At 41.1% G+C, this 576,716-nt stretch overlaps 1 protein-coding gene and 1 non-coding gene across 4 annotated transcripts; one reads left to right on the top strand and one right to left on the bottom strand.

Annotated features, from left to right (window-relative positions):
• Positions 1-46,935: 46,935 nt before the first annotated feature.
• LOC142196327 (U1 spliceosomal RNA) lies at positions 46,936-47,099 on the top strand. Its single transcript, XR_012715182.1, has one exon. It is a non-coding gene; the product is annotated as a U1 spliceosomal RNA (small nuclear RNA).
• A 59,966-nt stretch (positions 47,100-107,065) lies between these two features.
• On the bottom strand, positions 107,066-524,975 carry GABRG3 (gamma-aminobutyric acid type A receptor subunit gamma3). 3 transcript variants are annotated; one of them, XM_075265197.1, is made up of 9 exons: positions 524,392-524,975; positions 520,995-521,143; positions 442,609-442,676; positions 261,016-261,236; positions 244,587-244,669; positions 157,736-157,873; positions 126,388-126,540; positions 121,232-121,428; positions 107,066-107,605 (listed from the first exon to the last, which is right to left on the bottom strand). In XM_075265197.1, the coding sequence occupies exons 1-9, from the start codon at positions 524,496-524,498 to the stop codon at positions 107,327-107,329; spliced, it is 1,395 nt and encodes a 464-aa protein (XP_075121298.1). In that variant the 5' UTR covers positions 524,499-524,975; the 3' UTR covers positions 107,066-107,326. The 3 variants fall into 3 exon arrangements, with proteins under 3 accessions (XP_075121298.1, XP_075121299.1, XP_075121300.1); XM_075265198.1 differs by having other exon boundaries at positions 126,388-126,450; XM_075265199.1 differs by lacking the exon at positions 524,392-524,975 and adding an exon at positions 522,702-522,769.
• Between the last annotated feature and the right edge of the window lie 51,741 nt (positions 524,976-576,716).

The raw sequence follows: 576,716 nt of genomic DNA, 5'->3' as shown, positions 1-576,716 counted from the left end.
GTAGAACAAACTTGCTTTATTTCACTTTGCCTTCTACAAACACAGAACAGAAAACCTGTTACCAATCAAATTTTAATCACACCCTGCACTAATATAATGTCTTCTCAAGGTGACCACAACATGGTACTGAAGCCTTAGCACACTGATGGAGATCGCCTTGTTGTTATTTGGGCAGTTGCTGTCAAATTGGTCAACATTTCTCAATGCATATTCTGATAAAAATTCAATGTTACAGGTTAATGATATTTATCCCATGTCCACATTGCTGGCTCCCCCAACGATCTGGATAACAGTAGAGCAAAAGTCTCCCTAAGCCTCCTTGAGTGATTTTAGAACCATTCACTTCCATGGGGCTGTGGGTGCTGCCAGAGATTACAGTCCTTCCTGCCCCAAAGAAGTAAATGAAGTACCAGTCACACAAGCACTCTAGGGCTCCATTCACAAGGAAGTTCTAGAATGAACTCCAGCCCCCTGTTTTTCTGATTGCTTGGGGGACCCCAACAATTGGACACTTAACAATTGCTCTGTGGATAGGGGATAAGTGTCCTTGGTGGCACAAACCTCTTAAGCCATGAGACACAAGGTAAAAACAAAAAAATGCAAAGACTAAACACGATTACATTTTGATTTTGACATCAAGCATTTGTTATGCAGAAATGTTTCTGAAACCATTTTTGTTTTATGAGTCTTCCAGACAGACTTTAGGGATAAGTATGTGATTTCATTATACAATAAGCCTATTTAATATTCTAAGAGTCTCCAATGTGTTACAGATTCCCACAATGATCTATTGTATTATCTCCCGTGTAATTTAATGCTAATTATTTGACTATATTCTAAACCAAGTATATAAAGGGTTTATCTATGCGCCCTTTCTAAAATATCATTCCTTCACAAGAGAAAACGAATGGCAATTATGGCTAATAATAAAATAGTACCACAAACTAAAAGGAATGGTGTTTGTGGTGAAAAACTGCCAAATTACATAATTTACCTCATTTTACAAGTGACTTTATACATTTTTATTTTTTAATTAATATGTATTATTAATTATTAATTATTATTATTATTATTATTATTATTATTATTATTATTATTATTATTAAATCAGAGATCATGTGTAGTTTGACCTATCATGACTAGCTGACTGAAGGAGATGTGAGTGCTATTCCTAACCAAAAACTGCATACTGACCTCTAACAATCTCTCTCCGTTTGCTCCATTTCAGGTCACCAGCTCCCTGTATGTCCTCTGGTGTGTAGCCAGAGCTTGCAGCATGGTGAATACTACTCTTAGATGATGGCTTGACCTCTAATATGACTTCTTGTGTCCAGTCTTGCCCTATTCTTGACATCTTTGATGTTGGTAAAGCTCCTGAAGCACTGAAGATCTGGTCAGATTGCTGAAGCTCTGCTGTTCCTAGATCAACTCATTGCATATTGCATAGTGTGGGGAATCATTCAGGTAGATGCTTGTAGCAGTACAGGAAACAGGGACAAAGACACTGGGTTACACACAAGTTCAGGCTTTATTCACTTGTAGTGCATTCACTGCCTTTGCAAAGGCACAAAATAACCAAAAACAAAAACCTTCTTGGCTGAGAACTCACTTAAACATAAGGAACTTTTCCCTGACTATGCAGGAGCCTGGCTATCAGACTTCCACCTTGGCAACAACAACGAGTGGCACAGTACCTGCTCTGTAGATTTGGTCTGGACAGGTCAGCTCTGTTTGTGTGGTACCACACTGCTAGTCTTTACACAAAGATTATTATCAGGCCTTGATTAGTCAGCTGACCTCCCTGGTGTGGGTCTTTACCATACACCCTTTAGGTACCTGGCTGGAATATACCTGTTTTCCCAGACCACACCCTTCACTATCTCACAATAGTTACAGGAGGGATAAGTTATTAGTGAACTGTAGTTTTCTCTGAAATAGTTGTAATGGTTGTTAGAATAACTCTCAATAGTTTAGACAAACTGTAGTATTACATCCACAGTAACAATTAGACTTCTACCACATTGCATCTTCTATGCATATAGGGTGCTAAGCCTGAATCTATGGTACCACAGGGCTGAGCTTCAACTGAGCCTGCAGTGTCTGATGAGAAGCATAGAACTTTGAGTCATCTATTTGTACCTGTGAATAAAACTAAGGACCTACGTAACGAACCACAGCAAAAAAAATGCTGCAGAAAAAAACGCATCACATTTTTTTCTGCAGCATTTTTCAAAGAAAGTCATCAGAGTTTTCCTTGGTAGATTTTCTGCCCCTAATAAGATAAGATAAGATAAGATAATCCTTTAATAGTCCCACATTGGGGGAAATTCAGCATGTTACAGCAGCATAGTAATACAGGTACAGGATAATACACAGTAGTATAATACAGACGTAGACACACATATGCTGAGAAGAGAAGATATACTAGGAGTCCATAGAAGCTAAGGAACGGAAGAGAAAGAAGGAAGACTTCATGGTCATCGTCATAATCATTAGTTCTATTATGAAAAACACCAGTGTTTCTATTGTTAATTCTTTGTCACATTGTAATGTCAAATATTGTCTGCTCATATATCCTCTGATTTGTAAAGTTTGCAGAATACATTGGTGCTATATACATAAAGGTATTATTTATTATTACATGTATATATACAGTAAATATGCGTGCTGTGTGTGTATGTAGATATATAGTAGAGGTGGTGCATGCTGTGTCTGTATATAGATAATTAGCAGAGCAGTGTGCGCTGTGTTTGTATGTAGAGATGTAACATAGCTGTGTATGTAGCAATGTATCAAAGCTGTGTGTGCAGTGTCCATTGTTGCACTGACAATCTCTCCCCTTTGGTTTTAAGGATACAGCAGAATATGACACTTATGTTGCTTAGGTTTCCATAACAACCCCGCCATTTTTCTTCACTGCTGTAGGTCAGTGTTAAAGGAGCAGGGCACTGTGGATGACACTGTTACACAAGGTCACATTCACACAGCTTTACTCCAGGTTTCCATAACAATCAATCACAGGTTTTTCACTCATATCCAAACTTAGAGACACATGATCCCATGAAACTTATGAACCAATGGACTCATGGACCAATGGAAACTTGCAGGTTCTTCAGTCTTGACATACACACAGCTTTACACCAGGTTTCCATAGGAAGCAAACTATTTAGGACCTGTATTAGTCAATAGCAGTTGGCAGGTCCTTAAATATTCAGTCATGTGACATGTATCAGCCAATATAACTTCACATTTCATCTACCAGGTTTCCATAACAACACAGTCATAAATAGACTCTTCCTATACTGGACTGCCATACTGGATTTCAGCATTCTTATAAATTGAAACATATTTAAACCCTACACAAATGACATACAAAATAGACCAGTGTCAATTCTTATGGGGCCACTACACAAACAAAAAATGATATATACCCATGTGAAGTCGGGTCCTTCTACTAGTACTGTATACAGTATATTTACGTGAGTATATGTGTATATTGTTAGAATAGCAAACATCAAGGCAGGAAGGGCATGGAGAGTAGTAGGCTGTACTAGGCAGGGAAAGAATATGCAGGAAAGTTGTATTGGGTTTGTATGAAAACTACTAGGAGGTGCAGTGGGTGGATGATGTGAAGGGCTGCCTGGAAAAACCACTGAAACTCCAACAATCAGGAAATATCAACAAGGAATTATATAACAAGCCTGAAAACATGAAAAAAAGCAAACATAGCAAAAACACAGACAAACGCGTGCAGTTATGTTTGTTCATTCATACAATAAGTATTTAAATTTTTTAGTCCCGGAAAACCATTATAAATACTAGTAGAACCATTAAAATGATTCATTTATATGGACATTGAAGACTTCTTTTTATTGTAATATTTGCACCAATTGCATCTGATTATATATGTGCAGTCTATGGGAAAATAGAAAAAAAATGCAGCTGTGTATAAATGTACAAAAGCCACCGCAGGAGAGAATCAGTTTGCATTATAGTCATTTGCTAAGTGAGCAAGTAACCAGCCATGCAAAATCCAGTTGAATGTCATATCCGTACGTCACTTCAATTGACAGCCATGCAGCTACTGTATATTCCTATGGAACAGTAATTACACTATCCTACAGTAATTAGCTATGAGACGTTATCTGAAAGTGAATGGAAGGTGCTGTGCTGCTTATATACCAACCTTTCACTACTGTCATACAGCTGTGTGTTTTAGGGACGTAAACAATGTTATTAATGTTTTTATGTTTTTGAGGCTTTTTGAAATCCTGTCAGAAGAAATGCTATTTGTTTTTCCGTTCCACATGCCCTTCATAGAAAAATCTCAATTTTATTGAAAAAGCAAAGACAGTAAGTTGTAATTCTCTGTAGGCTCTTGTTAAACTGACTTCCTTGCTTAGCTGCATTCTGCATATATAATGACATTAATTATAACACACTGTCACTCTGACATTAATTACTTAGCAAAACAGATTAATGATCTTTGTAAACTATGTGATTTTTCACAATTATAAATTATTACAATGGCAGGAATGACTTTTTTGGAGTTTCATTTAATGGTGTACTGTATCTTGTAATGACTACAGTAAAATTTAGTGTTGTTAAACATAGTAGATAAATCTTGTATTCAGTTTTTTTTTAAATATATTTCATAGCATTGAACACTGCTAATGGATTTTCCTGGCAGACAGCATCTGCTGCTCCACTGTTGTTGTAATTGTTTACCTACAACTGTAATTGTCTTGCTATGTTGTAATATATAGTTACACAAAGTACCTGGCACAGGCACTACTAAGTATATGGAGCAGTATAAACAATGACCTCTCCATGAGTGCTTCAGCCCATTCTAACAGCTGGTCTTTAGGAATGTGAAGAATTGGACCCCCACAACCTAACAATTGTATCAGCATGCTCTTTTTTTTTTTCATAATCTGCATCTCTCAGAAATAACATTTAATAACACTTCTTATATACACAAAGAGTTATAACATGTTTCAGTAAAAGTAGTGAATTGTAATGTATTATGAATTGTAGACTGTAGATAACACATCCAAGAAAGGAAGTTTTGTCACTTTTCATTTATATGTGCCAAATATTTCTCCGGTGCAGCAGAGCTGGCCGTGCGTTGACCTCGATCTCCGGTGTAGCCAAGCTGAGTGCACGGCCAGCTCTGCTTCATCTCTTTTGTAGCAGAGCTGGCCGTGCACTGAGCTCGGCTGTATCTCCGGAGTAGCCGAGCTAAACAAACAGCCAGCTCTGCTTCATCTCCGGTGTTGCAGTGCTGGCCGTGCGCTCAGCTCGGCTGCATCTCCAGAGTAGCCGAACTGAGCGCACGGCCAGCTCTGCTTCATCTCCAGTGTAGCAGTACTGGCTGTGTGCTGAGCTTGGCTGCATCTCTGGAGTAGTCGAGCTGAGCGCACGGCCAGCTCTGCTTCATCTCTGTTGTAGCAGTGCTGGCCGTGTGCTCAGCTCGGCTGCATCTCCGGTGTAGTTGAGCTGAGCGCATCTGCTACATCTCGGCATAGGAATGCATTGACCAGCGTTGATTGGCCAAATGCCATACAGAGTACAGCATTCGGCCAATCAACGCAGGTTCTGCCGGAGGAGGCAGAGTCTAAGATCGGTCCACAGCAGTATCCATTCTGGTCCGATCTTAGACTAGGCCTTCTCACAGATGAACCTCCGGCAGAACCAGCGTTGATTGGCCGAATGCTGTACTCTGTATGGAATTCAGCCAATCAACGCTGCTCAATGCATTCCTATGGGAAAAAGTCAGCTCCCGCATATCGCAAGCTGACAGGGATCCCGACGTAATACAGTGACTTGGGCATGTTAGATTCCCCCAGACATGCATCCCCTGCTGTCCCAGTTACATTCCAGGGTGTTGGCATCATTTTCTGGGGTGTCATAGTGGACTTGGTGACTCTCCTGAGTCGAAGAGTGGGATCCCCTGAAATGAGCATTTTTTCCACATAGACTATAATGAGGTTCGATATTCGTTGGAATAGTCGAATATTGAGGGGCTATTTGAAACGAAAATCGAATATCGAATATTTTACTGTTCTCTCATCTCTAGCTGTGAGTCCAACTAGGTCTGGAGGGAGCATGTGATACTGCCACATGGCATGTCAATAAAGCTGCCAGGAACAACATTGATGGGTACTATCGATATTTGCAGTTTCAATACTCTATACTGATGTCAATTACAGAGCACCTTATAACTCTTTTGGCCTCTGTGAAGATATGTCTATCAGTTGAGGTGCAACTCAATAATGAGTTCAGTGTCTAACTCTTACAATAAATATCAGCCAGGTATATGGCCATTCAGCAGCTTGCATCTAATGTGTGAGTTTCTAACCAGATGTTGGATCTTTTTTTTTCCCCTATCACTATGTTTTCAGAGTGTCGGAGGAAACCCACACAAACACGAGGAGAACATAACAACTCCTTGCAGTTGTTGTTCTAGGCAGGATTTGAACCCAGGACTCCATTATATAAAAGTATAATGTGTATATGTATGTATTAGTCAGATTTTACTCAGGATCACCTTTTATGGCCAAATGGCATCAGAATGGTGTAAACTGAGCCTAGGTAAGGTGTTCCTGATACAGAGCCTGGTTACGAATAGTCTATTCACGACGGCTAGTATAACACAATTTATGTGCACTATCCGGTTTTAATATGACTAACTTGTAATTAATTTATTTAGTGGTTCATAGGACTATGTATCTGTATAGACTATCTGTATGCTTCGAAACTAAGGTCATCTTTGGAGTTCCATATAGACTCAGATTATTTGTTTGCACATGGCTTTGTATCTTTGTATTTTAGGTTTACTTATGTATACATTTTTGTTTTTTCTTTCTTTCTGTGTTTGTTTTATTAACCTGTATCTGACGAAGGGTTACGTTTTTATACGCAAAACCCCGAAATGTGTTATCAATAAACGATTCATCTATTTAACCATCTAGTTAACCACCTATTTAACCAGTGCGCCACCCTGTTTTGTTTCACTGTCCATCAGTGTCTGCATCATCCTTCATTAATTAACTTTCATTAACTCTTACCGGAATGAATAGAAAAAAATGTTGCCATCAACTACCTTCTTGTTCACGGTGGTTTGAGAAAAGCCAGCTGACTGCACCCCCAAAGACCACAATCGTTACGCCGCTTGGTACTGTGTTCTTTTCTTTGTAGGCCTCATACTGTTTTCGGTAAGCAGTAGAATGAGGTGCTTTACCAAAAAGTTTTATCTTGGTTTCATCTGTCATCAAGACTTTTTCCTAGAAGGAATTTGGCTTTCTCAGGTACATAGCAAACTGCTAGCTTTTTATGTCTCTATATCAGCAGTGATGTCCTCCTGGTTCCCTTGCCATAGCATTTCATTTAATTAAAATTTGGATGGATAGTTCACGCTGACACTGATGAACCCTGAGCCTGCAGGAAACTTGATTTGGGCTGCCTATCCTATCCATCCGGACTAAGCAACGCTGCAACCTTTCATAAGATTTACTCTTCCTTCCACATCCAGAGAGATTAGCTACAGTGCCATGGGTTGAAATCTACTTGATTATGTTGTGCACTGTGGACAAAGGACCATCAAGATCTCTGGAGATGGACTTGTAAACTTGAGATTGCCTGCTGATTGGGATAAGACTTTCACTCTGTCTCATAAATTGGCCCTGCCCTGTAGTGCGCAGGAGAGAGGTTTTAAGATTCTTACCAGATAGTACAGGTGTCCTGACCTTCTCCATAGGATTTTTCCTTCTGTATCTGACCGGTGTTGGCGCTGTGGTTCCGAGAGGGGCACCATGCTCCACATTTGGTGGGAGTGCGCTGCTCTCTGCCCATTCTGGGACGCGGTTTTCTCCCTCTAGAGTGTGCGGGAACACCATTGTAGTCTCACCTCAACTAACCCTGTTGTCGGTCATTCCTGGTAAACTGTCTGTTATCAAAGGAGACCTCTTGTGGCATTTTCTCACAGCCTCCAGGACTGTCATCCCGAGGTATTGGCGCAGCCCTACTCCACCTACCCTTCTTGAGTTTCTTCAGGAGCTCCTTCTTACCCGGACAATGGAGACCCTGGTTGCCGAGGACTCTCCTGATCCCTCCAGGTTTGAACGGCTCTGGTGGCCCTGGGTGATGTTCCTGAATTCTTCTGACTTTTCCTCTTCTTTCTCCTGAGAGGGGGACCCGATAACACTCCTGACCTTCCCTTCTTTTCCCCCTATCTTCCCCCCTTTCCCGGTTTTCCCTTTCTCTCTTATCTTGTCTCCCCCTCCTTGTCCGTCTTCGTAGCGTGGTCATCCTGTTTGTTTGTCTCTCCCTTCGGGGGCTTTGCTCCTTCTCCCTGCCCCTTGTGTGTTCTCATTACTCATGTTGGCTGGCCCGCACGGTCGGTTTATATGTTCTTTCTATTTTTTTTTCTTTTTTTTTTTTACTCCAGCAACGATTGCTTCATATATTATGCTGTGCCTTTTCAAGTGGGGGTATCGCCTGCACCTATCCATGTCGATTGGGGCCTGCGCGCCCCGTGCACTGTTTTCCTTGTTTGTTTTTGTTACTTTCAGGGGTGCCAACACATACAGATATATATATATATATATATATATATATATATATATATATATATATATAATTTAATTGTTATGCTTACTTCTAGAATGCCATCATATTCTACAGCGCTTTACAGCCATTGCAAATCACTCTCCCATGGGAGGTAACCCGAGTACCTGGAGGACACCCACGCAAACACAGAGAGAATACTCCTTGCAGATGTTGTTCTTGGCAGGAATTGAATCCAGGACTCCAAAACTACAAGGTTGCAGTGCACAGTGCAGTTACACAATATTTGTTGTATACAATTACCAACCATATACTGTATGTTAGAATGGCTGTAAGCAAACATATTACAGATATCTGCAGTCTTCATTGGGTCAACATATGCTAAAAAAAATCTCCTTTGCAATAACCGTAATGGTCATTTGGCGATTTTCCTTGGCATACTTTTTCTGAAGGGGCACAGCATTTAGCAATTTTCAGCAATAGTTTGGGTTCTCAGGACCATGACCCTACAAATCAATGTCAATGTGACACAACATTGTTGACATTTTCTGAAATTGGAGCTACTCTTTAAACTTGGTATTAAAATCTAAAAAAATCTTTACCCAACTAAATTATTAAAGGTCTATGAGGAATAGGCAGAAGACTGGTTAAATATGGAAGTAAAAATCCAAATTTCATTGTATTTCATTAATAGGATCATGTTATTTACTTTTGCTTGAAATATTATTTCATGCTTCTCTGCTCTTGTGTGCTGCACACCTGCCAGACCGTAGTTAATAAAATGAAATCACTTTAATGTCTGTCTATTGAGTAACACAACAGATTCCAAGGTTTAGGCCATCTGCTGCAGATGCGGTCTTATCCATCCATTCACATGACTCATATAATTATGTATAGTCATCAATAACAAGTTTTCTTTTTCATAGTAAAATCTTTACAATTTATTATAAATTCAATGTACTTGGTGTTTCTTTTCTCACATTTCTGCTTGTTATTAGGGCATGCCCTGACACATTCTGTCATGGACACCTACTTGTCAATCTTTTCATTCTGTACATTTGTAGAAAGAATCATAGAGGAATAGCACAATGCAGAGTACAAACAAAAGGTTCTTCAGAATTTTATAATTTATGTGCAATACATGGTATTCAATGAAACAATCTTCAGAAGGCCCTTATCACTGGTACCCTGAGCACTTCCAATCTGGCAGGGCACCAGAGGGAAAGGAGTTGAGTATTGGAGTCAGGAGAGTATTACCTTATTTGTATTTTTCACCACCCTCAGCCACCCCTGGGTTTTACGTTTCTTCTGAAAAACTCTATTAAATATATTTAGAATTGGGACACTATCTCTCTTTTTCATGCCCTAGAGTTTAGGGACCAATGGTGGAATTGATTCTGTAGGGCCGCCATATAGCTAGATTTAAATATTACCTCTTCATTTTTAAGGTGTCAAGCACAATAATAAAATATACTGAATGCCATGTCAGTGATCACATACAGTGGCAATGCCTGTGTGATCAACTTCATGCAGTAACAGGGGTGAACCTAGCCTCTGCTGTCTGAGACAAACTATAGAGAGGTACGTCCCCCAAAAAAGATAAGATAAAATAAGATAAGATAATCCTTTAATAGTCCCACCATGGGGAAATTTCAATGTGTTACAGCAGCATGACAATACGGATACAGGATAATAACAGTAATACATTACAGAAGGACTCACACATAAACTCAGAATAGCATATAGGAGAAAAATACTAGGAGTCATAGCAGCTAGAGAAAGAAAAAGGAAACTTCAGAATCATTTGGTTCTCTGTGCAGAGTGATCTTCACTTAAGAAAACACGGAACCAGATGAGGGTCAGGTAAGTATATACTCAAAATTGAATAAATAATTGACAAAATAGATGTTATTATCCAAAATACAAAATCAATTTTATTATCCAATATTAAAAACACCAAGAACAATGCATTAAAAATAAACACCAACCATACAACTTATGGCCACTGCACTGATCCCCACCAGGTATGATGATGGAACAAAGTCATGCATGTATATTCAGAATATTTATGAGCTATGTAATACCATCACAAATCATCAACACTTACGATATCCAAAGGGGGAATGTGGATAGTAATGCAGGGTTGCAACCTGTAGCTAAATAAGGCTATGAGGGGGAAGAATACTCCCTACATGTCCGTACATAACATTACAATACCATGGAAGTAATGAAAACATATATAGGAACTACTAGTAAGCCAATAGTGTGGTACAAATAACCTTACCCATGGTATGAAGATGGCTGAGGACTGGCAGTAAAACGGTAAGGGGGGCCACGTATAGCCTTATTTAGCTACAGGTTGCAACCCTACATTACTATCCACATTCCTCGTTTGGGTGTTATATTGTCTTCTGGGGTTGTAAGTGTTGATGGTTAGAGATGAGCGAGTAGTACTCGATCGAGTAGGTATTCGATCGAATACTACAATATTCGAAAAACTCAGTGGCGTAACTATCGTAGAGGCAGCGGAGGTGGCTGCCACAGGGCCCGGGCCATTATGGGGCCCGGTGACAGCCGCTATCGCTGCGTTTTTTTTTTCCCCCCTCAATAGCCCATTACGGGCCCCATTCACTTGCCGATCCTGGCAGGGCCAGGATGGGCACATGGAGCGGTACGGTTAAATAGGCCGAGTAGCGCTCCGGATAGAGTTTATTTCTTCCTAGCTTGAGTGAAGCTCGATTAGTGAAGTTACGCACTTGATAAAGGGTTCCGACCCGAAACGCGGCAACTGTTTTTGCGTTGTGCAATCTTCTTTTTGAATAAATTCCTTTGGACCTGAGAGTGCCGTCCCTTTGTTCTTCCATTGGTGCATCCTCCTGGTTTTTGACCAGTGTTATAGAGACGTGCTGCCACTCTCACTCTGACGAAGCCTAATATTGCTGAAAACGGAATTGTGAACGGAGTCACAACCCGATCAGGTGAAAGGCCACCAGGTCCTGAGTTCTTTTCATAAACACCAGATAATTCATCTATATATTTATAATAGACCATCTACACTATAAGTGTGCTCGGTGTCTCTCTATTCTCTCCTTCTCACACTTGGGGTGAAGCAGTCAGTCGCTGACAGTGCTGCCAAGGACTCATACATGGAGTGGGATTTATTCTCCAACATGGAGCTCACCACGGACAGTATTCTTCTGTCACCCACCACCTGTACTGGGTCCAGTTACCCAACTCAGCTATCTTTGGTTTTGCAGTTCTTTAGACACCAGAGTATAATACATAGAAGCCTAAGCTATGTCAGGACTCTCATTATGTGGGACAATTTCCCGACCCACCCAAATGTCCTGATTGCTGTTGATCTCAGTCAGCTGAGAAGGTTTTACTGCAGCTGAACCTGGAAGCAATGTAGCAGGCACAGCTGAACATTAACTATCCACTCAGCATGACTTATTAGGACAGAGCAGAACGTTAATGGGTTAATTTCACATTTAAGTTAACAGGTTCAGCAAACTTTTCTTTGGCTTTTGTTGTGAGTCATCAAGCTGCAGCAAGTTAAACTCTCCATATATATTGTACTAGAGGGAGGACCCGGCTTCGCACGGGTATATTACATGTTATGTTTGTGTAGTGGCCCCATAAGAATTGTCCAGTTTTGCACTGGTGTATTTTGTATGTGGTTTGTGTGTATGTCCATAAGCGTCATGTGATTATGTGTATCTCATTTTGGATATCAGTGAAAAACCTGTGATCAGTTGTTATGGATACCTGGAGTAAAGCTGTATCTAATCCTTCCCCGTGTAGTACTGTGTTTAGTTGCAAGTATCTAATCCTTGTTGGTGTGGTACTGTGTGCAGATGTGTGTATCTAATCCTCCCCCGTGTGGCATTGTGTGAAGAGGCACGTATCTAATCCTCCGATAAATGAAACTGTGTGCAGACGTGCATATCTAATCTCACGGCATGTGGTACTATGTTCAGACGCGTGTATCTAATCCTCTGGCATGTGGTACTGTGTGCAGACAGGTGTATCTAATCCCTGGCGTGAGGTACTGTGTGCAGAGGCATGTATCTAATCCTCCCCCGTGGAACTGTGTGTAGACGCGCGTATCCAATCCCCCGGGATGTGGTACTGTGTGCAGACGCGTGTATCTAATCCTATGGCATGTGGTACTGTGTGTAGACGCGCGTATCTAATCCTCCCCCGTGTGGTACTGTGTGCAGACGTGCGTATCTAATCCTATGGCATGTACAACTGTGTGCAGACGCGCGTATCTAATCCTCTGGAGTGTGGAATTGTATGTAGACACATGTATCTAATCCTACGGCATGTGGTACTCTGTGCAGACGTGTGTATCTAATCCTATGGCGTGTACAAATGTGTGCAGACGCGCGTATCTAATCCTCTGGGGTGTGGAACTGTGTGTAGACGCGCGTATCTAATCCTACGGCAAGTGGTACTGTGTGCAGACACGCGTATCTAATCCTACGGCATGTGGTACTGTGTGTAGACAAGCGTATCTAATCCTACGGCATGTGGTACTGTGTGCAGATGCGTGTATCTAATCCTATGGCGTGTACAACTGTGTGAAGATACGTGTATCTAATCCTCCCCTGTGTGGTATTGTGTGAAGAGGCGCGTATCTAATCCTATAGCGTGTGGAACTGTGTGTAGACGTGCGTATCCAATCCCCGGGATGTGGTACTGTGTGCAGATGCGTGTATCTAATCCTATGGCATGTGGTACTGTGTGTAGACGCACGTATCTAATCCTCCCCCGTGTGGTACTGTGTGCAGACGCGCGTATCTAATCCTCCCCCGTGTGATACTGTGTGTGGAGACGCGTATCTAATTCTCTGGCTTGTGGTACTGTGTGCAGAGGCATGTATCTAATCCTCCAAAGTGTGGTACTGTGTGCACACACACGTATCTAATCCTCCCCTGTGTGGTATTGTGTGAAGAGGTGCGTATTTAATCCTTCGGCGTGTGGAACTATGCGTAGACGCGCGTATCTAATCCTACTGCATATGGTACTGTGTGCAGACATGTGTATCTAATCCTATGGCGTGTACAACTGTGTGCAGTCGCGCGTATCTAATCCTCTGGAGTGTGGAACTGTGTGTAGACACGTGTATCTAATCCTAAGGCATGTGGTACTCTGTGCAGACGTGTGTATCTAATCCTATGGTGTGTACAAATGTGTGCAGATGCGCATATCTAATCCTCTGGAGTGTGGAACTGTGTGTAGACGCCTGCATCTAATCCTATGGCATGTGGTACTGTGTGTAAATGCGCGTATCTAATCTTACGGCATGTGGTACTCTGTGCAGACGTGTGTATCTAATCCTATGACGTGTACAAATGTGTGCAGATGCGCGTATCTAATCCTCTGGAGTGTGGAACTGTGTGTAGACGCCTGTATCTAATCCTTTGGCATGTGGAACCATGTGCAGACGCACGTATCAAATCCTTCAGTGTGTAGAACTGTGTGCAGAAGTGCATATTTAATCCTCTGGTGTGTGGGACTGTGTGCAGACGCGTGTATCTAATCCTCTGGCGTGTTATACTGTGTGCTGATCTGTGTATCTAATCCTCTGATGCATGTATCTCAGTTTGGATATCAGTGTTGTATTGTGTATGTGGAGTGACCGTGTGTATTGCAGTTGGAATATGAGTGAAAGTCTTGCAGGTTTGTATTGGCTAAGGGGGGGGCATTGTGTTTGTTGGAATACTGTATCTCAGCAACGGTACGTCCGAGCGAGTTGGAGTCTCGTCTTAAACCTTCCCGGATATCTGAAGTATCTCTGTACCAAATTTGGTGAATATTGGTCCAGTCGTTTGGTTCGCATTAGAGAACAGACAGACAGACAGACGAACAGACAGACAGACAAGAATTCATTTTTATAAGATAGAGAGATATCGGGAGTATTGATGAAGCCATTCAACTGCCAACATGTCACTTTGTCATTGCAGAACCACAAGAACGCTTATTGCTGATCAGTTAATTTCAATGTGTATTTAAATCTTGTTATCTAAGAGAAAATGAGAATTGATTCTTCGGAAATAAAAAGATTTTTCAAATTAAACATAACAATTATGGTTGTTTATCTCCATGTTATAGATGTGCTGTATCTGTTACATTTTCATTAGGTAACTTGTCTACAGAGTTTGATAAATTGATATAGTCTTATCAGTTTTTAAGACAAATGTGACATCTTATCCAGACAACTCCAGATGTCCATAACTAATGCTTCAGGCCTGTGACTGTGAGATATGGAGAGCTTTCACTCTGTCATTTCAAGATAATATAATGTATTATGTGGATCATTGTGTTGATTTTGAGAGACATTATAAACAGAGATACAATTTTTTATCTTTGTGATCTCTCTTTAGCATATTCTCATAGCTGCTTATCACACATTAATTCCCCCCAACAACCAAACAATCTTCTCAGCTCCATCCTACAATGCACCTTGTATTTTTGTTTGCTAGCTACAGGTCAACTAGTTATTTGTCACTGTAATCTGAATGGCAGGATTTAACCCCTTAAGGACCAAAGGTATAAGTGTTTTCCTTACTTTACCATTGCTTTTCTGGACACTCTTAACCCCTTCCCACCAATGGCACTTTTTGACTTCCTGACCAAGCTCGATTTTTAAAAACTGACATATGTCACTTTATGTGGCAATAACTTTGGAATGCTTTAACTTACCAAAGTGATTTTGAGATTGTTTTTTCGTAACACATTGTACTTTGTTATTGGTAAATTTTGGTTGATATGTTTTGTGTTTAATTATGAAAAAATAGGAAATTTGGTGGAAATTTTGAAAAATATGCATTTTATAAAGTTTGAAATGATGTGGATTGCATACAGATAGTCAGACCGCCAAAATTATATCATAAATCTCATGTCCGAGATCTCTGCTTTATGCCGGCATCAAACTTTAGTCACCCTTTTATTTTTTATGGACATTATAAGATTTACAAGTGAAACAACAATATTCAAAATTTTCAAGAAATTTCTAAAACCCATTTTTTAAGGGACTAATCCAGTTATGAAGGAGTTTTGGAAGACCCTTGTATTAAAAACCCCCTTAAATCACCCCATTTTCAAAAATGTACCCCTTAAAGAGGACCTTTCATCAGATTGGGCACATGCAGTTTTATATACTGCTGGAAAGCTGACAGTGCGCTGAATTCAGCGCACTATCAGCTTTCCCGATCTGTGCCCGGTGTAAAGTACTATCGGTCCCAGTACCGAAGGCGTTAGCCAGGGACGCCCTTCTGCCCAGCAGCGCCTATCGCGCTGTACTGTGTGAGCGGGAAGGAACTCCCCCTCCCTCTCCTGATAATACTCGTCTATGGATGAGCTGTGTGAGCAGAGGGAGGGGGCGTTCCTCCCCGCTCACACTGTACAGCGTGATAGGCGCTGCTGGGCAGAAGGGTGTCCCTGGCTAAGTGTCAGAAACGACACAGAGGAGACGACATGGGGCAGGGTGACTGATCAGACCCCGGGCTGCCCACCACCAACACCGGCACCCCCGAAATCGTCACGGGGATGCCGATCGGCATACGTAAAAAAGCCTCCCTTTGATTTCAACGGGTAGCGCGCATATGCTGGCATCCATAGAAATCAATGGAATCTGTTTTATTCTGAACAAGTTTACGTTCAGTATGAGCGGAGTGTAAACTCTGTGTGAAGGCTCCCTAAGAGAATGATTAGCTTCATTCTCTGCTATATATAACAATTGTATCAGTGTCCTTGACTGAAATTTCTGCCTTCGCCTCCTCTACCCCAGCCCCTTGCTAGCTATGCCTCTGCTTTGTCTGTTTTCCAACCAGCAACAGGCAAAATACTCAGACTGTGCAAAATAATAAAGGGACGTTTTAAAAGTCATCCAACTTTTGTTGTGTCTGCTGTTGTCTGCATTGAGATAATAATGTCAGCATTACTTATTCAAATAAGGAGAATCTGTACAGTATGTTTCTGGATGTCAGCTATAGCTCTCATAGGCTCTGCAGGAGTCCTAGAGGTGTTAATGACACACAGACCAAGACCAGCTGTTCTATTCATTCTAGCAATTCTAACATCACTTAATACTGTATAGTATAGTGACATACTCATATTTTTTTTTTAAGTATGCACGTTCTTCATATGTTTATCAAGTTTGCATTTAGATATTTTTTAAGTGCTAAAACAGTATTTAATGCATTGCAGTATATAGAATTGAAAAACTGTGCAAACCTCACACTTTACCCCTAAATCCTTAACTGCAGAATATCAGACATGGCCTCACAGAGCAAAATCCATGTTCCATTGTTAGAAATGGGAATTTTTATTGCAAAAACAATGAGACTATGGCACTCTTTATTACAGTGACTGTTGAGTAATTTATCCAGTAATTTTTTGTTTATGGTTATAAGATTATAGGAGATAGGACATTGATCCAGAAATCTATTTTGAACTGAGTAGCATGTGGGTGGATGGTTCACACTGTGTGGCAGCACTGGGGTCCTTGCTTGTATCTGACCAAGGGCAATATCTGCATAGAGTCAGTATATTCTCTCAATGTTTATATGGGATTCCTACCACTCACAAAAATATTCTGATAGGTAAATTGGTTTCCCATGAACAACTGACTCTAGTGGGTGTTGGCTGTGTTTGTCTGTATAACCCCAGTGATTACCCTAGTCCATGATTCTGCCGGTACATTGAGTTCTAGGGGTCAGTTCTTGAGATTGATGTACTGAAAACAAACAATCCAGATGTGGTGTTTAGCCATTTCTATTAGCAAACAATATGGAATTTAATATACAGGAATCTGGTCTTCACTGTAAAAATTAGAGATGAGCGAGTAGTACTCACTGTTCGAATGTAAAAGTTTGATGCAGAACCAGCATACAGTACTTGTAGTGCAGGCATGCGCAGTCAGCTCTGCCTAGGCCCTGATGCCTGGCAGAGTGAATTCAGAGCCGGAAGATGCCATTGGGACGCTGCACGGAGATGACTGCTCGGAGGATCCAGCCCGACCCTCACTCGTGGACTTGGTAAGTATAATTTGATCGAACATTGCCTACCCCTGAAACAAGCATTTTCCCCCCATAGACTATAATAGGGTTCGATATTCGATTCGAGTAGTCGAATATTGAGGGACGAATATCGAACCTCGGACATTTTACAGTTCGCTCATCTCTAGAAAAAAATCCCTATTTGGTTCCATGGAATATCCACTGACAAGCACTGAATTATACAGATAGATCTAAGTAACAACCACTGAACAGTGACAGAGAGTAAAAGTAGAATTTGTATATGTTGGTGAAATTTAATATGCTTGTGGTTTAATATCAAACAGTACTTTACAAAAATTTGTCTTTTTTTTCATTTTTTTTTACCAATAAAAATTATTTTGTTGTTATTACTGTTGTTATAAAGACTTTGGGGATGTGTATTCTAGTGAGTCTTCCATTGGAGTTATCAGACATGCCAATGAGATTACTGTAGTGTAATTTTTTTATAGCGGGTTATATTCCTCCACCTCCCAGACTGCTTTTTCCATCATAGGATTCATATTAACACTTACTACTCTGACATTTTTTCAATTCCTTATTTGTAATGACTAGTATATTTTTTTTTTTTCCTTTTATGCTGAGCTTTGTATGTGTTTTTTCTTTTACTATTAGGGTAAGTTCACACAGAATTTTTTGGTCAGGATTTTGAGGCCGTAATCACCTCAAAACCTTGACCAAAAAGACGGATCCCATTGAAACAAATGGGAGCCGCTCAGGAGCTTTTTCCGGGAGCTGTTTCTTCCAGATCCCAGAAAAAAGAAGTGAGATGCTCAATCTTCAGGCCGTTTTACCTTGCGATTCCGCCATGTAGAAACTCCACCATCCTCTGGACTAGTCCATTCATTGGGCCTAATCTGGAGCGGAGTGCACGGCTGGATGTCGATGCAGTGCACAGGCTTTCAGTCGCGGTGACCCGTCTTTTGGACCGGAACCTGAGACGGCCTCCACTTCAGGTTCCGGTCCAAAAAACTCTGTGTGAACCTACCCTTAGGGTCAGTGCACATGGAGTTTTTTGGTGCTGATTTTGAGACTGACTCCGCCTCAAAATCAGTCTAAAAAAATGCCTCCCAATAGAGTTCTATTGGAAGGCTTTTTTTGGAGGCTGATTTTGAGGCGAATTGAATGTCACAATCAGCGCCAAAAAAACTCTGTCTGCACTGACTCTTACTGTATTATATATGCTGCTGTAATACATCATTCAGAGAGTCATTGAGAGAGACAAAGAGTGGTACATCAAGGAATGGAGAGGCGCAATAAATAACTCCAAGAAACTCACAGTGTACCAGTCACGGCAAAGGGATTACATCATGGCCACCTACCTGGAGAGAATAAGCCACCCCAAACACAAACAGACCCTGAGCCGGTACAGATTGAGCGCCCACAACCTGGAGATGGAGACGGGGCGACATAGGCAGATGTACAAGCCACCAGAGAACAGACTGTGCCAGCACTGTGACCAGGGGGCCCTAGAAGACGAGACCCATTTCCTTCTACACTGCACCAAATACTCAGCTGTGAGGGCTGTCTACTACCAAAGACTCTCTGCCCACATCCCAGACTTCATATCTGCGGATGAGAAGAGGAAACTCTACATCCTATTGGGAGAAGAAGAGGCCACTGTGGAGATCGCTGCCCAATACGTGTCCAGCTGTCACCAAACAAGAGGAAGATGAGACTCCATGCACTGTTATACCCCAAATCACCCCCCAACCACCATATAGCGGTCACCAACTAAGAGGAAGATGAGACTCCACAGACTGTTATACCCCAAATCACCCCCCCATACAGCTGTCACCAACTAAGAGGAAGATGAGACTCCATGGGCTGTTATACCCCAAATCAGCCACCCCCCCCATACTCTCCCCCTCGACTCTAACTCCCCCCCCCTTACTTTACTAGCTTTGGCAATGCCAAATATCCATTCGGACGTGCCAATGAAGCCTATTTGATTTGATTTGAGTTTCCCCATGATGGGACTGTTAAAGGATTATCTTATCTTACCGTACAATACTTTGAAAGTGTTTGCACATAAGCTAGATCTAAAGATGTGTTATTCAGAGGTAAAGACTATAGAGCCATTAGAGTCATGTAACATTACTATTTAAGTATTGCGGTGGTTAATGAAAAAGAATGTAATGCAAATGCCATTGTACCTTACCAAATAGTTATTTGCCTCTAGGAATCAATTACTTTTTATTGTTTAGGATTCCTGAACTCTCTTGGCATATTTCTTTTGTTCCAGCCATCTAGTTATTAGGGCTTATGTTCAAGGCTGCGCCCTAGGGACAGAGCTGTACAGCTTTGTGTGCTGTCCCACTGGATCAATAGAAGTCTGTATGTATCAATAAATTCTCCTATAGAAGCAATGCTTGTAGGGCAAACAATTTTCACATATAATTACACATATATAATATTTATTTCTGCAGATTTAAATACGGATTAAACATATGAAATTAGAAGCACATGCAGATACAAATGGTCATCATGCAGCTCTATGACAGCTCTATTATTGAACTACAAGATGGCTATGTGCATGATCCTTTGTTTATTTTCTTTGCTGATATATTAACGTGGCATTAGAGGATCAAAATGTTCTGTATCAAGTAAAGCCAAAATTAAAGCAATTGTAATAGAATTTAATATGGCAACTTAAATTGTGGCACAAATATCTAATCACACCCCTACTGTTTTTCTGATTTCCCATTTAGTAATATGGTACACTATAGTTTGGAACATTTTATTTTATACTGACTTTGTTTTTGAGCGATCAAAGCTTGATAGAAACAATGGAATCCTGCTGACAAGAGTTAGCTCACAAAGCTAAAATCTACTGTTTAGTTTCTACACAGGTTTTAGGATTTACATTATTGCAGTGGTTTTGGCATTTTTACTCAGTTATGTAATACATGTATTTACATTTCAATTAACATTTTTCTAACCTATTAGTTTTAATTAATGATAAAAGCCTACGCGTAAATCTCATATTTTGTGCTTTCTTGTCTGAATAGAAATTCAAATACTTATTTTCTCTGCAATAGAAAAAAAAGACATTAATATAGAGAAGACTTACAATTACCCTACATTTCTTCCTACACTTTATTTTATACAATTAACTGCAGATCCTCTCTAATGTAAAGAGGATTTCATAAAAGTAGCGCAAGGCTATGTCCTTCATTACTTACTGTTTAAAAACAAACAATAGAAATAAACTAACAAAGACATCTGAGTGAATAAGACGTGTAGGATATGGACATTCAATAAAGCATCTTTCAAAATTTTATGAAAGATTTTATGAGCAAACACTCAAAGCATGCTGATCTGGGTATGTATAGTATATATTGGAAAAAAACCCACGTACAGCAGCTTTATGTCTGATTTATAAGTTGTAGGGGGATTGTAGGGGTAACATGAGATAACAATACATTTTACAGGGGCAACACGGTGGCTCTGTGGTTAGCCTTGCAGCGCTGGAGGCCTGGGTTTGACTCCTGCCAGGAACATCTGCAAGGAGTTTGTATGTTCTCCCCTTGCTTGTGTAGATTTCCTCCCATTCTATAGAAGGTATACTGATAGGAAAAGAAAAATCTACATTGTGATCCCTATATGGGGCTCACAATCTCCTTTAAAAAAAAAAAAAATAACAATAATAATACATGTTACAGTGTAAGGCCGGGTTCACACAGAGTATTTTGGCTCGTAATGTGGTACATAGACGGCACGGGAGCTTTTGCGGGCCGTATACACTCCCATTGTTTTCAATGGGAGCCGGTACCGTATACGCAGTGCTATTTTGCGGCCGCCGCAATATCACGGCCGCAAAATAGCACCGCGTATATGGTACTGGCTCCTATTGAAAACAATGGGAGCGTATACGGCCCGCAAAAGCTCCTGCGCCATCTACGTACCACATTACGAGCCAAAATACTCCGTGTGAACCCAGCCTAAGGTTGGGTTTATATATATTGTGTTCTGACAGCAGTTTTTGTTTAAACTGGACATTTTTGTGCCCATTGTACACTGGGGCCATAGCTGAAGAGAAAGGTTTTTTTTTTTTTTTTTTTTTAAAGGTCTGCTATTAATGGGTTAATAAGTGCACCCAAATACCTTTCGCAGAGTCTTGAGTAATTTCTGGGTTTCTCTGGAAGTGCCTAGTATCTTCTGAATTTATTTATATGGCATACTTTTCTGCTGCCTTAGAAACAATGTATTCTGGTAGTTTTAGGCTCTCACACTATCTCCCCCCCCCCCACTTGTCTCCCTAGCTATCCTGCGCACTACTAGCCCTTCCCAACTAACTCAGCCCACCTCCCTACACCATTATATTTATCAGGCTTCCTCCTGTTGGGGGCATCTCCTCCTTTTTTGTGACTGCTAATGTATAGCACTGTGCTGTAGTTTTCACTCCATCTCTACTGCGCAAACATGGGTAGCTACTTCGAGCTGGAGTGTTGGCTTCAGCGCAAATCATGACTCCGGCTCTTTTGCGCACACACGGGCAGGTGTCACAAAAGGAGGAGGAGCTGTTTCTTACAGATGGAAGCTATGTGTCTGTATGATATGCTCGGTGGATTATTTAAGAGACTATTCAGTTTAGTTTTATATACTATAGACACACTGGGCAGCTGAGATGACATCTATGAGTGAGGCAAACCAGTATCCTTCTTCCCTGGGCCCCATCTTCTTAATCACACTACAGGGGCCACAATCATCTTGCAGTGTTTTTCTGCTGCCTGAAGTCTTCTGTTGTGTAGTCAAATAACCCGGACTCACAGACCTAACCCCCCAGTCTAACCCCAGTTCAATCCTCCCATGAAGTACTTGCGTACAGTATGACACCAGGGAATAGTGTGCTGTGAGAAAACATTATCCTTTGTCCATTTTTTAAAAGACTTCAAGGCCAATAGTGCCAGCCAAATTCCTACGACCTATCCAAGCAAGACTTGGCAGCACTGCACTGGCAAATCATGGAATTAACGCCCACGGATGGTGAATTAACTAGGTGCTTTATATTCATCTCTCTATCTATATATACCCACTCATAATCTACTATTACTGTATAAATCAGTACATTACATTTGTGACATGATTTTCTACTATATGACTAACTACAATGAATTTTCACTCAATGTTTTTTCGGAATACACGCAATATAAAATCAGTTTTATTAACAATGATTATTTGTGACACAACTATGAAATAAGAGTCCATGCAGAAGTAATATTTGTTCATACATTTAAAAGTTGAAAAATAAAAGTGATTTATCATGTCTAAACTGATCAGTCAGGGCAAGAGGAATCATTTTCTAAGATATAGCAATACTAGTGGAAATAAAAGAAAGCAATATGACATTTTATTGAATTACAGACCCATTTAATATATAATAGATCCATGAATGTTAATCAAAATAATAACATTTAGTTAAGCAAGTAATTGTCAGAAAATGTTTTCTCTCCATTGCTCTGTATTTAGTAATTTTTGGTTCTGGTAAAGTATACATTTTCCTTGCAGCAGCTTTTGCAGGGGAAGTGTAGTATGACATGGATCATGAGGTTCATGCACAAGTTAATACTAAAATGGAGAGTTTGCAGTGCATATGTAGTTCTCTCCATTCAAAGCTGCCTGAGTTATTTTGGAAGTCCTGTATACACGAATGGAGAGAGCCGGACAAGAGTAGTGAACACTCCATTTTAGCAGCCATTAAATTGGGGTCAGGAGACCCCTGTTCTTGAGAATCCCAGAGGTGGTGCCACCAACTATTGCACACTTATGATATATCCTATGTACGGTATATGCAATAAATATGTGAACTGGAAATACCCCTTTGAACACTTAAAGTGATATTCTCACCTTAAACAATCATTATACATTTGTGGTACATCCTACAGATATGACATTAGTATGTGAGATAAGAATACCCCTTTAAGGGGCATTGGTTCTGTCAAATTTGACCTGAACATGTAGCTCATGATCTATGCACCTACCTCAAGAATGTTGACCCCTTCTCTAAAGATATTTTAAGGTCCCAGAAATGTAACCCCCATCTATCAGATTTTTTACCAAGATGGTGCCTCATGAGTGACAGCCTCGATATAGAGCTCAAAGCTGAGAGCAACCTTTATCATTCCTTTTTCACTCTTTTTGTCTGTATCTTCAAGAATCCTCTACTCAAACAAACTAGCACTACGGTATGAACTAGCAACTATAATCAATTTTTTAAGCATGGACAATACCTGCTCTTCTGGAATTTCCTGTGTGTACATGTGCCTTGTTACCATCCCCCCACGGCTAAGGACAGCATGATCAACATGAGGCAGACAAAGCATGGAGGAGAATCCTGCATGGAAATGCAGACTTTTTCTTTCAAGGAAATTCTTTTTGGCGTCTATTGCTGATGTGTGAAGATGGTTACGGCTGACTGGTATTTCTTTCTTTTACTGTGGACATTTGGGACTCTGTTACAGCCTGGGAACCTACCATCATCCTCCTCCACACACACAAGTTTATGGAAGTTTGGCAAGAGAGCAGCACCCTGTCGACCTGGATGGCTTCAAATTTCTTTGGGCAGTAGAACACAGTGGTAAGAAGAAAGGATGGGGGCTTGCGATGAAGAATGGGGTACTCTTTTGGGACATTTTTTATGGTTAAGGAAAAATAGTGCTGATGCAAGATATTGAACTATCAGCTGTGAGCATGAGATCTCACCACCTAACAAAGGAACTACCACATATTATCATGATAGCTGTGACCCCTGCCCTCCTCGTGTCCTCCAACTGCAGTCGAGCTGTATTATCAACATCACTTCGCACAGAGAACTTAAAGGGGCTCCATCAGCAAAATCATGCTGATGGAGCTCCACATATGTCCGGACATTTTTTATGGTTAAGGAAAAATAGTGCTGATGCAAGATATTGAACTATCAGCTGTGAGCATGTGATCTCACTACCTACCAAAGGAACTACCACATATTATCATGATAGCTGTGACCCCTGCCCTCCTCGTGTCCTCCAACTGCAGTCGAGCTGTATTATCAACATCACTTCGCACAGAGAACTTAAAGGGGCTCTATCAGCAAAATCATGCTGATGGAGCTCCACATATGTGCGAATAGCCTTTAAAAAGGCTATTCAGGCACCGGTAAAGTTATATTAAACTACCCCCCCCCCCCCGTTTTAAAATAAAACCCTAAAACAGAATATGTTCAACTTGCTGAACGTGCATGGGGGGCGGGCATTCAGGGTTCGACGCCATCTTCAGCCACTCCTCCTCTTCCAGCAATGCCCTCGGGTCCCGTCTAACTCGCAAACTGGCATTGATAAAAAAAAAAAAATGGCATGGGCGCATGCGCATTAGCAGTAGTAAAAGCAGCATGTTACTGTGCATGCCCCCGCGCCATTTTTTATCAATGTCAGTTTGCTAGTTAGACGGGACCCGAGGACATTGCTGGAAGAGGAGGCGTGGCTGAGGATGACATCGGACCCTGAATGCCTGCCCCCCGTGCACATTCGGTAAGTTGAACATATTCTGTTTTAGGGTTTTATTTTAAAACGGGGTGGGGGGGGTAGTTTAACATAAATTTACCAATGCCTGAATAGCCTTAGATAGAGAACCTTTAATAACCCTGCAGTGTGTCTTGTTTCTTTCTTTTTAGTTGCTATGATTCCTAGCATTTCTCTATCGGCCATGAGTTTTTATGTGTTCTCTCTTGCTATATACTACTGTACCATCCATGATACTGCTGTAAGCCGTGTACCGAGGTGGGCTCCCCAGGATACAGCGAAGTCACGAACAAAGGAAGTGAGTCCAATTCAATTTAACCAAGATAGGACTTTACTTAGTTTAGATAACCTCTTTTGTCCAAAAGAACACTCCCAGGTATTACATTTACACAGCCTAGAAACTGGGACCCTGGTGTTATACAGCACGGTGCCCACTAGTGTGGCCTTCAATATACTCCAAGCTTTTACCTACCTGCAGGCTGCGCCTATGCAGCTGCCTGTTACCTGTTATTACCCTATTACACAGGAACAATTCAGTGTGTGTGACACAGGCACCGGCGGTGTAACACCAGGGTTTACAATCTTATCACAATACTACTAAATTCCCCCAAACCAAGTACAACTAAGCAAGTATAATGGTTGGTTAGCTTGCAAGCCAAACAGTGCAAAGTTAAACTAAATGTTGCTCTCAGACTTCCTTACAAGTCCCTCTCTGGGAGATATAACTCTGTAGAAATCCTCTGTGACTTAGTCCTTTTACCAGACAGGTAGATAGTTCACCAGTATTGCAGCCTGGGGTGATGATTATACCTAACTAACTACAGGCTTTTTACTCAGTCCCCAGCAATATGCTGCAAAACTTGCCGTGTGGTGCGTGCACGCTTACTTCTGTTGGGTACCTTTTAGTCTCTGTTAGCATCAGGGTGAAGAGGAGCTCCTCGGACAGCATGCGGTCTCACTGACAGTCTCACTTCTCAGCCAAGTCTCTGACAGTAATCTTCTCCTTAGGATGGTGTCTGGACAGACTCTGAAAGTCTCACATTCTCAGCTATTCTTGCTGTGGCTTCTCCCTCCAAGGACCCTCTCTGCACAGAGATGTCTCCACAGCTCTCTTTCTCCTCCAGGTTCCAGCACACTCTCTCTCAAAATGGCTCCTAGAATCCTCCTATAACGATCAGGGTTTCCACATCAATCTTCCAGGGGCATGCAGCCTTTTTCCTTTTACCTGTTATCTTGCAACAGCGACCTCTTGTGGTCAAACAACAAAATGTCAGGTTATGAAAACAACTCAATTACACATTGCACATTCACTACACAGGGGCTGTTTCACCCTCTTACACTGCATCACTGAAATTTCCCCATTGTAGGACTATTAAAGGATTAGCTTATCGTTATGGTACATCCTCTGTAAATGTCATATAAGTCTAAAAAGATTTTTTTCACCAATTTTAACTGGTTGAATGTATAGTGGAGGACCATTCTTACATCCTTGCAATGTAAAGCAGCTGCACATAATTGTGCAGCTGCAGAACCAGGGAGCGGACTGTTGGGTGGGACCTGGACTGAACTGGGCCATGTACATAGTAGGCACTGCATCATAGTTGGTTATTAAGCAGCCCCATCGCTGATAGCATCCTGTTACTTCATTATTATAGTGATTGGGATGTTCAGGAGCTCACTGCATTATATCTGACTATATGCAGTGGCTCCTATGCACATGGCCCAGTTCAGTCCGGGTTCTACCACAGACGGGACTTGGCCATGTGCAGGGGTCCTTAAAGTGTTATCCTCCCCCTTCCTTATTTGGAATCTTATGCAGTTATGCAATAAATAATAAACTTTAAACACCATTTATGATCATTTCTATAAAGCAATATAGCATAATCTACTACAATATTAAACCAAAAATAAAGCGCTGCTGCCATTTCTCACCAATAACTACTGTATTTTTTGCTAGTTTCCCTTTACATTTGTGTTTGAGATGTGAGCAACTTGCAAATCCCATGTCTGAGATGCCTGAGCTTTATTTACAAAAACCCAGAAACCCCTTTTGGAGAATTTTCTATATAATTCTACCCAATATTCTTTTCTTACAGTTGTTGTGTATTTTATGGTATTACTGGATTATCAGGGGTAATATTTATTCCACTGTAACAAGATCTCAATTTACTGTACATTTTTTCTTTGTTCTACTAGCATTTACAATGTGCGTTCATTCTTCATAAATATACAATCTGTATGTGTTGTCACATAACAATAAATGTATTTCCTCAGTTGACACTGTACGAAAGTTAGGAAAACTAATAATCAGCCTCCACAATAAATAACGCAATGGCTATTCTGAAACACATCTACATTCCGCAAACAAGTGTTGCCTTACATAACAAGCACATGAGGAATTTCATTGCGCTTTAGGGATTTGTAGATGGCAGTTATAAAAAACAGAAATGTAATAATTGGCTCATGCTGCCTTTTTGGGAGTATTGTATTACTATCCTCAGTCACTGAGCACAGCAAAGCAATACTCGGTGACAAGCAATTTGTCACTATTTTCCACCAGCTGATTTCATGCCAGTATGAAGCAATGTCATTTGATAAGATGACAACAGCATTTTCATGCCATCCATAATTGCCACCTGCTAATATTGTATGTCATTCAAGGTCAACTATTTACACCCAAAAAGGCCAAATGCCCTACACATAAATATAGGATATACATACAGTATATAGTAAAGCTACATAGAAGACAAATGCCAGACATACAAAAGTCACTTTTGCAGTGCAGAATTGTACATGCAGTGCCATGAGCAGATATTGGCTGGTGAAATGGTATGGATGGCATATGTGTTTTAATTTCTTGGGTCATGATACAGTATATGAACACTTAATATCCCTTTTACGGCTTATGGTTTGTATTGTATTATGCTTCTGAACAAGATTATTTGCTCTAAGCTGTGAAATTAGCAGCGTCATTTGCCTTTACATTTGCCTCGGCTGTCTCACACTGAATTAATATAAAGTTGAAATTGCATGTTGGTATATCTGCAACAACTGTAGCGTAACATCAAAATCTATAGGTTTTGAAATGTATCAACGTACTCATTGAGAGTTCACAAACACAGAATTAAGGACTCCTGATCCAAATCAAAGTGTTGCAGCATAAGCTATACCACACTTAGTTAAGATACATTGACTCATTAGCATCATAAGCATCATGGACATGTTTATATGAAGCCATGCTATAAGTTTATAGCAGATCTAAAGGCCTTGCTGTCATGGACCTTAGATGCCTTTGTCACTTTATATTGCGTCAAGTAATACCAGTCAGTGATAACCCGACTTTCAATTACAGTCTTATTTTGACACTTGTGCAATTACTATTATGTACACATACAGCATAGTGCCTTAACATATAACATTCCATGACATATAGGAATGGCTTTTTTATCTGATTTCCCATTGTGAGGGACAGAATATCTGTATAAGACAGACATTGGTTCATTCAGCCATCTTGTTCTGTCTCCTCCATGTTTAACTTTTGTGTGAACTTTCCTGGCACTTAGAAGTAGGATTTCTGAAAAATTCTGATTATTGCAGAGGTTGTTAATAGTACATTTTGTTATTAAACCCTTGAGAATCTTTCTACGTTCCTATGCTCCCCATTATCTGGGAAGACATTGTGATAAGAAGTGATAAGAGGTTAGATCTCATTAAAAGTGTTCTATGAAATTTCCAAGGCCATATCATGCATCTTAGCGGTATGTGCTAATATTTTCAGAAAGCTAAAGTGGCGGACACGGATATTCATTTGAGAACTCATGGAGGCACGTACTCGTCATTTCTAAATGCACATTATATTCTCTGACCAATTAGAATACATTTTTAAGTGATTTATTTTGTGATGCTTAAGCTGGCATAAAGCCATTATTTCTCTTTGTAATCCAATGCTTGCTAGCAAATAAACTGAGATTTTACTTTGGAACAGAACCAAGTGTCTGTGTCTCTGTACATCTCCTGAGTGCTCAGTGCTTTACCACATTTTCTTCTAATTCGGCACATCACAGCATACCTGGAGTTGGGGTATTCTCCCGACACCATAAATAGGAATAAAAAGTAATGAAAAGGTCTTATGCACTCCAAACTGATACCTTGGTAAACAATAGAGATGAGCGAACAGTAAAATGTTCGGGATTCGATATTCGTTTCGAGTAGCCCCTCAATATTCGACTACTCGAATTGAATATCAAACCCTATTATAGTCTATGGGGGGAAAATGCTCGTTTCAGGGGTAGGCAACATTCGATCAAATTATACTTACCAAGTCCATGAGTGAGGGTCGGGCTGGATCTTCCGAGAAGTCTTCTCCTTGCAGCGTCCCCGCGGCATCTTCCGGCTCTGAATTCACTCTGCCAGGCATCAGGCCTGGGCAGAGCAGACTGCGCATGTCCGCACTACAAGTGGACATGTGCAGTAGGCTCTGCCCAGGCCCGATACCTGGCAGAGTGAATTCAGAGCCGGAAGACGCCGCGTGGAAGCTGCATGGAGAAGACTTCTAAAGGTAGGAGAAGAACCAGCGTTGATTGGCCGACTGTATAGCATTAGGCCAATCAATGCTGGTTCTGCATCAAACTTTTCCATTCGAATAGCGAGTGGTACTTAATCGAGTACGAGTATTTCGAATACCTTAGATCGAATATCTACTCGATCGAATACTACTCGCTCATCTCTAGTAAACAACTAATACCATAATAAATGTCAGCTGCAGAAAAGTAAAAATAAAATAAAATGGTATATTTTGTGATAAAAAAAAAATATTTTTATTGGTGCAAAAGTGATGCATAATTGTAATGACCTAAAAGCTAAAGTTAAAGTTATCACATCATCTTTATCGCCCCAAACCCATAAAAATATTGACAAAAAACTGCTGACCCCCAAACTTATAAAAGTCATTGAGTACCTAAAACATCCAGTACCCCAAAATGGATTGAAAATAATCTACCCAACAACAACAACAAAAACCCATTAGGTCAGGGCCACACATGGCGTAAAAGCAGAGTCTTTCCCACAGAGGAATGGTGCACAAAAAAAAACACTGTTTTGCAGTCACTGCAAAATGGATCCCAACCCACTTTGCATTAAAATAAATAGTGCGGACATGCAGCAATTTCCAAAACTTTTGGAACATGCAGCATGTAAATTATACCTAAGGAAACGCCCGTGGTTTCTCTGTAGGCATAATGGAGGCAGAGAGTCCAAAGAGGAAAATTCTGTGAAATTTCTGTCAAAAACACTACTGGAAGAACCATGATGTATTGCTGTTGTGGTTTTTCCCACAGTGCTTTTTTGCTGCGGGAGGAATGTGGGCCTGACGCTAGGTTCACACCTTCGTTCAGCTGTCAGTTCTGTGGTTTCCGTCTTCTGCATGCCAGAAGACGGAAACCACAGACCGGGTCCGGCCATGAGCAGCGGCGAGCGTTTTATGCTCTCCGCCGCTAAACCGTTTTTTAAAATCCGGACACAGAGTACTGCATGTTCGTCTCTGTGTCCAGATTATAAAACTCGGTTTCACGGCGGAGAGCATAAAACGCTCACCGCCGCATAGCTTTCTCACCCATTTAAATGAATAAGTGAGAGACTCCTGCAGGTTTCCGTCTCCTGCTCTGTTTTATGTAGGAAACGGAAACCTGAAGTACGGAGTGCCGGGCGCAGATGTGAACGAGCCCTTAGCCTTACATGGGTATACCTAAGGTTATGGGTTTTGAAATGCAAGTTAAGGCTCCGTTCACACGGAGTAACCTGCCGCACATTCAGACATGTATAAACGTGTCAGAGTATGAGCGCTCAAAACAGATCCCATTCACTTCAATGTGTGCCGACTCACGTGCGCTACACATTGAAATCAATGGGTTAAAAAGCCTCCCATTGATTTCAGTGTGTAGCGCCCGTAAGCCGGCACACATTGAAGTGAATGGGATCTGTTTTGAGCGCTCACACTCTGACACGTGTATACGTGTCTGAATGAGCGGCGCATTACTCCGTGGGAACGAAGCCTTACACCTGGCTGCATCTTAAAGGTGTTTAATATTTAAAGTGCTTTTTATCACTTGTTACACTGTAGGTTATACAACGTCAAAATGTTCCAAGTAAATTAAAGCATTATTATAAGCAATAAAATGTGTAAACTCCATAATGAAGTCGCTTGAGATAACTGGTTTTCCATACTCTAACTAAAACCATGTAAAGTGTTTCTGATAGATTTGTATAAATATCAGTTTTTATTACTCATTTATGAATCTCCATTAATTTAGGTAACTCCTTCTTGCCTAATGCTAATAATATATTACATGAATCACATCTGCTTCTTTGGCTGTAAACCGTATAATTAGTAATAGAAATACATAAGGTTTGTGGGCGAGCTTCTTTATTTCTGATGTGGGGGGTATCTCATTCATATTTATAACATTGCATTTAATAAAAATATCAACAGTGAGTGTGCTTTACAGTTCAGCCTTCATCTAAGCATGGTCACATTTGATCAGAGCATGGTCACATTGTCATATTGAAAAAAGACACGAGTCCTTCAGCTTCATCCTACTACCTGGTGCTGTTAATAAAGAGGACGGCAAGACAATCACTCCTGTCCTTGCTAAATATAAACGGAATTGCATTTGTCTAGAAAAACAAGCCTCTTTCTAAAGATATAGAGTAAGTTCATAATTAGAGATGAACGAACAGCAAAATATTCGATATTCGTTTCAAATAGCCGCTCAATATTCGACTATTCGATCCAATATCGAACCCCATTATGGGAAAAAATGCTTTGTTTCAGGGGAGCCCACCATTCGACTCAGGAGGGTCACCAAGTCCACTATGACACCTCAGCAAATGATGACAACACCTCTGCAATGCAACTGGACAGCAGGGGAAGCATGTCTGGGGGCATCTAACAAGCCCAAGTCACAGTTTTACCCCACCATCACAGCCTATAAACCACACACTTTCCACACTCAAAAAAACCTCTATCAAAGTGGGGAAATACCTGGAAACCTTCTTTCTTCCCCCAAATGGATGGACAGAAACCCAAATTTAAGCTAAAGAAACATTAACAAGCACCCCTTTAAATCACGTTGCCCATGACAACTACAGATGGAATAGGCAATGGTAAATCCATCTGTGTGTGTGTGATGTGGTAAGACCTTCCAAAATTTACTTTTATGGCCCTTAAGTTAGAGGCCCTTAAACTGAGCTACCAGCAGAGATTGAGGCCCTTTAGGTGACTTCATCCTCTTACCAGCAGAATTTTAGGCCCTTTGAGTGAGTTGAGCCTTGTACCAGCAGAGTGTTAGCCCCTTTAAAATTGTTATCCCCTAAAACGGTGGTTCCAGAACCATCACTCTGATTGTGTTGGATTGATGCAGTGAATTGGACTGAGGACCCAGACATTGACCTTGATTTTGATTGGGAAATTGATAACATTTTAGCATCAAGTCCTGGGGGTAACTTTTATTTAGAGGACCGCAAAGGTGGAGAATTGGCTGCAACTACTAGTACCGGTAATGGTCCTCTAATATCGGATTCTACATTACCTCTACAGGGTTCTGATCAGGTGTTAATAGTCCAAACAACATCCTCCAGTATTTTAGATGTAGATCAGAAACCACTTTCCCTTCCGACACCAGATTTAACCAAGCTTCACCATCATCATCCTGCTGAGATGGAGCCACTAAAGGAAACCTTGCCTTCAAAAGCATGTTATGGAGCTGCGACTGAGCCAAATCTAAACACAGAGTCCTTTGGAACGGAACAAAATTCATCAGCAGTGTTGTTGGCCCTTAGGGTGAGTTGAGCCTTGCACCAGAACGTGTCCCGTAACATCAGGCGGGCGCTAAGTTTTGTGCTAAGTTTCACAAAGTTCCACTTGACCACCGACGCATGGACAAGTGCATGCGGTCAGGGACACTGCATCTCAATCGCAGCACACTGGCTGAATGTAGTTGAGGCTGGGATCGGGTTGGGCCTAGCCATTACTACTTCTCTTGGTGTGCTGTCCCCGCCTTGCGCCTGCACGTATCCCATAACATCAGTTGGGCCCAGAGTTCCGCGCTTTGCTGCAAGGTCCACTTGACCACCGACGCATCGACAAGCACCTGCAGTCAGGGATGCTGCTTATCTTTAATGAAATATGGTGAATATAGTGGAGTCTGGGCCCGGGGTACAAACTAGGGTGGCCTATCTCCTCTCTCAGCCCAAAATTCATTGCAGGGTTTCTCTGAAAGCCTACTCCTGCGCTGCAACCTCTACCCCAACTACGAGCTGGAAACACTGCACCACTGGCATGGGGAGATGTCAGCAGGCCGCGTTGAAGCTCATCAGCTTGGGGGACAGACAGCACACTGCCTCCGAGGTGAGGGATGCCATCCAGGATGATATGGCAATATGGTTTTCCCCGCTGCACCTGGGCCCAGGCATGTTTGCATATGTGATAATGGCTGGAACCTGGTAGCAGATATGGAGCTTGCCAGACTCAAACACGGTCCACACATGGCCCATTTTTTTCAACTTGTTGGTGCAAAGGTTCTTTGAAACCTACACCATTGATATACTGGTCAAAGTGCGGCCATTTTCGTAAGTGAGAAGTAGCCTCTGCTAGGCTGAAAACATTCAGAGCACACTCCTCATCCCCCTCATCTTCGCACCGTTGGCTGGCGGAGGAAGACGAGGGAGTTGAAGTGGCATTTCATGTCCCACACGAGGCTTGAGGGTGAAGTTCAGTGCATCCCATTGCTTCAGCACGGATGGTGTGAAGGGGAGTGGAAAATGGAGGAAATGGAGAGTGACCCTTACAGTTGGGGGCAGCGAAGTCATGCCAAGTAACAGACTGGCACACATGGCTGACTTCATTTTGGGTTGCTTTTCAAGAGTCAAAGGCGTAGTTCACATCATGAGCAAACAATACTGGATTGAACAAAAAATTGGATTGAGCTGATATAGCGTGACTGAATTGCTGTGTATCACACTTAGCTTTTGGGGGGTAGACCCTTAAAAATTGGATTCAGCGTACATAGCCTGACTGAATTTCTGTCTCTCCCACCTAGGTTTTGGGGTACACACTGTGAAAAACTGGATTGAGCGTACATAGCCGGACCTAATTGCTCTGTATCCCTGTTTTGGGGTTACACACTGCCTGAAAAGCTGGTTTGCACATATATAGCAAGAAGTAACTGCTGTGGATTTCTGCTATTTTGTGGGGGACACCCCTAATAAAAGCTGGTTTGCACGTATTTAGCCGGAGGTAACTGCTCTGTATTCCTGCAAATTTGTGGGGGGGACACCCCACAGAAAAGCGGATTTGCATATATATAGCAGGAGGTAACTGCTCTGTATTATATAGCAGGAGGTAACTGCTCTGTATTCCTGCAAAAATTTTTTTGGGGGGGCACCCCAAAGAAAAGCTGGTTTGCACGTATATAGCAAGAAGTAACTGCTGTGGATTCCTGCTATTTTGTGGGGGACACCCCTAATAAAAGCTGGTTTGCACGTATATAGCAAGAAGTAACTGCTGTTTACACCTGCTAGTAACTGCTGTTACTGCTAATTTACAGCTGTTTTCTGGCATAAATAACAAGTAATGTGGCAGCTGATATCCCCGCCCTCATCATGCCCCCTTTTCAGAAAAGTGAGGAGGACAGCATTAAAAACTGGTTAAAACCAGCATTACAGTAGAGGTTTGCAACATTTTTATGCCAAAGATCTGGTGTACAGATAAAAATGTACCCTTAGGGCAATACGGTGGCTCCAGAGGCAACATGGTGGCTCAGTGGTTAGTATTGCAGCGCTGGAGTCCTGGGTGTTCGAAGCCTGCCAGGGATGACATCTGCAAGGAGTTTGTATGTTCTCCCCGTTTTTGTGTGGATTTCCTCCCATTGTACAAAAAACATACTTAAATGAAAAAAAAAAAAAAAAAAAAAAAGTACATTGTGATCCCTATATGGGGCTCACAATCTACATTAAAAAATTATATATATATATATATATATATATATATATATATATATATATATATGTACCCCTATATGTTTGCCATATATAGGCAGTACTTACACTGTATTATTAAGATGATTAAAATGAATATCCACATTTGAACACTGTTTGTTTTAATGTTATCTATACAGACGTATAATCATGTTCTAATTTACATAATATATCATGAATATAGTATATTATAAATATTATATATATACTGTGTTTCTCCCAAAATAATCCCTAATAATCCTTTGTAGGGTTTTGTAGTAAGCGTGAAATATAAGCCCTACTTCAACAATAAACCCTACACTCACCGGCCACTTTATTAGGTACACCATGCTAGTAACGGGTTGGACCCCCTTTTGCCTTCAGAACTGCCTCAATTCTTCGTGGCATAGATTCAACAAGGTGCTGGAAGCATTCCTCAGAGATTTTGGTCCATATTGACATGATGGCATCACACAGTTGCCGCAGATTTGTCGGCTGCACATCCATGATGCGAATCTCCCGTTCCACCACATCCCAAAGATGCTCTATTGGATTGAGATCTGGTGACTGTGGAGGCCATTGGAGTACAGTGAACTCATTGTCATGTTCAAGAAACCAGTCTGAGATGATTCCAGCTTTATGACATGGCGCATTATCCTGCTGAAAGTAGCCATCAGATGTTGGGTACATTGTGGTCATACAGGGATGGACATGGTCAGCAACAATACTCAGGTAGGCTTTGGCGTTGCAACAATGCTCAATTGGTACCAAGGGGCCCAAAGAGTGCCAAGAAAATATTCCCCACACCATGACACCACCACCACCAGCCTGAACCGTTGATACAAGGCAGGATGGATCCATGCTTTCATGTTGTTGACGCCAAATTCTGACCCTACCATCCGAATGTCGCAGCAGAAATCGAGACTCATCAGACCAGGCAACGTTTTTCCAATCTTCAATTGTCCAATTTCGATGAGCTTGTGCAAATTGTAGCCTCAGTTTCCTGTTCTTAGCTGAAAGGAGTGGCACCCGGTGTGGTCTTCTGCTGCTGTAGCCCATCTGCCTCAAAGTTCGACGTACTGTGCGTTCAGAGATGCTCTTCTGGCTACCTTGGTTGTAACGGGTGGCTATTTGAGTCACTGTTGCCTTTCTATCAGCTCGAACCAGTCTGGCCATTCTCCTCTGACCTCTGGCATCAACAACGCATTTCCGCCCACAGAACTGCCGCTCACTGGATGTTTTTTCTTTTTCGGACCATTCTCTGTAAACCCTAGAGATGGTTGTGCGTGAAAATCCCAGTAGATCAGCAGTTTCTGAAATACTCAGACCAGCCCTTCTGGCACCAACAACCATGCCACGTTCAAAGGCACTCAAATCACCTTTCTTCCCCATACTGATGCTCGGTTTGAACTGCAGGAGATTGTCTTGACCATGTCTACATGCCTAAATGCACTGAGTTGCCGCCATGTGATTGGCTGATTAGAAATTAAGTGTTAACGAGCAGTTGGACAGGTGTACCTAATAAAGTGGCCGGTGAGTGTATATACAGTCAGAACCTCCAGTGCTACCATGTTTCCCCGAAAATAAGACAGTGTCTTATATTAAATTTTGGTTCTAAAGATATGATATGTCTTATTTTCAGGGGATGTCTTCTTTTATATTTGTGTGCTGCTGCCACCACTGCGCTACGCTGAGGTGTGCTTGCAAAGACTGTATGAAGAAAAACATTGCAGCCGGCTGAACGCTGTGTGTGGTGCTCTGTGTGCACAGGAAAGCCGCTGCTGCCACTGCTGTGATACCGTACATTCTATCCACTGTTCCTGCTGCTGTGGGATGAGCTGGGAGAGCGGAACCCCCCGCTGCATACGATGCTTACTGTAGTGTATGCACAGTGGCATCTCCCAGCTCATCCTACAGCAGCAGGAACAGTGGATACAATGTATCACAGCGGCATCAGCAGCCGGCATATCTGTGTATATGGAACATCATGCACATTGTTCAGCCAGCTGCAATGTTTTTCTTCACACAATCCTTGAGCAGAAAGATTACTATTATTGGGGGATATCTTACTTTCGGGGGATGCCTTACATTGAGCAATTCAGCAAAACCTCTGCTATGTCTTACTTTCGGGGGATGACTTATTTTCGGGGAAACAGGGTAGGTTATGGTACATGATGTCAGTGAGAGAGAGAATAGGCATACCGTAGCTCCCAACCACCCTGAGCAAGTGTCCTGCTACCTCCCGCCATGGCAGAGCAAAATCCGCTCATCTGCCCCTCTCTCCACCTTCTGAGTGCTGCTACTTGAGTCCCAACCCCCAGCCACTACTATGCTGTATGCTTGGCCACCTACGTGACCAGACGTCAGGTGTCACCCCTACTCGCTCCCACAGAAGCAGCCACTCCACTACAGCACCTCTTCCTTGGTGTAAAGGAGAGGAGATGGCACGAAGCCTCTGCCAAACAAAGTGTTTAGAAAAAGAGAGAGTGCCAGTAAGTTTGCTTAAGACCCACTGACACTACACCATTAATTGTGTAACCCTAACCATTTTGCAAGATATAGTGTCTGAAACATAAAACCTATTTTGAAACCTTTTCATTTTAAGACAACAAATTATTTTTACTGGTTTTGGAACATTTTTCTAGAATAACCTAAGCCAACTAATAGGAGGTGTAAAGCTAGACTAAACAGCATCAGACATGTTATTAACTCTAAAATTGCACGGTATAACTTCTAGCTAGTATTAGTGAATCTGCACCTCTTTGTATGCCCATATAACAATATACAACAATTGGAAAAGCTCACGCACCATGGATATGTTTCTCCTGGTCATTAGAATATAGTAATGGTGCACAGATAGCCAGTGGTGAACCCGGCCTGTCCATTGCGATGCTCATCTTTTGATCATCCGCCTCCGCAGCAGAGAGAGGGGGGGGGGGGTGCTAGTGGTAACACTACAATGAATACAATGTCGTGGTGATATTTTGTTCAGTAATACTTAAAGGAGACATCTTCCCACATTTCCCATATCTTCCCTTTGGACCGCCATGACCACTTCTTCCAGCTGTGACTTGACTCTGTAAAGTTTGCAACACAGACATCTTTGACTCCTCACTTCTTCATGCACCCAAACCATATATATATATATATATATATATATATATATATATATATATATATATATATATATATATATGCAGCATGTATTATTATATATATATATATATATATATATATATATATATACAGTTAGGGCCAGAAATATTTGGACAGTGACACAAGTTTTGTTATTTTAGCTGTTTACTAAAACATGTTCAGAAATACAATTATATATATATATATATATATATATATATATATATATATATATATATATATATATATATAATATGGGCTGAAAGTGCACACTCCCAGCTGCAATATGAGAGTTTCCACATCCAAATCGGAGAAAGGGTTTAGGAATCATAGCTCTGTAATGCATAGCCTCCTCTTTTTCAAGGGACCAAAAGTAATTGGACAATGGACTCTAAGGGCTGCAATTAACTCTGAAGGCGTCTGCCTCGTAAAACTGTAATCAATGAAGTAGTTAAAAGGTCTGGGGTTGATTCCAGGTGTGTGGTTTTGCATTTGGAAGTTGTTGCTGTGACCAGACAACATGCGGTCAAAGGAACTCTCAATTGAGGTGAAGCAGAACATCCTGAGACTGAAAAAAAAAGAAAAAATCCATCAGAGAGATAGCAGACATGCTTGGAGTAGCAAAATCAACAGTCGGGTACATTCTAAGAAAAAAGGAATTGACTGGTGAGCTTGGGAACTCAAAAAGGCCTGGGCGTCCACGGATGACAACAGTGGTGGATGATCGCCGCATACTTTCTTTGGTCAAGAAGAACCCATTCACAACATCAACTGAAGTCCAGAACACTCTCAGTGAAGTAGGTGTATCTGTCTCTAAGTCAACAGTAAAGAGAAGACTCCATGAAAGTAAATACAAAGGGTTCACATCTAGATGCAAACCATTCATCAATTCCAAAAATAGACAGGCCAGAGTTAAATTTGCTGAAAAACACCTCAAGAAGCCAGCTCAGTTCTGGAAAAGTATTCTATAGACAGATGAGACAAAGATCAACCTGTACCAGAATGATGGGAAGAAAAAAGTTTGGAGAAGAAAGGGAACGGCACATGATCCAAGGCACACCACATCCTCTGTAAAACATGGTGGAGGCAACGTGATGGCATGGGCATGCATGGCTTTCAATGGCACTGGGTCACTTGTGTTTATTGATGACATAACAGCAGACAAGAGTAGCCGGATGAATTCTGAAGTGTACCGGGATATACTTTCAGCCCAGATTCAGCCAAATGCTGCCAAGTTGATCGGACGGCGCTTCATAGTACAGATGGACAATGACCCCAAGCATACAGCCAAAGCTACCCAGGAGTTCATGAGTGCAAAAAAGTGGAACATTCTGCAACGGCCAAGTCAATCACCAGATCTTAACCCAATTGAGCATGCATTTCACTTGCTCAAATCCAGACTTAAGGCGGAAAGACCCACAAACAAGCAAGACCTGAAGGCTGCGGCTGTAAAGGCCTGGCAAAGCATTAAGAAGGAGGAAACCCAGTGTTTGGTGATGTCCATGGGTTCCAGACTTAAGGCAGTGATTGCCTCCAAAGGATTCGCAACAAAATATTGAAAATAAAAATATTTTGTTTGGGTTATGTTTATTTGTCCAATTACTTTTGAGCTCCTAAAATGTGGAGTGTTTGTAAAGAAATGTGTACAATTCCTACATTTTCTATCAGATATTTTTGTTCAACCCTTCAAATTAAACGTTACAATCTGCACTTGAATTCTGTTGTAGAGGTTTCATTTCAAAACCAATGTGGTGGCATGCAGAGCCCAACTCGCAAAAATTGTGTCACTGTCCAAATATTTCTGGCCCTAACTGTATATTCCACAGTGGCCCATGCAGCCTACATTATGTCCCCAGAGTGGCACAATAGACTGTGGAGCATAATAGAGGATGCAGGGGGCCACTGTGGGGCATAATAGCGGTTGCAGGGGCTACAGTGGACTCAACTATTATGTCCCATAGTTGCCCACTCAACTCTTATGCCCATAGTGCCCCACCTATAAACTGTTGTTATACTCGGGGGTCTGAACAGACCACCAAGCATAATAATTGGAGACCCAGGGGATGAGAGAAAACTTAATAAACAGTGTTACTCACCTCTCCGGGATCCAAATCCTGCCTGTTACTGCAAGCACAGGCTTCGGACCTGTATGGTACTGCTAGCACAGGCTTCGGGCCTGTATGGTAATATCCCAGTCCACGTGATGTCTCAGATATTACCATACAGACCCGAAGCCTGTTAGGATTAACATCGGATCCCGGAGAGGTGAGTAACACTGTTTATTATGTTCCCTCATCTCCCCTGGGGTTCCGATTATTATATTCAAGGATCTGAGTATAATAATAGCGGTAGTTGGGGTTTGTAGCCTGGGCCCGGGCCTACTCACAGCCGCCCCCCACATCCAACAGCAGAATGGGAAGCAGGGGCAGACATGAGCAGGCCTGGGAGGTAGTTAAATAGGATACTCCAGCAGGTAGCGGCCTATTAAGTATGTTACTTACCTACCTTGCTGCTACTCCTGCTGCCGCTGCCTCTTCGCTTCACCCGGCAATAAGACGTCTGACTCTGCCGACTTAATGATACCACCTCCACTGAGATGCAGTGGTCTAAACCAGTGCAGGAGAGGGCTGCTCGGTTTGTTTTTAGAACGGCCCTCTCCTGCACTAGTTTAGAAAAAAAAAGTAAAAAAAAAAATCAAGTTGTCGTGCCTGACACCCCATCCAAAACGACGCCTGAGGCTGCCACCTCACCTTGCCTCATTAGAGGTGTGGCCCTGAGTTTTGGGAAGGATCCCCAAGTGAACTTCCTGAACGGAAACCCATACATAGATGTGAACCAGGCCTTATACTTGTCAGTCCAAAGAGGTGAATCTTTTGTGATAGCTAGATGGGTGCAACAGGGTAAACTCCTACCATAGCATAAATACCAGATTCATTTTTTATATATACATCCAATATCTGCCACCCCCACTGGAAGCCTGGATAATTTATTTTTGTGTTGACCATTGCTACATTTTTATATAGTTTTTAATAATTATGCTTATATTTTGGCGTTCTACTGTTGGCAGTCTTATTGGCTTTCGATTTGGAATGTATGCAATGGATATTTACTGATGTATTTTGCAGAAGATTAAGATTAGCTCATTGGTATATTCAGGGCTCAAAATCCATCTCATATGTTGGTTTCTATACTAATGTAGTCGATATCAAAGAAGTGAATGGATTAATGTGAAATTTGTATATTGTTATGAATGCAAATTTGGTTGTCATTCATCAATAAAATGTCACAAAGAAAAACAAAATTAAATGGTGAAAGGGGCATTTTGTACTGATGTACAGAAATCTATCAGATGAATAATTGGTCCAAAATATACACAAAATCTTCTGACTTCTGCTAATATTGTGGACTGCCTTTTCATAAAGACTTGTGCAATAATTAATTTTCCATTGGAAACAAAGTAATCCCTCGCCTATAATTCATCTTCAGCCATCAGCAGCTGCCTTTTTCTGTAGTGCGCAAATGAAGACAAAGTTACCTTTTCTGCTAGGACTAATGGTTAAAATAGGATTTATGGAACCACCATAAAATGATACTGTAATTTCTATTGAAAGAGATAAATTATTGTGCCTATTCTATCCAGTTCACATGATCTTTTTCTCACCAATTTTGTCAGTACAAGTTCGGCATCACTTGAATAGCTTCCATTTTTATCAGTACAACATGATATAGTAGACATACCCCTTGATAATATTTCTTGTTTCTCCACTGCTGCTTGATGTTTGCTATTTCTAAGGTGAGGTTCCTGTATTCAATATCTTATTTTAGCACGCTGGATAACAATGTATTAGCCTTGTTTTCTTTGTGCAGAATCTTTGATGCTACATATAGCGTGTTATTCCTGTTTTCTGCTGATTTTGAGAACTTGTAACATGTTTATCAAAAAGGAGATATAAACCTCATCTGCTGTGTTAGGAGAAACATAAAAGGTGTAACAAAGATGTTTGGATTACAGACAAATCTTGGCAGCTTGAGACAAGCCAAGAGTTACATAACGTGTTTGTTGCTGTTACATCTATGGAGTCTTATATTCTCTGACTAATACATTAGGTTTGGTTTAGATTTAGATAGATTTCTCCAATATTGGCCATTTTTTGTTATGTTGGCTTTGCTGTACATTACTTAAGTAATCAAGCTAAGAGCTAAATGTGGCAAAATACTTTTTGGGTTTTTTTGTTTTGCATTAGGGATTTAAGAATAGTACTTTACTGATATATACTGTAAATCCATAAAAAAAAAAAATCAATTTTCTGTTTATCTGTCTTATAAAATGTAACAAGAATAGTGGAGTTCATGCTGTCAAAAATACTATAGCCCTGATGGAATCGTGACAGACCTATAACAAGACAATGGGGGCTGCCAGAATTTGTTAAAATGGATCTGGCATAGCTGCAATGACTCTATTATGAGCTGAGGCTGTAAACAAAGCAGGGACAGGGCTAAATGGAAGCTATAAATAGGCTTTGACAGATATTAAGACCTTGTGGTGATTAACCACTGTCTTTATATAGATTTTATCACTATATGTTCTTATATACACATTGTAGAAGATTTATGAAAACTGTCTGAAAGACACTGTATTTGTTGGCTGCAGCTTCCGTTTTTCAAGAACCCTATAAGAAATGAAAGCCTCCCCGTAATTGGTTTCTATGGGCAGCGTAGACAAGTTATGTTAACTTTTTTTTATAACTCTTAATAACCATAATCTTTATGAAGATCTTTGACCAAAATCTGAACAGTTATGGATCATCCAGTTACTATATACACATTAACAATCTTTGAAGCAGCTCACAGGACAGGTTACTAGTATGTGATCTATGGGGTCTGACACCTGGATCCTGGACAGGTTGGCTGTTCTGGCAGCATCAGAAGTTATAGCAGGGGATGGCAGAACACTGGTCCTGGGGAAGTGCTCCTATTACTTGAATTGGCACTTTTCATCCACTCCTATAGCTTTGCCTGGAGGCTACTAGAGCAGATGATGTATTTAGGGGCTGGGTGTCAAACCTGGTTCGCTCTAATAGAATGGTGGATGCCGGGGATGGTTTTAGCCGCTGGCACAGGTGCCGGGGCCTGCAGCATCGCCACACTCCCACCGCTGCAGAAAACCAGCGGCAGCAGCAGCTTGGCGATGCTACTTGAAAAATCACAAGTCCACAGGTGTCTTGCCGACACACAAGTTGGCAAGAAACCTGTGGACCTGTGATTTTTCAAGTAGCGTCGCCAAGTTCCTGCCACCTCTGGTTTCCTGCAGCGGCAGGAGCATAGCGATGCTGCGGGCCCCGGCACCTGTGCCAGCGGCTAAAACCCTCCCCGGCATCCACCATTCTATTAGAGTGAATGCCGGCTCTGTAAGCATAATGGCGCCACTCTGCTGCAGAGCAGTTGCCATAGCAACCGGGTCTCCGCTGTAACTCTTACAGCGGAGATGCCGTAGCTAATGCCTGCAACCTCTGATCGCAGGCATCAAAGACCCCCCCCCAAAAAAAAAAACAAAAAAAAAACAAACAAACATTGCTTGACTTGAGTATAAGCCGAGGTGGGGGGCTTTTTCATCACAAAAACTGTGCTGAAAAACTCGGCTTATACTCGAGTATATACGGTATATGGCAAGAGGCATAGTTTCCACTCTATAAACCTAATGCAATTATGCACTGAATGGTGTAAAAGAAAACATTACTTCTTTTGTTTACATTGCATATCCTAGTTCTACTGGTAAAATAGAAAAATAGTCTCTATTTTGCTAGTTAAGTGGACTTTCTGTGAAAAGCACCTGGTACAAAGCCGTGATGCGGTACCGCCGCAGTTTTTACAGCAGCGCTTTTTTTGCTGTGGCCCGCTATGTGATGCCATAGCATTTGTTTCTAAAATGCTGGCAAGTGATGTCACAGATTTGGCTGGAAGGAAGCAGTAGCCTGAATATATGATGTCATGATTACTGATATAATTTTCATAGCAATGTAGTATCTGTGCTGACTGACATTAAAAAGATCATCTTACAGCAAGTTAACTTCAAGGAGCATTTCATCATTCCTTCATACTGACATTAAAGTGCATTGTTTTTATATCTATAAATTATGTTTTATAAACTCATAACACCATTTATTTTCTGTTTATGAAATTAGCATATTCTAAGGAGATTATTTACACTTCAAATGCCACATTTAATTTACCTGGTATCATTGTGCCACTTAATGTATATTTGTAGCTCTTTAAAGTAATGAACAGTATATAAAAAAAAACTAAATAAAGCGTAAAATGTGTTAATTGAACTCATGTGCTAATTGTTAAAATTTCTACCAATACTGAGACTCCCAAATATTAAGCCATTCCCAGCATACACCATAAAAATATTGCAGATGTTGGGAGCTGCTCAGTTGCTTTGGTAGCCAGGAGTTTTCTGTAGGCTCCTAGGCCTATAGCAGTGTAACTATTGAGACCGGCCAGACACAGGCTTCAGTAGCTATACAGGGATTTTAGTAGAGTTGGTAATACTGCAATAGTTCAATCAATGTGATGACTGCAGGAGTTGTTTTCCCAGGTACAGTATATTGAATCAATAAGGCTGAAGAGTAATGGAAACACACACAGGTTGGGAGTGTCATGCAGATTCCAGAAGGTTTGTAAAAATGGGTGGGCATGTTAAAACATCATTTGACAGCACTCTTAATATAAGACAACAAACAAAACACAACCTCAACATGCACACGTCAGTAGGAAATGCGTGTGTCCTGAAATAAATATCTTCAAGTTTTCAGTTTTATGTTAGTATCATTGAACATTTAACGCACTAATATCAACGTTATACCCTTATGAAGTGTCAGGGTCTGGGGTTGCTAGGTGGGGTGGCAAAGACACACAAGTCCAGTTTCTTAAGTCCAAAACAAAGGTAGAGTTTTATTTTCACTCAAAAAAGGTAGTGCAGCAACAAAAGGAAACAATAAAAAAATAAATACCTGCCCGGCTAGGCTCTAACTAAACATAGAATAGGTTACCTCACCTAGAATAACAGAAATCCAAAAGCCAGGAGAATCATTCAGGACATAGCTCCAAAAATATGTCCTCTCTGTCAGCTCTCCAGCCAAACTCTGCCAAAGTGTTGCTGCTGGAGCTGGCTTCTTAAGCCTCCTTGACTAGGAGACTCTCTGCAGCTGAATCGCTGCTGGAACATCCCCAAAGTGTGGACTGGAGGGGGGTGGAATGACAGGTCCGACTACTAATCCTACCTGTCATTCCTAAAAATCCAGCCCAGTACTGAGCATTTACCAAAATGCTCAGCAGACGAAAGTTGTCTGCTGAGAACAAACATTCCTGGAGTTTTCTCATCTCACCCACCTGAGTAGTCTGGGTGAGATGTACACCCCCTCCATTACCTGACCAGCCATCGGCTTACAGAAGTTATACCCATTATCATTCCCCAATTTCATACCTCTATTGAAAGTGAAGCTGTCCCTAGCATAACTTTCTTCTAAACTATGTCCCCTTGTGACAGCTGCCCCTCCAGCCTCCTATGGTCCTATGATGTCCCTTGAGCTGTATCTCCACAGTAGATGCATATTTCATGCAAAACTGTCAGTGTAACCATGCGATCACTGGCAGGAGCATGGCTGACACACACAGCTGATTATTTTCTGTTAATGTTTTTTAATCTTGTCTCCCATAACAATGAGACAAAATGTGATCACTATAAGTATTGGTGTTACCAATATGGAGCTCTCCATGCGACTGTGTGGCTGACCGTCTCTGTCAATCTGTATCTGCTCAGAGCATCAGCAGAGAAGTGAAACAGTCTTCAGATACCATGGAAGCCATGCTATGAAAGGTGAGGCCTGGTAGTCATTTTTCCATCTCTTACTGCAGATGTTCTATTTGATTCAGTTTACGATAACACCTTAAATTATGTGTCTTTGTCCTATAACCATTCATGGACATTTTTTTTCTGTTTGACTATGCACATTATTATGAAAGAGGACACTGTCTTTAAAAATATATTGTTGCCATGAAAGGATTTCCCAAGAGTAATATATTGTTGCCATGCCAAGATTTCCCAGAGTAATATATTGCATCTATTTTTCCCATAGTGCATCCTGGCTCCATCTTTTCATTAGATAGCAATGAACATGAACAAATAAGAAAAAGAACCATCAGCGTATAAGGTATCCTTTAGCTCAGTGTCACAAAATAAGAAAATATGTGATAAATCCAGATCACAGGATAAATTAAAATGTACTTGTTTCATTTGACTCTTCAGGATAATATGGTATGCATGTATACATAAGGAGTAACATTATATTTGGCCATTACATGACTGTATGCTGTATCTGGAAATTGCATTCCATTCTGAACTAGTAGGTAGAGAGTAGCTGCTATACACTGGACATGGTTATAAAGCAGATTTCTCCTGTATATACACACACACACACACACACACACTATCTCTTTCTCACTCAGAAATAGCACCATACACGAGATATATAGAGAAGTATTGACCTATGCTGATGAGTGATAAGTGCTATTAAGCTCCAGTATAAGAATAAACTTTTTTCTTCTTTTGCCACTGCTCTCCTTCTCATTCTTTCCCTTGACAAAGGCTTCTATGGATACTTACCTGGCAGGGGAAATACCATGATCCCGAAGGTTGGTTTCCCAGGGTGAGGCTCATCCATTGCACTCCGAGTGTGCTGACCCCTGCGATTTCCCCAAATGCGGGAAACTTGACTGCATAATTTGTGGTAGTGGGGGACTGCGTTCGCGGTTTCCCCTGAAAAAAAAAAGGCTTCTATGGATAGATAGAGCAGGGATTTTCACAGTTAAAGTCGCTTCAGCAGAGGGAAGGGGAGCATAGAAACAACCTGATAACAGCAGAAAATAAAATTGCTTTCTGATAAAACATCTTCCAAAGTTTCATAGAATTATCTCTACTCTTCATTTATTCAAAGTTTGTTGAAACAGTAGTGCTTACTTAAGTCCAGATTTATTTCATTGTTAAAATCCAATCCAGAAAACATCCACAAAAACATGGAGATAAGTGGTCTAAACATTTCCTTCCCAGGGTATGTCCTTAGTCATAGTACTCATCCCATAAAAAACACCTCCTATTTACTGATGCAGCAAAATGTAACTGATACTTAAATAGGACCTTACGTGTTCTCAGACGTGTGTGGTATTACATACCGCTAGAAAGATGGCAGTACTCTGAATTTAGTGTACTGTCAGCTTTCCTGGTATACAACTCGGTGCTGGAGATACCAGTGCTGTTAGTTTCAGCACCGATATCTCTCCACTGTCCTAAACAAATGGCACCCATAGCTCCAGCACCGGAGCACACTGTTGGCTTTCTAGTTCTATATAATACTGCACATTTAAGAAGACATGAAAGGTCCTCTTTAATATATTAGCAGTACTATGGCACAGAACATTAACTCAGCTCTTTCAATAGCTTTTCAATGACAAGTTACCATACAGCCGCAAGTTCTCAGTGTCAGGTAGAGACACAATAACTGCCATTATGAAGATGCTCTTACCCAATTATTTACCTATCACAGTTCTTATGCGTATCCATTTTACTTGCTTCTAACACATCCATTTCAAGAAAGTACTGTTTACTTGCTGCCTAATATATCCCACTCCATGACAGGTGTCATTTTAACAAAAGAATCAATGTTATTCCCTTCACTTGTGGTTTTAGTGTTATGTCACAGTAGTGTAGGCAATCTAGTTACCGAATAAATGTACTGATCACAGAAAAACACCTTATGGCTAAAGTCCCACGTAGAGGGCTGCAGCGAAACAACACATTGCAGTTTTTCCCACAGTGCTTTTCATAGAAATCTCGCTGGACTTTCTGCTGCAGTTATACCTATAAGGAAACTGCCAGTGTTTCCGTAGGTACGGTGCGTATTCTACAACTGCAATGGATTTGGAAATCATAGTGTTTCCGCTGTGCATATTTTTCTGCAATAGGATTAGCCAGAATTGCATCCACTTTGCAGGAAATGTAAAACTGGCATTTACGCCACGTGCGACCCCGGCCAATGATTATATAACAGATGTGAACAGAGCCAGATAGCATCTGCATTTACTTTCTGTAATTGTAGACTTTTTCTCAAGTGCATTTAGCAATTACCTGTAACTACCCGTTAAGAAGTTAAAGGGGTATTCCCATGTCCCTTGCTCACCAGTCTTCGCTGCTGCAAAGACTTCTTTCTTCCTGGTTTTCGACGTCAATTGGTGGGCGGGGTTTCATATGCAAAGTCATACTGTCCGACTACCTCCAGTTTAGCTCCCCCTCCAAATTAGTGTGTAGCTCCGCCCACCACATAGCGTGATCCTATGGGACAACTTCAGGGCCTGTGATGTCATCAAAGGTCCTATAACACTTGGATTTAGCTTGTTCTATATAGAGTTGGCTAAATCCTAGTGAGCAGAGGGATCAGGTCCTTTAGCCCTCTAGGATTTAGACCGTTTTATATAAGAAAGCAGCACTCATTTCCCCCCTCCTTTATCTGAGAACAGGAAGCTAGGTCACATGTGTGGTGTAGACACAGGAACAGCTACAGACACAGGCTCGCTCCCGTGCACTTAGCCCCTCCTCCCTCCCCCTGAGAGCAGGCAGTTACATCACTTGACATTTGAGCAGATAATCTCAAGAGCCATAGAAATGCAATGTCAACAATGAAGGGAATAAATTAAGATTGTGGATAGAGATGAGCAAGTAGTACTCGATCGAGTAGGTATTCGATCGAATACTACGGTATTCGAAATACTCGTACTCAGTGAGTACCACTCGCTGTTCGAATGTAAAAGTTCGATGCAGAACCAGCATTGATTGGCCGAACACTATACAGTCGGCCAATCAATGCTGGTTCTTCTCCTACCTTTAGAAGTCTTCTCCGTGCAGCTTCCCTGCGGCGTCTTCCAGCTCTTCATTCACTCTGCCAGGCATCGGGCCTGGGCAGACCCGACTGCGCATGTGTAACGATGCTAGTTATCAGATTTGGAGTCCAAATGGTGGGGCAAATGGTACAGTACTTAAATAGTAATAAATGAAGGATAAGTACCTCAGAAGTAGAAGAAACCGTGGTCAGATGTTTGCCGGGATCGGTACACAGGAGGAGCAGATCAATTGTAGTCAGGCGTTAGCAAAGTTCGGTACACAGGAGCAGCAGATCAATCGTAGTCAGGCGTTAGCAAGGTTCAGTACACAGGAGCAGCAAGGTAGTGGTGAGGTTCAGGGCAACAGGAAGCAGATAGCCAGAATAATCAGGCACAGGATGGAGTAAGCTGTGAGTTTATATAGGACAGGCTAAACTGTGATTGGCCATAGAACAGGTGATCTTAATAACCCAATTACTCCAACAGAAAAGACCAGACAAGGTGAAGCACAGAACAAAACAGGATTCCAAATAGTACTATGGTTAAGGCCGCAGAACATAGCCAGGAAGTCATGGGTTCAAGACCCAGAGAATTCAGTTCGTGACATTACTCCCCCTTCTCCAGGAGTGTCCTCTGGACGGCACTTGGCTTGGCTTTTCTGGATAGCGCTGATGAAATTCTCTTACCAGTTGTGGAGCATGGATGTTGTTTACAGGTTCCCATGAATTGTCTTCAAGACCATACCCTTGCCACTTTATCAAGTACTGTAACCAATTTCGATGAATTCGAGAATCCAAAATCTCTTCTACCAGATATTCCTCTTCTCCTTCAACAATAACTGGGTCAGGTGGAGGCAAGTTACGTCCCGGGAATGGATTTTCCATAAAAGGCTTGAGAAGGGAGGAATGAAAAACAGGGTGAATCCGCATAGAATCTGGGCGTTTTAAACGAAATGTTACAGGATTAATTTGAGCCACAATCTCAAAAGGTCCAATAAATTTCTGACCTAGCTTGGCTGAAGGTATCTTGAGCTTCAAATTTCTTGTAGAGAGCCATACCTTATCTCCTATACCAAAGGAAGGAAAAGACTTGCGATGTCTATCAGCAGTCTTCTTATAGCGCTCTTGAGCTTCATGCAGAGCGTTTGTCAATTTTTCTTGAACTTGCTTCAAGGTAGACAGTCTGTCGGAGACAGCAGGAACTGAAGAAGAAATTGGAAGGTTGGGAATGAATGTAGGATGGAAACCCATATTGGCAAAAAATGGACTCTGGGATGTAGAAGAATGCTGGGAGTTGTTATAAGCAAATTCTGCTGTAGGAAGGAAATTAACCCAGTCATCCTGGAGATAACTTGTGTAACACCGCAAATACTGTTCAAGGGTTTGGTTAGTGCGCTCAGTTTGCCCATTAGATTGTGGATGAAAGGCAGAAGATAAGTTTACTTCAATTCCTAGAGTGGCACAAAAACTCTTCCAGAACTTTGAGGTAAATTGTACCCCACGATCAGAAACTACATTGTCGGGTATGCCATGTAGGTGGAAAACTTCTCGGATGACTAATTCCGCAGTTTCTTCAGCAGAGGGTACCCCCTTTGTTGGTATAAAAGGAGCCATTTTGGTCAGACGGTATACCACTACCAGAATTGTACGCATATCTTTTGAAGATGGTAGTTCAACAATAAAATCCATGGAAACAGAACCCCAAGGACGAGATGGAATAGGAAGGGGTTGAAGTAATCCCACTGGTGAGGATCGAGGGGTCTTATTCCTAGCACAGGTTTGACAGGAAGAAACATACTTCTTTACATTCACTTGATATTTAGGCCACCAAAATGAGCGAGACAAAAGTTCTTTGGTCTTTTCGACTCCCATGTGACCTGCGGGTCTAGAGTCGTGAACAAGGCGCAGAATTTCTAATCGAGTAGTCTCAGGAACATATACACACTGATCAAGAGTCCAAACCCCATCTCTAAACACCAAATCAATATCTGTGGGGGGATGATTAAGGAAGGGATCTCCATTATAACCTTCTTTGATCTTCTGAAGTATATCCTTGGAAATGATTGCCCCTACAAAATTCTTAGCAGGTAAAATGGTGGTCTCGGATGTGTCATCTTGTGTTATTTCAGAACACATCTGAGATAAGGCGTCTGCTTTTCCATTGCGGGATCCCGGTCTGTAGGAAATAATGAAATTAAATCTTGAAAAAAATAAAGACCATCTAGCCTGTCTACCAGAAAGTCTCTTGGCTGATCTAATAAATTCTAGATTTCGGTGATCTGTAAGAACCTGAACCACATGAGATGCTCCTTCAAGGAGATGCCTCCATTCTGTGAATGCTTTCTTAATTGCAAGTAATTCCTTATTCCCAATGTCATAGTTTCTTTCAGGAGGAGACATCAGGCAAGAAAAAAAAGCACAAGGATGAAGCAACTGTTTGTCTCCAACTCTTTGGGACAACACTGCTCCTACTGCTGAATCTGAAGCATCCACTTCAACTATAAATGGGAGGTCTGGATTAGGATGAACTAAGATAGGAGCAGAAGTAAAAAGTGTCTTTAATTGGTTAAATGCTTCATTGGCACTTGAAGACCGTTTAAAAGGAATTCCTTTCTGGGTTAATTTTGTTATCGGACTAATAACTTTTGAGAAATTCCTAATAAATTTGCGGTAGAAGTTTGCAAAGCCGACAAATCTTTGGATCTCCTTGACATTCTTGGGAGAAGGCCAGTCTAAAATAGCTTGGATATTACTAGGGTCCATGCGCAATCCTTCCGTAGAAATGATGTACCCCAAAAACTGAATTTCTGTCTTTTCAAATTCACATTTTTCCAGTTTAATATATAGTTGGTTCTCTCTTAAACGACTCAAAACCATGGTAACCTGATTACGATGTTCTTCAAGGTTCTCAGAGTATATTAATATGTCATCCAAATACGCCACCACAAATTGATCCAGCAGATCTCGGAAGACATCATTAATAAAATGTTGAAAAGTTGCTGGGGCATTGCAAAGTCCAAATGGCATAACAAGGGATTCAAAATGACCGTAGCGTGTTCGGAATGCTGTCTTCCACTCGTCCCCGGGTCGTATACGGACAAGATTGTATGCCCCTCGTAGATCCAACTTAGTAAAGATCTTTGCTGATCGTAATCTCTCGAGTAACTCTGGAATAAGCGGAAGAGGATAATGATTTTTAACGGTTATTTGATTTAGTTCTCTGTAGTCAATACAAGGACGTAATGTGCCATCTTTCTTTGGTACAAAGAATATAGGTGCTCCTGCTGGAGAAGTGGAATGCCGTATAAATCCTTTGGCCAGATTTTCTTTGATGTACTCATCCAGGACCTTCAGCTCCATCTCTGCAAGTGGATAGATGCGTCCATAAGGTATGGATGCGCCTGGTAAAAGTTCAATAGGACAATCATACGTGCGGTGAGGGGGTAGCTGGTCGGCATTCCTTTTGGCACAAACATCTTTAAAGTCCTTATAAGGTTCAGGTAATTCGACAGCGATAGTGCTGGATCTTTCAGTAGCTCCTACCTGTGAAAGAATAGGCTGCTTCAGTTGACAATTTTGTTGACAATATTCAGAAGTGAAAGTTACATTTCCTGACTTCCAGTCTACTGAAGGATTGTGGATGCTGAGCCATGGTATGCCCAAAATTACTGGAAATTTTGGTGAAGAGATTAACTGGAAACTAATCCTCTCCTGATGACCGGGATCAATCAATACTTCCAGTTCAGTAGTTTCATGAGTAACAGGACCAGAATTTAAAGGTGACCCATCAACAGTTACTAATTCAACTGGTGAAGATCTTGCACTGTGCTCAATATGATTATCAAGTGCAAACTTAATGTCCATAAAATTTCCAGCTGCACCGGAATCCAACATTGCTGTAGTGGACAACTTGTAGGAACCATATGAAAGCTGAACTGTTAAGGTGAAATGAGGTCGGTTAGAGGTCATATTGTCAGGACATGGTGTGGTGGAAAACAGAGGCTGTGTCACCAGACTAAGAGAAGCACAGTGGGGACAAGATTCCAAATTTGGTAGAATCTCAGTTGCCGCAACTGCCCTTTGAGGTTTCTTAGGGCAGTCAAGAACATAATGTCCAGGTTGTCCACAATAAAGGCATAATCTTTCAGCAAGGCGGCGACGTTTTTCAGCAGTTGAAATTGGTCCCCGGATGGCATCTACTTGCATAGGTTCTGGGGCAGAACCTGTTTGAGAAGGTGTCTGCATCTTTGGGAGAAACCTTCCCTCAGGTAAATGAGAGAGGGTGCCTGCATCATAATAACCTCGTCTTTCTCGCTTCCTTTCCAGGAGACTTTGGTCAATACGGACGCATAACCGTATATACTCCTCAAAGTCAGCTGGAAGTTCTACTTTAACAAGTTCATCTTTAACAGATTCAGAAAGTCCTCCATAGAACCGCCATTTTAGTGCGGAGGTGTTCCAGGAAACATCAGAAGCCCAGCGCCGAAACTCTGCAGCATATTCCACAACAGAGCGTCTTCCCTGGCGGAGATCCCGCAGAGCCCCCTCAGCAGTGGCACAACGATTGGGGTCATCAAATACTAAGTCCATTGCTGCAAGAAAGTCTTTCAGATTGTCCAAAATCTCATCATCCTGTTCTAAATAAGGTGATGCCCATGCTTGTGCATCGTCTATTAGCAGGGCAATGATGAACACAACTTTGGACCTATCAGTAGGGAACTGTGAGGAATGCGTAGAAAAAATCATCCGGCAATGATTAAGGAATCCTCGGTACAAGTGTCTCTTTCCACCAAATTTTTCTGGTAGTGGAATCCGGTAAACTTGAGAGGTGGCACTGACAGCAGCAGAATTTGCACGCAATTCATTTACTTGTTGTTGTAATTCAGTGACTTGACTTTTCATTTCATTTAATTGTCCTTGAAGGCCATACACAAGGTTATGCAATTCCGAGATCTGGAAGGCATGCTGTGACAAAGCAGACTCCGCCCCTCCAGCCTCCATGTTGGGCCTGATTATTATGTAACGATGCTAGTTATCAGATTTGGAGTCCAAATGGTGGGGAAAATGGTACAGTACTTAAATAGTAATAAATGAAGGATAAGTACCTCAGAAGTAGAAGAAACCATGGTCAGATGTTTGCCGGGATCGGTACACAGGAGGAGCAGATCAATCGTAGTCAGGCGTTAGCAAAGTTCGGTACACAGGAGGAGCAGATCAATCGTAGTCAGGCGTTAGTAAGGTTCGGTACACAGGAGCAGCAGATCAATCGTAGTTAGAGATGAGCGAACACTAAAATGTTCGAGGTTCGAAATTCGATTCGAACAGCCGCTCAATGTTCGTGTGTTCGAACGGGTTTCGAACCCCATTATAGTCTATGGGGAACAGATACTCGTTAAGGGGGAAACCCAAATCCGTGTCTGGAGGGTCACCAAGTCCACTATGACACCCCAGGAAATGATGCCAACACCTCTGGAATGACACTGGGACAGCAGGGGAAGCATGTCTGGGGGCATCTAACACACCAAAGACCCTCTATTACCCCAACATCACAGCCTAACAACTACACACTTTACACACTCAATACCACCTCTCTGACAGTAGGAAAACACCTTGAAACATGTGTATTTGGCACTTGCAGTGGGAGAGCTTGTCACCAGCAGTGAATTTGGCCCTTGTAGTAAGTTGAGGTTGGCACCAACATTTGTTTTGAAAATCAGGGTGGATTGAGCCTCTAACCAGCAGAGTTTGGGCAAATTCATGGTGGAGGGAGCCTCTAAACACCCCAGTTTGGGCAAATTCATGGTGGAGGGAGCCTCTAAAAACCCCAGTTTGGACCAATTCATGGTGGAGGGAGCCTCTAACCAGCCCAGTTTGGGCAAATTCATGGTGGAGGGAGCCTCTAAAAAACCCAGTTTGGACCAATTCATGGTGGAGGGAGCCTCTAACCAGCCCAGTTTGGGCAAATTCATGGTGGAGGGAGCCTCTAACCAGCCCAGTTTGGACCAATTAATGGTGGAGGGAGCCTCTAACCAGCCCAGTTTGGACCAATTAATGGTGGAGGGAGCCTCTAACCACCCCAGTTTGGACCAATTCATGGTGGAGGGAGCCTCTAAACAGCCAACTTTGGACCAATTCATGGTGGAGGGAGCCTCTAAAAACCCCAGTTTGGACCAATTCATGGTGGAGGGAGCCTCTAACCAGCCCAGTTTGGGCAAATTCATGGTGGAGGGAGCCTCTAAAAACCCCAGTTTGGACCAATTCATGGTGGAGGGAGCCTCTAACCAGCCCAGTTTGGGCAAATTCATGGTGGAGGGAGCCTCTAAACAGCCCAGTTTGGACCAATTCATGGTGGAGGGAGCCTCTAACCAGCCCAGTTTGGACCAATTCATGGTGGAGGGAGCCTCTAACCAGCCCAGTTTGGACCAATTAATGGTGGAGGGAGCCTCTAACCAGCCCAGTTTGGACCAATTAATGGTGGAGGGAGCCTCTAACCAGCCCAGTTTGGACCAATTAATGGTGGAGGGAGCCTCTAACCAGCCCAGTTTGGACCAATTAATGGTGGAGGGAGCCTCTAACCACCCCAGTTTGGACCAATTCATGGTGGAGGGAGCCTCTAAACAGCCAAGTTTGGACCAATTCATGGTGGAGGGAGCCTCTAAAAACCCCAGTTTGGACCAATTCATGGTGGAGGGAGCCTCTAACCAGCCCAGTTTGGGCAAATTCATGGTGGAGGGAGCCTCTAACCAGCCCAGTTTGGACCAATTAATGGTGGAGGGAGCCGCTAAACAGCCCAGTTTGGGCAAATTCATGGTGGAGGGAGCCTCTAAACAGCCCAGTTTGGACCAATTCATGGTGGAGGGAGCCTCTAAAAAACCCAGTTTGGACCAATTCATGGTGGAGGGAGCCTCTAAACAGCCCAGTTTGGGCAAATTCATGGTGGAGGGAGCCTCTAAACAGCCCAGTTTGGGCAAATTCATGGTGGAGGGAGCCTCTAACCAGCCCAGTTTGGACCAATTAATGGTGGAGGGAGCCTCTAAACAGCCAAGTTTTGGGAAATTCATGGTGGAGGGAGCCTCTAACCAGCCCAGTTTGGACCAATTCATGGTGGAGGGAGCCTCTAAACAGCCCAGTTTGGGCAAATTCATGGTGGAGGGAGCCTCTAAAAACCCCCAGTTTGGACCAATTCATGGTGGAGGGAGCCTCTAAAAACCCCAGTTTGGACCAATTCATGGTGGAGGGAGCCTCTAATCAGCCCAGTTTGGGCAAATTCATGGTGGAGGGAGCCTCTAAAAACCCCAGTTTGGACCAATTCATGGTGGAGGGAGCCTCTAACCAGCCCAGTTTGGGCAAATTCATGGTGGAGGGAGCCTCTAAACAGCCCAGTTTGGACCAATTCATGGTGGAGGGAGCCTCTAACCAGCCCAGTTTGGACCAATTAATGGTGGAGGGAGCCTCTAACCAGCCCAGTTTGGACCAATTAATGGTGGAGGGAGCCTCTAACCAGCCCAGTTTGGACCAATTAATGGTGGAGGGAGCCTCTAACCAGCCCAGTTTGGACCAATTAATGGTGGAGGGAGCCTCTAACCAGCCCAGTTTAGACCAATTAATGGTGGAGGGAGCCTCTAACCACCCCAGTTTGGACCAATTCATGGTGGAGGGAGCCTCTAAACAGCCAAGTTTGGACCAATTCATGGTGGAGGGAGCCTCTAAAAACCCCAGTTTGGACCAATTCATGGTGGAGGGAGCCTCTAACCAGCCCAGTTTGGGCAAATTCATGGTGGAGGGAGCCTCTAACCAGCCCAGTTTGGACCAATTAATGGTGGAGGGAGCCGCTAAACAGCCCAGTTTGGGCAAATTCATGGTGGAGGGAGCCTCTAAACAGCCCAGTTTGGACCAATTCATGGTGGAGGGAGCCTCTAAAAAACCCAGTTTGGACCAATTCATGGTGGAGGGAGCCTCTAAACAGCCCAGTTTGGGCAAATTCATGGTGGAGGGAGCCTCTAAACAGCCCAGTTTGGGCAAATTCATGGTGGAGGGAGCCTCTAACCAGCCCAGTTTGGACCAATTAATGGTGGAGGGAGCCTCTAAACAGCCAAGTTTTGGGAAATTCATGGTGGAGGGAGCCTCTAACCAGCCCAGTTTGGACCAATTCATGGTGGAGGGAGCCTCTAAACAGCCCAGTTTGGGCAAATTCATGGTGGAGGGAGCCTCTAAAAACCCCCAGTTTGGACCAATTCATGGTGGAGGGAGCCTCTAAAAACCCCAGTTTGGACCAATTCATGGTGGAGGGAGCCTCTAATCAGCCCAGTTTGGGCAAATTCATGGTGGAGGGAGCCTCTAAAAACCCCAGTTTGGACCAATTCATGGTGGAGGGAGCCTCTAACCAGCCCAGTTTGGGCAAATTCATGGTGGAGGGAGCCTCTAAACAGCCCAGTTTGGACCAATTCATGGTGGAGGGAGCCTCTAACCAGCCCAGTTTGGACCAATTAATGGTGGAGGGAGCCTCTAACCAGCCCAGTTTGGACCAATTAATGGTGGAGGGAGCCTCTAACCAGCCCAGTTTGGACCAATTAATGGTGGAGGGAGCCTCTAACCAGCCCAGTTTGGACCAATTAATGGTGGAGGGAGCCTCTAACCAGCCCAGTTTGGACCAATTAATGGTGGAGGGAGCCTCTAACCACCCCAGTTTGGACCAATTCATGGTGGAGGGAGCCTCTAAACAGCCAAGTTTGGACCAATTCATGGTGGAGGGAGCCTCTAAAAACCCCAGTTTGGACCAATTCATGGTGGAGGGAGCCTCTAACCAGCCCAGTTTGGGCAAATTCATGGTGGAGGGAGCCTCTAACCAGCCCAGTTTGGACCAATTAATGGTGGAGGGAGCCGTTAAACAGCCCAGTTTGGGCAAATTCATGGTGGAGGGAGCCTCTAAACAGCCCAGTTTGGACCAATTCATGGTGGAGGGAGCCTCTAAAAAACCCAGTTTGGACCAATTCATGGTGGAGGGAGCCTCTAAACAGCCCAGTTTGGGCAAATTCATGGTGGAGGGAGCCTCTAAACAGCCCAGTTTGGGCAAATTCATGGTGGAGGGAGCCTCTAACCAGCCCAGTTTGGACCAATTAATGGTGGAGGGAGCCTCTAAACAGCCAAGTTTTGGGAAATTCATGGTGGAGGGAGCCTCTAACCAGCCCAGTTTGGACCAATTCATGGTGGAGGGAGCCTCTAAACAGCCCAGTTTGGGCAAATTCATGGTGGAGGGAGCCTCTAAAAAACCCAGTTTGGACCAATTCATGGTGGAGGGAGCCTCTAACCAGACCAGTTTGGACCAATTAATGGTGGAGGGAGCCTCTAAACAGCCAAGTTTGGACCAATTCATGGTGGAGGGAGCCTCTAAAAACCCCAGTTTGGACCAATTCATGGTGGAGGGAGCCTCTAACCAGCCCAGTTTGGGCAAATTCATGGTGGAGGGAGCCTCTAAACAGCCCAGTTTGGGCAAATTCATGGTGGAGGGAGCCTCTAACCAGCCCAGTTTGGACCAATTAATGGTGGAGGGAGCCGCTAAACAGCCCAGTTTGGACCAATTCATGGTGGAGGGAGCCTCTAAAAACCCCAGTTTGGACCAATTCATGGTGGAGGGAGCCTCTAAAAAACCCAGTGTGGACCAATTCATGGTGGAGGGAGCCTCTAACCAGCCCAGTTTGGACCAAATAATGGTGGAGGGAGCCTCTAAACAGCCAAGTTTGGACCAATTCATGGTGGAGGGAGCCTCTAAAAACCCCAGTTTGGACCAATTCATGGTGGAGGGAGCCTCTAACCAGCCCAGTTTGGACCAATTAATGGTGGAGGGAGCCTCTAACCAGCCCAGTTTGGACCAATTAATGGTGGAGGGAGCCTCTAAACAGCCAAGTTTGGACCAATTCATGGTGGAGGGAGCCTCTAAAAACCCCAGTTTGGACCAATTCATGGTGGAGGGAGCCTCTAAACAGCCCAGTTTGGGCAAATTCATGGTGGAGGGAGCCTCTAACCAGCAGAGTTGTGGGAAAGCAGGGTGGAGGGAGCCTCTAACCAGCAGAGTTGGTGGAAATCAGGGTGGAGGGAGCCTCTAACCAGCAGAGTTGGGGGAAATCATGTTGGAGGGAGCCTAGTATTAGCAGAATTGTGCAACGCTTATGGTGGATGAGTATGAGGATGCGGAGGAATTGGAGAGGTTGAGTACAGACATGGAGTTTCATGTTGGGGTGCTTTACACAGGTGGGCACAAAAATGAAGGCTCTATCCAGTGGTGGTTCATTTTTATCAAAGTGAGCCGGTCGGCACTCTCAGCTGACAGACGGGTGCGCTTGTCAGTGATGATGCCACCGGCTGCACTGAACACCCTCTCAGATAGGACGCTGGCGGCAGGACAGGACAGCACCTCCAAGGCATATAGGGCAAGTTCAAGCCACAGGTCCAACTTCGACACCCAATACGTGTAGGGCGCAGAGGGGTCGGAGAGGACAGGGCTGTGGTCGGAAAGGTATTCCCGCAACATGCGCCTATACTTCTCACGCCTGGTGACACTAGGACCCTCCGTGGCGGCACTTTGGCGAGGGGGTGCCATCAAGGTGTCCCAGACCTTAGACAGTGTGCCCCTCGTTTGTGTGGACCGGTGAGAATTTGGTTGCCTACTGGAGGAACTGCCCTCCCTGCCGCCAACGTCACATGCTGGAAACATCTCCATCATATTCTGCACCAATTGCCTGTGGCAAGCATTGATGCGATTGGCCCTCCCCTCTACCGGAATAAAAGACGAGATGTTGTTTTTATACCGGGGGTCAAGGATAGCAAAGATCCAGTACTGGTTGTCCTCCATGATTTTGACAATACGCTTGTCGTTTGTAAAGCACCCCAACATGAACTCAGCCATGTCTGCCACAGTGTTAGTTGGCATGACTCCTCTGGCCCCACCGGAAAGTTCAATCTCCATTTCCTCCTCATCCTCCATGTCTACCCATCCGCGCTGCAACAATGGGACGATTCGAAGTTGCCCGGAAGCCTCCTGTATCACCATCACATCATCGGACAACTCTTCTTCCTCCTCCTCCTCCTCCTCCTCCTCCTCCTCCATTAAACGCAGTGAAGCGGACAGATGTGTGGACCTACTCTCCAGCTGTGACGGATCGGATGCTATCCCTAACTCCTCTGTGTGATCTGAGTTATCCCTGATGTCAATCAGGGATTCTCTCAGAACACACAAGAGCGGGATTGTAAGGCTCACCATCGCATCCTCAGAGCTCACCCTCCTTGTGGACTCCTCAAAGACCCGTAGGATGTCACAAAGGTCTCTCATCCATGGCCACTCATGGATGTGAAACTGAGGCAGCTGACTTTGTGGCACCCTAGGGTTTTGTAGCTGGTATTCCATCAAAGGTCTCTGCTGCTCAACCACTCTATTCAACATCTGAAACGTTGAGTTCCAGCGTGTGGGGACGTTGCACAAAAGCCGGTGTTGTGGCACATGCAGGCGTTGCTGGAGAGATTTTAAGCTAGCAGCGGCTACTGTCGACTTGCGAAAGTGGGCGCACATGCGCCGCACTTTCACCAGTAGCTCTGGAACATTGGGGTAGCTCTTTAGGAAACGTTGCACCACTAGGTTGAAGACGTGGGCCAGGCATGGAACATGTTGGAGTCCGGCAAGCTCCAGAGCTGCTACCAGGTTCCGGCCGTTATCACAAACGACCATGCCTGGGCCCAGGTGCAGCGGCTCAAACCATATTGCCGTCTCATCGAGGAGGGCATCCCTCACCTCGGAGGCAGTGTGCTGTCTGTCCCCCAAGCTGATCAGCTTCAGCACAGCCTGCTGACGTCTACCAACGCCAGTGCTGCAACGTTTCCAACTCGTAGCTGGGGTCAATCTAACAGCGGAGGAGGAGGCGGTGGCGGAGGAGGAGGCGGTGGCGGAGGAGGAGGCGGTAGAGGAGGAGGAGGAGGGGGGTGTTCTTCTCGTGTCCCTGCCAGGAATGTTAGGCGGGGAGACGAGGTACACCGGGCCAGTTTGGGAAGCAGTCCCAGCCTCAACTACATTCACCCAGTGTGCCGTCAGTGAAATGTAGCGTCCCTGTCCGCATGCACTTGTCCACGCGTCGGTGGTCAAGTGGACCTTTGTGCAAAGCGCGGAACTAAGGGCCCGCCTGATGTTGAGTGACACGTGCTGGTGCAAGGCGGGGACGGCACACCGGGAGAAGTAGTGACGGCTAGGGACGGCATAGCGAGGTGCCGCAGTTGCCATCAGGTCCAGGAAGGCGGGAGTTTCAACAAGCCGGAACGCCAACATCTCCTGGGCCAGCAGTTTAGCGATGTTGGCGTTCAAGGCTTGCGCGTGTGGGTGGTTAGCAGTGTATTTCTGCCGCCGCTCCAATGTCTGAGAGATGGTGGGTTGTTGTAAAGAAACGCCTGATGGTGCCTTTGATGGTGCAGGAGAAGGAGATAAGACAGGACCAGGGGAGGATGAGGTAGAAGTCAACAAAGTGGCGGAGGCAGATGAAGTGGTGTCCTGGCTCATCCTCTGGAGTGCATCGCCAGCACAGTCAGCAGTGGCAGTGGCAGAGGCAGAGGCAGTGGCAGAGGCAGTGGCAGTGGCGTGAACGGCAGGCGGCCTTTGTCCTGCCGTTGCTGCCTGCCACTGATTCCAGTGCTTGGATTCCAAATGACGGCGCATTGAAGTGGTGGACAGGTTGCTCTTCTCAGAGCCCCTAATCAATTTCGAGAGGCAAATTGTGCAGACAACACTATATCTGTCCTCGGCGCATTCCTTGAAAAAACTCCACACCTTCGAGAAACGTGCCCTCGAGGTGGGAGTTTTTCGGGGCTGGGTACGAACTGGAACATCTTGGGAGATTCCGGGTGTGGCCTGGCTTCGCCTAAGCTGCTGACCTCTGCCTCTGCCTCTAGCTACCCTTTTTGGTGCTGCACCTGCCTCAACATCCACACTACTTTCCCCGCTTGACATCCCCCCTGTCCAGGTCGGGTCAGTGTCCTCATCATCCACCACTTCCTCTTCCAACTCCTGTCTCATCTCCTCCTCCCGCACAATGCGCCGGTCAACTGGATGCCCTGACGGCAACTGCGTCACATCATCGTCGATGAGGGTGGGTTGCTGGTCATCCACCACCAAATCGAACGGAGATGGAGGAGACTCTAGTGTTTGAGCATCTGGACACAGATGCTCCTCTGTTAGGTTCGTGGAATCGTGACGTGGAGAGGCAGGTTGAGGGACAATGAAAGGAGCGGAGAACAGCTCTGGGGAGCAGGGACAGTTTGGGTTATTGTTCTGTAAAGCTTCGGAATTTTGGGAGGAAGGAAGACAAGACTGTTGGGTAATAGGAGGAGAGGAGGCAGAGTCTGACTGGCTGCTGGACAATGTGCTGTAAGCGTTCTCTGACAGCCATTGCAAGACCTGTTCCTGGTTCTCGGGCCTACTAAGGTTTGTACCCTGCAGTTTAGTTAATGTGGCAAGCAACCCTGGCACTGTGGAGTGGCGCAATGCTTGCTGCCCCACAGGAGTAGGCACGGGACGCCCTGTGGCTTCACTGCTACCTTGCTCCCCAGAACCATTCCCCCGACCTCGCCCACGGCCTCGTCCACGTCCCTTTCCGGGAGCCTTGCGCATTTTGAATTCCTAGTTAGAAATTGGCACTGTATACCAGTAGTAAAAATTGTGGGTGCACGTAACCCCAATATATTCTTTGAATTCCCAGTCAGACACTGGCACTATATGGCAGTAGCAAGAAATGAGGGTATTTATAACCCCAATATATTCTTTGAATTCCCAGTCAGACAATGGCACTGTATACCAGTAGTAAAAATTGTGGGTGCACGTAACCCCAATATATTCTTTGAATTCCCAGTCAGACACTGGCACTATATGGCAGTAGCAAGAAATGAGGGTATTTGTATTCCCAATATATTCTTTGAATTCCCAGTCAGACAATGGCACTGTATACCAGTAGTAAAAATTGTGGGTGCACGTAACCCCAATATATTCTTTGAATTCCCAGTCAGACACTGGCACTATATGGCAGTAGCAAGAAATGAGGGTATTTGTATTCCCAATATATTCTTTGAATTCCCAGTCAGACAATGGCACTGTATACCAGTAGTAAAAATTGTGGGTGCACGTAACCCCAATATATTCTTTGAATTCCCAGTCAGACACTGGCACTATATGGCAGTAGCAAGAAATGAGGGTATTTGTATTCCCAATATATTCTTTGAATTCCCAGTCAGACAATGGCACTGTATACCAGTAGTAAAAATTGTGGGTGCACGTAACCCCAATATATTCTTTGAATTCCCAGTCAGACACTGGCACTATATGGCAGTAGCAAGAAATGAGGGTATTTGTATTCCCAATATATTCTTTGAATTCCCAGTCAGACAATGGCACTGTATACCAGTAGTAAAAATTGTGGGTGCACGTAACCCCAATATATTCTTTGAATTCCCAGTCAGACACTGGCACTATATGGCAGTAGCAAGAAATGAGGGTATTTGTATTCCCAATATATTCTTTGAATTCCCAGTCAGACAATGGCACTGTATACCAGTAGTAAAAATTGTGGGTGCACGTAACCCCAATATATTCTTTGAATTCCCAGTCAGACACTGGCACTATATGGCAGTAGCAAGAAATGAGGGTATTTGTATTCCCAATATATTCTTTGAATTCCCAGTCAGACAATGGCACTGTATACCAGTAGTAAAAATTGTGGGTGCACGTAACCCCAATATATTCTTTGAATTCCCAGTCAGACACTGGCACTATATGGCAGTAGCAAGAAATGAGGGTATTTATAACCCCAATATATTCTTTGAATTCCCAGTCAGACAATGGCACTGTATACCAGTAGTAAAAATTGTGGGTGCACGTAACCCCAATATATTCTTTGAATTACCAGTCAGAAACTGGCACTATATGGCAGTAGCAAGAAATGAGGGTATTTGTATTCCCAATATATTCTTTGAATTCCCAGTCAGACACTGGCACTATATGGCAGTAGCAAGAAATGAGGGTATTTGTATTCCCAATATATTCTTTGAATTCCCAGTCAGACAATGGCACTGTATACCAGTAGTAAAAATTGTGGGTGCACGTAACCCCAATATATTCTTTGAATTACCAGTCAGAAACTGGCACTATATGGCAGTAGCAAGAAATGAGGGTATTTATAACCCCAATATATTCTTTGAATTCCCAGTCAGACAATGGCACTGTATACCAGTAGTAAAAATTGTGGGTGCACGTAACCCCAATATATTCTTTGAATTACCAGTCAGAAACTGGCACTATATGGCAGTAGCAAGAAATGAGGGTATTTGTATTCCCAATATACTCTTTGAATTCCCAGTCAGACAATGGCACTGTATACCAGTAGTAAAAATTGTGGGTGCACGTAACCCCAATATATTCTTTGAATTCCCAGTCAGACACTGGCACTATATGGCAGTAGCAAGAAATGAGGGTATTTGTATTCCCAATATATTCTTTGAATTCCCAGTCAGACAATGGCACTGTATACCAGTAGTAAAAATTGTGGGTGCACGTAACCCCAATATATTCTTTGAATTACCAGTCAGACACTGGCACTATATGGCAGTAGCAAGAAATGAGGGTATTTGTATTCCCAATATATTCTTTGAATTCCCAGTCAGACAATGGCACTGTATACCAGTAGTAAAAATTGTGGGTGTATATAGCCCCAATTCTATTGCTAGGGGACTTGCAGGGTATTTCTGGGGTGAAGGTGGGGGGGCACACCGTTGGAACGGGTATTGGGGGTATATATCGGGTATACGGGAATACACTGACAGTGTATTCCATTCAGGATCCTGGGAAAGCTGGGTTGCGGCGATTGAGCCCGTCAGTGCCACGTTACACTGACAAGCTTCTCCCTGGAATTTAGCTCTTATAAGAGCTGTTGGTTGTCTTCTCCTTCCTATCCTAGCCTGTCCCTGCCTACCCAGAATCTAACCCCTAGCTAGCTGGACGGAAACCTCCGTCCTCGGTGAATTGCAAGCTCAGAATGACGCGAAGCTGGGCGGCGCTGTTCTTTTAAATTAGAGGTCACATGTTTTCGGCAGCCAATGGGTTTTGCCTACTTTTTTCAACGTCACCGGTGTCGTAGTTCCTGTCCCACCTACCCTGTGCTGTTATTGGAGCAAAAAAGGCGCCAGGGAAGGTGGGAGGGGAATCGAGTAATGGCGCACTTTACCACGCGGTGTTCGATTCGATTCGAACATGCCGAACAGCCTAATATCCGATCGAACATGAGTTCGATAGAACACTGTTCGCTCATCTCTAATCGTAGTCAGGCGTTAGCAAGGTTCGGTACACAAGAGCAGCAAGGTAGTGGTGAGGTTCAGGGCAACAGGAAGCAGACAGCCAGAATAATCAGGCACAGGATGGAGTAAGCTGTGAGTTTATATAGGACAGGCTAAACTGTGATTGGCCACAGAACAGGTGATCTTAATAACCCAATTACTCCAACAGAAAAGACCAGACAAGGTGAAGCACAGAACAAAACAGGATTCCAAATAGTACTATGGTTAAGGCAGCAGAACATAGCCAGGAAGTCATGGGTTCAAGACCCAGAGAATTCAGTTCGTGACAGCATGTCCGCTTGTAGTGCAGACATGCACAGTCGGCTCTGCCCAGGCCCGATGCCTGGCAGAGTGAATGAAGAGCCGGAAGACGCCGCGGGGACGCTGCAACATTGAAATCAATGGGTTAAAAAGCCTTTCATTGATTTCAATGTGTTATACGCATTTAACAGAAACCATTGAAGTCAATGGGATTCTGTTTTGCAGCGCTGATTCTTACGTGAGTTATCGTGTCAGAATCAACGCCGCATTACTCCGTGTGAATGCCTCCTTAACCATCTGCTGTTTCTTTCCACTCCCTACTAGTTGCAGGGGAATTGTGAATGGCCCCTAAGTGAATTTGTGAGAGCTATTCATTTGTTGATAAGGTGGATTAAGGTGGTTGAGGAAGATAAACAGAGAATAACAACTGCACATAGGTAAGGGAAGGAGATGTGGACTGATGTAGATAGATGTCACAGGAGATGCGAATGGGAGGAGAGTTGGGAAAAACAAATAGGATTAAAAAAATGCAATGAATATGATGGGACAATTGTCAAATGTGATTAAGAAACTTACAAGTTTTTAATGTGATTATTTTGCAGAGCTGCCTTCTACCCTGTTTAAAACCAGCTGCAGCACACTTGTGAATGAATCACATTTAGGGTAAGTTCACACAGGGTTTTTTGGTTAGGATGATGAGACCGCATCCACCTCAAAATCCTGACCAAAAAGATGGCTCCCATTGAAATCAATGGCCAGTCAGCTCTTTTTTTCCAAGAGCCATTTGTTCCGGCTCCCAGAAAAAAGAAGCAACATGCTCATTCTTTCAAGCAGATTCGCCTCGCGATTCAGCCTGAAGACACTCCAGACTAGGCCCATTCATTTGGGCCTAATCCGGAGCGGAGTGCAAAACTGTATGCTGTTGTACTGCACTGGCATGCAGGTCACAACTACCCGTATTTTGGTCCGGAACCTGAGGCGGCCTCCGCCTCAGGTTCCGGACCAAAAACCCTGTGCAAACTTACCCTTAGGCTAAGGCCCATGTTGAGGAAACATAGCTATTTGTTGTTGCAGATTTTGTTGAATTTTTTGGAGCCAAATTCAGGAATGGGTTGAACAAAAGGTAGAGGTATTTGTAGCCATTCTTGGCTTTGGCTGAAAAAAACACAACAAAACAGTTGCGTTTCCGCAATGTTGGGCTTTAGCCTTAGGGTTAACTTGCCTCCTGTCTAATCCCTGCACTTGTGCCTGCCCTATTGCTATATTTACTTTTATAGGATGAATATGCTTAGATGTATTACTAAATTAGCTCATAAACCAATCAATCAAGAAAAATATGAGCTAAGAAAACTATGCACAGAGAAAAACAGCTGTAGAATCATCATAAAAAGCAAGCATTGCAACTACAAACAGAGATAACTTCAGATGATTTAGGATGATGAGAATTGGGCATATACCATGAAGTAAAGCTTTGCACAGATGAGGGAGAAGTTTCATCAGACAGTTCATATACCATGGAAACTCTAAAGATACACAGCTCCTGTTCCCATTATGAGTTATGAGTTTACTTTCAAGTCACTTTCACATAGACAAATTATGGAACGTGTTTAGCATAAATTTTTGTAAGCCAATATAAGGAGTAGGTCCAAAACATGAAAAAGGGACCAAATCTTTTTATATGATTTCTTTGTATGTTATCCACTCCTGGTTTTGGCTTGCATATTCCATGGAGTATCCAATTTTATTTCTTTTATGCTGTAAAGCACATTATTTTTCTGCAATAAATCAAGAGTGGAAACCAGCGTCCATGTGAAAAATGTGAACAGAGTAAGATCAATTGGTGCCGGACTGGAAAAAATGATTCAAAATTATTTCAGTTTATCATTAGTTTTGCAACCAGTTTAGAACATAAACTGTATTACAAAAAAAACAAAAAAACAAAAAACAAAAACAAATGAAAGTCTAACCTTGTGAGAAATCTGGACTAGTTTTATTTTACAACAGTTTTAAACTGATTTACTAAATTGTTTCATAAAATAAGGCAATTTAATTAGGATATTATGCATATATTTTATATTCACTGTGGTCTTATTGGAGAAGAGAAAGCAGAGGAGGCAAAAGAACTTGGTAAGATCCTAACTTTTTACCTCTCTTGTTCTCTTTGCTCTGTGTTGCTCTCTTACTTCTGTGGCTTCAGGGTGTTTCTTCCAACATCAGGTTCTCTTAGCATATGTGACAATAGTCCCCAAACCAGATAAAGAACCCACAGAATATGGTAACCTTAGGCCAAAATTCCTAATTAACCTAAATAAAAACCTTACTCTAAAATCTGAGCAAATTGATACCTCAGCTCATAGATAACAACATACAAGCAGAGAGGCAAGGAGAAACATGATGTGTACTCTGTCTACTTTCAGAGATAGAGAATGACCAAAATAAGTGGACCTTACTACATCTCCCCTGAATTGGACAACTCTTAATGCCGGAAATGGATATCCTTCCATGCTTACTGTATTTCTTTCACAATTTACCAATGGTCTCAACAGGACCTTTCCTCCGATAGTTCCTAAGTTTTTCTAGACTAAAAAGGTAATATTACACAAGTATTTCCTAGTCAAAATTATACATTCAAGGGGGTTAGAGGCCCCTGATTTTGCAGTATTTCATAAAGTATCACTACTTGCATGTTAGATATGTTCCAGAATGCCAGGGTTTACCAGTGGGTAAGAAGTTACATGACATTCCCCAAGTCATCTTCTCTCCTTATGCTGATGTCCATATGAAGGTGTTTTCTTTTTTCTTAAATGTAGATTGTGAGCCCCCATATAGGGCTTACAATGTACTTTTTTGTATGTCTTTGTAGTATGGGAGGAAATCCACGCAAACACGGGAAGAACATACAAACTCCTTTCAGATGTCTCTGGCAGGATTCAAACCCAAGACTCCAGTTTTGCAAGGCTGCAGTGCTGACCACTGAGCCACTGTGTTGCCCCATGTGTAGGTGTTTTCACTCATGCCAGATGTTCTGAGATATTAATGACATTTTTTGATGCCAGGTCTAAACCCCTTGGTGGACAATCCTATGTTGCCAGGATGGGTTTTAGAGCCCTGTCTGGCCCCCTTTGAGAGACAGCTTCCGCAATTACAACATTTGTGTCACTAGTCAGTCTTGCTCCATTTTTCTAATCTAGTGGAACAGAACATAAACCAGCCTCATATTTTTATGAGAAGCTTAAAAGCTTTCATATGAGCTTCTCACCCACCAATGGTTTAACACAATCAATAATTGAATTTGAGAAATTGTTCATTGCCTCATCCCGCCATGGCCATGTAGTATCTCTGATACATAGCCGTCAAGGGTTAATTACCCACAGGGAATACATGATGTATATTGCTAAGTTGCAAAGTAGAAAAGGGGTCCGATGGGTGATCTACAACAAAAAAAAGCTATGTTTCCGCAATGTGGGGTCTCAGACTCATGGTATAATATTGAAAATTCTTTGTTGTCCCTGAAATTGTCAATTGTAGACAGCCGATATGAATTATTTCTTCTTTTCTTCTTGATGTTTCATGGTATGCCTTTAAATTATAAAACTCAAATGTAAGATGGAAATAATTCACTTCATTTCAGGATAACTAGCATTATGGCTTTGTATCAGGATTAGAAGACAACATATGATTCATCAGTTACTACAATGGCTTTGATTAAAAGCAACAGGATTTGTTTATGCATTGTTTGGCAAAGACCAAGAGGCTTAAGTGTAAAGCTGCTGGCATATCAAATAATCAGAGCAGGAAAGTAATATCTTTAAGAAGCTAGGTCTCTGAAGTAAGACAGGTAAATGTTTAATAATCCGTATTTAATTTTGAGGGGAAATAAAGCATAAGAGAAAATTTCCAGACAGCAGAAGTTAAAACCAATTATCAAAATCTATGTTGATATGAGTAATTTAAGCTTTTTTAGGCACAATTCTAACACTCACATTTTTCACTTTGAAAATCAGTCCTTCTGAGTATCCTTGCCTCATGAAACTTCCTTTTCTCTGATCTGAGACAGACATTTGGCACAGAAAAGGCTGAGAATGCGATACTTTATTGAATTGGTTTCATACAGTGCACATATATAAAGTCCCACTGTGTCAACATACTACAGTGCCAAACCTTGTAAACATATTGGTAAACAAAACCCTGAGAGTACCTACATAGGAAAATAATGTATTCAGATACTGTCATACATGTAAACATAGTGCCGTGTGTTCTGTATCTGATATTTAGTGCCAGAGAACGGCTAGACAGCACCATTTTCTCTGTATAGATCATAGCTAAATAATACCTGGAGAGTGTCATGCTTTGTTTTATTGAAATAACCAATTTTATTGTAATATCGATCCCTAAAGCAGCAGTTAGACTTTTGGAGATTTGGCAGCATAAGGAAGGGTAAGTTTGCCATGAGTAAGGGATATTTTAAGCCCCAAAATAACTAGGCTTTATCCTCCACCCTTTTCTGCACAATGAATTTTTTTGTCTGTGACCGTGGAAATAAAAGTTATGTTTTATCTATATAATTCAGAATCATCGGAGTGCTGAGATTTTTTACTTTTTTATACTCATATAGCGGACTGGCAGCATATCACTAGCAACTAGGTCCGCTTCCCATTATACCCAATTCCTGCCGATACCACCAACATAGTAATCATTCCCTCTTTTGTGCTACAGCCCCCCCCCCCACAGAATCCCTCCCTGACTATGCTACTGACCAACAGCTGTTTTGCCATTAAAGGGTTAATTTTCTTCTTTCTAATGTGGAAGGCTGTGCATCCTAAATATTCCCACTCCAGAAACCAAGTGTAATAACCACAACAATCAAAGAAAATAAGAATGGAGAACCAAGATGTTTAACCAGCACATTTAGCCCCAGTTGTAGAAGGAATACAGCCTCCTGTCCATAACTATAGAGCTAATCTGGGTCACAGTGCTTACAGCCTTTGATCCTGGCAGATCATGTGATCGCCGGGTCAGAGGGTGGCTACATTATGGCAGCTCTTACAGCAGTGTATAAAGTGCTCATTGAGCACTGTCTACACAGCAATTAAGAAGGCAGGGACGGTAATAAACCTTCCCTGCCTTTTCTAGGTGAGCTCTGGCTGTAGTTACAGCCGGATCCCCATTTCAGCAGCTACACGATTTGGATGTTTATACCCAAAGGGCAGCCCGGAAGTGGTTAAGGAGGAGTAACATTAAGGGAATAAAAAAACTGTGTCAATATGTGTGTGTGTGTGTTTGTTTATAGATCACCTCAGGCAGCAGAGAGGCTCGGTTCACCCCTGTTAGCAGACACAAACTGGTTGTTGGCTAACATGTGACAATTGCCATTGCAACCAAATTTATATAATTTAAACAAATCCCATCTATATGTAACAAAAACACATTGCAAAGTGACTTGCGTTACCGTGCTGCAGAAAACCCTGCCTGTGAGCTATGGCCAAAACCATCCACCTCTGATTAGTTTTTGTCACAGCAATTTAAGATTGAAGCCCCACACGTTGCACACAGTTTTTTTTTTTTTTGCATTTCTTTGAGCCAAAGCCAGGAGTAGATTGAGCAGAAGGTAGAAGTATAAGCGCTTGTTATATATTTCCCATTCCATTCTTGGCTTTGACTCAAAAAAAACCTAACAGTTTTTTTTTTTTTTTTAAGTTTAGAGCTTTCACTAATGTGAGTTATTTTTTGTCTTTCTCAAAAATACCCATTAAATATGCCATTTTACTGTAAAATTCCACCATTCATAAAATAAATATATTTAATGGTTTAAAAGTCACTTACAACCTTATAAAATCCTCTATGCATTCATTGTGCTGAACAAATCCTCAAATAATAGTCTGCCAGTCAGGAAACCATCTGCTGGAAGTGTTTGACAAGATAATTAATTTAGCAATATCTGAAAAACCAACAAGCATATGAGGCCTACATAAAAAGTGCAGTAGTCTCATACATTGCATTTTCAATTAATTATATTTTTAGCATCATAGTTTCTTTCTAATGAAAACATGCCTTAGAATTAAAAAAAGATTGGCAAAATATTACAATGAAACAAAATAACACAAAAATGCCCAAAAGGTAATTTGTTTTGACTAATTATTATGTGAAAATTAGTAACAAAGTATTCACTAACTAGGAAATCTTTATCTTAAAACTGGGAATACACACTGAAAAAATGCAGCTTGAATGAATGCCTATAGGGAAATTCTGAAACATTTTCCCCTGTAAGGCTAAGGCCCCATGGGCTGGAACCGCCGGACTAAAGCGCTGCGAGAACAACTGTGGTGTGAACGCATTGCGGTTCTTCCCGCAGAGTTTTGAACAGAAAGTTCACAGAGTTTTCCTCCGCAGACTTTCTGTTTCAACTATATCTATGTGTAAGCCGCTGGCGTTTCCGTAGAGAAAATTGGCGTGCTGTGATTTTCAAAACTGCAATTGTCCCATGAATGGTCCCATGATTCCTATCCACTTTGCAGGTACTGTAAAACGCAGCGATTTTTCCCGAGTCGTTTCCGCCGTGGCCAAATCACAACGTTTCTTGCCCGTGGGGCCCCGGCCTAAGGGTAAGTTCGCAAAAAGTTTTCTGGAACGAATTTTGACGTGGAATCCGCCTCCAAAAAACACCACCCATTGACATCGCATCTACATCGGCATCCAGCCGTGGCTAGCTGTGGGATGCTTTTTTTTGGAGTCGGATTCTGAGGCGGCTTTCGTGTCAAAATCCGGTCCAAAAACTCTGTGTGAACTCAGTATACGGTTAATGCCCCATGTTGTGGAACTGCAGATGCTTTTGCTGCAGATTTTGCTGTGGTTTTTTTTGAGCCAAAGTCAGGAGTGGCTACAACAGGAATGGAAAATATAAAAGAAGCTCCTAGACATTTCCCTTCTGTTAATTCCACTTCTAACTTTGGATCAAAAAACTCAGCAAAATCTGCAACAAAAATAACTGCGTTTCCACAACATGTGGCCGTAGCCTAACATAGCTTTTAGTTTTTACGCTCCAGTGACGAGGTCGATGATTACTGACTGTACAATGATGATGTCACTACCTCAAGTCAATGCTAATGCCAGTGATATGTTGTAATTGTTCATATTTCATAATCATGAATGTATTCTGCCGATGGCTTTATATCACTTTGTTTCTACAGATATGCATCAGTTATAATTTTTATGATTCATTATGGTTTTCTCAATTTGTTCTTAAAAAATGTTGTTAGTCTGTGAATTTATGAAAGCGGTCTACAGAAATAAAAAAAATTCAGGTAGGCAGCCCTAACGCATAGACTTTATATGATGGAAATAAATGAAAGATACATATTGCTACCCCATATGAAGCAGTTTTGTCTATTTTATACAGCTATTGGAAAATATTTTCTAATAAATCTTTCTTGTATGTAAAACCGGGTCCCTATACTGAAAAAGGAGTTAATATTGTATCATATGAATAATGACAGTCTATGCAAACTAGAGATGTCAAATTTACATATTTATGCTGGAGGACTTAGGTCACTGAAAACCATATAAACATGCTACAAACATGGCAAACATATTGTAGACACTTCCCACTGCTTTGATACTGTTACTAAATTCTATAATGTTCCAATGGTTTCAATGTCTCTAAATCATATTATTTGTAAAAATAATATTTATGAGACTTTTTGACACATCCCACAATCACCCCTTTTTCTATTTCTTTTGAAAAGAAGAAGAAGAAGAAGAAGAAGAAGAAGAAGAAGAAGAAGAAGAAGAAGAGTAATATAAAACACTTCAGTAATACTTTGCTTTTTTCTGTTGATAATGGTTTATTATAAAGCAAAAATGTCTTTTCATCATAATTTCTACATAGAGAAACATTTTGATAAAGAGCTTCTGCTATATATATCTATGCACTCATGTGGTATTTTCTGAAGTGGGCATTGCAATTGAGTGAAAGACGCCAAAATCAGCACAATACAAAACTGCTTCTGCAACATTTCAGCCCATGTATTAGAAATTGGCACATCGCTGTTTTTAATTTAGATTACTTCAAGTCAGCAATGTCAGAGATAAAATCTACTGTAGTACTGGATAAGGTGACTTCCAAAGTTATAGGTTCATGGTGTAGAAATCCAGAACTTTGCATCGTAACATTTAAAGGCTTAAACTAAATATTTGTCTATATGAGCAGATTAAATAGGTAAATGAAATAGCAATTACTGCATGTGTTACATTATTGAAAACACTGCATGTTCATACATGATTAACGTGTTCCCCTGAAGGCTATGCTCATATACATGTTACTATCATTTTCCTTGCTATACATACCCTTAGGTTACTGACACCACATTGCTGACTTGTGCTTGTTATACATACCCTGAGGATACAGATACCACATTACTATGCTGATATACAATGTATATCTTGTGGCTTTTATGACCTCATTTCATTTTTTCTATGTTGAGAATTCAGGTACTATCACACCCATTGTACAAAGAATTTTTTGCTATGTTCCATGATTCATTGTTGTGGACAGACACCCTCTTTTTTCTTCACTGCTGATCTTTATCTATGTCTATTATATGTGATTTTTTTTTTATTAATATGCATTTGACATATTTATGCTATAGATATTTAGTACTTTGGGGATTTTGACGTCCATTTTTTCTTTTTTTCGGTTTTGCAATTGCTTTCTTTATGTAGCCAAATGTGTAATATATTTGGGGTACTTTATTTCATGATGATAAGGTGACTTTGTGGATATTTTCAAGTTGTATGTTCCCTTAAGTATTTTAGTGTTATATGTGCTTTGTTCATTACTAATTTGTTGTAGATTTGCAATATGGATTTATCACCAAAATTCTGCAAACAGGTGAATCAGGTTCTACAATACCCCACATGGGGACCTGTTTATTTAGGGGCAAGGAGCAGGCTTTCATATAAATAGCATATTCTATATCAGGGATAAGAACCTATAGCCCTCCGGCGGTTGTAAAACTACAAGTCCCATCATGCTCCAGTCACTTGTGTGGGAGTTACTTGTGTGGGAGTTCTGAGAAGAGTCGAGCGAATCTGCAATTTGAAAAATGTCCTTTCAGCTGATGTGCAGAAGGTTGTCCTTCAGATTTAATTCTTTGGAATGCCCTTGTGGCTTTTTGCAATGGATTTATTGCCATTTCTGTGATTGAATGCTTTTCCTACATCTGAAATACAGTAAAAGGATCGCTAAATCTATGCGCAGTATTTTGTAGCTACTTGCTAGTAAATTGAAAATAAATCAGGCAGTAGCGAGAAGTAGTTTGGTGTGAGAAAATGGCATTTTCAGAGGTCGAAATTGCAAAAAAAGTTGATTTCTAAAACTTAATGAAATGTATTTCAAGTGGTTGTGCCATCAATATAAATGGCAATAAGATAACAGAACATTAATTTTATAGTAAAATGTTTCCTCTTGGGAATATTGCAATTATATGCTTATATTAGTACCCATTGGTGTTGAAAATGTATAGGTCTTCGTATGTCATTGTAATGAAGCCCAGTTAGTCATCAAAAGAATGTGGATTACGTGGTTATGCCTCCTGGATTGCTAAATAATATACTACAGTAAGTGCAGATCATTACCATAAATATAAGCTAACATTTAATTAGTCAGATGTTCTCAGGTCCTAAATATATCATAAGGGTAAAATATGAAACAATCTTACCAATCTGGGTTGTCACATGGGGACATAAATGTGGGACCACATCCTCTCAACTGGGGGTCCAGGTACTGGGTGCAGTAGGGATAGACCCTAAATTGTCCCTACAACCCCCAAAGCAAGACTTTCACACTTACAAGATTGGTCCCACTGCTGACCCTAACAAAACCCTATAGTCATTTCCTCCAGACATATTTGGCAACCCTAAAGGACTTTAGCTAATTTTTCTTCCTCTCTGAAATTTGACTTTCTTTAACTGTGTTTCACTATGAGTGATCTTAACCTTTAGCACATCACACTTGCAGATTTGTAAGCTTACCAGAAGAAGCATGCTTTTCAGTCCTTAATACCGCCTGGAGATAACATCTCCAACTTAAGGCCTACCTGGAGGGGTATGAGGAAGGAATTGAACTCATGACACAGTGCCAGCGTCATGTTGCTATGACAGCCTTGTGAAGGCTCCCCGGCCTGTCATTCTATTTCTTCTATTGCAGGCTATGCTAGGTACCCTGCATACCCAGTATTTTACAATGCATTAGCATTGTAATGCATTGCATTAGTGATCAGACCCCATGGGGTTCAAGACCCCCTAGGGGGTCTAACAAATGCAAAAAAAAGTTTCAAAAAGTAAAAAAAAAAAAAAAAAAAAATTTAAAATATTAAAAGTTCAAATCCCCTCCTTTCTCTAGAACACATACAAAAGTACTTAAATACTGTGCAACACATACATGTTAAAGGGGCTCTATCAGCAAAATCATGCTAATAGAGCCCCACATATGCGTGAATAGCCTTTAAAAAGGCTATTCAGGCACCGTAAATCTTATATTAACCCCCGGTCCCGTTTTTAAATAAAAGGATAAAAACATATATGCAAAACTTACTTGAACGTGCACGGTACAACGTCATCTTCGGGCATGCCTGCCTTTTCTGTCTTCTTGCAGTAACGTCCTCTTGCTCCGTGTCTTCTTCCGGCTTCTTCTTGTGAAATCCCACGCCTGCGTAATAGCGCTTCCCTCTGAATCGCTACTGCGCAGGCTCAGTCCCCGTAGACGTACGCGACAGTACTTCGCATGCGCAGTACAATCGCGAACTGCCATTAAGTGAAATGGCAAGTGAGCCTGCGCAGTAGCGATTCGGAGGGAAGCGATACTACGCAGGCGCAGGATCTCACGAGAAGAAGCCAGAAGAAGACACGGAGAAGAGAGCGTTACTCCAAGAAGACAGAAGAGGCAGGTGTGCCCGAAGATGACGTCGCACCGTGCACCCCCGCCCAGGGTGCATGTTCAAGTAAGTTTTGCATATATGTTTTTATCCTTTTATTTAAAAAACGGGACCGGGGGTTAATATAAGGTTTACGATACCTAAATAGCCTTTTTAAAGGCTATTCACGCATATGTGGGGCTCTATTAGCATGATTTTGCTGATAGAGCCCCTTTAAGTATCCCTGTGTCTGAAAACACCCACTCTACAAATCTAAAAAATTATAATTCCCATACAGTAAACACCACGCCGTAGCAGGAAAAAATGTCAAAAGTGCCAAACAGCCTTTTTTTTCACTGTTTTGCCTCTGATAAAAATTTGAATAAAAATTGATCAAAGCAATAGCAATTCCCAAAAATGGTATAACTAAAAAGTACACCTGGCCCATCAAAAAAAAAAAAGCCCTATACATCCCCTTACACAGAAGTATAAAAAAGTTACGTGTGTCAGAATATGGCAGCTTTTAGAAAAAAATAAAATAAAAATGAACACAGTTTTGAATTTTTGTTAAGGGGTTAAAATGTAAATCAAAGCATATAAATTTGGTATCCCCAGAATTGTACCAAAACATAGAATACAGGTGACATGACATTTGGCTGCACAGTGAACACCGTAAAAACGAAGCCTGGAGGAATGTCGCACAAAAGCATTTTTTCTTCAAATCCACCCCATTCTGAAATTTTTTTCCAGCTTCTCAGTATATTGTACAGATCAATTAATGGTAACATCATGAAGAAAAATTTGACCTCATATGGCTCTGAGAGTGAAAAAATAAAAACGTTATGGGGTTTGGATGGGGAGGGGGGGAGTCAAAAACAAAAAAACGAAAATCAAAAAATTCCCACGGTGGGAATGGGTTAACATAACCAAGTACCAGTGTAAATAGAGTTTAAAACAAATGAGTTTGAATTAATACCATACAGCAGATGCAATGTAAATGATACTTTACTGTATCTAAGTATACAGTATAGTATTTCTAAAATAGCATATGTCTTTTCACATCATTTCTAGACATAAGTGAACTCAGATGCTACAATTTTACCTATAATACATATAAAAAAAAACTACTTTTTGTGCTTTCTGCTTAAACAGCTATCTTCCAACTTCACATATGGTTGGTTTAAATAAAGAAACAATACAAAACATAAAGAAGTGTTTTTGTGTAGATGCAATTTAAAGGTTTCTAGTCAGCAAAACCCAAGAAGTGTTGACTTTGCTTAAGCAAGTATTGGGCTCCTTAATGAGTTATCACATTAATAATAGTGTTCTGTTGTTTTACTGCTTTATATCTAAATGTAATATGTCAACATAAAAATATACTTAATACAAAAAGTATAAAGTGCATGAATTTAATTAACATTGATGTCAACTTTGATGACACTGAAGTCTAAACTATTAGTTGGAAACAGAGATAATCTAACTTATTCTTAATTTTCCTATAAAATATTATTCTCTAGTGTTCTTATTATGTTTAGTCATATTGATAGTCTGCTACTAAATTTATTGGTGTTTGCAAGCCATAGAAATTAGATAGTGCTAGATTAAGATGATGTAAATAATTAACCCTTAACAATCAATGACATGTAAAGGAGCTGAGCCCTCTCCATACTAACGAAATCTAAAATTGGCTAGCATTTTCGCTAGCGTTTTCCCCACAAGCACAGTTTATTTAGTGCATATCCTCCTAAGCCTTTTAGGCTGTGTCCGGTGTTGCTCAGGGCTGTAACCCTAGATCGCTGAATACCGTTGGTGTGGCACTAGGCCAGTAGCCTCGGAATAGGTGGTCTGGGGTCGGTTCTTTTGCCAACTGGTGAGCACTAGAGATGAGCGAGTACTGTTTGGATCAGCCGATCCGAACAGCACGCTCACATAGAAATGAATGGACGTAGCCGGCACACGGGGAGTTAAGCAGCCGGCAGACGTCAAAGTGGAAGTACCAGGTGCATCCATTCATTTCTATGGAGTGTGCTGTTCGGATCGGCTGATCCTAACAGTACACGCTCATCTCTAGTGAGCACACAAAACATTATACGGACCTCCTAATTAGAGCTGGGGGATATACGGATTGTTGATAGGGAGAGAGGGATGTTCAGATAATAATCTGTTATGCACGAAAGTATTATTTATTATCATTGGATTCCACTCCCTTACTAAATATCTGGACATCTTAGTGGGGACAGAGGCTCTGTGAAAATCAGGGACCTCTTCTCAGAGTGACCACGAGTGACCTTTCATTATTATTATATGTTCAATATTTTTAACACATATCTAATAAAAGTGAAGTTTTAGTATCTTAAATTTTTCTAGTAGAAAAGAGACAGTGAAATGATTTAAACACTAGAAGTCAGTTATTGACAGTTCAGTGAATTCATATTTTTTTTACATTGTATCTCCATGTTGTATTTCTCACATATGTTATCTTACTTCATTATTTACCTTACCACAGAATAGATGTAATGTTTTTTGAATGTATCTTGAACAATATTTTTCATGTTTTTCTGGTGGTAAATTATTCCCTCCAACTATCTCTTTACTATAAGTTGTGTATTCCTAGGGTAAGGCCCCACGTTGTGGAAATGCAGCTTTTTTTGTTGCAGATTTTGTTGCAGTTTTTTGAGCCAAAGCCAGGACTAGATTGAGCAGAAGTTAGAAGTGTAAGAGCTTTCTAAATATTTCTGATTCCATTTGTAGCCATTCTCTGATTTGGCTCAAAAAAAGCAACAAAATCTGCAACAACAAAAAGCTGCGTTTCTGCAACATGGGGCCTTAGCCTTACTGTACCCGGAATAATACAGGGCTAAAGCACATTGTGCAGCTACTATAATAAAGAAGATTCACTGTTTGCATTTTAACATACTGCATCAGACAACAGCATCTGCCTCCCCCTCCCTTTTACTTTTTGGTATGCTTGGGAGGCAATTGTTTAAAATAATTTATTTGCCTTTGTCTCTAAGCATTTTGGTAGTCTCAGTAGTTTGATCGCCCACTATTCAAGGTCCACCGTATTCTGTGGATTGGGGATAAATTAAAATAACTGGGACCTCTTATGTTGAAGTCCTGTCTTGTTCTAATCCTATCCACACATCACATGTCAGAAAAAAATCAGCAGCAGAAAAACTGCATTTCTGAAAATCGCATCAAGTCAATTACCGTATTTCTCGGACTATAAGACGCACTTTTTTCCCCCAAAATTTCGGAGGAAAATGAGGGTGCGTCTTATAGTCTGAATGTGGGTTTGCAGCATGGCCGCGCTACTGCCACCGCTGGTTTTCTTCAGCGGCAGTAGCGCGGCAATCTGCAGGCCCCGGCAGCTAAGACAGTCCCCGGCATCTGCTGTAATAGACCAGCGGATGCCGGGGAGTGTCTTAGCTGCCGGGGCCTGCAGATTGCCGCGCTACTGCCACCGCTGGTTTTCTTCAGCGGCAGGAGCGTGACTATACTGCAGGCCCCGGCAGCTAAGACACTCCCCGGCATCCGCCGGTCTATTACAGCAGATGCCGGGGACTGTCTTAGCTGTCGGGGCCTGCGGATTGCCGCGCTACTGCCGCTGAAGAAAACCAGCGGTGGCAGTAGCGCGGCCATGCTGCAAATCCACTCCTCCTCCACAGGTCCCGGCAGTCAGTTAGCCCCCCCCACCGGCCCCATACCTTTAGTGATGCAGGCCGGCTCCTGCACGGCGAGGCCGCAGGAGCCGACCTGTTCCGATGACAGCTGGGAGCCTAATGAAGGCTCCGAGGCTTGTCATAGCTATATATTACTATCGCGGCTGGTCTATGACCCTCCGCGATAGTAATGTATAGAATCTCCCATAGACGGCAATACACTTGTATTGCTGTCTATGGGACTTGCAATTAAATGATTGCAGGTTCAAGCCCCCTAGGCGGGGGATATTAAAATAGTAAAAAAAAAAAAAAAAAAAAAAAAAAAAAAAAAAAACACTTAAAAAAAATATAATAAAAAATAAAATAAATAAAAGTTCACCTCCTTTCCCTAGAATACATATAAAAGTATAACATTACTGTGAAACATATACATTAGGTATCCCTGTGTCTGAAAATGCCCGGTCTACTAATATTTTTATGTACAGTGAACGTCAAAATCAAAAGTGCTAAACTGCCGGGTTTTTCTCTCTGTTTTGCCTCTGAATTAAATAAAAGGTGATCTAAGTAATAAACATTTCCCAAAATGGTATATCTAAAAAGTACACCTGGCCCCACAAAAAAAACGCCCTATACATCCCCGTACAGCTGCAGGGTCACCTGTCAATGTGGCCTTGCAGCTGTTCCAAAACTACAACTCCCATATATTAAATATTTTACCATTTTTTGCCTGAAAATTTTTTTTCCCTATTTTTCTCCTCTAAAACCTGGGTGCGTCTTATAGTCCAGTGCGTCTTATAGTCCGAAAAATACGGTATATCTGCAGAAATGCTGGCGTTTTCCATATAGGTATAGTAGGGCCAGAAATTTAGTAGTGGAAAACTCTACGACATTGCAATGAAAAACTATGTGAAAAAAATGTGACACTTTTCTACTGCATTATTTATGTTGTGCTTCGCTACATGGGGCTTTAGACTTAATGATCTCACCCACTTTACTACAGAATTTGAGTATAAACTAGTGTATATCTTTAAATTAAGCATTTCAATTATATTTCTTGCTTTGGGTGTCTGTTAAAAGATTTGTGTGGCTGGTTTCCTTGTCATACCAAAATCAATGACTATACATAGCTTACATAATTACTTTCTTAGCAAAGATAATTGGTAAACATGGGAGATGCATTTCATTAAGCTACACGATTAAGTGTTGCCATGAAATAATTTAGTGTAATGTGACTGTGTGAATGAAGAAAATCTCTCAGGAAACAATTAGTATGCAATTATTTCTAGAATTCCAAGCAAAACAAACCAGAACAATAAAATATTTGATTTAAACATGAATATACTACAAGGAAAAAGGCTAGATATGACAGCACACATCTATTATGTAGAAACAATACTTTATTTTTTTATTTTTTTACGAGATAGGAGTTTAATTTTAAATGTCCCTATTGCACAATAATGCCTTTTGTAAATGAAAGTAATAATAAAATTATTTTCAGAATCTTTTTTCCTTTTTATGCTGTAATAAAACATTTCTTTTCTATGGTTTTCATTGATTTTTTTTCTGTAATAATAACACAACATTATGTAAAAAAGATTTGCAAAAGTAAGCCATAAAGTAGATAAAATAGGTAAAACCCAAAAAGTAAAAGGTGACTTCCCCAGCCACTTGGATGAGCTGTACAAGAAAGATAGATAAACATAATAAAGTAGTTTCTGTCAAATTAAAGTGTATATTCAGTTGAATATTCCAATGCTTAGAGAAATCTTTACATTCAGTTAAGCTCATATATCTAATTCAATGAGAGAAGAAGACAGAGTCCTGTAACTAGTGTCAAATAATTCTAACACAGATTAATTGCTTTGGTGATGAGAATCCTACAGTTCCCAATCTACTTAGACAGTCTTTCTCCCAAATACTGTATAATAATTAGAGATGAGCGAACACTAAAATGTTCGTGGGTTCGAAATCCGATTTGAACAGCTGCACACTGTTTGACTGTTCGAACGGGTTTCGAACCCCATTATAGTCTATGGGGAAATGCTCGTTTCAGGGGTACGCAACATTCAATCAAATTCTACTTACCAAGTCCATGAGTGAGGGTCGGGCTGGATTCTTCTCCCTGCGCAGCGTTCCCGCTTCCTCTTCCGGCCTTGAATTCACTCTGCTAGGCATCGGGCCTGGGCAGAGCCGACTGCACATGCCCGCACTACAAGCGGACATGCGCAGTCAGCTCTGCCCAGGCCCGATGCCTGGCAGAGTGAATTCAGAGCCGGAAGAGGACGCGGGGACGCTGAGCAGGGAGAAAACTTCTAAAGGTAAGAGAAGAACCAGCGTTGATTGGCAATGTATAGCATTCTGCCAATCAACGCTGGTTCTGCATCGAATCTTAACTTCGAACAGCTAGTAGTACTCGATCGAATACCTACTCGATCGAGTACTACTCGCTCATCTCTAATAATAATGTTTTCTTGTGGTTGTAAGTCATGTTAATAGTGTTAATCATTTCATCAATGAATGAGTTTGTTGTTTGCTTACAGTATCTACTGCAATCATTGCAATTAACAAAAACATGTCCCGTAATTGGGAAGCAGGAAAAGTATGAATGTCTATGAACACTAAGGCCGATTCAGGCGATGGTGTAATGGGAAGTTGAGTCATTTCTGTGAGCAATTTGAAAATTGTGATTCAATAATGGAGTAATAATGGCCATATCCATAAGGTATGCAACAGGGTTCCTGAATTTTTCCAATCCCTCCAGAATAGTCCAGATGCATTGGAATAGATTTTATGAAGTCTTTCAGGTATGTAATATATTGAAGGACTGTTTTCATTACTGGTTCATAAAGGGAAGCACAGTACAAGTTTTTTTTTTTACTAATTTCATAGTGCACCTTCATTCATAGAGAAAAGTATTGGCCCAATTTTTGTTCCCAAAAATGCAAGGGAATGGTTTCAGTTAAAGTCATATTTATTTCTAATAGATAAAATACTGGGCATAGTATTTTAGTCTTGAATCAGTAATACAATGTCAGTATTAATCTTTGTGGGCTTAATTTGCAGTTGTGCAAAAGGGTAACAATGTTTTGAACTTTTGACTTTCAGATAGACAACACTGCAACACCATACTCTACACAGGGGTACAGAGCTTCTGTCTTTATCAGTTTTTATCAACTTCTTATATCCATTAAACAAAATGGCTGACATCCTACTGTTGAACAAGCTTGAACTTCGATGTGTTGTTTGTATACCTTATCATTTACCATGTAGTGGCCAGCTCTAAAGTCTCAGATAAAGTAGCCAAACCAACCTCCAATTAAAATGATGTTAGTCTTCAACATAGAGAACTGGGTCAGAAAGATCTCATACATTTGTTCACATATTTTTGTGAAATAAACAAAATATCTATTATATCAAAGATATGCAAGACTGTGCAGTTTTGAATAGCAGAGTTCATACAGCATTGAAAAATTATACTTAAGACACAAAATGGAGACTATAATATACTACAAATAACCATCCAATCTTACTAGCTATATAAATAGTTGCAAGTCAAATTTATGTATGACATAACCAAGATGATTGTCTATAAAATGATGGTAGTCTTCAAGGCCGTAGTGAATGGTGAGATATGGAGCCTGAAAGTCAAAAGTGCAAAATATTGGTACCCTCTTGCTTATCAGTATATGTTTGATCATCAAGTATTTGTAAAAATCTCTATTTGTGATGATATATCTTGTGTTAATGATAAAAATGGTATCATATGTCCTTCTTCCATCAGGTGAGTAACATTCGTCACACCTCTACATTTCCATTTCATTGGGTCAGAATCTAAGAGGAAAATTTCTATTGTCCCTATAGGTATATTAGTGTCTAGAACTAAGTTGCTAGGTTTGGCACATCTTCTGTAATGTTGTGAGGTGGGTACATATAGATGAGAAAGTAGTAGTATGTTTGATCCAAGTGTGCTAAATATCTGAACCTTCAGGTCGTGAAATGGTATGAAACGTCTTCCAGCATTCTTTCGAAGTTCAAGGGGAATAGCAATATAATATTCCCTGAAACATAATGAAACATTTTAAACTACCATATGTATTGCGAACTAGTATCCATTAATGTAGTGGTCACTTGTGTTTATTAATCGAATAAATAGTATAATAATTGAATTTTGTTTACAGCAGTGTCATAGATCTAGCTAAAATCAGGTGGTAGATACAACTTCTAGGTGGATGGCGACTCTAGCAAAATAACAGAGTCACTCACAATAGGGCGACACTGGTTTATGTGAAAAACATGCAATGATTAATGTTCCACATACAGGGGATTTGACTCTCACTAGTACCAGTCATCTTGCCATAGAGTAGAATCAGATAATAAATGAGTTACCCATTCCACTATAGTTCTAATGTATACCAAGCATACACAGGATAAAATAGTAGCAGATGGCAGGTCATGGAAATCCTATAAATTCTTTCAGTTCCTTCCTGTTATACAGTACATCTACTATTAAATAAAATTTAAATAGTGGCTTGGCCGCTCAGGTACATAGCCATCACTACCACAAATTGCCCGCATATAACATCATATATACTATGTGCACGATGTGCTAAATCCCTTAATGTCTTAACGCAATTCCCCCTATTGCAGGGTATCTGTTAGGATGGGGTCCTGCAGATTTGCCTTCCGGCGCACAGCGCCACCTGCGGGCCAATCCAACCCTTGCTCCCGGCGGCGTGCAGTGAAGTCTCTGGAGACTAAGACTCAGTTTTCTCCGACTGAGCATGCTCGGACTTTTTGGAGCCACTCACAGCCTAAGTGCCAGTTCTCCCCGACTGAGCATGAGCGGTGAGGTCATGGCCACCGCCCCTATTGGGCAGGGACTTCCCTTTAAAAAGAGTGAGTCGACGCCACACTTTATCTGAAAATTACTAGTCCTCTAAAAGCCCGCGTTACACACGTGGTGTATTCACTCCACGCTGTGTATCACAACCATACTCCAGCAGGGAAGCTTCTGCTCCTGATCCCTGCTCCTGACTTTGTGTCTGGTACATTGTGTGTTTCTGTAACACTTGAGAAAGGGGAATCCCCCGAAACGCTGTATGTAGCGTCGTGTTTTTAAGAAAAGTGGAATAAAGAACGTATTTTATCTCAAGAGAGTAGCGCAGTTTATCCTCGCATCCATCGGTCTTTCTTCTTCATTTATCGTTCCCTAAGGGGTATTTGGATGTTATTACTGCTGCTGTAAATCTCCATTGTGTTTGGTACATGATCTTTTCAAATATATTTAAGTGTATGTTTGGGAATCATCTGGGTTGCTCGGTATATATATTTTTTCTTGTTTGCAGCCCAAGAGGTTCTGCGATTTTAAAAAAATTATTTTTATATATATACCCAGAACCATAACAGTATCTAAGGGTTCATCAGGAGATGTAAGTAAACATAGAGTACTGATTAAGTATCAGATTTGCAGTTGAAACAGCAGCTACCTCTTGACCCAAAGAGACACACAGCCTGCCCCTTAGACCATAGAAAATGAAGCCTCAGTGGCCCCAATAAATAACCAATGGTATTTCAATACTGTGATCCGCATACAATTCCCATAATCTGCCAAATGCTACTATATTACCCTGCACATATCTGGCATACAGTAGAATTTTCCTGTAGTGGAATGGGTATCTCATTCATTATTTGATGCTACTCTACATCATGGTAACCGATACTAGTGAGAGGAAAATCCCCATATGTGGAACATTAATCATCACGTGTTTCTTATATAAAACAGTGACGCCCCATTGTGAGTGTCATTTTGGTAGTCACCATCCACAATTTGATTTTAGCTAGATCTGCTATTCTAGTTTTGGTACTTTTATAAGTCATTAATAAGTTATTTTATTTTTCTCCTACTTAAGTTTTCATGACCATAGCTTCGACATAGCAAACTACTATGGCTGTCCAGCAGGTATATTCCATTCAAGATTAAGATAAGTATTTAAGTGAAAAATGGTAGATAGCCTTGATCTATTATACTGCAACATACAGTCTTCAAGTACTATTAAATCCCACCAATGATTTTATAATGCTACATTCCAAGCTATTCTTTTTCTGTAAGTTCTCAGTTACAAACCTTTTCTCGATTACATAGAAATTTGTCATAAAGAACTATCAACTTTCTAATTTAGTTTCTCATTATTTTATAACTTGACAGATGTGTCTGTGTAGAAGATTGGTTTTCCCCATTATAGATTCTCACTCTTCTGGTCTTCTGTAGAGTCATTCACCTTGTCATCAGCTCATCTTCTGAAGTCTATCTTTTCTCTTATCAAAGAGCTAACAGTCACATAGCGGAAAACAGTTTAGAGCATTCATATTTCTGCACCATCAAACATATAGAATAGCATGTCATCTTATTACCATATCGCTGTATATGCAAAGTCTCATACGCACAGGACATGTTTACTCTACAAAATGTCCAAATATCTAAGGCCTTTACATGATGGAGCTATAAAGCTATTTTCTCAAGGAAACATTTTCCTATATTGCATTCTTTGTTTTTTTTCCTCCTATTTTCATAATATTGTTAAAATCTCTTAAAATCTGTGCATAAAATCCAAGACAAACAAAGGTGTAATTTCTGTATATGCTTTTTACTATGGTTATTTGCCTCACTGGTCCACAATATGGATATAAAATACAGTATATATAAGGAGGAATAAACACTGGGTGGCACTACTACAGCCTCAAATTAGGTTCTTAAATAGTTAAAAAGCAAAAGAGCGCATGGATTATTCATAGTTTGGCGATACCTTGTGGACGTGGTGCTCTACGTCCCAAATAAAATGTTTCAAATACACAAGTGAGGAGAGCAAAAATGGAGGGCACTCACCCAAAGGAGATATCGTGTAAAATCAGTCCTTTATTGTATGAAGGTAAAAACCATATGTATGGCTTGAGAAAGCGCTAGTGGTAAATGCGAGCTGTTGCCTAGTTCCTGCCTATGTGCTATCGCTGCCTCCCTGTTGTTTTTACCTTCATACAATAAAGGACTGATTTTAGAAGATACCTGCTTTGGGTGAGTGCCCCCGTTTTTGCTCTCCTCACTTGTGTATATAAAATACAGTATACATAAATCTATATCACACTTTAACCCCTTCCCGACATGCGCCGTAATAGTACGGCGCTGCAGGGAAGGGCTTCCCGCAAACCGCCGTACTATTACTGCGGATGCATGGTGCGTACACAGAAACTGTGTGCGCACCATGCACAGCGGGTGTCAGCCGTAATACACGGCTGACTATGCCCTGTAACACCCGCGGTCGGAACCGGGTCCGATCGCGGGTGTTAACCCCTGATATGCCGGCGGTCAACATGACCACCGGCACCTCCGGGGTTACAGTGTAATATGGTGCCGATCGGCACCCCCCGCGCCGGTTTCGGGGGGTGCCGGTGTTCGTAGGGGGCAGCCCGGGGTCTGATCAGTGACCCCGGGTCTGCCCCATCACTTACCCCGTCCTCGCACCTGGTTGATCCTGCCGTAAAGGAAGCTGTCAGCCTGTGCGTCCACACAGGCTGACAGCCTCCTATACAATGCAATACTCGTGTAACACGTGTATTGCAGCGTATATGTAGTGAAGTGGTGATCAGCCGATCACTGCTTCAATCCCCCATGGGGACAGAAAAAAAAAGTTAGAAAAAAGTAAAAATAAAAAAGTTTAAATAAGTTTAAAATAAATTAGAAATAAATAAAGCCCCAAAAATCCCTTTTTCCCCATATAAAATGCTTTATTATGTAAAATAAAGAAAAAAAGAAAAAAACATTACATATTTGGTATCGCCGCATCTGTAATAACCTGAACAATAAAATTAAAACATTATTTAACCCGAACGGCGAACGGCATAAAAAAACCCCCATAGAAAACCGCACAAAATAATGATTATTCACCACCTTTCCCTTACAAAATGTTCAATAAAAAGTAATCAAATGGTCAGATGAAAACCAAAATGGTACCAATAAAAAGAAGAGGTCTTCCCGCAAAAAATAAGCCCTCAACCAGCTCTGTCTAGCGAAAAATAAAAATGTTGTGCCTTTCAGAGGATGGCGATGCAAAAATAATTGATTTTTTTCCCTAAATTGAATTTTATTCTGCATAAATAGCAACGCATTAAAAAATCATATAAATGAGGTATCGCCGTAACCGTAGCGACCCGCAGAATAAAGGTAACATGTTACTTATAGTGTACGCTGCCCAGAAAAAAAAAAAATGCTAAAAAGCAATGTCAGAATTGATGTTTCCTTTTACATCCCACCCAGAAAGAGTTAATAAAATGTAGTCAATAAGTTACAGGCCCCAAAATGGTGGCATTGAGAAGTACATCCAGGGCCGCCGATAGGCCAGTATTACTGCTACTGGCGTCAGGGGCCCGGCCAAATTTAAAAATGGGGGGGGCCCGGTTTTGGCTCGCCACCGTGTGCCGGCCCCCTGGCGCCCGCAGCAGTCATTCTATGTCTGCTGTTTCAACTCAGATCTGCGTCCAGAGGACGCAGATCTGAGTTGCAGACATACGCAGCTGAAGAAAGGAGCTGACCTGTGTCAGCTCCTCTCTTCGCTGCTGCCGCCTCTCTCGCTGACACATATGCGGCTGAAGCGAGGAGCTGACACAGGTCAGCTCCTCGCTTCAGCCGCATATGTGTCAGCGAGACCGGCGGCAGCAGCGAAGAGAGGAGCTGACACAGGTCAGCTCCTCGCTTCAGCACTGCCGCCGGCTACCCGGCAGTGTAGACGCGATGTGATGACGTCACATCACGTCTACAACTGTGCGCCAGTAAGAGAGAGAGGCGCCGAGAGAGCAGCGGGGGAACGAAGGAGAAGGTAAGTCTAATGTGGAACGTGAAACTGGGGGCAGATGAAGGAGAGGACGGCATGACACTGGGGGCAGAGATGGAGGGACATGAATCTGGGGGCAGAGATGGGGGGCATGAATCTCGGGGCAGAGATGGGGGGCATGAATCTGGGGGCAGAGATGGGGGGCATGAATCTGGGGGCAGAGCTGTGGAGACATGAATCTGGGGGCAGAGATGGGGGGCACATGAATCTGGGGGCAGAGATGTGGGGACATGAATCTGGGGGCAGAGCTGTGAAGACATGAATCTGGGTGCAGAGATGGAGGGGACATGAATCTGGGGGCAGAGATGGAGGGGACATGAATCTGGGGGCAGAGATGGGGGGACATGAATCTGGGGGCAGAGATGGGGGGCAAGAATCTGGGGGCAGAGATGGGGGGCATGAATCTTGGGGCAGAGATGGGGGGCATGAATCTGGGGGCAGAGCTGTGGAGACATGAATCTGGGGGCAGAGATGGGGGGCACATGAATCTGGGGGCAGAGATATGGGGACATGAATCTGGGGGCAGAGATGGGGGACATGAATCTGGGGGCAGAGATGGGGGGGACATGAATCTGGGGGCAGAGTTGGGGGGACATGAATCTGGGGCAGAGATGGAGGGACATGAATCTGGGGGCAGAGATGGAGGGGGGACATGAATCTGGGGGCAGAGATGGAAGGGGGACATGAATCTGGGGGCAGAGATGGAGGGGACATGAATCTGGAGGCAGATGAAGGGTGTATATGAAGCTGGGGGAGAGACGGAGGGGGGACATATAGTTTACAGGTGACTGTAGGAGGATTATACAGTGTGCGGGCACATGAAAAATTAATGAGTTATCGGAGTCAACATAACAGTGGGTGGGGCTAAATTTCAAAAGTTGGGAGATATGGGTACTGGGGGCAATGGAAAGATGTTAGAGGGTGGATGGGGGGGGAGGGGGATTGTTGGGACATTGGGTGTGCGGCACTGTGGCGAGGAAGCTGGGGCAATAATATATAATATATAAGTTTTTAGCTGGAGAACTACAAAGCACACAATCCCTCCAAAGGTATGTGTGCTTTGTATTAATAATGATGTAGGCCACTATGCTACTAGCATAGCAGCCTGTTTAGGGGTGGGACTTTCACTTTAAAGGAGTGTTCACATTGCGTTTTTTGCCTCCCTTGCCGGGATACGTTGGTAACCAATCACAATCAGCTACCCACTTATCCCTGCACGGAGAACTGCAGGCCCCCTTTTTTTTAATGGCCAGTTCTTTGTGCAGGGATAAGTGGGTAGCTGATTGTGACTGGTTACCAACGTATCCCGGCAAGGGAGGCCAAAAACGCAATGTGAAAAAGCCCTGAGGATTTATTATGAGGGCTCTTATAGATGGTGTTGGCTCTCTACACATAGTAGATTTTACCTGCAAATAGAATCTGATTAAGCCTTGTAATGCTGCTAAATAAAGGGAAATGTGATACAGAATTAGTATGTCGCAAAATAAGGTAGTTTTAAAATGGCGGGGGGGGGGGGGGGCAGACACTTAGGCTGTATGGGGCCCCCAAATTCCTGATGGCGGCCCTGAGTACATCTAATACCGCAAACACCAAGCCCTCATATGTCCACATTGCCAGAGATAAAAATAAAAATCTAGCTTGTACAATATGAAGACAAAAACCCTAAAAGTCGCCAAATCATTAGGACATAAGTGGCTGCCACTAGAAGGAAATGTGTAAGCTGTGCGAGCGTTTTCAGGGGACACCTCATATTTAGAGCTTATGAGAGAGAATACACCAGCACTGATCCCCCAGAATGCCCCTCTTCCCCGTCAGTGTCATAGGAGCTAGTGGGAAAATAGAATGGGACTTGGTGTACTCAATTTACTCTGCACAGCTCCGCACAGCTTACACATTCACTTCTGGGTTACTAATGCTACTACAGGGGGCGGAGCCTGACCGCGCGCTGTGATGGATGCACACTGATAGAGCTCCGTCACATTGAGTCCTTCTGTAGCCGCCACACAGCTTCTTTGTGAGCCAATATGGTCAAACCTGGAAGGGAAAGGAGCGGGGAACAACCTAGCACCCCAAAAATGCAAAAAATCCAAGGAGACTTACAGAAATTTGTGAAGAAGAAGAACCTGGCCTCCCCTCATGCTTCATCCAAGATGGCGCCCGGCCGCAGACTGGAGCTGGAGACGAGTCTGAAACAGAGAGCATCACTGAAGGTGAGCAACAAGAGACTGGCTCCATTTCCAAAGCTTTTTTACAGAAAACACTCACAAAAGCTTTAGCAAAAGCAGTCAGCCCCATCCTCACTGAGCTGGCTGAAATTAAAGCTGAAGTAAAATCTGTGGGCCTTAGAGTGAATGCTCTGGAGGACGCTTACACTACTATACGCTCTAACACAGAGGACGTGTCAGACACACTGCAGCTACATAAAGATCTCATTGACAGATCTTTGACCCTTGCAGAGGATTTAGAAAATAGGAGCAGGAGGAGAAACCTCAGAATAAAAGGGCTTCCAGAATCTTATCTGTTGGAAGACCTACCCAAAATGGCTGAAAGCTTATTTACTGATCTTCTAGGTCCAGATAGGGCCACAAAAGTAGTGGTTGAAAGGATTCACCGGGCACTAAGACCTAAGCCCAGGCAAGGAGACCCACCCCGTGATGTGTTGTGCGGATTACTCTCATACACCGACACGGCGGCCATTTTAACTTCCTCACGTGCTGCAGAAAAAGTCTCAGTTGATGGAAATGAACTTTCTATTTACCAGGATGTCGCACCGTCTATATTAGCTAAAAGACGTATGCTTAAACCTCTGCTGGAGGAATTGCGCACAAGAAACATCCAGTACGCCTGGCTGTATCCTTTTGGCTTGGCCATCATATGTGGAGGAAAGAGGCTAACTGTACATTCTCCTAAGGATCTACCTGCCGTGTGGGACATGCTCGACATGGATCCCCTGGATATCCCATCTTGGATGCCGTCACAGGATCTTCTCCCATTACAGGAACTCCCCGATCTCTCTACCTGGGCTGGCGCCTCCAGATCTAGATCACCCAGAGTGAAGAAGCTGGCTATGCGTGGACGACTTCTCCCACCATAAGTGAACTTTTTGGTATTTTCATGCAGATTCGTGCATATCGTGAGTTTATAAATGCTTATTCCAGGTTCTAGTTTTCTACTCATATGGTCTATTGCTCTTGTTTCTACGGATTCTTTATAGACTATATAGTCATTTACTAAAATTTTAGTTCCGTACCTACCTCTTTGACATTGAAGTATTTTTCTACCCGCTTAGGTTAATGGTCCTAGATGATTTTCATAGTTATGGTTGCTATCATTTGTAAAACTATGCTCTGTCTATAGTCTTATTGCTGACAGGATTATCATATTCAGTAACTAAGTTAACTCTCATCTCAACGAGACTGTTGAGATTGTTCCCTGAATAGATATAGTTATATGTTTTAGTTCCCTTCGGGTGTTTGACTATGGGCGCTCATTAGCTCTCTACACCTCTTCTCAGGCGGTTAACGGTTGACTCGTTTTCCGATCAGGATTAACTTCATTCCCTTATTGTTGGTTCATTTACTTTTTCAACGAACTTATCTGAACTATTTGGTACACTATCAATACTTCATTTGACATTTGTATGTGTTTACTTCAGTATAGCGGATCATTTATAGTTATTGCTTAGATCTAATCTAACCTATTCCCCTCCCACTTTCTTTTTCTCCACCTCCTCATACCCCGTATCCTTTTACCCTCTCCCCCCCCCCCACTACCTTCTCCATCCCCCCCTCCCCCCCTTCCTTCCCACCTATGTCTATTGGATTGTTAGCTTGCTAATATATTATAACTTCTCACGGGGTCCCCAGACTTTATTGACCATTTGTTACTAGTCTTTTGATAAAATGACACACTCCAAATTGTGCCAACAACAATTAGTAATCACTTCATACAATATCAACGGTTTAAATTCTCCTGAAAAAAGGAGATGGTTGGAGAGATTTACTAAGACACAGAATACGGACATACTATTGTTACAAGAAACACATTTTAAACAAGGAAAACTGCCTCGTATGCCTCGTTCACGATTTAACCAGTGGTATTATTCATGTCACCCAGATTCTGCGTCAAAGGGAGTAGCAATTGCAATTAATGTTTCAACCCCTTTCACATGTACGCAAAAACATGTGGATTCAGATGGACGATATTTGTTTCTGAAGGGGAGAATAGACAATAAACCTATCACCCTAGCAAGCATCTACGCGCCAAATCATGGCCAGGTTACTTGGCTTTCAGCTGCCCTACTTGACCTTTCACTATTCGCTGAGGGGGAAATAGTTCTAGGCGGAGATATAAACATGACCTTAGAACCTCACTTAGATGCATCTTCTGGGAAGACGATGCATTCGCAAAAAGCGATCCGTACGCTACATCTCAATTTGCAGAAACTACATCTAATTGATTCATGGCGATTAGTAAACGCTAGAGTTAAGGATTACACCTTTTTCTCTACCCCTCACCAGTCATACCAGAGGCTGGACTACATTTTTTGTTCCCAGTCTTTGGTCTCAAATATTTCACAATCGCATATTGGTTCGATTTGCGTCTCAGACCACGCACCTGTAACTACAGTGTTTACTATATCCAATCCCTCGCCCAGAAATTGGTCTTGGCGCTTAAATGAATCAATTTTCGATAAACCTGAAATTCGCTCAGAATTGGCACACGAACTAGAAACATTTTTCCAACTTAACACTATGGAGGACATCTCTTCCACACTTGTTTGGGAATCTCATAAATCTTTCATGAGGGGACTTCTTATTGCTAAGGCGTCCAAATTGAAAAAAGAAAGACAAAAGGAAATGGATTCGATTCTGGCACAAATTTCCTCGTTGGAAAGAGTGCATAAAAGATCCACTTCACTGTTGGCCCAAGCGGACCTAGCTAACTTAAGGGAAAAATTGAAACACCTCTTAAATTTTTCCACAGCAAAACAATTGCTTTACTCTAGATGTAAATTATACGCACACGGCAACAAAGGGGGTAAAATAATGTCAGCCTTAATAAAAAAAGAAAAAATGAGAGCTCATATAGCCGCACTGAAAGATGCCCAGGGCTCAGTAGTGCATGACACTTGTAGCATAGCAGCTGCTTTCATTCCCACTCTTCCTGACTCAGCTAAGACCCAACTCCTACAACCGATTACAGAAGATGAAATTGCCAAAACAATTGCTACCTTTCCCACTGGGAAAAGTCCCGGACCCGACGGTTTTCCACTGATCTATTTTAAGTCCTTCCAAACCCAATTACTCCCTCATATAACCACGTTTTGCAATGCGCTTCTGCAGGGTACACCTATGCAGAAGCAGACCCAAGAAGCCCACATAACGCTGATAGCCAAAGAGGGAAAAGATCCTTTATCTTGCAGTAGCTACAGACCGATATCTCTCTTAAATCTAGATATCAAAATTTGGGCTAAGCTTTTGGCGCTAAGAATAAGTGATCTGCTTCCCTCATTGCTTGATGCTGAACAAGCTGGTTTTGTAAAAGGAAGGGAAGGGAAACACAATTCCATAAGACTTCTTCATGCAATTGCTATAGCTAAGAAAGAGCATTCTCCGTTGTTGTTGCTTGGAACAGATGCTGAAAAAGCATTTGACCGGGTAAACTGGTCGTACATGAGAAGCGCATTGCAGGCTTTTGGTTTCCCACTACCCTTTATAGAAGCCATTTTTTCCATTTACTCGCAACCACATGCGAGGATTAAAGTAAATGGATCTCTCTCTGAATATTTTTCCATAACAAACGGTACGAGGCAAGGCTGCCCATTGTCCCCAACATTATTTATCCTCTCTCTGGAACCCCTCCTACAAGCAACGAGACAACACCCCAAAATTTCGGGCTTCACAGTTGGACAACATGACATATATTCTATGGCTTTTGCCGACGACATACTTTTCTTACTCTCAAACCCAATGGAAGGACTTCCTCATTTATCAGAGCTCTTATCTGCTTATGGGGAGATCTCCAACTTTAAAATAAATGTAGATAAATCAGAAATCTTAAACATTTCAGTCCCAAGACACTTAATAGACCAACTTAAGGCATGCTCTCCATATACGTGGAGACGAGATTCCATTAAGTACTTAGGCGTTCACATCACTCCCAACATAAGCGACCTATACGATAAAAATTTCGTCCCTCTGCTCAAAGAAATCAAAGCATCACTCCATACATATGATTTACTATGTATCTCATGGATAGGCAGACGGAATCTGTTCCAAACATATGTTACCCCTAAAATCTTGTACCACATGCAGATGCTTCCTATTGCATTACCGAAGAGTTTCTTCCAATCTATGAAAACCCTGACAAATAAGTACCTCTGGTCTAATAAACCACCTAGAATGTCCTAGAAATTACTCACAAGGCCAAAACACAAAGGAGGCCTAGCACTCCCAGACCTGTTATTATACTACAAATCTGTCCAGCTGTCCAGATGGATGTCCATGACATTTCCAGTACGAGATCAGATTTTGACTGCGTTGGAACGAACCCATTTTGGTTCAACATATAAACAAGTACTTTGGGCCCCAGAAGCAAAGCTGATGAGAAATTCTTCCTTTAGTACACTTCTGCGTGGTCCATGTGAAACATGGTCACAATACGGTCCCTTGCTGTCGCCACAAATTTCTCCTATCACACCGGCCTCTGCAGTCCCTGCGATCCTAAAGAAACAGTTATTCGCAGACTCTAATTTCTGGACTAAATTAGAAGGTTACAAAATAGCAGATCTTTTCAAAGATGGAACTCCCATCTCTCAACAAGCTTTACAACAATACCTACCGTCAGTCCGATTGAATTTTCTCCAATATGCTACTTTTAATACATGGATGACAGACATCAAGACTCTAGGATTTAAAAATAGGAACTTAACTCCTTTTGAAGTGAAGCTAGTCTCAGGTGCACCAATCTTTAGGAAACTGTCTTATCTCAAAACAGTCATTCTAAATGCTCAAGATTTCCCTACGCCGACCTATCTCATTTCTTGGGAAAAAGAATTGGACACTCACCTCTCAGAAGACGACACAGATTCAATTCTGAAACAATCGCACGGTTTTTCTAGATGCGTAAGATTGCAAGAGACTCATTTTAAACTTTTAGCTAGATGGTATAAAACCCCTGAGTGGCTTCACGCACACGGTCTAGCAGATTCAAAATTGTGCTGGAGATGTAAAACGCATATTGGCAACCTGACGCACATCTGGTGGAATTGCGACATGATTAAACCCTTCTGGTCAGGCGTTGAGACGCAGATTTCAAAAATTGTAAACAAAAAATTACAACTAACTCCTGAAATGGTTTTATTGTCTAAACCTTCTCCTCAATACTCTCCTTCCAAGGTAAATTTAACAACCCATCTAATTGCGGCTGCAAACTCACTGATCCCCCTTTTTTGGCTCCAACCATCACCTCCAACGCTTCAGTTATGGCGTGAGAAGGTTCATCAAATAGCCAGGTACGAAGAATTGGTCAGCTGGCAACAACGTACTTGAGATTCATATCTGAAGGTCTGGTCACCCTGGTGGGATGCATTCCCAACATTATCATGAGTTCATTAGACGAGCGGTTATCTTCCCTATTACCCTTTATTCTGATTGCCTTATCCTTCATCTCCCTTTCAAATTTATTCCTTCAATCTAATATTAAGCCAACATCCAATACTCCTCCCCCCTCCCCCCCATCCCTTACAATACTTAACCATCTACAACTTCTACAAGTCCTCCGTATTGCCTCTGTATATGATTGCTGTACTGTATTTTTCAAATATTATGTTTGTTTTACTGAAGTTTCAATGTATTATGCTGCATTTGATACTGCTGCTTGATATTCCCTATTCTGTACTTAATTTTGAACCTATTGTAAAATTTGTAAAATTTTCAATAAAATCAGAATTTAAAACAAAACTAATGCTACTACATCACTTGATGAATTCTTTGAGGGGTGCAGTTTTCAAAATGGGGTCACTTTCTAGAGGTTTCCACTGTTTTGACACCTCAAGGGCTTTGTAAATGCGACATGGTTCCTGAAACTGCTCACAGCCAGATCTGCCCTCTAAAAGCTCCTTGGCGCGCCTTCCCTTCTGCGTCTCGCGGTGTGTCCATACATTAGTTTACACCCACAAGTGGGGTACTATGGTAGTCCGGAGAACTTGCCTAACAAATTGTGGGATGCATTTTCTCCTTTAACCCCTTGTGAATGTGCAAATTGTAGGGCTAAACGAAAATATTAGTAAAATAAAATCAAATTTGAAAATTTCACCTCCATTTTGTATTAATTCCTGTTAAGCACTTATAGGGTTAAATTACTAGGCATATGTTGTTTTGGCTTATTTAAGGGGTGCAGTTTTGAAAATGGGGTGGTTTATGGGGGGCTTTAATACAAGGGTCTTTCAAAACGCCTTCATAACTGGATTAGTCCCTTAAAAAATGGGTTTTGAAAATTTCTTGAAAATTTTGAATATTGTTGTTTCACTTGTAAACCTTGTAATGTCGGTAAAAATTAAAAGGGCTACTAAAGTTTGATGCCGACATAAAGCAGAGATCTGGGACATGAGATTTATGATATAATTTTGGCGGTCTGACTATCTGTATGCAATGCACATCATTTCAAACTTTATAAAATGCATATTTTTCAAAATTTTCACCAAATTTCCTATTTTTTCATAATTAAACACAAAACATATCAACCAAAATTTACCACTAACATGAAGTACAATGTGTTACGAAAAAACAATCTTAAAATCACTTTGGTAAATTAAAGCATTCCAAAGTTATTGCCACATAAAGTGACACATGTCAGTTTTGAAAAATCGAGCTTGGTCAGGAAGTCAAAAAGTGCCATCGGCGGGAAGGGGTTAAGGAGACCTATAGTATTAGATAAACATTTTTGTTTTCTACCTAAAATAGTGCCACACTTGTCCATGGATTCTATATGGTCTTGCAGATCAATTCCAGTGAAGCTGAAATACAATACAAGTGGGGAGGGAATCTAGGCGGGGAGGGAATCTAGGCGGGGAGGGTGGGGTTGCCTTGGATAATCAGATTTAGGTAGAATATATATCAGAAGTCTACTCTGGTCCCTGACAGGGATAGATTTAACTTAAGGGGCACTGGACCTCCAGACATGCACCAGAACTATTAACAGACTGGAGCCTCTTAACAATTCTGTTACATCTAGCGCCTGGGGAAAGAGATGAAGGCTGGTGGGTATAGGAAAGCAAGTCCTAATTAATATCCCACCTACCCCCATACACACACTGTATCTATTGCATAAAAAAACTCATTCACTCTTTCAGCAACTATGTATATAGATTATAGCATACCTGCTATGTGGAAAGACTCTTCATAGTGTGATACTAGTGCCAATAGCATGCATTCTTACATACAGAGGTACTGCAACTCCATTTTTCTTCTGTCCATTTATTCCTGTATTAAATTTACTGCATTATGCTAAATAGATATTTGGAGGTTCTGTACATTTACAGAGAGGTTGTTGGAAGATGAGATACTAAATATTAAAAAGTTTAATGTAGACACATGCAATGCTGGTCTATGCAAAAATATGATTGATAGGCTTTCTGGATGTAAAGTATAATATTTATTGCCATTAGCAAAATGCATGTACAATAAAATCCTACTATGTAACATCCATTAGTTACAGTGTTTAAGTGATTTCAATTCTGCATGTCAGCAGGGGGAAATCAACTGGAAAAATACATACATAACACAATATAGCACCTTCCTCATTGTAGCTGAGTATGCCTGGTTTATACAATGTATACTCCTCTGGCTCATTTATTTACTAAACTGAGCTGTTGTTATTGTAACAGACGTCAATCTATTATGTGACAAGAGACAGCAAATTCTACGCTTTGTGTTTTTTCAAGAACTTAAATCATTCTGCAGAATAGTTTAAAAAATGGACAAATCAATCGTCAATAATTTCTACAGATAAGTGAATCTTTAAGACATCCACATCCAACAAATTATCCATTGATTTTATGAAATGTTAATCACTTTGTTTTGCTGTAAATCTCAAGACATTATTCCACCACTTTATAGCAACGCATTTCTAGCTGAACATCACAAGGGCATTCATATTTATAAACAATCAATATTTTCTTTGTGTTACGCTCTTTTGACCATATATATTTCTCTTACAAGCTGCCAGCGACTTTCTATTTTAGTATCTTGTCATTTTCAAATTTCACAGGTTTTCTTGGCTTTGTGCCATTACATATTCTCATTTATTATTCCCCTTGTCAGCACTTCATCTTTTAAAGCTCACAATTTCTAATAATACTGTACACATGTATTTACACATAGCCTCATGAAAACTCTGAATCTTCGTTTGTGGATTTTATAAAAAATTATATGTATAACTGGAACATATGCAAACTTGAATTTGGTGTTTTCATATTCAAATGCCCAAAACAGCAATCTACTGTATGCAATGCATAGAAATGTAAGAAACTACATATTGAGTCATACTTTGTAATATTACAGCTTTCCGTCAATGAGAACAACTGCCAGAGAAGTTGTTCACAAATATTAAAACTCAAAGGTCTCTGCTCTTGGGTTAACAATGTGTCAACAAGGCCCATGTAATGAATATAAAAGATGAATCAAGGTAGGCTACAAAAGAATTATAGCTTGCCCAAGGCATAAAATTATGTAAAGATCTTACTAGAAAATTATTCTTCAAAGTGTATTAAAATGTAACTTATTGACTCATTGTAAAGTGACATAAATCAAACAACTGACACCAATCAACTTTATTCTCAGTAAGGATTTGAAGCTTCATGACATAGAATTTTTTCACTGAAAGGCACTCCAGTTTTACCATAATTTAAAAGATGAAAGGTGCTTTTTTGAAAATAGTACAATAGTAAAATAAAAGTAGATGGCTTTCATCAAAAGAAGAATCAACCTCAATACCTGAAAACTGGAAAAGGTGTCCTTCCCTAAGTCAAGCTGCTCAGAAACTGAGCTGAAGCTAAAAATGTCAAGAGTTTGTCCATTTTAATGTATGTTTTATGTAAAATAAATGCAAAGACTTATGCAGTACTTGTTACTATAAGACCCCGTTCACATGTTGGAATTTGCTAATGATTTTTAGACAGATTCTGCCCCAAAATTAGCAGCAGTTTCCACCATGACTCACACTCCCATTATTTTCAATGGGAGGCAAAGATCACAGCAAGACATTGAAAAAGTAAGGGTCCTACTTGCTCTTGAGACAGGTTGTGGCATGAGATTCTCTGGGGCTTGAAAATGAAGAGGAATCCGAGGCAGTCCTAAGACTCATATTACCATTCAATAAAAGTCTAATATAACTGCTGAGGGGTGGCTCACACTTGTGCCCAGTGTCCAGTTTGTGCTGTCCACCAGGTTCTCATCTTCAGCCCCTGGGAAACTGGACAGGGGACAGAAACCCGGCGGACAGTTTTAAAACCCATTCACTTGAACGGGTTTCTAAAGGTGACCGCCCGTGTCCACCTGCTGCCTGTCCGCGGGGAAACTGTTTATTTTAACCGGACACAAAGTTGGACATGCAGGACTTTATATTCCTGTTAGCAGGCCATGTAGGCATAGTAGTCATGGTTGTCTATAGTGACATCACTAGGGTTGCTATGTGCCTTCACAAGGTTGTAATTGACTGTTCTGCTTACTTCACAGCAGGACGAGTGCAAACTGATGGGGCAGGAGACCCTAACAGAGCTTATGAAGGAACCATAAATAACTGTAAAGGTAAGGACTATGTCATATCTTAAGAAGTGTTTTATTTTTAATTTTATTGTTATTGTAAGTGGACAAAAAAGTGTTCTGTAAAGCTATGATTTTGCGCCTTTTCTTTTTCTATGGTTCACCAATATCTTTAAAGGGGTTTTCCCATCTTGTTGTTTCAGAAGTTTGCCTGCTGTCTCCTCTTCTCGCTTCCTGTATTTCTCCCCCCCCCAGCTTGCTGAATGGGTCTATGAAGTATCACAATACTTATACAGATCAAATAATATTCAAATACTAGTAGAGAATGGACTTCGTGTTATCTGTGTGTTTACATATTGAGATAACAGACAGGACTTGATCAGCAAGCTGCAATTATCTGAACTAATTGTCCTGCAGAGCTGTAGATATAACAGTGAGAGCAGTGAGTGAAGTCACTTGTCCTATCTCACAAGTCCGGGATTATGGAAACGCTGTGTAAACAATTTGAGGAAAAAGTTCACATAGCAGGAAAACAAAGCAGCATTTCCAAAGCAATATATTTAGGAAAAATCTTCAATTTACAAAATCTGTCAGTATAGATAGGATCCTTGAGATGGGACAACCCCTTTAATATTTGGTAGACAACAAGAAATGTGATATGATTGATATAAACATATATTAGCTTTCTTTAAATATAGTTCTTATCATTGGAATATACTGTAGATTAGTGCAATTTTTGCTTGCTAACATAAAACAATAAAACCACATTCAGTATAGGCTGTGGCGGCAGGTTTGAACTCAGACTAACACAAGACATTTTATAGCATAATTTACATACCGACTTATTTTAAAACATACAATTTATTGTATGAAACAGAAAATATGGACATACCAGTAGGAAACTCAGTACTGTACATTCATACCTATATGTGCGCATAGAGTATTTAGTGATCTGTGTTAATATTCCAGTTTTGTTTGCATACTGTTCTGTTTGTAAAGCTGCTTTCACTTGACATTGAAGTTTTGTGCCAGATTTACTGATCTGAACACTATGCAGGGAGACAACCTCCACACTGTCCTGTAATGATTATAGTATGGGGCAATGTTTCATGGGGAGCCAAGGACTCCTAACACCATAGATAGCTATAATGCTAGGAGCCCACCTCTGTGCATAGTGTTCAGGTTGGTAAACCTTGCACAGTCATATGTTGTGAAAAAACTGTGCTTTACAGTACCTACTAAGTGGATGGGATTCTGGCTAATTCCATCCAAACATTGCAGAAAAAAAATTGCAGCAGAAAATTTGCATTTTCAAAAATGATTGCATTTTTTAAATCACAGCATGTCAATTATACACTGGCGTTTTCCCTATTGGTATAATAGGGGTAGAAAATCCACAAAGGAAAACTGTGCAAAATTAAAAAAAAAAAATGCTGTGAAAAAAAATTATGCATTTCTGCAGCATTTTATTCCTCAGCGGTTTTTTTTTTTGTCAGTAATTCGCAATATGGGGCCGTAATATGTATACCAAAAAGCTTAAGCTTATTTTTGCTTGTGTGGTTAAAGAGGAACTTTCATGGGTTTGGGCACAGGCAGTTCTATATACTGCTGGAAAGCCGACTGAATTCAGCGCACTGTCGGCTTTCACGATCTGTGCCCTGAGTGAAGACCTATCGGTTCCGGTACCGTAGCGCTTTACAGTCAGAAGGGCGTTCCTGGCAGTCAGTCAGGAAAGTCCTTCTCCACAGCAGCGCCAATAGCACTGTGCTGTGTGAGTGGGGAGGAACGCCTACTCCCTTTGCTCACAGTGCTCGTCCATAGGCAAGTATTATCAGGAGGGAAGGGGGCGTTCCTCCCCACTCACACAGAACAGCACTATAGGTGCTGCTGTGAAGAAGGACGTACCTGACAGACTGTCAGGAACGCCCTTGTAACAGTGAAGAGCTAAGGTACCGGTACCGATAGCCCTTCATCCGGGGCACAGATCGTAAAAGCTGACAGTATGCTGAACTCAGTGCACTGTTGGCTTTCCAGCAGTATATAGAACTGCCTGTGCCCAAACCCATGAAAGTTTCTTTTTAAAACTTGGTCAAAGCATTGGCGTATACTTTTTACAATTTATACCCTTGACAGGCCATGTGTTTCAAACCTTTCAAATGATGCAATAGATAGATTTTGGATTTTAAGAGTATAATTTTTAATATATAATTTACGAAATGGCTGCTTAGCAATAATTATTATGGCTTCACCACTTTCTAAGGCTCTTTGAATATATACACTTCCTCTGCATGATGAGATGACTTTCTTGTCCTATGCACTCACATACACTACTGAGAATCAATACATTTAATTTGGCAAAGCAGTTATCAAAGCTATAGCCTTTAGACATGTTGAAAGAGAGTCAAGTCCCTTGGACTCATTCTTGCACAAATCGTCTAATGCAGTAAATCCAGATGTCTCACAATTCTTTGTGTACTGTGCCGTACAATTATTTCTACACTGTTAGGCAAAACTACTTGTCCACTGTCTTACACATACACTCATTATTTGGCACAGTTCATTATCATTAGTCGTATATGGAATTTCCTATTTACATACAATATAGTAAAATAACTATATTTTTTACATACTATATGGCACAGTTATTTGTATACTGTATGTCACACTTATATGTCTACTGTTTGGCACAATTATTTGCATCTGAGAATTCATAAGCATAATTTTCCACACTCTTTGGAGTTAGTGGGAAAATTGATTGAAACAGACCTACTAAAAAATGACATTTACAGTTAGGGCCAGAAATATTTGGACAGTGACACAAGTTTTGTTATTTTAGCTGTTTACTAAAACATGTTCAGAAATACAATTATATATATAATATGGGCTGAAAGTGCACACTCCCAGCTGCAATATGAGAGTTTCCACATCCAAATCGGAGAAAGGGTTTAGGAATCATAGCTCTGTAATGCATAGCCTCCTCTTTTTCAAGGGACCAAAAGTAATTGGACAATGGACTCTAAGGGCTGCAATTAACTCTGAAGGCGTCTCCCTCGTAAAACTGTAATCAATGAAGTAGTTAAAAGGTCTGGGGTTGATTCCAGGTGTGTGGTTTTGCATTTGGAAGCTGTTGCTGTGACCAGACAACATGTGGTCAAAGGAACTCTCAATTGAGGTGAAGCAGAACATCCTGAGGCTGAAAAAAAAGAAAAAAATCCATCAGAGAGATAGCAGACATGCTTGGAGTAGCAAAATCAACAGTCGGGTACATTCTAAGAAAAAAGGAATTGAGTGGTGAGCTTGGGAACTCAAAAAGGCCTGGGCGTCCATGGATGACAACAGTGGTGGATGATCGCCGCATACTTTCTTTGGTCAAGAAGAACCCATTCACAACATCAACTGAAGTCCAGAACACTCTCAGTGAAGTAGGTGTATCTGTCTCTAAGTCAACAGTAAAGAGAAGACTCCATGAAAGTAAATACAAAGGGTTCACATCTAGATGCAAACCATTCATCAATTCCAAAAATAGACAGGCCAGAGTTAAATTTGCTGAAAAACACCTCAAGAAGCCAGCTCAGTTCTGGAAAAGTATTCTATAGACAGATGAGACAAAGATCAACCTGTACCAGAATGATGGGAAGAAAAAAGTTTGGAGAAGAAAGGGAACGGCACATGTTCCAAGGCACACCACATCCTCTGTAAAACATGGTGGAGGCAACGTGATGGCATGGGCATGCATGGCTTTCAATGGCACTGGGTCACTTGTGTTTATTGATGACATAACAGCAGACAAGAGTAGCCGGATGAATTCTGAAGTGTACCGGGATATACTTTCAGCCCAGATTCAGGCAAATGCCGCCAAGTTGATCGGATGGCGCTTCATAGTACAGATGGACAATGACCCCAAGCATACAGCCAAAGCTACCCAGGAGTTCATGAGTGCAAAAAAGTGGAACATTCTGCAATGTCCAAGTCAATCACCAGATCTTAACCCAATTGAGCATGCATTTCACTTGCTCAAATCCAGACTTAAGGCGGAAAGACCCACAAACAAGCAAGACCTGAAGGCTGCGGCTCTAAAGGCCTGGCAAAGCATTAAGAAGGAGGAAACCCAGTGTTTGGTGATGTCCATGGGTTCCAGACTTAAGGCAGTGATTGCCTCCAAAGGATTCACAACAAAATATTGAAAATAAAAATATTTTGTTTGGGTTATGTTTATTTGTCCAATTACTTTTGAGCTCCTAAAATGTGGAGTGTTTGTAAAGAAATGTGTACAATTCCTACATTTTCTATCAGATATTTTTGTTCAACCCTTCAAATTAAACGTTACAATCTGCACTTGAATTCTGTTGTAGAGGTTTCATTTCAAAACCATTGTTGTGGCATGCAGAGCCCAACTCGCGAAAATTGTGTCACTGTCCAAATATTTCTGGCCCTAACTGTACCTCTGAAAATAAAGTGTTTTATTTTCTTCTTTATACTTTTAATAATATTATACTATGTACTGCATGTGTGTGCATATTCATAGTGCAGTTCAAAACTTTAATACTGCTCTTTTGGCATTTAAACTTCATATTTGTTTATATATATATATATATATATATATATATATATATATATATATATATATATATATATATATATATATATATATATATATATTTTTTTTTTTAATATCATGCCACACAGGAGAATAGATGTTTACTTCTGATGGTTAATTTTATTTGTAAGAAAAAAAACTTTATTGACAATATAGAACAAAGAGAGACAACTGACAAAAATGTAATAAGTTTAATTTACTTCCTATCCCTGCCATTTTTATTTTTCTAAAATAAGACCCATTGGCCCAACAAACAAAAAATGTGTGGCCTAAAAAGAGAAAAAAAATATTATTTTATAATTATTAGAGATGAGTGAGTAGTACTCGATCGAGTAGGTATTCGATCGAATACTATGGTATTCAAAATACTCGTATTTGATCGAGTACCACTTGCTGTTCGAATGTAAAAGTTCGATGCAGAAACAGCATTGATTGGCCAAATGCTATAAAGTCGACCAATCGACGCTGGTTCTTCTCCTACCTTTAGAAGTCTTCTCCGTGCAGCTTCCCCACGGCGTCTTCCGGCTCTTCATTCACTCTACCCAGGCCCGATGCCTGGCAGCGTGAATGAAGAGCCGGAAGACGCCGCGGGGACGCTGCAAGGAGAAGACTGCTCGGAGGATCCAGCCCGACCCTCACTCGTGGACTTGGTAAGTATAATTTGATCAAACGTTGCCTACCCCTGAAACGAGCATTTTCCCCCCATAGACTATAATAGGGTTCGATATTCGATTCGAGTAGTCGAATATTGAGGAGCTACTCGAAACGAATATCGAACCTCGAATATTTTACTGTTCGCTCATCTCTAATAATTATTTGAATGCAATAAATGAAATACCTCACTGTCCAATTCTGTTACAGAGGCAGGATGCTCCCATGACAAGACCTCCTGGCTCAAATGTATAAAATGAGAGGAATCAAACACTCCAATTCAAATAGATGTCTTTTTATTCCCGGTAGACTTATTATTTGCGAAAGAGTTTAGATACAGTAAAAATATTACAGTGATCTGTTTGAATTAGATTGATGATTAGAATATGGCATTACGTGTATTGGTCTGAACACAGAGACTGCTGGTCATGAAGAAATTTATAAATAATCTATTAATTTAAGATATCATCTAAAATATCAAAATTCTGTACACTCAAGCTTAGTTTATCTTCACTAAAATGTAATTGTAAATGTAATTAAAATATTATTTTAATTAAATGTAATTAAAATGTAATTAAAATATTATTTTAATTTTCTTTTTCCAGTTTCTACTTCAATTGTAGAAGACACCATTTTCAAACAAATGAGTTTGTGCTCTTTTATAAAAAATCAACTTTATTTTTTTTATAGAAATTAAAGGTAGGTTTAATAAAAGGATGCAGTGATATTTTTGTTACTTTTTAATGTACAATATAATTTCATGGTACTTTTCCGGTATAATTTTCTATGCCAAATATAGATTTTAGTATATAAGAATTTATAAGCCTTGTTTTGTGATAAAAAGTATTTAGGCATTAGTAATAACATTTCACAATTAAACAATTCAAATCGAGTCTTTTGTTCTTGCATTGTCCTCAACAAATGTACTCCAAAGAATTTCCGGGGTCATTATGAGGAAGAGAAAGTCTTTAATATCCTCTAGTTTCATTTGTCTGTGTAATTCAAATAAAAGCAGTCTTCACAAAGCGAGTCTTTATAGGTAGAGATATCCAACCCAATAAACAAGATTAAATAACAAGAACGATGTTGGAAAAAACACTCTGGAGTAGGAGTCCAATTCTAGAAGGTCTATATGTATCCGACCTCTCCTCCAAGAGCCTGATTTACATTCATCATAGCAACAAAAGAAGCTCTGACAGTCTTTACCATCCAGACACTCATAAACACATGCTTCTTCAAGTTCTTGCCAGTACATGGCATTGTTCAAAGTGATGACAGTCGGGGGAGGTCTCATATCCAATACAGAATAGTTCTTAAATAGAAAAAAAAAAAGAAAAAAAAAAAAAAGAAAAAAGAATTATTACATTTTCATTAACATTTTTAACAATTATTACCTTATAACACACATATATATATATATATATATATATATATATATGTTTATTAGTCCATTATCTATTTAAATATGATAAAAAAAACAAACACTCTAGATTTCTTGAACAAAATTGTATTGCTATTTCATTATCCAAACTCATATTCATATGAATGCAGGCACTCCAGCTCCCTCTAGCCCCCTGCTCTCAGCAAAATACATATGAAACAAGATTATTAACCTATTCCCAAACACTGCCAGTAACCTTACTCATACTTCTATTGTGTGGACTCCTTTGTAGCTTTAGAAGTCCCTGCACTAGCTTCATCTTCTGTTGCTTCAGACCTTCCAAAATGCTCGACAACTATTAGTAATACTTAATAGTCGTTTCCCAGCCCAGGTGAATCAGTGCACCACAATAGAAACTTTCAACTGTGATTGACATTCACTATATATTTTCAGTTCAAATGATAGTTTATAATTGGAACAACACTGAATACTCCTAAACTGAATGTTTTTTTTTTTTTGTTTACATTCAATTGTAGTTTTAAAGCCTAACCACTATAGATATAAACTTTAATCTATATCTATGTAAATACATAATAATTACTTAAATAAACATAGATAGATAGATAGATAGATAGATAGATAGATAGATACTTTGTGAAAACCAAAATTTGTCCCATAACTCTATCTGAGTTATTGTTAGGGAATAGCCTGATAATAATTCCCCAGAAGCTGCTGGCGAACCCTGGAGGAAGGGGCACAAGGGTGAGTGAGCCCTAAGCTGAAGCCCCCAACTGTCCCTTCCTATTGCCAGGCCCTATCCTACGTAATAGGCGGCAACCACGAAGACAGTCCCTTCCTGTATAAGTGATACACAAAACCCAGACAAGAGGGACAATAACAAAGGGAGGTCAGCTAGCCAGGGTTCGGTAACAGTCGAGCAATGCAGTGCCAAATCGGAGTCCAAAATAATAGTCAGTAGGGAAAGCCAGAGGTCAAGGATTAGAATACAAGTAAATAAACAGCAAAGGAAACCAGCAAGCACAAGGCAATAACAGGCACTAGTGTGAATTTGAGCAAAGACTAAATAGGGGAGGATGAACCCGCCCTGAACCTGACAGGAAGGCAGGCTGTCAATCACAGGCAAGACAAAATTAAACCACTGAATGGACAGAGGCAACAAGGGCAGAAGACGACTGTGGTGCAAATACAATGACAGAACTAGAGCCATGTTCACACAGTGCAACTAAAAACTTTAAGCAAATGATCAAACTGCACCCACCTCCTGCGCCGCAGCACGTGAGCAAAGGGTGGCGCAGAGACCCGAACAGGCAGAGATGTTACAGTTATGGCACAAATTTTGATTATCACAAAGTTTTCTGCTTCATTTTTATACAGGCATTTTGCAATAACACTAGATTGTTATGAAAATTGATCAGATGAGTTACAAAAAATTAAAAATTAAATCCTTGACTTGAAAATTAACTTGATCACAAAAGGCCATTTCCACAGAATGTCAGCCCTTCCAAAAATTGAGTCACTAACATTTCAGTGATCTCCTAGTTTTCTCAGGAGAAAGTGTTAAAGAGAGCTACACAGATGGATAGGTTCCGCTCACCTGAATCAAATTGTGTTTTCTTCTTGTAACTTAGTGCCTCTGTTGCTGAGAGATCATTGTTTTTTATGAAAAACAATTCTATGGAGCAATATGGATCTTGACAATGCTTCAAAGATGTAAGTGGTAATGCCGTTTTTGCTCCAACGACCACATTTTCATATTAAAAAAACAATATTTCAGCAAAGGAGGCACAAGGTTAAAAGACTGATGACAGTATTACCTTAAACATTTCCAAGGAAATGTACAGTCCCCATTGTATTGTACCTAAAGGGCCCTGCAGGCAAGAGCATTGCAGCATGTAAAACTATCCCTTAATCAACAATTTTTCAGATCATCAAGAATTTCAAGGAGAGAAGTTCAATTTATGAGAAGACTTCAAGACACCCAATATCGTCTAGCAAGTGAGATTGGTTCAACACACCTGGAAAACTTACTAAAGAATGGAGCAGGCAGGGATTTGTGTCTCTGAACTCATGGTATGAAGGTTTTTCGAAGCTGCCCTGCTGTCAAGAGGGGAAGCAAAGAAGCTACTATTCTTTAAGTAAAACATCAACATATCAAGGGCAGACTGACTGATTCTGAATTACATGGTTTAGACTGAGAAAAACTAGGACAAACAAAACAAAAAGATAAACTTATTTTCTCTGATGAAGCACCCTTCAGACCATTTGGACATCTGGAAGAATAATAGCACAGAGAAGAACTACCGTGAGTCCAGTGTCATGCCAATAGTAAAGCATCCTGAAACCATTCATGTGTGGGACTGCTTTTAATCCAAAGGGGTGTATTGCCAGTGCAAATTATGAAGGACTGTGAAAGTCTGGACCTCAAGCAACTGAGCTTGCTAGAAGGAGACGCATACAGTAAGATTTCCTTTACCATTTGTTTCATAGTGCACAATTTGTAGTTATAAAAAACTGTCAGTAGAAAAAAAATAAGTTACAATATATAGTACAAATATATATTTCCCATCCTTTGGTTGAACTTGATGATCATAAGTCTTTTTTCAATTGTAATATATAACTATGTAAAAGAAGCTCGATCCATGTATTGGCTGAATTTACCAGCCTATACCTTATGCGAGGAGACATACTGTCCTACCATTTACAGTATGGGACAGTATGTCACTGGTAGGCCTGGACTCCTAGCAGCATAGATAACTATACTGGTAGGAGTTCATCTCATGCCCGAAACTTGGTTGTTTGAATGTGCCTTAGATAATAATAAACTAAGTTTGTAAAAATACTTGATTAAATACAGTTTATCCTTAAATTTTGTGTACATCGTTTCAATATAAATGTATGTATGTACATGATTTCAGATTGTACTGTGTGAGCGGGGAGGAACGTCCCCTCCCTCTCCTCACAGTACTTGTCCATAGACTAGTACTATCAGGAGGGGAGGCGGCGTTCCTCCCCGCTCACACAGTACAGTGCTATAGGCGCTGCTGTGAAGAAGGACGTTCCTGATAGACTGTCAGGAATGCCCTTCTGACTGTGAAGAGCTACGGTACCAGTACCGATAGCTCTTCACCCGGGGCACAGATTTCACACAACATCCAAGATACAGGTATATTATGCACCCCAGTAATCCTCCTGAGGCACATGAGCTTTTTATTAGATTCATGTCAAATTTTACATGCATCAAATAGTAAAAAAATTGAACATGTTCAAAACTATTCTTCTTTCCAAGAAGCATTGCCTGTAGAAGAAAATATATATGTACTAAAGTCTCCCTTCTACAATGTATTCTGAATGCTGCAAGCAGGCTCGTCTATCAGTCTAAATGCTATACCGATGCCTCTGATTTATACGGTCACTGCACTGGCTGCCTATTCGCTATCAGAATACAATATAAACGTATCCCTCTCATCCACAAGTCTTTCCATAATGCTGCACCTCCCTACATTTCCTCCCTCATCTCTGTCTACCACCCAACCCATGCTCTTCATTTGGCCATTGACCTAAGACTAACATACTCTATTATTAGAACCTCTCAGTCTCATCTTCAATATTTCTCCAGAGTTGCACCACTTCTCTGGAATTCATTACATCAGGCAGTCACATTAACACCTAACTTCTGCAGCTTCAAGCACATTGTAAAGGCTCATCTCTTCAGACAGGCCTACTATATTTACCTTCCTAAACACTTCTTCAGTTACATTTCCTAAAACTAACCTTTATCTGTTCACAAGAGCCACCCCCTTCCCCGTATACCAAAGCACTTTGTATCTATTCATATAAGGACACTGGCTGGTGACTTACAGCTTTATTTATTTGTATAATTCTTGTAAGCTTTTTCATAAAAAATGGGTATTCTACTGTATAAGCACCTCTTGTGTCACCTCCTGTTATACCTCATAAATTGTAACCTCTGGTGAGCAGGGCCTCATATTGTATGAATTGTAAAGAGCTGCAAAATATTTTGGTATAAAATAAGGTTTTTTTTATTATTAATATGGTGCTGAATTGAGGAGTTCCACCACAGCACATGAAATGCCTATGATTCTTTATTACAGAAACAAAGAGACTACATACACGTCTGCACAGCCTTCAGACATGAAGCTATGCATTAATTATATATCATACGTAAACAAAAAGAAGATCACTCAGATGTCCATCATGTGAGTGAATTCAATTAAGATCAAGATCTTCTGTTCGCTATAAAAGATGCAGAAATGTATCTGATATCTAAAATTGGTAGAAAATCTCGAAACATAATGAGCAAGACATGTAACATGTTTTTCTTACAGAACTCAATAATTGTAATCATTAAAAAAATTTACGAAAACATCTCTCAACTAATAAATAATTCATACCGACTAGGAGAATATAATTTATTTATTAGAACTCTGGATTTAAAGAATTTGGGAAGATATGCTTGTGTCTTCTAAGAGCTACTGTATACTGCTTATAAATATTTCAGCGATTACTTAGGGATATTGTTAAAGCTATTCTTTCTGCGGAATAACAATAATTGATAAGTGTACCGTGCTGCTGCTGTTGACTTTCTTTTACACAAACAAAAATTGGCAGTGATGATTTTAGAGCTGGGATGCGCACATAGTACTTTAGAATCTTGGTTCAGTACCTTATGCAACACTTTATATAAAAGACTAACCCAGACATGTTTTATGTGTCTAGAACAAAAAGTAGACACCGAGCACACTCATAGTGCAGATAATCATAAATATTCTGTGGCAATTTGAAAAACCCACAAGTGACAGATAGACCTGATTGGCCTCTCACCTAATGTGACTGTGATCCCGTTCACAGTTACGTTTAGAAGATTGATGACTAGGTGGAGAGAGCAGCACGTCACAGGAACACCAATAGGAAAGGACCAGGTGTGAAAGAAATGTAAAAAACCAAAAGGACCGCGCTCACAGGTCAATAGATTTATTGGGAAAAAACTGGAGTGCACTTCAGTTTTTTCCCAATAAATCTATTGACCTGTGAGCACGGTCCTTTTGGTTTTTTACATGTTTTATGTGTCAGGAAATAGGAAATGATTGATAGATCCTCATCTTATAATGCAGTAAAAACTGGGTTCACTTCTTGCCTTGACTTGCACCTTGCAACTTTAATTTGATGGTGGATCTCCCATTAACCTCCTCATTAGTATTCACCAAACTGCGGTGATTTCTCTGTGCAGTGAATACTAATGAGCCAGCAAGTGGATATAAGTGACTATTCAATATTCACTATTCCTGTATAGCGCTTTTGTTCACAAAAAGAGTAAAGGGTGGGGGAGGATTCATGAATTGCCTTATGTCATAAAAGCATTGTAAAATAGTCTCATATCATCATATTACAATTTTTCAATGCTACATACAACTAAAATAGGCACAAGTGGTGCTTTTGTACTCGCCTTACCACTCATACAAGAGTGGGTGTAGCACAGTGTTGGCCATGGGTGGAAGGGAACCACCACATTCATTATCATTTGTGCCACAAAATTAGAGTAACAGAAGACATCTCAGGACTAGAGATGAGCGAACAGTAAAATGTTCGAGGTTCGATATTCGTTTCGAGTAGCCCCTCAATATTCAACTACTCGAATCGAATATCGAACCCTATTATAGTCTGTGGGGGGAAAATGCTCGTTTCAGGGGTAGCCAACGTTCGATCAAATTATACTTACCAAGTCCACGAATGAGGGTCAGGCTGAATCCTCCGAGAAGTCTTCTCCTTGCAGCGTCCCCGTGGCATCTTCAGGCTCTGAATTCACTCTGCCAGGCATCGGGCCTGGGCAGAGCTGACTGCGCATGTCTGCACTACAAGTGGACATGCGCAGTCAGCTCTGCCCAGGCCCGATGCCTGGCAGAGTGAATTCAGAGCCGGAAGACGTCGCGGGGAAGCTGTACGGAGAAGACTTCTAAAGGTAGGAGAAGAACCAGCGTTGATTGGCCGACTGTATAGCATTTGGCCAATCAAGGCTGGTTCTGTATCGAACTTTTACATTCGAATAGTGAGTGGTATTCGATTGAGTACGAGTATTTTGAATACCGTAGTATTCGATCGAATACCTACTCGATTGAGTACTACTCGCTCATCTCTACTCAGGACTGCCATAAATTTGTGCCTAGGTGCAAGGGCATTTGGGGGAAGCGGCTAATTCTTGATGAGCTACAGAGAGTCTTGATGAAGGTCTTTACAAAATAATGTTTCTTTTATGTAATTTTTCATACATTTTCTCCATCTGCAGTATATTTCCAATGAACTAAAAATAATGGAAAACAATGATGATAACAATGATAACAGCTACCTCTTCTGTCACCCCCTCTACCTCATAGATTGTAAGCTCTTGCAAACAAGGTCCTCAGTCCAGTCCCATTGTGTGAATTAACTATTACTTTGTAATGTATTTTATTTTCTGTACTTGAAACTTACAATTTGTAAAGTGCTGTGGAATATGTTGGCGCTATATAAATAAGATGTATCATTAATAATAATAATAATAATAATAATAATAATAACAAATTGTATCACATTGGTCATTACAAGTTCCTGTAAGTAGGTGAATTAAAGAGTACTTTTTTAACTGTTCTGTAACATGCTAAAGGTAATCATGGGTTTGCAAAGGTAGCACATATGCTAAGGATATTAAAAAGTCGTATAATTCATTTAATATAATGACATGACTTGAAAATGGTCAACCAAACTTAGATGAAAACATTTTCCATGATGTACCGTATATACTCGAGTATAAGCCGACCCGAATATAAGCCGACCCCCCCAATTTTACCACAAAAAATTGGGAAAACTTATTGACTCGAGTATAAGCCTGGGGGGGGGGGGGGGGGGAATGCAGCAGCTACTGGAAAATTTCAAAAATTAAAATGGTCAGAGTTTTTGGGTGCAGTAGATGCTGGGGAAGGGCAGGGGGTGTTTTGGTTTTGTCGGTCCCTTCCCTTCCTTTTTTTCCCCCACTTGGAATTCAGCCTGGCTGAACATAGGGTATCTGCAGTGCTCCTATTAACCCCTTCCTGATGGAACAGGAGCACTGCAGATACCCTATATTCAGTAGACCGGGCACTGTCAGACACAGGGACACCTAATGTGTTTGTGTTTCACAGTCATTTTCTACTTTTCTATGTATTCTAGGGAAAGGAGCGATTTAGAGCATTTATTTTTTTTTTAACTATTTTATGGGAGATTCTATACATTAATATTGTGGCTGGTCATAGACCCCCCCCCCAAAAAAAAAAAAAAAAAAATATATATATATATTTTTTTTTGCTGACTCGAGTATAAGCCGAGGGAGGCTTTTTCAGCACAAAAACTGGGCTGAAAAATTCGGCTTATACTCGAGTATATACGGTAAGTTGAAGTTTGGTAAATAATATCAGAAATACAAACAATAAATTCCTGATGGAAGGTTTGAATAAAATAGGATGCAAAACAATATCTGAAGGTATGTTATGCTCCCAGGGCTAGGCAATTTTGCCTAAAAATAAAATACAGATTATTGTTTAATCATATGGGTAATTCACACTTTTACGGTTGAGTTTTGCTTTTGTGTAAAGAACTAAAAAACTTCTGTTAACTGTCAAAGTGATAAGGAGTTAGATATATTTGATGCACCCAATTATTGACTACAGTGACAACACTGTTTACCATGGCTTATGGTGGGGGAAGAAAGCCTGTGTAAAACATATCAGGCTTTGGTGCAGGACTAATAGAAAATCTGAACCGCACTGAAATAGCAACTTAAATGACTAAATACCCATCCCTAAATACCACAAAACACTTAAAGATTTGTGAATTACTATATCAGATTGGGAAGAATATACAAATCTGTCTCCTAAGATGTAAACAGGGAGACAGTGCCTCTGTTATGCCGCCCTCTATGGGAAGCACCCTGAACAACATGCCCGACTTCCCAGAAGTCTTTACTGCATAATGCGGGGTTATAACCAAATCAATTTCTCAGCTATGGATGGCACAGTTTCTGTCTGGTTGGACTTCATCAGCGCAGCCTAGAGAGAATTGATTTGGTAGAAGTGAGAGGCTGAGAGACCAGATTATGGGGATAATGTCCATCCTTAGGGAAAGACCACCTTTTCAGGTGTGTGGAGACTTATAGCCATAGTTGCTCCACCACAAGGGAACATGGGAAGAATATGCAAATCTGTCTCCCAAGACAGATCTGTCTCCCTTTAAACACGAAGAATTATTTTTATAAATAATTAAAAACTAGAATCCTAGAACCAGAATCCTAAACCTAAAGCATATTAGGTTAGAACACATAGTACTTGGTAAATACTGATTTTCTTGTCATTAATTTCAAGAAAATCATTATATTTTATACATTTTTTTTTAGTAATTCTGCTTTACTTATGATACAATCATTTGAGGCGTCAGTGTATATTTGCTGACTTTCTGCTTACATTGTGCTCCCATTTAACTATTTACACTGGCCCAGGACACAGGTCACTCTTATTTGTTGAAAAAGAAGTTATAAAAAGAAGCAAGGCAGCTGTGAAATGGTAGGCTGTGTTGAACTGAAGGCACTTGTGCATGCTGAGAAAACAGCATGACATTTAAGTATTGTCTGCCCTGTTTTTATTTCATTCAGTAAATTGCTATTTTTGTTATAGACACTTATTATAAGTAATGACGTGTCGTATTATTAGCCACAATAAATTTCCCTTTCTACAAAAGTCTTACACCGAGTGAACAAATATTTATCATCGACCCATTTAACTGTTTTATCATTTCATAATTCTAATTTAGTTGGGTTTCTCTTAGGTTCCTATATAGTTTCCCACAAATCCTTTTCTGACCTGGACATTCTCTAAAAATGGTAAAAATAGCCTGTGATCACTCATGGTACTTTGTATTGTCTTTGCCCTTAATGCATGCAGAAGTTGCAAGTATTTCAATTTATCCCTATTTGTAAGTGCATAATGTGACTTCAAAGAGTCAAAATTTCAAATTCCATCTTAATCTATTATGTGTGACAATTAGAGATGAGCGAACACTAAAATGTCCGAGGTTCGAAATCCAATTCGAACAGCCGCATACTGTTCGACTGTTCGAACGGATTTCGAACCCCATTATAGTCTATGGAGGGGAATGCTCATTTCAGGGGTACGCAAAATTTGATAAAATTATACTTACCAAGTCCACGAGTGATGGTCAGGCTGGATTCTCCTTGATATCTTCTCCCGGCGCAGTGTCCCCGCGTCTTCTTCCGGCTGGAATTCACTCTGCCTAGGCATCGGGGCCTAGGCAGAGCCAACTGCACATGCGCGGTCATGCACAGACATGCGCAGTCGGCTCTGCCCAGCCCGACGCCTGAGCAGAGTCGAATGCGCATGCGAGGGCATGCCCGCGCATACGCAGTTGGCTCTGCCTAGGCCGGATGCCTAGGCAGAGTGAATTTCAGCTGGAAGACGCCGCGGGGACGCTGCACGGAGAGGACTAAAGGTAAGAGAAGAACCAGCGTTGATTGGCAGAATGTATAGCATTCTGCCAATCAACGCTGGTTCTGCATCTAACCTTAAACTTCGAACAGCTAGTAGTGTTCGATCGAGTACGAGTATTTTGAATACCGTAGTATTCGATCGAACACCTACTCGATCGAACATTACTCGCTCATCTCTAGTGACAATTCTTTAACCCCCAAAAACACCCTTATAATTTTATGCCTTCAATGAGCTGAGTGCTATTCTACAGTTCTTACAATTTTTGTAAAGCAAGCTAAGGCTCAAAGTTATAGAAAGGCTGCTTTTTTGTTGAATATTTTGTGCTTATGATTTTATACTTTTCCCTTCTGTTAATTAAAAAAACAGCAAAATCTGCAACAAAAAATGGCTTTTCCACAATGTGGGGCCTTAGCCTACATAGTCCAGGCTACATAAAGCATTCTACATATTTTATATCAAAGCATACTCACTTTATATACTCAATTCAAGTAACTCATTGATACATGAGCCCACTAAAAAGCTATGGAATTCAAAACTTTTCCTAATGATCATGTACTGTATCTGTATGGCCAAAAAAAAATAATTTAGGCTGAGACATCATGTTGCAGAAATGCAGCTGTTTCTGTTGCAGATTTTGCTGCGTTTTTTTTTTTAACCAAAGCCAGGAGTGGATTGAGCAGAAGGTAGAAGTATAAGAACTTGCTCTATATTTCACATTCTTTTTGTATCCATATTTAGATAAGATAATCCTTTAATAGTCCCACAGTGGGGAAATTTCAGCATGTTACAGCAGCATAGTAATACAGATACAGGATAATACACAGTAATATATTACAGACGTAGGCACACATATGCTGAGAAGAGAAGATATACTAGGAGTCCATAGCAGCTAAGGAACGGAAGAGAAAGAGGAAGCCCTCATGGTCGTCATTATCATTAGTTCTTTGTGTGGATATTTGACTTTAGTTCAAAAAACCACAGAAAAATCTGCAACAAAAAATTACTTTTCTGCAACATGAGGCCTTAGCTATTCCCCCCGGTCTTCCCGAGGTTAAGTATTTGTTGTTTAATTTGTGATTTACCACCTTCCAACGTAAAATCATTATTTTGCAATTAGTAAAATTATATAAAAGGGTAGTTAATTCTTTCATTTAAACCCTAACCCAGTACAAAGGCAGATATTTTTAACATTAGAAACTCAGATCACTCGCATCCAAGTCCCGTCCATGCTTCTTTCATTCTTATGGGAATTTCCATCCCATTCTTCTCAGATATCACAAAATAGGATAGACCTTTCTCTATAATTATCAGATAAGAAAAGAGCATGACATGCTAATTTGTATGAAAGTAGTCTAAAAGTTCATAAATTACTTTGCATGACTTAAAATAATAATGCCTAGATATTTAAAGAAATCAAACCAGGCTAATCTGTATCTCTAACAGTTGTTCTTACTACATTTTACAACATTAAAAGAAAGATGACATAGATGGCCATGTGTATTAACAAACCAATTTTAATGTTTGCGAAACATTAAAATCTACATTGCAGTTATTAACCTTTTATGACACAAGGTAAGGCAGACTTAGTTGATAAATCTTGTTACAGAAAGGTCCGGCTGTCAGAGGAACATTTCATATATTTAAATTATATACACATTTTTATAAGCCCAAGAATTCACAAACCTACCAAGTGTTGACACTCAGAGTGCACTTATTTATGCGCTATGGCTAAGGACACCAGGGGTGTTAAAAATTGATAGTCCTGTGGATTCTTGTGCTTTTTTTTTTTTGCCTCTGATTGTAACTCTTAATCACACCCTCTGACATAACAGAGTTTAGAGAGCATATCATGCACCAAATCTAGCTGCTCATGTTGCTCAGGAATTGTGGGGACTAGAGAAAAAAATTCAAACTGTACTGGAATCAGTGGAGGTCTCTTAGTAACAGATGCTAAGAACTTGAATTGGTGAATGTGGTGAAAGGCCCACTTTAATTCACAATTGAAAAATTTGGTTCCACTGTCAGGTCCATTACTTTACATTTAACCACATTAAAACTCATCTGCCATTTACCTTCCCAAGTCTCCAGCACTTCTGGGTAAACAGATGACATTTAAAAGAGAATTATTATCCCTTTCCATGTCAATGATCATTGTGTAAATACAATAGAGGAGAAAGCATTTAAAAGATCTGCCTTTTTTTGTATCCTCCTCTTCAATTACAACCAGATTATTTTTGTGAAGCTCCCATATTCTTAGCTCCTATCATTTATGTACTGCAGTTGAAAAATAATTTTGGATTATTTTTCCTTTCCTTGGCAATTATGTTACATTGGTCTATATTGAATTATTTTTCTTTGAATCCAATAAACTTGAAATACAAGAAATACTTTCATTGAAGTAGAAGACTTGTCCTTGAAATGAAAGGTATTGTTCAAGTTAAAAGAATAAATAATAGTCAGCAAAGCATATTAAACATTGACACATACATTGGTTTTCTATCAGCCTGCCTACAATTCAAAATTTCACCAAATTTTAACACTAGACCCATAATTGAGCACTTTAATGTAACCTAACCACAATCTATAGTATCAATCAAATTTTCTTTTAACTGTTATGCTCATCTGCTCTTCGTTATATAGATAACACCATTTTACTTCTAGAAGGCTACCTTATTTTTTAGTACTCATTAGAATAAATATGGATGTTTAGAATTAGAGTCAAGTTTTCACCCATTTTCACCCATTTTTTGTTTCGATGATGATTGGAAAAGCTGGTATCAGACAAATAAGCTGCAGCTTGAACCATCAAGTTAAAAAAATTGTCTTTGTAAATGGGAAAATTCATTGGTTAATTCAATGTACACAATTTTCAAAATGTAATTGGAGATTTACTCTTCTTTTTAAGGTTGTAACTTAAGCCTATACTGGCCCTGGCAATGCACAAGTCCAGAAGCACTGCCATGAACCATTTGGAAGCTGCTACCAAGGCAAATAAAATTATGGCATGCATCAAAAGAGGTACAGATTCTTATGACAAGAACATAGTTATGTTTCTATACACATCACTGCTACGGTCACACTTATGCACAATTTTGGGCCCCAGTATACAAGAAAGACATAATCAAACTAGAAAGAGTGCAAAGAAGGGTAACCAAAATTATTAGGGGAATGGGTGGACTGGAGTACAACGATAGATTAACAAACTTGGGGTTATTCAGTTTAGAGAAAAGACAACTACGGGGAGATCTAATAACAATGTACAAATACATGAAGGGACAATACAAAGAACTTTCTAAGGATCTTTTTATTCTTAGACCAGTGACAGTGACAAGGGGACACCCTCTACGTCTGGAGGAGAGAAAGTTTCACCAGCAACATAGAAGGGGATTCTTTACAGTAAGAACAGCGAGGCTATGGAACTCTCTGCCCAAGGAAGTGGTGATGGTGGACTCAATGAACAAGTTCAAAGAGGGCCTCCTGGATGCGTTTCTTGAAGAGAACAATATTATGATTCTAGATTTTAAGGACATGTTGATCCAGGGTTTTATTTTTACTGATTGCCAGATTGGTTATCGGGAAGGAATTTTTTTCCCCCTGAAATGGAGCAATTGTCATAAGCTTCATGGGTTTTTTGTTTTTGCCTTCCCCTGGATCAACGCTGTAAGGGACTGTAGGGTTATAGGTTGGACTTGAAGGACTAATGTCTTCATCCAACCTCATCTACTATGTAACTATAACTGTCAACTGCAGTTCTTTGCATATGGATAATTTTGAAACAAACTCATGATATTTCCACATTCTAAATCTAAACAGTTCTTATGTTTGTCTTCATGTTTCATTGTCTCAGTGTTTTAGTTTATTTTAGTGTTGCTACCATCCAATAGGTAAAGCTAAAGGCATAGTTTCAACTCTTTAAGCAATGAGAACCAATACCCATACTTTTTCCTCTAGTTTATTGTATTATATGACATAAAAATACGATTAAACAGAGAGAAGATCTTGTACTTACCGATTTTTTCTTCTTTTTACATCTCGGCTTTTTACAACTTGAGTAATAATTAAGTGCTGCATACTCCATCAGTGCCGCAAATACAAATAAGAAACAGACTGTCACAAATAGATCCATGGCGGTGACATATGAAACTCTTGGTAAGGACTTTCTTGCTATGGTACTTAATGTTGTCATTGTCAAAACTGTGGTGATACCTGAATCAAAAAACAAATCCACTCAGCTTACAGCAGGAGAACTTGCACAACCTTGACATATTTTCTGGGAAGCCAACAATCATGAAAGTATTATTTAAAACATAAATAAATGAGAATGGTGGTGATGATTTCTAGTGTGAGACATTCCCTGTGAATCAGGTTGATGTGCCTCAAGTGATTTTGAAGTTACCTTTTAAGATGTGTCAAGTGTTATTTCTTCTGGAAAGGCTTTCACATACACACTTTATAGGTTTGTATCTCAATCTGTTTCTTTTAACTAAACACATGAAGGGATCACACTAAGGCAAGAAAAAAACCTTCTAATTTTGGAAGGGTCCTTCTTTCTCCTACTGGCTAAGCCTTGTATTTCTGACTTTGATTTATATAAATTGTAACAGATGTTAAATCAAGTAGTATAAACGTGCATACATCCAACAAACTAGCCACCTGCGTATAGAACATAAAATGAATTAAAAGGGTTTGTCCACAATTGCAACTTATTCCTGACTGCTGGAATTCCTACTGATTACAAGAACATCTGAAAGGAACGGCGGTTCAGCAATTACGCTGCCACTCTATTCATTTCTATGGGAAAGCTGAAAATGTACAGAATAAAACCCTTTAATCAGAAATATAGTAAGTGACAAAAAACAAAAGAAACGTATTTACAATGGTAGCACAATGTTCTTGTCCCCAAGTATAGTAATAGTAACTAAGTATAATAATAGTAAAACTAGATGTACTTTACTTTATTTAGCAACATTTATATAGTCATTACTGATGAACTAAGCGTATATAAGCCGTATAAAAAGGGATGGCTGTTGGCTTTAGATTATTGATACTGTAAGAGTATGTTCAAATGGTTGAATTTGATGGGGATTTCAACTCAAGATCACATTTAAATACCACCTGAAATCTGCCTCCCATTCATTTTAATTGGAGGCAAATCCTTTTTTTTCCCTTTCAGCTGATATTTTCAGTTAGAGGAAAAAATAAGCATCATGATCAATCTTCAGGCTGATCTTGTCCGATAACTCCCATTTAAGTGAATGAGAGGGAGGAAAATCTAACCTTGCTGGTGCAGAATTTGCAAATTGTATAGTGGATTCCATGACAGATTGCACAGCGGAATTTGGTCCAACAGAAAAATTCAGCTTCAAATTTATGATGCAGAATTTTTCAGCCTGTACAAATCCATTGTGTGAATATACCCTAAATGTTAGAGTATAATTGATGTCTATAACTTATGAGTAATTACATGATATAATCTAGAAATAGAGGAAGAAAGGGTAACCTCGATATCCAGAATGAAAAACTTGTTGTATAATTTACAGTTAAGTCTATTACAACAACATGTTGGTAAAAAAAACCCCTCAAATTCTCAATACTGATTTTCTAGGAGAATAGTTAAATAATAACAGAGTACCCAGAAAGAATACAGTTAAAATATAAAGTAGATTAAGTGCGGATTCATACCTGTGCCTGGTCTCCACTTTCGGGTTTCTGTCTTCTGCTGGGAGAAATTGAACAGGAGACGGAAACCCAGTGGTCAGTTTTCAAACCCATTCACTTAAATGAGTTTGCAAAGTGTCTGTCCATGAGCACCTTCTGCCTCTCCATGGCAAAACCATTTTTTTAACTGGACTCAAAGTCGGACATGCAGGACTTTGTGTCCGGTTAAAAAAAAAAAAAAAGGTTTTGCCGTGGGTAGGCAGAAGGCGCTCACGGGTGGTCACTTTGCAATCTCATTTAAGTGAATGGGTTTGAAAACTGACTGCCTTATTCCCGTCTAATGTACAGTTTCTCTTGGCAGAAGACGGAAACCCAAAAAGCGATGACCGGGTGTAGGTGTGAACCCGCCCTTATAGTGGCAGTAAGTTTTTGTAACCACAAATGGTGAAGCAAAAAAGGGGTAAAAAGTGGGGTGGAAGATGGGGCAATTGGGACAGTCACCTTCTAAACAAGTGCACACATCATCATAATGTTGTTGTTAGGCTCTTTTATGTGGAGTGCTTGGAACATTACCAAATGGTTTACTCATTTCTACTCAGGAGCTGGCACATTAAAATAGCCTATGACCAACCATGATCTCTGACTGCTTTATATCACAAGGTCCTGGTCATCCAGTTAACTGACCTACCTATAAAAATGCCCGAGTGAACTGAAATAATCTGAGGTCACATGACTAAGAGGTCCGTTGAGCCTTGAAACGCATAGGCATTGTTTGACCCCTGCTCATTTATCTTTTAATGGAAGAATGACATCTTCGTAATAAAAGTGAAGTTTTAATTTACCATTTACATTGGATTCTAAGTGCTGGATCTTCTTCAGTTGCTTTGCTATTGCAACCAGTCCAGCCGAGGGAGCTTTCTTCCGTGCACTCATTTGGAAGGATCTGATCTGCTACACGCTAACCTATTCAAGACGCCGATCTCTGACATGTGAGTAAATGCTACCTTCCATCTTTTCCACTAAAATTTAAGAGCTGTGAGCAAACTTATACAGTGTTGGCCAAAAGTATTGGCACTCCTGCAATTCTGTCAGATAATACTCATTTTCTTCCAGAAAATGATTGCAAGCACAAACTCTTTGGTATTATTATCTTCATTTATTTGAAAAAAACACAAAAGAGAATGGAAAAAAAAAGTCAAATCATTGATCATTTTACACAAAACTCCAAAAATGGGTCAGACAAAAGTATTGGCACCCTCAGCCTAATACTTGGTAGCACAACCTTTAGACAAAATAACTGCGAACAACCGCTTCCGGTAACCATCAATGAGTTTCTTACAAGGCTCTGCTGGAATTTTAGACCATTCTTCTTTGGCAAACTGCTCCAGGTCCCTGAGATTTGAAGGGTGCCTTCTCCAAACTGCCATTTTGAGATCTCTCCACAGGTGTTCTATGGGATTCAGGTCTGGACTCATTGCTGGCCACTTTAGAAGTCTCCAGTGCTTTCTCTCAAACCACTTTCTAGTGCTTTTTGAAGTGTGTTTTGTGTCATTGTCCTGCTGGAAGACACATGACCTCTGAGTATCTCCAGCAGGTAGCAGCCCATTTACCAACCTCCCCGAACCTGCTCACTGCCGCCCCCGCTTCCCCTTGTACTATAGGTCGTGGAGGCCGGCAGTGAAAAGGCCCGGGCCAAGCCGTGATCCCACTGCCGCTATTATTATACTTGGGGGTCTTTTCAGACCACCGAGTATAATAATCGGAGCCCCAGGGGAGATAAGGGAACATAATAAACAGTGTTACTTACCTCTCCGGGCTCCAAAGTTAATCCTAGCTGGCTTAGGACCTATATGGGAATGCCCAGACGTCACGTGTTCTGGTATATTTCCATATAGGCCCGAAGCCTGCTAGAATTAAAGAGGACCTTTCATGGGTTTGGGCACAGGCATTCGTATATACTGCTGGAAAGCTGACAGTGCGCTGAGTTCAGCGCACTATCGGCTTTCACAATCTGTGCCCCAGGTGAAGAGCTAGTGGTGCCGGTACCGTAGCTCTTCAAAGTCAGAAGGGCATTCCTGACAGTCTGTCAGGAACATCATTCCCAGCAGCGCCTATAATAGTGTTGTTCTAAAAAAAAAAAAAAGTCATCAAAAAAGGCAATTTTTTTTTTACAAAACCATTGATTTTTGCAATATAACCGCCATGTATGTCTAAAAAAAATCACTAGCATGCCTATTTTCCTAATAAATGAGTATTTTTGAAGTATTTTAAATGTTAAATGCGTAAAAGCAAGTGTTAGCACAGTGTATGGTTAAGCTCTGAGTTTAACATGATGTACAACAGAATAGTGACTGCATATATACTCCAGTCACATCCAGAGCTGCAGTCACTATTCTGCTCTTACATCATCACTTATACTACAGTCACATCCAGAGCTGCAGTCACTATTCTGCTCTTACATCATCACTTATACTCCAGTTACATCTAGAGCTGCAGTCATGCATATCTGGATCAAATCATATCACCATCAAAGTTACCACTATACAATGGTGTAGTGGCAGTTAGTGTTATAGTGAACCTTCTTTTTATTAAATGTTATTTATTATTGATTTATTGATTGGTCCATCTGCCGGCTACATTACTATTGAACAGTCCTGTATATGATTCCTGTACGTAGCATCAAACATGTAGGGAGGGAGGGGGAGCTTATGTTAGAAAGGATGCTGAGCTGTTCATCCCTGGATGGAGGAGACCATAGTTGGAGTAATCAAGAAGAAGAGAGACAAGAGACATCCCTCTTACTTGATGACATCCTGTGCCAGGTAGCGCTTCTTGGTCTATGCCTCATATTGTCACAGGAACCTGTGAGATTGTGCCTACAGAGGTCACATGATTGTGACTCACACCAAGGAAATGTTACAATGAAGCTAATATAGGTACATTCCAAGTTGCAGTTGGGATCATGGGACCCCACATAGGAAAAACGCATTTAAGAAAAATCTGCAGCTTTTTTTCACTTTCCCTAAAATAGATAGGGAAAATTCTTGCGATTTCGCACCTTACGTTAATGTTATGTATTTCTTAAAAACGCATGCACAGCTTCCCCCCCCCCACACAATTAAACAAAATCTTAGAAACTTTGTTGGTACTGTAAAATTCATTGTGTTTTTTTTTTTTTTTTTGCTGTATTTCTGCAGCTGCATTTTTGCAACATAGAGTCTAACACTGATTCATTTGTATACCTAACTTATATACAATGTTATACATTACTGAGACTATACTGTTGCTGGAAGTGGTCTCAGAATAATATAAAACGACAAGATGAGAATCGGTCAATGACTGAAGATGGAAGCTATTACTGGTCACTCCAAGTCAGAGATTGCATCTGTGTGGTCCCAAAGCTCCCCTGCTTTGCTATACCGAGTTGTCAGCACTTATCAGTGACATGCAATTGAAACAATACACCGACAAAGCAGAAATGACAGAACTGTCTTTTAAGTGTCTTACCTAATGCTGTTCTTGCTGGAGTGGCATCTTTTTTTATCCAGAATGATACCCAGGATAACACAACTGTTAATATGCAAGGGATATATGTTTGAATAGTGAAGTATCCCATTCTTCTGCTTAAATCAAAGTACACAGTCATGACAATATAATCACCTGTTGAGACAAAGGCAAAGTATTCTTGACATCCAAAATCTAGCATCAACCTGGTTGTAAAATTTAAAAAATAAAACAGAAAAAGCCATTTTTAAAAATGTTTTTAAATATCGGGATCTTGCTAACAATTTTGTATTATAGTCATTTTTATTTCTTCAGATGTTCTCCTTTTTAGGTAATTTATGGAAACACATATATGCATAATGGCATTAGATCACACTTTATTATACTGTATATAGAGTAGCATAACCACTGTGTAGATGTAGTATCCATCTGAAAAGTTTTTGTACACAGTCATATTATGGCTCAGCTTTGAACCATACATGTGAAACATATAAATATATATATATATATATATATATATATATATATATATATATATATATTATGTAGATTGTGAGCCCCACATAGAGCTCACAATGTACATTTTTCCCTATCAGTATGTCTTTGGAATATGGGATGGAAATCCATGCAAACACAGGAAGAACATACAAACTGCTTGCAGATGGTTTTCTGCCCTTGGCGGGATTTGAACACCAGGACCCAGCACTACAAGGCTGCAGTGCGAACCACTGAGCCACCGTGTGATCCCCTCATGTGAAACATATATAATTCTATATGAATCACAGATTATTGCTGGCTCCATCACACAATCCAGTTGGTGGCAGCAGGGATTACTGAATAAAACACCCTGTATTCTTCAGAGCCTCAACGTGCTCCATAGTAAATGCAAATAAATCAACACCAGCAAGTTACACAATAGGCATCATCTTCCATGGCATTAGGGCTGGGGCCCCACGGGCCGGAAACACTGCGATTTGCCTGCGGCGGAATTGCGGCATTTTATAGTAACTGCAAATGAAATCCTGTGCTTCTTTATTCTTTCCTTTGTTACTCTATTGGGAGCTGAAATCTGTACTCCACTTTCACTTAGCGTACAGGCTCCTTTATAATGCAGGGAAGCAGACAGAAAATAGATATAGGTCAGCCATTTTAAAAAATAAAAAAGTGTCATATGAACAATGAGATTCTTAGCTTTCATATGACAAAGTTTGCAGTTCTACCTGGCATACTTATAACTAGCTGCAACTACTCCCTATCCTGACTGTTTTTTCACCTGTGAGATCTCTTGAAAAAATAGAAGTAGAAATGCTGAGAATCTCATCTTTCATACCACGTCAAAAGCAGTCTACTAAGTTTCATAATACCGAAGATATGACTGTTTGAATTGCCTCAACTTCCCTGCGTTATACAGGAGCCTACGCCTCATTACACGACGTGTAAGCAGTGTACAGATTTCAGATCTCAAGGGAAAAAACTAAATTTTTGAAAGTCTTGTCATTCTTTAAGGTGTGAAATACGATGTTCATGATGTCCGATATAGAACTCCAGCAGTACCAAATGTAATAGCACACACACTTCTTTGCATTCATTACTCAGCATTAGCATTAGTATTCTATTTGTCCACTGTTAAATTCATTGTATGGAGATGAGATTATGAAACTTTAGAATTGTACATGCCATGCCCCTGAAAACTCCACATGTAAAAGGTAGTATTCTGTAGCCTTATGTTTTATTCACATAAGTTGTACGTTTACATGGCCCACTTGTTATCAGGGACATCTGTTTGCCTCCTTGCAGTCCAGTTATTTGCAGATGAATTTAAGGGCTAGACATCTATTAGGGTATTAAGGTGATACTACATACAACATATTTGTGTTATTTCATTGTTTTTCAATGCCAAATCTACATGGTTTGATATTTTCTAAAGCTTTTGAATAGTAGTTGCTGTGGTATCTTCAAGTGTATAAGACGCAACAAAACTGGATGCAAAACATGCAGTGGCGGATCCAGGGTTTGCGGGGCCCTGGGCAATTGACTTTGGCGGGGCCCTACGCGCAGCGCGCCGCAGCAAATTAGGCCCCGCCCACTTTTATGTTGACTCCGCCCATTCTCATTCATTTTTCATGTGATTCCACACAGTATAATCCTCCTACAGTCACCCGTAAATTATATGTCCCCCCTCCATCTCTCCCCATTTTCATATACACCCTTCATCTACCCCTAGTTTCATGTCCCCCCCTCTATCTCTGTCCCCAGTTTCATGCCATTCTCCCCCTTTATCTGCCCACAATTTCATGTCCCCCCCCGTCTCTGCCCCAGTGTCATGCTGTTCTCCCCCTTCATCTGCCCCAGTGTCATGCTGTTCTCCCCCCCCTCTATCTGCCCCAGTGTCATGCTGTTCTCCCCCCCTCCATCTGCCCCAGTGTCATGCTGTTCTCCCCCCTTCATCTTCCCCAGTGTCATACTGTTCTCTCCCCCTCCATCTGCCCCAGCGTCATACTGTTCTCACACACACTCACCTTTCCTCGTTCCCCCGCAGCTCTCTCCCTCATACACATATTGTAGGCGCGATGTGACGTCATCACATTGCGACTACAAATGCCAGAGCTCAGCGTTAAAACAGGAGCTGAGCTGTGACAGCTCCTGCTTTAAAAGCCTATGTATTCAGCTCATCGGCGTCCGTAGGGACATGCTGACCCAGCACCGGCTCCAGGTTTTTATGGGCCCTTGGGCGACAGAGCCTCAGTAAAGGAGGCAGGGGGAGTCGAGACACTGTGCGTCGCAGATGAAGCGAGTGACGTCATGCAGGAGTGTGGCGTCACTAACGCCATACCTCCCAATTTTCAAAGAGTAGAAAGAGGGGTAAAATGTGCGGCGCGCTCTGCGTGCCGCTGCAAATCTGGCTCCACCCACTTTTATGTCGATTCCACCCATTCTCATTTATTTATCATGTGCTCCCACACAGTATAATCCTCCTACAGTCACCCGTAAATTATATGCCCCCCTCCATCTCTCCCCCAGTTTCATATACACCCTTCCTCTGTGTCCAGTTTCATGTCCCCCCTCCATCTCTGTCCCCAGTTTCATCACGTTCTCCCCCTTCATCTGCCCACAGTTTAATGTCCCCCGTCTCTGCCCCAGTGTCATGCTGTTCCCCCCTCCCCTTCATTTGCCCCCCCCAGTTTCTTTGGGCCCCCTCCATCTCTGTCCCCAGTTTCATGCCGTTCTCTCCCCACCCCCTTCATCTTCCCCAGTGTCATGCCGGTCGCCCCCTCCCCTTCATTTGCCCCCCAGTTTATTTGGGCCCCCTCCATCTCTGTCCCCAGTTTCATGCTATTCTCTCCCCACCCCCTTCATCTTCCCCAGTGTCATGCCGTTCTCTCCCCACCCCCTTCATCTTCCCCAGTGTCATGCCGTTCCCCCCCTCCCCTTCATTTGCCCCCCAGTTTCATGGGCCCCCTTCATTATGTTCCACCTTAATATTTAATACAAAACAAACACTTACACTCACCTTCTATCACTCACCTTCCATCGCTCCCCCGACGCTCCTCTCTCCAGTCACATACGCGATGCAGGAGCTGTGACCTCAGCTCCTGCTTAGCTGCGGCCCGGCTTGCGTGTGTAAGCGTGGTGTGATGACGTCATCGCGCCTACACACGCAAGCCGGGCCGGAGCTTTAAAGCAGGAGCTGAGCTCGCAGCTCCTGCTTTAATCGCGATTCAGCTCATCGGCGGACAGACGCCGATGAGCTGAAATCGTGACAGGCAAGTGCCGGGGGGCCCCCAGAGGCTCTGTGGGCCCCAGCACTTGCCCGTCTATGCCGAGCTGACCGGGACCATTTTGTTAGGGCTGGGCTGCGGGGCCCCGCTAAGCGCGGGGCCCCGGGCGATTGCCCGGCCCTGGATCCGCCCCTGAAACCAACCTTCCTTCCTTCCTTCCTTCCTTCCTTCCTTCCTTCCTTCCTTCCTTCCTTCCCTTCCTTCCCTTCCTTCCCTTCCTTCCCTTCCTTCCTTCCCTTCCTTCCCTTCCTTCCCTTCCTCCCTCCCTCCCTCCACTGTCAGGATCCTTGTTCAGACATATGTGGACAGTCAAAGTAAAATATATTTAATTCTTATAAGGAAAATGTTGTTTTTGTACCGTGTTAGCCAGTGGGTAGGAAATATAAAAAAAACCTAAAAACGTGAAAGTCTTCAGTAGACGATACCTTTTTTAATGGCTAACCCATAATGATGACAGATTATAACGTTTCGAAGCTCCCAGCTTCTTCTGAGTTATATCTGAAGAAGAAGCCGGGAGCTTCAAAACGTTATAATCTGTCATCATTATGAGTTAGCCATTAAAAAAGGTATCAACTACTGAAGACTTTCAAGTTTTTTTGTTTTTTTTTATATTTTTAATTCTTAGGCATTCTGCAAACTTTTTTTATATATATATATTATTAATCTAGGTCAAAACTATAGTAACAAAAATATGATTTTTTTTTTAAATCTAATACTTTAAATTATTAACAAAATGAATTCCACCTTCTTAAAAGTTAATTGCTGTGAATTACACTAATAATAATGTAATGACATATACAGAGTTGTCAAGCATGTTAGTCTATTTTATGAGTGAAATAATAAATTATTCCTCTGTTCTAATGTGTCTTTTAACCCCTTCCCGCCGATGGCATTTTTTGATTTTCGTTTTTCGTTTTTGACTCCCCTCCTTCTAAACCCCATAACTTTTTTATTTCTCCGCTCCCAGAGTCATATGAGGTCTTAATTTTTGCGGGACAATTTTTTCTTCATGATGCCACCATTAATTCTTCTATATAATGTACTGGGAAGCAGGAAAAAAATTCAGAATGGGGTGGATTTGAAGAAAAAATGCATTTCTGCGACTTTCTTACGGGCTTTGGTTTTACGGCGTTCACTGTGCAGCCAAAATGACATGTCCCCTGTATTCTGTGTTTCGGTACGGTTCCAGGGATACCAAATTTATATGGTTTTATTTACATTTTGACCCCTAAAAAAATTCCAAAACGGTGTTAAAAATTTTTTTTTCTAAAAGTCGCCATATTCCGACGGCCGTAACTTTTTTATACATAGGTGTATGGGGATGCATAGGGCGTCTTTTTTTGCGGGGCCGGGTGTACTTTTTAGTTCTACCATTTTCGGGAAATGTTATTGCTTTGATCACTTTTTATTCAAATTTTTATCAGAATTAAAACAGTGAAAAAACGGCGGTTTGGCACTTTTGACTATTTTTCCTGCTACGGCGTTTACCAAACAGGAAAAATATTTTTAGAGATTTGTAGAGCGGGCGATTTCGGACGCGGGGATACCTAACATGTATGTGTTTCACAGTTTTTAACTACTTTTATATTTGTTCTAGGGAAAGGGGGGTGATTTGAACTTTTAATACTTTTTATATTTTTTTATATTTTTTTTTTACTTTTTTTTTATTTTTTTTTTTGCATTTATTAGACCCCCTAGGGGTGTTGAACCCCAGGGGGTCTGATCACTAATGCAATGCATTACAATGCTAATGCATTGCAATGCATTGCAAAAAATCATCATCTCTTTTGCAGGCTGTATACACCAGCCTGCAAAAGAGAGAATTTGCAGACTGGCTGGGAGCCCTTAACAAGGCTCCCGGCTGTCATGGCAACGGGGGGTCGGCCCTGGAGCATGCTCCAGGAGCCGGCGATCCCTGCCAAAATGGCGGCGCCCATGCGCCGCCGGGAAGATGGCGCCTCCGGCGCCTTTGACAGCAGCGCCGGAGGGGTTAATGCCTCCGATCGGTCCGGGGACCGATCGGAGGCATTAGAGCCGGTTGTCTACTGCTTAAAGCAGTAGACACCCGGCGGCTATGACGGCCGCCCAGCTCCCGGGCGGTTGCCATAGTTACAGACCCGACACGTGCCGTACTATTACGGCGCATGTCGGGAAGGGGTTAAAAAATTATAGAGGATATATCTATTAAACAAAGCTGCATTATGAAATGACCTTAAATAGTCCATTTGAGCCTATAGCAATCTTAATGATATTCAACAAGATAACCTCACATCCCGGTAATAGCAGCTGATGGTACTTTCATTAAGATGAAGTATTATGATCATAATTGGACCATTTATTTCAAGCACTAATCAAAATATTTGACATGGAAACAATTGTTGAGCATAAGGATGAAGGAAAATGAAGGCACACCATTAAATAAAAAATAATTAGCAATTAAGGAAGGTCAAACTCTTAAAATCATTAAGCAGGAAGCTGTGCAGCTATACATGAAGAATAATGAATGCGTAATAGATACCTAAGATAGAGTTATTGAGTTTAGAAGAGATTAATAGGAATATTATCTTATATTAAAAGTAAGGAAAATAATATTGAGCTATAACTATTAGTTAAGCTAAAAATCTTCTTGTCAATCACAAAATATTCATATTTTCAATGAGATATCATGGTACAAAGATAAAAATACGAACATTATCAGTCATAATATGAAAAACTAATGATGTGTCGGACACCTTCTAAAAAACTTCTATAGCAGCAAATCATAGAAGTCCTGTACTTTGCAAAGTGAGTCTACTATATGGACTTGTTTTTACAGCACATCCCATAGATACTCAGTTGAATTAAGATCTGTAGAACTTAGAACGTAAGTCAACACTTGAAAATTTTGCAGAGCAATTGGGTGTATTTTCATGCTTAAGGCTAAGGTCTCATGTTGCGGAAACGCAGCTTTTTTTGTAGCAGATTTTGTTGCAGTTTTTTTTAACCAACGCCAGTAATGGCTATAAAAGAAATGGGAATTTTAATGGAAGTTCTTATATTTCTCCCTTCTGCTCAATCTACCCCTGGATTTGGCTAAAAAAAAAACCCAACTAAATCTGCAACAAAAAAGTGGCTTTTCCGCAATGTGGGGCCTTAGCCTAAAGGAAGTCTGTTAGCAGGGAGATCTCTATCAGACAAATGACAGTGCCTTGTAAGGTAACACCTACACATTCCAAAGATGTATTTCTTATTCTGCATTGCAGCTCTATTTTCATGAAAATCGTGATTTTATTCTTAGGCAAAATTAAGCACCACACAGTTCATTGCAAAATGTCACCTGAATACAGCAATACCCCATGTGTAGTTGTAAAATGATGCATGGCTACATGGCGGGGTTTGGAATAGAAAGAGCAGTATTTGGCTTTTGAAGGGCACATTTTGCTCAAATAGCTTGTTGGTGCAATGTTACATTTGCAGTGCCCATCAAGTACCTTTACAATGGGAATCCATAAAAAGTGGCTCCATTTTGGAAACTACACCCCTCATAGAATTTATCAAGGATTATGAAGAGCATTTTGACTCAAAATATGGTTTCTAGAGATGAGCGAGTAGTATTCAATCGAGTAGGTATTCGATCGAATACTACGGTATTCGAAATACTCGTACTCGATCGAGTACCACTTGCTATTCGAATGGAAAAGTTTTATGCAGAACCAACATTGATTGGCCGAATGCTATACAGTCGGCCAATCAACGCTGGTTCTTCTCCTATCTTTAGAAGTCTTCTCCGTGCAGCTTCCTGGCAGAGTGAATTCAGAGCCAGAAGATGCCGCGGGGACACTGCATGGAAAATACTCGATATTTGATTCGAGTAGTCGAATATTGAGCGGCTACTCGAAACGGGTATCGAATTATCTAACATTTTGCTGTTCGCTCATCTCTAATGGTTTCCAAAAAGAAATGTGCAGTGGATGGTGCAAAATAAAATTTTCATAGTTATATGCTACTTCAGTGTCTAATATGTCATGCCCAACTTGTGGCTCTGTGAAAAGTCTTCATTCCATTTATTGTGCTCTGTTTCCTGATTTTGGAAACACCCTACAGAAAGTCATTCATATGAGACTTTGTATTTTTTGCGATGATATGCATTTTCTAATTAAACCATTTTGGGTTTTCTATAACATATTAACAAAATTTTATCAATTCTTTCTGGGGGGGATTAAAAAAAACACATTGACATTGCTTTTTAACATTTTAGGTTTTTTTCTTTTGCCATACAACATAAATATATGTTACATTTATTCTATGGATTGGTACGATTACAGTGATATATATTTATATAGCTTTTGTATGCAATACTTGCAATATTAGCTTTGCAGAATAAAAATCCATTGAGGGAAAAAAAATATATATATTTCTACATTGCCATCTTCTGAGAGGTGTAAAATTTTTATTTTTCTGTTGACAGATCTGTTGGATGACTTATTTTTTTCCAAGAAAAGCTGTGCTTTTTCTTGCTACTGGTCTCATTGGTCAAGATGCCAAAAAAAATGTACTTCTAGAGTTATTTTTTTTATTTCAAAAATCACCGTGCTCGTTAACTAATGATGTTTACTCAAAACAGGACCCAAGCTGCTGGAAACAGTGCAGGGGAGGGTGATTGATTGTGGCAACTATGGGATTAACAACCACTATCAGAGCTCATCTCCAACCTTGGGTGTTACAGGTAGCTGTCAGCTATTTCATACAGCTGACACCTGCTCTCGATGTCACCCACTCAGCTTCTGGCACTTCAGTTGTATGAGGATGCATAGGGCATCTTTTTTTGCAGGCCAGATGTACTTTTTAATGTTATCATTTCGAAAATGTCTATTGCTTTGATCACTTTTTATTCAAAACAGAATTGAAACAGTGAAAAAATGGCAGTTCAGCAGTTTTGATTCTTTTTCCCGCTACGACGTTCACCCTACGGGACAAATATTTTTTGTTATAAGTTTGTAGACCAGACATTTTTGGACACAGGGATACTTAATGTGTATGTGTTTCACAGTAATTTTCCACTTTCATATGTATTCTAGGGAAAGGCAGTGATTTAGAACTTTTTGTTTATTTTTTTTCTATTTCTTAGAAAACTTTTTTTTTACCTATTATTTTAACTATTTTATTAGACTCAGATTGCAGGCATTATCTCCGGGTCTCTGTTGTACATTACAGTGGAGACCTGTTAGCTATGGCGACCACTCTGCAGCAGAGCAGCTGCCTTCATTTTTACAGACCTGGCATTCACTGTAATAAAACGGTGGATACTGAGAAGGATTTGCGCCGGGGCTTGCAGCATCGCCTCACTCCTGCTGCTGCAGGAAGCCCTCTTGCTGGAAGCTGGCGATACATTCGGACTATAAGACACACACCCCATTTTCCTAATTTTCCTACCAAATTTTTGGGGAAAAGAGTGTGTCTTATAGTCCAAAAAATATGGTACATGGACTTCAAATACAAAGATCTAAATCATGAAACTTAAATGGAGTCTAGCACCTTGCCTAAGTATAGTTGTTACCACCATGTTATAGAGCACATAACAGTAATACATGTAACTTAGTAGCTCTGTGCTTATTGGCATATTCTCTCTCTCTCTTAGCAGACATAGCTGCCATGTTACCACTGTTACATACTGTGCAGTTCCTATGTCTCCAAGCTTCAGTGTACATCCTCCTACAACTTGAAGACCTAATGTGATCACCTGTAGGTCTTTCCAGGAAACTTTGGTCTATTTATATCTACTCAGTCCTAGGCATAGCACCTGAGCAATATAGGATTTTAGCTAGCTAGTTCCTGCTAGGGTATCTTATTTATGTGTTCCTGCTTTAGTCTTGTTTTATGATTTTGCAAACCTGCTGCTTGTTATAGACCATTGGCCTGTACTTGACCACTCTTCAGCTAACCTCCTGATCCTTTGCATCAGAATCTCCCTGGACTTAGGCCAGATACCAGGAGATGAATAGGTCCAGAAGGAAAGGTTCTGGAAACCACACATTCTCCAATATGACACTCTGCATGTGGTCTAGTACAAACTAAACAGTTACAGGAGATTCTCAGTCACCACTCTTCAGCCTCAACTAGTGATTGGCCAAGGATAAACCAAGTCCCTTCAAAGTGAAGGGGGCCCAGACCACAGTGAATTACTTTGTATAAAGAGGAGAAATTAACATATAGGGAAGTTAAAAAAACATACAATTTACATATAGAACAACATACACAAACAATATATAGGCACACAACACAATACCATAAAACAACAGGTAATCACTATCCACTGGGATGCTGCACTGTTAAATGAATAGAATGAATAAATATGAATAAGAATGAATGAATTTTGATCGTCACTCCTGAATCCTTGATTCTAATTTCTCAATTTTTATTTTTTTGCACCCCTGCACCACATCCCTTTTTTCGACTTGGAACCACAAGAGTTGTTAAATGGTTTATCTTACTGATCGGCATGTGTGCTCATTTTTTGGCACAGGAGTAATTTTTTACATTTTATATTATGTTTATTCCCTGTGTGCATCTGGCGGCCACTGATCTCTAATTAGTGAAGTTCATCTGTACCCAATTTTTGGTGGAGGAGGTTTTTTTTTTTATTTCGCTTTGTGTCCTGCACCAACTATTATCTGTGCTTAAATAGGACCTTTCATGTCCTCAGAGATGTGTAATATTACATATCACTATATAGCAGACTAGTGTGCTGAATTCAGTACCCGGTATGCGTCCTGGTGCTGGAGATATCAGTGCCGATATGTCTCCACTATAAGAAAGGCAGGCCTTACACTCTAGTATCTTATGGAGATGTAAGGAACTCCCCTTCCAAACCCCCATCCCCCCGACAGTATAAGACTATGGAAGAGTACTGTTGGGGGGAGATGTTTCTCACAGCTCAGTGATGACAATGAGCTGTAAGGCCTGTGTTTCAGACAGTGGAGAGATATCAGTGCTGAAAATAACGGCACTGATATCTCCAGCACCGGGACGCATACTGGGAAAACTGACAGTAAGCCGCTTCCTAGTGATATGTAAGATAAGATAAGATAATCCTTTAATAGTCCCACAGTGGGGAAATTTCAGATACTGTAAAACTGCACAACCAAAACTATACTTTTACTCATATTACTAGATGAATTTCTTGAGGGAATCTGCAAATGCGACATGAAGCCTGAAAATTATTTCTGAAAAATCTTCTCTCCATAGTATTCTGTCCCTTTTGAGTCTTTGAGTCCCATGTGCTCATACAGCAATTTACATCTGTATCTGGGGCATTTCCATACTCTGGAGAAATAGCTACACAAGTTCTGGAGTACATTGTCTGATTTAACCGCTTGTGAAAATGAAACAGTAGAAATAGTTGATTCTCTATTTGATCTTATCACTGTTAACACTATAGCTATTAGCGATTATAATATTATCTTATACATGAGGATATATTACAGGACATTTTTTAGCATTGGTAACGTATGGTATGTATATCATCTTGATATCTACATGATTTAACTTTTTCTGTTCTGTTAAATTGAAATGTCAATAAAATAATTAAATAACAAACCATTTTTATACTTTGTAACCCATGTACAAGGCTTTCCAATGGGAAAAAAAATTCCCCACCTTGGCTAAGTTGCACATGATTTAGAGCACCTATATTATATACAGCACAAGGGATAATCCTTACAACAAGTGGATAAGGAATGAAATCCTGGCCTTTAAAGGAGAATAATCTAATGATCAGTAATCTTCAGTTTCTAGATACCACTTACTCCATGTTACCTGGATGGTTGACTCTGCAACTTCCTTAGATTTCACTAGATCATTATGAGATCATCTACTATGAGCAGAAATTTAGTTTGCACCTATGAGGCATTTATCAACTATATGTGGATACTACATAAATATTTAGGCAGGAGATACATTTTTAATATACTCCATAAACCTGAATAGGACATCACTGTGACAAAATTTACATACCGTGTATGGAAAATTTGCTATCTACATCAGCTTTGCACAGAATTCAATAAGTATGAGCAAGCATATGTAGCTTACAAGCTATGTGAAATGGTTAATCTAATTTGTATGTTTCCAGTGCTATTAATAAAAATTCTGTAATTAAGTATTTGCTGCATAATTTCAAAGGCAGATGTTCTGTTTGTAGCTATCTAGCAAAGTGACATCTTGGTTTTTCTATTAACCTTCACTCTCTGTTCTAATAAATGACCCATTTTTGGCTCCAGTCCAGGTGTAAGCAATCCTACATTTATCCAAGATTGTCATTGTGAAGTTTATAGTCAGCCTGTCAAAGGAATCAACTGCATGTGCAGACAAATCTTATCTCATTACCAAATAAGCAATTTTTTTTCTAACAACATTGAGTTGACATTAGATAAATAGTGTAGAAGATTTTATACTCCGCGAACCTCTGATTGGTGACTAAGTCAGGCTGCATCTAAAAAGCAATGAAATCATGAATGTTCCTTCAAGCAAAATAATTCATGACAGATTTCGTATAACAGAAAAAAATAATATCTTTAGGCAACAAATCTTCCAGCGGAATAAAAATAGCAAATTGTATTTCCCGTGAAGTTAGCACAGGCTCTGACCCAGTGAATATTTATTAGCCTTGATGTAGCGAAATAAAATAAGTCTTCATAATGAGGGTATCTTCTCTTGTGACATGGAAAAAAATATAGTAAGTGTAACTTTGAAATGCATTGATATGTATTCAGCCCTAATGTTTACCCTAAAGTATACTGTCCATAACAAGCTTTCCATTTTTTCCTAAAAGATATGAACTACATTTCTTGAAATCAATTTATATGGCATGTCATGGCTTGTATAGATATATAGAAATGCAGTTTTGGTAAAATTTCTCTTTGTAAAACTACTTGTTTTAGTTTGCAAATGTTCTAAGATAAAACTTAAACACATTGTAAACTCAACAAATAACTCAAACTCCTTTCTTTGAATCTGATTAGAATCCCTTCCACTTTGCTGTGACTATAAGATGACGCAGTTTTTTCCGCCGTGTTTACGCTGCAGGCAAACTGCAGCATTTACGCCATGTGGGACCCTGGCCTTAAAGAGTTATGTGTAAGTTAAATATTATTGAAGCCTAGCCTTCGCTTTAGAAGCAGTTACACTCCACAAAGTTTATGGCTGCTCCACCTTTTATAAATTCTTGAGTTTACTTCACTGCTCCTTTACAGTTCTACTGTGAATAAACACATCATATGCTTAAAATTGTATCTAAATAAAAATAGAAAGAAAAGATGAAAAATTACTGAATTAGTTATAAACAGAGATGAGCGAGTAGTACTCGATCGAGTAGGTATTTGATCGAATACTACTGTATTTGAAATACTCGTACTCGATCGAGTACCACTCACTGTTCGAATGTAAAAGTTCGATACAGAACCAGCATTGATTGGTCGAATGCTATACAGTCGGCCAATCAACGCTGGTTCTTCTCCTACCTTTAGAAGTCTCCTCCATGCAGCTTCCCCGCGGCGTCTTCCGGCTCTGAATCCACTCTGCCAGGCATCAAGCCTGGGCAAAACTGACTGCGCATGTCTGCTTGTAGTGCGGGCATGCGCAGTCGGCTCTGCCCAGGCCCGATGCCTGGCAGAGTGAATGAAGAGCCGGAAGACACCACGGGGATGCTGCAAGGAGAAGACTTCTTGGAGGATCCAGCCCGACCCTCACTCGTGGACTTGGTAAGTATAATTTGATGGAACGTTGCCTACCCCTGAAATGAGCATTTTCCTCCCATAGACTATAATAGGGTTCGATATTCGATTCGAGTAGTCGAATATTGAGGGGCTACTCGAAACAAATATTGAACCTCGAACATTTTACTGTTCGCTCATTTTTAGTTATAAACTAGTTATAAACTGCTAGTTATAAACTGACTTGTATCTGTAGTGTCTGATATACTAGATCAACTGAAGAGCAAATGAAATCAGACACCGTAGATGGTTAGAAAGTTAACTTACTGTAAACAAGCCTTGTAGTGTATTATATTTCATTACTAATGACTTATAGGATCATTTTATCAATTTTTTTGCTCTGTAATTTAGATGTCATATTGTTCATTCAAGCTCTCCAGTGCTAGTTTGTTATTGATATACATTCCTCTCTATTGTGCTCCTTGGCTTTTACAGAAGGTAGCTATCAAGAGGATACAGTAATAGATTTTTGTTGCCATTTCTGCGCACTTGTCAAATTTAGAGAGAGGCACAGCTGAAATACTTTCAGAACAAAGCAATCTACTCAACAGCTCTTTGATGTATAAAATGCTGCAGAAGTACCGGGCAGTCATTGCTAACAGCTCGGGAACGCACTTTGCTTTTAATGAGCTTTAAGACTGGACCAGTGTGACTTATTTTAATGGCATCTGCTAAAAAGCAGGGTACTCCCACCCAAACCCTTCTACTGATGAGAATCAGAATGCCTAAATTATTGGTTCTAAGATGCCTTTGTGGCTGCTGGACAACATCTCTAACATAAGGTTTTTTTGTGTTTGTCAAAGTGAAGTCGAATGGAAATTTGACTGAACTCCATTAAAGCTTTTCCTTCACCTCTAGTGATAAAAGAGAATTGATGACATTGAATAAACCAACCCTACTGTCCAAAACTAATAAAAGCTAGTCATGGCAGAGAAGCTATATTTTCTGCTAGTTTTGCTTGACAAATTTCCAAGGAGCTCCCACAGCTGTAGCATAATATGTAACTGTTTTTAGAACAATGTAGCGAGTCTAGCGACAGCACATGTAATTTATCGCCTGGACAAAGATAGAACAGAGATCGTCTCCCAAATGGGAAGGTGCAATAAAGTTTCTTATTGTTCTGCTTGCAAATTCTATGACAGCATACAATGTATGGCATTATACTATATGAACTTGTACACTGTCAGTGACCTTCAGAAATAAAATCAACCAAGACAGATTCTTGAAATTGGCAGTGCCATGCTCATACAGAGAATAAGTAATATAGTATAAGATGACCACAAAAAATTGGGAAATTTTGGAAGGAATTTTAAATTCCTATTGTTATGCACTGTACAGTAAGTTGAAATCCAATTACATTTAAGGATAGACTATATTAAAGGAAAAAGCTGTCTTTTGTTGCAGGTTTTACAGCGTTTTTTTTTAGCCAAACCCAGGTATGGCCAAAAATGGAATGGGAAATATAATGGAAGCTCAACACTTCTCCCTTCTGTTAAATCCACTCCTGGCTTTGGCTCAAAAAATGCAGCAAAATCTGCAACAAATAGAGCAGCATATTAGCAACGTGGGGACTTAGTCTTAAAGTGTATAGTAATGTATAAAATAAAGTAGAGACAATACATTATGATTTGTAATAATTTAGTTATGTATTGGGGTTCAGTTTTTTTTCAAGTGCCTTTTTTTAATAGGCTTTTCTTTAGAACTTTAATGATGCTTGTTACAAATACATGTAGCAAATTAAAAAAAAAAACACACACTACTAAAAACTTTTTAAAAATATGTTATGAGAATGTATGGAACTACAGTTTTATTACATGTACTAAAAAAACATAAAAAGGTGTATGTGAAGGAGCTTAATGGTATAAATAAGTCTTGTTATTTGATGTATTATTTTTGCATACGGGTTTTGCATTGCTTTTGCTTTATTTCCAGTATTTTCCGATTATTAGCTATTGATTGAAACATCAGCAAAATAAGGGTCCGTTCACACGATGTAACCCACCGTTGATTCTGACAGGTAAACTCATGTTAAAGAGCCTCCAATTGATTTCAATATGTTACGCGCGCTAAATGTAACCCATTGAAGTCAATGGGATTCTGTTTTGCAGCGCTGACTCTGACACAAGTTTACGTGTCAGAATCAATGGCGCGTTACATCGTGTGAACGGACCCTAAGGAAACAGGATAACGCTAAGTTTGCATGAAATAATGAGCATGACACACTACATGTAGCATTAGGCTGTATTCACATGTCTGCATTTGGCAGGCACTTAACCCTGCTTATGTTCTGGTCATGTGCTGTTTGTGATTGATACTTTTTAACATCCATCATAAAACTTTAGAAAAAAAATTAGTTTCAGTGTCCCGGGTAAGTAAAAAATGGATCACATACGGTTGACATGCATTTTTTTTATATAGACTTGCATTGATACGATGCATCTGTATCATTGAAAAGATAGAACATGCTTCCTTTTTTTCCCATAAACTCACAGACCATGAAAAAAACAGATGTCTGAAAAAATACATTGCGATGAATGGATACATCTGTGAGAAATGCGGGCGGCATACTGTACATACATAAATTGCAGATGTATGAATAAGGTCTTAGTCTCCAAGATATAATAAGATTATAGAAAGGAATTTGTATCAGCTGATACATAGAAAATGATTTTACGTTGGAAACATATTGAATTTTTACTTAATACAATTTCTCTTCAAAAGAAGTGAAAAATAAAATATTGTTTCATTTTTTATTTCCCCGTACATATTTCTTTAACTTGCATACACTTCTCAATATGCCTCACACTGTATTGTACAAAAACTGCAGTTTTTTTAATGTTTACATTCATTTGAGACTTGCTTCTGTTCACAAAGCCATAATCCATTTCTATTCCTCTTTAAAGCTAACTTGTGCCGATGAACTTGTTTCTTGCACTGTGCCTGTGATTGTTCCGGCATCTCAGCACCTCACTGGACCATGATATAATGAGCGGGTTATTGGTGTTGATGATCCACCTGCTCCGGCGTTTCGGCAGCTGTCAAGCTGGCCTGCCGCTGAACTCATTCCTCGTGCTGTGCCTGTGATTGTTCTGGTATCTCAGCAGCTCGCTGAGAAGCCATATAATGAGCGTGTTGTTGGCATTGATGATCCACATACTCCTGCGTTTTGGCAGCTCTCAAGCTGGCCTGCCGCTGAACTTGTTTCTTGCACTGTGCCTGTGATTGTTCTGGCATCTCAGCACCTCGCTGGAACATCATATAATGAGTGTATTGTTGGTGTTGATAATCCGCCTGCATTGGTGTTTCGGCAGCTGTGAAGCTGGCCTGCTGTTGAACTCATTCCTTTGAGCTGTGCCAATGATTGTTCCAGTATCTCAGCAGCTCGCTGTGATGCCATATAATGCATGTGTTGTTGGCATCGATGATCCCCGTCAGCTCCACTTGTGGAAAAGTCGGGACTTCTGGCTTCCTTCATAGCTCTTGTTGTTTGCAACAAATTAGATTTTCTTTTTCCAGGCATGTTGAAAATTGACAAACTTCCATTTTGGATTAAAGGTAATTACCCATGTCAGTTTGTCTGCAGTGTCTGGAGCAGATCAGATAATATGCAATGCGTGAACACACACCACTGAGGGTTAGCGTGTGTTTACACAGAGAGATAACAGTTCTGGCTTTCTCAGAAGCTGAGATAAGAGCAGTGTAATATAGTATGTGAACATAAATTCATAACAGTCATGAAGCCGGGATAAAAAGTAGCCTTAATCTATTTATGTGGCGAATTTCATTCAAATCCGTTCAGCCGTTTTTGCGTGATTGAGGAACAAACACACAAAGTTTCACATTTATAATATTAGTAGAATAAGTGAGACTCTGGTTGTGGTGTATAGGTAGTATACTTTTTATAAACCTAAGGATACCCTCTGAGGAGGCACAGGGAATGGCAGTCAGAACTAGAGCTCAGTTTAACTTATCTCTTGCTTAATTTTAACCATCATTAAGATTTCTTCTCCTTGAATAAACAACCAATCAAAACTTTCAAGGATCCACACATATCATATTATATTACACACACATATATCATTATATTATACACACATAACAGATTATATTATATACACGTGTGGAGGATGTAAGCTTGTGTAACCTCCATTTTGGTTTCCAGACATGTGCTCACAACCAGCATTTTGGATTTCAGACATGCTGGCCATGCTGTGTGCTTTTACAACTCACCTTTGTTTAGAGAGCTCACAACCCTCCTCAGCCCTCAGGAGGGTGTGACCTCTCTCCAGTTTCTTATCCAATAGGCATGCGCCAGGACTATTGTTACAACTTCTCCACCAATCATGTTATGCTAATTATACTAGTCCAATCTGTATTTGTCTATGCAATGTATTATATACTGCCTCATTGTCACCATTAAAGACAGAACCACTATATACACCACAGCTAAGTGTATTTTGTGCGTATCTCTATGCTAGCATATCTTTAATCATTTCAACTTCAATATGATGATACTTAGAGCGGATTGCGCTCACACACGTATCATATTATATTGTAGTAATTTTGAATATATTTTATGATATGTAAAATAAAATAAACAAATTGGTAAAAGAAAATTGACTGTTAACATCAGAAATTATCTCACGATACTGCCAATATGAATCTGCAGTTTCAGTGACCCAGCTGCTTGTGGACTGCATGAACTTCATTATTAAAATGATTCTGACTGCAGATTTGTGTAAGGACTTTTAGGTATTTATGGAATCCCTTGATGCAGAACCCCTATTAACCACCTGGATCTAACTGAATTAACTGTCATGATGGTGTGACAAATTGGAAAGAGCAAATGTTTTGCCTCTTTTTCCCCTATGTGTCCTGAAAGATGTCTTTTTTTTGGAAGGTTGCCAGTACCTGTCGGTAACCTTGTCTGAAGTCAAACTGGATGTGTGAATTTTAAGAAACACATCTTCTGGAAGTCATTATAAACTTCAGAAAAGGATAAGTGTGCATCATTGCAAATATTAGTACGTGAGTTTACCATTTACATATCAATTTAGATATATCAATCTCAAGCGTGTGAATTGTAAGGTATATTATACAAGAAATAAAATTATGTATTCTTCAGACCTAAAAATCACTATTCAATATAAAATATTCCGAATTCCTCCACAATTCAATCCCATGAAATAAAAAATAACAAAATATATACATTTTACCATTAAAACCAACCAATCAGTGACCTGATACTGACATCCTACCAAATTTTACCTATCTGTCTCAAAATATATATATATATATATATATATATATATATATATATATACAGTCCTATGAAAAAGTTTGGGCACCCCTATTAATCTTAATCATTTTTAGTTCTAAATATTTTGGTGTTTACCACAGCCATTTCAGTTTGATATATCTAATATCTGATGGACACAGTAATATTTCAGGATTGAAATGAGGTTTATTTTACTAACAGAAAATGTGCAATATGCATTAAACCAAAATTTGACCTGTGCAAAAGTATGGGCACCTCAACAGAAAAGTGACATTAATATTTAGTAGATCCTCCTTTTGCAAAGATAACAGCCTCTAGTCGCTTCCTGTAGCTTTTAATCAGTTCCTGGATCCTGGATGAAGGTATTCTGGACCATTCCTCTTTACAAAACAATTCAAGTTCAGTTAAGTTTGATGGTCGCCGAGCATGATGGTCGCCGAGCCCGCTTCAAATCATCCCATAGATGTTCAATGATATTCAGGTCTGGGGACTGGGATGGCCATTCCAGAACATTGTAATTGTTCCTCTGCATGAATGCCTGAGTCGATTTGGAGCGGTGTTTTGGATCATTGTCTTGCTGAAATATCCATCCCCGGCGTAACTTCAACTTCGTCACTGATTCTTGAACATTATTCTCAAGAATCTGCTGATACTGAGTGGAATCCATGCGACCCTCAACTTTAACAAGATTCCCGGTGCCGGCATTGGCCAAACAGCCCCAAAGCATGATGGAACCTCCACCAAATTTTAGCAAGTGTTTTTCTTGGAATGCTGTTTTTTTTGGACGCCATGCATGACATGGTCATTTTTTGTATGACCAAACAACTCAATCCTTGTTTCATCAGTCCACAGGACCTTCTTCCAAAATGAAGCTGGCTTGTCCAAATGTGCTTTTGCGTACCTCAGGTGACTCTGTTTGTGGCGTGCTTGCAGAACCGGCTTCTTTCTCATCACTCTCCCATACAGCTTCTCCTTGTGCAAAGTGCGCTATATTGTTGACCGATGCACAGTGACACCATCTGAACTTAGAGTAGGGGAGTAAATCCTACCCAAAAAGGGACAATAAAATATAACCTTTATTGGTAAAATTAAAACACCCAAAAGGAACAAAAAAACAAACAAAACAAACAATTCCCCATTTAAAAAGAAAGGGGATTAGGCTAGGGAATATAGGTACTGTGTCTGTTTAAGCACCTAGAAACCCCTGCTAATACAGGAAATCTAGACAAATAACTTCTTACATCGATTTCCTATTAGTCTTTTCCAAATGCTGCACTGCTCCACTTAAAGGCTCCATTTATAGCCTATCTATTCATGCTATTGCACACAGCACTAAACATTCGTCTGTGTACACACTTGGCTAGAGCAGAGATCGCTGTTATCTTTCATTGTTTGCTCTACTCCTTTTTGTAGCCTTTGTTAATTAGTAGCCTATCAATTCGTGCTAATGCACACAGCACTGGTCACAGTGCTGTGTGCAATAGCATGAATAGATAGGCTATAAACGGAGCCTTTAGTGGAGCAGTGCAGCATTTGGAAAAGACTAATAGGAAATCGATGTAAGAAGTTATTTGTCTAGTTTTCCTGTATTAGCAGGGGTTTCTAGGTGTTTAAACAGACACAGTACCTATATTCCCTAGCCTAATCCCCTTTCTTTTTAAATGGGGAATTGTTTGTTTTGTTTGTTTTTTTGTTCCTTTTGGGTGTTTTAATTTTACCAATAAAGGTTATATTTTATTGTCCCTTTTTGGGTAGGATTTACTCCCCTACTCTAAGTTCATATGTTCAAGCTGGGTACATAACAGATAAATCGACACATTTAGTGAATTTTGACTTATTTAGGAGTTAAAGTGGCTATGGCAGGTTTCTTGTCCAGTTCTGTCAATGTTGAGAGGTGGTTAGTGGACACTAAGGAAGCTTTCTCGGAAGGGGAGTTACCTGTACAAACGCAAAATCAAACTATATCAGCGGCATTTAGGAACTTGACCCGGGTGTACAAAGATAATTTAAGATCGTTTTGGGAGATACATACTCTGGAAAACTATATTTAGAATAGTATTGTACCCAGGGGCCTAAGACTGAACCTACTCCCGGCCCCGAGACTCAGGTCCCAGACATTCCTCAAGAAGTGGGAAAAGGAATCGGTGGGTTCCTCCTTGAGATTTATGAACCTTTTGCTCGAGGAAGAAAAAACTGTATATGAAAAGACATCTAAAGATTTAAAGGAACAGATTGATAGTGTTAGGAAGTTTGCAAGTAATAGTGACTTTGAAAGGAGAGAAAGTCAACTTCAACAGACGGTAGAACGGTTCATTGTATGTATTAAAGAGAGGAAACACTACCAGTTTAAAAGGGATCTGGAAGACTTTAAGGAAGGCAGGATCTTTGATTACACTCTCAGGGAGGGTAATAGGCAAGATCGGGAAACCGAACAATCCTCCTCTGAGTGTGAGGGTTCTGAGGGTGAACAATCAAGGTCCCGTAGTCGGAGGGGGAGACAACGTCAGGGAGGTAGGGGGTTTAATTCACAGACTCAGCCTGATTCAAGTGTAAACAGTTCACGACAGGGTCGGAATAAGGGAGGAAAAATAGGTAATAGAGGTGGTTTTTAGCCCAAGATCCACCGATCTCGGACTATTTTTTACAAAACCGCAAGTAAATCGTTCAAATATGTGTAAACAAGACGAGATGCAGATAATAAACTTGTCAGATCGAGTCCTGATAGCTGAGGAGGAAGCCCTTTTAAAAAGGGGTCTTTCATTTGTCCCCACACCTAGGTTTTGTGCATTTAACTGGGTCAAGGACCTAAATTTATTCTGCAGAAAGCTGAAGTGGCGAAAGTTTTTTGCGATGAATGATAAACGAAAGTGTGAAGAACTTGGCATACAGTTAGAGGACCTACCTTGTCTTGAAGTTTTGGGAAGTTTATGGGATGAGGGACAACAGGAAATAGGGGATGGTCCCTTTACTGAACTACATTTGCCATCGAAACGTTTTCCCCCCTTGTCTGATGATGGACCTATTGATACTTTCTGCAGGGTGGTGACGGAAAAATTAAAGTGTATTGATGGGAGAAACTTTAGTGGTCAATCAAACCTCACTAGAGAAGAACGTACCCTGCTGGAGGATTTGGAAAAGGATCAGGGGATCGTCATAAAACCTTCAGATAAGGGGGGGAACCTCGTAATTATGAATAGGGAGGTTTATGTGTCGATGTGTCGGACCATCCTAGACAACCCCTCTTGGTATGAAATATTGAAAGCGGACCCCACTGATCAGTACATCTTGTCACTGAAATTATTATTAGACTCCGCAAAGGAGAAAAGATTAATAAGTGATAGTGAATATTCCTTTATGCTACCCAAAAACCCTGTACGACCTACCTTCTATGCCCTGCCGAAGGTCCATAAAGGCATATCGCCTTTAAAAGGACGTCCCATCGTAGCAGGGATTAACAGTGTGACCCAAAACGTGTCTTTGTACATTGATGAAGTCCTTCGTCCTTTTGTCACGACCCTGCCTTCCTACGTTAAGGATACGACTGATGTCCTGAGAAGGTTGGAGGACGTGGTGGTCCCGGGGGATGTTTTCTTGGCGTCCTTGGACGTCGAGGCCCTCTACAGCTCCATACCCCATGACCAGGGGTGTGGGGCTGTGGAGGGGTACCTGAAGACCAGGGGTACATTTTTTTCCCAACATAATGCATTCGTGTTGGATCTTTTGAACTTTGTCCTCACATGCAACACCTTTATGTTTGACCGCCTCTTCTTCCACCAGCTGCAAGGCATGGCGATGGGGAGCCCGTGTGCCCCCACGTTCGCTAACATCTACTTGGGCTGGTGGGAGAAGGAGGTGGTCTTCTCGGACGCTATGGAACAATGGGGATCCAATATTATTTTATGGATTCGTTTTATCGACGATATTCTGATTTTGTGGGGAGGTACTAAAACATCATTTTCTGAATTCGTCGATGTACTTAACATCAATTCCATGGGTTTATTTTTTACGTCCGAGATAAATGAGGACTCCATCACCTTTCTGGACCTCAAGATCAGGAAATCTCCCTCGGGCCAGCTGTCAACTTCCATTTTTCGTAAACCAACAGCGACGAATTCGCTTTTGGAATGGGACAGTTGGCATCCACATGCACTGAGAAGAGGGATTCCGAAGGGGCAGTTTCTGCGGGTTCGCAGAAACTGCTCAACAATGGCTGACTATCAAACGGCAGCTGCAGATTTAAGAGGGAGGTTTAAACGTAGGGGGTATCCTGACGGGGTCCTTAAAAAAGCCCACCAAAATGCCCTCACTCAAACACGGACTGACTTGTTGAAAGGGAAAGTGAAAAAAGCTGATGGTCAAATGCGTATTATCGGCACATTTGATGAGGCACACCACGAAGCACGGAATGTGATCCAAGCAGCCTGGGATATTCTTTTGGTTGACCCTGATATTGGTCCCTATCTAAGCCCCCGACCGTTGATTACGTACCGGCGGGGAACGAACTTCAGGGACAAGTTGGTGCATAGCCACCTGGCACCAACCGGGACCTCCACTTGGTTGGAGAGACAGGCTGGGGATCTCGTGGGCACATACCGTTGTGGCTCCTGCAGCGCGTGCCCGTTTTTGAACCGCAGTAGGAGCTTTCAAAGTACAGTTAGTGGACGCCATTTCCAGAACAGGTCATTCATAAACTGTAAAACAGCAGGGGTTGTTTACCTCATTACTTGCTCCTGCGGAGTACAATATGTGGGGAAAACCACTCGGGAACTCCGCAGGAGAGTGAGAGAGCACGTGACGGGGGTGGACAGAAGGGACGACACCACAGTTGTTAGACACATTTTGGAACACCATGGGGGGGATGTGACACATCTCTCTTTTCAGGGGACTGAGAAGGTGGTTCCCTCTCCGAGGGGAGGAGATGTTGATAATAGACTCCTACAGAAGGAAGCGAGGTGGATCTTTACCCTGGAGACAGTAAAACCTAAAGGGTTAAATGACAACATCTCGTATGCGTGCTTTATTTAGGAGAGGGACGCCTCTAATCTGGTGTAGAGAGTGTGGTTTGCCCCTTATTGAGAGGGTGGAGGGTCACATCAATACAGTACCCTGGTATATGTAACAGTGGATTATTCCTGATGTTGTTTATTCATTATGTCTACTGTGGATATGTTTGTGATGGTCAATTAGGGGTTAAGTACTTCCATCGTTATGTAACCTGATGTTTTGCGGTGGATGAGTGCTTGAATCCCCCTTGCTAAGTTTCCTGATTACACTATCACCTCCGGATAAGATCGTGGTTCACTTTACCTGCGATCGATAGCTGCGTTATGTATGTTTACACTGCTCGTCTTAGTAGGCGGGGCTTAGGAGGGGTGGGCTGGTTGGCCCCCTCCTATTGGCTGCCGGTCGGCACATGCACTGTGGATCACACATTGTCTGGGTGGAGTTATAGCCAGACGTCCTAGTTCCCTGATTGGGTGGAGCCTTGAAGAGGGGGTGGTCCCAGGGCTTTAAAGACCGAGCTCCTGGGTTTACCCGCGCGGCTGACATCAATGCCGACGGGGACTGGGGGCTAACATTTATCAGACAATTGACACTCCAGTTTTATAAAGAAATGTTAGAAAATATACCTCTGATGATGTGTCCCATGCAATGGGGACATTGAGACGCGTCAGGTGACAGACTAGGTGTTACAATTGGGATTAGGTAGGGTACAATACCTGGTTCACTCATTTATCTGCTAACAAATCCTGTGGCTGTTAATGAAAGATTACAGCTATCTCTGCTCTAGCCAAGTGTGTACACAGACGAATGACTAGTGCTGTGTGCATTAGCACGAATAGATAGGCTACTAATTAACAAAGGCTGCAAAGAGGAGGAGAGCAAATAATGAAAGATAACAGCGATTTTTGCTCTAGCCAAGTGTGTACACAGACCAATGACCAGTGCTGTGTGCATTAGCACGAATTGATAGGCTACTAATTAACAAAGGCTACAAAAAGGAGTAGAGCAAACAATGAAAGATAACAGCGATCTCTGCTCTAGCCAAGTGTGTACACAGACGAATGTTTAGTGCTGTGTGCAATAGCATGAATAGATAGGCTATAAACGGAGCCTTTAGTGGAGCAGTGCAGCATTTGGAAAAGACTAATAGGAAATCGATGTAAGAAGTTATTTGTCTAGATTTCCTGTATTAGCAGGGGTTTCTAGGTGTTTAAACAGACACAGTACCTATATTCCCTAGCCTAATCCCCTTTCTTTTTAAATGGGGAATTGTTTGTTTTGTTTGTTCCTTTTGGGTGTTTTAATTTTACCAATAAAGGTTATATTTTATTGTCCCTTTTTGGGTAGGATTTACTCCCCTACTCTAAGTTCATATGTTCAAGCTGGGTACATAACAGATAAATCAACACATTTAGTGAATTTTGACAGTGACACCATCTGCAGCAAGATGATGCTGCAGCTCTTTGGAGGTGGTCTGTGGATTGTCCTTGACTGTTCTCACCATTCTTCTTCTCTGCTTTTCTGATATTTATCTTGGCCTGCCACTTCTGGGCTTAACAAGAACTGTCCCTGTGGTCTTCCATTTCCTTACTATGTTCCTCACAGTGGAAACTGACAGGTTAAATCTCTGAGACAACTTTTTGTATCTTTCCCCTGAACAACTATGTTGAACAATCTTTGTTTTCAGATCATTTGAGAGCGGACTGTCCATGCTCGGCGACCATCTAACTTAACTGAACTTGAATTGTTTTGTAAAGAGGAATGGTCCAAAATCCCTTCATCCAGGATCCAGGAACTGATTAAAAGCTATGTAATGGGGAGCAGGTGATGATATACGCAGTAACTGCACAGAGCCACGGAATAACAATATATAACAGTTTAATAAAGAAAAGAGGGGAGGGGGATGAGAGCAGGAGAGAAGGTAAGAAATAAGTATACAGTAGCTAAGCAAAACATATAACTTCAATATGACAGTGCGCACAACAAATAGTGGTAGTTACCCCTCTAGTGTCTTTAGTTAGAACCTGTATGCATTGGCTAGGAGAGGCCTCTCTTAAAGTAAGTCAGTAACAAGGTGCACCTTATTAATCTTCCAGGCAGGGGCCTGCTTTATCTTCCAGGCAGGGCCTGCTTTGTCTTCCAGCACACAAAGCTGCTTTAATGCTTGACCGAGCTGTATGGCCCCTCACTCTACTCACACTCCAACATACCTCTGTTTACAAGCTCACACAAGGCAGGAATAGTGAAGTCTCTCAGGGTCCTTGTTCAGCAAAGGAAAGTCCTTAATGGGCAAAGCAGCCTGCAGCAGGTCCTCTTAGCACGACATGTGTCCCCCTCCTGCCTGCAGCTTCCTGTATGCACACGCTTTTCCTCTCTGGAACATACCATCTTTCTCTGAGCTGTAGGGGGGGTTCTTTTGTGAATAGATTTGCCCTGCAATTTAGTCTTTCAGCAGTAGATGGCAGCAGAAGATCAGACAAATGACACAGTTATTCCATAAGCCCCTTACAGCTACAGGAAGCGATTAGAGGATGTTATCTTTGCAAAAGGAGGATCTACTAAATATTAATGTCACTTTTCTGTTGAGGTGCCCATACTTTTGCACCGGTCAAATTTTGGTTTAATGCATATTGCACATTTTCTGTTAATACAATAAACCTCATTTCAATCCTGAAATATTACTGTGTCCATCAGTTATTAGATATATCAAACTGAAATGGCTGCTGCAAACACCAAAATATTTAGAACTAAAAATGATTAAGATTAATAGGGGTGCCCAAACTTTTTCATAGGACTGTATATATATATATATATATATATATATATATATGTGTGTGTGTGTGTGTGTGTGTGTGTGTGTGTGTACCTTAGGTTGTTTCTCTTTAAATTTGAGTTTGTGAATTTTGAGAAAAGGAAGACAAAGTATATTGTAAATCATTACAATCTGATCATCCCTGCTTTACAATTCCTTTAATAGCACAATACTGTAAGTATATAGCTAGGATGGTACGGAAAAAAAGGACAATCACTTGCAACTCACATAGATGTTAATATTAGAGATGAGCGAACAGCGTTCGACGGAGTACATGTTTGATCAGATATCAGGCTGTTTGAGATGTTCGATTCCAGTCGAACACCATGTGATAAACTCACTAAAAATTAGATTCCCCTCCCACCTTCCCTGGCGCTTTTTTGCACCAATAACTGCGCAGGGGAGGTGCGACAGGAACTATGACAACGGAGGCATAAAAAAAAAAAAATCAGAAAAAGTAATTGGCTGGCTAAATCAGGTGACCTCCAATTTATACGAATAGTGGATTTAATATCTGGGTCATATGAGACTTTGAACTATGTGACTGTGAGACAGGGATAGATGTACTGGCTGGGTTAGCTAGGGATTACCTTTATTTAGATGGGAATGTTACTCACACAGCTCTTTGGGGCTCCATCTCGTCGGGATTCCTGTCAGCTTGCGATATGCGAGAGCTGACTTTTTCCCATAGGAATCCATTGACCAGCATTGATTGGCCGAATGCCATACAGAGTACAGCAGTCGGCCAACCAATGCTGGTTCTGATGGAGGAGGCGGAGTCTAAGATCAGTCCACAGCAGTCTCCGTTCTAGTCCAATCTCAGATGTAGCAGCGTTGAGCGCACGCTGTGCTCTGCTACACCCTCAAATGCAGCAGAGCTGAGTGTGTGCTGAACCCTGCTACACAGTGGCGTAACTAGGAATGGCGGGGCCCCGTGGCGAACTTTTGACATGGCCCCCCCCCAACCTACACTGATGCTGAAGACCTCGACTGACCCCCTCCTCTGCACTCTATTATGTCCCTTAGTAGCCCCTGCACACAGTATTTTGTCCCTTAGTGGCCCCTGAACACAGTATTATACTCTTAGTGGTCCCTGCACACAATATTATCCCCTATAGTGTCCCCTGCACACAATATTATCCCCCATAGTGTCCCCTGCACACAGTATTATGTCCCTTAGTCGCCTCTGCATACAGTATTATCCCCCATAGTGTCCCCTGCTCACACTATTATGTCCCACTGTGGACACCCATAAACAATTATTATACTCTGGGGTCTTTTCAGACCCCAGAGTATAATAATCGGAGACCCGGGGGAATAAACACATAAAACATTACTGTGTCTTACCTATCCCCCAGCTCCTATGCTGTCTTCTCCGCTGCCGTCCTTCTTCTATGACGTCGGACGTCACATGACCCGGGAAGCAGGCCAGGTCCATGTGACGTCAGAGACGTCAGACAACTAGGAAGGAGGCCTGGCAGGATCATGGAGAGGTAAGTAACAGTGTTTGTTACGTTCCCTTAGCTCTCCTGGTCCGCCGATCATTATACTCGGGGGTCTGCAAAGACCCCCGAGTATAATGATAGTCTTTGTGGGGCCCGCGGTGTCACTTACTGATCCCGGCCCAGCCAGGATCTGCAAGTAAATAGGCCTATTAAATGGCCTATTGAAAAATTGAAAAAAACAAACAAAAAAACGCAGCGGTAGCAGCTGTCACCGGGCCCCCTAATGGCCTGGGCCCTGTGGCATCTGCCTCCGCTGCCTCTGCAGTAGTTACACCACTGCTGCTACATATGAGATGCAGCAGAGCTGTGTGCTGAATCCTGCTACATCTCAGATGTAGCAGAACTGGCTGTGACTGGAGTATAAGACATGATGTAACAGCAGAATAGTGACTGCAAATCTAGAGGTGACTGGAGTATAATACATGATGCACAGCAGAATAGTGACTTCAGCTCTAGATGTGACTGGAGTATAAGTGATGATATAAGAGCATAATAGTGACTGCAGCTCTAGATGTGACTGGAGTATAAGACATGATGTACAGCATAATAGTGACTCCAGCTCTAGATGTGACTGGAGTATAAGGCATGATGTACAGCAGAATAGTGACTGCAGCTCTAGATGTGACTGGAGTATAAATGATGATATAAGAGCATAATAGTGACTGCAGCTCTAGATGTGACTGGAGTATAAGACATGATGTACAGCAGAATAGTGACTGCAGCTCTAGATGTGACTGGAGTATAAGAAACGATGTACAGCAGAATAGTAACTGCAACATAGATGTGATTGGAGTATAAGACATAATGTAACAGCAGAATAGTGACTGCAGCTCTGGAGGTGACTGGAGTATAAGACATAATGTAACAGCAGAATAGTGACTGCAGCTCTGGATGTGACTTGAGTATAAGTGATGATGTAAGAGCAGAATAGTGACTGCAGCTCTGGATGTGACTGGAGTATAAGTGATGATGTTAGAGCAGAATAGTGACTGCAGCTCTGGATGTGACTGGAGTATATATGCAGTCACTATTCTGTTGTACATCATGTCTTATACTCCTGTCACCTCCAGAGCTACACTCACTATTCTGCTGTTACATCATGTCTTATACTCCAGTCACCTCTAGAGCTTCAGTCACTATTCTGCTCTTACATCATCACTTATACTCAAGTCACATCCAGAGCTGCAGTCACAGAATGGAGGCTGCTGTGGACCGATCTTAAACTCTGCCTCCTCACAGACGAGCCTCCGGCAAAATCAGCGTTGATTGGCTGAATGCTGTACACTGTATGGCATTGGGCCAATCAACGCTGGTCAATGCATTCCTATGGGAAAAAGCTTGCGCATATCGCAAGCTGACAAGGATCCCGACGTAATACTGTGACTTGGGCATGTTAGATGCTTCCAGGCATGCTTCCCTTGCTGTCCCAGTTGCATTCCAGGGTGTTGGCATCATTTCCTGGGGTGTCATAGTGGACTTGGTGACTCTCCTGAGTCGAATAGTGGTTTCCCCCTTAACAAGTATTTTTTCCCCATAGACTATAATGGGGTTCGCTATTCGATTGAACAGTCGAGTATTGAGCAGCTACTTGAAGCGAATTTCGAACTTCGAACATTTCGCTGTTTGCTCATCTCTAGTTAATATACAACGTCAACTTTAATAACTATGAGAATATAACACAAATTTATAAACATGAAAAGACACATTATCTAAGTTAGTGTTGGCCAAAAGTATTGGCACCCCTGCAATTCTGTCAGATAATACTCTTGTTCTTCCAGAAAATGATTGCAAGCACAAACTCTCTGGTATTAATATCTTCATTTATTTTGCTTGCAATGAAAAAACACAAAAGAGAATGAAAAAAAAAAAAGTCGAATCATTAATCATTTTACACAAAACTCCAAAAATGGTCCGGACAAAAGTATTGGCACCCTCAGCCTAATACTTGGTAGCACAACCTTTAGACAAAATAACCGTAAACAACCGCTTCCGGTAACCAACAATGAGTTTCTTACAATGCTCTGCTGGAATTTTAGACCATTCTTCTTTGGCAAACTGCTCCAGGTCCCTGAGATGTGAAAGGGGCCTTCTCCAAACTGCCATTTTGAGATCTCTCCACACGTGTTCTATGGGATTCAGGTCTGGACTCATTGCTGGCCACTTTAGAAGTCTCCAGTGCTTTCTCTCAAACCATTTTCTAGTGCTTTTTGAAGTGTGCTTTGGGTCATTGTCCTGCTGGAAGACCCATGACCTCTGAGGGAGACCTAGCTTTCTCACACTGTAAGTGGTGTGTAAGATTTGGATTTGTTACTACTTAGATTTCCCACTCTGTATACATGCTGGTGAAATTTTGGGCATTTCATTTGTATGGACTATATGATGTAAGTAAGATACACCGAACAGGAAAGCTGATAGTGCGCTGAATTCAGCACACTGTCGGCATTCTAGCAGTATATTACACTGCATGTGCCCCAGGATGTGAAAGGTCCTCTTTAACCCCTAATTTTTTAAGGCTATAAACATAAAAGAAATACATAAATTTGATATAGCTGTGATCACATCAACTCCTAGAATACAGGTGACATGTAATTTCAGCAGCACAATGAACTCTGTTTAAACGAAGCCACTGAGACACACTTTTTCTCTAATTCCACCCCATTCTGAATTTTCTTCCAGCTTCGTAGTGCATTGTACATAATTTTAAATGTTACCACTGTGAAGTAAAATTTGTCACATAAAAAATTAAGCAAGTTATGGCTTTTGGAAAGCAGAGAGTCAAAAATGAAAATGGAAACATGCCTGTGGTGGGAACAAGTTGAAGGGAAACTGTCAACAAGGAAAAACTGTATTAAAGTAATGACAATGCTTTGTGCGACCACTTCAACACTTTCCAAAGATGCTTTTCTTATACTGTATTGCAGCTCCATGAGAGGGAGCTAGTGTTGAAGCTACACAGTTATACCATGTAAACAAATGCAGAGGACACCAGGAGCTTCCAAAGAAACACAGAACTCACTGAAAACATTGCCAAAGTTATTTGGGCACACTTATTAACCCATTAATAGCACTAACAGTCCTTTTTTTTATAAAATATTTTTTTGCCTGGAAAACCTCTTTAAGACCACAAAAAGCAACTTTTCACTAATGTGGGGCCTCAATATGGAAATTAGATTAAACAAAGGATCTAAAAATAAGTGTGATTCAAGTCATATTAAATTGTTTCTTACCTGCTGATGTTTGCACAATTTCAGTAGTATTCCTAAGGCCCATAAAATCAAACTGATAAAGCCTCCATGATTTCTGATTTGCTGCTTCGACTGAGTTTTTCCTCCATCGATAAACCATTTCTTCTTTTGGATAACCATCTGTCAACAAAAAAAAATCTTATCCTTATCAATCAAGTGAAGAACATATTTTTTTTTCTAGTTAAAATATTACAAAGCCAAATGTTATTTGCTATTGCATGGAACATTCCCCAAATTATGTTACATAGCAAAACAATAAAATATAACTTTTATCAAATGACATGACTGTATTTTATATTATTGAGTAATTGGACTGTTTTTCATGGTTTGGGCACCATTCAAATATGTATCAAATAAACTGACTTTTAACATATAATATAATTGTAGAAAAAATTACCATCTTGTGATTCAATCTCTCAATTCTTCTGAGCAATAATCCTAAAAAAAAGTCTGAAGAGGTATTTATTAGAGATGAGCGAGTAGTACTCGATCGAGTAGGTATTCGATCGAATACTACAGTATTCGAAATACTCGTACTCGATTGAGTACCACTCGCTGTTTAAATGTAAAAGTTCGATGCAGAACCAGCATTGATTGGCCAAATGCTATACAGTCGGCCAATCTACGCTGGTTCTTCTCCTACCTTTAGAAGTCTTCTCTGTGCAGCTTCCCTGCGGCGTCTTCGGCTCTGAATTCACTCTGCCAGGCATCAGGCCTGGGCAGAGCTGACCGCGCATGTCCGCTTGTAGTACGGGAATGCGCAATCGGCTCTGCCCAGGCCCGATGCCTGGCAGAGTGAATCCAGAGCCGGAAGATGCCGTGGGGACGCTGCAAGGAGAAGACTTCTCGGAGGATCCAGCCCGACCCTCACTTGTGGACTTGGTAAGTATAATTTGATCGAACGTTGCCTACCCCTGAAACGAGCATTTTCCCCCCATAGAGTACAATAGGGTTCGATATTCGATTCGAGTAGTCAAATATTGAGGGGCTGCTCGAAACGAATATCGAACCTCGAACATTTTACTGTTCGCTCATCTCTAGTATTTATAAAAAAATATACCTGATAAGTAGAGATGAGCGAACAGTAAATCGAGTACGAGTATTTCGAATACCGTAGTATTCGATCGACTACCTACTCAATCGAATACTACTCGCTCATCTCTACTGATAAGTTCACAGTCTTTATTATTTGTCAGTCATTATGCATATAAAAATATCACTAACATAAGGAGATATTTTATGAGTATGCTGAAATTAAATTTATGAGTTGGGAAATGACTGAGTAATTGTCTCTCAAGCAGTGGTACGGGCTTCATTCACGAGATGTCCCACAGATGTAGATGAAGCACACAAGGCAAGAGTTAACTGATTCTGTGTACTTACTGTAAATTTACATTACACAGAGACAAAAGATATTTTGGTGATTTTGGCATGAACCTTACCCCTGATTACACCAAAACTTATGTTATTGTATTGTAGTGATTCCAATTGAGGGACCCCGACACCCACCTAGGGGTGCCTTAGACATACATCAGGGTTCACAACACTCGGGTTGGGAAGATCACTGCTTGCTTTCATGCAACATTATCTGCTGGTAGGGGTATCAGGAGGAATTTGTATTTGTACAAGGGTGGCCTGAATTAGGGTTGAGCCAATCTTGACTTTTCAGGATCGATTTTAAAGTCCGATTTCCGATCATTTTTCATTCAAACCCAATCTCGATCCCAATGTAAGTCAATGGGATTTTTTTATTAATCGGAGATCAGATTTTAAAAGCAATCCTACCCCCTGGTGTCCACTTACCTCCAGAGATGGCTGGTCCCGTGCCCTGTGCCTTCATTCTTCGCCTTGCTGCTGCTCCACGCTGCTCTTCTCTCTTCGCTGCCCCCTCCCTGCCAGGTTAGGAGAGTGTGGGCGGGTTAGGAGAGTGTGGGCGGGTACTGGGAGGGGAGACGTCACGTCTCTCCGCCCTGTACCCGCCCACACTAAGCCACAAGCGAGGCAAGAAGAAGGAGGGCACTGTAGCAGCCATCTCTAGAGGTAAGTAGCTGCTAGAGATTTAGTTTAGCCTTCCATTCGAATGAATGTAGGCAGCTGGCACGCAGGGGGTTAAGGCTGTGTGTCGGCTGCTTCCATTCATTCCTATGGAACTGCAGCGGAGCCTTCACACTGAATATACATCGTATACTCAGTGTGAAGGCTAAGCAATGCATTGTCTGAAAAATCACCGATCTCGATCCCACATAAAAAGATCGTGTTCGGAATTCCGATGGCGATCGTGAAATTTTCTCGATCGCCGATCGGCATCCGATCTTTTCCGAACACGATCGCTCAACCCTAGCCTGAATCTGAAAAGATAAGGAAACAGCATTCTAGTGGGTGACATCACAATTCTAAAGCACCTTATCTTCGTAGTCTTTGTGTTGTTCTTCTGCCTATCCTCTCTGATATGTAATATACATATAATAATAATAATAATTATAATAATAGATTTTATTTATATAGCGCCAACATATTCCGCAGCGATGTACAATTTGTAGGGTTCAAATACAGATAGAAAGATGCATTACAAAGAAAGTCATTTCACACAATAGGAGTGAGGGCCCTGCTCACAAGAGCTTACAATCTATTAGGTAGAGGGGGTGACACAAGAGGTAGCAGGGGCGGCATTGCTTATGCAGAGTGTATATATATATATATATATATATATATATATATATATATATATATATATATATATACATATATATATATATATACACACATATACACATATACATTGGGAATGGTAAAATTTATTTCAGGAAGAGTAATCAAGCAACAACATATTGCAGAATTCTAAGAAAAGAGACTGTCAATGTTCATTTGGGAATGTAGGTATTTACTAAAAATATATGTAAGGGAAACTCACAAGTTCTATTTAACATCCATCAGTTAAAATTCTTTAAGCCCACTACTTATATCAAAATTTCCTTAGATTCTAGGGCCATATCTGAATGTTACATTTACAGGAATAAATTCCTGGTATTGGAGATATTTCCAATAGCAGTTAAATGCCATCCGTACTGTACATTACTGCTGGCCCCTGCTGCCAATAGTACATAATTGGCTTCTGTACCTTTGCAATCAACAGTACATTATATTATGTGTCAGAGCCCAATTATGTCCTAATGGACCTTTCAGAGTTAAGGTTATTGATTTAGCTTTTTTTTTATTACATCATTTTTTTCTGAAAATGTGGCATCTATGGGGCTATGGGGGCTATGGAGGAGGGCTCCCTCCTGGAGACATCTCTGGGGTCTGATTCCTTTACATAACAGCTGAGAGCCTACTGAAGGCCCCCAGAGTTGCCTATACATAATCCTATTAGGCTGTGCCAAATAAATGGTTTGATATAATGCCTGTCAGAAAATAACAGGTAGTATAATGCATTACTACACAGGTAAGATATTGCATTATAATAGATATCAGAAGACCGAATGTGAAAGTACCCAAATGGCACAAAAAATAATGTAAAAAAATGAAATGAATATATAAAAAAGACTGAAATATCGCATATTAACACATTCATTATTCCATCCCAAAATATTATAAAGAGGACCTTTCATGGTTTGGGCACAGGAAGTTCTATATATTGCTGGAAAGCCGACAGTGCGCTGAATTCAGCGCACTGTCGGCATTCCTGATCTGTGCCCCGGGTAAAGAGCTTTCGGACCTGGTACCGTAGCTCTTCTATGGTCAGAAGGGCGTTCCTGACAGTCTGTCAGGTACGTCCTTCTTCACAGCAGTGCCTATCCCGCTGTACAGTGTGAGCGGGCAGTATATAGAACTGCCTGTGCCCCAAACCATGAAAGGTCCTCTTTAATAAATAATAAGCAAAAAATAAAAACATCACATTTTGTCGCACATTTTGAGTATTACCGATCCTTAAGGATTTGAACAATAAAACTATAATTTGCTTTGCATAGTAGTAAAACTTAAAACACTAAAAGAAGTACTAATAAGATATACAGTATATCTTATTCCATTCACCATGTATAAAATGATGAAACATCCAATTCTCAAGTAGAGTAACCTACAGTGTATTAAGGGGGGATTCTGTCTAAACCCTAAAATGTTGTCGGTATGGTACACATGCCCTCCATATGTTGGTATAGGGAAACCCTACTATACAGTAAAAAAAGGAATGACAACTTCCCAAAGGGAACAATCTTACCAGGAGACCAATAGATCAATACGGTCCTCTAGTAGATTATACTAGAGGTAGATGAAGCATTATCACAAAAGAACTAGGGCAGAAGAACAAGAGAGTGGAACTCTGATGAATCTGAGGTCACATGGTAGCTCTAAAGCAGCAGAGAGAGACCTCATGTTTGCACAGTAATCCATGCTCAAAAAACTTCAAAAGAATGTCAGACCAAAACCCTGCTTGTCTGAGCACTAACTAAACAAAAAAGTACTAACTGTACATGGGGCTTACCACCAACCACACTAGTAAACAAAAATGGTGCAATATAGTCTCACTAGACTCTTGGTGTGTCAGGACAGACCCATGCACCTTCTCTCGCTCCCAGGATCTGCCCTGAAGTTCAGGCTTTGCAGCCTTTTATGGCCCAGTAACGAGCCTAGGACCTATACCTGGGCTGAGGACTACTCAAGACCCACCCTGAACCACACATAGGTCATAGGGCTGATGTATAGGACTCCAGCACTCTGCCTGTCTCCTTCTCACATGATATACTTCGCTGCCACAAATTTTTACTCATTTTATCATTTAAAATGCTCCAAAAAGTCCTTTTTTGGGAGGAGGTACTTGCTTGTGAGTTTTTTAGACACACACGGCAGTTACATTTAAAAAAGCAATGGGTTTATTGAAAATTAACCAGTTTTGATGCCAAATGCTACAGACTTGTTTTTATTTGGGAGACAAATCTGTGGCTGTGTGCCTAGTTGAAGAATGTGAAGAAATGGACTTTCAAAATTGTCACTTTATGGGACCTGATGTGAAATCAAGTTTTTATTTTATGCCAACACTGTGGCATAGTGGAATGTGATGGACCAGTCCACATGACAGGTCTGTTTGCGTGTTGATAACTTTAGCAACATGAGTAGAAGTATGGTATGAAATGATATGATGGACCAGGCTGCTGGACACTGCTGGTTGAGTGGTGACAGTGCTGGTAGTGTGGCAACATGATTTGTAGTGTGGCATGTAATGAAATGGTGGACTAGTGCACACGACATGTTGGTTTGAGTGGTGGCAGCGGTGGTAGCTGTGGCAACATTAATGGCAGTACATAGAATAATGTGATGGACCTGCTGAAAAAAATCCTGAAATAACAATGATTTTTTTTTTCATATTATCAGGCTGTTTCACACTATTTATTCAATGCTTAAAAAAAGCAAAAATACCTCTTAAATAATGGAGATTTGTTTTCTGATTAGCAGGCTGCATCACATTGTTTATTGTGTGAGCGAAGAAAAAAACCTTAAATAATGTATATTCACTTATAAATATAACACTTGCCTAGAATACTTATGACATTTTTTTGCATATTAAAAAATAAGTATATGCTATATGTGTAGTAAAAAAATATACTGTATGTATACCAAGGAGAGCAAAAACAGTATTTAAAGTATATTTATAGTATTTAAAGTGTATTTATTGTATTAGCATACACATAGAACTATTTCTTTTAATGAGATAATAATTATCTGATTAACAGATAAAGCCCCTCATTTGTTACACTAAAATAAAATATCATATATAACAATCACAATGACATCCATTCATAAAATTTCATAATTTATGAGGCATGTTTGTTGTCAGAGTTGCACTCCATTAGAATTCACTTGTAAATGATGAATGACTAGTACATAATATTTTCCATTAGAGCACATTTCTAATGGTCTACAATAAAATATTTGTGGTTGCTTCATAAAAAAGCAAGGGTTTATTTAAATGAACCTTTATATTTCAAAAGTCAGTATTTGTCAAGAGTTATATTAAATTCCTAAAGCAAGATTAAAAGGATAGCTAGAACGGTTACAAGCTGTGACATAGCAAATGTTAAAATATGTTATACTAAATTATTAAAAGCATGTCCAAATATTGACACATGCACCTGACCCCATAATCATACAATTGGGAAAATGCGCAAAGAGTATACTTTACTATACTGTGTGAGCAAGAGGGTGATGTGAGGTGCAGGCTGGGTGTGCGAAAGAAGGGGGGATGGGTGGTTCAGGCTGTGTGTGAGCACACAGCCTGAACCCCCATCCCCCCTCTTACTTGCACACAGCTTACACCCCATTCCCCCCTCTTGCTCACACACAGCCTGCACCCCCATTCCCCCCTCTTACTTGCACACAGACTGCACCCACATTCCCCCTCTTGCTTGCACACAGCCTGCACTCCCATTCCCCCCTCCTGCTTGCACACAGACTGCACCGCCATTTGCCCCTCCTGCTTGCGCACAGCCTGCACCCCCATACCCCTCCTGCTTGTGCACAGCTTGCACCACCATTCTCCCTCTTGCTCACACACACCTTGCACCCCGACGTCACCCTCTTGTTCACATACAGCCTACACATCCACGTACTCCTCTTGCTCACACACCTTCCATCCCTACGTCACCCTCTTGCTCACACACACCCTGCATGCTTACATCACCCTCTTGTTCGCATATAGATTGTACTTCCACATCACCCTCTTGCTCACACATTCTGCACAATCATGTACCCTTCTTGCTCACACATAGGCTGCATACCTATGTACCCCTCTTGCTCGCACACAGCCTGCAGCTTCCCATTCGCCCCTCTTGCTCAAACACAGCCTACAACCCCATGTATCCCTCTTGTACCCCATGTACAAGGCATACACCACTCTTATGGTAAAAACTGATGGTAAATGCTGATACCAATTGACACCAACTTATGACAATTAATGGTTTTGGAGTAGAAATTTGTGAAAAAGCCTGATGACAACTGATGCATTTTTAAATTAGTTTTGGCATGAGTTGTAATAACTAAAGAACAAAAAACTGATGCAACTGACATATGTGAACCTACCCAAACAGCGATTTTCCAGATTTACAAGAAAATTTCCTAAACTAATTTTTTAGGGACAACTTCAATTCTGAAGGGGATTATAAAAGCCTAACTATTAAAAACTCCATGAATCACACCATTTTCAAAACTACACCCCTCAAATAATTCAAAACAGCATTTAGGAAGTTTGTTACTCCTTTAAGCATTTCACGGAAATTAAAACAATAAGGAGGAGAAATTTAAACATTTCTTTTTTTTTTCAATAAGATTAAAGGAGAAAATGCATCTTACAGTTTGATATACAATTTCTACTGAGCACAGAAATAACCCACATGTGGGTGTAAACTGAAGTTTGGGCACATGGCAGCACACACAAGGGAAGGAGCGACACTGGGCATTTGAAAAACATAATTTGCAGAACCCCTAGAGTACCAAGGAAAGCACCCAAAAGTGACCACATTTTAGAAACTACACCCCTCTCAGAATTTATCAAGGGGTATAGTGAGCATTTTGACCGAACACCCTTTTCACAGAGTTTATTAACATTGGGACAGGTAAATGAAAAATGACTAAAATGTTACTTTATCCCCAAAGTATTTATTTTCACAATTAAACAATTGCTCCTGATCACGGCAATACCCCATATGTGGTTGTAATTTGCTGTACAGATAAATGGTAGGGCTTGGAATGGAAAGAGGTTTATTTGGGTTTTGGAGGACAGATTTTGCTGGAATAGTTTTTGGGTGCCATGTTGCATTTGCAGAGTCCCTAGAATACCAATACAATGGAAATCCCCAGCTGTTTCACAGATTTTATTAACATTGGGAAGTAAAAATTAAAAATTACTTTTTTTTCCAATAAACCATCAAATTAGCCCAATTTTTTTTTATTTTCACAAAAAGATAAAGGAGAAAAAGCTCCCCAAAGTTTGTTACACAATTTCTCCTAAACATGACAAAACCTCATATATTGTCATAATCTGTTGTATGGGTACATGGCGAGGCTTGGAATGCATAGAGCGCTATTTGGCTTTTGGAGGGCAGATTTTGCTGCATTAGATTTCTGGTGCAGTTTTGCGGTGGTTTTTGGACATCACATCATGTCCATTGTGCATATTTTTCCACAATGTGTGGGTGGGATTCATCACTTTGCAGTGACGGTCAAACGCCACATTTTTTTTCCACAACATCTCGCCTTGGCGAAACAGCGGAGTTTACGCCACATGGGGCCCAAGTTTAAAGATGCTATGAGCAATGGGCATTGCATAGCTTTAATTTGCAGCCTTGGCTAAGAAATAGTGATATTATTAAAGTATTTTAGAATTAATTAAATAAATACATTTTCGTGACAGCAACTTCAACAGCAAAAACATCTTATCAACAACCTTGTAAAGTTTTGTAGCCTTGGGTTTACATGAGGCTTTTGAGAAATGCTAAAGTTTTCCTTAAAACCGTGCTGCATAGAGAAAACATTGCCTAATACATATTATAGTCTGCCAGTTTATGACTGCAGTGCTTTCTGCACTTCTTTCCCCATGTGGATTATCTCAACTTTGAAATGGCATGCAAATTTACATAAGCTAATTTAAGTTTGTGTTTGAAAATATATTAGCTAAAGGTTAGGTATTTAATTGAGACATTTAATAGTGTTCTTCTTCCCTAAAACGCTTGAGGAATAACACATTAAAAAATAGAAAAAAAAATAGTTATTAGACTTAAAAGGGCTGTACAAATAAGGTCCAGGTGCTGGAATAGTTGGGAATCTTTTTCCATCAACAAAGCAAGCTGCAGGTAATGTAATATTACAGAAAAAAAAGTTAAATATAGGTACCCACAGTTGTGGTGTATAGTAATATGGCGTAAAGAACAGACTTTTTCAGTTGCTTTTTGTTCATCAAGCCAAAATTTATAAAATAACTAGTAGAATACCCGCGGCTTCGCTCGTGGAAAATATGTTAAATTATTGGTTATGCTAGCTAAAGTAACATTTTCAGTATCACAATGAAATTGACATTTTGAGAGTGCTACAGTAAATCTTTTTTTCTACTTAAAATTTTTATTATTTTGATATTTTACTAATTTAGGGGGCCCGGCGACAGCCGCTACCGCTGCGTTAATTTTTTCTTTAAATAGGTCATTACTGGCTGGAGTTACTCCAGACGGTAACAGGCCCTATTTATGTACCGATCCTGGCAGCGGCCGGGATCAGTAAGTGACACCGCGGGTCCCACAAACAGTATTATTATACTTAAGGGTCTGAAAAGACCCCCGAGTATAATGACCGGAGGCCCAGGAGAGGTAAGAGAACATAAAAAACTGTGTTACTTATTTCTCCGGGCAGGCTTCGTGCCTACTTGTGTGATGTCCCTAACTTCAATTGACCAGGACCTGCGTTCTTTGCAATGCAATGCAGGTCCCCGGGTCACGTGATGTCCCAGATGTCATTGAAGTGGGAAGTACAGCAACACCAGTGATAGGTAAGTAACAGTGTTTGTTTATGTTTGTATCCTTCCTGGGTCTCCAATTATTATGCTCTGGATTCTGAAAAGCCCCCAGAGTATAAGAATTGTTCATGGGTGTCCACAGTGGGGCATAATGCTGGGTGAAGGGGCTACTATGAGGTATAATACTTTGTGCAGGGCCCACTATGGGGTATAATACTTTGTGCAGGGCCACTATGGGGTATAATACTGTGTGCAGTAATGTGCGTGGGCAGGTTTGTTGGGGTCCTCAGAGTAGGGGGGGGGGGACCAAGTCAAAAGTTTGCCATGGGGCCCATCATTCCTGGTTATGCCACTGATTTACACTTAATTAACAACATACTGCAACCCTTCCCCCTCCCTCCAGTGTAATTTATAAGTAGTTCATGGACAAAAGAGTAAAATTGGTTTACAGTTAAACAACTATATATTGTAGTACTTCAGTGTTGAAAGCTCCTTGTGTAGTAAGCAATAATGACAATCTTACTATGAGGCAGTTTTCACCAATATTGCAGCTCAGTAAGGCTGCTTGCACACTACAGTAACACTACAATCTCTGGCCCTGGCACTACATCTCCATAGACTTCTATGGAGCCTGCAAAATTCACAGCTTTGTGCACAAAGAAGTCTATGGAACTGCCAAATCCATAGCCTGGAAGCCCGTGAAAAATACTATAGTGTGCAAGCAGCTACTAAGGATACCAGACATGTTTTGTCAGTGTATGCATGCGTGTACATATGTGTGATCCATGTGTATGTATGCGTGTGTGCATGCACGTGTGTATGGTCCGTGTATATATATGCGTGTATGTGTGAGCGCGTGTGATCCATGTGTATGTATGCATGTGTGCATGCACGTGTGTGGTCCGTGTATATGTATGCGTGTATGTGCGCATGTGATACATGTGTTTCTGCATGCACAGAGCAAGTGTCCATGCGTGCGGTAGTTGTGTGTGAGTAAGCATGTACTCTGTTCGTCCGTGTGTGTAGCGTGTATCCATCTGAGTGTGTTTGCGTGCATGTGTGGTCCGTGCATGTGTGTGGTATTTATGGGGTGGTGTTGTGGTATTTATGGGGTGGTGTTTGTGTGTCTAGAGTAGTCTGGTGATTGTGTGGTGTGGTGTGCCATTTGTGTGGTGTCGTGCTTGTGGGTTGGTGCATGTGTGCTGTCCGTGTGATGTTTATATGGTGTTTGTGAAATGTTTGTGTGTTGTGTGTGGTAGTGCGGCCCCTTTATCAGCGACTCTTTGGCGCCATCACTATAATCCGTCTCTGTCAGTCACAACTGTTGTTTTCCCCTCAGCGCTTTCACTTTCACTTTCCCCATTATATGCATAGGGCCTAAATTTAGGGGCCCCAATCTCATGACGGGGGGACGCTAGTGAGATGTAACGTGCGCAGTATTCTGCTCCTGTGGGTGGAGGGGGGCATGCCAAATTTCAGCCAAATCGGGCGAGAACTGTGGATGTGTATAGAGCGAACTACTACAGATTTTGAGTTTATATATATAGTATATAAATAGAAACACCCCCTATTTCTCTCATTTTAGAACTTTTGGTTTGAAGAAGATGATAATTCAGCATTCAGGCCCAAGGTACTGGGGCCCCGTAGCCACCCAGACTACTCACCAAGTTTAATTTAGCCCTATAGAGTTATTAAGGAGTATTCACTTCTACATACTGTAAATGTGGAGGCGTAACATGAAGCTCCTGGACTTGATGCAAAATCTGCATCAGGTCTCCCAATCCTACTAATATTATAAATGTGAAAGTTTTTATGTTTGTATGTTTGTATGTTTGTTCCTCAATCATGCAAAAACGGCTGAATGCATTTGAATGAAACTCGGCACATAGATAGTATAAAATATAGGCTACTTTTTATCCTGGTAAATGACATGGCTTCCTGACTGTTATGAATTTATGTTCAGATACTATATTACACTGCTCCTATCTCTGCTTCTGAGAAAGCCAGGGCTGTTATCTCTCTGTGTAAACACACACTAACCCTCAGTGTTCACACATTTTCATATTATCTGATCTGGTCCAGGCACTGCAGACAAACTGACATGGGCAAACACCTTCAATCCAAATTAGCAGTTTGCCAATTTTCAACATGCCTGGAAAAAGAAAATCTTATTTTTTCACAAACAACAAGAGCTATGAAGGTAACCAGAAGTCAACAGAGTTCTCCTCAAGCCGAGCTGAGGGGAATCATCGATGCCAAGAACACATTCATAATATGCCGTTGCAGCGAGCTGCTGAGATGCCACAACAATTACAGGCACGGTGCAAAGGACAACTTCAGTTCCAGGCCAACTTGAGAGCTGTCGAAACCCTGGAGCAGGCAGATCATCAACGCCAACAACACACTCATTACATGGTGTTGCAGCGAGCTGCTGAGATGCCGCAACAATCATGGGCACAGCGCCAGGAACAAGTTCAGCGGCAGGCCAGCTTGAGTGTTGCCGAAATGCCAGAGCATGCGGATCATCAATGCCAACAACACGCTCATTATATGGCTTCCCAGTGAGCTGCTGAGATGCCGGAACAATCACAGGTACAGCGCGAGGAATGAATTCAGCAACAGGCCAGCTTGAGAGCTGCCAAAATGCCAGAGCAGGTGGATCATCAACGCCAACAACACGCTCATTATATGGCATCCCAGAGAGCTGCTGAAATGCTGTAACAATACCGGGTACAGTGCGAGGAACGTGTTCAGCGACAGGCCAGCTTGACAGCTGTCCAAGCGTCGGAGCAGGTGGATCATCAACACCAACAACACGCTCATTATATCGCGTCCCAGCGAGCTGCTGAGAAGCTGGAACAATTACAGGCATGGTGCAAGGAAAACAAGTTCAGCAGCAGGACAGCTTGAGACCTGCCGAAACGCTAGAGCAGGCAAACCATCGACGACAGCAATTTGCTGAATATAGGCGGATCATCCACTCCAACAACCCGCAGACGAAGTCGCGGGCAGAGGCTAGTAACTATATATTGTTTAAAATTATTGTATATAGATAAATACATTTATATGCATACATACATATATATGTATAGATGTATAAGTATATATTGTCCACATATTATATAGAGACTAGAGATGAGCGAACACTGTTCGGAACAGCCGTTCCGAACAGCATGCTCACAGCACGCTCCCATAGAAATGAATGGAAGCGGCTGGCACGCGGGAGGTTAAACAAGTGCCGCACCTCCCATGAGGCGACCTGAAGCGAGCGCTTCAGGCGGCACTATGCCAGGGCCTCAGGGAGGGCGGCATTTTTGCTAACCTAAGCCAGTCCAGGACAAGCTGTCCTGGACTGGCTTAGCACGGAGCGGTGGTTTGGGGAGGCCACTGGAGCAGCGCTGCTCCAGCAGCCTCCCCGCACGCTCCGGGCCTGCTCTCTGCCGGCGAACGGTGCTAAGCCCCGGCCCCTTTTGAGGAGCCACACCCCCTCCTCTAAGCCACGCCCCCGCTCCGCCCCCTCCTCCTGGCGGGGGGGGGGCAGCTTTCTGTACTTCGCTCGGGCGGCGAAAGAAGCAGGTTCACCCCTGGGTTAAGCGGCCGGCCGCCGGAAAAGTCTGTGTGCCAGGTGCTTCCATTCATTTCTATGGGAGTGTGCTGTTCGGATCGGCTGATCTGAACAGTGTTCGCTCATCTCTATTAGAGACTCATTCTGGGCCTCCAAAAGCTCCTGGGCCAGTGTGACTGCAACCGCTGTACCCCCTCAAGTTACACCCCTGTATATATATGTGCCAGCTTGAAACATAGATATATGTAGGCTCCACTCAAGGGCTTTAATATTTGAAGATCTTCAGATCTCTGCAGGACTGCACAATGAAGACTGTGAACATGTAAAGGTTGGTTTGTCTTTATGTGTTTCTGTCTGTTTGTTTCTGTTTGTCTATCTGTCTGTCTGTCTGTCTCTGTTTCTGGTTGTGTCTGTGAATATCAAATTCTTCTTTTATCCTATATACAGTATGACCACTACACAGTATGGGTAGTAAAACTTCTTTTGCCCTATATAAATATCTCCTACTTAGTACCACTTCTTTCACCCTGCATGAAAAAAAAAAACCAGTTCAGTATCACTTCTTTTGCTCAGTACAAATAGTCACTGCACAGTGCCACTTCTCTTATCCTAAATACATGGACATACAATATATGGATATATGGGTATTGCAGAGTATCTCTTCTCTTATCTTCTATACAGCGGCAGCCAAATAAAATGCACGACCAGTGGATTTTGTCAAATGTATGTGATGCGTATAAATTGAGTCCCTGCAGATGATATGTATATCTCCTACTACGAAATCAACTGAAAAATGTCATGTGATATCATTGCCAAATACTCGTCATCAAGGAAGGAGGTTGATAGACAAGAAATTATTTTTGCTACAATCATTTCATTTTGTGAAATGGTGCGGTTTTTTTGGCCGCCACTGTATATGACTACTCTTTTCCTGCATGTACAATAACATTTCTCTCTTATCCTGCCTATATGGATAAACTACAGTACAACTACTTGTATCATGAATATATAGACACTGCCTACTTCCACTTCTCTTACTTTGTAAATTTATGCATGGCACTGTAGGTACTGAGCAGTTCCATTTCTCCTACGCTGGTTTCACCCACCGTCCTAAGGTTCATTGTTCTGAACCTTCAGAGGACTAATGGAGAGAGACTTTCTACACACACACACACACACACACACACACACACACACACACACACACACACATTATATATATATATATATATATATATATATATATATATATATATATATACACAGTATATATATCCATCATCATTGGCTTCAATGTTAAAGTGCAAATGAAAAGACCCTTGTGCACACTTTCAATTTTTTTTCTTAGGCTAAGGCCCCCCATTGCGGAAACATAGTTTTTCTGTTGCAGATTTTGTTGCGTTTTTTGAGCCAAAGCCCTGAGTGGATGGAGCAGAAGAGAGAAGTATAAGAACTTCCTATATGTTTCCCATTCATTTTGTAGCCATTCTTAGCTTTGGCTAAAAAAAACTGCAACATAATCTGCAACAAAAAAGCAGCATTTCAGCAACATGGGGTCTTAGCCTTATGATGGAAAAGAAAGCATTGTTCATGAAAATTACCCTCTATTTTACTATGCAATTACCGTACCGTATCTGGTCACTTTAAAAGTTTAAGACTGGTAGGGGGTGCACAATGTTAGTAAACATGAATTTATTCTGTATTTGAAATACTTTGAGTTTAGTGTCTGGAATGGGCAATTTAGATACATATAGAACAATGTAAGAGACTGGTATATAAAACAAAAAGTATAGTAAGTCAATTAGTGTGAGACAAAGTTCACGGAAGAACGAAGTAACTGGACCTGCCTCAGTTCACACATGGTACAATATAATACTAATAGCAAAGACAGCTATGGAAGTCAGTGCAAAGTAAATGAATAACTAAGTGAACAAATAAATTCAGAGTGCCATGCAGGCAAATAAGAGAGTAAAGAATGAATCCAAAAATAAGTGCATAAAAAATGTGTAAAATAAGCAATCAGTACAAAATGCAAAGCATGAGAAAAATGTCTAGTTCATTTCCATGAAGCTTCTGCAGCGAGTGTGATGTTCTCGTAACAATATGAATCAGAAGCACACTGGAATGTCTCAGTCATGAAGCATGTGTACAGCAAGCGTCCATGTCCCACATTTATCAACACATTTGCACTTTATCCTGTTGCATTTCACTTCCAAATTGTGTCTCTCTGCTGTGGGACCAATTATTGATGACTTGTACTAGAAATTGGAGTAATTTGTATAATGCTTGGCAGTTTGTGGACTTAAAAATGGCCTATGGCTTGCTGCTTGGCAGGGGTTCAGATGTAGAGATGAGCGAACAGTGAAATATTCGAGATTCGTTTCGAATATTGAACGCCATTATAGTCTATGGAGGGAAAAATGCTTTGTTTCAGGGGAAGCCACACTTCGACTCAGGAGAATCACCAAGTCCACTATGACACCCCAGGAAATGATGCAAACACCCTGGAATGTAACTGGGACAGCAGGGGAAGCATGTCTGGGGGCATCTAACATGCCCAAGTACCTGTACCACTATCTTGTCAGGATCCCTGTCAGCTAACGATATGCAGGTACAGCATTTGGTCAATCAACGCTGGTTCTGCTGGAGGAGGCAAAGTCTAAGATTGGTCCACAGTCCAATCTCAGATGTAGCAGTGTTGAGCGCACAGCTCTGCTACACCTGAGATGTAGCAGAGCTGGCTGTGTGCTGAGCTCTGCCACTCCCGAGATGTAGCAGAGCTGAGTGTGTGCTCAGCTCTGCTACACCAGAGATGCATCTTTGGTGTAGCAGAGCTCAGCGCACACTCAGCTCTGCTACATCTCTGGTGTAGCAGAGCTCAGCGCACACTTAGCATTGCTACATCTCTGGTGTAGCAGAGCTCAGAGCACACTTAGCTCTGCTACATCTCTGGTGTAGCAGAGCTCAGCACATGGCCAGCCCTGCTACATCTCGGGTGTAGCAGAGCTCAGCACACGGCCAGTTCTGCTACACCTGTGTGCTCAACACTGCTACATCTGAGATCGTACCACAATGGAGACTGCTGTGGACCGATCTTAGACTCTGCCTCCTCCGGCAGAACCAGCGTTGATTGGCCGAATGCTGTACTCTGTATGGCATTCGGCCAATCAACTCTGGTCAATGCATTCCTAAGGGAAAAAGTCAGCTCCCGCATATCACAAACAGGGATCCCGATGAGATAGAGCCCCAAAGAGCTGGGTGAGTAACATTCCCCCCTAAATAAAGGTAATTTCTAGCTAACCCTGCCTGTACATCTATCCCTGTCTCACAGTCACATAGTTCACAGTCTCATATGACCCGAATCTGAAATCGACCATTCGTATAAAGTGGAGGTCACTTGATTTAGCCAGCCAATTACTTTTTCAGATTTTTTTTTTTATGCCTCCGTTGTCGTAGTTCCTGTCCCACCTCCCCTGCACAGCTATTGGTGCAAAAAAAAAAGTGCCAGGGTAGGTGGGAGGGGATACAAATTTTTTGTGCGTTTGCCTCGTGGTATTCGATTGTAATCGAATAACTCGAACGGCCTGATATTCAATCGAAAGTCAATTCGATCAAACGCAATTCACTCATCTCTATTCAGACGCATTTAGGAACTGCAAATTTTTTAAATATCGTCATAAACATTGAGGAAGCAGAGATATTATCATTAAAATTATTATCAGCATTTAATTATTTATTCATTCACTCAATTCATGGGGCATCACATTTGGAAAAAAGCTTTATATACATAGTTTAAAAAGCAAGTAGAACAAACATAACACTAACCAGATGACTGAACTGACATATTGAGAACTAGGACCCTGTCTGGAAGGATTTACAATCTGAAAGGGAACATAGACAGAGACAGTAGGTGAGGGTGAAAGCTGCTCATATGGTAATGCTGTGACTTGTACGGAATTCTGAAGAAGTGGGTTTTCCGGTTTCATTGGAAGGTTTTGATCATGGGCGAGGGTGTTATGGCAGGGTAGGAAGTTCTAGGGTATGGTGGATGCATAGGAGAATTGGAAGGCTGGAGAGAGCTAGCTGAGAGGCCATCAAGGAGGATGCTGCAATAGTCTAAACTGATTTAAGGATGTAACAAATTAAATATTGTGGAACATTTTAATACATTTGGTGCTATTTATGGCAATATTGCCTCTAGAAAAAAAATGGATTTAAGTATTGTGTACATAATTTCTCCTGACAACAAAAGTATATTTATTCTATAGGATCTTTATACTAAAATGGCCGCTTACATTGCAAGCTGTGTAAGTGGCCATTTTCTTGTGGCCCGGTATGCGCAGTCGACTCTGTCCGAGGCCTAGAAAATTGAAAACCCAGGATGGAAGAAGACATACAGAGAGGCGGGTTCCTGAAGAAGATGGAGGTGTAGAGTTCTCTTACAGCACTGGGGACACCGGAGAAGACATCTAAAGGCAGGAGACGAATAGCCTTTCTTAAGGCCATTCCAACGTGTTATCAAGAAAAAAAGGGTATCCAATGATAGGATACCTTTAAATTGTACCGGTTTTTAGAATAGGAGGGAATTACAGGAGCAGTTGTAAGATGAACTAAATGCACATTAGATTTTAGACTGCTGAAATGGCAGACTTTGGATGGTCTTCTGTTGGTTGGTCATACATAAACCTATGACACTTCTACCCAAATTGACAAACATCAACTAAAGTTGGTCACAATTAAAATCTGTTATGTTAGATTTTTTTCTGCCATCCTGTCTGCTGTGTTCTGTTATAATAGAAAAAATATATATCAGGCACTCAAAATGGTGTGCAAAAAGTGAATTCAATTTCTATTAAAGTCAAGAACATGCAATCCATAAAAAGGATTAAAAGTTTTTCAGTCCTTGTGATGGACCTTCCTCAGACCCAGATTACCAGTAATGGTGTTGATAGTATAAGAGAGCAGGACACAAAAGCATCTATAGAAATTGCAGGTTTGAAGAAAACACTGTATTATGCATGTGGATGCTAAGTGAAGAAAGTAACAATAATAATAATAACAACACTGGACCTCAGCAGCCAGGGAGTTGTGCTTTATGATGCACTCACTGGGTCTCTTGCGATTCCTTTGCTGATGTTAGTAAATTGGTTCTGTGACCTCAAGTTCTAGGCTCAAATAAGTCAAACATTGCTTGGATTTTTTGGCAATGGTATCTGCACGCTTGGGTTGCAATAAAACTCCATTCATGAAAATGAGTGAAGGAGTCACAGGGCAACATGGTGATCTTTGGGAATAGTGATTTCTATGCATTTAAAGGAACGCTGTTATCTCTTGAACCAAAGGTTAAAAAAAAAGTTCCTATTTTTAACTGGTCAGTTTAGAAGAAAATTATTTGAGAAATTCAGAGAATGGATATGGAATAGAAATTGGCAAGGAAAAAATATAAATTTTGTGAAAAATATAGATTTTGTGAAAACTAGGGTGTTTTAGTAGGGTCTTAAAATACCTAGGACCCAAGTCCAATTAAATAAGTGCTGAATTCTTACCCCTGCTTCCCCACATGCTGTAGACAACAGTATATACAAAAATACATATTTATTACATACAATGACTCACAAGTGACTGCCTTAGTGGCTGGTTCACATCAGCATTTGGGCTATCCATTTCCCTATCCACATGAAATATGCAGAGAGAAAAGTCCTGCAAGCAGCACTTTTATCTCCCCATTTTTCGTGCAGAAACCGAGCAGAAACCACATGGACCCCATTATAGTCTATGGGGTCCCCAGGTTTCCTTAGGTAATCACTTTTTTATGTGGATATGTTTCCATTCGGGGGTCCCCAAGTGGACTCCCCGAATGGAAACCGGAATGCAGATATGCGCCAGGCAGTAGGTTTATTACTCTTCTCTCGTTTCCTCCATTCTGGTACACTGACAGTGCCATACAGACTACAAAAAAATTTGACTTTTGGTGCCCTATATGCCATTTTTCTCAAAAGTGGGAATGCTCAGGGTAGACTTAGTGGGAGGGTTGTGACCTCCCAAGGTCTGGCAGATTTATTATATTTTAATATGCAAACTAGTGTAAACTTTAAATCAAAACTATTCCAGGTACTAGCTGGTGTACATTTGAGTCATCTGCAGCCCCCAGTCATAACAATGTCTCCATGGTACCCCAGTAGAAATAATGCCTCCCATGGTTCCCTTAATAGTAGTAATTCTTTCATACTTCCCCACTAGTAATATGGAAATTCATAGAGCACCTCCTGACTGCATAATGACCTCAGGAGAACTAAAAAAAAAAAATCAGATTCAGTGGCTATTTAACTAGGTGAAAAGTCTGAAGCCGAGGCCCAATGATATTCTCTGTTTCCCCAAAGGCCCTCACATAGAAAAAAAAGGCAAGCTGATAGGCTGATATTTCTGTCTATAACTCCTTTAGGTAAAAGGAAAATGTTCGTTGTTGTACCGTGTTAGCCAGTGGGTTGGAAATATAAAAAAAACACGAAAACTTGGTGATCTTCAGTAGTTGATACCTTTTTAATGGCTAACTCATAATGATGACAAATGGCTAACGTTTCGAAGCGCAAAAGGCTCCTTTGTCAAAGCAAATTTAAAAACATTTTTGAAGGATGTATATATATATATATATATATATATATATATATATATACACAGAGCAGGCACAAAGGGTGTTAGATTTCAGGAGGAGGGGGGGGGGGTTGTTAGTAGTTGGTGAGACAATGTAAGCAATTGGTGGAGACATTTGGTCGAGACAATGTGGTAATTGGTGGAGACAATATAAACACTTACAGGTCCTTGTCAGATCACACGCTACTGTAAAAAGACATGAACCCCTGTGATGCATTAATCCCACACTCTAGTGTCTGAAACAATGTCATGAATTTATATTCATGTATGCGTCTTTCTCTCTTAGACCTGAAATTCCCTCTCAAAATCAGAATTTTCATGTCATTGGTAATGTTGTGGTCCCCCCTGCAAAAATGTTTTGACACAGGAAGGTCAGATCTTTGTTCTTTAATAGTATGGCGATGTGAGTTTATGCGCAGTCTAAGTTGCTGTCCGGTCTCTCCAACATACAGATTATCAGTGGAGCATTTGGTACACATAATTAAATACACTACATTGGATGTGCTGCAGGTGAAGGTACCTGGAATGTTATATTCCTTGTTCGAGTTTGGTATCTCTATCCTGTCAGTGGTCAGTATGTGGGGGCAGGTTTTGCACCTCTTATTCCCACCTGGAAATGTTCCTGTGTTAGTTAGGGATGATAATGATTTGTCATCATTATGAGTTAGCCATTAAAAAGGTATCAACTACTGAAGATCACCAAGTTTTCGTGTTTTTTTTTTATATTTATAACTCCTTTAGATATTTGATGGCTTCTTCATCAAAGTCCACACAATTGTCAGTATTTTATAGGTTGGACAGCAATATACTAGTTCTAGAAGTCATCAACCACAAAGCCAAGGAGCGCCCTCTTCTCTGCTCTAGTCTTTCCAATAGTGCTTAATACCAGCAATATCAGTCCATCTATCAGCAGTTGTTTCACAAAGGTCTCACCAATAACTGGGGCTACTCAGGGCTTGTTCACATCTGTGTCCTGGCCTCCGTTCTGCAGGTTTCCATTTCCTGAATGAAACTGGGCAGGAGATGGAAACCTGCAGGCATTTTTCAAACCCATTCATTTGAATGGGTTTGAAAAGTGTGCGGCTGTGAGCTCCGGTGAGCGTTTTGTGTGCTCTGCCGCGAAACCATTTATTTTTTTTTTTAACCGGACACGGAGTCGGACATGCAGGACTTTGTGTCCGGTTTAAAAAAAACGGTTTCGCCGCAGAGACCACAAAACGCTCACTGGTGCTTACGGTCAGACTCGGTCTGCCAGCTTTCCATCTTCTGCATGCAGAAGACGGAAACCTCATAACGGTGTGGATCCAGTGTCAGTTTGGTCTGAATATGATGTGGACTTTGATATTGAAGAAAACTATGGAAGATATATGGGAGATATTGAAGGCAATGACATCACTCAATCAAGATTGCCTTATATCTCTGGATTACTATTTATTGTTGAAAAGAGGATTTTGTTTCAATCTGCCCTTGTTGCATCCAGTGACTATTTGAAATATATGCAGAATAGAGGGATATGCTTTTGGTTTTATGTTACCAGCACATAGACTTGCTTGTCTGTATCCTGATGGTTTATTAGTACTGAAATAATACTGTACTGCTGATATTCTGCTCCAACCTGACCATCACTTTTGAAGTTTCATAAATGCTCTTTTAAGCACATTAAAATGGGATTGTCCTTAACAATTTTTAAATCCCTTGTCATTCAGTACCCCTCAGGCCTACAATCCTAGATAAGGAGAGATACCAGTCTGGGGATCAAGGAAATGCTCTGTAAACAATGGGAGGAATAATTGTACAAATGAAGCAGCATAGGAGAACTTTTGAATTTACATAAGATAGCAGTTTAGATAGGAATGGGTAGGAATGCCCCTATAAGGGTCAACACATCTACACAATAGCAAACATCTAACTTTCCTCACAAAAAGATGTAGATAGTAGAGATGAGCGAGTAGTACTCGATCGAGTAGGTATTCGATCGAATACTACGGTATTCAAAATACTCGTACTCGATCGAGTACCACTCGCCCGATGCCTGGCAGAGTGAACGAAGAGTCGGAAGACGCCGCGGGGACGCTGCAAGGAGAGGATTGCTCAGAGGATCCAGCCCGACCCTCACTCGTGGACTTGGTAAGCATAATTTGATCGAATGTTGCCTACCCCTGAAACGAGCATTCCCCCCCCCCATAGACTATAATAGGGTTCGATATTCGATTCGAGTAGTCGAATATTGAGGGGCTACTCGAAACTAATATCGAACCTCGAACATTTTACTGTTCGCTCATCTCTAGTAGTTAGCATATTGAAAAAAAAAAATCTATAATTCAATGGCCTTTTGTGACATATATCAATTTTTTGGAAACATTTAGAATTTCAAGTTGATTTTGAAAACCACTGCAACGACAGAGAATGTGTCTGATGTATGATAATATGCAGGTCTCATCATAAACGGAATTCATTCTGCGTCAGTTTGTGCGCTGAAACTGAAATCTATGGCAGCTCAATGCAGGAGTACATTTCAGTCATCATTTATATCAATAATCTAACATAAATGTTGATAAATCTGACAAGTCTGAAGGCCCACCAGCATCATACCCTTACCATGCTACCTTTTCATAAAGTGATAAGATAGGTGTAAAAAAAAAAAACAGGTGAGACAACTTCAATCCAGAGGTTTGTGACTTTTGTATCTTAGAAAACTTGCATAGGGGCTTTTCAAAACTGTCCGATAATGTTTTCATTTACTGCCTAAAAAGTATTGTGTAACTCTTATGCTTTGAATTTCCTTTTTGAGAAGACACTTTATGATAAGACACCCCTTCCACACTTTAAAGACCAATTTTACTAATAGTAAAATGCCTAATAAATACCATAAAATCCATAATAAATACTCTATGGGACCTGCCTCTGTAGGCAGACTTTTCCTTATCCAACCAAATACAACTTTTTGTGCACATGTTTCAGTAGGAACCCCTTTGAAAGCTTATATAAACTGAGAGCAAATGACTTGCAAAGGACATCAGGCATGGAAGTCACAAGCATCACACTGGAGTAAAAAACATACATGCTAACAGCCTCAATTTTGCCAGGGCAACCTCAAGAACTGGGTCACATAGTGACAGGTTTTAGATCTAGCCCACATCATAATGGGCATTTGTGAGGTCTTTCTAGGTATTCTTCAAAGTTCAGATTTTGGCCTATGAATGGTTCAGTTAGCTGTGAAGGGGAAAAGAAGAAAAGGGAATCTTGAGGTCTAGGAATGAAAGAGAATTATTCTGTGAACTAGGAATTAGAAGGATGACCATGTTGTGGCCCAGGATGGGGACCATGGTGAGGACCAAATTTAAAGGGATATCATGTTGGGAACTAGGTTTGAGAGGGAAATCATGCTGGTTTAATAATAATAATTTAAAGTGGCATCGAGTTGCCTTGTTGGCAACTAGGAACTAGGAATGAGAAAAGCACCATGCTGGGGTCCAATAATGGTGTGGCTGAACTAGGAATTGAGGACATCAGGGGAGTATGAAAGGGTTGGGGTTCCTTATGGTTATACGTGTGGGTTAGACTGTATAGTACCATGACTGTTTTATTAGTCCCAGTCTAGGTCTAGTCCTTTGTAATATGCTGAAGTGTGAAATATATGATTAATGGGTCTTTCATCATTATTTGTGGTTTTGGGGGGCTGTACATGGTTACTAACTCCATTAGACACCACCCTTAGGATTGTTTTTCTGTGCAAAGAGAGGTTTCACTGTATGATACATGCACAAATCCATTATTTTAAGCATGTCTTTAATGTTCTATATTAGACATGTAGAAAAGTGTAAAATTAAACTGATAACACATCTTGTCACAGAAGGCAAGAAAAAGCAGTTGAAGTCTGTATTCTATATACTATACACTCAGTTACTGCATTAACGTATGCAAAATATAAATTCTGCGCAGTACTGTACCTGCAGAGCAATAAAAACAAATTTATTAAGATAATACTAAAGAGTATTACTTCCACTAGACTAAGATCATAACCCCATGTCTAGACCATTAGGTTTTCATTTTATATATTTTACTATTGAGCCATTTCAGGTATGCAATAATGACTTTACCGGTAGGATAGATCAAGTGCACTGAATAAGAAAACCATAGATTAAAACTAATTATTTGGAAAGAATGAGTCTTTGCTAAGAAACAATTTCAGAAACACACTTAGAAAATGGAATCAGTTTTAGTAATAAGTATTTTACAACTAAAAAACAATAAACTTTATAATAAAGTATAGGAAAGATAATAATGCTAACTGTAAAGTAAAATAATGTTAAATAAAATGATTTTTATTTATAAAACTATTAAAAGAAATCACTGACGGCTTTAAGCAGTCCCTCCTGGTTGGGCATAGCCAGAAATGTGTATCACAAGTTAACTAGTTCCTGTCCGGTGATGTACTAATACATCTGTGGAGGGAACCCATTTCCAAGAATTTTAATAATAGTACAACATGAAGATAATGCCAACTCAGAAAATTCAGGAGTGGGAGTGACTGTGGTGAAGGTAGGATGGCCATTTCTGTAATCCAAGCTGGCATATCAATAGCAAGGGGCATTTTATTAATAACGAGAATTAGAAATCTACCACTAAACAAAATGTAAAGAAATTGAAGTGGACATTAAATAGTAAAAAAGGCTAAAGTCGCTTCAAAATCCGCCCCTTTACAATGGTGGTCTATGCAGACAGCCGGGCTTCTTTTTTCCACTAGCGGCGGGCTGCTGCTAGCGGAGAAAAGAAGCGACATGTCCTTTCTTCAGGCGGAAGCCGCGGTGCGCTGGACCGCGGCTTTCGCCTAGCGGCAGCACCCTCCTGTGTCGGCTCATTCATTTGAGCCAACATAGGAGGGGAAAGCCACAACCGCGATGGTCGCAGCAGGCAGAGTTTGACCAGAGAGCGCCGTGGCTCTCTCTGTGTCAAAACCCTCGCGGGCGCCCTACATGTGAACTAGCCCTAAGTCTAATCTAATAGATAAATAGGGCAGCATTTATGGCCATGCAGTTTTCAGCTATATTGTGGCTGCATCATGACTAGAGATGAGCGAACCTCTCAAGATTGCTTTTATTAATGGGTTTAGGTAACTCAGATTCCAGATTTGTTTCAAGTTCAGTATGAACCACACCTAAAAATGGATTAAAACACAGTGTATAATGTCTCAGGGCTCTTTGGATCCTATCTATCCAATTTATATCTCTCTAAGGCAAACACAGACAAAGTTATGTAAAACTGAATGTAACATACATGTCTATGGAAAAACGGATGGCAAGCAGTGGAAATAAATTTATGAATGTAACCATACACTGCGCTGTCACATGCTTATACGCATTTTAGCATTTAAAGCACTCTAAAAATTACCCTTTTTTTAACAAAAATGCTTGTGGTTTTTTTAAGACACACATGGCAGTTTTTTTTCCAAAAAGCAATGATTTCATAGAAAAAGTTGCATATTTTGATGACCCATAAGTGCTACAAGGTTGTTATTTGTGAGGAAAATTTGTGGCTATGAGCCTATTTGAAAATTGATTAATTGAATTTTCAAAAAAAAAAAAAAAAAAAAATCAATAAAAGCTACCAAAATGATCACTTCATGTGAGCTGATGTAAAATCTAATTTTTTTTTTTTATGCCAATACTGTTACACCAACAGTGTAGTATAGTGGAATGTGATGGGCCAGGCCATAGCTGTGGCAGCATGAGTGGCAATGTGGCATGGAATGATAGGATGGATGAGCGTGCAGGACATGACTGGTGGCAGTCGGGAGTAGCTGTGGCAACTTGTTTGGTAAAGTGGCAGGCCATAATATGATAAACCAGGCCACAGGACATCTCTGGCTGAGTGTGGCGGTTGTGGTAGCTGAGGCAACGTGTGGCAGGCCAGCAGGGCATAATACGATGCACTATGCTATTAAACATGTCTGGGTGGTGGCAACGGTGGTGGCTTTTTAGGATTAGCAGGCAGCATCATCAGTACAGTAAATGGAACATAATGATAAAGGGAGACAGTGGTAACACTATTTGGAGGCACCAGCCAGAGGTGTGTGGAAATCTTCATGGATACATGATTGATATATCTTGGTACAAATGCTAGCGCAGGACAGTTTTGTCCTTTTAGATTTTACAATACCACTGGCAGCACTGAACACCCTTTCAGCCAATATTCTTAAGGCCAGACAAGATAAAACTCCATGGCAAACTCTGCCAGTTCTTTCCACTGATCTAACCTATTGATCCAGAATTCCATTGGGTCATAGTTATCTGCTGGCATATAGGTGCACTCTGCAACTGTACCTGCTGTGTAGCTGGTGGGTGTCAGTTGCCTGTTTTGTCTCCAGTTGGAACTGCAAGCTGAAAAACTTCATGTTCATACAGTGTACTAGGCCATGTTGCTGATGCTACTTCTTTTACTCCTGACACTTGGATCTGAGGCACTGGTAGAGGATTAGGAACACTAGCTGAGTGAAGTGGACTGGTAGCGGGCAGAGGCCACCATGCATGCAATTGACAATTGCAATGGTCTCAAAAAATCTGGGGGTAAGCTGGGCCTGCAGCCAATCCTGAAATATTCCAATGTTTCTTCTATTTGCACAGCAGGGAGGAATGCCCCAATTTTGGCTTCATGGCAAATGTCTAAGAGCACTACCAACCAGTATTGATCTCTCTTCTTGATGCTAACAATATGCTTGTCACTGTTTAAGCAAAGGAGCATACAGCCTGTTATTACCATCTTGGAAGAAATTATGATCAACCTCCTTTCCTGGATCTGTCTGTAACATAGCAAGGTCCCCCTCAGCATCCAAGGGAATGTTTACCTCTTGTTGCTCTTCCAGTTTCGGAGCCCCAGTCCCTCCACCATAATAACCCTGACCCTGATTTGATGACGTTAACTAAGAGGTGAAAATTGTTGCTCCTCTTCCATCCCTTATTGCATTAATGTGTTTCCTGTAAGATATACAATAGACGAATCATATTATGGATGCTGTTGTTGTTCCTGCTGACAAATTTGGAGGCCTCTTTAAAGGGCTTGAGAAACTGGTGCACTTTCCTCATGATGTCCAATAATGTATGCCAGATAACACATTATCCCTGCGGTCTTCTGCATGCAATTATCATTCACTGCCTTCTGCTGCTCACACGGATGCTCCAGCATGTTTAAGGTGGAGTTCCACTTAGTTGGAATGTCTCAGATAAGGTGGTGCAAAGACAGATTGTTTTGTTGCTGCAAATTGAGCAGGGTGTTTTTAAGAATGGCTGAAATGCAGAGAGACTCTGTTGGTCATTAGGAGCAGGTCTTTTAATCCACTATATGGGTTAATAAAGTGACAAACCATTAGATTAATCAAATGCACTACACAGGGACGATGTGTTATTTGTCTTAATTATAGCACAACAACAATATTGGTTCCATTGTAACTGCCAATGCTGCCCACTTTTAGTTGCAAGGAGCCATCCAATGGGAAACTTGCTGCAGAACACAGCAACATAGCTCCTCTGCTGTGTGACTCTTCTGATCCAGGCTCATTAATTGTAAAATTGCATGGCAGCATTTCACGTTCACTGATGAAACAAGGGGTGGGGGAGGGAGTGGAAGCAATGCCTTGCCCTGGTGAAGATAGTAAGGGGAAATGTTCCGGGGAAGAAAATAGGACCTGCAAGGTGGGCCATGAAAGCCACTCGCTCACTTCTCTTGCCAGTGCTACTGCTATTTCTTTTGCCAAATAATGGTGATGCCTTTTCATGTGAGCACGTACAAATGTCATTCCTACATTTTTTCTTGCACGGCCATGGTTAAGTTTCTGCTTGTAGATTTTGCACTTTGCTATTTGTTTTGTTCAATTAAAAAGTAACAGTTTGGAATATTCAGGTTGACCCTGGTTTGTAATAAATAGATTCACCTATCTCTAATCATGACTATCTATATCTAATGGTAACCATAGATGTTGCTATAAATCAGGTTTATTAACATGCTATAGCAGGTGATAAAATTTGAACTATGCATTTGCTGCATATAAAACAAATCTCATATTGGTTCAGCAAAGTGTGAATGGCAGCCATGTCTGCAGTATGTTTTGTCTGCAATTTGGCACAATTTTGTTTTGTTTCAGAAGAGTCATTAAAAATGAGAATGAGACAAAGAATGAGAATTAAATAACCTTAGGAAAGAAATAGCACAGGATACAGCAGGATAATGAAGGGAAGAGTACATTTTTATTTAATCATAATCTGCTAAAATTTCTATGAAGAGTTAGATTAAAGGGAGGGAAGTATCTCAGTGACACTGTGTTACAAAGGGACAGTTGGTAGTCATTGCTGTCAGAGCTGCTGGAAAACAGTCAATCAAGTTTTATTCTTACATTCATTCGTTCTGTCTAAAGTAACTATTGCCATATTTCAACGTAATAATTATTAACATGTAATTAACACCATTAAATAATTGATTATACTTTGCTTTAGTCTTTGGTTGCCTTCTGTGCCACCAAAAATTACCATATTTTCCATGGAAAGTCACACCAAGCAATTTCACACCACTGTTAATTACACTTCAATTCAGTCTTTTGTTGCATATATTGCTACCTAAAAATGTGTATTTCAAGCAACAATCAGCATTTTTACAACACTGTGACTTTAGGTTCACAACCCAATCCACTTAAAAATTGATTACCTGTGGAAACCCGTGTACCCCATAGAATATAATGGGATGGACATGGTTTCCACCTCAAAGATGCTGCTACACCTGCTGACCATCCATGTGCCTAGGGGGTCTCTTTCCACTCATTGCTTAGTCAACACCCTACTGTCTTTGAAAGCACTACTGCTACAGCAAGTAGCATAAGCAGCAGTCAATAGTTCGCTGAATAGAATCAACCAATATTTTATTCTGTAGCACCATCCTGATGAACATCTTGACCTATCCCTATGGACTTCTGCACCAGCAGACTGGACCAGTGGCACAAAATGGTCCCAGTTTATCATCAGTGTTATTTCTTTTTCACCTTCCAGTGACAGAGTATTCAGTGCAGCATATGCCATTGTCACACACAAACAGATCAAACTGTCTTACACAACTGTGGAAAATATTACATTTGTAGAAATGAATTGACCATAGATCCTTGGGGATTTTTTTCAATACTGTTGCTATTACTACTACTCCTACATTGACAGACATCTCCTACCATGTCCATCATGTTTCATACTGTACTGCTGCAGTACTACTACCCCTGCACAGCCATATATCTCCTGTCTTGTCAATTGTGTTTCATACTGTTCTACAACTACTGCCACTGCTGCCACCAGAGGTGTAACTGAAGATAAATAAGATAAGTGGTGCCAAATGAAAACATGATCTATATTAGGAAATATTTTGTATTGATGCATTCAGTTATTTGTCCTATATTTAAAACACAACATTGTACTATATATTGACACCAATCCATAGTTAACAAATTCAGATACCCAAGCCTTACTTATGAAATGTGGATAGGATGCTACCTGTGCCACGAGACAGTTATTGAAGTTTCTAATCTGCTAGGTCTCCCTCTGTTAACTGTAAATAATATTAAAATATCTACTATTAACAACAGCTCAGCCATAAAGTTGTAGACCACTCACGTTCACAGAGCAGGGCATTTGTGGTATATGGTGCGTAGAATTTGCCCATACTCATAAACTGCAAGACAACTGTGAGGTGAGAACTCCATGAGATAGGTGTCCATCTACAGGCAGCCACACAAGCCTTAGGGTGCATTCACACGGAGTAAACGCGCCGCGCAATGTGGCGCGTTTACGGCGCGTGTATGCCGCGTTTTTTTACGGTGCGCGATTACGCCGCGTTAACGCTGCGTTTACGCGGCCTAAGATCATCATGTGCAACACCAAGTATAAACCGTAGTGTAAAGCATGATGCCACTAAACTCTGGAGCAGCATACATTTCTCTAAAGTGATGAATCACATTTCACTCTTTGGAAGGAATGGGGCCTGGCACTGAACAGCTTCTACTGCTTTCTGATATAGTAAAAAGGTTTTATTTAATCTTCCACAAGGAAGGGCTCACTGCATACAGATTTTTCTAACTGCTATTGAGCTCTATAGCAGCTGTATAGCAGCTGTTTAAATCCTTATGTAGCCTTAACTGTAGTGAGTGCAGGTAGCAGGAATCAGGGAGTACATTAAAGTGTATCTCCAGTTGTAAACAATTTGTCATGAATTAATAAAAAAACACATCTTTTCTTCTCCATTTTTCAGGCAAAGTTACTTAGTCTATAGATAGATATTAATCTATGAAGGGGGGAAGATGCTTCTTATAAATACATATATAATTGATGCTCCTACACTTTGCTTTTCTGTGCTGTTTTAACATGTCTAAGTTGTAGATAAGAAGCTACTAGTGCACAGCACAAGACTTCCTACTCCACCCCTTTTCTCCATAGAGATGTGTGTAAGGCTGAATATGGAGACAAACACATCTAATGAAAACAAGCAGTCTGAAGATAAGGAGCAGAGAAAAGTTTAATAATTGGTGAAGTAAGCAGATATCCTTAATAAGATACCATACACAGTTTCTTCTGTTCTCATGCATTATGTATTTAGGAAACATTCTTGAAAACTGGATGTACACTGTAATTACTGTATGCTAAAAAAAGAAGTGAATCTGGAGCTCACTGGGAGAATGTTTGTAGTTTAGTTTGTGTACAAGTATAAATGCAATGAAAAATATGGGCTAAATACCATATTTATCATGGCCTCAATGCCAATTTCTCTAATGTGCAACTATGTCCCACAGAGTGTGTAATTATAGGGAAGGGCTCATTATAAATGTTTACAATGAAGCCCTATAATTATATTGACACCTCAGATTTTTTTAGATTGATCGGTATGGTATGGTAGGGTATGGTATGGGGCTCTATTTCAGGGTTTGACTAAGACCTTTGCTTCCAGTGAAGGGTAATGTTAATGCCACAGTACAGGATACAAATATATGTTGAACAATTATATACTTCCAAGTTTGTGACAAAAGTTTGAGAAGAAAAACCGTGCACAAAGCAAGGTCCAGCTATGTCTTTGGTATGGAGGACCTTGAGCAGCCCGCTCAGAGCTTTGACCTCAATTCCAATGAACAACTTTGCGATAAATTTAAATGCTTTTTTTAACTCACTGAATTATCATGATGGACAAAAGAAATGGTTAAGTGACAATTTCAGCTCTTTTACATATGTATGCAATATGTAGGCTTTCAATGAAATAATAAGTTCTATGACAGGAGGCTGACATATTCTCGTATGTAAGGCACTTCAATTTTTATGTTTGTTTTTGTATTCATTTTACGTGTTTCCCATTGTGATTAATAATTGCCAGCAAAACTGAAAAGACAGATGTTGAAAAAAAAGAGAAATGAATTTCCAGTAGAAGCATACATGTCACGAAAATAGATCACTATTACCTGCTGCAGCAGATTCGTATAAAGATATATTTATGTATTTATCATATAATCTATTTGCCTGTCACTCAATGTGAAATGCTCAATATACATAGCACAGTTATCTCTTTATACGGTAAACCGTTTCTAAAGCTCACATACATTCATTTCTATAGATTTTTCATACAAATTTTTGTTTTATCTAGTTACCAAAAATTCTTTGAATTGTACTTTTAAGGGGTATGTACCACTTCTAACTTTATTACTATTTAACCCATTCCCATTTTCCCATCCATTTTTCTTTTTTTTCTCCACAAATTCTGAAAGCCATAGCTTTTTTTTTATTTTTTGTTCATATAGTCTTCAGAGAAGACTGTTATCATGGGCATTATAGCCAAGTCCCAGCTACTTAAAACAGAAGAGACACAGTGGTTATCGCGCCCGCACTGCTTCATTTACTGCAGATGTTGAAATTAGTATGTGAAGCATATTACTTTTTCTAAGCTGGTTCAATTTTACCATTTGAGGGGAAGGTAGCTGGGTAGCAGCAGTGGTGCGGACCCAACCAGTCAAAGACAGGGACACAAAATATGATGGAAACAGGTTTCTTTAGAAAAACAAAGCAAAAACAGGAAAATAGATAAACCTTGTCTTCAAGCACAAAATGAGCAAAATAAAATACAGCCTTAACTTCATACAATACAATAAGAAAATCCTGCTTGTCCGAGCAACTAACTAAACAGTAATAAACTAACTATACATGTGGCTTACTAACAGGTATAGAAACAAACCAACAAGCACGACACTGTCTCACCAGATTCAGAGTAACAGGACAGATTCAGACACCTTAGATGCCGTAGATGCAGGTAATATTAAAATTTTGCTTAAGGGAGAATTCGACCAATCTTTTCATTTTGATTAATATAATTCATAAATAAAACAACATATGATCACATTGTTATCCATGTTCAGTCTAAAGTACTGAATTAATTACTATGTGTCATTCTTCCAATAAAATGATCTGTCTGTACAGAGGTTTGCCTCCGTGCAACTGTCTTACCAGTTTGTTATTGCTCTCCCAAGCACTGTGACATGCAACTTAAGCAGTGCTAAAATCTCAGCCTGGGCACTAATGATCTATTGGAGCTATAAACTAAGATCTCTCAGTTCAAGAAGTTTATCTTTCACATTTTGTAAACAGTGGGGATTATTGGACCATCAATGAACAGAAAGTAATGCAAAATCATAGTACACCACCGTTTCAGGTATCATCTGGCCCTGCCACATGCCACAGATTGAAAATTTTGTCATTTGCAGATCTTAGCAACACATGCTACTTCATTGATTGGCATAACCTTATGGCTTGTCCTTGGTGTTGCAAGTTCAATGTTAAGGAGTGCATAACTTAATTTCCCTCAAAAAAAGAATCTCTGGGGCAATCACTAAAACTGAACTTTTAATCATAAAAACATAATAATGGAATAAATGCTTTAAAACGCATATACATGTTATGGGTATCTTCATTTAATCATATATATGTAAAGTAAAATCATACTGATATAACCAAGCATTAACTAATGCACCTGTTATAGAACCAGTGCAATCAAATTAGTATTTAATTGTTTCCTAAGTGTCCCCCAACATTATGAAATGTCCACTAAAGTGGCCAACACAATATCCCCACATATTGTCTCCTGCTCCTTCCAACATTGTATTAAAATTTTGTTAAAATCAATAACTTTGCCAAGAACAGGGGGGCAGCACCCAATATGCAGAACTGCCATAAGCTTTGGTGTAGATAAACCATTTTCCCTAAAGTTAAAAGGGTGTTGATCAAGACATGCTAAAAAAAAGGCCTTGAAATACCCCTAACACCTTACAGACTAGAAAAATATAGGATTACTTAGAATGCCCCTACAGAGGAAGTGTATGATAAGCAAACAGTGAGGTAGCACAACGATCCTGTAAAGAACAAGCAGAGGAACAATTTACCAGTTACTTAGTTCTACATGGCAAAACCTAGCATCAGAATGCATTATTCATTTTGTTCTTCACTATTGGGTTCCTTTTCTCCTATGAGTATATGTGACCAGACTTAACTGGTGTACACTTTATAAAATTAGTGAAATTAATTCAACACACTTTCATTACAACATTCTAATAAAAATCTTGAAATATTACATTTCACTTATACCCAATACTCCTTGCCCCAGCGAATGGTCACAGAAATTCCTTTGGGATTTACTAAGTAGTAGATGATGTTGCTTTGTGCTTAACTTGATGTCTATATCCTCTTGTTTAAAGAGGACCTTTCACCATATCCGGGCACAGGCAGTTCTATATACTGCCAGAAAGCTGACAGTGCGCTGAATTCAGCGCACTGTCGGCTTTCCCGATCTGTGCCCGGTGTGAAGAGCTTACGGCCCGGTACCGTAGCTCTTCTATAGTCAGAAGGGTGTTTCTGACCATTAGCCAGAGACGTCCTTCTGCCTCGCGGCGCCAATCGCACTGTGCTGTGGAGCGGGGAGGAACGCCCCCCTCCCGCTCCTGATAATGCTCGTCTATGGACGAGCTGTGTGAGCAGAGGGAGGGGGGCGTTCCTCCCCGCTCCACAGCACAGCGCGATTGGCGCCGCGAGGCAGAAGGACGTCTCTGGCTAATGGTCAGAAACGCCCTTCTGACTGTAAAGCGCTACGGTACCGGGACCAATAGCGCTTTACACCGGGCACGGATCGGGAAAGCCGACAGTGCGCTGAATTCAGCGCACTGTCAGCTTTCTGGCAGTATATAACACTGCCTGTGCCCAGATATGGTGAAAGGTCCTCTTTAATAAAGAGTTAGGAAGGACACATATAAATGACGCAAGTGCAAGATAAAAAAAAAGAAAAAAAAAGCAGTAAACATTTATAGAATGTAGGTGGGATAACTTGCTGCAGCTACATATTTTACCACAAAAGACAACAAAAGCCAATGGAAAGTTTTTAAAAAAATTGCATTAACACTTGGTGCAATAGCATAATGTTAAACGTTGCTACATTTGTATTGTCTCTTTAAGTTGATAGTTGGATTTTCTGCCCTTCTATTCCTCAAGTAATTACACTGTACTGTAACTCACAATTTAACTGAACCTAACCAACTGAACCTAACTGTATTTTCTGTATAATATATACACTCACTGGCCACTTTATTAGGTACACCATGCTAGTAATGGGTTGGACCCCCTTTTGCCTTCAGAACTGCCTCGAAATTCTTCGTGGCATAGATTCAACAAGGTGCTGGAAGCATTCCTCAGAGATTTTGGTCCATATTGACATGATGGCATCACACAGTTGCCGCAGATTTGTCGGCTGCACATCCATGATGCGAATCTCCCGTTCCACCACATCCCAAAGATGCTCTATTGGATTGAGATCTGGTGACTGTGGAGGCCATTGGAGTACAGTGAACTCATTGTCATGTTCAAGAAACCAGTCTGAGATGATTCCAGCTTTATGACATGGCGCATTATCCTGCTGAAAGTAGCCATCAGATGTTGGGTGCATTGTGGTCATAAAGGGATGGACATGGTCAGCAACAATACTCAGGTAGGCTTTGGCATTGCAACGATGCTCAATTGGTACCAAGGGGCCCAAAGAGTGCCAAGAAAATATTCCCCACACCATGACACCACCACCACCAGCCTGAACCGTTGATACAAGGCAGGATGGATCCATGCTTTCATGTTGTTGACGCCAAATTCTGACCCTACCATCCGAATGTCGCAGCAGAAATCGAGACTCATCAGACCAGGCAACGTTTTTCCAATAGAAACCAAAAACAAGACCCCAAAAGTACAAAACAACCTAGTCTCAAAACAAATGTAAATATATTTTAAAGCAACTTGAGACACAAACTATAAAAATTGTATAACTTTATTAATAAATATCACATCAAACAATACATAAACAGACAAGGGAGACACACATAGGAAAAAAGATAAATTTCCCCATAAAGTAGCGGCGGAATACCAAAAACCCTCCCACCAGTCAAAGACTGAGTCTAACCCCAATATATAGTATAGAAATACAAGAACAATAAGTCACAAAAAAGAGGAATATAATCCCCAATTAGATACTTAGTATTACATACCAATCATAGGCCAGGGGACTAAAATACACATATCTTCCCCAGTAAAGAGGCATCCCAAATAGGGTCACCTTAATACATACCCGTAGGTGTAGACATATTCTCCGTGGATACCAATGTATTAATGGAGAAAACAGCAGGGGGGACTCAGTCAGAGGCTAGTAGGACTGTGGGAAACGTTTTTCCAATATTCAATTGTCCAATTTTGATGAGCTTGTGCAAATTGTAGCCTCAGTTTCCTGTTCTTAGCTGAAAGGAGTGGCACCCGGTGTGGTCTTCTGCTGCTGTAGCCCATCTGCCTCAAAGTTCGATGTACTGTGCGTTCAGAGATGCTCTTCTGGCTACCTTGGTTGTAACGGGTGGCTATTTGAGTCACTGTTGCCTTTCTATCAGCTCGAACCAGTCTGGCCATTCTCCTCTGACCTCTGGCATCAACAACGCATTTCCGTCCACAGAACTGCCGCTCACTGGATGTTTTTTCTTTTTCGGACCATTCTCTGTAAACCCTAGAGATGGTTGTGCGTGAAAATCCCAGTAGATCAGCAGTTTCTGAAATACTCAGACCAGCCCTTCTGGCACCAACAACCATGCCACGTTCAAAGGCACTCAAATCACCTTTCTTCCCCATACTGATGCTCGGTTTGAACTGCAGGAGATTGTCTTGACCATGTCTACATGCCTAAATGCACTGAGTTGCCGCCATGTGATTGGCTGATTAGAAATTAAGTGTTAACGAGCAGTTGGACAGGTGTACCTAATAAAGTGGCCGGTGAGTGTAGATCTTACCATTCCCCTTGTCAAACATGTGGGACCCTACAATGGTCTACAGAATGGTCTTCAGTGATGAGTCTTGCTTTTTGTGACATTGATATCCAGGGAGTTATCTACAGACAATGTGGGCAATACATTGAAGAGGACTTCACAATGGAATGTCACATCAGCCTTACTGTCAGGATTACAGTGTGGGGTGGCATAATGTATGATAGTCAGACCTCTAGTCTTCATTTCATGTATACTAATATCTTGGCATTACATTGATTTGGTCATGGAACCATCTGGAACATTATTGGTCAGCAATTGCAAAGTAGGCTGCCAGTAGTCAATTTTGATGATCTGCATGCCCAAGTTCATTCAGCATGGCTTAACATTCCTCAGACAACCATGTGATTGGCTGATTAGAAATTAAGTGTTAACGAGCAGTTGGACAGGTGTACCTAATAAAGTGGCCGGTGAGTGTGTATATATATATATATATATATATATATATATATATATATATATATATATATATATATAACGATATTCATCATTCACTCTCCTGTTTCACTGCTTCCTTGTCCCTCTTAAACCCCACTAAATGACCCCTAAACCAATTTACTGGCTACTGCAGTGATCTACATCTGCCAGTGATTTGTTGAATGGCCATTTCTGGTCAAGAGGAACCAGAAGAGAAGCTGGAAGCACTAAAACAGGAAATGACAGGGGATTAAATAGACGAGTAGAACTACAAGTGGCATCTATAAGTAGTAAAATAAGAGCACTTCAAAATCCTTGAAGAATTGAGAACTTTTATTACCTTTTAAAATTTATTAATATCAAAGCTTTGAGGTTATGAATATTTGTTAACTGTACATGTTTTATGAGGTCTGGATTTGAGAGACATTTATATTTTAGAAGTTGTAAATTTGATGTATTCAGAAGTTGTAGAAGCTGGAGATCTGAGAGACTTGGAAGTTCTAGGAGCTGTAGTGTTCCAATACAGGTATAGACTTTCACAGCTCTGTTTGAAAGACTACAACTCTCAGAGCGTTCCATCTTTTCAATAATAGCCGAAGATTTCACGTGTTCTAAGTAAGGAAAAACTGTTAGAAAACTAGATAAAACAGTCACAATATTGCATACAGTTTAGTCATTGTTATGCACTTGCTGGACAGAATTTGTTTCACTTCAGGCATCATAAATAATAGTCAGATTATTATTAATAAGAAAATAAAAACATTTACTGCTTATAAAAAGCAAAATGCATCTTCTTAAATATTATAAATCTGAAATATACAGTTTAAAATATGTTACATAATAAGTCTCATTAGAAAAAAAAAGTGTAACTGAAAAGGTTAGCTTTCATTTCTTGAAATCATCTTGGAAAATTTAAGATGTGCTGTTATTTGTCACTATGGGAATAAAATGCACTTTCTTTCATATAGGGTTGCTAAATGAGGCCCAACAACCCTGACATAGGGTTTTTTGGCCCCCAGAGCAAATTATTCTCAGGGTTTAACCTCCACTTGTATAGAACATGCATACTCTTACTTGTATTAAAAAGTGTTTGCTATCATTGTGCACAAGAACTTATCACCTATAAGGTCAAGTACAAATATACTGTATGCATACTTAAAGAGTACCTTTTATGTCCTCAGCACATGCGGTTTTATATACCACTAGAATGCCAACAGTGCGCTGAATTCAGTGCAGTTACCGATATCTCTTCGGTGTCAGAAGGGCATTCCTGACAGTCAAGCTGGGCAGTGAGGAATACCCCTAGCAGTACTGTCCATAGCTCTGTACTGTCAGAGGGGACATTCCTTACTGCCCAGTCATGACACTAACCTGTGAAGAACACCCCTGCAGTACTAGTCTATGGATAGTCGGGAGGGCTACAGGTTAGCATCATGGCTGGGTTGTAAGGAACACCCCCCCTTCTGACAGTACAGAGATATGGAAGAGTACTTTCTGACAGTGAAGAGATATCAGTTACAGCACCAGTATATCCAGCCCCATGATATCATACAGGTTAGCATCATGGCTGGGTAGTAAGGAACACCCTCCTCTGACAGTACAGAGTTATGGAAGAGTACTTTCTGACAGTTAAGAGATATCGGTTACAGCACCAATATATCCAGCCATCCAGCCCCGTGGCACATAACGGGAAAGACAACAGTGCGCTGAATTCAGCGCACTGTCAGCTTTTTAGTGGTATATAAACCCTAGGATGCGTAACGTCAGAAATCTACAGTTTTATGTAACCCGGGCCTTTTAGGCCCGTGTGCAAATCCTATGGAGAAACTCACATAATCTTAATCTTTTGCTATTATCTGCAAAATTACTTTAGTTAGAATTGTGAAATTCTAGGTATTCCTCAAGTATGTTGTTCTTGATAATATCCAGTTGTTCTTTTAATTTTTTTGACAGGCATTTTGGTATAACAATGCTTTTTTTGGGGAACACCACATCTGTACGGAACCCGGGCCTTTTAGGCCCGTGTGCAACTCCTATGGAGAAACTCATAAATAACTTTTGCAAGTTTATTTTAAAATTGCAAAATAACATGAATAATGCTCAACATTTTAATTATAATTTTTTGGCAGAAAACAACAAATAACATTTTCTTTCCAAAATTTCAAAAAAATATATGAGAAACACACAAAGGTATACAAATCTAAAGCAAACTTGCTGCAGCTACATTTCGCTTCTAACTTTTCCTTCTCAATTTTATTGGTCTTCAAAACAATTTTCACATATTTTTTCTGAAGAATGTTCTTTACAGATATTTTCCCCACAAGTTGTACAGTATCGCTCAATTTTCCTGTCTATGTTTGATGGGCAAATGAAACATCGCTTTTGTTTTTTTTCTACTGGCCTTGTAATTGCCTGAAAATGTACACCACACCGTCACAGTGTATACTGTCCTCAGTACTCTCTATATAGCTGAATACTGTGTTCAGAAGGACCTAAGATGATGTCATGGCCTTATCACTCCCTCCCAACATCACATGGCATCCTCACATAGCATGATCCACCCCCCACCCCTCCCTCAGGAATCCTGAGACACAAACAGAGCTGACTACATGATAAGAATAGCACGGGCCTAAAAGGCCCAGGTTCCATACAGATGTGGTGTTCCCCAAAAAAGCATTGTTACACCAAAATGCCTGTCAAAAAATTAAATGAACAACTGGATATTATCAAAAACAACATACTTGAGAAATACCTAGAATTTCAAAATTCTAATTAAAGTAATTTTGCAGATAATAGCAAAAGACTAAGATTATGTGAGTTTCTCCATATGATTTGCACACGGGCCTAAAAGGCCCGGGTTACGTACAGATGTGGTGTTCCCCAAAAAAGCATTGTTACACCAAAATGCCTGTCAAAAAAATTAAATTAGCAACTGGATATTATCAAGAACAACATACTTGAGGAATACCTAGAATTTCAAAATTCTAATTAAAGTAATTTTGCAGATAATAGCAAAAGATTAAGCACCCGGGCCTAAAAGGCCCAGGATACGCATCCTAGGGTAAAACAACATGTGCCCAAGGATATGAAAGGGCCCCTTTTTGTCTAATCTCCAATCCAGATAAAGATTTCAATTTGTCTTAAAATCTATTCATAATATCATAACATATTATAAGCCCTTAAGCTCTTAAAATCATCATAAAAACTGCAGTAATATTTTGTGCAGTAATACTCACAGAAGATGTCTTCCCACATTTCAGTAAAGGGCTATTACTACTACCACAGGCTTTGGGCCTATATGGTACAGCTAGCATAATCTTTGGGAATGTAGGGCAACAGGGTGTTACTGCTACCACAGGCTTTGGGCCTGTACTGTACTGTTATCACAGGCACAGGTTTTGGGCCTATATGGTAATATCCCAGACCACGTGACTTCTGACACATTACCATATAGGCCCAAAGCCTGCTAGGAGTAACATTGGATCCCGGAGAGGTGAGTAACACTGTTTATTATGTTCCCTCATCTCCCCTGGGACTCCAATTATTATACTCGGGGGGGGGGGGGGGATCGCGACCTGGGCTCGGGCCTACTTACTACTGCCCTCTGCGGCCTATAGTACAAGGGGAAGTGAGCAGGTCTGGGGAGGTTGGTAAATAGGCCGATACCTGCTGGAGATACTCCAACAGGTAGCGGCCTATTATAAAACAAAAAAAAAAAGTTATTATACTTACTGACATGAGCGCTGCTCCCGCTGCCGCCGCATCCTCTTTTCCCTGCAGTAAGATATTTGCGTCTGCAGATACGTAGTCATCTGAACCAGCGCAAGGAGAGCTCTCGTTGTGCTGGTTCAGAGAAAAAAAAAAGATTAAAAAAAAAAAAAAAAAAAAAACGCCCGGGCTTCCGCCCCGCCCCCCCCCCCCCCAGTCCGCCACCTGAGGCGACTGCCTCACGTCACCTTATTAGAGGTGTGGCACTGCATCCCACAATAAAAAAAGCACTGCAGGAAAAAATTGCTGTGGCAGCACATGAAGGTTTTAATTGCAGTTTTTTTTTCATAGAAAGCTTGCAGAGGTTTCCTCTGAGGACTTTCTGTTTCAGTAATACCTATAGGGAAAGCATCCAATAAACCATCCATTTGGCCCCTAATTTTTCTTATTTACACAAGGAATTAAAGGAGAAAAAGCACCTCACAGTTCATTACACAATTTCTCTAAAACATGTCAATACACTACTGTATATCTGGTCATAAATCAGTACATGGGCACATACCAGTGCTCAGAATGGGAAGAGCGCTATTTGGCTTTTGGAAGGAAGATTTTGCTGGAATAGTTTTCAGGTGCCATGTCACATTTGCAGAGCCCCTAAAGTACCAGAGTCATGGAAATTTCCAAAAAGTGACCTCATTTTGGATATTACAACCCTCACAGAATTTAATGAGGTTTACAATGAGCATGTTGACCTAAGAAATGGTTTTAAAAAAGAAATGTTAGTGGATAATTCAAAATTAAAATGTTTTTGGATATCTTGTACTTCATAGCCCAATATGTCATGCCCAGTTTTCCAGTTATTATGCTCTATTTATTAATTTTGAAAACACTCTACAGGCGGCCCTAATCTTTTGCGTGGAAAGTAAAGTAAAATAGCACCAATTCGCATTTGAGGCCTAATTTGGACATTTGCACTGCATTGGTAAGCATTTATACAGGAAGATCCTGAGATAAAATAAATAATTCACCCCCAAAATATTTCCCTAGTTTAGAAACTAGACTGCTCAAGAAATCACTCAAAGGGGTATTATTATCATTTTGAGCCTAACAGTGTTTCCTAAATATTAGGCTGGGTTCACACAATATATTTTAGCACGTAATGTGACACTTAGACGCCGCGGGAGCTTTTACGGGCCGTATACGCTCCCATTGTTTTCAATGGGAGCCGATACCGTATACGCGGCGCTATTTTGCGGCCACCGCAAAATCACGGCCGCAAAATAGCACCGCGTATACAGTACTGGCTCCCATTGAAAACAATGGGAGCGTATATGGCCTGCAAAAGCTCCTGTGGCGTCTACGTGCCACATTACGTGCAAAAATACATCATGTGAACCCGGCCTTAATGTGCAAAGTGAATACTGCCCAGTATATTGCACCCACTTTATGTCAACAGAGGCACACACTCTTAGGATAGCCCACTTTTAAGTGAGTTATCTTAGGTACAAAAAAGTGGGAGTAAACAGCTGTTTGGGCGCACACCAGTGCTAAGAAGAAAAGGAACAAAGCATTTTTTTTAGTTTTTGGATGCCATTTTTGTTTTTGGTGACCCCATTTTGTATACAACATTTTGGGTCTCTTCAAATTTGACATGGTGTCAAGAATCTAAATCTGCGCTCCAAAAGCCACATAGTGCTCTTTAACATTTATGCCCTGCTGTGTGCCCAAACTGCGGTTTATGCCACATGTATGATACTGGTGAACCCAAAATAACATACAATGTGATATGTAGGTATAAACAGCTGTTTTGGCACACACTCAGGCACAGAAGGGAAGGAGCTCTATTTGGCTTTCAGAGCACAGCTTTAGATGGTTTGCTTTTTGGACATCACGCCAATTTTTACAGAGTCCCAGAAATGCCAGTAAAATCTGCAACAAAAAAAAAAACCCTGCGTTTCTCCAACATGGGGCCTTAACCTAACATACATTTTTACAAAATTATTATTGGTTGTCAGGCCGCCATATCAAGAATTGTAAAAAATCATAGGCTAGTGATGCATAGTTTACAGTGGTTCTCATTTCCCTGATGTCCCTACAGCACTATGATGTGGATCTGTAAGCAATATGTTGCAGGGGGATCTTTTCTTTAGAACTCTACATTTCCCTTTCCTCTACTAGGAATTTATGAACAAAATTGACAAATGGGTGTGACTAGTTGGGGGTGTGCACATATTATCACCCTATCAGACTATGCTACAGCTATGAATTAGACTTACAGATATACATTAGTTTATACATTTCTTAGAGGAGTAAAAATGAAACACAATTGTTCCATGGAGAATACAAGAATATAACAAACCACATATTTAAGGCAACATGAAAGGTCCTTTTTAATGGATTGTATGCGACTGATATTTTGTTATTCCCATGTTTTTGTGATCTGAACACAGTAGAGAAGCAGTTGGCAAGGCACTTCTATAAACTTGGACCACTATTATTTTAGAATAGTGGCCAACCCCTATATGAAATAGGCACTGGAAATGCCCAAACAACAGAAATGTCTTAAAAAGTGAACAGCAACTCATAACTGAAAATCCTTGCTAGAAATATGTACCTTAACAAGTTTAGAGATTAGCATACAGAACTTGCTGTTTCCCAGGAACATTGTGTAGGCTTTACATATTGCATTGAAAACATATTGATCTACAGTATAATACTAGACAGTTTTTGGACTAGTGCTATGCTGTTTTCAAAAAAAATCTTTGCTTTGGTACGGCAGTTCGTTTTTAACTATTATTATAATATTAATTATTGGTATAAAATAAAATATGATTTGATTAAATATAAAGTCCATTTACAGTTTTGTCCTAAACATGTGTTACGGTTTATTTATATTTATGTTTAGCAAGAATTTCAGTAAGGCTTTGAATATAAAATCTTACTGATTAATGTATATTTGATACATTAACTATATATTACAGTATTTTTACAGCTGAAATATAAAATGAAAACATAAAAAAAAATTGATTAAGGTTGCTGTATGCATCCACCCAGTCCTTGGTAAAATGGCACTGACGGTACATTGATGACATCACTGCTGCATACACGCATAGAGATGAATGGGTCAGGGTGATAGTCTTAATAAACACAGCTAGCATACTGACAATGAACATGGTAATGTGCATATAGATAATGAAAAATATGAAGTCCTGAAAAAAGAGACAAGTAAAATCTGCTAAAATACAATGCTAATTGATAATAAGACATGACAGAGATGAAGAACATTAGTGCTTATGTTTGATGTCCGGGGAGCTTTTCATCCCAATACTTATATTCTAATTAGCTACTTTAAGGATTAAGAACACAGACAAAATACCCTTGGGCTAATGGAGAAGCAGGGATTGAAAAGATGTTTTATTCAAATATATCTCTATTTATAACATAACACATAATATAGCTGAAATCTGTCAAACACATTATGTGTCATTCAGACAGAGCACTAACCTTCCCATACATAGTAAATTGAATAATTCTGTAATGACTTTTTTAGACAAAAAATCATTTCAATTTTACAATTAAAAAAAAAAAAAGTTTTATTTTTGACATTGGTAAGTAATTTTTAGGAATACTAAAGTACAAGAATGGTGACAAGTTGTTTTTTTTTTTTTACCTTTTTCGTATTAAAAACCTCAGCAAAAAGGGAACATTTTAGATAAATGTTAAGACTGCATGATCAACATAATCTCTAGTGTGTTGGACTATTAGTTACTAAATGCTAGAAATTTTATTTTATAGATATGCCCTCTCTTACCTTATCTTTTGACTGGACATGTCTAGGTATGTGTACCATAAGGTAAGTACCTTTTCTTAAAGCAACATAAACTTTCAATAAGTTACCATATTTTTCGGACTATAAGATGCACTCCCCCCCAAAAAAAATTGGGACTAAAATGGGGGTTCATCTTAAAGTCCGAATGTGGGGTGTTGGGGGGAAAGGAGTAGCTTGCAGCATCGCACCACTGGAATGATGTGCGGACCCTGGGATTGGAGGAGCAGGTGTCCCAGTGAACCCATCCTAGCATACCAGCCTTAATAGTAATGTACCAAATCTCTCATAGACTGCAATACTATGCTATGGTATGGTTCTATGGTACTGCCACTCAAATGATTGCAGGTTCAAGTCCCCTAGGGGGCTAATAAAAGAGTAAAAAAAAAAAAATAATAAAAGTTCTAAATCACCCCCTTCTCTAGAATGCATATAACAGTAGAAAATTACTGTGAACACATTCACATAAGGTATTCATGTGCCCAAAAATGCCCGGTCTACAAACTCATTAAATATTCTTCTCGTAGTGTGACCGTACCAGCAGGAAAAAAAAATTATATGTGCCGCATTGTAGTTTTTTTTTAGCTGTTTCATCTTTGATTTGAATAAAAAGTGATTTAAGCAATAGACATTCCACAAAATGTTATAACTATAAAGTACACCTGCCCCTGAAAAAAAGATGCCCTATATATCTCCTTACATTTTAGAAAAACTTTGTGACCAACTGTTAAAACAATAGAAAGGTCTGTAAGGGCTTAAATCTACACTCACCGGCCACTTTATTAGGTACACCTGTCCAACTGCTCGTTAACACTTAATTTCTAATCAGCCAATCACATGGCGGCAACTCAGTGCATTTAGGCATGTAGACATGGTCAAGACAATCTCCTGCAGTTCAAACCGAGCATCAGTATGGGGAAGAAAGCTGATTTGAGTGCCTTTGAACGTGGCATGGTTGTTGGTGCCAGAAGGGCTGGTCTGAGTATTTCAGAAACTGCTGATCTACTGGGATTTTCACGCACAACCATCTCTAGGGTTTACAGAGAATGGTCCGAAAAAGAAAAAACATCCAGTGAGCGGCAGTTCTGTGGGCGGAAATGCGTTGTTGATGCCAGAGGTCAGAGGAGAATGGCCAGACTGGTTCGAGCTGATAGAAAGGCAACAGTGACTCAAATAGCCACCCGTTACAACCAAGGTAGCCAGAAGAGCATCTCTGAACGCACAGTACATCGAACATTGAGGCAGATGGGCTACAGCAGCAGAAGACCACACCGGGTGCCACTCCTTTCAGCTAAGAACAGGAAACTGAGACTACAATTTGCACAAGCTCATCGAAATTGGACAATTGAAGATTGGAAAAACGTTGCCTGGTCTGATGAGTCTCGATTTCTGCTGCGACATTCGGATGGTAGGGTCAGAATTTGGCGTCAACAACATGAAAGCATGGATCCATCCTGCCTTGTATCAACGGTTCAGGCTGGTGGTGGTGGTGTCATGGTGTGGGGAATATTTTCTTGGCACTCTTTGGTACCAATTGAGCATCATTGCAACGCCAAAGCCTACCTGAGTATTGTTGCTGACCATGTCCATCCCTTTATGACCACAATGTACCCAACATCTGATGGCTACTTTCAGCAGGATAATGCGCCATGTCATAAAGCTGGAATCATCTCAGACTGGTTTCTTGAACATGACAATGAGTTCACTGTACTCCAATGGCCTCCACAGTCACCAGATCTCAATCCAATAGAGCATCTTTGGGATGTGGTGGAACGGGAGATTCGCATCATGGATGTGCAGCCGACAAATCTGCGGCAACTGTGTGATGCCATCATGTCAATATGGACCAAAATCTCTGAGGAATGCTTCCAACACCTTGTTGAATCTATGCCACGAAGAATTGAGGCAGTTCTGAAGGCAAAAGGGGGTCCAACCCGTTACTAGCATGGTGTACCTAATAAAGTGGCCGGTGAGTGTATATGGGAAGGTGGAAGTAGGCTGAAAACGTTTCAAACTATTATTATGCCAAAAATATATTTCTCTGATTTTCATAAATGATTAGAGATGAGTGAATACCGTTCGATCGAGTAGATATTCGATTGAATTTTAAGGTATTCAACATATTTGATTCCAATTGAATACCACACGGTAAACGCAATAAAAAAAATTGTATGCCCTCCCACCTTCCCTGGTGCTTTGTTGCACCAATAACTGTTCAGCAAAGGTGGCACAGGAAGCAGAAAAACGTAGGCATAAAAAAAAAAATAAGGAAAGGGGCCGCACGGTGGCTCAGTGGTTAGCACTGCAGCCCTGCAGCGCTGGCATCCTGGTGTTCAAATCCCACCAAAGGCAAAAAACCATCTGCAAGGAGTTTGTATGTTCTCCCCATGTTTGCATGGATTTCCATCCCATATTCCAAAGACATACTGAAAAAAAAAATGTAAATTGTGAGCTCTATGTGGGGCTCACCATCTACAATAACAAAAAAAAAAAAAAATTCTGGTTGTAAGTGATTGAGAAGATATTGAGACGTTTTTGCTGCTCGTCTCTCTATGATGGCTGTAATATAATTCATTAATATCTGTTGGCTACATTCTGTAAAATCCTGAGCTTCTCTTTTCTTTTCTTTGATTCTATACGACAATGACAAACACAGGTACTCAAAGTGTGAGGAGTGTTCTGAAGTCAGCACCACACATTCACTCATTCCCAATACCCACAAGGATTGTTTTTTAAAAGAAGCCAATTTTTTTTGGCCTGTGGGAGAAAACCCACACAAACACAGAGAGAACATACAAATTCTATATAGATTATGCACTTGGTTGGATTTGGACCCAGGATCCCATCTGCAAGGCAACAGTGCTAACCAATTAGCCACTATGCTGTACACTGCTTTCTCTTGGTGTATGGGTATATGGGTGTGCAGTCATGAAAGAAGAGATTCTCCTCCTACGTGTGCCAATGCGTTTGGTAGTCCGTTTGATAGTGTGTTTGAAAAAATGATGGTTATCTCACATCACACATCTGTGCATATATTGGGTCAAGAGTAGGGTTGAGCGTTCGGGATCGGAAAAGATCGGATTCCGATCGGCGATCGAGTAAATTTCACGATCATGATCAAAATATAGATCCCCATCTTTTTAGGCTGGATCGAGGTCAGAGGTTATTAACAATGTTAGCTAGGTCCCATAGGAATGAATGGATGCAGCCGGCACACAGCCTGTGCCGGCGTCCGTCCGCTTAACCCCCTGTACGCTGGCTGCATCCATTCATTCTAATGGGAGGCTAGCTAACATCTCTAGTAGCTAACACTTACCTGCACAGATCGTTGGTTCGGTCCCCGCTGTTCTTGCTCCTCTTCTCGCCTCGCTGCCCCCGCCTCCCAGGTTAGTTTTAAAGACCTAGAAACAAGGCGGGGCTTGTGGCTTAGGAGAGTGTGGGCGGGTACAGGGCGGGAAGATGTTAGTGCATCTCTCATGTCTCCCCTCCCAGTACCTGCCCACATTCTCCTAAGCCACAAACCCTGCCTTCTTCCTAGGTCTGTAACACTAACCTGGGAGGCGGGGGCAGCAAGGCGAGAAGAGGAGTAAGAACAGTGGGGACTGGACCAGCGGCAGCGCTTCTGTGCAGGTAAGTGGACACCAGGGGGGACTAAGTAAATTATATTCTATGCAGCCTGTAATAGAATAAGCTGTATTTAGCATTGTAATGCATTTCAACAGTGATCAGACAACTTGGGATTCAAGACTCCCTAGGGGGTCTATTAAATAAAGTGTAAAAAAATATGCATATAAAAAATTATTCCCTAGAACACATATAAAAGTTAAAACAAAATACTGCAAAACACATACAAATTACATATCTCTGTGTCCAAAAATGCCAGGGCTACAAACTTTTTTCTGTTCCATCTCTGATAAAAATTTGAATAAACGTGATTAAAGCAATATCCATTCTCCAAAATGGTATAACTAAAACCTACTATCCATTCCCAAACACGGAAATAGAAAAAATGTATAGGTGTCAGAATAACTCTTTTTATTTTTAATTTTTGCAAAGTTTTGGATTTTTAAGGGATTATAATGTAAATCAAACTATATAAATCCCTGTAATTAGAACAAATCATAAAATACAGCTGACATTTCATTTTAGTTCCACAACGAAACCCATAAAAAACTAAGCCCGTAAGAAAGTCGCAGAAATGCACTTTTCTCCAATTCCGTTATGATTATTTTTCCAAGCTTTCCAGTACATTGTACCGAATATTTGGTATAATATAATATAATGGTACTATTCTGAAGAACAATTTGTCCCGCAAACTTTAGGCCCTCATATAGCTCTGAACAGAAAAAAAAAAAGTTATGGGATTTATAAGGTGGGGAATCAAAAATGAAAAAAAAAAATGTCTGTGATGGGAAGGGTTCACCAGGGACACAGTGAGGAAGATGGCGGCCGCCCACAGGGTCCCGGAGCCGCAGCTATACCACGCTGCCTACACACATCGCAGAGGAGAAGGAGAAGGCTGCTGCACCCCACACTACACATACAGGTCAGTGCAGCGGGGGAAGGGGGTGTCCCGGGGGGGGGGGGGTTCCGGGGGGGAGAAGGTGTCCCCAGGTCAGTGACCACAGGTCCCCAGCTTCAGTTCCCCCCCCCACATCGTCCCCTATGTAGTAGCTCTCACCTTTGGCTCTCTCCTCTGCTCCTGTGTCTCCTCCGCTCCACACACTTCTCCTGCTGCCTGTCTGTGTCCTGTATGAAGCACAGTGCGGTCCGGTGTCTAGTTGCTATGACGCTGGGCCTGCTCTGCTACATAAACGCCACAGGGACCAGCAGGAGCAGTGTGTGCAGGCAGCCAGCAGAGGAAGCAGAGGAGAGAGACAAAGGTGAAAAATACTACACGAGGGACAATGTAGGGGGTGGGGGCAGGGATGGGGGAACATGAGACTGGGGGGCAGAGATGGGGGGCAAGACACTGGGGGGCACATGAAGTGAACTGGGGCAGAGAAGGGGGGACATGAAGCTGGTGGCAGAGATGGGGGGGACAAGATACTGGGGTCAAAGATGGGGGGGACAAGACCCTGGGGACAGAGATGTGGGGGACAAGGTACTGGGTGCAGAGATGGGGGGAACAAGATACTGGGGACAGAGATGGGGGGGACAAGATACTGGGGGCAAAGATGTGGGGGGACAAGATCCTGGGGGCAAAGATGGGGGGGACAAGACACTGGGGGCAGAGATGTGGGGGACAAGATACTTGGGGCAGAGATGGGGGGACAAGCTACTGGGTGCAGAGATGGGGGGACAAGGTACTGGGTGCAGAGATGGGGGAGAAGATACTGGGGCAGAGATGGGGGGACAAGGTACTGGGTGCAGAGATGGGGGACAAGATACTGGGGCAGAGATGGGGGGACAAGATACTGGGGGCAGAGATGGGGGTACAAGATATGGGGGGCAGAGATGGGGGACAACATACTGGGACAGAGATGGGGGACATGAAGCTGGGGGCAGAGATGGGGGGACAACATACTGGGGGCAGAGATGTGGGGGATAACATACTGGGGGAAGAGATGGAGGGGACAACATACTGGGGGTGGAGATGGGGGGGGACAACATACTGGGGACCGAGATGGAGGGGGACAAGATACTGTGGGCAGAGATGGGGGGGACAAGATACTGGGGGCAGGCCTACTCTGGTCACAAGTAGAGGGGCGTTGGGGCCCACGGGCTGCGCTGCAGGTGGTTTGCGCAGGCATCAGGGGCCGCCGACGAAGTCGCGGGTTATAGCTAGTTTTTAAATATTTGTCAGTAGGGATGGACAAACCATACATGACTTGTGTGAATATTTACAAGGTTTGCCCACAAGTTTCTTTTTCTGGGCATTTAAACCCTGAAGAACTACTATTATACCCTTGGGCCTCCTTGGTTAAAATCTCCCACGTGAAATCTTGTGGCCTTATCAATGGCCTTTTATAGGCTTAATCACAGTGGTGACTCTAATTATAACAGAGGAGGCCAGAAAATCCCAGGAACACCATGGAAAGAAGACAGAATGTTGCATCTGGAGCCCAAGAAAAGTACAAGTTGTTTTTTTTTTGTTCCTTCCATTGATCTGCATTTAATATACTCTTGAATCTGAAGAGATCTCACAATATAATGATTCATAGGTTGCAACCCAAAAAAATGTAGCATTTGGATGAACCTGAAACTTTTGGTTTGATAGCAACCAATTTACTCTTCTCTATCTGTAAAAAAAACTCAGTCAACTAGTAATTGAACAAAGATTGCTAGTGGGTATAAATGTGGATTAAAAATAAGAGGTGAAATCTTTTACTTGGTCTTTTGTATTACTGTACATAAAACTGTTTTAATAAATTAGCTGTGTGATTATATTTAATCTTACTGTCAGGAATCTCAATTCAATTTATATTGCTTTAAGATTACCGTGCAGACCTGAGAAGCTTCTATAGTATCTGAAGATTCCTGGCCTTGTCCAATCAATGGCTAAGGAGGCATTCAAAGAACCCTTCCCTCCAGAATCAGGTGTCTGCTAATTTAATACTCCAGTTTGGCTGTGAGCCCTGATCATGTGCATTGGATTGCTTTATTCTGACTCTTGGCTTGTTTCTAGTTAATCATTTTTCTGCTGATTCTGCCTCTGACGGGTCTGCTCAGAACTGAACCTTGTCTTTGTATTGGATATCCATTTTGTTTCCTGATTCTGTCTCTGATGTGATCTCTTGGCACTGACAGTGATAACTCAGAACCCAAATTCAGCGTAGTCCATCTGGCCTTGTTCCTGGTGATTGCTTTTAGGGCCTATCTCTCAGTACTGTATAAGATTTAAGCAGCCAGATCCTGCTATTTTATGATATTTGCTCCTGGAACTCTAATATAACACTTTCTCATTGTTCCACACATGACTGGAGTTATAAAAGTGTTAAAAAGGATGTAAAATTTTGCCAAGACTAAATATAGAAAAAGTACAAGCTGTTAAGATATAAGGTATAGTTGAAGTAAATCTATTCAAGAAAATCTACATTCTATATCAGTCATATTAAGGGTACTGACTTCTATTCCAGGGTAATTCTTAAAATTTCTGTGCTATACTTCTGAATGATTGTCAGGCAAATGAGGCTTCCTCTTCTAACTGTACAGAGGTCTAGCTCCTGTCAAACCACTGCTTGTTTTTCAGCACTTTGACAGATTATCCAATATGTCAGAATTTCCACCTCACTAGTCTGCTTTTTCACTGTAGAAAGAGTGTATGGACGCAATGAATGTAGAGTGCACAGCAAGAGCTTTAACTACAAAGCAGCCTGTGTAGTGAATCACATATTACTGACCTGTGATTCAAAGGCCTTTCAAAAGAAAATGCTGTGGGTGTTCATTTTCTTTTTTGTTAGAGAATTATTCAGCTATAACCTTTCATATTTAATTCAGCAGAAAAACCGGTCAACACCTGCTGTCTCAGCTCAAAAATCTGAATCTGCAAATGTCATGTACTTAATGATTACCTCCATACTAAAATAAAGAGATAGATAGATGATAGATAGATAGATGATAGATAGATAGATAGATAGATAGATAGATAGATAGATAGATAGATAGATAGGAGATAAATAGATAGGTAGATAGATAGATAGATAGATAGATAGATTGATAATAGATAGATAGATAGATAGAGTGATAGATAGATAGATAGATAGATAGATAGTGATAGATACAGTAATAGATAGATAGATGATAGATAGATAGATAGATAGATAGATAGATAGATAGATAGATAGATAGATAGATAGATAGATAGATAGATAGATAATAGTTAGATAGACAATTAGTAATTTAAAAACACTGCTTGTAAACATTGTTTGTAAGTAAAAGAAGAAATGTATCAAAAGCTTTGGGACAGATTCCTGGCATTAAATTCTATTTTTTTTTTTTTTTTTTTTTTTTTTTTATTACAATACATTTCACTATTTTGTCTATTGCAGACAAATCGGTTGTTCTCTACAGTACATTGGTATTACTTGCTACTTATTATTATTATTATTATTATTATTATTATTATTATTTATTTATATAGCACCATTAATTCCATGGTGCTTTACATTTGGGGGTTACATAAAGTACACAGAATATACAGGTAGATATAATACTAACAGTGACTGATTGGCACGGTGGGGTAGAGGGCCCTGCCCGCGAGGGCTTACAATCTATGAGGGAAGGGGGGTAGAGATAGAAGGAGAGGGGGAGACTGTACAGATGGTGGTGCGGTGATAGTGTTATTGGAGGTTGTAGGCCTTCCTGAATAGGTGAGTTTTCAGGGCCTTCTTGAAGCCTGTGATTGTGGGGGTCAGTCTTATGTGTCTTGGTAAGGAGTTCCAGAGTATGGGGGATGCACGAGAGAAATCTTGGAGACGGTTGTGTGAGGAGCGGATGAGAGCAGAGCAGAGTAGGAGGTCATTGGAGGATCTGAGGTTACGTGTGGGCAGGTAGCGGGAGATTAGTTCAGAGATATATGGAGGGGCCAGGTTGTGGATGGCTTTGTATGTTAGTGTTAGTAGCTTGAACTCAATTCGCTGGGCTATAGGTAGCCAGTGGAGGGACTGGCAGAGGGGAGCAGCCGATGAAGATCGGGGCATGAGGTGGATTAAGCGAGCAGCGCAGTTTAAGGTGGACTGGAGGGGGGCGAGGGTGTTTGCTGGGAGTCCATGGAGAAGGGTGTTGCAGTAGTCTAGGCGGGAGATTATGAGGGCCTGGACGAGCATCTTGGTAGGTTCCTGGGTGAGGAAGGGGCGAATTCGGTGGATGTTCTTGAGCTGGAGGCGGCAGGAGGTGTTGAGGGCTTGAATATGTGGCTTGAAGGATAGGTCAGAGTCCAGGGTTACCCCAAGACATCGGGCCTGTGGGACAGGGGTAATTGTGGTTCCATTAACTTTGATAGATGGGTCAGGTGGAGGGGCCATACAAGATGGGCTGAAGATGATAAACTCTGTTTTCTCCATGTTGAGTTTGAGAAAGCGGGAGGAGAGGAAGGAGGCTACGGCCGCTAAACAATCTGGAATTCTGGCCAGACGGGAGGTCATGTCAGGTCCAGAGATGTATATTTGGGTGTCATCGGCATAGCAGTGGTACTGAAAGCCGTGAGATTCTATGAGTTGGCCCAGACCAAGGGTGTAGATGGAGAACAGGAGGGGTCCTAGGACGGAGCCCTGGGGGACACCTACAGAGAGAGGGCATGGTGAAGAGGTGGTGTGTGAGTGGGAGACGCTGAATGTGCGGTCGGTGAGGTATGAGGAGATCCAGGAATGGGCCAGGTCTGAGATACCAAGGGATGAGAGAATTTCTAACAGGAGGGAGTTGTCAACTGTGTCAAAGGCAGAGGAGAGGTCGAGGAGGAGGAGGACAGAGTAATGGCGCTTGGCTTTGGCGGTTAGCAGGTCATTAGTGACTTTTGTTAGGGCAGTTTCAGTGGAGTGCCGGGGTCTGAAGCCTGACTGTAGTCTGTCAAAGAGCAGGTTGGATGAGAAATAGGAGGAGAGTTCGGAGTGGACATGCTGCTAAAGAAGTTTTGAGGCATACGGAAGCAGAGAGATGGGACGATAGTTGGCAGGAGAGGACGGGTCGAGGGACGGTTTCTTAAGTATAGGAGTGACAGTGGCGTGTTTGAAGGCTGAGGGGAAGGATCCATTGGTTAGGGATAGATTGAAAAGATGGGTTAGGACTGGAGTAATGACTTCAGCGAGTTTGGGGATGAGGTGTGACTTGATCGGGTCGAGCATGCAGGAGGTGAGGTGGGATTTTGAGATTAGGGAAGAGAGTTTTTCGTCAGTTATGGAGTAGAAACAGGTCAGGGATGAGGAACACTAAGTAGTTGGGTAGGGGGGTTGTCGGGGGAGTAGGGTGAGACTGTCTCTGATGGTGTCAATTTTAGTTTTAAAGTAAGCGGCAAAGTCATCAGCTGAGATAAGTGATGTCGGAGGGGGGGTGGGAGGACGGAGAAAGGAGTTGAAGGTGGAGAAGAGCTGTTTGTGGTTGCGAGAGAGTGCAGATATGAGTGTGGTGAAGTAGACCTGCTTTGCAGAGGTGAGTGCGTTCTTAAATGAGAGAACTGCTTCTTTGTACCTGAGGAAATCCTCCTGGGAGTGGCTTTTCTTCCAGAGGCGTTCTGCAACCCGCGAGGCACGCCTCAGTTTTTTAGTCAGGTCAGTGTGCCAGGGTTGTCTATTGATCGGTCGGGCTCTGGTGTATGTGTAGGGGGCCACAGAATCAAGGGCTGAGGTAATGGTTTTATTATAGAAGGCAGCAGCGGCATCTGTGTCCTGGAGTGAGGATATGTCAGCGAGTGGTAGGAGAGAGTCTGAGAGGGTGCAGGTGTCAAGGCGGTTGAGGTTCCTGCGGGGGCGTGTTGGTTTAGAGGTTGGGATGTCTATTGGAGAGGAGAGGGCAGAGAATGTCAGCAGGTTGTGGTCAGAGAGCGTGGATGGAGAGTTAGAGAGGTTGTATATTGAGCAGAGGCGGGTGAATATTAGGTCTAGTGTGCCCCCTTTTATGTGGATGGCAGAGGAGGACCATTGGGAGAGACCAAAGGAGGCGGTGAGGGATAGAAGACTGGAGGCGGAAGGGTGGTCGGTGTTAATGGGGATGTTGAAGTCACCCATGATGATGGTGGGGGTGTCTGTGGATAGGAAGTGTGTAAGCCAGGTGGTGAAGTGGTCGATAAAGGCAGCGGTAGGTCCCGGCGGTCGATATATGACGGCCAGTTGGAGGGTGAGTAGATACTAACAGTGTGCACTTCAAAGGATGGGGGGGTGAGGGCAGGTAGCGCCTGGATAGGGGCAAATGAGCACTTGTCTGACAGGAGGACACCTCCACCTCCACCAGGTTTGTTGTTGGGGCGGGGGGTATGTGAGAAGTGCCGACCTCCATAGGAGAGGGCGGTGGGGGAGGCTGTGTCTGAGGGTGTCAGCCATGTTTCTGTGAGACAGAAATACTTCCCTACATTTATCTTCTAGTATAATTGTATTACTAAATAGTACTGGTAACTATGTTTATTGGAACGGTGATATTTGCCAATTTTGCATCTCTGTTTTATGGAATGTGCACATTGTTATTTAATTATTTTGTAAAAGTCAAATTTTTTGACACATTCTATTCTCGTTCAGAAACGTGCGATCATTTGATCATTTTGTACTTTTATGTTTCTCTTTCCACTTTTTTAAATTGATAAGACCTTGGTAAGACCTTCAGCAACACAACAAATTTACGACAATTTATGACATAAAGCGGTTTAAAATATTGCACAACTTTTTGCTAGCTCATAGCTGGAGAAGAAATCATTTTGTGATAAACTGGCATTACCATTACTCCAAACAGGTAAGAGGTCTCGACCTCATTGCTCCAAAGAGCTCATATGCATATTGACAAAATCAGTAATATCTTTGTAATGAAGGCATTAAGGGGAAAGCACTGTTTATATCAAGTATCTCTAACCTATCTATCTGTAGAACTGGGTTATGTTGGGTTCAAGTACCTTCTACATCACTGCCAGTTTCTGGCTCTATAATAAAATGCATGTGTATTTAAAATGTTTAGCAGTAGGGTTGAGCTATCGAGATTGGATTCCGATCGACGATCACAATCGGAATTCCGACCCGATCTTTTCCAGCGGGATCGAGATTGGAAAAGATCGGATTCCGATCGGCGATCGAGCAAATTTCACGATCGGGATTGAGATCGGCTGGAAAATGATTGGAAATCGGATTTTAAAATCGATCTTGAAATCTCAAGATCGGCTCAACCCTATTTAGCAGTTTTTCTGTAGAGTTTTTTGTGTATAAGGTTAACGAAAATCTCACTCGCTTTGCTGGACCTGTAAAAATCTTTCTTAAATGTTGTGTTTCCACAACGTGGGGATTTAGCCTTAGTGTTAACTTATGATGAAGACAAATATTTTTTTTTTTAATTTTTAGAAAATTAATACACTGATAAAAATACAGAGATAGCTAACATTGCGTATTATATATTATTGCTGTTAAGATAATCCCAATTATACTGCATTAAAACTTATGCACTATCAATGAAGTTATGTGTGAAAATATATGATGTAAGATACCACATTTAAATGAAGAGACATTTAGCTGTGAATGTAGAATATGGAGTAATTAAATTATACTTTGAAGGAATTAAATGACTCCGTAATAGATAAATGCATGACTGTATGATACAGAAATAATCTGTGGTCAGTAACATCCATTATATCAAGCACTTTAATTTTTTGCAAAATATGGTAATTTGAGCTGATGTGTTATAATGATCTTTAATAAACAGGTTTGAAGTGCTTCATGAGCTCAACAGGAAATAATGAAATATTGAACATAATACTAATGCTCAAAGCAGGCTGTAGAAAAAGTAAATGTTCTATGCAGTTATTATTTAGCTGGGTATTTACAGCCCGGATACAGAATATGCCTGTGCAGATGGCATAAATGTCCAAATTTACCTCTGGAAGGAAATGCTGCAGAAAGAAATCGCAGCATTTTACAGTCAGAGCAAAGTGGATGGATTCTAGTGAATCCCATGCACACTTTGCGGTAAAAATCGTGCTGTGAGCACGCCGTGATTTCCAAAAACCAGCATGGTTTTGGAAATCGCAGCATGTCAATTATACCTATGCAGTTTCCCAATTGATATAAATGAAACAGAAAGTCCACAGTGGAAACCTCTGAAAACTTTTTGTCTAAAGCAATGTGGGAAGAACCATGCTGTGTGTTTGGAGCGTTTTTTTCACACAGTGCTTTTTTGCACGTGGGGCCTTAGCCTTGTAGATCTCTTGTTTCCTTGTGTGAGCTGAAGTGCTAAATTATCATTCTTTTAATAATGGCCATAGTGAATCCTAGTGTTCCCTCTAAACTGGGCACTTTGGGAATTAAAGATTTAAATTAACATACAAACAAAGTAACAAGCCCACAAGTAACAATTAGAGTCTTAAGGGTCCATTCACATGGAGGAAAATGGCGCTTTATTTGGCGCTGAATTTTCCACGCTGAGAAAAAAGCCTCCCATTGATTTCAATGGCTGCCACTAGCTTTTTTCCACTAGTGGGGAAAAAAAAGCTAGCAGAACCCATTTAAGTCAATGAGAGGCATTTTTTCAGCGCTGAAATTCCGCACCAAATTCCTCAACATTTTCCTCCAAGTGAATGGACCCTAACTCTCTGGATGGATTGGTGAGTAGTGCTGCAATGGGACAACAGATGAAGTACTTACTGAGACTTCTATTAAAAGTAAAGCAAGTGTTTTACTTAAAAATCTGGATAACCCCGTTTAATACTGAAACATGGAGCAAATGGTGCACCAGCACCCTGGATTTAACAACAGGAAACATTTTTTATACAACTGTTCAATGCTTAAAATACTTCCAGGTTATATCTAGATTTGCTTTGAAACATTGTTCTGGAGGGGTAGATCAAGTACGACCTGCAAGGACATCTGTCCATCAAAGTCAGTGCAGCTACCAGCAGGAGGTTAGTGCAAATAGCCATAAAATCCCCACCAAAACCACAAGGACATTTACCTGTGTTAAATGTAGAATTTTAAGTGCTGGTTTCTTTTATTGCATTGCAATGGGTGAATTCTGAATTGGAAATCTGTAACAGAGAATGCATACTGTGGATTTAAACATTCATAGCATGCCTAGAGTCTCCAGAGGATTTGTGAGTGAAGTTTAATAAAACTCCATTTACACGCTACTGCACCTTGTTTTGGAATTTTGGCATGATTTTGCTATTGAAATTCTGCAACAGATATCTTATATGTAAACCCATACTTTAAGGAGTGACAGCTATAATACCTTCTGTATAGAGCTTGAGGTGTGTTTATTCTCAACCTCTGGCTCCAGTAAATTAAATTTAGATGGCATTTAGATGGCCCCATGCAAATTTCTATATCAATACAATGCTATTAAATGAGCCATACTAGTTTGTTTGGTTAGCTTTTATGTGCCATTAACGCTGGTACAAAGCAATCCACACACTCAGCATTCAGTACATGTTCTCAGCACATCTTCAGTGATCTATACAAAAACACTGTGTCGAAGATTTATTAAATTGTCTAAAAAATGTCTATAAAATCCAATTTATTTCTTATACTGTTTCAAATAAGAACTAATGTGATTGTTATGGGAAACAAAGACACTAGCTGATGTTAATGTGTCTATTTTTGTAACTGATCCATTAATGGATTAGCATTAATTAGCGTCAGTTAGTGTCTGTTTTTTTATGCTGTCCATTTGTTTGGTTTGTTTCTGCTTTCTGAGCATGCGCAGAAAACAACAGACACAAAATAGCGGATAGTAACTGTTGGTTATTAGTTACTGTTCATTAAAAGTCCATTGCCCATAGACTTCAATGTTAAAAAAATAATGGACACTTGCCGTCTGTCAAAAATCCGGTTTTTTTTTTCAAATGGACACAAAAGTCCTGCATGTAGAATTTTTTTTGTCAGCTCGAAAAAAATTGACCTTCTGACAGATTGTGTGTAAACAGACACAAAATAAAATCCCATTGAAGTGAATGGAATTTTAACGAATTACTGATTGTTCAACTAGTCAGTTGCTAAAGTCTTGCAATGGACAAAAGCTACAGAAACTGCTGACAGTTACCAACGGTAGTGTGAACGACCCCATTGCATGATGCAAACTGCGGTTTTACAACAGCTTTAGAAGCACCGGATAGAAAATAATAATAATAATAATAATAATAATAATAATAATAATAATAATAATAATAATAATAATAATAATGTAAATATAGAAAACAAACATTCAACTGTAACTATATCTAACTACTAGAAATTAGTTGGCTTGGTCACTAATAATGAAACATGCGAGGAAATGTACGTGTAAGAGAGCACACAACCTTAAGGCTGGGTTCACATGGGGATTTTTGGTCTGGAGCCGTTCACTTCCTTTTTTCGCGAGCAGTTTCTTCCTGCTCACGGAAAAAAGAAGACCCCTGCCCTTTCTTGCCACAGATTCCTTGGCGGAATCCGCTGCAGAGTCCGCAGCACGACACTCCCCTCCCGACTAGGCCCAGTCGCGAAATAAGCTCAAAAAGCAGTCCAAAAATCCCCATGTGAACCCAGCCTTACTCTGCAGTCACAGTTACTAGTATAAGCACAGGAAGATGTTGCTTCCAGGAAGTGGAGGACTGAGAGAAATCTTTATATATTGAACAAGCTTGCAGCAGTGTACTTCACTAGCTGATATATCTGCTCCATGGGAGTTTCTATGGCTTAGAAGTAGATAAAAAAGAAAGAAGAAACTAAAGGCAACAAAATAATTAAAAACTTGATCTTTTAAATGAAAAACATGGAAAATGGAAGTTACACAGTTAGTACAGTTATAGTATTTTGTGTGGACGGAGTCATGGTTTAAGAATAAAATATTACAAACATAAAGCCAAATATTAGACCTAATGATTTAATATATATATGGAGAGAATCACACAAACTAGTGGTTTATTTTTTCTGGTTATTAATATGAATAATGACTGAGATGGGAATATCTGTCATGAACATTGCACAAGAAAACAAGCAAGTTTTCATGTATTCTTTTAAAAAGGCAAAGCAATATTTTCTCCGACTTAGCTAATAAAGTAAATTGGCTGTCTTCACCACACAGGGGAAATTAATGATCTTTTAGCTGTATTATTACAGTAGTTTATCTTGACATTGTTCACTTGCAGTTCTCTTCATGTAAAATTATAGAAAGCACAGGCCAGCATTCAGGAAGCGTAATTGAATATTAAATATTTTGCCCAGTTTTGAGGATTTCTCAAATAGAAATTGTAAATTAGAAATAAACGTTTATTAATAATGAGCTACAAATGTAATTCCAAAGAAATAGACAATAAAATAAACAACAGACAAAAAGCCACAGCCTCCACTAAGGCATTGGTCTACATTAGCTTTCAGAGATGTGATCTATCATCTGTCAACTTTTATGTGACCATTTACACTTGGCTCTGTCTCTTTAACTAGTCCTTATTCACATGACTATGAAAAAAGCTGTGCGCTGGCTGCTTTAAAAACACATTGATTTCAATGTGTATATTCATATGTCTGTTTTTGACAGACTGTTTTTCAGGCTAAGGTCCTACATGGCAGAAACGTAGCTTTTCTTTTTTTTTTTTTTTGTTGCAGATTTTGTTACGTTATTTCTTTCAGCCAAAGCCAAGAATGGCTACAAAAGGAATTGAAAATATATAGGGAGGTCTTAGGGTGAGTTCACACGGAGTAACATTCCGTGTGATGTAGCACGTATACGCCGTGTGAGCTTTTGCGGGCCGCATACGCTCCCATTGCTTTCAATGGGAGCTAGGACTGTATACGCGGCGCTATTTTGTGGCCGTGATTTTGCGGCCGCAAAATCACGGCCGCAAAATAGCGCCGCGTATACGATCTGGGCTCCCATTGAAATCAATGGGAGCGTATACGGCCCGCAAAAGCTCCCGCGGCATAGACGTGCCAGATTACGAGCCAAAATACATCGTGTGAATGCACCCTTATACTTCTACCTTTTGCTCAATCCACTCCTGACTTTGGCTCAAAAGAACACAACAAAAAAAATCTGTTTCTGCAACATGGGACCTCAGCCTCAAAGGCATCAAAAACACTGACATGCTCTGCCTACTTTGACATACACAGGGATCTAATAGAAATCAACGGATCTGATGTGCAAGTTAGGGTGTATTCACATGGAGGAAAATGGTGAGGAATTTGGTGTGGAATTTCAGCGCTGAAAAAAAGCCTCCCATTGACTTCAATAGGTTCCGCTGAAATTCCACACCAAATTCCTTACCATTTTCCTCCACGTGAAAGGACCCTTACATCTATTAAAAATGAACCAGTGCTAGTAGAAAAAGGAATCTATTGAAGTCAATGGGAGGCTTTTTTTGGTGCTGAAATTTCAATAAAATTCATCAGTTTTTTTTTTTTTTTTTAAATGGTCCATTAAAAACAGATGTAAAATGGATGAAACTCAGCTGTCAACAACAGAAAACTATAAAGGAATACATACAAAACGCCTGTAAAAGCCTATAATCACTGCTGTTAAATCAGAAATATTACAATATACCTATTTTAGGCCGGAGTCGCATGTGGCAATTTGCCCACAAAAATAATCACAATGTTTTACAGTCACACCAAAGTTATTGGAGTCTAGCAAATCTTAACCCCACTTTGTGATAAAGTATGCACAGCGGATTTGCTTCAATTTCTAAAACCGCTGTGGTTTTGGAAATCGCAACATGTCAATTATACCTACGAAACGCCGGTGGTTTTCCTATAGGCATAATTGAAGCAGAAAGTCTGCAAACTTTCTCTAAAAAGCACTACGGGAAGAATCGCGATACTACTGTGGTTTTTCCCGCAGCGCTTTTTTGCTGCTGGATACTACGTGAGACCTTAGATTTATTGTTTCCCCACTTCTAGTTTTTAAATTCTGTAATCACTTTTTCCACTCATTATTTCAGTGGGACTTTAACCCCTAGAGTAAATAAACAAAGTCCTACAGATGCATACAAATAATTCATATTAATTTAACATAGTAATAACATAAACACATAACACATTACATATGGGGAAAAATATGGGAGAACATATTATTTGAAACAATATTCTGAAATGAATGATATCTTTGCTGCACTTAGGTTTTTGTTGCATACTGCACATTCTGTCTAAACTGATTGATTATTCAGTCAAACTAATTATACATTATATTCCTACTTTACTGTATTTAGTACCAGCAATACAAGTAATGGACTTTCCATTTGTTACTTATTTTTTAATTGTGTAGTACTAATCGCTGGATAACTGTTTCTAGGGTTACTATATCAATTTTTCTTCTTAAATGTTATAATTGTAAATGTACTCTTTACAGGCCTATATGCCAAAAATTCCATATAAGTCAGTCCCAACATTTCACAGGCAGGAATTAGTATCATACATTCGTCCAATCTCAGTCCAATTTAGACCACCAGATCTTCACATTATTTTTGGAGGTCCTATTTATGTTCAGCCTGTGATCCTCTGTAATGTCTTTGTTCCTAACATTTCTCAGACGATGGTCCTCCATGGGCCTTATAGTCCCAGCTTGTCAGAGACTTCTACTGACTGATCAGGTCCTGTGTTTTATTTGACCTTTGACATGCTGAATCCTACTGCTCTACCATATGTTTCTTCTTCCACCCTCACAAGTACTAGAATTAGATCATTCATTTCTTTGGCAATCCCCACCCATTGCTTGCTTACTGAGATTAGCAGAGATTAGCTTCATATCTTCATGTCTTCTAATCATCACATTATAACTACCGTGTTTCCACATAAATAAGACCTACCCTGAAAAAAAAGATTTTTCAGGATTTTTGCAAAATGCTTGTAGTATGCTCCAAAAATAAGCCCTAGTCACAGTTCATAAAAAAAAAAGTTCAGACAACTATAAATGTTAAAAAAGTAACTAGAATATATCAGAACAGATACAATAGACCTTCATCAAAGATATCAGACACCCAAAAAAGAATCGGAAGTCCTGCTGGCATCACTCCACTAATGAGTCCGAACGTTGAGGCTGCTTCCAGTCACCAAGGGAAGCCGACCGCTACACTTGGCTGCAGTGGAACTCTACTGCAATGGCAAGGGACCTGACAGTGACACACCTTTGACAGGAGTGTCGCAGATCTGTGTCTGAGAAACCATCCATAGAAAAACATAAGAATTCCCCTGAAAATAAGCTCCAACCCATCTTTCGGAGCAAATGCTATGTCTTATTTTCAGGAAAATACAGTAGATTTTCATTATTTTAATTTATTTTCAAAAAACAATTGTCTAAAATGTGAAAATCTTATTGATGCATATGATATCTTTCTTCATTGTTTTCTAAAGTACTATTACTTAACAAATGTTACGGAACAAGAGCAACTGAATTATCATAATTCAAGTACTGTAATAACATTTTCCAGATGGGTTTTAGTGCAAAAATGTACAGGAAGTAAACAAAGCATATGGAAATAACATTACCCTGCTACAATATTATAATTCTATAATCCTTTTCATTTTTTCATATTCTTTGTTCTTGAATGTTGAAGAAAATATACACTTCTGCATTGTCATATAATACATTTAACAAGAGAGTGATATGAGATTATATTTCTTTTGTGCTAAAGAGGTTATCCAGGATAAGTTTTTTTGTTTTTTTTTTAAACTAGACTGGGGGAGATGAAAAAAAACAAAAAAAAACAACGTACTCACCTGTCCCTGGTGCCTCCCAATGTGGTCTAGTCCTGCTACTCCGATGTTTTCTGTCAGTCGAAGTCACCACCACATCTCACTGCTTAGGCCAATCAATGCTCTAAGCAAAGGGCCCCGGGACGTCACAGCCGGTGAGGACATCCGCCACCAGAAAACATAAGAGCAGCAGGACCGGATCGCACTGTAGACACTGGAGCACTGGGAACAGGGGAGTATTTTCTTTTTTTTACACCGCCCCAGCCTAATTTAAAAAAATATATTTCCTAGACAACCTTTTTAAGCGTAATATCTATAATAAAAATAAAGACGTTTTGCAAACTGTTGAGATTAAAATTGCTCAATGCAAATTTTGCATCTCCATGGTTACAGATTGTGTGGTCCAATCATAGGTCATGCTCTTATGACTGCATGGCCAAACTGCATACTATAAGAGCTACATATTGGTTTACATTGAAAAATGAATCTGATTTGGCCAGTAGGACATTATCAACAGTGAGCAAATGTAATAGACAGTGTGAATTTATCACCATGACATTTTAGGTTTTCTGACAATGTTTAGGAACAGTCTGGCATCAGCAAGTGATGGGGCTCCAAGCTCCTGAGGGGGCCTACTGAGCTGCCAGGTGCTGACTGCCTTACATTGTCTCCCCCACTTACTTAACAAGTGTCCATGCAGGGTGATAACTCTCTCCTCATCCTACCGGAGTCTTGCACTGCAGGGAATAATTGATTACTAGAGATGACCGAGTAGTGTTCGATCGAGTAGGTGTTCGATCAAATACTAGGGTATTCGAAATACTCGTACTCGATCGAACACTACTAGCTGTTCGAAGTTTAAGGTTCGATGCAGCACCAGCACTTATCTATTTATTTGTGTGTGTACTGCTTTCCATCAACTGTCACACCGAACACTTTATTCCCATGCCCCGTTTGCATATAAATATGCATGCCTTCAGAAATTGTCATACCATGCCTGATGAAGAGCCCTAGCAGTCTCGAAAGCTTGCAATCTGTATCATTTTTATTAGCCATTAAAAAGGTATCAACTACTGAAGACTCTCAATTTTTATATTTCATATCCACTGGCTAATATGATACAAAGATATATTTTTCCTTATACAGAAAAAAAATGAAAGTGTAAAATGAATTGAAAACTCTTAGGCTAGGTTCACATCTGTGTCGGGTTCTCCATCGATCAGTTCCACTGGGGGAAACCAAATGACATAGAGCCACATAGACCACTGTTTTAGTAGTTACTCATGGACACCAGCAGATCCCATTGACTATACAGTAATTGGGTCTACTGGGTGTACGCCGTTTCAAAACAAATCAGCGTAGAAAAAAGTCCAATGTTCAGGACTTTGGTCTCCAATGATTTTCAGCAGGTTCTGGAGACTTACGCAGACGTGAACTTAGCCTTAGTTATACATGGCTGCAACATATGAGGGGCTACATGATCTAATTGTGCTTTCATATGTCCTTTCCTCAAATGTTTCATCATTGACATAATTCTAATATATATATATATATATATATATATATATATATATATATATATATATACACACACGTTTTACCAGCTTTGCTGGATTTTCTTTATGTTTGGATAGTTCTACTCTGCCCGGAGCCGAAGAGGTCATATGTCCACTCAAAGCCTCAGATGATCTAGGACTAGGAGAGGAGTACAATATTTTGGAGGTTTCCTGCAAGTGGGCTGAGTACAAAACCCTTTTCCTTTTTCCTTATATATTGCACTGTGATTGGGCCCCCTGCGATCACATGGAGCGCGCTGGGTAATGACGTCATCATGTTCCATGTAACCACTGAGGCCCAATCAGAGGCCAGAGAAATTACATTTGGGGAGCAGAATCTCAGTCACTGGCCAGAAGAGCTCTGGAGTGGATGCTGAGCCCAGAACAGGTGAGTATCAGTATTTTTGAAAAATTCATTCATCTCTAAAAATAATATTTTTATGCATGGAATTAAATAAATTACAGACTTCGGTGGAGAATTAGAAAAGCAAATGTAAGGTTATGCACATATGATGGGAAAATACTGTGCAGTCAGATATTAAATGGGGAAACGCTAGGTAGACCTAATATGGAAGAGGACTTTAGGAATTTTACCTGAATTGACTGAAAACAGTGTCAGATATGGTGTTATGGTGGTCATCAAAAGGGGTCATAAATGCACCTGATGGGAGCGCTGTAATGCTATTTTGCAAATCACTAGTTACTGGAACACATATGGTCTGGCTACCAGTGCACAGAAAACAGATATAGTAGTAGATCTTAAGTAGGTTTAAAGGTTGGCATCTAAAGTAATAAATGAAATACACTGCAGACGGACTACAGTGTTCAGATCTCTTCAGTGGTCTATTTACAGATGTTTCCTTACTTACCAGCCTTCTTGGCCGGACATGCACAGATTTGCGTATCACAAGTTAAGCAACTTCTCTAAACACCACATCGTGTTGTCAGAAGTTATCACAAAGTGATGTACTAGCTATTTTATTTTTGTTTATGTGTGGCCACCCTGTAGCCCTTTCAAGACTTTTGTTAGCATAATGTAATACTATGTTATATTTGTTTCAGCACACAGGATTCAGCTACGTGTGGGCACATTTATAAACCCAAAGTAACAAGGACACATCATCTATATATAAAGGAAGAAAGATTTCTACAAAAACAAGGGAGTTTACTGTAAGATCAGTGACATTAGTGATCTCTGCCAAAAGAAGTTGTCAGGTGAATTTACTAAAAGACTATTAAAAAATTCTAAACACCTTTCTTAAGTGTATTACAGGTTATTGGAGATGGTTTGTTGACACAAGGATTTATTCTGTTTACCAGGATTTAAGTTCATAAAATTTTTTCCAAAGATTCTTCAGAACCATATTGAATTTTTCTTACCTAGGCAAAACATGACAAAGCACTTGACAGTCTCTATTTACCTGGTTTGCTTAAGGAAAAACACATCATGATGGAAACTTGCCAAATAGAGACAAATGGACACTGTTAGAGATGAGCGAACACTGTTCGATCGAATAGATATTCGATCGAATATCAGGCCATTCGAGGTATTCGATTCCAATCGAATACCACGAGGCAAACACAGTAAAAATTCGTATCCCCTCCCACCTTCCCTGTCGCTTTTTTGCACCAACAACTGCGCAGGGGAGGTGGGACAGGAACTACAACAACGGAGGCATAAAAAAAAAATCGGAAAAAGTAATTGGCTGGCTAAATCAGGTGACCTCCAATTTATACGAATGGTGGATTTAACATTCGGTTAATTTGAGACTGTGAACTATGTGACTGTGAGACAGGGATAGATGTACAGGCAGGGTTAGCTAGGGATTACCTTTATTTAGGTGGGAATGTTACTCACCCAGCTCTTTGGGGCTCTATCTGGTCGGGATCCCTGTTAGCTTGCGATATGCTCAAGCTGACTTTTTCCCATAGGAATTCACTGACTAGCATTGATTGGCCGAATGCCATACAGAGTACAGCATTCGGCCAATCAATGCTGGTTCTGCCAGAGGCTCGTCTGTGAGGTGGCGGAGTCTAAGATCAGACCAGAATGGAGACTGCTGTGGACCGATCTTAGACTCCGTCTCCTCCAACAGAACCAGCGTTGATTGGCCAAATGCTGTACTCTGTATGGCATTCGGCCAATCAACGCTGGTCAATGCATTCCTATGCCGAGATGTAGCAGTGCTGGCCGTGCGCTCAGCTCGATTACTCTGGAGATGCACCGAGCTCAGCACACAGACAGCACTGCTACATCGGAGATGAAGCAGAGCTGGCCATGCACTCAGCTTGGCTACTCCGGAGATGCAGCCAAGCTGAGCGCATGGCCAGCACTGCTACACCAGAGAAACGCTGCTACACCGGAGAACCGCTGAACCCTGCCGCACATTCAGCTTTGCTGCATCAGAGATGCATTGAATCCTGCTGCACACTCAGCTCTGCTACATCTCTGATGCAGCAGAGCTGAGTGTGTGCTGAACCCTGCTGCACACTCAGCTCTGCTGCATCAGAGATGCGCTGAACTCTGCTGCACATTCAGCTCTGCTGCATCAGGGTTCAGCGCATCTCTGATCAAGACCCACTCTGGACCACACATAGGTCTGGAATCTGGGGGAGATATACCGGGACTTCAGAACTCTGCCTATCACCTTCTCACACCAAGACAAATGTATGAACCAGCATGAGATATTCTGATCATTTTTTTCTAAGAAAGAATAAAACAAAATTAATTAAAAAAAAAAAAAATCAGAAAAATGGCATAAAAAATTCCCTCGTTAAATCAGACCGATGTTGCACTTAATGTAACTAGTGAGTAGAAAATTAAGTGGGCATATTTTAAGAAAATCCTGTAGTATAAAAGCGATTCAAAGAGTAATATGTACAGATGGCAAAATGTAGTGAAATATCGATTGTGGTTGATTTTAGATCTTACCACAAACTCTTTTTAGTATTTGATCTTGTGTATGTATATTCCATTGCTTTGTGGGTAAACAATGATTAATTGGACAAAAGTAGAGCAGCCACAGGGAGCGTTATTATCTCGGCAAACCTTTCATTACAATTAACTTTTTAATGGATGTAAAAATTCAATGCAATAAAGGTATAATGAACTCTATTTTTAGAATACTGAACATAAAACTTGTTGCATTTACTAATTAAATAGTTTACTAATTATTTAATTGAATTCAGTTTTGGAGTCAGCATATGCAATTTGTAACAAATAATTTGTTACATCTGTGTATAACTTCTTTTATTTTAATATCATTTCTCTCATTACTCAAGTCCCTAAACATTCAGCAGATTGTGAAGTACTCATATACACAGTTGCTTCCAAAAGTATTCATATGCCTTGAACTTTTTCACATTTTGTCACCACAAACTTACATGTATTTTATTGAGATTTTAAGTGATAGGCCAACACAAAGTAGCAGATAATTGTGAATTGGAAGAAAAATGATTTATGGTTTTCAAAATTTTAATCAACTAAAAATCTGAAAAGTGTGATGTGCAAAAGTATTCAGCCCCCCTATATCAATACTTTGTAGAGCCACCTCTCACTGCAGTTACAGCCACAAGTCTTTGAGGCTATGTCTCTACTGGATTTGTGCATCTAGAGACTGAGATTTGTGCCCATTCTTCTTTTCAAAATAGCTCAAATTCAGCCAGACTGGATGGAGAATGTCTGTGAACAGCAATTTTCAAGTCTTGCCACAGATGATCAATGGGATTTTGGTCTGGACCATTCTAACACATGAATATTCTTTGATCTAAACCATTCCACTGCAGCTCTGGCTGTATGTTTGGGGTAATTGTCTTGCTGGAAGGTGAATCTCCTTCCCATTCTCAAGACTTTTGCATCCTCCAACAGGTTTTCTTCCAGAATTGCCCTGTATTTATATCCATCCATTTTTCCATCCACTCTGACCAGCTTCCCTGTCCCTGCTGAAGAAAAACATCCCCACAACATGATGCTGCCACCACCATGTGTCACAGTGAGGATGGTGAGTTGAGGTCAATGAGTAGTGTTACTTTTCTGCCACACACAATGCTTTGCATTTAGGATAAAAAGTTAAACTTTGGTGTTATCTGACCAAAGCATCTTCTTCCACATGTTTGCCATGTCCCCTATATAGCATGAGACAAACTGCAAACAGCAATTCCCTTTTGTCCCACCAGCGGCACAATATGGGGTATTTCTGCCCCTGTGTGCTGGTAGGACAGGCGGAATTTTTAATTAGCCAGGCTTTAATCACCTGGCTGGTCCCTATAAGAGGGCCCCAACCCCCTCCCCCTGTGTGTTTTTTTCTGTCCTGTGTGTGGACAGGTGGGGAGGACTTGGTGTCCTCCTAGAGGGCTCTGGATCTGTTAGGATTCTGCCTTGTGTACCGTGTGTACTGGAATCAGGTGCCCTGAAGCAAGATGGCGGGAAGGGCTTCGCTGAACTAAAGTTTCCTGTTTCCTGCAGCTGGGCTGGACTCCTGGTCACATGCCTCTGGTCACATGCCTTTTAAGGGGCGTGGTATCTTCTACACATTGCTTGTGTATTCCGTTGGAGTTTCCTCTGGCTGACCTCAAGCTCCTGGAGCTGGCTTTATCCCGCTGGTTCCCCAATCCTGCTGGGTCTTGCAGTCCACCTCAGGATCATCGCTACTTGCTGCTGTACCCCTGCTGGGCTCCCCGACTCAGTCACCTGACTACACATCCTTCGGCTTAGCTGCTGCACCTGGCGACTCCGCTGCCCGCACGGAAGTGCGAAAGGTCTGCGCCTGCTGTCGCTGAAGACCCCGGTGCCTATTCGTCCACCTGGTCCGCTCTCCGGGATTCTCGTCCACCGACAGACTCTATCTGCCCTGACATCCATTTGACCTCTGCCTGGTTACGCACCGCCTTCCCGCTCTCAGCCGGCCCTCACTGTCTGCTTGTCTATCCTGTGTCAGTTTTGCAATAAAGGATTGAAACCGGACCACTGGCCTCCTGCGTATCCACTCATATCGTGACAGGATACACAAGCCATCATGGAGGTCGTCACACTTCAGTCCCTAGACGCTTGCCTGAAACAGGTGAGCAGTCTCACGCAGACGCTGGCTACGGAGGTCCAGGACATCAAGAAGCGCCTGGCTCTCCTGGAGGTACAGGTCAACCAAAATGCGCAGCAGATTGGAACTGCTTTACAGGACTTAAGTGCTCGTACTCAGGCGTTGGAACATCATGTTTCCAGTGGCCCCACTACGCCTCCAGCACCAATTTCGCCTAAGTTGCCCCCGTTTCGCTTTAGCGGCGATCGGGACAAGTTCAGGGGCTTCATCAATCAATGCCATTTATATTTCGGCACTCATGAAGCACAATTTCCCACAGATCGCTCTAAGGTGCTGTGCATAATAATGTTACTAACCCACAAGGCCATCGCTTGGGCTAACCCCCTTATTCAGACAGACGACGATCGACTCAACAACTTTGATCAGTTTATAGCCGCCATGACACAGATGTTTGATGACCCCCACCGGAGGGCTATGGCAGAAACCACCTTATTGGCGCTCAAACAGGGTAGATGTCCGGTTATCGATTATGTCATGGAGTTCCGGTGATGGGCGGTGGATACCACGTGGGACGCCAATGCCCAACTTCCGTTGTTCCGTAAGGGCTTATCAGGAGCTATGAAAGATGAATTGTCCCGGGCCGAGGCTCCCGACAATTTGGATGACTTCATTAATCATTGTGTCCGGATTGACGCCCGGATGTCGGAGCGCCGGTTGGAGAGATGGAAGGCTCTAAATCGCAGTAGTGACCCATCCTCATGGGGTTTCCCAAGGGAGGTTACAAGCAAGCCTTCCCAGCGGCCGGAGGCCGAACCCATGCTGGTCGACTCCTTGCAGCATCGCGAGAGAAATGACCGCCGAGAGCACCGGCTGTGGGAGAAACTTTGTCTGTACTGCGGTGATCCCAGTCACATGTTATTGAACTGTCCCATACGACCTCCTAAAATGGTAGCCGCGGTAGCTGATCACGAGTTATCAGATGAGGAGTCTGTCAGTTCAGATCAGAATCTACCATTAAACGCAATTATTCAGACTGTTTCCTCTATGCTGCCTCCTCCTCGGCTCGGGAACAAGAGAACGCATTGCCTTGTGTCCGTCCGCATTAAGAAGGGATCTGACTGGTTGGAGACATTGGCCATGATTGATTCCGGGGCCAGTGGAAATTTCATGGACTCCACATTTGCCGCTCAGAATAAGATCGGGATCAAGAAAAGACAGGCTCCTGTATTAATGGAGATGGTAGACGGTTCCCCCCTAGCTTCGGGTCCAGTGGATCTAGAAACAGAACCTTTACAGATCTACATCCCACCGGAACATAAGGAGACGCTGTCCTTCATGTTGATTACATCTCCTCACTTCCCCATCATTTTTGGGCTCCCCTGGCCTCAGGCGCATAATCCCTCAATTAACTGGGGAACAGGGCAGGTGACCTTTCCAACGCTGCCCCTAGTGAATGCAGCAGCTACTGAGGTACCGGCTGCCGAGTTAAATACTGCTGGGGTTCTCCCCCCGGAGTATGCGGACTTCGCAGATGTCTGTGATAAGACCAGGGCAGACTCTCTGCCTCCACACCGGCCGTATGACTGCCCCATTGAATTGCTACCTGGAGCGGCTATTCCATTTGGACATATTTACCCGCTTGCGGGGCCGGAATTAGAGGCCTTGAAAGTTTACATTGAGGAGAATTTGGGCAAGGGATTCATCCGTCCTTCCTCGTCCCCGGCTGGGGCCCCGATATTTTTTGCCAAGAAGAAGGACGGGTCCTTAAGACCGTGCATTGATTACAGAGACCTTAATAAGGTGACGGTACGTAACCGATATCCGTTACCCTTGATTCCCGAACTTCTAGAGAGGGTCCGGCATGCCAAGATCTTTACCAAACTAGATCTCCGGGGGGCTTACAATTTGCTACACATCCGACCGGGGGATGAATGGAAGATCGCATTTCGCTCCCGCTATGGGCACTTTGAGTATTTAGTGATGCCATTCGGACTATGTAACGCGCCGGCCACATTTCAGCATTTGGCCAATGACATTTTTCAAGACTTACTGGACCGTTTCGTCATCATCTACCTGGACTTGTCTATCCTGAGCATGTCAAGACGGTCTTGAGGCGCCTCCGGGAGAACAAGTTGTATATTAAATTGGAGAAATGTGACTTCCACACGACTAAAGTTCAATTCCTGGGCTATATCCTTTCACCTCAAGGTATTAGCATGGACGATAGCAAGGTCCAAGCTGTGCTCAACTGGTCGGTTCCCAAATCCATCAAGGAGATTCAGCGGTTCATTGGCTTTGCCAATTTCTATAGACGCTTTATTAAGAACTTTTCGGAAATTGTGGCCCCTATCACTAAACTGACAAGAAAAGCAGCATCTTTTAGCTGGACTCCACAAGCCCAGGAGGCCTTTGACAGACTTAAGGACAAGTTCACATCGGCACTAGTATTGGTACACCCTGACCCGGCTTGCCCTTTCATAGTCGAGGTGGATGCCTCAGATTCAGCTGTCGGAGCCATACTGTCCCAGAGGGTCGGGGAGAAGGAGTTGTTGCATCCCTGTGCTTTCTACTCCCGGCAACTTTCTGCGGCGGAACAGAATTATGATATCGGGAATAAAGAACTGTTAGCTATCATTTCGGCCTTTAAGGAGTGGAGGCACCTTCTGCAAGGGACCTCTCAGCAGATTATTGTGTTAACAGACCACCGGAATTTAGAATTTGTGCGGTCCGCCAGGTGTTTGTCTCCCCGGCAGGCACGGTGGAGCTTATTTTTGACTCATTTTAATTTCTTGATTTCTTACAGGCCAGGCTCGCGGAACGGGAAGGCGGATGCCTTGTCCCGTATGTTTGCAGAGGGAGCCACAGCAGAGGTCCCTACGAGGACGATTGTTCCAGATTCTAATTTCGTGGCGGTGTTGCATGATCGGGACCTGTTGAACAACATTAAGGAGGCATACGAGACGGACTCCTTCCTTGCTCAGCCATCTACGGATGTGTCATTAAGGTTCAAGAACCACGTATGGATGGTGGGGCAGCGCCTGTATGTTCCAGAAGGGGCACGCTTGAAGGTCTTGAAATTTCTTCATGATTCCAGGTTGGCCGGGCATACGGGAACTCAGAAGACGCAAGAGCTGGTCGGGCGATTCTTCTGGTGGCCGGAACTCCTAGGGGACATTAAGAAGTATGTCCAATCCTGTGAAGTGTGTGCCAGGAACAAGGTGCCACGATCCGCACCTACGGGCCTTCTACAACCCCTGCCGGTCCCTTCACGTCCTTGGGGGTCTATATCTATGGACTTCATTGTGGAGCTTCCAGTTTCCAAGGGGAGGAACACGATCCTCGTGGTGGTGGACCGTCTGACGAAGGCGGCACATTTCATTCCTTGCACAGCGCTACCATCAGCCAAAGAGACAGCGGATTTAGTTGTAGAAAACGTGTTTTGCCTGCATGGAGTCCCGGACGACATAATTTCTGATCGGGGGGTCCAGTTCACCGCAAGGTTCTGGCGGGCCTTCTGTGCAGCTCTTGGAATTCAGGTACAACTATCTTCTGCCTTCCACCCGCAGACCAACGGACAGACAGAACGAACGAACCAGACGTTGGAGCAGTACTTACGTTGTTATATTTCACAGCTGCAAGATGACTGGGTCCAGCTACTACCTTTAGCAGAGTTCTGTTATAACAATACACAGAGTTCTTCCACGAAGATGTCGCCATTTTATGCGAACTTGGGATATCATCCAAAGGTTGTGCCGAGACTGACTGTGGATGGTCTGGTTCCCGCTGTTTCGGAGAGGGTGGCTACATTGCAGCAGGAGCTGGAGGTCCTGAAACAAACACTGTTTGCAGCAAGAGAGCAGCAGATCGACACCGGCGACCGGCCCCGACGTTCAAGGTGGGCGATGCGGTCTGGCTTTCCACCAAGAACTTAAAACTCAAGGTCCCATCGAGGAAGTTGGCTCAAAAATTCATGGGTCCCTACAGGGTCGTGGCTCTAGTGGGTGCGGCGGCTTGTCGATTACGGCTACCGAAGACCATGAAGATTCATCTGGTATTCCACGTTTCCTTACTGAAGACCGTAGTTCCGAATCCTTTTCCTGGACGCACGCCTGCTCCACCGGGTCCGGTCGAAGTGGAGGGCCAGGAGCACTTTCTGGTAGAGAAGATCGTGGATTCCAGAATATTTCGGAACAGGCTGCAGTATTTGATCAAGTGGCAAGGATACCCGTCTGAAGACAACTCCTGGGAGCCACCAGCCAACATCAACGCCCCTCGTCTGATCGCTCAGTTCCATCAGAGGTACCCTAGGAAGCCAGGTCCTGGGCCGTCCAGAGGCCGTCCTTAGGGTGGGAGTACTGTTAGGATTCTGCCTTGTGTACCGTGTGTACTGGAATCAGGTGCCCTGAAGCAAGATGGCGGGAAGGGCTTCGCTGAACTAAGTTTCCTGTTTCCTGCAGCTGGGCTGGACTCCTGGTCACATGCCTCTGGTCACATGCCTTTTAAGGGACATGGTATCTTCTACACATTGCTTGTGTATTCCATTGGAGTTTCCTCTGGCTGACCTCAAGCTCCTGGAGCTGGCTTTATCCCGCTGGTTCCCCAATCCTGCTGGGTCTTGCAGTCCACCTCAGGATCATCGCTACTTGCTGCTGTACCCCTGCTGGGCTCCCCGACTCAGTCACCTGACTACACATCCTTCGGCTTAGCTGCTGCACCTGGCGACTCCGCTGCCCGCACGGAAGTGCGAAAGGTCTGCGCCTGCTGTCGCTGAAGACCCCGGTGCCTATTCGTCCACCTGGTCCGCTCTCCAGGATTCTCGTCCACCGACAGACTCTATCTGCCCTGACATCCTTTTGACCTCTGCCTGGTTACGCACCGCCTTCCCGCTCTCAGCCGGCCCTCACTGTCTGCTTGTCTATCCTGTGTGAGTTTTGCAATAAAGGATTGAAACCGGACCACTGGCCTCCTGCATATCCACTCATATCATGACAGGATCGTCTTACCTGGTCCTGAGTCCTGTCCCTCGCCGTCCGTCTGGCTCCCTGGCCTGTCAGGAAGAGATAGGGTCAGGGAGACTTCTGGCTCGGCGCCCATTCATTCCCCCCTCCCCTTCCCCCGTCCTCTTTCTTACTTGCACGGCTTCTGCCGGTGAGCGAGCGCTCGCGTCTGTAGAAGGAAGCCGGAACCTTTCTGCGGCTTCCTTATTTCGGAGGACGGGAATTCAGGGTGCGCACTTCCGGTGTCGCACTTCCGGTCACGGCGGCGGCCGCTCGAGACGCGTCCCCGTGTTCTGGGGACTGCAGTTTTTGGGAAAATTATTCTTCTGGGAAGCGTGGGGCTTCTCCTTCCTCCCCCCCCCCCCTGGTTAGGGGGGAGGGAAACGTTGTAGGGGGGAAAGGGGAGGGGGCTGTTCTAGGCGACCCCGCCCCTTCCTGGCACCACATACAAAAGGAGGGCAGGGCTTTAGTTCCCTGCCTTCCTAATTTATCCTAGTGGGGCTCCTAGTAGCTGGTCTGCTACAGTCTTGTGCTACTGTGGAAAACTCAAGCACGTATGAACCGCGCAGTCATCAGTTTCACCTCCGCCTGGTAAGAAAACACTTATGGTTGTGTTAGTTGTACTCCTCTTACCCAGTAATTTTGTTTAGGTAAGGTAGCTGTTGCTACCCCTCTCCACTATGTCCTCCCCCACTACTCCCCCTGGAGCCCAGGAGAAAAGAAAGTCCTCCTCCAAGAGGAAGCATTTTTCCTGCCGGGATTGTGATATTCCCTTACCTGATGGCAAGCGTAGTTTGGGGGGAGGGGCACATCCTCCCTGCGGGAGTTTTGACTGATGCTTGTGTTCCCAGGATATGATTGTTCTCGTTGCCGTTCTGCAGAGGCCGTTGCTGCAGAGCCCCCCCCCCCCCCCCAGGAACACTCCCCCAGAGAGATAGTGGTTTGGGTGAAGGAGTACATGGTGAGTACGGTTCAGAATTCAAGTGGAAAGATGGTTTCCTCACTTCTGGTAAGCTCCTCCTCCTTGTCTTTTAAAATGAGTCGTTAAAGGACCGCCGTACCTCCATAACACAGCTCTCCAAGAGGCAGTGCACGGAAAGGCGCTCTGCTTCGCTTCCCTCCCTAGAAAGATTACATGTGGAGGAGGACTCCTGCCCGTCAGAAATGCAGTTGAGCGTTGCCAGCAAACCCATCTTTGCATGGGACAAAACAGCAGATTTGCTGAAGGCCATCCGGTCAAGGGACCAGGATGGCATGGGGGAAGCCTCCGCGTCCACCTCTGGGGGGCAGAGGGCCTTCCATGTGGACACAGCTCTATCCGCCTGCATGGAGCAGGAGTGGAAGTTCCCTGAAAAGGCACATGTTGCCTCCAGGGTGTTTAAAAATCTATACCCGGTGGACCCTGCCCAGCTTGATAGCTGGGGACCACCGCCAAAGGTTGACCTGGCGGTAGCGAAGATGTCCCGTCGCACCATAGTGCCCCTTGAAGACGGTTCTAATTTACAGGATCTTTTGGACAGAAGGATAGATTCCACGCTAAAAAAGGCGTACTCCACCGCATCAGTGCAATCAGCGGTGGCAATAGCCTCCACCGAAGTGGCAGATTTTCTTTGCGCCCGGTTGGCGCAGCTGGAGCAGGATATAGATGGGGGTGTCGTAAGGGATGAGATCCTGACATCTATGGCTTCGGTACATCTGGCAGCTGACTATCTAGGGGAATCCTTGAGACAACAGCTACGCTTGGCTGCGAAGACAATGGCCCAGACGACGGCCGCGAGAAGACCACTGTGGCTACGTCCTTGGAGAGCGGATCTACCTTCCAAATACGCACTCTGCGGTCTGCCCTTCCAACCTGGTAGAGTGTTTGGGCGAGGCCTCGACGACCTAATGGAGGGTCTGGCCGAGGATAAGGGCAGATCCCTGCCTCAAGCCACGAGAAGTAGAAGACCTCCCCCGGTGAGGGGTCGGGGGGCCTCTCCCAGAGCCCAGTCTCAAAGACAGTCCAGGTTCCGGTCCAGAGGTACAGGCCGGGGGCGCGCCAGAGAGGAGCCAAGAGGCAAGCGCGGCTTTTGAAGATGCGCCGCTCTCTGTGGTTAGTCATCATGTGGGTGGGCGCCTTGCCCACTTTACCCGCGTGTGGAATCGGGTCATCAAGGATCCTTGGGTCTTGCGGGTGATAAGTCAGGGCTATGCCCTAGAATTCAACCAGCTTCCCCGCGATCAACTTTTCATTACTCGCATCCTACCGGCTGCCCAACAAAACATTCTAGAGGCAGCTGTCCTGGAATATTGGTCAAAAGGGGCCTTGGAGAAGGTCCCTCCTCAGGAAGAAGGACTTGGAGTCTATTCCCCGGTTTTCCTCGTCCCCAAACCATCAGGGGACTGGAGGATGATAATAGACTTAAGATATCTCAACCAATTCTTAAGGAAAAAGTCCTTCCGGATGAATACCATAGATTCTGTGACGACGTTCCTTCTACAGGACGAAGTAATGGCTACCCTAGACCTCAAAGATGCCTACTTGCATGTACCTATCTTCATTCCCCACAGGAGATATCTGAGAATATCCGTTTAGATATCCGGCCACAGAGAGCATTTTCAGTTTACCGCCCTCCCGTTTGGCATATCCTCAGCCCCATACGTCTTCACCAAGACGGTCGCCCCCGTCGCCGCCGCTCTGAGGTTAGAAGGCCTTTTCGTGGTTCCTTACTTAGATGACTGGCTCATAAAAGCTCAGTCTACTTCAGTGCTTCGCCAACACCTTCAGATCGCCGTTTCCCTCCTACAGGAGTTGGGATGGCTGATCAACTGGGAGAAATCCGAGATAGTGCCAGCCACCAGAAGGAAGTTTCTTGGTTTCATTCTGGATTCCCAGAAGGGTCCGGTCGGACAACATGACGATGGTAATATATATAAACAAGCAAGGCTGTACCAGATCCCCTGCCCTTCAAAGAACCACAAATCTAATCTTCACATGGGCAGAGAAGAACCTGTCCCATCTTTCCGCTGTTCACATCAAGGGCTCCCTGAACATAGTAGCGGATCAGTTGAGTCGGGGTATCACCGTATCCGGAGAATGGTCTCTTCATCCAGGAGTGTTCCGACAGATCGTCCAAAGATGGGGTGATCCTGGACTTCCTTCAGGGCGGCCTAGACAAAGGGCTCTCGGTCGCCACCCTCAAGGTACATGTGGCTGCCCTGTCCGCCTGTCTGGGGAGGCGTTTATCTCAAGACTCTCTAGTAAGCACCTTCCTAAAAGGCGCAGGGAGATTGAGACCTGCAGTATCTGTGCCTGTCCACAAGTGGGACCTCAGCACGGTCCTGACGGCACTATGCAGTAAGCCTTTTGAGCCTCTGGAGACTGTCAAACCAAAGTTTCTCTCCTATAAGGTGGCATTTCTCTTGGCAGTAACTTCAGCCAAGAGAGTGGGTGAGTTGCAGGCCTTTTGCTGTGAGGAGCCTTACATCAGCTTCTTTGAGGACCGGGTCCAATTGAGATACCTCCCGGGGTTCACACCCAAGGTACCCTCCACTTCCAACAGATGCCAGTTGATCACGCTTCCTGTATTCCACCCGGCTCCCTCCACGCCGGAAGAAATCAAGCTCCATTCATTGGACCTATGCAGATGCCTAAGGTTATACATAGAGCGTACTCGCTCGTTTAGGAGGGCAGAAAAGCTGTTGGTTAATTTCTTTGGGAAGTTGAAGGGTCTGGCAGCTTCTAAATCCACCATATCTAGGTGGGTGAGGGAGGCCATTAAGATTGCCTTTGAATCCCTGGGGTTACCTCCACCTTCATTCCTAACAGCGCACTCCACGAGGGCGGTGTCCACCTCTTGGGCAGAAAGATGCGCCTTACCGCTGGAGCAGATTTGTGCGGCGGCATCTTGGAGCTCAGACTCCACTTTTCTGAGGCACTATAGGCTAGCTAGCTACACTGCTGAGGCTTCGGCATTTGGCCGAACTGTGTTGAGCTCGGTTGAGCACCAAAACCCACCCTGAGAGGGAAATTACTCGCTATCTCCCCATATTGTGCCGCTGGTGGGATGCAAGGGAATGGAGGGTTATGTAGATAACCTGTTTTCCCTAAGTCCCAACAGCGGCACAAGTCTCCCTCCCTTGACTACAGTGGAGGAGAGCAAGACAAAGCATGTACAGTGGTCAGGTTTATTTTCTTGTTTGCCGTTATAAAGCAAATGTGCTTATGTATACAAGGTTGTATAACTATACTTCCATAAACAATGTATTAGATTCTATGTAGTATATTCTATGTACAGGTCTTATTCTGTCACTCTGTATTAACACGCAGGGGGAGGGGGTTGGTGCCCTCTTATAGGGACCAGCCAGGTGATTAAAGCCTGGCTAATTAAAAATTCCGCCTGTCCTACCAGCACACAGGGGCAGAAATACCCCATATTGTGCCGCTGTTGGGACTTAGGGAAAACAGGTTATCTACATAACCCTCCATTCTTATGTCTTTCTTTCAATAATGGTTTTCTTCCTCCCACTTTTCCATAAAGGCCAGATTTGTGGAGTGTACAATAATTGTCATATGGACAGATTCTCCAACCTGAGCTGTGGATTTCTGCAGTTCCTCCAGAGTGACCCTAGGTCTACTTCTACTTCTCTGACCAGTGCTCTCCTTATTTGATCTGTCAGTTTAGATGGATGGCCATGTCTTGGTAGGTTTGCTGTTGTAGAATACTTTTTATATTTTTGGATGATGGATTGAACAGTGCTCATTGGGATGCTCAAAGCTTCAGATATATATTTTTTTATAACCAAACCCTGCTTTAAACCTCTACACAACTTTATGTCTCACCTGTCTGGTGAGTTCCCTGGTCTTCATAATGCTGTTTGTCCACTGTATGTACTTCATATAGACAAGAGACTGGAGCTAAATAAGCACTGTATTATTTTTTAGTAAGTGTTGTAAATTAAAAAACTTCCAAATGAAATTATTTAATTACAAGAAGATATGTAATATTAATTTCCCTAGGGATCAATGAAAAAAATTAAATAGTATATATTAGGTTAATCAATAAAGGGGAAATCGATAATTAAATTGATAATTTAATTTCGATGAAATTAAATGAAATGTCAAAAAATCTATGCCTGTTATGAGTAGATGTGCCAAAATGTCTGCCATTTGTTCTTTTCCTTATTATAGTCTAAATTAAATTGACTTAAATCCATGCCCACTTTTGTCATGATCATAATGTAAAGAGTTGTATAAAACACTTTTTTACAACAAGAGATGTTCTTCACCTTCAAAATCATATCTATTTACATACAAAGCTTGCAGTAATTGCTTGAAATAATCGGAGCGTGCTGTTCGAATCGGATCAGCCGATTCGAACAGCACGCTCCATAGAAATGAATGGATGCACCTGGTACTTCCGCTTTGAAGGCGGCTGGCCACTTAACCCCTCCATGTGCCGGCTACGTCCATTCATTTCTATGCGAGCGTGCTGTTTGGATTGGCTGATCAGAACAGTACTCGCTCATCTCTACACCCTATGCATTCCCATTAATGAAAATATAAAAAAAGTTACAAGTGTCAGAATATGGCAACTTCAAGATTTTTTTTTATATAGTTTTGGATTTTTGTAAGGGGTTTAAACCTAAAAAATATAAATATATAAATTTTATATCCCTGGAAATCATACCAGCCCATAGAATACAGGTAACATTTAATTTTGGCTGTATAGTGAATGCCGTAGGAAAAAAAAAGCCCATAAGAAAGTCGTTCATCGGCAGTTTTTCTCAAATGACACCCCATTCTGATTTTTCCAGTTTCCCAGTACATTGTAGATAACATTAAATAGAAACATTGTTGAAGTACAATCATTAAGCCCTCATATAGCTCTATGAACTAAAAAAAGTTTTGAAGTGGAGTCCATTTTGAAAAATGCCTGCAGTGGTAAGGGATTCATGAATAAAAATGTAAAAAAAAACCTGTAACCTGAAATTGGAAATGTGAAAATGAAATGAAGAAAGAAAAGTTCCATGGACCTCACCGCAGACATAGGGGTTAAGTTTACAAGTCAGAAATTCGGTATACCAAAAATTGTATTTGTTTTGAACTGATTTAGAATAACCTACAAGGTCTATTTTTCTTACAATAAAGACAAACTGGTCCACAGTTCTCCAATATAATTTTCATTTCCTACCACCTGCCTTTGAGCCATAAGACAGTGTGGGAAAATAATCTAATTTCACTCTAAACTTATTAAATATGGCATCTAATCCCACACTTATCACCAGAATTGTTATCACTGCTGTATTCCATATGTTTTATTATTTGTCTGTTTCATTAGCTGTTGTTTTGTGCAGAAAATAAGAGCACTATAATGAAAATTGTGATATTGATATTTTAGTCATATTCATATCCATCTTATTTCCAGAGTTAAACTTTAATAAGCGAAGAATTATGGTGAGAAATTAGACTTTGTTTCAACCTCCTTCCTTTAGTAATAATGTGAGGCTTCTTTTACTGTTTTTATCATTGTTTTGATCTGCTGTTTTTTATTTCAGAATATTTTCCTCTTTTTTTATATCAAGACTGCATTAGAACCTACATCTCTGTCATCATTCTGCCATCGGCTATATGTTTGATAGATGAGGAATACTGTTAAGCACAGCTTGATTTGATCAATGTGTAATTCCACTTGGCATCTGATATTGTGATATGAAAGAAATGTTTTATATTCCTAAATATGGTGTTCATTATTACTCTCCTGAATCTTCGAACAATAAAATCTGCCACATAATATAATCCACATAATGCTGGCTATGCGGTTAACTTATATAATGGTTTTAATGATAAATAACATTGTAAAAGACTAGTGTATCAGTAATGCAGAAATTACAAAGATGACCTTAAGACAATTATTCTATTAGATACATTTCTGGGAATTTTGTTAAGGACTCCAATTTCTCACAATTTAATACATTATTATGACATACTAGCAAAACCCTTGACAGACTGCAATTTACTTCACAATCCGTGACCAATGACCACATATACAGAATACAGACAGATATACAGTAGTATATAGCGTACATTCCGCCACACAACTTAGAATATGTTAAGTAAAGAGCAAATGTATGACACCTCTGTCTTCTCTCTATTTTGTCTGATGCATATTATATATAATTATATTATAATATATATTATATTACATCATATGTTTTCCCCCGAAAATAAGACAATGTCTTATATTAAATTGTAGTCCTAAATATAGGACCTGTCTTATTTTCGGGGGATGTCTTATGACAACCGGTAGTCATGTCGGCACTTCCTTAGCGAAGCGCCAGCATGACTGCCGGTTGTAGGTAGTGTAGGGGAGGGGGGGAAGGTATCCTACTTACCTTTCCCATCTTCATAGTAGCACTGGTGCTGCTGTTCGTCCTGGCAATGGTGGGTGAGACTTAGCGAGCCTTAGAGGGGCGGGGCTTAATGGGCCTTTCGTGGGTGGGGCTTAGCGATCCTCTTCTGCCTCTTCTGCATGCTGCCTCTGCCTCTGGGATAAGCTAGGAAAGCTCATCCTACAGCAGCAGGGACAGTGGACACAACAGTAGAGGCAGCAGCCGGATTTCCTGTGCACACCGAGCACATTGCACAGTGTTCAGTAGACTGCAAAGATTTTTGGGCAAGCCTTATTTTTGGGGGGTGGCATGTATTAGGCAATTCAACAGAAACCCCCTTACTTTCGGGGGTGTCCTACTTTCAGGAAAACACGGTATTATTATTTTATGTATTATATTATACTTATGTAGACTTTTCAAGATAAAATCTTTTCCTGCGTCTGGCCTTTTCTTGGTTTGAACTTTTCCCCCTCTGGGACCCTCACCTATCTGGAGAATGTAGGTCCCCCTTCAAGGATTCATGAATAGCACGTTCATAGCAGACCTGCTTATATAAATCTGCAGAAGTTACAGGAAGAGACCTCAATACTTGCTTGTCACTTTCTCACAGATGAAACTTGGTCGTGTGAATGGCCTCTTATAAAAAAGTTCTCTCTTTTTCAGACACAATGTAGTAGTGACCATTAAATTGTCGTCAATTCATTTGAAAGATCATACTGAAATACAGCATTAATTCCTATCTGCAATTTCTGCTATTAACTGTATTAACTGTTTGCTGGGGACTTCCACACCCAACTTCATTAAAAACAGGTGTTGCCGCAATAAAATAACCTTCAGTTAAAGATATATTGATAAATGCATGCACAAATTCTTGTACAATACGTTATAATGTAAAATAATGAAATAGTATCACTTATGTAAATATGGCTATTGCAAATATCCAAAAGTATTAAGGCTAACTTGAATGTTGCGTATTAAGACTAGCCTAAATGTAGCCTAAATCTTTGAAGCTAGAAGAAGATGATTAACTCCATATACACCATATCGGACAACACTAATATACAGCTACAATTAACAATATGCAATCAGCTAAAAACAAAGTGCAATGTTACGTTAAAGTGGATATCACCAAGATTACTGGTCTGTATGAACAAATCTCTACTATAATGCTTGTGAATGAATAGGGAGTTGTATTTATCAGCACAGTCAGATGCAGGGCTCACAAGAATAAAAACTTTTTGTGCTTCATATTTGGCAACTCTATTGTGGAGCTTTTTTCCTCATTGGCTAGTGACCTGTTTGGTGCAATAAGGGTTTCATTGTAGCTCTCATCGCACCAAAAAGCTACTTCCCTGCTATGATTGACATGAAAAAGCATTGTACATGTCAATCATAGCAGGGAGGCATGGATGAGGGGACCTGACAATGGAAAACATGTTTATATTTCAATAGGGCCTATTCTGGTGATAGATTTCCTTTAGACAAGTATTTTCCTAAACATTTCAATCTAATTGGAACAACTTTATGCCTAAATAGTTGATTCCAGACTGTGTTCACACCCTTATGGCTACCATAATATGTTTGATGAATCCATTTTGAAATGCTTACCAACTAATTCCTGATCGATCCTATTGACCTACACTGGGTCCATTAAATTTGCATCAGGTTTCATGGAATGGAATACAATGATATGAAATACTTCTTGTGCACCTCCTCATAGTGTCCATTGCTCTCCTTGTCATGACATCATGATGATCGTCATACCCATGTAACCATTGGTGTCCAATGACAGAAGAGCACTAGATGCCGCGAGGAGGTGCAAAAGTAGTAACAGAAGGTGAGTATGAATGATTTTTTTTTATTTTTTTTTTCACACCTCCCTTTGGCCTGCACCTCTAAGAGACTCCAGAGTATAATGAGGTGGTCATTTTAGATACCATATATACTTGAGTATAAGCCAACTTTTCAGCACAGTTTTTACGCTGAAAAAGCCCCTCTATGTGTCTTATAGAAGATATCTGTCATATCGAGGAGAGGAAGCTACAGTACAGTGAAAGTAAAACACACAGGTACCTGTTGGGGTTACTATTCCTAGTGTCAGGCATTTGTGGTTTTTAATTTAGTTTTAGTAACTCCATGTGCCTCACATTAATAGCAGTTAACCCCATCATGTCCCTATTAACTACTGTGTGTCCCATATAAGGGTTACTAATATGTGAGCTATATTAACTAATAAAGGACCTTAATTGTGAAGATACCTAATTATTACCGCCATATGTCCCACATATCAGTAACTCTTATGTGAGGCGCACAGAGGGTTAATATGAGGGACATGATGGGGTTAACTGCTATTACTATGAGGCACATGGCGTTACCAAGCTGTAATGCACATGACTATGATGTCTCAGTTCATGTAATTTTATTGGTATCTATTTAAATTTTTGTAATTTTCCAGTAGCTGCTGCATTCCCCTCCCCCCAGGCTTATACTCAAGTCAATACGTTTTCCCTGTTTTTTGTGGTAACATTAGGGGCCTCGGCTTATTTTCGGGTTGGTTTATACTCTAGTATATACGGTAATTGGAGCTGAATCTCCACATGGAATATTCGGGTCGAACCTGGCTCAGTAAAAACAAATTCACTCAACTCATTTTCACACAGCAAGCTAAGATACACTATAACATTTTACATAAAAGTAGCAAAACAATGATTATAGTGTGAGAAATTCTATATTAAAGTGATTACTATTATGAAATGCACAGATATAGAAATAGACTTAAAATCTAATAAAACATGTTGAGTTGCATAAAGATTCTAAGAGACAATATTGTAATATATATATATATTACAATATATATATATTTTAAATTTAGATTGTGAACCCCACATAGAGCTCACAATGTACATTTTTCCCTATCAGTATGTCTTTTTTTGGAATATGGGATGGAAATCCATGCAAACACGGGGAGAACATACAAACTCCATGCAGATGGTTTTTTGCCCTTGGCGGGATTTGAACACCAGGACTCCAGCGCTGCAAGGCTGCAGTGCTAACCACTGAGCCACCGTGTGGCCCCTTATTGTAATATATTTTATGCTTCTTGTGAAAACATTTAAGCAGTAACAAATTCCAATGACAAATTTAAATCAATACAAAGAAAATGTGCAGGAGGATATTTATTTCATCTTTGTGCAAACTAAGCGATATACTTCTTTCTATTGTTTCTCAGTGAATGACAGCTAGTGAACACAGAATAATTCAGTCTCTCCAAGGAGGCTGTAACACATACACAGAAAGCAGATCACGGGAAATAATACCAACAATTTTCAACAATTTTGAAGTTGACTAAAGTGAAACAGTTACGTAATTTTAGTGAAAGTAACATTTACCGAAGTTATTGATTTTACAGTTCTTTACAAGTCAATTAGAGTTTTATTATATTTCACATTATTTTATCTATTCATATCTGCTCCAGCCTTATGTTACATTTAATTATTTTCTAAATCTACAGGAGAAGAGTAGCACAACTGTTATAGTCTTTCTTCTTCAATCTTAATCCTGTATTGTTCATGTACAGCACTGGTATCCAACCAGTGACTCAGGAAATACATTTGGCTTGTGTGGACACATTTGTGTGGAGACCTGAGCTATGATTATTTCCAATAGTTACCACATCACTTTGTAAATATCTCCTAACCTTTCTATAAGTGTACAACTGGCTGGTACAATACCTAATATTTTCAGATTCTATCAAGAATACCATTTTGAAATAATTGAGTAACAGAAAACTGCTTTCAAATGATTATTGGAGTACAAAATAAAGATATATTCAGTTTATAAAGCCAATATTCATCACCCATCCCTTAATTTCACCACAATCTCTTTTCACTATTTCATTACTCTATCAAGACTTAAAGTCAATGCAGATAGATAAGAAGTGATGATCGGGCAACTAGAATCTTTACCTAATCAAGATGCATATTACTGCTCCTAATACATTTTATGTATCCTATTGCATCTATTAAATGCTATATTGGATGTCACAAGCCCTTGGAACATCTATATATTTGGTAATTCTGCCACATTGTACAGACTTATTCATAATCATTACCCTATTTAAAGATATAGCAAACACTAAACAGATATCTCACTTCTATGAATATCATTACATATTATTATGTGTCCTGTGACTTCCCTGTTCCGAACCCAACCCCTATACTCTTTGCTTTTGCTTAGGATGCACAGGTAGTTAATAGGTTTGTATCTGGAAAATATTAAATAACTACCTTATGTGATATTTAATGTAAAAAAAAAAAACTATCACTTTATTGAAACAAGAATGGAGTCAGTTTTATATCACATTGAAACTTAATGTTTACTAGTTTAAGATTGTGTTTTCAGTAAGCAAAGAAAAAAAACATATCAGCTACTACGTAATTGTAATAAATGTCAATATGCCGGTAAGCAATCATGTACTTAGAATACAGTATATAGTAATATTGCCATAACCCTCTCATACATTCACAAACTGAATACTTACAGCTTGAGAATATGAGCGGGCACGAATGTTCATCCATTGGAAAGTTGTGCAGCTGTAGTTGACATTCAGCATTGATGGTGAGCCTGGAAAGAGATTATGTATCACTCTACTAATTGAATACAAACAATACCTGATTATATTTATGACCATGAGAAACAGAAAATACATTTCTTAAATACTTGTGGATGAAATACACCAAAAATCAGTCTCTCCAAGAAGGCTGTAACACATACACAGAAATCAGATCACAGGAAATAAAACCAACAATGTATTGCATGCTACTAATATATTAGGGGCTCTGAAATAATTGATTTTATACCAAAAATTGATTTTATACCATTAGACATTTGGTTCTGAAATTGTATAATAAAATACTGTTTGCATGTTTGTAAACAGAGAAATGCTGACATAAGTCATAATAATGGGTAATACGTTGGCTACCCACTGAGGATGTTACTGGCCTACCTCCTAAAAAAGGGGGACTTGTTTACTATATCTTATTTAATAAGATGGAAGCACAATAGGATAAAATTTCTATTTTTGTGGAAAAACCGCACTACTAATTGGCCTCAGTGGTCATCACTCGGCTTCTCTAACAAGTCCCAATGTGATCTGTCATAGCCAAAATGTTGGTTGCAAAAGTTTTTACAATATGAAACTGAGTTAGTTTCAGTTTAGGATTATAGAGAGCTGAATAACACTAAGTAAATAATAGCAAATAACAACTTGCTAAAATAGTCTGAAGAATATTAGTGCTAATATATAGAGTATCAAAAAGATGGAGCACTGTGCAGGAACATGCTGCTAAAAGCCATAGTCTTACCCCTCCAGCTATTCTATAGCAAATCATATCAGCTTAAAGGGATTATCCAGGTAAAATATTTTATTGGAAGGTAAAAAAAAAAAATCACACTCGCCTTTTCCCAGTGCCTTCCAACACTGTTCATTCCTGTTGGTGCATTGTTATCTTCTGGGGGAAGTCCACACCACACGTGACCACTGATGACAGTGAGAGCCCTCGGCCAAGGACACATAACATCACAGTCTGCGAGCAGTTTCACTTTAAGAAGACGGCCCAGCAGAAGGATCAGACCATGCTGGGAGGACACCAGAGCACCGGGACAGGTGAGTATAATTTTTTCCCTCCCTCGACTCATTTTAAAAATATTTTTTTGCCTGGACAACCTCTTTCACTTTATAGTATTTGTGTGCGTCAGTTTTAAACAAAAATTGGAGATAGGTAGGTAACTATCAGGGACGTATTAAAAATTCACTTTTATTGATATGTATTAAAAGCTATACTTAGTACAAGACAACATAACAAAAATGTGGTATAAAATACCCCAAAATTAACAAAGGTAATGATAATGTGCAACCACCTAGCCTGTGGGGGAGTGGGACACACCGTCCTCCACAATCGTTTATTTACCCCACTATTGTTACACTTCTTATCTTTGTTGTGGATAATAGGTTAAAGAGCAGGGCTGGAAAAACGTGTGCTATAGCCACCTTTGTTATCTATAGAGTACTGGCTGGCAAATAACTCCACTGCTATAGATTTTTCCTTCCCATAAGCTGGAGCTACAGTTAATAATTCATTTTGTTAAAACACTGAAGCTCTCTGCTGTGCAATAAAATGCCTACAAAAGAGGACTTATTAGCAGGCTGGTATACAGAGTAACCGGATAGTAACACCTATCAAAAGCTAAGGTAGTTATCCGGGTAGAGCTGCTCTGCTGCTGATAAAGCTGCTCTGCTGCTGATAAATCACATGCAGCTCAGGCAGCTCAATTCCCCTTGCCTGCTTTAGGGCTAAAACAATAGCCGAGATAATCTTAAACTTAGCCTGACGCGGCGTTTCAACATACTAACACTCTCCCTGTCAGCATGAATCATCAGAGGCTTTTGTTGTGCACAGGAGATTAACTGACCACTATCTAAATCACATTAGCGTCTTATGATATGACTCCCGTTTCCCCCATGGCATTGATGTTTAGCCATAGGGGGGCGCGGGAGAATGCTGAGTTTAAATGTGCAAAGCCACACCCCCTAGCAGACGCTATAACCAATCAGCGTGTGCAAACCAGACCCATAATTCTGACGGCCGGCATGTGACGTTGTGTCTTTACTGCACATGTGCAGGTGAGCACCACTCAGAAGCCGGAGGTGTGTCCTTACTCAATACGGCCGACTCCGCCCCGAGCTCCCTGCACATTCAATGACATCAGCTAGATGAGAACTGCCAGAAAGACCATTCATAATAACTCCCCAACTCCGCCCCCCTGCAGTTCAAATACACAATTGTTACAAAGGAAATATCTATACAGGTGAGTATATGACCTGATGAATATATAAAACACCATGACTATATGACAGAACACTGGGATCCCCTCCCAGAGGGGGACTCACTCAGCACATCATCCTGGTACCAGCTACACGGGGATACTGCACAGGGAAAACAGATGACTACACCTCATGCATAACCCCTACCAAGAACTATAGAACCATACTACCATAGCTGTAACCATAACTATTACCACCCTATACCACCATCCAAGATCTTAAAAGGTAGTAGATAGGGTAAATCACCAAACAAAAACCCACATATGGAAATGGTAAACTGAACCCAAGTTTAAATAAAACAGGCAAACGAGATGCCATCATTAAGACCCCACGGTTTCACAGTCTTTAACGTAAAGGTCCATCTAGCCTCCCGCTGCAGGAGCTTTTTATCAAAATCTCCCCCCCGAGGAGATGGATGGACCAGTTCCACTCCCTGGAAGTTACCCTGCAGCAGACAGTGGAGCGCTTCATGGTTTACATGAAGGAGCGCAAGCATTTCCAATATAAGCGTGACCTGGAGGACTTCAGGGGGAAAAGATCTTTGATTTCTCTAATAAAAATAGATCTAGGAAAGAGACAGATACCGAGGCGTCTAGTTCAGAATATGAGGGATCAGACAGTGATGCCCCTAGGTCTAGAAATCGAAAGGATAGAGTAAGGGACGCTCATCAGAATAAAGATGACCCTCAGAGATTTCAGAGCCCCCAGATGATTCCCCGTAGTGGTAGGAGTAGAGGTAGAGGGGCTGGTAATGCTAGGGGTTTTTTTTTTATCAACAGGCCCTCCAATATCAGACTACCTCACGAGAACCAGGAAGTAGATAGAAGAGTGAATCAGATTGATAAGGATACGATGCAAATTATAAATCTCTCATCACGTACACTCACTTTTGAGGAGGAAAGGGTTTTAAAATATGGTTTATCTTTTGTGCCTACACCCCACTTCGATCTTTTTTCTTGGGTTAAGGACCTAAATTTGTTCTGTAGGAAACTTAAGTGGAAGAAATTTTTCTGTTTGGCTGATAAAAGAACCTGTGATACCTTGGGGGTTACTGCAGAGGATCTCCCCTCGATTAGGTTATTGGGGGGCCTCTGGGAAGAAGCGAACAGAGAAATTGGGGAGGGACCATTCACTGAACTACATGTACCCTCAAATAGGTTTCCTCCACTATCGGATGATACAGTGATAGATACGTTCTTGACAGTGACTGTAAACCAACTGTCCAAAATTGCAGGTGAAGTGGGGAGGCAACATTTGGATCGATCTAATCTGTCCAGGGAGGAATTAAAGATCTTACAGACGCTTGAAAAAGATGACTCAGTGGTGCTGAAACCCTCTGATAAGGGGGCAATTTGGTCCTAATGGACCGTGAGGGCTACATTAGGATGTGTCGTAACATTCTGGATGACAAGAGTTGTTATGAAGTCCTTCCAGAAGACCCGACAAACAGCTATCTGGCAGAATTGAAAATACTGTTAACTAGGGCAAAAGAGGAAAATCTCATCAGTAATAGTGAGCTCAATTTCCTGTTACCAAGGCATCCTGTAAGACCGACGTTTTATGCACTCCCAAAAGTGCACAAAGGTCTAGTACCTTTAAAAGGCCGACCCATAGTGGCAGGAATTAATAGCGTCACTCAGAATATTTCGTATTACATTGATGAGATTCTCAGACCCTTTGTTTTAGCCTTGCCCTCATACGTACAAGACACCACTGATGTTTTGCGTAGATTGGAAGATCTGGTGGTGCCACCTGAGGCATTCCTGGCTAGTTTGGATGTGGAGGCCCTCTACAGCTCCATACCCCATGACACGGGGTGTGGGGCTGTGGAGGGCTTTCTACGATCCAGAGGTACGTTTTTCTCTGCCCATAACTCTCTAATAGGGGATCTCCTCCAGTTCGTTCTGACCCGTAACACTTTTCTTTTTGACCGCCTCTTCTTCCACCAGCTCAGGGGTGTGGCCATGGGGAGCCCATGTGCCCCGGCCTATGCTAATCTGTACCTGGGCTGGTGGGAGAGGGAGGTGGTCTTTAGTGATGAAATGGAGAGGTGGGCATCATCAATTTTATTTTGGGTCAGATACATCGATGATGTTCTGTTGGTCTGAGGAGGAACAAGAGAGGATTTTGGGGAGTTTGTGAGAGAGCTTAATGTTAACCATCTGGGTTTATTTTTTACCTCAGAGATCAAGGAGCACTCAATCACCTTTTTAGATCTCACTATCTTTAAGTCACCATCGGGTAGATTGGGGACCACGATCTACAGGAAGGAAACATCTACCAATTCCCTGTTAAACTGGCAGAGTTGCCATCCCCTCCCACTGCGCCGCGGAATTCCGAAGGGCCAATTTTTGCGGTTGCGCAGAAACTGCACAAATGTAGCAGACTATGAAGTGGCAGCCAGCGATCTACGTAGGAGATTCCAATGCAGGGGGTACCCGGATGGGGTTCTGCGCAAAGCTTACCAAGATGCCCTGTTACGTGACAGAACATCTCTGCTCAAACCAGTGGAAAGGGATAAAACAGCAGATATGCGAATTATCGCAACATTCGATTCCGCAAATCGAGAAGTGGTGGATGTTTTAAAAAACACTTGGGAAATTCTTAAATCAGACCCAGACATTGGTCCCCAGATTAATGACTATCCGCTTGTCACATATAGGAGGGGTCCTAACCTTAAGGACAGATTGGTGAAGAGTCATCTAGCACCCCTTGTAAATGATAACTGGCTAGGGAGGCATGCTCAGGGTCTGGTGGGGACTTTTTCCTGCGGATCCTGTCGGGCATGCGCATCAATCGTACCTGGCAAGACCTTTAGGAGTAATTCGACAAATATGGAATATACTAATAAAAATTTCATAAATTGTAAGACACGAGGAGTTATTTATCTGGCCAGCTGCTCCGCCTGCGGAACGCAATATGTGGGTAAAACCATTCGCGAGTTCCGCAGAAGGATTCGTGAGCACATAAATGATATCTCTAGAGGCGAGGACACCCCTTTGGCACGTCATATATGTGAGAAACACGGTGGAGATGTGTCCATTGTAAAATTCCAGGGAGTGGAACTGGTCCATCCATCTCCTCGGGGGGGAGATTTTGATAAAAAGCTCCTGCAGCGGGAGGCTAGATGGACCTTTACGTTAAAGACTGTGAAACCGTGGGGTCTTAATGATGGCATCTCGTTTGCCTGTTTTATTTAAACTTGGGTTCAGTTTACCATTTCCATATGTGGGTTTTTGTTTGGTGATTTACCCTATCTACTACCTTTTAAGATCTTGGATGGTGGTATAGGGTGGTAATAGTTATGGTTACAGCTATGGTAGTATGGTTCTATAGTTCTTGGTAGGGGTTATGCATGAGGTGTAGTCATCTGTTTTCCCTGTGCAGTATCCCCGTGTAGCTGGTACCAGGATGATGTGCTGAGTGAGTCCCCCTCTGGGAGGGGATCCCAGTGTTCTGTCATATAGTCATGGTGTTTTATATATTCATCAGGTCATATACTCACCTGTATAGACATTTCCTTTGTAACAATTGTGTATTTGAACTGCAGGGGGGCGGAGTTGGGGAGTTATTATGAATGGTCTTTCTGGCAGTTCTCATCTAGCTGATGTCATTGAATGTGCAGGGAGCTCGGGGCGGAGTCGGCCGTATTGAGTAAGGACACACCTCCGGCTTCTGAGTGGTGCTCGCCTGCACATGTGCAGTAAAGACACAACGTCACATGCCGGCCGTCAGAACTATGGGTCTGGTTTGCACACGCTGATTGGTTATAGCGTCTGCTAGGGGGTGTGGCTTTGCACATTTAAACTCAGCATTCTCCCGCGCCCCCCTATGGCTAAACATCAATGCCATGGGGGAAACAGGAGTCATATCATAAGACGCTAATGTGATTTAGATAGTGGTCAGTTAATCTCCTGTGCACAACAAAAGCCTCTGATGATTCATGCTGACGGAGAGTGTTAGTATGTTGAAACGCGGCGTCAGGCTAAGTTTAAGATTATCTCAGCTATTGTTTTAGCCCTAAAGCAGGCAAGGGGAATTGAGCTGCCTGAGCTGCATGTGATTTATCAGCAGCAGAGCAGCTCTACCCGGATAACTACCTTAGCTTTTGATAGGTGTTACTATCCGGTTACTCTGTATACCAGCCTGCTAACAAGTCCTCTTTTGTAGGCATTTTATTGCACAGCAGAGAGCTTCAGTGTTTTAACAAAATGAATTATTAACTGTAGCTCCAGCTTATGGGAAGGAAAAATCTATAGCAGTGGAGTTATTTGCCAGCCAGTACTCTATAGATAACAAAGGTGGCTATAGCACACGTTTTTCCAGCCCTGCTCTTTAACCTATTATCCACAACAAAGATAAGAAGTGTAACAATAGTGGGGTAAATAAACGATTGTGGAGGACGGTGTGTCCCACTCCCCCACAGGCTAGGTGGTTGCACATTATCATTACCTTTGTTAATTTTGGGGTATTTTATACCACATTTTTGTTATGTTGTCTTGTACTAAGTATAGCTTTTAATACATATCAATAAAAGTGAATTTTTAATACGTCCCTGATAGTTACCTACCTATCTCCAATTTTTGTTTATTAACTGGGCACGTAGCATTGGTTATCTCTACTTTAATTTTTGAATGTGCGTCAGTTTTGGTGCATAATAACTAAAGAGTAAAGTAAACCATTGGACTGCCATCATGTATAACCACTGTCGATCCTTCACCTGTTGCAAGTACCCATATGCACAGGATATAGGTGATTACCCTGCTGATCTACATGAAGTGAGTCTGTTAGCAGGGAAACCAGGAATAAACCAACCACAGTATCTTATAGTGCTCAGAGCCCTGAACACAGTGCTATACTTTGATTGCAGAAACACTGCAAGTACTGCACATGCACAGCAACTGGAAGAACTGCAATTTCAGCTGGCTTACACTGGCTCCCATTGTGATGCAGATAAAAGACCACTCCCACTGCCTTACATTGCCTAAAATTGCAGGAATAGGCAATGTAATAATAGACAGTGTATGATAGTTGGAGCAGTATAAGCTCTGTAAGCTAAGCAAAGCTGCAGTCCTTCCAGTTATAGGTGACAATAGCTGTGTATGTGCAGTACAGCATCCCTCATACTTTAGAGCTCCAAGACTCGGAAAGCTCCTCTAAGAAGCATTTCAAGGTCCTGGAGTAGCCTAGCCAGTCTCCAGATCTCAAGACTATAAAAAACCTTTGGAGGAAGTTGAAAGTCCGTGTTCCCCAAAACATCACTGCTTTAGAGGAGATCTGCATGGAGGAATGGGCCAACATACCAACAACAGTGTGTGCCAACCTTGTGAAGACTTACAGAAAATGTTAGACCTCTGTCATTGCCAACAAAGGATATATAACAAAGTATTGAGATGAAATTTTGTTATTGACCAAATACGTATTTTCCACCATAGTTAGCAAATAAATTCTTTCCAAATCAGACAATGTGATTTTCTGGATTTGTTTTCTCATTTTGTCTCTCATAGTTGTCTACCTATGATGTCAATTGCAGGCAGACCTCATCTTTTTAAGTGGGAGAACTTACACTATTGCACTAAATCATTTTTACCCACTCTGGTTCCTTTTTCTGTAGAACACTGCATATCTAACAGTAAAATTGACATAATAATAATAATAATAATAATAATAATAATAATAATAATAATTATTATTATTATTATTATTGTTATTATTATTATAATTTTCATTTATATAGCACCAACATATTCTGCAGCACTGTACAATTTGTAGGGTTCAAGTACAGACAAAAAAAGAAAAACATTACTAAGAAATAGTAAATTCACACAATGGGACTGAGGGCCCTGCTTGAAGGAGATTACAATCTGTGAGGTAGCGGGGGTGACACAAGAGGTAGTGACTAGAGATGAGCGAACACTAAAATGTTCGAGGTTCGAAATTCGATTCGAACAGCCGCTCACTGTTCGAGTGTTCGAATGGGTTTCGAACCCCATTATAGTCTATGGGGAACATAAACTCGTTAAGGGGGAAACCCAAATTCGTGTCTGGAGGGTCACCAAGTCCACTATGACACCCCAGGAAATGATACCAACACCCTGGAATGACACTGGGACAGTAGGGGAAGCATGTCTGGGGGCATAAAAGTCACTTTATTTCATGGAAATCCCTGTCAGTTTGCGATTTTCGCAAGCTAACTTTTCCCCATAGAAATGCATTGGCCAGTGCTGATTGGCCAGAGTACGGAACTCGACCAATCAGCGCTGGCTCTGCTGGAGGAGGCGGAGTCTAAGATCGCTCCACACCAGTCTCCATTCAGGTCCGACCTTAGACTCCGCCTCCTCCGGCAGAGCCAGCGCTGATTGGCCGAAGGCTGGCCAATGCATTCCTATGCGAATGCAGAGACTTAGCAGTGCTGAGTCAGTTTTGCTCAACTACACATCTGATGCACACTCGGCACTGCTACATCAGATGTAGCAATCTGATGTAGCAGAGCCGAGGGTGCACTAGAACCCCTGTGCAAACTCAGTTCACGCTAATAGAATGCATTGGCCAGCGCTGATTGGCCAATGCATTCTATTAGCCCGATGAAGTAGAGCTGAATGTGTGTGCTAAGCACACTCATTCAGCACTGCTTCATCACGCCAATACAATGCATTAGCCAGTGCTGATTGGCCAGAGTACGGAATTCGGCCAATCAGCGCTGGCTCTGCTGGAGGAGGCGGAGTCTAAGGTCGGACCTGAATGGAGACTGGTGTGGAGCGATCTTAGACTCCGCCTCCTCCAGCAGAGCCAGCGCTGATTGGCCGAATTCCGTACTCTGGCCAATCAGCGCTGGCCAATGCATTCTATTAGCCCGATGAAGTAGAGCTGAATGTGTGTGCTAAGCACACACATTCAGCACTGATTCATCACGCCAATACAATGCATTAGCCAGTGCTGATTGGCCAGAGTACGGAATTCGGCCAATCAGCGCTGGCTCTGCTGGAGGAGGCGGAGTCTAAGGTCGGACCTGAATGGAGACTGGTGTGGAGCGATCTTAGACTCCGCCTCCTCCAGCAGAGCCAGCGCTGATTGGCCGAATTCCGTACTCTGGCCAATCAGCGCTGGCCAATGCATTCTATTAGCCCGATGAAGTAGAGCTGAATGTGTGTGCTTAGCACACACATTCAGCTCTACTTCATCGGGCTAATAGAATGCATTGGCCAATCAGCGCTGGCCAATGCATTCTATTAGCTTGATGAAGCAGAGTGTGCACAAGGGTTCAAGCGCACCCTCGGCTCTGATGTAGCAGAGCCGAGGGTGCACAAGGGTTCAAGTGCACCCTCGGCTCTTCTACATCAGAGCCGAGGGTGCGCTTGAACCCTTGTGCAGCCTCAGCTCTGCTACATCAGAGCCGAGGGTGCGCTTGAACCCTTGTGCACACTCTGCTTCATCAAGCTAATAGAATGCATTGGCCAGCACTGATTGGCCAGAGTACGGAATTCGGCCAATCAGCGCTGGCCAATGCATCCCTATGGGAAAAAGTTTATCTCACAAAAATCACAATTACACACCCGATAGAGCCCCAAAAAGTTATTTTTAATAACATTCCCCCCTAAATAAAGGTTATCCCTAGCTATCCCTGCCTGTACAGCTATCCCTGTCTCATAGTCACAAAGTTCACATTCTCATATGACCCGGATTTGAAATCCACTATTCGTCTAAAATGGAGGTCACCTGATTTCGGCAGCCAATGACTTTTTCCAATTTTTTTCAATGCCCCCAGTGTCGTAGTTCCTGTCCCACCTCCCCTGCGCTGTTATTGGTGCAAAAAAGGCGCCAGGGAAGGTGGGAGGGGAATCGAATTTTGGCGCACTCTACCACGCGGTGTTCGATTCGATTCGAACATGGCGAACACCCTGATATCCGATCGAACATGTGTTCGATAGAACACTGTTCGCTCATCTCTAGTAGTGACCTTTTAAGTTCTTATACTGTGATGATAATGTCACCAGAAGTCCTGACATCTGCATTGACTGCTGCTGATAACACTGGGAAAGTTATGGAGGCATGGGGACCTGACGATGAGAGAGGGGGCTATAGGGAGCGGGGACTTTGAATAATCTGAAGTCACATGTCAGTTTTCTATAGTATCTACAGATACCAGAGATAGATGTCCTTTTTGCACAGTAATCCTAATCCATGCTAGAAAAAATAGGTCACATTGTGATCATGTGACTTATTAAAGAAGGTGAACACAAGATACGGAAAGACACTGTGAAGAGACAAATATTACTATTGAGGGGATGGTTTTTCAGGCAATATAATAAGTAAAAGAAAAACGTGTCCCTTAAAAAATAAGTGAGAATAATAACAGGACCCTTAGGATAGGTCATCAATATATGATCTGTGCTGAATCTTCTTCCTTTTGCCAATGATATTATCATCAGCAGTGAATAGAGCTGAGCAATACAAGCACAGCCCCTAGACAATGTACAGCGCTACAAACCAAACAGTTCAATAGCTGACATGTGGATCTCAGACCCCCACTGATAAACTATAGTGATTGATCATCAGTATATAAGCTTCAGTTTCACTCAGCAGAATATTGTTGTGTTAACATGTCCTAAAGGTATGTTCAAGAAGTTATCTATATTTTTTATATCAATCATATTTTGGCATCTAAAATGTTCATATTATTCCCAGAAATAAATATTTAACATGATTGGAAACAGTTTCCCGTTTATTTAAATGAGGAATACATATACTGTACATGCTGCTGAATATGCTAATAAAAAGGAGTACATAGAAAAAGTCTAGATTTCAGAAGTTCTACAGAAATGATCTGTTTCAGCTCCTGAATATTTTAGCTATAGCCAATATTATTTCTCTGTCCTTTATTGCAGTGAATAAAATAAGTTCAATTGTGCCAATTGTGTATCAGCTTACAACATTTTCTTCCTATATTGTGTTTATTCATGGTCTATATTCTGCTTATGTAGCTTGACTGTTGCTTTCTAGTCTACATTTATTCACCAAAAATGGTTTGACAGTACATTGAGAGCAGTTATGGGTCATGCTATTCATGTGTACTGGCTCCCTGGATACTTACAAGTTCAGAGGGCAATGAATTCAGTGAACTTACACTTTGGGCTATGAATTTCTCAGCAGCCATTCTATTTTTCTAAGGTTCTATGATCCTTGTATAATCTATTTTTATCCTTTAAGCTATATTTTAGTTTGGAATTCAATGTTTCAGTTAACAAAAAGGAAAAATGTTCAAAATTTTCACCATTAAAGCATACGGCTAACCAAAAATAAAGAGATGCTTAGAATTTTACAAAAAAATCATTACCAAAAGGTTTTGGAGAAGGATGTCTGATGAACAGATGGTGTATAGAGATGAGCGAACTGGTTCGGATCTAACTGGATATGTCCCAAATTTTCCAAAAGTTTTGTGTTTGTGAGAACCTGAAACTTTTAGTGCTCGTCACCCGCAAAGGTACAAATTATTATAGTCTCTTCAGACCCCTGAGTAAAATAGGGGAAGGTACATGGAATGTATAACAGAATAAGAAACATTAAGGGCAAGTTCACATGGAGTTTTTTGGTCAGGGTTTTGAGGCCATAACCATTGAAATTAATGGGAGCCGCTCAGGTCTTTTTTTCCGGGAGCCGTTTCTTCCAGCTCCCAGAAAAAAGAAGCTCGATGCTCATTCTTTCGGCCGAGTCGCCTCGTGATACGGCCTGAAGACACACCCTCCTCTGAACTGGGCCCCTTCATTTGGCCTAATCCGGAGCAGAGGGCACAGCTTTCAGTTGCAGCTACCTGGTTTTTGGATTGGAACCTAAGCTGTCTGAGCGCTGGGGCCCGCTCCCAGTGCTGCAAGAGAGCTAATTTACATAATGAGAAAAAAACGGATTGTAGGCGAACGGCGGTGCAGAGAAGACAAAGAAAGGTAGGTGAAGAATAGCCTTTCTTAAGGCTATTCCGACGTGGTACCTACAAAAAATTGTGTCTGACTGATAGGATCCCTTTAAATGTGCAAAATGTGCACGATATGGAATAGTGAAAGAAAAAGAAAAGTGTGTAATATGCAATATCTTCTGAGTGCCAAACTGATCATGCCTTGTGCATTACTAATAGATAGATAGATAGATAGATAGATAGATAAATGATAAATTTTTCTATTGTGAAATATAGGGTCAGCACATACAAAATGCAATAAATTTTAGCAAGACAAATTTGTAAACATCAAACGCAATTTTTGTAATTTTTGGCTGACCTTCTATCTGACTTTGTAAAAATCAAAATTGAAAATGGCTGGCACCATTATGATATGACTGCAAAATAACAGATTAGCTGTAAAGGGATTATATAAATAGCTTAGAATAGTGTGGTTTGTAAAGTTAAGTTCTGGAAATCAAATCATGGGCCAAATGGTTAATCTGAATATTTGTTTCTATGTGTAATACATAATTGTAAATAAACTCTAGGTGTTTTGTGTGTACATTGTATTTATAAAACATTATCTAAATTTTGAATGTGTACTCTCAATAAGATTTTTCACAATACCTTTAAATCTGTATTTTTAACTATATATTTGACCTACTATAACAATTGTAAAACACTAAATTGTCTTAAATTGTCTCTGAATCTAAAATGAAGAATTTAGCACTATTTCTCGTAAAAATCATGCACAAATCTTGAAAAAAAAAGCAAGAATTGCTAAGTACATGTTGTATCTCTCTCACTTGTTCTTCATAATATTACCATTTCATTTGAATAACATTACAGACAAATATTCACTTTGATATTAAAAATGATTTAGAAAGTAGATGGAGGGAGTGTTTAGGTTAATGTAAAAATATATTTTTATCCCGGACAACCCCTTTAAGTGACATGGGCTGGACTGGAGGACAGGTTGGCAGTAAGAGTCTTCCAGTCCATACCCTTAGTCCACTACAGGGTTTTTCCTAAGTTGCAGGTGTTCTCAGGTAAGGCTTCCTGAGGAAGGTAGTCTGGTAAAAGGAGGGCTGGCAGGTTTACTGCTGCTGTATTTGGTGATACATAGGTTGGCCTACACTAGGTTAGTGATAGAGCCAGACAGGCTTAGGTCTTGTTTTGTTTGTACGATGTTCCTTTTGTTTGTGCTGAAACTTATGAATAAAAGGAGTTTGAAACCTGCAAACAGTGTGGACACTATCATTGCCGACCCCAACTCTGTGAGCTGATCCCTATTCTGTGACTGAGGGAACGCTTTTAACACTGCTATATCTTCAAGATACGACTGAATACTGCATACAATGAGGCGATAAATTAATTATTTAGGGGCCACATGGTGGCTCAGTGGTTAGCACTGCAGCCTTGCAGCGCTGGAGTCCTGGTGTTCAAATCCCACCAAGGGTAAAAAACCATCTGCAAGGAGTTTGTATGTTCTCCCTGTGTTTGCATGGATTTCCATCCCATATTCCAAAAAAAGACATACTGATAGGGAAAAATGTACATTGTGAGCTCTATGTGGGGCTCACAATCTACATTTAAAAAAAAAAAATAATAATTATTTAGAGGAGGAGAGTTGCCCGATAAATGGATATATATTTATATATTTCAAATTTTGTTATATTCACTTTAACTATTCATATTTGAAAAGTTGTCTATAATTTATTTTTTTAAAAAAAATTCCATATTTGCATGAACCTCAGTTTTCTCCATTATCTAATCTACCATCGGGTAAAATTATTTTACTTCTGAATATCCTGTTTTGCTAGCATTATTTAAAACTCTTGCAAACTAGCGTAGAGTAGGGTTGAGCCGATCTTGAGATTAACAGGATCGTTTTTAAAATCTGATTTTCGATCATTTTCCAGTCGATCCCGATCGTGAAATTTGCTCGATTGCCGATCGGGATCCGATCTTTCCCGATCCCGATCGCTCAACCATAGTGTAGAGTCTATAGAAATTATTGGTAACCTAAAATTCCCATTGACTACCATCTGGCCCTCCTTGGAAAAAGTTTGGACACCCCTGGTCTAGAATATTGAGCATTGTGGATAATGTGAGTATCTTTAAAAGGCATGTTCCAGGCTTATTAATTGATCGTCCCATCCTTAGGAAAGGTCATCGTGAAGATCAGTGGGCGTCAGACACCTGGGTTCTTCAGTGCTCTGAGAAGTAATGCAGCCTCTTCACAGAAAACATATCACAATCCTGTATGTTTGTATAACAGCTGTGCTTGGTATCGCAGCTCAGCCCTTTCACTTGAATGGAACTGAGTTGTGTACAGGCCATGTGACTAATAAATGTGAAATCATATAGTCTGAGAAGTGTGATCGGTGCTGGTAACATGTTTCTGTGATCTGTGAGGGCCACAGTTGCTAGACACCTGTTGATTTTTAATTGATGACCTATCCCAAGGTGAATAAGCCACGAATATTCCTTTATGTAATTGTTTTTGGTCTTTCCAAATTGTTTAAAGGGAATCTATCAGGCGATTTGGGAGAATAAACGTTTGTCTTTTTACATTACAGTGAATGGAGATTGATGCCGATGGAAGGTGCTTCATCTGCAACAACCATTCTGTCAGCTTCTCATTCAGTTGTTATGATCCTATTATGGAGGTAGCTCCCATTTCATCACTGCCTGTTTTTCTGAAACCTAGTGGCATGATATGGAATTACAGCCAAGCCAGAGCATCTCCTCCAAAAGGAAGTGACTTATCCGCCGATGTCGGGAAAACCAGGTAATGATCTATAGGAAGTGCCCTTGCAAAAGGGGGCACTCAAGCAAATTCTCCTTTGAACTTCAAGGAGAACATATTTGCATGTTCTTTTACCAGAATTCTCATTGTGGGATGTATGGCCTATAAAACCCTACACACTGAAAGTTGGCAGTAGTCTTGCTAAGTGTAAGTAAACTAAGTATTCCGATATATCACTAAGCCCAGCACCTCAACCTCATTTAACACTATTAACACTCCAGGCATTTTCATTTTTATATTGTAATAAAAGAGATATTGAAATACAATATGCCATATTTAATTTTCTGATTTTCATTTAGTGATCTGCTTTACACTAGTATCATGACCAAAGGCAGCAAAAGAGCGGACCACAATCCTTGAAGTCTATGTAAGAGGTTTTTTTTAGAAATGCTATATAGAGGGAGGAGAAGTAGATAAACACCATCTACTGTCAGCAGTAGTGAATGCAATGATGAGTCTAAAACAGTCTCTACAAATATATTTAATGTAAAAACTAGGTCATTTTCTTGTGACCCTTTCTCAATGAAGACCAGTGAAAGGTCTCAACTCTTCCTGAACCAAGATACATATTTAACACAACTCGAGGCTTCAATGAATACATATCATGACTTAAGAGAAACATAATGTAAATATAAAAGTTAGGGCTAGTTCACAAGGGGGCAAGGAGGCAGATTTTGACAACGGATTTCGCGTCAAAATCCGCCTCCATACAATGGTGGTCTATGGAGACCGCTAGCATTCTTCATTCTGCTAGCGGCATGTTGCTGCTAGTGCAAAAAAGAAGCGAGCTGCCCTTTCTTCAGGCGGATTCCGCGGCTCGCTGAGCCACGGCTTTTGCCTGGCGGCATCAACTTCCAGGGTTGGTCCATTCATTTGAGCCAACTCCAGAGGGGAAAGCCGCAACCACGACGGTCGTGGCAGGCGGGTTTTGACCTGAGAGTGACGCGGCTACCCGCGTTACCCTCGGTGCCAAAATACGCCCCCCCCATGTGAACGAGCCCTTAAAGAGAAGAATCTGTCCACTGCTTCTTACACACCTTTGCCCCTGCTTTCGAAATGGGTTGAATCAGAACTACCCACCACACTAGGTCACACCGCCTTCTTTGAGTTTATACTTGATGAAGAGTTTGCTTTAAAATGTATGTATGTATGTATGTATGTATGTATACCATGATACTTCTGTGGTTTGAACCAATATACAATTAAAAATCTTTTCCCATGTATCTGAATATATGGTGAGCCATTTCACATATTTCTATTAGTGATAGTACAAAAAAAAAAAAGAGCACAAATAAAGGATTCAACAGACAAAATGCTAACACTGGAATAACATTATGGTAACATACCTTAATGTGTACAATATTTTGCCATCATTCCATATTCGTAGGAGTTGATTTGGAGTAGTAATCCAATGAGCTTCGGCAGTTTTTGAGTTCCGAAAGATAGTGTCTGGAATCCATATAAGTCCAACCATATTGCTGTTGAGAGTTAAAATCTTCATGGTGCTATTGAACCTGAGACGATTGTCAGTCCATGTTTGAGCAAAAAATATATCTATTTGGTATTCCTGTCAACAACAAAAAAGTGGGATCAAACTTCTATTTTACATCATAGGTTTTAATAAATATATATTGTCTTGTATGTGCAATGAACATGTTTGAGGCATTTTCTGACGACAGGGGTCTATTAGTTTTGCAATCACATCTCCCCATCCTGTTCCCGCCCACACTCTCCTAAGCCACAAGCCCCGCCTTCTTCCTAGGTCTGTAAAACTAACCTGGGAAACGGGGGCAGCAAGGCGAGAAGAGGAGTGAGAACAGCGTGGACTGGACCAGTGGCAGCGATCTGTGCAGGTAAGTGGACACCAGGGGGGGACTAGGTAGCCAGAGGTTTTTTTTTAAATCACTACACAGTATGGAGTCTAACAATTAAAGCATTCAATTTTTAGACTCCATGCTGTGGAAGAAACATAGACAAACACAAGGGTAACATACAAACTGCATGCAGATGGTGCTCTTGGTCAGACCCAAGGACCCCTGCTCTGCAAAGCAACCGTGCTAACTACTGAGCTACCACGCTTCTTCGGTTTCTGTTCCTTTTCCTTGTAGCTTTAAATCTTCTACATAAAGATTCAAAGAATCCATATTTAAATTAATTCAGACATGTACGTACAGCATTTTCTTCTAAATTATATTTTATGATATAATAAAAATACTATCTAACCATTATGTGATTTAAAATCAAGTCTATGGAGATCCAGAATCTCATACATTTTTATTTCAGTTCTCATTACTGTTTCAAAATTCTCTTGAAATGGGAGTAATATTTATTTTCCTCCTCTTTCCTTTACTATAAAATTGCAACACACTGAACTTCAGGAACTGCTAATTGTCATTAAAATTAAATGCAGCTAATTTATCTTGGAATACAGCTGTCTAAACTGCAAAATGTGACAAAGGAAGGCTTTTATGTATATTTAAATGCTATTTAAAAACATTATCTTGGTTGCTGCTGCCTGCCTTCTAGCAACTATTAAGTCATGCACTAGTGGAGGCATTTGTCTCATTTAATATAAATGCCCATTCTCAAGCTAGAGTCTATTGCAGGATACCAAAAAGCCTTAGCATGGTCTTCTACACTTGGGAGATGAATGAAGTGAGAACCACAATACCAGTTTCCATATTACACAACTAACTTTATTGTTTAAAGCCATTTACTTCCAAATGCAGATCAGTGGTCTACCACATTATGAGAAGAAATATTGTGGTCTCTTTGGCCATCTAAAAACTAGTTCAATTTCTGAGACACAGAATTAAACCAAAATGTCTCTCATGGGTTGACTGTCCAGATAGAGACTAATTCAAAAATATTTAGTGAGCAATTTCCCAATAACAGCCCAATGCCTCATTCATGAATTTTATCAAGTATTGTTTTACAAAGCAGTAAAAATATCACCATAAAGTGGTGTAGAGCAGCGGCACCCAACCTTATTTGTACCAAGGTTCACTTTCATGCAGCCTAATTTTCCTGTGGCCTGGCGGGGGTGGGATTTCCACGCAGGGTTGGTTGATTGGGTGACTCACAAGAAAACACAATAAAATGTATATTCAATAGTTACATTTATACGTTTCCCTATACTTTATTAATGGAAATCCTTCTCCATATTATGCATAACTTATTGGTGGTATGGACTGCCCCCTAAATAAAAGTATGGGTACGGTGGGGGGACCATCACACAGGGGACACTACTAGGGCACTATTACAGTAATAGTGGCCTCACCCCAGTTAATAGCATTATGTGTGTGTGTGTGTGGGGGGGATTGTTATTAACTGTAGGGTAGGCACTATAACTGTATTAGTGCCTTAATACTGCCCCCACAGGTAATATTATTAACTAGGAGGGCATTATTACTGTAATATTGCCCAAGTAGTGCTCCTCACTAGTAATATTACCTGTGTAAGTATATGAGGGAGGTGAACTATTACCTGTGGGGGGAACTATTAGGGCTCTATTACAGTTATAGTGCCCCCAAGTTCATAAAATTACCTGTAGGGGCACTATAAGGGCACTATTAAGAACACCAGTCCACTAAGAAACAAGTAGAAAAAAGGTTCAAAATAACAAAAACAATTAAATATTAAATTAAAAAGTTACGTATTATAAAAATTGTTTGCAAATAAATATCCATTAGAGATGTATTACACAAAAACAATACATAAGCAGGGTAGGATGCAGTCCATGAATAATATGGAGATCAAACATTCACAAAGTGTGGATGATCGATTAAGGTCTAACAGTCCTACATAAGCATACAAGTGATTTAGCAGTGTTTTTAGTGATGCTGAATGACATTGATAAAATTTGAGTCATTAAAAACAGGTGTAGCTGGACCCAGAGCATACAGAGACATGCTGACATGCTGTTTTGAGCACATCTGCGTATTTAAAGGCACATGTCATAATAAGGTGCAACCCCCACACAGTTGCTTCTGCAACCACCAATCACCTTAACACAGACCCAGGCACGAGGAGCGCATGCACCATTGTCCCAGCAACTGAGGAAAGCCATTAAAACCGAAACATGTCATAAAAACAAACAGCGCAGGGGGAAAAAATGCATTAAAAATAGCATCAGATCAGAAGGTCTTTTTTTCAGTAAGTATATTAAAGCACAAAATATCAACACTAAATATATGTTTATGGAATCTCTGTGACTAAAGGGTTACTATCCCCTCGTTCGGGAAATACAATCCTATCTATACTATCTATATAATACTGAAGCTGGTATAAGCATAGACCACAAAAAGTATGTATAATAAAACATATCATTATATGACAAACCTAATTGAATACCTCTCTGACTAAGGTGAGAATGACTCCATATTATTACAGGAATACTTTTTGTCTACCCTACTATTTAGTCCCAAAAGGCCTTGGGCCTGTGTTTTTAAAATCACACTTCAGTAGATCTTGGCCTCAATCACCTCCTCCTGGATTTCACAAGCTTCAATGCCTGCAAAATGCAGGACCCTCACCATCACTTCCATGAACATCTCTTACTTGCTGGATAAGGCGAGGGCAGCCCTGTCCTGTACAAATAGATTTCACATGCTCTCTGAAATGGATATGCAAATTGCTTTTAGTTTTGGCAATATATTGTATGGTGTCACAAAATAGACAGTAATTATGAGCGAAAACTCAGGAAAATTTAATAATTTCTTCTGTTATCAAGGAGAGACAACTATTGTCGCCAGTTGGTGGCAGCATCCGTCTTCCCCAGCAAAATGGTGCAGCCTCATGTTAATACACAAATGATGTTGGGCCTGTGGCAGGATGACTTTCCTTTCTGCTAGGAAGTGGGAAAGAGAAGAAGAAGGGACGACTTCAGCTCTGCTCTGTATCTCCTACCTTATAAATTCTCCTACCTAAATATTTGCTATTTAGGTTTTATACTGTAAAATTTACAGCAATTGGTGTCATCTCCTTTCTCCCTGCTCCTGGCAGGATATGTCTGCTACTCCTCTGGACGGATATCAATAAAAGATCAATTTGGGGTTGACACACCCAGTCAGCTGTTTTTAAGGGGCCACAATGTACATTTGGCTCCCCTTCTTTCCCCAATCTCACAGGTATTAATTACCTGTACTATGGGGGCTGGCTGACTATAGTAAATCCCCCATAGCACAGGTAATCCTAGGGCAATTCAAATGAAAGATGGATCTGCAACACTCCTCTTCATTAATAAAACTTCATCTTTAATTCCATTTTACAGGACAATACAAAAAACTCCATACAAAAGATAGAAAAAACATATACAAAAAAGACGCAATAAAAACCGGTCAGTATACCATCGCTGACGCGTTTCAAGACCGTCTTGGTCTCTTACTCATAGCTGTTTGTGGTATACTGACAGCGGTTTTTATTGCGTCTTTTTTGTATATGTTTTTTCTATCTTTTGTATGGAGTTTTTTGTATTGTCCTGTAAAATGGAATTAAAGATGAAGTTTTATTAATGAAGAGGAGTGTTGCAGATCCATCTTTCATTTGAATTGGGATTAACATTATCGTGGCCTTGGAGTCCCGAAGGCAGCGGATCATGCACCTCACTGAGAAGTTTGTACAGGTGAGCTGTTTGGTGACCAAGTTTTTGATATATTGGACATTAATCCTAGGGCAACCTAAGGAGCTGACCACTTACTCTGACCAGGAGATTTCCACAACATCATGACCACCAGGTCTATCAAAAGCTTTGCAAACACCAGATAAATGAATAAATCCTCCCCGGACACATATTTGGTATTTGGATACACAGATTTGGACTTATCTAATCAAGAGGACAAGTAAGAGAAGGCAAATTTATATGTGAATCTAGTCCCATACTGAGGGCAGCTGCTCTCTCATCAATATTTCTTTCCTTGTCCTCTGGTTCGCAGCCACCAGTGGCCTTTCCCCTCTCCACAGGTCTCTGCAGTGTTGCAGCACATGCACCTCAGGACACCTTCCCCTCTCTTTTCTGCCTTCAGTCAGTAGGCAGTCAGGACACACAGAAGTAGGAGGAGGCAAGCAGCAGAGACAACGCAAGCAACTCATCCCTGTCCTTTATGGCAGAAGCAATCGTTTAATCCATCAGAATTCAGTGTTTCAATATGAAACACTAAAGTTTCTTGAGGAATATGAGGATAGAGAATCTCTCTGGTACAGGTAGAGTATTTCATAGTTACAGACACCATTCTCACACAATGTTACCCTTATTACCTGGAGTATGGGCAGAGACATTGGAGGTGTAGTATACTATACTAGTATACTCATAGTGTATACCTACATGTATGATTTGTAATGCAATCTTAATATAATGTCTTGAAAAAATATTGTTTGTATCCTTACCTACTTATTTAGTATTTCTTATTATAATAGTAAGACATTAGTTTCTCTCTTGTATGATGGATAACCACTTGATATGCTTAAAGGGGCTCTATCAGCAAAATCATGCTGATAGAGCCCCACATATGCCTGACTAGCCTTTAAAAAGGCTATTCAGGCACCATAAATGTTATATTAAACTACCCGCAGTCTTAAAATAAAACCCTAAAAAAGAATGTGATCTACTTACCCATCGTGCACGCTGGGTGGGCATTCAGGGTGCACCGTCTTCTTCATCCACGCGTCTTCTTCCTCCGATGTCCTCTGGTCCCATCCTCCTCCAGCGCTCGCGAACTGACACTGATAAAAAAAAATGGCCTGGGCGCCTGCGCAGTAGCCGTTGTAGAATCCGTATGCTACTGTGCAAGCGCCCAGGCCATTTTTTTATATCAGTGTCAGTTCGCGAGCGCCGGAGGACGGGACCGGAGGACATCGGAGGAAGAAGAGGCGTGGATGAAGAAGAAGACACACCCTGAATGCCCGCCCACAGTGCACAATCCGTAAGTAGATAACATTCTTTTTTAGGGTTTTATTTTAAAACTGGGGGGTAGTTTAATATAACATTTACGGTGCCTGAATAGCCTTTTTAAAGGCTATTCACGCATATGTGGGGCTGTATCAGCATGATGTTGCTGATAGAGCCCCTTTAAAGGGATTTGTAACAAACTGGATTTGACCTAAATTTTCCAAAAGATTTGTTTTTTGAAAGAACCAAATCCTTTTTAATTCATCTGGGGTGAACTAAAATGGCCATCACAAAATATAATGCACAGTTAAAATATAGAGGAGAAAGAAGGTAATAATGTCTCTTTGTCCTAGATAAGCATCTGACATCACCTAACAGCCTCTTAGCCAATCATGAATGGTAGGTGAAGAGGTTGCAGTACTGATTTCATAGGATGATGGTGCAGTGGAAGCCATCTTGTGATCTTCAAGCTTGGGCACAGACGTGTTATCATTGCATGATCCAAAGAAATTCCTGTTATTCTTTAAAAACAACAGTAACATTGCAAGAGGACTACAGAATTATAGGAGGGGGACTACCATGTTTCCCTGAAAGTAGGACACCCCCCGAAAGTAAGACATGCAGGGGATTTCTGTTGAATTGCCTAATATAAGGCACCCTCCGAAAATAAGGCATGCCCAAAAATCATTGCAGCTGGCTGGACACTGTGCAATGTGCTCCTTGAGCACAGGAAAGCCGGCTGCTGCCTCTGCTGTTGTATCCACTGTCCCTGCTGCTGTAGGATGAGCTGGGAGATGCCCGCTGTTCATATGCTGAGGGCAGTCGGCTCTCCCAGCTCATCCCAGAGGCAGAGGCAGCAGCCGGCATACAGCAGAGGCAGCAGCCGGGTTTCCGTGTGCACACGGAGCACATTGCACAGCATCCAGCTGACTGCAATGCCAGTGAAGTGAGGCTCTCCGGCACAACCACCGGAAGCCTTGCTAAGCCCGACCCACCACTTCTGCTGCCGGGATGAACAGCAGCACCAGCGCTGCTATGAAGATGGGAAAGGTAAGTAGGATACCTCCACTAAGGAAGTGCCGGGATGACTGCCGGTTGTCATAAGACGTCCCCCAAAAATAAGACAGGTCCTATATTTACGATGACAATTTAATATAAGACACTGGCTTATTTTCGAGGAAACACAGTAATGGAGCTAAGGTTAGTTATATTTAAACAATTTTAGAAAGATGGACAGAAAAATCTTAAGAGTGGGGGAGGAAGTATTTCTTCTGTGTGGTGTAACTACACATTTCACTCTGTTACATGTACACTGGACAAGTCACCCTTTCATTGGCACAATGATCTTATTTTCTTAAGTCTTTTTTGCAATAGAACGTATTTTTAACACCATTTTATTCATATGCTAATTAGGCTCTCTTTTAGTGAAAAATCTAATTTTCTTAAGGTTTTTTTTTTTTGTAAGTGTCTTTGTTAACCAAAACAGAAAAATTACTCACTGACCAGGTTACTCTTTCAGTGCATTCTATTTTTCTTAAAATAGATTTTTTCGTAAAAAAATTAATATACACACAGTCTCCAAATTATATTATAAGTGTTAAAATATGTAAAAGCAAGCACTGCACTGTGTATGTCACTGTCACTTTCATATAACTTTAGCTAGTTTAATTAGAGAGCTAGAAATAGGCAGGATAGAGTCCTAGGGGCCCAGATAATGCCATACGCTATGTTTTAAGCCAATTTAGGCTCTAGTTTGAGACAAACTTATTTAAACCGAAACAAATCTTTGAACTGAATCATCAAAACTTCAAAGGTAACAAATCTTCAAAGGTTCCCCCTCAACCATCTGTAATTAGCACTGAGAAAAAATATTAATGTACATCTACTAATATGCTATAACATGTATTTTTAATTAGGATAACAATGAAAATAATACATATTGTAAAATGTTATAGCTTCCTGACCTCTTCTTAATGAGACCTTCTTCCTGACCTCCTCCATTTTTTGCAACACCTAGCCAGTCTGGCATTTTTCTACCCTTATTCTGCTCAATCACTTATTACAACCGAAAAAGATACCTGAAAAAGACATATTGTAGATATACTCTAGCAAATAAAGATGGGCAAAATGTATCCATATGTATTCAGTATATTCAACTGCTTTAGATTTGTAAGCAATTATTTCTACTACATCCATGGGAGGCTGAGTAAAGATACAGTACAGGAAAAGAGGCAAGTTCCTATCCATATGTCTATTTATTAAGAATGAATTACCTAACATATTATACATATCACTTCCTCACAATGTTGACAGAGGATTATTTATGTATATACAGTAGCACAACTGTTTCCATGGTACTATACATTTGTGAAGGGGTTTACATACATACAGAACAAGTGCAACAAGAAGTACAATAAACACAAAACAAGAAGACTATTCTGATACAAGTAGAAAAGAGGACCTTGCCTACATGGGCTTACAATTTGTAAGGATGAATAGAACTTAAAAAAAAAAAAAAAAAAATCTTTATAATAATATATAGTATAGTATATATTTTTTATCATTTGAAACAATTACGTAAATCAATATTGTAGAAAATAATTCACAATTTAATGCCACCTGACTGTACAAATAGGTTTAGCTACTGTGTGCTAGATAGACCCTTGTTTAAAAGGCTCTAAATGAATCCAAATAGATCCCAAAAAATAGTCTATCGACATATGCCAGAGCTTGCTAATTATGGAGGACCTTCCATCAAGACCTTTGCCAAGACTTAGAATTTTGCAATATCTTGCAAGGCTGCAATCCAGTGAGGGCCAGTTCCATGTAAGGTGCCTGATTGGAAACCGCTCTATGTAGAGAGAAGAATCATCATTGGAACGGGAAGAAGGTGCCTAGAACAAAGGGGCTACAGTGCTTGTAATGTGCTTAGGTGCCCCTTTGTTCTAGGAATTTGTGGGAGTCCTAAAATAAGATAAGATAAAGCCTAGCAATATAAATTATTGTAGTAGTACTCTTTATCCCACAAAACACCCTTTGTCCCTAAATAACAAAAATGGGTATTTTCTATTTTAAGCTTGCATGAAAATTTTTTCTAATACACAATATACACAGTATAACATTTCAGTAAACCACGTACAACGTAAAACTGTGTAATTTTTTTATGTTGTTTAAGAAAACACTAAACACTTGACTGCTTGTGAAGCAAACATTGAGCAAACATATTATTCTAACTCTTATATAGTTCTAATTTTATTTTGTTTATTTGCAAGCCCTAAAATTTTGTGTTTGTGATTCATGGTGTAGTACATGAATAAGACATGAAGAGTGAAAGTGGAAAAAATTAGTCTTGAGTAATAAATTGTTGGCCATAAATATTCATGTAAGAGTGCTAAATGTATGTTCTTTCGACTCAGTGCATGCTGGGTTAAAGGGTGTAGCTGAATGCAAACGTATTAGTATAGAAGAATAAGAAAATGCTGGGCTTCATTTTCTGTTTAAGACTTGACTTGGATTTCTTTAGAGCAGACATTTAGGAACTAAAAAAAGAAAAAAAAAACCTTAACATGCAATTGTAGAACTGGAATCTTTATATCCAGTATCTTTGTATATTCTTTGTTTTATAAGACTATCCATTTGTTTTCCAGATTAATTCTACATTCTATTTGACAGAATAACAAATATATAACAGATACAGTTTATTTTCACAGTTTTTTGCAGCTGTAACTATGTGGCTTCCTGACCTAAGGTGCAATATATATATATATATATATATATATATATATATATATATATATATATATATATATATATATGGGGCAGTGAGGGATGACAATATCTGTAAAGCACTGTAAAATTTGTTATCACTATATAAGTAAATAATGCATGGTGAAGGTGCAGAGGGGCAATATGGCATGGAATTAGGCATTTAGCCCATGCTATTTCCAGCATAGTATAATATACTCCGCAGTCACCCCAGCACAGTATAATATGCTCTACAGTGGTCCCCACACAGTATAATTTTTCACTGTGGCCCCAACACAGTATAATATGCTCCACAGTAACCCCTGCATAGCATAATGCTCCACATTGGCCCCTGCAAAGTTTAACACTCCACAGTGGCCCCTGCACAGTATAATATTCTCCCTAATATCCCCTGAACAGTGCAATACTCCCCAGTGGCACCTGCACAGTATAATATGCTCCACAGTGGCCCCTGCACAGTAGGATGCTCCACAGTGGCTCCCACATGTGCAGTCCATATTATACTGCACAGTGGAATCCTGTTGGCCCGCATACCCTTTTTGTGACATGTTCCAGCTGCCCATTGTTTGTGCACGCGTGGGCATTTGGCATATGGAGGTGCCAGATGGCATATCCTTGTACATCGCTGGCACCTCCTCTTTGTGACATATGTCGGCCTCCTACACATGCACAATACAGTGAGTGGCTGGGACACATCAAGAAGAGGAGGTGCCGGCTGTCAAGAAGAAGTGATGTGTGCTCTGGAAGTCCAGACCGGAAGACAGGTAAGTATGATCAGTTTGGGAGGGGTTTACATTATGTGATGTTCCATACCCGGAAGGGGAAATAGAACATTCCCCGTAACATAATCAGAAGCTAGAAAATCTGCCTGGGGTGGTCACATGATGCAAAATATACATTTTTTTTAAGAATAAAATTATTTAGAAAGTAGGAGGTGGGGATTGTAAGGTTATAGTTAGAATATTGATCTATCCTGAACAAGCCCTTTAAGATTACAAAGTATAGACCACTATCTGGGCATTAAAACTACACTCCGGTTGAAAAAAAAAACGGTTTTGCCAAGGAGAGCACAAAACGCTCACGGATGCTTACATCCAGACACTGTCTGACAGGTTTCTGTCTTTTGTCTGCAGAAGACGGAAACCTGAGAACGGAGACCGAGGCGCAGGTGTGAACCCAGCGTCACTTAATATTGACTGCCTTCAGTTTACACAAGTGGAACAAAATTCTTCAGAGGGCAGTTACCATATATATGCATCCATCATTAATACTATTCTGCATTTGTGAAGGTGAATTTATCAATGTCTAGTTTGGAATATAAAACATTGTAGCTTTATTATAACATTTATAATGCTGATAAAACATTGACTTTATCGCAATGCTTTATGAGCCACTCAGTAAATACATTATATTTATCAGTTTTGCAAGACAGTCACACAGTATTTTATTCTTAATTTAGTAACGTTTCTAGAAAAGCAAATTTATCCATGTATTTTACAAAAATGCTAATGTGGTTGATATTGATTTTGTCTGATAAAGTGATTTATCATTCTTTCACAGCATTTGCCATCTTCTCCTATAATGAAATTGCAATAGTAACCAAATGCTTTAAAATGTTTTTGACATTGTCAAGGCTGGAACTACAGTATATAGTGAACAGAGCAACAAGCAAGTGAATGGGAGCTGATCTGAGTAATGTCGTCCTCTCACAACCCGGTAAAGTGATCCTTCTTATTGTCCTGCTCATTGACCCACTGTATATTTGTGGCTGAGAGAGACTGCTGAGAATCAGTGGCATGTCAAATCTAAGGCTTAGTTCACACGTAAATAACGTGTGGCTTATTTTGGCACCGGAAAAAACACTTCCTAATCAGGTTTTTTTTTTACCTTGGCATGCTTTTTGTGGAGCGTTTTTTTTTTTGTAAAAACTGCTTCCAGGTGGTTTTCCCATCCTTTAAGAGAACGGGCCGCAAAAAACGCACGGTAAAAAACGCTTCTTTCACTTCTATTGCTTTCTTCAGGCGAAAAACGTTTGAAGAAAGGTCATGTCGCTTCTTTTTCTCTGCTAGCAGTCTACATAGACTAACATTGTATGGAGGAGGATTATGACGTTTATTCTGCTGTCAAAATCCTCCTCCATGTCCCCGTGTGAACTAGCCCTAAGAGCAGGTCAACAACATCAAAGGCCTGGAAAACCTTTTGACGTTGAAACCCCACGTTGCAGAAATGCATCTTTTTCTGTTGCAGATTTTGCTGCGTTTTTTTGAACCAAAGTTAAAAATAGCTGCAAAAGGAATGGGAAATGTGTAGGAAGTTCCTATATTTTTACCTTCTGCTCAATCCACTCCTGACTTTGGCTAAAAAAAAAAACACAGCAAAATCTAAAACAAAAAAATCTGCGTTTCCACAACATGGGGCCTTAGATTTAGCCACTTGGGGCCTTAGCCTTAAGCTACAGAGATAGAGTTAAACTTGTATTTTAATAATTTTTTTTGCGATATTCTATTTCCACTCATTGCTTTATTAATTGAAAATAGTCTATTATTGTTATCAACATAGTTACAAGGATGAAAATAATGGTTTATGTTTAATGTTTACACCTTTGGAGATTTTGACATTCTAGCTGTGTTTTTTTTTTAGATTTTTTGCAGAATTTTTTCCTTGGTAGAAGTTAAGTTGGTTTGGCTAGATGGACACTTTTTATATAGCAGGCAAGCTACTCTCCCTAATTCTAGATAGAGTTGAGATCTTGTGATTGCACTGAATCCACCACACTTAGGGTCCATTCACATGGAGGAAAATGGTGCTTTATTTGGCGCTGAATTTTCAGTGCTGAAAAAAAAAAGCCTTCAATGGGTGCCGCTAGCTTTTTTTTTTTTCTACTAGCGGAATTTTCGCTAGCGGAAAATACCGCTTATGTTAATTTTGTGGACTTCTTTTGCTAATAGTTGCCTGTTGGCTTTGTACTGTGCAAGTGTTGTTGCTTTGTTTTCTTTTCATGTTTAGATTTATGCCAACTTTAAATGTTTCTTGGTACAATTTCCTGAACCTTCTGGCTGATCCTGTGATCCTCGGGCAGATTTCACCAGTGTCTTTCTGACCCTCACCAGAAGCCAACTATACCAACCTGACAATACTCCCACAGCAAAGGTCAGATCCCTGTACAGGGAATACAGTATATGCTGTTGAGAGTGGCCTCAAGTCCACATCCTGCTGCTATGACATATTAGTTTCTATGGTGCAAAAGTGACTATGGATGGCTGCAAAATTTTACAATGCAGAACCCAGGACAGTCATATTTATGTAAAGGTCTCATCGTTCTGAGTAGGGAAACCGTCCTGAGCTGGAATGCCCATAATATAGTAGTAGAATTTCTTGTTCACTCTAATGGATAGTTGACAACGACAGTTCCCTGGAAAAATACTTGGGCAGTGCTCTGAATTATGAGCAAAATAGACCTTTGAAACAATTGTCCAAAGATAATGTGTTGTGAAATGTATGATATATATGCTGATGTTGTCCCCAAGCTGAGATGTCAGGCAGTAAATGTATAGAGCTGCTGTGTATAACCACATATACACATGGTTTCCCAATAGAATACAATTTACAATACCCCCTTCTAACCACATTGCATAATTGCCTAATATACAGTTATTCATAATTATATTTCCTTTTATGTATATTTAAGAAGGCATATGCTGTATTACATAAAAGGAAAACTCAATTGAGCCGTGTAACCATGTAAACTTTCAAAAGTAATCCCAAGTATTAGATGATCAAAGATCAAAGAAAATAAAAGAGAAAACAACATGCTTCAAGATGAAAGTAGAAAGTGCTTTTCCAGCTTTGCCTAAGCCACTGATACTAGATAACTTGTGTAAGAAATGGTGTTGCTGTCAGTCACAATGTTGACTAAAGCTATAAATGTGAATCCTTTTAACATATTCACGTGAAACATGATTCATAGACATGGATTCATGCATGGAACACCAACATGATGAAAATGACATATCTATTCATCTCAAGTATGGTAGCTCCAGAACTACTATGTGATTAATACAGTAAATGCTGAATTAAAAGGTGATTAGTCTGAGTATCAGGTTTGGGTAGTAAACATTTTTTTTTATAATATATCAGTTATAGCTTGATAAAATACAGTATGGGATTGACAGGTGCCAAACCCTAATCAGATATTATAATATATTAAAAAAGTTTTAGGTAAATAGTGTAAGGGAATTGCTAGTTGTGCAATTCCCTAGTGCTGCTGCTGAAACCAGGGAGGAAGGGGAAGACATAGACTGTGAATCCTAAACTTGACCCAGCCCTTGTTCTTGCCTACTTGCCTAGGCGGTAGCAGGGCAACTGGGTGACAGTCCCTTCTCTGACTATGTGTTACACAGAACAACACTAGACTATACAACACAGAAGGAGAGTCAGAAAGTCGAGGTCAAACTAGTGAAACAAACAGTACCAAATCAAAATCCAAAAGAGTTGTAACAAGGGAAGCCAAAGGTCAGAAGTCAGTAATACAAAATAGTATATTAGTATACAAATAGTAATAGCAAGAGAAGCGCTTAACAAGGACAGAGTCTCAATAGCCAGCAAACCTGTGTGGGCTGATGACCTGTTTATAGGAAGTCCACAACCCGCTCCAGACTTGATTGGCACATAGCCTTACCTGTGTGATTGACAGCCTAAGATTAACTATTAGAGGAGCGGAGGGAAACCAAGGAGAAGGAAATGGTTGTGGTGGAAAATCAATTACCAAGTTGAGGAAATAGGATAGTGTTCAGACAGAGCAACAAGAATCAAAAGCAAGGAATCATAACTGAATGCGTCTTCTGTGCAAGCAGAGGGTGGCACAGAGACCTGAATAGGCAAAGACATTACAAATACTAACCTAGTTAAAGTGTTTCTCAAAACTCTTTATGACCAGTTCAGAGATTAACATTGTCTTAAGAAGAAAATTTAATAATAAATGAACAAAATAATTGTGAAAATAAGTAAAAAAAAAGTAATAAAATGAAAATGAAAAATAGCACATTCTAAAAGAAAAAAGGTTTGCTTTGCACCATTGTTCATTTCATTCATAAAGTTCTCCTGTTTGAGCACCACATGTAACAATAACTTGAATCTGAGGACACCTTGCAGTGTAACATGACACAATAGCTATAAGCTATGAAAGCCAATGAATAAGTCAATGCATGTTCACCTTTTGTGATGATGAAAGCTTATTGTACATTATTTCTGTAGTATACAGTATATTATTGAACCTCTACTTTGCTATTAAACTCACAAACTATACATAGTATTTTGGACCTAAAACGAAATTGTTTTGAAGTGCAGTCATTAGCTTCAGGACCTTATACACACAAGTTCAACCATATTATGTCTTTATTTTTCACAGGTACTTTATATGGCTTTCACATCAATTTGATTATAATAACACAAGAAGACATATATCATGAGAAAAGTGTGGCGTGCTCCATTGGACTCTGCATTCACAGATGTACTCTCCTACATATGTACATCCTCATATGGCAGTGCATGAACAGGCTCTGAACCATATATGGGCCCTAGGAGTATCTTTACTGCAGAATCTTCCTTAAAGTATGGTGTTTTTTTTTTTTTTTTTTTTTTTTTAGCAATTTTTAAGTAATGAATTACCTGATTTTAGCTGAAGTTATTTTTATTTTGTTTAGCATTTCGCTCTGTTTTCAGTATCTAAGGGCTCGTTCACATCTGCGTCGCCCTCTCCGTACTGCAGGTTTCCGTTTCCTGCCTAAAACAGAGGCAGGATACGGAAACCTGCAGGAGTCTCTCTCACCCATTCATTTGAATGGGTGAGAGAGATGTCCGGCCGTGAGCTGCGGTGAGCGTTTTGCGAGATATACATTTTAGGCTGTAATTGAGCTATATACTTTCTGTATACCAGCAGTTCTAGATGTACTTTGTACCTATGGGAACAATTTGCATGTCTCCACCTATTCTTATCAGAATGATATCTTCACTAGCAGACTTCCCAAATATTACATTTATTGTCCATTAAGAACGCAGAGCACCAATGACCAATTACTGAATCTTCTATTTTGCTGCAAAATGGTATGTGTGCTGAAAAGGAGGCAAACTGAGTTAGCAGCATAATACAATAAATTCATACTTTTTGTGTGTTTTACTTTTTCGGACAATTGATTTTGTAGAAAAGTATCATCAATAAACACATAATAAGAGTGTAATAAAATATAGCTGCATGAATTATACAGAAATCCCTTCTTTTGGGCAGACACAGCACGCATATTTCAGTTGGTTATGAAAAAGATTGTGCTTTGTCCTTAGGGAGTACATTTTCCAGATATAAGCAATCTGAAATTCTAACTGTGCAAAGTGCCATGAGCTATTTTGTCTATTTTTAAACTCCTAGATTGCTTTCTTAGAATTTCTTTGTAATGATCCCTCTTGAACATTTTGTTTCATTTACTGTATATCAATGTCTTTACTTCTGTAATTTGGTAATCTTAATTACCTAATGTGAAACAGCACCACAGAAATAGATAGGACACAGTAACAAGTTTCTTGATGGAAGAGAGTTTATTGTTTGTGTCTATGTAGCATGTGCATGTATACTGGATTTACGTGAACAAGGTACGTCCAGACAAAGAGTGAAGGACATGACTTTCTTTTTTACTACTCTCCACTCTAGCCCTAAAGATCTGAATACCATAATAAATGGGAACCCCTATGAAGAAAGTGTTAAAGAGTTGTTGAGGAGCTTGATTGAGATGTCAAGCAACCTGTAGGCTTAGGCCCCATGTCGCTGGCTGCAGAATGAACCGCAGGCAAAAACGCTGCGAAAAAGATTGCAATTTCCTCTGCAAACCTATATGGAAACCACTTCTGGTGAGTAACAACAGGTTTGATGTTATTCAGCACTTCTATTGAGTTATAATAGCTTTGTTGTGTTCTGAGATACAGTATTATGACACAAAGTTAGCAAGCTGCAGAATGTCAAACAGTGCTATATCTTTATATATCCATCCACCACTTTGGCGAAGATGATAGCACACTGATGACAAACTGCATCAGTTCCTGTCACGGGTTCAATATACAGCAACAAAACTCCATATGTTCAGGCCTAAGGGTATCTGCCAGAGAAAGGGCACTGTTAAGGTATGAAAACTGAACCTTCAAGCAGTGCTTATCTGTTTTCTCAGACAGGATTAAAATACTGGTCTGGTATATTCAGCAAACTCTATTAGCTGCTGCTACTTGTAGAGGTAGTGTTCATAGATGTGATGGAGTATTGACTCAGCAGGGCTTAAGAGAGACATAATGACAGCAGGCGTTTCCACAAAGAAAAAATGTTGAAAGTTGGATTCTGCAAATATCATAAGCTTTTGACCCTCAGTTGGATGTTGAATGCTGAATTTATCCTGGTAATATGCCATTTCTGACTCCCTTTTAAAAAATAAAAAAAATTCTTCATTACGTTTCTAAATCAAGGGTCTAAAAGCTTGGCAACCCAAGCAACACTTCAACACAAAGGGTGTGGTAGTACTAGGATTATACAACAAACAAAAAGGATACCCCAAAAGAAAAAGATAAACCCTTAAAACATAACTTTTAATGACAGTTGAAATTCCCTGACATAAAGACTGTTCTGCATGTGAACAGTAAAATGAAAATTTTGGTGGTCATTATGTGCACAATAAGTTCTACTCTAACTGATTATAATGTATTTGATACACAGTGACTGATATTCTAAATGTTACAATTTTAAAATTATGGATTATGGTCTTTGTATAACATATTTGTGGTTTTGGTGTGAAGTTTGTGTGTTACTTATACAGTTTTGTATTCCAATTTACATATTATAATTATTTACAAAAATGTATTATTACAATCACCTTTCTAAATGTTTAGAATAGATTGTATAAGGTGTCATAAATAAATGCAATTTCATAGACAATATGAAGTAATATTTGAAAGATTAAGAAAACCCTACATTTTGCATTTTGTAAACATCTGCAAAGTATTGCTTTAGTGCATAAAATGAAGAGAGATTTGTTTCAATTTTTCAGATCATTGGGTTTACTGATAGCTTTTTTGTTTGTCTCTCTAAAGCATGAGGTAGATAATACACTTTGGGTAGTAAATACCAAATGATTAGTGAAATGATGTGATGCAGCAAGAATATTTTTCAATGTATTAGGAGCTAATACATTGCTAGCTATATGGAAAAATAAAATATATTGTACAATTGATAGCTTGTATGAATATATATATATATATATATATATATATATATATATATATATATATATATATATATATATATATACAGTCCTATGAAAAAGTTTGGGCACCCCTATTAATCTTAATCATTTTTAGTTCTAAATATTTTGGTGTTTGCAACAGCCATTCCAGTTTGATATATCTAATAACTGATGGACACAGTAATATTTCAGGATTGAAATGAGGTTTATTGTACTAACAGAAAATGCGCAATATGCATTAAACCAAAATTTGACCGGTGCAAAAATATGGGCACCTCAACAGAAAAGTGACATTAATATTTAGTACATCCTCCTTTTGCAAAGATAACAGCCTCTAGTTGCTTCCTGTAGCTTTTAATCAGTTCCTGGATCCTGGATGAAGGTATTTTGGACCATTTCTTTCTACAAAACAATTCAAGTTCAGTTAAGTTTGATGGTCGCCGAACATGGACAGCCCGCTCTCAAATGATCTGAAAACAAAGATGGTTCAACATAGTTGTTCAGGGGAAGGATACAAAACGTTGTCTCAGAGATTTAACCTGTCAGTTTCCACTGTGAGGAACATAGTAAGGAAATGGAAGACCACAGGGACAGTTCTTGTTAAGCCCAGAAGTGGCAGGCCAAGAAAAATATCAGAAAGGCAGAGAAGAAGAATGGTGAGAACAGTCAAGGACAATCCACAGACCACCTCCAAAGAGCTGCAGCATCATCTTGCTGCAGATGGTGTCACTGTGCATCGGTCAACTATACAGCGCACTTTGCACAAATAGAAGCTGTATGGGAGAGTGATGAGAAAGAAGCCGTTTCTGCACGTACGCCACAAATAGAGTTGCCTGAGGTATGAAAAAGCACATTTGGACAAGGCAGCTTCATTTTGGAAACAAAAATTGAGTTGTTTGGTTATAAAAAAAAGGCGTTATGCATGGCGTCCAAAAAGAAACAGCATTCCAAGAAAAACACATGCTACCCACTGTAAAATTTGGTGGAGGTTCCATCATGCTTTGGGGCTGTGTGGGCAATGCCGGCATCGGGAATCTTGTTAAAGTTGAGAGTCGCATGGATTCCACTCAGTATCAGCAGATTCTTGAGAATAATGTTCAAGAATCAGTGACGAAGTTGAAGTTACGCCGGGGATGGATATTTCAGCAAGACAATGATCCAAAACACCGCTCCAAATCCTCAGGCATTCATGCAGAGGAACAATTACAATGTTCTGGAATGGCCATCCCAGTCCCCAGACCTGAATATCATTGAACATCTGTGGGATGATTTGAAGCGGGCTATCCATGCTCGACGACCATCTAACTTAACTGAACTTGAATTGTTTGTCCAAAATACCTTTATCCAGGATCCAGGAACTGATTAAAAGCTACAGGAAGCGACTAGAGGCTGTTATCTTTGCAAAAGGAGGATCTACTAAATATTAATGTCACTTTTCTGTTGAGGTGCCCATACTTTTGCACCGGTCAAATTTTGGTTTAATGCATATTGCACATTTTCTGTTAGTACAATAAACCTCATTTCAATCCTGAAATATTACTGTGTCCATCAGTTATTAGATATATCAAACTGAAATGGCTGCTGCAAACACCAAAATATTTAGAACTAAAAATTATTAAGATTAATAGGGGTGCCCAAACTTTTTCATAGGACTATATATATATGTTTATGAAATGGAAAATTTCCAAAAAATTACAATATTTTTTGGGAATGCTTCCTAAAAGGGTAATAAGGCACAACACCATAGAACAGAAATAGTCAAAGATCAAATATGATATTAGTAATGAGTATTCAACCACCCCAGATATTCACAGAGAGATAACACATTTATAAATACATTACAGGGAGATTTAATGAGCAAAAAATATTAAAATTCTAACATTTTATCTTAGTAAAAAATATCCTTTTTTTCTTATATAACAAGTACAGGTGTCTGCTTTCTTATTTGTCATGTTGGCTGGACATGGTTCTATACTTCATGTGTATCTAAAGTTAAGCAGTCATTCTAATGGTTTCATGATAAGTTACCATATAGTGATATTGGAGCTATCCTACAGTATACAGCATATTCCTATAGCCTATACCATATGACTAGCTTGATGATTGCTGTCTAAAGAACTACAAAAACAATGCTTTTTCCTTTGGAACATAGTTCCAGTTCATCCTAGTATAAGGTGGCTACCTTATAGCAACCAAACGGAGCCCACTCTTGCTTTTCTTGATGCTTTACAGTCTCTGCTTCTTAGGGACAGTCTCTCACAACATCTAGACCTTTACTGGTGCTTGCTTATGTCATAATGTATTATGCTAACTGTCTGAAAACACAGCCCCAGCCTATTTTCTTGTTTTTACAACAGTAATAAATTAAAGACTAATTAAATGGATGCCATTACATCCTTTACATATTAGCATGCCAGAGTTGTTGATGAGAATTTGACAAGTACAAAGATTTAAGCTTGGGGTAGTTGGTGAAATAGTGTTTATGTGACTATTTATTGTGCATCTGCAGCAATATAAGAAATGTTACTATGAAACAGTAATCTAAAAAGATCAATCCTAAAGACTCAAACTAGTGCAAAGGGTAAGGCGTTAACCTAAAGCTGGATTCGGAGGAGCACACTACAGTGATGACCCATGACTCAATGACGTCATCAAAGCGTTCAAGCTCATCTTTTCATGTTCAAGTCCATAACTTACTATCATTACTGGAGTTAAAGCTGAACAGTTTAATATGCCATGCTATAAAAAGGCAACATATCACAGCTACAGTTTCACACTCCTTGTAGTCAATATGGCATAAAGAAACCTTCACCTGTATACACCAGCAGCCTGTCAGTCATCAGTTGTTGGGGCAACAGCAAAGACTCCCACCATACATATTAAAGAACACTGTCCTTTGGTGGTTCTTGTGTGGTCAAACTTGTGTGGTCCAAATTAAGTTCTGTTATTAATCATGGGGTCTCAGAGTATAATGTTCAGAGACCAGGGAGGGTGCCCCAATAATATATATAACACATACTTTTATTGGTCATTAGTGAAGATCAGAGGTGGTGAGACACCTGGTATTAACTGTTTAGAGCAGCAGTGGTGTGACCCAAGGCTGATGATGTCAGAGAGGAGGCCTGAAGTCACCGGAGTTGCCCAAAAAGTTGAGAAAAAGTGAAGTCTAACAAGGTTTTCATAAACTTTTCTTATATAAAACCTTGTTTTTGGTGAGACTATTTAGAATTTATGTTGGTACCATTTTTGGTATATATGTAAATAACGTAGAATTTGATGTAAATGCAACCAATAAATATTTTAATATACCAATAAATATTGTTTTTATTATATCACATAATTTACTTTAAATATAATATGTTCTATATATTATATATAATGTTCTATAATAAAATGTGTATGTGTGTAAAGTGTTGTTTGCATTTGTTTTTATTTGTTCTTTCTTTATAGATTACAAATCAATTTTTTTATTATTTTTAATCCCATTATCTTTAATAATCACTTACAATTTTAAATGTACTTGATATATTCTAGAGATGAGCGAGTAGTATTCGATCGAGTAGGTATTCGATCGAATACTACAGTATTCGAATGAAATGATGCAGAACCAGCGTTGATTGTCCGAATGCTATACAGTCGGCCAATCAATGCTGGTTTTTCTCCTACCTTTAGAAGTCTTCTCCTCGCAGCGTCCCCGCGGCGTCTTCCAGCACTGAATTCACTCTGCCAGGCATCGGGCCTGAGCAGAGCCGTCTGCGCATGCCCGCGCTACAAGAAAATAGCCGCTTTGACTGTAAGCGGCCATTTTCTTGTAGTGCGGACATGCACAGTCGGCTCTGCTCAGGCCCGGTGCCTGGCAGAGTGAATTCAGAGCTGGAAGATGCCGCAGGGACGCTGCACGGAGAAGACTTCTCGGAGAATCCAGCCCAACCCTCACTCGTGGACTTGGTAAGTTCTTTTTGATCAAATGTTGCCTACCCCTGAAACGAGCATTTGAGTAGTCGAATATTGAGGGGCTACTTGAAACGAATATTGAATATCGAACATTTTACTGTTCGCTCATGTCTAATATATACATATATGTAGGTACATTATATGGAGTACAGTACCAAAGGGGTTTTCCCATGAAATTATCCATATTTAAATTTGTAGACGAAAAACTTGCAACTTTTTGCAAATAGAAGTAATTCAAAATTTAGCACAATTGCAAAGTTATTTTTGTAACCATCATAATTGTGAAGATATTTAGCCTTGATATGTTACCAATGGATACCACTATGCATGCAGGGACTTTGTATGGTCTAGTAGTTATTAAAAACCCAAATATTTATTGTGGCCAGTTTATCCTTTCATGCATTTAGTTACTGCCTGATAATCTGTCTGCAATAAGGAAATCATGGCTGGATACTAGGCTATAGAGAGTTTCTACTTTCATAGTTGTATTTACTGGCAACCGATCAAGAGACTACACTAAAATGATTAGAAAAAATCTGTAAGAAATCTATTTGCAAAAAACATTTAACTTGTAATTGTCTAAAAATTTAAAGATTAAGGCCCCACATTGCAGAAATGCAGCTTTTTTTGTTGCAAATTTTGCTGAGGTTTTTTGAATGAAAACCAAGAATGGATTGAGCAGAAGGGAAAAGTATAAGAACTTCCTATATATTTCTCATTCCCTGTAGCCATTCATGGCTTTGGCTCAAAAAAATACAGCAAAATCTGCAACAAAAGAAGCTACATTTCTGCAATGTGGGGCCTTAGCCAAATATGATCATTTTACTGAAAAAAAAAACATTGAAATGTACATAGGATGGGGCAACGTGTTGGCTCAGTGGTTAGTACTGCAGCGCTGGAGTCCTGGGTTCCAATCCCACGAGGAACAACATATGCAAGGAGTTTGTATGTTCTCCCCTTGTTTGCGTGGATTTCCTCCCATTCTACAAAGACATACCGATAGGAAAAAAAAAGTACATTGTGATCCCTATGTGGGGCTCACAGTCTACATAAAAAAAAAATGTACATAGGTTTTTGTAAGTATGCCCTAACAGTCTTCTTGAGTCAATGACCAACTTTTGGGTCCTTTGAGATATTTTTGGCAGTTATCTACCCTGAAAGGAATGGAATATAAATTGTGTGTGGATTCCTATTTTCTTTTTTATATGCTAAAATTAGCATTGATAGAGGGAATAAAAGATATATTATACAACTGTCCTGCTCTTGTGTGCAGTATGGCAGTGCCCATGTGATTAGAATGCTGTACTCGGATGGCACTGGTCCTCTGTGAACTCCTGCTTACACTGTACTGTTATAGTGCAGGTTAGTAAGAGGTTAACATATCTTAATGTTTTAGGCTATGCTTCAAAGTGACTTCTTCACTAATGTAAATAAATAGAGTCACATTGTGATCCTGTGACTTTTAGTTGATAAAAGATCTAGCAGTGCTCAATCTTTTTGCAACTAGAAGTTGCAGTCACAGCATCCGTGAGGTCACAAAATGTGCTCTCATTCACTTACATTAATGAGAGAGGCACAGGGTGAAACAATGATCTTAGGTTACAGGTAACAAGTTACAGCCAAATCTGTGAAATAGCCTGGACCTAATCACCTATTTCACTTGTATTTAGTATGACATTCATCATGATAATATATAAATTAACAAGATTTAGAAAAAACACATGATTGATTTACACCAAAAACTGTGCCGTGAAAGATCTCGAATTGTGTACTGGCAGATACAATATACAGACAAATTGGGGCAGGCATATTCTTCTAATCCTGGACAACATCATCAATTAAGTGTAGTTAGAAGTCTCTTATGCACAGTACCGTGTTAGAAGAAAGCATAGCTGCAGGACACAATATATCTTCTATTTTTACAGTTGATATCAATCTTCAAGTGTTCACTCAGGTGAACATAGAAGGGTAATGCCTTAGGAGTCTTAAGAACATCCGCGACATATCAAAATGTTCTCAGATAAATTGTCAGTTAATTTACATTTAAATATGAAAGGTCGAGTATTGGGAACATTTTATGGCCATTGTGACAGAATATATTATATCCTATATTATTTGCATCAAAAGCTTCAAGGATGCATAATAGTCCTATGAGAGAATTCTTACGAGGAGTATAGACTGCATGTCAAGCACTAAGCATTTGAATTGGTAAGTCTAAAAGAGTACGTTAAAAGTCCTAGGATGCCTCGTGACTTTGTAATTCACTCTGATAAAGTGTATGACTGAGTTCCAATTCTAGAAGCCTTTGCTTTTCTCATTTCAGTCAGATAAAGATACATGCTATCACGCTGTCAATACTAGAATCAAACACCGTTTAATGTATTATGGTCTACTGATCCTGTTATTACATATATCAAACTTGGAACAATAGTTAAAGGTACTGCCACAGGCATATCTAGTTTTACTATTGCCCAGGACAAAGAATCAAATCCCCCCCATCTGAAGCTTTAGGGTAGAGTTACAGTAGTGGATAACCACCCAAATCTTTTATATAACAGTCATTGTAGAGCAAAGTGTTTTAGTTATGCACTATGCATCATTTGAAGTCATATAAATCAGTAGAACTGCTGCTGTCTCTACTGGTGGCCATATGATAAACTACAAGCTCGCACTAGACCTGGCAGTCACTACTGTAACAACAAAAAATTATGAATGCTATTTTAAATGGTAATAGTAAAAAATACTTTCCCCTTAGGGACATACCACAAAATATGAAGAAAAGAAACAAGGCACCGAGCCAACCCTAGTGTAGTAGATTAGGGAGACAACAAAGGTAGAAAGCAAGCAGATAATGACCGCTCACCTTAGAGCAGACCTGGGCAAAGTCCGGCCTCCGGGCTGTATCCGGCCCTCTGACTGATTCAGTCCGGCCCGCACGGCGTGTCTAGGGAGGCGTGTCTAGGGGGCATGTCTAGGGGGCGTGTCTTAGTGCCGGCAGGAAGATGAAGACATGTGGAGAGTGTCATAAGGTGCTGAGATGTAAGGTGAGATGCAGGGGGGAGAGAGTGTGTGTATATATATGTGTCTGTCTGTGTGTCTGTGTGTCGTTATACTAGGGCAGAGATGGCAGGGGAATGTTATACTAGGGCAGAGATGGAAGGGGAATGTTATACTAGGGCAGAGATGGAAGGGGAATGTTATACTAGGGCAGAGATGGCAGATGGAGGAGGGACATGAAATGGGGCAAATAAAGGAGGATATGAAACTGAGGGAGAAATGGAGGGGGGGGCATGAAACTGGGGGGACATTAAACCGTGGATGTAGCTGTAGGGGGACCTGTCTGCCTCTAGTTGCCCCCAGTTTCATGACCCACTCTAGCTGTCAATTTATTGCCCCGCTCCAACTACCCCCACTGTTTAATGTCCCCCTCCAGCTGCTCCAGTTTTGTGTCCCCTCTAGTTTCCACCAGTTTACACTGGGGCACCAGGAGAGGGACCTAATACTGTGGGGCAGTTGGAAGGGAACATTATAGTGTGGGGACATATAATGTACGGGTAACTATAGGAGGATAATACTTTGTGGGGGAACTTGGAAAGATGATTAGGAATGGGCGGAGTCAACGTAGAAGTGGGTGGAGCTAAATTTGCCGTGGCGCGGCCCTCTAGCATAGTTTCAATTTCTTATGCGGCCCCATGGGAAAATTAATTGCCCACCCTTGCCTTAGAGGGTTGTGTGGCACACAACAATCTAAAAGCATAAACATATATCGAGATCGGAAGGGCAGCAGCTGTAAAATCCATCACAGGGACGTGGAAACGACAACAGGCTAGGACCAAACTCTTCAGAAGAGCAGACAAGAAGCACCGCTCACCCAAACAATTAACGATAAGTTTATTTAGGACTATGCGTTTCGGGCTCCTTAGGCCCTTTCTCAAGTGCAACAAAATCACCTCCAAAGAAAAATCACCCCCGGACAGCGGCTTCAGCAGCAGGAACACCCGAAGCACACACCGAGCACTCTGAGTAAAGAAACCAGAACTTTCATCACGGTATTCAAAGCCTTACTGTAGTTCTATTGCAGTCATATGACAAATTAAGCTGGAGATAATATACACTTCTCAACATCGAAACTGCAATGCCAAGAAGGTCTTAGAATTATGGAAAACTCACGATTGATAGATATGTTAAGGATATGCAAATGTTAAAATGCTAAATATTAACAATATCTTGATTTATTCAGCATAGAGAATGAGTGTCATGCAAAGAAATACACACTTACACACCATGGCATGCTATCAGGGAGGTTATTAATGGTTATTTGAGGAATGTTAAAGGGGTTGTCCTGTCATAAGAATCCTATCTATAATGCTTGTTAATGTGAATGTAAGACTTTTCCTAAATACACTGCTTCCGCAAAACTGCTTTGTTTGTCCACTATATCACTTTATTCATTTTTCTGTGGCCACAGCCCTGACCTAGCTGCTCCTGAGTCAAGTGATGTATCAGCCTGCTCTCAGGGGGGAGGGAGGAGGGGCTAAGTGCACGGGAGCGAGCCTGGAGGGGGGAGGGGTAGTTTAGCCTTTGGGGAAGGGGCATCCTGTCGGGTCTGTATTTGCATTGTGAAGGCTAGACTGGTCTATGAGTGCGCATGCAGGGCCGGCGGCATCTCGCCGCTTGGCTTTGCATATGTGACTCCGCCCAACAATGACGAAACAAAGCCGGAAGACTGAAGATTTCAAAGAAACGAAGACTGGTGAGTATGCGACGTGGGACAACCCCTTTAAAGGGATTCTACCACTAAAACACATTTTTTTCTAGTTAACACGTCAGAATAGCCTTTAGAAAGGCTATTCGTCTCTTACCTATGGCTGGGACCGCAATTTCGCGCATGCGCAGTACGTTCGGCAATCTTCGCCGAACAGAGTGTACTGCGCAGGCGTCCGACAGAGACGCTGAAGAAGCAAGGGGAGGATACAGAAGACCATAGAGGCGGCACTGCGGTCGGTTTTCGAGCTGCAATGGGGATGCCCCCATCGCTGCTCCTGCGATGGGGATGCCCCCATCGCTGCGAGAGAACTCATTAGCATACCGGTACAAACCGGTATTTTGAACGAACGGCGCGGCGGAGAGCCCATCCAAAGGTAAGAGACGAATAGCCTTTCTAAAGGCTATTCCGACGTGTTAACTAGAAAAAAATGTGTTTTAGTGGTAGAATCCCTTTAAGCCATGCTGAATGTACTTGGGCATGCAGATCATCAAAATTGACTACTGGCAGCTTGCTTTTCAATTGCTGACCAATAATGTTCCAGATGGTTCCATGACCAAATCAATGTAATGCCAAGATATTAGTATACATGAAATGAAGACTAGAGGTCTGACTATCATACATTATGCCACCCCACACTGTAATCCTGACAGTAAGGCTGATGTGACATTCCATTGTGAAGTCCTCTTCAATGTATTGCCCACATTGTCTGTAGATAACTCCCTGGATATCAATGTCACAAAAAGCAAGACTCATCACTGAAGACCATTCTGTAGACCATTGTAGGGTCCCACATGTTTGACAAGGGGAATGGTAAGATCTAGTTGACAGTTTATTCATAAACTTTTTCTGTTGCCTAAAGCAACCGATCATGACTCAGCAGAAAACAAAATGAAAGTTGCACTGTGATTGGCTGCTATAGGCCAGATAACAGTTTTGATTATAGACACTTTCATAAATCTCACTCTATAGGTATAGCAAATAATATAAATAAAAGCAATGGTGAAATTGTCCCTCCTTACAATAAGTTTGTAAAACCAGTCTTCATATCTCCTGCGACAGTGGAGAGTGCTCCTTATTTATGTCATAGCATACTCCTCCTCATAAATTAGGCAAATCCTCTGAAGATCCATGAGCCCACACGGAAATCTCCATTAGCTGATTTCAGGGACCATTTACACCAGCAAACTGGCATAAATGGTAATAAATCTAGTGCACCCACTTCATGTCCCCTTCCATGAAAGTGGTATGTGCAGTGCAAAACAGAAAAACATCAGAATATTCATTATGGCCACCATTAAAAGTCAGTGAGCTCTACATCTTGTGCCTCACAGGGAATCCGCTCATCTACAGGAGACCCTCAGATGGTAACAACCATTAGCCAATGGATTCATACAGTTCTTAAACATTTGGGAGAGGAATGGTACAACACAGAATTACAGGAAACAATGCTGCAGAGTTATTTCTTGAGGAATTTGTTAGAAATATTTACTAAAACAGACATGTGAGCGGAGCTGACAGATCGTCTTTTAAGAGCAACTTTTCTTTCCTGAAAAAAAGTGTTTATAATCCCAAAAATCTCCTTTAGCATGGGAGTCACAGTTATTATTACATGCCATTATATTACTTTGTGGTTTGAGAATTGTGTAATATTTATGCAATATTTTACTGTACTTATAGCCTATTTCCAGCACGGTAAGCCATTACACTAGTATTTATAATTCAGTGAGACAGAAGAAACCCCATTCATGCATAAATCTTTTCATGAATTATTTACATTAACAATTTCTTTAATATTATGTCGTTAATATCGTGAAATAATTCTTTTGAATCTTACATTGGATCAGAAGTCCCCGAGCTTTTGTAGGGAGTGTCACTTTCAAAGAGAGTATTTAGTTATCTACAATGACTATTCAAAAGAAAACTTTTATTAAAGTAGTGACTGTGTGACATAGTTTAAGTTCCAGGTTATAGAAATGCTAAAGCATCCAGTGCAAGGAGCTATCGGTGTGCATGACTACTCGTTACCTCTCTCTTCCCAAACCACCTACAATGAGTGATTCAATAGAAGAAAGAGTCCCTGCACTAGAATCAGGTAATCAAATTCAGGACTTGACTGCTGCTAAGCCCCAGTGCACAGACTCCTTTCCCTGAAGAAGCTGAGCACTCAGTGAAACATGTGTTGGGTGGTGTAGATTTACTGAGGGACAAATGGAAGTTATCCCACCACACCACAGAAATACGTAGCAATCTCTGAAGTGGTTTTAGCTGTAGCAGCTAAGTACATTTTTTGCAAACATTCACTGCACAGCGAATTTTGTGGAAACAGCAACAGCTGATATTGATGCCGGAATAGCATTCTCATACAGAGGCTCTTACACCACTGGCCGCTGTAGAATCATCTGTCTTTGTCTTAACCTTTTATCACATGGCAGCCTAGAAACAGGGCGGGTATTTTTTAATTCTGGTTACTTTTTCTAGTGCCAGCATTGCTGGTGACTCAATGTTTGTGCTGAACACATTCACCATGTTCTGGTACTAGTTGTGACCCACATGCTTACTTATTTTTTGTCATTGTTATTTATCAGCTATACATATATATAAAAAACAAAAAAAACTTGAGAGTCTTCAGTAGTTGATACCTTTTTTTAAATGGCTAACTAATAATGATGACAGATTACAACGTTTCGAAGCTCTCGGCTTCTTGATATACCTGAAGAAGAAAGAGTTTGGAAATGTTGTAATTTGTCATCATTATTAGTTAGCCATTTAAAAAAGGTATCAACTACTGAAGACTCTCAAGTTTTTTGTTTTTTATATTTCCTACCCATTGGCTAACACGGTACAACAACAAATATATACATATAGTGACTTTGAGACAGAGGAGGAGTTATTCTTGATGCTGTGATGTTTCCCCATATGGGACACCATAGAACTTATCATTAGTAACTAATTACCTATCCCATTATGTATGTTTTATATGGTATAGGTTTTAATGCATTATTGAAAGGGACGTGGTGGCTGTTGATTGGCCAATTATTTCATGTATAGAGGAAAATGGACAGGGTGTTCTATGTAAAGTCTGAGTGACGATTACACTCTCTATTTGAGCATTATTTACATTGTTGTTTATTTTATTGGCTGGTTTATTAAAAGTTATATTGTGAAATAAGATCATATCGTCAAAATCATGTGATTAATACAAAAGCTCTGTCCATGCACATCACAAAATCCTAACTCAGGTCACATCTGAGAAAACATGTCATTCTGCATATAACGGGGTAGAAAATTGCATAGTTACGATGTAGAACATTCGATACATAGTTTTGGCTAGTCTAAAGTCAGAAACATAGGTTTTATGCTTATTCCAATGCACTGTTGGGTTCAGGGAATAAACTAAAAAAAAAAAAAAATGAGGTGCAGTGATAATACAACCAATGAAGAATCCTGGGCATCACTATGTTCTGGCTGTGATATCTCAGTAGAAAAACATCCCGAAGCTGTGGTTTAAAGCGTGTTTTTAAAGAAAAATAATGAAGTTATCATTCAATGGCCATTGACTTTTGGATTTTTATAGTACTTGCTGATTGTGGATGTATTCAGCTCTTGTCTATTCAGAAAATATCTGAAACCGGGGGCCACACGGTGGCTCAGTGGTTAGCACTGCAGCCTTGCAGCGCTGGAGTCCTGGTGTTCAAATCCCGCCAAGGACAAAAAAACATCTGCAAGGAGTTTGTATGTTCTCCCTGTGTTTGCATGGATTTCCATCCCATATTCCAAAAAATAAGACATACTGATAGGGAAAAAATGTACATTGTGAGCTCTATGTGGGGCTCACAATCTACATAAAAAAAGAAAATATCTGAAACCATATGCGATGGAACTGACAATATTCACTGCATTGACAACGGACTGTATGAACAAATAATATGTTTCTAATACTAAATCAATAAAAGAGACTCCTACAAATACATTCTCAAGTAAGTTATTGTAGTGTACTTTCCTTCATCTCTGAATGTTTGAAGTCAAACATTATTGTTACTTTCTTCTGAGAATGGATTTTTCCAAAAGTAATATTACAAGAACCTACAAAGAAATCATCCTCAAAATAAAAAATAAAACACTTCATGGAAAGTGATAGAGCGAGAGAAAGTAGAAACAGGACAAAGGCATAATACTCTACCTTCACCTCTGTGTTATTCAATGACTTCTAATAGTGCTTTTGTTTGACCATTTGTTAGCAGCTTGTTCTATCTCTTTGTCTAGTCATGGGTCTTTAAGGGGTTACAGTCCATTCTTTTGGACTACGTGGTGTTGTATCAACAAGGAACGATATTCTTTGTTTCATTGTTCTGTCTGTATGAGTTACTATGCTTGAAGGACTAACCTCTTGTTTTTTTGCTTCTTAGAATTGCTGCACATGTATACAACATAAAAGCTTTGAAAAATTATTACTTTGGGTAAAATGAAAGGCGTTTTGAGCCATGCTTTTAACGAAGGATTTTCAGCATAGAAATATAGTGTACTTTGCATTAAGAAGCTTTGCTAGAACTTAAAGTATTGTGCAAAAATTAATGGTAAATACTTGGAGTCACAATTGTACTTCGGTATGTCTAAGGCTCTTAAATGACCTTGTACTCAAAAACAGGACCCTTCACCTACTTGTATTCATAATGAAATAACACTTCTGCACCAACTTTTCTTGAGTCATTATTCTATTATTCTGCCTTGAAATTTATAAACAAATTGACAACTGGGTGATCCCACTCCCCCAGTAAACATCTAGCTGTCAATATCTTTGTAAATTAATTACTGAGAAATGGCACAAGACAGAATGGTAAAAAGATGCTCTAGAATATTCTATTATGAAATATGAAAGCATTTGCTAAAACAGACATGTCAAGAGAGCTAAGGCCCTCTTTATGATATTCTCTACTGTACCTATAATATATGAAAAAGAGAAATTAAAAAAAGTCAGCTTAATGCCTTCCAGTCAGTGACATTTTTCGATTATCATTTTTGGCTCTCCACCTACCAAATCCCATAACTTATTTTATTTTTCTATTCACAGAGCCATATTAGGGTTTAATGTTTGCAGGAAAAAATGTTCTTCATAATACTACCATTTATTATTCTTTACCATGTACTGGGAATCTGGAAAAAAATTCAGAATTGGGTGGAATTGGAGAAAAAGTGCATGTGTTTGATTTTTTTTTTTACGAGAGTCGTTATTACGGCGTTCATTCTGCAGTCAAAATGACATGTCAAATGTAATCTATGTTTCGGTACATTTCTAGGCATACCAAATTTATATACATATATTATTTACATTTTGCCCCCTTAACAAAGATTTAAAACTTTACAATAAAATGATTTTTCTTAAAGTCAGGTGCCAGCGATTACTGGCAAAATAGCACCTCGGTCAGCTTTGACTAAGGGGGTTAATGCCCACGAGCAGCGCCCGCACTGAACACGGGTATTTGTTCTGCTATAGCAGAGACCCTTGCAGCTATGGTGGCTGTTTAGCTCCTAAGTGGCCGGCATATTTGAATTTCCAACATCTGACATACTATAAAGTAGGTTGTCAGGAAGGGGTTAAGGCTGAGGCTCCACATTGTGGAAATGTAGCTTTTTGTGTTGCAGATTTTACTTAATTTTTTGAGCCATACCTATGAGTGGCTACAAAAGGAAAGGGAAATATAAAGAAAGGTCTCAAAGATTATTATTAGAGATGAGCAAACAGTAAAATGTTCGAGGTTCGATATTCGAGTAGTCCCTCAATATTCGACTACTCGAATCGAATATCGAACCCTATTATAGTCTATGGGGGGAAAATGCTCATTTCAGGGGTAGGCAACATTCGATCAAATTATACTTACCAAGTCCATGAGTGAGGGTTGGGCTGGATCCTCCGAGCAGTCTTCTCCTTGCAGCGTCCCCACGGCATCTTCCCACTCTTCATTCACTCTGCCCAGGCATCGGGCCTGGCCAGAGCCAACTGCGCATGCCCGCACTACAAGCGGACATGCGCAGTCAGCTCTGCCCAGGCCCGATGCCTGGCAGAGTGAATGAAGAGCCGGAAGACACCACGGTTACATGGAAAAGACTTCTAAAGGTAGGAGAAGAACCAGCGTTGATTGGCCGACTGTATAGCATTTGGCCAATCAATGCTGGTTCTGCATCAAACTTTTACATCCAAACAGCGAGTGGTACTCGATCGAGTACGAGTATTTTGAATACCGTAGTATTCGATCAAATACCTACTCGATCGAGTACTACTCGCTCATCTCTAATTATTATCACAGTTTGGGAAGTATTCAGGCCCCAGGATATAATAATTACCAGACACAGGACACAGATACAGGTCTGTGTACCATAAGTTAATCATCTTTTGTAAAAGCAACAAAATCACCTGATGACCTGACTCAAACGGATCTGCTTCATTTGTGTGAATGTGTGGTCAATCCATGGAAATTGCAGCCTTTTAAGACTTTTGTTAGTATTTTGCACTGACAAATAGTATTAGTTAAATAAATGGGAGATCAGTTAAGTCTAATCACATATATAGGTAATCTCTCTAAGGCAGCACAGGTATCTTAACCCCTTCCAGCCGCGGGCATTTTTCGATTTTTGTTTTTGACTCTTCCCCCCTTCAAAACTACATAACTTTATTATTTTTCAGCTCTAAGAACCATATGAGGACTTGTAGTGCTAAGGTATTAATTGACCATCTGGAATCCATATTGACAGTATCCCTTTAAGAATATTAGATGATAACAGTTAACCTGTAAGTTCAGTAGACCTCAGTTCCTAGCACTTGTTAATGTTTAGTGAGAGACGCTGCATATTTACGCTGAGCTCTCTTATCAATGCGTCTCACATAATATTGTAATGAGAACGCTGTACCATATAACACTGGTTGATGGGAATGAAGGTTTGCTTAATACCAGGATCATTCAACATCCGATGAAGGGTTTTTCCAGTGTCGGGTTAACTTCTGAAGAACTGGCCATTCGGAGGGGGGAGGCCTTATACTGGACAAATACTGATCTGTTAGTTTGTGTAACACTTGGTTACACAAGCATTTGTTTTCAAATAAGATATAAGCTGAGAAAGTTTGCTGTGACGTTAGAAGTATCTGGACCTGCGCGCTAAGGGGACGCCCATGGCGCAGTGTTGATCCCAGGAACTCTCTATCTTCGCTGGCCCGCTTCTCCCAGCTGATGCCGGATAGATGATGCTTATAATTCCTGGTGAAGCTTTGACTTGTATATAGATGTGTAATGTAAGCTATGGAGATAATTCTCTGCCTTCTCCGGTCGCCTCCACGGTTGATGATTTTCTGTTACGGGCAGATGATGATGTAAGATGATTCTGTGTCTTAATCTTTGTATATTAATCTTGTATTATACAAAAGTGTATGCAATATCACACTATCTTCTTATATTTTATGTACTCACTGATTCTTCATATAATAAAATTAGTAAAGCATTCAGAGTTGCCTTCTTTAAAGCCGTACCAGACCCCTTAAAATAGTTGGCAAAACAGGTCTTAATTAGAGATGAGTGAGTAGTACTCGATCGAGTAGGTATTCGATCGAATACTACAGTATTCAAAATACTCATACTCGATCGAGTACTACTAGCTGTTCGAAGTTAAGATTCGATGCAGAACCAGCGTTAATTGGCAGAATGCTATACATTGCCAATCAACGCTGGTTCTTCTCTTACCTTTAGAAGTCTTCTCCCTGCGCAGCGTCCCCGCGTCCTCTTCCGGCTCTGAATTCACTCTGCCAGGCATCGGGCCTGGGCAGAGCCGACTGCGCATGTCTGCTTGTAGTGCGGGCATGCGCTGTCGGCTCTGCCCAGACCCGATGCCTGGCAGAGTGAATTCAGAGCCGGAAGAGGACGCGGGGATGCTGCACGGAGAAGACTTCTCGGAGGATCCAGCTCGACCCTCACTCGTGGACTTGGTAAGTATAATTTGATCGAATGTTGCCTACCCCTGAAACGAGTATTTTCCCCCATAGACTATAATAGGGTTCGATATTCGATTCGAGTAGTCGAATATTGAGGGGCTACTCGAAACGAATATCGAACCTCAAACATTTTACTGTTCGCTCATCTCTAGTCTTAATGTTTGCAGGACAAATTGTTCTTCGTGATGTTACTATTAATTATTCTGTACAATGTACTGGGGAGCTGGAAAAAAATTCAGAATGGGGAGGATTTGAAGAAAAGTGTATTTGTGCGACTTTCTTATGGGCTTAGTTTTTACGGCCTTCACTGAGCAGCCATGATGACGTCACCTGTATTCTACATTTTGATACGATTCTAGGCATGCCAAATTTATATGGTTTTATTTACATTGTAACCCCTTAACAAAAATCCAAAACTGTGGTAAAAATTTTTTTTTATAAAAGTTGCCATATTCTGACACCCATAACTTTTTTCTACTTCCATGTATGGGCGTGAAGAGGACCAGGTGTATGCGGGACCAGGTGTATGTTTTAGTTATACCATTTTAGGGGATTTCTATTGGTTTGATCACTTTTTATTCAAATTTTTATCAAGTTTTAACGGGCGTTTTCAGACACATGGATACCTAATATATATGTGTTTCACAGTATTTATGTACTTTTATATATGTTCTAGGGAAAGAGGCTGATTTGAACTTTTAATATTTTTAATTTGAAATTTTTTTTAACCTTTTTTTAATTTTTTTTTTTGCATTTATTAGACCCCCTAGAGGTCTTGAACCCCAGAAGGTCTGATCAACTAATACAATACATTACAATACTAATACATTGCATTGCAAAACAACTGGGCTTCTATTGCAGGCTACATAGAGTAGCCTGCAATAGAACAAATAAAATAACAGGTCAGAAAGTCTTCACAAGGCTCCTAGCTGTCATAGCAATGTGACGTTGGCCCTGGAGCTTAATCACCGGCAATCACCGGGAAAATAGTGCCTTGGTCAACTTTCACTGAGGCAAGGGGCCACACGGTGGCTCAGTGGTTAGCACTGCAGCCTTGCAGCGCTGGAGTCCTGGTGTTCAAATCCCACCAAGGGCAAAAAACCATCTGCAAGGAGTTTGTATGTTCTCCCCGTGTTTGCATGGATTTCCATCCCATCTTCCAAAAAAGACATACTGATAGGGAAAAATGTACATTGTGAGCTCTATGTGGGGCTCACAATCTACATAAAAAAAAAAAAAAAACTTTCACTGAGGCATCAGAGGGGTTAATGCCTGCGATCAGTGCGGGCACCGATTGCTGACATTAGCGCCAGGTGTCTGATGTATAAAACAGCAGATTTCACCCGGCTCCCGAGTGGCCGCCATATTTAAACACCTGGCATCTGCTGATCTAGTATGGTAGCTGTGGGGAAGGGGTTAAATGCCATATCCCCCATGATGCAAAAGAGGTGAGGAAGATGTGTGGCTTTGGACTTTTATTATGTTACAACAGATATATGCTGTTGCATATTTATACACCGATTTTGTAAAATGGTTTTGTAGTATGTATCCATGTTTAATTCTCAGTAGCATTGGAAGAATGCTTAAGGCTAAGACCTCCACAGATGAAAAATCCATTTGGGGCCAAAAAAAAAAAACATTATTTTCATGGATAGCTTTATGGAGAGAATTAAATATGTTCAGCTGTGGTTTATCCAAGTTCAAGTTTTTGTTAAATCAATGCCAAGATCATCTACATTTAGCAATTGTAGCATTGTATCTAGAAAAGTTTAACTTGACACACAACGCTAAACAGAACACTAGGCCATCGGCTGCCTTTCCAAGAGTTCCAATACAGGAAGGATCTCAATCCCTTCAAGACCCCTTAGATGTCAAAATTGACTACAGTATCTAAGGGATTAAATGCCTGGGCGAGGAGATTTCCCAATCCTAGCTTTTAGGAGCAGATGACAGGCTGTGAGTACACAGTCGGGCACCCGTGTGACAGTGCAGGAAACCTCCCATTATTCTGCCACAACTATTGTAAAATGTCAATTGAGCCAGAATAAGGTCTGTTAGTAACCAATTTAGAAAGTCTATACCTTAGCCATGAATGGGTTAAGCAGATTTTCTTAACCAGCATGATTTGTAATATCTATCTAATCCGGAAATAACTGTCAAAATATAAATACAGTAATGTACTATATTAGCTGAATAACTACCTGATTTATAGAACATTATAATATGGACAACTTGACATTGACAAATGTACTGCAGAACTAATGATTTAACAAGGGAGAATACTTAACTTTCCTTTATTGTCGAGAAATTAACACATCATGCTTCAGAAAGTAGTTTTTAGTTACAATAAAGTCAATTCCACTCCTTTTATTTTCACTCTTGTTTTCAATTTCAATCTTTTTATTATGTCTATTTTTATTGTTTTTCATGGGTAATTTTTAATCCTTTATGTTTTAGTTGCTTTATGCAAAAATGTATTTACTCTCATATGAAATAAAGCATGTTATTATATAATAGGCATATAAGCAAACTACAGGAGCAACATAACATTACAAATCCTATTACATATTTGTTTTTAAATTTCTATGTATATTTGTACCTTCTATGATATATTTTTCTCTGCTTGTTGATATATCTATATTTTCTGTGATCCTTCTATCAGATTTTATAAGTATGTTGTAACATCTCTGCCTGTTCTGGTCTCTGCTCCACCCTCTGCTCACGTGCTGCGGCGGACTAGGCAAGCAGAAAGGGACAGTGGGGGGCTTCAGCTTAGGGCTCACTGTCTCTTGTGCCTCTTCCTCAAGGGTTCATCTACAGCACTGGGGAACTTCTATCTGCACTTCCCTAACATATGTTATTTATTATTGTGTCAGTTAGGGGATATATTGAATTGGAGAGTTTTATTTTCCTATTAGACTATGTTATACTTCATCTTGATACATCTGTTTGTATCTAGAAATTGACTACCATATTGCTTGACTTCCTGGTTGTGGTTTATAATTGTGCTGTGTATCGGTTACTCATTAGGTACAGAACTAAGTGCTAGAAATAAGTAAAACACATATACCGTATGAATTTCCCAAAAGTCTACAATAATCATTGTAACAGCAATCATTGTATCCAGCAAATGGATAAGAGAATGGAAAGGTTAATATTCAGTATATAGTAGATATAAATAGTCTTGTCTTTATATAATCGATCAGGAATAGAATACATTAATGTAAGTACATGCTGCTGTGGAAACTATTCCATCATCCAAGGCAAATTATAATAATTCAATAAATCTACTGAATGTATAAATATGCAGATATTGAAGTTGCAGTATTAACACATTCTATTCCAAAACATTAAAACATTTTTAAATAATTGTTACAGATATTTGGACTTAGGCTTGGTTCACATCTGTTTTTGGGTCATTCCATTCCCCTTTCCGCATGAAAAATGCGGAGAGAAAAGCGCTACAAACACCACTTTTGTCTCCACATTTTTCATGCAGAAACTGATCAGTGTGGGCCATAAGTATGGTTTCACCCAGATGGGCCATAAGTATGGATGCACCGAGATATGGCTACACCCAAGGACTTGCAGTATTGCTCTGGGTGTGTCAAGAGTGGGAGAAGACAATCGCATTGACAGTTCAACACAATGTGCAGCACTTTCAGCACATCCTTTAGTGCGTTACTGTCATTGCTCCATGTCACAAAGATGTCAATAACTCAATAATGAATAAAGCTATGTTAAAAATGAGCACCCACCCTATATATATATAAATATATATATATATAAATATATATATATATACATATACATATACATACATATATATATATATATATATATATATATATATATATATATGCACATAATTTTATTTATTAGACCCCTGCTGAACTGTAGGGAATTTTGACCACTAGTGCATGGCTATTGCATTGCAAAATATTGCATTTTTACTAATTAATGCCACACAAGTCCAGGAGCATTGAATAGGCTCCCAACTGTCATGACATACACAGACCACATTCCAGGCGCCAGCAAGCCTCCCCAAAATTGCTGCACCCTTGCGCTGATGGGAAAATGGTGCCTTATCAGCTTTGACTGAGACTCCAGGTGAATTAAAACCTGTGATAAGTTCGGGCACTGATTATGAATATTAGCGACAGGTTTTTTTTTAATAATACAGCAAAGACCCAGTGGCTATGGCGGACGCTCAGCTCCATTTTTAAATTCCTGACATCTGCTGTGCTTTGCTGGTGGATATCAAGAAGGGGTTCAAGTAGAGTGTGTATATTTTTCTCATTGTTTTGCTGAATAGTGTTTTATTCACAGGAAAAGTGATGACTGCAATCTGTAGGTGTGTTATAGCAATGTGTCATTCCTTACTTGTCCTTTTGACAGGTTAAGATCAGATAATATGTGTAGAGATTAGAAGCTTTCACAATATGAAATCAAAAATTGATGTAATAGCACATACTGACGGATGATTAATCCTATATGTGTGTATGTGAGACCAACCAGTGACTATGTTTTGAACTGTAGCCTTTTTGGGGTTTTGCTAGCTTGTTACAATATTGTATTGAATTGGTTTCATGAAACATTAGACTCCTTAACTAAATAAGAGACAAGTTAAGGGTGGACACATATGTACTGTTTTTATGTGTGTGTAAGAAATAGCTGGACAAGTCCCTTGCCCTACGGTAGATGCCAGCATTCTATCTTAGTGATATTTGTTGGTTTCAACACACCAATAACCAATGTCGTGCAATTGTGATCCAATAAAAGCTACTTGATAGGTATGTGGCCATCCTTTATCACAAACAAGGCTGAACATCACCCCCAAAAAGTGTATCAAAGTGAACAAATTCATGTTAGCTACTGTATTGCAATGTACTGTAGCATTTCACAGTAAATTGAAAAAGGAACCACACTGATACATTAGCATAAATGTCAAATATAGATTTCAAGCACTAAGGTCATAGGATGAAATTTAACCAGGACGTCTGGGTTTAGAACTAGAAAAAGGTATAGAGCAAGATCCAGGATGACCTGTAATAAAGAAATCTATATTTGTGAGAAAATAGTCAGAAGCAAAGGAAGGAATAATTTTATGCAAGTGTGACCCATCATCATGTACAAAATGAGAATAGATTTATCACTAGGCTCAGTAGGATTGTGTTATAAATGGCAGAGGTCAAGAGGCAAGTGCTCAACCGTATGTATAAAAAACATATTTTCACTGGCAAAGAATAATGAACTGATTTTACCTGTAAGTTTAATTGATTTAGCATATCTTGTAAAGGTCACTGACAGAACATTATTCTCTCTAATGCCGTTTTTACATACCATGATTACCAATTGACATATTAATGTGCTTTCGCCATTTAAAAATGTACCAGATATTTATGAAAATGGGGTCTATCACTCCCCCTAAAAATATTCAACTGCCCCACCAACCATAAAAAACATAATTTGGTTACATATGTCATTTTTGTATATTTAGAGAAAAACAACTTTGAAGTGTTAAGCAAATGAAGCAGTGCACTGGGGGAAGAACTTCAGCTCCCTGAAGCACTGCTTCTGCCACTCAGACTTATTTATTATGCTTACTTATATAGCGCCATCATATTCCGCAGCGCTTTACAGATATTGTCAGTCACTGTCCCATATAGGGCTCACAATCTACATCCCCTATCAGTATGTCTTTGGTGTGTGGGAGGAAACCCACGCAAACACGGGGAGAACATACAAATTCCTTGCAGATATTGCCCTTGGTAGGATTTGAACCTAGGACTCCAGCGCTGCAAGGCTAACCACTGAGCCACTGTGCTGCCAAACTTCTACAATCTCCTTCCTGTGCCCCGCTGTGATCCTCCCAACCACTTTGTGAGTTGATCCTCTCACTGCTATGATATCAGCCATCATACTAAAGCAGTAAGAGCAGTGAAATATGATTATGATTTATACATAACACAAGTAAATATACATGGATTTGTTATATCACATTCTCATACTCAGTCCAGCAGTTCAAATAATTGTACTAAAGCATACTATACTCATTGTTAATAGAGGTGAGCAAATCAATTTAGCAATAACTGACTTTGTTCTGAAATTCCCAAAAGTTTCAGATTATAGCATAGCCAGAACATTATGGATTTGCTTTGTCTCCAAGTCGATCATGAAAGACAATGGGTGTGTGATGACTCAATGGTGAGTCAAAGCCGTTTTATAAAAAGCCCAACCATGTATTTTTTCTGAAAGTATTTCTCTCAATTTCAGAAAATTGTTTTACTGAACCTCTCTTTTGAAATCAAACCCTATACAGCTAGATGGATGGTCAGTAGGATACTCGCTCCTTCAGAAAATAAACTCTCATTTGTGCAAATTTAACAAGTCCTTAAAATTAGATAATGTGTTTAGGAGAGTAAATCAATATATCTCCTATGAAAAAATCCTAAAGCATTAAAGGGGTATTCCCACGTCGCATACTCACCCGTCTTCGTTTCTGTGAAATCCTCTGTCTTCCGGCTTTGTCGCGTCATTGGTGGGCGGGGTCACATATGCAAAGCCAAGCGGCGAGATGCCGCTGGCCTTGCGTGCGCGCTCATAGACCAGTCTAGGCTTCACAATGCGAATACAGACCCGACAGGGTGCTGGGTCTGTATTCGCATTGTGAAGGCTAGACTGGTCTATGAGCGTGCACGCAGGGCCGGCGGCATCTCGCCGCTTGGCTTTGCATATGTGACCCCGGAGCGGAGCGGAATAACAACATAGCTTCTGCCGCTGCTGGCTTCATGCAGGGCAGAAGCATAGCGATGTTGCTGGCTTCACCTGTGCCGGAGTCTAACAGTCCCCAGCATCCGCCTCTCTATTACAGCTATTACAGCACTTAGTCCCTCCTCCCTCCCCCCTGAGAGCAGCAGATACATCACTTGACTCAGGAGCAGCTAGGTCAGGGCTGTGGCCACAACAAAATGAATAAAGTAATATAGTGGACAAACAAAGCAGTTTTGCTGAAGCAATGTATTTAGGAAAAGTCTTACATTCACATTAATAAACAGTATAGATAGGATCCTTGTGATGGGGCAACCCCTTTAAGACATTCTCCCTCTTTACCCCATAAGGACACAGCCTAAAAGTACCTTCATCCTACTATTATAAAAGTGAAAGTTTGTGTGTTTGGATTTTTGTTACTCAATCATGCAAAAATAGTCGAATGAAATTTGGCACATAGATAGTTTGTAACCTCGATTAACACATAGGCTGTTATCCCGGTAAATGATATGGCTTAACGACTGTTATTAATTTATGTTCACATACTATATTACACTGCTCTTGCAGCAGCCAGCAGCTTATCCCAGGTCCCAGGTCTGTTATCTCTGTGTGTAAACACTCAGATAACTCTCAGTCCTTTGTGTACATGCATTTGCATATTATCTGATATGCTCCAGTTATTTTGATGACACACTGGATGGGAAAATACCTTTAATCCAAATTAGCAGTTTGCTAATTTTAAACATGCCAGGAGAAAGAAAATCTAATTTGTTGCAAAATTATACAACGACAGTCATGAACATAGGCAGAAGTCACAGAGTTCTCCTCAAGTGGAGCTGAGGGGGATCAACGGTGCCAACAACACACTCATTATATGTCGTCCCAGCAAGCTTCTGAGATGCCGGCACAATCATGGGCACAGCCCGAGGAACAAGTTCAATGGCAGGTCATCTTGAGAGCTGATGAAACGCCGGAGCAGGCGGATCATCAACACCAACAACACGCTCATTGTATGGTGTCCGAGCAAACTGCTTAGATGCTGGAACAATCACGGGCACAGCATAAGGTACAAGTTCAATAACAGGACAGCTTGAGAGCTGCTGAAATGATGGAACAGGCAAACCATTGACGGCAGCAATTTGCTGAATATAGGTGGATCATCGACACCAACAACACGCAGATGAAGTCGCGGGTAGGGGCTAGTATGGTAATAACTTTGAAAATGTTTTTGAGATTTTTTCATGACACGTATTTCATGTTTGTGATAAATATTGAACAATATTTTTATATTTATTTATAAAATAAAAATAGGAAATATGACGGAAATGTGAAATTCTTTGCTTTTCAGACAGATAGGCATACCACCAAATACATTAATAAATATTATATACCATATTTCTGCTCTATATTCGTATCATCTCTTAATCATCTTTTAATTTATTTTGGACGTTAGAAGGCTTAAAAGTGTAAGTGATTTTCCAGATTTACAAGAAATTTTCCCAAACTAATTTTTGGGTCCACTTTAGTTCTGAAGAGGATTATAAAGGCCTATATATTAGAAATCCCCACAAGTCACTCCATTTTCAAAACTGTACCCCTAAAATAATTTAAAACCGCATTTGGGAAGTTTGTTAACCCTTTAAGCATTTCACAGGAATTAAAACAACATGGAGGTGAAACTTAGACATTTATTTTGTTTTCAATAAAACATTCATTTAGCCCTAAAATTAACATATTAATAATCGGTTAAAAGAGAAAATGCATCACACAGTTTTTTCTCCCAAGGGGAGAATTGGGAATTTTTCCAAAGCACAGAAATACCCCAAATGTGGATGAACACAACAGAGCATGGAAGGAAGGAGCAAGACTGGCCATTTGAAAAGCAGATTGTGCTGGAATAGTTTCCAGGTGTTATGTCTCATTTGCATAGCCCCTAGAGTACCAATATAATGGGAATCCCTCAAAAGTGACCCGAGTGTGGAAACTACACTCCTCACAAAATTCATCAAGGGGTATAGTGAAAATTTTGACTCAACAGCCATTTCACAGATTTTATTAACATTGGGATGTGTAAATGAAAAATTGCTAAAATGTAATTTCATCCCCAAAGGTTTCATTTTCACAAGAGGTTAAAGGAGAAAAAACACACCACAGTTTGTTGAACAATTGCTCCTGAACACAGCAATACCCCATATGTGGTCCTATTTTGCTGTATGGGTACATGACAGGTCAAAGAATGCAAAGAGTACTGTTTGTCTTTTGAAGGATAGATTTTGCTGGAATAGTTTTCGGGTGCCATGTTGTATTTGCAGATCCCCAAAACTATAGAAATATGCCATTACAGTGCCGAATATGCTGTGCTTACTTTGTGTCATCAGAGACATACACCCTAAAACTATTAAATGAGCTTTCCCGGCTACAAAATAGTTGTATATGTGGTCAGAAACTGCTGCTTGGGCACACAGCAGGGTTCAGAAGAGAAGAAACACTGCGTTTTTTTAGCTTTTGGAGTACAAATTTAGTGGGACTTTCTCTATGTCATGTTGTTTTTGCAGAGCCCTGGAGATGCCAATAAATTGGAATTCCACATATTTAAAAATCCTTACTTGAGGCCAAAAAACCTAATGTTTAAAATATAAAACTTTTATTTCTATATTAAATTCCAAACCAATTCCCCCCACTAAAATTCCCTATACCCTGCAGGATAGAATGGAGAGAGAGAATATAAATATGGTGGCTATGTCAAGAGAAGGGTATATAGTTGCGTTCAGGTCTCTGTCTGCCCTTGGTGCACAGACAGAAAAAACCCTGTGTTTCTTTAACCCTATGCCGCCCAAAACATCCCCAACACATCAATATAATTAGCTAACATTTAGTGCTGAAAATGATACTGATAATACCACTCAGAGAGGTAAGAACTGCGCGTTGGGAGTCTTCCTTGTTTTAGTCTGACACTATGAGCTTGATCAGTCCCTATAACTCTCCATAGTCAGTTCGGACTACCTGCTCGTGCACTCTTTAAATGTTGGTATAAGTTCATAGCCTCAACGTGTTTCCCTATCCTAATAGTTCATCAGGAGGTTTTTAGATGCAGTGTTATACCAAAAGACAATGTGCGGTGAAAACCACAGTTCGCTGGACCATAAGGGTTGGTCCCGCTACAAAGGGATTGACGTTGGACACTGATGATTCCCGGCACTAAATAGCGAGTGCTGAGAAAGCCACGCCTCACCAACACATTCCTTTCTTGTCACCTCTTTGTATTATAGGTTGCTTCTATAGTTTTAACACTAGTTTCTTATCTTTAGACAGGTTATCACTGGACCACAGAGTAAACCAATGTCTTGAGTTCCCTGTTAGTAACTTGAAAAATGATATAGTACCAACAGTGTGGCAACAAACAAGGGGACGCCTACAGTACGTTTATATACAATGTTTAACGGAAAACCTATATTTTGCTATAATTTAACAAAGCATATCAGACAAAACGTTATTGCATCTAAATAAATAATAGTACCTTTTCATAAATCATTTTACAGGAACATGAATGCAAAACACATTTTAAATCGTGAAAAGATGAACTCTTTACCATATTCTAAAACTTTGATATCTACTATTGTTGTTAACATCTGCTTGACTGTGACTTGAACTCTGCTCGCTACAGTACTTTCATCATCATTATCCCGATCAGGAAATTACATTGAACTTTATTCATCAAAACAGATTACGCTTTTTACTTCTTCCTTCTTTTCTAAACCTTTATATTTTTATGAAAAGATTTTTTGTGTATATTTTTTTTCTAGTTATTAAAGCCTATTTGCATCCAAACAATAACATTACAGATGTTATAACATGAATGTTAGTCTGTAAAACAGCATGAGTTTATATTTCTTATGCACACTACTGTATTACGAATCCATGTTGTACGGGTAAACAATATGGAGCCTATGGTTTGCTATGGACACATGCTGCCACTAAGTGTGTCTTATATTAATTACAGAGGTATACAGAAAAAATCTCTTTACATGTTGTAAGCAATAATATACAGGTTTCTTGCATACGACTTTGTCTTGCACTTGGACCCTTACTCTTCGGAGAACTGTAACATAATTATAGTCAGTAAATGAGTAACTATTCTTATCCCCTGTACTAACCTACAGTACATCCTCTTATTCACATCTTACGCTAGCTTAACTTCTGCACAGCCCTATGCCATCTGTGTCTACTGGTGTCATATTCCATCTTTTCAACTTGCCTTTCAACCTAGTAAAAAGCTGAAACACTGTATTATATGGCGATAGCGTACATAGAAAAAAAAATCACATTGCTTAAATAATGCTTTTTAAAAATGGAAGCGATAATAAGAATATTGAAATTGTTATCTTTAAGTGAATTCCCTAATTGTATTACTATTCATGCATTATGACATTTTTAGATAATATTAGTATGATTGGAAAACTTTAATTGCCTACAATTTCATTAAAATCAGTGACATTGGTCTAATATTAGAATCCCTGCTCTTATATAGTTTTAGCTATAATAAAAGTAATAAGCCCGTTAACGTATATATTGATTAAGGACATTAATGTCTTTTCTTATTAAAAGAAATTATTGGGTGACATACTGTAACTATTGTAGTAAGAAAAAAAAGGTTAAAACACCAGGTTGATGGTATTGGAATAAAACAGTTTTCAATAGGCTTATAACGCTTTTATCTAATGTTATAATATTATACAGACATTGTTTGGCAGTAGAACGATGCACTTAAATTGAAATGATCATTACAATGCTTTAGTTCTTGCCAAACTTACAAGGTTCTCCTGAAATAGGAAAGACTGCCAAGATTAACATCATTTGGGAAAAAGCCATTTTGTTAGAATATTTCTGTAAAATAGTTTATTTAGTGACAACTTGTCATTTTGAGAGAATATGCGATCTTGCATAAACTTGTGGGCTTGTCAAAGTTCTACATGTTTTATGAGCAAGATTATTATGTGACACATAAAGAAATGTACAGATCTGGACTATAGTTTTTATTATATTATTAAGTTTGCTTAAATAAAATGCAAGTCAAACAATAGAATTCTCCGAGGTTGCCTACTGGCTAAGAAAATGTCAAACATCTACTAACAAGAATTAAGGGGTTGTTCATGAAAACTTGGACAATTTCTTTAACTTAAAAAAAAAGTAAAATATGCATACTCACTAGAGATGAGCGAGTAGTATTCGATCGAGTAGGTATTCGATCGAATACTACAGTATTCAAAATACTCGTACTCGATCGAGTACCACTCGCTATTCGAATGGAAAAGTTTGATGCAGAACCAGCATTGATTGGCCGAATGCTATACAGTTGGCCAATCAATGCTGGTTCTTTTACTACCTTTAGAAGTCTTCTCCGTGCAGCTTCCCCGCGGCGTCTTCCGGCTCTGAATTCACTCTGCCAGGCATCGGGCCTGGGCAGAGCCGACTGCGCATGACCGCTTGTAGTGCGGGCATGCGCAGTCGGCTCTGCCCAGGCCCGATGCCTGGCAGAGTGAATTCAGAGCCGGAAGATGCCGCGGGGACGCTGCATGGAGAACACTTCTCAGAGGATCCAGCCCGACCCTCACTCGTGGACTTGGTAAGTATAATTTGATCGAATGTTGCCTACCCCAGAAACGAGCATTTCCCCCCCATAGACTATAATAGGGTTCGATATTCGATTAGAGTAGTCGAATATTGAGGGGCTACTTGAAACGAATATCGAACCTCGAACATTTTACTGTTTGCTCATTTCTAATACTCACCTGTCCACAATGTTCCGGTATCCTCCTGGTTCTTCTGCCCTGGTGGCTTCGCCTGGGTGTTTTCAACAGCAGAGAACCAATGAGCAGAAGGAACAGAATGTACCGGAAGGACACTGGAGCATCTGAGACAAGTGAATTTTTATTTTTTTCACTGCCCCTGGCTGAATTAAAAGTTAAAGGGGTTGTCCATTTTTGCTTAGACAACCCCTTTAAGTTCTGTTTGGTTAGTCATATATTCCATTTTTGACTCTCTACCTTCGAAACACCAAAACTTTTTTAGTTTTCCATTCACAGAACCATGTGAAGGCTTAATTTCTGTGGGAAAAATTGTACTTTGAAAGGGTACCATTTGATATTCCTTACGATGTACTGGAAAGCTGGCAAAAAATTCAGAATGGAATTGTAGAAAAACTTTTTATATTGCATAAGGCATATTTTTCTGTGGGGCAACATGTACTTTTTATTTATACCGAATTGTGTAAGTCAGTTGTTTTGATTGCTATTTATCCAATTTTTTATGGGAAGCAAAACAGTGAAACAAACAGTGGCTTGTATTTTTTGTGTATATATTTCACTTTACTTTTTTGCTTTCATATGTGTTCTAGGTTAAGTTATATGATTAGTAATCTTAACTGCACACAAAATAGCTGTGGAAAAGATGTGTTTTCCAAAACACCAGGGTTTTTAAAAATTGTAGCATTTCAATACCTGTAGAAACACTCGCAAGTTTACTGTAGGTTTACTAAGGGAAGAAAATCCTCAGAGAAAAATTCAGCAAAAACACAATGAAAAACACTGAGTAAAAAAACATGATTCGTTTCCACTGTGGTTTCTCAGCTGCTTTTTATTTTATCGTTTATTTATTGTTTATTTATTTATATAGTACCATTAATTCCATGGTGCTTTACATTTGGGGGTTACTTACAGTACACAAAATATACAGGTAGCTATAATACTAACAGTGACCGACTGGCACAGTGGGGTAGAGGGCCCTGCCCGCAAGGGCTTACAATCTATGAGGGAAGGGGGTAGAGACAGAAGGAGAGGGGGGAGACTGTACAGATGGCAGTGCGGTGATAGCGTTATTGGAGGTTGTAGTCCTTCCTGAATAGGTGAGTCCTCAGGGCCTTCTTGAAGCCTGTGATTGTGGGGATCAGTCTTATGTGTCCTGGTAAGGAGTTCCAGAGTATGGGGGATGCACGGGAGAAATCTTGGAGATGGTTGTGTGAGGAGCGGATAAGAGCAGAGCGGAGTAGAAGGTCATTGGAGGATCTGAGGTTACGTGTAGGCAGGTAGCGGGAGATTAGTCCAGAGATATATGGAGGGGGCAGGTTTTGGATGCTTATATGTGGGATCCTAGCCTAAAATGTTAAACTTGTATTTCAATTTCAAAAGGGCAACATTATAGCTTTAAAATCATACCTTTGTTTCTACACTGGAAATCTCAGTCAAATTCATTAACAATATAAGGAAAGGTAGAAAAAAAAAAAACAAGTTTATGTACAGTAGGTATTGACTCTTGATTCTACAATCAGAAAACTCCAGCATAATATTGTATTTTTTTTTAATTCTATGACTTAATTAAATTGAGCATTGAATCTAATAAATCTTTGCTCTTAAAGTGTTGAAACAATTGATTCTGTGTACAAGTCTGTTGGTAAGTAAGAGTATAAATACTGTGCGGTTCAAGATCAATTGCTATTCCTATGCTTGAAATCAATGTATCAGCATCTACTGTATATACACCATCCATATGGTATAATAGACATCCGCTCTCACTTAAACAGTAGCAAAGAAAAAGTTTAAATGATCAAGTTTGGATTCACAAAAGAAATGACATTTTGATAAACCTTAATTGAACAGAAATTATTGTTTATCTACAATGAACAATACCTTTTGATTTTTTCCAAAACTGCTCTGTTTTGCAAGGAGATATTTTAACCCACAACATCAATAGTTTGAGGTATGAGCAGTTTTGCTGACTCAAGTTCTATATCAGAAATCTCTGAGAAGAGCCAAAGGGATTTTAATACTCTATAGACATAGATATCACAAAATAAAATGTCTTTATTATAGTTATTCTGTTCTCATGTTGTCATTCATATTTAAGACTAAAGGGTATATGCACCTCAGTCACACTGGAGAATATATAACCCAAAGCCCCATCACAAAGCGAGGAGTTACAAAAATAGTCAGACATGGCTGTTCTAGAAGTGAATGTGAGCTACGGGAAAGTATAGCACAGTGACCTAAGTTGCTACTGTAACTGAGAAGTTCTGGAAACAGTGTCCTTTGCAGAACTCCTATTCACTTGTATGGGACTTGCATAAACAGAATAGAACTGCCGTACTATCAACCAATTGAAATGACTACAGACACGGGTATTCTCATTTCAACCATGAAAAGGTGAGGTAAAAATACCCCTTTAATACAATAGACTTTTGTCATATAGCCATATACTTACACGTGTAAACAACATGTAAATAGCCACATACTTACTAATTCACCCCAACTATTATCCTTTATACTGTGACTGTAACACTTCCCTATTACATTGGGATCACCAAATCCATTTTCGAGTATCTATTCCACACTATACCGTACATGTCATACATACTTTACCAAAAATACATAAGAATCCAGCTTTCAAACTTGGCTGTCAAATTATATTCAGCAGATCCCATCCTCTGTATATCATATGAATAACTTTATACTGATTAAAAACCCACCACCAGACTTCTCTGCAATATATTGACAATCTGACAACGAACTATCTCACATTTGAAATGTAATATTGCCTACAGGCATCTGGAAATATCTGTATATTATTCCAATATTTAAAATATAGTTTACACTGGCATATAGATAAGGTTTTTTTTTTTTTTTTTTTTTTTTTAAGTGGGATACTATTCTAAACCACATCAATTGTATTGATGCTTTTACTTATCGAAACCGCTTACTGGACCTATATATAATACTTAAGCAGAATTTGTCCACTACTCATTGAAGTAGTCTGTTACATGTGACCAGCTTCAGTTCACCGTTACGTCCAAACTTGATTGAACTTCTGCGCCATCTGCTCGCATGCTGTGGCACAGGAGGCATGTTCAGTTTGGATTCCATGCTTAGGGTTCTTCTTGTACTGTCTGAACACTGTCCTATTCCCTCAGCTTGGTAATTGATTTATCACCACACCCATCTCCTTCACCTTGGTTTTCCCCTGCCCCTCTAAGGCCAGGTCCCCACAGGCCGGAAATGTCGCAATTTGACTGTGGCGGAAATGCCGTGGGAAAAATTGCGGCATTTCACAGTACTTGCGGTAAAAACGCTGCGATTTCCAAAACCGGGCAGCATGTCAATTATGTCTACGGAAACACTGGTAGCTTTCACATAAATATAATGGTAACAGAAAGTCCTCTGCAAATTTTCTGTTCAAAGTGCTGCGGGAAGAACTGAGATGAGTTCCCACCCCGGTTTTTCCTGCAGCGCTTTAACGCTGTGTATTGTCCCGTGGGGCCTTAGCCTTATAGTTAATGTTAGACTAGCCTGTGTGATCTTCCTATCAGGTCTGGAGCGGATTCTTTCCTCCCTATTTATTCTTGGCTGACATTCACATTGGTGCTTGTTATTGCCTTGTGCTTGCTGGCTATTACTCTTGTTGATTTGTTACCTGTACTCATATTATTGACCTCTGGCTTTACCTTTGACTATTATCTTGGATCTCGTTTCTGTACTGCGTTGCTCTACTGTTACCGACCCCTTGGGTAGCTGACCTCCCTTTTGTTGTTGTTCATCTTGTCTGCGTTCTGTGTCATCACCTGTATCTAGGTAGGGTTTTGCCACCCATTTGTCATATGTCACTTAGGACAGTACAGGCAAGCAGGAAGGGACGGTTGGAGGGTTCAGCTTAGGGATCACTGTCTTGTCCTTCCTCTCCCCCCAGGGTTCACCAGCAACTACTGGAGAATTGCTTCTTTAGCAATTCCCTTACATTCACCCTGTCCTGTCAGAAGTATATCTTTCTCATCAATTACTCATGGCCAGGTTCAATCCAGGCAAATTATATGACTTAAGTAACTATGACTCTAATTATAAGACTCATTTCTGATTATATAAATTAAACTGGAAAAGATGCCCATCTGCCTTTTTTTTAATTGAAAAAAATGGAAAGATCTTTTTTTTCAGGTACATCTCTATGTTTCTAAGGCCAGCAGACACTGATTTCTTTCTTGCCATATAGATCGTGTAAGCCATACTTGGCTCAGAGCACCTAGAAATACGTCAAAGTTATACTTTCAATGATGTAAGAGTGTGAACGGATTTAACTCAACCAATTAAAACACAAAATCATAAAATGCTAACAAAAGCCTTGAAAAGATGCAGTTCACATTTTCCCACACTCCCCTTTTCCACAAGTAATGGAGAACACATTTGTAACTACAGAATTAGCTTTTCACCAGATACATGTTCAAACAAACAATCTGAAGAGAAACATAGAAGATGGATAGCAGAAAAAAAACACACATGATCCATCTAATCCAAAATTTACCATTGTCACATGAAAAATGCAAATAGGTAAAAGTGTTGGTAAAGTAATAACTTGCCCTTAATACTGAGTGAGAACAATAAAGCTTCAAACTTCTCAACAGCTGACAACAGTTACCAAAACATGATAATACATTGGAAGCATTGACAAAAATAGGGCTTAAATTGGTAAAATAAAAAAAAAATCTAACTTATTTCTTCTACATGCGGCACTACTCTGATAATAGACATCCTGCTAACAAGGCACATAACACTATGGTTTCCAGAAATATGTAACAACATAGAAAATATATTTTGTGAATCATACTACTCATGTACTGCCCAAATAGTTCCTGTTAAAACAGCCGTCATCCATTCTCCAATGGAAAATACACTCTTGAAGATTTGCATGGCAAAGCTTGCAGCCTACCTGCTGAGTCACTCCTGAAAGTCTGGTATACTGAAGAGCAGAAAATAGACAACTGTCCCAACAATAAAGACAGAGAACCACCGAACTCCTCCCGATCCTGGTGGGCACCTCGTCCACCAGGAGCCCTGCAAAACAAAGAGCAAAGTTTTCCAACTATGCAACTGAGAACCCTAAAGTCTACCACACCATATAACTCTACTAGCTCCTCAGAGGTTTTTGCAACTTCATGCTATACATACAACCAAACAGTTCCAGAACATTTGTAATAGATGCTAAAGGTACACACCAAGATATTCACCGCAGCATCCTTCACACAAACCTTCACTCAAACACAATAGTAGATTTAGAAAGAGCACACCTCAATAACATTTGTACAAAACTATGACTGTATCAGTAACTAAGCCAACACTTAAAGGGTTTACAATATGTTTGAGACTCAAAATAATGATGTTTCCAATATATACAGTACCATTTTTCTCCGTTCTCTTCTTGTGATTTCATAAATGCTTCAATGTAAACTAAATGTTTTTGGATAAATGTAGAAATTTGCCCTTCCATAATCTATTCTACCAAGTACAATGTTTTTTTTCCTGCTGGATAGACTATAGATTTCAATGATACATAGATAAATTGCTACATGAAGGGGGGCAACATGGTGGCTTCTAGCGCTGGAGTCCTGGGTTCGAATCCTGCAAGGGCAACATCTGAAAGGAGTTTGTTATGTACTCCCTGTGTTTGTGTGATTTCCTCCCATACTCCAAAGACATGCTGATAGGGAAAAATGTAGATTGTGACCCTATATGAGGCCCACAATCTACATAAAGGAAAAAAAAATTTGGTACATGAAAAAATTAAATAATAGAAATGTTTGTCACACACAAACATTCTTACACTGATATACTACAAAGATATATTTTTCATAGAGAAGCCATTATGCCCACATCTATTATTTTTCACTATCCCATTGTCATATTTTTGCTAACTTTTCAACAAACAATCAGGTGGAATTGAAAAAAAAAAAACATTTCATATGGGTTTAATTTTTAGGATGTTTACTAAGGTAAAATAACATGTTACCTATATTCTGTGGGTCAGTGCTATCATGGCGATACAAAAAAAACAAAACTTGATAGTCTTCAGTAGTTGATACCTTTTTAATGGCTAACTAATAATGATGTCAGATTACAACGTTTCAGAACTCTAGGCTCCTTTCTCAAGTAAATTTAAAAAACATTTCTGAAGGATGCATATTTATGTACAAAAGGACACATAGGGATAGAATTCTAGGAGGAGGAGGGGGTAGAGGGTTATTAGCTATTGGTAGAAACAATGTAAACAATCCCAGGTTCTTTCAGTTCTCAGGTTCTCAGGTCAGTGATTTCTGTAAGATGCCATAAACCCATGTGACAGATTTAACCCCTTCTCCAGTGTTTGAAGCAGGGTTAAATCTGTCACATGGGTTTATGGCATCTCAAGGGTTTTCAGTAACTTAGCGCTGAGATCGTGTAACACATGTATTGCAGCGTACATCTACTTAAGCTGTGATCAGCAGATCACTGCTTCAATCCCCCATGGGGACAGAAAAAAAAAGTTATAAAAAAGTAAAAATAAATAAGTTTAAAATAAATTAGAAATAAATAAAGCCTCAAAAATCCCATTTTCCCATATAAAATGTTTTATTATGTAAAATAAAGAAAAATAGAAAAAAACATTACATATTTGGCATCACTGCGTCTGTAATAACCTGAACAATAAAATCAAAACATTATTTAACCCGAACGGCGAACGTCATAAAAAAAAACGTAGAAAACCGCACAAAATAATGATTTTCCATACAAAATGTTGAATAAAAAGTAATCAAATGGTGAGATGAAAACCAAAATGATACCAATAAAAAGAAGAGGTCATCCCACAAAAAATAAGCCCTCAACCAGCTCTGTCTGTCTGTCTGTTATGCCTTTCAGAAGATGGCGATGCAAAAATAATTGATTTTTTTCCCCTAGATTGAATTTTATTCTGCACAAATAGCAATGCATTAAAAAATAATATAATATAAATAAGATATTGCCGTAATCGTACCGACCCGCAGAATAAAGTTAACATGTTACTTATGCTTTGCACTGCTTGGGAAAAAAATAAATGCCAAAAAGCAATGCCAGCATTGATGTTTTCTTTTACATCCCACCCAGAAAGAGTTAATAAAATGTAGTCAATAAGTTACAGGCACCCCAAAATGGTGGCATTGAAAAGTACATTTCATACCGCAAACACCAAGCCATCATATGGCCACATTGCCAGAAAAAAAAAAATCTAGCTTGTACAATGTGAAGACAAAAACCCCAAAAGCCACCAAATCATTAGGACATAAGTGGCTGCAACTATAGGAAACATTAAACTGTGAGAGCGTTTTCACTGGACACCCCATATTTAGAGCTTATGAAGACACCAACGCTGATCCCCCAGAATGCTCCTCTTCCCCATCTGTGTCATAGGAGCTAGTGGGAAAATAGAATGGGATTTGGTGTACCCAATTTACTCCGCACAGCTTACATATTCACTTCAGGGTTGCTAATGCTCACTACATCACTTGATAAATTCTTTGAGGGGTTTCGGTTTTCAAAATGGGGTCACTTTCTAGAGGTTTCCGATGTTCTGACACCTCTAGGGCTTTGAAAATGCGACATGGTGCCTGAAACTGATCACAGCCAGATCTGCCCTCTAACAGCTCCTTGGCGCGCCTTCCCTTCTGCGTCTCGCTGTGCGTTCATATATTAGTTTACACCCACAAGTGGGGAGTAGTCAGGAGAACTTGCATAACAAATTGTGGGATGCGTTTTCTCCTTTAACCCCTTGTGAATGTGCAAATTCTAGGGCTAAACGAAAATATTAGTAAATTAAAATCAAATTTGAAAATTTCACCTCCATTTTGTATTAATTCCTGTTAAGCACTTATAGGGTTGAAATACTAGGTATATGTTGTTTTGGCTTATTTAAGGGGTGCAGTTTTGAAAATGGGGTGATTTAGGGGGGTTTTTAATACAAGGGTCTTTCAAAACCCCTTCCCCATAACTGGATTAGTCCCTTAAAAAAATGGGTTTTGGAAATTTCTTGAAAATTTTGAACATTGTTGTTTGAGAATTGTAAACCTTATAATGTCCGCGAAAAATAAAAGGGTGACTAAAGTTTGATGCCGACATAAAGCAGAGATCTGGGACATGAGATTTATGATATAATTTTGGCAGTCTAACTATCTGTATGCAATGCACATCATTTAAAACTTTTTAAAATGCATATTTTTCAAAATTTCCACCAAATTTCCTATTTTTTCATAATTAAACACAAAACATATCAACCAAAATTTACTACTAACATGAACTATAATGTGTTACGAAAAAACAATCTCAAAATCACTTTGGTAAGTTAAAGCATTCCAAAGTTATTGCCACATAAAGTTACACGTCAGTTTTGCAAAATCGAGCTTGGTCAAGAAGTCAAAAAGTGCCATCGGCGGGAAGGGGTTAAAAAACTTTTTTATCTTCTTATTTTACTTTTAAGTTCAGACCACCTAGGGATCTTGAACCCTAGGAGGTGTGATGACTCATACTATTCTAATGTATACTATACTAACATATGGCAGAGAATAGTAAAATTCATTCACTTCTATTGCATGCTGCCTACAGCAGTGTGTAATAGAATTATCGCAATGACAAGTCTGGGAGCCATCAATAGGCTCCTGTTGTCATGACAATTGATCGCTCATGGTGCCTGCACAATTTAGATGCTGCGGTCGCATTAACCATGGCATCTTCAATGTAACAGCTGCAATCGGTGTCGGCATTATTATACAGCCAGCATCTGCTGTTTATAGCGAAAGCTCATCTCCTGAGCCCTCTGCATACATCCCATGCCACCAATAACGTACTATTATGTCCTTAGTTGTTAAGGGGTTGATAAAATTGGAACTAATTTAGGGGAGGACATATTTTTATTAGTGAATATAAACAAATTTGTAATAATTCTTATAAGATAAAAACACTTCTTTCTCCACTTATCAAACTCTTTTCCTCTTCCCCTCCTGCTTTCTAATCTGTCTGTCTCCACTACATGCAACTAAGGCTGGTTCAGGTCTGTGCTTGGTAAGCGCTCAAGGATTCTGTTCTGCATTCCACTTGAAATATGCACATTCTGTGTATGTTTTAGCAAAAACATGGTGGAATCCCAGTGCAGGTGGGTAACCGATTTTTAAGCGGATTAGTCACTAAGCAGACCTGAAGTGCAGAAACCTAAGCACAGGTGTGAACCTAGCATCAGGCTTTCAAACTGGATTGTGAGTTCACTGAAGTAACAAGTTACAACTGTTCATAGAAGTCTACGGAGAGGGAAAAAAGGAAGGAGGGGGACGATGAAAGAGAAGCAGCTAATAATATGTTACCCCAAATGATTTATTCCCTTTCATTTCTACTTCTCTGTAATGTCATTTATAGAGATGCTGCTAATTCTAAATTCACTTATCAGTGCAATGATGAATACATACCTCCCAACTTTTGAAGAACCGAAAGAGGGCTAAAATGTGCGGCGCGCGTAGCGTGGCAAAGCAAATTTAGCCCCAACCACTTTTGTGTTGACTCCGCCCATTCTCATTAATTTTTCATGTGCCCGCACACAGTATAATCCTCCTACAGTCACCTGTAAATTATATGTCCCCCCTCTATCTCTCCCCCAGTTTCATATACACCCTTCATCTGCCCCCAGTTTCATGTCCCCCTCCATCTCTGCCCCCAGTTTCATGTCCCCTCCATCTCTGTCCCCAGTTTCATGTCCCCTCCATCTCTGCCCCAGATTCATGTCCCCCCCATCTCTGCCTCCAGATTCATGTCCCTCCATCTCTGCCCCCAGATTCATGTTCCCCCATCTATGCCCCAGATTCATGTCCCCCCATCTTTGCCCCCATATTCATGTCCCCCCATCTCTGCCCCCAGATTCATGTCCCCCCATCTCTGCCCCCAGATTCATGTCCTCTCCATCTCTCTCTCCATCTCTGCCCCTAGATTCATGTCCCCCATCTCTGCCCCCAGTGTCATGCCATCTTTCCTTCATCTGCCCCCAATTTCACGTTCCACCTCAGTGTACACATTACACTTACTTTCTCCTCGCTCCCCCCGCTGCTCTCTCCGCACCTCTCTCTCTCACACACAGTTGTAGGCACGATGTGACGTCATCACATCGCGTCTACACAGCCAGTAGCCGGCGTGCAGCGGCGAAGCAAGGAGCTGAGCTGTGACAGCTCCTTGCTTTAGCCGCGTATGTGTTCAACTCAGATCTGCGTCCTCTGGACGCAGATCTGAGTTGAAATCGGGACATACTTCCCTCCAACAGGGACCGCAGGACACGTCACCGAAATCGTGAATGTCTCGCGGAAATTGGGACGGTTGGGTGGTATGTGAATACAGCTGTTATATATGTAAATAAGAATCCACTAGTCGCTATAGGTGGCATCATAGCTTATGTACTTTCCTATATGTACAGTGACCTCTGCATAGGTGACAGAGCACTGCTAAAACTCTCCCATAGGAGTTACTGCAGTGGCCAATGTGACAGCAGATTTACAAAGGTGCTGCCATTTAAATAGATGGACTATAAAGGTTCAGAACTTAAATTTGTGTACACTGTTCAGTATTATGGGAGCAGAAAATTCCAGTTCAGGAAAGTGGGTGCATGAGTATTTTCTTTTAAAGAAAAAAAAAAAAAACATTCCACGATAATCTGACCCTGACCTGATGGTTAAGCCACAAAGATCCAAAGACCCTAAAAGCAGAATGTGTTATATACTGCCCCCTCTGGCCATGAGCTAGGCATTACACAGTAAATCCCTTTTGCTCAGTTTGCTTCATTTAAAAACAGCTCCATTTCAAAAATGAAATAAATAAGACTAATACATATATTTTCTCTGCTTTGTTTTTAATGGTTCCCTGTTGTACTGTCTTTATCAAAGTAACAATATATATACAATTATTGATATTGAACACAATGATTTGTATAATTCATACTGTCATATAACATCTCATAAATGAATTACATTTGCAATTTTATTGCACTTTCCAAGTGCCAATATGTAATCAAATTATCTAGTCTTCTGTTAGCCTTTTGTTATCTACAAAGGAATTGTGCCTTTAACTTGCTATCTTGTCTATTCAAAATCATTGCCCCTTATTGTGCCTAATGATGTATAGAAAACTGCAAAATCTACAAAGCTGTGTGGTTCTATTTATTCTATTCATTTTATATAAAAGCCTGAGAACAAAGCCTGTGTGCTATCTGAGAGAATAGCAATATGAGGACGAACGGACTTGCCAGGTTTTATCCATATTATTTCGGGATAAGTACATGTTACACATAATAATGGATGGTTACTCCCTCACAAAAGACAGGTGGCCGTGGCTCATTACAGAGCGTGATTTATTGTAAGTTAAGGACAAGCAAGTGCATCTGAAAATGATACGGTATACATTTAACAAAATCATGGCATAGGCATTAAGTCAACCCATGATTAAACATAGAGAAATACAGCAATTAGAGCAAAAACACTTAAAAGTGAAATGCTCAGTTGAATCTTTTGTTTCTGAATGGAAGAAAAAACAGTTATCTTTGTTACCCATGAAATGGACTTCCCGTGATAGATTAAATGATTTGGAATAATTCACTATGCATTTTTTTTAAAGCCACAACGGGCAGGAATGAATTCTAATAATTAGAGATGAGCGAACAGTGTTCTATCAAACACATGTTCGATCGGATATCAGGGTGTTCGCCATGTTCGAATCGAACACCGCGTGGTAAAGTGCGCCAAAATTCGATTCCCCTCCCACCTTCCCTGGCGCCTTTTTTGCACCAATAACAGCGCAGGGGAGGTGGGACAGGAACTACGACACTGGGGGCATTGAAAAAAATTGGAAAAAGTCATTGGCTGCCGAAATCAGGTGACCTCCATTTTAGACGAATAGTGGATTTCAAATCCGGGTCATATGAGAATGTGAACTTTGTGACTATGAGACAGGGATAGCTGTACAGGCAGGGATAGCTAGGGATAACCTTTATTTAGGGGGGAATGTTATTAAAAATAACTTTTTGGGGCTCTATCGGGTGTGTAATTGTGATTTTTGTGAGATAAACTTTTTCCCATAGGGATGTATTGGCCAGCGCTGATTGGCCGAATTCCGTACTCTGGCCAATCAGTGCTGGCCAATGCATTCTATTAGCTTGATGAAGCAGAGTGTGCACAAGGGTTCAAGCGCACCCTCGGCTCTGATGTAGCAGAGCTGAGGCTGCACAAGGGTTCAAGCGCACCCTCGGCTCTGATGTAGGAGAGCCGAGGGTGCACTTGAACCCTTGTGCACCCTCGGCTCTGCTACATCAGAGCCGAGGGTGCGCTTGAACCCTTGTGCACACTCTGCTTCATCAAGCTAATAGAATGCATTGGCCAGCGCTGATTGGCCAGAGTACGGAATTTGGCCAATCAGCGCTGGCTCTGCTGGAGGAGGCGGAGTCTAAGATCGCTCCACACCAGTCTCCATTCAGGTCCGACCTTAGACTCCGCCTCCTCCAGCAGAGCCAGCGCTGATTGGCCGAATTCCGTACTCTGGCCAATCAGCACTGGCTAATGCATTGTATTGGCGTGATGAAGCAGTGCTGAATGTGTGTGCTTAACACACACATTCAGCTCTACTTCATCGGGCTAATAGAATGCATTGGCCAATCAGCGCTGGCCAATGCATTCTATTAGCGTGAACTGAGTTTGCACAGGGGTTCTAGTGCACCCTCGGCTCTGCTACATCAGATTGCTACATCTGATGTAGCAGTGCCGAGTGTGCATCAGATGTGTAGTTGAGCAAAACTGACTCAGCACTGCTAAGTCTCTGCATTCGCATAGGAATGCATTGGCCAGCCTTCGGCCAATCAGTGCTGGCTCTGCCGGAGGAGGCGGAGTCTAAGGTCGGACCTGAATGGAGACTGGTGTGGAGCGATCTTAGACTCCGCCTCCTCCAGCAGAGCCAGCGCTGATTGGTCGAGTTCCGTACTCTGGCCAATCAGCACTGGCCAATGCATTTCTATGGGGAAAAGTTAGCTTGCGAAAATCGCAAACTGACAGGGATTTCCATGAAATAAAGTGACTTTTATGCCCCCAGACATGCTTCCCCTGCTGTCCCAGTGTCATTCCAGGGTGTTGGTATCATTTCCTGGGGTGTCATAGTGGACTTGGTGACCCTCCAGACACGAATTTGGGTTTCCCCCTTAACGAGTTTATGTTCCCCATAGACTATAATGGGGTTCGAAACCCATTCGAACACTCGAACAGTGAGCGGCTGTTCGAATCGAATTTCGAACCTCGAACATTTTAGTGTTCGCTCATCTCTACTAATAATCTGATATATTATGGGATATCAGTAGAGCTGAGCGAACACTGTTCAATTGAATAGGTATTCCTTCAAATACCGTTCGAGATATTCGTTCCCAATCGAATACCACGCGGCATACACAATAAAAATTCGTATCCCCTCCCACCTTCCCTGGCGCTTTTTTTGCACCAATAACTGTGCAGGGGAGGTGGGACAGGAACTACGACAACAGAGGCATCGAAGAAAAATTGGAAAAGTAATTGGCTGGCTAAACCAGGTGACCTCCAATTTATACGAATGGTGGATTTAACATTCGGTTAATTTGAGACTGTGAACTATGTGACTGTGAGACAGGGATAGATGTACAGGCAGGGTTATCTAGGGATTACCTTTATTTAGGTGGGAATGTTACTCACCCAGCTCTTTGGGGCTCTATCTGGTCGGGATCCCTGTCAGCTTGCGATATGCGGGAGCTGACTTTTTCCCATAGCTATGCATTGACCAGCATTGATTTGCCAAATGCCATATAGAGTACAGCATTTGGCCAATCAACGCTGGTTCTGCTGGAGGCTCGTCTGTGAGGAGGTGAAGTCTTAGATCAGACCAGAATGGAGACTGCTGTGGATCGATCTTAGACTCTGCCTCCTCCAGCAGAACCAGCTTTGATTGGCTGAATGCTGTACTCTGTATGGCATTCGACCATCAACGCTGGTCAATGCATTCCTTTGCCGAGATGTAGCAGTGCTGGCCGTGCGCTCAGCTCGTCTACTCCAGAGGTGCAGCCGAGCTGAGCACATGGCCAGCACTGCTACACCGGAGAACCGTTGCTACACTGGAGAACCACTGAACCCTGCTGCACACTCAGCTCTGCTGCATTAGAGATGCGCTGAACACTGCTGCACACTCAGCTCTGCTGCATCAGAGATACGCTGAACCCTGCTGCACACTCAACTCTGCTGCATCTCTGATGCAGCAGAGCTGAGTGTGCAGCAGGGTTCAGCGGTTCTATCCTCAATTATTTAGTTCTGCCGGAGGAAGCGGAATCTAAGATCAGTCCAAAGAAGTCTCCATTCTGGTCCGATCTTAGACTCCGCCTCCTAACAGACGAGCCTCCGGCAGAACCAGCATTGATTGGCCGAATGTTGTACTCTGTATGGCATTCGGCCAATCAACGCTGGTCAATGCATTCCTATGGGAAAATGTCAGCTTCCGCATATCGCAAGCTGACAGGGATCCCGACGTAATACAGTGACTTGTACATGTTAGATGCCCCCAGACATGCTTCCCCTGCTGTCCCAGTTGCATTCCAGGGTGTTGCCATCATTTACTGGGGTGTCATAGTGGACTTGGTGACTGTCCTGAGTTGAAGAGTAGGTTCCCCTGAAACAAGCATTTTTCCCCATAGACTATAATGGGGTTTGATATTCGTTCGAATTGTCGAATATTGAGGGGCTATTTGAAATGAATATAGAATATTTTACTGTTCGCTCATCTCTAATCATTACTTTTAAAATAACTATTTGACATTGAAACAATAAAGAGAAGGTCTGATCACTTCCACTAACTTGTAAAAGAAGTAAATAATTAATAAGAAGTGTTTTGTGTATATAGCAAGTATTATAAGATATTACTAAGATGAATGAACTTGAATTAACTACCTAACTTTTTATTATTTTCCTTAGATAGGTCAGTAAATATATTGTATTTACACGCTTTTAATGTACCATACTTGTGAAAATATCTTGCATCTCCACAATTAGCACCTGTCAGAAAGTCTCCTTGATTCATGTATTTTCCAATGAGTTTTGAGGATGCTAAATGGCCAAGGTTGTTGTTATATCTCACATTTTGTACTACATCCATCAATCCATTTAGTCCTTAGTGTTGTCTAGCTGTGACATTGAGAATTTCCTACTCAATTGTAATAGAGGTTCCTAACGTCAGCAAGGTCAAAGTCGGAATTTGATTGATAGATCTCCTCAAACCTTGCTGTTTGTCCAGATGACAGCAATGGAAGTGATCTCTCAGCAATTAAACTGAGCAGAAGAAAACCTGAAAGGGAAACGCTGATTAAGGTAATATTATAAGTCTTGGATAAGAAGAACTTAAACATAATGGTAAGTGCTATGTAATGTAAGAAACTGTAAAAAGTTAAGAAATTAAATAAGAAACTGTAAAATGTTAAGAAATTAAATTGATCATCCATTGGAAATTATTTACTTTATACATTTTTGTATCTATTAGTCATTTACTTACATCTGTTTGGTTTACTGATTAACATAATTCTCATAATGGCAATAGGTGAAGGTATAAATGATTGCCATTACAATGTAGAGAGCCAATTTGGTCTGTTGAGGCTCAGGCCACATGTAGTGGAAAAGTTATTTTTTTCTTGAGCCAAAACCAGGAATTTCATATCAGTACTTTCTTTATAAATTTAATTCCATTTGAGGTCTTTACTGGCTTTACTGGAATATAAAACCCAGCAAAATTTACAACAAAATGTAGCTTTTCCTTAATGTGTGGCCTCAGACTGAAATAGCAATTGAATTGTAACTAAAAAGTTGAATTAAAAAAAGTAGAAGAATTAAGATAGCAAAGAATTCTGGCTTCTCATTGGCTTCGCTACTCACACTCACAATGAGAAGATACATTGTATATGCTTCATAGTTGACTTCTTACTTATGCCATTCAGTCAGGGATAAAAGTCAGAAATCATCTGAGTTACTGTGGATGGGACTTGTTTCAGAACAGGTGTCAGTATCAAGAGTCAGAAGCCAGGTATCAGAAATCAAGTATCAGAGTCAAAAGTCAGGTGTCAGAGTAAGAAATTTGGTATCAGAGGCAGGTGTCAGGTACCGAAGTCAGGTGTCAGAAATGAAGTATCAGAGTTAGAAGACAGGTACCACAAGTCAGGAAGCAGAGTCAGTAATCAAGTATCAGAGTTAGAAGTCAGGTATCACAAATCAGGTGTCAGAAGTCAGAATTGTAAATTTGCCTAAAACTTCAATTAATCTGATGTTTCGCTGTCATCTGAGGATGTCCTAATATGGACACTGTACTTATATTTCTATAGCATTACTTCAGGATGAAAGGTATAACAGTGATCAGGAAGTCAAACAAGAAAACATGAAATGATCATGCTATCATAGTTACCAGCTAAGTCTAGAACATGAAAAGTTATTGATTATTTTAAAATCCAATGTCCTATTTATGTATTTTATTTATTTCTTGATTCCCCATTTATCTCCTTTTCATCATCCATAGCTAACACTAGCCAAATCTCCGCTAGCAATGGAAGTACATCCCCTAATTTTCTGGTTCCCAGAACAGCTTTTTTTCTGCAACCCTAGTAGTTCCTCTGATATTCATGAAATTTCAGCTGTCAGTGTCCATTCCATTTGCTTTTTCTTACATGGGTGATAGAAATGCAAAGAAAGTGTATTTCCCAATATTAGTGGAAGTGTAACTAATCCTTAACTGTGAATAGATGTAGACAAAGAAGACCCAAACTTACAGAAATGAAAGCTTAGGGTTGAATAACTCTTCCTTATAGAATGAATAACATTTATAAAAGCAAAACACACCGCTCTAAATTATTAGACAGTACAGAGTTTCTAAACATTTTATAGGTTGTAAAGAACTGAAAATGGTCATTTGTTGAATCTGCAGCACAAAGAGGCCACATGTAATGAAATCAAAAGCTATTTCAATCAATCAAAAACATCTTAACAGGTCAAGTTACATAACAACATAGTACTCCTTTAATATCTTCTTTATAACTCTTGTTTCTATTGAACTTTTGAGTTTTTGATAAGTTTTTGCTTGAATTTCTTTTGCATGATGTCAGAACAGCCTTCAAAAGCTGCTGTTTTGATGTGAGCTGCCTCCCACCCTCAAAGAGATTTTGCTTGAGGATACTCCAAAGGTTCTCAATAGGGTTGAGGTCAGGAGAGGATGATGGCCACACCATGAGTATCTCCCTTTGTATGCCCATAGCAGTCAGCAACTCAGAGGTATATTTTCCTGCATGAAATAGTTAATTGCCATACATGAAGATGATTTTGCGACAAAAGGCATATTTCTTCTTTTCATATCATGGAAGTAAGTGGTCAGTAAGTGGTAACTCCACATACTATGAAGAGGTCATTTTTACACCTTCAGGGACCCTAAAGGGATCTTGAAGCTATCAATCCATTATTGCAGTCCAAAACATGACTGCCACCTCCTTTCTGGCATTACAACCTATCCACCAACTATCCACTACTCCATCCACCTAGACCATCCAGGGTTGCATGGCACTCATAAGTAAACAAGACTATTTCAAAATGAGTCTTCATGTATGTCTGGGCCACTGTAACTGTTTCTTCTTGTGAGCACTGTTTAGGGATCACAAATAGTAGATTTATACACAAGCCTGCAAGCCTGTGGAGGATCCTACACCTTGAGGTTCATGTGACTCCAGAAGCCCCAGCAGCTTTAAATACCTATTTGCTGCATTGTAATGGTATTTTAGCAGCTTCTCCTTTAATCCAATGAATTTGTCTGGTAGAAACCTTCCTCATTAAAGAGGACCTTTCATCACTTGGGGAACATGCAGTTTTATATATCGCTAGAAAACCGACAGTGCGCTGAATTCAACGTCTGCTTTCATGATCTGTGCCCCAGGTGAAGAGCTATCGGTGCCGGTGCCGTAGCTCTTCACCATCAGAAGGGCATTCCTGACAGTCAGTCAGTAACTCCCTTCCTCACAGCAGTGCCTATAGCACTGTACTGTGAGAGTGGTGAGGAACGACTCCCTCTCCTCCTGATAGTACTCATCCATAGACGAGTACTGGGGGAGCGTTCCTGACTGCTCTCGTATTACAGCACTATAGGCCCCGCTGTGAGGAAGGGCGTTCCTGACTGACTGTCAGGAATGCCCTTCTGAAGGTGAAGAGCTACGGTACTGGCACTGATAGCTCTTCAACTGAGGAACAGATCGTGAAATCAGACATTGTGCTGAATTTCTAGCGGTATATTAAAAAGGCATGTGTCCCAGGTGATGAAAGGTCCTCTTTAAGCCTTTATCTGCACAAACCTGTCTGTGCTATGAATCAGCTACATATGAACACCCTGCTTTAGCCTCTTGCAGACGATCATATAAATGGTCAATGTGCAAGTTGAGTTTTTCCTCAATAGCATACGGACTCATTCATTTGTATGTGCCCACACACATGACTCTATATTACATGGTCATGTGTGCAAGCCAACAGTCCAACCTTGAAGCACTTTTATGTACTTTCACTTCAAATGATTTGTATTGTCACTTTATAATTATGTATTTTTTCACTGTCTGTAATAATGATGACTTTGTGTTGATTTAAATCACTTAGCACTTTCAATTTTTCTTGCATATGTGTTTTTTGTCTTCTCTTGTTTTCTTTTTTCTTCTCTTCTCTGTTTGTTTGTTTATGAATTTATATTGTTACAGCTAGTATCGATTTTGTTATTATAATAAATCTTCTCTTACTTCTTACCTTCACGTTCGTGCCCATCTATAAATATCTTATTTAGTATTCTTTTGGCCGGCGTGTCTACGCATGCGCGCCGGGTCAAATAACTTTATTGATACACGATCCTGAGCACTGTGACGTCGCCACGTTACGCGTACGTGATGACGTCACTGGTGACTCTTGGGCATGCGCGAACGTGCAATGGTGGACGGAGGTATGTGCTAATCTAGAGTACAGGTGTTTTAGGTTTTATTTGGGGTATATATATGGCGCTTTTTCATCTTCAACTTTGCCTCCTGATGAAGCTGCGGTTGGTGGCGAAACGCGCGTCAGGCAGTTGAATCTTATCCCAGGGATGGTAGCTGGAGCGGTTCCCCTTGTTGGAGCCATTATATTTTAAACATGTCTGTGGGTATGTATTATTAGATTTATTTTCTGACCTTTATTACATGCTATATACATTGAAGGGATATATCTGTGCACTTGTTGCTATTCCATGAGAGTGTGTATATACTTGGTCAGTCATTATTTATTTTTGATTATTTTTTGCATTCCTACAACTCGTGATTGATTGATCTCCTTAGGGGACCTTCCGGCTACTGTTTCTCTTGGGGGGTTGTGGTATTTGTCCACTTAATTGTAGTGGACCTTCCCCTGTGTGTCTCCATGTGTCTTTTCATGTATATTTATTATAGTTGATTAATAAAATATTTATGTATTTTATTGGATTGGTTCTATTCTTTTGGAGTCTTGAATGAAAGGGGCCACGGAAGCACGTTCGGTGCATGATGACATCCGTGTGTTGCCCCCGCGCTGCTTGTGCCATTCATTCAAGGGATGCTACATTGTAGCCAGCTTTTCCCCGCAGACAATTATTAACAGCTCCACTTGTATTAGTACGTATACTGAGAATGCTGTCAATTAGTGCATGTATAAACTTTCACTGTCTCCTCTAGGAGTCCTGTCAGGATTTACTCTGGCTTTTAATCATAAAACCAACCTAAAATCCTATATATTAGGGCTAGTTCACACGTGAACTGCCCGCGCGGGTTTTGACACCAAGAGAGACGCAGCGAGCCGCCTCTCTCTCTGGTCAAAACCCGCCTACTGCGACCATTGCGGTCGCGGCTTTCCCCTCCGCTGTCAGCTCAAATGAATGACATAGGAGGGTGCTGTCGGGGGTGGAAGCAAGAAGGACATGTCGCTTCTTTTCTCCGCTAGCAGCAGCCCGCCGCTAGCAGAGAAAAGAAGCCTGGCGGTCTGCATAGACCACCATTGTAAAGGGAGGTTTTTGACGCGAAATCCGCTGTCAAAAACCACCCCTTTGCTCACGTGTGAACGAGCCCTAACAAATATATTAATGGACAATACAGAGATCTTTTCAATTATATCTTTACACCTAATCCTATATCTGTGACAAGGGGCATCTTATATGTGTAGTGGAGAAAAGGTTTTACTATAGCCATAGGTGGGGCTTCTTTACAATAACATGTGGTGATGACTAATACATTGTGCGAATTCAAGAGGGCCTGGATGTCTTTCTTGAGAGTAATAATATCATATAAAATCCTGCTAGAAATGAAATACAGACATACACATTAATACAGAGCCCAGTTTCTCTTATTCTATCAAATTCTTCTCTAAAATTGAGGAACATTGTAACGAACAATAAGAATATGGATCGTGGATTACAACAGTTTATATATTATGAATGGAGCACTATACGTAAAGCCCTTTGTTTCGGTCATCAATCATCTTTTGTATGATATTGGAGAATCAAGAAACAGCAAAAATTATTAAACATTTAATATGTGTTAAGGTGAGTGGGGCCTGAAAAAAAAATTCTGACGCTGAAGCCCGCCATTAAGAAAATGCAGCAGAAACACCACAGTAACAAACACTGCATTTACAGTACCTGCAAAATGAATGGGATTCTGGCTAGCCCTACACACATATTGCAGAAAAAATCTGCAGTTAACATGCTGCAATTTCACAAACCATTACATTTCAGTATGTCAGTTATACCTACGGAAATGCAAGCGTTTTCCATATTGTTATAATTGAAGCAGAAAGTCAGCAGAGGAAAATTCTGTGAAAACGCAATGAAAAACACTGCAAAAAAACCCCACACGGAAACCACAGAACGGACTGCTGAACGCTAATGTGAACCTAGCGTTACAGAGACAAAAATGTATTTGTAGCTACATGAGCAAAAATATTGAATAAAAATGGCATCGATTTTGCTAAACTTTATCTAGAATAGCTCAAACAATAATAAATTCTGGTTTTGATATTTAGTAAATGTATATAGTGTTCAGTTAGTCGGGTCAGAATTCAGCGCTATTGTTCACAAACCACTCTTACATTTTTCTCCTAAAATAGATCATACAATTCAGTATTTCTCCTGAAACACATGCTGTTCATGTTAATGTTCTAAAAACCTTGCACTTACAAAAACACATTTAAATGTCACTTCAACTTGATAGGAAATGTTGTTTCCAGGACTATTCATGCTCCTGTCAAACAAATGCAGGTGTTTTTAGAATAAAAAAAAAAAAGTTCATGCTTATCGACTAGACCACGGATTCCAATCTTTGATTAAGAATGAATTTCAACCGAATATTGCGTGGCCATGAGGGATGTTACATTGTAGCAGAGCGAATGGGTAACAATAAATATTATACATTTAGCAAGAAATAAAACAAAAGCAGTGTTTGTTCTATATTTCTACAAATGTGACAAGCACTGACCATCTGCTCAACAAATACATCAACAGACATTGGCAGCATGTCAGCAGCCTCGGGGACATGTGGCGTATTTGTTGGTGCGCTACGTGCAGGATGCGTAGCTTGCTAAAATATTGTCATATTGCTGTATTCTTCTACAAACCATTTTATTACTTCCTGCAGGATGGTGTCCTTTGGGGGTTTCCATAGAAGCAGGTGTTGCAGTTTTTTTTCTATAGATATGGAAAATATGGAAGCTAATTGTAACGTGTGAAGAATCCCCATGAACATGTATACTATACAGTCAAATAAATTAGCTTTGTCTCATACAAATACGTGAAGTCTATTTAGCCTCCATATAAATACACATAAAATCATTTGACTTAACCAATTATAATATTCCACATAATTAGCATATTAGTTATAGGCTAATATTTCAAGGACTATGAGATGCCACATTATATCTCAGCTATACAATAAGAGTCACATTGGCCGCAGCTTGCATAAATGTCTGCTAGGTTTGAGAACATTTTTATGCTTTCTCCAAGCTTGTATTTCTTCCAATGTTTAACAAATAACTCCATGTTGTTATAGCACAATCTGAACATTAGCAGCATACAAGAGCATCTGTATCATATTTTAGATTTTTGTATATGACACTTCAGATCATCTATTACAATTATTTATTTGCCATGAATGAAACTAAAAAAGTTCTTTCTTTGTGATTTACAAATCCTGATACTGACTTACTTGTTCATCTAAAAAACTGCTAGATTTATAATAGTGGCTGATGGTGGATGATAAATTTGATGCGTCTTTAGACCGTCTAGTATTAGTTTAAATTAGATGGCGTACTTTGAGTCAGAATTTTGCACAATAATTTTTACAACATATTGTGGCAGATTTAATAAAACTGGCACGGGGCATGGTTGATTTATGAAGAGTCTCCAGGAACTGGCACAGATTTCCAATATAACTCATGGCACAAAATTCACATGCGTCAGACTTAGGTTGCAGTTTTGGAATGGTGCCTTGACTTGGGCTCACAGAGCAAGTGCCTTTGCCTTTCACTGGTAACAATATCACAAACTTCTTTTACGCTGGTATTATACCCCATTGAGACTCCCAAAAATATATGCAGCAAAATAGGACCGTCTGCCCCTCTGTCTCTTCTCTTGCTGAAGATTCACAAAATTTCCCCTAATTTCCAGTCTCTTACATGTCATTTTCTCTATGCTGCCGGTTAATTACTTGCCATTGGAAATCACGTTTTCAGCCCATTGCTAAACCTCTGTCCATCATTTCCACTAACTACATGCAGGAACACATGCTGGCTTGTCAGAAGGGTAAACGCAAGAATTTTTATTCTCAGTGGTCCTCATGGCACATCATCCTCTCCCTTTTAACTAACACGACGGTTCCACTCTCCTTGTCATGCTCTATTTTTTGAATATATAACTATAGTTGCCAAACATACTATCCCAGACATTAACTCTATATGATCTAGTAGGTTGGTCCATACCTTTAATGCCCCTCCCCCCATTACTTTGTTATGTTGTTTCTTTGTTGTTATTATTATGCTATATACTGCTGTAGGATATATTTATTGCACCTGGTTTCTCCCTATCTTGTATCATCCTCTGCTGTTTTTCCCCTTGTTTATATATGATTTATTATTTATGTTAATAAAATAAAATTGTTTTATTTTTTTGGGTATGTTCACATGGCGGACACCTTTTCCACTTTTTAATTTTTTTCCGTGCGGCTAGCTGCAACAGCATGCTGATGCAGTGCAATGGCATCCCGTCGCGGCATCCCGCTCCTGATTAAGCCTGAATGAATGTGCCTAAGCAGGAGTGTGTCTCGAGCCGTGGGCGCTGCGGCTGACTCTACCACAGAATCTGCGGGCAGATAGGGCAAGTCGAGGGGCCACACGGTGGCTCAGTGGTTAGCACTGCAGCCTTGCAGCGCTGGAGTCCTGGTGTTCAAATCCCGCCAAAGGCAAAAAAAAAAACATCTGCAAGGAGTTTGTATGTTCTCCCCGTGTTTGCATGGATTTCCATCCCATATTCCAAAAAAAAGACATACTGATAGGGAAAAATGTACATTGTGAGCTCTATGTGGGGCTCACAATCTACATTAAAAAAAAAAAAAAAAAAAAAAAAAGATAGGGCAAGTCGCTTCTTTTCCCCTCTAGCCAAAAAAAATTGCGGGAAAAAAAGCCAGGGACTCCCATTGAAAAATCTGCCAGCAAATAACTCTGTGTGAACATACCCTTAGTGGTCATGTTGTTTTGTTTTCATATGATAGAAAGAGTTTTAAAAAAAACTGTTTCCAGTGAGTTATGTTAACCCCTTGTGGAGACAGCGTGAAAGTACATTCAGGCCAGGGACAACGTGGTGTAAACATTGAAGTTTGACTGTGTGTGTTTTACACTATAGCAGAAGGGAGGCAGCCACTGTACTATTACACGGTTGTCTTCTAGTGCCAAACGGCCATGCCATACTATTATGGTGCATGTCGCCTAAGGGTTAATTGGGTAGTTTCATGAATATAGTTATATTTAAATTCATAGACAATTAAAAGTTAAACATTTTTGCAACGTTAAAAAGCTTGCAGCGTTTTAACAATTTTCTTGAACCGTCTTAGTGGTGACAGTCTTTTGTCTTGATTGGTTGCCAATGGATAAGAAAGAATGCAGAAACTTTTTGTGATCTGTTACTTGACAGAACCCAGCAAATATTTCCTATTTATTAGGCAGGGACCCTACATGTATGAGAAAATAATCTGCCCACAATAAGTATATCATGGCTGGGTTTCTGAATAACATTAGACTTTTGAAAGTTTTAGGTCATGGTCATATCCTTATTTAATCAAATGCTGTAAAAATGTAATTAGCTATATTTGTAAAAATGTTACTAATTGCCTACCAATTCAAACAGGGTTATGTTTATGGGAAAACCCCTTTTATTAACCCCTTAAAGGGTACCTGAGTTCTCTTGAAAAGTTGGAATATGTGCAAGGCCGAGTAATCAGTTCTATGACCTGTATAAGTCTTCATACATTGTAGGAGTTCCGGAAATAATGGATTGTAAACACAGGGCATATATGTGCAATCAAGCAGATAAAACACAAGAAAACAAAACTATCTATGAACACAGTCAATAAAGATGCTTGTTGTCTGTGAATAGTATCTCATCTGTAATCACGCAAACAGCCAGAAGTAGTTACAAGTAGAGATGAGCGAACAGTGTTCTATCGAACACATGTTCGATCGGATATCAGGCTGTTTGATGTGTTCAATTCGAACATCACGTGGCAAACTCCAAAAAAATTAGATCCCCCTCCCACCATCTGATGTAGCAGAGCCGAGTGTGTATAAGGGTTCTAGTGCACCCTTGGCTCTGCTACATCTGATGGGCTGACCGGCACATGGTGTAGTTGAGCAGAACTGGCTCAGCACTGCTAAGTCTCTGCATTCCCATAGGAATGCATTGGCCAGCCTTCGGCCAATCAGTGCTGGCTCTGCCGGAGGAGACGGAGTCTAAGGTCGGACCTGAATGGAGACTGGTGTGGAGCGATCTTAGACTCCGCCTCCTCCAACAGAGCCAGCGCTGATTGGTCGAATTCCGTACTCTGGCCAATCAGCGCTGTCCAATGCATTCCTATGGGGAAAAGTTAGCTTGCGAAAATCGCAAGCTGACAGGGATTTCCATAAAATAAAGTGACTTATATGCCCCCAGACATGCTTCCCCTGCTGTCCCAGTGTCATTCCAGGGTGTTGGTATCATTTCCTGTGGTGTCATAGTGGACTTGGTGACCCTTGGTGACCCTCCAGACACGGATTTGGGTTTCCCCCTTAACACTCGAACAGTGAGTGGCTGTTCAAATCGAATTTCGACCTCGAACATTTTAGTGTTCGCTCATCTCTAGTTACAAGTACATAGAAATTTTTTCTTACATTGTAAGCTGTGTGATTTGCAGAATCTTCAGTCTTTTGTTCACATCAACACTTTGCAGACATGTGTTTGCAGCTTGTGAGAAGAATCTACTCTTCCTCTCTCCTTTTACTTTGTGAATAGAGAAAAGGACTGTCTTCTATACTTACTGAGATAAGCAAGACAGAATGGAATGGGCCTAAAGACAGACCTCCTCGGTAAACAGTGAACAGCAAATTACCTAGGAGGGAGGAACTTTAGAGAGGTTTTTCAGGCAGATAACAGCCACATGTTCTATGAAATAAGACTAAGTTGTCCGAAATGATAGTGACCATTTAAGGATATTGCCTATTTTGGTCTATATGATACTACATTTTTTTTTTTTTTCATTTTATTGTAGAATAAATGAAGGAAAACAGCATTATTAATCTTATTTTTATTTACTATAGAGTTAAATAACAAGACAACTTTTTGGTTTAGGTTGTTATGGATGTGGTCATGTTTATGGTTATATAGGGATTTTTTTATTTGACTTTTTAGGATAATAGCAATATATGTGAGAGGAAGATGGCTATTTTGTGATCTTTAAAACATTTTTTTTTAAAATTTATTAAACTTTAAAAAAATGTTTTATTAGTCTGACTAGGGAATTTAAAGGGGGTTTCACATCTTCCTTGGTCACCAACTTGCCTGCTCTATCTTCATTTTACTTCGTAGAATCTTTGGCAAGTTGGTGGGCAGATTTTGACTGTTTGATGAAGAAGACACTATGAAGCACCTCACCATATATATAAACATTTGCCTTTACCATTAGAGATTATTATCATTGCTATTTATTTAATATAAATGCAGATCAAATAAAAGGCACAGTAAATGTATATTTGGAGAGCAAAAACTTAAAAGCTTCAGGAAGGAAAGTCAGCTTGCAATAAACTCACTGTTAGGTATGTGTTTCCATAGAGAAATAACAGACAACACACCCTGTCTGATCCCTTATCAGCAAAATTCAATTAGCTAATCTGATAACTGGAAGAGAAGGAGATAACAGCACTGAAATAAAAGATTGCTCCCAAGAAATCAGCTCCTCCCTACACTCCTGGAAGGGGTGAGCTACATCACCTCTACTATACTGAGAGATAAGATCAACTACTGGTTTTGCATCAAGAAAATGCTAGGTAAATAATGAGAGGAATAATTTCACATAACAGGCAAATGAAACATCATTTCTAAAGGAGGCCACTGTCAGGAGTCTAGCTGTAAAAGCAATCATGTCACAGGGGGAAGGCGTGGGGCAAAGGGCTGGCAAATTGAATGTTTTGTTTACCTACATAGATGTCTCAGTCACTATTGATGAGGGATCTAAGGGGTTAACTTGCTTAACATCAGAAGGGTCTAAAGGATTAAACTGCTGTACAAGCCTCTCTTGCAACACAATCCCTGTGATGTGTACGTATGTATACTCATCATGGAACACAAACTGACCCTCACTAATGATAGATATATACATTAAGCTTTAATGTGCATAAAATAAGCAGCGACAATTTATGTACTAACAACTGTAACTTCATATCTGAAATGATTCCCAGTTTGGTTATGATATTCAAATGTGTGCTCAGTTTAGCCATATGTTTCCCAGAGTTCTTCTAAATACACTAATGCATAGCATAATATCCAATAAAAACAGTATTCTTCATTCTGAAACACAAATCTACATTACAAAAAAAGCATCTGTCTCATATCATATCACAAATTCCTAAACATGGTTGCACTGATTTCAGTGAATATATAATCTATCTATCTATCTATCTATCTATCTATCTATCTATCTATCTATCTATCTATCTATCTATCACAAAATATCAAGGACTAGTTTGTAGAGATGAGCGAACACTAAAATGTTCGAGGTTCGAAATTCGATTCGAACAGCCGCTCAATGTTCGTGTGTTCGAACGGGTTTCGAACCCCATTATAGTCTATGGGGAACAGATACTCGTTAAGGGGGAAACCCAAATCCGTGTCTGGAGGGTCACCAAGTCCACTATGACACCCCAGGAAATGATGCCAACACCTCTGGAATGACACTGGGACAGCAGGGGAAGCATGTCTGGGGGCATCTAACACACCAAAGACCCTCTATTACCCCAACATCACAGCCTAACAACTACACACTTTACACACTCAATACCACCTCTCTGACAGTAGGAAAACACCTTGAAACATGTGTATTTGGCACTTGCAGTGAGGAGAGCTTGTCACCAGCAGTGAATTTGGCCCTTGTAGTAAGTTGAGGTTGGCACCAACATTTGTTTTGAAAATCAGGGTGGATTGAGCCTCTAACCAGCAGAGTTTGGGCAAATTCATGGTGGAGGGAGCCTCTAAACACCCCAGTTTGGGCAAATTCATGGTGGAGGGAGCCTCTAAAAACCCCAGTTTGGACCAATTCATGGTGGAGGGAGCCTCTAACCAGCCCAGTTTGGGCAAATTCATGGTGGAGGGAGCCTCTAAAAAACCCAGTTTGGACCAATTCATGGTGGAGGGAGCCTCTAACCAGCCCAGTTTGGGCAAATTCATGGTGGAGGGAGCCTCTAACCAGCCCAGTTTGGACCAATTAATGGTGGAGGGAGCCTCTAACCAGCCCAGTTTGGACCAATTAATGGTGGAGGGAGCCTCTAACCAGCCCAGTTTGGACCAATTCATGGTGGAGGGAGCCTCTAAACAGCCCAGTTTGGGCAAATTCATGGTGGAGGGAGCCTCTAAAAAACCCAGTTTGGACCAATTCATGGTGGAGGGAGCCTCTAACCAGCCCAGTTTGGACCAATTAATGGTGGAGGGAGCCTCTAACCAGCCCAGTTTGGACCAATTCATGGTGGAGGGAGCCTCTAACCAGCCCAGTTTGGACCAATTCATGGTGGAGGGAGCCTCTAACCAGCCCAGTTTGGACCAACTCATGGTGGAGGGAGCCTCTAAACAGCCCAGTTTGGGCAAATTCATGGTGGAGGGAGCCTCTAAAAAACCCAGTTTGGACCAATTCATGGTGGAGGGAGCCTCTAAACAGCCCAGTTTGGGCAAATTCATGGTGGAGGAAGCCTCTAACCAGCCCAGTTTGGACCAATTAATGGTGGAGGGAGCCTCTAAACAGCCCAGTTTGGGCAAATTCATGGTGGAGGGAGCCTCTAACCAGCCCAGTTTGGACCAATTCATGGTGGAGGGAGCCTCTAACCAGCCCAGTTTGGGCAAATTCATGGTGGAGGGAGCCTCTAAAAAACCCAGCTTGGACCAATTCATGGTGGAGGGAGCCTCTAACCAGCCCAGTTTGGGCAAATTCATGGTGGAGGGAGCCTCTAAAAAACCCAGCTTGGACCAATTCATGGTGGAGGGAGCCTCTAACCAGCCCAGTTTGGGCAAATTCATGGTGGAGGGAGCCTCTAAAAAACCCAGTTTGGACCAATTCATGGTGGAGGGAGCCTCTAAACAGCCCAGTTTGGGCAAATTCATGGTGGAGGGAGCCTCTAACCAGCCCAGTTTGGACCAATTAATGGTGGAGGGAGCCTCTAAACAGCCCAGTTTGGACCAATTAATGGTGGAGGGAGCCTCTAACCAGCCCAGTTTGGACCAATTAATGGTGGAGGGAGCCTCTAACCAGCCCAGTTTGGACCAATTAATGGTGGAGGGAGCCTCTAACCACCCCAGTTTGGACCAATTAATGGTGGAGGGAGCCTCTAACCAGCCCAGTTTGGACCAATTCATGGTGGAGGGAGCCTCTAAAAAACCCAGTTTGGACCAATTCATGGTGGAGGGAGCCTCTAAACAGCCCAGTTTGGGCAAATTCATGGTGGAGGGAGCCTCTAAACAGCCCAGTTTGGGCAAATTCATGGTGGAGGGAGCCTCTAACCAGCCCAGTTTGGACCAATTAATGGTGGAGGGAGCCTCTAACCAGCCCAGTTTGGACCAATTCATGGTGGAGGGAGCCTCTAAACAGCCAAGTTTGGACCAATTCATGGTGGAGGGAGCCTCTAAAAAACCCAGTTTGGACCAATTCATGGTGGAGGGAGCCTCTAACCAGCCCAGTTTGGACCAATTAATGGTGGAGGGAGCCTCTAACCAGCCCAGTTTGGACCAATTAATGGTGGAGGGAGCCTCTAACCAGCCCAGTTTGGACCAATTCATGGTGGAGGGAGCCTCTAAACAGCCCAGTTTGGGCAAATTCATGGTGGAGGGAGCCTCTAACCAGCCCAGTTTGGACCAATTCATGGTGGAGGGAGCCTCTAAAAAACCCAGTTTGGACCAATTCATGGTGGAGGGAGCCTCTAAACAGCCCAGTTTGGGCAAATTCATGGTGGAGGGAGCCTCTAAACAGCCCAGTTTGGGCAAATTCATGGTGGAGGGAGCCTCTAACCAGCAGAGTTGGTGGAAATCAGGGTGGAGGGAGCCTCTAACCAGCAGAGTTGGGGGAAATCAGGGTGGAGGGAGCCTAGTATTAGCAGAATTGTGCAACGCTTATGGTGGATGAGTATGAGGATGCGGAGGAATTGGAGAGGTTGAGTACAGACATGGAGTTTCATGTTGGGGTGCTTTACACAGGTGGGCACAAAAATGACGGCTCTACCCAGTGGTGGTTCATTTTTATCAAAGTGAGCCGGTCGGCACTCTCAGCTGACAGACGGGTGCGCTTGTCAGTGATGATGCCACCGGCTGCACTGAACACCCTCTCAGATAGGACGCTGGCGGCAGGACAGGACAGCACCTCCAAGGCATATAGGGCAAGTTCAAGCCACAGGTCCAACTTCGACACCCAATACGTGTAGGGCGCAGAGGGGTCGGAGAGGACAGGGCTGTGGTCGGAAAGGTATTCCCGCAACATGCGCCTATACTTCTCACGCCTGGTGACACTAGGACCCTCCGTGGCGGCACTTTGGCGAGGGGGTGCCATCAAGGTGTCCCAGACCTTAGACAGTGTGCCCCTCGTTTGTGTGGACCGGTGAGAACTTGGTTGCCTACTGGAGGAACTGCCCTCCCTGCCGCCAACGTCACATGCTGGAAACATCTCCATCATATTCTGCACCAATTGCCTGTGGCAAGCATTGATGCGATTGGCCCTCCCCTCTACCGGAATAAAAGACGAGATGTTGTTTTTATACCGGGGGTCAAGGATAGCAAAGATCCAGTACTGGTTGTCCTCCATGATTTTGACAATACGCTTGTCGGTTGTAAAGCACCCCAACATGAACTCAGCCATGTCTGCCACAGTGTTAGTTGGCATGACTCCTCTGGCCCCACCGGAAAGTTCAATCTCCATTTCCTCCTCATCCTCCATGTCTACCCATCCGCGCTGCAACAATGGGACGATTCGAAGTTGCCCGGAAGCCTCCTGTATCACCATCACATCATCGGACAACTCTTCTTCCTCCTCCTCCTCCTCCTCCTCCTCCATTAAACGCAGTGAAGCGGACAGATGTGTGGACCTACTCTCCAGCTGTGACGGATCGGATGCTATCCCTAACTCCTCTGTGTGATCTGAGTTATCCCTGATGTCAATCAGGGATTCTCTCAGAACACACAAGAGCGGGATTGTAAGGCTCACCATCGCATCCTCAGAGCTCACCCTCCTTGTGGACTCCTCAAAGACCCGTAGGATGTCACAAAGGTCTCTCATCCATGGCCACTCATGGATGTGAAACTGAGGCAGCTGACTTTGTGGCACCCTAGGGTTTTGTAGCTGGTATTCCATCAAAGGTCTCTGCTGCTCAACCACTCTATTCAACATCTGAAACGTTGAGTTCCAGCGTGTGGGGACGTCGCACAAAAGCCGGTGTTGTGGCACATGCAGGCGTTGCTGGAGAGATTTTAAGCTAGCAGCGGCTACTGTCGACTTGCGAAAGTGGGCGCACATGCGCCGCACTTTCACCAGTAGCTCTGGAACATTGGGGTAGCTCTTTAGGAAACGTTGCACCACTAGGTTGAAGACGTGGGCCAGGCATGGAACATGTTGGAGTCCGGCAAGCTCCAGAGCTGCTACCAGGTTCCGGCCGTTATCACAAACGACCATGCCTGGGCCCAGGTGCAGCGGCTCAAACCATATTGCCGTCTCATCGAGGAGGGCATCCCTCACCTCGGAGGCAGTGTGCTGTCTGTCCCCCAAGCTGATCAGCTTCAGCACAGCCTGCTGACGTCTACCAACGCCAGTGCTGCAACGTTTCCAACTCGTAGCTGGGGTCAATCTAACAGCGGAGGAGGAGGCGGTGGCGGAGGAGGAGGCGGTGGCGGAGGAGGAGGCGGTAGAGGAGGAGGAGGAGGGGGGTGTTCTTCTCGTGTCCCTGCCAGGAATGTTAGGCGGGGAGACGAGGTACACCGGGCCAGTTTGGGAAGCAGTCCCAGCCTCAACTACATTCACCCAGTGTGCCGTCAGTGAAATGTAGCGTCCCTGTCCGCATGCACTTGTCCACGCGTCGGTGGTCAAGTGGACCTTTGTGCAAAGCGCGGAACTAAGGGCCCGCCTGATGTTGAGTGACACGTGCTGGTGCAAGGCGGGGACGGCACACCGGGAGAAGTAGTGACGGCTAGGGACGGCATAGCGAGGTGCCGCAGTTGCCATCAGGTCCAGGAAGGCGGGAGTTTCAACAAGCCGGAACGCCAACATCTCCTGGGCCAGCAGTTTAGCGATGTTGGCGTTCAAGGCTTGCGCGTGTGGGTGGTTAGCAGTGTATTTCTGCCGCCGCTCCAATGTCTGAGAGATGGTGGGTTGTTGTAAAGAAACGCCTGATGGTGCCTTTGATGGTGCAGGAGAAGGAGATAAGACAGGACCAGGGGAGGATGAGGTAGAAGTCAACAAAGTGGCGGAGGCAGATGAAGTGGTGTCCTGGCTCGTCCTCTGGAGTGCATCGCCAGCACAGTCAGCAGTGGCAGTGGCAGAGGCAGTGGCAGAGGCAGTGGCAGTGGCGTGAACGGCAGGCGGCCTTTGTCCTGCCGTTGCTGCCTGCCACTGATTCCAGTGCTTGGATTCCAAATGACGGCGCATTGAAGTGGTGGACAGGTTGCTCTTCTCAGAGCCCCTAATCAATTTCGAGAGGCAAATTGTGCAGACAACACTATATCTGTCCTCGGCGCATTCCTTGAAAAAACTCCACACCTTCGAGAAACGTGCCCTCGAGGTGGGAGTTTTTCGGGGCTGGGTACGAACTGGAACATCTTGGGAGATTCCGGGTGTGGCCTGGCTTCGCCTAAGCTGCTGACCTCTGCCTCTGCCTCTAGCTACCCTTTTTGGTGCTGCACCTGCCTCAACATCCACACTACTTTCCCCGCTTGACATCCCCCCTGTCCAGGTCGGGTCAGTGTCCTCATCATCCACCACTTCCTCTTCCAACTCCTGTCTCATCTCCTCCTCCCGCACAATGCGCCGGTCAACTGGATGCCCTGACGGCAACTGCGTCACATCATCGTCGATGAGGGTGGGTTGCTGGTCATCCACCACCAAATCGAACGGAGATGGAGGAGACTCTAGTGTTTGAGCATCTGGACACAGATGCTCCTCTGTTAGGTTCGTGGAATCGTGACGTGGAGAGGCAGGTTGAGGGACAATGAAAGGAGCGGAGAACAGCTCTGGGGAGCAGGGACAGTTTGGGTTATTGTTCTGTAAAGCTTCGGAATTTTGGGAGGAAGGAAGACAAGACTGTTGGGTAATAGGAGGAGAGGAGGCAGAGTCTGACTGGCTGCTGGACAATGTGCTGTAAGCGTTCTCTGACAGCCATTGCAAGACCTGTTCCTGGTTCTCGGGCCTACTAAGGTTTGTACCCTGCAGTTTAGTTAATGTGGCAAGCAACCCTGGCACTGTGGAGTGGCGCAATGCTTGCTGCCCCACAGGAGTAGGCACGGGACGCCCTGTGGCTTCACTGCTACCTTGCTCCCCAGAACCATTCCCCCGACCTCGCCCACGGCCTCGTCCACGTCCCTTTCCGGGAGCCTTGCGCATTTTGAATTCCTAGTTAGAAATTGGCACTGTATACCAGTAGTAAAAATTGTGGGTGCACGTAACCCCAATATATTCTTTGAATTCCCAGTCAGACACTGGCACTATATGGCAGTAGCAAGAAATGAGGGTATTTGTATTCCCAATATACTCTTTGAATTCCCAGTCAGACAATGGCACTGTATACCAGTAGTAAAAATTGTGGGTGCACGTAACCCCAATATATTCTTTGAATTCCCAGTCAGAAACTGGCACTATATGGCAGTAGCAAGAAATGAGGGTATTTGTATTCCCAATATACTCTTTGAATTCCCAGTCAGACAATGGCACTGTATACCAGTAGTAAAAATTGTGGGTGCACGTAACCCCAATATATTCTTTGAATTACCAGTCAGAAACTGGCACTATATGGCAGTAGCAAGAAATGAGGGTATTTGTATTCCCAATATACTCTTTGAATTCCCAGTCAGACAATGGCACTGTATACCAGTAGTAAAAATTGTGGGTGCACGTAACCCCAATATATTCTTTGAATTACCAGTCAGAAACTGGCACTATATGGCAGTAGCAAGAAATGAGGGTATTTATAACCCCAATATATTCTTTGAATTCCCAGTCAGACAATGGCACTGTATACCAGTAGTAAAAATTGTGGGTGCACGTAACCCCAATATATTCTTTGAATTCCCAGTCAGAAACTGGCACTATATGGCAGTAGCAAGAAATGAGGGCATTTGTATTCCCAATATACTCTTTGAATTCCCAGTCAGACAATGGCACTGTATACCAGTAGTAAAAATTGTGGGTGCACGTAACCCCAATATATTCTTTGAATTCCCAGTCAGACAATGGCACTGTATACCAGTAGTAAAAATTGTGGGTGCACGTAACCCCAATATATTCTTTGAATTCCCAGTCAGAAACTGGCACTATATGGCAGTAGCAAGAAATGAGGGTATTTGTATTCCCAATATACTCTTTGAATTCCCAGTCAGACAATGGCACTGTATACCAGTAGTAAAAATTGTGGGTGCACGTAACCCCAATATATTCTTTGAATTACCAGTCAGAAACTGGCACTATATGGCAGTAGCAAGAAATGAGGGTATTTATAACCCCAATATATTCTTTGAATTCCCAGTCAGACAATGGCACTGTATACCAGTAGTAAAAATTGTGGGTGCACGTAACCCCAATATATTCTTTGAATTCCCAGTCAGAAACTGGCACTATATGGCAGTAGCAAGAAATGAGGGTATTTGTATTCCCAATATACTCTTTGAATTCCCAGTCAGACAATGGCACTGTATACCAGTAGTAAAAATTGTGGGTGCACGTAACCCCAATATATTCTTTGAATTCCCAGTCAGACAATGGCACTGTATACCAGTAGTAAAAATTTTGGGTGCACGTAACCCCAATATATTCTTTGAATTCCCAGTCAGAAACTGGCACTATATGGCAGTAGCAAGAAATGAGGGTATTTGTATTCCCAATATACTCTTTGAATTCCCAGTCAGACAATGGCACTGTATACCAGTAGTAAAAATTGTGGGTGCACGTAACCCCAATATATTCTTTGAATTACCAGTCAGACACTGGCACTATATGGCAGTAGCAAGAAATGAGGGTATTTGTATTCCCAATATACTCTTTGAATTCCCAGTCAGACAATGGCACTGTATACCAGTAGTAAAAATTGTGGGTGCACGTAACCCCAATATATTCTTTGAATTACCAGTCAGAAACTGGCACTATATGGCAGTAGCAAGAAATGAGGGTATTTATAACCCCAATATATTCTTTGAATTCCCAGTCAGACAATGGCACTGTATACCAGTAGTAAAAATTGTGGGTGCACGTAACCCCAATATATTCTTTGAATTACCAGTCAGAAACTGGCACTATATGGCAGTAGCAAGAAATGAGGGTATTTATAACCCCAATATATTCTTTGAATTCCCAGTCAGACAATGGCACTGTATACCAGTAGTAAAAATTGTGGGTGCACGCAACCCCAATATATTCTTTGAATTCCCAGTCAGAAACTGGCACTATATGGCAGTAGCAAGAAATGAGGGTATTTGTATTCCCAATATACTCTTTGAATTCCCAGTCAGACAATGGCACTGTATACCAGTAGTAAAAATTGTGGGTGCACGTAACCCCAATATATTCTTTGAATTCCCAGTCAGACAATGGCACTGTATACCAGTAGTAAAAATTGTGGGTGCACGTAACCCCAATATATTCTTTGAATTCCCAGTCAGAAACTGGCACTATATGGCAGTAGCAAGAAATGAGGGTATTTATAACCCCAATATATTCTTTGAATTCCCAGTCAGACAATGGCACTGTATACCAGTAGTAAAAATTGTGGGTGCACGTAACCCCAATATATTCTTTGAATTACCAGTCAGAAACTGGCACTATATGGCAGTAGCAAGAAATGAGGGTATTTATAACCCCAATATATTCTTTGAATTCCCAGTCAGACAATGGCACTGTATACCAGTAGTAAAAATTGTGGGTGCACGTAACCCCAATATATTCTTTGAATTCCCAGTCAGAAACTGGCACTATATGGCAGTAGCAAGAAATGAGGGTATTTGTATTCCCAATATATTCTTTGAATTCCCAGTCAGACAATGGCACTGTATACCAGTAGTAAAAATTGTGGGTGCACGTAACCCCAATATATTCTTTGAATTACCAGTCAGAAACTGGCACTATATGGCAGTAGCAAGAAATGAGGGTATTTATAACCCCAATATATTCTTTGAATTCCCAGTCAGACAATGGCACTGTATACCAGTAGTAAAAATTGTGGGTGCACGTAACCCCAATATATTCTTTGAATTCCCAGTCAGACACTGGCACTATATGGCAGTAGCAAGAAATGAGGGTATTTATAACCCCAATATATTCTTTGAATTCCCAGTCAGACAATGGCACTGTATACCAGTAGTAAAAATTGTGGGTGCACGTAACCCCAATATATTCTTTGAATTCCCAGTCAGAAACTGGCACTATATGGCAGTAGCAAGAAATGAGGGTATTTGTATTCCCAATATACTCTTTGAATTCCCAGTCAGACAATGGCACTGTATACCAGTAGTAAAAATTGTGGGTGCACGTAACCCCAATATATTCTTTGAATTACCAGTCAGAAACTGGCACTATATGGCAGTAGCAAGAAATGAGGGTATTTATAACCCCAATATATTCTTTGAATTCCCAGTCAGACAATGGCACTGTATACCAGTAGTAAAAATTGTGGGTGCACGTAACCCCAATATATTCTTTGAATTACCAGTCAGAAACTGGCACTATATGGCAGTAGCAAGAAATGAGGGTATTTGTATTCCCAATATACTCTTTGAATTCCCAGTCAGACAATGGCACTGTATACCAGTAGTAAAAATTGTGGGTGCACGTAACCCCAATATATTCTTTGAATTACCAGTCAGACACTGGCACTATATGGCAGTAGCAAGAAATGAGGGTATTTGTATTCCCAATATACTCTTTGAATTCCCAGTCAGACAATGGCACTGTATACCAGTAGTAAAAATTGTGGGTGCACGTAACCCCAATATATTCTTTGAATTCCCAGTCAGACAATGGCACTATATGGCAGTAGCAAGAAATGAGGGTATTTATAACCCCAATATATTCTTTGAATTCCCAGTCAGACAATGGCACTGTATACCAGTAGTAAAAATTGTGGGTGCACGTAACCCCAATATATTCTTTGAATTACCAGTCAGAAACTGGCACTATATGGCAGTAGCAAGAAATGAGGGTATTTATAACCCCAATATATTCTTTGAATTCCCAGTCAGACAATGGCACTGTATACCAGTAGTAAAAATTGTGGGTGCACGTAACCCCAATATATTCTTTGAATTCCCAGTCAGACACTGGCACTATATGGCAGTAGCAAGAAATGAGGGTATTTGTATTCCCAATATATTCTTTGAATTCCCAGTCAGACAATGGCACTGTATACCAGTAGTAAAAATTGTGGGTGTATATAGCCCCAATTCTATTGCTAGGGGACTTGCAGGGTATTTCTGGGGTGAAGGTGGGGGGGCACACCGTTGGAACGGGTATCGGGGTATATATTGGGTATACGGGAATACACTGACAGTGTATTCCATTCAGGATCCTGGGAAAGCTGGGTTGCGGCGATTGAGCCCGTCAGTGCCACGTTACACTGACAAGCTTCTCCCTGGAATTTAGCTCTTATAAGAGCTGTTGGTTGTCTTCTCCTTCCTATCCTAGCCTGTCCCTGCCTACCCAGAATCTAAGCCCTAGCTAGCTGGACGGAAACCTCCGTCCTCGGTGAATTGCAAGCTCAGAATGACGCGAAGCTGGGCGTCGCTGTTCTTTTAAATTAGAGGTCACATGTTTTCGGCAGCCAATGGGTTTTGCCTACTTTTCTCAACGTCACCGGTGTCGTAGTTCCTGTCCCACCTACCCTGCGCTGTTATTGGAGCAAAAAAGGCGCCAGGGAAGGTGGGAGGGGAATCGAGTAATGGCGCACTTTACCACGCGGTGTTCGATTCGATTCGAACATGCCGAACAGCCTAATATCCGATCGAACATGAGTTCGATAGAACACTGTTCGCTCATCTCTACTAGTTTGCACACTTATAAAGTAATGTGCAAAAGTTTTAGTTAGGCTTGGAAAAATGCTGCATAGTAAGAATACTTAAATGAATGAACAAAAAAGAAATTCAAATGAAGTCAATATTTGGTGTGACCCCCCTTTGCTTTTGAAACAGCATCAATTCTTTCAAATACAGTTGCACAGTTTTTGAAGGAATTCGGCTGGGAGGATGTTTCAGACACCTTGGAGAGTCTTCTGTGGATTTAGGCTTCCTCAAATGTTTCTGTTTTTCATGTAACATCAGACAGACTTGACACTGAGATCAAGTTCAGTGGAGATCATATCATCACTTCCAAGACTACTTGTTCTTCATGTTGAAGATTGTTCTGAACCCTTCACTGAGTCATTTTTTTCAGTTTTCAATTTTTGCTGTTGACTCCCTCCCTTGCAAACAGCATAACTTTTTTATTTTTCTGTTAAAAGAGCCACATGAGGGCTTAATTTTTGCAGGACAAATTGTACTTTGTAATGGTATCATGTGATATTCATAGTATTTACTGGGAATCTGGAAAAAAATTCAGAATTGGGTGGAACTGGAGAAAAATTTTGTTTGAGAAACATTCTTAGGAGCTTTTATACTGTATTACAGTGTTCACTGTGCAGACAAATTGACATGTTCACCTGTATTCTATTGGGAATGTTGAATTGATCAGTTTTTATTCAAATTTTTCGATTTGGCTCTTTTGATGTTATTTTTGATGTTCATGTGAGAAATATTTATTTGAATTTTTTTACCATATTCTTTAACCTCTTTTTATTGTCGTTATTAGAACCTCGGGGGGTTTGATCACTAATACTATGCATTGCAATGCATTATAACTTGCAACACTTCTATTACATACTGCATAGAAGTATATACCAGGCAAGCATGGAAGCCTTCAATAGACTCCAGGCTGTCATGACAATGGGTCCACCCAAAATTAGTGGGGCACGTGCTGCCACATAAAAAGGAAGAATATAATATTGCCGATGATGATGATTCTTTTGTATATAGGGCCTAGAAACTGAGTCAGAGTGACAAGGTGACATTAGCTGAAGAGGGTGGTGGTAGTGGTCATAGTAATGATTTCAGTCATTGCACATGTCTAACATTTGAAAAGCCTGCCTGGGGAAAACTGAAAAGTAATTAGTGAGGTGAGGGTAGTGGCACTTGTGGTTTTAGTGACAGGCAAGTTGCTACTGCTGCTGTTGCAGTCATTTCCCAGGTGGAAACTACCCAATATTATTGCATGTTGGATCAGTATCTGCCAGAGTTCCTCACCATTGAGACCAACATTAATCCTTATCAAATCCTTTTGCTGAAATGCAGCCCTAAACATAGAGGTAACCTAATGCCATGTCTTACTGTTGGCATTCATTTTTATACAGCTCTCCAGCCCTTCGGTGAACAGATTGCCTTCTGTTACAGCAAAATATTTCACATTTTGATGCATCGTCTACAACCATTTTTTCTGCACTGCAGATCCTGTTTTCATACGTAGCTGCTTGGTCTTGTTTCAAATTTTTGGCTGCAAGTTTTTCATGAAGACCACTTACTGTCTAGACATCTACGAACAGTAGCTTAATGTATAGGGGTCCCACTGGTTTCTTCCATTTCTGAGCTGATGGTGCTGATGTACATCCCCCAGTTTTGAAGAGAAGTATTCATGATGTGTCTTTTATTATCAATGGCTGACCAGTACACCTACGGTCCTCAAATTTCCTTGCTTCTTGGTGCTTCATGAAAAGAACTTGAACAGCATTTCTTGAAAACCCAAGTCTGCTTTGAAATCTTTGCTTCGTAGAGACTTAGTGACCAAATTTATCTGGATGTACTATTGTGCTGTACTGTGAGAGGGGACATTTCTTGATGCCTAACTATGACGCTGAGCGGTGAGGAATGCCCCCCCCCCCAAACTCATCAATAGACGAGTACTGTCAGGAGTAGGCAGGACATTCCTCACCCCTCAGCGTCATGGCTAGGCAATAAGGAACGCCCCCTCTCCCAGTACAGCGCAATAGACGCTAGCCTGAGGAGGGGCGTTCCTGACAGACTATCAGAAATGCTCTTCTGACACTGAAGAGTTATGGTAATGGCACCAATAGCTCTTCAGCAGGGGCACAGAATGAGAAAGCTGATAGTCCGCTGAATTCATTGCACTGCTGGCTTTCTAGCAGTGTATTACACCGTGTGTGCCTGAGGACGTGAAAGGTCCTCTTTAACCACTTCCGGACTGCCCATAGACTATATACGTCCGGGAAGTGGTTGCCTAGTTCTGCCAGGACGTACCTGTACGTCCATCAGAACATAGCAGCTGCACGGGGATCGTGTAGCTGCTTTCACTAGGAGCCGGCTGTAACTTCAGCCGGAGCTCCCAGAGAGAAGACAGGGCAGATTTACTACCTCCCCTGCCTTCTCCATCGCTGTGTATACAGCACTCAATGAGCGCTGTATACACAGCTATGGACGCAGCCATAATTCAGCTGCCCTATAAAAAAAATTAAAACACATTCGAAAATAAAGATAACATAAAAATAAAGCCCTATGTGTCCCCGAAAAAAGACGCAAAAATTAGTTGACTGAGACTTACGGGAAAAATATTACAGCCCTCAAAACCGCACATACAAAATAAACCTAAAATGTGTCTGGTCCTGGACCACAAATTGGCCCAGTACTGAAGTGGTTAAAGAGGACCTTTCACCAATTTCACCGAATTCAGCGCACTGTCGGCTTTCCTGATCTGTTCCCCGGGTAAAGAGCTATCGGTCCCGGTACCATAGCTTTTTACAGTCAGAAGGGCGTTTCTGACAGTCAGTCAGGGATGCCCTTCTTCAAAGCAGTGCCTATCGCGCTGAACAGTGTGAGCGCGGAGGAACGCCCCCTCCCTCTGCTCACACTGCTCATCCATAGACGAGTATTATCAGGAGTTCCTCCCCGCTCACACAAAACAGCACGATAGGCGCTGCTGTGAAGAAGGACGTCCCTGACTGACTGTCAGAAATGCCCTTCTGACTGTAAAGAGCTACGGTACCAGGACCGATAGCTCTTTACCTGGCGCACAGATTGGGAGAGCCGACAGTGCGCTGAATTCAGTGCACTGTCGGCTTTCCTGCAATATATAGAACTGCCTGTGTCCAAATCGGTGAAAGGTCCTCTTTAAGAAGCAGTATTTTTTTTTTCAGAGAAAAATGAAAAAAAAGCATTATGACCCGGGACCCACTAAGCATAAATGGTGCAATCTTACATTAGCTGCAAAGTGGATGGGATTCTAATCCCACCAACATATTGCAGAAAATAATCTGCAGCGGTAATCCTTTGATATGAAAAACACTTCCACTCTTGCCAATTGCAGCATGTCAATTATACCTATGAAATCAGAAAATTCTGCAGACTTCCTGTGAAAAGCACTGTGGGACAAACCATGATGTGAAAGACTTTTCACTAGCAGGAGCTGCAGGACTGGCTGTCAGCAAAAACATATGTTTAAACACTGTATACAGCAGCACAGATATATGTGCTCACTCCTATCTATGATTTTTATCACTAATCTGTCTGTATTTGCAGAAGTCACCACCTCACAGGAGTTACTAATGGTTATTTGGCCATAAGTGTGCCTTACATGTTATGATTGTTTGTATATGTTATCATGTTCATACTGTATACATTTGTGAAATGTTCTCAAACTGTTGGTCTCTGGTATCACTTGTCCTGGTGAGCACACCTGTAAGGGTCATCCCACGATGGTTGTGGCAGGCAGGTTTTGACCAGAGAGAGACGCGGCTCGACGCGGATCTCTCTGTGTCAAAACCCGCGCGGCCCCCAACGTGTGAACTAGTCCTAACTGGAACAGGAAATAGTGATAGCAGAGAGAGGAAGTTGTATTCTGAAAGCAACCAGGGAAGAAGAAGCAAGCAGTAGTGTGGCAGTAGCCGTTTTGTGTTTCAGACACTGTGTGCTGTGAGGAAATGCCACAGCAGCAGGGCAGAGAAGCTGTGACAGCGCCTTGCATCACCATCAGTAAGAGGACAGGATTACATCAGTCTAAGCAGAGCTACAAAACTGGCAGCCTGCACCTACCTCTACAAGGTAACTGAACTCCTGCAGGGAAGCAGAAGCTGGACCTGCAGACATCTTAGACTCTCTGCTAATACATGGGAAGGTTTCAGTAAGCTACAAACCACTGTGCCACAGCTCACTGCTACAGGACAAGTGAACCAGCAGATGCCTGTTACAATAAAGCAGTGAGTACTTCTACTGATCCTGGCCTGGACATTGCCTTCCTTGCAGCTAAGCCCTGGACACAAGCTCCTAGTTGGAGGGCAGTACTGACACTATCCCACCATCTCAGCCCAGGGACCTGCAGGTGTCTCCTTACTCCAACTGGTGTCACATCTAACTGATTCTACCTATTATCCTGTGCACCTCTCCTGGGAGTTCTGGTGCCTATAAGGTCACAGTCCAGCTTCCTGCACAGTTCTCCCGGGGTGATCGCACGTAAAACTGATTACATTTTCTTCCTATTACTAATTATTGCCTGAAATTGTAAGTTTTTCAGGATTGAGAGCTCCGTATGATGCCGTGAGATGAAACACCAACCATACACTTTCTCTACTACCAGCTGTCAGCTGATGTCACATGTTAGGGGCAATTTTTAATTCATCCAAGACAAATTGGCATTAGTCTGGTTTGGTTGAAAAACAAACAGTTTGGAATTTTCTGATCAAACTGAGTTTGTCGGTTACATATTCTTATCAGGGAGGCATTCGATTGGCTCCAAGTTTATTCTGCTCCAGGACAAAAAAAAACAAAAATACAGCCAATGTCATTAAGAACTATCTTCAGCCTAAGGAAACCAAGGAGGCCTGGAAGTGATGATATATTCCCCACAGATCCCCAGTCTCAATATCACTGAGTTTATCTTGAGATTCTATGAAGAAGTAATGCTGTTGTGAAGGCCAATGGCAGTCACACCAAATTTTGATATGATTTAGATTTTACATTCACTATTTCAGTTAATGGGGATTATTTATAATCTGCCCCTTTTTTGGCCATACTTTTCCAGATGCCTTTTTTTTTTTTTTTTTTTTTTTTTTTATACTGTGGAGATTATTTATGATGTAGGCACACCTCCTTGTTAAATGCGGTGCACATGTTAGTTACTGTAGATGCACATTTTTTGGTCAAAATGTACAAAAAAGGCGCAATTTAATGCTTTTCTTGTTGTAGCAAAATTATGTTCTTGTGCAAACACTGTCCCTACCTGATAATCTGACCTCAGTAAGGAAATCATGGCTGGGTTTCTGACAAGTGCCAGAACATAGAAAGTTCCTACATTCATGGTCGTATCCAGTGGCAACTGATAAAAACAAAATATTTTTAACCATTAAAATGATTAGAGAATACTCCTTTAAGACTGAGTTCACACTGAGTTTTTTTGGTAAGGAATTTGGTTAGAAATCCGCCTCAAAATCAGCCTCCAAAAAAAGCCTCCCTATAGAACTCTATTGGGAGGCTTTTTTGGAGGCTGATTTTGAGGCGGATTCCTGACCAAAAAACTCTGTGTGAACTCAGCCTAATTGTTTCTGCCTGAAGTCACAATATGTATACTACTCATGCAAAATACTTCTAATAAACTGGGTTCACACTTGTTGTTTTTGCTGTGTTTTCATTGCGAATTTGTTTTAAGCTGAGTTAACAGTGGTTGCAGACAAGTCAACTTTAGTAATGACCATAGTAGTATAAGGCCAGGGCCCTATGAGGCGTAAAAACTGCGGTTTGGCAATAGAGTTTTACAGTCTCTGCAAAGTGGATTTAATTCTAGGAAATCCCATCCACACATTGTGGAAAAATAAGTTCAGCAGACATGCTGTATGCTGTTTGTCAGTCAACAAAAACATAGACTGTTAATGTCCAAATTAATCGCATTGCAGACCCCTGAGGACAGATTATGTGTCAGATTATGTGTTATCTTATTGATATCTTTGACTATGTCACAGAAGTGTTGGTTGAAGATGGCACTGTGGACATTGCCTATCTGGATTTTAGCAAGCCTTTGACATAGTCCCACATAAATACCTGATAGATAAATTAATGAAGATTGGGCTTTATACCCAGATAGTTCAGCATTCACAGTTGGCTGATAAATCAATACCAGTGTTGTGGTTAATGGTAAATGTGTATTATGGGAGAGACAAGTTACAAGTGGTTTCTCCGGGGTCATATTGTTTTCAATAATTTTGTAAGTCGAATAGGAGAAGGTTCAGTAGGTAAGTTTTGCCTGTATGCTGATGACACAAAACTTCATATTAGGGGGAACATTGCTGTAGGGGTTTGTAACATGAAAACAATATTATGCTTTACTGAATGAATCGTTCAAACAATGAAAACTGCAGTTCTATGTTTCCAAACGTAAGATAATGCACTTGAAGAGAAAGAATTCTCTATGTGAGTATTGTATTGGCAGTTTTACATTAGTCAGGACTTCAGTATTGAAGGATGTAGGTGACCTGATATCAGACAGCTTCACAATAAGTCCACAGTGTAGCCAGACAAAAGAGAAAGCAAGTAGGATGCTTGGTATATCCTCTGCTTATTTGTTTTTCCATATACATACATATCACATTCACTTTGACATAACTTAAGCTGTGTTTGTCTTAGAGAGCTAGAAATTGAATAGATAGGTTCCTAGGAGCCCTGAGAGTATTCTACACTATGTTTTATAGATAGGATCCTAGGAGCACTGAGTATTCTACACTATGTATTATAGATAGGATCCTAGGAGCACTGAGTATTCTACACTATGTTTTATAGATAGGATCCTAGGAGCACTGAGTATTCTACACTATGTTTTATAGGTAGGTTCCTAGGAGCCCTGAGAGTATTCTACACTATGTTTTATAGATAGGATCCTAGGAGCCCTAAAGAGAATTCTACTCTATGTTTTAAGCCAATTTTCAGTGTGGTTCATACTGAACTTGTTCACCTCAAAACGAACAGGGGACCAGAGCCGCTGAAACCAATCATGAAACAAACACATCCACATACGTATTGGGTGTAGTAACTGTTGGGTATTACAAATTTTTATCAAGAATGCTTTAACAGTTGAGTATTATATTTGTATCACCATGAATTATTGTTATAATTTTGATCTCTGGTGGTAACTTATTCTGGCCTAATGGCATAGGTGTTTGGTTGAGTTTTTTTGGTTGTGATCTTATCATATGTGCATTTCTGAATGTTATAACTAACATTCTCTATACCTTTAGTATAGGAGTAACTAAACAAAGAAATTTCAAAAATTAAACATTTTCTTTATTTTTTTAGTGTAAGTTTTAAGTTACATGAAAATGATCTTTCTGACTTATGTAAACATTCAGTGCTGCTCCCAAAACTCTTGGCATCAGTATAAATGTACTTTAGAAGTAAAGCCGAGAGATCTTTTATTTATTAGGTAAGTGAAAATCTTTGCAACACCTCCAGGTTTAGCCTAAAGGTTCTTCTAGGCAAAACGCATATATCTAGAGATTAAGAATCAGCAGCAGCTTGTCTCAGTTAACCCATAACCTAATATAATTGTTGTTTGTAGAATTTTCTACAATATAGCAGTGATCTAGAAAGAAATCTCATAAGAACTCCAGTCTTATAAACTCATTTAAGTAAGAGAGATTCAAATTCCCTCATAAATTACATTTGCAGACAATAAAAGATATACAAAGTTATTTTGTTCAAGCACAGACAGAATTTAATAGTGTTGCTACATTATTATATGAATACTCAGGTTATCCTGTAAAATAAGTATTTTTCTTGGGATTTTTACATAAAAGCACTTTCAAAGAGGTTTGCGAGTGGTTATATCATGAATGGTCAAATAGCTCTTCATAGAGTCATGGTGGGCAATGCAAACTAAGAACATGGGAGCTAGTGGGGCAGGGAGATTTGGTGCCATAAGGAAGAATGACTACATGTCTCAAGGAGTTTTTGTCTGGTGTTTGTCTGTCTTGCATCCTTTATATAACACTTGATGTGCTTCCCCTATTATTATTGTTGTGTAATGTACATTTGTATGGTAGGCAGCATTATGTTCACTATAGATCACAGGTGTCAAACACAAGACCTCCCAAATCCAGCATTTAGATGGCACCTCATTGCCTGAACTGTGGGTCAGCAGTCTTTTTTTATCTGCTATCTATTGGATTATTGCAATAGGTAGTGGTCGATAATTTACTCACATATCAACGCTCCTGTCCAGGTCTGTCTCTGCTGCTGCCTCTAGGTGGCGCTGCACATTGCGTCACACCACTGAAGAATACCAGGATGTTAGTGTGCCCTGTTAGTGTCAGCGGAGGCCAATGTGGACAAGAGACAGGTAAATTGGCTTCCTCTAAAACAACAGACCATTTTGGGTGTGAGGGATGAGCACCTGTATAGCAACCACTAACTCCCATACTTCACAACACTCCCTTCTCTTTCAGTCCATTGGTAAGAAAAATACACCACATTGCAAGTATAACATTTTAACACTGATAATACTTAAAGAGGTTGTCCAGGATAAACTAATAATTAACCCCTAAACTATGCCTCCTCCCCCGCCTAATTTCTAATTTACTTCAATTGAAAAAAAATCTTTAATTACCCATATACCTGGAGCTGTCATGTGACCACCCCAGGGACATTTTCTGATAATCTGGTGACGTTCCATTTCTCTTCTTCCGAAATGGAATGTCACCATCACTCTCCCCCCCCCCCCCCCGTCCCCATCAATACTTACCAAGCCTTCCTGTGTCCAGGAACGGCTCCTCCCCGTCTTCCTGTCAGCTAGTAGTGGGCTGAATAGGTTAGCTAGGGAAATGGGTGGAGGGTGGGAAGGGCTAGTAATAGGAGGGATTGCTAGACTATTGAGATGGAAAAGGTGGGAGGGGCTAGTAATGGGTGGGATAGTTAGGCTAGTGAGACAGGGAGGGGGAGTGTAACAGCATGAGAGAGGAAGGGACTGAGTGAGAGGGAACTAGTGTAGAAGCTACACAGGAAACTAAAACCAAGTAAACAAACGCAGAGGATACAGCAGCTGCCAGAGACACTCAGAAATCACTCCAATAACTGCTAAAGGTATATGGGTGTACTTATTGGGATAAAAGAAATCTGCTTTTTTTTCTAATAACAGTATTCTTGTTCATGGTATGTGTCTGGATTTGCAGCTTGGTTCTTGGCTCTTTTGAACATGTAATACTGATAATATGCACTTTTCTATGAACGGCTCTTTTGAACATGTAATACTGATAATATGCACTTTTCTATGAACGGCTCTTTTGAACATGTAATACTGATAATATGCACTTTTCTATGAAGAACTTTGTAGCTTTTACCCGAAGCAAATAGCAATGCACATAAATATACTGGAAACATTTTTATTGTTACATTTTTGGGGGATTCGCTGTCTCCTTCTAGTTCAGCCCATATGGTCTAGGGGTTGCCTCTCCATCATAGCTTAAAGGCTACTCAGCTTCTAAACAAAAACTGGTGAGAAGTCGCCAAAGCATTTGTACTCAATCGGAGGGGGATTGAGGAGATGTGTACTACTACTATTTTTAAATTTTAGGATATTAACTGCTTATGTTTTTGAAGATCTGGACCACCCCTTTAAACTAAAGGTAACTGTTACAGATGTATAAATACATTACAAAATGCCAAATCTATAGTCCTCATTTCCAGAAGAAGTTGGTCAGTGTGACTTAGGTTAAAGTACAATGGGGTTGTTTACTAACATAATATTCTTTATGTTCCTAGAAATGGCTATATGATATACTTTCATTGTTTTTAACTTGAGAAATCTAATTGGCCCCAACCCATGGTGTAGCATATGGTAAGCAAAACTCAGAGGCTTCCTGTTGATTTCTTTTGGTTACTGTCCAAGACACAAATGAACCTTGAGGGCAAACAACTGGCAATGTTGTGTCCAGTTACATTCCCACTCCCCAGATGTCATCTGTATGTTTTATCCTGTTTATTTGTTTTTAACTAGCCATTTTCCTTGACTAACATTATATGTATGTACTCATGTATGTATGTACTCATGTATGCATGTACTCAGGATCACCTTTGCTGCAGCCAAAGGACATGTGTCTGTCTCATCAAAACAGCCAAACAGAAGCATATAGGTGTAAGCTGACACGGGGTCAAGTTTTATTGATAAGGTCGCAAGTTTACAGAAAATAAAACAAATCAGTGTCAAAAGAAAAGGTTGACCTGTCTGACACTTACTGACTGGCTCTCTGTATCTCCAGGCCAAGAGAGAACTGTGCTCCTAGCATCTCTTAAATAACCACCCTCGCTGAATTAACCAATCTGTTAACCCTTGTCTGCTCCACAACCAATCCTCTACAAATGTCACTAAATATATAGTATATATACCGTATATCTATGTCAATAATAAAAATGAAGTTTTTTCTTCAGCAAGCACATGCTGCAAATCTGCATATACATATTTTTTTACAGTAGCTCCCTAGGGTAAAGAGAAACAGTCTTTAAGTTGCTTGAAAATTTTACACAAGTTGGATATGAATGTGCATATGTTGAGTATTTTTTTTTCCCTTGAGGCAATGTGATGAAATACTTAATAGTTGTTCAATTCTCTGCCTCTCTAGCGTGACTGGACAAGTGGTGTCTGGAGGTCTTGGTTTACTTGTCTCCAATGTCACCCATATAATCCCATTTGACCACTATATCCATGTACTGCTCAGGCCAAAGATTGGCAGCGGATGTCAAGTGGGTAAATGGAGATGTCATCACTGTAATGAAATGAACCAAGACCAACAGGGGTCACTGGAATGGAGGTGCTACCTGAAGCTATGGCAGATTTAATTGGTTACTGGATTTAACAGGTAAGCATTGGTTCAACTGTTTTATATTATTATTTCTGTGGGGACAAAATCTTCATCTCAGAAAACCTCTTTTTATGTAATGAGGGTGTCAATGTTGCTCTCATTGCAGCAAAGAGCTACTTCTCTGCTATAATAGACTGGGCCAGGCGGCAGCTTGTATGTCAGTAAGGCCTCGTTCACACGGAGTTACGTCCCGCGAGATTTGGCACGTGTACGCCGCGTGACCCTTTGCGTGCCGTACACACTCCCATTCATTTCAATGGGAGCGGGGATCGTATGCGCCGCGCTAGTTTGCGGCCGTGAATAAATGCACGGCCGCAAACTAGCGCGGCGCATAAGATCCCCGCTCCCATTGAAATGAATGGGAGCGTGTACGGCACGCAAAGGGTCACGCGGCGTACACTTGCCAAATCTCGCGGCATGTTACACCGTGTGAATGCACCCTAATAGCAGGGAAGGAGGGAACCTGGCATGTGAAAACAGCTCTAGTCTTTGATTAAATGAGAGCAATGGTGATGTCCTCATTGCACTAAATATCTCATTAGCATATCAGTATTAAACAAATATCTTATCTGCAGATAAACCAATTGCATGAAAAGCATTTCATTCATGTGAATCAGGCTGACTGTGTTTACAGTTCAATAGAGACTGTTTCAGTGACACATTCCCTTTAACCCTGTTATGCTGATTGCTTCATATAAAGGGACATCACAGCAAATCCCTGTGATGATAATGGGGACCACACCTTGTATGGACAGTAAGCCATGGGATTCTTGAAGGACCAGAGGGTTCTGTAGTTATATTTCCTTCAGCTAGAGCAGTGAAGTACCCCCTAGTGAGAACGTGCATAGAGCAGCCTGTAATAAAAATATATGTCAGAGAGTCTCAGTCATACCTGAGAGTCGTTAAGGGGGTTTTCCAGGCAGATTTTTTTTATTTTTATAAAGGTCTGTTAGTGCTACTGATGGATTAATAAGTACACTCATATACCTTTAGCAGTGTTTGGAGCGATTTATGGGTGTCTTTGGCAGCTGCTGCATCCTCTTGTGTTTGTTTAGATGCTGTTATCTTCCTGCCATGCTGCTTCCTGTGTAAGCTGCTGCACTAACTCTCTCTTACTCAGCCACCCCTCCTCTATCACTCTGTTACAAACCATCCAGTTAAATAGCCTAATCCCTCCCACCATGCCTGTCTAACTAAGCTTAGCCCCTCCCACTCTCACTGACTAGCAATCCAGCCCATTTACTAGCCCCTCCCACCCTCGCTAGCTCATCAAGTTTATCGATCCCACCCTACTATCCCCTACCACTCTGCTTGTCTCCTAGCTAAGCTATTTCGCCCACTACTAGAAGACAAGAAGAGGGGAAGGTGCCATTCCCCGGACACAGGAAGGCTTGGTAAGTATTGCAGGGAATAGAGGAGGGAGGAGAGTGATAATGACATTCCTTTTCGGAAGTTTTCAAACGGAACATCACCAGATTTTCAGTCACATGACAGCTCCAGGGATATAGTTATTTATAGATTTTTTTTTAATTGATGTAAATTAGAAGTTAGGTGGGGGGAGGGAGTTTAGGGGTTAAGTATCAGTGGACAACCCCTTTAATAGGCTTCTGGCTGCTATGGCAATGGATCACCAGCCACATATCTTGTTCTGGGGTAGGTGTTCCATCCCAAAAATGGCAATGCCCAATGGGAAAATGATGCCTTGGTCAGCACTATAATACAGCTTCAGCGGCCACTCAGCTACTGACCTTAATGGTTATTTTTAGTCTTCTCCACTATGCCTCCATTTATTATACACTGGGGTTTGAGGAGGTCCTAGAGTATAGTAGGATTTCGTTGGTGATAAACATCAAAAGATTTTTGTTTGGGAAAAACTAGACGATTTTGGAAAATTTATGTGTAATACAGTTTTATCCAAATCGGTTCACTCATCACTATCAAGAACTAAAGCAAGTGGGAGGAATGGAAGGGAAGAGGGAGGGATACATCAGAGCAGCCCCCCCCTACAGGTGTACTCACTGGCATGCTACTACTTGCTTTTTAGTTTTTGATTATGGAAAAGCAAAGTAGAAAAGCTCATGTCTGTCATGTCTGCTTCATGCAAATCATCTGTTTTTGTGATAAAACCATCATTTTGTTAGTCTAGAAGTCCAGTCTGTAATAAATATGCTAAGTACTGCCGCTGTGTTCTCTAATACAGACTGCCTTTGAGTCATTACCACTAATCTACCATAGGTGTCACTGCTGAGTTCAGTCAGATGCATCTGCGTGAACTAGACCTTGATGGAGTTTTTTTGTTTTGATTCTGCTGAGCATATAATTTAGGTCAGTTATTTCACTCGGCTCAGCTAGTTCACAAGCCATATGAAACATCTCCTATCAGCCTCCTCGGCATGCTATGCTCTATACCAGTGATGGCGAACCTTTTAGAGACCGAGTGCCCAAACTGCAACCCAAAACCCACAAAATTTTCGCGGAGTGCCAACACGACAATATAGACTTAATACTATGCGGATCCACAATTGTGGACAGTTACTGACCAAAAATTACAGTCATGTGGGGCTTTACAGAGCTTTCAATAATACAAACAACGTTGTACTGAAATGTAAAGGTCTCGGCATTTGGTACTTTGAACAATTAATTTTCACTATTTACATTGCACAGGATCTGTTTTATAGTTACCGTGTAATATTCTTATATCCTGTACTAATATCACGTCTGCTATAAAACAGATACTGTGTGATATAAATAGTGAGGGGACCCCAGACAGTATTATATGCTCTGCAGTGGGCCCACCACACAATATTATATTCTCCACAGTACCACAGTAGCCCCCCAGTGTTATATGCTCCGCAGTAGGTGTCCCCCCCCCCACAGGATTATATGCTCCACAGTGGCATCCACATACAGTATTGTGTGCTTATAAATAGCCCCCCCCAGTATTATATGCTCTTTAGTACACCCCCCAGTATTATAAGCCACCCCAGTATTATAAGCCCCCCCAGTATTATACACTCCCCCAGTATTATAAGCCCCCTCAGTATTATACACTCCCCCCAGTATTATACACCCCACCCAGTATTATAAGCCCCCCCAGTATTATACACCCCACCCAGTATTATACACCCCCTCAGTATTATACACTCCCCCCAGTATTATACACTCCCCCCAGTATTATACACTCCCCCCAGTATTATACACCCCACCCAGTATTATAAGCCCCCCCAGTATTATACACCCCACCCAGTATTATAAGCCCCCCCAGTATTATACACTCCCCCCAGTATTATAAGCCCCCTCAGTATTATACACTCCCCCCAGTATTATACACCCCACCCAGTATTATAAGCCCCCCCAGTATCATACACCCCACCAAGTATTATAAGCGCTCCCCCCAACATCATATACACAGTGAGCCACTCTCATACTCACCCCTGAAGAGCCGCCGGCATCCACCTTCTTGTCACTGGCGGCGCTGATGACGTCATCGCGCCCGCGTCGGGGCAGAGGTCAAACTCTGCAGCCAGTGTAGACCGCGGTCGCGCGATCCGCGGCCTACCCTGACAGCTTTCAGCTGTATGTGCATTTGCACATACAACTGAAGGCAGTGATCGCTCATCAACGGGGAATCCTGTACCGGATTCCCTGTTGGTGAGCGATCCGGGCGACCGCACGCGTGCCAGCATGGAGGGCTCTGCGTGCCCTCTCTGGCACGCGTGCCATAGGTTCGCCATCACTGCTCTATACTGTAGATCTGTTGACAGGTATTTTTTCCTTGTTCCTGTTAAAATCTCAGGGTTTACTATACTGCCTGTCAAACTGCTAGACAAAAATGTAGGTTTACACGGTTGACAATGGAAATGTTATTTACTTTGTAGTAAGTTCAATATGACAGTGTTAGTTTTGGTATAAGTGATTGTCCTTATAAAAGATTAATAATGATCGAACATATTAAATAGAAATGATCATTGACAGAACTATAACTAAGGAGCTAGTAGCAGCTTTGTATAGCAGGCTAGACATACTGTATGTTCTCAGCAGTAATCCAGAGAAATAATGAGCTGAATTAACTCATCTTCTGAATTAGATCATAAGGAAAACTGAGCTAGATTTCTATCACTATTTTATTAATGTTTGTCCTCACTCATTACAATGTATGCTATAGTTCAGTTAGATCCATGTACACACAGTATAACATACACCATACACTTTACACACAAGATTTGTACACTCACTAAGCTTACATATTACACTCATCTACACTGTAAACACTTACTTATCCTTATGTACTGATAAGGGCTCGTTCACATCTGCGCCTGGCACTCCGTTATGCAGGTTTCCGTTTCCTGCATAAAACAGAGCAGGAGACGGAAACCTGCAGGAGTCTCTCTCACCCATTGATTTGAATGGGTGAGAAAGCTGTCCAGCCGTGAGCGGCGGTGAGCGTTTTACGCTCTCCGCCGCGAAACCGGGTTTTTTAATCTAGACACAGAGTCGGACATGCAGTACTCTGTGTCCGGATTAAAAAAAACGGTTTCGTGGCGGAGAGCATAAAAAGCTCACCGCCACTCACGGCCGGACCCGGTCTGTGCTTTCCATCTTCTTGCATGTAGAAGACGGAAAGCAAAGAACGGAGTGCTGAACGCAGGTGTGAACCTAGCATAAGAAATATATCTATAGGTGATAGTAAAGACGTATTCCATAGCAGATTGTTTATTCAGTTATTTTTGTAACTGTATCATGTGGAACATAAAAATGCCAATTTGGATTTACTATACAGTAACAGTATTGTATATTTGCGTGTATATATATATATATATATATATATATATATATTCTTGAAAATGTTATAAAGAATAAGTAAAATTTCTTCATTACAATATTCCAAGCCTCTTAAAGGTATTTGGCTTCTTGCTTGATGTTGCTGTTGACGAGAATAATTAATTATCATTATAATGTGATTTGGTATGACAGTTTAGAGGAACAAGCAGTTCTACTGGCACTAGGAAAAGTCACAAAGTGACAGTTCCTCAGTACAAACCCAAGAATTCCACCTCCATAAAATACTGCTCATAAATGAGATGCAGATCTGTAATCCCTGCCAGCAGAAAGGAGTAAGATTGCCAACCTGGAATATTTAATATATGTTAATATGTGGCTTAACAAGTGTAAGGTAAGCATTCAATGAAGCAAACTTCTAAATACAAGTGTTCAAGATGTATTAAACTTTATGCAATGTATAAGCTAAAGGTCAGCATCTCACATGGCATACACAATACATGACATAAAACAATGCAGGAGGGTTAAAAACATAATTTACTGTTTGATAAAACATAACTATTACTGTTTGTCTGTAAAACTTTTAACAAGTTAACTTAAGTCTGTTACATTTGATAAATTCCCCTATATATACAAGCATGATAATATCAACATAAACATGTTGCATTTATTCATTCTACAGTCTCTCCTACATTGATATTCACATGCTTGTTACTGAAAACATCTATCGTCAGCTCGGGCTTAAAATATTTATCAGTCTTTTTCTATCATACCTTAAGAAACACTATTGATAAATGTTTAATGACTGAAGGCCGCATTCATCAATTACAATATCAAAAGGGAACTCACTTGTTCTTATCAGAAATTGGCTGATGCCTGCCATAACATATGTCAAGAAGTGAAAAATAGATTATTCATCAAAATTTACTCTACTTCATTCTCATCGTGTCCTGGAACATTTCTATGTGTTATGACCAGGCTAAAGTCATAATATGGTACGTCGGAAGGCTAAAATTCAGCAATTCTGACCATAGTCTAACAAGATCATAGATTTCTTTCGACATTACTATTATTCCTTGTATTCTTATTATCACCTTACAAGGTCATGAGATCTGATGATGAATAGATGGAGAAAAAGAAATGTAATTATATGTAACAATATTAAAATAATATACCCTTATTATTAAATAAACAGTAAAAGTAATTAATAGGATAAAAAACACATTTGCGCCAATTTCTTATGTGTTTAATTTTTAGGGTGTTCACTGTGTGGTAAAAATGACTTCTCTGTATTCTGTGGTTCAGTATGATCACGGTGATATCAAATTTATACCATATACCGTATATACTCGAGTATAAGCCAAATTTTTCAGCATAGTTTTTGTGCTGAAAAAAAAAAACCCTCGGCTTATACTCGAGTCAGAATTTTTATTTTATTTTCGGGGGGGGGGGGGGGGGGGGGTCTATGACCAGCCACAATATCAATGTATAGAATCTCCCATAAAATAGTGGGGAAAAAAATAAGCTTTAAAAAAAGTTCTAAATCACTCCTTTCCCTAGAATACATATAGAAGTAGAAAATGTAAAAAAATGACTGTATGACTGTGAAGCACATACACATTAGGTATCCCTGTGTCTGAAAGTGCCCGGTCTACTGGGTATCTGCAGTGCTCCTGTTCCGTTGGGAAGGGGTTAATAGGAGCACTGCAGATACCCTATATTCAGCCAGGTTGAATTCCAAGTGGGGAAAAAAAAAAAAAAAAAACAGTCCTCAAGCTCAGGGAAGGGGCAGACAGACAACCAAAACACCCCCTCCCCTTCCCCTTTCCCAGCATCTACTGCACCCAAAAACTCCGACCATTTTAATTTTTGAAATTTTCCAGTAGCTGCTGCATTTCCCCCCTAGGCCTATACTCGAGTCAATACATTTTCTCAGTTTTTTTTGTGGTAAAATTAGGGGCCTCGGCTTATATTCGGGTCGGCTTATACTCGAGTATATATGGTAGTATGAATTAAAAAGTTTGCTAAATAAAATTTAAATATGGTGCACCATATTGTAATACTTGTCACTTTTTATATTTATGTATATGGAGCTGGGTAAGATTTTTTTTCTTTATGCAGGACAAGTTTGCATTTTTATTGATACCATTTTGGGATGTTTTGATGCTTTTATCTCTTTTAATTACTTTTTTTATAGGAGGCAAAGTATTGAAAAAACAGTAATTTGGCGATTTTGATTTTTTGTTTCCCCGTTACAGCGTTCACTGTATGGGATAAATATTTTTATGTTCTAATAATTCGGACACTTTTGAACATGGGGATATCTAATGTGTTTATTATTGTTTGTTTATATATGCAAGCTAGGCAAAAAGTGGAGATGTGAACTTTTGTGATTTGAGGGGCTTTTCATATTTTTAAAAGTTTTTTCTCTCTTACTTTTATGATCAGACCCTTTGGAGACCTTGACCCTTGGGATGTCTGATCGTTCATACTATACACTGCAATACTAATGTATTCCAGTGTATGGGAAAATCCATTCACTTATATTACACACTGCCTATGGCCAAAGGCAGAGTGTAATAGAACTGATACACCTGGCTGTTATGGCAACCGATCAATATCCTCCGATGATGTTCTGAGGGCGGTGATCCTTTGAAAATAGCAGTGCCTATAGTGTTTGTGCACTTTAGATGCCGTAGTCATGTTTAATCGCCGCATCTCAGTGTTAACAGCTGTGATCGGTGTCAGCACTATTAGCAGTATTATACAGCTGGCATTTGCCGTGCATAGACAGGGCTCAGCTCTTGATCCCTCTCAATACATCCCCATTCAACCAATGATGTACAACTTCATCACTGGTCATTAAGGGGTTAAAAAGTGAAGCTGCCATTCCAATTTATTTTTCAACGTATAAGTGAATACAAAAAAATTTGCAGTATAACATAAAACATATTTTTTTGTCTCTTCTTATCAGGACCCCTTCCTGCTCCTTCACCCCCAGTTCACATCCAGCTTCAATTAGGACCTTAATGCTGCCCATACAGGTCTATAGAGAGGGGAGGGAAGAGGAGGAAGATAATCTGCAATCAACAGTACATCTATCTTACCAGAGGGCTTTAGGCATATTAATTCTTTTCACTACTGATATAAACCAATTGAAAAATACTAAAAACTTACTGTTAGCTGCAGCAAGAGCTTGATAAGTGGAGAAATAGGCAGTTTCCCTAATAATATGTGTTGCAAAGTTTCTCATATTTGCTTGTATTTATTTATGAAAAAATTGTAATAACAGTTACTCAGTAACAGATTGACTTTCTTAATAAAATACTAAATAACAGTATGTAATGTCTTTAAGCTGTTTGTAAGACTAGCAGGATATTGTCATATATTAAAAGATGCCAGGGACATAATATACCTGCTTTATAAATCACAAGCTGGGACATAAGATTTCTGCCTTGTAAATCATTAGCATAGCCTCATCTCAAATATTTAGTTAAGTCTTGGACATAAATTTATAAAAGGATGCCCTGAAATTACAAAAGGAATAAAGAAGAACAAGTCAACTGTTAAGGGCATGAACAAACTAAGTGATGAGGAGAGATTAAAAAAATTCAATTAATCTTGGAGAGACGTGTATAAAGGGGGATGGGAATTAACTTGCATAAGTGTATAAATCACCCAAGGTTTAAAAATGATGAAAAGCTGTTCCATGTAAAATCTTAAAGAGAATTGGACACCTTCTGCATCTGAGAGCTGCAAATCTGGTATAAAATGTGCAGTGACCAGCTGGGTGGTATTATTACGCACATGTAAAATATGAGTCTAAAGCTGGGAGTGGTACCTCAACTGTGGAAAACATCTTGCGTGGTACCAGTCCCAAAGAAACCCAACCCGATGGGCTACAATGACTACCGACCTGTAGCATTTTCATCCCACCCGATGAAGGTCCTACAGCGACTGGTCCTGACACACCTATGCCCCCTAGTGAACTCCGTTCTGGACCCCCCCCCCAGTTTGCCTATCGGCTGGGCATTGGGGTAGATGACGCCATCATCCACCTTCTTCATAGAGCTCTCTCTCTCACCTAGAGAAACCCGGGAACATTGTGAGAATAATGTTCTTTGACTTCTCCAGTGCTTTCAACACCATTCAGCCAGGGCTACTGAGGGAGAATGGTCACTCTCCATTTCCTCCCGTTATCAGACACAACCATGCCTGGGCCCAGGTGCAGCGGCTCAAACCATATTGCTGTCTCATCGAGGAGGGCATCCCTCACCTCGGAGGCACTGTGCTGTCTGTCCCCCAAGCTGATGAGCTTCAGCACGGCCTGCCGACATCTACCCACGCCAGTGCTGCAACGTTTCCAGCTCGTAGCTAGAGTCAATTTAATGGCGGCGGAGGAGGAGGGAGTTGTTTCAGAGCCCCTGCCAGGAATGATAGGCAGGGAGACGAGGTACACCAGACCAGTTTGTGACCCAGTCCCAGCCTCAACTACATTCACCCAGTGTGCCGTCAGTGAAATGTAGCATCCCTGTCCGCATGCAGAACTTAGGGCCCGCCTGATGTTGAGCGACATGTGCTGGTGCAAGGCGGGGACGGCACACTGGGAGAAATAGTGATAGATAGGGATGGCATAGCGAGGTGCCGCACTTGCCACCAGGTCCCGGAAGGCCGGAGTTTCCACAAGCCGGAACGCCAACATCTCCTGGGTCAGGAGTTTGGAGATGTGCGTGTTCAAGGCTTGCGCATGTGGGTGGTTAGCGCTGTATTTTTGCCTGCGATGAAATGCCTGAGAGATGGTGGGTTGCTGGGAGGAGGCGCATGATGGTGCAGGAGAAGCAGCTGAGACAGGAACAGGAGAGGATGAGGGAGAAGTCCCCAAAGTGACGGAGCCAGATGTTGCGGTGTCCTGGCTGGTGCTCTGGACTGCAGTGCCAGCACTGGCAACAGTGGGAGAGGCAGTGGCGGCAACGCCGGAAGACGATTGTCCTGTGTTTGCTCTCTCCCACTGAGCCCAGTGCTTGGATTCCAAATGATGATGCAAGGAAGTGGTCGAAACATTGCTCTTTCCAGAGCCCCTCCTCAGTTTCAAGTGGCAAATTGTTCAAAACAGCACTATATTTGTCCTCCGCGCATTCCTTGAAAAATCTCCACACCATCGAGGAACGTGCCTTCGATGGGGGAGTTTTTCTGGGCTGGCTATGATAGGGAACATCTTGGGCCATTCTGGGTATGGCCTGGCTTCGGCAAAGCAGATGACCTCTGCCTCTGGACATGCCTCTGCCTCTAGCTACCCTCTTTGGTGCTGTACCTCCCTCAACATCGACATTGCTTTCCCCGCTTGACATGCCCCCTGTCCAGGTTGGGTCAGTGTCCTCATCGTCCACCACCTCCTCTGCCAATTCCTCTCTCGCCTCCTCCTCCTGCACACCGCACATGGCAACAGGCTGCCCTGATGGCAATTTGTCTCGTCATCGTCACTGAGGGTGGGTTGCTGGTCAACCACCACAAAATCAACAGGAGATGGAGGAGACTCCAGTATTTGTGCATCTGGACACAGAAAGTCGTCTGGTAGCTCCGTGGAATCGTAAAATGGAGGGACAGGGAGAGGGACAGTTAAAGGACCAGAGAACAGCTCCTGGAAGCAGGGAAAGTTGTGATTACTCTGCTGGGAAGATTGGGCATTTTGGGAGGAAGGCTGACCAGAATGTTGTGTAGGAGGAGGAGTTGAGGTAGAGGCTGACTGGCTGGTGGATAATGTGGTGGAAGCATTATCCGCCATCCATTGTAACACATGTTCCTGGTGCTCGGGCCTATATAGGCGTATATAGGGTATATGAGCATACAATTTCAGTGTATCCCACTTAGCTTAATCCCCATGGCGGAAAGCTGGGTTGCGCAGATAAAGCCTGGCTTAATTGCTGTGAATCCCACTTTAGCGTTTGTGGGTAGACACAGTGCCAAGCTTGTTTGAGCTTCTTCCTTTAGTGTAGCTCTTAAAAGAGCTGTTGTGGTTCTTCTTCTTTGCTATTCCTGCCTAGCAGAATCTAAAACGTAACTAGCCCTCAGCAGACGTCTCTCTCTAACTAAGTGCAAGCACAAATGATCGGAGATGATGCCGTCTGTTCGTTTGAATCAGAGGTCACATGTCCTCGGCAGCCAATGGCTTTTTCCTAGTTTTTTCAATGCCTCTGTTGTCATAGTTCCTGTCCCACCTCCCCTGCGCTGTTATTGGTACAGAAAAAGCGCCAGGAAAGGTGGGAGGGGAATCAAACTTTAAGTGCATTTTCAACGCGGTGTTCGTATCGAATCGAATAGTGTGAACGCTGTTCGCTCATCTCTAGTACAGATGTTAGTTTTAAATAAGCCAGATTTTTGGATGAAACTGATTTTGCTTTTCAGTTATGTTCAGGTATTAGATGCCAAAATAACTGTAGGACTATAGATGAGTGTCCAGATATGTGCTGTGCTAGAATTACATATAGAACTAGATTAGGACACATGTCTGTTGGAAAATTACATTTATATAACTTTGGTAGAAAATGCTAGAAATGCTATGGCAGCATGGTGACTCAGAGGTTACCACGGAGACATTGCAGCCCTGGTTTGTAGCCAACCAAGGACAACATCTGCAAATCGTAGGATATTCTCCCTGTGGGTTTTCTCTCATACTTCAAAGACATTGATAGGGAATTTAGATTGAGTCCTATGTGGGACAGTGACAATGACAATGACTGACAATGTCTGTAATGTGCTGAGGAATATTTAGGGGAGTAGTTTACACACTTTAACAATGAAAAAGTAGTACTTTGGGTCATTGACTTACTAACCACGGAATTAATAATTTTAATAAAGTTGCCCTTAAAGGGGTTGTCCACTTTTAAACCAATATTCAGAGACCAGTGTTACTGCTTATGTAGTAAAAGTTGTACAATATTCCAATATGTTCCAGTATCAATTCCTCATGATTTCCTAGATCGCTGCTTGCTGTCATTCATTCTGTTTACTTCCAGGGGATAAAAATCAGTCCATGGTCATGTGATGTACGGTCCATGGTTGTGTGATGGACACAGGTGCACAGCACAGGTGGTTACTAAGCCTAAAAGTGGTTTCCTGTAAATTTAATAAGTAATTGAAGTTAGGGATATGTGATCCCATCTGAGGAAGTGAAATAAAATTTAAACCAAGATTTATACGTCTGAGTTTCAGTAGTGAAACTCGTTCCATGTGTTGGCCAGATTTACCGGTCTGAATAGTATGCCGGGAGAGGGACTCCTAGCATAAGAGTTATCTTATATGGGATAGTATGTTGCTGGGGGCAGAGACTTACGACTGAAATTTGGGTCATTGAATGCAGAGTAAGGGCACATTCACATTTGTGCCCATGTCCGCCCGCCCACCGGGTCTCCATCCTGATCCCTAGAGAAACTGCACAGGGGACGGCTTCCCAGCAGTCAGCTTTAAAACCCATTCATTTCAATGGGTTTTAAAAGCAAAACGCTTGTGCCTGCCTGCAGCCTCTCTGCAGGGAAACCTTCTTTTTTGGCTGGCACAAAGTCCACCATGTCCGATTTTGTGTCGTGCAAAAAAAAAAAAAAAAAAAAAAAAAAGTTTCCTCGTGCATAGGCTGCATATGGACTTTGCATTTAAAACCCATTCAAATGAATGAGTTTTAAAACTGACTGCCGGGAAGCCGTCCTAATACCCAGAGAAATTGGATAGGGGCAGGTGGACAAGGGCGCAAGTGTGTACACCCCCTTAGCCTTTCTGGGGTATTTACTCATTCAAATCAAATAAAAAAAAGCTTTATTGGCATGTCCAAATAGGTATTTGGCATTGCCAAAGCTAGTAAAGTGGGCGGTGGGGGGGGGGGGGGAGTTGGATTCGGGTGGGTGAGTGGTGGGTATGGGGTGGGTGGTTTGGGTTATAACAGTCCATGGAGTCTCATCTTCCGCTTCATTGGTGACCGCTATATGGGGAGGTGGGGTTGAAGGTGGGGGTGGGGTGGGGTGGGTGTATTGGGATAAATATAACAGTCCATGGAGTCTCATCTTCCTCTTGTTTGGTGACAGCTGGACACGTATTGGGCAGCGATCTCCACAGTGGCCTCTTCTTCTCCCAGTAGGATGTAGAGTTTCCTCTTCTCGTCTGCAGATATGAAATCTGGGATGTGGGCAGAGAGTCTTTGGTAGTAGACGGCCCTCACAGCTGAGTATTTGGTGCAGTTTAGCAGGAAGTGGGTCTCGTCTTCTAGGGCCCCCTGGTCACAGTGCTGGCACATTCTGTACAGGAGCTTAACACTTAGAAGGGACATCTGGTCAAGCATTTAGATGGCATATTCTATAAGTAAAAACTGAAAAGGTTGTCGATAATATTAAAAGGAAAATGAACCTGTACCCTTGTGTTCCCTTGTGGATCCAGTTATTAGTGAATGATGCTCAGATCTCTGAAAAAACAAACATTGACTATCTTTGCAGAATAGGTAAGCAGATGATTTTTTTGTTACTTGTTGACTTGTGTGTGCGTTGGTCAGTGCATGTTGTGCTTACATCCCTGAGACCTCTGACCTTGTAATAGGATATTTACAGAAGGTAAAACAGCTATAATGTTTAACATCAAAGTTTGGTAAGAGGGATGTTTTCTGATAGATGGGTTGCATAGGAATTTGGATAAGTGAGTTTTTTGGCATATCCCTCAAACCAATTGTTACAATAATTGTTCTTGTTTTGGTTCTGCAATTTTATGTATTTGTGCAAACAGTCTACTGCAAGCTCAGAAAACCAACAATACACTTCATCTAGGATAAAAGTGTTTCTGTAATAAACTAAAGGAGGGAGTTGATAAAGATCTGACTATTATAACAGCTAATAATGAATTGACAAAATATTGTATTCTTACTAGAGATGAGCGAACACTAAAATGTTCGAGGTTCGAAATTCGATTCGAACAGCCGCTCACTGTTCGAGTGTTCGAATGGGTTTCGAACCCCATTATAGTCTATGGGGAACATAAACTCGTTAAGGGGGAAACCCAAATTCGTGTCTGGAGGGTCACCAAGTCCACTATGACACCCCAGGAAATGATACCAACACCCTGGAATGACACTGGGACAGCAGGGGAAGCATGTCTGGGGGCATAAAAGTCACTTTATTTCATGGAAATCCCTGTCAGTTTGCGATTTTCGCAAGCTAACTTTTCCCCATAGAAATGCATTGGCCAGTGCTGATTGGCCAGAGTACAGAACTCGACCAATCAGCGCTGGCTCTGCTGGAGGAGGCGGAGTCTAAGATCGCTCCACACCAGTCTCCATTCAGGTCCGACCTTAGACTCCGCCTCCTCCGGCAGAGCCAGCGCTGATTGGCCGAAGGCTGGCCAATGCATTCCTATGCGAATGCAGAGACTTAGCAGTGCTGAGTCAGTTTTGCTCAACTACACATCTGATGCACACTCGGCACTGCTACATCAGATGTAGCAATCTGATGTAGCAGAGCCGAGGGTGCACTAGAACCCCTGTGCAAACTCAGTTCACGCTAATAGAATGCATTGGCCAGCGCTGATTGGCCAATGCATTCTATTAGCCCAATGAAGTAGAGCTGAATGTGTGTGTTAAGCACACACATTCAGCACTGCTTCATCACGCCAATACAATGCATTAGCCAGTGCTGATTGGCCGAATTCCGTACTCTGGCCAATCAGCGCTGGCTCTGCTGGAGGAGGCGGAGTCTAAGGTCGGACCTGAATGGAGACTGGTGTGGAGCGATCTTAGACTCCGCCTCCTCCAGCAGAGCCAGCGCTGATTGGCCGAATTCCGTACTCTGGCCAATCAGCGCTGGCCAATGCATTCTATTAGCCCGATGAAGTAGAGCTGAATGTGTGTGCTTAGCACACACATTCAGCTCTACTTCATCGGGCTAATAGAATGCATTGGCCAATCAGCGCTGGCCAATGCATTCTATTAGCTTGATGAAGCAGAGTGTGCACAAGGGTTCAAGTGCACCCTCGGCTCTCCTACATCAGAGCCGAGGGTGCGCTTGAACCCTTGTGCAGCCTCAGCTCTGCTACATCAGAGCCGAGGGTGCGCTTGAACCCTTGTGCACACTCTGCTTCATCAAGCTAATAGAATGCATTGGCCAGCACTGATTGGCCAGAGTACGGAATTCGGCCAATCAGCGCTGGCCAATGCATCCCTATGGGAAAAAGTTTATCTCACAAAAATCACAATTACACACCCGATAGAGCCCCAAAAAGTTATTTTTAATAACATTCCCCCCTAAATAAAGGTTATCCCTAGCTATCCCTGCCTGTACAGCTATCCCTGTCTCATAGTCACAAAGTTCACATTCTCATATGACCCGGATTTGAAATCCACTATTCGTCTAAAATGGAGGTCACCTGATTTCGGCAGCCAATGACTTTTTCCAATTTTTTTCAATGCCCCCAGTGTCGTAGTTCCTGTCCCACCTCCCCTGCGCTGTTATTGGTGCAAAAAAGGCGCCAGGGAAGGTGGGAGGGGAATCGAATTTTGGCGCACTTTACCACGTGGTGTTCGATTCGAACATGGCGAACACCCTGATATCCGATCGAACATGTGTTCAATAGAACACTGTTCGCTCATCTCTAATTCTTACAGTATGCTGCTGTATAGTTCTCTAGCAATGCTAAAAATGTTCTCATATCATTTTGCTAAACATTCCAAATGTTATTCAGCTTGTTTTTGTCTTATGCTGTACCAGGCAACAAATGAAGGTTCACAATAAGGTGATTCACATTGTGTTCCAAGCAATAATCTTTGTAAATTGGTGATTCAGATTCCTAAAAGATTATGTATTTTTGAAAATAAACTCCCTGATGGTTAATAGACAGAAATTTGGCTTAGAAGCCCACGTTTTTAGAATGGAGCTAGATGTCTCTATTTTATTAAGATAAGTTTCTGTATATGTGACTCTGTTTTATTTTTTATTGTAATTTTCTGTAAAAAAAAATTTTTTACAGTCACCTTACTTTCACATAAATGTTAGATTAATTACATCTACAAAGAAATAGAAGTCATTTTGGAAACTTTTCTATATCATTATGACAAAATCTATTGGGTAAAAATTGGCTGCAAATTAAGCCAAGCAATATAAGTAATATAAATTTAAAGGTGCAGAAAAAAGGTATGCTCGGGGATGTATCAGGTGTGTTTTATCATCCGGCGGGGCAGCCAAAAACTGCCCAATATCTTTATTTACAGTAACATAGAGATACAAATACCATAAGAGATAACAACAACACCAAAAGGACAGTATCCTTGGGTCACCTATCAGGGTAACATACCAGAAAATTAACCCCAAACACATAATAATAATAATAATGAATTGTAATCTAAGTATAGTACACTAGAACATAAATATTACAAAAGCATGTAGAGCAAAAGGCATGCCACATAGTAAATACTGTATAGACAAGTGACCATCCACCAATTTGCCATATCGTTTTACCAGCTTTTCTTCAGAATTTGAATATCTTGTCTCAATATTCATATCATCAATATCAATATTCAGTTCTGATAGGTGTAAATAAAAGGCTGAATTCCACACACGGTTTACATTTCGACTTGAGACTTCTAAAACTGTCAAATTAACAATATTCATATTTGAAAATTGTATATAGACAATTATGTACTATTAGTACGGAAAAGCCTATAACACACTACGCCAAATCAGAATGAGTAAACCCAATCATATCACTTTTGTGAGTGTTTAATAAATAAACAAGATGTAAGAATTTGCATGATTAGTGCTATGCAGGGAATATATTTAGTCCAGCCAATGCTATTTGTGCTGGGAGTTTGTAATTTACTGTTGTCAACTTTTTTGGAAAAAATCCTAATTTTGATTGCAGATTAAGCACATTCTTGTTTAACTGTTAATTTGTTTCTTTTTCTGTGTACATATCCAAAACACAAATGTGTAGATGTAAGAAGCTACATCAATACATTCTGATTAAATATAAAAATGTTCTTTTTGTAAAAAATAAAAGTAAAAATAACAAATAGATATCAGTGAACCTAAAGATTCTATTTTAGTGTTAAAAAAAAAAAAAATGAAATCCACTATACAACTTCCCATCCAAGAATACCCAGAAAAGACAAATAGACAGTGCCGAGCGGCACATAGCGTGATACTGTATGTTATGATAAGGTGATCAGGGTGTGAAAAAGATCTGGGTGCACCTCATGTCAGTATAGAATAACCCCATAAGAGAGATGCAGCACTGGATACACAGGTGATAAACCAAGGTGACAAGTGATGTGTCACAATACCCTTTCTATTTTCTAGAGACCAATGGCTGGGAACAGTGAGTCTAGCAATAGTAATACACAAATAGACTTACAGTCCGTTCTGTGGAAGGCAGGGAGGCTTGACTGGAAGCAGTGGTCCTATACTCAGCAGGAGGGCTTGCTGGGGGCTGTAGTTCCACGGCTCGTTTGGACCGGGTGGGTAGCAAAGTCCTTGTAGCAGGAGGGCTTGCTGGGATCAGTAGTTCCACGGTTCCTTTGGACCAGGTGGATAGCAAAGTCTTAGTAGCAGGAGGACTTGCTGGGGTCAGTAGTTCCACGGCTCCTGTGGACCGGGTGGATAGCAAGTCTTAGGTAGCAGGAGGACTTGCTGGGGGTAGTGGTTCCAGGTAGCAACCAACTTGGAACAGTCAGTTTGAGCTTGAGGACCTTGCAGAAGACAGGCTTCTGAAAACAATACTCAGGCAACTGGGTAATCACAACACACATGCTAAATAATCAAGAATCAGGAAATCAGGGTAAGTCACAGGCAGGAAACACAAAAAACTCCATCTTGACTGCTGGCAAAAAAAGAGTTCAACAAAACAAGATCCTGACACGATGACTATAACAGTGGTATCTGTAGCAGCATACAATGCTAAGATTTCCCCCTCACCTGGTATGGTTGTGAAAGTCACAACTACTTAATAGACGTATCACACTGTTAGGTATAGATTCAGAGCCTCCCAGTGTCAGGACTTGGAAATCCAGGCGATGCAAAGTGGTAGAAACAAGGAATTGAAAGCCCCAATAGAGAGAGGAAATCTGCACTTCTTTTGAATAATCCACTTTATTGAAAGCTCACAAATGTGTTTCGGAGAGACTTGGTCTCCTTCTTCAAGTGTTAAATAAGACAGAAGGAAAACAAACAGAATCCTGGACACTATAAACCCACTGTCCACTTAAGGCCCATTCACAAAGGAAAGGGCCCACCGAGTCAATTGATACATACACATCACAATCCTACCTATTCAAGACAATAGAATATTTGAAAACTTACTCTAAGATCATCTGATTTAGGAAGGGAGAAAAGGAGGCCCAAATGTCTGGTATCTGTAGACATGCTATGGCATGCTATCTATGTTATTACACATGTGTGTTGCGGCTTCCCACCGTCAGAAGTTTATCAGTGTGCGAAGAAAGTCTGCGCATGTGCAGTAGAGAACATATTCAGTGATGGCTGCTGCGCACACGTAGCTAAACTTCCCATCAGCCAAACACTGAAGGGAGAAGAGAAAGCTGCGCCTGCGGCTGATGGAAGACTATGTTGTTTGCATGAAAAGCAGCACTTGGTAATAGCTGCATGAAAGCTGTGTTCCTTGCTGGAGGGTTTTACCAAAACCCTGATAAAAAGGTCTGGCTGCTGGAGTAGGGGGAATTGGCTGTGTCTCTACTTCATTCACTATTCTTGGTTTTGGGATGTGTGGGGTTAATTCCTGTTATCCTGATATGTGTATATAAGGGTCCATTCACATGGAGTTTTTTGGTGCTGATTTTGATGCTAAATCCACATCAGAATCCATTTGGAAACAAAGCCCCTCATTGACTTCAATGGGTTCCTTTTTCCACTAGCGAAAAAAGTAAATTTAAAAAAAAAAAAAAAAAAATCGATGAACTGATCATTTTGAAGTTTCCATCTACGAATATTTTAAAATAAAAAGAAATGAACAATATATTAATTATTTAGCGAGCACTCAACTATTGTTTGTACTTCTTAATGAGTAAGACATAATATTTAAAACAATAAGAGCAGCAGCTGTTTGCTATCTATGTAAACAGAAAAATCTTAATATTTATCCATGGGTTGAGATATAAATCTGAAGATAGATTGCAATGATGAATGTGAGTTGGTAGAGTGTACAGTGCCTTTGGGAATATTGCATGCAAATTGTTCTGAGTAATGAGTTTCTTTCTGTTGTATATATTTATTTTGATAGAGTATTTAAACCACTCTGCTCTGAAAAAAATGAAGATCATTTTGCATGAATTTTTTTTTTTTTGTATTTTGAAATTAATCCAAAGTGCAGCGGAGGATATTCCATTTGTGCATTCTGGACTAGACGTATTCAGATATGTATTTTACAAAAGGATTAGCTTTTCAAGACAATATTGTTGTGTGCTAATATATCACAAAGTGAGATTTTATGTGTCTGTGCACAGTCTTTCAAGAATTTTGTCAGCACATTGCTATATTGGGTTCAATGGATTTAGACAATTGACAATCTATGGGTTTAGACATAAACAATCTATGCTACCAAGTACCAGCTCCCTCTATCATGGATCAGGAACTGCAGTTGTAATTGCTCACCTTCATTGTAGGGGGAATTTATCTATGATTTTGGGTTGTAATCTACTACCCCCTGAGGAACCCTGCTTAAGTTGTAAGGCAGAGGGAAACGCATTGCTAATATTTGTGGGAGTTTCTGATTTGTTCAATTTGTATCTCTTGGAAGGACTTTAAAGGGGTTGTCCCATCTCAAGGGTCCTCTCTATACTGGTAGCTTAGTAAATTAAGACTTTTGCTAAATATTTTGCTTTGCCTGGTATGTGAATTTATTCCTCCCATTGTTTACACAGCGTTGCTATAACCACGGACCTGTGAGATAGGACAAGTGACGTCACTTACTCAGTCTCAGCAGGACAATCAGTTCAGATAATTGCAGTTTGCTGATAAAGCCAAGTTTGTTAACTCTCTATGTAAACACACAGATAACACTGAGTACATTCCGTATAAGCATATATATACTATTTTTTAAAAAATCTTTTTTTCTAAATGTAGATTGTGAGCCCCATATAGGGATCAAAATGTTCCTTTTTTATCCTATCAGTATGTCTTTGTAGAATGGGAGGAAATCCTTGCAATCACGGGGAGAACATACAAACTCCTTGTTGCAGATGTTGTTCCTGGCGGGATTTGAACCCAGGACTCCAGTGCTGCAAGGCTAACCACTGAGCCACCATGTTGTCCCTAGCATATGTATACTATCTGATCTGCAGAAGGATTGTCTGTCCTGTTCAGCAGGAAGGAGGAGGGAGGAGGAGAAATACAGAAAGCGAGAAGCGATCACTGCAGGCAAAGCTGAAACAAGGAGGTGGAAAAACCCCTTTAATATGAAAACTCCCTGAGTATTTGTTTAGGGGAAAGCGTGATAGGTCATTATATAACACAGTTCTCCTGAATCAACAATAGGAGGGACATATCAATTGAGTGTTACACACCTGGGCACACATATAGTGGCCTCAGCTTGTGGATATAATATACTAGCCATAGCCATGGGCAAAAATCATAATATGCCTGAAATGCCATTGAATTTATAAGTTTTGGTATAGTGTATAACACTCATCAAGTCCTTTTTACTCCTGACAATTGTATGTCAGGAGACCCCTAGTTTGTGGTGCCTGACCACTATACAGGGTATGGACCTATCTGCTTCAGGATCCCTACACTGTACAGTACAGAAGTTGCAAGCATCCCAAACAACTGACGCATGTAGGTGCTAGCTGTTGGCCCCCACTGATCAGATATTTATGGCCATAGGATAGACCAACTCCTTGAACCAAATGCAGGGTAAGATATGATCACGTGTATACATGTATACTTATATGACAATGAAGCTTCTCATCCTGCTGCGGCTCTGAGCACAGCTGCTTTGAACACTTTTGCACTCATAGTAAAAGATTATCTAATTCTGTAACCGTCATTATGTGACATTTGAAAGGTTTATAAAATGACAGCTTTCTGTGAAGGTATTACTTTTTGGGAAATGTCATTAGGGCAAAAAGAATGATTAATGATCATGAGATCTCTCTGTAACACAGTGAAATGGATTAGGATTTGAAATGCTACCTAGTATCAAAATAAATATCACATACCAGTGTGAGCCAGATGGTTCTACTTCTAGAAAATGAGATGGCAGAGAGTGCGTCGACATGAACTTTTAATTTAGAAGACAAAAAAAGAGCATTTCATATCATTTTTGTCCTCTATCTTTTACATTTTAAGTATATATTGCATATAATACGGGTGCCTTTCTTTTAATTCTTTATAATTTCATAAGGAAACTTCGTTTAATGAATTTCTAGCAGCTAAACTTCTCAAAAGTGTTATGTCCTGACTTCGAAGTCCAAATGAACTGGGCACTGGCATTTCACTGACTAATTCAGATCTTACCATTTTATTTTATTAGCAAGATTTTAATGTCATAGTGCATTATATTTTGAAATGTTAGCCCTTAGGCGGTTTTTATAAACCAAATGAAATGACAAAATTTAGGAGACGCCGTATAACAGTACATTATACTGTAGATAATAAAAATGCTCAGAATATAGTGTTAGGTCTACCTCTAAAATAAACTACTGACTGAAGGAGTTGCAAACAGAAACACATCCAGAAGAAGAGTAACATTATCTAGAATACGCGAGTCATTGAACTTTAAAGCCCAAAGCAACATTTCCAAATGAAAGGACTATATTATTTTACTATTGAAAGTCTCTGATGCAATATTTTGGGGTTTTTTTTTTTTTGTGTTTTCCTTTTTCAGAATTTTTCTCTGCAAACTGTCTACCGGTTGTATACTTATATGGAAAATGCTAGCATTTCTGCAAGTATAATTGACATGCTGAGATTTAGAAAAACACAACTTTTTTGAGGCATGTAGCCACAATCCCAACCACTTTGAAGGTACTGTAAAATGCTGTGGTTTTTGCCACTGTTTCCACCATGGCCGAATCGCTGCATTTATACTACGTAGGCCCAAGGCGTCCTGGACTGGCTTAGGTAAGCAAAAATGCCGCCCTCCCTGGGGCCCTGGCATAGCGCCGCCTGAAGCGGTCGCTTCAGGTCGCCTCATGGGAGGTGTGGCGCTGCTAAGGCCCCACGTTGCAGAAAAGCTGCTTTTTTTTTTGTAGATTTTGCTTCAGCTCTTTGAGGCAAACTAAGGAGTGGCAAAAAAAAAAGGGAAATATAAAGGAAGTTCTTGTACATCTCCCTTCTGCTTAATCCACACCTGACTTTGGTTCAAAAACTGCAGCAAAATCTCCAACAAAAAAATCAGCTTTTCCACAATGTGGGGCCTCAGCCTAAGACTGAGGCCACGCGTTGCAGAAAGACTATATTTTTTTGCACATTGTGCTACATGTTTTGATCCAAAGCCAATAGTGACTTTAGTAGGAATGGGGAATATAAAGGAAGCTCTTATACTTCTCCCTTCTACTAAATCTACCACTGGCTTTCACTCAAAAAAAAAAAAAAAAAAAAAAAAATGGAGCAAAATCTGCACCAGTAAAGCAAATTTTCCACAGTGTATCCTCAGCCTTAAGACTATTTCAAGGACGTAAATCGCAGTTGCTGTAGCACTGACCATGAAATTCTAATTCTTAGTAAAGATGTGAGAACTGATTTGTACTTAAGTGGCTTTGATCCAAATTTTGTTTTTTTAGACCAGACCAAAGCTTTTGAGATTTGTCTCAGGCAAACTAAAACATATATTGCAAAGTAAAAATGAAGAGGAGAAGGAGAATCACATGGTCTCTGTGTCTTAAGCTAAAGACCCATGTTGTGGAAACGCAGTTTTTTTGTTGCAGTTTTTGCTGCAGTTTTTTGAGCGAAAGCCAAGAATGGCTACAAATGGAATGGAAAATATATAAAAAATACTTATACTTCTCCCTTCTGCTCAGTCCACTTCTGGTTTTGGCTCAAAAAAAAAAAAAAAAAACAGCAAAATCTGCAGCAAAAAAAAGCTGTATTTCCGCAACGTGGGGCCTCAGACTCAAACAAGCTTCTGGCATCCCCACACAGTGTGTTGTAGCTTAAAGTGCAAAATCTTGTTTTGTTAAGGTTTTTTTGTTTGTTTTTTTTTAAAGTGCTTTTTATTAACAAATACAGAAAAAGTAACGCTATCATGGCAAAAGTCAAAGCTGAACCATGTGTGTGTAGTGTGTAGACGTGTTAGGAGTTCTATTGGGTGTGCTTAGGTCATTAAGGGTTAATCTTTTCCTTGCCTTCAGTCTCCATGTCATTAGACATCAGGTGTGTTTTTCTGCTGCTATTTAAACCCCACCCAGGCATGGATCCTTGCCAGCCATTCACTTTGTGTTTCCTGGTTCCCCTGCTCTGTCTGATTCCCTGTCTGTTTGTATTCCATATGTTTCTTGGTTTTTTGACCCGGCTTGTATTTTTGACTATCCCTTGTCTTTTGATTTGGTACCTTTTATTATATCTCCTGGCTTGACCTCTTGCTCATCTGACCTCGCCTTCTCTTCTGTGTCTTGCTGGGACTTGTGGTCCTCCCTGGTTCTATGCTGTTTAGTCTTTTGTTTTGCATTGCATTTACACTGTGCTTTCTGTTTAGGTGTGACCCCCGTGACTCCAGTCCCTAGGACTTTCAGGGCCTTCTCTCCCCTTATCCTAGCCGCCGGATAGAAGGTTAGGAGTCGTGGTAGGCGCACTTCAATTAGGAAGTGCATTGGTCTGCCTCATCTCAGATATTACAGCATAGTTATAGCTGCAGGGCCTGCGACCCCTTTTGTCATTAGTTGCACAGTGTTGCTTTCCCAGCTGTGTCACTTTGCACTGCCTGACCCTGACTCCAATCCTTACACAAAGAAATGGGAATAACATAGGAAAGACCACATACATTGAAAATGCAGAAATAACGTAATAGCAAAAGTGCTTCTATCTCAGAAATTTTATGTCAAGAGCAAAACTAAGCATATTTTTGGAATCAGCACATCAAACTCCATAAAACAGACATATTACCTTTGCTGATGATTTTTTGTGTGTTGACCAGTGTTATAGAAAGAACAGAGAGATAATACATTCTCCAATTCTCCTCAATAAAGAAGTGGCAATTTATCAATTTAGAAAGTGTTAATACATACTATGTAATGTAAGAATTTAGGTAATAATTTATATGCTGAATAAATTAAGTCAGCCACTTGTGGAATACCTGACTTGTCAAATATATGTTTACATTGACCCTATGAAAGGAACAATAGCAATACATTAGTGGCAGAAATAAGTATAATAGAGACTAATTCCTTATGGTTAGAGATGAGCGAACAGTGTTCTATCGAACTCATGTTCGATCGGATATTAGGCTGTTCGGCATGTTCGAATCGAATCGAACACCGCGTGGTAAAGTGCGCCATTACTCGATTCCCCTCCCACCTTCCCTGGCGCCTTTTTTGCTCCAATAACAGCGCAGGGTAGGTGGGACAGGAACTACGACACCGGTGACGTTGAAAAAAGTAGGCAAAACCCATTGGCTGCCGAAAACATGTGACCTCTAATTTAAAAGAACAGCGACGCCCAGCTTCGCGTCATTCTGAGCTTGCAATTCACCGAGGACGGAGGTTTCCGTCCAGCTAGCTAGGGCTTAGATTCTGGGTAGGCAGGGACAGGCTAGGATAGGAAGGAGAAGACAACCAACAGCTCTTATAAGAGCTAAATTCCAGGGAGAAGCTTGTCAGTGTAACGTGGCACTGACGGGCTCAATCGCAGCAACCCAGCTTTCCCAGGATCCTGAATGGAATACACTGTCAGTGTATTCCCGTATACCCGATATATACCCCGATACCCGTTCCAACGGTGTGCCCCCCCACCTTCACCCCAGAAATACCCTGCAAGTCCCCTAGCAATAGAATTGGGGCTATATACACCCACAATTTTTACTACTGGTATACAGTGCCATTGTCTGACTGGGAATTCAAAGAATATATTGGGAATACAAATACCCTCATTTCTTGCTACTGCCATATAGTGCCAGTGTCTGACTGGGAATTCAAAGAATATATTGGGGTTACGTGCACCCACAATTTTTACTACTGGTATACAGTGCCATTGTCTGACTGGGAATTCAAAGAATATATTGGGAATACAAATACCCTCATTTCTTGCTACTGCCATATAGTGCCAGTGTCTGACTGGGAATTCAAAGAATATATTGGGGTTACGTGCACCCACAATTTTTACTACTGGTATACAGTGCCATTGTCTGACTGGGAATTCAAAGAATATATTGGGGTTATAAATACCCTCATTTCTTGCTACTGCCATATAGTGCCAGTTTCTGACTGGTAATTCAAAGAATATATTGGGGTTACGTGCACCCACAATTTTTACTACTGGTATACAGTGCCATTGTCTGACTGGGAATTCAAAGAATATATTGGGGTTATAAATACCCTCATTTCTTGCTACTGCCATATAGTGCCAGTTTCTGACTGGTAATTCAAAGAATATATTGGGGTTACGTGCACCCACAATTTTTACTACTGGTATACAGTGCCATTGTCTGACTGGGAATTCAAAGAATATATTGGGGTTATAAATACCCTCATTTCTTGCTACTGCCATATAGTGCCAGTTTCTGACTGGGAATTCAAAGAATATATTGGGGTTACGTGCACCCACAATTTTTACTACTGGTATACAGTGCCATTGTCTGACTGGGAATTCAAAGAGTATATTGGGAATACAAATACCCTCATTTCTTGCTACTGCCATATAGTGCCAGTTTCTGACTGGGAATTCAAAGAATATATTGGGGTTACGTGCACCCACAATTTTTACTACTGGTATACAGTGCCATTGTCTGACTGGGAATTCAAAGAATATATTGGGGTTACGTGCACCCACAATTTTTACTACTGGTATACAGTGCCATTGTCTGACTGGGAATTCAAAGAATATATTGGGGTTATAAATACCCTCATTTCTTGCTACTGCCATATAGTGCCAGTTTCTGACTGGTAATTCAAAGAATATATTGGGGTTACGTGCACCCACAATTTTTACTACTGGTATACAGTGCCATTGTCTGACTGGGAATTCAAAGAATATATTGGGGTTATAAATACCCTCATTTCTTGCTACTGCCATATAGTGCCAGTTTCTGACTGGTAATTCAAAGAATATATTGGGGTTACGTGCACCCACAATTTTTACTACTGGTATACAGTGCCATTGTCTGACTGGGAATTCAAAGAGTATATTGGGAATACAAATACCCTCATTTCTTGCTACTGCCATATAGTGCCAGTTTCTGACTGGGAATTCAAAGAATATATTGGGGTTACGTGCACCCACAATTTTTACTACTGGTATACAGTGCCATTGTCTGACTGGGAATTCAAAGAGTATATTGGGAATACAAATACCCTCATTTCTTGCTACTGCCATATAGTGCCAGTTTCTGACTGGGAATTCAAAGAATATATTGGGGTTACGTGCACCCACAATTTTTACTACTGGTATACAGTGCCATTGTCTGACTGGGAATTCAAAGAATATATTGGGGTTACGTGCACCCACAATTTTTACTACTGGTATACAGTGCCATTGTCTGACTGGGAATTCAAAGAGTATATTGGGAATACAAATACCCTCATTTCTTGCTACTGCCATATAGTGCCAGTGTCTGACTGGTAATTCAAAGAATATATTGGGGTTACGTGCACCCACAATTTTTACTACTGGTATACAGTGCCATTGTCTGACTGGGAATTCAAAGAGTATATTGGGAATACAAATACCCTCATTTCTTGCTACTGCCATATAGTGCCAGTTTCTGACTGGTAATTCAAAGAATATATTGGGGTTACGTGCACCCACAATTTTTACTACTGGTATACAGTGCCATTGTCTGACTGGGAATTCAAAGAATATATTGGGGTTATAAATACCCTCATTTCTTGCTACTGCCATATAGTGCCAGTTTCTGACTGGTAATTCAAAGAATATATTGGGGTTACGTGCACCCACAATTTTTACTACTGGTATACAGTGCCATTGTCTGACTGGGAATTCAAAGAGTATATTGGGAATACAAATACCCTCATTTCTTGCTACTGCCATATAGTGCCAGTTTCTGACTGGGAATTCAAAGAATATATTGGGGTTACGTGCACCCACAATTTTTACTACTGGTATACAGTGCCATTGTCTGACTGGGAATTCAAAGAGTATATTGCGAATACAAATACCCTCATTTCTTGCTACTGCCATATAGTGCCAGTTTCTGACTGGGAATTCAAAGAATATATTGGGGTTACGTGCACCCACAATTTTTACTACTGGTATACAGTGCCATTGTCTGACTGGGAATTCAAAGAATATATTGGGGTTACGTGCACCCACAATTTTTACTACTGGTATACAGTGCCATTGTCTGACTGGGAATTCAAAGAGTATATTGGGAATACAAATACCCTCATTTCTTGCTACTGCCATATAGTGCCAGTGTCTGACTGGTAATTCAAAGAATATATTGGGGTTACGTGCACCCACAATTTTTACTACTGGTATACAGTGCCATTGTCTGACTGGGAATTCAAAGAGTATATTGGGAATACAAATACCCTCATTTCTTGCTACTGCCATATAGTGCCAGTTTCTGACTGGTAATTCAAAGAATATATTGGGGTTACGTGCACCCACAATTTTTACTACTGGTATACAGTGCCATTGTCTGACTGGGAATTCAAAGAATATATTGGGGTTATAAATACCCTCATTTCTTGCTACTGCCATATAGTGCCAGTTTCTGACTGGTAATTCAAAGAATATATTGGGGTTACGTGCACCCACAATTTTTACTACTGGTATACAGTGCCATTGTCTGACTGGGAATTCAAAGAGTATATTGGGGTTATAAATACCCTCATTTCTTGCTACTGCCATATAGTGCCAGTTTCTGACTGGTAATTCAAAGAATATATTGGGGTTACGTGCACCCACAATTTTTACTACTGGTATACAGTGCCATTGTCTGACTGGGAATTCAAAGAGTATATTGGGAATACAAATACCCTCATTTCTTGCTACTGCCATATAGTGCCAGTTTCTGACTGGGAATTCAAAGAATATATTGGGGTTACGTGCACCCACAATTTTTACTACTGGTATACAGTGCCATTGTCTGACTGGGAATTCAAAGAATATATTGGGGTTACGTGCACCCACAATTTTTACTACTGGTATACAGTGCCATTGTCTGACTGGGAATTCAAAGAGTATATTGGGAATACAAATACCCTCATTTCTTGCTACTGCCATATAGTGCCAGTGTCTGACTGGTAATTCAAAGAATATATTGGGGTTACGTGCACCCACAATTTTTACTACTGGTATACAGTGCCATTGTCTGACTGGGAATTCAAAGAGTATATTGGGAATACAAATACCCTCATTTCTTGCTACTGCCATATAGTGCCAGTTTCTGACTGGTAATTCAAAGAATATATTGGGGTTACGTGCACCCACAATTTTTACTACTGGTATACAGTGCCATTGTCTGACTGGGAATTCAAAGAATATATTGGGGTTATAAATACCCTCATTTCTTGCTACTGCCATATAGTGCCAGTTTCTGACTGGTAATTCAAAGAATATATTGGGGTTACGTGCACCCACAATTTTTACTACTGGTATACAGTGCCATTGTCTGACTGGGAATTCAAAGAATATATTGGGGTTACGTGCACCCACAATTTTTACTACTGGTATACAGTGCCATTGTCTGACTGGGAATTCAAAGAATATATTGGGGTTATAAATACCCTCATTTCTTGCTACTGCCATATAGTGCCAGTTTCTGACTGGTAATTCAAAGAATATATTGGGGTTACGTGCACCCACAATTTTTACTACTGGTATACAGTGCCATTGTCTGACTGGGAATTCAAAGAGTATATTGGGAATACAAATACCCTCATTTCTTGCTACTGCCATATAGTTCCAGTTTCTGACTGGGAATTCAAAGAATATATTGGGGTTACGTGCACCCACAATTTTTACTACTGGTATACAGTGCCAGTGTCTGACTGGGAATTCAAAGAGTATATTGGGAATACAAATACCCTCATTTCTTGCTACTGCCATATAGTGCCAGTGTCTGACTGGGAATTCAAAGAATATATTGGGGTTACGTGCACCCACAATTTTTACTACTGGTATACAGTGCCAATTTCTAACTAGGAATTCAAAATGCGCAAGGCTCCCGGAAAGGGACGTGGACGAGGCCGTGGGCGAGGTCGGGGGAATGGTTCTGGGGAGCAAGGTAGCAGTGAAGCCACAGGGCGTCCCGTGCCTACTCCTGTGGGGCAGCAAGCATTGCGCCACTCCACAGTGCCAGGGTTGCTTGCCACATTAACTAAACTGCAGGGTACAAACCTTAGTAGGCCCGAGAACCAGGAACAGGTCTTGCAATGGCTGTCAGAGAACGCTTACAGCACATTGTCCAGCAGCCAGTCAGACTCTGCCTCCTCTCCTCCTATTACCCAACAGTCTTGTCTTCCTTCCTCCCAAAATTCCGAAGCTTTACAGAACAATAACCCAAACTGTCCCTGCTCCCCAGAGCTGTTCTCCGCTCCTTTCATTGTCCCTCAACCTGCCTCTCCACGTCACGATTCCACGAACCTAACAGAGGAGCATCTGTGTCCAGATGCTCAAACACTAGAGTCTCCTCCATCTCCGTTCGATTTGGTGGTGGATGACCAGCAACCCACCCTCATCGACGATGATGTGACGCAGTTGCCGTCAGGGCATCCAGTTGACCGGCGCATTGTGCGGGAGGAGGAGATGAGACAGGAGTTGGAAGAGGAAGTGGTGGATGATGAGGACACTGACCCGACCTGGACAGGGGGGATGTCAAGCGGGGAAAGTAGTGTGGATGTTGAGGCAGGTGCAGCACCAAAAAGGGTAGCTAGAGGCAGAGGCAGAGGTCAGCAGCTTAGGCGAAGCCAGGCCACACCCGGAATCTCCCAAGATGTTCCAGTTCGTACCCAGCCCCGAAAAACTCCCACCTCGAGGGCACGTTTCTCGAAGGTGTGGAGTTTTTTCAAGGAATGCGCTGAGGACAGATATAGTGTTGTCTGCACAATTTGCCTCTCGAAATTGATTAGGGGCTCTGAGAAGAGCAACCTGTCCACCACTTCAATGCGCCGTCATTTGGAATCCAAGCACTGGAATCAGTGGCAGGCAGCAACGGCAGGACAAAGGCCGCCTGCCGTTCACGCCACTGCCACTGCCTCTGCCACTGCCTCTGCCACTGCCACTGCTGACTGTGCTGGCGATGCACTCCAGAGGACGAGCCAGGACACCACTTCATCTGCCTCCGCCACTTTGTTGACTTCTACCTCATCCTCCCCTGGTCCTGTCTTATCTCCTTCTCCTGCACCATCAAAGGCACCATCAGGCGTTTCTTTACAACAACCCACCATCTCTCAGACATTGGAGCAGCGGCAGAAATACACTGCTAACCACCCACACGCGCAAGCCTTGAACGCCAACATCGCTAAACTGCTGGCCCAGGAGATGTTGGCGTTCCGGCTTGTTGAAACTCCCGCCTTCCTGGACCTGATGGCAACTGCGGCACCTCGCTATGCCGTCCCTAGCCGTCACTACTTCTCCCGGGGTGCCGTCCCCGCCTTGCACCAGCACGTGTCACTCAACATCAGGCGGGCCCTTAGTTCCGCGCTTTGCACAAAGGTCCACTTGACCACCGACGCGTGGACAAGTGCATGCGGACAGGGACGCTACATTTCACTGACGGCACACTGGGTGAATGTAGTTGAGGCTGGGACTGCTTCCCAAACTGGCCCGGTGTACCTCGTCTCCCCGCCTAACATTCCTGGCAGGGACACAAGAAGAACACCCCCCTCCTCCTCCTCCTCTACCGCCTCCTCCTCCGCCACCGCCTCCTCCTCCGCCACCGCCTCCTCCTCCGCTGTTAGATTGACCCCAGCTACGAGTTGGAAACGTTGCAGCACTGGCGTTGGTAGACGTCAGCAGGCTGTGCTGAAGCTGATCAGCTTGGGGGACAGACAGCACACTGCCTCCGAGGTGAGGGATGCCCTCCTCGATGAGACGGCAATATGGTTTGAGCCGCTGCACCTGGGCCCAGGCATGGTCGTTTGTGATAACGGCCGGAACCTGGTAGCAGCTCTGGAGCTTGCCGGACTCCAACATGTTCCATGCCTGGCCCACGTCTTCAACCTAGTGGTGCAACGTTTCCTAAAGAGCTACCCCAATGTTCCAGAGCTACTGGTGAAAGTGCGGCGCATGTGCGCCCACTTTCGCAAGTCGACAGTAGCCGCTGCTAGCTTAAAATCTCTCCAGCAACGCCTGCATGTGCCACAACACCGGCTTTTGTGCGACGTCCCCACACGCTGGAACTCAACGTTTCAGATGTTGAATAGAGTGGTTGAGCAGCAGAGACCTTTGATGGAATACCAGCTACAAAACCCTAGGGTGCCACAAAGTCAGCTGCCTCAGTTTCACATCCATGAGTGGCCATGGATGAGAGACCTTTGTGACATCCTACGGGTCTTTGAGGAGTCCACAAGGAGGGTGAGCTCTGAGGATGCGATGGTGAGCCTTACAATCCCGCTCTTGTGTGTTCTGAGAGAATCCCTGATTGACATCAGGGATAACTCAGATCACACAGAGGAGTTAGGGATAGCATCCGATCCGTCACAGCTGGAGAGTAGGTCCACACATCTGTCCGCTTCACTGCGTTTAATGGAGGAGGAGGAGGAGGAGGAGGAGGAGGAAGAAGAGTTGTCCGATGATGTGATGGTGATACAGGAGGCTTCCGGGCAACTTCGAATCGTCCCATTGTTGCAGCGCGGATGGGTAGACATGGAGGATGAGGAGGAAATGGAGATTGAACTTTCCGGTGGGGCCAGAGGAGTCATGCCAACTAACACTGTGGCAGACATGGCTGAGTTCATGTTGGGGTGCTTTACAACCGACAAGCGTATTGTCAAAATCATGGAGGACAACCAGTACTGGATCTTTGCTATCCTTGACCCCCGGTATAAAAACAACATCTCGTCTTTTATTCCGGTAGAGGGGAGGGCCAATCGCATCAATGCTTGCCACAGGCAATTGGTGCAGAATATGATGGAGATGTTTCCAGCATGTGACGTTGGCGGCAGGGAGGGCAGTTCCTCCAGTAGGCAACCAAGTTCTCACCGGTCCACACAAACGAGGGGCACACTGTCTAAGGTCTGGGACACCTTGATGGCACCCCCTCGCCAAAGTGCCGCCACGGAGGGTCCTAGTGTCACCAGGCGTGAGAAGTATAGGCGCATGTTGCGGGAATACCTTTCCGACCACAGCCCTGTCCTCTCCGACCCCTCTGCGCCCTACACGTATTGGGTGTCGAAGTTGGACCTGTGGCTTGAACTTGCCCTATATGCCTTGGAGGTGCTGTCCTGTCCTGCCGCCAGCGTCCTATCTGAGAGGGTGTTCAGTGCAGCCGGTGGCATCATCACTGACAAGCGCACCCGTCTGTCAGCTGAGAGTGCCGACCGGCTCACTTTGATAAAAATGAACCACCACTGGGTAGAGCCGTCATTTTTGTGCCCACCTGTGTAAAGCACCCCAACATGAAACTCCATGTCTGTACTCAACCTCTCCAATTCCTCCGCATCCTCATACTCATCCACCATAAGCGTTGCACAATTCTGCTAATACTAGGCTCCCTCCACCCTGATTTCCCCCAACTCTGCTGGTTAGAGGCTCCCTCCACCCTGACTTCCACCAACTCTGCTGGTTAGAGGCTCCCTCCACCATGAGTTTGCCCAAACTGGGCTGTTTAGAGGCTCCCTCCACCATGAATTTGCCCAAACTGGGCTGTTTAGAGGCTCCCTCCACCATGAATTGGTCCAAACTGGGTTTTTTAGAGGCTCCCTCCACCATGAATTGGTCCAAACTGGGCTGGTTAGAGGCTCCCTCCACCATGAATTTGCCCAAACTGGGCTGTTTAGAGGCTCCCTCCACCATGAATTGGTCCAAACTGGGCTGGTTAGAGGCTCCCTCCACCATTAATTGGTCCAAACTGGGCTGGTTAGAGGCTCCCTCCACCATTAATTGGTCCAAACTGGGCTGGTTAGAGGCTCCCTCCACCATGAATTGGTCCAAACTGGGTTTTTTAGAGGCTCCCTCCACCATGAATTGGTCCAAACTTGGCTGTTTAGAGGCTCCCTCCACCATGAATTGGTCCAAACTGAGCTGGTTAGAGGCTCCCTCCACCATTAATTGGTCCAAACTGGGCTGGTTAGAGGCTCCCTCCACCATGAATTTGCCCAAACTGGGCTGTTTAGAGGCTCCCTCCACCATGAATTTGCCCAAACTGGGCTGTTTAGAGGCTCCCTCCACCATGAATTGGTCCAAACTGGGTTTTTTAGAGGCTCCCTCCACCATGAATTGGTCCAAACTGGGCTGGTTAGAGGCTCCCTCCACCATTAATTGGTCCAAACTGGGGTGGTTAGAGGCTCCCTCCACCATTAATTGGTCCAAACTGGGCTGGTTAGAGGCTCCCTCCACCATTAATTGGTCCAATCTGGGCTGGTTAGAGGCTCCCTCCACCATTAATTGGTCCAAACTGGGCTGTTTAGAGGCTCCCTCCACCATTAATTGGTCCAAACTGGGCTGGTTAGAGGCTCCCTCCACCATGAATTTGCCCAAACTGGGCTGTTTAGAGGCTCCCTCCACCATGAATTGGTCCAAACTGGGTTTTTTAGAGGCTCCCTCCACCATGAATTTGCCCAAACTGGGCTGGTTAGAGGCTCCCTCCACCATGAATTGGTCCAAGCTGGGTTTTTTAGAGGCTCCCTCCACCATGAATTTGCCCAAACTGGGCTGGTTAGAGGCTCCCTCCACCATGAATTGGTCCAAACTGGGCTGGTTAGAGGCTCCCTCCACCATGAATTTGCCCAAACTGGGCTGTTTAGAGGCTCCCTCCACCATTAATTGGTCCAAACTGGGCTGGTTAGAGGCTTCCTCCACCATGAATTTGCCCAAACTGGGCTGTTTAGAGGCTCCCTCCACCATGAATTGGTCCAAACTGGGTTTTTTAGAGGCTCCCTCCACCATGAATTGGTCCAAACTGGGTTTTTTAGAGGCTCCCTCCACCATGAATTGGTCCAAACTGGGCTGGTTAGAGGCTCCCTCCACCATGAATTTCCCAAAACTTGGCTGTTTAGAGGCTCCCTCCACCATGAATTGGTCCAAACTGGGCTGGTTAGAGGCTCCCTCCACCATGAATTTCCCAAAACTTGGCTGTTTAGAGGCTCCCTCCACCATGAATTGGTCCAAACTGGGCTGGTTAGAGGCTCCCTCCACCATTAATTGGTCCAAACTGGGCTGGTTAGAGGCTCCCTCCACCATGAATTGGTCCAAACTGGGTTTTTTAGAGGCTCCCTCCACCATGAATTTGCCCAAACTGGGCTGTTTAGAGGCTCCCTCCACCATGAATTGGTCCAAACTGGGCTGGTTAGAGGCTCCCTCCACCATTAATTGGTCCAAACTGGGCTGGTTAGAGGCTCCCTCCACCATGAATTGGTCCAAACTGGGCTGGTTAGAGGCTCCCTCCACCATGAATTTGCCCAAACTGGGCTGTTTAGAGGCTCCCTCCACCATTAATTGGTCCAAACTGGGCTGGTTAGAGGCTCCCTCCACCATGAATTTGCCCAAACTGGGCTGTTTAGAGGCTCCCTCCACCATGAATTGGTCCAAACTGGGTTTTTTAGAGGCTCCCTCCACCATGAATTGGTCCAAACTGGGCTGGTTAGAGGCTCCCTCCACCATGAATTTCCCAAAACTTGGCTGTTTAGAGGCTCCCTCCACCATGAATTGGTCCAAACTGGGCTGGTTAGAGGCTCCCTCCACCATGAATTTCCCAAAACTTGGCTGTTTAGAGGCTCCCTCCACCATGAATTGGTCCAAACTGGGCTGGTTAGAGGCTCCCTCCACCATTAATTGGTCCAAACTGGGCTGGTTAGAGGCTCCCTCCACCATGAATTGGTCCAAACTGGGTTTTTTAGAGGCTCCCTCCACCATGAATTTGCCCAAACTGGGCTGTTTAGAGGCTCCCTCCACCATGAATTGGTCCAAACTGGGCTGGTTAGAGGCTCCCTCCACCATTAATTGGTCCAAACTGGGCTGGTTAGAGGCTCCCTCCACCATTAATTGGTCCAAACTGGGCTGGTTAGAGGCTCCCTCCACCATGAATTTGCCCAAACTGGGCTGGTTAGAGGCTCCCTCCACCATGAATTGGTCCAAACTGGGTTTTTTAGAGGCTCCCTCCACCATGAATTTGCCCAAACTGGGCTGGTTAGAGGCTCCCTCCACCATGAATTGGTCCAAACTGGGGTTTTTAGAGGCTCCCTCCACCATGAATTTGCCCAAACTGGGGTGTTTAGAGGCTCCCTCCACCATGAATTTGCCCAAACTCTGCTGGTTAGAGGTTCAATCCACCCTGATTTTCAAAACAAATGTTGGTGCCAACCTCAACTTACTACAAGGGCCAAATTCACTGCTGGTGACAAGCTCTCCTCACTGCAAGTGCCAAATACACATGTTTCAAGGTGTTTTCCTACTGTCAGAGAGGTGGTATTGAGTGTGTAAAGTGTGTAGTTGTTAGGCTGTGATGTTGGGGTAATAGAGGGTCTTTGGTGTGTTAGATGCCCCCAGACATGCTTCCCCTGCTGTCCCAGTGTCATTCCAGAGGTGTTGGCATCATTTCCTGGGGTGTCATAGTGGACTTGGTGACCCTCCAGACACGGATTTGGGTTTCCCCCTTAACGAGTATCTGTTCCCCATAGACTATAATGGGGTTCGAAACCCGTTCGAACACACGAACATTGAGCGGCTGTTCGAATCGAATTTCGAACCTCGAACATTTTAGTGTTCGCTCATCTCTACTTATGGTATACTAGAGGTATGTAATGATCAGAGTCCGATATTACCCATTTACTTGTGAAAGTGTTTTACTAGGTTGTTATGTATATTCTTACTAAGAAAATGCAATAACAATTTCAAAGAAATGCATCTATTGGTGCATAAAACCATAGTACAGAATGTGACTTTGTCAAATGGATATGATGCCAGTGGTATGTTGTCTACTTCACTTGCTATAATTTTCAGAGGAACAGAATTAGGGCACATTATAAAAATCATTGCTCTATTTTTATTTTTTCCAATATTTCTAAAGAGATATCCTGAGTACAACAGTAGTTCTCTGAGGATCTGGCAGAAAGTCAATAAAACATATTGAAAAGATGTTTCTCTCCTTGTGGTTTACAATGCTGAAACATAAAAGAAAACTCTTTAAAGCAGTTCTCCAGTCAAAACTATTTGCCCAAAAAAGCGTACATATACAGGACCTAATATTTTTAATAATACTTGGTTACACTGAATCATCTATGGAATTGCTTGCTTTTCCAAAGTCTTCAAAACTTAGGTTACATATTTATTGCTCTACCACAATTAAAAGTATAGGAGGATACCATACCCAATATGGCATCTTTTACCCCGAATCCCCTGTATATTGCATGTTTCTCTAATATTAACCTAAAAAAGAATTCATAGACTTCATAGTCATGTGAGATTATGATCTGTCCCTGAGGACAATGTAGCATGTAATATGTTTCCATTTGGAAATAAATATGCACTAAATACTAGCCATTAAAATTGGCAACCTTTCCAAAACCATTCAATCAAAGCAATATTTTATGGCTATTATTAATAGCTATCCTAAGTGTCAGACAAGCTTAATGTAAACCTTACATTGATTGATGTTCGCTTTTAAAACTGTAAAAATCAGACAACAAAAATTAATTCATTACTAAGCACTCATATTAATGGATTTTCCTGTAACTCACAGGTAGCATTCCATAAAACAATCTCAGCAGGCAAAGTAATCTGCAGCATTAAACAGAACATGTCACTTGTTTCCACCATAAGCAGGCAGGATTAAGTAATTCCCTTTCCATTGCTGTCCCACTGCAATCTTTTTGGGTCCAGTGAAGTTATAACACTTGAAAGCATAGAAAGTAAATTATCCTAAGTAGTCACGTGGGTGGGACATAGTGTCAGCCTAGTCACACTGTCCACTTGCTATTCACCCCTCCTGGGCATGAGTAACATCTCCCTTGTGATGGCAAGGAGTGAAGGGACTGTCAGATGCCAATCTGTGCCATGTGTGAATGCTGGGAGATCCAAGTGAAGTGTATCCACTGTCTAGTAGCGCCACTCTACAGTACACTACAGTACTACATATGCTGTATTGCTTTTTACCTAGGATGAAATGTATATTTGTCATGTATAGCTCTAAGTGTCAATAGCTAAGTTGTATTCTTAATATACTGTGCATACCTTACATTGAAGAAACTTCCATCCTCTACATAGAAAGTGGATTACAGTTTTAAGCAGTATGTCTTAAATCTTAAGTGTAAGGACATGCTGTATCTGTTTTATTTATCTACTTACTTTTGTCTTCATTTTTCTCTTATTTTATCATAACCGTTCGAGTCTTCTGATCCAATTACTTCCTTCTCTAGAGCTATGGTTTTGTGCTTACAGTTTGATAAGGAAGCAGAAGTATGAGAAAGGTGCCAGACTGTAGATGACTGTGGCACCCATAATAGGCTGTATGCTTTATTTTAGAAACCTGTTTTCAATACCTGGGACTAAACAGCCAAACCTCCTAATAAGAATGGATAGAAATATCCATTTATCACTTTGTTACAATATGCTGTGAACTTGCAAAGGGATATGTCAATGTAAATTACTGTAAGAAGGAACAAAGCGACTGCTAATTTTTTACTACTCTTAAAACAAAAATGTAGAAACCAGCAATCACTAAAACCCATAAGATCAGAAGAGTATATGGAGGCAGAAATCCCAACCAGAATCTGACCATGGCGCACAGCTCCACATGTAACTACACTTACAGATAATTAGTAGCCGCATGCACAGCATGACCTAGATGATACCGAGCTCCTCACTCCACATCCCTCTGATACTACAATATTTAGGCGGAAATACCTCAAGTCACCAACTCTAACTTGTAAGTTAACACAAGTGGGGAGCACAAGTGCGCTGTCTGATGTTCATTAGAAAAATGGGACACACAGCGCTGCGCTCATTATTTCAGCACAAGGGCAAAGTAACAACAGCATGTTTCACAGTAAAACCATCTATCATCATTGCAGGAGAAACTCTGTTCACGTTTTTCTTCAGACTTCATTTCTATAATATTTTATGTTACAAATTAGTCAAGCGTAAAGGAACTCCTACACTGATTTATTTCACATGTCACAATTGCATTTTTTCTTTTTGGAAAATTAAAAAAATGATTTCTTGCATACAGTGTATTAAAAATTTGGCACTGCCTTAAAGACATTGCCAAGTTCCAGAGTTATGTCTTAATTGCACAACTTCAAGACCATAATATCATGTGACAAGATACAGATGTGCTCATACTTATCTTTGTTTCAATGTGGTTAAGCACAATAATCTTGCTTGATGAAATTTAATATGTTATCATGACATGAAAGCAGAACCATTAATAGGCTACACAACCACTGGGAGATCACACATAGATAGGTATAGGGTAGACATTTCATGATATATTATTGTGATTATTCATCTCACGTTATATTAAGCTGATATGTAAGGTAAGAAAGCACACCTCTGTAGTAAAGAAGATATTAAGATAGTTTTTACCAGTTTAATGCATTAAATGTTGACTTAAAGTTTCCTGCATCTGATTTCAGCCAAATCTATGGCAAAAAGAAAATACCAGTTTGGCCATTGAAATCCACAAAGTCTATTGAAGTCTAAGGGCATTTTCGGTGTTCACCAAATAGGGTTTAGCGATCGGGATCAGAAAAGATCGGATCCCAATCAGCAATCGAGTAAATTTCATTATCGCGATCAGGTTCCGATCCCCCTAAAAAAGATCAGGAATGGAATTCCAATCCCGATCGCTCAACTTACCTGCACAGAAGTGCTGCCACTCCCCGTTCTTCTCACCCCTCTTCTTTCTCTTTCACATGCCTTCAGAGCACCCTGCGCACCCCCACCTCCCTAGACTAGTGTTAGAGATGCTGGGAGAAGGCAGGGCTTGTGGCTTAGAAGAGTATGGGTGGGTACTGGGAGGGGAGATGTGAGTGATGAACTCACGTCTCCCCGCCCACACTCTCCTAAGCCACAACAAGCCTCACCTACTTCCATTATCTCTAACACTAGCCTAGGGAGGTGGGGGCGCGCACTGCACTCTGAAGGCATGTCAATGAGAGAGGACCGGACCAAGAAGAACAGGGAGCAGCAGCGGCAGCAGATCTGTGCAGGTAAGCAGACACCAGGTGGTCTAAGTAGCCGGGGGATTTTTTTAAATCACTACACAGTGTGGAGTCCAAAAATTGAAACAGAATCAATACAGGAGGAGGAGCCATCTCGCAGGAAGAAATGTGGAGGGTAAGTATATAATATGGGTTGTGGGTTGGACTGAGCAAGTAGGGAAGGGCAGGATAGCTAGAGAGACAGGAAGGGGGAGTGAGGGAGTGAGGAAGGAGGGGGGAGTGAGGTGAGAGGGGTTAGTTAAGAAGTTACAGAAGCAGAAGCAAGTAAACAAATGCAGATATGAGGAGCTCCCAAAGGCACCCAGAAATCACTAAAAACATGGCTAAAGTTATATGGGTGCATTTTTTATCCCATTGATAGCACTAACAGACATTTATAAAAAACAAAACATTTTTTGCCCAGAAAAACTTTTTATTTAATGTCCTATATAACATTGAAATGGATGGTATGTACTGCCTTAAATTTCAAGTTAGTATTTGCTATATCATCTTAATATTTGCCACCTCTGTATAGTACCTTAATGTAATGTATAGTTAACATATATACCATAAAACTTTCTGAATAGCTTAATACCATAAAAAACCTACAGCCTTGCTTTACTGACAAAGAACCAAAGAAATGTCAGTTAAAATGAATGGGTTGATTAAATTGTCCAGATCTTTTTTGCTGCAGGATTTGACATTTTCCTAATCTACTTAATCCAAGTTAATGATTGCATGTGTTAAAAGCTCTGTCTTCTGCCAATGGCACTTCTTAACAAATTTAAACATGGCATTTCCTTCTGCTTAACTCTTGTATAGTGGTACATGCTATTATACACTGTATTGTTTTAAAAATAGGCTTATAGGAATTAAATGTCTAATAGAGTTCTCCTTTATTATTATTATATTTTGCGTAATTGAGCTCAGTGTAGAAATGTGACACGTAGAATACTTAAATAGAGAATCTAAATATTCGGGTTGGAAAACATTAATTTTGTAAAGATTTGTGGCCTTTAACTTAACAATTAGCACAATAACATTCATTTACTTGCTTACTAATGATGTAATCACTGGGCTGTTTTGCGAATGCAGAAGCTATCCTATTTATTTTACATTTGCCTTAAAGGGCTATATGTTAAGTAATGTGCACTATTTGTATGTTCTATTTATATTCTAGCAACAATTACAATGTATAGTACTATATAACATAATTTGTGTGATTGTGTTCATTATTAACATGCAATATTATAATTTAAGTGACAAAAACTGAAAACTTTGACTTGAAAAGATATCCCAAATTTCAGATGGTTCAAGGGCCTGGATGTATTTGCTGAAAGAAATAAATATTACAGGTTGTAGGTTTTAGACTTTTGGCAAAGGTAAACTGATCAAGGGTTTTATACTGATTGTCAGATTTGGAATTGGGAAGTAATTTTTTCCCCTAAAAATAAGCATCAGCAGCTTCATGGGGTTTTTGCTACCCTTTGGATCAATACCGTAGTGTTATAGGTAGGAGAATAACTAGCAAAGGCTGGGCTCCACAGCAAACTTTGGACTGGGGCTCCCCACAGCATAGAACCCCCTTTCCTGGTCTCCACATGGTATAATGCCCCTTTTACACACACTATAATGTCCCAAAGTGACTTCCAGACAGTATAATATCCCATAGCAGCCCCTCCTCACAGTATAATGTCTCATAATGTCCCCTACACACAGTACAATGTATAATAGCGACCCTTCCATGCAGTTTATTGCCCCATAGTGGTTTGTGCACACAGTATAATATCCCATAGTGGCCCCTGAACACAATATAATGGGATGCATGGGCGCCCTGGAGGGCAGAAGGGGAAGAAGAGCCAGCCAAGAGCAGGAACAGGGATTGGTAAATCAACAGGGCCCGTTACCTGCTGGGGTCATCCTTTTTTTTTCTTTTACTTTTATTTTCATATCCCTTAGGGACCTTCAATCCTAGAGAGTCTGATCGCTCACACCATACACTGTAACACTAGTGCATCACAATGTATAGGAAAATCCATTCAGTTCTATTACACACTGCTGCGTGTAAAAGAACTGATGTATTGACAAGCGTGGGAGTCTTCAATAGGCAACCGGCTGTCATGACAACTGATCACCACCCTCCAATGATGTTCTGGAAAGTGGCGACTGGTTAAAGATGGCGGCATACATAGCACCTGTGCACTTTAGATGGCACAGTTTTGCTTAACCATGGCACCTAAAGTGTTAAACAGCTGTAATCTGTGTCAGTACCAATCACAACTATTAGCAGTGGTTTCTGGTTGTATTGTAAAGCCGACACCAGAGCCCTCTCCATACATTCCTATGCGACCAATGACGTACAGGTATGTCAAAAGTCATAAAAGGGGTTAAAACTTTAAAACTAAAAATTGATGATCTATTTTTAAGATTGTTCAGCAATTTTAAGTTGGTAGGGGGGTCCGACTGTATATGTTTGCAGCTGCACTCCTCATATTTTTAGTAATGGCAGTTATGGGTATTTCGGTTGTGTCTCATTCAAGTCTTTTGGACACTGCTGTAGTATCCATACCTACTGTTACTAGAAGAATGGAGAGCAGTGCAGTATCTGGCATGTAAACAATTCTGGGAGCTGTGTGCTCTGCAAAACAGCTACTCTGTGCGGGTCTCCATAGTTGGACCCCTGCCAATTTGAAAACTATGATCTACCTTAAGAATAGGCCATGGATTTTTAAAAGGTGGATTACGCTTTAAGTTTCATAAAAAAATAAAATATAGATGTTTGGATTTATAGTACTCAAGAAAAAATGAAATGACATTAAAAAATTACAAATTGAACAGTATCAAAGCCCTTGTACATTTCAAGATTTGAATCAGTTCAGCAGTCTCTGAACATTTGTTTCACTTTAGTATCCTTAGGGTGCAAAGCTTACTTCATAGTAGCAGAACAATGGACAGTGCATTTCAGGAATACTTTGGAATATATGATGTAGTTAAAAATGTATGACATCTTCATTATTTATGTTTTCATGCACTCATGTTCACACAATTGAGAGCAGATAACTTTTCCTGGCCATATACATCAAAAAAAGAATCTTTTTGTGCTACGGAAGGTAAACGGCATCTACTTCAGGGATAATGTTATGAAAGCAGCGACTGTTGCTTTTTTTTTTTTTTTTTTTTTTCTTTTGAATGGCACATCAATCATCCATAACACAAAATCCACCTGCCTGTTATTGTGTAGTTTGCTCTCATGCCACACGGACAGCTCTGACTGTTGATGCATGGATTCTGGTAGACCTCTGAATGTGTCATGTGGGTTACTTTAAAGGTAATATATCATTAGAAATGTATCTATTTTTATCGCATTTTTATGTTAACATATAAAAAAATTTGTTGATTTTTTTTTTTTTTTTTTTAATATCTCCTTGTCACTCTTTGCACCTACTGTTCAGTAGGAAATTTCTTTGCAACAGTTGAGAGAGGAGATAGAAAGGGGGGGGGGAGAGAGAGAGAGAGAGAGAGAGAGAGAGAGAGAGAGAGAGAGAGGTGTCTTTCCGTACTTGCTTTCCTAGTTGGACATATCCAGATAAGTGTATTAAAAAAATTAAGCAGATAAATAAAAATTGAGCAGATTTTCTACAAGAAACATGATTTTCTGATCTATTATCACACAAGTGACATGCCATACATGGTCTTATTTGTGACCGTGTATGGCCACCCTGTGGTTGGGGTGTGAATCTTCGATATTTTGTCAGTATGTTCTGATATTTTGTTGAGCTGGGCTTACAAAGGGTGTTCAATAAGTTAGGTAGCAGAATATGAAAACAACATTTTCTGAGAAAATTCAGCGTTCTGTTTTTCAATGTAATGCCCCTTGACTTCAACACAGTTATTCCACTTTGCCTTCAGCGATTATATGCCCTCAGAATAGAAGAAGAAGGCTTCTTGCTGCTTCAGGAACCCTGTTATTGCCTCTGTGACTGTATTATTATTAGGAAATTGTTGCCCACGCAGAAATTTCTTCAGGTTATGAAAGAAAGTAATCACTGGGGGCCAGGTCTGTACTGTAGGGTGGATGGTTAAACTCCATGGCACATTGTCATGATACAGCAAAACACCTGCTGACAACTTACCACCATGTTTCTCTTTGAATGCCTCACTTAATTCCTTCATTGTTAAAGCATAGTTGTCTCCAGTAATTGTTGTCTTTTGTGGCATGAATTCTAGTAATAAAACACTGTCTGTGTCCCAAAAACCTGTTGCCATGACCTTCCTAGCCGACTGCTGCACAGGAAATTTCTTTGGATTTGGTGACTCCTTGTGCTTCCTTTGCATGGACTTTTATTTGGTCTCATGATAATCATGTACCCATGTTTCATCACCCATAGCAACCCAAAAATAGAAATTTCCTGGATTTTTGCCAATCATATTTAAATTCTCTTGACTAAATTGCTGACAATGTTTTTTGCTCAGGTGTCAACATTCATGGCACCTACCGGAAATGACCTTTGACATCATCAAAATATCATGAATGATACTGGAAACTATAGCAACTGAAATGTCTAATCGATAAACTATAAAACTGACTTTGACCCGATGATCTTCCAAAATCATGGTCTCCACTATATGGCACATTTCCTCTGAATACACTTCGACAGGTTGCCCTGAATGGGAGTCATCTTTCATTGGTGCATTATCATCATGTACAGCAATCATCCTTTCACGGGTTTCTTTAGGCTTCCTTCCTGACTTTGTAAGGAATGTAATCATGGAACTACGATCCAATGCACTTAATTTCTTTTGTAGACTGTACTTGCCATCCTATCACTTCCAGTACTTTCCTCAGACTGAATTTCTACTGTGTGTTGCATGTTTAGAGATGTCTCAACCTACACAGTAAAGCTCAACTTTCTAACACTGACAGAACATACTGAGCCAACTTACTGAACACTCCTCATATCTCCAGCTTATCTACTCTCCTGCTCAGGAACAAGTGTGGAAGATTCTTCTATAAATCTCAATGAGCATCTCAAGACCATTGTGCTCTTGGTCCATGTGACAGCAGCAAAGGACATCTTTAGAAACTGATAACAGCAGCACAAGAACAACAGTAGCCCATAAACATAAAACATAACTAAAAATCTACAAACAAGAAGCAAAAGACGTATGATTTTAACTAGCAAAAAAATCTAGGTGATATGTTCAGTTTAATTCCTGTTCACATTCTATTGAGGGTGATACAAATGAACAATTTTGACTCTGTTCTATTTGCTTTTTCTGTATTTATATTAGTGACTAGATAGTGATTAGTGATCCGAACAGCACGCACCCATAGAAATGAATGGAAACACCTGTGAAGCCGGCCGCCGGCAAAGTCAATGTCACAGGTGCTTCCATTCATTTCTATGGGTGCGTGCTGTTCGGATCGGCTGATCCGACCAGTGTTCACTCATCTCTATTAGTGACTAAACTGATTAAAGAGTGAGGTTCACCACTTGCGGTATTGTTACTCCAGCTTTACTTTTTTAACCAATTTGTGCAACAGTACCTCTTTTTCTATGAAGCAGATGGACTAGCCTTTGCTCCCATGTGCATGAATGAGCCATGAGCATCTGTGACTCTGTTTGCAATTCATCCGTTGTATTCCTTAAACGTTTTTGGTAGGTATCAACCACTGCATTCTAGGAACACCCCACAAGACCTGCCAATTTGGAGATGCTCTAGTGCAGTTATTAAGCCATCACAACATGGTCTTTGTCTCTCAGATCCTTGCACTAGCCTATTTTCCCATATATCAACTTTTAAGAACTGTCTGTTCAATTGCAGTCTAACATATCACACACACCTTAGTAGGTAACATTAAACTTCACCTATCAATGGTTTTACTGTTATTAGTATATAGTACCGTATTTTCCGGACTATAAGGCGCACATAAAATACTAGAATTTTCTCAGAAATTGCAAGTGCGCCTTATAGTCCAGTGCGCCTTATATATGGATCTGTCCTACCTCTAATGAGAGTTGCAGAAACTCAATTTGAAGCTGTCTCTTCCCCAATACAACTGGTTGGGTCCCGGTCGTGCTGTCGCTGGTCTCTCCACCACGCCGAAGTGACCGCTGTGTGACTGCTGCACTCTGTGGCACGATGTTAGGACAGCGTCCGGCCATGTTGGCTGCTGGCCACGCCCCCTCGCTGCCTTACGTGTTCTTCACAGCAGTCTGTTGTATGGGCAGGGCCTGGGCCGCAGCCCCGCCTAGTTTGTGTCACACTGGAGAGCTGGGAGCGCATCATCCCCCGGAGCTGCTGCTGCTTCTGTCCCCTGTGTCTCACACAGAACAGAAGCAGTAGCAGCTCTGGGGGATGTTGCCTTCCCCGCTCTCCAGACAGCCGCGGGCAGGAGGTCTGTGGGGGTCTGTGCTGAGGGCACCGGCATTACTGGCAGTGGTGTTGGCTCTGTGCTGGGTGCCCGGGCAGTGCTATGAGCCAATCAGAACGTCTGCATCAGAGCAGGCCCCGCCCCTAAGACGTGTTAAGCCCCGCCCAGTTTTGGTAAACTTGTGGGCCCCGCTCACACAGCAGCCCAAGCCTCTGCCCACACAGTAGATAATTTTAAAATGGTCAATTTATAAGTAGCTCAACCCCTATACAAGTGTGAGCACCCCTGCTGTAAATGGTTTGAGCACTACGGCCACCGTATACAGAAGCTGTGATATGTACAGCTCTGTGTGCAGCAGCCCAGTGACATAACTGTGCTTCATTCAATATCCAATGTACAGCGTTTTATAATTCAGCACATCTTATAATCTGGTGCATCCTATAATCGCACCCTATATGGTGCGCCTTATAGTCCGGTGCGCCTTATATATGAACCTAGATGCCTTAGCAGGCATTTTTTGCAGGTGCGCCTTATAGTCCGAAAAATACGGTATATAGAATTTATGAAGGCTCTAGAATAAATTAACTTAAATGTTATTAATGAAATAATTGGGAAAGTAGATACATATGATTCACCAAATGCCAAAGTAACATTCTAATGCGAATAAGAAAACCATGCTTTAGGCTCAGTGCTTGATACAATAAAGCAACCCATACTTTCCTTGTAAAGGCAAAGGGATTGGAAAAAATGCAGTATAATATCACAATATAGACTGCAGAGGTCACTTGGAAATCAATGAAGCCTACAGGAGATTTATAGCCAGGAGAATTTATGCACTATCCTGTATTTGTTTATAAAGATACCTTTACTCAATAAAATAGACCAAAACTGATATCCCTTACTTAGCTTTCATTTTTATCTAGATGCTTTGACTATGATGAACAATAGTGTGTAATGGCAACCATTATATAGAGCTGCATTATAATTTGAGTGGACCAGGTCTGTAATAGTTCTTTGGCATCCGTTTTTCAATGAAAAAAAAATAAAAAAAATAAATATATATATATATATATATATATATATATATATATATATATTACTCAAAGATGGCCTCCTATCTGTGAAATCCTGCATACTTTATTAGTCATATCCGTACCTTGCTTTCATAAGGTGTACAGGTGAACTGGCTCCTTTGTAGGGAGAAATTATAGCTGAGGCATTTTGAGACCTTTTTTTGACACCAAGATGGCAGAGGAATCACCAGTTGAAAATGTAGTCTGGATTGACATAATTATAGATAGCTGTCCCAATCAAAAATATGTTTTCAAACTGTGATATCACTGGATAATAGAGATAGAAGTGTAGTCTTGTCATATGAAAGTTGAGAATCTGATCTTTCATATGACATCAGAAGCACTGTTCTAGGTTTTATAATACCTTAGATACAACTGCTTCAAGTGACCCCCTCCTCCAGCCTCATCTTCCCTGCATATGCTGTACATGAGTCCATCCTCTATACACCTTGCAAAAGTAATTAAAAGTTTTCAGCTATCAATAGAGAAACAAAAGAAAGAAAAACAAACTGCAGAATTTGAGAAAAGAATCGAAATTTGTTAACAATGTATATTACTAAATGTATTGATGACACACGTTGCCAAAACTCAAAAGTTATTTGGATGTACAGTAAGGAAAGACAACTATAGATAGTGCAGGAAATTATACGAAGCCAAACACAAAAGCTGTACTTGCCTCAGTATGTATTTGGCAGCAATCACTCTGACATTTCCAAGGCTGTGTTATTAGTCAAAATCACTCTAAACTGAATTTAGAAATAGATTTATTTTTGGAAAACATCATTAAAACCAAACTGTGATAAAAACCCTTACTTACGCTAGGTTCACACCTGCGTTCAGCTGTCCGTTCTGTGGTTTCCGTCTTCTGCATGCCAGAAGACGGAAACCACAGACCGGGTCCGGCGGTGAGCAGCGGTGAGCGTTTTATGCTCTCCGCCGCGAAACCGTTTTTTTTTAAATCCGAACACAGAGTACTGCATGTCTGACTCTGTGTCCGGATTATAAAACCCGGTTTCGCGGCAGAGAGCATAAAACACTCACCCACCGTTCACGGCCGGATATCTTTTTCACCCATTCAAATGAATGGGTGAGAAAGACTACTGCAGGTTTCCGTCTCCTGCTCTGTTTTATGCAGGAAACGGAAACCTGAAGTACGGAGTGCCGGGCGCAGATGTGAACGAGCCCTGATTCATGTAAAAATAATAATAATACCCATTGAAGGAACCCATTGAAGTCAATTGGAGGATTATTTTCAGCACTGAAATTCCACACTAAAATTCTTCACCATTTTCCTCCGTGTGAATGGACCCTAAGCCAGCTATTAGCTGTATACATTTCCCCTCTAGGCACATGGCATAGTGGAGAGAGTGTATTATTTATGTGGGGATGTGTCATAAATGAGGCGCACCATCCTGTTCTTTTGTGTTTTATATTGCCCTAATAAATTTAGTGAATTAAATGAAACATAATAAACATAATCATACTACACACTTCAATATGCAGAAGCTAAACATGTCTTTGCTAAGTTGGTCTCTCCATATGAATTCCACAAATAGCGTTTATTTATTCCAGTAAGACCCTTTATGTTGTGTGTGGGCACCAGTTGGAGACAAATATTTGCATCACTGTGTTTGAAACGTTCATTAAGTGCCAGTTGAATATTGTTGCAGGCAGCCCAAGAATCGTGCACCATTGAACCTGGGTGCACCACAAGGTCTTCATGGGACTTATGAGGAATCCACATTACCTTACAGTGGCACGGTGGGTGGTATACTTTCTTGATTTGTTTAATCAGGGGAAATGATCTTGACTTGATCCCAAATATTTGCAAACCATATTTTAGGACTATGAAACAAGTGTTTGAATAAATATACTTCGCATAAAGATTTTTTCCCATTGAAAGTTCAGAAAGAAATGTGCACTTTTATAGATAACTAGACGTAACAAAGGAATGCACAATAAATATCTTAAGACTGCTAGAAATTGAAAAATAGAACTGCGTGCCTTTGCCGGAGTTGTTGGGAACTGAATTGATTGTAGCAGGAGAGATTAGTTATTGCAGGTGTCAAGAACATTATGAACAAGGAAAGGTTAGAGAAGGGATTAAAGCTACAGCTCATCATATGTTGACAGAATGGGCACTTATGGGTTACTATAATGTGCAATAAATCCAATACCTGGATGCAAGCTGTTATTTTTAGACTGTAATAGACATATTCACTTGTGTTAAAGCTGAACAATAGATATAGTAAATCATCTTCTAGATGCCTTTCCCTGCACTCAGGACATTACATTGTCTTTTGACTATCTTCAAAGAAATCCAATTTAGGCTAAAGCCCCACGTAGAGGGCTGCAGTGAAAAGCAATTCAGGAAAAAACGCAGCGGAAACGCATAGTGGTTTTTCCTGCAGTGCTTTTCACAGAGCTTGCAGAGGTTTCCTCTGCAGTCTTTTTGCTTCAATTATAACTATAGGGAAACCACGAATGTTTCTGTAGGTATTATTGACATGCTGCGACTTCCAAAACTGCAACAGTATAATTGCACACATTTTTCTGCAATATGTTCTAGGGAATCCCATCCACTTTGCAGAAATGGTAAAAGTCCACTATTTTTTACCACTGCGTTTCTGCCATGACCTTAGTGAGAATTTATGAGGGAAATCTCATCAAACTTACAATCTCTTAACAATAAGAGCATGTTCAGATTCGGTAGATTTGTCGCATAACTTTCTGCAACTCCCTTTTATGTGCACAGAAGGCTAAAAAATCCAATTTAGATTCATAGGATTGATTTTCAGTTGCAGAAACTTATGCAACAAATCTGCCATGTGTGAACTTACTCTTAGAGGATTTAGAATGAATGGGGGCATACCATTTTGTTTATTTTCTTTTCATTATAGAACAAACTTATTAAAAAGTTCATACGTTTTTCATATTTTTAAACAGATAGATATGTAATATACTGTACTTCAAAATAACCAAATATGTGTAAGTACATTGATTAATTCCATAGAAATGTTCTGGTTATTGTTGCTCTTTTAATCATTCTAGAAAGCAAACTTCTAACGATGAAAACAAAAAAGTTTGGTGTTTGTTTAGAGAAACACCTCTGCCAAAAGCTACAGTAAGGCTAACACTATGTTGACACGCCGGAAAATGAGGAAGAATCCCTCTTCATTTTCTACTGCCGGCATGTTCGCCCACAGTCAGCCATGATGGGATGCTGATACAGCATTCCGTTGCGGTTTCCCACTGCTGATTAGACACAGATAGAATAAATGCCATGACTGAATCAATCCTGCTGCGATCCAGGCAGAATCTGCCCCGGATTCAGGGGCAAGATCTGCTCCCAAATCCGCAGCAAATTCCATCATGTGAACATGCCCTTAGGCGCCACATTGAAGTAAGGCTAAGGTTCCATATAACGAGTAGAGATGAGCGAACACTAAAATGTTCGAGGTTCGAAATTCGATTCGAACAGCCGCTCACTGTTCGAGTGTTCGAACGGGTTTCGAACCCCATTATAGTCTATGGGGAACATATACTCGTTAAGGGGGAAACCCAAATCCGTGTCTGGAGGGTCACCAAGTCCACTATGACACCCCAGGAAATGATACCAACACCCTGGAATGACACTGGGACAGCAGGGGAAGCATGTCTGGGGGCATAAAAGTCACTTTATTTCAAGGAAATCCCTGTCAGTTTGCGATTTTCGCAAGCTAACTTTTCCCCATAGAAATGCATTGGCCAGTGCTGATTGGCCAGAGTACGGAACTCGACCAATCAGCGCTGGCTCTGCTGGAGGAGGCGGAGTCTAAGATCGCTCCACACCAGTCTCCATTCAGGTCCGACCTTAGACTCCGCCTCCTCCGGCAGAGCCAGCGCTGATTGGCCGAAGGCTGGCCAATGCATTCCTATGCGAATGCAGAGACTTAGCAGTGCTGAGCCAGTTCTGCTCAACTACACATCTGATGCACACTCGGCACTGCTACATCAGATGTAGCAATCTGATGTAGCAGAGCCGAGGGTGCACTAGAACCCCTGTGCAAACTCAGTTCACGCTAATAGAATGCATTGGCCAGCGCTGATTGGCCAATGCATTCTATTAGCCCGATGAAGTAGAGCTGAATGTGTGTGCTAAGCACACACATTCAGCTCTACTTCATCGGGCTAATAGAATGCATTGGCCAGCGCTGATTGGCCAGAGTACGGAACTCGACCAATCAGCGCTGGCTCTGCTGGAGGAGGCGGAGTCTAAGATCGCTCCACACCAGTCTCCATTCTGGTCCGACCTTAGACTCCGCCTCCTCCAGCAGAGCCAGCGCTGATTGGACGAATTCCGTACTCTGGCCAATCAGTGCTGGCCAATGCATTCTATTGGCGTGATGAAGCAGTGCTGAATGTGTGTGTTTAGCTCAACTACACCGGTGGAGTAGTTGAGCTAAGCACACAGATTCAGCTCTGCTTCAATCAGCGCTGGCCAATGCATTCTATTAGCTTGATGAAGCAGAGTGTGCACAAGGGTTCAAGCGCACCCTCGGCTCTGATGTAGCAGAGCCGAGGGTGCACTTGAACCCTTGTGCACCCTCGGCTCTGCTACATCAGAGCCGAGGGTGCGCTTGAACCCTTGTGCACACTCTGCTTCATCAAGCTAATAGAATGCATTGGCCAGCGCTGATTGAAGCAGAGCTGTAGTTGAGCTAAACACACACATTCAGCACTACTTCATCACGCCAATAGAATGCATTGGCCAGCACTGATTGGCCAGAGTACGGAATTCGGCCAATCAGCGCTGGCTCTGCTGGAGGAGGCGGAGTCTAAGGTCGGACCAGAATGGAGACTGGTGTGGAGCGATCTTAGACTCCGCCTCCTCCAGCAGAGCCAGCGCTGATTGGCCAAAGTATGGAATTCGGCCAATCAGCGCTGGCCAATGCATCCCTATGGGAAAAAGTTTATCTCACAAAAATCATAATTACACACCCGATAGAGCCCCAAAAAGTTATTTTTAATAACATTCCCCCCTAAATAAAGGTTATCCCTAGCTATCCCTGCCTGTACAGCTATCCCTGTCTCATAGTCACAAAGTTGACATTCTCATATGACCCGAATTTGAAATCCACTATTCGTCTAAAATGGAGGTCACCTGATTTCGGCAGCCAATGACTTTTTCCAATTTTTTTCAATGCCCCCGGTGTCGTAGTTCCTGTCCCACCTCCCCTGTGCTGTTATTGGTGCAAAAAAGGCGCCAGGGAAGGTGGGAGGGGAATCAAATTTTGGCGCACTTTACCACGTGGTGTTCGATTCGATTCGAACATGGCGAACACCCTGATATCCGATCGAACATGTGTTCGATAGAACACTGTTCGCTCATGTCTAATAACGAGCCACGGTGAAAAAGCACTGTGGGAAACCCCATGGCAGAAACGCATTGTTTTTTCCCACAGCACTTTTCGTCTACAGATTCCTGTGCAGATTCTACCTATATTGTATAACTGACATGCTGAAATTTAAAAAAAAAAACACTCAATTTGGAAATAGTTCATAAACTGTGTAGCACACCATGAGTCTTCTCTAATCCCCTTCACACTCCTACTGGACACCTGCAGAGCACATAAATGGATTTACTGCTACAGTTGTTTGACGTCTGCAGTAGACTCTTCGATGCCTTTGACCATTTTGCTGTTTCTGCTGTTCTGATGTTTACTGTGACAGCATGGGAGGCAATGTCAGGTTATCTGATGTGATGAAATCAGACAAGCTAATAAGGAGGGCCAGATCAGTGACAGGGACCACGCTGGATGGGTGGGAGGCAGTCTTAAAGGGATCCTATCATCAAAACACAATTTTTTCTGGTTGACACATAGGAATAGCCTTAAGAAAGGCTATTCTTCTCCTACCTTTAGATGTCTTCGCTGCGCGTCAAACAGCACTGGGGGCATCCCCAATGTGCGAGAGAACTCTCAAGCGCCGCCTCCATCTTCTTCAGGAATGTGCTCTTCATGCGTCTTCTTCCGGGGCGCAGGCAGTCAAACTTGTAGGCCTCGGGCGGAGCTGACTGCGCATGCCCACAGCCACAAGAAAAATGGCTGCCCCCAGTGCTGTTTGAGCGCTGGGGGCTGCCCCCAGAGCTACAAGAGAACTCATTTGCATACTCTCGAAAACCAGATTATATACCGAACGTCGGCCCAGAGAAGACATCTAAAGGTAGTAGAAGAATAGCCTTTCTTAAGGCTATTCCTACGTGTTAACCAGAAAAAAATGTGTTTTAATGATAGGATCCCTTTAAGTCGTAGGACCCTCAAACACCTAATATTGATCCTAGGTAACCTTTGCCACCCTTTGTACCGTTCAGTGATCTGCCAACAGAGCACCTTCACTGCAAGGCTAGTCCAGCGTCGCTGCCATAGTAAAAGGTTCAAAAATGTCCTTTTATTTGCAATGGAACTGTGACCAACATAGCCAGACTGTGATGGATGCTGTGGCCTGTATCCCGCCCTCCAGACCACATCCAATGCTACCCCACCCCATATGAGTTGAATGCATACACATCTTCTTACTATTGTATTGTATTTCCATCATGGATCGATAAAATAATTTTCTTCTATTCTAAAACATCAATTTATATAAAAATGTGTCTCCAAAGTTGAATAACCGAGGTATATTTGGAAATTGTAGAATCACCTCCAAAAGGTACAGTGATTAGGTTTATATCCAACTTACTGCTGACAGACTTCCTTTAAGATACCTGCAATTTCTGTAACTAAAAATCAGTTTCTATACATTTAAATGGGATTGTTTTGGCAGTAAGCACATGCATTTCTGAAAAACCAATTTGGCTAAATTGAACAGTTGCTGAAAACACTGCAACAAAGTCACATATAAATACATGTATAGCAAAGTTGACCCTGAAAGCTTAACTGGCACTAATGTGTGCTTCTAAGGTAAGGAACATATGCTCAATGTGCACAAACATTTACTTTGTCAGTGTATTATCTGTGTTTTCACCAGCTAGCACACTGACCTATTATTTTCTATGGCTCCATATACACACTCGTATATTATCATGAGTCCATGTAAGGTACCCTGAGCCCAGGGGTAAAGGCAACAACAGGCTCTATTCCTCTCTGTTTTGTGGCCTGGGTTCTCTACATAAAGTGAAAAGGTCCATAGAGGGCACAGATATCACATGGATATCATCATGTATTATCCCTGCCACTTTCCCACTGGCTTATAGATGCACCAGGACTCTTGTGAGTGATGACAATACAGCATCTGTTTAAATCTGGGGAAAATATTTCCAAATAAGCAATACAAATCATAAATGTTCCTGCCAAACATAAATCACAATCATACAATGAACCAATTCATAACTGGAGGTCTACCTTTACACATAATACTATAAAGCGGAGGAAGAATTTATTATGAAACATTTGTTGCTTTTATATGTACTTTTACAACGTCAGAAATACTAAACTAAGTTCGAAAAAAGTCCTAACAACCTCAATACTAAAACAAGGTGAAATTGTAATGCGTTTAACAACTACATAATTAATCTTAGAAGAACAGTTATGCGCTTTTAATACTCTGCCAATCAATCACTATTAATTGCTGTAGTTAAACACAAAAGTAATTGTATAATTTCTGATTATTTGCATATCTAATTGTACAGTGCCATTCGGAGAGACTGCTAGGAAAGTTCTCTTGAATTTGAATAGGGTTAATTACTATACTGTAGATAAGAGTCAACTGTCTACAGCCTAGGAACATGTTTAAAAATATAGAATGATGTATTCTATGCAAATAAGGTTTGCCGCAACTTTGTCCATCAGTTGGAGGTCATAGTAACAACTGTCTGCACAAAAAAGAGAGGCTTTGCATCAGAACACAGCACAGCTTGTTCTAAGCAACTTTCACAGTCTTCTTAGGAAATTCTCAAATTTAGATTGTAAAGCAAATTAAATTATGATCTTCTTACTGTGAAGTTGCACTCGGGGTTCTTTGTTTGTTGAAAATGCCGCATCAAAGACCACAACGTTTTACTGTACTTGTAAAGTGGACGGGATTTTAGCTAATCCCATCCACACATTGCAGAAAAAAATCTGCAGTGGAAATGTGAGCGTTTTTGTAAATCACAGCTTGCCATTTATATCCTTGCAAACGCTGGTGGTTTCTGTATAGTAGTAGAGGCAGAACGTTCAAAGAATATTCCACTGTGAAAAACTATTTGGAAAAAAACGCAATGCATTTCTGCCATGGTCTTTTCTGCAGAGTTTTTCGGCTACGGCTCGCTACGTGGGACCTTTTAGTGGAACCAGTTGAGCATCTTCTACATATGGTAGTGTCCAAACTCTCTTATTATAGAAACTCTAAGGAGATAAGTGAGTGTGCATATGTATAGGGAGGGGGGTCAAGAGGAATAGCTGTCACTATCACATCTATGGGAAGTAGGATCAAACAGTTATACTTAGTATACTATTTATTTATTTAATGTAAATTGTGAGCTCCATATAGGGATCACAATGTACATTCTTTTTTCCTATCAGTATGTCTTTGTAGAATGGGAGGAAATTCACACAAACACGGGAGAACATACAAACTCTTTGCAGATGTTGTTCCTATTGGGATTCAAACCCAGGATTCCAGTGCTGCAAGGCTGCAGTGCTAATCACTGAACCACCGTGTTGCCCCTTCAGTACACTATTTATGATATCTGATGACCATGATGACAGACAACCATTTTGCTAATCAGAAATATCTCTAACTTATTTTCCTAACATTAGGAACTCCTACCTCTAACCATTTCTCAACATCCTCTCTGTATTTGCTATTATCTACTGTCAAATATAAAATGAGAAAATAATATATGCCATATGCCCCAATGTGCTTTACAAATACAGTACATGATAACTATTAAAGCCAGTGAGTGTAAGGGCAGAGAAAGCATTATATGTATTAGACATGTTCCTTGCTCCTTTGAACCAATTCCAGCCATCTTTGAATAACATGAGTGTAAACATCTAGAAGGGGAAAAAATACAGAGGGACTTTGATGGGGCAGGACCTTTTGCTGTCAAACTGAGATAACAAATGGATAGGAGTATTGCCCACTTTGTACTGTTCAGGAACAATACTGTTGAGATTAAGAGGCTATCTCCCCCCAAAAAATAGAGCAATGTAGTGGTTAAAAAGTAGCTTCCCACATTCAATTCAGAAGAGCTTCGGGGTGCGGGACCAAGCCTTTGGACTTGCAAAGTACAGGTATATAGTATATGATATCTACTATCTCCCCAACTAGGAGCTAGCTAGTACTGCCATATGTAAGCTAACTGTTGGGGTCACTTTCAGGAACCATATGTGAGGATTTCGGACTTGCCAGTAGTGACGAATAGAGATGAGCGAGTAGTGTTCGATCGAGTAGGTGTTTGATCGAATACTACGGTACTCAAAATACTCGTACTCGATCGAACACTACTAGCTGTTCAAAGTTTAAGATTCAATGCAGAACCAGCGTTGATTGGCAGAATGCTATACATTCTGCCAATCAACGCTGGTTCTTCTCTTACCTTTAGAAGTCTTCTCCGTGCAGCATCCCCGCAGCGTCTTCCGGCTGGAATTCACTCTGCCTAGGCATCTGGCCTAGGCAGAGCCGACTGCGCATGCGCGGGCATGCCCTCGCATGCGCAGTCAGCTCTTCTCAGGCGTCAGGCCAGGCAGAGCCGACCGCACATGCGCAGTCGGCTCTGCCTAGGCCCTGATGCCTAGGCAGAGTGAATTCCAGCTGGAAGAAGACGCGGGGACGCTGCGCCAGGAGAAGACCTCAAGGAGAATCCAGCCCAACCGTTACTCGTGGACTTGGTAAGTATAATGTTATCGAATTGTGCGTACCCCTGAAACGAGCATTTCCCCCCATAGACTATAATGGGGTTCGAAATTCGTTCGAACAGTCGAACAGTGTGCGGCTGTTCGAATCGGCTTTCGAACCTTGGACATTTTAGTGTTCGCTCATCTCTAGTGACGAATAAAAAAAAAAAACTCTTGATTTAAATTTCTTTATTAAAATGTAGCTGTTCGACTGACACTGTCACTTTTTGATAGGGTATGTCATCAGATAAAGCTTGGTTCTCTTTGGTGTATTAAATCATGGTGGGATAGTGCTGAAACACATCTTGTGATAAAGTAGCATAGAAATAATGACCCTTATATAATAGTGATGTCTCATGCATGTTCAATATGTAATCAGACAGATAAAATACTACTTGGGGAGACAGAGAGGCATTATAGTTATTTATGATGCTATGAACCACCCCATAAAATGGTATCCTATACTATAATCACTGCAGATAACTAAAATGCTATGAGTCCATCTCTCCCAATTGTGTTTGGACTGGTAAGTTTGACGCACACAGACAGTTTTACAGCTTAAATTTGGCCATGAGAAAGTAGACTAAAACTGAGAAACACACTATAAAAGTCCAAAGAGTGATAAATATGGTCAAAAAACAAAGCAGATAATAGAAAAGATAGCAAATTTAGTACTCAGACACGGTGCACAAAACAGGTAGCAGTAGAAGTGAGATGTTTTCCTTCCAACACTACTAAACAGTGATGTTTGCGTCCATACATATTATTTTACATGCGGCACAACACGGTTTTATTTTAATCCATCAGTCTTTAAAGAAGGAAGCAAGATGCCTATGTTTACATTAGTATTATATGGCTTCATTTAACTTAAGAAACAGATAAACGTAATAAAATCTTCTCATAAAACGGCCTGTATACTAAAATACAGAACACATTTCTTTTTATGTGCGTTGCTCTCATACAATAGGCCATCTGTACTGTGGATTTGTGTGCTATTTTACAATTCGATCTAAGAAAAGCATTCTTTTTCTTTAAAAAAGCAGACAAAATAAAACGGATGCAACAGCAGGAGAACCAGCTGCGACAAAGCGAAAAGAAAGATGGAATATAAGTAAACAAGATGTTTTTTACACATGCCATATCAGTTTAATTAGACCACAGATGTGGATGGCAAATACAAGGTAAACAAAGAGAAAAGGACAGTTAGACGGGGCCATTAAAGCAGGAGAGGCGACTAAAGACCCCATCAAACAATTTAATGAAGACAATTGTTTGCTTTTAAAGGCTGGAACTAGAAGATGAGCTAGAGCTCTAAAAATCCCAGCACTGGTGAGCAAAACTGAACAATAAAGCGACTGCGCTCCTTCAAGTTTACAATACATCAGATAACATGAAAGATTAGAGCTTGTATGGGGAAGAAAACATCGCAACTTCCATTATTTCTTTTAATACAACATCACACACAACATAATCTAATAATCTTAAAATGTCTATGAGACAACATTCCCCTTGAAAATAAATGACTGAATGCTTGCCTCCACTTATCTCTTTGGAGATGGTAATGACTTGTTTTTGTTGTCACTTTTTTAAAGTTGGAAAGTATTGGGTAAAAAAACTCCACTTCAGAAAAATATGATGCTATATTGTAACCAATAGCCTTTCCAAGTCCAAATATATTACCAATGTGGACCATATTCATAATCTATACATTGCATATGATTATATTGATTATACAGTCCTATGAAAAAGTTTGGGCACCCCTATTAATCTTAATCATTTTTAGTTCTAAATATTTTGGTGTTTGCAACAGCCATTTCAGTTTGATATATCTAATAACTGATGGACACAGTAATATTTCAGGATTGAAATGAGGTTTATTGTACTAACAGAAAATGCGCAATATGCATTAAACCAAAATTTGACCGGTGCAAAAATATGGGCACCTCAACAGAAAAGGGACATTAATATTTAGTAGATCCTCCTTTTGCAAAGATAACAGCCTCTAGTCACTTCCTGTAGCTTTTAATCAGTTCCTGGATCCTGGATGAAGGTATTTTGGACCATTTCTTTCTACAAAACAATTCAAGTTCAGTTAAGTTAGATGGTCGCCGAACATGGACAGCCCGCTCTCAAATGATCTGAAAACAAAGATTGTTCAACATAGTTGTTCAGGGGAAGGATACAAAACGTTGTCTCAGAGATTTAACCTGTCAGTTTCCACTGTGAGGAACATAGTAAGGAAATGGAAGACCACAGGGACAGTTCTTGTTAAGCCCAGAATTGGCAGGCCAAGAAAAATATCAGAAAGACAGAGAAGAAGAATGGTGAGAACAGTCAAAGACAATCCACAGACCACCTCCAAAGAGCTGCAGCATCATCTTGCTGCAGATGGTGTCACTGTGCATCAGTCAGCAATACAGCGCACTTTGCACAAGGAGAAGCTGTATGGGAGAGTGATGAGAAAGAAGCCGTTTCTGCACGTACGCCACAAATAGAGTTGCCTGAGGTATGCAAAAGCACATTTGGAGAAGCCAACTTCATTTTGGAAACAAAGATTGAGTTGTTTGGTTATAAAAAAAGGCGTTATGCATGGCGTCCAAAAAGAAACAGCATTCCAAGAAAAACACTTGCTACCCACTGTAAAATTTGGTGGAGGTTCCATCATGCTTTGGGGCTGTGTGGCCAATGCCGGCACCGGGAATCTTGTTAAAGTTGAGGGTCGCATGGATTCCACTCAGTATCAGCAGATTCTTGAGAATAATGTTCAAGAATCAGTGACGAAGTTGAAGTTACGCCGGGGATGGATATTTCAGCAAGACAATGATCCAAAACACTGCTCCAAATCAACTCAGGCATTCATGCAGAGGAACAATTACAATGTTCTGGAATGGCCATCCCAGTCCCCAGACCTGAATATCATTGAACATCTGTGGGATGATTTGAAGCGGACTGTCCATGCTCGGCGACCATCTAACTTAACTGAACTTGAATTGTTTGTCCAAAATCCCTTCATCCAGGATCCAGGAACTGATTAAAAGCTACAGGAAGTGACTAGAGGCTGTTATCTTTGCAAAAGGAGGATCTACTAAATATTAATGTCACTTTTCTGTTGAGGTGCCCATACTTTTGCACCGGTCAAATTTTGGTTTAATGCATATTGCACATTTTCTGTTAGTACAATAAACCTCATTTCAATCCTGAAATATTACTGTGTCCATCAGTTATTAGATATATCAAACTGAAATGGCTGTTGCAAATACCAAAATATTTAGAACTAAAAATGATTAAGATTAATAGGGGTGCCCAAACTTTTTCATAGGACTGTATGTTACTAAGGTTTGCCAAACTCATTAGCTGTTGATCCAACGCTTGTTTGGATGATGGCTTTTTGCCCCAAATACATGCAGAACCATAACAGATCTACCATAGAGCCCTTTCTGTTGTACCTCTGTATGCCATGCAATTAATACAGATAGTTTTTTTTTTAATTGTCAGAAAAAAAAATCAGTTCCTTAAAGGAGTAAATATCTCATACAGCCTCCAATGTAGCAATACAGTACATACAGATTGTGCTACATCATATTGGGGAGCCATATGGTATCCATTGACTGCTGTAAGGGCTCTGTGTCATAAAGAGGTTTCCAAAATTAGAAAATATTGGCTATTTTTTTTCCCAGAGACCCTGCCTCTCTTGTCATGAACCAGTGACATGTTATCTAAGTGAGATCTGTTTGACAAGTAGCTGTTACACGCAGCAGGTTGTAGATCCACCAAGGCACATAATCATTTGACTTTGGGTCACTCCCAAGGACATTTTACAGGGACATTTGATGGTACTCTAAAACTTAACTTTTAATAAATATCAATATAAAATGCCAATTGGAACGTCTAAAACATATATAAATATATGAGTGGTATTTCACTAACATGAACCAGAGTATTGGATTCACTGGCATGTGTGAATAAGGAAATACACCACCCCTTAATCAATCAATAGTGAATGTGTTCTGACTAGACACTGTGGACCCCTTCTAGGTGCCAAAATATTCTTTGTATTAGGTCAGTCCTTCATTATATTCACTCTCAGAAATAGTAAAGACTCCTGTATCTGAAAGCGACCACGGGTATCACACTGGATACTCTGTATAAACCGCTAGGATTTGGACTGCGCACCCAATTAATAAATCTGCACAGTCCCAAAGTCTCTGTTCTAAATCAAATGTTCGAGTGGAAGTTCGGTACAATCACCTCCCAACTATCCTCTGACTCTATTAAAAACTGTTCATTGCATTTCCCCTCATATTGGATAACTAAGGTTCCTCAGGAGCATAGATGAGGTACAATCACCCTGTCTATCACAATATAGAGTCAATCAACATCAGGCCCTACAATCTTCCCTAGCTTTCAGTAAGAACTGCGGTTTCCATAGGCTCCAGTGGAGAGCCCCAGTACTTCCATTCAGAGACCATGTATGGCTTGGGAAAGCGCTAATGTGCGGCGCGATACGGCTGTCGCCTCTTCCGTTCCTTGTGTCATCATTCCCTCTGATGTGATTTTGTCTTCATGAAATGGAAGACTGTTTCTAAAGGTCTATCCTGGTTGGGTGAGTGCCCCCGCTGTTGTTTTTCTCCACCCTAAAGAATGATAAATGCATTGCCCCAAAACTGGTAGATATAGTACAGTATACAGGTGTCCATGTGATACTGCCCTGATGCATCATGGGATTGAAATCAGAGAAGAGAGAAAGACAAATATAAAAGCCAAGATGGAATCTGATCAGAAGCAGAGGAAAATCTGTATTATAGGGCAGTATGATGGCACTATACAAGATAGAACCCTGGAGAATAACAGACAGTCAGGTGGGGGGTGCAGATTTTTTGTGGGAGTTCTTCTTTAATGCAATACTTTTAATAGCTTTATAAAGCAGTATGCATATTGTGTAATGAACTATACATTACATTTTCAGTTCGTTGACTTAAGAAACTTTCCCAGTACTTAAAACTCCTTAAATATGGCATCGTTTCACTTGTCTAGAAAACAAGAACTTGCCTGTGATATTATACGATCACTTGCAGATACCATGTCTCTACTCTCGCGTTGCTACATTACTTTACCAATATGGGTTTGCAAGTCACTTGTTCTGTTTGATTGAAAAAATCCTTCTTAAAAAGATATACATTTATCATCTATACCCCAACCATTAATACATAACCTATATTTATAACCAAAAAAAAAGATAAAGATCATAGTATGGACAAGGACGAGCAGACTCCTAGGAAGAAGCAAGCATAGAAAAGATTCTTACTTTTGTGCAGAGCATTCATACACAGGCAGCTTAAAAGTCAAAGCTGAAAAAAACCCAACAACTTTGAACTGTTACCATGGCTTTTCCAGCTCTGGGAATTAGCACAGCGAGGGGTCCCACAGCAGAAAACTGACTGTAGACTGACATTATTCCCACTGTAACAGCAACAACTCAACAAAAAAAGAAAATATACCCAGAGATATATTTTATATTTGCAGGTTATACCAGGAATTATTATTTAATAACTATTTCTTAAAGTTATTTCCCTGTTTGAATTTATTCAAATGTATTTGTCTAGCTTGCCAAATATCTGATATCCCATGTATTATAAGAAAGGAGTAACAAAGTTTAAAGACTGAAATAATTCCCTTAATGGGGTTGTCCGGGATAACCTAAAATCCAGCGGCGTAACTAGGAATGGTGGGGCCCCGTGGCAAAACTTTGACATGCTCCCCCCCCCCGAACCGACGCTGAAGACCTCGGCCAACTGACCGCTAACGCTGGACCCCCCCCTCCCCCGTGCGCGCATTTCTGCACACACTATAATACCCCATATTGGCCCTTGCACACAGTATTATGTCCTCATATTGGCCCTTGCACACAGTATTATGTCCCCATAGTGGCCACAGTACACAGTATTATGTCCCATAGTTGCCCCAGTACACAGTATTATGTCCTCATACTGGCCCCAGTACAAATTATTATGTCTCATTGTGGACACACATGAACAATTATTATACACTGGGGTCTTTTCAGACCCCAGAGTATAATAATTGGAGACCCAGAGGAATACAAACATAACAAACTCTTACTTACCTATCTCTCGGCTCCACTGCATTGTCCGTCGCTGTCGGTCATCTTTCGTGACGTCATGTGACCGGGGCCCTGCGTCGCGGGTCATATGACATCACGCAAGTAGGCCGAAGCCTGCCTGGAGCCTGGAGAGGTAAGTAACACAGTTTTTTATGTTATCTTACCTCTCCCGGGCCTCCGATCGTTATACTTGGGAGTCTGAAAAGACCCCCGAGTATAATAGTGCTTGTGGGGCCATGAACATTGTGGTATAGGCCAATGTATCAAGAAATTAAGATATTTGGACATCTAGAGTTAACCTAATCTTTGAGACCTGTATGCCCAGAACAGCATCCCCCAACCCCTAGTCTTGTCTGGTACTGTAGTGAATGGAGAACTAGCTGCTCATAGTGGCTTTTTCCATTAACATCTATCAGAGTTCCAAATACTGCTGAGTATTTCTGCTTGGCTGTATTCAGAGTGCTCATAAAGCAAATGGAGATAGCAACACATGGACAACTACCTCTTCATACATAGTGGCCATGGCACCAGGCAGGTTGGCAGATTATCATTGTAACTTTATTGTTATGCACTGGGCTCCTAGAGTTAAATATGACCTAGTAAAAAATCAATTTGCATGTTGTGCCTATGTCTGCAAGGATTTCCTCCTACCTTCCAAAAGGCAGTACAATAATTAAAATATCTTGCAATTTTGAAGATGGCAGGTCAGTGAATTTGTTGTTGTGAAGTTGAAGTTACTTCATTTGCTTTATTTTATTTTTATTTTAACCTTCTTTTTTTAATTGTGAAAACGCAATTAGTCAACAGTCAACCAGAAAATAGCTAATCTCTAATACTTCTAGGTTAATATAAGCGAAAAGTAAAATATTCAATATTCGAAATTTGTTACGAATAGCCCCTCAATATTCGACTATTCGAACGAATATCGAACCCCATTATAGTCTATGGGGAAAAAATGCTTGTTTCAGGATCCCACTCTTCGACTCAGGAGAGTCACCAAGTCCACTATGACACCCCAGGAAATTATGCCAACACCCTGGAATGCAACTGCGACAGCAGGGGAAGCATGCCTGGGGGGCATCTAACATGCCCAAGTCACTGTATTACGTTGGAATCCCTGTCAGCTTGCGATATGTGCGAGCTGACTTTTTCCCATAGGAATGCAATGACCATCGTTGATTGGCCGAATGCCATACATAGTACAGCATTCGGCCAATCAACGCTGGTCCTGTCGGAGGCTCATCCTTGAGGAGGCAGAGTCTAAGATCGGACCAGAATGGAGACTGCCGTGGACCGATCTTAGACTCCGCCTCCTCCGGCAGAACCAGCGTTGATTTGCCGAATGCTGTACACTGTATGGCATTCGGCCAATCAACCAACGCTGGTCAATGCATTCCTATGCTGAGATGCAGCAGTGCTGGCCGTGCGCTCAGCCTGGCTATTCCGGAGATGCAGCCGAGCTGAGCGCACGACCAGCATTGCTACACCGGAGATGAAGCAGAGCTGGACGTGCACTCAGCTAGACTACTCCAGAGATGCAGCCAAGCTGTGCACACGGCCAGCCCTGCTACACCGGAGGACCGCTGCTACACTGGAGAACTGCTGAACCCTGCTGCACACTCAGCTGTGCTGCATCAGAGATGTAGTAGAGCTGAGTGTGTGCTGAACCCTGCTGCACACTCAGCCGTAAGATCAGCATGAATCTCTGGACTAGAGCAGTCTAAATATAACTTCAGGGTTCATCTTTCAGATCAGTTTCATACAAGTATATTGTGGTAGAATTACTGTACTGCCCCATTATTATGGCAAAGTGTCCTGGCCCGATTGCTGGTATTATTATCCAACTAGACAGCATAACAGAGATCTAGTTGGGTCATCGGATCTGCAGTTGGACACTTGACTGTAATACGGGAGCAAAAATGTATATATTATACACTCATGTGAAAATGTCATTGTTCGCAATTTTCTTCAATTAATAAATTGCAACCCTGGTAAATCTCTCAAACACATTTCATATTATACCGTACCCTATAATTCCTTTACATCACCAAAGGTATGACAAGCTGACAACAAGAAGCAGCAGCTAATATTTCAGGCTAAAAGTTGTATTTATATGGCGCTTGCCATTTTAACCTTTCTGCCCATGGTATTTATTCTTTTCAGAGTTACTTAGAATCAGTTTTCACATTAAAAGGAAGAAATATGCTATATATATTCCTCTGTGAGAATAAAAGTATTGCACACAGACTGAAGTTTTGCATTGCTTTCTGGTCAAAAACAAGATGTTTATGTTTGTCTTTTTTTTTTCCAAAATGCAGAATGCATTGCATTATCCCCATAAGATTCTCTATGGGACTTTTTTTAAGCATGTACAAATGTAACACAATAAGAAGTTACTAAAATCTCTTATATAAAATGGTATGAATTGTGCTTGAAATTCAAGCATTTAAAAATACTGAGCAGATTCATTAGACTGTCCAAAAGTAAAACAGTGTCTTAGTTTCCCATTCCAAATAATCAAGATGGATCTTTCACACTTCAGGAACAGAATGTGAAAAGAAAGCTACGCTGTGATTAACTGCTAGGGGCAACTAAGTCTCTTTTGCTTCTATATAGTATTAACCATTTCATTACATCCATGGTACTATTGGGGTGGATGTTATATTTTTCAATATGATGCTTGCTTAGAGGCAGAGTGAGGGCCATAACCCCCGGTCTCTGTTGCTTATACTAGGCAGTTTTTTATCTTGTTTTGGCCCCTTTTTCCCCTCCGGTTCCCTTTACTGCTGGCCCCCAAACCTCTGTTACCTTTTTTATGTAGATTGTGAGCCCCTATCAGTATGTCTTTGTAGAAAGGGAGGAAATCCATGCAAATATGGGCAGAACATAAAAACTCCTTGCAGATGTTGTTCCTGGTGGGATTCGAACCCAGGACTCCAGCACTATAAGGCTGCAGTGCTAACCACTGAGCCACCGTGTTGCCTCTACCTCTGGTACCTTTAACACTGCAAGACAGCTCAAAAAAAGATGTCTTACATAGTTCTTTATATAGAAATATTTAAAAAAAATACAGGTGTCAGCATGGCAACTCCAAGAATTTATTTGATTTCGATCTAAATTTGCTATTACCAAAATTATAATGACACTCAGAATATAGGTAACATACAGTGGCGTAACTAGGAATGGTGGGGCCCTGTGGCGAACTTTTGACATGGGCCCCCCCAATCGACACCGACGTCGAAGACCTCGACCGTCTCCCTCCTCACCACTCTATTATGTCTCTTAGTGGCCCCTGCCCACAGTATTATGTCCCTTACTGGCCCCTGCACACGGTAGTATGTCCCTTAGTGGCCCCTGCACACAGTATTATCCCCCATAGTGGCCCCTGCACACAGTATTATGTCCCACTGTGGACACCCATAAACAATTATTATACTCTGGGGTCTTTTCAGACACCAGAGTATAATAATTGGAGACCCAGGGGAATAAAAACATAAAAAATTACTTTTTCTTACCTGTCTCCCGGCCCCTACGTTATCTTCTCCTCTGCCGTCCTTCTGAAATGACGTCAGACGTCACATGACCCATGACGCAGGCCGGGTTCATGTGACGTCAGAGACGTCAGAAAAGACGTCAGGAAGGAGGCCTGGCAGGATCATGGAGAGGTAAGTAACAGTATTTTTTAGGTTCCCTTACCTCTCCCGGTCCGCCGATCATTATACTCGGGGGTCTGCAAAGACCCCCGAGTATAATGATAGTATTTGTGGGGCCCTGCCAGGATCGGCAAGTAAATAGGGCCCGAAACGGCCTATTAAAAAAAAAAAATGCAGCGATAGCGGATGTCACCGGGCCCCCTAATGGCCCGGGCCCTGTAGCAGCCACCTCTGCTGCATCTACGGTAGTTACGCCCCTGGTAACATATCATTTTTGTATTTTTTGTGAAAACGCATCCCATAAGAAAATTGCTCAAATTCAGTTTTTCTATAACTCTACCTCAATATAATTTTTTCCACCATCTCAATATATCAAATGGAATATAAAATGGTACCTTTACCAAGTATAATTTGTCATGCAAATATTAAGCCCTTATATCACTTTGAAAACAAGAAAGTCATGGTTTTTCCAAGGCAAGAATTAAACAAAAAAATATAAATGGCTGCAGCAGGAAAGGGTTAATAATCTACTGTATGTAAAGAAAAAAGAGAGACACCGAGTGCTCTGAGTGTAGTAGTTTCGGTAAAACCTTGTATGTCAGGTTATGATATAATAATAGAACGGATACCAGATGGCAGATCCTGGGAATAGGAGAAAGTGCCTGGGCCTGTCCTGAAACTTAAACTTTGCCCTTGAGAAAGGGTTTGTTAAACCCAAAATGCGTCGTGCTACACTGCCTTTTATCTTTTACAATACATTTTTTTTTTTTTTTTACTTGGGTCTATCGACCCATTCTGCTTATTGGCTACCAGTGAGCACGGAGTCCCTGCTGTGGACCAAGATCTACTTTACCTTTCTTCACTGTATGTAAAGGTACTCAAAGCCATAATAAAAAGTTGTTGCAGTAATTTACTTATGTTGTACAGTAGTCAAAGATTAAGAATTCCATTTAGGCTGAGGCTCCACGTTGCATTTTTTTGCGCCAAAGCCAGGAGTGGATTGAGCAGAAGTAGAAATATAAGAAACTATTAAATATGTCCAATTCCTTTGGTAGCCATTATTGGCTTTGTTCAAAAAACTGTAACAAAATTTGCAACAAATAAAGCTGCATTTCTGCAACCTAGGGCCTTAGCCTTATATGAAGTCTATCACCAGAAAACATGGTATCAGACCACTCATATTACATTGTAGGGACATCATGCTGAGGACCATAAAATATTTATATTGTCCAATAGATGCACCATTTCCTTGATACAGTTTTTTTAAACAATATATAAATGAGGCTCAAGTGCAATGGTTGTAATGTATACCAGAGCCGCCAAGTACTCCAGCCTGGAAATGCCAGGTGCACTTACAGTAATTCAAAATGCAATATCATAGCGGTACGATAGCTGTCAATCAGGCGTACAGGGACATTGGAGATGGAGCCCTTAGAGGCTCTGCCATGCCTCATTTCACTTGACCTGCATATTTCTACAATACAGTTCTTGTTTTTACTTTAATAAGAAAGTGCCTCTATTAGACTATCTAAAGGTATGAAGATGCCCAGCATAATGTCCTCTACTATTCATTACCACTGGTTTGATATTGAGTTTCCTGGTGACAGATTTCTTTCATACAGTGAGGTTGAAAAGTCGCAATTTGCAGAAAATTCTGCAAAGAACTTCTCCTGTCCTGACCTGTATTCCAAAGATATCCCATTAACTTAAAGGGGTATTCCCACCTCACATACTCACCAGTCTTTACTGCTGTAAAATCTTCTTTCTTCCTGGTGTCTTACATCATTTGGTGGGCGGGGTTTCACATGCAACCTGCCGTTTAGCCCCACCCCCAAATTTGTGTGTTGCTCCGCCTATCCATATTGGACTATGAAGTACAGGCAGCAGCAACTCCATTCTGTGTTACATACAGAGACTACCTGTCTCTGCCATAATGAACACAATTGAATTAGCTAGCCTGATAACTGGGAGAACAGAAGAAATGAAAGCAGCTCCTCTCCCCTATCTGCTAACAGGAAGCTAGGTCATGTGGTGTAGACACAGGAATAGCTAGATACACAGGCTCGCTCCCGTGCACTTAGCCCCTCCTCCCTCCCCCCTGAGGGCAAGCAGATACATCACTTGACTCATGAGCAGCTGAAGCTCATGAGTCAAGTGAGCTTCAGCTGAAGCAGTGTATTTAGGAAAAGTCTTACATTCACATTAACAAGCAGTATAGATAGGATCCTTGTGATGGGACAACCCCTTTAAAGTGGTACTCCTCAGTATTTAATTTGCCCTGTGGTGATACTGCAGGGAGAATGAATTGTTCCTGCCATGTTTATTCATAGATTACAGTGTGTTGCTTGGGAAATTTCTGTAAAATTCATCTGAATGAAGCTTTCAGAAAATCATTTACATGCTGCTAAAATTCTGTAACTCCATTCAGATGTATAGAACAGAATTTCACTCACAAAAATTTCCTGAACATATGTCATATATAACAATGGCATTGAAATGGATATGAATATATTGTTTCTAAATAAAGTAAAGATTTACTATTATTTATATACTTGAATAAGAATGAGTCATGTAAGAAATATTTAGTTAACCCCAAACATTGAAAGGTATAGCTTTTGTTTCAGGTGACCTTCAGGATAAGCTGCTGCATGTGTACATGATGAGCAACAGTATATCTGGTAGTATTATGACATATTCTGTGGGTTTTAGAAGTTTCCACCTCTGCATACCGTTTCTGTAAATTGGAGTCCTCTCGTAGCTGGGGGTAGAGACTAGCCACACTATATGGCACACAGTATTTAGAGGAGAATCATCAACAACCAACTTTTGTAACACACTTTTCTCACAACACACCAACAATAGACATGCAGTCCAGGGGTTAACTAAACAGTATGGTGGGGGGCTGTATGGCAGAAGGCTCTGACTCCAAAAATGTTTCATAAAAGAATAGTACTGGTGAATATAAGATACTTTGCAATATATTTTATTTACAAAATGTGTCTCCTTCTCCATTTATCAAGCCTAGTTACTTTTTAGACTCTAGTCTATGGTGAGCAGAGTGACAAGCTGCTAGAAAAATCAGAACTGAGTGGGCACCATAGCCTCTGGGGTGTCTGCTGTTTACACTGCAGGGACCTGGCAGCAAGGTCCCTGATTGGTGACAGGTCCAATCACGGATCATTAACCCTATAGTCAGCATGCTGTCAGTTGTGCTCAGAGCAATGGTAGGGCTCAATAGCAATGTAGCATTTTCATCATAGCCAGAAATACCGTAAAATTGCAGATTATGGTCTTATCAGTCAGCTCCATACATGGAAGTATTAAAAAGGTACGGGAGGAAATGCATAGAGAATTTAGTTTTTTCAAAGTTTTAGTTTTTTTATTATAATTTTATTTATAATTAAAATATAGCAAAAACTATAAATTAACACTAACCATAGAAGTGGCAGAAGTGCAAGTCACCATTCAGATTTAGCATTTTTTGTTGCAGATTTTGTTGCAGTGTTTTGAGCCAAAGTCAGGAGTGGCTTGAAAAGGAGTGGAAAGGAAGCACTTAAACGTTTCTTTTCCATTTGATCCACTCTTGACTTTGGCTCAAACAAAGTATCAAAATCTGCAACAATCATCACTGCATTTCCAGAACATGGGACCTTAGTCAGCTGACAGTCATCCATTCCTATAGTTCAGATAAGCATTAATTTATGGCTGGAGATGGGTCATTGACTAAGGTTTGAAGGCTATGTATAATTGGGTATTACCTGCATAGCAGTGATCTGCAAGGCTATAACCCTGGATTAACCGTTTTTGGAATGCCCTTTGACTATATACATTCAGATGCTCCACCCATAAAACTGGAAGGATTGCTAAAAGAAATTGTGCAGCTGCTGAAGCAGGGGTCATCTATCAGGAAGGCAGGGATGGTTTATTACCTTCCCTGGCTTCTCCATTACTGTTTACACAGTGCTCAATTAGCTATGGGAGCTAATCACTTGATCACCTTGATCACCAGGGGTGTAAAAATGCATGAGCTGCTGGGTCCTAGAGGAGCCAGATTAGCATATTGTAAATTTTAGGATACTGCGTTCCTCCTGTCGGTGGTGCTAATGTATCAGCCCCAGCAACAGGGGTAATCAGCAAGAAAAAAGGGAAAGATAAAATGCTGCCCAAAGGTCTATTATGGCCTTATGAGGGGCAGAAAGTGTAAAAAAAAAAAAAAGACAAGAAAAAATAAAATGGAAAAAAGCTAGCGCATCCACATCACAGGTTCTAGCTCTGCCTTAGGTGCCTTTGGTCACCTATGAAAAATTTCTGTAACAGAAAAGGAAAACCAATTATTATTTTTTTTTTTTAGTAAGCACTTCGTCCTATTAAGGAAGACCCAAGAAAAATAGTCACATTTTGCCTCCTTTTCTGTTTACATTTTCTCAGATATTAAAATAAAGGAAAAAAATGGAAAAACAAAAACAACAACCATGTATCAGTCAAAAAAGGCACAAAAAAAATTATATAGCTCCCGAAATCGAATTTATGAAAACGTGTCCTGAATCAGGGAGAATGGTCTGGTCCTGAAGTGGTTAATTTACCTAATGGAAGCATGTATACTGCAAACAACATTGGGTTGGAACTGAGATCTGTGGTGCTCTACATTTTGAAGGGGTTGTAGCTAACAATGATGAGTCAAGACATACTCTTTATGGTCATGGCCAAATGTATTAAACGATATAGGATGGTGGGTGCATTTGTCTCCGTCCCTGGCCATAAGAAGATCATTTAGTTCTCAGTACTTATGTAAGTGTTGATTCAGTGCTATGTTTTTTCTTAAAGCCATCATGGAAAGGGTTATACTGTATATACCATTACTAGATAAACTGGTATCTAGTTGGATAGCAGCAACCTTTTCTATAATTTCCCATCAGAAAGGCAAGTTAGGGACAGGACTGTATCTACACAAGACATTGGGTCCATGGAGGGATTCTCTAGAAGGGGCTTGGTGATAAGCGTCTTCAGTAAAATATAAAAAATCCCTCTATGTATAGGACATTTAAAAGAGTTGCAAGACCAAAGACACTTATGCTCTAACCACAGATATTGTAGCAAAAATTTATGTAACCAACAATTAATTTAATCTGAATCGGGTTGTTTTGATAGCAAGCACATGCAGTTCTGCAAGTTTCATTGAGATGAATGGGAAAATCACAGAAACTTCTGCAAAAAAATGTCTCAAATATAAATCTACCCCTTTTCCTTACATCACACCTACTTAAAAAAGAGGAAAAGCAGTATGATCCCAACTATATGGCATAGTAGAGTTAAATCCACTCTACAATACATTTTGGGATACTATATATGTAAAGCACCATATAATGCTCGAAAAGCAGACATTGACACCAGTATTTCCTTGGAGGAAATTTAAGTCTTACTCAGTGTCAAACATATCTTAAAAACACCATATTGCAACCTTCTAATGTAAAACAAATTGAGATACTGTATAACTTCAATCTGTATAAGCATCTATGACATATGGAACCATTCTAAATTATCCTCACAGTGTACTGTGCAACCTATGGTTCATCTAAATTTGTTAATTAGATTGTCTCTGCCTAAGGAAATCACAGGAGAACAAGCCATCCAGAGACATATGTACAGCACAAGGATAAAATATAATATAAAATATATTATTTACAAATGCCATTTAATGTACAATTCAAGCACGAGAAATTAATATTTTATGGTCTTAATATGGATCAGGATTTCCATGTCTGCACCTGACATTCTCTGCTGTAAATTGTCTTAATGTAATTAAATTAATTTGTGCAGTGGCTTTTTTTATATTATATTTTGATCTGATGGAATAAATTGTAATTATGTTTGTAATTAACAAAGCCAAGACATTTATTTATACACCTTAACTTCATTTTATGACTGCGTGGTTAGAATCTTGTCTGTTACAGCTACTTCTACAATATCTTTGACTACAAGTTTATGACATGATTCTGATCCTTGACCATTGTAGCTTTGGTTCTCATGTGTGGTTCTGCTTGACCTGAGAAACTTTCCAGATGTTGATCTTGGTAATGCCCCCAATATTATTCTTGTTTCTCGCCTATCCTTGATGCATAGCTTTCTCCGAACCTTGATTCCAGAACATATACCATATCTCATCACCTTCCCTTCATAGAAATCATGCACTTCTTGCTTTAAAGAAGTTATATTGATGGCCGATACTTAGTATAGATTGTCAATAAGTGGATAGTGGGGTTCTGACACCCAGGACCACTACTGATCAGCTGTTCAAAGAGGCCTCAAGGTACAAGTGCTGCAGTCTCTACACTGTGACATCACATTGTACAGCAACAGTTCAGTCCCATTTAAGTGGCCTGATCTGCAATACCAAGCACAACCACCATTCAATGTACATCCCTGTGCTTGGTATTCGGTGAAGAGGCCTCAGTGCTCACCCACGTTGCAAAGATCAGATGATCTCTGGGGCTTTTCAGTGTCATGTCCCCAACTACACATTATAACTTGTCCTAAGGATAGGTCATCAATATGTAAATTCCAGAGAACCCCTTTAAATGCCACCTGCAATTTAGACTTTTTTACCAGGTGGTGCTAAGAAGATAAGCAGATTTTGTGTCTCCAGAGTCTCCAGGTATGTTAACACTTTGCAAGGCCTGTTTCAGTGTTTAAGTGCCAGAGAGAAATTGTTCCACCTCCATCCAGCCGCAGTCCTTATTATCCAACCACCTTATTATCATCCAACCACCTTATTATCCAAGAAGGTGGCTCTGTGATATAACTGCACATATTCTGTCTAGCCTTAATGATTAATAGCTATATGCTAACACAATGATATTAGGTTGAGCAATATCATCCTTAACTTTTAAAATATATACCGGTAGATTTTCCAAAATCTATTGCAAATCTATTCTCTCTCTCATTTGGCATTCTCCATCCTATCCCATAATAAAGGGGATTCTCTTTGCACACTCTTGTTTCTTAATCCTATTCTCTAAAATGTTGTCAGCTTTAACCCCCATGAAGTACTACTATACTTTCATGTTCCCTAACGTTCTACAGTACTCTCCCAAAAAAAGGTTTTGATCTGGAGTTGTAATTCCCCAATCTCCTTTAGCACATCTTGATCTAAAGACTCCTTATGAGAGTTCTCTAGCTGATGTAACTTGAGTAGATAGCCTTTCCAAGTGTTATCATTTTCTATTCTCAACCTTCAGGCCTGTGAAATAAAGATCTCCCACATAAATGCTATATGAGAGCACCAGACAATAAAATCATTAGTTATTCCATCATTTCTTGTGAAATATTTTCTTCTTTTCTTTTCTTTTTAGCATAGGGTATTTTTACTTAAAAACAGAGCGGGGAAATTTCCAATCTCCGATAGAATAACTTTCGAGTCCGCTGCCCAGCCATTTCTAAAATAACCATAGCAGGATGTAATAACCAGTAGAAATAATATCTGTTCTAACAACTGTATTTATCAAATAATATAATCTATCCGTGAATATGACATGTCTATTCGAATAAAAAGTAAAATTGCTCTCATCCAAATGTGCATATCTTCATGTACTGTATCATACAAATATGCTGTTTCTAATATATCTTTCAGTTTAATTTTACTTGATTTTCTTATATAGCGCCGTCATACTCCACAGCACTTTACAGATATAGTCAAAGCTGTCCCAAGTAGGACTCAAGATCTAAATCCTCTATCAGTATGTCCTTGAAAGCCAACGTACCCGGAGGAAACCCATCCAAGAACAGGGCAAGTATATAAACTTTGTCTTTGACTAGACTCAAATCTAGGACTCTAGTGTTTCAAGGCATCAGTGCTAACCACCGAACTGCCATTTTCAAGAGTGTCCAGTTGTCTATTTATGGGGACGTTATAAATTTTTTATACATGTAACCTGTATTCAACAACATGGGAAAGTCCTGTTGTAACATCTCTGCCTGTTCAGGTCTCTGCGCCACCCTCTGCTCGCGTGCTGCGGCGCAGGAGGCGGGTGCAGTTTGATAATGTGCTTGAAGTTTTTAGTTGCACTGTGTGAACATGGCTCTAGTTCTGTAATTGGATTTTCACCACACCCGTCTTCTGCCCTTGTTGCCTCTCTCCATTCAGTGGTTTGATTTTGTCTTGCCTGTGGTTGACAGCCTGCCTTCCTGTCAGGTTCAGGGCGGGTTCTTCCTCCCCTATTTAGTCTTGGCTCACAGTCACACTGGTGCTGGGTATTGCCTCTTGCTTGCTGGTTTCCCTTGCTGTTTATTTACTTGTATTCTAATCTTTGACCTTTGGCTATTCCCTAACACCTGTCTATCCATTTTTTTCAATGAAGAAATTGGACCAAGTTAATAAGTAGAGATGAGCGAGTAGTACCGCTCGCTATTCGAATGGAAAAGTTTGATGCAGAACTAGCATTGATTGGCTGAATGCTATACAGTCGGCCAATCAACGCTGGTTCTTCTCCTACCTTTAGAAGTCTTCTCCGTGCAGCTTCCCCGCGGCGTCTTCCGGCTCTGAATTCACTCTGCCAGGCATCGGGCCTGGGCAGAGCCGACTGTGCATGCCCGCTTGTAGTGCAGACAAGTGCAGTTGGCTCTGCCTAGGCCCGATGCCTGGCAGAGTGAATTCAGAGCTGGAAGATGCCTCAGGGACGCTGCACGGAGAAGACTTCTCGGAGGATCCAGCCCGACCCTCACTCGTGGACTTGGTAAGTATAATTTGATCGAACGTTGCCTACCCCTGAAACGAGCATTTTCCCCTCATAGACTATAATAGGGTTCGATATTCAATTCGAGTAGTTGAATATTGAGGGGCTACTCGAAACGAATATCGAATCTCGAACATTTTACTGTTTGCTCATCTCTATTAATAAGTTGTCACCTATTCACGGTAGCCACATGGATGCAGCAACAAAAAGCATATTAAATATATGAAACCAATATGGCCAGCATCAAGTGGCGGCAAGAAAAAGAGAAACAATTTTTCTCTTTATTTAGCTGTTTATTCATAATTTTTTGCAGAATTTAAAAATAAACATTGCAAAGAAGGCAGAAATGATAACATTAATAATCTCCTTAGTTTATCTAGCCTAGAGAAGCAAAAAATAGCATTTATATTGTGCTAATAATAAATGCAGAATATATTAATGGAAAAAGTTACCTGTTCCTATTGAAAGCCTGTCTTATAATGAACAACTCCGAAGATGCCTGTCTAAAAATGGATGAAAATGGATGTTGGAACGTTACCAAAGTGTCTCATCCTTCCTGAGTCCAATGTAGCGAATCACAATTTTCATTGTTGTTGAAGATGTTTCAGGATATGTATTGATTTTTAGATAGGCTTGCCAGAACAATAACTTGTTGTGAATGCCTGCTGTGAAGAGCTCACAGTCTTATTTGGCACCTGTATCATTGTGACATATTCAAGGTTATATGGAGATTCTGTACTCAAAATCACAACCCTCATGCCAAATTGCAGACACTCAATCCTGAAGATCTATTAGTATCTTACACTGTGTTTATTCACAGTCCATATCATATAACCAAAAATATGTTAAAAAACAAATGGAAATAAAAAAAATAACATAAAAAAGGCTAGATTCACATCTGCTTGTTTGGTACACAACTGTTGTTCTGGTCCATCATAGGATCAGAACAATGAACTGAAAAACTATAAATAATGACTGATGCAGCCAAAGCCAAATAAATGCATCATTGTTCACTGTAGATGTAATGAAGCTTTCTCCCATCTTGTTTGTTTAGTTTTCAAATGTAAGATAAAGATCTGCACACATGAGTTAGGGAGCGTTCACACTTGAGCTGCTGTCCGCCCTTTGGTATTCTGCCGAAAAGCCAAGAAAAACTGTTTGGTGATGGCTTGCCGGCGGTCACTTTAAAAACCCATTCATTTCAATGGGTTTTTAAAGCAAACCGCTGGTGTCCGTATGCAGCGTCTCCGTAGCAGAGTAAACCCAAAGGTCTGCAATTGGCTAAACTGCTACAGCATGATATCTTATTAAAGAAGCAAACAAAAACCAGTGAAATGTCATCGGAAAAATGATTTTTTTGTCATTGGTTTTTATTGTCTTCTTCAATAAAATATTATGCAGCAAAAAAAAAAAAAAAAAAAAACATTAAGGCTAATGCCCCATGTATCATGGTGCATCAAAAAATACTGCGGGAAAGCCTCTGTAGTATCGTTTAGTGTTTTTTCCTGCAGCACTTTTCACAGAAAGTTTGCGGAGGTTTCCTCTATGAACTTTCTGCTTCAATTACTCCTATAGGGAAACCACCAGTGTTTCCGTAGGTATAATTGATATGCTGTGATTACCAAAACCTTGACAGTTTTGGAAATTGCAGCGTGTCCACTGGGTATATTTCTCTGCAGAGAGGAGATGGAGTTCGCTAAAATCCCATCCACTTTGCTGTGACTGTAAGACATCGAGGAAAAAAAAACACAGCAGAAACAAATCGCTTTTTCATTGCATTTTTGTTGCGTTGTTCTCTGTGGTTTATCTTATCACAGGTAAAATTAACATGCTGCGTTATTTTCAAAAACGCATGCTTTTTTTTAAAATTGCAACTTTTCTGCAATGTGTGGTTGGGATTAGCCAGAATCTCATTCACTTTACTGGTACTGTAAAACGCAGCATTTTTTTTCGGCTGTGTTTCCACAAAGCGGGTCCTCAGCCTTAAAATGATATGTAAACACGCATGAATATTTAGCACACGTATTTTATTTTTTATATTACTGTTAATGATAAACATTAATTAAAATGTAAAAAATACGTATAATTTTACACACGGTTGTCTATTGTGCTTGTCACTTTAATCTGAGGAAACGCCCTAAGTATCTTATCTTATCTCTCTTATCTCTTAAGTAGTACTCAATTATAAAAACTTGAATTTCTCAGCATTAGAGCATAAGACTACAATAAAAAGGTATTATTGGTATGTGTGTGAACTACCCAACAGTCCTTTTGTTTAACTGATAACTGATATTCTCTTTAACCCCTTCCCGACATTCGCTGTAATAGTACGGTGCATGTCGGGTGTGTAACTATGGCGACCGCCCGGGAGCCGGGCGGCCGATATAGCCGCCAGGTGTCTACTGTTTTTTTTTTCAGCACTAAATTCCGCACTAAATTCCTCCATGTGAATGGACCCTAAAGGTATCTGTAGCTGCACCCACACCACAATGATCAGCCGATGGCCTGGGCAGCTTCACTTTACAAAAAAACTTGTTCAAAAGGAATCTGCAAAAAAATGACTGATACCAGAATGACGGTTAGCATGAAACATCCATTTTACTCTGAAAAACTATGGCTACCAAAAAACTGACCTAAAAACTAGCCAGGAAAGCCAGTGGAGCCGCCGGACGGACACGGTTCCATATTCCTGGCTCACTTTTAAACTATGTTTTCTCAGAAACGCCACATTGTTTTAGAGTAAAACATAGTTTTTTCTAATGAAGGGGCCTGTCAATATTTCATGCCTTTCGTGTTTCGGGCAGCATGAATCTCCTGACAGTTTCCTTTTGAGCGGAAAGCACAAGATTTAAAACAAATCATTAAAACAGTGAACTTGAATTTCAAGTAAAATAATTGAGTTCTGGGTAAGAGAGTCTTGTGGTATCACTGCTTGTTACATCAGGTACATTATGCGACTAGTGACATGTATCTAATCCTTCTCCACATAATTTGGGATTTTCCTGTATTTTTGGTGCAACAGCCAGTGTGCTGCATAGTAAAAGCTGTCAGCTTCTGTCAGCTAATATTATAGAAATTATTTACTTGCTTCATTTGGTATCTAGAGTTTTGTAAAATGTTGAGAAATATAATATTTGTTGAGTCACTTGAATTTTTTTCCAACTGTCCTTAGATATAGCTAGAAAATGTATATTTTATTGTCACTATGACTGTAACTATTAGACAGATTTAGACTGATTGTTAATTTTAGAGATGATCGAGTAGTATTCGATCGAGTAGGTATTCGATAGAATACTACGGTATTCGAAATACTCATACTCGTTCGAATACTACTCATTATTCGCAGTAAAGATTCGATTCCTAACCAGCGTTTATTGGCCGAATGCTACACAGTGTATGGTGCTGGTTCTGCAGCAGGCTCGTCTTTGCTAGTCGGGAGAGTTGGCAGCTTGCTGTTATGCATTCGGCCAATCAACGCTGGTTTTGTCAGAGGCTCGTCTGTGAGGAGGCGGAGTCTAAGATTGGACCACAGCAGTCTCCATTGTGGTCAATGCTGGTCAATGCATTCCTATGAGAAAAGGTCGGCTCCCGCATAACCACAAGCTGCCCGCTCTCCTGACTAGCAAGGACGACCCTGCTGACTAGCAAGGATGACCCTGCTGCAGAACCAGCGTTGATTTGCCCAATGCTAGCATTCGGCGAATCAACACTGGTTCTGCAGGATTGAGTAAGGGCCAGTTCACATTAGCGCTTGCCTCTCATCCGGAAGGAGTCTGCAGGAGGACTCCCCGAACGGAATATCAGCACAACTGCAAGCGCTGTGCAGTTAAAGCGCACAGACCCCATAGACTATAATGAGGTCTGTGTACTTGCCGCGCACTGCCTGCATGAATCATTCTTGCGGGAAGTGGACTGCAAGCACACAGACTCGTTATAGTCTATGGGGTCCGTACGTTTTAACTGCACTTCGCTCCTCCTAAACACTATCCTCCTGTGGTTTCCCCTGAAACAAGCATTTTTTCCCCATACACTATAATGGGATTCGATATTCGATCGCGTATTCGAATCTTGAGGCTCTACTCGAAGCAAATATTGAATCTCGAATATTTCACTACTCGCTCATCTCTATTAATTTTAGTTAACCTTACAGAAGACAAGGATTTGGGGATAATATCACTCCTTAAGGATTGAGCACCTTCACAGGCGTATGAGACTTACAAAGCCATTTTCGCTTCACTGGGACATAGACCTATGTAACATGTAAACTATGAATCTTTACTGTATCCCTACTTCTATCTTTACTGTTTTATTCATCTATAAATTTATTAGCTATAAATTACATTTGATGATCATTCTTTATTCCACTATGTTTGTGTGATGAAGAGACCCTCAGTTATGTATCTGACTTTGAAAGGTATTTTTACTTGTCCTACACATATCTTTAGGAATGTTTTGTTTAAGCTGTGTTTACGATGGTGGTCAATTTGCTTCAATGGCTTTATGTGTATAAGATGGGAGATTGGCCTTTCTGGCCAGCCATTTTATTACCCCTGAGCAACAGATGTCCAGGGAGGAAGAGGGGGCTAGTGACCCTAAATTCACCTCCAGACACACATCTCTTGTAACACCTAGGAAGGCATCCTTCTTTCCCAACATTCTGCAATGGGAGAAGGAGGGGGGAACTACCTGGAAGGGAGGGGTGGCTAGACACCGGCCTTTTACTGCATGGTAGACCTATATTCTTTGTCACTTAGCAAATATGCAGTAAGGAGAGTTCTGACTCTGAAACAGCATGTAAAGGGCACATGTTTTTTGCACTAACTAAAGAAAATGTCCTGAGTCCTATGAGTGAGGCTCCAGTGAATCAGACCATTACTTCATTTGGTATTGTATCTTTTCTACTCTTTTATTCCTGTTTTATTTTTTTGTATTGTATTGTATCTTTACTAGAGATGAGCGAACAGTGTTCTATCGAACACATGTTCGATCGGATATCAGGGTGTTCGCCATGTTCGAATCGAATCGAACACCACGTGGTAAAGTGCGCCAAAATTCGATTCCCCTCCCACCTTCCCTGGCGCCTTTTTTGCACCAATAACAGCGCAGGGGAGGTGGGACAGGAACTACGACACTGGGGGCATTGAAAAAAATTGGAAAAAGTCATTGGCTGCCGAAATCAGGTGACCTCCATTTTAGACGAATAGTGGATTTCAAATCCGGGTCATATGAGAATGTGAACTTTGTGACTATGAGACAGGGATAGCTGTACAGGCAGGGATAGCTAGGGATAACCTTTATTTAGGGGGGAATGTTATTAAAAATAACTTTTTGGGGCTCTATCGGGTGTGTAATTGTGATTTTTGTGAGATAAACTTTTTCCCATAGGGATGCATTGGCCAGCGCTGATTGGCCGAATTCCGTACTCTGGCCAATCAGTGCTGGCCAATGCATTCTATTAGCTTGATGAAGCAGAGTGTGCACAAGGGTTCAAGCGCACCCTCGGCTCTGATGTAGCAGAGCCGAGGCTGCACAAGGGTTCAAGCGCACCCTCGGCTCTGATGTAGGAGAGCCGAGGGTGCACTTGAACCCTTGTGCACCCTCAGCTCTGCTACATCAGAGCCGAGGGTGCGCTTGAACCCTTGTGCACACTCTGCTTCATCAAGCTAATAGAATGCATTGGCCAGCGCTGATTGGCCAATGTATTCTATTAGCCTGATGAAGTAGAGCTGAATGTGTGTGCTAAGCACACACATTCAGCTCTACTTCATCGGGCTAATAGAATGCATTGGCCAGCGCTGATTGGCCAGAGTACGGAACTCGACCAATCAGCGCTGGCTCTGCTGGAGGAGGCGGAGTCTAAGATCGCTCCACACCAGTCTCCATTCAGGTCCGACCTTAGACTCCGCCTCCTCCGGCAGAGCCAGCGCTGATTGGCCGAAGGCTGGCCAATGCATTCCTATGCGAATGCAGAGACTTAGCAGTGCTGAGTCAGTTTTGCTCAACTACACATCTGATGCACACTCGGCACTGCTACATCAGATGTAGCAATCTGATGTAGCAGAGCCGAGGGTGCACTAGAACCCCTGTGCAAACTCAGTTCACGCTAATAGAATGCATTGGCCAGCGCTGATTGGCCAATGCATTCTATTAGCCCGATGAAGTAGAGCTGAATGTGTGTGCTAAGCACACACATTCAGCACTGCTTCATCAAGCCAATACAATGCATTAGCCAGTGCTGATTGGCCAGAGTACGGAATTCGGCCAATCAGCGCTGGCTCTGCTGGAGGAGGCGGAGTCTAAGGTCGGACCTGAATGGAGACTGGTGTGGAGCGATCTTAGACTCCGCCTCCTCCAGCAGAGCCAGCGCTGATTGGTCGAGTTCCGTACTCTGGCCAATCAGCGCTGGCCAATGCATTCTATTAGCCCGATGAAGTAGAGCTGAATGTGTGTGCTTAGCACACACATTCAGCTCTACTTCATCAGGCTAATAGAATACATTGGCCAATCAGCGCTGGCCAATGCATTCTATTAGCTTGATGAAGCAGAGTGTGCACAAGGGTTCAAGCGCACCCTCGGCTCTGATGTAGCAGAGCTGAGGGTGCACAAGGGTTCAAGTGCACCCTCGGCTCTCCTACATCAGAGCCGAGGGTGCGCTTGAACCCTTGTGCACACTCTGCTTCATCAAGCTAATAGAATGCATTGGCCAGCACTGATTGGCCAGAGTACGGAATTCGGCCAATCAGCGCTGGCCAATGCATTCTATTAGCCCGATGAAGTAGAGCTGAATGTGTGTGCTAAGCACACACATTCAGCACTGCTTCATCACGCCAATACAATGCATTAGCCAGTGCTGATTGGCCAGAGTACGGAATTCGGCCAATCAGCGCTGGCTCTGCTGGAGGAGGCGGAGTCTAAGATCGCTCCACACCAGTCTCCATTCAGGTCCGACCTTAGACTCCGCCTCCTCCAGCAGAGCCAGCGCTGATTGGTCGAGTTCCGTACTCTGGCCAATCAGCGCTGGCCAATGCATTCTATTAGCCCGATGAAGTAGAGCTGAATGTGTGTGCTTAGCACACACATTCAGCTCTACTTCATCGGGCTAATAGAATGCATTGGCCAGCGCTGATTGGCCGAATTCCGTACTCTGGCCAATCAGCACTGGCTAATGCATTGTATTGGCTTGATGAAGCAGTGCTGAATGTGTGTGCTTAGCACACACATTCAGCTCTACTTCATCGGGCTAATAGAATGCATTGGCCAGCGCTGATTGGCCGAATTCCGTACTCTGGCCAATCAGCACTGGCTAATGCATTGTATTGGCTTGATGAAGCAGTGCTGAATGTGTGTGCTTAGCACACACATTCAGCTCTACTTCATCGGGCTAATAGAATGCATTGGCCAATCAGCGCTGGCCAATGCATTCTATTAGCGTGAACTGAGTTTGCACAGGGGTTCTAGTGCACCCTCGGCTCTGCTACATCAGATTGCTACATCTGATGTAGCAGTGCCGAGTGTGCATCAGATGTGTAGTTGAGCAAAACTGACTCAGCACTGCTAAGTCTGCATTCGCATAGGAATGCATTGGCCAGCCTTCGGCCAATCAGCGCTGGCTCTGCCGGAGGAGGCGGAGTCTAAGGTCGGACCTGAATGGAGACTGGTGTGGAGCGACCTTAGACTCCGCCTCCTCCAGCAGAGCCAGCGCTGATTGGCCGAATTCCGTACTCTGGCCAATCAGCACTGGCTAATGCATTGTATTGGCTTGATGAAGCAGTGCTGAATGTGTGTGCTTAGCACACACATTCAGCTCTACTTCATCGGGCTAATAGAATGCATTGGCCAGCGCTGATTGGCCGAATTCCGTACTCTGGCCAATCAGCACTGGCTAATGCATTGTATTGGCTTGATGAAGCAGTGCTGAATGTGTGTGCTTAGCACACACATTCAGCTCTACTTCATCGGGCTAATAGAATGCATTGGCCAATCAGCGCTGGCCAATGCATTCTATTAGCGTGAACTGAGTTTGCACAGGGGTTCTAGTGCACCCTCGGCTCTGCTACATCAGATTGCTACATCTGATGTAGCAGTGCCGAGTGTGCATCAGATGTGTAGTTGAGCAAAACTGACTCAGCACTGCTAAGTCTGCATTCGCATAGGAATGCATTGGCCAGCCTTCGGCCAATCAGCGCTGGCTCTGCCGGAGGAGGCGGAGTCTAAGGTCGGACCTGAATGGAGACTGGTGTGGAGCGACCTTAGACTCCGCCTCCTCCAGCAGAGCCAGCGCTGATTGGCCGAATTCCGTACTCTGGCCAATCAGCACTGGCTAATGCATTGTATTGGCTTGATGAAGCAGTGCTGAATGTGTGTGCTTAGCACACACATTCAGCTCTACTTCATCGGGCTAATAGAATGCATTGGCCAGCGCTGATTGGCCGAATTCCGTACTCTGGCCAATCAGCACTGGCTAATGCATTGTATTGGCTTGATGAAGCAGTGCTGAATGTGTGTGCTTAGCACACACATTCAGCTCTACTTCATCGGGCTAATAGAATGCATTGGCCAATCAGCGCTGGCCAATGCATTCTATTAGCGTGAACTGAGTTTGCACAGGGGTTCTAGTGCACCCTCGGCTCTGCTACATCAGATTGCTACATCTGATGTAGCAGTGCCGAGTGTGCATCAGATGTGTAGTTGAGCAAAACTGACTCAGCACTGCTAAGTCTGCATTCGCATAGGAATGCATTGGCCAGCCTTCGGCCAATCAGCGCTGGCTCTGCCGGAGGAGGCGGAGTCTAAGGTCGGACCTGAATGGAGACTGGTGTGGAGCTATCTTAGACTCCGCCTCCTCCAGCAGAGCCAGCGCTGATTGGTCGAGTTCCGTACTCTGGCCAATCAGCACTGGCCAATGCATTTCTATGGGGAAAAGTTAGCTTGCGAAAATCGCAAACTGACAGGGATTTCCATGAAATAAAGTGACTTTTATGCCCCCAGACATGCTTCCCCTGCTGTCCCAGTGTCATTCCAGGGTGTTGGTATCATTTCCTGGGGTGTCATAGTGGACTTGGTGACCCTCCAGACACGAATTTGGGTTTCCCCCTTAACGAGTTTATGTTCCCCATAGACTATAATGGGGTTCGAAACCCATTCGAACACTCGAACAGTGAGCGGCTGTTCGAATCGAATTTCGAACCTCGAACATTTTAGTGTTCGCTCATCTCTAATCTTTACCTGTTTTTGCTTCACATTCACTGATATGTACTTCTTTATATGTTAGTAGCTAGTACCGACCCACTCAGGTTAATAAATATATACGATTTATAAAGCTCGTCCATATTATCCTACGAACTCAGACACTCACGGGACGTGAGTGGAAGGTAAGACACAGAGTTGAAGGTGATCACACAGGTGCCAAGCGGCTTGGCAATGCGAGATCTTTCACAGTTTTCTTTGTATATATATATATATATATATATATATATATATATATATATATATATTGACATTGTGCTACATCAATATGAATTGCCCACAGTTTCTAAAAATGATTAAATACATTTTATGATTGTAATGTATACTAGGTATATTATAGTAATAGGTATGGATATTTTGCATGTATCTCCATTGGCTAAATAACCATAACAACTTTTTTGATTTTTCTATCCATTACAAAATTTAAGAATATTATAGGAATCCGTTGTTATGTTTTCTACCACTACCTAAGTGAAACATGAACAAAAACATAAGAAATAAAGGTATTTCACATGATTAATGTTCCATTAGCCTTGTAAGTTATATTATGTTGGTACTCTACACAGTGAGGGAATTTTAATCTCAGGGCTTTTGTCACTAAAGGACAATTACAAAATTAAATTTTTCCCCATGTCATATATTTCACCTGCCTCTAGAATATTCACAGTCACCACCATGTTACAGAGCACATCATGGTGATAAACAACAAACTTTCAATATGTATCTCAATTTGTAGATTTGGAATAAAACAACTTGGAGTGAGCCTTCAGGTCCCTGGAGCACTGATCTTTCCACTCAGACCTCTGCCATCTCCTGCCTGTACCGCTGCATGCAATGAGAGTTGATCCTCCCACTGCTATGATATCATCCATCCTACTTGGGCAGCAATAACAATGTTCTCAGGGTGGAAGACCCACCCCGTTGCACCACCTGCCTCATTTGCATAGGGCTTCAAAGGTTTTCTTAAAATCTACACTATTGACAAACATAACAAAGGCATGTTGTTTATCATTGTTATGTGGTAATGACAGTAGTATATGCTTGGGGAGGTAGTAGGCTCCCTATAAATATGTTGGTATCCTTTTCTCTCTTGGCAGATTTTTCGTTAGATACTTATGAAAAGACAGAACACTGTGGATAATAACAATTATCTGAATATATATGCAACATAACATATATTATATAATCACACATCAATGCCTTTCTATCAATGTTTATTGCCAAGCCAATAATATCAACCAAGTCTTCAAATGTATACAACAACATCTATCTTTAAGACACAAATTATGAACAATATGCCTGCTATCACTAGCCAATACATCAATCATTTTAGTTTACCTTAACCATGACATAACATAAAACAAGCATTTTATAAAGCAAACTATACATCCAAACTCCAACAGTGTAACTATTGAGTTTATCATTCCTAACTAACATTAATATTTATGTAACATGTAAATATCTTACCATGTTTATTGAAGACACTGGTCCAATACTGTTTACATATATGTCCACATCGATAACTGTAGGCTTAACTATGGAAAATGAGACATATATATACATTACACATGTTGTAAATATACAGTGCATGTTGCAATAGTCAATTCAATACTTATAAAAACTGACTGTTCATACGCTTACACAACTCAAACTGATAGTACATTTACTATTGCTTACAATTAGAGATGGGGATGACATAGCTTCATTGTTAGTATTGTTGGAAAAAGACATATGCCCATCAAGTTTAACCAGGGGATGACAAAAGCCATGACAGTGTATACATTCCCATAAGCATCAATGCTATTCCACAGCTTCTCTTTGGACTCCAGAATATAATGAGTGGACAAGTGGAGCATGCCAACCTCTTAATGTGTTGACACTGCATTATGACATTGGGATGCCCCACATGACTATTGACCAATAATAGTCTTCAGCAGTCCCCTGGGGCCTATGATGTCTTAGAAGAGGTTGAGAGGACTGAAGACAGAGAGGAACATGCACTGGATGCCACAAAGGAGCCCAGGAGAGGACAGGGAAGGTGAGTATAAATGTTTAGATATTTATTATGTTACCACACATAATAATAATAATAATAATAATAATAATAATAATAATAATAATAATAATAATAATTATGATTATTATTAGAGATGAGCGAACACTCGGCCGCCGGCAAAGTCAGCATCACAGGTGCTTCCATTCATTTCTATGGGTGCATGCTGTTTGGATCGGCTGATCCGAACAGTGTTCGCTCATCTCTACTTATTATTATTATTATTATTATTATTATTATTATTATTATTATTATTATTGTGATTTGTGGGTGGCAAACCACCAAAATCCTTACAAACTGGATGGCACAACTGCAATACTTTTGCTACTTTTGTTACTTTTCCACAAATAAAATTCAAAGGTACTCTTTGTGAGATGGCTTGTCGGAAACAACCAGCACATGCTTGGTGAAGTTTCTCTTTGTCTAGTTTGGATTACAAAATCTTATTGTGCGCAAGCAATCTCTGGAAAAGGTAGTGGGATGAATTTATTAACACTGGTGTTACCTACATCAACCTACCCCAATCCTATTCAACTGTCACCACTGTGTTACAGAGCAAATTACCTTTTGTAGGTATGTCACTCTTTTAGTTTTGGATTAAAACAATTTTGAAGTCTTATACAGTTGAGGCAGTTGGTGCACTGGGGGCGGGTCTTCAGCACTCAGAGCACTTTCAGCTCAAATACAAAGGGTGATTTCATAGCAGTGAGAGGATCAACTGTCAGTGCAGTCAGAAGATTGTAGGGGTCTGAGTGGTAAGAACAGTGCTCTAGAGAGCTGAAGGCCTGCCCCGGGGTGTTTGAATTATTAAAAAGCTCCATACACCAGAATAAAAATCTATGCCTTTCAAGAACTGCTGTAGATTTCCAATGTAGCTCACCCCAGTTTTCTGGCATGAGTTATAATAAATAGGCGTCCTTGCCCTGGTCTGCCCCTGTAAATCAGGTGCAGTAATCAAGGTGCAGAATGAGGTACCTGGTGGTACAAAAAAGGGCCCTGCACCAAAGATTGCTACATTAGAAAACTGGCATAGATGGGTTAATAAATATCCCAAATATGTAGATTGTCTACTGCAACATATGGTATGTTTTAAAATACAAAGACTTGGATAAATATATGTCAAAGTGAGTATAACTGAATATAATTAGATTTGCAATAAATTGCCAGAGATACATTATAGAAACGAATAAATGTCAGTGACTGTCAGGGTGTTGGGTGTTAGGCAGACACAGATAGCCATTCAATTTCCATATGTGTCCAAACGACAATTCTGTGATGTATGTCACTCTTCTTGTGCTTGCAGTGTCACCAAATATTGACATATTTAATTTCAGTCTCACATTTATACATTGCTGTCACCAATTTTTTTACATGTTTTTATAGAAAACAGATTTATTAGAACAATATTACTTTTTTCTAATCTGTTTTCCTTTTCTGAAATGAAAGAAATTTTTAGAGAAGTCCTCAGTAGTTGATACCTTTTTTAATACACGGTACAAGGATATTTTTTCCTTTTCTGGTTATAAATTTTTTTAAATTCTACTTTCTGAAGGTTTATGGGGGCTGCCATCTTGACCGAGCATCTCCTTTGCTCTGTTAACAGCATCTAACGATATCATTTACGTAACAGTCATGGCCATAGGCAGCAATAGAATAGAGCCAACTCATTGGAGTCTATGGGAGAATTTTCTAGGTAAATTCTGTGCAGGGAGGGGAATACATAAGCTGTAATGTTACGGATTGAATCATAGGTCACAATGGGTGTTATTTGTCGAGGTGTGAAGTTCTATTGTAATCCTGTCAGTCTTGCTTTTGATGTAAATAAAATCACTGTTGAATTGAAAACCCCTACAGAATTAGCAAATGTAAGGCTGATATGGGGGTTTAGTGGACAGAGTGAAAATAACAGCAGATTGTAATTTTTTTGAAAATATACAAAAGTGATATGCAAAAGTTAGACATAAAGTCATTACAATATTTTCTTAAAATAGAATAAGATCATTTTTGGTGAGATATTCCCTTTAAGAATGCACATGGGGGCAGTACAAGTAGCAGCAACATCCATGTTGGCACCGGTCATCCAATCAATATACCATGCCATAACTGTCTATTGTCTCAGGTAGGCATATCATTGCAGAGTACATGCATGGCATTGGATTTGGAATAGGATGTGACATAGTACCTCAGAAGGGGTCCATACAGTCCTAGGAGTCCTCACAAAGTAATACACATATCTCACAAACATGTGAGACACGTTTGATGTTATGTAACTACTAATGCTCAGATTTGGTCCCCATGTAAGATTTTATTAATATCTGTGTAGAGATATATCCTTCTTTATCTTTCCTTTTGGCTGGACATGCCTAGATATCTACTTTACAAAAAACAGGGCAAATAAGGAACTTGTAAAGACAAACTAGTGGGACCTCAACCACTGAAGTAAACAAACAACAATATCCCACAATTAGGTAAAAATAGTTCATATTTATGAATTTATCATCTTTTGGACGAAGCCAGAGTGGCGTAAGGCACATCAGGGCATGTCCATTTTGGGTAAGGTGGCTCAGTATGGTTTATTCACTATTTACAATATTACTCTAATGAATGATCTGTTTGGCAAATTATTTCTAATGTCTATAATAAATTGTTGTTGCGGGCAATTTATGTTTTACTTTAGTACAATGTGCATCTGTTCACCAATACAGATTCTTATATTGTTACTTGAATAAATGTACATTTTTAATTTTTTGGCCTCCATTTAGCACTATTTAGGTGGCTCTACAATTAGTTCTCCCATTCGTGTGATATTTGTGTCTTTATTTTTTATTTATTATGCCCAGAAATATGTAAGGTGACCCATAAGGAAGCTGTAGGTTGGCGTGGCAATACGCGTGGGGATTTTCTGTCTCCCTTTTACCAGTGTCTTCCCTGCTCCATTGTATGGTTAGTATCATGCACATTTTTCATGGTGGTCCACATATTATTGGATTAGGTAATTGCTTGCGCTTTATCCTGACCCTGGCATTGGTGTATTTGTTTCCTGGAACACATGAACTAGGACAGTATTATTAGCCAATTGGGTTTTATTTTGACTCTGGCATTAGGGCTAGTTCACACGTGAGTATAAGGGGAGGTTTTTGACAGCGGATTTCGCGTCCAAAACCTCCCCTTATAATGGTGGTCTATGGAGACTGCTGGGCTTCTGTTCTCCGCTAGCGGCGAGCTGCTGCTAGCGGAGAAAAGAAAGGACATGTCCTTTCTTCAGGCGGAAGCCGCGCAGGTTCAGCCGCGCAGCTTCCGCCCCCGGCAGCTCCCTCCTATGTCGGCTCATTCATTTGAGCCGACAGCAGGGGGTTAAGCCGTGACAGCGATGGTCGCGGCGGGCGGGTTTTGACAAGAGAGAGACGTGGCTCGCGCGGCTCTCTCTGTGTCAAAACCCGCGCGGGCAGTTCACGTGTGAACTAGCCCTTATTGTATTGTTTGTGGACAATATGAACTAGGATAACAACCATATTTATGGTATTTATATATATTTGGCACCATATGAATTGACTAACAGATGTTCTAATTATACTATTTATTAACTCTTATATATTTATTTATAGCTCATGAATCTGGGTAAGTATTAGGTCATGACAAGGGAATACTAATGGATGTTATAACCCTCAACATTGTTTTAAAGGGGCTCTATCACTGGATTTTCACTATTTTAGATAAACATATGCCATAAGTCCTGCTAATCGTTTGTTAAAAGACACCCCCCATTTTAATGAATTACATTTTAAACGTATATGTAAATGAGCCCCCCGTGCACCGTCGCGTTTCCGTGTACCCCTCACGTGATACTTTGTTCACGCCCTCTTCTGTGGTTTTTCTATGTAAGTCCCTCCTCCTGCTTTCGATTCACAGCCTCTGTCTCTTCTCTGCACAGGATCTGTGATGATGTCACTACTGCTCTGTGATTGGCTTGTCCCTGTGATGATGTCACTACAAGGTCCTTCGTCGTTGCAGCCCCTGCTCTGTATAGATCACTACTTAGAAGACGACAAAGGACCTAGTAGTGATGTCATCACAGGGACAAGCCAATCACAGAGCAGTAGTGACATCATCACAGATCCTGTGCCACTAGCAGGGAAGAGACAGTTAGAGGCTGTGAATCGAAAGCAGGAGGAGGGGGGTCTTTTAACAAACGATTAGCAGGACTTGAATAGCCTTTTTGAAGGCTATTCAGGCATATTTTTATCTAAAATAGCAAAAATCCAGTGATAGAGCCCCTTTAAGTGTTTTTAAGCATTGTCTTTTGTTTGATAATAAAGATTTATTATTTTCTAATACTTGGATGTGTTTTAATTTTAAGTTGCTTTTTCTTTTTCCATGGATATACAGTGGTTTTTGACATGTAAGCAGCACTCCAGTAGCTTCATATGTATCCATAATTGTGGATGGTGCCCATCTTTTCTATATACTTCAGATATGTATAAAGTATCACAAGTTAAACTGCTTTTGTTAACACAACATGGTTTCATAAGAAGTTATCACAAAGTGAAAGGCTAACGTATCAACTTGGGTCTATGTGTCACCAACAAACTGGTGGATGAGTTAAGTGTGGTATGCAACTCATCCATAATTATGTGCTTTGCGTCATAACAGTCAGACTTTGTATTTAACAGAAAACATCTTTATCGTAAAGACTATTGAGAGAAATTATAGTATTGTTTGGTTCTTTTTCTGGCCTTTTTGCAGTTCTAAAGTAGGTTATTTGTTAGTCATGGGAAAGGTAAAATATAAAATTATGATTTAAGCTAAGGAAAACTTTTTAAACAATTATTTCTCTCCTGAAACAAGAGGAAAAAAATCTAGTACACATACACAACTATGAATAACCTTTAGGGAGTAAATAAATCTAAAGTATTATTCCACAAATTATTTTTTTGGAATTTTACATTTGGACCCTTTTAGGTCTAGTCAATATAGTCTTATCTATAACATTTCAAAAAATCATGACAGGCTCCCAGGCTTGTCTCTGCATTACTTCTATTACAGGCTGCATTAGTGATCTTGTTATCATTTCATCGTGATGGCTCACAGGTCTAATTTTAATCTCTTTCCGCTGTGCCATTTTTATTTTTTTTATTTTCGTTTTTTTATCTGCCTTCCAAAAGCCATAACTTTCCATTCACAGAGCCATGTGAGGGATTATTTTTTGCAAGAGAAATTTTACTTTGTAGTGGTACTATTTAATATTCCATACAAAGTAGTAGGAAACTAGAAAACAAAATCAGAATAATTTCCACAATTTTCTTACGTTTTTATTTTTAGGTTATTAAAAATGATATAATCAGACCAAGCGAAGATCACTCCGCACAGAAAACTAATGATTATGATTATGACGTCTTCCTTCTTTCTTCTGCTCCTTAGCTGCTATGGACTTTTAGTGCTTTTTCTCTTCTCAGCATATGTGTGTCTACGTCTGTAATATATTACTGTGTATTATCCTGTATCTGTATTACTATGCTGCTGTAACATGCTGAAATTTCCCCACTGTGGGACTATTAAAGGATTATCTTATCTTATGTGCTTATATTCTCTTGGCTGGCACAATCACAGTGATTCCAAATTTATATGGCTTTTGTCATTTTTTATTACATTTACAGAAATTCAATACTTTGAGAAATGCATAGAAATTCTGAGCACAAATTGTGTTATGATCTAGGGAAAAGATGATTTGAATTTTTAAGGTTGTTGTTTTGTTTTTCACTTTATTTTGGCTTTGAAATCTGTTGATCTTATATAAGTTAAAAAAAAAAAAAGTCAATATAACACCCCCATTGACTTCCTCCTTAAGTTAAAAAAAAAAACATGTTACAATTATTTAAAGTAAATCAAAAATTTTAAATGGGAATCTGAAAATGAATGAGAAATTGTTCCGCTACCTGCAAATTCAGCAACTACAGTTTGAGCAGCATGACATTTTTTTATTGCTTTTTTTTTTTTTTTTTTATCAAAATGCAAGCAACTGAATTACTAGCAGTAGTTGAGTTGTAAATGGAGAAAGATTCAGCCTGTCTTGTAGGTAAAGATAACAGAAGAGAGGATTTGTACACTGTCTTGAACATAAAGATAACACAGCTTTATGCATGTCCTAGGTTTTTGATTGTGGAGAATTAGATGGGTAAAGCATGACATAACTCATCCAAAATTGTAATTTAGTTTCTTTTGTGCTATTTACAGTAAACATGTCGTGTTGTAGGCCATTCCTCTAATCTTTAGAGACACTAGTAGAGCCGACTGCGCATGCTGGCCGGCGGCCATTTTTGGGAGGCCGCTCTTGCTCTTGTAGTTCAATGCAGGAGCGGCCTCCCAAAAATGGCCGCCAGCCGCCACGTGCACTCGGCTCTGCTGGTGTCTCACTGGCAGAGCCAACTGCACAGGCGTCAGAGGTGACGCAGGAGGAAGACAATAGAGAAGGGGAGGAGACAGCCGAAGATAGAGGCGTCACAGGATCAAGTTCTCGAGCAGCAGTGGGGACGCCCCATTGCATTTTTGAGAGAACTAATTTTCATACTGGTAAAAAACTGTATTTCTAAGGAATGGTGCAGCGGAGATCACATCTAAAGGTAAGAGATGAATAGCCTTTCTAAAGGTTATTCCGATGTCTTATCAACAAAAAAAGAGGTTTTAATGGTAGAATCCCTTTAAGCCATTAGTACAGACATTATTTATTATTTATTTATATAGCCTACGTAAATAATGCCATCATATTCCGCAGAACTTTGCAGACATTGTCAGTCTCTGCTCCATATAGGCTTCACAATCTAAATTCCCTACCAGTATGTCTTTATTGCCAATGTGCCATTTCCCCATTAGTATATGGAGCTGTATTAGAGGAAGCATGTTTCATGTCATTAGATTGTACATGCTATTGGTTGGGAACAGTCCTCATGATTTTTTTTCTTCCATCTATAAATGGAACAGAGCTGATCTGTGGATATTTTAAAATGAGAAGCTGGGACATGGTATGTGGATTAGTTCTTTCTCCAGTGTATAAGTATGAATAAATATACATCTTTGCAAAATCATCTTATGCATATTTATATAGTGAAAAGCGATGTTGAGTGAAAATGTTGAAGACTCACAACATATATGTGTTTAACCCTAAGGAATTATAGGGTGGGATATATATGCTTTATAATGTATTACTTATTACATGCCTGATAAAGACAGTTGTATGTGCAAAATTTTGCACTGTTGCACTGTAAGTGGTAAGGTGCCTTTATAGTGTTGTAACCTTTCTTTACAAATAATTGAATTCCCTTATATTTTAACCAAAGCTTTATCTTCTCTGATAGTTTTAAAGTCATACAACATATCACCTAACCCAATGCACTTTACCCCATTTTTTTCCCTTAAAATGTTCCATGCTCAAGACCTCATATGAATAAAACATGTGGTATTACTATGAGGATTATGGATTCCCAGAATTCTGTATCAGAGTAAATTAATGAATGTATTTACCAGGGCCAAGTATGAGAATCTTCTGTGAATTTCAGATCGGCATCAATCAGCTAGCACATCTCAATTAGGGATGATAATGTTCAAACATTGTAAATCCTATGAACTGTCAGCGGCTTCCCTAATTTCCCTATCTTTTTAACTATGTGCATTTTCAATCATTCTTCTCCAGGGATTGCTTTCAGTTTTCTCATTGATTGATTTAATGTCTACTTGGAGGAGAGGACTAAGCAGTTAAGACACACAATGTACAAAAACTGTCTTTACTTTGGAGTAAAATCTTTCAGTATAATATTTGCAAATAAGATTAGCTTTTACCTTAGCCAAAATACTAATCCAGTCACCGATTCTAGGTTGAAAGTTAATTTATACACCAAACCACTGGAACAACATCCAAGGATAACATAGACTAGGAGTGCTCTCATTAAATGTTATGTTTTTGAGACCTGAATTCTTATCATAAATTATACAAATGGGCAGTATGTGGTCACTAACCAAAGTAAAATCATTCATCTGCAACACATTCTCCTCCTACGTAAACTATGAAATGGTCTAACCAATAGGTATAGACAAAATATCACGGGAAATCAAATTCCTAAGCAAATCCAGAAAGACAATTAGTCACAATCTATCATAACAAATTCCTCATTGATAAACATTATGAATAGAAATATCCTGCATTGAGTCACATATTCATATATTCAAGCAGTATGAGAAGAAATAGTTCAAAAATTAAACATTCATACCTAAAGAAAGTTAGAACTGTAAAACAAAAATAAAAAAAAATAATTAAAAAAAACTTAGGAATTATTCAGGGCACTGTTATGATTTTCTAAAGGACCTCTGAAAAATTAAAGGAGAAATCTCAATAGTTGACCAGAGCAGCTATACACTTTTCCTTTGTAACACTTTTGGTACACTCCCTTCATAATAAAAAGTATGTGATGGATGTACAGCCCCCTCCCTTCTAAACTTGAGTTTGGCATTGAAGGATTGTTATCAGTTTATGATGCCAACCCATTGTGACTTTCGATTGATCAGAGAGGACCCATGAATTGCCATTAAATGCCTTTGAAAGAAAGAACAAGCAGGTATAGTCCAATGAAACTGAGTAATCTATTTATCAAAAACAAAAATGTACTGTAATGTATGTACTAATGTCCTAGTGGGTTGTCATGCTTCACTCTGTGTGTGTCAAAGAGAAAAAGAGGATTGTCTTCAGAACCCAAAGTATAATAGCAGAAGGCCCAGGACAGGTGACAAAAGAAAAAAAAAAGATTTATACTCACCTTCCATTACCAATTTTGGGCCTTCTCTAGGTGTCCATCTCTCTGTATCTGCTTCCTTGTGGTGCCCAGTAGAGATGAGTCTGTGCGCTTTAACTGCACTTCGCTCCTTCTAAACACTCTCCTTCTGCTATTCGTGGACTTGGTGACTCTCCTTTGGTCGAATAGTGGTTTTCCCTGAAACGAGCATTTTTTTCCTTAGACTATAATGGGATTCGATATTTGATCGAGTAGTCGAATATTGAGGCTCTACTCAAAACGAATATCGAATCTCTAATATTTCACTGTTCGCTCATCTCTAGTGCCCAGCATTCCGGTGCATGACATCAAAGAAGAGCACTGGACACCATAAGGAAGCAGAGGCAGAACGCTGGATGCCACGAGGAGGTCCAAAAGAGGTAACATAAGGTGAGTAGAGATGAGCAAATACTGTTCGGATCAGCTGATCCGAACAGCACGCTCCCATAGAAATGAATGGAAGCACCACACCAGTGCCAGCCACTTCCATTTATTTCTATGGGAGCGTGCTGTGAGCGTGCTGTTTGGAACGGCTGTTCCGAACAGTTTTCTCTCATCTCTAAAGGTGAGAATAAACTTTGTTGTTTTTTTTTTATTCAACTCTCCTGACCTTCCAGCTATTATATTCTGGCGTTCTTATTTTTGTCTTACTGGTAGTGTACGGTGGTTCTTCCCCCCTGACTGGTGACCATTTACATTTCAACATGACTCTGGGTATGTGCTGTTTATTTATTTATTTATTTATTTATTTGTATGTGATTTTTTTTTCTGATCTTTATATATATTTTGTTATACTTGGCCAGTACATTTCCCTTACATATATATGTTTGGTATCACTGGGGGTTTCCCTCTGCCCACCTATCAGTGAGAGGATATAGTATGAGTCTGCTACTATGTGGTAGACCATCTTTTGTTGTTTCCCCATGTCATTTTGTATATTTTTTATTCTTGTTAATTAATAAAAATACTTTTCTATTTTTATTAGTATTTTTTGTTTGTCTCAATTTTTTGGTTAAAATATTTGTTTGGTTTGAGACTTTGTATGCTATATTATTTGAGGTATTTCTGTGTTGGCCGTTTTTATTATATTCTGGAGTCTGAAGAGAACACAGCGTAGAATAATTTACCGCAATGCATGTCGCATGTTTGGGTTCGTTAAAAAACTAAACAATTTAGAATATTTGGGTTGAATCCAGTTATTTGTGAAGCGATTTGCCCATCCCTAAGTAACACCTACCAGGGGTAGATTCCTTCTACTGTATTCATCCAAGGAGCAGGAGACAGAGTAGGCTCAAATCTGTCCAAAATGTCAGACCTAGAGCAAGTTCATCAATATATAGAACAGCAATTCTGGTCAAGGATATTACATGACTTTTACAGCCCACTGGTACAGCGCACAGCAGTGACTTCCTTCATGTCCTTCTTATATTCCCATCCCAACAGAAACAGGGCAGTGCATTGCTTACACCCCCAACCTCCTTTCATATGTGATAGCTGAGGTGCCTTCACTCAGACAGAGGGTAATATATTATTAGCTCATCTAGTTTGCATAGTAAAATAAACCCATATTTTCCATTTGGGATCCATTTTTAAAATATAACTTTTATTGAATGCCTAAAAAAAAAATTCATTGGCACCTAGTAAGTAAAATCAAGTGAATGCTATACATGACATCAAATTGGTTTGATGGTCACGTATGGCTAGTACTAGTTACTGTGTAATTGCTGACTTGCCAAAATATCTATCCAAATGCCAAAACTGAAGACTCCTCCAATGTTTCACCACTATCTCTGGCGTGCTCAGGGGTATAACGTTTAAGTGTTTTAAATGCTCGGTTTTAGGTAAAGAAAGGGTAAATTATTATGAAACAATAAAATGAAAATAAATGCAAAGAAAATCCTACTTCTCAGAATTCATGTCATTTCATTTCATTTTCGTTGGACCTCATTCAAAGAGAGTAAGAGACCTTGAAAGCTGATTGTTTTTCCTTGGAATTGATTTCAGTTTTCGTCTTGCTCTATGTGCAGAACATTCCTAATTTACTTAATAACACCATTGAGGGAATTGAGATGGATATATTCTAATTTCTACTATAGACTCTGTGAATTAGTGTGTTCAGTGTCTTTATTACATTACAGATTTATACACAACCTCCTTTGGTTACTAAACAGAATGCAGCTTCCTATGGTGTACATTTAGGTATCTACATCTATCCATATCCTCTATATATACACTATGTGATCAAAGGTATCCGGACACCTGGCTGAAAATGACTTACAAGTTCGTGGCGCCCTCCATCGGTAATGCTGGAATTCAATATGGTGTTGGCCCACCCTTAGCCTTGATGACAGCTTCCACTCTCGCAGGCATACGTTCAATCAGGTGCCGGAAGGTTTCTTGGGGAATGGCAGCCCATTCTTCACGGAGTGCTGCACTGAGGAGAGGTATCGATGTAGGTCAGTGAGGCCTGGCACGAAGTCGGCGTTCCAAAACATCCCAAAGGTGTTCTATAGGATTCAAGTCAGGACTCTGTGCAGGCCAGTCCATTACAGAGATATTATTGTCATGTAACCACTCCGCCACAGGCCGTGCAATATGAACAGGTGCTCGATCATGTTGAAAGATGCAATCGCCATCCCCGAATTGCTCTTCAACAGTGGGAAGCAAGAAGGTGTTTAAAACATCAATGTAGGCCTGTGCTGTAATAGTGCCACGCAAAACAAAAAGGGGTGCAAGCCCCCACCATGAAAAACACGACCACACCATAAAACCACCGCCTCCGAATTTTACTGTTGGCACTACACACTCTGGCAGATGACATTCACCAGGCATTCGCCATACCCACACCCTGCCATCGGATCGCCACATTGTGTACTGTGATTCGTCACTCCACACAACGTTTTTCCACTGTTCAATCGTCCAATGTTTACTCTCCTTACACCAAGCGAGGCGTCATTTGGCATTGACCTACGTGATGTGTGGCACCCAATCACCTGACCACATTCAAAGTCTGTGAGTTCCGCGGAGCGCCTCATTCTGCTCTCTCACGATGTCTAATGTCTACTGAGATCGCTGATATGGAGTACCTGGCAGTAGGTGGCAGCACAATGCACCTAATATGAAAAACGTATGTTTTTGGGGGTGTCTGGATACTTTTGTTCACATAGTGTACATTACCAACTTGTACCAATGATCGCCTATGTTTATTGATTATTCTGGGAGGAGTACTACAACTTATTTCTTCATTTATGTATTATAACTAAAGCACACCACCATTAACCCTTTAGCAACTAGCCATAATCTTTGACAGTGGGTGGAATAGATCCTGAGTCTGAAGCTTTAAAGCTCCTGTATCTAGTAACAGCAGGTTGAATTGATCTATACTAGAGATGAGCAAACACTAAAATGTTCGAGGTTCGAAATTCGATTCGAACAGCCGCTCAATGTTCGTGTGTTCGAACGGGTTTCGAACCCCATTATAGTCTATGGGGAACAGATACTCGTTAAGGGGAAAACCCAAATCCGTGTCTGGAGGGTCACCAAGTCCACTATGACAACCCAGGAAATTATGCCAACACCTCTGGAATGACACTGGGACAGCAGGGGAAGCATGTCTGGGGGCATCTAACACACCAAAGACCCTCTATTACCCCAACATCACAGCCTAACAACTACACACTTTACACACTCAATACCATCTCTCTGACAGTAGGAAAACACCTTGAAACATGTGTATTTGGCACTTGGAGTGAGGAGAGCTTGTCACCAGCAGTGAATTTGGCCCTTGTAGTTGAGTTGAGGTTGGCACCAACATTTGTTTTGAAAATCAGGGTGGATTGAGCCTCTAACCAGCAGAGTTGGGGCAAATTCATGGTGGAGGGAGCCTCTAAACACCCCAGTTTGGGCAAATTCATGGTGGAGGGAGCCTCTAAAAACCCCAGTTTGGACCAATTCATGATGGAGGGAGCCTCTAAACAGCCCAGTTTGGACCAATTCATGGTGGACGGAGCCTCTAAACAGCCCAGTTTGGACCAATTCATGGTGGAGGGAGCCTCTAAAAACCCCAGTTTGGACCAATTCATGGTGGAGGGAGCCTCTAAACAGCCCAGTTTGGACCAATTCATGGTGGAGGGAGCCTCTAACCAGCAGAGTTGTGGGAAAACAGGGTGGAGGGAGCCTCTAACCAGCAGAGTTGGTAGAAATCAGGGTGGAGGGAGCCTCTAACCAGCAGAGTTGTGGGAAAGCAGGGTGGAGGGAGCCTCTAACCAGCAGAGTTGGTGGAAATCAGGGTGGAGGGAGCCTCTAACCAGCAGAGTTGGTGGAAATCAGGGTGGAGGGAGCCTCTAACCAGCAGAGTTGTGGGAAAGCAGGGTGGAGGGAGCCTCTAACCAGCAGAGTTGTGGGAAAGCAGGGTGCAGGGAGCCTCTAACCAGCAGAGTTGTGGGAAAGCAGGGTGGAGGGAGCCTCTAACCAGCAGAGTTGGTGGAAATCAGGGTGGAGGGAGCCTCTAACCAGCAGAGTTGGGGGAAATCAGGGTGGAGGGAGCCTCTAACCAGCAGAGTTGGGGGAAATCAGGGTGGAGGGAGCCTAGTATTAGCAGAATTGTGCAACGCTTATGGTGGATGAGTATGAGGATGCGGAGGAATTGGAGAGGTTGAGTACAGACATGGAGTTTCATGTTGGGGTGCTTTACACAGGTGGGCACAAAAATGAAGGCTCTATCCAGTGGTGGTTCATTTTTATCAAAGTGAGCCGGTCGGCACTCTCAGCTGACAGACGGGTGCGCTTGTCAGTGATGATGCCACCGGCTGCACTGAACACCCTCTCAGATAGGACGCTGGCGGCAGGACAGGACAGCACCTCCAAGACATATAGGGCAAGTTCAAGCCACAGGTCCAACTTCGACACCCAATACGTGTAGGGCGCAGAGGGGTCGGAGAGGACAGGGCTGTGGTCGGAAAGGTATTCCCGCAACATGCGCCTATACTTCTCACGCCTGGTGACACTAGGACCCTCCGTGGCGGCACTTTGGCGAGGGGGTGCCATCAAGGTGTCCCAGACCTTAGACAGTGTGCCCCTCGTTTGTGTGGACCGGTGAGAACTTGGTTGCCTACTGGAGGAACTGCCCTCCCTGCCGCCAACGTCACATGCTGGAAACATCTCCATCATATTCTGCACCAATTGCCTGTGGCAAGCATTGATGCGATTGGCCCTCCCCTCTACCGGAATAAAAGACGAGATGTTGTTTTTATACCGGGGGTCAAGGATAGCAAAGATCCAGTACTGGTTGTCCTCCATGATTTTGACAATACGCTTGTCGGTTGTAAAGCACCCCAACATGAACTCAGCCATGTCTGCCACAGTGTTAGTTGGCATGACTCCTCTGGCCCCACCGGAAAGTTCAATCTCCATTTCCTCCTCATCCTCCATGTCTACCCATCCGCGCTGCAACAATGGGACGATTCGAAGTTGCCCGGAAGCCTCCTGTATCACCATCACATCATCGGACAACTCTTCTTCCTCCTCCTCCTCCTCCTCCTCCTCCTCCATTAAACGCGATGAAGCGGACAGATGTGTGGACCTACTCTCCAGCTGTGATGGATCGGATGCTATCCCTGACTCCTCTGTGTGATCTGAGTTATCCCTGATGTCAATCAGGGATTCTCTCAGAACACACAAGAGCGGGATTGTAAGGCTCACCATCGCATCCTCAGAGCTCACCCTCCTTGTGGACTCCTCAAAGACCCATAGGATGTCACAAAGGTCTCTCATCCATGGCCACTCATGGATGTGAAACTGAGGCAGCTGACTTTGTGGCACCCTAGGGTTTTGTAGCTGGTATTCCATCAAAGGTCTCTGCTGCTCAACCACTCTATTCAACATCTGAAACGTTGAGTTCCAGCGTGTGGGGACGTCGCACAAAAGCCGGTGTTGTGGCACATGCAGGCGTTGCTGGAGAGATTTTAAACTAGCAGCGGCTACTGTCGACTTGCGAAAGTGGGCGCACATGCGCCGCACTTTCACCAGTAGCTCTGGAACATTGGGGTAGCTCTTTAGGAAACGTTGCACCACAAGGTTGAAGACGTGGGCCAGGCATGGAACATGTTGGAGTCCGGCAAGCTCCAGAGCTGCTACCAGGTTCCGGCTGTTATCACAAACGACCATGCCTGGGCCCAGGTGCAGCGGCTCAAACCATATTGCCGTCTCATCGAGGAGGGCATCCCTCACCTCGGAGGCAGTGTGCTGTCTGTCCCCCAAGCTGATCAGCTTCAGCACAGCCTGCTGACGTCTACCAACGCCAGTGCTGCAACGTTTCCAACTCGTAGCTGGGGTCAATCTAACAGCGGAGGAGGAGGCGGTGGCGGAGGAGGAGGCGGTGGCGGAGGAGGAGGAGGAGGGGGGTGTTCTTCTCGTGTCCCTGCCAGGAATGTTAGGCGGGGAGACGAGGTACACCGGGCCAGTTTGGGAAGCAGTCCCAGCCTCAACTACATTCACCCAGTGTGCCGTCAGTGAAATGTAGCGTCCCTGTCCGCATGCACTTGTCCACGCGTCGGTGGTCAAGTGGACCTTTGTACAAAGCGCGGGTGCTGGTGCAAGGCGGGGACGGCACACCGGGAGAAGTAGTGACGGCTAGGGACGGCATAGCCAGGTGCCGCAGTTGCCATCAGGTCCAGGAAGGCGGGAGTTTCAACAAGCCGGAACGCCAACATCTCCTGGGCCAGCAGTTTAGCGATGTTGGCGTTCAAGGCTTGCGCGTGTGGGTGGTTAGCAGTGTATTTCTGCCGCCGCTCCAATGTCTGAGAGATGGTGGGTTGTTGTAAAGAAGCGCCTGATGGTGCCTCTGATGGTGCAGGAGAAGGAGATAAGACAGGAACAGGGGAGGATGAGGGAGAAGTCAACAAAGTGGCGGAGGCAGATGAAGTGGTGTCCTGGCTCGTCCTCTGGAGTGCATCGCCAGCACAGTCAGCAGTGGCAGTGGCAGAGGCAGAGGCAGTGGCAGAGGCAGTGGCAGTGGCGTGAACGGCAGGCGGCCTTTGTCCTGCCGTTGCTGCCTGCCACTGATTCCAGTGCTTGGATTCCAAATGACGGCGCATTGAAGTGGTGGACAGGTTGCTCTTCTCAGAGCCCCTAATCAATTTCGAGAGGCAAATTGTGCAGACAACACTATATCTGTCCTCGGCGCATTCCTTGAAAAAACTCCACACCTTCGAGAAACGTGCCCTCAAGGTGGGAGTTTTTCGGGGCTGGGTACGAACTGGAACATCTTGGGAGATTCCGGGTGTGGCCTGGCTTCGCCTAAGCTGCTGACCTCTGCCTCTGCCTCTAGCTACCCTTTTTGGTGCTGCACCTGCCTCAACATCCACACTACTTTCCCCGCTTGACATCCCCCCTGTCCAGGTCGGGTCAGTGTCCTCATCATCCACCACTTCCTCTTCCAACTCCTGTCTCATCTCCTCCTCCCGCACAATGCGCCGGTCAACTGGATGCCCTGACGGCAACTGCGTCACATCATCATCGATGAGGGTGGGTTGCTGGTCATCCACCACCAAATCGAACGGAGATGGAGGAGACTCTAGTGTTTGAGCATCTGGACACAGATGCTCCTCTGTTAGGTTCGTGGAATCGTGACGTGGAGAGGCAGGTTGAGGGATAATGAAAGGAGCGGAGAACAGTTCTGGGGAGCAGGGACAGTTGGGGTTATTGTTCTGTGAAGCTTGGGAATTTTGAGAGGAAGGAGGACAAGACTGTTGGGTAATAGGAGGAGAGGAGGCAGAGTCTGACTGGCTGCTGGACAATGTGCTGTAAGCGTTCTCTGACAGCCATTGCAAGACCTGTTCCTGGTTCTCTGGCCTACTAAGGTTTGTACCCTGCAGTTTAGTTAATGTGGCAAGCAACCCTGGCACTGTGGAGTGGCGCAATGCTTGCTGCCCCACAGGAGTAGGCACGGGACGCCCTGTGGCTTCACTGCTACCTTGCTCCCCAGAACCATTCCCCCGACCTCGCCCACGGCCTCATCCACGTCCCTTTCCGGGAGCCTTGCGCATTTTGAATTCCCAGTTAGAAACTGGCACTATATACCAGTAGCAAAAATTGTGGGTGCACGTAACCCCAATATATTCTTTGAATTCCTAGTCAGAAACTGGCACTATATGGCAGTAGCAAGAAATGAGGGTATTTATAACCCCAATATATTCTTTGAATTACCAGTCAGAAACTGGCACTATATGGCAGTAGCAAGAAATGAGGGTATTTATAACCCCAAAATATTATTTGAATTACCAGTCAGAAACTGGCACTATATGGCAGTAGCAAGAAATGAGGGTATTTATAACCCCAATATATTCTTTGAATTTCTAGTCAGAAACTGGCACTATATGGCAGTAGCAAGAAATGAGGGTATTTATAACCCCAATATATTCTTTGAATTACCAGTCAGAAACTGGCACTATATACCAGTAGCAAGAAATGAGGGTATTTATAACCCCAATATATTCTTTGAATTCCCAGTCAGACAATGGCACTATATATCAGTAGCAAAAATTGTGGGTGCACGTAACCCCAATATATTCTTTGAATTCCCAGTCAGACAATGGCACTATATACCAGTAGCAAGAAATGAGGGTATTTGTAACCCCAATATATTCTTTGAATTCCCAGTTAGACAATGGCACTATATACCAGTAGCAAGAAATGAGGGTATTTATAACCCCAATATATTCTTTGAATTCCCAGTCAGAAACTGGCACTATATGGCAGTAGCAAGAAATGAGGGTATTTATAACCCCAATATATTCTTTGAATTCCCAGTCAGACAATGGCACTATATACCAGTAACAAAAATTGTGGGTGCACGTAACCCCAATATATTCTTTGAATTCCCAGTCAGACAATGGCACTATATACCAGTAGCAAGAAATGAGGGTATTTGTAACCCCAATATATTCTTTGAATTCCCAGTCAGACAATGGCACTATACACCAGTAGCAAAAATTGTGGGTGAACGTAACCCCAATATATTCTTTGAATTCCCAGTCAGACAATGGCACTATATAGCAGTAGCAAGAAATGAGGGTATTTATAACCCCAATATATTCTTTGAATTCCCAGTCAGAAACTGGCACTATATGGCAGTAGCAAGAAATGAGGGTATTTATAACCCCAATATATTCTTTGAATTACCAGTCAGAAACTGGCACTATATACCAGTAGCAAGAAATGAGGGTATTTATAACCCCAATATATTCTTTGAATTCCCAGTCAGACAATGGCACTATACACCAGTAGCAAAAATTGTGGGTGCATGTAACCCCAATATATTCTTTGAATTCCCAGTCAGACAATGGCACTATATAGCAGTAGCAAGAAATGAGGGTATTTATAACCCCAATATATTCTTTGAATTCCCAGTCAGAAACTGGCACTATATGGCAGTAGCAAGAAATGAGGGTATTTGTAACCCCAATATATTCTTTGAATTCCCAGTCAGACAATGGCACTACATACCAGTAGCAAGAAATGAGGGTATTTATAACCCCAATATATTCTTTGAATTCCCAGTCAGACAATGGCACTATATACCAGTAGCAAAAATTGTGGGTGCACGTAACCCCAATATATTCTTTGAATTACCAGTCAGAAACTGGCACTATATGGCAGTAGCAATAAGTGAGGGTATTTGTAACCCCAATATATTCTTTGAATTCCCAGTCAGACAATGGCACTATATACCAGTAGCAAGAAATGAGGGTATTTATAACCCCAATATATTCTTTGAATTCCCAGTCAGACAATGGCACTATATACCAGTAGCAAGAAATGAGGGTATTTATAACCCCAATATATTCTTTGAATTCCCAGTCAGAAACTGGCACTATATGGCAGTAGCAAGAAATGAGGGTATTTATAACCCCAATATATTCTTTGAATTACCAGTCAGAAACTGGCACTATATGGCAGTAGCAAGAAATGAGGGTATTTGTAACCCCAATATATTCTTTGAATTCCCAGTCAGACAATGGCACTATATACCAGTAGCAAAAATTGTGGGTGCACGTAACCCCAATATATTCTTTGAATTACCAGTCAGAAACTGGCACTATATGGCAGTAGCAAGAAATGAGGGTATTTGTAACCCCAATATATTCTTTGAATTCCCAGTCAGAAACTAGCACTATATGGCAGTAGCAAGAAATGAGGGTATTTGTAACCCCAATATATTCTTTGAATTCCCAGTCAGACAATGGCACTATATACCAGTAGCAAAAATTGTGGGTGCACGTAACCCCAATATATTCTTTGAATTCCCAGTCAGACAATGGCACTATATACCAATAGCAAGAAATGAGGGTATTTGTAACCTCAATATATTATTTGAATTCCCAGTGAGACAATGGCACTATATACCAGTAGCAAGAAATGAGGGTATTTATAACCCCAATATATTCTTTGAATTCCCAGTCAGACAATGGCACTATATACCAGTAGCAAAAATTTTGGGTGCACGTAACCCCAATATATTCTTTGAATTCCCAGTCAGACAATGGCACTATATACCAGAAGCAAGAAATGAGGGTATTTGTAACCCCAATATATTCTTTGAATTACCAGTCAGAAACTGGCACTATATACCAGTAGCAAGAAATGAGGGTATTTATAACCCCAATAAATTCTTTGAATTCCTAGTCAGAAACTGGCACTATATGGCAGTAGCAAGAAATGAGGGTATTTATAACCCCAATATATTCTTTGAATTACCAGTTAGAAACTGGCACTATATACCAGTAGCAAGAAATGAGGGTATTTGTAACCCCAATATATTCTTTGAATTCCCAGTCAGACAATGGCACTATATACCAGTAGCAAGAAATGAGGGTATTTATAACCCCAATATATTCTTTGAATTCCCAGTCAGAAACTGGCACTATATGGCAGTAGCAAGAAATGAGGGTATTTATAACCCCAATATATTCTTTGAATTACCAGTCAGAAACTGGCACTATATACCAGTAGCAAGAAATGAGGGTATTTATAACCCCAATATATTCTTTGAATTCCCAGTCAGACAATGGCACTATATACCAGTAGCAAAAATTGTGGGTGCACGTAACCCCAATATATTCTTTGAATTCCCAGTCAGACAATGGCACTATATACCAGTAGCAAGAAATGAGGGTATTTGTAACCTCAATATATTATTTGAATTCCCAGTGAGACAATGGCACTATATACCAGTAGCAAGAAATGAGGGTATTTATAACCCCAATATATTCTTTGAATTCCCAGTCAGACAATGGCACTATATACCAGTAGCAAAAATTTTGGGTGAACGTAACCCCAATATATTCTTTGAATTACCAGTCAGACAATGGCACTATATACCAGTAGCAAGAAATGAGGGTATTTGTAACCCCAATATATTCTTTTAATTCCCAGTCAGACAATGGCACTATATACCAGTAGCAAGAAATGAGGGTATTTGTAACCCCAATATATTCTTTGAATTCCCAGTCAGACATTGGCACTATATAGCAGTAGCAAGAAATGAGGGTATTTATAACCCCAATATACTCTTTGAATTCCCAGTCAGAAACTGGCACTATATGGCAGTAGCAAGAAATGAGGGTATTTATAACCCCAATATATTCTTTGAATTACCAGTCAGAAACGGGCACTATATACCAGTAGCAAGAAATGAGGGTATTTATAACCCCAATAAATTCTTTGAATTCCTAGTCAGAAACTGGCACTATATACCAGTAGCAAGAAATGAGGGTATTTGTAACCCCAATATATTCTTTGAATTCCCAGTCAGACAATGGCACTATATACCAGTAGCAAGAAATGAGGGTATTTATAACCCTAATATATTCTTTGAATTCCCAGTCAGAAACTGGCACTATATGGCAGTAGCAAGAAATGAGGGTATTTATAACCCCAATATATTCTTTGAATTACCAGTCAGACAATGGCATTATATACCAGTAGCAAAAATTGTGGGTGCACGTAACCCCAATATATTCTTTGAATTCCCAGTCAGACAATGGCACTATATACCAGTAGCAAGAAATGAGGGTATTTATAACCCCAATATATTCTTTGAATTCCCAGTCAGACAATGGCACTATATACCAGTAGCAAAAATTGTGGGTGCACGTAACCCCAATATATTCTTTGAATTCCCAGTCAGACAATGGCACTATATACCAGTAGCAAGAAATGAGGGTATTTGTAACCCCAATATATTCTTTGAATTCCCAGTCAGACAATGGCACTATATACCAGTAGCAAGAAATGAGGGTATTTATAACCCCAATATATTCTTTGAATTCCCAGTCAGAAACTGGCACTATATGGCAGTAGCAAGAAATGAGGGTATTTATAACCCAAATATATTCTTTGAATTACCAGTCAGAAAATGGCACTATATACCAGTAGCAAGAAATAAGGGTATTTGTAACCCCAATATATTCTTTGAATTCCCAGTCAGACAATGGCACTATATACCAGTAGCAAGAAATGAGCGTATTTATAACCCCAATATATTCTTTGAATTCCCAGTCAGACAATGGCACTATATACCAGTAGCAAAAATTGTGGGTGCACGTAACCCCAATATATTCTTTGAATTACCAGTCAGAAACTGGCACTATATGGCAGTAGCAAGAAATGAGGGTATTTGTAACCCCAATATACTTTGAATTCCCAGTCAGACAATGGCACTATATACCAGTAGCAAGAAATGAGGGTATTTATAACCCCAATATATTCTTTGAATTCCCAGTCAGACAATGGCACTATATACCAGTAGCAAGAAATGAGGGTATTTATATCCCCAATATATTCTTTGAATTCCTAGTCAGAAACTGGCACTATATGGCAGTAGCAAGAAATGAGGGTATTTATAACCCCAATATATTCTTTGAATTACCAGTCAGAAGCTGGCACTATATGGCAGTAGCAAGAAATGAGGGTATTTGTAACCCCAATATATTCTTTGAATTCCCAGTCAGACAATGGCACTATATACCAGTAGCAAAAATTGTGGGTGCACGTAACCCCAATATATTCTTTGAATTACCAGTCAGAAACTGGCACTATATGGCAGTAGCAAGAAATGAGGGTATTTGTAACCCCAATATACTTTGAATTCCCAGTCAGACAATGGCACTATATACCAGTAGCAAAAATTGTGGGTGCACGTAACCCCAATATATTCTTTGAATTCCCAGTCAGACAATGGCACTATATACCAGTAGCAAGAAATGAGGGTATTTGTAACCCCAATATATTCTTTGAATTCCCAGTCAGACAATGGCACTATATATCAGTAGCAAGAAATGAGGGTATTTATAACCCCAATATATTCTTTGAATTCCCAGTCAGACAATGGCACTATATACCAGTAGCAAAAATTGTGGGTGCACGTAACCCCAATATATTCTTTGAATTCCCAGTGAGACAATGGCACTATATACCAGTAGCAAGAAATGAGGGTATTTGTAACCCCAATATATTCTTTTAATTCCCAGTCAGACAATGGCACTATATACCAGTAGCAAGAAATGAGGGTATTTATAACCCCAATATATTCTTTGAATTCCCAGTCAGAAACTGGCACTATATGGCAGTAGCAAGAAATGAAGGTATTTATAACCCCAATATATTCTTTGAATTACCAGTCAGAAACTTGCACTATATGGCACTAGCAAGAAATGAGGGTATTTATAACCCCAATATATTCTTTGAATTCCTAGTCAGAAACTGGCACTATATGGCAGTAGCAAGAAATGAGGGTATTTATAACCCCAATATATTCTTTGAATTCCCAGTCAGACAATTGCACTATATATCAGTAGCAAAAATTGTGGGTGCACGTAACCCCAATATATTCTTTGAATTCCCAGTCAGACAATGGCACTATATACCAGTAGCAAGAAATGAGGGTATTTGTAACCCCAATATATTCTTTGAATTCCGAGTCAGACAATGGCACTATATACCAGTAGCAAGAAATGAGGGTATTTATAACCCCAATATATTCTTTGAATTCCCAGTCAGACAATGGCTTTATATACCAGTAGCAAAAATTGTGGGTGCACGTAACCCCAATATATTCTTTGAATTCCCAGTCAGACAATGGCACTATATACCAGTAGCAAGAAATGAGGGTATTTGTAACCCCAATATATTCTTTGAATTCCCAGTCAGACAATGGCACTATATACCAGTAGCAAGAAATGAGGGTATTTATAACCCCAATATATTCTTTGAATTTCCAGTCAGAAACTGGCACTATATGGCAGTAGCAAGAAATGAGGGTATTTATAACCCCAATATATTCTTTGAATTACCAGTCAGAAACTGGCACTATATACCAGTAGCAAGAAATGAGGGTATTTATAACCCCAATATATTCTTTGAATTCCCAGTCAGACAATGGCACTATATACCGATAGCAAAAATTGTGGGTGCACCTAACCCCAATATATTCTTTGAATTCCCAGTCAGACAATGGCACTATATACCAGTAGCAAGAAATGAGGGTATTTGTAACCCCAATATATTCTTTGAATTCCCAGTCAGACAATGGCACTATATACCAGTAGCAAGAAATGAGGGTATTTATAACCCCAATATATTCTTTGAATTCCCAGTCAGACAATGGCACTATATACCAGTAGCAAAAATTGTGGGTGCACGTAACCCCAATATATTCTTTGAATTCCCAGTCAGACAATGGCACTATATACCAGTAGCAAGAAATGAGGGTATTTGTAACCCCAATATATTCTTTGAATTCCCAGTCAGACAATGGCACTATACACCAGTAGCAAAAATTGTGGGTGCACGTAACCCCAATATATTCTTTGAATTCCCAGTCAGACAATGGCACTATATACCAGTAGCAAGAAATGAGGGTATTTGTAACCCCAATATATTCTTTGAATTCCCAGTCAGAAAATGGCACTATATACCAGTAGCAAGAAATGAGGGTATTTGTAACCCCAATATATTCTTTGAATTCCCAGTCAGACAATGGCACTATATACCAGTAGCAAGAAATGAGGGTATTTGTAACCCCAATATATTCTTTGAATTCCCAGTCAGACAATGGCACTATATACCAGTAGCAAGAAATGAGGGTATTTATAACCCCAATATATTCTTTGAATTCCCAGTCAGAAACTGGCACTATATGGCAGTAGCAAGAAATGAGGGTATTTATAACCCCAATATATTCTTTGAATTCCAAGTCAGACAATGGCACTATATACCAGTAACAAAAATTGTGGGTGCACGTAACCCCAATATATTCTTTGAATTCCCAGTCAGACAATGGCACTATATACCAGTAGCAAGAAATGAGGGTATTTGTAACCCCAATATATTCTTTGAATTCCCAGTCAGACAATGGCACTATACACCAGTAGCAAAAATTGTGGGTGAACGTAACCTCAATATATTCTTTGAATTCCCAGTCAGACAATGGCACTACATACCAGTAGCAAGAGATGAGGGTATTTGTAACCCCAATATATTCTTTGAATTCAAAGTCAGACAATGGCACTATATAGCAGTAGCAAGAAATGAGGGTATTTATAACCCCAATATATTCTTTGAATTCCCAGTCAGAAACTGGCACTATATGGCAGTAGCAAGAAATGAGTGTATTTATAACCCCAATACATTCTTTGAATTACCAGTCAGAAACTGGCACTATATACCAGTAGCAAGAAATGAGGGTATTTGTAACCCCAATATATTCTTTGAATTCCCAGTCAGACAATGGCACAATATACCAGTAGCAAAAATTGTGGGTGCTCGTAACCCCAATATATTCTTTGAATTCCCAGTCAGACAATGGCACTATATACCAGTAGCAAGAAATGAGGGTATTTGTAACCCCAATATATTCTTTGAATTCCCAGTCAGAAAATGGCACTATATACCAGTAGCAAGAAATGAGGGTATTTGTAACCCCAATATATTCTTTGAATTCCCAGTCAGACAATGGCACTATATACCAGTAGCAAGAAATGAGGGTATTTGTAACCCCAATATATTCTTTGAATTCCCAGTCAGACAATGGCACTATATACCAGTAGCAAGAAATGAGGGTATTTATAACCCCAATATATTCTTTGAATTCCCAGTCAGAAACTGGCACTATATGGCAGTAGCAAGAAATGAGGGTATTTATAACCCCAATATATTCTTTGAATTCCAAGTCAGACAATGGCACTATATACCAGTAACAAAAATTGTGGGTGCACGTAACCCCAATATATTCTTTGAATTCCCAGTCAGACAATGGCACTATATACCAGTAGCAAGAAATGAGGGTATTTGTAACCCCAATATATTCTTTGAATTCCCAGTCAGACAATGGCACTATACACCAGTAGCAAAAATTGTGGGTGAACGTAACCTCAATATATTCTTTGAATTCCCAGTCAGACAATGGCACTATATACCAGTAGCAAGAAATGAGGGTATTTGTAACCCCAATATATTCTTTGAATTCCCAGTCAGACAATGGCACTATATAGCAGTAGCAAGAAATGAGGGTATTTATAACCCCAATATATTCTTTGAATTCCCAGTCAGACAATGGCACTATATACCAGTAGCAAAAATTGTGGGTGCACGTAACCCCAATATATTCTTTGAATTACCAGTCAGAAACTGGCACTATATGGCAGTAGCAAGAAATGAGGGTATTTGTAACCCCAATATATTCTTTGAATTCCCAGTCAGACAATGGCACTATATAGCAGTAGCAAGAAATGAGGGTATTTATAACCCCAATATATTCTTTGAATTCCCAGTCAGAAACTGGCACTATATGGCAATAGCAAGAAATGAGGGTATTTATAACCCCAATATATTCTTTGAATTACCAGTCAGAAACTGGCACTATATACCAGTAGCAAGAAATGAGGGTATTTGTAACCCCAATATATTCTTTGAATTCCCAGTCAGACAATGGCACTATATACCAGTAGCAAAAATTGTGGGTGCACGTAACCCCAATATATTCTTTGAATTACCAGTCAGAAACTGGCACTATATGGCAGTAGCAATAAATGAGGGTATTTGTAACCCCAATATATTCTTTGAATTCCCAGTCAGACAATGGCACTATACACCAGTAGCAAAAATTGTGGGTGCACGTAACCCCAATATATTCTTTGAATTCCCAGTCAGACAATGGCACTATATACCAGTAGCAAGAAATGAGGGTATTTGTAACCCCAATATATTCTTTGAATTCCCAGTCAGAAAATGGCACTATATACCAGTAGCAAGAAATGAGGGTATTTGTAACCCCAATATATTCTTTGAATTCCCAGTCAGACAATGGCACTATATACCAGTAGCAAGAAATGAGGGTATTTGTAACCCCAATATATTCTTTGAATTCCCAGTCAGACAATGGCACTATATACCAGTAGCAAGAAATGAGGGTATTTATAACCCCAATATATTCTTTGAATTCCCAGTCAGAAACTGGCACTATATGGCAGTAGCAAGAAATGAGGGTATTTATAACCCCAATATATTCTTTGAATTCCAAGTCAGACAATGGCACTATATGCCAGTAACAAAAATTGTGGGTGCACGTAACCCCAATATATTCTTTGAATTCCCAGTCAGACAATGGCACTATATACCAGTAGCAAGAAATGAGGGTATTTGTAACCCCAATATATTCTTTGAATTCCCAGTCAGACAATGGCACTATACACCAGTAGCAAAAATTGTGGGTGAACGTAACCTCAATATATTCTTTGAATTCCCAGTCAGACAATGGCACTATATACCAGTAGCAAGAAATGAGGGTATTTGTAACCCCAATATATTCTTTGAATTCCCAGTCAGAAACTGGCACTATATGGCAGTAGCAAGAAATGAGGGTATTTATAACCCCAATATATTCTTTGAATTCCCAGTCAGACAATGGCACTATATACCAGTAGCAAAAATTGTGGGTGCACGTAACCCCAATATATTCTTTGAATTACCAGTCAGAAACTGGCACTATATGGCAGTAGCAAGAAATGAGGGTATTTGTAACCCCAATATATTCTTTGAATTCCCAGTCAGACAATGGCACTATATAGCAGTAGCAAGAAATGAGGGTATTTATAACCCCAATATATTCTTTGAATTCCCAGTCAGACAATGGCACTATATACCAGTAGCAAAAATTGTGGGTGCACGTAACCCCAATATATTCTTTGAATTACCAGTCAGAAACTGGCACTATATGGCAGTAGCAAGAAATGAGGGTATTTGTAACCCCAATATATTCTTTGAATTCCCAGTCAGATAATGGCACTATATACCAGTAGCAAAAATTGTGGGTGCACGTAACCCCAATATATTCTTTGAATTACCAGTCAGAAACTGGCACTATATGGCAGTAGCAAGAAATGAGGGTATTTGTAACCCCAATATATTCTTTGAATTCCCCGTCAGAAACTGGCACTATATGGCAGTAGCAAGAAATGAGGGTATTTGTAACCCCAATATATTCTTTGAATTCCCAGTCAGACAATGGCACTATATACCAGTAGCAAAAATTGTGGGTGCATGTAACCCCAATATATTCTTTGAATTCCCAGTCAGACAATGGCACTATATACCAGTAGCAAGAAATGAGGGTATTTGTAACCCCAATATATTCTTTGAATTCCCAGTCAGAAACTGGCACTATATACCAGTAGCAAGAAATGAGGGTATTTATAACCCCAATATATTCTTTGAATTCCCAGTCAGAACTGGCACTATATGGCAGTAGCAAGAAATGAGGGTATTTATAACCCCAATATATTCTTTGAATTACCAGTCAGAAACTGGCACTATATACCAGTAGCAAGAAATGAGGGTATTTATAACCCCAATATATTCTTTGAATTCCCAGTCAGACAATGGCACTATATACCAGTAGCAAAAATTGTGGGTGCACGTAACCCCAATATATTCTTTGAATTCCCAGTCAGACAATGGCACTATATACCAGTAGCAAGAAATGAGGGTATTTGTAACCCCAATATATTCTTTGAATTCCCAGTCAGACAATGGCACTATATACCAGTAGCAAGAAATTTGGGTATTTATAACCCCAATATATTCTTTGAATTCCCAGTCAGACAATGGCACTATATGGCAGTAGCAAAAATAGTGGGTGTATATAGCCCCAATTCTATTGCTAGGGGACTTGCAGGGTATTTCTGAGGTGAAGGTGGGGGGGCACACCGTTGGAACGGGTATCGGGGGTATATATCGGGTATACGGGAATACACTGACAGTGTATTCCATTCAGGATCCGCGGAAAGCTGGGTTGCGGCGATTGAGCCCGTCAGTGCCACGTTACACTGACAAGCTTCTCCCTGGAATTTAGCTCTTATAAGAGCTGTTGGTTGTCTTCTCCTTCCTATCCTAGCCTGTCCCTGCCTACCCAGAATCTAAGCCCTAGCTAGCTGGACGGAAACCTCCGTCCTCGGTGAATTGCAAGCTCAGAATGACGCGAACCTGGGCGTCGCTGTTCTTTTAAATTAGAGGTCACATGTTTTCGGCTGCCAATGGGTTTTGCCTACTTTTTTCAACGTCACCGGTGTCGTAGTTCCTGTCCCACCTACCCTGCGCTGTTATTGGAGCAAAAAAGGTGCCAGGGAAGGTGGGAGGGGAATCGAGTAATGGCGCACTTTACCACGCGGTGTTCGATTCGATTCGAACATGCCGAACAGCCTAATATCTGATCGAACATGAGTTCGATAGAACACTGTTCGCTCATCTCTAATCTATACCCTATGCACAGTGTTATCTTGTAAAAAGAGTTTAACATGCAGGGAAAAATGAATAACAGGAATGACGTGCAAAATAAAACCTTCATTGCTTAAAAACATAAAATTGTGTCTACGTATTTGACACCATGAAAACTCTTCAGCACATTATTCCAGAGTCGGGACTGCTCACAGGTAGGTAATAATATATTGGCATTACAGGGGAGTAGCATGAAAATCTGCAATATATCAAGTAATCTAGGGGGTCAGAATTCCAATCTCCTTGTGGCATTAGTTCTAACCGCAATATAAGGATCGCACAGCATAGATGTATTTATACTGGGATAATATCCTTATCAATAGAGATTTTAGTTCAGCACCGCTATAGGAAGTGCCAACCCCTGAAATGTGTGAAATACTGCAATTTCAATCTCTTAGGCTGTAAACATTTTGTAACATAGTAAATCGAGGCAGGGGCTCTGGCATGGCATACACATAAGTGTAACCAGATCAGCTCTGACAGTGACTAATGTCTTGGCTGGGGGCTTATTTCCTTGTAACTGAGAGCCCTAAGCATGCCACAGTAAGAATAAAAAGACACAGAACGGAAAGGCTGCAAAAAATCGGTGTGGAAAAAAAAACAGCGTGCAAACACAACTTATTACACAGGATAAAATTGCATTTTTGCATAGATTTTCAGTGATTTTTTTTTGTTTTGTATCTGCAGCATTTTTCTTCTTATTTTTTATAATTCCGTGAACACTTACTATTTCTGTTTTGAGTCAAACTTAATTCATTGTTGTTTTCACTGAGGAATTGACAGCATTTCTGCAGTGGAAATGCAATGCAAATCACTAATGCTGTTTTTGCTGATGTTTTCTTGCTTCCCATGCTTGTCTAAAACCTCAGTAGAAAAGCAGTGTTATCATAAGCATAATTGACCTGCCATAATAGTACAGCAGATGTGAGGACTTGAAACATGGCATCGGCTCAGGAGCTAAGTGGGCACAGACCAAAGATCAATGCCCACAGTCAGAGACTAACAACTTTAACTCTTTAGATATCCCCCCATCAATTGTAAAAGAGGCATCTAAACTGCAGCAACACAAATTGAATGAGACAAAAGTCCCTGGATTATTGTCTATTATTAACTATTATCTATCTATTAATATAACTCCTGAGCTTATATAATGCCAGTCATTAATACATTTCTATTATATGATGCCAGAAGCAGAATGTAAAAGAAGAGCAGGGATTTTACAATATACTGTAATACAATAGTACTGTAGTATACTGTATAGGCAATCAGACTCTGTAGGCATCAAACACACTAGGGAGTCTGATAACAAAGATTTCAATAAAAAAATAAAAAATATAAATACAATATACAATAAATATAAAAGTGTAATATAAAAGTGTAAATCTTTGGCTTTTCTTAGATCAATATAAAAACAAAACTCATAATCATATTAGGTATGTCTGTGTCCAGTAATGGCAAAATTATGAAAATATAATCATCCCATATAGTGAATGCCATAACAGAAAAAAAAATCAGTGGCCGAACTGCTGGTTTATGCCAATCTGCCACTCTAAACAATACATCGAAAAGTAATAAAAATATCATGCATTCCCCAAAATGGTATAAAGGCTGCAACTTTCCCATAAAAAGACACCTTATACAGCTTGGTATGCAAAAATATAAAAAAAAAGGTGGCGACTTGAACATTTTTTAAAAATTTTGTAATGGTGTTAAATCATAGCAAAATCTACGTAACTTTGATATCTTTGTGATCTCTTCATTCGTACCAACCCACAGTATATACCGTATATACTCAAGTATAAGCCGAATTTTTCAGCAGTTTTTTTTAGGGGAGGGGGTCTATGACCAGCCGCAATATCAATGTATAGAATCTACCAAAAAAATAGTGGGGGAAAAAAAGAAGCTTTAAAAAAAATAAAAAAATAAAAGTGCTAAATCACTCCAGTAGAAAATGACTGTGAAATACAAACACATTAGGTATCTCTGTGTCTGACAGTGCCCGGTCTACCTAATATAGGGTATCTGCAATGCTCCTCTTCCGTCGGAAAGGGGTTAATAGGAGCACTGCAGATACCCTATATTCAGCCAGGCTGAATTCCACGTGGGGAAAAAAAAAAAAACAGTCCTCAAGCTCAGGGAAGGGGAAGACAGACAACCAAAACACCCCCTTCCTTTTCCCAGCACCTACTGCACCCAAAAACTCCGACCATTTTAATTTTTGAAATTTTTTAGTATCTGCTGCATTTCCCCTCCCCCTCGGCTTATACTCAAGTCAATAATTTTTCCCAGTTTTTTGTGGTAAAATTAGGGGCCTTGGCTTATATTCGGGTCAGCTTATACTCGAGTATATACGGTAAGTAACATTTTTAGCACACCGTGAACCAAATGAAAAAAACCCATAATTGCGTATAATTTCTTCTGCAAAAAGTAAGCCCTAATGAAAATTTATAATGCTATTCGAAGGCATAGGTGGAATTGGGCTAAAATTGCAGAAATTTTCAGCAATGTGGGGATCAGATTTACAGAGTCCTCATTCACTTTGCTGGACCTATATTTGCCACATGCATTTCCGTAGCTATATGTCCTCAGCCTCACACTGGAAAATTTCAGGATGATATAGTATGAATTTCCTATCAAGGTCTTTTATGACAAAGTTTGTAACAAAGTATAAACATAAATGAAAAATTATTTTAAAAATACAAATAAAGAGTAAAAAAAAAACACACTGCTCCCACCAGTTTAAACTGCTGTCATAGCTTCACATGATATGATAAATATTATATATATATACCGCCCAACCCGTGCTCTCCACTCACTCAATGACCTAACACTTACATCCTCTATTATCAGAACTGCCCACGCTCGTATACAAGACTTCTCCCGAGTTGCACCACTTCTCTGGAATGCTCTACCCCGGACAATCAGATTAACTCCCAATTTCTACAGTTTCAAATGCAAACTAAAGACACATCTTTTCAGACAAGCCTATCACAATGTCTAACATAAACCCTTAACCGTCCTCTGTCCCCGCTCCCACATTACCCCACATGATATGATGTCATCTCAGGATAACTTTATAGGTCCAAGCTCCATCCACATGTTACAGGACATGACTGGTGACGGCTCATAAAGTCTTATGTTTGTGTAATGACAGTCACCTCTATTACAAAAGTGTCTGACCTCTGTAAAAGTAATACCGCCCCTGCTACCTCTTGTGTCACCCCCTCTACCTCATAGATTGTAAGCTCTTGCGAGCAGGGCCCTCAGTCCCATTGTGTGAAATGATTCTCTTTGTAATGTATCTGTCTGTATTTGAACCCTACAAATTGTACAGCGCTGCGGAATATGTTGGCGCTATATAAATAAAATGTATTATTATTATTATTATTATTATATAAATATATGATAATATAAATATTATGATAAATATTATAGGTCAAACAAAATAAGAAACAAAATAAGAAAACCATCTTATTTTTTCACTTTAGCATCTAAAGGCGGGTTCACATCTGTGCCCAGTCTCCGGTTTAGCCAATCCGGCCGGTTTCCGTCTTCTGCCCCACGAACCTGGAAAGGAGACGGAAACCCGGCGATTAGTTTTAAAACTCATTCACTTGAATGGGTTTGTAAAGGTGACCACCCGTGTGCATCCTCTGCTTGTCCGCGGGAAATTTTTTTTTTTTTTTTTTGCATGTCCGACTTTGTGTCCGGCTAAAAAAAAAAACAGTTTCCTTGTGGACAGGCAGAAGACGCACACGGGCAATCACCTCTGCAAACCCATTCAAGTGAATGGGTTTCAAAGTGGACCGCCAGGTTTCCGTCTCCTGTCCAGTTTCGCAAACCCACCCTTAGTAATCCAGGAAACTCAGCACAACTCCCAGGATCACAGTGAAGTGTAACACACAATCTTCACCCCATCTCACTGACAGCACCAGACTGTTACCATTGCAATGTCTCCCTCCTAATTTTAAGAAAACAGAAGAGAGAGCACCGCGCGGCACCTTGTGCATTACCCTTTTAAAGTGATTCCACAAAGTATTATTCAACATATAATCACCTTTAAGCGCTGTGAAGTGATCACAGCACTCAAATATCACTTCATAGACAAAATGGCTAGTAGCTGGCAGATCTTAACCGTGAAAACACGTATGCATGGTACTATACAGAAAAGGACCTATCCAACCAACTTCTACAGAAGTATCAAATGGATAAAAGGATCCGCGCTTACCAACCGTAGTTCTTGTTGCATTCGTTTATTAAAGCCTCACACACAACGCGTTTCGAAACCGGAAGCTGGTTTCTTCTTCAGGTGCACAAAGGACCTAATTTTGTCCCTAACAGGGTTCGGTATATAGGCGGCTTCACAGAACATGTCCCTGTTGTTATGAAAAATGGGACGCCAATAGCTCCCCAGTATATTGTTTAACAGTGAAACGACAAGTCAGTTTTATCCCTGAACTCACTCTGATGGTGTCTCAGCCATATAGCCTTACCCTCTTATTATTGAAGCACATAAGTCTCCATTGCTATGCTTTTGTCCCCTATACAGTACATTGCAGATACCATAGAAACCAGTATATAATTAATTGTAATCTATCTGTTCTACAAGCTATATTTTACAGGTCAGTAGGATTACTGTAAAACAAATGGGTCATGATTTTTTTTCTTTTACATTTTACTGCTTTTCTCCACTAACAACACAATTCATAGAAAAAAATATTGTCATATTCAAAGAGTCTAAACTATTTTAGTTTTCCTTATATATAAATCTATATGTGAGTTTGTTTTTTGCGGTACATTTTAATCTCTTCATTGTGGATCTGGAAAACCCATTAAAGGGAAAACATGGGTCTCAAAACTTACTAGATACTATAGTACATTTGACTTTAGGTATACATTTTACAAATGTTTCCTTCCTTACCTTTTCTTTTGCTGAACATATCTAGATCTGTATGCCAAAACAAGCAGCATTTATGATATCATAAAGAGACATGCTATTAGAAAGTGATGTGCTGTCTACTGTATATATGTCTGTACGCCACCCAGTGGCTTTGTGGTGAATTGCAGCCTGTCATGGGTTTTGTTAGCATGTTGTGAAATTGTTTTGACCTGGTTTTGTGATTAATTGAAGTGTTTAACTAAATAAGGACTAAGTTAAGGGTGGACAAAACTGAAATATTGTAATATTCTACTTTTCAGAGTGAGAACACCTCATCTGCCTATTACCAATGCTGTTTGTTGAACACATAGTCCGAAAAATTGGCCACCATGTTTTCTGTCTTATGTCACATCACACATCTCCTGACGCCGCAACGAGGCTGAAACCAGGCAAGGAAAGGTGGGTATGAATAGTATGAATGCTTTTTTATTTTTACACCTCCCATAGACCTACATCTATTATATTGTGGAGTCTGAAGAGATCCCTGATTACAATAATTTCACGTTTACTCATCCTTACTGCTAACCAATATATGGAAGTCTAAGAAATTGGCAGAAAGTTCTCAGAATATTAAATACTGAATACATGATTTGTAAGACATCAAGAATATAAACTGAAGACTACATACTGCATGTATGGGTAAGGGCTCATTCACATCTGCGCCCGGTCTCCGTGTTGCAGGTTTCTGTTTCCTGCACAAAACAGAGCAGGAGAGGGAAAGCTGCAGGACTTTTTCATACTCATTCATTTGAATGGATTTGAAAGGTGTCCGGCCGTGAGCGCCGGTGAGCATTTTATGCTCTACGCGGCGAAACCGTTTTTTTTTGTTTTTTTTTAAATGGACACAGAGTTGGACATGCAGTACTCTGTGTCCGGTTTAAAAAAAAAAGGTTTTGCTGCAGAGAGCATAAAACGCTGCATGCAGAAGACGGAAATCTGAGAACGAACTGGCGAATGCTGGTGTGAACCCAGCGTAAGATGTAACAGGGAAATAGAGAAAAAGCTTTTCCAAAGCTGCTAACTGTAACTTAGAAACCTTTAGAAAAGAAGACGGCACATTGGTGATATTCAATCCATCAAAGATGTGTTGGAGGATGAATAAAGACAGCAAAAGCATCTTAAGTCCTTGATGGCAATCCTTCAATTAGGCCAACTCAGCCACTGGAAACAAAGGCACTGCCTCTGTACACAACTTATTGAATGTGAGTGCTTCAGTAATAATGCATTTACAAGATATAATACAGTATGTGCCGACTTGTCAGAACTTGATATTTACAGTTAAAGGAACAAATGATTGTGTTGGCTCATTGCTTCTTACATTAACTACCTATAATGACAGCCCATGGTGTTCATGGCCATCTGACATTTATTGCTTTGTCTGGGTTCAGTTTAGTGAAGAATTTTACAATGTATGGGCAAGTGCAAAAACACTACAAAATGTAAGTTTGGATATTATTATTATTATTATTATTATTATTATTATTATTATTATTATGTATTTATATAGCACCATTAATTCCATGGTGCTTTACATTTGGGGGTTACATACAATACACAGAATATACAGGTAGATATAATACTAACAATGACCGACTGGCACAGTGGAGTAGGGGGCCCTGCCCGCGAGGGCTTACAATCTATGAGGGAATGGGGGTAGAGACAGAAGGAGAGGGGGGAGACTGTACAGATGGCAGTGCGGTGATAGTGTTATTGGAGGTTGTAGGCCTTCCTGAATAGGTGAGTCTTCAGGGCCTTCTTGAAGCCTGTGATAGTGGGGGTCAGTCTTATGTGTCTTGGTAAGGAGTTCCAGAGAATGGGGGATGCACGGGAGAAATCTTGGAGACGGTTGTGTGATTAGTGGATGAGAGCAGAGCGGAGTAGGAGGTCGTTGGAGGATCTGAGGTTACATGTGGGCAGGTAATGGGAGATTAGGTTGGAGATATATGGAGGGGACAGGTTGTGGATGGCTTTGTATGTTAGTGTTAGTAGCTTGAACTCAATTGGCTGGGCTATGGGTAGCCAGTGGAGGGACTGGCAGAGGGGAGCAGCTGATGAAGATCGGGGGGTGAGGTGGATTAAGCGAGCAGCACAGTTTAAGGTGGACTGGAGGGGGGGCGAGGGTGTTTGCTGGGAATCCATGGAGAAGGGTGTTGCAGTAGTCTAAGCGGGAGATCATGAGGGCCTGGACGAGCGTCTTAGTCGTTTCAGGGGTAAAGAAGGAGTGGATTTGGTGGATATTCTTGAGTTGGAGGCAGCAGGAAGTGTTGAGGGTGGGAACGTGTGACTTGAAGGATAGGTCGGGGTCCAGTGTTACTCCAACGCATCGGGCCTGCGGGACAGGGGTAAGTGTGGTTCTGTTGACTTTGATAGATGGTTTGCGTGGAGGGGCCATACGAGGTGGGGCAAAGATGATGAACTCCATTTTCTCCATATTGAAACAATATATTAAACAATCTGCAACTCTGGCCAGCAGAGAGGTAATGTCTGATCCAGAGATGTATATTTGGGTGTCATCAACATAACAATGGTACTGGAAACCATGAGATTCTATGAGTTGGCCCAGGCCAAAGGTGTAGATGGAGAACAGGAGGGGTCCTAGGACAGAGCCTTGGGGGACACCTACAGAGAGAGGGCGTGGTGAGGAGGTGGTGTGCGAGTGGAAGATGCTGAATGTGCGGTCGGTGAGGTATGAGGAGATCCAGGAAAGGGCCAGGTCTGAGATACCAAGTGAAGAGAGAATTTCTAACAGGAGGGAGTGGTCAACTGTGTCAAAGGCAGAGGAGAGGTCAAGGAGGAGGAGGACAGAGTAATGGCGTTTGGCTTTGGCGGTTAGCAAGTCATTGGTGACTTTTGTTAGGGCAGTTTCAGTGGAGTGTCGGGATCTGAAGCCTGACTGTAGTCTGTCAAAGAGCAGGTTGGACGAGAGATAGGAGGACAGTTCTGAGTGGACGTGCTGTTCAAAGCAGTTTTGAGGTGTACGGAAGGAGTGAGATGGGACAATAGTTGGCTGGGGAGGACGGGTCGACGGGTGTGTTCCCGCCTATCTGTCTATCTGAAGTAAACGCATACAAATTTAAACCCAAAGCAGTCATCAGATGATTTAGCAATATATTGAATGCATCATTACGGAAGTCATTCCTCTAGTCATTTCGGAAAACAGATACAGGAGATCAATGAAAAATATTTAGAATATGAATATTACATTTTATTAAATGTAATATGGCATCATAGTAGTAAGGTATCTAGAACCCTTTTGCTTTATTGTCCAGGTAGTTTTGCTGCCAGCTGACTCTTAGGGACTTTATAAGCATTCTGATACAGGATTATTTATTAAGCAATTAATTGGACTACTATATTGTTGTTTTACTACTAACTACAGATTTAGATTTCCATATAATAGATATTGCCATAGATTATTATTTTCCCAGTGTTTCAGCGCCATCTTATGAAATAAACATAAGGACACTGAAGCTGCAATCCCATTACCTGTCAGTGAATGTCTATGAATAGTTTGTTGTTATGTCTGTGTTATTACATTTTACATTATGCTATTTAATCGACATAACCTGATATAGCTGTTTAACCTAAAGGCAATTGTACATAAGCCATAAGTATTATGCACAAAACTATATGCACCATCAGATATATTCCACGTATGTTACTATTCCTTGACCGAAGTGTTGACCGAATCTGCATGTTATAAAGAAGTCAATTATTTTCTTGTCAGTAATGTAATCCAGTGGTTAAAGTATAAACCATGTATAACACATAGACTAGAGGAAAGCAATGACAAGCCCTAGTTCCTGAGCTGGAACTTATATCTTGTTTTTCAAGAAAGTAAATTTAGGAGAAAACCACAACTAGCAGGAAATTGTAAGATTGGGATTAAGGTCCTTGATTTTGATCTAACAGTATGAAAAATGCAATACTCTGGAATGAAACTTTCACTAAGTATGCCGAATAGAGTAATTTTTATCATATTAAATGGAGTTTATCATTGAATAAATCAATTTTCAACTGATGCCATGTAGGAATAGCCTTTATAAAGGCTATTCATCTCATACTTTTACTTTGCAGCCCTCACGGCCGTTTTTAAATCATGCCGGTTTTTCTTTTTATGCAAATTATGTTGCGAGAGCCCCGGGGACGTTACTCCGGAACTCCGAGCACAGTCTCGTCATCGCCCCCAGAACCATCTCTTTGTCTTCTTCATGACACCCCTTGCTTCAGTACCCTGCCTCTTTGCTAAGCCGGCTGTGCTTGCGCGGTATTTCAATTCCAAAGATAAGATTTCGGCTGCTGACACAGCGAAGAGGCAGGAAACTGAAGCATTTATTTATGTTAAAAAATACACATTATGTTTTTTTTTACAGATTTTTCAAAAAAAGTTTTTATGAATTTGATTTGAGGATTTTTTAAATTTTGATTTTTAACAATATTTAGTTGCTACTAGAGATGAGCGAGTACTATTCAAAACTCCCGTTTCGAACAGCACGCACCCATAAGAATGAATGGAAGCGTCCATTCATTCCTATGGGTGCGTGCTATTCAAAACGAGAGCTTCAAATAATACTCGCTCATCTCTAGTTGCTACGTCATGCTTATATATAGCCTAAAGCAGTGAATATATAAATGTATAGAATATGTGTTCAAGTAGCCCGGAGATCCTTCAATGGACCTTGTCTGCTTATATAATGCATGGCCTTGGACTGAAATCAGGAACCCCTATGATTGAGATACAATCTCAAACGCCAACTCCAAATTCTGTGGAGTTGATACCTTAAACTCTGGGCTGAGCAACCATTTTTTTTCTTTTTCTGGTTCTGCTGTGGAGTTTCTAGAATACAAATATACATCTATACATACATAGATGTATGTGTATGTATGTATATATGTAGTTATATATATTTATATATTATTTATTTATTTATTTATTTATTTTCACTTATGTAGATTGCTTTTGGTATATTCTTTAAAATTCTACAATTGGTCCGCATTATTATTATTATTATTATTATTATTATTATTATTATTATTATGGTTTACCTTCTAACTTTACTGTATTTACTTTTTTGTATCTCTTATTTATTATTTTTACTAATTATCTATCAATTTTTGTTGTATCTGTATTTAATTTTTTTTTTAGATTTTTGTGCACTTTTTATTGTATATATATATTAATATTTATGCACTTGCTGTTGTTTCATACATTTCTTTTTGCTGTCCACTGCATGTATGATTAATTGGGTGCTTTTTAAGCAGTCGGCAGCAGAGATTATAATGGTCACTATATTTATTTATAATGATGTGCTCTATCTTCTGCAATTTTGTGCTGCTGCCACATACACATTGGAGAAAGTGATGTTGGCTTAGTAGCTGGTGGTACATTCACTGCGGTGCCTGTTTTTTTTAAGCGCCCTCAGTGTATTCGCGTAATTTCCAGTCCAAGGCGCACAGCTGATTGTCTAAAAGCACAGGTCCACAATATAACTGTCCAGCATTGTTTGAGGTAACATCCACAGGTGTGTATCGTGTATATATATATATATATATATATATATATATATATATATATATATATATATATACACACACACACACACACACACACACACACACACGCCTGGTCTGTATTCTTTACAAACGAGATGAAGTCATTCTGGGTGAAACGCACATTGAGGGTAACACTCTGGGTGGTCTGTGGGTACTCAGTCCTGGGCATGTGTAAAGATAATTCATAGACTTTATTCCTTAGGATTGGATTAGGGTGGCCTCTGTATTATTGCCATGCTTCCTTTCTTGTGGTGGTCATGTTTTTCCTCTCTCTGTAGTGATTACTTTGGTTATTTCCTAATATGTAAATTAATAAACATTTATTAATTATCTATCAATAATTATTTATATTAAGGGTCCACTCTTCTATACCTTATGTGTTATGGATTTGTCATGAACTATGAATATCACCATTATTATCTTCATTGGTTCTATTTCGTATTGCATATTGGTATTATACCAATGGCGTAAAAAGTGCCATGTGGGCCCAGGTGAAAACCTTTGTCCACTACTTCCCCCACCGGCCCCACCCCCCACAGCGCTGCCCCTCTCCCCCCAGTAGAGGCCCCCCACACAATATTATATACCCAGCAGTTGCCCCACATACAGTATTATATGCCCAGCAGTGTCCCCCCTGTCCCCACAGTATTATATGCCCAGCTGTGTCCCCCCCTTCCCCACAGAATTACACTGTCTACCAATAAGTATTTGGACACCTCTGGTAGAATAGAAGAACAACATTTATTCATATTCAATAGTTGGTAGAACCAGCAGATGCTTCCTTATGGATGGTATTGATCGGCACAATACTCCCTGATGCCTGTTAAAACTCCTGGTGTATATGAGCCATCGGTTGGGTGCGGTTTCTCTGGCCTGCACTCGTCTGTCTCTAAATCCCAGTTTTGGGGGTCTGCCGAGTCGGGGCACATTCCCGACAATCACTGTTCAACTTCCACTGCATACTCAAATAGGCCACTGTCAATTTTGGGTAATTCAGTTTGTTTACTATATCCCTTAAGGAACGACCATTTCTATGGTACCCCACAATTACCCCTTTCGCGAAATTGGACAACTCTGCACTTTGTGGCATCTTGCATGCGACTAATACCAATGCACTAATGCCAAAGCTGTTTCTTATTTAACACCGGAAGGCGTGATGTACATCACAACCGCAGGTATCTTCATTTGCATGGGTGTCCAAATACTTATTGGTAGACAGTGTAACAGCCCCCTTCTGCTTCGGTGCTATTATTATTTTCTGGGGTCTCCTCAGACCCCAGAGTGTAATCGGAGACCTTGTCTCACCTTTCCTGGGCATCCTGGCTCCGGCTGTCTTCAGAATCTTCAGCCATCTTCCTGACATCTTCTGAGGCCTGTGATTGGTCCTCAGCAGTCACGTGAGGAGAGCACCGATGTCATTACACCACTGCACCCCATGTCATCACTGGGGCCTGATCACAGGACTCAGGCACATGACGGAAAATGTCAGAGAGGTTTATATCTATTTATTATTTTAAGTCACCTCCCCTGGCTAGTATCTATAGAATAGTGGTCTGGCAACATGCCTGGGCCCCTTTTCATTTACAATATGTATAGCAGTCAGGGAACCAGGCTTTCCCTGGCCACTATCATAGTGGTACTGGGCAATCTCCAGCTGTCCGCGGGCCCTATACATTTCCGGCCCCGGTCACGGTCGCACTCCCTGTGACCACGATCGTTACACCCCTGTATTATACTATAATCTATATTGTGCAGTTGTGGACTTTGTAACCATGTTGAACATATACTTTAGTGTGACTGTTGTGATCTTTTTGATGTGGAACAATATGGTATCAGGCTTCTAATCTTTACCCATTCCTCACACTTTACATTTTAAGCAATGACTTATTATATTCCAATAAATTTAACCATATTTAAATTTGGAGACAATTAAGCGTTAAACATTTTTTCAAATATAGTAATTCAGAATTTTGTAGCTATATGACCATGAATGCAGGAACTTTGTACGGTCTGGCACTTGTCAGAAACCCAGTCATGATTTTCTTACAGATTATCAGGCAGGGACCCTAAATGTGTGAAAAGATATGTGTGAAAAGATAACCCGCCACAGTAAGGAATTCACGGCTTGGTTTCTGACAAATCCTTTGGCAACTTATCAAGACACCACCGTCACCACTAAGATGACTGTCTACAATTTAAACATTGGTATATTCATGGAAAAATGCTTAAAATATGTAGAAAATTCACATATTAGTGCCTTGTCTAGGTTTTGTAAAAACACAATCCATCTGTAAATAAGCAAGCGGTGATTTAGGAGCGATTTATAATACAGATGGTGCAGTCAATACCTGAATGTTTGCTTTGTATAATGTATAATGAACATCACTTCATTTGCTTTGTATGACAGCGGCTATTTTGTGGTGAGCTATAACAGCTGCTACATCTGCTTATAACTAGACATTCAGCAAACAGTTTATCATCTATTCATGCTATATTATATGTATTATATAACAATCCTGCTATTATATAGTATAATTTTGCTCTATAATAAACATGCTTCTACAGTTTGTGGAAATATTGGAGGAAATTTCTTAAGACTGCTGTTTTGTAAGCAATTTCCCAGTAGGGCTACCTTCAACCTCATAATAATAAGGCACTCCTATGCATCAGAATCGAAAGTGTCCTTGCTTACGTTTTCCTGATTATCTAATCTATGTTGTTTTAGAAGGCATTTTGTATCTTAAAACCTTAAAGGGGTTGTCCCATCACAAGGATCCTATCTATACTGCTTGTTAATGTGGATGCAAGACTTTTCCTAAGTACACTGCTTCAGCAAAACTGCTTTGTTTGTCCACTATATTACTTTATTCAATTCATTGTTGACACAGCCCTTGACTTATCTGCTCAAAAGTCAAGTGATGTATCTGCTGCTCTCAGGGGGGAGGAGGGGCTAAGTGCACGGGAGCCAGCCTGTGTTTCTAGCTATTCCTGTGTCTATACCACGTGACCTAGGTCCTGCACTCAGGGGAGAGGAGCTGCTTTCATTTCTGAACTCTTTTTCTGTTCTCCCAGTTATCAGGCTAGCTAATTCAATTGTGTTCATTATGGCAGAGACAGGCAGTCTCTGTATGTAACACAGAATGAAGTTGCTCCTGCCTGTACTTTATAGTCCAATATTGTGCATATAGTGTTGTTTGAGGACCTTTGATGACATCACAGGCCCTTCAGCCACCCCATAGGATCACGCTATGCGGTGGGCAGGGCTACACGCTAATTTGGGGCGGAGCTAAACAGCAGGTTGCATGTGAAACCCCACCCACCAAATGACGCAAAAAAACAGGAAGAAAGAAGATTTTACAGCAGTGAAGACTGGTGAGTATGCGACGTGGGAATACCCCTTTAATAAAAACTATAGTTTAAGAAATAGAAGAATTGAAAGTATCGAGAAGGGCAGAGAAAGATCAAAGTGGTGAATCTTTGACACAAAAAGAGGTCATACCTCAAAGAGGCTCCAAAATGACTTTAATCTCTACTAGTTTATGGTATAGTGGGGATAGTAAATCCCTCGCACTATATTTTCGTGTTAAAAACACAGTGCTCACAGTTGTTGCGCATTATATTTGCTGCATACATTTATCTTACAACTAGAATGTATACATGAGATGACATTTCTTGACTAACATGTAATTTGAGTCCAATGTTGACAAACATAAAACAATTTTATTCCTTTATAGCTGTAAAGTCTAAACAGTAAATTGACATAAGACTATGAAGCTATTTTATGCCGTCATTACTCTATTCTCCACAATGCTGGGAGCTTTTCATTTATTGTTCTATTTTCTGCAATAGAAAAGTTTAGTACAGTTCTGCACTGCATAAGCTATGTAGCTGCTCTCATAAATCTTAATCACTTTATTGAAGATTGCTTGTAGATGGCATTCATTAAGCTGTGGTAGTAGCTCTCCTGGCATTATTGCTCTGGATCTCCCACAGCCGTTCTCTCCAGCACAATAGCACAATCTGATTTCTTTATTGAAAGCCATAGCTGTAAGAAAGTTTGAGTACAGATAATAGATTTCTGCAAATAAAACTGAAAACACCCACAGTATCATATGGAATATAGTATACACACTTGAATATTGTGAGATGTCTTATTCTACTTAAACTTATCTAATATCTCAAAATATATATATATATATATATATATATATATATATATATATATATATATATAAACATATGTATGGTATACATGTTAGTGGATACTTTGAGTTAAAGTGTACCTCAAATTTTTAAAGAATGTATAGATCATATGGGTGAGTGTACTCTGCTACTTTGTGAATGAGTGGACCCTTCTAATACTTCTGTGTTTCATAATGCAATGCTAGCACTACCCAGAGTAAGGGTGCATTCAGACTACGTAACGCCGGGCGTGTATGAGAGCCGTACACGCCGGCATTACGGCAGACTGCCGAACACTTCCCATTCACTTCAATGGGAGCGCTCGTAAACGCCGCTGTTACGAGCGCTCCCATTGAAGTGAATGGGAAGTGTTCGGCAGTCTGCTGTAACGCCGGCGTGTACGGCTCTCATACACGCCCGGCGTTACGTAGTGTGAATGCACCCTAAGGCAATAAATCAATGAACAGCCTCCCCACTCCCATCTTCATAGAGTTCTTTTTGTGACTTGGATATGGATAAGAATCTATGTAATCAAACAGTCAAGATAAGGAGAAGGGAAGGGGCAACACGGTGGCTCAGTGGTTAGGGCTGCAGCCCTGCAGTGCTGGAGTCCTGGGTTCGAAACCAGGAACAACATCTCCAAGGAGTTTGCATGTTCTCCCCGTGTTTGCATGGATTTCCTCCTATTCTAGACATACTGATAGGAAAAAAAATGTACATTGTGATCCCTATATGGGGCTCACAATCTACATCAAAAAGAAAAAAAGGAGGAGGTGAACAGCCTTATAAGGGGATGAATAAAATGGATACCCTTAAGGAGCACCTTTCATGTCTTCAGGCACCTGTGGATTAATGCGGGGAAGACCAAGGGGATGGTGGTGGACTTTAGTAAGCAGAGATGTGCTCCAAATGCGGTGGACATTCAGGGGATGGTCAACAGCTATAAGTACCTGGATTTGCTCCTCAATAATAAGTTGGACTAAGCTAATCGCCTGGATGCACTGCACAGAAAGGGCCACAGCAGGCTCTACCTACTCAGGAGGCTGAGAGCTGAGGCTTAGGACCTTTTTCAACTCTGTAGTAGCATCAACTATCTTCTTTGGTGTGGCCTGCTGGGGGCATAGCATACCAGCCAGGGATAGAAATGGGCTTGACAGGCTGATTAGAAGAGCTGGCTCTGTCCTGGGGAGCCCCCTGGACCCTATGCAAGTGGTGGGTGACAGAAGGACACTGTCCATGGTGAGTTTCATGCTGGAGAATAACTCCCATCCCATGTAAGAGACCATGACAACACTGGTCAGTACTGTCAGTGGCCGACTGTTTCACCTCAAGTATGAGAAGGAGTGCTATCGGAGATCCTTCTTCCCAACCATGGTGAAGCTGTATAATCAACACAAGTCTTAGCAAAGATCACTTCTCACAGACAACTAAATTATCCTGAAGTCTTTTCTTTTTTTATGACTCCTACTATCTTTTTTATCTTCTTTTCTGAGCTTTGTATGTTGTTTTTTCTTGTATTATCATGCTTCTGTAACGCACTGAATTTCCCCGTGGTGAGACTATTAAAGGATTATCTTATCTCTTATATACCACTAAAAAGCTGACAGTGTGCCAAATCCAGCTCATTGTCGGTTTTCCCGTTATGTGCCCTGGGGCTGGAGATATCCATATTATTACTATTATAACGGCACCAATGTCTGTCCACTCATCCATAGTCCTGTACTGTCAGAGGGGGTGTTCCTTACCACCCAGCGATGATGCTAAGTATCTGGATTTTTTTTTTTGCACAGACACAAAGTCGGACATGCAGGACTGTGTCCAGACAGAGAGGCTGTATACGGACACCAGTGGTTTGCTTTAAAGATCCATTCAAATGAATGGGTTTTAAAACTGCCCGCTGGAAAGCCGTCCCCTATCCAGTTTCTCCAGGGATTACAATGGAAACATGGTGGATGGACAGGGACGCTAGTGTGCATACCCCCTTAGCTAACTTTCATAGGACTACACAATGCCTTTATTGTGACTCCTGTTGAGTGACTATAGATCACTGCTTCAATGGTGATTTTTTTTTTTTTTAACTAATAGCCATTGTACCAGTATACTTTGGATCACAGTGATACTCCATTCACTTATATTAGTGAAGGAGTTGCAGGGAGACATAGCAATCTTTGATTTCCTTATTTAATTTTAGGATATTTTTTACTTCACCCCAGCAAGTTTAGTCACTCAAATCAATCAAATCAATTTTAATCAAATAGGCTTTATTGGCACATCCAAATGGATATTTGGCATTGCCAAAGCTAGTAAAGTGTGTGGGGGGGATGCCTGTGACGTAGCATCTGCCTTAGCATATATTTTAGCAAGAAGATTAAATATATCATGTTCCAAGTTATTATGCAAATCAGATTTAAGTGTCATAAAGATTTGATTTTGAGTCTTTCAATTAAACTCATAGATGGTATTGTGTCTCAGGGCTCTTTAGAAATTAATCTCAAACACCTGTGATAATTAGTTTGCCACATGAGCCCAATTAAAGGAAGCCTAGTTAAGGCTGAGGCTCCATGTTGCAGAAACACAGCTTTATATTTTGCTGCGTCTCTTTGAGACAAAACCAAGAATGACTAAAAAAGGAATGGGACATATATAGTAAGTACTTATTCTTCTACTTTCCATTCAAACCAACTCCTCCTGGCCTTAGCTAAAAAAAAAAGAAGCAAAATCTTCAACAAAATAACAGCTTTTTGAGCAATGTGGGGACGTAGCCTAAGAAGGAGATTCCACATTATTAAGCAGAACACAGGTTTTAAGCAATATGGGAAAGAAAAAGAATCTCTCTACTGCCAAAAAGCATTAGAGAGAATCCAATACCAACATGCAAACAGGTATTTGAAGCTGCTAGTGCTTCTGGTTTCCCAAGAACCTCAAGATGTAAAAAAAAACCTCACTACCATCCTATTCCTATTGAGAACATTTGGAATATAAAGCAAAAGATCTATGAGGTTGCAAGGCAGTTCAAATCAAGACAGCAGCCCTGGAAGACTATTCTGGTATCCTGTAAAAAAAAAAAAAATCAAGGAGAAGCTATCCAAAAACTCACAAATTCAATGGATTCAATTGTGAAGGTAATCTCCAAGAAGGGAACGTATGTTAACATGTAACTTGGCCTATTTAGATGTCTTTGATTGAAATAGATTTTGGTTTCAGCAAATGTAACTTCTTAGTGCTTCAAATTCAACAAATGACCATTTTCAGTTCTTTACAATCTATAAAATGTTTAGAAAATCTATTGTGCATAATAATTTGAAACAGTGGATTTTGATTTTTAAATTTGAAAAAAAAAAAAATGTCATTGGGAAGTTTGTCCAATAAAATTTGATTTATAAACTGTCGGTTGAAGGTTTATGACATTATACTGACTGCATTTTGCATAATAAGTTGTAACTACTAGAGAGCAACAATTTATAAAAATAGCCTATTCTCGTCATTTGGAAGCATCTTTTGTCTCAAGATTGTTCTAGCTAATTACATCTTAAAAGTTGAAGTGCTCTCACTTTGTCCACTAAAAAAATTACATTTCCTGTTATTGTATAAAACACTAAAGACTCATACTACTCATAAGCCAAGACTTGTTTACCTAAGCATTGGTTTTTAATCGATCAGTAACATATTCTACCCTTGCAGAATGAGAGATAATTCATAGTGCAGAACATCTCTAGTTGATGCTATCTGTGACATAATAGTGAGTGTAAAAGAGATAAATGTGGGTAAAAATTGTGAGGACATTGAAAACTTGTGGGTGCAATTACAAAGAGAAAAAGCATGTAACCACTGATACGATCCTGTTTAGTGTAATCTGAAGAATTATAAGATCAGCTGTATATGCAAGTTAATTGGACCACATAGGAGGTTATGATGGTAATAATAATTATAGGTTTTAACTACCAAGATATTGACTGGGGTCATACAAGTAGATCTGTTTCATTTGCAAAGGTGAAGAAGTTCTTACTGGTGATGCCCTGTTGGTTCTGGTAATTTCTAATAATGCAGAAACATTTTTAAAAGGCCATTTTCACAAATTAAAGCTAAGGTCCTACGTAGAAAAAAGCACTGCAGAAAAAAAGATGGTGGAAATGCATCTTGGTTTTTCCTACAACACTTTTCACAGAAAGTTTGCCCAGTGTATGCCGAGTGGTTTCAAAACTGACAGTGTCTGAGAAAAAAGTCCTTCATGTAGGATTTTTTACTCTGATGAATTTTGCCGGTTTCTGAGACACAGTCTCCAACAGGGAGTCTGATGCAGATGTGAACCCAGCCTTAAAAACTAGGATTTCCTCAGGTTTCACTGAATCTGTGCCCAAGAATTTATCTTATTCCATTTCTACTCTCCGTACTAGTGGAAAATGAACTGAAACGAGAATCGCATCCATTAATTACAGTAAACTGGCAAAATATTTAGAGAAACATGATGTCGATTGTTAATGGCTAATTGTGCTAAAGGAAGTCTGATTATCAGAAATATGATACCTAAGGTATTGGTCAAGTGTTTGCTTAAAAAGTTCTTTCTGACCATTGTTCTCAGGCTACAGTCCAAGTTTAGTACAAAAGGCTGACAGAATTTTATCTGGACAGAATTTTGTCTGCATTTGTGAGTTGAGCTAATTGAATTAAAAGGTGCATTTTACTAAAACGGTCAATAACTACATGTGACAAACTTCCCCTCAGAAAAAAGGTAAAGCAGTAATGAAATCCATTAAGAAATGATCTTTGAGGTACTGGAAATGGAAGAAGTTCACCCACAAGGAGGATCTGAAGGTCTTGCTTCAAGAGGATCAGGAGTTTGGGTGAACAACAACTTCGAGACAAGGCAGCCTGTCTGGGATTGAGTCTCCTACTTCTGAAGTATCAATTTCAACTACAAATTGACGTGAAAGGTCAGGTTGACCAAGAATGGAGTTTCCATAAAACTAAGTTTAAGAGACTCAAAAGACCAGATAGCATGTGTGTTCCATTGAACTAAATCAGCTCCTTTTTCTGTAAGGGCAGTTAGGGGTTTTTCTATGGAAGAAACATTATGAATACATTTCCTAATTAGCAAAGCCCAAAAATCTCTGCAAGGCTTTAACAGAGGCAAGGTATAAACAGTCTACAATAGATGGAAAGGTCCATACGGACCTCACAGGCAAACACAATTTACCACCAAAACTGTAATATTTTGTACACCAAAAGGACACTTTTCAATCTTAGCATACAGGTGGTTTCCTCTTAGTACCTGGCGAACCGATCTTAAGTTTTAGCATTACAGAACCAAACAGAAGAAAACACAAGTATAACATTAAGATAGACAATCACAAAGTATTCAATAAAAATATCTTTAACTACATTTTGAGAAACAGCAGGAGCATTGCTCAAACCAAATGGATGGACAAATTTTCATAATGATCTCAAAAGCTGTCTTCCACTCATGCCCTTGCGCAAGATTATAAGCTCCTCGTAGATCAATCTTAGAGACTTAGTTAGTTCCAATGATTTGATTTAGTAAATTGTAAATGAGATGATGAATGTTCTAGTTTTTAGGTTTTTAATCATAGTTTTATTAAAATTATAATAATCGATCCAGAGTTGGTAGTCTCCATCTATTTTTATTTAATTAAAAACCATCTTCCGTTGGAGATGTAGAAGGACATTTATGGAACTTTCACCATCTCCAAGTCTAACTTTTTAAATCAGTTATAGGGTTGAGCGATCGGGATCCGGAAAGATCGGATCCCGATCTGTGATCGAGCAAATTGCACGATCGTGATCGGCTAGAAAATGATCGGAAATCGGATTTTGAAATCACAAGATCGGCTCAACCCTAATGTATACATAATATACAATTAGGGTTGAGCGATCAGGATCGGGAAAGATCGGATACCGATCAGCGATTGAGCAAATTTCACAATTGTCTGGAAAATGATCGGAAATCAGATTTTAAAATCGATCCTGAAATCTAAAGATCAGCTCAACCCTAATCAGTTAATAAATACAAGATTCAAATCCCCCTGCCTCCAATCAGTTGTTGGATTATACATCTGTAACTAAGGAAAACCCCAAATTAAATCTGTAGGTAAAGTTTCAAGTACAAAAAAAATAGACCAGTATGCAGGTGCAGTATAATCATATAGCAGACCACCACAAAATTGCTGCTCGGGCATTCAGCTTTGTTCAAACCCGGAGTGGCAGAGCTGATTGCGCATACGCATGTTTTTAAATAGGTACAGTGTGGTGTCAGAGGCCTATGCAAGGTCCAAGTTCTGGAGAAGAAGAGGAGGGGACTGAGCACAAGCATGAAAGGAGTGGTAGAAATGAATGACACGGAGGGTGCTCAGAGCACTGGGGGAATGTCCCCCGATTCTCCGTAATCCTCATTAGCATACCAGAAGAAAATGAATTTTGAAGAAATGGCGAGGAGAATCAAAAAAGTAAAGGTAGGAGTAGAATAGCATTTTTAAAGGCAATTCCAGTGTGCCTTTACTTGAAAATTTGTTTTCCAAATGATAGACCCACTTTCAGTCAATAACAGTAAGGAGCATTGAGGAGAACAGACACTGAGATTCTTATGGTATCACTGGATTTACTTGTAGCTAATACGCCTTACGCTGGGTTCACACCTGCGTTCTTCTTTCCGTTCTATGGTTTCCGTCTTCTGCATGCCAGAAGACGGAAACCATAGACCGGGTCCGGCCGTGAGCGTCAGTGAGCGTTTTAGGCTCTCCGCCGTGAAACCGGATTTTTTTATCCGGACACAGAGTACTGCATGTCCGACTTTGTGTCCGGATTATAAAACCCGGTTTTGCGGCGGAGAGCGCAAAACGCTCACCGCCGCTCACGGCCGGACATCATTTGAATGGGTGAGAGAGACTCCTGCAGGTTTCCGTCTCCTGCCTCTGTTTTAGGCAGGAAACGGAAACCTGCAGTACGGAGAGGGCGACGCAGATGTGAACGAGCCCTTACTTAGTCCACTGAGCTGGTCACATGAGGCATGGACTTCTGCCAGAATATGTCTTGGGGCACCACAGGATTGGACAGTGACAGGGGAGACTGGAGACATGGGGACAGGTGAGTATGGTGTTTTAATTTTTTTTTTACCTTGCCTGTCCTCCAGGAAAAAAATAATTGTATATCTAGGACAACCCCTTTCAGTTATTAAGTAGGATTAAGTTATTAAATTAAAAAATCATGAAACTAAAACATGTACGCAGTGTAAAGTGAACTTTGCTTTAAACATTGTCTTTTCTTGCTATTCAGAATATAAATTCTTGTGGGACTAGTAGTTAGTTCTATATGCTGAGTTTTGGATTAAAGTGCACATTTAATGCACAGACCATAGGGTGTCTTTCCAAAATCCTGTCAGTGTTGGGTCAAGCTGTGCTCCTCTTCTTCAAAAGCCTTGAACTCTTTTAGGGATGACCAAGTAGCTAAATTGTCTTGCCAGTGCTACTAGGAGCAAAGTCTAGAATAATATCCCCTGTTGCAAACAAGCAATGAGCTGTTACGACCCAGAAAATGATATTTCTGACCTTTGGAAATCATGCTGTATATTCTAATCGAACTGCAAAAAGATTACTTGACCATTCACTGTAGCCAAGAAATTTCAACTACTATCTATCTATCTATCTATCTATCTATCTATCTATCTATCTATCTATCTTCTATCTATCTATCTATCTATCTATCTTCTATCTATCTATCTATCTATCTATCTATCTATCTCTCTATCTCCTATCTATCTATCTATCTATCTATCTCCTATCTATCTACAGTCCTATGAAAAAGTTTGGGCACCCCTATTAATCTTAATCATTTTTAGTTCTAAATATTTTGGTATTTGCAACAGCCATTTCAGTTTGATATATCTAATAACTGATGGACACAGTAATATTTCAGGATTGAAATGAGGTTTATTGTACTAACAGAAAATGTGCAATATGCATTAAACCAAAATTTGACCGGTGCAAAAGTATGGGCACCTCAACAGAAAAGTGACATTAATATTTAGTAGATCCTCCTTTTGCAAAGATAACAGCCTCTAGTCGCTTCCTGTAGATTTTAATCAGTTCCTGGATCCTGGATAAAGGTATTTTGGACAAACAATTCAAGTTCAGTTAAGTTAGATGGTCGCCGAGCATGGACAGCCCGCTTCAAATCATCCCACAGATGTTCAATGATATTCAGGTCTGGGGACTGGGATGGCCATTCCAGAACATTGTAATTGTTCCTCTGCATGAATGCCTGAGGATTTGGAGCATTGTTTTGGATTATTGTCTTGCTGAAATATCCATCCCCGGCGTAACTTCAACTTCGTCACTGATTCTTGAACATTATTCTCAAGAATCTGCTGATACTGAGTGGAATCCATGCGACCCTCAACTGTAACAAGATTCCCGATGCCGGCATTGGCCACACAGCCCCAAAGCATGATGGAACCTCCACCAAATTTTACAGTGGGTAGCATGTGTTTTTCTTGGAATGCTGTTTCTTTTTGGACGCCATGCATAACGCCTTTTTTTATAACCAAACAACTCAATTTTTGTTTCCAAAATGAAGCTGCCTTGTCCAAATGTGCTTTTTCATACCTCAGGCAACTCTATTTGTGGCGTATGTGCAGAAACGGCTTCTTTCTCATCACTCTCCCATACAGCTTCTATTTGTGCAAAGTGTGCTGTATAGTTGACCGATGCACAGTGACACCATCTGCAGCAAGATGATGCTGCAGCTCTTTGGAGGTGGTCTGTGGATTGTCCTTGACTGTTCTCGCCATTCTTCTTCTCTGCCTTTCTGATATTTTTCTTGGCCTGCCACTTCTGGGCTTAACAAGAACTGTCCCTGTGGTCTTCCATTTCCTTACTATGTTCCTCACAGTGGAAACTGACAGGTTAAATCTCTGAGACAACTTTTTGTATGCTTCCCCTGAACAACTATGTTGAACAATCTTTGTTTTCAGATCATTTGAGAGTTGTTTTGAGTAGCCCATGATGCCACTCTTCAGAGGAGATTCAAATAGGAGAACAACTTGCAATTGGCCACCTTAAATACCTTTTCTTATGATTGGATACATCTGGTTATGAAGGTCAAAGCTCACTGAGGTTACAAAACCAATTTTGTGCTTCAGTAAGTCAGTAAAAAGTAGTTAGGGGAATTCAAATCAATAAAATGATAAGGGTACCCATACTTTCGCACCGGTCAAATTTTGGTTTAATGCATATTGCACATTTTCTGTTAGTACAATAAACCTCATTTCAATCCTGAAATATTACTGTGTCCATCAGTTATTAGATATATCAAACTGAAATGGCTGTTGCAAACACCAAAATATTTAGAACAAAAAATGATTAAGATTAATAGGGGTGCCCAAACTTTTTCATAGGACTCTATCTATCTATCTATCTATCTATTAGAGATGAGCGAACAGTGTTCTATCGAACACATGTTCGATCGGATATCAGGGTGTTCGCCATGTTCGAATCGAATCGAACACCACGTGGTAAAGTGCGCCAAAATTCGATTCCCCTCCCACCTTCCCTGGCGCCTTTTTTGCACCAATAACAGCGCAGGGGAGGTGGGACAGGAACTACGACACTGGGGGCATTGAAAAAAATTGGAAAAAGTCATTGGCTGCCGAAATCAGGTGACCTCCATTTTAGACGAATAGTGGATTTCAAATCCGGGTCATATGAGAATGTGAACTTTGTGACTATGAGACAGGGATAGCTGTACAGGCAGGGATAGCTAGGGATAACCTTTATTTAGGGGGGAATGTTATTAAAAATAACTTTTTGGGGCTCTATCGGGTGTGTAATTGTGATTTTTGTGAGATAAACTTTTTCCCATAGGGATGCATTGGCCAGCGCTGATTGGCCGAATTCCGTACTCTGGCCAATCAGTGCTGGCCAATGCATTCTATTAGCTTGATGAAGCAGAGTGTGCACAAGGGTTCAAGCGCACCCTCGGCTCTGATGTAGCAGAGCCGAGGCTGCACAAGGGTTCAAGCGCACCCTCGGCTCTGATGTAGGAGAGCCGAGGGTGCACTTGAACCCTTGTGCACCCTCGGCTCTGCTACATCAGAGCCGAGGGTGCGCTTGAACCCTTGTGCACACTCTGCTTCATCAAGCTAATAGAATGCATTGGCCAGCGCTGATTGGCCAATGTATTCTATTAGCCTGATGAAGTAGAGCTGAATGTGTGTGCTAAGCACACACATTCAGCTCTACTTCATCGGGCTAATAGAATGCATTGGCCAGCGCTGATTGGCCAGAGTACGGAACTCGACCAATCAGCGCTGGCTCTGCTGGAGGAGGCGGAGTCTAAGATCGCTCCACACCAGTCTCCATTCAGGTCCGACCTTAGACTCCGCCTCCTCCAGCAGAGCCAGCGCTGATTGGCCGAATTCCGTACTCTGGCCAATCAGCACTGGCTAATGCATTGTATTGGCTTGATGAAGCAGTGCTGAATGTGTGTGCTTAGCACACACATTCAGCTCTACTTCATCGGGCTAATAGAATGCATTGGCCAGCGCTGATTGGCCGAATTCCGTACTCTGGCCAATCAGCACTGGCTAATGCATTGTATTGGCTTGATGAAGCAGTGCTGAATGTGTGTGCTTAGCACACACATTCAGCTCTACTTCATCGGGCTAATAGAATGCATTGGCCAATCAGCGCTGGCCAATGCATTCTATTAGCGTGAACTGAGTTTGCACAGGGGTTCTAGTGCACCCTCGGCTCTGCTACATCAGATTGCTACATCTGATGTAGCAGTGCCGAGTGTGCATCAGATGTGTAGTTGAGCAAAACTGACTCAGCACTGCTAAGTCTGCATTCGCATAGGAATGCATTGGCCAGCCTTCGGCCAATCAGCGCTGGCTCTGCCGGAGGAGGCGGAGTCTAAGGTCGGACCTGAATGGAGACTGGTGTAAAGCGATCTTAGACTCCGCCTCCTCCAGCAGAGCCAGCGCTGATTGGCCGAATTCCGTACTCTGGCCAATCAGCACTGGCTAATGCATTGTATTGGCTTGATGAAGCAGTGCTGAATGTGTGTGCTTAGCACACACATTCAGCTCTACTTCATCGGGCTAATAGAATGCATTGGCCAATCAGCGCTGGCCAATGCATTCTATTAGCGTGAACTGAGTTTGCACAGGGGTTCTAGTGCACCCTCGGCTCTGCTACATCAGATTGCTACATCTGATGTAGCAGTGCCGAGTGTGCATCAGATGTGTAGTTGAGCAAAACTGACTCAGCACTGCTAAGTCTGCATTCGCATAGGAATGCATTGGCCAGCCTTCGGCCAATCAGCGCTGGCTCTGCCGGAGGAGGCGGAGTCTAAGGTCGGACCTGAATGGAGACTGGTGTGGAGCTATCTTAGACTCCGCCTCCTCCAGCAGAGCCAGCGCTGATTGGTCGAGTTCCGTACTCTGGCCAATCAGCACTGGCCAATGCATTTCTATGGGGAAAAGTTAGCTTGCGAAAATCGCAAACTGACAGGGATTTCCATGAAATAAAGTGACTTTTATGCCCCCAGACATGCTTCCCCTGCTGTCCCAGTGTCATTCCAGGGTGTTGGTATCATTTCCTGGGGTGTCATAGTGGACTTGGTGACCCTCCAGACACGAATTTGGGTTTCCCCCTTAACGAGTTTATGTTCCCCATAGACTATAATGGGGTTCGAAACCCATTCGAACACTCGAACAGTGAGCGGCTGTTCGAATCGAATTTCGAACCTCGAACATTTTAGTGTTCGCTCATCTCTACTATCTATCTATCTACATCTATCTAAATATCTATCTCCTATCTATCTATCTATCTATCTATCTATCTATCTATCTATCTATCTATCTATCATCTACAGTCCTATGAAAAAGTTTGGGCACCCCTATTAATCTTAATCATTTTTAGTTCTAAATATTTTGGTGTTTGCAACAGCCATTTCAGTTTGATATATCTAATAACTGATGGACACAGTAATATTTCAGGATTGAAATGAGGTTTATTGTACTAACAGAAAATGTGCAATATGCATTAAACCAAAATTTGACCGGTGCAAAAGTATGGGCACCCTTATCATTTTATTGATTTGAATACTCCTAACTACTTTTTACTGACTTACTGAAGCACAAAATTGGTTTTGTAACCTCAGTGAGCTTTGAACTTCATAGCCAGGTGTATCCAATCATGAGAAAAGGTATTTAAGGTGGCCAATTGCAAGTTGTTCTACTATTTGAATCTCCTCTGAAGAGTGGCATCATGGGCTACTCAAAACAACTCTCAAATGATCTGAAAACAAAGATTGTTCAACATAGTTGTTCAGCGGAAGGATACAAAAAGCTGTCTCAGAGATTTAACCTGTCAGTTTCCACTGTGAGGAACATAGTAAGGAAATGGAAGACCACAGGGACAGTTCTTGTTAAGCCCAGAAGTGGCAGGCCAAGAAAAATATCAGAAAGGCAGAGAAGAAGAATGGTGAGAACAGTCAAGGACAATCCACAGACCACCTCCAAAGAGCTGCAGCATCATCTTGCTGCAGATGGTGTCACTGTGCATCGGTCAACTATACAGCGCACTTTGCACAAATAGAAGCTGTATGGGAGAGTGATGAGAAAGAAGCCGTTTCTGCACGTACGCCACAAATAGAGTTGCCTGAGGTATGAAAAAGCACATTTGGACAAGGCAGCTTCATTTTGGAAACAAAAATTGAGTTGTTTGGTTATAAAAAAAAGGCGTTATGCATGGCGTCCAAAAAGAAACAGCATTCCAAGAAAAACACATGCTACCCACTGTAAAATTTGGTGGAGGTTCCATCATGCTTTGGGGCTGTGTGGCCAATGCCGGCATCGGGAATCTTGTTAAAGTTGAGGGTCGCATGGATTCCACTCAGTATCAGCAGATTCTTGAGAATAATGTTCAAGAATCAGTGACGAAGTTGAAGTTACGCCGGGGATGGATATTTCAGCAAGACAATGATCCAAAACACCGCTCCAAATCCTCAGGCATTCATGCAGAGGAACAATTACAATGTTCTGGAATGGCCATCCCAGTCCCCAGACCTGAATATCATTGAACATCTGTGGGATGATTTGAAGCGGGCTGTCCATGCTCGGCGACCATCTAACTTAACTGAACTTGAATTGTTTGTCCAAAATACCTTTATCCAGGATCCAGGAATAGAGATGAGCGAACAGTGTTCTATCGAACTCATGTTCGATCGGATATTAGGCTGTTCGGCATGTTCGAATCGAATCGAACACCGCGTGGTAAAGTGTGCCATTACTCGATTCCCCTCCCACCTTCCCTGGCGCCTTTTTTGCTCCAATAACAGCGCAGGGTAGGTGGGACAGGAACTACGACACCGGTGACGTTGAGAAAAGTAGGCAAAACCCATTGGCTGCCGAAAACATGTGACCTCTAATTTAAAAGAACAGCGCCGCCCAGGTTCGCGTCATTCTGAGCTTGCAATTCAACGAGGACGGAGGTTTCCGTCCAGCTAGCTAGGGCTTAGATTCTGGGTAGGCAGGGACAGGCTAGGATAGGAAGGAGAAGACAACCAACAGCTCTTATAAGAGCTAAATTCCAGGGAGAAGCTTGTCAGTGTAACGTGGCACTGACGGGCTCAATCGCCGCAACCCAGCTTTCCCAGGATCCTGAATGGAATACACTGTCAGTGTATTCCCGTATACCCGATATATACCCCGATACCCGTTCCAACGGTGTGCCCCCCCACCTTCACCCCAGAAATACCCTGCAAGTCCCCTAGCAATAGAATTGGAGCTATATACACCCACAATTTTTACTACTGGTATACAGTGCCATTGTCTGACTGGGAATTCAAAGAATATATTGGGGTTACAAATACCCTCATTTCTTGCTACTGCCATATAGTGCCAGTGTCTGACTGGGAATTCAAAGAATATATTGGGGTTACGTGCACCCACAATTTTTACTACTGGTATACAGTGCCATTGTCTGACTGGGAATTCAAAGAATATATTGGGAATACAAATACCCTCATTTCTTGCTACTGCCATATAGTGCCAGTGTCTGACTGGGAATTCAAAGAATATATTGGGGTTACGTGCACCCACAATTTTTACTACTGGTATACAGTGCCATTGTCTGACTGGGAATTCAAAGAGTATATTGGGAATACAAATACCCTCATTTCTTGCTACTGCCATATAGTGCCAGTTTCTGACTGGGAATTCAAAGAATATATTGGGGTTACGTGCACCCACAATTTTTACTACTGGTATACAGTGCCATTGTCTGACTGGGAATTCAAAGAATATATTGGGGTTATAAATACCCTCATTTCTTGCTACTGCCATATAGTGCCAGTTTCTGACTGGTAATTCAAAGAATATATTGGGGTTACGTGCACCCACAATTTTTACTACTGGTATACAGTGTCATTGTCTGACTGGGAATTCAAAGAATATATTGGGGTTATAAATACCCTCATTTCTTGCTACTGCCATATAGTGCCAGTTTCTGACTGGTAATTCAAAGAATATATTGTGGTTACGTGCACCCACAATTTTTACTACTGGTATACAGTGCCATTGTCTGACTGGGATTCAAAGAATATATTGGGAATACAAATACCCTCATTTCTTGCTACTGCCATATAGTGCCAGTGTCTGACTGGGAATTCAAAGAATATATTGGGGTTACGTGCACCCACAATTTTTACTACTGGTATACAGTGCCATTGTCTGACTGGGAATTCAAAGAATATATTGGGAATACAAATACCCTCATTTCTTGCTACTGCCATATAGTGCCAGTGTCTGACTGGGAATTCAAAGAATATATTGGGGTTACGTGCACCCACAATTTTTACTACTGGTATACAGTGCCATTGTCTGACTGGGAATTCAAAGAATATATTGGGAATACAAATACCCTCATTTCTTGCTACTGCCATATAGTGCCAGTGTCTGACTGGGAATTCAAAGAATATATTGGGGTTACGTGCACCCACAATTTTTACTACTGGTATACAGTGCCATTGTCTGACTGGGAATTCAAAGAATATATTGGGAATACAAATACCCTCATTTCTTGCTACTGCCATATAGTGCCAGTGTCTGACTGGGAATTCAAAGAATATATTGGGAATACAAATACCCTCATTTCTTGCTACTGCCATATAGTGCCAGTTTCTGACTGGTAATTCAAAGAATATATTGGGGTTACGTGCACCCACAATTTTTACTACTGGTATACAGTGCCATTGTCTGACTGGGAATTCAAAGAATATATTGGGGTTATAAATACCCTCATTTCTTGCTACTGCCATATAGTGCCAGTTTCTGACTGGTAATTCAAAGAATATATTGGGGTTACGTGCACCCACAATTTTTACTACTGGTATACAGTGCCATTGTCTGACTGGGAATTCAAAGAATATATTGGGGTTATAAATACCCTCATTTCTTGCTACTGCCATATAGTGCCAGTTTCTGACTGGTAATTCAAAGAATATATTGTGGTTACGTGCACCCACAATTTTTACTACTGGTATACAGTGCCATTGTCTGACTGGGATTCAAAGAATATATTGGGAATACAAATACCCTCATTTCTTGCTACTGCCATATAGTGCCAGTGTCTGACTGGGAATTCAAAGAATATATTGGGGTTACGTGCACCCACAATTTTTACTACTGGTATACAGTGCCATTGTCTGACTGGGAATTCAAAGAATATATTGGGAATACAAATACCCTCATTTCTTGCTACTGCCATATAGTGCCAGTGTCTGACTGGGAATTCAAAGAATATATTGGGGTTACGTGCACCCACAATTTTTACTACTGGTATACAGTGCCATTGTCTGACTGGGAATTCAAAGAATATATTGGGAATACAAATACCCTCATTTCTTGCTACTGCCATATAGTGCCAGTTTCTGACTGGGAATTCAAAGAATATATTGGGGTTATAAATACCCTCATTTCTTGCTACTGCTATATAGTGCCATTGTCTGACTGGGAATTCAAAGAATATATTAAGGTTACAAATACCCTCATTTCTTGCTACTGCCATATAGTGCCAGTGTCTGACTGGGAATTCAAAGAATATATTGGGGTTACGTGCACCCACAATTTTTACTACTGGTATACAGTGCCAATTTCTAACTAGGAATTCAAAATGCGCAAGGCTCCCGGAAAGGGACGTGGACGAGGCCGTGGGCGAGGTCGGGGGAATGGTTCTGGGGAGCAAGGTAGCAGTGAAGCCACAGGGCGTCCCGTGCCTACTCCTGTGGGGCAGCAAGCATTGCGCCACTCCACAGTGCCAGGGTTGCTTGCCACATTAACTAAACTGCAGGGTACAAACCTTAGTAGGCCCGAGAACCAGGAACAGGTCTTGCAATGGCTGTCAGAGAACGCTTACAGCACATTGTCCAGCAGCCAGTCAGACTCTGCCTCCTCTCCTCCTATTACCCAACAGTCTTGTCTTCCTTCCTCCCAAAATTCCGAAGCTTTACAGAACAATAACCCAAACTGTCCCTGCTCCCCAGAGCTGTTCTCCGCTCCTTTCATTGTCCCTCAACCTGCCTCTCCACGTCACGATTCCACGAACCTAACAGAGGAGCATCTGTGTCCAGATGCTCAAACACTAGAGTCTCCTCCATCTCCGTTCGATTTGGTGGTGGATGACCAGCAACCCACCCTCATCGACGATGATGTGACGCAGTTGCCGTCAGGGCATCCAGTTGACCGGCGCATTGTGCGGGAGGAGGAGATGAGACAGGAGTTGGAAGAGGAAGTGGTGGATGATGAGGACACTGACCCGACCTGGACAGGGGGGATGTCAAGCGGGGAAAGTAGTGTGGATGTTGAGGCAGGTGCAGCACCAAAAAGGGTAGCTAGAGGCAGAGGCAGAGGTCAGCAGCTTAGGCGAAGCCAGGCCACACCCGGAATCTCCCAAGATGTTCCAGTTCGTACCCAGCCCCGAAAAACTCCCACCTCGAGGGCACGTTTCTCGAAGGTGTGGAGTTTTTTCAAGGAATGCGCCGAGGACAGATATAGTGTTGTCTGCACAATTTGCCTCTCGAAATTGATTAGGGGCTCTGAGAAGAGCAACCTGTCCACCACTTCAATGCGCCGTCATTTGGAATCCAAGCACTGGAATCAGTGGCAGGCAGCAACGGCAGGACAAAGGCCGCCTGCCGTTCACGCCACTGCCACTGCCTCTGCCACTGCCTCTGCCTCTACCACTGCCACTGCTGACTGTGCTGGCGATGCACTCCAGAGGACGAGCCAGGACACCACTTCATCTGCCTCCGCCACTTTGTTGACTTCTACCTCATCCTCCCCTGGTCCTGTCTTATCTCCTTCTCCTGCACCATCAAAGGCACCATCAGGCGTTTCTTTACAACAACCCACCATCTCTCAGACATTGGAGCGGCGGCAGAAATACACTGCTAACCACCCACACGCGCAAGCCTTGAACGCCAACATCGCTAAACTGCTGGCCCAGGAGATGTTGGCGTTCCGGCTTGTTGAAACTCCCGCCTTCCTGGACCTGATGGCAACTGCGGCACCTCGCTATGCCGTCCCTAGCCGTCACTACTTCTCCCGGTGTGCCGTCCCCGCCTTGCACCAGCACGTGTCACTCAACATCAGGCGGGCCCTTAGTTCCGCGCTTTGCACAAAGGTCCACTTGACCACCGACGCGTGGACAAGTGCATGCGGACAGGGACGCTACATTTCACTGACGGCACACTGGGTGAATGTAGTTGAGGCTGGGACTGCTTCCCAAACTGGCCCGGTGTACCTCGTCTCCCCGCCTAACATTCCTGGCAGGGACACGAGAAGAACACCCCCCTCCTCCTCCTCTACCGCCTCCTCCTCCGCCACCGCCTCCTCCTCCGCCACCGCCTCCTCCTCCGCTGTTAGATTGACCCCAGCTACGAGTTGGAAACGTTGCAGCACTGGCGTTGGTAGACGTCAGCAGGCTGTGCTGAAGCTGATCAGCTTGGGGGACAGACAGCACACTGCCTCCGAGGTGAGGGATGCCCTCCTCGATGAGACGGCAATATGGTTTGAGCCGCTGCACCTGGGCCCAGGCATGGTCGTTTGTGATAACGGCCGGAACCTGGTAGCAGCTCTGGAGCTTGCCGGACTCCAACATGTTCCATGCCTGGCCCACGTCTTCAACCTAGTGGTGCAACGTTTCCTAAAGAGCTACCCCAATGTTCCAGAGCTACTGGTGAAAGTGCGGCGCATGTGCGCCCACTTTCGCAAGTCGACAGTAGCCGCTGCTAGCTTAAAATCTCTCCAGCAACGCCTGCATGTGCCACAACACCGGCTTTTGTGCGACGTCCCCACACGCTGGAACTCAACGTTTCAGATGTTGAATAGAGTGGTTGAGCAGCAGAGACCTTTGATGGAATACCAGCTACAAAACCCTAGGGTGCCACAAAGTCAGCTGCCTCAGTTTCACATCCATGAGTGGCCATGGATGAGAGACCTTTGTGACATCCTACGGGTCTTTGAGGAGTCCACAAGGAGGGTGAGCTCTGAGGATGCGATGGTGAGCCTTACAATCCCGCTCTTGTGTGTTCTGAGAGAATCCCTGATTGACATCAGGGATAACTCAGATCACACAGAGGAGTTAGGGATAGCATCCGATCCGTCACAGCTGGAGAGTAGGTCCACACATCTGTCCGCTTCACTGCGTTTAATGGAGGAGGAGGAGGAGGAGGAGGAAGAAGAGTTGTCCGATGATGTGATGGTGATACAGGAGGCTTCCGGGCAACTTCGAATCGTCCCATTGTTGCAGCGCGGATGGGTAGACATGGAGGATGAGGAGGAAATGGAGATTGAACTTTCCGGTGGGGCCAGAGGAGTCATGCCAACTAACACTGTGGCAGACATGGCTGAGTTCATGTTGGGGTGCTTTACAACCGACAAGCGTATTGTCAAAATCATGGAGGACAACCAGTACTGGATCTTTGCTATCCTTGACCCCCGGTATAAAAACAACATCTCGTCTTTTATTCCGGTAGAGGGGAGGGCCAATCGCATCAATGCTTGCCACAGGCAATTGGTGCAGAATATGATGGAGATGTTTCCAGCATGTGACGTTGGCGGCAGGGAGGGCAGTTCCTCCAGTAGGCAACCAAGTTCTCACCGGTCCACACAAACGAGGGGCACACTGTCTAAGGTCTGGGACACCTTGATGGCACCCCCTCGCCAAAGTGCCGCCACGGAGGGTCCTAGTGTCACCAGGCGTGAGAAGTATAGGCGCATGTTGCGGGAATACCTTTCCGACCACAGCCCTGTCCTCTCCGACCCCTCTGCGCCCTACACGTATTGGGTGTCGAAGTTGGACCTGTGCCTTGAACTTGCCCTATATGCCTTGGAGGTGCTGTCCTGTCCTGCCGCCAGCGTCCTATCTGAGAGGGTGTTCAGTGCAGCCGGTGGCATCATCACTGACAAGCGCACCCGTCTGTCAGCTGAGAGTGCCGACCGGCTCACTTTGATAAAAATGAACCACCACTGGATAGAGCCTTCATTTTTGTGCCCACCTGTGTAAAGCACCCCAACATGAAACTCCATGTCTGTACTCAACCTCTCCAATTCCTCCGCATCCTCATACTCATCCACCATAAGCGTTGCACAATTCTGCTAATACTAGGCTCCCTCCAACATGATTTCCCCCAACTCTGCTGGTTAGAGGCTCCCTCCACCCTGATTTCCACCAACTCTGCTGGTTAGAGGCTCCCTCCACCCTGCTTTCCCACAACTCTGCTGGTTAGAGGCTCCCTCCACCATGAATTTGCCCAAACTGGGCTGTTTAGAGGCTCCCTCCACCATGAATTGGTCCAAACTGGGGTTTTTAGAGGCTCCCTCCACCATGAATTGGTCCAAACTTGGCTGTTTAGAGGCTCCCTCCACCATGAATTGGTCCAAACTGGGGTGGTTAGAGGCTCCCTCCACCATTAATTGGTCCAAACTGGGCTGGTTAGAGGCTCCCTCCACCATTAATTGGTCCAAACTGGGCTGGTTAGAGGCTCCCTCCACCATGAATTGGTCCAAACTGGGGTTTTTAGAGGCTCCCTCCACCATGAATTGGTCCAAACTTGGCTGTTTAGAGGCTCCCTCCACCATTAATTGGTCCAAACTGGGCTGGTTAGAGGCTCCCTCCACCATGAATTGGTCCAAACTGGGTTTTTTAGAGGCTCCCTCCACCATGAATTGGTCCAAACTGGGGTTTTTAGAGGCTCCCTCCACCATGAATTGGTCCAAACTGGGCTGTTTAGCGGCTCCCTCCACCATTAATTGGTCCAAACTGGGCTGGTTAGAGGCTCCCTCCACCATGAATTTGCCCAAACTGGGCTGTTTAGAGGCTCCCTCCACCATGAATTTGCCCAAACTGGGCTGGTTAGAGGCTCCCTCCACCATGAATTGGTCCAAACTGGGGTTTTTAGAGGCTCCCTCCACCATGAATTGGTCCAAACTTGGCTGTTTAGAGGCTCCCTCCACCATTAATTGGTCCAAACTGGGCTGGTTAGAGGCTCCCTCCACCATGAATTGGTCCAAACTGGGTTTTTTAGAGGCTCCCTCCACCATGAATTTGCCCAAACTGGGCTGTTTAGAGGCTCCCTCCACCATGAATTGGTCCAAACTGGGCTGGTTAGAGGCTCCCTCCACCATGAATTTCCCAAAACTTGGCTGTTTAGAGGCTCCCTCCACCATTAATTGGTCCAAACTGGGCTGGTTAGAGGCTCCCTCCACCATGAATTTGCCCAAACTGGGCTGTTTAGAGGCTCCCTCCACCATGAATTTGCCCAAACTGGGCTGTTTAGAGGCTCCCTCCACCATGAATTGGTCCAAACTGGGTTTTTTAGAGGCTCCCTCCACCATGAATTGGTCCAAACTGGGCTGTTTAGAGGCTCCCTCCACCATGAATTTGCCCAAACTGGGCTGTTTAGCGGCTCCCTCCACCATTAATTGGTCCAAACTGGGCTGGTTAGAGGCTCCCTCCACCATGAATTTGCCCAAACTGGGCTGTTTAGAGGCTCCCTCCACCATGAATTTGCCCAAACTGGGCTGGTTAGAGGCTCCCTCCACCATGAATTGGTCCAAACTGGGGTTTTTAGAGGCTCCCTCCACCATGAATTGGTCCAAACTTGGCTGTTTAGAGGCTCCCTCCACCATGAATTGGTCCAAACTGGGGTGGTTAGAGGCTCCCTCCACCATTAATTGGTCCAAACTGGGCTGGTTAGAGGCTCCCTCCACCATTAATTGGTCCAAACTGGGGTTTTTAGAGGCTCCCTCCACCATGAATTGGTCCAAACTTGGCTGTTTAGAGGCTCCCTCCACCATTAATTGGTCCAAACTGGGCTGGTTAGAGGCTCCCTCCACCATGAATTGGTCCAAACTGGGGTTTTTAGAGGCTCCCTCCACCATGAATTGGTCCAAACTTGGCTGTTTAGAGGCTCCCTCCACCATTAATTGGTCCAAACTGGGCTGGTTAGAGGCTCCCTCCACCATGAATTGGTCCAAACTGGGTTTTTTAGAGGCTCCCTCCACCATGAATTTGCCCAAACTGGGCTGTTTAGAGGCTCCCTCCACCATGAATTGGTCCAAACTGGGCTGGTTAGAGGCTCCCTCCACCATGAATTTCCCAAAACTTGGCTGTTTAGAGGCTCCCTCCACCATTAATTGGTCCAAACTGGGCTGGTTAGAGGCTCCCTCCACCATGAATTTGCCCAAACTGGGCTGTTTAGAGGCTCCCTCCACCATGAATTTGCCCAAACTGGGCTGTTTAGCGGCTCCCTCCACCATTAATTGGTCCAAACTGGGCTGGTTAGAGGCTCCCTCCACCATGAATTTGCCCAAACTGGGCTGTTTAGAGGCTCCCTCCACCATGAATTTGCCCAAACTGGGCTGGTTAGAGGCTCCCTCCACCATGAATTGGTCCAAACTGGGGTTTTTAGAGGCTCCCTCCACCATGAATTGGTCCAAACTTGGCTGTTTAGAGGCTCCCTCCACCATGAATTGGTCCAAACTGGGGTGGTTAGAGGCTCCCTCCACCATTAATTGGTCCAAACTGGGCTGGTTAGAGGCTCCCTCCACCATTAATTGGTCCAAACTGGGCTGGTTAGAGGCTCCCTCCACCATGAATTTGCCCAAACTGGGCTGTTTAGAGGCTCCCTCCACCATGAATTTGCCCAAACTGGGCTGGTTAGAGGCTCCCTCCACCATGAATTGGTCCAAACTGGGGTTTTTAGAGGCTCCCTCCACCATGAATTGGTCCAAACTTGGCTGTTTAGAAGCTCCCTCCACCATTAATTGGTCCAAACTGGGCTGGTTAGAGGCTCCCTCCACCATGAATTGGTCCAAACTGGGTTTTTTAGAGGCTCCCTCCACCATGAATTTGCCCAAACTGGGCTGTTTAGAGGCTCCCTCCACCATGAATTGGTCCAAACTGGGCTGGTTAGAGGCTCCCTCCACCATGAATTTCCCAAAACTTGGCTGTTTAGAGGCTCCCTCCACCATTAATTGGTCCAAACTGGGCTGGTTAGAGGCTCCCTCCACCATGAATTTGCCCAAACTGGGCTGTTTAGAGGCTCCCTCCACCATGAATTTGCCCAAACTGGGCTGTTTAGAGGCTCCCTCCACCATGAATTGGTCCAAACTGGGTTTTTTAGAGGCTCCCTCCACCATGAATTTGCCCAAACTGGGCTGTTTAGCGGCTCCCTCCACCATTAATTGGTCCAAACTGGGCTGGTTAGAGGCTCCCTCCACCATGAATTTGCCCAAACTGGGCTGGTTAGAGGCTCCCTCCACCATGAATTGGTCCAAACTGGGGTTTTTAGAGGCTCCCTCCACCATGAATTGGTCCAAACTTGGCTGTTTAGAGGCTCCCTCCACCATGAATTGGTCCAAACTGGGGTGGTTAGAGGCTCCCTCCACCATTAATTGGTCCAAACTGGGCTGGTTAGAGGCTCCCTCCACCATTAATTGGTCCAAACTGGGCTGGTTAGAGGCTCCCTCCACCATTATTTGGTCCAAACTGGGCTGGTTAGAGGCTCCCTCCACCATTAATTGGTCCAAACTGGGCTGGTTAGAGGCTCCCTCCACCATGAATTGGTCCAAACTGGGCTGTTTAGAGGCTCCCTCCACCATGAATTTGCCCAAACTGGGCTGGTTAGAGGCTCCCTCCACCATGAATTGGTCCAAAATGGGGTTTTTAGAGGCTCCCTCCACCATAAATTGGTCCAAACTTGGCTGTTTAGAGGCTCCCTCCACCATGAATTGGTCCAAACTGGGGTGGTTAGAGGCTCCCTCCACCATTAATTGGTCCAAACTGGGCTGGTTAGAGGCTCCCTCCACCATTAATTGGTCCAAACTGGGCTGGTTAGAGGCTCCCTCCACCATGAATTTGCCCAAACTGGGCTGGTTAGAGGCTCCCTCCACCATGAATTGGTCCAAACTGGGTTTTTTAGAGGCTCCCTCCACCATGAATTTGCCCAAACTGGGCTGGTTAGAGGCTCCCTCCACCATGAATTGGTCCAAACTGGGGTTTTTAGAGGCTCCCTCCACCATGAATTTGCCCAAACTGGGGTGTTTAGAGGCTCCCTCCACCATGAATTTGCCCAAACTCTGCTGGTTAGAGGCTCAATCCACCCTGATTTTCAAAACAAATGTTGGTGCCAACCTCAACTTACTACAAGGGCCAAATTCACTGCTGGTGACAAGCTCTCCTCACTGCAAGTGCCAAATACACATGTTTCAAGGTGTTTTCCTACTGTCAGAGAGGTGGTATTGAGTGTGTAAAGTGTGTAGTTGTTAGGCTGTGATGTTGGGGTAATAGAGGGTCTTTGGTGTGTTAGATGCCCCCAGACATGCTTCCCCTGCTGTCCCAGTGTCATTCCAGAGGTGTTGGCATCATTTCCTGGGGTGTCATAGTGGACTTGGTGACCCTCCAGACACGGATTTGGGTTTCCCCCTTAACGAGTATCTGTTCCCCATAGACTATAATGGGGTTCGAAACCCGTTCGAACACACGAACATTGAGCGGCTGTTCGAATCGAATTTCGAACCTCGAACATTTTAGTGTTCGCTCATCTCTATCCAGGAACTGATTAAAAGCTACAGGAAGCGACTAGAGGCTGTTATCTTTGCAAAAGGAGGATGTACTAAATATTAATGTCACTTTTCTGTTGAGGTGCCCATACTTTTGCACCGGTCAAATTTTGGTTTAATGCATATTGCGCATTTTCTGTTAGTACAATAAACCTCATTTCAATCCTGAAATATTACTGTGTCCATCAGTTATTAGATATATCAAACTGAAATGGCTGTTGCAAATACCAAAATATTTAGAACTAAAAATGATTAAGATTAATAGGGGTGTCCAAACTTTTTCATAGGACTGTATCTTTGTTGGTCACAGTTAGGATACACTTTAGTGATGTTAGCACAATGCCTTACAACATATGTATCTAACATATCTGTTTGTTTAATATTTCAGCACAGTTACACTAAAAAGATCATCCTGAAAATGTAACTTTTTTATTGTAGATTTTAAATTTCCATCTCAAATAAACATAGTTGACTAATGTACCATAACTGTATGTAAACCCCTTAGTGGAATAACCAGTTTTTTTCCTAAAAGACCAGTAATTGTTCCCTCTCCTCCATGCTCCATCTGCAATAACTATTTTTTTCTTCAATGTACTGTAAAGAGATATCATATTTTGTGTGACAAATTGTAGTTGCATAATGAACCATTTTGAGCTCCAATTTTGGGGGGAAGAGACCGACAAAAGCAACATTTGTACCAATGATTTTTTTTAATGTATTTTTGTAATGTTTAGCTTGTGTTAAAAATAACATGTTATATTTATTCTGCGATTTGTGATTACGGCATTTCCAAATTTATGTAGTATTTATTTTTTCGGTTTTGTTGTCACATTCCAAGACACTTTTTATTCTCTAAACATTTTATTTGACTTTTGACTGTAAATCATTTTAGGTGCTATGGTCAGCATTTAAATCTTTAAGTAATATAACTCAGGATACTGAAGAGTCTAGAAGATCAAAGGAGACAGAAGATATCAAGTTAGAGGCATTAGCTTTATTGCAGGTTATGGAAGGCATTAAAAGCATGAGGAACACATGAAGGAGACAGAAGGGAGCACTTTTAGGGAATTAACTCCTACTTCTCATAACAAAAACACAGGAGAAACAAAATCTATACATAGAATAAGACACAATCATGGGAAAGAGAATCATAGTAGGGGGCGAGGAAAAGCAATTATAGATGAAGTGGGGAGACATGGGAGGCAGTAGGATAACTTCTGATTAAAGAGCAGAAGTGAAGGGGTGTTCAAGTTTCAGCAGAGAGTTTCTCAGGATTATTTTGTTAGGTTAGACTGAGCTAATGGAGACACAGTTGCAGATAATTGACTATACTCCCTGCTAATAACTTAGGACAAGCTGTAGTCATTGAAAACAATATTGGTGTAGCTGCTGGGGAACCCTGGGAGGAAGGAAATGACAAGACAGTGAGTCCTAAACTGAACCCTCCTCCCTGTCCCTGCTTCTTTCCTCATTGACCTAGGCAACAGTGCACAACTGGGCTCCAGTCTCTTCTTTTGATACAGGTGATAACACAGAACTCAGACAAGACAAACAACAAACAGGAGGTCAGCTTGCCAAGGGGTCAAAAACAATCGAACAGTGCAGTACAAAATCAAAATCCAAGAGAGTAGTCACAAGAAAGGTCAAAGGTCAGAACTATAAATACAAAGAGTAACAGTTTAGAGCCAGAACGCACAGAAAGACAAATATCAAGCACTAAGGTGAGAGTGGAAAAACAATATACAGTATAGGAAGAAAGAACCTGCCCCAGACTTCATTGGAAGGAAAGATGTCAATCACCCAAGTAAGGCAGAGATAACTATTTGAGGAGCAGAGGTAAACAAAGGTGTAAAAGATGTGTGTGGTGGAAAAATCAATTACAGAGGTGATGGAATAAAGCAGTACAACAGTACTGTTGTCAGATAGTACAACAACAACCTAAAGCGAGGAATTATAGCTGGACACGACTCCTGTGCTGTAGCATGCAGCTGGAGGATGGCACTAAAGTCCGAATGGGCAAAGACATTACAATTTGTCTTTTCTATCCAAACGACCACAGCTTATCTGTGCGTGTGTGCATGTTTGTGTGTGTGTATGTGTGTTTGTGTGTTTTTTGAACAAACTGTCTTCTTTTTAAATGAATGTTACAGTTTCAAAAGTGATGACATATCACTAGTTCTCAGAAGTCAGATCTCCACCAATCCTGAGAATGAAGTAGACTCAGCGCTAGTTTATAATGAATGTGAATATGTTCTAGAATTCTGCCATTACTGCATTACATTGTTTGTTGTCATTTGTACAAATAAAAGAGTGCAGAATCCCATTCTCTATATAATATGATGGAGAATAATTTTCTTGAAATTTAACCTTGAGAAACACTATTTATATGAGTAGATGTCTTAGAATATCAGTCATTGATGGCAACTCTCTAGAGAAAGTATTTGAGCTGCTGTAGTTTGTACAGTATTACAGCTACTCTGATGGTCTAATCATTTTAGCAAGATACTGCACATTGCCCAAAGACTCTGCTGCCTGAGATGAACTATAGAAAAGGTTTCCCCACCAAAACTATCTTTGGTAATGTGATGGGGCCCACTATTTAGGACACATTGCCCCATTGGCAGATCAAAAAATCCCCTTATTTGGCCCCCACATAGTATAACACCTACTTTTTGTTGGCATCCATACGATATACTACCCCCATTTTTCTATCCCCCTACACGGTATATGACCCTGTTTTCCAGACCCTGCGCACGGTATATAACCCATTTTTTTTTCAAACCCTTAACAGAGTATATGACTTTTTAGCCCACCACACAGTATATGACTCTTTTTGTCTCATAATATATGACCCTACTTTTTATGGCCCCAACAGTATTTGACTTCTTTCTTATGCCCTCACAAAATATGTGACTCTTTTCTTATGGCCCACCACAGTAATTGACCCCCTTTTTTGCCCCCAAAAAGTATATGACCATCTTTTAATGCTCTTGAAACAGTACATGATTCCTCCTTAAAGACCCCTCATAGTATATGACCCTTTTTATGACCCCATACACAGTTTATGACTCCCTTTTTATGGCCCCCACTCAGTGTATGACCCCCTTGTTATGGCTTCCACACAGTATATGACCCCCTTTTTTAAGACCTTACATACAGTTTAGGACCCCCTTTTTATAGCCCACATACAGTATACGCCCCCTTTTTTCCAACATCACCACCACCACCACCATTAAGTTTAGGATCCCTTTTTTAACCCCCCCCTCCCCCTCACACACAGTATATTACCCTCCCCAGGATATGTTAGGCCACTATGTATTGTAATATTGCAATAGATAGCAGCTTATACAGTAATTATTGCTCACCTGTCCATGCTTCTGTCCAGGTCAAACTCTGCTGTCATCTAAAGGTTGCACTGTAACCAACACTGAACTATTCCAGGACGTTGTTTGTAGCATCCTGGCATTTTTCAGCATTGTGACATAAGTGCAGGAGGCAGCGGAGGGCAGCCAGTACAAGAACCTGGACAGGTAAGTAAATATTTTTGGCATTTTCCTATTGCAATAACACAATGATTAGATTAAGTAGTTGATGATTAAAAGAAAATGCCGCAACTCCGCTCCCCCAGTTTATTCCATGAAGCGTCACCTGATTCCATCACCTCAGATCGCCTTATGGAAGGTGTGTGCCTTCATATCTATTATTATGGAGTATGTTTAAAATCAAACATTTAACATGAATAGGGAAGTAAATTTATTGGAAAACTCCAACTTAGCATAAGTAGAATATACCACTGCTAAGTCAATCTAATGTCAAATGAACCAAATAATCACATGTCATAACTATGGGCTTGAGACTTTTTTCTTATAAGGCTACAATGTATTCATTGTAAAAGTCTAATCAGTATATGCCCATCAGAAGGAATAACTTCTGTCCATGAATTTTAGTGACCATTAAGTCAAGTAGTAAAATGACCATAAATGAATTATTAACCCTAGAATGTAAAAGTTAATAAAGACAACAAATTACACAAAGTATTGGACACAATATACCTGATTTAGATGGCAGTTATAGATTTTGTTTTCTTTAGCAAATTATGTGTGTTCAAAGTGTTGATGATCAATGTGTCCTGCAATTCACACTAATTCATGCAGCTAGCTGTGTTCTTCATCGACACGCCAGCTGAGCGATCCACAGTTAAAGGAAACAGCTAGGCAATTGTAATATAAATTGTAATTATAGAGTATCTTTTCTTATTATCTTACATATCATGTAACAGTATGGGGATGGTATAATGATCTAAGTGATAATCAAACAGACTGATACTGACTTTCCCTACATTTATCCTCAGTTCTGTCCCTTAATGGTGACCTTCCACCATCAGCCACCATAGATCCTACAGTCTCAAAATATTTCCTTAATTGAAATCCTAATCTGAAATCCTGACCCTAACATCTGGAGAACACTAGGACCCAGAGAACAGAATCCCAAGGTAGAAGACCTGAACACAAAAAATGATCTAAGAACAGATTCCTACACCAGGCCCCTGGTGTGTGGGCTGGTCAGCATACATGCATGCTGTATCTATGGGTATGTAGAAAAACTTTTCAGCTATTATGTTTCCTGCTCCATGCAGTCTATCCCTTACTGGTGTTTTGATTGACCATATGCATTTGCTTTGTGACTATTCCACCCTTGCTGGCTGGACTAGCCAGCTATGAGTATATAGATATGACTGTGGATACATCTGATATTTGACATATTCTATACAAATTGGATTGTCCCTTTTTGCACTAGCCAAGAATTTGTCACTTTATGACATATGTTAGGGATTATCTAATTATTTTTTACTTTGCCTAACTTTTTCAGATGCATTGGAGCATTTAACCCATTGTTTGATGTATACACACCCTTTACTTACTGAACCTGCCCTCATACCTACCTGTTGGTAGAATATGTCCTGTCACTTTTTAATATGTTGTCCCTTGTCTTTTGTAATTAATAAATAATAAATTTTATGATTATTGGTAGCATTTTCTTTCCGTTTCTTTTGTTTACCCCTTGTGTTGGGCTTGAAAATGCATGCATACTATGACCTCATACTGGGTATTCTCACTAGATGTGTCAATTATTGATCTTTTATACCCTTTCCTCATGCTTGTGTATTTGACTTCACTGATGGTAAGAGCTGCAAAGCAGTTTCCCAGTGACTACCTGAACAATATCGATGGGAACTTCACCTCCTTTTAGCTAAATCATCTGGATTCAATCACTAAATAGACTTCTGGATCCTGAGTGGCTCCTTATAAATTATGATGTGTAGATACTCAGACAACCCCATCCACTCCTCCTTTTAATCTAATGTCATCCACAGGATATCATAATCTTAGACTAAAATGTGACTAAGTGACCCTTATGGAGGCTTGGTTAACCTTGTAGGAGGCATGGGTAACCACATATGGGGTAGGGTTAGCCATTAAAGAGGTATTCCCATGTACATAATCATATCTATATTTGTAGATAATGAAAAGTTAAACAGTTTTGCAAATATAAGTAATTAAAAATTCTGCAAAGTTTTAAAGATTTTCTCTAACTTTCTTAGGGGTGAGAGTCTGTTATCTTGATTGGTTGCCAATGGATACAACCACTAATGCAGAAACTTTCTATGGTCTGGGACTTGTCAGGAGCCCAGCCATGATTTTCTTATTGTAGCCGGGTTATCAGGCAGGGACATTACATGTATCAGAAGATATCCCGGCCACAATAAAGAATTCATGGCTGATTTTCAGATATTAGAAAACTCCTGCATTCATGGTCATATCTACTGGCAACCGATCAAGACAACAGACTGTGACCACAAAAAATTTAGAGAAAATCTTTAAAACTCTGCCAAACATTGAATTACTTATATTTGCAAAAATGTTTAACTTTTAATTATCTACAAATTTAAAAATAATTATGTACATGGGACTACCCCTTTAAGGGGGAAGATTAAGTGAGCTGATGTGGTCTAGTCAGGGGTTGACCCCATCATTCACATTCATGAACAACACATCGCTACTGAACAAACTAATAGGCAAATGATGACAAACAGGAGAACTCCATTTCATAACAGCATAAGGAAAAATGGAAAGGAAGGAAGAAGCAAACAAACCATTCAGACATAATGGTCATGTCTAACTTCAGTTAACCTCTAAGTACAGAGTCTGCAAAAATAGAAATCATCCAAATGCATTTTATTAACCCAAATGAAATGTATCAGGCCTGCTTGGTGTGGGGTTCATAGTCATCTCCCTACTTTCAAGATTTGAGAATGACGACTTCCCAAGGAGCAGATAAAGCTGAGAATACTCTCTTCATCTTTAATAGTTCTATTAAAATAATATTTAAAGGGATTCTACCATTAAAACCTTTTTTTTTTTTTTTTTGTGGATAAGACGTCGGAATAGCCTTTTGAAAGGCTATTTGTCTCTTACCTTTAGACGTGGTCTACGCTGCGCCGTTCCTTAGAAATACCGGTTTTTACCGGTATGCAAATGAGTTCTCTCGCAACGATGGGGGCGGGCCCCAGCGCTCAAACAGTGATGGGGGTGTCCCCACCGCTGCCAGACAAGTGTCGTTCATAGCGTCATCTTCAATGTCTTCTTCCGGCGCAGGCTCGTAACTTCTAGGCCTCGGGCAGAGCAGACTGCGCAGGTCACAGGTCACGGGAAAATGGCCGCTTGCACAGTATTGTTAGTGGCCATTTTCCCGTAGCCTGTGTGCCTGCGCAGTCTGCTCTGCTCTGCTAGAAGTTACGAGCCTGAGCCAGAAGAAGACATTGAAGATGACGCGGTGGACGAAGAAGGAGGCGGTGCTGGAGACATTTCTCTGGTAGCGGTGGGGACGACCCCATCGCTGTTTGAGCGCTGGGGCCCGCCCTCATCGCTGCGAGAGAACTCATTTGCAGACCGGTAAAAACCAGTATTTCTAAGGAACGGCGCAGTGGAGATCACGTCTAAAGGTAAGAGATGAATAGCCGATGTCTTATCCACAAAAAAAAAGGTTTTAATGGTAGAATCCCTTTAAGCAGGCGGATATATGAGTTGAGCAGGCCAGTGCTTGCTAGGGGCTTTCAACTCACCTCAATACATTTCCAGTAACCTCTCAAGGTACACTTAAGATTCACCAGTGTAAGAGTATCAATGGGAACAAGATCACCCTCATACAAAAGCTACTGATAAGAAAACACTATTAAGCAACAAACCAAGAGTGAGAAAGAAATGGTGTTTGTCTTTTATGTAGACAGAATATTAACATTGTTTAATTCGAAGTAGATAAAAAACATTCTTTATTCATATTCAGAGAAATTGTTCAGTGTGATCTTCAGGATGACATAAGTTACTGTTAGTTATTGCCTGTACACAAGGTATCTCTTAAGTACTGTAATGAAATATATGAGCAATTAAATAACATATGCAGGAGAATGTATGCTAACAGGCATCAGCACATTCTTCTGTTGACAGCTAAAAAATCATGTACAATACGAAAAACTTTATTCTTTATGATGAGTTTTTAATGAGTTTTTTTTTTTTTAAATTGGGAGAGTAAAGAGTTTTTGTCATTTTTTTTTTCTTTTTTTAGAATTCCTCAACCATACAGATGTACTGTAGCATTTGTCAACAAATCACATCTGTTTTGTACTATAAAATACTATGCAATTGTGTAGTGCAATGACTTTCGTATAAAGTGAATACTGTGCAAATGTCAGCACAAATGAACTTTTTGTACTGTGTAAATGCATTTTCATCCCAATTGTCGCAGGTGAGGCCACACCCTGGGTGCGCATAACAGTTCATCAACAGGATATTAATTAGAAGCTGATAATCTTGGCAGCAATATTGTATTCTGACACAAAAAAGGTATGCTGACTATGCGAATGGTGATGGACCTTTCAACAGGACATAAATGGTTTCAGGCTGATTATGATGGGAGTCCTCTGAAAACTTTTTCGGCCTTCAATATTTTCCCTCCTTCATATAGTGTGTTTGTCATGCTGACCAGGGCCCCCAAACACTGTACTATAGTATAAAAGTCCTTCATGGTGGATAGCGCCATACACACATTGCTCCCCACAATGCACTACATTAAATAAAGCCATACAGAAATAGTCCATGCACAAAATACATTTAAATCACCCCAAAATATATAGTGCCAAGATAAGGAAAGAGTCCTTCAAGTTGGTATATCGAAATATACCATAAAAATAATACCCTTTAGTGCTCAACATGTATGTTGCCCTAAAAGTGCCCCAAATAAAATTGTGCCATATAGATAGTGTCCTTAAACAGAATCTTAAATTTTGTTTCCATGTATAGTGGCCCAAATGCCCAATAAAAAAGTATCATGTAGTGTTCTCAGAAGTGCCTTATACACTGTCTACCAATAAGTATTTGGACACCCATGCAAATGAAGATATCTGCGGTCGATCAATACCATCCGTAAGGAAGCATCTGCTGGGTTCTACCAACTATTGAATATGAATAAATATTGTTTTTCTATTCTACCACAGGTGTCCAAATACTTATTGGTAGACAGTGTATAAAATTATGCCCCTCCAATTAGTCCCTGTAAACCAGTTCCATATAGAATGTTATAGGAATGTGCAATAGAGATGAGAGAATCTCACAAAATTCATTTGGAGTCCAATGTCATGACTATTCATACAGATGATGTACTACTCTATGTAACTAATGTGTAAAGGTGTGTTATCTTATTCTTATAGCCTGCATTTCTAATGCTTCAGTAGCTAACTTTTATAATTGTGTCCAGTCGTGTTTCTGAGTATTAGACATCCGTATGTAAACCTATTCATTATCAATAAAAGCAGAACATTTTAAAATTTTGTTAGAGTCTTGTAACTTTGTAAACAAATTGACATAATTCTGAGATTTACAACACACAATAGGTATTCAACTGATCGTAAGTTTGTTTTAGGATTCCAATGTATCATGAAACCAATTAATCACAATATCAAGACAAGCTAAGAAATGCCTTGAAAGGCTGCAATCCACACTTTCCACTGTGGGGTTATACATAGACACAAATAGGATGGGAAACATATCTTTATGATAACTTGAGACCATGTTATGTTTGGAAAGACTGCTTAACTTGTCATACATATATCTAAAGGCTTAATAAGCCTCCACACACCTATATGGTGGTCTCTCCCTAAGGAGTGACAATATTCCCTTATACATATATCTAGACAGACCCAGCCAAGAGGACAGGTAAAGGAGGACACAAACCTGTATTACAGTAGAGTTAAGGAAAAACACATCCATAACAGATTGGGCTAATATGTTAAGAGGAGCACACTGGTAACATGATAACATTTTTAGCTATTTTTATTTCTGTACACATTTAATAGCCCAAAAATCTAGTTTGCAAAGGTTAGTGCACAAAAGCATAGTGTCAGTTCCATTATGTGACACAGAGGGACAGGGACGGACCCATGAAAATAATGATTTCTTTCTTTCACTATTAAGGAAGAGTCTTCTTTACTTTTTGTCTAATTGTCTCAGTGGATTGGTCTGCCACCATTACCCTTGTGTATCGTCATTTGAGAATGTATGTAGTGCTATAGGTCAGTACAAACTTAGACTGTATATACAGTACATTGGGCACTGTCTTCACATACATAGTTGCTAAAAACAGGATTTTAGCAGTTTCTGACAGAAAAAAATATAAAATATTCATTATTATTCAATGCTAGCATATTTCTTCATGTGGGATTTATGTAAATGGCCACTTCCAAAAAAACATTTAAAACAAAATAAATTCTACAAAATATAAAAATAGTAAGTGATAATTTGTACTCAATCATATCATAAAATAAGAGAAAGATTGGGTAAATAAGGAATGCAAATACCCGAAACAATCTACTGAAGCCTTCTATACACATTGGTACATTCACATCTACTTCTCTATGATTAATCCACAAAGTACTAACTGGTCGTTCTCTCTGAAATGATTATATAGATCAATGCAAGAAAAGGTTTCCTAATGGTCACGCATAATGGTTTGCAAATTATTCACTAATTTTACATTCCTTAAGATAACTATTATCATGATGTATGTTATTGCCATTGATTATTTCTGCTGATATATAAACAGATGGAGAGCTAGCTAGATATATATGACTTAGTTAATGAATACTAGATAGAAAGATATAATAGATAGATAGATAGATAGATAGATAGATAGAAGATAGATAGATAGATAGATAGTCATTCATTTATACTGCATCCTTAGCCATCTACGGTATAATTTCTTTCTAGAATAAAATTAAACAAAACTCACTTCCAATATCAGGTCTCAGTTTCTTATCATATTCTTTCAGCAACTTGTTGAGTATCAGTGTGGCATCTGTGTCTTGTGTTTTTGGAGCCAGCACCCATTTTTGGTTAAATGTTAAGTCTTCATATTCATCATCTTCAATTTTTCTGGAACTGTAGCAATACAATTCAACAAGGGGAAAAAAATGTAAGCACAAATTGCATATAAAAGTCATTTTAAATGAATATGTTAAGTTTTCTGAGACTGTGTACAGCCTTGGAAGATGTTGTTAGTTTATAACAGATGGGGCTGTGTACAGATGTAGCCTCTATAACTTGAATCTGATATCGCACAACAAGAGCCACTGAATGCAAAAGTCAAGTAAAATAAGGCTGCAACTGTTTACTTGTTAGCTCCATGCTAATGTGAATGAAACGTGATATAGCCATAAATCAGAAGTCACATAGAATGAAACTTCTCTAGATAACCAGATACAATTGCATTAAAAAATGTAATTTAGGATAGCGATCCTCTCAGAGAAGATGACTAGTATACATAATATATGATGGAAATAAAATTTGGTACCAGGAAAGCTGGTCTGGATCTGGGAAACGAGGGGGGAGGGTCTTCTTAATAAAGCGGTCAGTGGTTTTGGCCTCCATACACCCATTTGTACTTGGCAAAGTCAGACAACCTGACATTTTAACATAGACATTTTTACTTGAATCATGACTAGTTTTAATTAACCTTTAATAATGTATGCAACAGTATCTCCTAAGAAGATTTTGGAACCCAATGTTGAAGCTGTCCATCAGACAAGAGCAAGGATAAGCCATCACATTAACAATGCTCTTAAGCATTACTACATGTAATAGAGCTGAGATGGAATAAGAAGGTGACCAGTGTATGTTACAGAATTAATATCCCTGTCACAGGCCTTACAAGAAAAATGGATTAGAGTCAGGTAGACGGAGAAACCAAACTCCTATGATATTTTTCACACTGTGTTAAAGTTTTCAAGGGGAAATACTATATATTGGTTCTTTTACTGGTCCACAACTGGATTTCACCAGTACCCATTATCCTGCTTTCCATCTGTATTGCTCCGGGGTTTCTTTCTACTGAATCCATCTTACCAGTTCTGTCACTGTATTGTTACCTCAAATGACAGTACTTATGTAATATTTTATCATAATAACAATAGCAATGCCACATACTAAAAATATCATGACTGTATCCCCTTACCATTGGTTGATCGGCACAATACCAATGTCTTTATAATCTATATTATTCAGAATCTCCAAATGGAAATGTATAGAACAAGCCATGCACAGATTGACCCCAATATAACAATATATGATATATTGAAGAAGAACGTAGAACTCCAACAGGTAGGTGTATCAGCTAATATGCTGCTTTACTTTACAGATACATTGATTGATCATGGAATAAATCGTCTATATTACAGACAATATACATTTATAAAGCAATAATCTAGGAGAAGTTTCCTGCTGTAGAGTCAGCATCGGTATAGCTGTACTATCAATTGCCTCACTTCAATTTCCTCACTAATATGAGAAGAATCAATCACTTTCATCAGGATGCTCTGAATGGGGAACGACTTAAATGCGGATTATCAGCAGGGGAAAGAGAACAAACAAGAGTTTCTATTGCAGAGCAATACGATCACCACAAAAAACAGCATCACAATACGATTCCATTATGACTTACCAGGCTTGAAATACTGACAATAAGAGGAAAAGCACTAGGAGCTTAGCAGACATAACTGCAATGTGTGCAATCAGATGCAACAGAGTAAAAGGAACAGCAATGTACATAGAATATCCACAGTGTAAAACGTTTCCTTTCCAAAGTAGAATCGAATAGTTGGCTACTTTGCAGGTTTGCACTGTGCTGATAGGTATGCTTCCAGATGAAATAGCAAGGCTGGCTCCTTAGACTTGTCTGGAGAAAAGATCCTGCACTTTTATTGTAATTATTCTCAGCTTGAAGTAACGTCGCTTCTGCTTAGTATATGTACAATGGGTTTTATATTGCAGCTGGTGATCCAAAAGCAATGAAGTACACAAGGCACAGTGGATGAAGCACACCTATTTCCAAAGTGTAGTATCAAAATCGTCACTTCCAACAGGCATCAGAGCAATGAAGTCTGACTCCCTCCACTGTAAGCAGATATAGAAATGTAAGGGTTTAAATCCACCAGCACCATATTCCTGCATCCATGGAATGTAATGGCAACATGTGCACATATGCAGCAAGGCTTACTCTCTAAGAGGAGCATCCCAGTAGCAGGAGGAAATATGGTCACTAAGTGCAATCTGCATGTATCAAGAAACCTGGGCTCAGTACATTACTGCTCACTTCATCCAGTCACGCAGTACTTGTTGTCCTTGCAACTGAGAAATGATTCTTAAGAATTGAGGCGGAGAGATAGAGTATGAGAGCCATGACTGGATACAATGTGAACAGAAGTTGACAGACGTAAATCACAGAGGATGACAATCGTGAGACGGAAATCTACATATTCCAACAGATGACAGTCTAGGAAATGTTTGGTTATTAAGAAAGACACAACATTGTATAATAATCATGAGTCTGACATCTCAGTTCACTACCAAAGCTACTGACTTGAAGAGCTCCTAGGAATAGAACAACATGTCCATAAATCAGTTCTTGGTGTTGTAAGCCTTGAATCTCATCATCTTCTCATAATGGAGACACAACTTCCCAATGCCAGGGCTATGCACTACTCTGCTTCATTAGCTGGCATTGCTTCTGAGCAGTGCAAACTGCAAGGAGAAAGTTCATTTTCTGGAAAAACATTAACCCTTTCAAGGACAGCAGCTTTTTCACTCCACTGGTATAGACAAGGGAACCACGTAACTGCTTTCTTGAGCCAGATGCGAAGATGATTTACTGTATAATTGCTTTTATGATGGGTGAAGGAGCCTTGCAATGCTTGATAAGCACAATGAAGTAAATGTGAAGTTTGTGACGTGAAAAAACAGGATCATAAGATTTTGTCTCTGTGAGTAGAATCAAATAGAACTGGTAGACACAGTTGTCAGTCAATTTATTTCCAATTCATCCATCCTTTAATGAATATGTCTACTCTGGTCCTGGTAGTATCACATATTACTGTATATAAAGGAATAAACGGGAATAAGTTTCCTGTTGAAGAGTCACAGCAGCATCAGTACAGCTGTACTATCAGTCACATCAGTTTCCTTACTAATATGAGAAGAATCAATCACTTTCATCAGAATGCTCTGAATGACGAATGACTTAGGATGACTTAAAATGCGGATTAACAGCAGGGGAAAGAGAGCAAACAAGCGTTTTCTATTGCAGAGCAATACCACAAAACACAGCATCACAATACGATTCCATTATGACTTACCAGGCTTGGAATACTGACAATAAGAGGAAAAGCACTAGGAGCTTAGCAGACATAACTGCGGTGGATGCAATCAGATGCAACTGAGTAAAAGGACCAGTAATGTACATAGGATATCCACAATGGAAAATTCTTCCTCTTCAAAGTAGGATAGTATGGCTGGCTACTTTGCAGGTTTGCACTGTGCTGATAGGTATGCTTCCAGATGAAATAGCAAGGCTGGCTCCTTAGACTTGTCTGGAGAAAAGATCCTGCACTTTTATTGTAATTATTCTCAGCTTGAAGTAACGTCGCTTCTCCTGCTTCACTTAGTATATGTACAATGGGTTTTATATTGCAGTTGGTGATCGAAAAGCAATGAAGTACACAAGGCACAGTGGATGAAGCACACCTATTTCCAAAGTGTAGTAATAAAACCTTCACTTCCAACAGGCATCAGAGCAATGAAGTCTGACTCCCTCCACTGTAAGCAGATATAGAAGTGCAAGGGTTTAGATCCACCAGCACCATATTCCTGCAGAAATCAGCTCTTAGTCTCGTAAGCCTTGAATCTCACCATCTTCTCATAAGAGAAATACACGACTTGACAATGCCACTGCTATGCACTATGCTGCTTCATTAGCCAGCCTAGCGTTGCTTCGGAGCACTAGAAACTGCAAGCAGAAAGTTCATTCTCCGTGAACAACATTAACCCTTTTAATGACAGGAGATCATTCTCATCACTGTTACAGACAAGGGAACATCTTCCTGCTTTCAGGCAGCAGGTGTGAAGATGATCTATAATACGTTACTTTAATGATGGGTGAAGGAGCTCTGCAACACTCCTTCAGCACAATGAAATAAATAGGAAATGTATTACATGTGGAGAGGCAGGATCTGGAGATTTCTGCTTTGTCAATAAAATCAAACAGACAAGTGGAAATAGTGATCTATCTCTATCTGTCTGTCTGTCTATCACCTATCAATCCAGTTTTTGATACATTTACTCATATTAACAAACTGTAAATCCCTGTAAACTGTAAATTCCCTATTCAGTTCACAAAATGTTGAATGAATACTACCCCAATGGATGAATAGTGTATGAGTAGTTAGGTAGATAGAATTGTTTGATGGTAGACTGGTGGATGGATAGATAGATAGATAGATAGATAGATAGATAGATAGATAGATAGATAGATAGATAGATAAGTAGATAGGCAATTCATTGATTTATTGATCCATAGCTAGAAATTTGATAATCAGGTGATAGCGAGAAAGAAAGAGAAGGGATTATTAGAAATCAGACCTGAGTCCAGCAAAGTACAGTGAAGGTAAAGCAATTGTCTTAGTTATCATATAAAATATACATGGTTAGAATGGGCTAATGGACTCCTTATGGTACATAATTATACAGTGATCACATACAAAAAAAATAGATGAAATAAAGACAAAGAAATTGGTCAGCACTGACAAACAAACAATGTGAATAGAGATGAGCGAACAGTGTTCTATCGAACACATGTTCGATCGGATATCAGGCTGTTCGATGTGTTCGATTCGAATCGAACATCACGTGGCAAACTCCAAAAAAATTTGATTCCCCTCCCACCTTCCCTGGCGCTTTTTTTGCACCAATAACAGCGCAGGGGAGGTGGGACAGGAACTACGACACCGGAGGCATCGAAAAAAATCGGAAAAAGTCATTGGCTGCCGAAATCAGGTGACCTCCATTTTAGACGAATAGTGGATTTCAAATCCGGGTCATATGAGAATGTGAACTTTGTGACTATGAGACAGGGATAGCTGTACAGGCAGGGATAGCTAGGGATAACCTTTATTTAGGGGGGAATGTTATTAAAAATAACTTTTTGGGGCTCTATCGGGTGTGTAATTGTAATTTTTGTGACATAAACTTTTTCCCATAGGGATGCATTGGCCAGCGCTGATTGGCCAGAGTACGGAATTCGACCAATCAGCGCTGGCTCTGCTGGAGGAGGCGGAGTCTAAGATCGCTCCACACCAGTCTCCATTCAGGTCCGACCTTAGACTCCACCTCCACCGGCAGAGCCAGCGCTGATTGGCCGAAGGCTGGCCAAGGCAGAGCCATCTGATGTAGCAGAGCCGAGTGTGCACACTCGGCTCTGCTACATCAGATGTGCACACTCGGCTCTGCTATATCAGATGGGCTGACCGGCCGATGTAGCAGAACCGAGTGTGGATATAGGAATCCATAGGAATGCATTGGCCAGCGCTGATTGGCCAGAGTACGGAATTCGACCAATCAGCGCTGGCTCTGCTGGAGGAGGCGGAGTCTAAGATCGCTCCACACCAGTCTCCATTCAGGTCCGACCTTAGACTCCGCCTCCACCGGCAGAGCCAGCGCTGATTGGACGAAGGCTGGCCAAGGCAGAGCCATCTGATGTAGCTGAGCCGAGTGTGCATAAGGGTTCTAGTGCACCCTCGGCTCTGCTACATCTGATGTAGCAGATCCAAGTGTGCACACTCGGCTCTGCTATATCAGATGGGCTGACCGGCACACGGTGTAGTTGAGCAGAACTGGCTCAGCACTGCTAAGTCTCTGCATTCCCATAGGAATGCATTGGCCAGCCTTCGGCCAATGAGCGCTGGCTCTGCCGGAGGAGGCGGAGTCTAAGGTCAGACCTGAATGGAGACTGGTGTGGATCGATCTTAGACTCCGCCTCCTCCAGCAGAGCCAGCGCTGATTGGTCGAATTCCGTACTCTGGCCAATCAGCGCTGTCCAATGCATTCCTATGGATTCCTATATCCACACTCGGTTCTGCTACATCAGATGTAGCAGAGCCGAGTGTGCACACTCGGCTCTACTACATCTGATGTAGCAGAGCCGAGTGTGCACACTCGGCTCTGCTACATCTGATGTGCCGGTCAGCCCATCTGATATAGCAGATCCGAGTGTGCACATCTGATGTAGCAGAGCCGAGTGTGCACACTCGGCTCTGCTATATCTGATGTGCCGGTCAGCCCATCTGATATAGCAGAGCCGAGTGTGCACATCTGATGTAGCAGAGCTGAGTGTGCACACTCGGCTCTGCTACATCTGATGTGTCGGTCAGCCCATCTGATATAGCAGAGCCGAGTGTGCCGGTCAGCCCATCTGATATAGCAGAGCCGAGTGTGCACACTCGGCTCTGCTATATCAGATGGGCTGACCGGCACACGGTGTAGTTGAACAGAACTGGCTCAGCACTGCTAAGTCTCTGCATTCCTATAGGAATGCATTGGCCAGCCTTCGGCCAATCAGCGCTGGCTCTGCCGGAGGAGGTGGAGTCTAAGGTCGGACCTGAATGGAGACTGGTGTGGAGCGATCTTAGACTCTGCCTCCTCCGGCAGAGCCAGCGCTGATTGGTCGAATTCCGTACTCTGGCCAATCAGCGCTGGCCAATGCATTCCTATGGGGAAAAGTTAGCTTGCGAAAATCGCAAGCTGACAGGGATTTCCATGAAATAAAGTGACTTTTATGCCCCCAGACATGCTTCCCCTGCTGTCCCAGTGTCATTCCAGGGTATTGGTATCATTTCCTGGGGTGTCATAGTGGACTTGGTGACCCTCCAGACACGGATTTGGGTTTCCCCCTTAACGAGTATATGTTCCCCATAGACTATAATGGGGTTCGAAACCTGTTCGAACACTCGAATAGTGAGCGGCTGTTCGAATCGAGTTTCGAACCTCGAACATTTTAGTGTTTGCTCATCTCTAAATGTGAACAACAAAAGCATGGGGAAGGTTGCAGTGGCTGCAATACAATTGCAAACACAAAGTTTCTAGCACCAAGAGCATATCTCCTATATATAAGGATACATGGAAGTGAGGTCCTTGGTACTTTTTACATTTTGATGAAACTGTAACTGTAAGCTCACCTGCCACATCAAGGCGACCTCTGTTAGGTGGGTCCCTATACAGAAATGACTCAACTCTCTTAGGACCTTGGCCTCCCATGAAGTAAGGCTGTTAATGGTGTATGCAAGACATGGTATGGCTGAAAAACACATTTGCCCTTATAGAAGTCAACTTGACATGGCAGTTAGGTTTACTATTACAGTTTTACCAAAACGTAAAAAGTACCAAGAACCTCATTTTCATGCATCCTGTCAGTATTTGCAGCAATGCTCTTGGTGCTAGCAGAGTGTTTGCAATTGTATTGCAGTCACAAAAACATGCACCTGCATTTCTTGTTCACATTGTTTGGTATTTCTGAACAATTTTTGTACTTTGTTGCATAGTGTTTTGGGAGGTGTGGCTGACCTCCATTTTAGTTTATGCGTCCATCCATTCAAGGCTGATTTTAATTAGAGTATAATATGGGGAAATACACTACCCTATTCATTCAGAGGCCACAGGTCCAGAGAGATGAGGCTGTTTGCTGTGTATGCAAGACATAACATAGTGTAGGGACCCACCTAATAGAGGTCGCCTTGACCTGGCAGGTGGGCTTACAGTTACAGTGTGATCAAAATGTAAAAAGTACCAAGAACATCATTTTCAAGTATCTTTATACTGTATACAGTAGGTATTTACAGTAATGTTTTTGGTGCTAACAGAGTGCTGTTGTAACTTTGTGTATGCAGAAAGTAAATATGACATGCATGTTAATCTTATACTACTAAAACTTGATAGCAATAGCAGTGACTTGAAATATATCTCTAAGTAAAAGGGGACTCCTAGAGAGAGAGATAAATGTATGAGGGAAGGAGTGCTGCTTAAGTTTCATTTCAGCACCAGCTCAGAGGACAGCGCCTTACAACTGCAAAATCTGAAAAGAATTGGTTTTATGACTCAGGAAATAAACGTCATACGGAACGTCACTGCTATCCCCAATGTTGTTATGTTTGGGTAGAACAGATTTAGATATAATGGTCCTGGTCAGAAAGGAACAGTGGCTGTTAGTGGGGGATTTTGTTCTACAGACAATGTGGTAGGAAATACAAGAGAGCTGGACCAGGTGGGAAGGAGAAGCAGGTGTTTTATAGTATAAAAGTAAGGGCTTAGGAGGAACAATATTGTATATAGCTGCCAACTTGCTCTTTGGAATAAAAGCAGGGGGTAGAGATAAGTATTTTGTATATTATGAAGATCAAGTTGTATTTCTGTGAAGCAAACTTGCAATACTTTAGCCAGCAATGACATAGAATATAATAGGTGGATAGAAAAGGGTTTTACATTTACAGCAAAAAGGAGAATCATGTGTTTGGCAATTACTTGAACACATCTTATTGGACACTCTCATCAGTCTTTATATGAAGCGATTCCTTGCTTGCCTGCAGGATCCCCCAGTGGCTGATACAAGAAATGGTTTTCAAACATTGTTTCTCCTATAAATTCTCTAAAATCAAATCCAGACAGGGTTTCACATAAGCAGCACACTTGACTACATGTAACATCTGCTTTTCTTCAGCAATACTTTTTAAATATTTATAGAGAATTCAGTTTGTATATTCTCATATCGTACATCACCTTCTCATATAGTACTTCACACCACAGGGAACTTATTTCCACTGAGATAACCTTCATATCTACCTTGTCACTAATAACTGTTAGAATGATAAGGACACATGTATCATTCTGATGTAGCACCTGCCATGTGGCTGTGAATACCCTCCTTGTTTTATACCTTTACCTGTTTAGACCCAAATATTGCATGACTATTAACAAGAAGTAAACAGAAAATGTTAACAGTGTAAGGGTGTAATAGAAAATAGCAGCGGCATGTACAGATATGCTGCAGGTTCCATGTCTGTCTTTACCATCACATGAAGCTGTCTATTGCACCATTTGCATGGTTCACTTCCTTAGACAAGTATGTATCAGGTCTGGGAGCATGGCTTTCAGAGCTTTACGTGTCCTCAGTCACCATCTTCTCACACATTTCAAGATGTACAAAAAAGATGCAGAGACTGGTCTGCTTTCTACAATCATCTGGTACTAAGAACAATGTCACCTATAGCAACACCATTTCATATTCTTTTCAGGGAAAGCTGTGTCACCTCCTTGCTTTGCTACATTGCTGACCTGGTAGATGCTTTTCTTTTCTAGGGCTGTACACATGACTTAATGGACCATACACACCTGGGAGGAGGTCTTTTTTAGGCCTGGTTCACAACTAGTTCAGTATTCCATTCGAGAAAACTGCTTGAGAACCCCCAAATGGAATACCGGATGCATTAAAAAGTGGTTAGCTAAGAAACTACACGAACCCCACATGAATATGGTCTGTGTGTTTTCCTTCTGGTGTCCGCACTTATCATGTGGAGAGAAAAGTTGTGCTATTAAAGAGGACCTTTCACCACTTGGGGCACATGCAGTTTTATATACAGCTAGAAAGGTGACAGTGCGCTTAATTCAGATTTCATGTTCTGTGCCCCCGGTGAAAAGCTATCAGTGCCGGTACCCGAACGCCGGAACGCCCTTCCTCACAGTAGCGCCTATAGCACTGTACTGTGAGAGTGGTAAGGAACGCCACCCACCCCTCCTGATATTACTCCTCCATAGACAAGTACTGGAGGGGTATTCCTCACTGCTCAGCGTCATGGCTGGGTGGTAAGGAATGCCCCCTCTCACAGTGCAGCGCGATAGACACTGCTGTGAGGAAGGGTGTTCCTGACTGACTGTTAGAAACACCCTTCTGACAGTGAAGAGCTATGACAATGTTCTACAAGTATGGCCTGCTTTACCATTTAACATGCTCATCAGTTCTTCTTCAGCCTACAACATAGCAAGTATAGAATGAATGTACAAATACAGCTAGGTCCAAGCCTTGGGAATTCGATTTTGCGCCTCAGTGACCAACTAAAATGACTCTGCATCTCATATACTAAAGTTACCTTGTTTAAATGTAATACATACTTTTATGAGTTTGACAATGAGCCTAGCTAGAGCTTATCCATGCCTTTATGGACCAAATATACAAAGACCTCTGTTTCTATAGTAGGTTTCACTTGAACTCTCCAAGCTATCTCCTACTTACTGACTCTGTACAGTCAGATAATTGTATACCAAGCTATACAATGTTATTTGTCTTCATACTGTTACCATCTGTCTTGCATTATCAGCAATGGGACTGGTAACCACAGCAGAAGTGGTAGAGTCTCTGAAGTGCCCAATTTTGGAGCTTGAACTATAGTTCACCCAAAGTGTGCAGTCTGATAAAGCCCTAGGAACTTCTGAAGGGAAATAGGGTCCCCTGACCCTTGTTTGGCCAATTTGAGTGAGTGTCTTTAAAACGTATCGCCAATTATAAAACAACTTTTCATTAATATCACATATGAATATAAGAAACTTTGTGATATATCTTATTTAAGAAATGTGTCTTTCTGAATTACTTTTCACATATCAGCCTATGAAGAGGGGAGGGTGGAGGAAGCTGTTGGAAAAAGCACAATAATAGCTACAAGTGCACACTGTGAGTGAGAGAGACCTTCTGACCCTGCTGTATCATTCAAGATAAGACTGGACAGAATGATTCAATACATCAATTATCAGCCTCTTCCTCCCCCTCCCCTCTTCATAGATTTCAGTGTGTGAGCATAGATACATATATGAACTATATGTAAGCAAACATAATGAGTGAAGTCAAGGAGGGGGAGAGCAGTTTAATAAGAGGAGAAGGAAACAGATTTCCTTAATAAGATATATTCCAAAATTTCTCATATTCGCCTGAAATATTATTTTATGAAAAGTGATTTTGTAATTGGATGTACGCCTTAAAAAGTTATGGTATTTCCAATTGCTCTATAGATATGTTTATTTAATTGGGAAGGCGCTTTGACCAAAAGACAAAACTCATTAGTCCTTTAATTATGTTATTTGCATAATTCCCCGAGTTTGGATAAGGCTCTTTCTGAAGTCTTTAAGCGTATGTAAACCTTGTATACTGACAGTTGCAATTGTTTGTCATGCTTTCCCTGTCATAACATCTAAAGCACGGAGGAAAGCTGACAGTCATATAATGCTTACATTTCAGCATCAGTAGCTTTACTGAAGGATATTAATAACAATCATTCCAAGAACGAAAATTGTTTCTATTTGTAATGTTTAAAAAAATTATAAAAACAATCAACGGTACATTTAAGGAATTGTTTTTACTGTATATTTGGATAGCATTGTTTGACATAAACAAGCAATTTACCTCTTTAACCCCTTCCTGCTGGTGATATTTTTTGATTTTCGCTTTTGACCCCCATCTTCAAAACCCCATAACTTTTTGATCTTTCCATTCACAGAGCCATATGATGGCTTAATGTTTGCGGCACAGATTGTTCTTCATATAAGTACCATTTCTTATTCTGTACAATGTGCTGAGAAGCTGGAAAATTTCAGAATGAGGTGGAATTGGAGAAAAAGTGCATTTGTGCGACTTTCTTATGGGCTTCCTTTTTGCAGCTTTCATTCTGCAGCCAAAATGACATGTTACCTGTATTCTATGTTTCAGTCGGCTTTGACCCAAGCAACGGGGCCTTAAGACAGCAATGACCTGGTGGCTGAACTGTGCGGCTGCCATATTTAAATATCTGCCATCTGCCGTATTATAACGGTGGATGACAGGAAGGGGTTCAACAATATAAATATTTAAAGGGGTTTTTACAAAGGTCTGTTAGTGCAGTTTTTGGAGTGATTTCTGAGTGTCTCTGGTTGCTGCTGGCATTCTCTCCCTTTGTTTACTTGGTATTAGATTCCTGCTGTGCAGCATCCTTTGTAGCTGCTACACTAGTTCCCTTTCGCTCAGCTCCCCCTCCTATCTCATTCCATTACACTCCCCTTCCCTGTCTCACTAAGCCTAGCCCCTCCCACCCTCACTTTCTCACTAAGCATAGCCCCTCCCAATCTCACTGACTAGCAATGCCACCCATTACTAGATCCTCCCTCTTCTCCCTGGATAACCCCACCCACCACTAGAAGACAGAATGAAAGGGAGGAGCTGACCCCGGACACAGGAAGGCTTGGTAAGTATTCATGACTGCTCCAGGAATATGAGTAATTATAGATTATTTTTAATTGAAGTAAATTAGAAGTTAGATGGGGGAGGGAGTTTAGTTTAGAGGTTAATTATCAGTTTATCCTTGACAACCCCTTTAACACAGTGGCATACATTTAGTATTGTGGTTCCAACTAGACACTGGTGTAAATCTGACGAGTCTTTGATGCACATGGGTATATATATTTTGAACTTAAAATATTTCTGACTTGCTAAACATCTGAGTGTGTCTTCTAAGAATAGGGGGTTTGACTTAAAAGTTCAAAAATAGTCTTAAGGGTGCATTCACACTGAGTAAACGCTAGCTTATTTTGTAAAGTAAAATTACACTTGTAAATTTTGCTATCCCATTGACTTCAATGACATTTTACAGGCGTATTTTTACAGGCGTATTTTTTACAGGCGTATTTTTACACTTGTAAAAAAATATCATTGAAGTCAATGGGATAGCAAAATTTACAAGTGTAATTTTACTCTACAAAATAAGCTAGCGTTTACTCAGTGTGAATGCACCCTAAGATTCGAATTAAACTAAGCCAATTGAAAGACAGTCTAGTACATCAGATACACCAGATTTAACATTCAACTATTGTGATAAATTCAGTGCATTTTCAGACTGCCCATCTCAGTTTCCACTAAGTAAAAGTAAATCTGGACCATTATACTTTATATTCCAGTTTTCATTGCAATTTACTGTAGATTACTATGTTTACTGGGCATTGCTATAAACACATTTAAGTAACTGTAAACTTTTGCATCAAACATCTAGGACCACTGGCAGCAAGTGTAGTCTACAAATGAAGGCAGTGTAGTAATCTCTTTCATATTATAGTTTATTTTATAGACCCACATATAAATGTACAGGCGGAATGATCATTAGCTACTTAAAGTCAGAGTACTTCTTTAGATTTATGTGCATTGCTGTTATATGCTTCATCTATTGGTTATGCATCAGCAAATAAATACTGTAGTTATTTTATTAGCATAGGTGCATCATAGAGTAATTCTAGATAATGTCACCTTTTTTTTTCCCTAAAACCGAAAACCACTTTCTGATCAAAAATAGTTAGAATTGACATTCTCAATGGATGATGCCTTTTAAAGGGATTCTACCATTAAAACCTTTTTTTTTGTGGATAAGACGTTGGAATAGCCTCTAGAAAGGCTATTCGTCTCTTACCTTTAGATGTGATCTCCGCCACGCCGTTCCTTAGAAATACCAGTTTTTACCGGTATGCAAATGAGTTCTCTTGCAGCGATGGGGGCGGGCCCCAGTGCTAAAACAGCAATGACGGTTTCCCCACATCCCCAGAGAAGTGTCTCCTTCTTCGCCCGCCGCGTCATCTTCAATGTCTTCTTCTGACGCAGGCTCGTAACTTCTAGCAGAGCAGAGCAGACTGCGCAGGCACACAGGTCACAGGAAAATGGCCGCTTGCACAGTATTGTTAGCGGCCATTTTCCCGTGGCCTGTGCGCTTGCGTAGTCTGCCGGAAGACATTGAACATGGTGTGGCGGACAAAGAAGGAGGCGGCGCTTGGAGACACTTCTCTGTCAGCGGTGGGGACGCCTCATCGTTGTTTGAGTGCCGGGGCCCGCTCCCATCGCTGCCAGAGAACTCATTGATGTAGGCATTTATGAAAAAGGAGCCCCCTCCAAGTATTGAGCGTTAAATACATGATAATAAAGATATTATATGTACCACAAATTTTGATATTTGGTGGAAAATAAAAGTACAACTCATAATGCAAAGAATAAGCGCTCACATAGCTATGTAGAAAGAAAAATAAAATCGTAGAAGGCAGGGAGAGAAGATATGAAAAAAGTCTTTACCATTGGATTACCATTTACCTATTTGGTATTATGTAACAGAGTGTTGCTTCTCTTTATTCTTCCTCTCCTTCAATGATATCTGGGTATCTTTTCTCTTAGAACATATGTGGGTGAGACTTGCCCTGCCATGTTCATGTTTTATTGCTTATATGTTATAGCATAGAACAAACAGAACCAAACTCACCCACAGATAATATTCATTTCATGAAGTAAGGACATGGTTATGTGTACAATTTAGTGACAGTCTCCGTATAAACTGACTAGTAATTATTTGATGACAGGGAGATCTCTTTTTCGATTCCATGCTACATGAAATGTTGATGGAGTAATTACTGAGCTAAAAATAATGTATCAATCATGTGAAAATCCATTGCATGATCAGTTTTCAAAATTGAAAGAGCCCAAGCTGTTAACACATAAATCGATCATGATATTTTTCTATGTGCCATCTTTGCTTTATAGGACTTGCAGCAATAATAAGCTGCTGTAAAATTGGTCTCACAATGTCCATTCTGAAAATGAGACAAGAATCTTAATTAGAGAGCAATTATTTCCTAAAAAGATTACTTTGTGTTTGTGAATACAAATTAGATGATCTGACTAAGGTGGCCTTACACCATCAATTTCTGCATCAGGTTTTCTGATACGGTTTTGAACCCAAAACTAGGAGTGGAATAGAATGAAAGGAATAGTGTATTTTTTCAAATTATTATATTTTTATTTTATTTTTATTAACACATATCAACAAACACATAGCGATACAGTCAAATGTAGACAAGCAGAGGGGGCCACACGGTGGCTCAGTGGTTAGCACTGCAGCCTTGCAGCACTGGAGTCCTGGTGTTCAAATCCCACCAAGGGCAAAAAACCATCCGCAAGGAGTTTGTATGTTCTCCCCGTGTTTGCATGGATTTCCATCCCATATTCCAAGGACATACTGCTAGGAAAAAAAAATGTACATTGTGAGCCCAATGGGGGGCTCACAATCTACATTAAAAAAAATAAAAATGTAGACAAGCAGAATAGCAGACATACAATTCTCTTGTAATATCCGTATCATTGTTGTATACATCAATCTAAAGTCAAGTTTGACCAACAATAGAGGCTGATTCCAAATGCCAATGATATGAAGTACATGTCCATTATGAGATACAGCATTTTCTCTGAATATCCAGTGACGGGCCAGAGCCAGAGCGAGGCCTAAATAGCCTTCGGCCCGTCGCTGCCTTCACTGACCCCAGAAGTAAGGTTCTGGTCCCAGGAGGAGACCAGAATCCCCCGCAGACTATTGCTGAGGTCCCGGCCCTCCTCCATTGGGGACCAGAAGCGCTGACACAGTGCAGAGAGCAGAGTGAGATGGCAGCCTCCATACGGTGCAGCGGAGGCTCCAGCTCAGAGAACTAATACTATCAATTTGAGATTATGAGAATATGAATAAAGCCCACTTTGAAGTTAAGCAAAACTGTATCTTCAGTTTCTTTTGTATGTAATCCTGTACTTTCCTCCACAATGTTTTTATCACCTTCCATAAGCATTGAGTTAAATCCCCTCAGGGGTCCCAAGTTTCAAACAGTTAGACATGTTCGTCATCCCTATCAATTTCTGTTTCTTTGGAGAGAAATAATCTCTATGTAAAAGTTTGAACTACATTTCTAAATACATATATTGCTCAATGCACCAACTGTTTTGCTATGGACTATTGATAAGCCGCCTTTAGTTAACTTGGGAAACTCTACGGTCCATGTTATTATACCAACCATGGAAGTGACATCCTCCAATCTTATTCTTGCAATGGAGTAAATAATGCTAATCAAGTAAGTTGGGTCCCTCCTACCCCAAAAGTGTTTATCGGGGTCATGTGCCATATGTTCAACTTCTAGTATTCTTCTAACATTTCCCACATAAAGCTTGCATCACAGTGTATTCTAACCCATCCAACTCTGGGTGTCTTTTTTCAGATCTATCGAGGACATATTATCCCTACAAAAGTCCCATATATTTCTGATCCCTAGTGTAAACCACTGTGTGACTGGGTAGTCCAACTTTCCCTCCTATAAATTAGGGTTATGCAATAATTTGAACAAAAGGGACTGTAGTATATTAAAGCTGATTTTTTTCCTCAGACCTTTCCATGGCCTACAAGCTGTGATTAAGAGTGGGTTACATGTAAAACCCTCAGGAAAGGTCGCAATAGAGAAGTGAAGAGAAGTGACTAAGCTCATAGTACATATAAATTCTCTACCATCAGATCTGACTAAATTGATTTTCCTAAAAAAAAAAAAATTTTTACCCAAACTAAGTCTCAAATCAAATCGAACAAACAATAAACATAATCACCAAAAAAAACTGATGAGACTAATGAAATATATAAAAAAATCTGAAAAATATTTATTAATAACACAATAATAAAAAAAAAAAACACAGAGAGACATGCAGAGATGAACGGCTAAACGCGCTTCCTGATGAAGCCAGTCCCAGTGAAACGTGCGTCAGGCGTGTAGCATTGCTCCCATTTTGTAGTGCAGTGGACCTCAGGCCTTAGGCTAGGTTCACACCTGCGTTCTTCTCTCCGTTCTGTGCTTTCCGTCTTCTGCAAGCCAGAAGACGGAAAGCACAGACTGGGTCTGGCCGTGAGCGGCGGTGAGCGTTTTATGCTCTCCGCCGCAAAACCGGATTTTTTAATCCGGACACAGAGTACTTACTGCATGTCCGACTCTGTGTCCGGATTAAAAAACCCGGTTTCGCGGCGGAGAGCGTAAAACGCTCACCGCCGCTCACAGCCAGACATCTTTCTCATCCATTCAAATGAATAGGTGAGAAAGACTCCTGCAGGTTTCCGTCTCCTGCTCTGTTTTATGCAGGAAACGGAAACCTGCAGAACGGACACCACAACGCAGATGTGAACGAGCCCTTACTGACTTGCATCATGCCTTTGGGTATGTATTATTGGACATTTGGTCCAGCTATTTACGGTAACTGTTTTTTGACTATATATATATATATATATATATATATATATATATATATATATATATTTATATATTGCCAGTCTGTTTAGCCCGCTACATATATATAACTTTTCGATATTAGGCACGATGCATTATTTATTTATTTACTATTAGGGGATGCACTATGGATAGATGTGTGTGTCTGTTCATTATTAGAGATGAGCGAACACTAAAATGTTCGAGGTTCGAAATTCGATTCGAACAGCCGCTCACTGTTCGTGTGTTCGAACGGGTTTCGAACCCCATTATAGTCTATGGGGAACATATACTCGTTAAGGTGGAAACCCAAATCCGTGTCTGGAGGGTCACCAAGTCCACTATGACACCCCAGGAAATGATGCCAACACCTCTGGAATGACACTGGGACAGCAGGGGAAGCATGTCTGGGGGCATCTAACACACCAAAGACCCTCTATTACCCCACTATCACAGCCTAACAACTACACACTTTCCACATTCCAAAAAACCTCTATCAAAGTGGGAAAATACCTGGAAACCTTCTTTACTCCCAAAATGGATGGACACAAACCCCAATTTAAGCTCAACAAACAGTAACAACCACCCCTTTAAATCACGTTCCCCATGACAACCACAAATGGAATAGGCAATGGGAAATCCAAAAGCCCTCACCCTTAACTGTCATTTTGAGTGTGTGTGTGTGTGTGTGTGTGTGTGTGTGTGTGTGTGTGTGTGTGTGTGTGTGTGATGTGATGTGGTAAGACCTTCCAAAATTCACTTTTCTAGCCCTTAACATGAGCCCTTCCAAACAAAGTTACAGGACCTTAAGCTGAGCTACCAGCAGAGATTGAGGCCCTTGGCATGAGTAGAGCCTTGCACCAGCAGTGTTTTTGGCACTTAGGGTGAGTTGAGCCTTGTACCAGCGTGTGTCCCTTAACATCAGGCGGGCCCTAAGTTCTGCGCTTTGCACAAAAGTTCCACATTAACTAGGCTGAATGGTACAAAGATTAGTAGGCCCGAGAACCAGGAACAGGTCTTGCAATGGCTGTCAGATAACGCTTAAAGCACATTGTCCACCAGCCAGTCAGCCTCTACCTCCTCTTACCCAACAGTCTTGTCCTCCTTCCACCCAAAATTCCCAATCTTCCCAGAACAATAACCCCAACTGTCCCTGCTCCCCAGAGCTGTTCTCTCTTCCTTTGACTGTACCGCAACCTGCCCCTCCATTTCGCGATTCCATGGACCTAACAGACGAGTATCTGTGTCCTGATGCTCAAACACTAGAGTCTCCTCCATCTCCGGTCGATTTGGTGGCGGATGACCAGCAACCCACCCTCATCGACGACGATGAGATGCAGTTGCTGTCAGGGCAGCCAGTTGACATGCGCATTGTGCAGGAGGAGGAGGCGAGACAGGAGTTGGAAGAGGAGGTGGTGGACGACGAGGACACCGACCCCACCTGGACAAGGCGGATGTCAAGCTGGGAAAGTAGTGTGGATGTTGAGGCAGGTGCAGCACCAAAAAGGGTAGCTAGAGGCAGAGGTCAACAGCTTTGCCGAAGCCAGGCCAGACCCGGAATGTCCGAAGATGTTCCCTTTTGTACCCAGCCCAGAAAAACTCCCCTATCGAGGGCACGTTTCTCGAAGGTGTAGAGTTTTTTCAAGGAATGCGCCGAGGACAGATATAGTGTCGTCTACACAATTTGCCTCTCGAAATCGAGTAGGGGCCCTGAGAAGAGCAACCTGTCCACCACTTGAATGCACCGTCATTTGGAATCCAAGCACTGGAATCAGTGGCAGGCAGCAACGGCAGGACAAACGTCGCCCGCCGTTCATGCCACTGCCTCTGCTCACAGTGCTGGCGATGCACTCCAGAGGACGAGCCAGGACATCACTTCATCTGCCTCCGCCACTTTGTTGACTTCTACCTCATCCTCCCCTGTTTCTGTCTTATCTCCTTCTCCTGCACCATCAAAGGTACCATCAGGCGCTTCTTTACAACAACCCACCATCTCTCAGACATTGGAGCGCCGGCAGAAATACACCGCTAACCACCCACCCACGCAAGCCTAGAACGCCAACATCGCTAAACTGCTGGCCCAGGAGAGGTTGGCGTTCCGGCTTGTTGAAACTCCCGCCTTCCCGGACCTGATGGCAACTGTGGCACCTCACTATGCCGTCCCTAGCCGTCACAACTTCTCCCGGTGTGGCGTCCCCGCCTTGCATCAGCACGTGTCACTCAACATCAGGTGGGCCCTTAGTTCCGCGCTTTGCTGCAAGGTCCACTTGACCACCGACACTTGGACAAGTGCCTGTGGTCAGGGATGCTGCTTATCTTTAAGGACAGGTAGGGTGAATGTGGTGGAGTCTGGTCCCGGGGTGCAAACTGAGGTACCCTATCGCCTCTCCCAGGCCAAAATTCATGGCAGGAGTAGACTGAAACCCTACGACGCTGCAATCTCCACCCCAGCTACTAGCGGCAAACGCTAAAACACTGGTGTGGGGAGACGTCAGCAGGCAGTGCTGAAGCTCATCAGCTTGGGGGACAGACAGCACAGTGCCTCCGAGGTCAGGGATGCCATCCTGGCTGAGATGGCATTTTTTTTTTCCCTGCTACACCTGGGGCCTGGCATTTTTACGCCTGTGATAATGGCTGGAACCTGGTAGCGGCTCTGGAGCTTGCCAGCCTCCAACACGTTCCATGTTTGGCCCACGTCTAACCTAGTGGTGCAACGTTTTTTGAAAACATACCCAAATGTACCGAAGCTACTGTTGAAAATGCGGCGCTTGTGCGCCCACTTTTGCAAGTGTACAGGAGTCGCTGCTAGCCTAAAAACACTCTAGCAAGGCCTACATCGGTCCAAACACAGGCTGTTGTCCGTCATTCACACACGCTGAAACCCTACAATACCATATCTTGAGCAGGGTGTGTGAGCTGCACAGACCTTTGATGGAGTTCCATCTACAAAACCCAAGGGTTCCTCAAAGTCAGCTCCCAAAGTTTCTGCACCATGAGTTTCCAGGGGTGGCAGAGTTATGGCTAGGGGAAGAGGCATGGATAGGGATGATGTCTAGGGGCAAAAGCAGTGTGGATGTGGAGGCAAGCTAAGCAGCAAAAACTGGGGGTACAAGCTAAGGCATGGACTGGGGTGATGTCTAGGGGCAAAAGCAGTGTGGATGTGGAGGCAAGCTAAGCAGCAAAAACTGGGGGTACAAGCTAAGGCATGGACTCTGGTGATGTCTAGGGGCAAAAGCAGTGTGGATGTGGAGGCAAGCTAAGCAGCAAAAACTGGGGGTACAAGCTAAGGCATGGAGTGGGGTGATGTCTAGGGGCAAAAGCAGTGTGGATGTGGAGGCAGGCTAAGCAGCAAAAACTGGGGGTACAAGCTAAGGCATGGACTGGGGTGATTTCTAGGGGCAAAAGCATTGTGGATGTGGAGGCAAGCTAAGCAGGGAAAAAGGTGGCTAGAGGTAAAGGGATGTCCAGAGGCAGAAGAAAGCTGCATGACAGACCTGAGCCAGCAAGGCCCAAGATGCCCTCTTTTCTAGCTTCCTTAGAAAAATTCCCCCATCGAGGCCACGTTCCTCGCTGGGGGAGATAATTTCTAAATGTATAGGTCGAGGACAAACTGAGTGTGGTTTACACACTTTGCAATGCGACTCCCCATCTCCCAGGCCTTTCATTCCAGGCTAAAGTACAGCACAACCCACCCACATGCCCAAGGCTTCAACGGCCTCATCTCAAAAATTCTGGCCCAGGAGATGTTGGGGTCCCGGCTTGTGGACACTCTGCCCTTTTTGGGCCTGCTGGCTACTGCGCCACCTCACTGTGCCGTCCACACCAGCACTTTTCCCCAAACATGAGGCGGTCCCTAAGTTCAGCGCTTTGCCCAAAAGTTCCACGTGACCAGCTATGAATGGACAAGTGCATGCGGACAGGGACGCTAACTTTTAATCTTGGCACAGTGGTTGAATGTACTTGAGGCATGGACCGGGTCGCAAAATGTGGTAGACTGACTTGTCTCCCCACACAACATTCCTGGGAGGAGGGCTGAAACACCACCCTCCTCCTCCGCTGTTAGATTGACCCCAGCTACGAGCTGGAAACGCTGCAACACTGGTGTGGGGAGACGTCAGCAGGCCGGGCTGAAGCTCATCAGCTTGGGGGATAGACAGCACACTGCCTCTGAGGTCAGGGATGCCATCCTGGATGAGATGGCAATTTGTTTATCCCCGCTGCCCCTGGGGCCAGGCTTTTTTGTCTTGTTGGAGGGCTCTGGAGCTTGCCAGCCTCCAACACGTTCCATGCCTGGCCCACGTGTTCAATCTAGTGGTGCAACGATTTTTAAAAACATACCCCAAATTAGCAGAGATAAGGGTGAACGTGGGGCACTTGGACACCCACTTTCCCAAGTCTACAGTACCTGGAGCTAGCCGCAATACACTCCAGCAAGGCCTACATCTGCCTGAAGCACCTACTGTTGTGCGAGGTCACCACACGCTCAAACTCTAGATACCGTATGTTGAGCAGGGTGTGTGAGCAGCAGAGACCTTTGATGGTGTACCAGCTACAAAACCCAAGGGTTCCTCAGAGTCAGCTCCCTCACTTTCTGCACCATGAGTTTCCATGGGTGGCAGAGTTATGGCTAGAGGCACAGGCATGGATAGGGGTAATGTGTAGGGGCAAAAGCAGTGTGGATGTGGAGGCAAGCTAAGCATAAAAAACTGGGGGTAAAAGCAGAGGCATGGACTGGGGTGATGTCTAGGGGCAAAAGCAGTGTGCATGTGGAGGGAAGCTAAATCGACAAAAAAAGCTGGGGAAAAGCACAGGCAGAAACTGGGGTGATGTTTAGGGGCGCAAGCATTGTTGATGTGGAGGGAAGCTAAGCATAAAAAACTGTGTGTAAAAGCAGAGGCATGGACTGGGGTGATGTCTAGGGGCAAAAGCAGTGTGGATGTGGAGGCAAGCAAAGCAGGGAAAATGGTGGCTAGAGGCAAAGGGATGTCCATAGGCAGCAAGGGCAAAGATGCAAAACTCTCCCCTGTTTCAAGAATTTTCCTGACTTGTCTCCCCACAAAACATTCCTGGGAGGAGGGCTGAAACACCACCCTCTTCCTCCTCCGCTGTTAGATTGACCCCAGCTACGAGCTGGAAACGCTGCAACACTGGTGTGGGGAGACGTCAGCGGGCCGTGCTGAAGCTCATCAGCTTGGGGGCCAGACAGCACACTGCCTACAAAGTGAGTCATGCCATCCTTGATGAGACGGCAATGTGGTTTTTGCCACTGCACCTGGGCCCAGGCATGTTGTCATGTGTGATAATGGCCATAACCTGGGATCGGCTCTGTAGCTTGGCAGCCTGCAACATATTCCATGCCTGGGTCATGTTTTTAACTCATTGCTGCTAATCTTTTTAAAAAGGTACCCCAATGTTCCTGAGCTACTGTTGAAAGTGTGGCGCTTGTGCGGATAGTTTTTAAAGTCTATAGTTGCCGCTGCTAGCCTCTATGCACTCCTACAACGCCTGTACCTGCTGGAACAACGGCTGTTGTGCGACGTCTCCACACTGCTGGCACTAAACATATCATGTGTTGAGCAGAGTGTGTGAGCAGCACAGACCTTTGATGTAGTTCCAACTCCAAAACCCACGGGTTCGTCAAAGTAAACTCCCTCAGTTGCTTAACCATGAGTGGCCATGGGTGGCAGACTTATGTGAAATCCCATCCCATCCATTGCACTGGACACGAAACATTAGCATGCGCTCAGCACAACTCCGGATATGGCAGCTGCGTTAAGCAGGGTGCAGGGTACAACACAGACCAGGCCTGAGCACCAGGAACAGGTGTTAGAAATACTGCAGCATCCACCATTTCCTTCCAATTTTGGGGTTTTGGACCCGCCACCGACTTGTCTGGACCTCAGTGGGGATCATGAGACACAGTTGCCATCAGGGCAAGCTGTGGTCATGTGCGGTTTGAAGTAAGGGGGCGGTGAGCAATTGGAAGAGGAGTTGGTGGATGACGAGGCCACCGACCACACATGGACAGGGGTGATGTCTAGGGGCTAAAGCAGTGTAGATGTGAAGGGAAGCTAAGCAGCAAAAACAGTGGGTAGAAGCAAAGGCATGCAAAACTCTACCCTGTTGGAAGACTTATTCCTAGGTCTGGAACACGTTAATGGCCCCCCCCTGGACAAATTACTGCCACTCAGGGGCCTAGTGTCACCAGGAGGGACAAGTATAGGTGCATGTTGTGGGAATACCTGGCCGACACCAGCTCTGCCCTCTCCGATCCCTCTGTGCTCTACTGCCTACACTTATTTTTTCATCTTTTTTTCTGCACTGCACATCTCTTGCCTACTTCCTTTGGGATCTTAGAAGTGGTGGTCCACTTCCAAAGGTGGTAATTTCAGGGCTGGAGTTGTCAATAGACAGTGTAACGGGAGTAGCTGAGGTATTGATGTCTTAACCACTTTTTGGCACAAAATTAACTTCCAAAGCCAAGTATGGTGCAAGTATATGATGCAAGGACACCTACACACCTATCTCTGACACATTGGGGAGTTCACCCTCATGCGCCCTTTTGGCCTGCACCATCATGCGCCTCTTCCCAGCCACTCCACATCTCCCAAGCTTTTCATTGCAGGCAGAAGTACAATACAACCCACCCCCATGCCCAAGCCTTTAACAGCCTCATCGATAAACTGCTGGCCCTGGAGATGTTGGTGTTTGTTTATGCTTCTGGATACCCAGGCCTTCCGTCAGCAGATGGCAGCTGGGGCACCTCCCTATGCTGGGCCTAGCCGTTACTACTTCTCTTGGTGTGCTGTCCCTGCCTTGCGCCTGCATGTGTCCCATAACATCAGTCAGGCCCAGAGCTCTGCGCTTTGCTGCAAGGTCCACTTGACCACCGACACATGGACAAGCGCCTGTGGTCAGGGATGCTGCAGTGCTTATCTTTAATGACAGGCAGGGTGAACGTGGTGGAGTCTGGTCCCCGTGTGCAAACTGGGGTGGCCTATCTCCTCTCCCAGGCCAAAATTCATGGCAGGAGTAGACTGAAACCCTACGATGCTGCAACCTCCACCCCAGCTACTAGCGGCAAACGCTGTAACACTGGCGTGGGGAGATGTCAGCAGGCCGTGCTGAAACTGATCAGCTTGGGGGACAGACAGCACAGTGCCTCCGAGGTCAGGGATGCCATCCTGGCTGAGATGGCATTTTTTTTCCCTGCTACACCTGGGGCCTGGCATTTTTGCACCTGTGATAATGGCTGGAACCTGGTAGCAGATCTGGAGCTTGCCAGATTCAAACACGGTCCACGCATGGCCCACGTTTTTCAACTTGTTGGTGCCATGTTTCTTTGAAACCTACACAATTGTGTCTGATATACAGGTCAAAGTGGGGCCATTTTCGTAAGTGAAAACTAGCCTCTGCTAGGCAGAAAACATTCAGAGCACACTCCTCTCATCTTCGCACCGTTGGCTGGCGGAGGAAGACGAGGGGGTTGGAGTGGCATCTGATGTCCCTGTCCCACACGAGGCTAGAGGGTGCACTTCAGTGCATCCCATTGCTTCACCACAAATGGTGTGAAGGGGAGTGGAAAATGGAGGAAATGGAGAGTGACCCTTACAGTTGGGGCCAGCAAAGGCATGCCAAGTAACACACTGGCACACATGGCTGACTTCATCTTGGGTTGCTTTTCAACACATATTTCACATCATGAAGAACAAATAATACTGGATTTTTACAAGCCTCGAACCCCGGTCTAGGTCTAATGTCTGTTCCTTTCTTATATTAGGGGAGAGGGAAAAAAAATTACTTCAGTGATACGTTTAGCGTACATAGACTGACTATTAATGTGTATCCCACTTAGTGTTGTTAGGGTTACACACCGTCACAACCTGGCTAAAGCTTCTATAGCTGTTAATAAAGTCAACATAACTTTACGGTATCCAAAAAGACAGCTGGTACCGACAGAGAGCAAGACAAATGTCAACCAAAGCTGTGAGCTCTGAACACCCACAGTGACTTTGGCGTCATCATCATTATAAGGGAGCGGGTGGTAATAAATAACTTGGCAGTGCCTAAAACCCAAAAAGCTTATACAACTATATTTACATTAAGATACACAAATGACACTTTTTAGTAGCATGTCATGAGACAAGCTGATAAGATCTTCCTTTGTGCAGTGCTATTTGAAAGTTAAACGCTGCCTTTATTTTAATTCTGGAGAAGGTGCAGACATTAGATTTAGAACATGTTGTCTTCATTGTCCAAATCCTCTATATAGGTAATGTGTTTTTCAGGCCAAGCTGTCTGGGAACGAGCTGGTGCAGCACTGACAACCTGGGTGAATATGGCAAGAGCCTGAGATGTAGGGTGAATGAATCCCCAAATTATTTGGGGAATTTCCACTCAGAAACTGGCACTATATACCAGTAGCAAAAATTGTGGGTGCACGTAACCCCAATATATTCTTTGAATTCCCAGTCAGACAATGGCACTATATGGCAGTGGCAGGACTTGAAGGTATTTATAAACCCCATTATATTCTTTGAATTCCCAGTGAGAAACTGGCACTATATGGCAGTGGCAGGACTTGAAGGTATTTGTAACCCCAATATATTCTTTGAATTCCCAGTCAGACAATGGCACTATATGGCAGTAGCAAAAATAGTGGGTGTATATAGCCCCAATTCTATTGCTAGGGGACTTGCAGGGTATTTATGAGGTGAAGGTGGGGGGGGCACACCATTGGAACGGGGATTTGGGGTGTATATATGGGGTATACGGGAATACACTGTCAGTGTATTCCATTCAGGATCCTGGGAAAGCTGGGTTGCGGCGATTGAGCCCGTCAGTGCCACGTTACACTGACAAGCTTCTCCCTGGAATTGAAGTTATATGTAACCCCAATATATTCTTTGAATTCCCAGTCAGACAATGGCACTATATGGCAGTAGCAAAAATAGTGGGTGTATATAGCCCCAATTCTATTGCTAGGGGACTTGCAGGGTATTTCTGAGGTGAAGGTGGGGGGGGCACACCGTTGGAACGGGGATTTGGGGTGTATATATGGGGTATACGGGAATACACTGTCAGTGTATTCCATTCAGGATCCTGGGAAAGCTGGGTTGCGGCGATTGAGCCCGTCAGTGCCACGTTACACTGACAAGCTTCTCCCTGGAATTGAAGTTATATGTAACCCCAATATATTCTTTGAATTCCCAGTCAGACAATGGCACTATATGGCAGTAGCAAAAATAGTGGGTGTATATAGCCCCAATTCTATTGCTAGGGGACTTGCAGGGTATTTCTGAGGTGAAGGTGGGGGGGCACACTGTTGGAACGGGGATTTGGGGTGTATATATGGGGTATACGGGAATACACTGTCAGTGTATTCCATTCAGGATCCTGGGAAAGCTGGGTTGCGGCGATTGAGCCCGTCAGTGCCACGTTACACTGACAAGCTTCTCCCTGGAATTTAGCTCTTACAAGAGCTGTTGGTTGTCTTCTCCTTCCTATCCTAGCCTGTCCCTGCCTACCCAGAATCTAAGCCCTAGCTAAATGGACGGAAACCTCCGTCCCCGGTGAATTGCAAGCTCAGAATGACGTGAACCTGGGCGGCGCTGTTCTTTTAAATTAGAGGTCACATGTTTTCGGCAGCCAATGGGTTTTTCCTACTTTTTTCAACGTCACCGGTGTCGTAGTTCCTGTCCCACCTACCCTGCGCTGTTATTGGAGCAAAAAAGGCGCCAGGGAAGGTGGGAGGGGAATCGAGTAATGGCACACTTTACCACGCGGTGTTCGATTCGATTCGAACATGCCGAACAGCCTAATATCCGATCGAACATGAGTTCGATAGAACACTGTTCGCTCATCTCTATTCATTATGTATAGCCATTCATCTCTGCATGTCTCTCTTGTTTTTTCTTTTTTTATATATTACTAGCAGGAGGACCCGGCTTCGCACGTGTGTATTTCATTTTTTGTTTGTGTAGTGGCCCCATAAGAGTTGTCCAGTTTTGCACTGGTGTATTTTGTATATTATTTGTGTGTGTGTCCATAAGCATCTCATTTCGGATATCAGTGAAAAACCTGCAATTGGTTGTTATGGAGACCTGGAGTAAAGCTGTATGTATGTGACCTTGTGTAACAGTGTCATCCACAGCGTCCTGTCCTTTTAAAGCTGACATAAGGCAGTGAAGAAAAATGGCTGGGTTGCTATGGAAACCTGGAGTAAAACTCTAATATGTGGTACTCTGTGCAGAACCGTGTATCTAATGCTTCGGCATGTGGTATTGTGTGCAGTGGTGCGTATCTAATCCTCTGGCATGTGGAATTGTGTGAAGACGCATGTATCTAATCCTCTGGCGCTTGGTACTTTGTGCATACGCGGATATCTAATCATCAGGCTTATGGTACTGTGTGCAGACATGCGTATTTAATCCTCCAGTGTGTGGTACTGTGTGCTGACTTGTGTATCTAATGCTCTAGCGTGTGGTACTGTGTGCAGACGTGCATATCTAATCCCCTGGCATGTGATACTGTGTGCTGACTTGTGTATCTAATCCTCCAGTATGTGGAACTGTGTGCAGAAGTGTGCATATAATCCTGGTATTGTGTAAAAATGTGCGTATCTAATCCTGCGGCATGTGTAACTGTGTATAGATGCACGTATCTAATCCTCCAGCGTGTAAAACTGTGTGAAGACACGTGTATCTAATCCTTTGGCATGTGGTACTACTTGTTGAGGTGCGTATCTAATCCTCTGGTGTGTGGAACTGTGTGTAGACTCACGTATCTAATCCTCCGGCATGTGGAATTGTGTGTACATGTGCATATATAATCCTGCGACATATGTAACTGTGTGCATTGGCGCGTATCCAATCCTCCGGCATGTGGTATTGTGTGCAGTGGTGCATATCTAATCGGCTGTCGCGTATCTAATCCCGTAACATGAGTAACTGTGTGCTTTGGCGCGTATACAATCCTCTGGCATGTGGTATTGTGTCCAGAGGCACGTATCTAATCCTGAGGTGTGTGGAACTGTGAGCAGACATGCGTATCTAATCCTCCGGCATGTGGTATTGTGTGCAGTGGCGCATATCTAATCCTCTGGCGTGTGGTATTATGTGAAGACATGTGTATCTAATCCTCTGGCTCGTGATACTGTATGCAGATGTGCGTATCTAATTCTCCAGCCGGCATATGGTACTGTGTGAAGACGCACGTATCTAATCTTGTGGTGTGTGATACTATGTTCTGACTTCTGTATCTAATTCTCTGGCATGTGGTTCTTTGTGGAGACGCATGTATCTAATCCTCAGGAATGTGAAACTGTGTGCAGACACACATATATAATCCTTTGACATGTGGAACTGTGTGCAGAGGCGTATCTAATCTTCTGGCATGTGATACTGTGTGCTGACCTGCATATCTAATCCTCTGGCATGTGGAACTGTGTTCAGACGCACGTATCTAATCTTTCGGCGTGTGCTACTTTGTGCAGATGTGTGTAACTAATCCTCCGTAGTGTGGTACTTTATGCAGACACATGTATCTCTGGCATTTGAAAATGTGTGCTGATCTGTGTATCTGATCCTTTAGCCTTTGGTATTTTGTGCATATGCATGTATCTAATCCTCTGGCATGTGGAACTGTGTGCAGACGTGTGTATCTAATCTTTAGCCATGTGGTACTTTGTGCAGACGAGCGCATCTAATCCTCTTGTGTGTGGAACTGTGTGCAGACGCGTGTATCTAATTATCTGCTGTGCGATACTGTGTGCTGACCTGTGTATCTAATCCTCCAGCGTGTGGTACTTTGTGCAGATGCATGTATCTAATCCTCTGGCATATGGAACTGTGTGCAGACACACATATATAATCCTTTGACATGTGGAACTGTGTGCAGAGGCATATCTAATCCTCTGGCATGTGATACTGTGTGCTGAAATTTGTATGTAATCCTCCAGCGTGTGGTACTATTTGTAGACATGCATATTTAATCCTCTGGCATGTGATATTGTGTGCTGACCTGTGTATCTAATCCTCTGATGCATGTATCTCAGCTTGGATATCTGTGTTGGATTGTACATGTGGAGTGACCGTGTGTATTGCAGTTGGAATATGAGTGAAAGACTTGCAGGTTTGTTTTGGCTAATGGGGGGTCAGGGTTTTGGGAAAGCTGTATCTCCGGAACGGTACATCTGAGTGAGTTGGGTTCTCATCTTAAACCTTCCCGGACACCTGAAGTATCTGTGTGCCAAATTTGGTGAAGATCGGTCCAGTCGTTTGGTCACACATAAAGAACAGACAGACAGACATATAGACAGACAGACAGGAATTCATTTTTATAATATAGAGAGATTGTGTTATTAATAAATATTTTTTTTTTTTTTTTTTTTTTTAGATATGTCAGTAGTCTCATCTTTTTTTCTTTTTTTTTTTGGGTGGTTCAATTGATTTTCCTGTTAGCCCATCTAGTACTATGTGATATTAGATGTATTCTTCCATAACATGTAATGAGTAGTGATTTCTACGAATCCAACTCTGTTGTGGCACTTCATTAGAAAGGTGTGAAATTCAGACTGTATATTCTAGACAGATCTCTGGATAGTTTCACACCAAGATATTTAAAGTTGTCATTCACCAATTTAAAGGAAAATTAGGAATTGCTTCTGAATTCGAGTAGGTTACTGCAAATCCTGAAATGGTATGAAATCTACGTATACAGTCAAGAAAGAAAGGTGTTGCTAAAAGTAAGTTGTGGGAATGTTTTATTTTAATGCCATGAGATTGTAAAATATTATGTAAAATCTCATCGATGGCCAATGTTCCCTTTGTCTTTTTAGTACTCTAATTGTCTTTAAATTTGGAACAGAAAAAAAACCCTTAGTTATGGAATTAAAATTATTTGGACTAATCATATGGACTAAACTGTGTACTAATTCATCTTTCAGACTAGGGTGGAGAAATTTAGGTTTGCTTGGAAGACAATTCCCAAGCATTATATACCTGAAGTTTTTGATAAATTTTCTATATAAATTTTAGAGTATTCCATATTGAACAAAATATTAAAAAAACAGATTATTATAATCTTATTATCCTCAACATTTTTCATTTTCTCCTCATTATCCCTGATTGAATTAAAAGCTTTAGTGACATTCTCCATTGTGGTTCCCATCCAGTAATCTCCCCTTAATAGTTTTCGATTGCTCAAGAAAATCCTCTTTATTAGAACAATTTATTTTATTTATTTTAAATTATCCTATGGGTAGCTTCTCAGTCCATGAATTTTAATGACAGCAACTAAATTCTGTACATTCCATGGCATTATAGAATATTTTTTGTACTGAAATTTACATTCTGCTTAAAAATCTCCTTGTTATAAGGATAGTATTAACTCTCCTTGTCTCCAATTATAAGCATTGTTATTCATATATTCCATAGATTCCTCCAACTTTTAGACATACCTTTAATATTTAATGTATAGATGGTAGGGGGTTTTATTAAATATAAACTCTGTCCCGAAACTGTGTGGTAAACGAGTATAGAGGGAAGATACATCACATCTATAGTGAACTGTATAATCATCCACCTCCAGAGTCCCAATTAGATCTATCTCATCCTTAGAATCCAGAACTTTATCATAGTCACATATTTTTGTAGAAAAAAATGAGTATACTTCTTATTCTAATGGTAATAAAATCAATGACTGCAATTATAGGGCTCCCGAAGGATTCTACCTATTTTACGTGTTTAGTCATTTTTTTGTATGTATTTAGAGAGAAAATAAAGTCTTTGGGAAAATGGAAATTTAAATGTCATTTTATTCTGATTTACTGTATACTACTGACAGCGTGCCATAAATTTTTCTTCAAATTCTTTGTTTGCTTGTACCACTGGCACACTGTTGGCATAATAACAACAAAATAAAGCAAACCACCCCACTACTACTTCTTCCGAAAGCAACATAATGTTGGTGTGGCATTCTGCTCCCATAAAAAGATCTTTTTTAGTGGATTTTTTTCTTTATCACTTTTCAACCAGGCATTGAGTCACATATTATTCTCCAAAATATAACAACCACAGGCAAGCACTTTCCCAGAAACCGGCTAATTTGAAGTATTTTGAATGTTAAAATGCTGAATAGCAAGTGTCTGGTTAAACTACTCATTGTATCCACTGCTTACCATTCACTTTCCCAGAGACATGTTAAAGTCACTTTGACATAATTTCAGCTGTGTTTACCTTAGCAAGTTAGAAATGGGCTAGATAGAGTCATAGGAGCCCTCCCAGTGACATACACTATGTTTTAAGCCAATTTAAAGAGGACCTTTAATGTCCTCAGGCACATGCTGTTTTATATACTGATAGAAAACCAAGAGTGCGCTGAATTCCCATTATGTGCCCCAGTGGAAGAGCTATCCGTGCATTTACTGATAGCTCTTCACTGTCAAAAGGGTATTCCTGACAGTCTAACTAGGAATGCCCCTCCTTAATGCCCAGCAATGACGCTGAGTGGTAAGGAACGCCCCCTCTCCTCCAATAATACTCATCCATAAACTAGTACTGGGGTAGGACATTCATCACTGCTCAGCATCATGGCCGGGCAGTATGGAATGCCCCCTCACAATATAGCGCTACACACAGTGCTGTCAGGAGGGTCTGAATTTGGCTTTCTAGCGATATATAAAACTGCATGTGCCCAAGGACATGAAAGGTCCTCTTTAAGCCCCCATTAGAAATAAACTTATTCAACTCAAAACAAATCATTGGACTGAACCCTAGAACCAGGAACAAAACAATACTTCAGAGGTTCTCCCATCTCTAGTATTAGCAATAAGTCATCAATGATTTCACACCTATAGTCCCTGATGATCTGCTAGGGCTTTCCCTTATGCTATTATATCTAAGGTCATGTGATCCTTCTTCTGCAAATTAGTCGCAAAAGTTTTGAATTTCACTTTCACTTTTGGAAAATTTGGATCAAATTAAGTTTAGGTCTAGGCATACTTAAAACCTACATGATGTTTATTGATAATTCTATTCATCACTGTCTATCTATATCTACTGTATTATTATATCTTTGAACCATTTCCTTCCCCATACCGTAAAACATGATCTCTTTTACAAGCAGTTAGGATTTTAGCACAGGCATTTGTTATGAACTACTGCATTAAATTGTCTTTCTTTTGCAGTAAATTCCTCTGTATTTCTGCGTAGGGAACTTGTGCTGCCTGAAAGAAAGGGGTTAGATGTGAGACTCGTTGCAGTTCTTGCAAATAAATCTTCAGAGCCAGCTCTTAGATGTGACTTTCTTTATGCTCATAGTACAGTATATAGCAGCAGCACTCTTAGTCATTACCGTCTCTGTTTCTTTCTATGGGTTGACCTACCCCTTCTTCCTTTTGTTGATACCATAAAGGGAAGAGCACATGGAATAGCAGCAGCCACTGATACATATGCTGTAACTTGGTGTCTATGAGTTTGTCTATTCTACTAAGGTTATCTCAACATACAGCCCCTTGATAGAGTTCATGATTTGTTTCCTATCATTATCTATACTACTCTATAGAACACTTAATACAAATAGGAAACCTGTCTAAAGGACTTTACAGACTGTGTCTTAATTCTTTCAGTGCATCCTGTTGAAAAGTAATAGCTGGTATAGTTAAGGACTAAAATGATACTGAAAAGTTTTGTATTTGTCAGATTGTTGAATTATGCCTTTGTCTCACTTGCCCAGGAATTACATTGACTTTCGTTGATTTAAAATAAATCTCTATTGTAATAGATTTGTGGACAGATGGGGTTTTGCTCACAATAGTGGTGAGAGAAGTAAAATCTTCCACATATTAAAGGACCTGCATTATAAGACTATTCCTTTAAAAATATTGTGTTTTCCTTCTGTCGCCAATATATCGCTGATTTGTCAATATGGAAATAAGCTCCTTGGAGCAATGAGAGCATTGCAGTTGTTCCAAAGAGGGTAGGCAATTACTTATTGCCTGGCTCATAGGGTAGTCCACAGATGTTATACTCCAAAGATCTCAATTTGCATACTGACAAAGAAACACCAATTCAGAAGGCGAAAAAACCATTTGTTTCGGGTGCCCTAACCTACAGTATCTATCTAGGTTGATATACAATATTCTGTTGACAGACTCTCTTTGGGTGTTCAGATATACATATAGACATAGTTCACTTTGTCTTAATAGCTGAATCTAAAATAGTGTACATGGCAGTGTGTGCATAAATTATGTCTATGTAACTGTCTGCATGTCTATTTTATATGCATAGATAATAATTTTATATACAATAAACACTAATTGTAATAAAAATATAACAAACCTATAATTGGTCAGTGTCATAAAAAAGCATTGGTTGTATTGAATTCATGTACGCCTCTGAAAAAAGAATAAAAATGATATACTACATATAAGTTATGTGAACTCCAAAATTGTATCGACATAAATAAGTGAACAAAGGAAGATGCAGTTACATAAGTAGTTAAAAGAAACGTACGTGTATATGAGTACATCTGACTATACTAGTCATTAAAATTGTGGTTAGGTATACCTTTGCCATTTATCCATTTTGTTGTATTTCCCAAGGTCCTGTTGATGCAAGATGTAAAAAAAACAAGTGATGAAAATTCTACCACTTACAGAATACAGTACTCAGCACAAGGACAGTATATCTTTGGATATGTTTATTAATATTATATTTTACATAAAAGCAAGCTATAACAACTAAAATGTATTTACTCTCTATGGTTAAATTGATCTGTCATTAATGACTCACCATTTACAGCAAGATTTCCATTATTTACTAATATGTACTAGGTCTGACTAGAAATAACAAATGCCGTCACTGACATAACTAGTCAACTTTACTTACCAAAATTTCATGTTTAATAATTCTGATGATGATAAGCGCGATTTCTAATGTTATTCTGCTTTCCCTTAGATCTTACAGCAGCACAATATTCGGTATTTCTGCTCCTGGAAGGACTGATGGAACCTGTAATTAAATTAATTAATGAACCCACCCACTTTAGCCTATTCATGGGCACTACGGTGTTTATTATAAAGAAGTAGAAACTTAACTATGGGCAGGAGTCTGGTGTTGCTGTTAGGAAAACAGATTAAGGAAAGTGGACTTGCCATCTTTCAGATGTCTCCACTATTTGAGGGAACGATGGACTTTTAGAGAAAGGGAACACTTCCTTTTCAGTCCACTAGAAATGCAAATCCAGATGCTCAAAACTTCAGTTTGCAATGGCCAGAGATGCCAAAAGGCCCAAGAAACCGCATCTGCAGTTGACACGAGGCCTAACGCCCTCACCAGAGTGCGTATAGAAACGTGACAGGGCATGTAATCTTGCCATAGCTTTTATATTTTTGCATTTTCAAATTTTGCAATTTCTTGAAAATCCTGCCTAGTTCTACGACTTCTCCAAATTTATTATAAAGCCCAACTGCTGGAGAAAAGAGAGAATGTGATGGTGATGAAGATGAAGACATCTTCTGAGGAGGCCATGATTAGCCATCCAGATATGGAACAATGTATCAACCTCAGGTTCTGAATTCTGCTGCCACAGTCCAGTGATATACGCTCAACCCAGCTGTGCAGGCAGTGTCCCCCCCAAACACCTAACAGGGATATAGAGCAATTCAGTCCAGCAATATACACTCAACCCAGCTTTGCAGGCAGTGTCCCTCCAAATACCTAATAGGGATACAAAGCAATTCAGTCCAGCTATATACGTTGAACTCAGCTTTCCAGACGATGTCCCCCCAAAACAGGGATACAGAGCAATTAGGTCCAGCTATGTACGCTCAATCCAGATTTCCACGGTGTGTACCCCCAAAACCTAAGTGGGATACACAGAAATTCAGTCAGGCTATATATACGCAATCCAGTTTTTCACGGTATGTAACCTCAAAACCTAGGTGGGAGACACAGAAATTCAGTCAGGCTATGTATGGTCAATCCAATTTTTAAGGGTCTAAGCTCAGTCCATATATGCAACATCCAATTTTCCCCCACTGTACCCCCCAAAGCTACGTGGGAGACAGCCGTTGATTAAGTCCATGTATGGTCAAACCTCTTTTTAATGCTGTAACCCCCAAAGATAAATGGGAGACACAGCCATTCAGTCAGGTCATGTATGGTCAAACCTGTTTTTAATGCTGTACCCCCCAAACCTAAGTGGGAGACACAGCCATTCAGGCAGGTCATGTATGGTCAAACCTGTTTTTAATGCTGTACACCAAAAAGTTAAGTGGTATATACAGCAATTCAGTCAGTCCATATACACAACATCCATCTTTCCTCCACTGTACCCCCCAAAGCTAAGTGGGAGATAGCCGTTCATTCAAGCCATATATTCAGTCCAGTCAGTCTATACAGGCAACATCCAGCTTTCCCCATGCTGTACCCCCCAAAGCTTAGTTGGAGACAGCCATTCAGTCAGGCCATGTATGGTCAAACCTTTTTTTAATGCTGTACCCCCCAAAGCTAAGTGGTGTACACAACAATTGAGTCAGTCTATATACGCAACATCCAGCTTTCCCATGCTGTACCCCCCAAAGCTAAGTGGGAGACAGCCATTAATTCAGTCCATGTATGGTCAAACCTGTTTTTAATGAGGTCCCCCCCCAAAGCTAAGTGGTATACACAGCAATTCAGTCAGTCTATATATTCAACATCCAGCTTTCTCGAGCCGTACCCACCAAAGCTAAGTGGGAGACAGTCGTTCATTAAGTCCATGTATTGTCAAACCTGTTTTTAATGCGGTACCCCCAAAGCTAAGTGGTATATACAGCAATTGAGTCAGTGTACATATACAACATCCAGCTTTCCCATGCTGTACCCCCCAAAGCTAAGTGGGAGACACAGAAATTCAATCAGGCTCTATCAGCTCAATCCAATTTTTAAGGGTCTACCCCCAAAAAACTAAGTGTCTTACACAGCAATTCAGTCAAGCTATGTAAGCTCAATCCAATTTTTTTGTTCAATCCAGTATTGTTTGCTCTCCATGATGTGAAATATGCCTTTGTCTCTTGAAAAGCAACCCAACATGAAGTCAGCCTTGTGTGCCAGTGTATTACTTGGCATGACTCTGCTGCCCCCAACTGTAAGGGTCACTCTCCATTTCCTCCATTTTCCACTCCCCTTCACACCAACCATGCAGAAGCAATGGGATGCACTGAACTTCACCCTCAAGCCTCGTGTGGGACAGTGACATGAAATGCCACTTCATCCCCCTCATCTTCCTCCACCAGCCAACGTTGCGAAGATGACAGGAGTGTGCTCTAAATCTTTTCAGCCTAGCAGAGGATACTTTTCACTTACGAAAATGGCCGCACTTTCACCAGTATATCAGGCACAATGGTGTAGGTTTCAAAGAACCTTTGCACCAAAAAGTTGAAAACGTGGGCCATGTGTGGACTGTGTTTGAGTCTGGTAAGCTCCAGATCTGCTAGCATGTTCTGGCCGTTATCACATACGCAAACATGCCTGGGTCCAGGTGCAGCGGGGAAAACCATATTGTCATATCATCCAGGATGGCATCCCTCACCTCGGAGGCAGTGTACTGTATGTCCCCCGAGCTGATGAGCTTCAGCATGGCCTGCTGACATCTCCCCACGCCAGTGTTACAGCATTATCAGCTCATAGCTGGGGTCAAGGTTGCAGCGCAGGAGTAGGCTTTCAGAGAACCCCTGCCATGAATTTTGGGCTGGGAGAGGAGATAGGCCACCCCAGTTTGCAACCCAGGCCCAGACTCCACTACATTCACCCGGCCTGTCATTAAAAAGAAGCAGCATCCCTGACCGCAGGCGCTTGTCGATGCGTCGGTGGTCAAGTGGACTTTGAAGTAAAGCGCGGAACTCTGGGCCCGACTGATGTTATGGGACACGTGTAGGTGCAAGGTGGGGACAGCACACTAAGAGAAGTAGTAACGGCTAGGCCCAGCATAGCGAGGTGCCACAGCTGCCATCTGGTGACGGAAGGCCTGAGTATCCAGAAGCATAAATGTCAACATCTCCAGGGCCAGCAGTTTTAAGATGAGGCCATTGAAGGCTTGGGCATGTGGGTGGCTTGCGCTGTACTTCCGCCTGCAATGAAACGGCTGGGAGATGGGGAGTGGCTGGGAAGAGGCACATGATGGTGCAGGCCAAAATGGTGGATGAGGGTGAACTCCCCAATGTGTCAGAGACAGATGTGTAGATGTCCAGGCTGGTGGTCTGGACTGCAGCACCAGCACTGTAAACAGTGGAAGAAGCAGTGTCGGTAATGCCAGGCGACGATTGTCCTGCATTTGCTCTCTCCCACTGAGCCTAGGGCTTGCCTTCCAAATGACAGCGCACGCAAGAGGTGGTAAGATTGCTCTTTTCAGAGCCCCTACTCAGTTTAGACTTGCAAAGTGTGCAAACCGAACTAAATTTGCCATGTAACTTAAATGTAAATGATGGGTCTATCCATTGGCTCATCATTTTGATGAAAGTCAGCTGGTCAGTACTGGTAGCAGACAGCTGGCTGCGCTTATCCATGATGATGCCACCGGCTGCACTGAAGACACTTTCCGATAGCACGCTGGCGTCAGGGCAGGAACGGACCTCCAAGGTGTATAGCGCAAGTTTCAGCCACAAATCCAACTTGGAGACCCAATAAGTGTAGAGCGCAGAGGGATTGGAGAGGACAGGACTGGGGTCGGCCAGGTACTACCACAACATGCACCTATGCTTGTCCCTCCTGGTGACACTAGGCCCGTCAGTGGTGGTATTTTGGCCAGGGGGTGCCACTAGCCACCTGTATGACAATGAGATCATCTGCCACTTCGTCATCCTCCTCTTCCTTTCTGTGAAGCGGACAGGAGTGTGCACTGACTATCCTGCTGGAATGGTTCTGCTCCTATGCCCGACTCCTCAGCGTACAATGCTTTATCCCTGATGGCGAGGAGGGATTCTTGCATCACACACAGAAGCGGGATTGTTACACTCACGAGTGCGTCATCACAGCTGACCCACTTGGTAGACTCCTCAAAGACACGGAGAGATCTTGCATAAGTCTGCCAACATGGGCGAGTTTTGTGTGAGTGGCTAGTATACGGAAAATCTTTGTCCTTGTTGCCTCTGGACATGCCTCTGTCTCTAGCCACCTTTTTTTCTGCTGCGCTTACATCCACATCTAAACTGCTTTCCCCCTAGACATCACCCCAGTCTATGCCTCTGCTTCTAGCCACCTTTTTTGTTGCTTGGCTTGCCTCCACATCTACACTGCTTTTGCCCTAGACATCACCCCAGTCTATGCCTCTGCTTCTAGCCACCTTTTTTGTTGCTTAGCTTGCCTCTACATCTACACTGCTTTCGCCCCTAGACATCACCCCTGTCCATGCCTCTGCCTCTAGCCACCTTTTTACCTGCTTAGCTTGCCTCCACATCTACACTGTTTTCCCCGCTAGACATCACCCCTGTCCATGTTGGGTCGGTGGCTTCGTCGTCCACCAACTCCTCTTCCAATGTCTCACTCTCCCCTTACTGCAAACTGCACATAACCACAGCTTGCCCTGATGGCAACTGTGTCTTGTCATCATCACTGAGGCCCAGAAATGCCGGTTGCGGGTCCACAACCACAAAGTTGGTAGGAAATGGCGAATGCCAGTGAGTTTGTAAAGTGTCCAGTGGAAAGGATGGGATAGGATTTCACATAAGTTTGCCACCCATGGGCACTCATGGTGCAGAAACTGAGGGAGCTGACTTTGATGAACCCTTGGGTTTTAGAGATGAAACTCCATCAAAGGTCTCTGCTGCTAATACACCCTGCTCAACATATGATATCTAAGGTTTCAGAATGTGGTGAGCTCGCACAACAGCTGGAGATTCAGGCAGATGTATTCGTTGCTGGAGTGTATTGAGGCTAGCAGGCTCGTGTAAATTGGGATACATTTTTAAAAACCATTGCACCAATAAGTTGAAAACGTGGGTCAGGTATGCACCGTGCTGGAGGCTGGTCCATTATCACACACGACAAAAATGCCTGGCCCCAGGTGCAGCGGGGAAAAACACATTGCCCTATCATCCAGGATGGCATCCCTGACCTCGGAGGCACTGTGCTGTCTGTCCCCTAAGCTGATGAGCTTCAGCACGGCCTGCTGACGTCTCCCCATGCCAGTGTTGTAGCATTTCCAGCTCATAGTTGGGGTCGATTTAACGGCGGCGGAGGAGGAGGAGGAGGGGGGTGGTGTTTCAGCACTCCTGCCAGGAATTTTGGGCGGGGAAACAAGGCAGGCCGCCAAAGTTTGCGACCTGGTCCCAGCCTCAACTACATTCAGCCAGTGTGCCATGATTGAGATGTAGCGTCCCTGGCCGCATGCACTTGTCCACACATCGGTCAAAGCGCAGAACTTAGGGCCCGCCTGATGTTACAGGACATGTGCTGGTGCAAGACTCAACTCACCCTAAGGGCCAAAAACACTGCTGGTGAATTTTGTTCAGTTCCAAAGGACCTTGTGTTTAGATTTGTCTCAGTCGTAGCTCCAGAACATACCTTGGAAGGCAAGGTCTCCTTTAGTGGCTCCATCTCAGCAGGATGATGATGATGAAGCTTGGTTAAATCTGGTGTCGGAAGGGAAAGTGGTTTCTGATCTAGTTTAAAGTACTGGAGCATGTTGTTTTGGACTATTAACACCTGATCAGAACCCTGTAAAGGTAATGTAGAGTACGATATTAAAGGACCATTACCGGTAGTAGTGGTTGCAGCCAATTCTCCACCTTTGCAGTCCTCTAAATAAAAATAACCCCCTGGACTTGATGCCAAAATGTTATCAATTTCTCAATCCAAATCAAGGTCAATGTCTGGGTCCTCAGTCCAATCCACTGTATCAATCCCACAAAATGAGAGTGATTGTTCTGGAACCACCATTTTAGGGGATAACAATTTTAAAGGGGCTAACACTCTGCTGGTGCAAGGCTCAACTCTCCCAAAGGGCAAAAAACTCTGCTGGTGCAAGGCTGAACTAAGTTAAAGAACCTAAAATTCTGCTGGTAAGAGGCTGAAGCCACCTAAAGGGCCTCAACCTCTTCTGGTAGCTTACCACATCACACACACACACACACACACACACACATACATGCACAATGACAGTTCAGGGTGGGTACTGTTGGATTTCCCATTGCCTATTCAATCTGTGATTGTCATGGGCAATGTGATTTAAAGGGGTGCTTGTTAATGTTTCTTTAGCTTAAATTTGGGTTTCTGTCCATCCAATTGGGAAAGTAAGAAGGTTTTCAGGTATTTTCCCACTTTGATAGAGGATTTTTTGAGTGTAGAAAGTGTGTAGTTGATAGGCTGTGATGGTGGGGTAAAACTGGTACGTTGAGGGATGCAGTCGTCAATCAATGAAGCAAGGGTCCCAACCCGTTTCTCAAAGTAAAAATAAGAGCTTCACACGAGAATGATACTGATCAATTCACCATAAGTGTTTAATGGTAGAGTGCAGATAACATAAACGTAACGTTTTCGGTCATTCGACCTTCGTCAGACTCTGTATTGTAAGGACTGCCAAAGATGGAATGCTGCACACAGGTGTTAGCAGAGCAAGAAGTAGTCTCCACTTCAGGCCTATCCAAGCCCGCTGTGACCATCCGGTCATGAAACGATAAGTGTCGCTGGGTAAATGGCCTATCCGGCATGTAAATGAGCGCAATGCGAGACAATGCCTGGTTGACGAATCTAAAATAATATTTTTGGTTTATATTCATCACGTAATTAGATTGAAAAATATATATATGGAGTCATAGTAGCTGTGATATTTTTCGGATTCCGTTTTTATCAGTATATTATATATATTTTTATCTAGAGAAGGGTGGCCGATTATTATTATTACCATTATGTATAGTCACATCTCTTAGATTTCGTACTTCTATATACTGTACTATAACACTTACCTTCGGTGATGATTTTTGTAAGGTTTTCCTTTCATGTTTGTATGCCGTTGATTATATGGAGCGTTTCTTTCCTGCTCTTACCTGTGTGTTGCTTTTTCATCTTAGGCAATTACATTGGGTATACCACGTGGGTGAATTTTATTACATCGACATAGTGGAATTGTATTGACTCCAGACCATCACGTGACTTTTTTAGTCATGAATGAATACTGTGTATCTTCTTCTTCCCATTGGTCTATCTTGTGTGATGAATACAAAACAACATCATTGGCCTATATACATCACGTGACCGGACTAAAAGATATGAATGGAGTCATAGTAGTCGAATGACCCTTTGTATTCTGCTCTTTTATTATATTACACCACGAATTATCTTATGTTTTGCCTTTACCTCTCCTGGCTATGTGTCTTGTTTTTATCCTGTGATTATCTAATTCTATATGTATAAAGGAATTAATATGTATTTTTGTTTTGTTTTGTTTGTTGTTAATATTGAATTGCGAAATAGATACACAGGTGCTAATTATCTTTATTGATCACTATCACATGACTTTTTGATCCTGTGGTTGCAGTATATATACCAGCCTTTACGTATGTTGACTTAGGATGCCATGACTAAGGGACTGTGCGTCCCGAAACGCGTTGGCGTTTTTTAATGTTTGTTATTCTTTTTTGTCTTTGTTTTTGATGTTTTTGTAAGTTTATATCAGATGGAATAAAGGACCTTTTTTTTTTTATTCACGTCCGCGGAGTGATGCCGATTTCTCTTTGTCTTGATCCCATACCTTCGTTTGCTGGTCCACAAACCTATCGTGCACCCCGCCTAGGACTGATTACCATTCACGGTGAGCTCCAATACCTTCTTTTTCCAAATCCATTTTTCCCCATAGACTATAATGGGTTTCGATATTCGTTTGAATAGTCAAATATTGAGCAGCTATTCCAAACGAATAACAAATATCGAATATTTTACTGTTCGCTCATCTCTACTAGCCACTCCTGACTCGAGGTCAGACTGCAGATGATAGAGGCAATAGCTGGATACTGGAGACAATAGCTACACTGCACTATGCAGAGATGACAGAATAGCTTCTGCTGGAACTGGGGCCAAATGTATCAGTCTCCCCCACCAAAAAAAATTGTAATTAGATGCCCTAAAAGGTCTAATATGACCTTATGGGGACACAATGTAAAAAAAATAAAGCAAATTAATTAAAAAAACTAAATAAATAGTTCACCAATGCCACTCTCATACCACAGGTTCTAGCCCTACCTCAGAGAAAATCACATTTAGGAAAATGAATTGGATGTTGTTTTTTTTCTGCTCTGTTCTGATGTCTGACCCATACACAGTGGGAAGGAGCATTGTTGGTAACCTGAAAAAAACATTTTAAGTACTTATTTGTATGCACAAGTGCACTATGTACGCATAAGCAATTCTAGGCATAATTCACAATAGCAGTAGAGGTGGCCATGGTTCTAGCATCCTTCGCTAATGTAAAAATTAGAATGTCCATTATTTCAACAGGTTTCTTTTGTGTTTCACTCAATACAATCTGGCCTGCTCTAATCTGATGGAAAAAAAAACAAAAAACATTTACATAGTTACATAGTTTGTATGATTGAAAAAAAAACATACGTCCATCAAGTCCAACCAGGGGATGAGAAATGTCAGGACAGTATATACATTTCCATAACCATCAATGTTATTTTGCATTCTAAAAGGCATCTAATCCTTTTTTGAAGCTGTCAGCTGTGATTGCGGTAACCAGCTCCTGGAGTATGAATGGGAATCTCAGCTCTCGTCTGGCGTCTGACCCATACTTTGTGTGAAAATCTTTTAAACATTTCTCTGTATGTGCAAGTGCAATGCATACGCATATATAATTCTAGATATAAGTCACACACAGTAGTACATTACAGTATTACAGGGCTGCACCTCTAATGAGGCGAGGTGGCTGCCTCAGGTGGCACATTCAGAGGGGGGGGGGGCAGCCACGGGACTTTTATGTATTTCATTTTTAATTTCTTACTTTATTTTGGACCTAAACTAGTCCAGGATAGGGCCACTCTAAAAACAAACTGAGCGGCCATGTCCTGTGCTAGTTTGGACCTCTGCGTCTGAATTTTTCCCTAGTAAAGATATCCTTTAGCTCAAATGTTGCAAATACTTATATACTGTTTATCATCATTACATTCACACATAAAGTTTCATCTGATTCCAACAATTCCTTGGTGTCTTATATTTTTTGTCTATGAGTGTATAACTGTCAGATCCATAACTTTGTCCAATGATTCTATTAAGGTTAATGTGCCATGTCATCCCAGAATGTAAAGCCTTCACCCAATATTGGGGCAATCTCCTGTTTTGTATATTTCCGTAGAGCTAGGAATAGATTCTAGCAGAAATCACAAGGGAAGAGTTTGGGAATGATAAGGATACAGTATCTTTGGGATGTTTGCAAATAATGTGATAGCCTATTGCACCTAATTTATATCCCAACGCGCACACATTTTAGCTCAGATATAATTCACATGTTATGAATCACTGTTTAACATTTTTCATTTTTGATAACTTAAGGACAAATCATCTGAAGGCACAATTAAGAATGATAGATACATGTCAAAATAGGTTTCAGTCCAGTGAAGCAAATATGTCTGGATAGCTTCTATGTATTAGGCAGACAGCTGGCTAGGGGCATGTGAGGGCATTTGGCCTCTAGGCCACTTTCGCTTTTACAGATGAAAGTTACAGACATCTTTTTTTATTTAAAACTGCAATGATCATGTATGTGCTTCTTTCACTTAAGTTGTATGCACAAACTTCCAACAAATAGCTACACTCCCAGTCCTTACTATTACAAACAAAATAACAATAGATTGTCCATTGCAAATATTCTTTGGACAGAATTTTTAGGCTAGGGCTACATGGTGACTTTGGCTGTAACGCCCATCATGTAATCACAGATTGCTATATCTCCTTTTGAATCTTTCACTAATGTAAATGAATAGACTGCAAGTTCTAGGGGCAAATAATCGAGTAGTCCTAGATCTTTTTGCTTCTCGAGGTCATTTGCTTAAAGAGATTCTATCATTAGAATTCCCTTTTTAACTAAGTTAAAAATAGGAGAAGAGGTGATCCAGAGAAGAAGACAGAGGCATCACTGGAGAGTTTCCGGACAGTACAGGGGACACCGCCAGTGCTGTTTGAGTGCAGAGAATGCCCCCAGTGCTGTCTCAAAACTCATCTACATAAGCAAGAAAAAAGATATTTCTAAGGAACAATGCGCAGATCAGAATACTAAAGGTAAGAGAAGAATAGCCTTTCTTAAAGCTATTCCTATGTGTACTTAGTTAAAAAGGGAATTCTGATAGAATCCCTTTAAAGGGGTTGTCCCATCTCAAGGATCCTATCTATACTGGTAGCTTATGTAAATTGAAGTCTTTTCCTAAATATATCGCTTTAGAAATTCAGCTTTGTTTGCCTGGTATGTGAATTTATTCCTCTCATTGTTTACACAGAGTTGCTATAACCACAGACCTGTTGGACAATTGATTATATTTCTGTGCACAGCGTAACATAAGGCGTCTTTTTGTGGGGGTCAAATTTACTTTTTATTTATATCCTTTTTGTAAATATCTGACATTTTGGTCACCTTTTAATCAAATTTTTATGGAAGAGGAAACAGTGGATAAAAAGGCAGTTTAGCAGTTATGACTTTTTTCATCAGTGTTTCAACAGGAGGATGGAAGTAGTAGTTGTGATGTCAACATTAGGACAAGGACATTCAACCTTAAACCTCCATCCCTTTTCACAGGCCAGAAATTGTTGTGGGGGTCTGCAATGTACCCCATGTTATGGTTTTTTTTTCTTTTTTTTTGCTGAAATTTGTTGTTGGAACTAAACATGACATAGTCTTCATATATGCATGGGCCCACTGCAACCATTTCTTCTTGTGAGCACTGTTTAGGGGTGGCCAAATAGTAGGTTTATGCACAACTGCAAACCTCTGAAGGACCCTAGACTTGGAGGTTTGTGGGACTCCACTTTTCTCCTTATACCTTTATTTGCACAAACCCATCTGTACTCTGAATCTACCACAAATCACTTCACATTACAATGATCATGCTTAAGGTTTTGTGAAATTTCTAATGTTTTCATTCCATTAATTTCATTCCGAGGCATTGCACTATTTGATGCTTTTAATCAGCACGGGAGATCTTTTTACTTTTACATATTGCTTGAAACCTGTGTCCTGTTTAGTAATGTGGAACGTCCTTCTTAAGTAGTTTGCTTTAATTAGGCTCACCTGGCAAACTAATTTGAGATTGATTTAAGTGATCCAAAGAGCCTTGAGACATAATACCATCTATGAGTGTCACTGAAAAGCAAAAAAATTAAACTTTATGATACTTAAAGCTGATTTGCATAATAATTTGGAACACAATGCAGAGTGTGAAATGGTGAAAGGAGTGTAATGGACCTGATGAGCCATCTAGTTAAATCCTCTAGAAGGCATCAGTATATCTTGATAGTATTAGACTATGCCACTCAAAATCCAGAGGATGTCACTTTAAGAAATTCTTCTTGTAGAACAACTGTAAAAGAGTTGATTAAAAAAAAAATTACAACCAGTATGCATAAATAGATCCTCATGAATCAAGGAACTCTCATCATGTCCAAGGTTTGAAGAAACCCCAGAGCAAGGCTGGCTCCAGGATTGCATGGGCCTTTAGGAGACGGAGCTGGTTTCACTGGGGTCCTTTTTGGAGTAACTCATACACATTGCAACAAAAAACAATTGAAATTGGGTATTTTTTTTGGTTGACGAGACCTACTGGAGTGGAGTGTAATACAGTCCAATCCAAACAAGTAGATAAAACCTGTTCAGACATTGGAAAGTAAAGAGCAATTTGAGCTGGACAAATGCCTCGGATTCTTTTTTATTTTCTTCTCCCACACTGTATTATATACTTCACAGTGGCCCCCAAAGCAATATATACCCACAGTGGCCTCCACACAGCATTATATGCTCTTCAGTGGCCCCCACACAGCATCATATGCTCCATGTGGCCGCCCCACACAGTATTAGATGCTCCAGAGTGGCCCCCACACAGTATTATATACTCCACAATGGCCCCCAACAGTATTATATGCTTCTAAGAGCCACCCCCTCTCTAGAGCTGTTGCTATTATTATACTCTGGGATCACCTCCGACCCCAAAGTCAGAGGCTCAGGGGAAGTGATTAAAAATAACAAATACTTATACTTACCTTACCTCACCTCTCCTGGATAGCTTTGCTCCTCTTCTGGCTTACAACTGAGGTCCTGTTCCCCAGACATGACTGATGCGGTCTGTGATTGGACCTCAGTGATCACTTGGGGCATGATGATGTTATTACATTTGCACACCTCATGTGACCGTTGAAGCCCAATCACAGGCTCAAGCAGTGAGGTCTGAGGAGCAGTACCTCCGTCACTGGCCTGAAGAGCTCCGGAGTGGATGCTGACCCCAGGACAGGTGAGTATAAATATTTTGTTTTTTTTAAAGAGGACCTTTCATGTCCTCAGACACTTGCGGTTTTATATATTGGTAGAAAGCCAAATGGGCGCTGAATTCAGTGCACTGTCGGCTTTCCTGTTATGAAAGATCCTCTTTAATCACCTCCTCTTGGCTGGCATCTATTAGAAAAGCCCAGCAATTGTCAGACCCCTCTCCATTAGCAGTATGTATAGTAGTTGGGGAACCAGGCTTTCCCCAACTTCTATCATGGTGGTCTGGGGCCCTGGCCATTTCCAGCTGGCTGTGGGTCCCATAACATGCGCCACTGCAAAGTGGAACCCCTCAGGAGCTTGGGGCTCTGCCACTTACCTGGGTAAGCCAGGTGCTGATGTCAGCCTTGCCCCATAGTATAATAATTTCACTTTGACGTAACTTCAGCTGTGTTTGCCTTAGAGAGCTAGACACTGGATTAGTTCCTATGAACCTTGATACCTTTTAAGTAAATTTAAGGTGTGGTTCATATCGAACTTGTTTGACCCAAAACAAATCTGAGACAGAGAAAGCATAAGTTCAAATGAATCCTGAGAGGTTTTCCCAACTCTACTTATCACTGTGGTGTCCAGTTGTTTTTGCAGAGACCTGGAAGTGCCAGTAAATTGGAAATTCCCAAGAAGTGACCCCATTTTGTTCTGCAGTTATAGGATCTCTTCAAATGTGACATGGCATCCAAAGACCAACACAGAAACCAAATTGGAGAAATTTTCAGCACAAAGACCAACAATCTAAATCTGCTCTGCAAAAGCACATAGTGCCCCTTCACATCTGTGTCCTCCTGTGTGCCAGCAGCAGTTTATTCCCACATGTATGACACTGTTGTACACAGGATAATGTACTTATCAATGTCATATGTGGGCATAGACAGCTGTTTGGGCACAGCAGGGCATAGAAGGAACAGAACACTATTTTGGTTTTTGGAGCACAGTTTGTTTTTTGGACATCATGACACTTTTGCAGAGCCCCTGAATTGCCAGTAAAGTAGATTCCACAGACATGTCACCCCATTTTGGAAACTACACCCCTCAAGGTATTTATCAAATGGTGTAGCCAACATTTTAAACCCTTGAGGTTTGCATTAATTTAAATAATTAAATTAATGCTCAGCTGAAAATGAAAATTTTTCCAGAGATGTCATGTTTGAAGAGCTTCTAAGGTACCAGTAAATTGGGGCCCCTTAGAGAATGACCCTAACTTGAAAACGGCAGAGTTTTTCTGTGCAGACTTTCTGCCGCTATTACACCTATATTTCACAAGCTTAGTCTGATAGTGCTGGGATTAATATAGTTTCCAAGACCATCAATAGTATGGAGTGTATGCAGTCATAAGTTCTGTAAGTACATGCCTATCGTTTCATCTCTTGAAATCCAGTCACTCAACAATGGCTTCAGATTGGTGGAGTCCGTGTATTATTAATTACTTTTGCATGTCGTGATCCATCCTCTCGACATCAGTCCTAAGCAAAGTCCCCTCATTGGAGAAATGTTTGGCTCCTGCGGAAAAAAAAAATGCTGCATTTTACAGTACCTGCAAAGTGAACAAGGTTTAGTTTAATCTCTCATCCACACACAAGCTGCTGAAATCTAGTATCTCTAATATGCACATATACATTCAATTCCATAGGTAGTCAATCATATTTTTAGAGCAGAAGAAGAGAATAAAGTACCAGAATAAAAGTCAAGTGATTGTTTCATAATGCTGAAATTTCTTTACAATAGTTACATGTTTTCTTCCTAAATTGCCATATTAAAATCGCCTAAAGTGTATATATATAGTATACCATCATATATGCCATTAAAAGATAATGCACATGATATGACCCATAAATTGTTGTTGAGTTGAAACAGGCTAGAACATTACACTTTAAACTCTATTTTAAAGTGAATTTTAGCCTTCCATTAGTATTATAATAACTATAGCAGAATTTGACTCTTGGGTTTGTATGTCAGATATGTAATAGATGTCATGCGGCAAATGTGATTCAAATTGCAGACAATGGTTGTTTCCTCTTAAAAGCAACCTCAGGGGTGAAAATAAATGTCATATTAAAGTCCCATATCAAGACACACTGAGCAGTTTTACCTTTTATGTTGCTTCCTGTTGAATACTTCATTTCTCATTCACTGCATGCAAAAAAGAGAAGTGGAGCTGTCCAGGGACTCCTGAGAAAGCTGGGTCACAAAGGTAAATCGTGACCATTGCCATCTCTTACATTATGGATGTTACAAACAGGTTTCCTGTGTTGACAGATCCCATATAAGGGTGGTCAGAAACCTTCTGCCGAAAAGTTGGGGAACATGACACATGACACAAGAAATAGTTTGTAAATACAGTCCTATGAAAAAGTTTGGGCACCCCTATTAATCTTAATCATTTTTAGTTCTAAATATTTTGGTGTTTGCAACAGCCATTTCAGTTTGATATATCTAATAACTGATGGACACAGTAATATTTCAGGATTGAAATGAGGTTTATTGTACTAACAGAAAATGTGCAATATGCATTAAACCAAAATTTGACCGGTGCAAAAGTATGGGCACCCTTATCATTTTATTGATTTGAATACTCCTAACTACTTTTTACTGACTTACTGAAGCACAAAATTGGTTTTGTAACCTCAGTGAGCTTTGAACTTCATAGCCAGGTGTATCCAATCATAAGAAAAAGGTATTTAAGGTGGCCAATTGCAAGTTGATCTCCTATTTGAATCTCCTCTGAAGAGTGGCATCATGGGCTACTCAAAACAACTCTCAAATGATCTGAAAACAAAGATTGTTCAACATAGTTGTTCAGCGGAAGGATACAAAAAGCTGTCTCAGAGATTTAACCTGTCAGTTTCCACTGTGAGGAACATAGTAAGGAAATGGAAGACCAGAGGGACAGTTCTTGTTAAGCCCAGAAGTGGCAGGCCAAGAAAAATATCAGAAAGGCAGAGAAGAAGAATGGTGAGAACAGTCAAGGACAATCCACAGACCACCTCCAAAGAGCTGCAGCATCATCTTGCTGCAGATGGTGTCACTGTGCATCGGTCAACTATACAGCGCACTTTGCACAAATAGAAGCTGTATGGGAGAGTGATGAGAAAGAAGCCGTTTCTGCATGTATGCCACAAATAGAGTTGCCTGAGGTATGAAAAAGCACATTTGGACAAGGCAGCTTCATTTTGGAAACAAAAATTGAGTTGTTTGGTTATAAAAAAGGCGTTATGCATGGCGTCCAAAAAGAAACAGCATTCCAAGAAAAACACATGCTACCCACTGTAAAATTTGGTGGAGGTTCCATCATGCTTTGGGGCTGTGTGGCCAATGCCGGCATCGGGAATCTTGTTAAAGTTGAGGGTCGCATGGATTCCACTCAGTATCAGCAGATTCTTGAGAATAATGTTCAAGAATCAGTGACGAAGTTGAAGTTACGCCGGGGATGGATATTTCAGCAAGACAATGATCCAAAACACCGCTCCAAATCCTCAGGCATTCATGCAGAGGAACAATTACAATGTTCTGGAATGGCCATCCCAGTCCCCAGACCTGAATATCATTGAACATCTGTGGGATGATTTGAAGCGGGCTGTCCATGCTCGGCGACCATCTAACTTAACTGAACTTGAATTGTTTGTCCAAAATACCTTTATCCAGGATCCAGGAACTGATTAAAAGCTACAGGAAGCGACTAGAGGCTGTTATCTTTGCAAAAGGAGGATCTACTAAATATTAATGTCACTTTTCTGTTGAGGTGCCCATACTTTTGCACCGGTCAAATTTTGGTTTAATGCATATTGCACATTTACTGTTAGTACAATAAACCTCATTTCAATCCTGAAATATTACTGTGTCCATCAGTTATTAGATATATCAAACTGAAATGGCTGTTGCAAATACCAAAATATTTAGAACTAAAAATGATTAAGATTAATAGGGGTGCCCAAACTTTTTCATAGGACTGTATGTGTAAAAATAAGTGCCTTCCCTCAGATCCTGAAATATCATTATGTGGAATCTGAACTATTCTTATTGCACATCAGGAGCCAATGTGTGATGTGGCTCAGCACTCGGGATCCACAGGTCCAAGGTTTAAGACAACCTGTGGGATAGTAAAAAATTTTTTAAAAAGTTGAAAATAAAGTATAAAAATAAATAATAAGTTAAAAAAACACATAATGTAAATGTAACCCCTGCTAGGTGTAAAGTAACAGCAGTAGACAACACTGCACAGACACCCACCCTGGATTACCTATCCCGGCCCCACCTGCTTCTCTGTGCCCCTGCCACCTAGGGGAGGAGCTGCAGAGGATTGGGGGAGAAGGGGATTGTGGGGATTGTGAGAAGAAGGCTTGTCTAGACTACTGCATGCTGTTCCAGCCGTAACAATTGAGATCTGAAGAAGGGGTAGTTTGTATTGTTATACTTCAAAAACCCCGAAACGCGTCATCCTTTTATGAATAAAATACTTACCTTTTATATCATTACTCGAGTGAGCGCGTTCACTTACCTATATTGGTTTAACCAATATCCTAGTATGTTTTGTTGACCTAGAGTCATATAAGTGTTTACGCTGCCAATACTGCTCGCTATATACAAATTTGAGCAATTAGCTCTCTTTTTTGCTTTTTTATTATATATTGGATTCGGTTTACTAAAGATACAAAGGAAGCGCGGTCTCCCTTGGTTTTTTCTTTGTGACACAGATATATAGGATTTCCCCGGGGCTATACATCCCTCAGACCTAGTAGATACTGGTCAGGTATATATCGTGCATCATTCACCACTATGATAATTACCTATGTACAATACGTTTATTGGGACATAATGAGGCTTGGCTGTCTTGCTCCCATTTGAGGAGCATATATATTTATCTATTATATGTCTATTGACATCATCAGTTGTATACTTACCCTTGGTTTACGACTGTTTGCTGTGGTACTTACTGTATGGATCTCTGGTTGAGCTGATTGCTCATTGTATACAGTAATATGGTTTATCCTATATGTTTTGTGGATGTTTTTAATCATTTGTAAATTTAATAAAATTATGCATTTTTTATCAACGTTCATGTTGTCTTTATATTACCCATGTTGAGTGCACTACCTTCCTGGTTTCTCCAGACTTGTGTATTGTAACTGTATACAAAGTATGACAAAATGGCAGATGTCACTTAAGCAATGGGATCAAAGATGGGAATCACTTAGTGGCGATTATTTAGAACAGTGTAGTGAAGACCCAGCAGAAGAAACGCCTCTAATATACTTTTTAGATTTTTTGCATGAGTACAAAATGTTGATTTTCCTGAAAATGGAGCTGCAATACAGAAAAAGAAAGTTATATTATGCAAGTGTAGAACCAACTCTACAAGGTAGTATCATTTAGTGTCATTCCAATGTACCTGCTGACAGACTCCCTTAAAAAATTATGACTTGCAGCCTTGGGACTTCGTACAATGGAAGGTTTGCTTCTAGTGGGAAATGTCTCTCTAACACAGTACCGTATGAAGATGTATGACCTGCCAATAGCTTCCACTATTGTTGCCACTGAACAGCCACTAGACACATCATGTTTAAATTAAAATAAAAAAGTATTCTAATAATTCACACAATTTTTCAAGAGCAATTGTACAGAGAATCATTTTGTAAGAACACAATAAAAGTCATGAAACACTAAGATAATGAAATCACAAGTTGTCTTTAATATACAGCATGTATTATATCAATGAAAAGACAAATAAGAGCTTATTTTATATGAGTTATTAAAGTTAGTGAAGCGATAAAATTATCTATAGTGTACATAGCATACATAGCTTTAGAAACAGCAATATAGTTGACATTATATGAATATTTAAAAACAATGTTAAAAGAGACGTCTTTGCTTCTTTAATATAAAGAATTACTGATTTCAACTATCAATTCTGTTTGAGATAAAATAAACATACAATAGCTGGCCTTTTGGATTTAAGATATTTTATCGTAGTCTCATTCTTTGTAGAAACTCTTCTAATTTCATATAACTTGAAAGACAGAAATCAAAATGTTTGCCATAATTATCAAACTATTTTATAAATTGGCTTGTTAGTTTTACAGCTTTGTTGTTACAGCTCACTGACCCTGTTAAACACTGTTAATCATGCATTCTATAAATGCTAATTCTACTATTAATTTGGCAAAGCAATAATGGAGTGAAGAATGGACTAAGTAGATAGCAGGAAAACACTGCACACTCAACAGTCACTGAAAACCTGTGCTAAATAATATAACGGAGAGGATACATGTAATGGAGAGGATACAGACTTTGTATAAACCAACAGTACAATGTGTAGATGTGGAGTAACACCATTTCTTGACCATTATCTGATTTATACTATACTCTGCATTTTGAGCAGTCTTCCCAAATGTAGGCTATAGATCTTCCGTAGCTGGTGGCTGAAGACTAAATGCTATGATATCTCGAAGGATGACTTGTTCTCTAACCGTCTCTGTCACTCAGAAGCTTTGGCAGGCTTATTTAGGACATTATAGACATGTAATTAACAATCTTTCTGTGAATAGAGCAGTTGGGGTGGGAAGGAAATTTCCTGTGTAGTTCTAGCAGCCTGTAATTCCCTCTCCATAGACTTCTAGGTAATCTGATACCTCTCTGAACAGCAGTCAAAGAAAGCAGAGATTTCAGAGTGAATGTCAGTTTAGTAGGGCATGGGGAGGGGTAAAAGAGCAGAGATAAGTAGAGAAAGCAAATGTTTCTCAGGAAAGATATTTTACAAAGTCTCTTTTGGGTCCCTTGTGAGAAAAACATGCTACAATTGCTTGTAGTTTTTATATTCTCTCGTACTATTTATTTATACAAAGTTTGTTAATGACCATCTAATATTTGTATACTCTCAATCTACTATCTAATCTAATATACAGTCCCTAATATTCACAATCTCTCACACAAGTATACTAAACCTGCAGATAGATTTTTGTAAAACATTGAGCAAAAATATGCAAATGTTTTACTACACTTATCTTCGAACAGAGAAATGTTGTCATAAAATAATTTTAAATTAATGGCTATTCAGATTGGTGATTGGGATAGCATAACAAAGGTTTGAAATAAGAGAATATTAATAAGATTTTTCTGAAATATTTGCTAATGCTACAGCGATATATTACTTTTACACAGAACATTATTTTTCAGCACCTCTGCATATGTACTAGGAAAAATTTCAACTGCCTTTCTTAACACTAGAGAGCAAAATACTATGCAACTCATAAGTACTGTAGGTACAACTTACAATTATAGGTAGAAAAGAATATGTTAGCTAGAACAGTAGAAAATACTCTGATCCAAAAAAATAAAGATCCTGGTTGTAGAGAGTCTTTTTGAGTTTATAGTAGTTTGACTAATAACCCAATCAATGTTTAAAGAAGACCTCTCCTGAAATGCCTAATTTAGTAAACATTAATATCCATCATGAAATAATTCTGGACCATTGTGACATTCTATTAAAATTTAGGAAAAAAGAAAATTGTGTGTTTTCAGTTGGATGTATTATGTCCCTACTATCAGTTAATGCTCACAATGTCAGACTTTATAGAGACACATCCCTTTCACAAGGGAACTGATAATACACAGTTGTCAATTTTTATTGTAAATAATGATGATAATAATAATAATAATAATAATAATAATAATAATAATAATAATATAATAATAATTAAACATTAATTTCGGAGCACCTTAAAAGAGGTATTCTGGTTTTATTTTATTTTTTAATTTATTGTCTATAGAACTTGAACTCATGCAAATTTCTAATGCTCCTCCGCACTATCTAGTTAATCCTTGCAGTGCCAAACTGTGTAGGGACATACCTCTTTAATATAAGAACTGATAATGCCCAGTTGTCAATTTAAGAGAATTATTACTACTACTACTACTACTACTACTACTACTACTACTACTAATGATAATAATAATAATAATAATAATAATAATAATAATAATATGAATAATATAAATAATAAATTATCAGAGCACCATAAAAGGATTATTCTGGTTTTAATATTTTTTTTTTTTTTTACAAATTTGTCTATAGAACTTGGAATCATACAATTTTCTAATATAAATGTATTTAAAATTCTGCTCAGATACATTTATTGTATCAGTGCAGACTCCTTTCGGCACATTAGAATGGTATAACCCATTCAGTCTTATCTAATGCATCTATAGCCTGAAAGAATAGGACTAAATATGGTGTCAGTCATGTGACATCACTTGATCCATGACATTCAGTAAGCAAGTTGGTTACTTATCTGTGTTTGGTTGGCACAATGGACACATTTCTTAAATAACAAAGTAGGACTAATGGTGGAAAACACATCTTTATTCCAACTAGATCACTGTGTATACCTACATGGCTGTCTGTCTCTATATGATGTTGTCATGTTTTGTTATTAAAGTAACTGAAAAAAAAGACAGCAAAACAAACTGATAACACTGGGGGACAAAATGATGACATGGTGACATGTGACGGTCACATGACTGACACCGTGATTTCTAAGAATCTATTTTACAGGAATAAGAGCATGCCATTTTATATCTTTTAGTGAAAGGTTACTGCACATACATTAGTACCATTTATTTTGATAACTAGAGATGAACGAGTATATTCGATCGAATACCTCCGCCGCATAGCTCCCGGTGCAAAAACACTTCCGAGGCATAGAATTTTTACTGCCCCTCCCACCTTCCTTAGCGCCAGGAGCTATGTGGCGGAGGTATTCGATCAAATATACTCACTCATCTCTATTGACAACTTTTTGTTAACCAACCATGTGGAGATATGTCTCTTCCAACAATTTCTAAATGTATTGATTTCTCAAATGAAATGGAAAAATGTCTAACTTTGAACTTTTTATATGTGTTCTATGTTTGATTTTGAATAAAATATTGTTACTGAGATTTCCAAGTCACTACATTCTGGTTTTAGTTACATTTACACAACATCCCAATGTTTTGGGAATTGAAATTTTACAAAGGACATGGCATGTCTTCTTAA

Source organism: Leptodactylus fuscus, chromosome 2, assembly GCF_031893055.1.
Source record: "Leptodactylus fuscus isolate aLepFus1 chromosome 2, aLepFus1.hap2, whole genome shotgun sequence".
Classification (NCBI taxonomy): domain Eukaryota; kingdom Metazoa; phylum Chordata; class Amphibia; order Anura; family Leptodactylidae; genus Leptodactylus; species Leptodactylus fuscus.
The sequence above is the reverse complement of the archived record's forward strand: the minus strand, read 5'-3'. Positions and strand labels throughout refer to the sequence as shown.

Coding starts and splice junctions, on each gene's coding strand:
- GABRG3 (XM_075265197.1), bottom strand. CDS start 524,498: ATGTACATTACTGGTCCTTTTACTCAGTTGCATCTGATTGCATCCACC. Junction 126,541..157,735: donor AATTGTGCAAACATCAGCAG/GTAAGAAACAAT, acceptor TTGTCTCAACAG/GTGATTATATTGTCATGACT. Junction 107,606..121,231: donor GTAAAAAGAAGAAAAAATCG/GTAAGTACAAGA, acceptor TTTCTATTTAAG/AACTATTCTGTATTGGATAT.